Raw genomic sequence first — 507349 nt, 5'->3', positions numbered from 1 at the left:
TCATGGGAAAGCATAGGCAGTCCAACCTGCTTAAAATATCCACAGGCTTTTTTGGTCCAACAGGAGAACATGGTCTAGAGTCAAGTGCCCTCCAATGAGGTATCTGAGTTGTGTACATAACAATGTCTGGACCCTCTGAATCTTTAGGATGGAGTCTGTTGATCTTTAGGGATGGCTGACACTTTCTGGAAGCCTAGAGGCTCTGGGTTCAAGTAATTGTATAGGTGACACTTGGGATCTTTGAGACCCTTTCAAAGCACTGACACTGTTCTGAGTTAAGGCCGCAAGCCTAATGAAAAGAGTTTTTTGGTTACTCCCAAGATGTGAGGTGGCAAAGGATGGGACAGGCCCAGTTCTGTGACATTACCAGATCCCGGAGGACTTCCATGGTAGGCTTGAGGTCTCACAAGATTTGGCCTGTAATTTGGAGCCATGATAAGATCCATGTGCTCAGAGCCACTTCCTGAAAGTTGGTTTCCAGTAGTCCCTCACCCGCCATCTTGTTTGCTTGGTCAGGCTGTACTAATTGCCACTTTGAGACTGGGAAGGAATTTTTCACCATACCACCAGAGTGACCAGGGCTGGCTGGGGTTTTTTAACCTTTCTCACAATGAAACCTAGGGTTGTGTTTGGAGAAACCAGACCACTGGAATTCTCCTCCCAGAGGTCACAGTTTGGACCTATGTGAGAGTCATTTCACTGCCACAAACTTTGTCCAAAGCCCGACACTGATTTCAACTCCAGATCCCAAAATGTAACATAAGGAAGGAGCATCTTTGCAGGCAGGCTTGCAAACCTAGTGAGGAGGGCTTTAAACTAGGTTCATTGGGGGATGGTGACCAAAACCCTGAGGGGAGTGGGAAAGTCAGATACCGGGAAGAAATGCAGAGAGGAACGAGCAAGAAAGGAGGACCCCTGATTCGAATGGAAAAGATAGGGCAATCAGCTGGTTATCTGAGGTGTTTGTACACTAATGAGAGAAGCCTGGGCAACAAACAGGAAGAACAGGAGGCCATGGCCTAGTCCAAGAAATATAATTTAATTGGGATAACAGAGACTTAGTGGGATGACTTGCATGACTGGAGCACTGTCATGGAAGGGTATAGACTGTTCAGGAAGCACAGGCAGGGGAGAAAAGGAGGAGGAGTTGCACTATATGTAAGAGAGCACTATGATTGCTCAGAACTCCAGTATATAAAGGGAGAAAAACCTGTTGAGAGTCTGTGGGTTAAGTTTAGAGGTGCAAACAACAGCAGTGATGTTGTGGTTGGTGTCTACTACAGGCCACCGAATAAGTGGATGAGGTAGATGAGGCTTTCTTTGGACAACTGAGAGAAGCTTCCAGATTGCAGGCCCTGGTTCTCATGGGGGACTTTAATCACCCTGACATCTGTTGGGAGACCAATACGGCAGTACACAGGCAATCCAGGAAGTTTTTGGAGAATAACTTCTTGGTATAAGTGCTGAAGGATCTGACCAGGGACCGTGCGCAGCTTGACCTTCTGCTCACAAACAGGGAGAAACTAATAGGGGAAGTAGAGGTGGGTGACAACCTGGGAAGCAGTGACCATGAGATGGTAGATTTCAGGATCCTGACCAAAGGAAGAAAAGAGAGTAATAAAATACACACTTTGGCCTTCAGAAAAGCAGATTTTGACTCCCTCAGAGACCTGATGGGCAGAATCCCCTGGGATGCTAACATGAAGGGGAAAGGAGTCCAGGACAGCTGTCAGTATTTTAAAGAAGCCTTATTGAAGGCACAGAAAGAAATCATAGCAAGAGAGGCAAACATGGTAGGAGACCAGATGGGCTTACAGGGGAAATCCTTGGTGAACTTAAGCACAAAAAGGAAGCTTACAAAATGTGGAAACTTGGACAAATGACCAGGGAGGGGTATAAATGTATAGCTCGAGAATGCCAGGGGGTTATCAGGAAGGCGAAAGCACAGTTGGAATTGCGACTGGCAAAGGATGTGAAGGATAACAAGAAAGGTTTCTACAGGCATGTTAACAAGAAGAAGGTGATCAGAGAGTGTGTGGGGCCCCTATGGGATGAAGGAGGTAACCTAGTGACAGATGATGTGGGGAAAGCTGAAGTACTCAATGCTTTCTTTGTTCCTGTACTCACGGATAAGGTCAGCTCCCGGACTAATGCGCTAAGTGACGCAAGATGGGATGAAGATGGACAGCCTTTGGTGGGTAAAGAACAGGTTAGGAACTATTTAGAAAGGCTAAACGAACACAAATCCATGGGTCCGGACTTAATGCATCGAAGGGTACAGAGGGAGTTGGCAAATGTCATTAAGGAGCCTTTGGCCATTATCTTTGAAAAGTCGTGGAGATTGGGAGAGATCCTGGATGATTGGAAAAAGGCAAATATAGTGCCCATCTTCAAAAAAGGGAAGAAGGACGATCCAGGGAACTATAGGCCGGTCAGTCTTACCTCGGTTCCTGGAAATATCATGGAAGGGATCCTTAAGGAATCCATTTTGAGGCACTTGGAAGAGAGGAAATTGATCATGAGTAGTCAGCATGGATTCACAAAGGGTAAGTTGTACCTGACCAATCTGATTAGCTTCTATGAAGAGGTAACTGGCTCTGTGGACATGGGAAAGTCAGTGGATGTTATATACCTTGACTTTAGCAAGGCTTTTGATATGGTCTCCCACAATATTCTTGCCAGCAAGTTAAGGGAATGTGGATTGGATAAATGCACGGTAAGATGGATAGAAAGATGGCTAGAAGGCTGGGCCCAGCAGGTCGTGATCAACAGCTCGATGTCAGGATGGCGGTCGGTTTCTAGTGGAGTGCCCCAAGGTTCAGTTCTAGGACCGGTTTTGTTCAATATCCTTATTAATGACCTGGATGAGGGGATGGATTGCACCCTCAGCAAGTTTGCAGATGACACTAAGCTAGGGGGAGAGGTAGATATGCTTGAGGGCAGATATAGGGTCCAGAGTGACTTAGACAAATTGGAGGATTGGCCCACAAGAAATCTGATGAGGTTCAACAAGGATAAGTGCAGAGTCCTGCACTTGGGAAAGAGGAATCCCAAGCATTGTTACAGGCTGGGGACCAACCAGCTAAGTAGTAGTTCTGCAGAAAAGGACCTGGGGGTTACAGTGGATGAGAAGCTGGATAAGAGTCAACAGTGTGCCCTTGTAGCCAAGAAGGCTAATGGCATATTAGGTTGCATTAAGAGGAGCATTGCCAGCAGATCCAGAGATGTCATTATTCCCCTCTATTTGGCTCTGATGAGGCCACATCTGGAGTATTATGTCCAGTTCTGGGCCCCCCACTACAAAAAGGAAGTGGACGCATTGCAGAGGGTCCAGTGGAGGGCAACCAAAATGATTAGGGGGCTGGAGCATATGACTTATGAGGAGAGGCTGAGGGAGTTGGGTCTGTTTAGTCTGGAGAAGCGAAGAGTGAGGGGGGATTTGATAGCAGCCTTCAACTTTCTGATGGAAGGTTCCAAAGAGGCTAGAGAAAGGCTGTTCTCAGTGGTGACAGATGGCAGAACAAGGAGCAATGGTCTCAAGTTGTGGTGGGAAAGGTCCAGGTTGGATATTAGGAAAAACTCTTTCACTAGGAGGGTGGTGAAGCACTGGAATGGGTTACCTAGGGAAGTAGTGGAGTCTCCATCCCTAGAGGTGTTTAAGTCTCAGCTTGACAAAGCCCTGTCCAGGTTGATTTAATTGGGATTGGTCCTGCCTAGATCAGGGGGCTGGACTTGATGACCTTCTGAGATCTCTTCCAGCTCTATGGTTCTGTGATTCTATGATAATAGGCATCCTAAGCGCATCTCCTTACCAGATAGGGGTATCATGTCTAATCCCCTAAGGGCAAACTCAAACCTGAGGCTTGGGAACTACATCAGGAGACCACCCAACCAATGCACTTGATGGCATTGATGGCTGGGGATCGAGATCTTCTCTCACCTCAAGCCCCAGAAGGGAGAGGGATGCTAGTGGGTGAGTGAAGCTGCCCTGAGACTCTCCTAGCATCATAGTTGGGTTCCGTGCAGTGAGAGTCCCTAAGAACTGACAAAGGATGAAAGGATGAGGTGCAAGTGACCATGCTGAACTGTCCATCACTGAGAACCTTGGATATAATTTGACTAATTAAAGTGCAACCTTTACCAATTGTCATTGCCCTCTTCCACACAATGAGCACCCCAGATATGACCAGTGTCTCCTAGGGCCCCGGACTGGAGCAAGTCAGGGGCCCCAGTGCCAGAACTTTGGGTCTGTCCCACCCCTCCCACCTGTGACCCTGCCCCTATCCCACCCCTTCCATCTGCAACCCCGACCATGGCCCCACCCCATTCCACTCCTTCCCCAGCAGCCCTGCCCCTAGTTCACCCCTTTCAGCTCCCCCATTCCGCCTTCTGCTGAGGCACTGAGCCCCAAGAAGCTCTGTGCCCTCACTGTGGCCCTGGGGCCATAACAGGGATCGAGAGCTCCTCCAGTCCAGGGGCCTCGGCAGTGGGAGATTTTTCCAGGGGCTCCAAATCGGGTGGAGCCCCAGGTATGGACCTCATTGGCCCTTGTGCTAATCTGCCACTGCTGCATTGAGGTTTTTGTGAAAATCCACCTTTATTGCTGCAGTTCCACCATTGTAGAAAGAGTTGGGAATAAGTCCAAGCATTGGTGTCTTTACCACCATATTATATTAGGCGTACTCTCAGCAAGGTGAGATGGCAGCCCCAGTAAATAGGCTGTGCTAGTGTTGTACCCACCGGGAGCTACACACACACACACACATAAAAGGCTTAGAGAAGTAACAGAAAAATTAGAGAAGGGAGTGACTCTCAGACAAAGCAATAGCTATGAGATCTATTTCAGCTCCTTCTCACCTGACTGCAAATAAACCCTGACATGTGAGTTATTGCCCTTGTCATGTTTCTAGCTCCTCCTTGGAACATACAACCCTGTGGTATGAAATTGACTTAAAACTGCTCCTGACAAACATGCCCCTGCTCGCCTTGGGATTGATGCCATTTCCCATCCCTTACTGCCTGGTTGGGCGCACACCTTCATTCCTGAATCCCCCAGTGATTGTTGGTGCCTCTGAGAAAGCCGGGGGGCTGAGCCAGCATTCCTCTTATACTGCCTAATAGGGGTTGTTGGCTACTTTTCTTCCTGAGACATGCAGCAACACCATATGGGGCTGTTCTCATTGATGCCAGCAGAGATAAGAGGCTTTATGTGGTTTAGGAGAGGAGAGAAGAAAATTCAACAGGCCCCTAGACAGGCTGGCAGCTTGGAGCAATCAAAATGAGATCTAGTTTTCTAGGTAGCTAAGAAAAGGGATCTATTTCAGCCAGCTTCAAACCCCTATATTAAAGGGCTCAGCTAAGGGTATGTCTGCACTACAGCTTAAGTTGGCATAACTTATATCACTCAGATCAGGACTACACTAAAGACGAAGGTCGAATCAAGATCTGCAACTCCAGCTACGTTAATTATTTAGCTGGAGTCGATGTACCTTGTTTTCAGTTTCCCTGCCATCCCTACATCAGGAGGCTGATGGGAGCAAAAATCCCATAGTTTCCTTTACTCCTCGCAGGAGTAGGAGTATCTGCCACTGATAGGGGCACCCATAGAGTTTGATTTAGTGGGTCTTTACTAGACCCACTAAATCAAACTCTGGAAGATCGACTGTGGAGCTTCGATCTTCCCTCGAATGGAGACATGGTCTCAGGGAGGTAAATGAACCATTCACTGGGTCCCATAAGTGATACCAAATAAGTGATCTTGTGGACAGCACTATATCGGCGGAAGCACTCCTAGGCTGTGTCTAGACTGGCCAGTTTTTCTGGGAAATCAGCCACTTTTCTGGAAAAACTTGCCAGCTGTCTACACTGGCCGCTTGAATTTCCGCAAAAGCACTGACTTCCTACTGTAAGAAATCAGTGCTTTTTGCGGAAATACTATGCTGCTCCCATTCAGGCAAAAGTCCCTTTTGTGCAAAACTTTTGCACAAAAGAGCCAGTGTAGACAGCTGAGATTTGTTTTCCGCAATAGAGCCCCAATTGCAAAAAAGTGCTTTTGCAGAAGAGCGTCCGTGCCAATCTAGACGTTCTGTTCCGAAAATGCTTTTAACGGAAAACTTTTCCGTTAAAAGCATTTCCGAAAAATCATGCCAGTCTAGACGTAGCCCTAGGATATGTCTAGGGTACATGGCTCTGTCGCCAGAGCCATGTAGATTAGTTTACTAGACATACCCAAATTAAGTGGCAATTTAAATAATCGCTGCTTCATTTAAATTAAAATGGCTGCCGCGCTGTGCCGATCGGTTTGGCGGCACAACACTGTAGTCTGGACGCTCCGCGGTCGACATCAAAGGCATTTGTCAACCTCACAGGTATGCCTCGTGGTATGAGGTTTACCGGGGAGGTCGACAAATGCCTTTGTTGTCGACTGTGGAGCGTTCAGACTATAGCACTGTGCCGTCAAACAGCTGATCGGCACAGTGCGGCAGCCATTTTAATTTAAATGAAGTGGCGATTATTTAAATCGCTGTTTCATTTGGGTATGTCTAGTAAACTAATCTACATGGCTCTGTCGCCAGAGATCCAGTGATCGTCTTTCAGTGGTTTGATTATGCTGATGTGAGAGTGCTCTTGTGTTAGCATAGAGCATCTTCGCTATAGGCACTGCAGCTGTGCAGATAAGCCTTTAGTGTGAGGGAAAGACACTGAAATAAAAGACCTGTTGCTGTGAGTCTGCTATATGACTATCCCAGACAGAAATGACAGGTCCTGGTTCCTAGTTAAAGTTACAATTAATCCTGATTTTAGGATTCTTCAGAAACAGTGGGTTGTGCCCACAAAAGCTCATGATACCATCTACATATTTTGTTAGTCTCTAAGGTGCTGCAGGACTATTCATTGTTTTTTAAGTTTTTCCAGTTACAGACTAACTCGGCTACTCCTCTGATGGTATTGTTTGAACATTCCTGAACTACTAGAGTTCATGTACTATTCACCATTGCCTCTTGTGAGCTGGGCAGGGGCTTGAGTGGGATTCCCCTCCCCAAGTCCTAAACAGCTGACAGCAAGGGAGTGAGGCATGTGTACAAGGAAGCAGCTGGAGCCCTTTCCCCATGATAATTCTGAACTGGCTATGGGCTCTTTGGAGGGAGGTGAAGGCTGGTGGTGAGTTCATGTTTACATGGAATAAGAAACAAGATGAATGTCTGGTCTGGCAGCACCTGGAAGACAGCAGGAACACTCATGCCAGTCACGAAGGAAGTGGCTTACAAAAACCCAACCTGTCCCATCCGACATGTGTATTTTGGCTCTGAGCTCTTGGCTTGCCGTCAGACAGAAGAGAGAAAAGGACCCTTCCCCCACTCATTGCTTTTCCTACCTCCTCCACCTCTTTCCCCTCACAAACACAGGCTGTTTTGGTACACAGCAAGGCCAATCTTCCCAGCCCACCTTAGTGACTACATTTTATGTTGTTGGTTAGTTTCCTTTAACCACTGTGTCCCTCCCCCTCTCCCTCTGACACCTCCCTCTTCACACACCACTCTTTTCTCTGCCAGACGTGGGTTAGATTGAGTGGATACTTGATGGAGCACTTTTCTGGAGCCCTCATCCATTACTGCAGATTGAACATTTCATTTGACAAAGCTGACATATTTTAGCGTAACCAAACTGAAGTCAAGGCAACTACTCTGATTTATGCTAACTGAGGATCTAGCCTCATATTTCTAGCCCTTTCAGCTTTGGAGAAACCCTTCTGAATCTGTTGTGATGTAGCCATGTCTGCAAACCACCTGACACAATAGCTCTATGAGCAGTCTAAGTCCCTTGGATATTGACCATGAGCCCTAACGATGACCATTGATTTGTCAATAAGTTTCACCACTGATCATTTTTGCAAAATCATCTAATTTAGGATTGCTGCCTGAGTTTGAGCAAAGTACCAATACAGTTGCCCATTAATCTTACCTTTCCCTCTCCCTTTTCCGAACCCGCTCAAACTGTCCTGAAGAAAATAAAGTGGTCAGATAAAGGCCCCTTCGCCCACAACAGAAGTGGATTAAAGGTTAAATGTGTTCTAGATTGATCAACAATGCTAGATTCAAACAACATGCTCTGAACAGTAGGTAGCAAAACAAAATTCACAAGCAGGGAAGAGGGATCACCACAGAAAAATAGTTTGCAGGTGGCAACTGCCTAGTTTGAGCATGGAGAAGCACCATGACACTACACTATCAAGGCTGCATCTAGATTGGCAAGTTTTTCTGCAAAAGCAGCCACTTTTGCGGAAAAACTTGCCAGCTGTCTACAGTGGCCGCTTTGAATTTGCACAAGAACACTGACGATCTAACGTAAGATTGTCAGTGTTCTTCTGCAAATACAATAACTCTCTCGTTCGGGAAAAAGCCCTCTTGCGCAAATTCTTTTGAGCAAGAGGGCCAGTGTAGACAACTGAGAACCGTTTTGCGCAAAAAAGCCCCGATGGCGAAAATGGTGATCGGGGCTTTCTTGCGCAAAACCGCATCTAGATTGGCACGGACGCTTTTCCGCAAGAAGTGCTTTTGCGCAAAAGCGTCCACGCCAATCTAGACACTCTTTTCCACAAATGCTTTTAACGGAAAAACTTATCTGTTAAAAGCATTTGCAGAAAATCATGCCAGTCTAGACGTAGCCTCGACAGTGTAGACATGGAAGGCACTGGATGGCAGGTAGAGAATCAGGTGGGGCACAGGTATGTGTTCACTCGCTTAAGCAGTGCCTCGCCCTCTACACAACTATTTATACCTGTGCTGGGGGGAGGGCAGTAGTGTACATACTTGATACCCATCTGTATGTGTAGACATAGCCACAGATATCCTTTTTCCACTGCAAGGAAAGACTCCAGCAGCAGAGGAAGGTTCTGGTGGGTGAGGCAATGTGGAAAGACTCTGACAGCACCTTTTCCCACTGTCTCTTCTCTGCCAGAGCCTTGCCCTGCTGCATGTAGCTGCACACCATGTGTGGACCCAGCCTGCTTTTCACTGGGAGATACAGCTGCATGGATGCTACATGCTGCCACAACAAGTATATGCAAGTCTTAGTGTGTGAGTCCTGAATGTCAGTCATCAATCCACTGCTGTTCCTCCCATGCTGGTTTACTGGGAAGAGTTTCCAGATCATGTCACCCCCTTGTTTTCTGCCCACTTTGTTAAAAAAAAAATTCTTCCTCTCTCTTAATCTGCTGTGGTTTCCTCTTCCATCCCACCCTCCCTTGGTTCCCTTTCACTCTGTGTTACCCTTGTTTTCAGTAGTGCCAACTCGCACAATTTCCTCACGAGAAACATGATGCTGGCGCCTGCTGAAGCCAGTCTCACAATGCTGTGGGGAGCTTCAGCTAGCATGTAATCTCTACGCCCAGCCTTGAGTCTTCATGCCTCTGGGGAAAGATTCAGCCAAGCAGGGCTGCAGGCTGCAGCAAAAGCAGGCGGAGAATTGAAATAGAGGCTTGGGGTGGGTAAGACAGTACTGGAGTGGGGGATGGGCTCGTGTGAACAGGGATGGGCACAGAATTAATTCATTGGAATTTGAGGTTTGTAGGACAGCTGAAAACTCTGTGCTACCAGGCAGCCAGCAACAGCTTCATTAGTGGGGATCAGAATCATCTTCTTTACATCTGGGAGAATTGGCAGCAGCGTAACTGCCCCTCCCCGCCCCCGCTGCCGCAAATACATTTAAAAATCAAAAGGCAGCCTAAAAACATAACCTAATCGGGGGGGAGGTTAATGATTTGTGGGTCAATTCCATGATTTTGAGAGAGTGTCTGATTTGTGATGGGCGAGGGGGGGATTGACAATGCTGGGGTTTCTCTTCTTACCTCCTCTCCTTACCCCTTTGCTGCATCAGAGCCCTGGCTTCCACCTTGTGTTGATAATCAAGCTCCCTGGGAGCTTTTTAGGGAGTGGGAGTGGGTATTTATCATGAAATAAAGCCCTTCCCCCACACTCTCCAAAGCATAACATAAACGGTCTGGAACTTGTTTTCCAGATGCAGGCAAATTTTATAGACAGATTTAATTTATTAAACAAAAATAAACTGGAGTCTGAGTCAACTAGAAATAGAATGAGCCACTTCAGGGTTTGGATTTTGGATATCCTGATTTGTGATGCAGGACTGGATTAAGGCCAAATGAAGTTAAACACCCACTCATATATTTCCAGGCAAGAGTTACAAAATAGGGGGGGGGGGGGCAGCAGTGCAAAGGTCTTAAAACAGCTGGTTCATTTGTTCCCTTGTTGTTTTTTATTTTCCCCTTCAAAGTTTACCTCAGTTTACCTTCTGGGTAAAGGATTCTAATGAGGAGTAGTGGGGGTGCTGAATAGGACCACAGTAGCTATGGCAATAGACCATCCAGACATCATGTGCAATTGCACACCCTGGATAGATCCAACCTCTGTAACAGCCCCAGCTGTTCTGTCTAGTCTTGTGTTTTGTGCTTCAGTTTCCCCATCTTCTGAATGAGAATAACGTTCTGCAACAAAGGTGTGCCGGCACTTAGTCAATGACTCTTAAGTGCTAAATAGTATTATTATTATTTATTATGAAAAAAGTAGTCAAGCCTCTAGGTTTTTATGCTTCCCAAGGCTCACAGGACAAGGCCCAATGAGCTACTTAAATATCAGAGCCACATGTCAGTAGATTTTTGAAGATTCCATTTAAATCTATTTCTATTCCTGTTCTTTGTTTGGCCCATGTCCTCTCTGCAACATTCCTTCTTTATCCTGCCTTCCTCCATTCCCTACCACAGTTGAATGAACATAGCCAGCTCTTTCAAGGGTTTTCTTTTTCTTTTTTTCAGTCCTATTTCCATTGCCCTCCTCTCAGCTCTTTCCCTATCCTTTCTGAAATGTGATCCCCAGAACTAAACTCAATCCTGCAGAACCAAGCAGTGTGTCACAGTTACCTCATTTGTTTTGTAGATGTTACATAAAGTCATAGAATTGTAGACGTGTAGGAGTAGAAGGGGCCTCAATAGGTCATCTAGTCCAGACTCCTGCACTCCAGGCAGGACTAAATAAGAATGAGACCATCCCTCGCAGAAGTTTGTCTAAACTGCTCTTAAAAGTCTCCAGTGATGGAAATTCTACAACTTCCCTAGGCAATTTGTTCCAGTGTTTAATCACCCTAACAGGAAGTTTTTCCTAATGTCCAACCTAAACCTCATTTGCTGCAGTTTAAGGCCATTGCTTTTTATCCTATCATCAGAGGTTAAGGAAAATAACTTTTCACCCTCCCCCTAGTAACAACCTTTTGTGTATTAAAAACTGTTATGTCCCTGCTCAGCCTTCTCATCTCAAGATCAGTTTTTCTGAATCTCACAGATTGTTGCTCCCTATGCATGAGGCTGGCAGCTCACAACCCCTATATAATAAACTCACAACTCCCAGTTTGAGAAGACCATATCTAGCTATATTTTCCTGGTTTGTTTATGAAAAAGTCATGTGAGGCAGTCTCAAAAGCCTTACTGAAGTCAAGATATGCCACATCTACCACTTGCCCCCATTAATAAGGCTTATCACCCTGTCAAAAAATATTAAGTCGGTTTAATATGATTTGTTCTTGGCAAATCCATACTGACTGTTACTTCACCTTATCATCTTCTAAGTGTTTGCAAATTGATTGCTTGATTATTTGCTCCATTATATATCTGGGTACTGAAGGTAAGATAACTGATCTGTAATTCCTTGCATTATCCTTATTCCCCTTTTTATAGATTGGCACTGTATTTGCCCTTTTCCTAGCTTCTAGAATCTATCTCTTGTCCGTGAGCTTTCAAAGAGAATCGCTAATGACTCAGATATCTCCTCAGTCAGCTCCTTGAGTATTCTAGAATTATTTCATTTGGCCCTGCCAATCTGAAAACATCTAGATTGTCTAAATAAGTTTTAATTTGTTCTTTGTCTATTTTAATCTCAAATCCTGCCTCATTTTCACTGGTGTTCACTGTGTCAGACATCTGATTGCTACTACCTTTTTCATAAAAATAGAACCAAAAAAGTCTTTTAGTGTTTCTGCCATTTCTACTTTTTCTGCCATTGTCTCTTCCTCCTCAATGAGTAATTGGCCTCCCTGTCCTTGAGCTTCCTTTTGCTTCTAATGTGTTTGTAGAATGTTTCCTTATTGCCCTTTTTGTTTCTAGCTAGTTTAATTTCATTTTGTAAATTGACCTTTCTAATTTTGTCCCTAATTTGACCTAATTACCACTTTTTGTAGGATTTTTTGTTTGGTTGGTTTTTGTTTCACATCATAGAAAATCTCTTGGTAAAGGCAGGGTAGTCTCTCACCATACTTCCTTTTCTCCTATGCAGTGGGGTAGTTTTCTCTTGTACCCTTAATAATGTCTATATGAAAAACTGTCAACTCTCTCAAACTGTTTTTCCTCTAAGTCAAACATGTTTCTTATAGAATCTTGCCTATCAATTTCAGGAATTTTCTAAAGTCTGCCTTCTTGAAATCTATTATCTCTATTCTGCTGTTTTCCCTCCGACCACTCCTTAAAATGATGAACTCAGCCATTTCATAACTTTCACTCTAGCTGCCTTCCACTTTCAAATTCTCAACCAGTTCTTCCTTATTTGTCAAAATCAAATCTAGAACAGCCTTTCCCCAGTTGCTTTCTCCACCTTTTGAAATTGCATTGTTGATTCAATTGGGTAGGGCCAGTTTTTTTATTCTGCGGGCATCCCTGACAAGGTTAATCTAAGGGAATCCAGACACAGCCAACTGCTTACAGGGATATTTGTGTTCTTGCATTGCACTCTTGTATCACTGGTCACTGGTCACTGTATGACCAAGCTGCACCATCACATTGTGGGTAACTCAGCTAGAACATGTTAGTTCAATACTACCATACCACAAGTCTGGAAATGAATCTGAGACTCCAACTGTGATAGTACCAAGGCTTATAGTTGATTGGATGCACCTGTGAAAAAAGACTTGTCACATGCATGTCAAAAAAGTTGTGACCCTGTCCTATTAAATTAGGGTATGTCTACACTACAGCACTAATTCGAACTAACTTAATTCAAATTAGTTAATTCGAACTAAGCTAATTCGAACTAGTGCATCTAGACCTAAAAACTAGTTCGAATTAGCATTTTGCTAATTCGAATTAGCATGTCCACATTGAGTGGACCCTGAACTGAGGTTAAGGCTGGCCGGAAGCAGTGCCGGCAGGGCATCAGATTAGGACTTAGAGCGTGGAGCTGCTGCCTCAGGCTAGCCGAGGGCTGTGCTTAAAGGGACCCGACCCCCACCCTGGACAGACAGTTGTCAGGGGTTTTCCGCTTGCAAAGCAGTCCTGGCTTTGAGTGCCCTGAGTGCCCACACTTGGCACATCACAGCACTCGGCCATCAGACCGGCTGCACTTGCCGCAGGCTGCCATCTGGAGGGGGTCAATCGGGGGGCTGCAGGAGAGTTTCCACCCCGAGGAGCCCGCAGAGCCACCCCAGTCCTCTTCATCAGGGGCTCATACCCCATTCCTCCCTCACATCCTTCCACTTACCCCTCCCTAGACCCCCTTCCTGATGTACAAAATAAAGGACACGTGTGGTCAAAAATACAAACTCTCTTTATTGAACAAAACTCGGGGAGACTGGGAAAAGGAGGTGGGAGAGGGGAAGAGAGAGGGTGGGAGAGGGGAGGGCAACTAAAATGATCAGGGGTTTGGAACAGGTCCCATATGAAGAGAGGCTAAAGAGACTGGGACTTTTCAGCTTAGAAAAGAGGAGACTGAGGGGGGATATGATAGAGGTCTATAAAAGCATGAGTGGTGTGGAGAGGGTGCATAAAGAAAAGTTCTTCATTAGTTCCCATAATAGAAGGACTAGAGGACACCAAGGCTACGTCTACACTGGCCCCTTTTCCGGAAGGGGCATGTAAATTTCATGAGTCGTCGTAGGGAAATCCGCGGGGGATTTAAATATCCCCCGCGGCATTTAAATAAAAATGTCCGCCGCTTTTTTCCGGCTTTTAAAAAAGCCGGAAAAGAGCGTCTACACTGGCCCCGATCCTCCGGAAAAAGCACCCTTTTCCGGAGGCTCTTATTCCTACCCAGCCTTTCAAAGTAGGAATAAGAGCCTCCGGAAAAGGGTGCTTTTTCCGGAGGATCGGGGCCAGTGTAGACGCTCTTTTCCGGCTTTTTTAAAAGCCGGAAAAAAGCGGCGGACATTTTTATTTAAATGCCGCGGGGGATATTTAAATCCCCCGCGGATTTCCCTACGACGACTCATGAAATTTACATGCCCCTTCCGGAAAAGGGGCCAGTGTAGACGTAGCCCAAATGAAATGAATGGGTAGCAGGCTTCAAACTAATAACAGAAAGTTGTTCTTCACAAAACAAATAGTCAACCTGTGGAACTCCTTGCTGCAGGAGGCTGTGAGGGCTAGAACTATAACAGAGTTTAAAGAGAAGTTAGATAAAGTCATGGAGGTTGGGTCCATGGAATGGTATTAGCCAGGGGGTAGAAATGGCGTCCCTGGCCTCTGTTTGTGGAAGGCTGGAGATGGATGGCATGAGAAAAATGGCTTGATCATTGTTTCAGTCCATCCCCTCCAGGGTCCCTAGTGTTGGCCACTGTCGGCAGACAGGCTACTGGGCTACATGGACCTTTGGTCTGACCCAGTACGGCCATTCTAAGCTCAGGTCTCAGGGTCGGGGGTCTCACTGGACCACCCTGATTTTCATGCAAACCTGCTCCTGGATGGCCAGGCTGGTAGCTATCCTGCCTTAGATGGCCACTTTCCTGTGCCTAGTGCGGACGTCATGGATGAGGTCCACGATCTCCGCACTAGAACAGGTGGGCGCCCGCATCTTGCGGACCCGGGCAGGCTCCTGGGAGCCGCCAGCCTGGTCCCGGGAAGAGGCGGAGGGCTGGGTGTCAGCGGGTAGCTGGTTCGTGCCGTGCCAGGTGCAGGGTCTGCTGGCTGGGTGCTGGCAGGCTTGCACCTGGCACGGGCACCGTAGCCAGACCGTGCCCCTTTAAGGGCTCCGGGGCCGGGAGGGGGGCAGACGAGTTTCCCTGGTGGTGCCCAGAGTGGCCACCAGGGAAAGCTGGAGAGGGCTAGCCTCCCACTAGTTCGAATTAAGGGGCTACACAGCCCTTAATTCGAACTGCTTAATTCGAACTAGGCATTAGTCCTCATAGAATGAGGTTTACCTAGTTCGAATTAAGCGCTCTGCTAGTTTGAATTAAGTTCGAACTAGCGGTTTGTATGTGTAGCGCCTATCAAAGTTAATTCGAACTAACATCTGTTAATTCGAATTAACTTTGTAGTGTAGACATATCCATAGTGTCTGTTATTGGCCTAAAACTTTAAACTTAAAACTTAGGTGCATCCAGCTACATTGCTCAGTATTGAAAAATTCACATCCAGGAGACATGTAATTAAGCCAACGTAAGGCTCAGTATAAATACTACTAGGTCGAGGGAAGAATTCTTCTGTCAGTCTAGCGACTGCCTCTTAAAAGAATGGGTTTAGTTCAGTGAGGGAAGAAACCCCTGCTGTGGCTGTAACAGAGTGCTACAGCTGTGCCACTGTAATGCTTGTAGTCAATACAACTCTGACAGGCCTGGCGACAAGGGGAGGGGCAAAGGAGGCAGTTGTCCTGGGGCCCAGTGATTCAAAGGAGACCAGGGCTCCTGGCCACCACTGCTGCTACTGTGACAGGGGTGGTGACCAGAGCCCCGGGCCCTTTAAATCAATGCTGGAGCGCAGTGCTACACACTCTGTGCAACTCTGCAGGCAGGGGGGAAGGAGCATACTGGGCTGCCACTCTCCACACTTTCCTCAGGGGCCACGCAGGCTGTCGGCCATGGGCGACTGGTGAAGCCCCAGCTGAGGAAGGTAACTGAAGTCCCGTCCCTACTACCCAAAGCCACAACCCTTCCCTGAGACCATGCCCCTTCACAGCCATTCCCACCAGCCCCAGCCAAATCCCACCCACCCCCTGCTGAGGGCTGGGACTGCTGCGAAGCATGGATCCAACCTTCCCCAAACACCAAGGGAGCAAGGCTGCCAAGTGGCCAGCCCCTCCCAGTCAGATGGGCAGTGTAGGCAATTTTGGGAAGGCAATGCCTTCCCTTGCCGACATTACCAGCCGCCCATGCTGTCAGCTCCCCTGAGGGTGGACATACATTTTGTGTATTTATCAAACATTCAGTGTTCCCCAAATCCTTCTTTGCTGAACTGCTTCCTCGACAAAGGCTTTACTGTACAGTATCCAGCCATGGCTGATTTATGCATTCCTTTGACTTTTTTGTAGATTTTATCTCCTAACTTGCAATCAAAATATTTTCGCAACTGCCAAAATCTTTGATGAGAGAAGGATTGAGTAATTGCCACAAGGCAGGTGGGAAATCCAAGCTTCCCAGAAAATCTAGAGTTAGTAACTGAGAAACCCTAAATGGTAAAATCATGTGATGGAGGCATAAGCTTCCCTCCAGGAATCAAAAGAACAAAATTGTTACTTGTGAAGGAATGTGCTACGGCAAGAAAAGCAGGCAAGTTCAGTTCATCTCTCCAGCCAACTGCTAGCCACTTTCACCAGCTGCCCAACAGCTACCTTCTCTTGCCACCTTCCTCTCGGCTGTGACCTCTATAGATCAGTCTCTTCTTGATTTGTAGCTCTCAGGAGGCTGGACAGAAACACTGCCTCCCCTTTCCCCACCCCACCCCACCTCACCTCACCTCACTCCACTTCACTACAGGTGATTTCAGCTCTCAGCCCTGGTCTACACCAGGGAGTTATTCTGAAATAACAAGCAGAGCATCTACACTGGGGGGCTGTGTCTACACTGGCATCCCTTCCGGAAAAGGGATGCTAATGTAGCACGTTGGAATAGGCAAATCCGCGGGGGATTTAAATATCCCCCGCGGCATTTGCATTAACATGGCTGCCGCTTTTTTCCGGCTTGGGGATAAGCCGGAGAAAAGCACCAGTCTAGACGTGATTCTCCGGAAAATAAACCCTTTTCCGGAGGATCTTTTATTCCTACTTGAAAGTAGGTCACAAAGTTATTGTATAGGGGTTATGGTATTGTTACCCTTACTTCTACACAGCTGCTGACAGCAGCACTGCAGAAGTAAGGATGGCATGTTATGGTATTGCCACCCTTAATTCTGAACTGCCTCAGGCAAAGCTTGTCTCTTAATTAGCAGCCACCACTCTCTGGCCACCCAGTGCTGAAAGCAACAGTACAGAAGTCAGGTTGACATGGATATGGTAGTACCACCCTTACTTCTGCGCTGTTGTAGGCAGAGTGCTGCCTTCAGAGCTGGGCACGCAGCCAACATGACAACCACCGCGCTCCAGTTGCCCAGCTCTGAAGGCAGTGAGGAAGTAAGGGTGACAATACTGTGACCCTCCTAAAATAACCCTGTGAGGGTATGTCTACACTACAGTGCTAATTCAAACTAACTTAGTTCGAATTAGTTAATTCGAACTAAGCTAATTCGAACTAACGGATCCAGACTAAAAAACTAGTTTGAATTAACATTTTGCTAATTCGAACTAGCATGTCCACATTAAGTGGACCCTGAACCGGGGTTAAGGATGGCCAGAAGCAGTGCCGGCAAGGCATCAGATGAGGACTTAGAGCGTGGAGCTGCTGCCTCAGGCTAGCCGAGGGCTGTGCTTAAAGGGACCCGACCCCCACCCTGGACAGACAGTTCTCAGGGGTGCCCCGCTTCCAAAGCAGTCCTGGCTTGGAGTGCCCTGAGTGCCCACCCTGGGCACATCACAGCACTTGGCCATCAGACCGGCTGCACTTGCCGCAGGCTGCCATCTGAGGAGAGGGGGAAACTGGGGGGCTGCAGGAGAGTTTCCACCCCCAGAAGCCCGCAGAGCCAGCCCAGTCCTCCTCATCTGGGGGCTCGTACCCCATTCCTCCCTCAAATCCTTCCACTTACCCTTCCCTAGCCCCCCTTCCTGATGTACAAAATAAAGAAAACGTGTGGTCAAAAATAGAATCTCTCTTTATTGAACAAAACTCGGGGAGACTGGGAAAAGGAGGTGGGAGAGGGGAAGAGAGAGGGTGGGAGAGGGGAGGGCAACTAAAATGATCAGAGGTTTGGAAGAGGTCCCAAATGAAGGGAGGCTAAAGAGACTGGGACTTTTCAGCTTAGAAAAGAGGAGACTAAGGGGGGATAGGATAGAGGTCTATAAAAGCATGAGTGGAGTGGAGAGGGTGCATACAGAAAAGTTCTTCATTAGTTCCCATAATAGAAGGACTAGAGGACACCAAAGGAAAGGAATGGGTAGCAGGCTTCAAACTAGTAACAGAAAGTTGTTCTTCACAAAGCAAAGAGTCAACCTGTGGAACTCCTTGCTGCAGGAGGCTGTGAAGGCTACAACTAGAACAGAGTTTAAAGAGAAGTGAGATAAAGTGATGGAAGTTGGGTCCATGGAGTGGTATTAGCCAGGGGGTAGGAGTGGTGTCCCTGCCTAAAGTTTGTGAAAGGCTGGAGAGGGATGGCACGAGACAAATGGCTTGGTCGCTGTCTTCGGTCCATCCCCTCCAGGGTCCCTAGGGTTGGCCGCTGTCGGCAGACAGGCTACTGGGCTAGATGGACCTTTGGTCTGACCCAGTACAGCCATTGTAAGCTCAGGGCTCAGGGTCGGGGGTCTCAGTGAGCCACCTTGATTTTCATGCACACCTGCTCCTGGGTGGCCAGGCTGGCAGCTCTCCTGCCCTAGATGGCCGCTTTCCTGTGCCTAATGCAGAGGTCGTGGACGAGGTCCACGATGTCTGCACTAGACCAGGCGGGTGACCGCCTCTTACGGTCCCGGGCAAGCTCCCGGGAGCCGCCAGCCTGGTCCCGGGAAGAGGGGGAGGGCTGGGGGGCATCGGGTGGCTGGCTCGAGCCATGCCAGGTGCAGGGTCTGCTAGCTGGGTGCTGGCAGGCTTGCACCTGGCACAGGCATCGTAGCCAGCCCATGCACCTTTAAGGTGTCCAGGGCCGGGAGGGGGGCATACGAGTTTCCCTGGTGTTGGCCAGAGTGGCCACCAGGGAAAGCTGGGGAGGGCTAGCCTCCCACTAGTTCGAATTAAGGGGCTACACACTCCTTAATTCGAACTAGTAAGTTCGAACTAGGCTTAGTCCTCGTGGAATGAGGTTTACCTAGTTCGAACTAAGCGCTCCACTAGTTTGAATTAAATTTGAACTAGCGGAGCGCTAGTGTAGCGCCTATCAAAGTTAATTAGAACTAACGTCCGTTAGTTCGAATTAACTTTGTAGTGTAGACATACCCTGAGCCCTTTGCAAATCACCTTTGGATCAAGACCCCCAATTTGAGAAACACTGGTCTCCCCTGTGAAATCTCCACAGTATAGGGTAAAAGCGCACAAAAAACCAGATTTCACAGAAGGACACCATATTTCACAGTCTTGTGATACATTTTGTATGGCTGTGAATTTGGTAGGATCCTCTCTATGAGTTTACACAATCAGGGTATGTCTACACTACCCTCCTAGTTCGAACTAGGAGGGTAATGTATGCATACCGCACTTGCTAATGAAGCCCGGGATTTGAATTTCCCGGGCTTCATTAGCATAAGCGGGGAGCCGCCATTTTTAAATCCCCGCTGCTTCGAACCCCGTGTAGTGCGGCTACACGGGGCTCGAACTAGGTAGTTCGGACTAGGGTGCCTATTCCGAACTACCGGTACTCCTCGTTTCACGAGGAGTAACGGTAGTTCGGAATAGGACCCTAGTCCGAACTACCTAGTTCGAGCCCCGTGTAGCCGCGCTACACGGGGTTCGAAGCAGCGGGGATTTAAAAATGGCGGCTCCCCGCTTATGCTAATGAAGCCCGGGAAATTCAAATCCCGGGCTTCATTAGCAAGTGCGGTATGCATACATTACCCCGCTAGTTCGAACTAGCAGGGTAGTGTAGACATACCCTCACAGTGGCTAGATGCCTTGGGCTTATACTTCAAACTTATATCTCAGAGGCTTTGGGGCAAAAGCACTGAAGACAGACCCCTTTATACAGCAGCACTACCACCACGAAAGGTCCATTGTCCAGCGTCTGTTGCGGGCAGCAGACTGTGGCTTTCTGTATTGTCACAGTATTGAACTATGGCAAGGTGGGGGGGAAATGGGAAGCGATCTTGCCTGCTTTGTGGTTCAAGGATTTGTAGGTTTACATTCAGCCTTCCGGAAGACACAGAAGTAATTAAACTCACCAGTGTACATAACAAGGATCTTTAAAAAATTGTCCCTATAATTAGCTGTGTACACTTATGGGACAGTCACTGGGGAGGTTTCTGCTGCTCAGGAACATGTTTGCATAAACATAGCTCCATCTCCCTTCCTGTTTTCTTTTTCTCCAGCCAATGTGGCTGACAAGTACTCACATTACATTGGGAAAGGCACAGCAGTGCAGCCACTCTCCCCACTAAAAACAGTGCTCTAGCCTCCTCTGCAGTGTTCTTGCTGGACCAGTTCCCTGCTTATTATTATTATTTATGCAGTACCACAGGACTGCGTGACATTTATAGCATATGCCTGGACAAAGCCCTGACATGTAGAGTTCACAGTCTAAAGTCCTGAGCTTGCTATGGGATCTGCCCTGCCGTGAGCCCTTACATAGAGCAGAACCTTGCTCACATGTGGAGCCCAAATGAAGTAAATGAGTCCACACACATGGGACAACCTGCAGAATCAGAGTCTGGATTGTTAGATAGCACATGATTAAAATATCTCAGCGTGTGAATAGAGGTACAGTGGATCTCACTCTGCTGGCTGTGAGCTACTCTGCCTTTCCTTGCACCACAGCTTTTGCAGTGTTCTTAGGAGATGCTGGCTTCTGGCTGTGAGCTTGGGAACTGTGTTTGTCCCCACCCCTGCCCCTAAGGAGAACAATCCATGCTTTCTACTCCAGTTCTTCCTCTGGGCCAATCTCTGAGGAGGGTCTGTGGTTTCTCAGCTCTACAGTACTTAGGCACTTCTCTTCAAAGCCACGTCCCTTCGTGAGAAATAATGTAGTGACTGTTTGAGGGGAGCAGGAGCATTTCAGGCCAAGAAATCTGAGCCAAGTGCTAGGCAAACTTGCCACATAGATGTGAAGGAGCAAAGCAGTGAAAAGGATCAGAGAAATGTAGGGCTAGAGTGGACCTCAAGAGGTCATGAAGTCTAGCACCAGGGACCAAGTAAACCTATACCTGAGGGGCGTTTATCCCACCTGTTCTTAAAAAACTTCAAGTGATAGTGATTCCACAACCTCCCTTGGAAGCCTGTTCCAGAGCTTAACTCCCCTTGTAGTCAGAAACTTTTCCTAATATCTATCCTAAATCAACCTTGTTGCAGACTAAATCCCTTACTTATTGACCTACTTTCAGGCTATGTCTACACTATGGGGTTTTTCTGGGATACTGGAGGAATTCAGAAAAAACTCCGCTGCGTCCAGGAAACACATCTGCTCTTCTGACATTTTTTGCAGAAGAGTAGACGCACTCCTTCAGAAGCCCTGTAAACTTTGTTTCATGAGGAAGAAGGGCTCTTCCAAAAGAGGAGGTTTTGCCAAAATTTGGCCCAGTGTAGATGGGCCAAATTCCAGAAAAGCCTCTTCCAAAAAGAGAAATCGGAAAAAGGTGTAGTGTAAACATAGCCTCAGTGGCCAAAGAGAAGAATCTACTAAACCTCCTCTCTGTACTAGCTCTTAACAGATTTAAAGGCTGTTATCAGTGCACTGCTCAGACTTCTTTTTTCAAGACTAAAGATGCTCATTTTTAAAAAATCTGACTGTATAGGCCCCATATTTCACCTGCAGCATCCCCTCCTATTTAATCTTTGGACTCAGCACTTACAAACATAAGGTCGGCCATGCCTGGTCAGACCAATGTGTTGGGGAAGGGGCGCTATTGATCTTGAATTCGCCACTTTGACTTTTCTGAGGCCGCTGTCACCTGATCTTAATCTGCTCAGAAACAGAGGGCATATAAGAACCATTCAACTGTCCCCCAACGCTCTTCTGCCATTCTGAGGCACTGAAGTGGCAGATCTGTTGTGACCCTTTCCTACCATCAGGAGACCAGAAATCTCTAGCCAGAGATTATGCTTGATATGGACCCTCAATGGTGGAGCAACCCAGATACCCACACATAGCAATAGCTCAGGATAATAGCATAAGGGCTGAAGTAACTTGATTCTTCAAAGCAGACTGGCACTCACCCATAATTTACCTCACTCAACCACAGGGCAGCCGACAGCCCTGACAGGCTCCTGGGCGGGGAATGGGCAGCTCTGTGCTCCCAGAAGAGGCAGGACCATGGCTGGAAGGGATGGAGCCAAGGCAGCCAGACCTCAGCACCACCCGGAGTGTGCCACACCATCCTCTCCCAGCCCTTCCCCAGAGTGTGCCACGCAGTGCTCTAAGGACAATTTAAAGTAGTGGCAGTGACCGGGTACCCCATGCCCTTTAGAATCACTGATCCACAGGCAGCTGCCCCAGTGGCCTACACACACGCACACACACACACACATTCTGTCAATGGGCCTGCTTAACCACATTCTTCACTCATGACACTGAGTCAAGAAGAGAAGATCTAAAGAAAGAAGATCATCCTCTGCTTACCTGAGCATCCATCTGAAGGTCTAGATCTGTGTCCAGTTATCCTGAGTTCCTTCCCACTGTCTCCCATTCCTGTGCGGCCTCCTGCTCTGTCTACTGTAACCAAGAGCATGGTAGAGTGATTCCTTTTCTATTGTGTTCTGTCCTGATGTTATTTGTATTTGAGATTCTAACTTCCATGCCATTGTCTTTGTGATGACAGCCAGATCTTCTTGTTATTTGTCGGGTTGAAGGGGCCCATTAGTTGGTTGGTATTACTTTGTATAAAGCTATTCACTGACCCCAATCATCTGGTTGTGTTCTTTGTACTTAACTAAATAACTGGTGATGTGGAACTTGAGCTTGGGACCTTCTGATTCAAATGCTGTAGCTTACAAATGGATTAAATTAAATCCTGGCTCAACAAATGGTCCATCTAGCACAATGTCCTTTCCTTACACAGAGGCTACTCTGTGTGCCACACACTGTTTTGCATATATCTGTAGTCTTAAAGGCCAGATTATCTAATCTAACCCTCCCTTGCATATAAAAGGCCTACTGCAGCAGTGCATTATGGGCCAAAGAATACTCCAGAAAGGCATCTATTGTCTTCACTAAAGACACCGAGATGGCAAAAGCACCACTTCCCTTTGTAGTTAGGAGGAAATTTACTCAAGGGGAAGGGAATTGACCCTCAAAGCCACACTTCAGAGTCTGAATCATAACACACATGCACACCAGTACTATGCTAAGGTTGTAGATGTAACCTTAATTCTGATGCTTTCTAGTGTTTAAAGGCCTGGGCTATATATTATAAAACTATTTTGGGTAGGGATGCATTGATGCATTTCTTTCTTTATTTCTACCTAATAGCTGTCCCAGTCCCATTTCTAGCATGTGCCGTTATAGCTTCATAAAAGTGCCTTACACCAGTAAATCTTATTCCCTTTGTTATGCTGGTATAAATCACCTTCACACTGCTATGACTGTGTCTATAGGAGGGAGGTTGAGGGCTTTTTGTTTGTTTGTTTCTATTGTTTTTTGTTTTCTTCTCAGATGGTAGCCAGATCAGTGAGGGTTTTTTGTTTGGTTGTGGGTTTTTTTCCCCCTTTTTGCTTCTCACTTGGGGGCCAAGCCAGTGAGGCTTGTTTGTTTGTTTGTTTGTTTGTTTGTTTGTTTGTTTGTTGGAATTTTTGCTTCCCCACTCAGGACCAGATCAGTGAGGAGTTTTTTCTTTTGTTTCTCACTTTAGTGTGGTCTCCAGCTGATTTTTTGTGTGGCCCACAACTGAAAAAAGTTCCCCACCTTTGATTGAAGAAATAGATTACATACACCACAGCTAATAGCTCTGGAATTTCACATCTGATGTCCTTCAGATCTTGTGAGTGAATACCATCTGGTCTGGATGACTTGTTATTGTTTAATGTATCAGTTTGTTCCAAAACCACCTCTACTGACAACTCATTCTTCTCAGTCCTGACTGGAGGTGGGCAGGAAATGATTTTCCATCCTGTGGAAATATTTGGGATATCAAAACAATTTTCTGTCCCAAATTAGGACAAAGTTTTAGAATGGCTCAGGTCAATTTTGATCCTTTAGTGTATTTATTTATTCTACAGTAATTAGCTTAAATTTCACAAACAAAAGTTATGTAAAGCCAGAAAAACATGTTTTCATTTAAAATTATCAAAACAAAATATTTTTGCAAATTTTGAAACTTTTCTTCCAACATTTTTTCAAATAAAAATAAATGACTTACAGCAGACCCATGTCCAGATAAAGTTTTAGGTTTTGACGATTCAGCATTTTCCTGGGATTAAAATGTTTCACTCTGAAACGTCCAACTAGTTGTATACCTGAACCACAGCAATTCTCACTATTCCATTCCTCAGAAACCCACCACCCAGCAGCCCATATTTCCATTGCAGGCTTTGATTCCCACACTGTTCTGCCTGTGTCCTCTAAGCCAAATTAACACTTCTGATTTTCCAGGTCTGCACTTCTTGACAGCTGTGCCAACATACATCAATTCCACCCCATCAGTACCCAGTGCAATTCCAGCCCTAAACCTTTACCTACAAACTCTCAGTCTGACAGTAGAGAAATACAGTAAAAGCTGTATTATCTACCAGCCAGGAAACTCCATAGACTGGCATGTCTGATGTTGACCTTCATAGAGACTTCACTTTATAGTCCAGTTGGCAGGGGGCCAGAATGCTCCCTACTTGGGTCAGTGGGGCTCTCTGGAAGTGGTAACCAGTGTTCCCTCTAAGCTGCATGGCAGCACAGCTTCACAGGTGATTATTCAGCCCCATCCAGTTAGTCAGCTCCATGCAGAGAGCCCACAGCTTAGAGGAAATACTGGTGGTGACATGTCTATGCTGCTCCTAGGCAGAAAAACAGCCATGGAGGCTCCATGCACTGCCCCTGCCCTGCCCTGCCCTGCTTGCTGGCTCTACAGCTCCCATTGTCCAGGAACCACAGCCAATTAGTTGTGAGGGCGGTGCCTGTGGGCATGAGGGCCTAGGAGTCATAGGGTCCTGGCAGCTGCTTTCTGAGAACCATGGTAAATATTATCAGGACTTTGCACCCCACCTCCCTACCCCAGCCTGGAGTCTCTTTCCACACCCAAACTAGGGATGTTAGTGAGTAGTCAACTATCTGATAAGCAAATCAGATAGTCAAGTAGCCACTCAACTAGTCACTACCCGCCACTTGCTTCTTCTATCAGTGGGGAAACGGTGCGAGCAGGGACTGCTTCAGCTGGGTCCCCTGGAGACAGGGGCTGCTTCCCAGCAGTGTCCTCTATACCTTTCCCCCACCCCCCACTGGGCAGCACACTGTAGACAGTGCTGGAGAGAACCAGCTTTTAAAGGGCTGCTGGACTCAGCGCGAGCCAGGACAAAGCAGTCCCAGTCACGCTCATCACTGCACCTCTGCCTTTTAAACCTAGTAAGAGCCTAGCAGCTCTTACTACATTTAAAATGCAGAGCAGCAGCGCAAGTGGCTCTAGAACTAGCTCCTGGAGCTACCTCCACTGCAGCTCCGCACAGCAGCGCTTATCGACTACTCGTATAGTCGATACAAATTTTATCAACTATACGATTAGCCAGATCATCACATTTTAACATCCTTACCACAGAGCCCATGCCCCCATCCCAGAACCCATACCTCTTCCCACACTCTATCCCCCTGCCTCAGCCTGGAGCCCCCTCGCACACTCCAAACTCTTAGTTAACCAGAATATTTGACTAATCAGCACCCTCCTTTCTCCTAACATAACAGATAACATGCCAGATAACAAAGCTTTTTCAGTATCTAAGTCAAAGGTAGGGCACTCTGAATATAGGTTGAGTAACATGATTTACTTAGTGATCTGACTAGTTAGATACAGCAAGGTTGTTTAAATCCAGATCAAAGAGAAAGCTGAACCTTTTTTAAAAAGAGATATTTAGGTTTATTACTTAAATTAAGATAAATAAACACACAAATTTGGGGAATTCAATTTCTGCTTTATTTAGTAAAACATAATATTGTAGGTCATGCAGCCTCAGGCAACAAATCAGCTCCGAGACCCAGAGAGAAATATAAGCAGTGCTTTTTTTGTGATGGTACTGTCCGGTACGCAGTACAAGCACCTCCAGACGCAGTACCGGTACCTCCAGTCAGAGCTCAACAACTTTTCCCCTGGAGTACCGGCACCTTTTTTTTTTTTTTTTTTTTACAAAAAAAAGCACTGGATATAAGGGAATCTCAACGGGGTACCAATTAAGGGGGCTGAGACAGAGTCATCAGGGAAACAGACATGCCCATCTCTGCATAAACTGCAAAGCATGTTTTTGACACTGCAGTTTCATCATATTGCCCCTTGTGCTACCTATGGCAACTGACAGTGGGAGCCCAGAAGGACCAATGCAGTACAGTGCCATGGCTCCTGGAGCATTACGATGAGAGGGGGCTGACCTGGCAAGTGAGAAGTAGACAGAGATACCTAAAAAGGAGAAAGAGCAACTATGTAAATGGAATGGAGAAAGGTTGATCATGGTTGACTTGGCCTCATATTCTCATTGTCCCAGGGCCTCCAGAGATGTTGGGACACAGTGAATGCTTCTTACACTGAGTGCAGGGGCACTGAGCACAGTTTTCCACGGTGTTCTATCAGGTGACTCAGAGGGGAGTCAGAGCTCCGTCTTCTCCTCTGGGCTGGGATCTTCTTTCTAAAATACAGGAGGGGCAAGAAAGCTGGGTTGATACCATCATGGTTTTCATCAAAGAGATAAAGAGTGCATCTGCACAGCCAGGCTTAATTCAAAATAAGCTACGCAAATTGAGTTATGTCAATTGTGTAGTTTATTTGTAAATAGCTTATTTCAAAATTGGAGGCATCTACTGTACACAGCACTTATTTTGAAATAGAGCATTCTTCCTCCAACTTCCCTTACCCCTTGTACAATGAGGGTTACAGGAGTCGGAGGAAGAAGTCCTCCAGCTTGACAGTATTTCGACATTATTTCAAAATAACTGCCTGCTGTGTAGATGCGGACTAAGTTATTTCAAAATAATGTTGCTGTGTAGATGTACCCAAAGGGAGAACAATATTTAAATTCTTGCTTCAGCAGCCTGTGTTGCCTAATTATCCCCATCCCATTTTAGTAGCCCACAGTTACTTTCAGGGGGCATCACATGCCATAGGCTCTGTGGCTCTTAGTGCAGCAAGTTAAGCCATCATAAAAGCAATAGATGCTTTAGACTGAATGAAAATGAAGGTTAATCCCCTCCCTTCACAGCAGGGTGGTGATCCAGCTCAGGCAGATTTGACCCAATTTTGAATACTTTTATCTGAAAGGTTTTTGGTGAATTTCCAATCTAAAACCACCCTCTGTCTCCTGGGCCCCCATAAAGCTATATTCAGGGCCCAAACACATTCACTTCTGCTACTGATCCCTGCATCTTGATGCAGCCCTTACTCTCCATCTCACCAAGGACTGCTCTCAGGAAGGGAAATGGCTTCCTTAAATGAGACTAGTCCTGAAGTCATGGAGGGAACATGACACCTTCTTGCTCTTGGGCTATAAGGTAAAAGTTGGGGAAGACAGGGGCTCTCCAAACCCAGTCTGCTGTACAATTCCTGAGACCTGATGCCCAAGAGTGATGGAAGAAATGACAGAGGCGAGAAAGTTTCAGAGAACTCAGACTGTCCTGCTCAGAAACATGTGAGCAGTAATGCTCTCCCACATACAGGCAGTCCCCAGGTTACATGGATCTGACTTACATCGGATCCCTACTTACAAACGGGGTGAGGCAACCCCGCACTAGCTGCTTCCCCCCAGCAGACCAGGGAGACGCGAAGCTATCGCCCCTCCCCAGCAGACCAGGGAGACGCGGAGCGGCTTTTCTCAGCAGACACCTCAGCTTGAGAATAAAGGACTGAGGGAAGAGAGGTGTGGGAGAATAAAACTGAGCTCTGGAGAAATGTTTGGCTAGAGTTTCCCCTACAATATGTACCAGTTCCGACTTACATACAAATTCAACTTAAGAACAAACCTACAGTCCCTATCTTGTACGTAACCCGGGGATTGCCTGTACTAGCCACTCACCATTTGCTTTCGCTCTAAGAAGCCATTGCAGAAGTCCCGTACATGCTCCACTGAGACCTCATCCAGGGGCAGCACATCCTGCTTCTCATCTGGGGTATGGAATATAGCCAGAGCTGGCAGCTGGGACTTCTTCAGGTTGAAGAACGACATCACACGTCCATTGCCCTTCACATTGCTGTCCACCAGGATAAAAAGAATCTGCATCGGAGAGAAAGCAAACTAGAGATCCTGAAGGAGAATGGACACACATGCTCACACAAATGGTACGTCTACACTTGCCCCCTAGTTTGGACTAGGAAGGCAAATGAAGCATACCGAAATTGCTAATGAAGCGCGGGATTTAAATACTCCTCGTGCAATGAGGAGTAAGAGTTAATTCGAGGGAAGGGTTTTGGATCAGACTACTGCGTCTACACGCGGCGAGTTAATTTGGGCTACCGGCATTTTAAAATGGCGCTGGCCGCGAATATGCTAATCAAGCGCAGGATATTTAAATCCCGTGCTTCATTAGAAACTTCGGTATGCTTCATTTGCCTCCCTAGTCTGAACTAGGGGGCAAGTGTAGACATACCCAGAGATACTACTGTAATGAACTGTCCGTAGATGCTAGATCTCTATAGCCACACTCCTGCTTTTCGAGGGTTGAGAGTGCTACTGGAATCCTGCTGGCCTCTCAAAGGCTGTCAGCCTGGCAGAGAATGCAGTTGCCACAGAAACAACAACCATCTTGCCTCTTTATCCAGCCCTGCATGGAGAACAGCACTACAATGTCCAGCCAAACCTGGAGCAGCGTACAGTCTATTCTTTATACCAGATTTATGGAACAGTTGGAGACCACGTTTATTATACATGTAATAAATAGAGCCCTGTAGGTTTGCGGAGAGCCACTTTATATCCACAGGTATCTGCATCTTTGGAGGTGGATGTGGATATCCACTGCCCATTTTTGTGGATTCAGATACAAATGTAGTATCTAAAACCCTGCACATTTGCAGATGTCTGTTTTATATCCATGGGTATCTGCAACCAGGGACGTGCATGTGAATATCCGCAAATCATTTTTGCAGATGCAGATACAAATTTTGTATTTGTGCAGAGCCCTTGTAATAAATCCCCCTTATCCTTGGTGGTTTCATGTTTGCTTTCTATAGACATTTGAGCATTCAAGCTGGACTACTCCTGAAAAGAGCATTTTTTGCTCAAATTGTCACTCAAAAACTAATTCCTAATTGTGGGCCAAACCCTCAGCTAGTGTAAATTAACAAGCTCCATTGAAGTCAATACCAGTCTATATCAGCTATATAGTCAATCATAAACTAAAAATTAATGCTGTGCTGGTTAGTTATAGTATATAACTCATGTATTGTTATGCTTCCATTCCCTGAAGACCTCTCAACCATCAAACCTGCTTATGTATGGCAGAAGTTATCACTATGTACACAAATGGCCAAAATATGTAATGGCTATGTTTTCTTCAGTGCTGCAGCATAACTGACACATTGTAATTATTATTATTTATTATGATCATAAAATGTATTTCTAAGATTGTTTTCTCGCTCTGTGAATCAAAAGAAGCTGTTTTGCAATCGCGTGCAGTGTGTTTCCACACACTTATGCAATAACTACAGACATATGTGCTCAAATGATACCAATTTATATTGCACACAAAGAATATGTCTTTTACACTTAACTCCTTACATCTCTATCTCTGTGGAATGACAATGCTGAGTTCTCATTAATGTAACCATACTGGAACCCCTTTCAAAAGCAGCATTTGAATGGAGGAAGCAAAGTAAAATGACAAATTGTTTAAAATGAGGCAGTCTGTTAGATTCACATAGCTTCTTCAGCAGTTCCCTCCAGTATTCTGTCACACAGTAATGTGGTCTGCTTACTGGCCCAGTGAAGTTGTCAATAACCTCAAACTCATATGTTGTTAAATTATCCAATAATTCATCACAGTTCTTTTCAGAAATTACAGAAAGCCAGGCATCAAGCCAAACCTGTTACTATGGCCTCTGACAGATCCAGTGTGAGGCTAGCTCTGAAAATGTCCTTGCATTTTTCAACAAGTGATCCTCGGGGGAAAAATTCTTCAGCATTTTCACAAGGCATCCGTTTAAAAGATCACTCTGTGTCCATAAAAATCTATCTTGGTAGAAGTCCCTAAAAGTTATCTTCACTCTTGTTCAAGTGCTTCTTCAAGACATCCAACTTTGATATTGCTGCTGGGAAAATGAGTTGTTAGAATCATCTAAAACTGAAAGACCATTCTCCTATTAAGCGTTGTGCTGTCAAGTAGCAGCATGCTTCAGTTTTCAAGCATGCTGTTGAACCTCTGGCTATCTTTATGCAGTGTCTCCAGATGAGCTGGATATCTATATTTTGAAGTCTGGTATTAAATGCAGAAGTGCATCAATTACATAGCTGAGGAAGATGGAGATTATTGGTGTATGATACTTCAAGGGTAGACATCTACTCTGCTTTTGCTGGTCTTTGTTCCAAAGAAAGAAAATAGCAAAAGAGGGCAGTCCTTTTCTTCAGTGTTTGACTGAATTTCAGCTACCTGATGGGAACATATTTTATGATTCTGAGGCTATGTCTACACTGCAGAGCTTTTCTGGGATACCAGAGGTATCTCAGAAAAGCTCTGCCGTGTCCAAGAAATGTGTCCGCTTTTTCAGAACAAGTATCAGAGAGGTAGCCATTTTAGTTTGAAACTGCATAAATAATGTGAAGTCCTGTGGCACCTTATAAACGAAGGATATGTCTACACTACAAAGTTAATTCGAACTAACAAACATTAGTTCGAACTAACTTTGATAGGCGCTACACTAGCGCTCCGCTAGTTCGAACTTAATTCGAACTAGCGGAGCGCTTAGTTCGAACTAGGTAAACCTCATTCCACGAGGACTAAGCCTAGTTCGAACTTACTAGTTCGAATTAAGGGCTGTGTATCCCCTTAATTCAAACTAGTGGGAGGCTAGCCCCCCCCAGCTTTCCCTGGTGGCCACTCTGGCCAACACCAGGGAAACTCGTATGCCCCCCTCCCGGACCCCTTAAAGGGGCACAGGCTAGCTACGGTGCCCGTGCCAGGTGCAAGCCTGCCAGCACCCAGCCAGCAGACCCTGCAATTGGCACGGCTCGAGCCAGCCACCTGATGCCCCCCAGCCCTCCCCCTCTTCCTGGGACCAGGCTGGCGGCTCCCAGAAGCTTGCCCAAGACCGCAAGAGGCGGGCACCCGCCTGGTCTAGTGCAGACATTGTGGACCTCGTCCATGACTTCCGCACTAGGCACAGGAAAGCGGCCATCTAGGGCAGGAGAGCTGCCAGCCTGGCCAGCCAGGAGCAGGTTTGCATGAAAATCAAGGTAGTCCACTGAGATCCCCGACCCTGACCCCTGAGCTTAGAATGGCTGTACTGGGTCAGACCAAAGGTCCATGTAGCCCAGTAGCCTGTCTGCCGACAGCAGCCAACCCTAGGGACCCTGGAGGGGATGGACCAAAGACAGCAACCAAGCCATTTTCTCGTGCCATCCCTCTCCAGCCTTCCACAAACTTCGGGCAGGGACACCACTCCTACCCCCTGGCTAATACCACTCCATGGACCCAACCTCCATGAATTGATCTCACTTCTCTTTAAACTCTGTTCTAGTTCCAGCCTTCACAGCCTCCTGCAGCAAGGAGTTCCACAGGTTGACTATTTGCTTTGTGAAGAACAACTTTCTGTTATTAGTTTGAAGCCTGCTACCCATTCCTTTCCTTTGGTGTCCTCTAGTCCTTCTATTATGGGAACTATTGAAGAACTTTTCTGTATGCACCCTCTCCACCCCACTCGTGCTTTTATAGACCTCTATCATATCCCCCCTCAGTCTCCTCTTTTCTAATCTGAAAAGTCCCAGTCTCTTTAGCCTCTCTTCATATGGGACCTGTTCCAAACCCCTCATCATTGTAGTTGCCCTCCCCTCTCCCACCCTCTCTCTTCCCCTCTTCCACCTCCTTTTCCCAGTCTCCCCAAGTTTTGTTCAATAAAGAGAGATTCTATTTTTGAACACAATTGTCCTTTATTTTGTACATCAGGAAGGGGGGCTAGGGAGGGGTAAGTGGAAGGAGGTGAGGGAGGAATGGGGTACGAGCCCCCGATGGGGAGGACTGTGGGCTTCTGGGTGTGGAAGCTCTCCTGCAGCCCCCCAATTGCCCCCTCTCTCCAGATGGCAGCCTGCGGCAAGTGCAGCCGGGCTGATGGCCGAGTGGTGTGATGTGCCCAGTGTGGGTACTCCGGGCACTCCAAGCCAGGACTGGTTTTCAAGTGGGGCACCCCGGAGAACTGTCTGTCCGGGGTGGGGGTCGGGACCCCTTAAGCACAGCCCTCGGCTAGCCTGAGACAGCATCTCCACGCTCTAAGTCCTCCTCTGATGCCCTGCCGGCACTGCTTCCAGCCATCCTTAAGCCCTGTTCAGGGTCCACTTAATGTGGACATGCTAGTTCGAATTAGCAAAACGCTAATTCGAACTAGTTTTTAGTTCTAGACGCGTTAGTTCGAATTAGCTTAGTTCGAATTAACTAATTCGAATTAAGTTAGTTCGAATTAGCGCTGGAGTGTAGGCATACCCATACAGTGTAGCCTGCCTCGGAAACAAAGTACATTGGAGCCTTTGTTGTCATCCAAGAAATTGCACAAGGTTAACCAGCAAGATCTCTTGCCCCAGGTCCATATTCTGATCCATGCACATGCCAGAAGGAATGTTATGACAACAGCTATGCCGTCATTTTTGCACCATACTCCAAGCTTCTCCCCTGAAGTGAGGTTATCCTTTCTTGCTCCCTATCATCTTCTTGAGAACATCTGCATCCAACTAATATTTCTTTATGAATTTCACAAGTGGTTCTCCAGCTGTAAATGGCACATTGTATTCACCTCCCATAGATACAAAACCATTCTCCTCCAAGACACCTGAAAAATCTGGCACTATATGGTGTTTTGGCAGTGCTTCTCCAAACTGACATAGGGTTGACATGTAGTGGCAATAGTAAAATCACTGTTGAAGCTCATATAGTGGATATGTTTTGATCCTCATCTGCTCTCTGTCACCACTCAGACGTGCTTTTCAAAATTTGTGGATAAGTAACACACCTCCTCTCTTTTCTCTGTGACTTACCACTGATTGAACATCTGATTTCCTCTTCCAGCACTTTACAATCTTCAGATTCCACTCTAAAACTATATATATATATATATGTACCGTAACAATAACCTGGCAGCTACGTCGTATCAGCTGAAAGCAATTCAAGATGCTGCCTCAGAATGTCTCCATTGGGCTTGGGGTACTTCAGGCCCTCTCTACTGGAGGATCCCAGCCAATCACTAAATGGGTCCCCAGCTGAAGCCTGAATTTCCTCTGAATTGAACAAGAAAGGTCCTTGCATTGGAGATGATACATGCTAGCAGTGATGGATGAGTGGCTTCTTTTCTTCCAGTCAGCGGTGTCCTCTTCATCCTCTGATAGGTCCAGTCAGCACCGGGGTCGTCTTCTCCTCCTTCTCCAGTCAGTCTGGTTAGTAGCAGGGTCTTCTTCCTAGACTGTCTGGGCATCAGCAACGGAATGCAGCCTCTTGTTTCTTCCTTACCTGGTGGGTTCAGTCGGCAGCAGTGGATTATTACAGTTTGAGATTCACTGATTTAAAGTCACCTGAATTCTTTGCTCATTTTCATTTTCTGCCATTTTTTGTTCCACCCCATATGTCTGGAGCAGCTTCCCAGCTGACATAGCCAAAGCTTCTGCACTCCTGAAGCTTTCAGATAGAACAGCCAGTCATGCTCTACTTAAACTTGGTTTGGTCTGTGTTCTGCTGAGGTTTATTTTGTTTCTCTGGTTGTTTTTTCCTTTGTTCCATCTCCTGCCTTAGGGACCTGTTGTGAGTTCAGACACTCCTCCAAGCCACAGTTCCTTCCCTACTCCCTGCTTGCTACTCAGGGCTTGTCATTTACTGCTGGCCTGTAGCAATAGTAAATCACTTACACACACCCTCTTCACCCATGCTGACTCAGCTTCTCTGGCCAGCTGGTCAGAGGCGGAACCAAAGCTCTGCTCATGCTTCTTTCAACCCACCACTCTCTGTTAATCCACTCTGGGAAGAAAGTAGGCAGGCAAGATGCCCTGTTTACTCCTTTATGTCAGACCCCAAGCCCAGGTAGCCCAGTAGGGATGCAATCAATGGTTTTTGCTCCTTCCTAGTCCTTCCTTTGTGGGGGCATGTTGGCCAGGTCACCATCTAGCTCTTTGCCATGAAGCCCTAGTGTACAACTCTGGCACTGCATACATAAAATAAAATCATAACAACAATAAATAATAGGTCAGATCCTGAAATCTTCCCTTTGTTTTCACTCAGGCAAATGCTCATTGACTCTGATGGGAGTCCTGCCTAATGAGGCTACTAAAAACTGAGTGAGGACATCAGGACTTGGCTCTCTAAACTCTCTGGATCTCAGGACAACATTTGGAAAAATGCCTTGTGAATTCACTTTCCAAGTCAGACTTCACATTAGCTTGGAGCTGGGCATGTCACATGAATAGAAAACTGGCTGCAGGGCCCTACTCAAGGCTAATGATGGTAAACAGCAGTGCTGAAATAGAAGAGATGTCTAAGGGTTTGTTCCAGGGATCGGTGTTATGGCTATGCCATTCGGAGCTGCATATGAAGAAACATCATATAATTGAGGAAAGAGGTAACAGCTCTCTCCTGGTGGCTGTGCTCTTGGTAGCCCCAATTCTTTTCAGCTTTCAGACCCTCCCACAGAAAACCCTTCCAAAGGGTTTCAGCTCAACCTCTTCCTCAGTGTTGGTTTCTTCCCCCAACTTGTCTGCCATGCCCAAGACTCCCTACTGCTGTCAGGTCTGCCTCCTAACCAGTTCCATATCATGCACTCCTATCCAGCCCAACTGCAGGCTAAGAACCAACCTCAGGAAGGTAGGTTGTTTGGGGAGTGCTTTTCTGCCACCAGGAGGGTAGCTGGCCATGGGGAGAGAGGAGAAATCTGTCTATGGCATCCTCCACCATGAGAAATCTGTTCAGCGCTCTCAGGGGATCCACCTGCAAATCCCTTCAAATAGCAAATTCACAGGTCTTTATTACCTGGCAACAGGCAAGAGTGATATGAGCTGAAAAAACAATGTGGCATAACTGCTATTTGGCCATTTTGACAAGACTTTTCAGCAACCAAAAGCTGCATACCCAGAGCTCACTTGTTACTCCACTGGAATGTGGCCATTGCTGGGATGAAAGGCAGCAGCTGTTTTTCATTCCCACAACAAAACATGCCAGCAAGAGGCGCATAATATGCAGCTGGAACCACAGGGCAGATGTTAGAGAGGCAAGGTGTATTGGGCACCTTCCCTAGAAGATCATGGACTGGAGAAGGGTGAGCAGATCGGTTCCCTTTCTCTTGGACTGTCACCTACTGCCACTTGCTTCTTCCACTACTTCTCTTCTCCGCTCACCTGGCCTCATTCCACTCTGGGCATCTGTGATGGGGCGGTCCAGCCCCGCACTGGCCAAGGGGGGAGCCAGCTGGCCTGCTGGGCTGTGCTGGTCCCGCCCCTGCAGCAGCGCTGGGCATGCTCCAACTGCAGGCCAGGTATAAAGGCCAGGGAAACAGCTCAGTTAGGGCTGGCCTCCGGGGAGGGAGGAGCTCCTGCCCAGCCTTCAGAGCCACAGCTGGACCTGCCGCCGGAGCAAGAGCTGCCGGGACTGCCACCATTGCCGCTACCATTCCTGGGCCAAGCACGACTGCAACACCAACCCTGGGGGGCAGCCCGCCCTGCTGTGGTGGACAACCCCGTCGCTGCTGCCCCAGATGCTGGACCTGCCACCAGCCCAGCGTCTACAGGTGGGGTCTCCATCGACCACGGGGCTGGGGTAGGAAGCAACCTAGGGCAAGGGGCAGGAAACACCCTGGTGGGCTTGGTGTGTTTTGGGGTGAACTCCCTGCTGAGACAGTGGTGGGAACCACCCACCACTAATAGGGCCCTGGGTTGGGGTCCAGTGGAGAAGGAGGGCCTGGATCCCCCTACCCCATCCACCCAGAGCATGGACTAGGCACCAGGGCCTGCTTTGACCTTGGACTAGGCCTCCGGGCCTGGAAGTGTACGGTCCAACCCCAGGGCCGAGCAGTACGGGGTGGGGGCACCCTGCGACAGCATCACTGTTCCCTGTAACCTGGGCACTTGTGCAGCTGCTCAGGAGTAATTCAAATGCCACTTAGTTGATTGGTAGGGTACCCACAGCTAGGTGTTTTGTTTGTCTGGGTGCACATAAATTATTTCACACATGGATTGAAAAATCTGCACATGGAGGGGAAGGTTAGAGGGAACATTGCTGGACACATAGGGTGACTTCTTCCTGGGGAAAGTCACTGTTCTTCCCTCTTAAATAATCCTCTTTGGTGGCCTTGCCTCTCCTCCTTTGGAACTCACCTGTCCTCGGAAGAGTTCCGCTGCTTCCCGGTATCTGTGCATTCGCTCTGTATGCTCCTGGGAGCTCTTGTCGGTGAAGAGGAGGAGGTGAATCTGGACCGGACTGCTGAACAGACCTATTGCAGTCTGACAAAGAGAAATGTGCCACCAGCAGGCACAGAGACACCACGATTAGGAATAGTAAATTGCTGCATGATTGGAGTCCCAAATCTCAACGGCGCAGCTGAACTCGCTCTACAAATCACAGCCCTGCCAGGTTCTCAGTTCAAAGTCAAAGGCTGGAGGAGCTGAAGTTTGGTCCCTGGAGGCTCCCAAAGTCATAGCTTGGGGGATCCCCAAGCCAGGGATCTGGGGACCCTGGGGCTGAGGCTTGTGGGAAAGAGGAGATGTTCAGGGAGAGGGCAGAGAGACAGTCTGGGGACAGCAAGCTGAAGTCCAGAGGGGCAAGATCAGGAATTGGAAAGCCAGCCCAATAGGCTAGCTCTTGGGGTGCCCAAGTAACTGGGATCATAGGGAAGTAGGGGTTGCAAGGGACTGAAGTCTGGAAGGCCTGGGAGTCAGGGACTTGGGGAGTTCATGGAGTTAACCAGGAAGGCTTCTCTGGTACTTGTTTCCTTGTTTTAAAATTAGCTTTCAGTGTTGGGGATATGCCCTAAAATAGAAACTCTCTTGGCTCACCACTGTGTGAGCAGGACAGCTGAGAGTGCAGAGAGTTAATTCTCTATCCGCAGTTCTTCAGGAAGAAATGGTTTGAACACCCTCCCCCCAAAGGAAGGGAGCAAGTAGGCAGCACACACTGGGCCACTGTGAAGACACCCTGGGTTGGCACTGCCAATAGTATTTTTGCACAGTCTCCAGTTTGTGGGCAAATTGTCATCTGACTTTTCCTCCCATCCATTTCCTGAAGTGCCATAGCCGCTCCCTCAAACCAAACAGAAGTTTGGCGAGCCTGTCTCTGACCTGCAGCCTCCCCATGTGCCACTCCAGACCACAGAGGCAGCCTGTGTAAATGCTCTGCCAGTACTTCTGTGAAGAGGAGGAAAGAGTGAGCTAATTAATACGGAGAGGGTCAGGGAGTGCATTCCTGTTACACCTGGGAGCACCAGGTCTCAGGTAGTGTGGGAGGGCCTACATACCAGGAGCTTCGCCTTCTTAGCCTAATTTCCAGTGGTCTTTTGTCCACCCCATAACACCTGTGCATGATGCGGCCTGGAGGGTGCGAAAAGTGAAGGCTGAAATGGTGGGGGCTGCAGGTCAAGAGTGAGAGGTTTTGGAAGTCCCTGAGGGAAGAGACAGGACTGGAAAAGCAGGAGGTGATGTGGCAGTGAAGAGGGCAGGTGTCTGCTGACATTATGAGGGCCCAAAGAATGGAAGGTAGGCAATTCTGCAGGGCTCGCTTTGATCCAGGTGGCCTCATATTATTTGGGCCTAGAATATACTTAAAATAAATTAGTTTTCTGATATATTTGAGAGCCTAGAATAAATAGTTAACTACAAGAAGGCAGAGCTGGGTGAGTCCCAGGACTGGGCTGGCAGAAGGCCCACCAGGGCACAAATATGATGCACCACTGAGCTGTGCCGTGGCCTAAGGAAGGAAACATGGGCACTCCAAGTCAGATTTGAGATGGATGGGCTAAGTAGTTTGAGGGGTGGGAGGCAGGAAGAAGGGCGAGGGATTGAATCAAAGGAATAATGCTGCAGGTCCAGACTGAAGTACATCTGCCGAGCTGTAAGACGGAGGGCAGGACTCAAATAATACATAATTAGCCAGTAGAACTCACTGCCACAGGATACCTTTGAAGCCAGTAGCTTAGGACATTTATATGGAAAATGAGAACATCCACAGCTAAGTTAGATTGTATGTGGACATTTGATAAGGGATAGAATCATGTGTCAGAGCTTAAGCCATCTACTAATTGATCAGAGATAGGAAAAAAATTCCCAGTGGAAAATCATCTACCAGGTTTCTTGAGCCGTCTCTGAAGCAGCTGCTATTGTCCACTTTCGGTGATAATATAGTGGTGAAGGGGGACTACAGGTCTGATTCAGTATGGTGATCCCTTTGCTCCAATGACCAGAGGGGGTCATTGCCTGTCAGGAATGAGAGGTAATGGTAGAACTGTGCACATGGCTCCTTGCTGCACTGTACTCTGCCCGACAACAGTTAGGGTACGTCTACACTAGTCCGAACTAGGGATGCAGTGTAGACGTACCCTTACTGACCCTATCATCCTCCAAAGTCTGAATAACTGAAAAACCAGCAAACCAGACAAAGCATAAGGGAAGGCTAGGTAGGGCCGGGGGTATTATGAGATTTCCTAGTTACCACAGGGTTGTACTCTGTCACCAGTCGCAGCTCATTGATCTTAATGAAACGGCTCATCTTGGTAACATCGATTTCTTTGCCATCAGTGATTTCCAGATCTTGACGTTTGTTATCCACCTACAGTGATGCAAAGAAGCCAAAAATCACGGCTGTTTTCCATTCAGTACCCCTTCCCTGCCCATGGGCAGGCACACACAAATACTCCAGTGTACCTAGACACTTGCGGATGCCTTCACACACACAACTTTCACCACTTGAAACTCTCTTTGGAATCATGGGCCTACCAATCTGCCTTTGTGCTGCTCTTACCATCTTGCTCTTTCTCCCAGTCTTTTGCTCAAGCTCCCCAGAACAGGACAAAGTCATGGAACAGTAGGAAACACTAAGGTGCCTGACAACCCTGTTTTGTCAACTCATACTCCACCGGAGCCAGGGGGATTAGCTAACAATCTCTCTGGAGGTTCTGGGGAGACATTAAATAAATCCAACTCCCTTCATTGCTTTCAACTTCTCCTTTAAAAAAGATCATCTGCTTAATTCATTATTACTAAAAGTAATAAACACAGGCACAGGCCTGTGTGCATTTCCTGGAAACATTGTGCAAACAGGAAATCTCTCCAATAAAGAGAGGAATTTTTCCAATACAGCTGAGAGAAAATCAGACCTTGCAAAGACCGTTTATAGCAAGGGAACAATCCCTCCCCTCCCTATTTCCCTCCCTTTCATCACTATCTGGAAGCGGTTTTATTGAGAGTTTCTTTAGCTGTCTTCCCAGCAAACAGGGAGAAAAGGAAAACATCAAACCACTGACCCCCAAAGTATAACAGCTACACGTGCATTTACATTCCAGATTAAATCAATAAATTGGACTGTGGAGCGATTGAATAGTAGAGTATAGCTGATTCCTTTGGAATTTAATTGCTTTTTCCAAACATGCTATGCTAGGCTCATGCAACTGGTATCCACATCCATGTCTCATATTTTATTAAAGATGTCGGCTCACCTCACCCTTTTAATGCGTATGTTAGCTTTTCGGTGTGCAGGCATGTAACCCTTTTTTCCATGCCCTGGTCACTGTCACTGTGTCTTTGGGTATGTCTGATTCTACATCGCTTTTAGTGACAAGGCCTGTCGCTAAATGTCAGCATGTGAGAACAATGTTTGTTGGCACTTTTGTCAAGAAAATACTTCCACTCTCACCAGGGGGGTTCACTTTGCTCACAGGAGAGTACTCCTGCAGGCAAAGCAGCGTTCACACTTTCACTTGACATGTCAAAACTTTGTCCTTTATGAGGATAGGCTTTTTTAAGCCCCCGTGAATGACAAACGTTTTGTTGATCAAGTGCAAGTGGAGACATAGCCTATGACCCAGTGTGTTGCTATGCTCCCGTAAGCTCCTGAAATCAAAGGGCATGATACTTCTTTCTATTACACCAATGTAAATCAAGGATAAGGGCACTGAAGTCAGTGGAGTCTCATTAGTGCAATGCAAATAAAATGCAAACAGACCCTTGGGGCTAATCCAAAGTCTATCAAAGCGAAGGCAAAGGCTCCCATTTACTTCAGAGAGTTTTGGGTTGCAACCTATTGATTCTCATTTTTGAGCAATCATATTCAGATATACTCTTGGATTATGCAAAGGCTGCATCGCTACAAAAAAAGTCTGTATTTAATGGTTTATCTCAGACCCAAATGGCTCTGTCACGCCCCGCCTACATAAGATATAATTACCTCAATTAATTATGTCCTTTTTCCATTGAGCAAGCCAGGCCCTCAGCTGGCACCGATCAACATAGCTCTATTGGCTTCAACAGAGCAACACCAATTTATACCAGCTGAGGCGCTGGCCCAGGAGTATAGTCACTGTGGTTTAAGTTTTGTACCCTTTATGGTGTTTCCGTGCTATGAAAAATAAAGGAACATTGTTTTATGGTCTTTGATTAATGACTGTCTTTTTGGATTGTCTGCCTGTCTTTCCAGCCCTCAGATGAATATTTTATTCCAAGTTACTGTTCCAGTTGCTTTTAAAAAAATCAGATTCCACTCCTACACACTTATTCTGAAAAAAAAATCTAATTAATTTAAGCTTATTTTTGTGAGGAGAAATCTTACAAGCAAATTGCTGGTCAAAATTAATTCTGGTTTGAGTGTTCAATCTGCTTTTTTTCTTCATTAAATTATGTTTCACTTGCAAAAGTGGAAGAAGCATGAATTGGGAAGATTTTATTTAATGTGAATTGTTTCAAATGTCATGCAATTTCCTCTATCAAACAGCTTCCCATCTTAATTATCCTTGATTTCCCCACTCATTGCTAAAACAAAAGAACTTTAAATGTCATTGGAAGAAAATGATTATGAGTATCAACCCATAGTAGAGATAAGTGTTATTTCAATTTGTAGCACTTGCTGACAGTAAATCCAGTGTAAACAGATCTTGCATGATACTAACTCATTCTCTTTTGCACAGAAGGGAGAGAGATCTAGCTACATTGTATGACTAGAGTATTAATAAAGCACCTGAACTAAGCTCAGGATATGATTAAAGCAGGCAGAGAACACAAAGGGGACTTTACGGCATCTTTGCACCTCTTTAATTCTGAGGCCAGCAGGGGACTGGAATAGTCCCTGGGGCATCTCTAATTTTATATGCTGAAAAACCTGTCTATGGGCTATTATGGCAGCCCAGAATCGCCAGAGCAAACTGTGCTCTGACCCACTCTCCTGCCTGATCCAAATATACTTTGCTCTTCCCCCAGCCACTTGGCTGTCTTGTGCCTACATCAAGGACTTCAAGGGCATGAGGGAAACTCCCACATGCCATGGGTATACCTGAATAAGAAAAACTGCCCACTGTTGTAGGCCCCTGTATACCTGCAGAGCGGATGTACATGGACATCAGGGAACCCTGCAATCAATGCCTTTCTAACGATGCCTCAGATCAGGACATGCTTTACCAGAGAGCCTCAGGGCACTAAACAACGTGTACACAATAACATTGTCTGTCTTAGATATTTATCGGGCACCAAGACAACATCTAGACTCAACACCAATAAACATGTACATTCAAAACACTGTACAAACAATTCCCAATGTATCAAGCCTCCCTGCCCTTGTGTACGCCAACCTTTTCTCATTTTTCCACCACCATGAACACCAGGTGAGCTCCTCCAGTGATAGAAACAGTGGGAGCTCTAGGGAACAGAAGTCACCTGTGGCTGACACTGTTGCACTGTTACTTCCATGGCTTCTTCTACACTTGTTCTGGCCAGGGCAGACAATACAATAGTAAAAATGCCGGTGCCTTATTTTACTGGATCTTCTGCCATTGAAGGAACTGCACTGGGATTAGTAATGGTGGGAAATGGGCAAGTGTAGACACAGTCCCTTGCCCCTAGCTAGATAACTCTTATCTGCATTTTATAGATAGGGAAACAGCAGCACAGAGAGACATGTGATTTGCCCAATACCACACAGTGAAGGAGCTGTGAATCAAACCCAAATTCCTGGATGTGTCTACAAACTGTTCCTGAATGAAAGTGTCTCAACACTAGTCAATCAGCTTTGAAGATTTTTCCACAGGGTTTTAGTTCACCCCTTGAACAGTTACAGGATCCTACACAAAATGCAGAAATGAATGGGAGCCTCAGTCCCTCTCCTTCTCCATGGTAGCAGAAACTGTTGTCTATACCACCCTGAATTTGTTCTCTGATACCCAGGCAGGGATGAAAGGGGGACAATTTGGGATCTCACCACTGCAAAACTACTATCAGTGCCCTGAACAATACGGGCAGAAGCATGAGGCAGACGTACCAGGCGAAAGATGGAGATGGTATTGCTTGTGATGTTATAATGAGACAGCACCTCGGGGTTGGTGCTGAGTCCAAACTGCACCTCCTGGATATTTTCTGCCACAACGTGGAAGTTTGAAACTTCTGGTCTCTCTAATTCCTGAAGGAGTGGAAGAAACAGTTGAAAAGAAGAAGGAAGACAGACATGGAGGGAAGGAGAGATGGACAAGAAGAGAGAGAAAGGGCATGATAAAACAAGAGAGAAGGAGAGAATACATAAGAGGGAGTCGAAAGGGAAGGAGGAGACGTAAAGAAAGAGAAAATAATATTAGAAGCAGCTTAAGTTACTCACCCAGGGACTTCTCCCTCTTGACATTGGCCAGATAGCTGCTTTGGCAGCAGCTGAGATTTGGAGGGGCTAACAGTGACATCTGGTGGCCGTTTAGCCTAGAACTGGTGCAAGCACTTTGCCATTCAAACCTCCAAGGCAAGGGAGGCTTCATTTCTATGCACTGCTCGAGCCTCCCCACCACAGCATATGTTCCCCATGCACCTCCCCACACCCCACTCACATCTTGCACAGTTATTTCAGTCTGGGTGCATGTCACTGTGGGGAGGGAGAAAGCTGGGGGTTAAGAAGTGACTGAGTGTCAGGGAGAGGGAATTGGGGAGGAGCCAGGGAAGCTGTGCTGAATACCAGGTACAGTACAGGAAAAATGAGCTGTGGGGTTCTGGGAGACTGTTGGGCATCAGAGAAGGAACTGAAGGATGGAGGGCTTGAAAGTGTGTATCTGAATCTACAACCTGACTGCGGAATGGGCACTGGGAGAAAGTTGAGGGGCTGGCTCCTTTAGCACCATCCATTTCCTCCTCCATAGTAATGAGTGCCGTCACTCTCCTTCATTTATTCTCTGTTCCCCCATATACACCATTCATTGTACAGCAGTGTGAGTGTGGGTGTATGAGTGTAAAAACAGGTTCTGCAATCTAATCCCCTTTGCTCCATACTCTTCCTCTCCATCAGTTTCTTCGGGTAGGTCTACACTAGCTCGGTAGGTAGGCAAATGAGGGCAACCGAAGTTGCAAATGAAGCCCGGGATTTAAATATCTCAGGCTTCATTTGCATCTTCCCGGGCGCCGCCATTTTTAAATCCCCCTTAGTCCAAACTCCGTGCAATATTTGGTGTTTTTCCTCAAAACCCCCAGTGCCTGCAGTCCTGTAATCATGTGAGATCTCAGCTCCCTTTAAAAAAATATGTCTAGTTCTCATGGTTGCAGAGAACAACTTGAAATGTGAACCCTAAAAGCTCAAAGACTATAGGGTGGATAAAAAGAACTTGAATGTACTTTTAACCCTGTGATTTTTAAGATGATCTCATGATTTTTTGAGGCTTGTCTATGATTTTTGAATTTTTGGGGATGGCAGCACTTAATATCTTTATGTTTCCCCCTAACAGGAATATTTCATACACTTCCACTAAATAGTATCCAATAAGTGTGGGTTAACTACTCTGAAGATGCCTGGAAATAGGCAACTTTAGAGGCATTTTGGATTCTTCTTTTCTTCTTTTCATAGCTGAGCATGAGGGATAGTCTGTCTAGCTATTTCCATTCCAATCCTCTTCCATTCTTCTCTCACTGTTATAGAATCATATTTATATGTAAGGCTGGAAAGGGCTTCGAGAAATCAGCAAGTCCAGCCCCTTTCATTGTGGCAGGACCAAGTAAATCTAGACCAGAGTTTCCCAAATGGTGTTCTGCGGAACCCCTGGGTTCTGTGAAGTGAAAATAGGGGTCAGAGAAAAAATTCCATTACAGCCTGAATTATTGTAATGGAATGGAATTTTCATTCATTTATGAATTTTATTGAAAACAATTTTCATTTGTGTTTGCCACGGTAAGTGTCCCTGGGTAATCCCAGCTTATCCAGAGAATGGGGACGATGATGTCACTACTCAGCGCTGCGCGCACAGTCAGTCAGAGGTTCCGCGCAGTCATTCAGGGGTTCCGCAAAATTCTTTCTAGTTCAAAAGGGTTCCGTGGCCAAATAAAACTGGGAAACACTGATCTAGACCATCTCTTACAGGTGTTTGTCCAGCCTGTTTTAAATACTCCAGTGATGAGGACTCTATGACCTTCCTTGGAAGCCTATTCTAGCACTTAACTATACTTACAGGTAAAAATGTTTCCTAATATCTAACCTAAGCCTTCCCTGCTGCAGATTAAGTCTGTTACTTCATCTCCTACCAACCATGGGCATGGAGAACAATAAACCAGCATCCTCTTTATACCAGCTCTTAACATATCAGAGGACTTTTATCAGGTCACCTCTGTCTTTCTCTCTCAAAACTAAACATGCACAGTTTTTTTTCAACCTTTCCTCACAGGTCAGATTTTCTAAACCTTTTTTTTTGGGGGGGGGGGGTGCTCTCCTTTGGGCTCTTTCCAATTTTTTCACATGCTTCTTAATTGTGGTGCCCAGAATTGGACACAGCATTCCCACTGGAGCTTTACCAGTGCCAAGTAGAACAGGACAATTACATCCTGTGCTTTACCTGCACAGCTCCTGTTAATTCACTCCCGATTACATTAGCCTTTTTGGCAGCCGCATCACACTGTCAACTCATATTCCCTAGCCCCCAGCTCCTTCTCAGCAGTACCACTACCAACACAGTTATTCCCCATTTTGTAGTTGGCAGGATCAGACCCTAGTCCAAAGAACTTGATTTTTCCTTCTTAACTGAAGTACTTTGCTCTTATCTTTATTGGATTTCATCAGTACAGTAAGGGTCCTGCAGATTTTAATCCCCCTGCCTTCCATTATGTAGTGGTCCCTTCTTAAATTCTATGACATATGATTCCCTCCATTCTTCCCTCTTTGCCACCTCAGTATTTCCCACCTTCCATTTCCTGCTCCTATAAGCTCCCCCCACTCTGCCCCCCTCGCCCCCCCATTAACCCATTGCCACTATGGAGTTCATAGGATGTTTACTCCTTCTTTCTGATCACTCTGCTTCTTTGTTATATGCCTGTCCCTTCTGCCCAGGTCTGTCTTTTCTATTTGAGTTGGAACTGGCTTTACTCTGTGTTTGTATAGCACCCTGCACAACAGGGCCCTAGTCCCAGGGGAATGCAAGCAATCAATAGTAACATAACCAGGGAGCTGAGAGATTATCTGAACAGACCTGGAAGAATCCAATGACGGCCACCTCAGCAGCACTGATGAAAGCTGATGTGGCTGCAGTATCTTTCAAAAGCACAGGTTTCTTTGCGCCTCCAGTGACTTCTGGAGAGAGCATGAGGAGGAAATGTCAGAATCTTATCAGGCATGGAGAGCAGCTCAGTGCTACCCCCATTCCCCTCCACCCCTACCACACACACGCACCCCACCTTCCTTCCTCTGTGCATGACAGATCTCTTGCCCTCTGAGTGCAGTGCCTCCTCCATGCATTCAGACTGACAGACCTCTTTGAGGGGACTCACAGCTCACACCCCTTCATCCACTGTGCATGCTGACCCCAGTGGCTCTTTTACCCTCAAAGAGCCTTCGATTTCTCTCACATGCCCCATTTGTCCACTGGCCTGACCACAGGGTTACTTTCTTACCAGGAGGCGTGGGGGTCTCCTCAGCACATCCTGAAGGGCAGTCCCAAATGAGGAGGGGAAAAAAGACACACCACAAGGCAGAGGTGTCCATTACCCTGATGTTTCTTCTCCTTACCGTGGACTCTGTTTTGGACTCTGCCTGGAAAGGTGACACGTCAGTGGTTTCTTGGTCAGGCGTGGCTCTCCCAACAGGGTGGGAAACTGAGCACCTGGCACTGGTGAAACCTTCAACTTTGGAAATAAAAGTCTGGCAGAAAGACAGGGTCCAGGTGCCTCTCTGCTCTGCACAGGCCATGGGGCTAATACAGAACAATTTGTCTCCAACACCTCTGCACTGAGAGATCACTTGGAGAGAGCAAGAGTGACCCCTGCTTCTCCTGGGGAGACATCCCCATGCTTCATGCTCTGGAAAGGCACAGGCTGGCGAGGGTACCCCATGCTGGCCCTAGGGAGCAGCCCCAGTCACCCCTTTCTTCTCAGCTCTGGGCACTCCTCCCCAGTTTTTTTCATCCCATCCTATATGAGACTGCCCCCTTCTCTGTGCACTAAGTACCCCCTGCAGGATGGCCAGTCAATCTGACCCCAGCATGACTCCTGGGGCAGCTGGCCCCTGTTATGGAAAATGAGGAGCAGATGCCTATAAATGCCAGGAAGGCCACATTAAAATTAAGTAGACACATAACATAGGAACACACGACTGTTAGAGTGGATCAGACCAGTGGGCAGGGCCGGATTAAGGCATGGGCTAGCCGGGCAGTTGCCTGGGGCATCAACCTATGGGGAGCGCCTGATGGCAGCTGTAAGGGGCGCACAGCGCACCTTACAGCTGCCATCAGGCGCCATGCGCCCGGCTCCCGGATCACGGGCTGCAGCAGCTCCCAGCGGCCACCCGGGGCAGGGGCCGCGTTAACCCCCACAGCGCCAGCCAGCAGCGCCCTTCCCCCCACGGCTGTGGGGCCCTGCACGGCCAGGCTCAGTCCGCCCTGGGTGGCCCCAGGCTGCACACCAGCGGCGGTAGCTGAGCTGGGCCGAGCAGGGCACGTGCGTCCTGCTGCCGCCTCCAGCTCCGTGTGCCCTCCCCCACACACCGGCGCGGGGGCAGGGCCGCGCATGCACCCTCCCCCAACCCAGGGCACAATTAACCTGTCTGCCCTGGGTGCCGGAATGGCTCGGTCCGGCCCTGCCAGTGGGCCACCTGCTCTGGTATCTTCTCTAATCGTGGCCCATACAAGAGGCTTTGAAGGAAGCTAAATTAGGGATCTATGAAATAGTTTTCCCACAGGAAAACTTCACCTTAAACGCCATCAGGGCTAGGCTGGTTTACATACTGAAGCATGAGGGTTATATCCCTTATGAGACACTCGGGATTTTTTCAGACCTTTCTCTATCCCTGAGTGCTATTTAGCCACACAATATTACAATGCTCGGCATGTGTGAAAGGCAGAGTGAGTGGACGAGCCCCACAAAAGAATGAGAGCCTCACTCAGCAGTGAAGACAGAAACTGACTTTATTCTTGGGACAGTGGTGGCTTACAAGTCACGGTGGCTAATTGAGTCTCCCTTATTGGTTTTGCCTTTAGAGGCAGGCTACATGATTTGGGCACCAGACCAGGATAAGAGGACCATAATGGGATCAGCCATTTAGCATGAGCACATGGCAGAAATAACTGTGGAGGATCATTCTGGAGAGAGGGGGAATTTGCCCTGCCATAAAAGATGTAAAGCTGGCAAGATGATTGTGTTCTCTCAAAAAGGCACTTCATAGATCTGATTTGGAGTACAAGAGGAACAAGCAGATAGAGGGATTCATCCCAATTTAACCCATGTCACAACAACTCTGGGTGTGTTATTTTCAGTGTAGCAGTAGGGAAACACAGAGGCTGTCCATGGGTCTGTACAAAGACCTGCTTTTAACAGAATCTCCTGTGGCAGGAACAAGGCTTAAGAGGGTTCTGGAACTCCCTTAGTGGCAGCAGAGGGCAGCAGGATGCGTGGGTCCTGGGTGTGGCACTCCTGGTGACTAGTGTGGACAGAGTGAGCTCATTCTGTCCAGTCCTTCTTAATGGACAGATTCCACTCCCAGGTGAGATGGTCGTGCTTGTCGTCATCAGTGAAGAAGGACTTGTTGTGATAGGTGCCCCGAGCCAGCATGCCTTTGGGTGCTTCCTCAATAGGCGTCAGGAATTCGTACTCCTCTGGCCGCGGCCCATAGCTGCCCACCATGAACGTCGCTTTATCCACTAGGAGGAAACAACCCACCAGGGAAGAGCCCATCAGGAGGGAGGCAAACAAGAAGAGGAAAAACTGGGTGCATGAATTCAGATCACACGGGAACTGAGGCAGGCTGTTGGGGAGAGGGCAGAGGCAGGGAGCAGACACAGTGCGAGATTTGATGCAAAGGTCTATATATAGAATCTATGTGTGGAATGAGTCTCTCCCATGGGACAGCCTGCATACGAAAGGAAGAAAACTCTGTATAGGGTTGGTTGCTCTGTGGGGTAGCACAGAATAGGCTGTTTCTGCTGGTGTCTGTAGAAAGCTCTATGCAGAATGGGGAATTCTGAGGGGGGACAGGCTCTGCATATAATGGAAACCTGTGTGATGAGCGATAGCACATAACTGTGTCTGTGGAAGGCACGGTGTAGAATGAGAGCCTTTGAACGGGGCTTTTTGAGCTGGGGGGAGCTCTGTCTGGGACAGAAGAATCTCTGTGTAAGGCTGGGAGTGCACATGGGGGGTGGTGTGTTTGGGGGAGGTTTGTCTTACTCACCCTTCACCCCTGTCCGGTAGGTGTGCTGCACATATTTCAATCCAGACACAATGTCGCGATTTACCTGCAAGGGGGAGGGTCAGAGATGAGCCTAATGAGGAGGGTCTCAGTGCAATCTCTGCTGCTCTCCTCTCCTCAGCCACACAGCTCCTACATGCCACTCCTCGGTGCTGGACAAGGCAGAGCAGGCCTCAGGGCCCAAAGTGGAGCAGACATTGCTGAGGGGAGCCCTGGCATTTCTCAGCAACAGGCCACGAGTTTTCACACAGTCTGGATACTTCTGTTTAGCATTGGAGCTCCACCACTCCTTGCCCAGGCCTCCTGGCTGTGTCTAGACTGACAAGTTTTTCCGCAAAATCATCTGCTTTTGCGGAAAAACTTGCCAGCTGTCTACACTGGCCGCTTGAATTTCTGCAAAAACACTGATGATCTCATGTAAGATTGTCAGTGTTCTTGCGGAAATACTGTGCTGCTCCCATTCAGGCAAAAGCCCTCTTGCGTTAATCATTTGCACAATAGGGCCAGTGTAGACAGCACAGTACTGTTTTGTGCAAAAAAGCCCCGATGGCTAAAATGGCGATCTGGGCTTTTTTGCGCAAAAGCGCATCTAGATCGGCACGGACGCTTTTCCGCAAAAAGTGCTTTTGCAGAAAAGCATCCATGCCAATCTAGATGCTCTTTTCTGAAAATGCTTTTAACGGAAAAGTTTTCCGTTAAAAGCATTTCCAGAAAATCATGCCAGTGTAGACGTAGCCCCTGTGTGGCGTGGTGGAGCGGGTTAACAAGTCTCTCAGGCGCATGAAGCACCACATGGGGGCACCCTCCCCATGGGCTGAGGACTGAGGGAGAGTGAGGCAAGCAGCAGGATGTGCTACTCTCCTGCCCTCTCCTTATGCAGCCCAGGTGAAAGTGACCTGGACACAGGGAGTCCTGACATTGTGCCTCACACACCCCCTCACAGCCACCTAGCGGGGAGCAGAGAAGCGGCATTAGGGGAGAGTGAGCTGGGAGAGGAAGGGGGCCCAGAGTTAGAGGTGCAGTGGAGCAGAGTTAGGGGCAAAGTAGCACAGTGCAGGGGTTGGGGAGTCCCTGGGGACCAGGAGCAACGGGGATGCCACATCTATGGAGGCCAGGGGTGCCAAAATACAAGCTCTCGTGGCACCATTTTCCTTCTGGCCAGCCCTGCTCAGGAGGCATGGCAGAGGGGACTGAGGGGAAGGCTGAGTGGAGGAGAAGCACAAGGGTCACAGGTGAGCATTCCCACATTAAATCCAGAGACAGCTGATTGGAGGCACGCGTTCTGTGCAGAGCGGGGAAGAAAGCCTAGGGCAAGGCTACAGCTCACTCCATCATCTCCAGAGCTACGGGGGACTGTGGTCACTGAAGGGGTGGCAAGCTCATTCCCAGGATATGGAAGGAAATGGTTTAAACTAGTTAGCTGGTGAGCATAGACATGGCCCCAAATAATCTCAATATTGCCAAGGAGAGTCACAGCTTGGCTGCATCCTCTGTTTCTCCCAGTCTGGACATACTGCCTCACTGAAGCACTGCTAAATCTGAAAGCAACACAGAGTGCTCTTTCACAGCTCAGAGTTCAGTTTGCTGACCCTGGGAACCAAGGAGAGATTTAAGATAACTAGTCTGGCCATAGACCTTTCCTATCAGCAAGGGTGGGATTGAAGGAAACATTCCTTAGCATAAGGATGCAACTCTGGGGATAGATACCAGTATCTCTAGGCCTGTTTGTAGCAGAAGTGCATGAAAATGGTGGAAAATGTGTCTACATTAATATTTTCACTCCTTCAGTTCTGGTGATTGAACATGCCCCAGATTTTGCTTTTTCTGAAAAATGTACCTATTTTTTAAACAAAAACTATTCCAGTTGCCATGCCATGACCATGCCCGCTTTGCATGCCAGCTTGCTCTTTGAAGTGTTGTGTAGTTTTGTCCTTTGCTGCAAATATTTCACCCACATCTAGGTATTTGTAAAGCTCAGCAATGCTCAGCAGGTCAGCTTTACAGGGCTTCATAGAAAGCTGTTTTTTCCAGCTTTGACTTGTGTGAATTCAAATTTTGCTTTGAGAGCAAAACTTGGTCACAGCGAGTGAGTTTCACATAATTTCATGTACAAGCCATTTCCAAGAATGAATTTTCATTGGTTTTCATGCAACCTCCAATTCACCATCTGCTTCCTCAAGTTCACGCAGCGGGCTTAGACATGTTAGCAAACCTTTCAGTGCACTGGGTCCAAGGTGGTTGGTAACCACAACCAAAACCAGTTACGTTTTTGTGAAAGACTGTGATGACTGACTCATGGCTAGAGCCAGCAACCAGAGGGCAAGTTACTCACTTTGAAATGGATCTTGACTCTGTATTCAACACCTTCCTTTAATACAAAGTTTTCTTTCTTCAGTGCTGCAACATCCCCTGCATATAGAGATTCACACAGTTAGTCCTGCCACAAAGAGAAGAAACCAGACTCTCATCCAGGAAATGGATATGCCCTTCCATCATCTTTTTTGATAGGGTACCTGTGAAATGCACATACATGTGTGTATATGAAAGTTTCTTTATGAATGTGCATGTATACAGGTATATGCATGTTTGTGTATATATATATACACACAGATATATGCATGCATGCACATACATGCTCATCTGCATACACAAAACATGCACATGCTTGTATGTGTTCATAGGCATTCACAAAAGGCATGTACGTGTGTGTGCAGATGCACGTGTGTGTGTGTACATGTGTTTTGCCCTCATGTTACTCCAATGAATCAGGTGCTTAGCATGATCCCCTATGCACCACATGTTACCTGTTTCACTTGTGCAGAGCAGTAGTTCTAGAGAGATAGGACATGTCTCAACTGGAAACTCAGCCGAGCTGCTCAGTGTGTGGCTTTGCAATGTTGTGCGTGTGCTGGGGATTTCAGTTGAACAGGAAGTATCAATGCCTTGCCAGTCCTGACTTCCTCTCTCTGATAAGAAGTCCATATAAGGCGAAGCATGACTCTCTCACCATGTCCCCTGAAGTTGGAACTGCAAAGTGGCTTGATTCTGCCATTTCAAAATGGCCTCTTATTTTAACATGTACCCATGTCTTGTGTTGTTAAGAGCTAGCTGGATAGAAACCAGAGCAAGAGCCTTTCTCTTTGTTCAGGGAACTCTAAGGCCTATAATTCTTAAGAGATTTCCAAGCTCTTCTGGAGAGGAGTTGAAGAATGAGACCACAGTTATATGCCTTTATTGGGTCTTACTTTCTTTTTGCTAGAATTGTACTTCAAATAAAAAACTAGGCCCAAGATCTCCATAGGGGATATTCCCTAGGACAGTGGTTCTCAATCTTTCCAGACTACTGTACCCCTTTCAGGAGTCTGATTTGTCTTGCAAATATCACCTCATTTAAAAACTACTTGCTTACAAAACCAGACATAAAAATACAAAAATGTTGCAGCTACACAGTCATGGAAAAGTTGCTGACTTTCTCATTTTTACCCTATTATTATAAAATAAAGGTATTGGAATACAAATACTGTACTTATACTTCAGTGCGGCACTTGAGTCTAGTTTTAACTTGTAAGCCCTGTCTACAGCCCAAGCCCCACCACTCAGGGCTGAAGCATGTAACTTAGTTTCAAGAAATCCCTTGTGGTGTGGGGCCTCAGGCAATTGCTCTGCTTACTCTTAACTTGCAAACCTGCTAAACTCATTCTATGACCCTCCTGGGAGTTACAAGCCCCAGATTGAGAAACACTGATCTAAGTGAGTTAAGTTCTCTCTTGAAAATCTCTGTATGCCCTGCAGAGTACACATCCCCCAGTTGAGAGCAATTGCCCTAGGGTTTACATCACCTTCCTCAGCATCAACTTCAAATAGGAACTAAGGCTCTGAAATTATTCTGAGGCTGGACATCTCATCATTCCCACATGTGACAAAGAAAGGAGTCTTTACCTACCAATAAGGTCCATGGTGATTGGTCCTGGAGCAGTGTCACATACCAGGGTAAGCCGTGTGACTACCACATTGGGAGCTGTTGGGTCTGTAACATTGGAAAGAGGAGTCCGGTTGGTTTGCAAAATCAAAATGTGGGAGAGGGAGAGGACTTAAGGAGTCCAGGATGACTTCTTCACCTCCCTGTTTAAAGACTGCTCTCTAATCATACAAGGAATATTAACTGGGTCCTCTTAGGAAGATAGAACCATGTACCTCACCCAGGCTATGTCTACATTATGGGGCTTTATTGGGGAAAGGTATGCAAATTGCGCTCTGCAATTTGCATACCTTTTTCTGATAGTTTTTTCAGAAGAGGCTTTTCTGAAATTTTGCCCATCTACACTAGGCCAAATTTTGGGAAAAAACCCTCTTAAGGAAGAGCACTTCTGCCTCGTGGGAGGAGGAAGACAAGGCTTCCAAAAGAGCATGTCTTCTCTTCCAAAAAAAAAAAAGGCACAGAAGAGTAGATGCGTTCCCTGGATGCAGAGGAGTTTTTTCCAGGATACCAGAGGAATTCCGAAAACCCCCATAGTCTAGACATAGCCCCAATGAGAACCAGTCCATAAGCCACATCCAGTAATCTCATAGGTCTTTTCCTAGAAGAGACCCTGAGGAACATACTTTCCACCACATGATGCTGCCCTTGCAAGAACTAAACCAGGTATAGCTGCCAACTTGGGTCCTTTCAAGCAAAGTTCCCCCTTGGACACATACCTGAGACCACGGATCTCTCTCTCAGTAGGAACTCTCCCAAGCACTTACTCATACCTTCACATGCCTTGGCCCCATCCCAAATATCCCCATCCATAGACCTGACACTGTAGACCCTATCTCCATTTGAGCCCACTCACCCCAATATATCTGTTAGCTTGTTCCCATAACTCAGCAACAGAAATGCATATACTTACTAGTCCCTCCCCATTGGGGACAGCCTCAGTCCTTCCCCACAATGCATGCCACTAAAGGGTCCTCCCTCTACCAGGACTGGACACACATTGTCCTGTCTCAGTGAGCCTCGCCTATCAGAGAGCCACACCATACCTGTCACCACAGGCCCATCCCCCAGCAGGGATTTCTTGTACTTAGCGAGGCTTTCATCATCCTTGTCCAGCTCCTGCAGCTCCTGAAGGGATTTCTGGGGTGGGGGCTTGTAGTTGAGTTTGCCATCCAGGTCCTCCTCCTCTTCCTCCACATGCAGCTCTGGGGTTTTCTCAGTCATGGTCTCCTGGCCTACAGAGGGCAGGGCAGCCAGTCAATGGCAGGACAGAGGAGGTGAGTACCGGTGGGAGCATACTTATTCTCTGGTGAAAGCAACTCAGTCACCAGGGCTGTCTCTCAGGCACCTGGCACCACAGGTGCTGGAACTAGGGTGCTGTTGCACTTTCAGGCTTTCATCACATACAGGGTTTACAGTTTGATTCAATGGCTCTCAGCACCTGCACAAATTGTTCCAGCACCGCTGCTTTGCAGCAGCATTAAATTCAATGTCATAACCTAATGTCACAGCAAAATGCTCAGAAATCTGTGGCTTGAGTGTTGAATTAGTCTGTAGGTGTAGTTTATTTATTTTGAGTGATCCTGTGGCACCTGAGAGACTAACTACAATATATAGAATCATGAGCTTTCAAGGGCAAAAGCCACTTCTTCAGATGAATAGGTTTTACTCACAAAAAACTAGACAGTGCGTGGTCCTGCCATGAGGACAGGGGACTGGGCTCAATGACCTTTCGAGGTCCCTTCCAGTTCTAGGATTCTAGGATAACTCATGATTCTATATATTTTGGTTAGTTTCTAAGGTGCCACCGGACCACTTGTAATTAAGGTTACAGACTAACATGGCTGCCCCACTTAAGATTCTTTATTTTGATACAAATATGCTTCCCTCCTTTTCCCTCTTTCTTATTTTCCCTCCCACCTTTACCGCATCTTTTTTAAGTGCCTCCAGGAGACAAACAAATTAGACTGAAACAATGACATTTTGTACCTAGTCATCATGCATGGCCTTGCCCAGCCCTACAATAACGAGCCATTGCAAGTAGCCCCAGCACTCATCCATGATTACACATTAAAAGCCACTGTCACATATAGAAACATGGAGGCAAATAAAGGTAATTAAGGAGAAAGTTTAACTTTCCTGATGGGTTATAAATAACACTTAGAAATGCAGAATTTTAAAAGTAGAGAAAATACCTGATAATGATTCTTAACTGAACTGGTTAAATAAACTCTCTTTGCTCAAGAAAACGAATCCTACTAAATCCAGATGTACATGCCCCAAACTTTCTCTGCTGTACACCCTTGAAAATAGCTCGCTTTTTGCAATGACCAGGTCCACTTCCTGTGCAGGAAGGAAATATGTGGCCTGTTCCTATGACAACACTTGCCCCAGCTGCACATTTATCTGTGCAGTGGCATTTCAGCAGTAAAACATCTCTTCAAGGAGAGAGGAAGTGAGAACTGAAGACAATGAACAGTTGTCTCAGCACTGGCTTTGACAGGAGCTGTTCACTGAAATTCCTTTTCCATAAGGACAATGGTTGGTTCTTTCCCCATGGAATGCTGGGATTGACCTGGACTTTGACAGCCATTTCTGCAGTTGGTATAAATCAGTGCAGCTGCACTAAAGCCATCAGTTTGAGGAATGAACCTGTTCTAGTGCTGCACAGAAAGAAGTAAAGGGAGGGAGGATGAGTGGATGGTTGAAAAATGACTATCTGAGAGAACAAGGTAGAGCAAGGGATGAATGGATGGAATAAGGAAATAAAGGTTGAACAGGTGAGTAGATAGCAATGTAAGTTCTGCCTTAATTAATCAGAAGACAGGACTATCTAGTCTGGTGTGTGGTAGTGGCCAATTCTGATGCTTCGAAGCAAAGTTAAAAAAAAACAGACACTATGTCATAGCCAGTGGTGGATACTACACATGGACCAAATCATTCTTTGCTGTGTTTGTCTGATTTGTCCTAAACATAATGGTCATTCATGTTAGCGATTGACCATTCATTATTGTGTCATGGGACAGCATGAAAGGGGGAATGACACACTTCCATTTTACCCTTAATTATTTTAAATTTCTCTATGAATTCTCCTCTAAGACTTCTCCTTGCTACACAGGCAACCCTAACATTTGCCCACTCACCCAATGGATGTTGATGATGATAATAATGTACTTTACTTGCTCATCAAATCAAATTAAATTAAATTAAATTAAAATTGAATCTCCTGGGATGAGATTGGGAATAGGCTGAGTAACAACTCAGCTTGGAAGCTTCAGTCCTGACAAGCAGGATGGACCATGCTGGCAGATGCCTTTGGAACTGTTAAAGTGATAGAGATTTAACTAAAGACCAAGGAACAGACTGATTTGGTCATGCCTTCGTATGGATAATACATATTCTATGAGTCAGCATTACAGTTAATCCTTTGAGTGAGTCTGCAGCTATCGGAGACAGCCTTACCAATGAGGAGAGGATCAAATTTTCCTATTGGTGACTTCACTGTAGCTGAGCTGATTTCCACCAAATAAAAAAGTGGTACTGGGAGCCTGCACTCCATGAGGAAAGAGGAAACCCCAGCCTGTCCCTAAACCTCCCAGAGATCTTAGCAAGACATTAGGCAAGCTGGAAAGGCAGACTACCCAATTATCTGAATAAGCAGGATAGGATACCATCCTAGCTCATTTGTATGCCCACATCACTGCTCTCTACTAGATGGAGTAGGTCAGACCCACACATGAGTTTTCCCTCTAGAGTTCAGAGTCCCAGTTGTGCTCTCTGCAAAACTCCCATTAACTTCTGTGAGAACAGGATTGGCCTTCTGTGCACGTGGGTGAGATCACTCACTACTGCCACCTACAAAATGGAACACATCAAAACTTCTCCTAGACACGGCATTGTCCTCCATCTTGTTTGTTAGTGCACACCGGTATGGTGGTACCTCACTGGCCCATCAGGAAGGGCAATGTCCCTGGGACTCTTCAGATAGACTGTATATACACTGAATGGCCACTTTGGCAATAAAAAAAAAAACACCAGAAGAAACCCTTAAAACACTTGTGGAAAGAAATTAAAAATGTTTCCTGTCACTACCACTTTCTCTTGCTTCACCCACTCCTGCAGATTCTTTGCTCCTCCCACCTTCTGTGCTCCTGCCCTGTCCCTTGATATCTCCTCCTCTTCATGTTCTAGATTTCAAATTGTGTCGATGAGGCCTAAGGCCTCATCTCTGGCCCTAGTGGAGAAACAGTGGGCCAGATTCAGGGAGCTCCTGCCAGAAAGGGACAGCCTCAAAAAGCAAAGAGCAAAAGCACCCTAAGCATTGGCATCAGCCAGCCACCCGGAGCCACTTTGGCAGAGTCCAAAGGCTGAAGGGGTAGGATGTTGATATTTCAGAAGTGCTCACTGTAGTTCAGAGGGAGCCATGCTGACAAGAGGCAGCAAGCAAAGAAAGACCTTATTGACACTCCCTTTGCTGTGTAGGGTGTCTGCCCTGGACATAAATATGGGGCATTGGCTGCAGACCAGCCATTTTACCAGTGCTTCTTAAGAGTATTGAACTCATGTATAATGTAACCATGAAACAGGGCTTATCTACCTGAGAATGAGGATTTGGCAGAGAGAATGCAATGGAATTTTCCACGATGAAAGGTAAACTACTACTTCTGTCAGCCCTGTCCTCCAGGGATGAAAGACAAAATACCCCATTGCCTGAGCAGGCCTCTTTGGAAAACAAAGCATAGCAAAGCATAATTTAACATGAGAGCCTGGGCAGGAAACAACTTGCATCACCCTCCCTATGATCCTTCACAAGCATACCCCAGCTTCACTGACAATGCAGTACAAGGCTGAGCTGTCACTGCACAGCCGTCTCCTCTTTCGCCGCATTGCTGTCTGACTTCCTTTTCTGGTGCAGCCATGGCCATGCTTTGCATATCAGACCCTTTCCTATTGTAAAGCTGTGCAGAGCCTTGCTCCCTCTGCCCGAAAAGGAACAGACTCAAGCTGTGATAGCACAGTGGGAAGGCTCTTTTCCATATCCCCCTCCCCCAAGTTATCTGAATTTCTACTTACTGGCTGGCGTCTGCGTCTAGGGTTCCTCTCTGCTCTCTGCGCTGAGTTTTGAGCTTTGGCAGTTAGAGCAGGAAGGAAGTTGGAAAAAAAATAATAAAAAACCCCCACACACTTGAAGAGGAAGCCCTGAGCTAGCTGCACAGTCATTGCTTGTGCTGCAGTGCTCACTTTATCTGGATCCTCCTACATCTTGATACACTGGGTCTGAGCAGCATCCTTTCCCACTAACAGCCTGTGTGTGTGCATGTGCAATTCCTGTGTGTGCCTGTATGTGTGTGGCTTTGGCTGTTTTGTATATCACTGTGTATTGTACCTCTTTATTTGTGGGTATAGCAATGTATTTTTGCATGTATTTCTGTTGATGTGTGCATGCATGTACTGTAGTCCTGGTTCTTCTCTCAAATTAGTTTTCCACTGGTGTAGTTCCATTTATTTTTAAAAGTTTATTCCTAGAGGAGGGGCTGATATATGGGTGTGTGCCTTACAGAAGCACTCCATATTCTCCAAATGTAAAGATGTGTTTAGTTTTCCACTTAAAGCACCGTGTGAATTCTTAAATTAAGTCCTATAATTGACAGGTAACTGCTTTTGCTATTAAATATACTCTGGATTCTGTAATTTTACTTCAACTCATCTGATGAATTGGGTTTTACTCATGAAAGCTCGTGATAGAGTATATTTGTTAGTCTCCAAGGCATAACAGGACTGCTTTTTCTTTTTAAAGTTACAGACTGAGGGTATGTCTACACTACCCCGCTAGTTCGAATTAGCGGGGGTAATGTAGTCATCCGCAGTTGCAAATGGAACGAGGTGTACAGCTAGTTCGGATTAGAAGCCTAATCCGAACTAGCTAGTCCGTGCCGCGTGTAGTCGCGCGGCATGGGGTCCGACCTAGCCGGCATTTAAAAATGGCGCCAGCAGGCTTCATGCAAATGAAGCCCGGGAAATTCAAATCCTGGGCTTCATTTGCAACTGCGGATGACTACATTACCCCTGCTAGTTCGAACTAGCGGGGTAGTGTAGACATACCCTAACACAGCTACCCTCTGAGACTTTAAATTAAGCATGGTAATTGGCAGGAATCATGGGACAACTTCAAGAAGGAGAAACTTTGATTTTTCTAGGTACTTTTCACACTCTTTTGAGCCTGCTTTTCAGACATGTAGAAGATTTTAAATAATTTCCTCTTTGACATATCAATAAAGAATCTGTCTTTCTCTTCCAACAAAGAACCTCCTCATGAAGTGCACATCTAATGGCTCACAATCATAGTCAGAGGTCAAATTTTCATCTGACCTCATCCTTTTCCCAGATACAAACACATTAAAACCCCTCCTGCTGTGTTTACAGGCACACACTTAGACTGTTCAAGAACCTGTGAGGGAGGGGTGGATGCGTGGGCACAGCTAGGTAGATTCCATAGTCCATGCAGCTGAGATTAGAGTTATTGTTTCTATGTGAGTGTAACTATAAAGAACTGGATGTGTGCCCTGGGGCTGATTTTGTGTGTTGGAATGGAAAAGGCTGTTTGTTGTGGAACTACAATCTGAGGGCCAAATTCTAGTTATACTGGTGCAAATCTAGAGTAAATTCACTGATTTAAATAGATTTACTCCAGATTGACATGGGAACAGCAGAACAGAATTTGGACCTGTGAGTGAGCAGTTTCAAAGGCATGTGAAACTGTTGTGAAAGCAAATGTCACAATTGCAGAGTTCCTTGATTTTTAATGATTTTGTGTATAGAAGATGTACCTTAGCAATTTTAAGTTAATTGAATTTTGTTGATGCTCTTTTTTGGGAGGGGAGGAAATATACACATCTGTTTGTGATGCAAGTTTGTGAATTTAAGTGTATCAGTGAGCAGATATCAAGATGTATGTATGAGTGTATATAGATATAGGAATGTGCACATGCAGCTGTGTGTTGTTATAGGTATGTGTTTATGATGTACATTTAACAGTGTGTGTGCAAGAATGTGTGTATGTAAAAAGCCGATCATACTCTCCTGAGTACACAATTCATCATATTGAGAGAGACTAACAGTTGAAGATTGACTAGCCCTCTTTGAAGAAAGAGATTTCTGTGACTATAATAGCAGATATAGGACTGTGTGATGGTTAGATCTCCCAGTGACAACTAGACTATTTCTCCTACTGAAACCAGAAAGGCCAATCTCTTATCAATACATTTCATTATTTTTAAGTGAGAATCCAGATGGTGTGATGGTTAATATTCAGGGTTTGTCTCTGGAGTTCTTAATTTTCTGAGTCAGCTGATTCACTTCTAATCAACAGGCAATTGACAACATATTGTAAGTAACTACATTCTGCTGTCCTGAGTTTATTTGGATATAATTTGCTCTTCATTTTGTGTCTGAAATTTTGCATAATGTTGCTATATGCCTTTTAATGCCTTCCTTATGTTCCACCCCACAGGTAGGTTCATTTCAGAAAGGGATGAAGTGATCTTTATATTCTGTCAGGTGTAAGTAGTGAACCCCAGAAGTAGTTAATACTGCAAGTCGATGTCTGTCATAACCTTTTATTTTCACATGCTCTCAAGTTTTCAAACTATTCATCACTGAGGCTGAAGTTTTCCATTTATGGGCTCTGACACAAGGGGATTGAAGTTAGAGCAGAGATTCCAGCATTTTTGAATGATGAAACAATATAACGCCAATGTGCCCACGAAAGCTCATGATACCGTCTACATGTTTTGTTAGTCTTTAAAGTGCTACCAAACTATTTGCTGTTTTTTAATTTCAGTGAGATCACCCTCTGCAATGTGGTAGGGGGGGGAGGACTCATTGTCCCCTCTCCCCAGGGTTACAGGTCCTCATAGTACATTATTGTAATTTGAAAATGCAATGTCATCATAAATGGGCATCATTCAAAGGCCCTTTCTCCCTCAAACACACTTCATTATGAGGTCACAGAGAAATTACTGGACCTATGATGAACTCGACTTGGTGTTTAACATGGATGCAGAAGAATAAATTAAAAATATTATCAGAAAGAAAAGCTTCCATAGGATTGCATTTGTTCAATACAAAATCATTAACTCCATGAGTATCTCCAGAGTCACAATGAAGAAGCTACTTTTTTGTACTCACATGAAGAATGAGTTAAATGCATACCTTGCCAGGAAAAAACTCCAGCGTGTGTAGTACTGCATGTTGTTACATGGCATAATCAAGCTGCTGCCTCACACTGTTCAGTGGAGTTTCTTTATAGTCCCTATTGGGAGGCTGACACTAATATTTTCTTCCATGCCATCAATCCCAAAGACAGAGATGCTATTCAACTTTAGATATTTGCACAAGACACAGATCTTCTAGCACTCTCTGTGATATGCTACCCAAAAATTGAGCAAGTTTCTGGTTTTGTGCATCCTGCTGTGCAACAGAATTGAATTATATCTGTCAGAGATGTGTTCTCATCACTCAAGCCACTAGAAGACACCATACTGCAAGATTTCCATGCCGTTTCTGAATGTAACACTACTGGAAGGCTGGCTAGAAACATCAAATTATCTTACTGAAGGCATTAAATTCAGCCGCCAGACTGGTGCTCAGAACAGCTGGAGAAATTAATATGCGAAGTTTAGTATTTGAAGACCAACACTGCGACACTCACAGAGCTCCATTGGTGGAAGTTTTCCAAGAAGCAAACAGAAAAATTGCCACTGACAAGAGATGCATTTACCTCTGCTATCAGGAAGACAAATTATCAGGTAATAATTATCAGGGCCCAGAATGATTAAGTGCATTCAAAATGACTCTCCCCTATCAGGAACAAATGAGTCTTGGAGAATGAACTAATCACACCAGTTGTGTTTGGAATACTAAGCCCTCTGTACTGAATCCTTCATCTAATCAAATGGTCATGTGCAAAGAAGCCAAGATGCTCATTATCCTGCAAATGTTTGGCCAGCAACCTGCACACCCGGCGACATGCGAAGGCAGAACAGATGAGAATTAGCGTGACAATGCATCTATCAGTGGTGCCCTAGACAGAGACAACCCAGCTAATGACTTTGATCAGTGAATGTTTTAAGTCTTATATGTCAAGACTAACTCCTCTAGGATTCCCAAAGATCAATGTCTTTTTTATGTAAGCAATGCATCCCGGTGTTAAAGTGTAATTATCACAACATTGACATTTAAACATTTTCTCTGATGTATATGTACAGAATTGTTCTAGGCTTTTCATGTTCAGTACCACTGAGTTTGTGGGCGAAAGAGCTTTCAAATGATACCCAACTTGATCCATTTCCAATGACATTATATTATCAAAATTTCCACCAACAGGGGGCACTGGAGTTGGGCATCAGGGATAGTGAATGCCTCCTGTGATACTACAAAGGGTGACACCACTGACAGGATGATTCTGTAGATTTTTATGAATCAGGTGACACTTCCCTCCCCTTTTCATCACTGACTTGCTCACACCATGGAAGTGTTCTCTATTGGGCTTCCAGGCTAAGGTAGGAAGCCTCCCCACTAAATACAGAAATCCCCCTGTCCCAGGAAAAAATATATAGTATCACTTGGACTGTGTTTCTCTGGTAAGCTACTGGCCTACCTCTGTGGGATTGACGAGAGAATTTGACCAAGCAAGTGAAATTATATAAATGCATATATGCTATACAAGTCAAGTCCCCAGCCCGCCTGAGGAATTGTTACTGTTCCTCATAGGAACTTACAAACATGTTTCCCTGTTGTTACACTACTTCATTCACTATTTTATGTGGCAAGTGAGAGTGACAGAGAGATGAATCCCTTGCTGTAAGTGCAGATGTACACAATGTGAGGGCCTGTGTATAAGAATGGGTGTTTGTTAATATGTCTGAACACTGCATGTGGTAGGCTGAAGGTCACAGAGCATGTGTTTAGCAAAGATGGGAGGGGACACACATGGAATGGTCCAGACGCACAGCACACGGCAGAGGACTTCATGGGTTTCCTGACCCATATTACTGTAGGTTTCCAATGGCGATAGGTTCCTGAAATTCATAGGGGGATGAGACTGCAGGTGTTTTCCGTATTGGGTGGCACGGGGGTCCAACAGTGTCAGGTGGGAACCGGAGCCCAGAGGAACGTGACTGTGTGCTCCATCACTCCTTCATGTTCTCAGGTATTTCAAGGAGAGATTTGCTTGAGTGAGGCATGGGGAGAAGATTGTAGACTTAAAGCCTGATTAAGCAGCTTTTAGGCCAGCTAACGCGGCGCTAATCCCATAACTCTCGTCCCTAGCTCAGAGGTGAGGAAGGAAGACATAGGGACCCTAGGCATGTGCTGGGGAGGGAGGGCAGGTGAAATGAGAGGGTGGCTCAACCAGGGGGAAGATTAAAGTGTGGGTAGGAGCAGCTAGGAGAAAGGGAAAAATAGGGACCTGGCAGCATTCCCTGTAAGCTAAACGTTTGGACTGCCGTCCAGGAGAAAACCATGTGCCACCCAGTTGATTGGCAGAGCACCCACAGTGCCTGCAGCCCACAGCATGTGTTTCTACAGGTGGTGCCCATCTGCATATACCTTAGTGTACATAACAAAATGTATTCCGCACATGGATGGAAAACATTAGAGGGAACAGTGAACCTGAGTGGAGACACTGAGAAAAGGCAGAGTGGAGTGAGCAGGAGAGAAGAACACTGCTGTCTGGTAAGGGAAAGTGGGGCCAAAGACTACAGGTATATCTACACTACCAAAAAAAATAGTGTGTTCTTAACACAGGTTAGCTAACTCAAGTTCAAATGGCAGCCAAGACACAGAAGCTCAACTTTTAGTGCAAGTTAACAGTTGAAGCTTAAGCCTATAAGGCAGTGGTTTTCAAAGTGGGCCACAGGCCCGCCCAAGTAAGCCACTGACAGGCCCGTGCCACTTTGTACCTAAAGTGTCCATAGCCATGCAGCCTTGCAGCTCCCCTTGGCTGCATTTAGCCATTTCCAACCAAGGGGAGCTGCAGGATGGTTTAGCTTCACTTTGACTTGACTTTTTGAGGAGTGCCTTCCAGCCCAGCATTTCTATGCCCTTGGACACGGGCGGGCAAATTCCAGCCCATGGGCCGAATCTGGTTTGCAGGGTTAGGCCCTGGTGGGCTCCCACCTGCAGGTTTACCTGCACCTTAACGGGTATCGGAGGATCCCAGCTCTGGTTGGCAATGCGAGTGGTGAGAAGTGTTTCCCACCACTCGCACTGGCCGTAAACAGCAATTCACAGCCAACCAGAGCTATGATCCTCTGATACCTGTGGAGACAATGGTAAATGTAGCAGTGGCAGCCTGCCAGGAACCAACCCTGCTACCATTTTTTTTATTGCCAACCCCTGCTATATGAAGTAAGTGAGATAAGAATCAGGGTGTATGGACTTTTATTATTTATGAAGCTCATTTTTGGCTTAAGTGAGATTTAGAAGGAGGGAGAGTCTTGTGAAAAGGGCAGTGGCAAGTTGGTTTAACTAACAAATATCGTGCATGTTTTATATCAGCTGTTTTAGATCCTCAGCTGGTATGAATTAGTGAGTATAGCTCCATCGATTCCAGTGGAACCATCAATCTAGGATCCAGCAAGACAAACCCATCCATGGACTGCTGTGTTTCTTCTATTATTCAAGCTTGCCAAATTAGTTGTTATGTCTGGTAAAGTAATCATTGCCATAGTTATCATAGGGTTTGAGATCTTGCAGGAAGGGGTTCCAAAAGATTTCTTACACTGGAAGTGGGGAAAAATCTGCCCTACAGCATTCAGAATGGTGGTTCTCCCTTCCTGGGTCAGAGATAGGACTACTTGTTAATGTTTGACCCCAACTTCTGGCCCTGTGTCATGTGGGAGCTGTGTTATACCACAGCTGAAAAAAAGCATGAAACTCATTTCCATTGTGTTAGTCAATCACAAGAGGGATGGGAGCCAGAGCAGGCGGGTTGGCCATAGCCATGGATGAAAAGAGGGAACTGATTGGATATACTTGACTCTTGGTCTAGCCATCACACCCAGCAAATTCCATCATCTAGCAGGGCTGCACCTTAAAATTACAACTGAGGCACTCCTGCATGTCTATTAGTGCCATGCTAAGGGAATGTCTAAATGCACACATGCACATGCAAGAGTGCGCGCATGTGCGTGCGCATGCATACACACAAAGTAAAGTCCAGCACCTTCAGAAGGAAAGAGAAGCGAGAGGGCAGGGGTGACAACAGATGGCATGGGAGATGTTGAGAAAGGATAGGCAACAGTGGGAAAGAGTGAAAAAAAGAGAGACCAGAGGAGAACATTAATGGAGCTAGTGAAGTGTTTTCAGTCAAAATGTCCTTTTCATTGGGAAATGGCTTTTTAAACAAAATGGAAATCTTCATTTAAAAATGTCAATTTTTGTCATACATTTTAAGGTTTTTCTTTCAGGGAAAAGAAATTGGTTTGTTTTAACCTGCAGAAGTGGGGATTTAGGTTGCTGTAAGCCTACATAATTTAGCTTTTCTTTTAAGACAAAAGCCTGAAAAATTCCACAAAATTTTTAAAAGTTTCATTTACATTTTTCACAAAGGGAAAACAAAACAATTATTTCCCCGAACATTCTCAATATAAGAGAGGTGGACAAGGGGAGAAAACAGACTTCTGAGCCAGCTGGAGGCAGAGTGAGAATTGGGAATGGACCAGGAGAGGTGAGAGGAGAGTCCAGTGCAAATACAGTGCAGCTGCTTATATCCCCCAAGTCTGCTCCAGCCTGCAGGAAGCTGCTGAGCACGTATAACCTCAAAGCACTTGTGTGCAGGAACCAGTCCCCACAGGAAGGAGGAGATACCAATCCAAATATTCAAAATCATTAGTTCAACCTCAAAAAATCATGAGAATTTTTGGAAAATGTATTCCCCCTTTTTTCCCCTTTTGTCTTGCAGAGACTTTAGGTTACACCTTGGTCACATTTCCAAGCTTTTCTGCACAAGGGACTTATTGACTTTTTTTTAAAAAGAAAGTGGAGATGCTCACATAAGGTGAGACACCCACAATGAAACACCCACAGCTTCCCCATGCCTCTGACACAGGTTCGCAGGGCTCAGGCTAAGGGATGATTTAATTGCAGTGTAAACATCATGGCTTGGGCTACTGCCTGAGGTCTGGGACCCTCCCAACTTGCAGGGTCTTAGAGCCCGGCCTACAACCTCACCCTGGACATTTAACCTGCAATTAAGCAGCTTCTTAGCCTGAGCCCCTCACACCCAAGTCATCTGTTGTAGGCTTTTTAATTGCAATGCAGATATGGCCCATAATGGCTGACCTGCTAGATGTGACATCACGGCACAAAGGAGCAAACTCCTTTGAGAATCTGGGCTTAGTTATGCTGAGACCTGTGAGACTTGCTTGAGTGGATATGCCTCTGGCATTGCATTCAGAACATGGAGAGGGGTGGCTCAGTCCAGCACCACAGTTCCTTCTTTATACAGGACATAATGCAGTATGACTGAGCACTGCAGTTGTATGTGAGGTGGTCTCGGGCCTCAGACAAGTGGGTAGTTGCTAAGGACGCCACACTGATTAGGGCACTGACATAGAACTGCACTATTATGGTAATGCATCCATAATCCAGTCTTGAACTGTCCTTCTGCACTAGGAGTTTCTGCTCACTGGTGCTATCCTCTCAGAGGGGTCCCTGTTCTTGCTCAGTCATGCTTCAGCCGGCTTCTGGAGTCCCAGATGTGCCCCAGAATCCTTTCTATCAATAGGTTTATATACCAGATCCTTAGCTGGTGTAAATTAGCATCATCCCACTGAAGTCAATTGAGTTACATCAGCGGAAGATCTGGCCTTCTTCAAAATCATTCTCCAACTCACTGCTTCTGTCTAGATCTAGGTCACTGCTCTTCTCCTGGCTCAATAAAAGACATCACAAATAGAAAACAAAGGTCTTTTCAAGAAAGTGCATTATAATCAGTGGAATTAGGTCAGAGATCGATTTGGATCAACGTATGATCTGCTTCCCTTGTAAAATGTCCTCACAAAAAGTTGTGTTCTCCTTGTCTTGTCTCTCACACACTTGCCTGCCTCTTCTGTCACTCCATTCATCCACAGGCCTAACCTCTCTACTCCAATACAGGCACACCCAGAAGATCTAGCTGGTACCTTAGCCCACGGGCTGTACTAGTGACAGTTGGCTATTCAGCTACTTTGCACCAGCTACTAGATTGTTGGAGATGAGGGGAGTCCTTTTCCCCACATCCCTCCTAAACTCTGAAAACTAACTTGGGCCTTCCCTTAGGAGCATGTCATGCTTAGGACATTTCTTTAAACCTTTCCCTAGCCTAGATGCACCCTCAGTAACATCAGGATCAGAGGACTTGAGACATGGTTGCCCTCCTCCAAGGACAAATGCCTCGTGATTGGTGCCCTGAGTCTGTGATGTCACCTTTGGGCATACTATTTCTGGAGAATTAGTTGCGTCTTTGAGAGATTTTTCTAGTCAGGCAGGAGGAAGGTAATTTAATGATTTCCAAGAGGAGCGCTCAGCACTGTAAGTATTCCCTACAACCTCTGTGAGGTATCCCAGACTGATGGGTGGCGGGAGAGAGTAGGAAGAAATAGATAAACTGAACCCTGAGAAAAGCCCAGTGAAACCCTAGGGTAATTATTTGGAGTTCTGTGTCTGGAAAATCCAAACAGCCTCAGTGGTTGCAGCTAACAAGACAGATTTTAATGTTTTGCTCGGTCTCTTACCTTTGTGTTGAAATCCATTTACTGAAGTAAATGGATATTTTGTATGAATAGCCAGCCCACCTTTCAGAGGGGAGTTAGGCGGGAAGCAGCTCCTTCCTTAATGGTTTTGCTGGTGGCTGTTTGGTTTGGACTATTGCTTGGCTGTTGTGGCATTTGTCTGAGTCTTTGTATGGCTGGTAGTAGCAGGGCACTGTGGTAAAGATGTTACTGGTGTTGAGGACTCAGCTGCAGTTTACAAGATGTTGTTGAAACCTCAGGGGGTATTGGAAGGGTTCTTCCATGAGGAGGCTCACATTGCTAGATACCCCCTTCACCACACTGATAATAAACCTTTTCTCTCTGTAACAGTCTGTCTTCCAAGCTCATCATTTTGTCATAGCAGAATGGGATTTCCTAGGATTCCCATTGACAAGGGGGTGGCAAAATTTTAGTTCTACTTCGAATGAGCTTAAAGGCTGCCTCTCTTTTTAAGTGTGTCCTTCTTTGTTTCTGTTTGGTGTTGAAACCGTTGCTAGAGAAAAGAGCCTGAGAGCTCAGAGCAATAGGATACAAGCATCAGCAGCGGCCGAAGCTGGAAATATTAATTACATCCCCAGTTCAAACAGCTGACAGAGGAGTTGTGGCACTTCTCTCCATTCAGCTGCAGTCGTGTCTGAGATGGGATACAAAGTTCTCTAGCGAGAGCACTGCTACAAGGAAATCACTGCAGCACACCTGGGGCCTATATCTGAGATATTGAGGACATCACCACATGGAATAAAATAGTGAGAGCAGTTATACCTAGAAATGTGTATTTCCAGAGCATGGCTGCAGGAAGATCACAACCCACCTGAGCCTGTCTTAGATTTTTGGGCCCACACTGATGACCCCAGTAGTGCATGTCTGACCTTCCCAGGGCACAGTGGGACGATCACAGCAAACGTGGAGTGTGTGTCTGATATCTGCAAGACATGGATCCAAGGAATGTGACAGTCCACATGGAGTCTGTTTGACGCGGCTGCAAAGATGATCATGTCAGATGTCATTTCACCTGACAAGGAAATTTTCCATAGAGGATCAGAGATTAAAGCTGTGAAGAGGGTGGATTAAAGAGTAGCTATTTGTCACTAGTGCTCAAGCCTTCTTAAGTGCATTGGAAGCACAGGATAGTGGGAAGGGGATTAACCTGGAAGCCAACCTGGAGGTGGATGTCATTTGCTAGCATTGGGATAAGAACATCACTGTGTACAGATTGTATTAGGTAAAATTAGTGCTCAGACACAAGCAAGGCCTTTACACTAATGAATTAAATCCTGGGCCAAGTAAAGGTCCTGTCAGAGCCAATTAGATAACCTTGTGCAACAGAGAACAGAGGATGTGAAGGGGCATCCAGTTGTCCAGCAGCTTTCATTGGGAAAGGACAGGAATCTGCAGCTTCTGGCTCCACTGGTTCTCTCACTCTGGGACTATCTTTCACTGTCTGTCAGTGACATTAGTGGCAGGGGAGCAAACCCTCTGGATCATATTAAGAGGTAAGGTGCCAGAGAACTTGAAGAGGTGCCATAGAAAAAGATCAAATTAACTGAAGTAGGAGTTTGTCAGGTACCTAAGTACTGGGATGACTGGTTCCATCTAAGTACCTAGATAAATGGATACACAAGGCTGCAAAAAAACAAGCAGAAGGCTGTGTTGTGTGTCTCTCTGGTCCTGCATGGTTGAGGAGGAACTGATCACAGAGGCACAAGAATTGGTGCAAGAGGAACTGATCAGAGACAGGAGAACTGATGCAACTCTTGTGTAGATGAGAACTGGTCTCCACTCCAAAAAACAAAGACATCTTTGCTTTCGTGTGGAGGGAAATTGGCCTGTTGGCATAATAGCAGCATGGTGATTTTGTGTTGTCTGGTTCCTAGCTTGAGATGAAGGAAGAATGAACTCTCCCCAGCACTGACGCTACTGCCCACCCAAAAGCTCTATGCTCTTTTCCAAGGTGCTATCAGGCTGTGGAGATGAATAGTGAGAACAGAAGTAATGAAGGTGCTGAGGGGGAAAGAGAATTGTTATTCCTTAACCCAATTGAATCCCATTTCTCTCCTCCTCTCTTACATTAGCGAGAAATAGGATGTACTATGGTTTGGTCTGGAGCTTTCTCCTACCATATACCAGGCAGAAGTGGCTGAAATCTCATTTAGGTATGGCTTGAGGAAAGGCTCTGAATCCCATAGACAGAGTCCTCCTATTAGCTGCTTCTCCTCCATAGTAAACCTTGGGGCCAAGGAGGCTTTGAAGGACAGGAAGCAGCTGCCTCCCAAATGTGTTATGACCTGGATAGAGTGTTGTGGCAGTGCTAGCCTGGTGTCTGCTAAAACAAGGAACGATGGCACTGACAGATGATGGCCCAGCTGTCTCCCTTGTTTCTTGATGTCAGTATCCGAGGTTAAAAATCTCAGTCGGCCGTTTTTACCATCAAGTGACATTTCATTTGCTCATGGGTGGCCAGGACAGGAGGCAGCCAGCACAGTATCTGAGTCTGTCATGGTAGATCAAAGCTGGTTAGAGATGTTCTTTGGGTTTTATTTGCACCTTTACATTGCCCTGCCTTTCTAGTGTTCCAGGAGGGAGTCACATCACTGTAACTGTACCCAATTGATTTTTATGGCTTTTGAGAATAGTGCACAATGCAAACCATGCAAACCAGAATACTTAATTTTAATGCTAAAAGTTCTACATTTCTTAGAGCAAAGTGACAGAGTTTAATTTTTTGTTAATTCTTTAACTAATACGTCATCAAGAAGGAAAGATGATCTTGTAGCTAAGAAAACTCCCTGCTCATCTAAATTAACTTAATTCCATTTACGTCAGCAGATAATTTTGCCCTAAACTGGGATTCAAGAGATCTAGGTATAATTCTTGGCTCAGATACAGATTTACTCTGCGACCTTGGACAAATCACTTAATCTCTGTTTTAGCTTCTCTTCAGTAAAATGTATTGTTACCCCCACTCTACAGGTTGTTGTGAGAATAAATCCATACATTCCTCGGAGATGCTCAGATACTATGTTGACAGGAATCATATAGGTAACAAGACAGATACATAACTAGATTTACTATGACTGTGTTTGTGATCAAACTGAGTGTTTAGCAGGTGTGCCTTGGGAGATTATGGATATACTGCAGGCAAGAGGTCTAGTGTAAATACACTTCAAACTGTTTCTGGCCATAACTACAAACTCTGCTGTCTGTTGTTTCACTTAGAATGACTTTAACCCTACAATCTCTAGTGTACTGAGCTTCTCCTATAGAACACCTTTATTACAAAGCATGTGGTATAGCCACATACATGCACATGTAAAATGGAATTGCTAGGAATAAATTCTCTGCTCCTCAGGCTTTCCCCCCGACCTTTCTAGATTTTGTTTAAAGGAAAGAATTATGGCAACTACAGGCACTGATGGGGCCCAAAGAGCTCTCTCATTCCCTAATTGTCAATGATCTAAAAATAGTTTCAGCTCTTTGGTGGCTTTTATAGGTTGGTGATTAGAAAGATCTCATCTCTGCTGTCTGTAACATCACAGAGGGGGAGGGGAGGGAATGGGGGATTATACAAGAATTACTGTGGTGACATAAAGGGATTTGACATCAGTACTAAGACATGAAGCTAATCCCAGCACTTGTTAGCATGAATGTTGAATAAATGAACCAACAGAAATGCTTTAGGAGAGGAGATTCATAATGCAGTGCAGATAAGGGAAGCATTTGATTTCATGAAAGGTGCATACAGGTGTGGAGTGGAGGTGAGGGTAAAATGAATAAATGACGTTTCCTCACTTCTGCTTTGGAAAATATGGAATGTATTATACGATTGTTTACCCACTCCTTTTTTAACTACTGTACCACTAAGTGCTCTTGAATAGGGTGCACTAAGCTACATCAGAGTTGATGAAGGGACAGATGATCCCATGGGACACAGGTGTCAGGGATCCATGTGTTGCAAGGTTTAGAATAGGGGTGGGCAATAATTTTTGATGGGGGCCCACTCCAAGATTTTGGAAAGTGGTCAAGGGCCACACTTGCCTGTGGAGGAGATGCAGGGTCTAGGATGGAGGTTGGCTGCAGAAGAGCACATGGAGTAAGGGACTAGGGTGCAGGAGATGGTGTGATGTCTGAGAGGGAGTCTGGGTGAAGAAGGGGGTTGTGACCAGTGCTCCCTCTAATCTGCATGGCAGCACAGCTTCACAGGTGATTAATCAGCTCCGCCCAATCGGAGGCTCAGGGCTCTATGTACTGTGCTGACTGACTGGGCAGCGCTGATTAATCACCTGTGAAGCTGTGCTCCTGCACAGTTTAGAGCATGGGGTTCACAAATTGGGGGGCATGAAGAAATTCCAGGGGGGGCGTGAGGCAATCCAGCCTCTCCTTCCCCCTCCATCAAGTTTTGTTGCCCTGTTCAGTTTCCTTTTTTTTGCTCAACAAGTTTTGCTACTATTTGGGGGCGGGGCATGAGGGTTTTTCAAAACTCAAAAAGGGAGGCATGATGCCAAAACATTTGGTAATCACTGGCTTAGAGAGAACACTGGTTGTGACTTGGGGCAGGGGATAGGGGTGTAGGATCGTGGAGGGAGTAGGGGTGCAAGAGAGGATTCTGGCCTGGGAGTGGGGTTCTAGGAGGAGGTACAAAAGGAATTCCTGGAGGGAATTTTGACCTGGGAGAAGAAAAGGGGATGCAGAGGGTTTGGGTGGTGATCTGGGGCAGGGGAATGGGGTGTAGAGTCTTGGAGGGGGTATGAGTGCAGGAGAGGATTCTGGCCTGGGGGAGGAGTAAAGGAGAGGGTTCAGGATCTGGGAGGGAGCTGTGACCTGGGTCGGGGGTGCAAAGGGTTTGGTTGGTGTCCTGGGGCAGGGAGTTGGGGTGCAGGAGGAACAGGGGTGCCAGAGGCAGGCTCTGAGTGGGAGGTGCTTACCTAAGTGTCTCCTGGTCAGCAGCCCTGCAGGACCCCAAGGCAGGCTACAGCCACAGATGCTTGAAACTGCAGGCTGTTCCCTCCTCTTGGCTCCAGGAGGAGGAAGAGGCTTGTGCTGACCCCATCTCCCAGGCCAATCTCTCAGCTCCTATTGGCTGGCTGTTTCCAGCCAATAGGAGCTGAGGATTGGGCTGGGGGTGAGGAGATCACACAAAGCCTCCCCTTTCCTGCAGAGCAGAGAGTCACGGGGACTGAGCTTTAAACTGCGGCTGCTGTGTGTCTGAAGGACACTGTATTTTGCCCAACTTTAGAACCACAAAACTCGCAGCTAACAATGCAGCAGCTCTACCACTTGAGATAAACTCTCTTTTATGTCCTCTACATGCTAGCAACAGAATTTACATCCTTTTCAGGCTTCCATCCATTAGGGGGGTGACAATGCCCACATGGTTTCTTGGTCACTTTTACAATCTGCTGAGCAGATGTACAGATTTGATGGTGCCCATTTATATTGAGAACCACCTAGTGTTAGTTAGTTAGCTTTGTTCCCAGATTTCCCTTTTTTTACAGTATGGAATTGTGACCTGATCCATATGCAGCAATGGAGTATGCAAAGCCATTGCCCATGACACTTACAATCATCAAAATTGGAGATGGACAATGGCTATTGGGTCAGCTCACCCACTCATGCTCTCCCATATCTTAATTAACGAAGGATTGTTTTCTAAAATATATTCTCCACTGCTTTGCCTTGGTCCCATTTAAAACCTCTTGGGAAAATCTATTTCCCTAGGAGGCTAATATTCCATATTGCCAAAATATTCTGTAATGTTTATAAATATTTTCTTAGAGTGATGTGACACTCAATAGGTATATACTAAATCTGTAATAAAAAATATAGGCTTTACCAGACTAGGACAAATCAGTTATCTAGCTCCATTGGAACTAGACCTTCTGCTTCACTAGAACTGATTATTGGGCCATCTGGTCTAGCAACATTGACCAATAATACATGCTTCAGAAGCAGGTGTGACTATCTTTTTGCAGGTCACAATGCAATATCCTACTAAGGTAGATAAATGCCTGCTTGCCCCCCAGCTGGTGTCCCCATAGCTTAGAACTTGCCATTTTTATCCTAGCAAGTGTGACTGCAGATGTAATTCTGTTTCTTATTCTGTATATAAGAACATATGAATATCCATACTGGGTTAGAGCAACAGTCCATGTAGCCCAGTATACTGTCTTCCAACAATGGCCAATGTCAGGTGCTGTCAGAGGCAATGAACAGAAGAGGTAATCATTGAGTGATCCCTCCCCTGACGCCCATTCTCAGCTTCTAGTAGAGATACCATCCCTGCCCATCCTGTCTGTTTAATCCCCTTCTATAGGCTCTGGTCAAAGGTATAGGTTTTTTCTCCCTCCTTTGGCTGATGCTATCTAGAAGTCATAAATTCAGCATGTTCCTTCCATTTCATTATCTGCATTTGTCTTACAGATAGGAAGATTTGAAAGAGGAGTACCTCGTGCGTACAGCAACCCGAGAATGAGCGACACCAACACTCTCAACACCACAGAAACAGCAACTGGTCCCACCACACCACGCAAGGGACCTCCCAAGTTCAAGCAAAGGCAGACAAGACAGTTCAAAAGCAAGCCCCCAAAGAAAGGAGTAAAAGGGTAAGAGCGCGAATGAGAGCTCCATGAAGTGGTACATGTATAAAGTGTGGCGGTGAGGTGATGTGATATACCTTCTCACATCTGGGATCTTTCAGATGATCTTTGCGTAAATAGAACTTCAGAAGGCAGGATACATTCCCATAAGGAAGATATCACGACACATCCCCCCCATGAGTCCCACAAGAGAGTTGCACCAACATCTCCATGGAGCCCATTAGGCCAAACCAGAAAAAAATGAGTATTATACGCTTGTGTCACTCCAGGGTTGGCTTGGAGTCTCCAGGAATTAAAGATTAATCTTCAATTAAAAATTGTCATGTGATGGAAGCTCCAGGAGTCCGTCCAACCTACTCCCCGTGGCAATGAGAAATTCCTTGTTAGCTCTTTCCCTCCTCTGCTGTTGACCTTATGTACTATGTCCCTGTAATACAGGCAGTCCCCGGGTTACGTACAAGATAGGGACTGTAGGTTTGTTCTTAAGTTGAATCTGTATGTAAGTCGGAACTGGCGTCCAGATTCAGACACTGCTGAAACTGACCGCCAGTTCTGACTTACATACAGAATCAACTTAAGAACCCCAGGCGTCCCCAAGTCAGCTGCTGCTGAAACTGATCAGCAGCTGATTCCAGGAAGCCCGGGGCAGAGCAACTCTGCCTGGGGCTTCCTGTAGTCAGCGCTGGTCAGTTTCAGCAGAAGCTGACTTGGGGACGCCTGGGGCAGAGCAGCTGGGGTGCTGCTGGGTTGCTCCAGTAGCGCCGCTCCTGGGTGCTACTGGACCAACCTAGCAGCACCCCATCTGCTCTGCCCCAGGCATCCTGATTCAGCCGCTGCTGAAACTGACCAGCAGCGGCTGAATCAGGACCTGGGGCAGAGCAGCTGGGGTGCTGCCGGGTTGGTCCAGTAGTGCCCAGAGCGGGCGCTGCAGGACCAATCGGCAGCACCCCAGCTGCTCTGCCCCAGAGTCCAAAACAAAAGTCTGGTCTGCTGGGGGGGGGGGGGAGCACACTAGCTGCGCCCCCCCCCCTCCCCAGCAGACCAGGGACACGGGGAGCAGAGCCTCTGAGGCTTTGCTCTGGCAAAGCCTCAGAGGAAGGGACCCCGCCGCGGCTGCGGCTTCAGTCCGGGAGCCTGTGGTCTGCTGGGGACCGTCCCCAGCAGACCACAGGCACCCAGATTGAAGCGGCAGCAGCGGCGGTTCCCCGCGCCTCTGAGGCTTTGCTCTGGCAAAGCCTCAGAGGCGCGGGAACCTGCCCGGTGCCCCTGGTCTGCTGGAGACGGTCTCCAGCAGACCAGGGGCACCGGAGCAGCTTACGAACGGGGCTTTCTCGCCCCGACTTCCGGGGCGAGAAAGCCCCGTTCGTAAGTGCGGATCCGACATAAGTCGGATCCGCGTAAGTCGGGGACTGCCTGTATAGCAAAATCCTCATTGAGCTATTCCCTTTTGTCAAGTGCTGACCCAATCTCCCTTCCGTTGGGAAAGACCCTGTGTGAAGTGATCCTTCTCTTTTGGTTCTGTTCCAATCTCACCTCTCCTCTGTTGTCCTTTCTCACAGGTTTGGAGATGACATTCCAGGAATGGAAGGACTTGGAACAGGTAAGTCATATGTAATACTGTTCTTGTATTTCTGTTACAAATGCATAGAATCATAGAATTAGGAGGGACAGTAAGGGTGTGTCTACACTGCACCGTTATTTCGAGATAACTAGCGTTATTTTGAAATAACAATGTGAGCGCTACACAGCCATTCCATTATTTTGAAATAATGTCAAAATAATGGATGGCTTATTCCAAAATCTATAAACCTCATTCTACAGGGAATAACGGCTATTCCAAAATGCCTATTTCGAAATAAGGCATGTGTATATGCTCTACTGCTGCTATTTCAAAATAGCCCCTCACCAGGGCCATTTCGAACTGATTTTGAGGCTTCCCTGTAGTGTAGCTGTGCTATTTTGAAATAAGCTATTTCAGAGTATTTCTTCCAGAATAGCTTATTTCAAAATAAGTATGCAGTGTAGACATACCACAAAAGTCATTTAGTCTAACCCCCTGACAAGATGCAAGATTTGTTGTGTCTAAACCATCCAAGACAGCAGAAAAATCAACCTTCATGCTTCAAGGCTTAAGATGATTGCCTGCTATGGTCAGGTATAAGTTTCTTTTTGCCCCCTCCATAATGTAGCACTGCACAAGTGGCAAAGGTACCTTGTGGGTGTTCTGGCCTCCCTTCCTTGCAATCTTCTATCAGCTGTGGAATTAGGCAAATACTATGATAAAAGGCTATTCATGTCTGTTTGAATTTGTAAAGGGATTCACTTGGGTCTGACAGGGCTCACTTGTGCTTGATTTCTGCAACTATTCTAGCAAATGACTTCATCATCAGGAAGGATCACAGAAACAGTCACTTTAACACCAAGAACACAGGAAAAAACACAGAAAGTTAATTTCAAATTGCTAATTGTTAGCACGTTCACCAGAATCCTCGTTCCAAGAGTTACACATATCCAACCAGTGACCAGAAATGCACCAAATGATCTCTGTCCAAAAGAGCTCAGATTTTAAAAATAAGATACACCTCAATAATCTACACAACAAGAACTGTGTGCCAGGATAACAAAAGTATTCAAGAAAATCACAATCTGGCTATAAAAACAAGTTAATGGGAAGGCAAAAATAATCAAACATTTTTAAATGAGCATAGCTCTAGTTATCAGGTGCTGGAGATGAGATACAAAACTACATGGACTATATGATGCAGCAAAAGGTGAGATGTCACATGAGAACCATTGATCTAGTTCAGTGTAGCAAGGTGCATGAGTTTGCCAACTCTTACACTGACAGGGTGAGAAAATACTGTCCTTCACTTCTCTGTCTAATCTTTTAATAGAGGCCCATTTTCCTTTCCTTTTCACCTAACAGTATTTCTTTAATCAATCAGCCTGCCCATTCCTAAAGAAGATTCAATGGGGCATACTGAACTTGTACAGCACTTATCCAGTTTCTCTTTCTCTCTCTTGCAGATATCACAGTGATCTGTCCATGGGAGGCTTTCAGCCATCTGGAACTGCATGAGCTGGCACAGTTTGGCATCATCTAAGTCACCAGCCTCAGTCCTGGCATCCCTGATATCGTCCAAGGTTCCAGAATGGTCTTCTTCACCATTGACACTTATTTTTGGTCCTTCCATCCAGCTGCTGACATTCTGTTGACCATGTACCAGGTGGCTTCATGAGATTCACCTAGTTCAAAGCAATTCCTTCTCAGATGAACTTGGCAAGAAGCTGTCAGGGACCCTGAATATTCACCTTGCCTCATCTGATGAAACTAATAGAAATGTTTAAACATCTCTGTAAAATGTCCCATATTCTCCCTGGAGTATTCATGTGTGTGAAATCTCACCTATATCTTTTAATGCCTGGGTGATGTATGTATGATTTTTCACCCTCTACCTCCCACTTCCAGTTACCTGAGACATAGTCTGTATGTGCCTATTTGAAGTCTTATCCTGTATTTCTGCCCTCAACCCTATGACATTAACTCTGGATTAAATTCATCCCCCACTCTCAGAACATTTTCCTGCCTTGGCTTTCCATCTATATATGAAGTCCAACAGGTGTGGATAATATTCCCATGATATCTGAGCCACTAGTCAATTGCTCTGTGCATATTCATAGGAAAAAGTGTCCTGAGAAGCTTCAGGGGGTAGCTGAGTTAGTCTGTACAGGATAAACTTAAAAAACAACAAATAGTCTGGCAGCACTTTATAGACTAACAAAACATGTAGATGGTATTATGAGCTTTCGTGCATGAAAACTCATGATACCATCTACATGTTTTGTTAGTCTATAAAGTGCTGCCAGACTATTTGTTGTTTTTTAAGTGGCCTGAGAGTCACCTATACAGCCACCATGCCACCGTTCATTAGGAAGGTTATCCTGGAGTCTCATATGAGCTCGAATCTGTCACTAAAATTCACCCTCATAGACCAGAAGGGTTTGGGAATACTATGTGTTCCCTGTATTATCCACTGGTCAGTGGAGCAGTCATTAGATTTCTGTTGCTCCAATAAAGACAGGTGACAGTCTGAATGTGCAATATCACTAGCTAAACCTATCACAGCCCTTACTCCCCTCTGCTTTCCTGAGGGGCTGCCATGCTAATCAAATGACTCTCAGGGTGAGATAAACTTTCATGGTCTACATCTAGAAATCCCTTCCTAGCCCTGCCACCATATGAGCATGAGGAATTGCTTGTCTATGTCAGTGAAGAAAACAGGGAAGCATCGCCATTGTCACCTAGCAGTGACACACAGCACATTAAGGGGATGTTTACAGGACAACGTAGGCCTGTGCTTGAGCCTGGGCTCAAGCCTAACCACCACTTGTGTCTACACTGCTATTACACTAACTCAGGGTATGTCTACACTACCCCGCTAGTTCGAACTAGCGGGGTAATGTAGGCATACCGCACTTGCAAATGAAGCCCGGGATTTGAATTTCCCGGGCTTCATTTGCATAAGCGGGGAGCCGCCATTTTTAAAACCCCGCTGGTTCGAACCCCGTGCAGCGCGGCTACACGGGGCACGAACTAGATAGTTCGAACTAGGCTTCCTAGTTCGAACTACCGTTACTCCTCGTGAAATGAGGAGTAACGGTAGTTCGAACTAGGAAGCCTAGTTCGAACTATCTAGTTCATGCCCTGTGTAGCCGCGCGGCACAGGGTTCGAACCAGCGGGGTTTTAAAAATGGCGGCTCCCCGCTTATGCAAATGAAGCCCGGGAAATTCAAATCCCGGGCTTCATTTGCAAGTGCGGTATGCCTACATTACCCTCCTAGTTCGAACTAGGAGGGTAGTGTAGACATACCCCCAGGGATCAACCCCATGATTCCAGGACCCTGCAGGGCTGGAGGGGTTCTGCTCAAATTAAGAGGAGACCCAAGGTGCCAGTCCTTCGGTTTGCAATGTAGAGACAGCTTCACTTGACTCAGTTCCTGGGAATCAGCTGGAAGTATCCCACAATTCCATGGGGCAACTTTCTTAGTCTTCTCCATACCAACAACCTACTGCCGATTCTAGCGAAAATGGCAAGTGGCCAGTGTCAGGTCAATGTTAATCCTTCCCTTTCTGTTTACTGATCTACAAGTCCACTGCCCTGGGTGTGCAATGGAGAGCTTGGTGATCAGCCTTTTGCAAAGTGACTGGCTTCCTGGTGACATGCAGGACACACAGTAAAGTTTTCCCACCATGCACCATGGTCCTGGGGCTTCAGCAGCTGCCTTTGGGGAAGGGGCATTCCCAGGGATACTGCAATATGCTTACTAAGACTTGGGACAGCACAAGTATGGACACCAGAGCCCTAGGTTCAAGCACGAATGAACTGTAGGTCAGGACCCCAAAGTGGGTCACAACCCTGTTTTAATGGGAGTCATCAGGGCTGGCTTTAGATTTGTTGGGACTCAGGGCCAAAGCCAATGCCTGAGCCCCCACCACTGAGGAGTTGAAGCCCCAGGGCTTCCGCCTTGGGTGATGAGGCTCAGACTACAGGCCTCCACCTGGGCTGAAGCTCTTGGGATTTGGCGGTGCTTAGGAAGGCTTAAGCATTGGTCCCCCCTCCTAGGGTAGGATGACCAGATGTTCTGCTTTTATAGAGACAGTCCTGATATTTGGGGCTTTTTCTTATATAGGTGTTCATCTGCCACCCTCATCCCAATTGATCACACTTGCTGTCTAGTCAACTTATCCCAGGGTCAAGTAGTAATTTTTGTTGTCAGAAAGGAGTCATGGTGCAATGAAGTTTGATAACTTCCGGTGTAGATGCTCAAGTTCAGGGTTTCCTAGCACAGGCAGCTGACTCAAGTCCCACAAATACTGGGCTAACATCGAGGGTAGACACATCCGAAAGTACTGACTCTGTACCGGCCAGCTTTAAATGGGTCCTTCTAACTCAATGTTGGTTTAGCACAAGTTGGAGTCCTATCTACCTCCTTCTTCCTTGTATTTAGCATACAGTAGCTCTCCCATAGGCACTGACTTCAAGTGATTTTTATTATCAGATACTCATAAAAGATGGGGTCAGTCTTCTAATCATGGTGAGATTCACAGGTTTTTCTATGCTGAAATTTACCTTTCCCTGGTTTACACTGTGTGTCAAATCAATGATTTATATGTCTCCATTTTTACTTTGAAATGTTTAGAAAAAGTGTAAGCCAAAATTTTAATATCACCCTTCACAAAGCCCTGTTACAAATATGTAGCTGCATCATGGTCTCTCTCCAGCTATTCCGATTTAAGGATCTTTAATCTAAACACCCACAATACTCACCACTTTAAGATAAAGGGATATTAGCAGTTGGTAGTACTCCTTTTATTTTCTATAGGCCAGTCACTAGTAGTAGTACACAAACAGGGAATACTATAGAGCAATGTAATCATGACAAGTACAAGTTATGTGGCACCTGGCAAACTACACCATTGGACTACTTGTTAGGCAGATACTTTCTATAACCTTTTTTTTTCTATGCACTGTTGTTCCTCATTTCTTGCACCTTTTTTTCTTTTCACAGCTCTTCCTCTTTCTTGACATCTTCTCTGTATAGGTGAGATTTTTATTTAGCTTTTAAATATGAGTGACTTACGCCATTTATCTTGAGTCTTATGTAATAGCCTTTGAAGGTTTTTTTTTTAAATTAAATAAGGATATCTGTTTTCTTGTGCTTCCTTTCACCTTAAATTGCTCTATTTACATGACCCTTATCTCTCCTTCTCACATTCTGTCTCTATTTATTTGGGAAAAGGCCTATTGGTTCCAGTTTCTGGATCACACAAAGAAGTGTGATCATTGCCTCTCTTGCCAGTATACTTAATTAGGAATATATCAAGAGCATTAGAATAGCCCTTGAAGCTGCCATTTTCATCCCATGTTGAGACATAAACCTGTGGCATTGGTACCATTCTCTGCCAGCAAATACTGGAACATTCACACATTTCCCTCTTTCTAAAGGAGTCCAGAGATTGGGACATTCTAGTGAACATCAGAGTTCTTCCTTTGAACACTCTGTTGGTGCATTCCCTACTACCACAAGAGTACTGAAAAATTTCCCCTTCAAAGGAGTTTAAAATCAGTTCATTCCCTGCCAGCTCTCATCTTTGATTGAAAACCTGTTTTGCAAGAGTTTGGAGGCACTTGCTTTTGATCTTAGGTTTTGGGTGATTCTTTTAAGAGGACAGTCGCTCCCTTTCATTTTAAGGAGTTTTAATGTTTATGAAAGGAATTTTAAAATAAGCTCTCTTTTGGTCTTTGACAGAAAGAGAAAAAGAGAGCCCCTACAATGTTAATTGTCAGGAGCAGTGAGAGTTGGCAATGTTGCAAGGAAAAAAGTGTATTTAAAAGCACTATGAAACACTGCAGCATGTACACACGGTGACAGGTTATTCTGTGTTCTTTTACTATTAAAAATAAAAATAAAGAAACAAATATTTTAAAAATCCTGAAGAGAGAGTCTGAAATTACTTTGTGTCTATAGTTAAATGTATTGTTTCATTTTAAGCTTTTTATACTATTTCAAGCTTTTTATACTATTTCTTTCACCTCTGGTCAGATCGAACTGGGAAAGAAGGAGCCTTTTAGAACTACTTCATTGCCTCCCTTGGAAGAAGGCTATTTGTTTTCTGAGCCATTGTTGTCATGTGGCCAATAGGTAAAGCCCTAAAAATCTGAGGATATCCACTTTATATCCGTGAATGCAGATGCAGATATTCACAGCTCATTTTTGCATATATAGATGTGGAAATAAATGTTGTATCTAAAACCCTACAAATCTGCAGATATCCACTTTATGTTATAGACGGCCATAACTGCAGATGTGGATGCAGATACAAACTTTGTATCTGCGCAGAGCTCTACCAATAAGTGACAGAATTCAAATATGACATCATTTGAGAAGCAAATCTACATTCTCCCCTGTTTGTGCTGCTACCAGGGAGATAGTGGTTAGTCATTGACTTCTGCGACAAGCTACTGTCAGTGAAAGGGAAAACTGGCAGGGGTGGAATTTAACCTACATTTTCTGGAATGTAATAGTTTGCGTTTTTTGAAATTTGTGGGACAGGTCTCCAGGTGGAGTAGTTCCATGGATACAGCCTTGAAGCTGTTCACAAACTCTGTTTCCCAATTCACTAACCCCAAATATATTTCAATAGCCCTTTTCCTTCTAAATTCAAGAACTCTGAAAGCCCAGATCTAAGCAATTCCACTATAACAAGTGAGTGTATGAACAACCTAGTGCATATTTAGTCACCCAGCAATGTGGATAGGCCATCTCTCATGCTTGACCCTACAATAATCAGCTTGTGGGGAAGAACATTTGAATAAATAAGCAGAGTTCAGTATTACCAGACCAACTATTCTAAATCATGAGCCAGACCCTCCCCCCAAAAATCACAAAGTTTGCTTAAAAATTAATTTAAAAAACCAATAAATGTTGGATTCTTTTCTTTCTGGTTTGTGCACCTGTAGGGTGCCTTTGCTACATACTTTACACTTTTTTGCCCCAGCCACGAGGGTTGGAAAGTTATCCACACGCATAATTAAATGAAACTGAAATTCTCTAGTAAGCACATGACTCCTGCAGCTTCAAGAAAAATCAGCAAAGGTCACAAAAATTGGCAACACTGATATTTTTCAGACTTTTAATAGTTTAAGCAACAGTAAAAAAAAGGTTTTGAAAATATGAAATATAGTGCCCTCTTTCTGAAGACTGCCTCCTTTCCCAGCTTTGCACCTGCAACTAGGTTCCTGATACACTGATCAGTCACCATCCTCTCAGAACATACTCTCCTCTCCCCACAGTGTCCCTGCTCTAAGCAATAATTGAAAGCTTTCCTCTTAATGGATCTGAGCACACAGATGATGTTATTATTGCCATCCAAGTCCACGCTTCCCCTGCTAAAGGTAAATGAGGTATTTGGTTCTTTGTGTAGGTTAAGGGATACGGCCTATAGCGAATCCCACACAAGCCAGACCAAATCAATAAAGTTGTATCTCACAACAATTTTTCTCAAGAGCAAAGGTTTGTTCACAGGAAATAATTAGAATATGGAAACTGAAGCAAGAAGATTTAGTGACACATCTTAAACACCACTCCCTTGATTAAAAAAACCCGACTGCAAAGCTGTATTAGTAGTAGTAGTAGTAGTAGTAGTAGTAGTAGTAGTATTATATGAAGGTAGCAGATGTGCTGTAGTGGGGCCGGATGGTGCCAGGACAGCATAACAGCACTTCTGCTCAAAGGAGGGTGCCATTTTGTTCTCAAAATGGTGTCCATTGCACAGCGTGATCTCTCATTCACTGCATGTGTGAGGCCATACCACTGGGAGGACATTCTATGATATCCAAACAAAGCGGTGTCTTCCATGCAGCTGAATGGATGTCTCCATCACAAAGAATAAAACAGCATCCTCTGGGACAGCATGAGCTTGCACCCCAAGTAGTGGGCACAGTATTTATACTATAAATAGCAGGACTTCACCACTGAGTAGCAGCCAGAGGCCCCAACTGAGATGGGCATCTATTGAATTGCTAGGTGCAATTCTGAGCAAGAGGAGGAGATTTTCAATGGACATTCACTATCCTCGTTTACTTTGAACCACTGTTTTTCCCTCCAGTATTTTTCTCGCTGCTCCTTTCTCCTCCACATTCCTGAGGCTGTTGGAGGTGGAGTGGGTGCACATTAAGCTTATCATCCCTCAGAAGACAGCAATCACTGTCAGATGGGAGGAGCAGGTGGAAAAGGCCTTCACTCTCCCGTGGTGCCCAGAGTGCTTTGTTAGGATGGTGGAGAGGATATACACACAAGAGATGCAAATCAGGATGCAGGAGCTCGCCCAAGTCATCCCACTCTGAGGGCAAGAATCAGGACATTATTCAGGAAAGCGTCACCACAAGTCAGCTCCAAGAGCAGCTGGGTGTCACAGTAAAAATGGTGAATGACAATGGTGCCGCAGAAAGGCAACCAGGACATTGGGAGAGCGTGTAACAAGGATCTTGTGAAGCCACCTTTCCATGAGCTGGCTATGAAGGCAATGCACACTGCTCTGCTTGTGATGACTGTGTTGAGTGGGGCCTGGCATAGTGCCCCATAGCAGTCATATACTATGCTACAGCAGCAAGAGCTCAGTGCATGCCATGGTGATAAAAAATAATCTGCACAGTGCAGCCACTGAAGGAGACTTTTCTCCAACAAGAGGTTTACCAGCAGCTTGGGATGGTGAGATGAAGGCAGAACATCTGTCTGAGAAGGAAAGGTGGATGAACAAATAGCACATGGGGTGTGCAGGTGATGGTCCAGCCAGATCATCATCATTCTGGTCATGTTCCCCAAAGAGTGACAACCAGGAAGACAACTAGGAATATTCCAAACAGTAAAATCTGCAGCTCACAAAGGCCAGAAAAGCCCAATAAGTAGAACTCTGGAAACTAAACTCAGGTCTCTTTCTGCAAAGCATTGAAAACCGCAAAGGATCAAGCTGGAAATCCCCATGTGTGTTAATACAAGATCAAACACATGCAGTTATGACAAGCATTCATATAACACTGTTATCTATTGCGTGCCAGAGAGATGTTTAATGGCTTACAGAGAGCCAACAGACACAGGGTCTCTATAGCTGCTTTGCAGACCTCCTGCAATAAGACACTACAAATATTATTCAAAAATTGATTCAAATTGATTTGATAGTCTCATTGGCTGATGGTCTGTAAATGAAGGAGAATGAATAAAATCAAGGTATCAGGATAGGACAAGGTGTCTAGTGGGGTCCCCCCAAGAATCAGTGTCAGGTCAGGGCTTATTTAACAAGTATCACTGCAGGATCAGTGTCCCAGTTGTGCTAAGCACGGTGTCAAGGTAAACAGCAGTGGCCCGACTTTCAGAAGTGCCTATCATCCAGCAACTCCCATTTTTCTCATTGGGAGCTGTTGAGTTAGGAACACTTATACAAAACAAGTCATTTGTTAATTAAATTTGTGGATGATACTAAGCTAGGAAGTTTTGTGAAAGCCACTGAAAACAGAGATGTAACACCCACGGGTCTGGAGATGTCAGATAAGGGACAGGATATACATAGATATTCAGCATGGAACAAATGCAAGCCGAAACATCTGAAGGTCTCTCTCTCTCTCTCTCTCTCTCTCTCTCTCTCTCTCTCTCTCTCTCTCAATGTAATCGTTCTTACGTAAAGCTTGTTTTTGAAGAAATTTGATAGGAACTGGTCCCAGGAGAGTCCCTGGGATGAGAAGGTGCAGGACATTAGCTATGAGATTGCAATGAAATATGGGAACAAAAAAATCCAATGTGATTTTGGGCTGCATATATAGAGGCATTAGTCACCACACAGAATCCTAATACAATATGGCTATGTCTAGACTGCAAGCCTCTTTCGAAAGAGAGCGTCTAGACTGCACGTTGAACTTTCGAAAAAGCGGCTTGCTTTTTCGAAAGAAAGCATCCAGTGAGTCTGGATGCTCTCTTTCGAAGAAGCCCTATTTACATTGAAGAACGCCTTCTTTCGAAAGAGGAACTTTCAAAAGAAGGCGTTCTTCCTCGTGAAATGAGGTTTACCACCATCGAAAGAAAAGCCGCGTTCTTTCGATTTAATTTCGAAAGAACGCGGCTTGAGTCTGGACACAGGGGAAGTTTTTTCGGAAAAAGGCTACTTTTCCCGAAAAAACCCCTGAGTCTGGACACAGCCTATGAGGAGACTAAAAGGAGCCTAACTCTGTTCTTTCCACCTCAAGAAATCTGCACTCATGGGAAAGCATGAATGGAAGAACATGTTACAGAATATAATGAATAACACTAGGAAGCTATGGTATTGAAGTGGTCTGTGGTATTTGAGACACTATTTCAGGAGGCAGGTGTGGGGTGAAGAGAGACTAGCATCAGGGTTCTTGTTTGGTGAGGAGGGGCATACTGGTTGGGGTTTTTTTTTCTATTGTGGTTGGTTATTTTTTGATTCGAGGTTAGGAGCAGCTCCTGGCTCGATTTTTGTATTTTTAACTTTTGGCAAAGGTAACAAGGGCTTTGGATAGATGCCTTTAATATTAGAAGAATAAACAAGATAAAGAAAAAGAAGCTATTTGTATCTGTGCTGTGTGAGGGCTCTAAACAAGCCCATTAATGAGATTTCACTAGCCTAAATAGGACCAAAATATACCCTGTGTGTCACCTTGTTGTTTGTTTATAATAGTTGAGATCTCAGAGTCAATACATTAAGAGAGTTAATGTTATAATGTAGGGTACGTCTAGACTACAGGCTTCTGTCGACAGAAGTTTTGTTGACAGATACTGTCGACAAAACTTCTGTCGACAAAGAGCATCTAGACTACATTGAGTTCTGTCGACAAAGCAAGCTGCTTTGTCGACATGGTAGTGTAGACGCAAAGGACAGTTTACATTCAATAACACCTTCTGTCGACAGAAACTCTGTCGACAGAAGGCGTTATGCCTCGTAAAATGAGGTTTACCAGCGTTGACAAAAGTGCTGAGTTCTGTCGACGTTATGTCGACAGAACTCAGCGGTAGTGTAGACGCAGGTATAGTTTTGTCGACAAAAGTCCACTTTTGTCGACAAAACTCTGTAGTCTAGACACACCCGTAGTCTCCAAAGGTCCCCTCCAGTTCAGGCTCCAGCAAGGGAAAGTAACATTTGAAGTCTGAACAGCATAAACAAATAGGGCCTTATACAAATTATGCCATTGGAGTAGGCCTTCATGGAGATAAGACACAGGACCATAGAAGAGGATGCCTTCAGGTTTTGAAAACTGTGATTTTGACCTTTTGTTGTCCATGAAGCTGCCTTCTGACTATACCTAATTGCACCTCTCTCAGGCTAGGTCTACACTACAGAGTTTTTGCACAAATACAAGTGTTTTTGCACAAAAACTCACAGAGCATCCACACCTCAAGTGCATTTTTGCACAAGTAAATTGACAGAACAGAGGGGTTTTCCCAGTGTAAGTATTCCTCCTTCTATGAGGAATAATTCCTTTTAACGCAAGAGTTCTTGTGGAAAAAGGTGTATGTGGATGGGCAACAGGGGTTTTTTGTGCAAAAACAGGAAAGAGGAAAAAGCACAGATGCCCTGGTGGCCATTCTGTGGCTAGCTATCAGCACTTTCTTTCAAGAGAGTGTCCATGCAGTGTGGATGGGCTCTTGTGCAAGAAGTTTTTGTGGAAGATCTCTTCTGCAAAAAGCTCCTTGTGTAAGAAGCCTGTAGTGTAGACATAGCCTCAGAAATAAGAGCCACTGTTTCCTCAGAAGGTCTATAGAGAAGTTTACCAAAATTCCAAGAGAATTAGTGGAAAGATGTGTCTGTAAACCAAAACTGAAAGGGAAACTTCACAGAAAGACAAACTCCTAAACTCTGCTTAAATTCACTTATGTGAAGGGAAAATGTAAAACTTGAAGATGACAAACCTGCCTGATGCTTGTTAAACTTTGTCAAGGTTCTGAGTATGTCTTACTGTTTTGTATTAAGGATGAATGCTCCTCTTGATGGCTGTGTTTCTGATCTTTCAGTCACCATAGTTTCATAGAGATGGCTTAATATGCCACCCTTACGTTCTTCTGTTGCATATGTAATGTCATTCTAGCCCAGTGTTTATCCATCTCTTCCTAACTCTTTTTAAATGTCCCACCCAGCTGGACTTATGTTATGTGAGGGTAGTTTACAGACCATTCACTTACTTACTGGCCTTTAACTAACTCAGGGGCTATATCATCCTCTCCGTTTTTGCAACATGGTGAATGAAAACTGTAGAAAATCTTACATTTTACTAATACTGTGTGAGAAAAGGGAGTTAATTAACATGACACATTTCTCTTTATCTCTCTGGGTATGTCTACACTACAATGTTAGTTCGAACTAATGGATGTTAGTTCGAACTAACATTCATAGCCGCTACACTAGCGCTCCGCTAGTTCGAATTTGAATCGAACTAGCGGAGCGCTTAGTTCGAACTAGGAAAACCTCATTTTACGAGGATTAAGCCTAGTTCGAACTAGCTAGCTCGAATTAAGGGGTGTGTAGCCCCTTAATTCGAACTAGTGGGAGGCTAGCCCTCCCCAGGTTTCCCTGGTGGCCACTCTGGCCAACACCAGGGAAACTCTATGCCCCCCTCCCGGCCCCGGACCGCTTAAAGGGGCACGGGCTGGCTACGGTGCCCGTGCCAGGTGCAAGCCTGCCAGCACCCAGCCAGCAGACCCTGCACCTGGCACGGACCAGAGCCACCCACCCGATGTCCCCCAGCCCACCCCCTCTTCCCGGGACCAGGCTGGCGGCTCCCGGGAGCTTGCCCTGGACCGCAAGAGGCGGGCATCTTCCTGGGCTAGTGCGGACATCGTGGACCTCGTCCACGATCTCCGCACTAGGCACAGGAAAGTGGCCGTCTAGGGCAGGAGAGCTGCCAGCCTGGCCACCCAGGAGCAGATGTGCATGAAAATCAAGGGGGTCCACTGAGACCCCCGACCCTGAGCCCTGAGCTTACAATGGCCATCCTGGGTCAGACCAAAGGTCCCTCTAGCCCAGTAGCCTGTCTGCCGACAGCGGCCAACCCTAAGGACCCTGGAGGGGATGGACCGAAGACAGTGACCAAGCCATTTGTCTCATGCCATCCCTCTCCAGCCTTCCACAAACTTTGGGCAGGGACACCACTCCTACCCCCTGGCTAAGACTACTCCATGGACCCAACCTCCATGACTTGATCTCGCTTCCCTTTAAACTCTGTTCTAGTTCTAGCCTTCACAGCTTCCTGCAGCAAGGAGTTCCACAGGTTAACTCTTTGCTTTGTCAAGAACAACTTTCTCTTACTAGTTTGAAGCCTGCTACCCATTCCTTTCCTTTGGTGTCCTCTAGTCCTTCTTTATGGGAACTCATGAAGAACTTTTCTGAATGCACCCTCTCCACCCAACCCCTGCTTTTAGAGACCTCTATCCTGTCCCCGCTCCATCTCCTCTTTTCTAAGCTGAACAGTCCCAGTCTCTGTAGCCTCTCTTCATCTGGGACCTGTTCCCAACCCCTGATCATGTTAGTTGCCCTCCCCTCTACCAGCCTTTCTCTTCCCCTCTCCCACCTCCTTTTCCCAGTCTCCCCCAGTTTTGTTCAATAAAGACAGAGTCAGTGTTGGAAGAAACGTTATCTTTATTTTGTACATCAATAAGAAGGGGGGCTAGGGAAGGGTAAGTGGAAGGAGGTGAGGGAGGAATGGGGTACGAGCCCCCGATGGGGAGGACTGGGCTGGCTCTGCGGGCTTCTGGGGGTGGAAGCTCTCCTGCAGCCCCCCGATTGCCCCCTCTCCCCAGATGGCAGCCTGCGGCAAGTGCAGCCGGGTTGATGGCCGAGTGCTGTGATGTGCCCAGTGTGGGCACTCCGGGCAATCCAAGCCAGGACTGCTTTGCAAGCGGGGCACCCCTGAGAACTGTCTGTCCGGGATGGGGGTCAGGTCCCTTTAAGCGCAGCCCTCGGCTAGCCTGAGACAGCAGCTCCACGCTCTAAGTCCTCCTCTGATGCCCTGCCGGCACTGCTTCTGGCCATCCTTAAGCCCGGTTCAGGGTCCACTTAATGTGGACTTGCTAGTTTGAATTAGCAAAACGCTAATTCGAACTAGGTTTTAGTTCTAGATTAGTTCGCGTTAGTTCGAATTAACTTAGTTCGAATTAACTAATTCGAACTAAGTTAGTTCGAATTAGCGCTGTAGTGTAGACGTACCCTCTCTCTTCATTTTACCAAAGCCACTATGAATTTTGGTTTCCATGGGTTCAAGTTAGATGTTATGTGCTGATCAGATCCTTCAACCTCATTCCCTCTCTGCAAACCCATTATGATTTCCCTATGGAAACGTCCTCATCTGCATTATCCACGTTTCACTCTCAATGCTGTAGGCAGGGCCCATAGAACTGTGGTTCCTGGTGCAGGACAAGGATTTTGAATATTGAATGATATAGTCATGCCCTGTGACCATTCTTGGAGGAAGAAACATTTTCTCAAGGTATTCTGTATAGAGAGAGTTTTGGTCTTTTAACTGTTAGTTCTAACAAGGATTATTTAATTATAATTTCCTTCCACCTTCTCCAGGACACTTTTCAATTTTCCTTGTCAGCCCCCAACCACAGGGAGCATGTCTTCGAGTCAGCCTGTCTTCTGTAGCCTGTGCTTTGGGGGCGCATTTGCAGAGCTCAGGGACTCTTATGGACTCATTAGGGGGCATTTGTCTGAAAGAAGTAAAGTCATGAGGGGGGCCCTTATTCCCCAAGAGTGTACTCTATGCAATCATTTATCAAACATGTGCCTAAAATCACTCCTGTACAGAATGAAACATTAGGGAAAACAATGGCACCAACAACGGTGAGGGGACAAAGTCTGTTGTGTCCTCCCATCACTACATAGACCTTGTTCTAGTCTCCACTCATGTACCCTTTCCCTCCCATCCCACATGGACCCAGGTGTCCCTCAGCCCGGGAATTTCCACTCTCTCTTAGCCACATAAGCCATTTGCTGGTACTGCTGCAACTCAAATTTTCAGAAGATTCCCCTGATCCCAGGCATACAGGAACAAACTTCCTGTGTGCCAGGTCGCAGCACCAATGGAATAGGTAGAAGGCCCCACTTAGAAGGTCCCCAACTTTGGATGGTTGGGCAAGAAAGGGGGGAGGGGAGGAACAAGATAGGAGGGATGGCAGGCAAGCCAGGGCAGAAGCTCTGGGGCAGAAAAGGGCAAGCCCCAACTCTGCTCCCTGGCTGGCTCACCAGGCACAGCAGGGTAAGCCCCCATGCTCTGATCCCGCTCCCCAACTGGAGCATTGGGTGGGTTCATGGGGCTGGGCCTGGATGCAAAGTGAGTGGTCCATAGCCCACTCAGGCCCAACCACGACCATGCCTCTGTGCAACATGGTTTTGACCTCATTGCCTCTCCATCTGAAAGAGAACAAATGTCAGTAGCATTGTGACCACACAGCTAGAGCAACCCTTTGGATTGCTCCAGCAGAAACTGTATTAATTTGTTATGGAAATGGGACCTCTGATGGCAAGTGGTCAGGACATACTGCCCAGCTCCATGACCTATGGAACTTTGAGCAAGTGCAAAAATCAAGAGGGAGAGGGGCATATTCACCTTCCCTCCAGTCCTCTTAATTGGTGCTACGGGAACAAAGGTTTTATTTCTTTAAAAGAATGCACTAAAGGCAAAGCAATTTGGATAATAGAAGTAGCCCTCACTGTTCACTAAAACAGTCTTGAAGGTGTTTATGGGATGGCCAGCAATATCCATTCAGGAGTATGTGTGAGAGGGAAGGTGGAGAAACACCTATTTCTTGTGAAATTTCATATGCTGGACCTGTTTGGCTAATCATAGGCACTTCTTGAACTGAGTGGGGATTAAAAAAAAAAAAAAAGACTGCCTGAGATCTGGGAAAGGAATTTTGCCTAATACTGATGTCAATAGTAAAGGATGGCTGAACTGACAGACCGTGTTCCAAAAGATTTGCTGCTTAGATGTCAAGATGTTTGTGCAGGCAGCTGAGAAAAAGCCATTAGAGCCCCTGTTTACATACACATCCACACACAAAATTAGACAGAGGGAGACAGAGAGACTATAGTTTGTTCTGAAATTAGCTTTTCAACCCTGTCTGTATTACAGCTGTGACTGAGGTTCCAATGGCTATAACCAGGCTCAAGCCTTGGACTGCTTGTCCAGGGTTCCTTGCATGAAGGCAAGGTTTAGGCCTCCGTATCACCATAACATTTGACACCCCCCTGCTCCTCCCTCCCCCCGACTTGATTATAGATATTGCAGTGAATTTGTAAAAATAAGTTAATCCCAGAAATCAGTTCACACCAATACTATCATCATGGCAATGACAGGGATATCCATTGATAAAAGCAGTTGGATACTGAGTATGCAAGCAAAGCTTGTGGAAATGCATCTCATTTCAACAAGAGTCACAGCAGCCATTGGTCAAATAGACACAATTATTATTTGTATTTCAGCAGCACTCAAAGGCACTAATCAGGGATCAAAGCCCCATTGTACTAGGCACTGTACAGACACTGAACAGAAAGATAGCCTCTGACCCAATTAATTTATAATCCAAATGGTAATGGAATCAGCCAGAGCCGTACAAAACGGTAACAGTTTACAAAGTTTTTCCTTCCATTTCAAATTGTACTGGTCCACTCCACATCTCATTCCTCTCTGAGTTTTGTGCTGGAACAATTCCAAACTTATGACTTTGGAAAGAAACCTTAAAACACCCCGGGTCATCTCAAAACTGGAACAATGCTTATGGACCTTTTGACAAACCCAAGCCAAGCTTACAGTATTAAAAAACAATTTCCCCTTTGTGTTGTTGCAAGTTATTGCTAAAATGTCACACAGCTGTATCCAAGACTTAAAAACAGGAGGCAGCAGAAAAGAAAGCAGCCAAGAATAAAGAAAATTCCTTGAGGTGCTGAGGGAGATTTTTTTTACATAAGTCAAAGAGTTAGTGGGAAAATATGAACAAAGTACATTCCCATCCCACTAATGATGATATTTATAGAATTCTTTATCCCACAGTAAATATGGGAAGGGGTTTATACAATCATCAAAAGAATGAATGTAATGATAATAGAGATCTTTAAACATTCACTTATTTTGTTACAGGGCTATAGAAATGATATTGGGTATTTTTAGATACCGATCTCCATACAGTCTGAGAATTTCATTATTAAGCTCTTAAAATAAAATTGAAAAAAAGTCTCACTATATTCTTGATCCAAAGATAAAATCCAAAAAATGATTTGTTTTCCTTTTGACTGTACCTTTCAAACAAAGATCAAGAGACTAATTAAAATTGCAAGAAGGACAAAAAATATATAAAAACAAAATTAATAGTGGTTGTTCACGGTATGAATCTTAATAGACTAGCTGAGGAAAGCAAAGTGGCTAAAAAGATCAGGAGTGGAAAACAAAGAAAAATAACTAGATTTAAACAAATGCGTATGACCGAGAACTTCATGAATACTGTAAAGATCCAAAATGATCTGCTGAACTCTTTCAGTGAGATGGTTTTAGTAGCATTTAGGAAAATTATTGATTTTAAGGGCAAGGTAACAAATTAATGAAAAATAATTAGCTAGAATATAAATGCTCAAACAGTTAATTAGTAGGTTAAGTGAAATAATGTACATTTGAAAGGTTTGGGGAAAAAGAAGTTGTATATTTTGGTATCTGTTTTATATTATATATAAATTAAGTCACATGGGACAAAAAAAATATTGGGAGATGAGCATAGGGCATAATGGCTAGACAGTTGTCTTCATTTTGCTGTTTTATCTCCTAGAGCAGGAGTTCCCAACCTTTTTCAGTCCCCATACCTCCTTGGCTTTTAGCAATCCTTCCTGTACCCCCTATTCAATATGAAAGGAAATAAATTCTAGACTCTAGAATCCACAACTTTTTTCACTAACACTACTACTTTTGAAATATTTCAATTAGGATAATCTAGTTATTTACCAAATATTCCCCATACCCCCTTGACAAGCTTCTCGTACCCCCTGGGGGTACGTGTACCGCAGGTTGGGAACCCTGTCCTAGAGATACCTGATTATCCTTAAATCTTTAGTGGGAGGTAGTAGTAAAGAGATGTAAGAGATGTAAGTTAATTTGAGGCATACTGAAATGTCCGTTTAATTTAAGTCCAAATCCTGAGAACATTTGCATTCATGCTTAGCTTTACTACTGTCAGTAGTTTTGTTGAAATCTTTGGGAAAGTTAACCATGTGCTAAAGTTAGCCATGTGCTCTACTGAACCATTGCACATATGTACTTGCCACAATGGAATGACCCAAGCAGTGGGAAATTTCCACTGCCCCCTAGGTCATACAAAGACCATCCCTCCAAGACACCACTTTATATACAGGTACAAACAAATCACACCTCACTTCTGACGTTTCAGGTTGCCACCCTCTGACGTTATCAGGTTACCACCCTCTGACGCTACTTAGTGTGTCGACAAAACTATACCTGCATCTACACTACCGCTGTGTTCCGTCGACGGTAAGTCGACAGCGATTGTCAAGTATGGGTTCTCTTGGCCAGGCCTCGCGCGTATAGCCAAGATCTACCTCAGCAATCTCACCACGTCACATGGATAGCAACAAGGCTTATCTACCAATAAAATGGAGCTTGTCAGAGTCCAGCACTCAACACCATATATGGGCCTCACACCACACCCAGACCATACCCAGACCACTCCCATGCCACTCCCAGAGCACAAACAACACCAAATATGGTAATAGGCAAGAACATAAAAACCTCTTTGCCCTTAGCTCAGAGAGGACTCCAGGATATTGGAAGACAGAACCTGAGTCTGGCTTAGGACTGATCACCCAAAGGCCGCCTCCCACCCACCGAATCTAAAAAGTCTAAAAAGGGGTGTACGAATCTTGAGCGTGCTCCGTTTCCTTGTGTGTTTTTGTGTTGTTGTTGCTGAGTTTGTAAGTATTTAATTTACCTCCACTGTTGTTAAGTTGTTTAAAAGAGACAGGTTAGAAAAAATATTGCTCTGTGGTAACTTTTACCCTTGCTATTGTCAGTGTTAAAGAAACAGGGTTTTTTTTAAGTTTGTATATATTTGACTTAGCTGCAACTTAGGTAGGGTTTAAAAGTTGTTGTATGGTAAATATTAGGTAGTTGTTCATTATATTAGGTAAATGTTAGGTAAATATTAGGAAGTTGTTCAGCTTAATAAATCACTCCTTCTTTAGCAAAATTTGTTGTCTTGCCATCATTCTGCATTTTCACTGGGTATTTGGCCTAAAGCCTCTGGGACTCATGCCATTTTATCGAACCAAGCACCAACATGGCATCATGAATAGGATGTGGCGAGTGTCCCTGGGCAAGCAGGCCCCCGAGTGAAAATCCAGAAGATGTGGTTTGCCATTTAACATATCATAAATTGGAAAGTAATGAAAATAACAATCCCTCGATGATCTTTAATATAAAAGTAGGAAATGGGCAAGCCTCTAAAACATGGGCAGCCCCTCTAACAATGCCATCTTTGAGGTGTTTGCTACAGACACACCATTCTATCATGTTTTATCCAGAGGATGAAACTAAAAGCCCCACCTGTGTAACAACAGGATCAAAAGGAGACGAAACAGACCCGGCGAAACTTTTGACTGCTGCGGAAAAAATCTTGAAGAAATCCGGTGGCCACATGTCAGCCACCCTCCCAACTACCCCCGTTACCCGCGGTAGTCCAGGACACACCCTCTTAACAGAATTAGTCCAAAGATTAGAAGAAACTCAAGAACAAAGGAAATTACAGCCTGATAAATTTAAACCCGAAAGAGTAGCAGAAGTTTTGTGGATCATGTTTAAAAAGACCCTCCGGAAATTAGATTCAAGCCACGCGTGCTTAAGTTTTGCTGCGTGCAGCGCTCTGCAGAGGGCCGAGGCTAACAATCCCAGCCCAGATGTAGATGTGACTCTAGAAAAAGAAACTGAACCTCCAGAAAAGGAAGCTGAGCCCCCCCCTTACCCATGGGAAGCTCTTGAAAAATTAAAAGCACCAAGCGCCCCACCCTCAGTGAAAGAACCCGAGGTGGAGGCACTCCCAGTAGCCGTCACAAAAACGACTTATGACGCAGCGACCGGACTTACTAACCAGGTCACGGTCCTACGCACCCGGTCTAAGACCGAATTAAAAGCCCTTTTAGACAAGACGCAGCGTAATACAGGAGAGCCTTCGGTGGTGTGGTTGGGACGTGTAGCCTTAAATAACGGGTCAGAGTTAGTAGATAAAGAAGAAGCACAACACCTAGTGAGAGCCCTGAGTTGGAGTAAAGGAGCAGGCAGTAACTCACTAGTAGCAGGCAATGCGGTATACCCATTGACGGTCCCCGGACTAGTGAGTTTGGTGTTAGGCGGATCACTTCAGTCCATGGCCGCCCCGCAAGGGACCATTATCACCAGGAAAGATTTAATGTATACCTGTGCCAGCTTTAGTATTATGCTTTGGGATGCTCGAGTCATCCCATTAGGACTCACACCTGCACAACAAGCACTACCAAATCCCTTTAGGTTTCTCACAGACCCCAGCCAAATCCCTCTGTTAGGACAGGCCATCCAGGCAGCAGTGGATGGAATGACAAAAAGGGACCCTGGAATTTTGATGTGGCTTCGTACGGTAGAAGGTTATAACCTCCCTCACATATATCAAGTGGCAAGTCAAATAGAAATGCCTGGACCCCAAAAAAGGAAAGCATTTCCAGATGACACAAAACCAAAAAATCAACCACCCATGCGATCCAAATATGAAAGAGCACTGTTTGGCTTTCTATTGGGCCAAGGACTCACAAAAGAAAAGGTTAGAACCATGTCTAAAGAAGAACAAGAAAACATAGCAGTAACACTGGGTTGGAAAACCTGGGCCCCCAGTGATCGCCTTCTAAAAAACGAGTAGAGGCCGAATGTCATCCGGCCAACCAACAATAGAGGACAGGCGCCCATATGTATGTTTAAATATAGTAGGATCACCCCAACCAAAAAGATTTTTAATAGATACAGGTGCCCAGGTCACCATTATTCACCCCTCACTTCCCCATGAGAAAACAAATAAAAAACTTTAGGTTCAGGGCCTACATCATGCCCAACAATTAGAAGTGGTCATTGTAAAAGTACGCAGGGCTGGCAAGGAGCATAAGATCAAGGCACTTTTGGGAAACAAAAACTTATTGGGCATTGACGAAATTAGAAAACTGAGGCTAAAACAGCAGCTAGTAGAAAGTCTCCCAGTAACCGTTACTGTTCCCGTACACGAACCAAAATTAAAAGCCCGTACTAATTGGCCATTTAAACCTATACCCACCTCAGAAGAGGGAACGAAATGTATAACCAACCTTATAGCTCAATTGTTAGACGAAAAGAAAATAGTATGTGCTGGCCCTGGACCATTTTTATCTCCCGGATGGGGAATAAAGAAACCAAAATCCTCCCCTGTTAAACCAGAATATCGCTTGGTTAACGATTATAGGCAAGCCAATGAACATGTAGAAAAAATCCCTTTTACCGCCCCACTTAGCTTGCCCGAGATTGAAAACTGTCTATAAGACAAGCGTCTTTGTTGGGGCACAACTTTAGACTTAAAGGATATGTTCTATCAGGTGCCAATGCGAGATACTGAAGGCATCCTTAATTTCTCATTTAATGGCCAAATATATTGATGGTGTGTGTGCCCACAAGGCTATTGTAACTCGCCAAGTGTTAGTACTGCCGCTTTAACGACTACCCTGAGCCAAGTTATAGTTCCAACTACTTGTAGACTTCTGTCTTATGTAGATGATATTTGTGTAATAGGAAGTAACCGAGAAGATGTAGCTCAAGTTACACAGCAAGTAGTGAAAGCTTTAAGGGATGATCAGTGGAAAATTAACGAAAAGAAAAGCCAACTGGTCCCAAGTACTACCTTTTCCTTTTTGGGCCTAAAAATAACCCCCAACCAGGCCATCATTGAAAGCCCAGACATCTCAGATCTTGAGAAATGGGTCGCAAAAACAGCAACCTTAAAAAAGGAAGTCCAAAGCATTTTAGGGATTTGAAACTATCAGCGACGATTGTTTCCTCCAGAGGCTGCACACATTTTAGCTGTAATTCAAAAAACCATAAGGGGGAAACGAACAACAGTAAGCTGGGGGAACCTGCAGCATACAGTGTTAAAACAGTTAATAGTTTACATTAAAACCCCCCCGGCCACTGTCCCGTTTTAATCCAACTTTAGATGTTAAGGTAAAACTTAATTGGTCCCCCACATACCTCACAATGGAAGTCCTTCAGGATGACCAATTAGTACACCAAGCCTTAAAATCACTTAAGGGACCTGAAAAGAATTATGGACTATATAGCACCCTATTATTAGCATTACAGTTTGCTGCAATATGGGGGAAAAATCATTGTGGAATCTTAGAAGCCCCACGAGTGGACAGTCTTAAGTGGCTTACCACAACACCCCCTCCATGTTTTAACGGAACGCAGTCCATGTGGGAAAAACTCCTTATTACAGCCACCACCGTATGGTTCCAGTGGGATAAAAAAACATTACCAGCACCTGAACACACTTATCAAAAGAGGCCTAAATTCATAGAATCAAAATTAGAATCCTGGATTTTTACAGATGGCAGTACCAAATTGGGCCACAAGGCAGGCTACTATTGTACAAAATGTGAACAGTTAGCAATAATAAACCTGCCCCCTGATACTGGAGTCCAAAAAGCCGAAGCCATCGCAGCCAGTGAAGGCATCTTACAGGTAGTCACCAGTCATCCTAAAGGCGTAACACCCATTTTGGGAACTGACTCCATGTATAATGTTAAAATCTTAACAGGGACTGGAACGCCTTCAAAACACCCCGAAATTTGGGAACCCACCATAGCTAAGGCAGCCGCGCATATGAAAACATGGTTCGTTACCCATTGTCCATCCCACAAACCCGATACTCATTGGGCACACACGTGGCTAGATCAATGCCTCCAAAGTGAAAACCCCGAAACATGGGAAGCACCCACACCAATAAAATCAGCACAAGTAGATGAGAATATAATACAGTTAGTGACTAGCCCAGCAGTCCCAGCAAATACATCAGCTTTAGCTCAATGGCTACATGCTGAATGGGGACATTGGGGTCCACAAACCAATTATAATGAGTGTAAGCATTATGCCCTAAGTAAAAAGCCCGAGATTTCTCAAAAAACATGGCAACAAGTAAGTCACGACTGTTTACGTTGTCATCAATATAAAGCCGTGAACCGAGCTACACATAATGCAGAGACCTTTCAGGCAGAATACTTTAAACCAGGTCTGACATGGCAGGTTGATCTCCTCGGTCCCCTCCCGGGGGCAAAACAATACCCCAAAGCACTTGTAGTGGTCGATCTTGGTACACGACAGTTGTGGTGCCTACCTATGAGGCGAACCGATGCCTCTGCAGTTGGGTTAGCAATTATTAAATGTATAAGCCATTGGGGAATTCCACACGAAATCCAAACCGATGGAGGCCCACCATTTAATGCAAAGCAGCTAGAACAACTATTTGCAAAATTCAACATCTGTCACCATATTCACTTAAAATACCACCCTGAAAGTAACGGAGTCGTAGAAAGAAAAATTGGTACTTTAAAACAAGGACTCCGATTAGCCAATACAAATCCAGACTTTAAAGGATGGCATCAAGTCCTAGATGAGGTTGTGTTGTGTATTAACCGATCTTTTTCCAGATGGCCTGATATCCAAACGGCCACACCACCTCAGTGGACTCCAAAATACCACCCGAGTGACAAGGTGTGGGTCACGGAGCCCAACGCCAGTGGTACAAAAGACCCCATATCTACTGTCATCAAGCAGGTTGGCCAGTACCCCAACACCTATTGGGTCCAAAACCAAAACAATGGAAATCTAGTTTTAGTTCATCATAACTGGTTAAGTGAACGATCCTAACAGCGACAAAGTCGCATACGTTTTATTTTTCAGGATAACTCATCAACCATCGAGGAATGGATGAAGGTGTACGCAGTCCAAGGAAACGTAACAGACTGTTTAATTTGTTCCCTTCCAGTTCGCCATGCTGGTGAACTCCCATTTTTTGTTACACCCATTTATCTTAATTTTTTAAGCTCATATCCGAATTTGTATGCAAATATGACCCTATTTTCTTTTCCCACTCGAGCAGCCACCCTAAGTTCTCTTTTGTTAACATTACCCTATACCACTAATCTACCACATGCTCAGTTTTGCGTAGATTTGTCAGGGGTACCCCGCGATGTACAGCAAAATGCAAGGTTCCAAATTGGTCCACCTATCGATGTCAGTTTTCAGCACAATTGTGCCTTTTATATGAATATTTCAGGCATTTTTAACTCAACCAATCACAATGTCACTAAGGATAGCACAAATAATGTCTTTGGCTGGAATCTAACTAGCTTTTTGTATTATGATGAGGACCGGGAAATTGATTTAGATGTTACTCCTACCCCTGTCCTCTATCCTCTTTTGTTTATAAATCGAAACTTTCTGTGCCAGGTAGAAACCAATCGCCATAAAAATGGTACCCTACGTATAACCCCCTTTTACTCGCTGCATGGAACTAACATAGCCCTCGTAGATGCCAACGAAGGATCTGATCCCTGGTGCGGTGACTATCCTTACCTCCAGTTGTTATATCCGGGACACTTTTGGCTATGCGGGAATCGAGCCCACTCTCGACTACCCACCAACGCAAAAGGACGTTGTACTTTTGGTTATATAACCATCCAAGCAGGAGGCATTTATGTACAAGGCTCTACTCAACCTCGGTTTGTTGGTCACGATAAGCGCGACGTGAATTCGTTTTGGTCCCCGATAAAAACTTGGTTTGGAAAACTGACAATGGCGACCTTCACCTTTAATCCCATTGATAATCTCTTACTGCATGAACGTTTGGAACTGCAATCCCAGGCCATTGAGCGCCTTGGAAATCAAACAAATAGAGGACTTAAGTTGTTATCAGACAAGGTTGAAGAAATGCGTATATATGTTATGCAAAATAGATTAGCTCTTGATTATCTGTTAGCTAAAGAAAATGGATTTTGTAAATGGTTAGATGAATTACAGTATGGGTCGATGTTCACAGATAAATGCTGTATGGAAATTAAGTCGATAAAGCAAAATGTGAGTGATGTAATCGAAAATATTGAGGAAATTGTGACGGATGTTCAAGAATCACGCACCTTTTTCGGGTTGGGACAGCTAGCCTCTTGGCTTGGTCTTGGAAAGTATAAAGAGATATTTGTGTCCTTCCTCTTCAGCCTAGTTGTAGGTTTGGTTTTGTTGTGCATTTCATGTATGGTGATAAAAGCGTGTATTAACAAAATCATACAACACGCCATGATTGTAGACAGCTCCAAACCATTGCTATCGACAACCGGTGATGATGATGAAGAAGATGAATGTGGTGTCTAGGCTGCTCGGCCATGGCCACGGGGGCATGTCAAGTATGGGTTCTCTTGGCCAGGCCTCGCGCGTATTGCCGAAATCTACCTCAGCAATCTCACCACGTCACATGGATAGCAACAAAGCTTATCTACCAATAAAATGGAGCTTGTCAGAGTCCAGCACTCAACACCATATATGGACCTCACACCACACCCAGACCACTCCCATGCCACTCCCAGAGCACAAACAACACCAAATATGGTAATAGGCAAGGACATAAAAACCTCTTTGCCCTTAGCTCAGAGAGGACTCCCGGATATTGGAAGACAGAACCTGAGTCTGGCTTAGGACTGATCACCCAAAGGCCGCCTCCCACACACCGAATCTAAAAAGTCTAAAAAGGGGTGTACGAATCTCGAGCGTGCTCCGTTTCCTTGTGTGTTTTTGTGTTGTTGTTGCTGAGTTTGTAAGTATTTAATTTACCCCCACTGTTGTTAAATTGTTTAAAAGAGACAGGTTAGAAAAATATTGCTCTGTGGTAACTTTTACCCTTGCTATTGTCAGTGTTAAAGAAACAGGTTTTTTTAAAGTTTGCATATATTTGACTTAGCTGTAACTTAGGTAGGGTTTAAAAGTTGTTGTATGGTAAATATTAGGTAGTTGTTCATTATATTAGGTAAATGTTAGGTAAATATTAGGAAGTTGTTCAGCTTAATAAATCACTCCTTCTTTAGCAAAATTTGTTGTCTTGCCATCATTCTGCATTTTCACTGGGTATTTGGCCTAAAGCCTCTGGGACTCCTGCCATTTTATTGAACCAAGCACCAACAGCGGTAAACCTCGTTTTACGAGGAATAACTCCTTTGTCAACAGAGTTCTGTCAACAAAAGGTAAGTGTGGAAGCGGGGAAGAATTTATGTCAACAATAAAGGCTTCCAGGAAGAAGCCCTGGTGGACTCTCCTGCCACAGCTTTCAACTCTATTGTTCCTGCCTGTAGCCATCTTTAAAAGGCACAGGGACCCAGGATTAGCATTCTGGCAGCAAGCCATCTCCAGCCAGGACCCTGACTGCACAGCTCTTCCTGGTAGGGGCACTCAGCGCCATGTTCCAGGGACAAGCCCCCCAAGACTCTCTGGCCCTTCTCGGGACACATCCCCACAGGAAACCGGGGCACCAAATGCCGGGCACCCTTCTGGTCTGGGCTCGAGATAAAAGCCCTCTTGGAGCTCTGGTCCGGGGAGGAGGCTCTTCAGGCCGCACAGTCCACACGGAGGAACTCTGACATCTACGCCAGAACACACACAGAGCAGGGCAGGCAGGAGCAAAGTGGATGGTGCAGTGCTGTGACATGTCATGCTGATCACAGCCTGGGGGGGGCACACACATGGCTGACCTCAGGGAGGGCCGTTCTACCCCTGCGCCCGCATGGCTGAGAGGCACCACCTGCTCCTGCAGTCAGTGATGCTAGGTGCAGGCATGGGTTGGGGATGTTGGGAATGCCACACAGCTTCAGGTCTCTCAGCAACCTGCGGGAACCTCAACTGTGGCCTGAGACTTGTCTGTGCTGCTTGGCCATGGGGTGTGTGTGAGGGGGGGCAGGATAGTGGCCTGCACATCTTCTGGGCTCCAGGAAGGCCGTGGCTGCTGGCCAGGCCACACCATGCCTTACTGAGATGCACATGAGCATTCTCTGACCCTAGGACAGGCACTGCCTGCTGAGAAGAAGGAGGGCATGCCCTCTCAGGGAAAGCGTGGGCATGCATGACTGACGACTTTTCCCTCTTGTCCTCCACAGCTGGACCAGCTGACCAGGAGGGGAGCGCCACACCTGCCCCACCACCCAGACGGCTGCAGGGAACCCGTCAGCACTGGCGCATGTATTTTGACCTCGTGCGTCAGCACATCTTGGTCCTACAAGGGATGCAGGATGTAATGAACCAGAGAATGGAGGCAGAGGCAGAGTGGCGCAGGTGCTTGCTGGACGAGTTTGTCCAGCAGCGCACTGAGATTTGCACTGCTATCCGGGAGGCCATGGCCTTCCCCGGTCCTGTGCCTGGTCCTGCTCCTCCTGCTCAGCCTGCCCCCCCCAACCCCTACCATCCCAAACCCAGGTACAGCCCCACTTCCTGCCCAGTCCCCTACTGTCCCAGCCCACATGAGCGGCAGTCTGCAAGAAGGCCTCCGGAGCCAAAGTGCCAGGGGCTCTTCATCAAGGCAGCACCCTCAGCCTTGAGCCTCCCTCCCCGCTTCCAGGTTGACATTCCCCCTTCCCACCTGTGACAGTCACTGAGGGAAACACTTGACTTTGTTTACAAACACTTTATTCTTCTGAATAAAAGAGTATTTTATTTTTTTCAAAAAACAAACAGTGAAATAAACTGTAAACATTTTTTCACCAACACCTGTCTCTGTTGTCAGTGTGTGATGAATGTGTACAATGTGTGAATGTGGGGCCGGGAAGGGTTCTGGGGAGGAATCCACAATTGGAAGGCCCTAGGGAAAATCATTGGGCTCCTTGGGAGAATTGCTCCCTCAGGGCTTCTCGAATGCGCAGTCCTAGCTGGTGGGCTTGCTGGATGGCAGCTGTCAGGGGCTGCTGAAAGTGCCTCCCCTTCACATCAGCCCGTGTCCCCCACTCAGGGAGGAAGGCCTCCTTTTTCCTCTCCACTAGGTTGTGTAGCACACAGCATTCAGCAACCAAATCGGGGAGGTTGTGTTCCCCTATGTCCAGCCAAAGGCACACTCCACCTGGAAGCGAGCCCGATTCAGGCAGGAGTTAAAGAGTTCCCTGCTCCCATCCAGGTGTCCCGTGAATGGCTTCATGAGCCAAGGCATATGGGGGTACGCCATGTCGGCCACGATGCACGTAGGCATCTGCACATCCCCAACTGCATAGTTCCTCTCTGGAAATAATGCCCCAGCCTGCAGCCTGCAGTACAGGTAGGAGTTCCAGAATATGCGGGCATCGTGTGCCTAGCCTGACCACCTGACACAAATGTCTGTGAATTGTCCCTGGTGGTCGACCAGGTCCTGCAGCACTATTGAAAAGTAGCTCTTTCTATTAATATACTGGGCTGCTCGATGAGGTGGTGCGCAGACCAGGATATGAATCCCGTCGAGTGCTCCACTGCAGTTTGGAAAACCCAGCCCCGCAAATCCGGCCAAGATGGTATCCAGGTCTCTGAGGAGGACAGTCCTGTGAAGCAGCTCTGAGTTGATGGCCATCACCACCTGCAGAAAGGGACAAATACAAACACGCATAACAGGACATTAGAGGAGTTGCGTGAGCTGATGAGAGTGCTCCCCCACCCCTCCCCTCCCAGACCCCAAGAACCCCCCCTCCGGTAACCCCCCCATACTATCCACACCACCGCAGGATGAGGCCAGGCAGGCTTCTACCACTCCCACCCTATCCCCCATTCTCTGTGCCCGGTCCTTATCCGCCCACCACAAACCCCATGGACTGTCCCCCAAGAGTGACTTACCTCCATCAAGACGGCCCTGACAGTAGACCTCCCCACTCCAAACTGATGTCCCACAGAGCAGTAGCTGTCGGGGGTGGCCAGCTTCCACAGAGCAATAGCGATGTGTTTCTTCAGGGGGATGGCAGGCTGCAAGTGGGTGTCCTGGTGTTGCAGGGCGGGGGCGAGCCAAGCACAGAGCTCCTGCAAGGTGGACTTCCGCATCCGGAAGTTTCGGAGCCACTGGTCATCATCCCACTGCTGCATAACAAGCTGGTCCTACTAGTCAGAACTGGTGTTCAGCCTCCAAACTCGCCTCTCCAGGAATAAGTTCAGGGACAAGGGCAGTAGGGCTGCAGCCTGAGTGAGGGGCTCAGAGCTGGACTCTGAATCCTGCTCTGCCACAAACGTAGTGATGCTTTCATGCAGATGCAGCAGAACATCCAGCATCACAGTGTGGGGCCATCACCTGCCCAGGGGCAGCTCAGGCTCCATGGCCAAAAACACAGTGCAAAGCACAAAACCAAACCTGAAAATAAACTGCTGTGGTGTCCGAGGAAGCAGGGCAACCAGAGCAAAAACTGCAGCAGCTTTGCTTTCCTTCTAGGAGGTAGGCAAGCCAGAAGCAGGAGCAGAGCAATGGCTGTCCAGGAGTATCCCTTTAAGCACGTGTCTCTGCAAAGAGCATGCAGCAGCGCCTGGAATTTAAGGCTGCCCCTGTGACCTCTCAGAAGCACTTCCAGGTGCCTTCTTCTGTCAACAAAGCATCCGACAGTCTGGACGCTCTTTTTTGACAAAGCAGATCGCTTTTTCGATCTGTATTATGCTGTCTAGACGCTCTTTTTTGACAGAGGCTTTGTCGACAGTATCTGTCGACAAAGCCTGTCGAAAAAAGCCTGTAGTCTAGACGTACCCCTAGATACCACCCATCACCCTGTAACTCGTGGTTTGATTAGATCATCTCTATCCATCATGCTGTCATTTTAGACCCTTTCCTGAACCTGGGTCTGTATCTGTGCGGAGTGGGTACCAAGGTCTTTTTTAATGAGCTGATGGTACCATGTGATTTCAACTCATGACCAGTATCAATTATTGTTCTGCGTCTGGGCCTATTACCAATTAGTGTTTTTCACTCTCAGCCCTATTCATGCCAAGTACTGTGAGCTGGGGCCTGCCTCTTGTGCAGAGCTTAGCTTTGCTTTATGTTAGCCATGTTTTGTCCATTGTTAGCTAGGCCTCAGACCAGGCCTGTGCTGCATGGTCTTATGTTTTAGGTCTTCATCTTACTACACATATGAAAAATGAAAATGGGCTATATAAGCCATTTCCAGACTAAGGGTCATGACTACTACTGAGTCATAGAGTGTCAGGCACTAGGTCTCATTGCTGCAGGGTGATCAGTGGGGATGCTAAGGCAGCTTCCTGCCCATCCAGATACCACAGACTATGTTGTGCCCTGAAGCAGCCAGCAGCAGGCCCGGCTCCTGCAGAAGGGGGGAAGAGTACATATGGCTCTGAGTCCTGTCCCTGCCCTGAGCACTAGCTCCGCACTCCCATTGGCTGGTACCTGCTGCTGCCTGCTTCTGGGGTACAGCATGAACTGTGGTGGCAGGAGAGGCAGGAAGCCTGCTTTAGCACCCCCATTGCACCACTGACCAGGAGCCTCTCGAGGTAAGCCCCTCCTACCCCAGCCCTGATCCCCCCCCCCCACACACACACCTCAAAGCTCTCATCCTCAGCCCCATACCAGAGCCTTACACTTCAGTCAAATTATGCTGCATCACAGGCATCAACTATTGTCTTCAACTGGGTCACAAGAAAAAAAGTTTGAAAACCACTGGTCTATATGAAGGGAGCAAGAGTGGAACTAGTGTATTATGAGCCCCATTCAGCAAAATATTTAACCATGAGGGTAGATCCTACTGAATGGAAGTACTTAATGCTTTGCTGAGGCCTGCATTAGCACCAAACATCCTTGTTGGCTTTACAGAGGTTTAAGATAAAAAAGGCATTCTGTAAGTTGTATGAGCATGATATGAAATCACCCAATAAAATGTTGCTGTTATTCCCCAGAGGGCTAACACTTAAAGCTATGAAGCAGCAATATTCTACCTTCTTGCAGTCTACAACTTGTCTTCAGTACAAAGTAAATTCCAGTTCTAATTCATATTGCCCCTTACTTTAGTTTCATCCACTCACACAAAAAGGCTTATTATGAGTTCAAAGGCATCTTTACCCCTAGCTAGCTGGCCCAAACAGTCAAAAGCCCAAAGGTAGCTACTACTCACATTTTTAATGACCTTTCTTTTAGCATGCATGCAGGCTAGTGCTACTCAAGTAGCACCATTACTCTAATATCTTCCCATAGTTCCTCCCATGTGCCCAGAAAGAACAGATAAGTTCTCTCAGGAAAAATTTAGAGAGCAGCTCAACTTACAACAGTGCTAAGAACCTTGGCATGAACCCCAGAAGTCCTAGAATAACAAAGTGAGCCCAGTGCCAGCATGGAGGCAGCCAGCAATTTAAGTGTGGCATTCTCACGCAAGAAACATCAGGAAGAGCAACTCAAGTGTAATTAACTGAATTAATTACAGTTAATTAATTTATAGACAGACTGAACACTGCATGCTTTCCCCATGCTCTCCTATATTATTTAACTGAACCCTATCGGACTGCATGGGTTAATGAAAAGCTGAAGACTGAGTCATTATTCTACATTCCTTATCAATTACCACCCCCATGTGGCCATGATGTTTCAAAACTTACAACTGCAAATGCTATTTTTAAAGAAGTTACTCTTTATGTCCTGTTCATTATTTAGTCTCTTTCCCCCCTGGTGTGAGTTGTATTTGTGACATGGTCAGTGAATTATGTCTCCTTTATGAAGAAAAGAAACAACCATAGCACCCTCTGAGATAGTTATACCAGGCTAGAAATATTAACAGAAGAGAAAATATATTGGACACATTTTTCTCAAAGTGTATACAAGAGTCTTAAATAAAGTAACATAATATTCACAATTCTTTACTCATGTGGCAGTGACAAATATAGGTGCTGAAGAGAAAGACCTAAAAGCTAGTGCTTCAACCAGCCCTCTTGTTACTTTTAATCTACTGCAGAAGGCCTAACCAGACAGAGATGTAGCTGATTACTAGTCCAAATTACAAACACAGGAAGGCTAAGAAAGTCTGATAAAGTAAGATCTCATTTCTTCTTTCCTTTCTGGAGATGAGATTACAAACCCAAGATTCAGGATAAAGCAAGGGTACTGGGTGTGCAGTAGTAGCATCCCTACATATGAAGTGATTACCATCATATACATAATCATCTCAACTGAGGGAGTGGGTTTTGCCCATGAAAGCTCATCATATTATATATATAATTTTGTTAGTCTCTAAAGGCATGTCTACACAACAGGCCTAAAGTTGAAATAAGCTGAGCAACCTGAGCTATGTCAATTGCATAGCTTAACTGAAATATCTTATTTTGGCTTTTGGCACTGTCTACATAGCAGGAAGTCTGAGTTAGAGCACTCTTCCTCCAACTTCCCTTACTCCTCATAAAAGGAGGGTTACAGGAGTCAGAGTAAGAAGTCCTCCAGCTCAACATTATTGTGAAAAAACTGCTTGTAGTGTACACACGGACTACATTATTTTGCAATAACATCAGTTATTCCAAAATAACACTGCTGTGCAGATAATACTCTAAGGTGCCACATAGGACTACTTGTCATACTATATACATCAGGGGTGGCCAACCTGTTACAGATGAAGCCAAAATAGTGGTGGATACAGCGCAATGAGCCGAGGGGGGGAAAAAAAAGGCGGCTATTTTGAAGTCTGCACAGAACACCGCAACTCCGGCTTTGTCTCTTTCAGACAGAAACACGCTGCCCCTTTCAGAGCTGCGAGTGCAGGCGCAGGAGCTGCAATTTTTCCTTTGAAGAGCCGCATGCGGCTAGACCACTTCTGCCATACATGGTTTACAGTTCAATGACTATCAGCACACCCACTATAAAAGTTGTTCAGGGGTGGAGACACCTGTATGTATTGATAGGTTAAAACACTGTACATAAACTACAGTGGGTGCTTATAAGCAAGAAAGCCTCAGTGTTGTGGGGCTGCAGAAGAGAGAGAGGTGCGCTTAGGGTTGCCAGATGGTTTCAGCAAAAGTACCGGACACATTTGACATTACATCACAATCTACATTTCATCTGATTTAGAAAATTCCGGACATTTATATTTTCTCAATTTGTTTCCCAAACAGAAAGCTTAAATACTGGACTGTCCAGTTCAAAACCGGACACCTGGCAACAATAGGCGTGCGCATGGGGTGTGCTGGGTGTGCCCAGGCACACCCTAATGTCTCGGGCTGGCTAGCCCGAGCCATTTTTGTGCCCTGGGCCCTACCCGGCCCAGCAGCACTACGCGGCCCAGCAGCATGGCGCGGCGCCCCTGAGGCAACCTGGGAACATCCTGCCCAGCATGGCAGCACGGTGTGGTGCCCTTGAGGCACCTGGAAGCGCCCCCGCCCAGCACGGCAGTACGGCACAGCACCCCTGAGGCGCCTGGGAGCGCCCCTGCCTAGCCTGGCAGTACAGCACGGTGCCCCTGAGGCACCCGAGAGAGCCCCCGCCCAGCACAGCAGTACGGCACGGCACCCTTGAGGTGCCCAGGAGTGCCCCCGCCCGGCCTGGCCCGGTAGCACAGTGCGGTGCCCTTGAGGCACCTGGGAGCACCCCCACCCAGCCTGGCAGTATGGCGTGGTGCCCCTGAGGCACCCCAGGCTAGGGCCCGACCGGTCTGCAGCTTGGGCTGGCTCTGACTCCAGCCCCGCAAATAGGAAGGCAGAAGCCGAAGGTAAGGTAACGGAGGAGATGGGAGGGGAAGGGAAAAATAAGAGGAAGGGGTGGGAGAGGAAGGGGCTTGTGCTGAGGGGAGGGAGTAGGTCAGGAGAAGAAAGGGGAAGGCACCAAGGGTCAGGGTAGAGGAGAGACAAATGCCAGGGGGCCAAGTGGAGACAATGAGGTAAAGGGCAGGAGGGGAGGTGTCAGTGGGAGGGGGGACAGGGTGATGCTGGGAGAGGAGAGGCTAAGGGCATGGGGGCTAGAAGGGGAAGGGAGAGGTGCTGAGAGAAGGCTTGAAAGAAGGGATGGGCATGAGGAAGGCAGGGATGGAGCAAGGCATGTGTGAGGGCACAGGCATTAGGGGAATGGGGGCAGAGGGTGGTGAGGGGGTGGGCACCAGGGAAAAAGGGGGCAGGGATAGTGAGGGAAGGGGGAAGCACCAGGAGGATTCAGGGCTAAGGGAAGGTGCAGGTGCCAGGGGATTCTGGGGGTGAAGCAGAAGGGCAGACACCTGCAGGGGAGGGACCAGCACCAGAGGAGAGAGGCAGGGCAGGTGTGTAGAGGGAGGTGTTAGGAGAGGGAATGAGGGGGGTATCTCACATGATCAGAGTGGGGCTACTGGAAGAGTAGGCACAGGGGGCAGAGAAGGGCTGATGAAGGGGGCAGGTCTCAGGAGGGCTGAGGGCAGTGAGAAAGGCAGGAGTCAGGACAGCAGAGGCGCGTGAGCGGTTGGGGGGCAGCAGGCACCAGGGGAGCTGATGGAGCAAGCGGAGGAGACATGGCAGCAGAGGGAAAAAGTAGAGGTTTATGAGATATTTATTAACAACTTGGGTGCCACAGTGGCACATGCAAACAAGCCACATGAACTCAGTACTGGTGCACAACACACAATTCATTCTGCTCATGGGAGGAAACTCTGAGAGAACACTCCCCCCAGCCTCTCTGCCCCCGAGTTAATGTCACACACATTGGGTTAATGCAACTGCAGGATAGTTGCATGAGGGGGGCTTGGTGAGGGCCAAATTAATCCCTGTTGGTAGGAGGATGGTGGGAAAAGTCCTTAGAGGAGGGTCACATGACACCTTTTACTTCTGGTTATGTGCCCATCTTGCCCCCAGAGTGTTACCTCCAGAGGTGTGGCCAATGGGGGTCAGGGGCATGGTTAACAGGGTTTAGGTGGTGTGGCTAATGGGGGTCAAAGTACATTTAAAAAAAATTCTTTGGGTGCACACCCTAATGAAATGTGCTGCGCACGCCTATGCTGGCAACCCTAGGTGTGCTATGCTACCTAGTCCCAACTCATAAGCTCGACTGGGAGTTGTCTGTATCTGTATGAAAGTAAAAGCTATAAAAAGGTCAGGCAGTCTGGTGTTGGCGGAAATACTATAATGACTGGTAGAGCAGTGAAGGGAGATACAGAAAACTCTGCAGACCTGAGAGTCCATTATTGTAGAGAAACAGTTCCTGCTTACTTTGTAGGCAGAGCAACAATAGTGCCTGCAAGAATGTATAAGAGAGCAAGCCCAGCTCCTGCAAAGTTTGGGGAAGCTTGCAGTGAGAGGCAAAAAACCAGAGTCCTCTTCTAGCCTTCTCTCAGTGCTTAATTTGTGCCAGGGCTGATCCCCTAGTATCTCTGGGCTTGCTGTGTCTGTTATGAATATAAAAAAAAATTGCTTGAGTAGTAACACCTCTTTCAAAACGAATTAATCACTGCCTTATGTGTCTCGCCTTCTCTTTACCCCTTCCTAAATTCCCTGCCTTTCTGTTCAGTTTCCCCATTAATGGGCTATTTGGCTTATAAAGGCTGACAATCAGGTACAATTCTGTCCATTTAGGCCAGTGGTTCCTAAACTTTTCAGCATCACGCCCCCTTTTTGATTGTTGAGAAACCCTCACGCCCCGCCCCCTCCTCCCCCCATAGCAGCAAAATTTGTTGAGCAAAAAAATGGAACTGACCGGGGCCGAAAAACAAAAATAGCAGCGAAACTTAGGGCGGGAGATTGACGGGGGAGGAGGGGCTGGATCGCCTTGTGCCCCCCCTGGAATTTCTTCATGCCCCCCAGTTTGGGAACCCATGATTTAGGCCTTCACTTGGAGAAGCTAGTTACTACTAATGAGCAGACTGCTAGCTCTCAGTGCACTCACTGTTTTTAAACTAATAGTTTCAAATATTTCAAGAATACATACAAATTCTAGAGATCATAGGATTAAACAGTAACATTAGGTATATACTCTGAAATCCATAGTTAATTTAGTCTTAGCATACAGTCTGATGTTTCCTAATCCAAAGCAGAAAGAACATGTAAAACTGGTGAATAACAGTGGCCAAAACATTTTTTTCCAAGCAAGAAAACAACTTACCATGTAACATCTCACAAAAACTCCACCGGTAGGGCCAGTGTAAGTCAGTGGTTAGGACACTGAATGGATTCTATCTGCAGCTCTGCTATTGTGTGACTGTAGGAAAGACACTTCACCTCTGCATTTCTCCTCCCATATGTTGCCTGGAATTAGCTTTCCAAACCAGCATTTTTCTCAGGTTAAGTGTTTGTACAGCACTCATTAGAGTGGGGTCCTGATCTTGATAATGGCTTCTAAGTACTATAGTAATACAAATAATTAATATTAATAACCATAAAAGCAGCTGTTCCCAACCAGGGTTATAGAGGCCCTGGGTTATGTAGAAGTCTCCCAGGGAGTGCATTAGTTCATCTAGATATTTGCCTCGGTTTACAATTGGCCAGGGGCATGTGTATGGATTTAAATGTGACTGCTTTTGGAGAGGCACTTTAAACATTACCACCTTCCAATCTGCTGCCTCCCCAGGCTCCTCTCAACACTCCCAGTGGGCTCTACTGCCTCCTTCAGCCAGCTTTATCCCAAGTTCCACTCTATACACCCTCAGGCAAGCTCCAAGCACTTATTGGAGGCTGCTGGACCAGTGTGAGATGGGAATCAGCTGGCTTCCTGCTCTCTGGCAGAGCTGTGCTGATAGATGAGCTTCCCTATTCTGGGCACCATTCAGCGGGGCTCAGCAGGAGTGCTTGTTGCAGTGCCTTTCCCAGGCATGTCCCTGCATATGAGCTCAGCCATAGTCCCACCCTGGCTAAAAGGGGAAGGAAGGGCTCAAGGCAGGGAATGCCAGAGTGGGGAACCAGGGCAGAAGCTGGGTGTGGTAACAGAGGTGTTTATAGGGGGCATGTTCTTTTGCCCCCCCTTGCACACATTCCTACAACAGGCTACATAAAAAGTACTTCTAAAGTCAGTACAAATTAACATTTCATACAATTACAAGTTCATTCTACTCTATACTATACACTGAAATGTAAGTACAATATTTATATTCCAATATATTTATTTTATAATTTTATTATCAAATTAGAAAATGAGCAATTTTTCAGTAATAATGTGGCTATGACACTTTTGTATTTTTATGTCTTATTTTGTACGCCAATAATTTTAAGTGAGGTGAAACTTAGGGGTACACAAGACAAATCAAACTCCTGAAAAGGGTACAGTAGTCTGGAAAAGCAGAGAGCCACTTCATAGAGTTTATGGTTATTTTTTAATCTTTTGCTCCAGGGTTAGTTGCTAGTACATATATTGGAAACAACTCAATATTAAGAGCTAAATTCTTATAACGTGCTTTTCTTTAGCTGCTCTCAAAGCACTGTATATAGGACAGTAGGTATCATTATCCCAGTGTTATAGATAGGGAAGTTGAGGCACAGAGAGGGCTATGACTTAGCCAGTGTTTCACAGCAGACGAGGGATAAAAGGCAGGCCTCCTGAACCTTGGTTCAGGATACTTTGCATTGGACCACATAGCTGCTAGCCTGAGCCCTCACTTGCATTTGGGACATGACAAGTGATTTTCTTGAGTGGAGCAGCTGTTCCATATCTGCAGTCACATCTCAGGAGCAGACTTCCTATAGAGAAATAGAAACATTCCCTTCTACAGATGACACTAGAGGGTGTCATATAACTATGGGACATGATTTACAGAAGGGAGAGAAAGAGAGACACTGTGAGGTTCCTGGTTTCATCTCCAGCAGAAAACACTGTAAGGCTAGCATAGTCAATCACCAAACTTATTACTGTCCATTATATATATAGGTAGAGGCCCAGTGTTCCTCCCTGTGAAGCAAACACCAAAGTGCTCATCAATTTTTGGAGAACATTTCAGTCTATTTTCATTACAGCAAACAGTTTTTCAACAGTTAGACCAGCTACTACCATATTTTTCCAAGCCTTTACTGCCAGAGACAAGTTCAGATATAACTAGTGCTCACTATTGAAGCCAATTTCTCTGAATAAGGGTCTGCTGAGCGGGGTCAGCTTGCTGTGCCCCCTCCCAAATGAGAGAGCCCCCAAACCAAGTGACTTTGTGACCTTCTGCATGTGGTGGCAACACTAGTGTTATGACCAAATCACAACAATTAGGCTATGTCTAGACTATGGAGTTTTATTGGAAAAAGGTACACAAATTGCGGAGCACAATTTGCGTACCTTTTTCCAGGAGTTTTGTTGTAAGAGGCTTTTCCAAAATTTGGCCCGTCTACACTGGGCCAAATTTCAGAAAAACCTCCTCTTTTGGAAGATCCCAGGGTATGTCTACACTGCCACCCTAGTTCGAACTAGGGTGGCTAATGTAGGCATTTGAACTTGCAAAGGAAGCCCGGGATTTAAATATCTCGGGCTTTATTTGCATATTCCCGGGCACTGACATTTTTAAATGCCCCGTAGTTCGAACTCCTTGTCCGCGGCTACACGCGGCATGGACCAGGTAGTTCGAATTAAAGCTCCTAATTCGAACTACCATTAAACCTCCTTGCAGGAGGAATCATTTGCAAGTTCGAATGCCTACATTAGCCACCCTAGTTCAAACTAGGGTGGCAGTGTAGACATACCCCTAGAAATAGGATCCAATAAAATGAGGAAGACAGGACTTCCAAAAGAGCACGTCTGCTCTTCCACAAAAAATATTGGAAGAGCAGACGCATTCCCTGGACACAGCAGAGTTTTTTCGGGATACTGGAGGTATCCTGGAAAAACTCCATAGTCTAGACATAGCCCTAGAGTGGGGAGCTGGTGTCAGCCCAGCAGCTGTAGCTCAGCACAGGGTGACCTGTGGTTGGTTTTTTTTAATTCCTCTCTGACCCTCTGTCTGCATCCTTGTGGGTGTTATATTTTTGGAAGAGCAGAGTGCCTCAGTTTCAGATTTTGTCCCAGGCCTTCAAAATCCTTTAGGTGGCCCTACTGGGAGTTACTGTTCAGAAGAAAGAGACTGCTTAACCCATTAAGCCCCCTTTAGCATTAGCTAGTCCTTGGCAAGTCCTTTGGGTAAGGTTCTGTATTTAACCTTTTCCAGGAAGTGTCATAGCAGTAACTCATAAAAACCATTTCATTACAACTTATGCCATTACAGTAATTTGCTGTGTCCAGTCTAAATTTTCTTTTATTCTGTATACCTCTGCAGACATACCACTGACCTCACTAGTCACTGAAGAGACTATGAATGAGTATTTTTGATCCCTGAGTGCCACTATTGCTGTTCTTTGTATGCAATTTGATCTGACATTAGGCAAGTACAGAAAAATCATAAACTACAAATTTCTGTTCTTATGGTGCATCCTTTGTAGGGCCTCCTCTTCTAAATCCTTTGTCCTAAGAAAGGAAGAGATCTGACATATTATCTGTGTCTAAATTACCATGTATCTCCACTCACCAAGTCAAGTTATATGACACTTTGCTGGTACAATGACTCAGCCATGAGAAATAGGATCCTTTGGAAGTCACAAAATAAGTATATTTAAAAGGAATGTAAACTTCCCCTCCGTGATAATTTACATGGCAAGTGTTGTGTTAGACAATTGCTACAGAATAAAAATTAATATCCAGTGCAAACCACACACAGCATCTTTCTGTCTCTCTATAACTTCATCTCTTAGGCTGTTCCATTTCATTAACTTGAAACAATTATTGCTGCATGATATTGCGTCATTTTTCCTGCACTTCTATGTACTTTTCCTAGGGGGGGAGGAGCGAGGTCTCGGTGGACTTCTTCCACTCTTAGTTTATTTGTTTATCTCATTCTTACACCTTCTTTGCTATGATTCTTGACAGTTGCCTGCAATAGCAGACTGCGGATCTCTTTCATGATGTTGCCTTCTTGTTTGCAAGGCAAGAAAACCCACAGAATTCATTATTTATCAAGGTCTCGAAAGTTTACAAAGCACACAGCATAAAAGGAAGGCTACTGTTTTAAGAACATGATTTCTCAGTCTTCCACATACTCAATTTCATACTTCTGTTCTCTAGTCCCTAATTATTAATTCTTCAATAACATCAACATTTCAATGTCATTGTTTAAAAAAACCTCAAGTTTAAGGGAATACTCCAGAGGGAAATCTGCATGTAAGGTAAGTTACTTTTAACCCACTTTAACTGCATGCAAAGCTAAAAAGTGGTGGTGGTGGTGGAGGTGGTGGTTAATTAAGATTTATTTGCATGATTTAGGGGCCAGCATTACTTGATTGTATTTACTTTGAGAGCAATATGTGTTACTCCTTTTATTATACTGTGAACATGAGCTCTTGTGAAGTGTTGGATTTAAAGCCCTTGGAAACTGCTGTCTTTCATATACAACACAGAAGCAGCATAAATAACACTGAAACAAATAAAGTGGTGGACCGCAATTTTGTTGTGGAAACTGCAACTTTCCATTCTCTCTGCAACTTTTTTGCAACATCTCTTGTTTCAATTTGGCCCAGACACCTCCGTCATGTATAGGGGCAGATAGGCCAACTCTGAGTGAGTGACATTCTAGCTTGGCGCTTGTGGGAGAGGCAGACAAGGAGAATGGGACCAGGAACATGTGCAGGTTGAAGAATGGCTCCCTGAAGGACTTGCCATTAGTAATGGAAGCTAAGGGGAAAGGTGGCCCAGACTAGGGCCTCTCAAGTCTGAGCCACCCTGCCACTCACACACAGCCCATCTTAGCAAAACTCTACCTCTGGCTTGGTGGTAGGCCCTCTGGCTACCCAAGAGTAAAATGAGCAGAGATAGTCCCCAGAGCCCAGCAGCAAATGGGGAAGGGAGTCAGAGAGGCCCACCATGGTGTTGTAGGTCAGGGCTACTCAACATGCAGCCCGCAGCCTGTTTGTTTGCGGCCCACCATGCAGTTTGGGTTTACATGGATCTCAACATGCAGCCTGTGGATAGGATCCAAAATAAAAAAGTAGTCACTATAATGGTCTTCTGTTGATGTGCATTTAAGTAGTTAAATTCCTGGACTGTCGTTGCTCATTAAAAGTGCTGTCATATGGATGAAATCTGGTAAAATATTACATTTTATTAATATCAGCAGAACTGATTTAAATGGGGCCTGCGTGTTGCGTAGTCTTGAGTTAATCTTTGTATTCATGCCTGTCAGTGTGGAAGAAGCTATTTACATATATTTTCATATAAATTTGCATATATATGCAACCACACCTAAGTTGCAGCCCTTGGCATGTGCCATATCAGTGTGGCCCCTGGGGCTTCCAAAGTTGAGTAGCCCTGCTGTAGGCAGTCTGACACTACATCCAGCATGCCAACCCCACCACTGGGCAGCAGTGGTAAGTTTGTCCTTTATTGGTTTGACCAACCCACTTCTTTGGATGACCAGAGTGTGAAGTAGTGGGCTGTGCCCACCCACAAAAGCTCATGATATCATCTACATCTTTTGTTAGTCTTTAAAGTGCTACCAGACTATTTGTTGTTTTTTAAGTTTATCCTGTAAAGACTAACTCGGCTACCTCTTGAGGCTTTTTAACTCACAGACTGTACAGAGTCTACCAGAACATTTCATAAGGTCCACTGCTTACTTCAACACAATATGCTAACAGACAACTCATTGGATTTTTGGTTGTCATGTTTACATCTTTTTAGTTCTTTCAACTGCGTGAACAGCCAATACTGTACATAGAAACAAGCTATCTACATAGGAAACAAAATGTAAATCAATACAGGTGATTTTATATCTTATGAAAATATGCAGATTCTGTTTGGCCCATGCAAGATTGAGGTTAGGTTTATGTAACCCTACTGTGTGCGTAATAAGGTTGGGCATCACTGAGCTTGGTAAGGTTTGTCCCATCTGGGACTGAGACAAAATTGGATGTGGTTTTGTCTGTTATGTTGGGGGGACGGAGTGACAGTCTGAAGAGTCTGTTGATCCACCAGCTTGAGCCCTGTGTGCTGGAATACATCAATAGATGCGGAGCAATATCCTCTTGAAAACTGCATCCCCCATGTGGCAGGACATCACATACATCAGGCAGGCAAAGTCATGTCAACCAAAGGTAGGAATGTAAAATCCCATGTAATTAGTTAGCCAGTTAAATGTGAAGTTTAGCCCTCTCACCCCCCTCTGGCTGGACTAGAACAGGCCACCACCATAAGCAGGGTTTCTACCAGCCTGGAGCAGCCTCTGCCACCCGCTTACCCCGGCCCATGGTGGACAGAGGCTGCTCTGGACACCCGGAACAGCCTCTGTCTGCAATGTACAGAACCCACTGTGAACAGGGACTGATACAGATGCCTTGAATAGGCCGCCTGCGGTGGACCCAACAGGGCTGGAACAGCCCCTTGCCCATAGCGGGCTGTTCAAAATCCCTAACGGAGGTTGGACCCACACCATTCTCGGCAGTATCAGGACATCCACCCCAGCTTTGTATCAGTATCCCCACTTCACAGATTAGAAACCTGAGGCTCAGGCAGGCCAAGGGACTTTTTCAGTTACTTGGCAAGCCAGAAGCAAAACCAGAAATAGAGCCCAAGTCTTCTCAATCCCTGTCCAGTGCTCTAGCCATTAGGTAATGCTACAATGCTACTTCCTGCACTGCCTCATCTATATGATCTCAAGTCCTCCTGACCCTACAACTCAAGCTCTGGAGAAAGAAAGAGGAAGTCTCAACAAGCTGATTGTCCAAATGGAAACCCCTAGTGGAAAGAACGTGGTTGATTTTTCTTGGGTTCTATTTCAGTGCCAGTTTTTTCCAAATGCTCAGTAACCCACTTGGAGCCACGTGAAAATGCTGACCAAGGGCGATGAGCCCCCCCGAGGCTATGTCTGCCTGGCCCTGTCGTTTTGCAGTAGACGCGCTGTTTGCAACTCCGCTTTTCCCCGCGGGCGCTGCCGTGCAGCCTGCAGGGATCTCTCAGCATTGCAGGCAGAGCGGCAGCACGCTGGAGCGCTGGCCCGGGTTCCTGAGACGCGGGGGCGGGGATTCTGCGGAAGAGGGCGGGGCCAGGCGTCCTACAGAACGGGAACTCTTCACCCCGCCCACCCGAAAGGTGGACTCTTGCCGCGAGCCTTCGCCGGCGGGGGCGGGGCCGGCGGAGAACGGGCAAAATTCTCGCGAGACTTGCGGGGAACGCGGTAGCCGGGGCAACGGGGCGGGTTCGTGGTTGGGCCTCGGGCGCGCCCAGAGGGGGCGGGGCCCAGGTAGGGCAAGGGCAGTTAGGCGCGTCTGGGATCTGTATTAGCATAGAGGGGGCGGGGCAAGTGAGAGGGAGGGAGACGTGCGTCAGAGAGGATGAGGGATGGTGTGGCGGGGTAGGGGTGTAGGACAGGGTGGGGGTGGGGGCAGAGGCAGGGGTAGGGGTGTAGGGCAGGGTGGGGGCAGAGGCAGGGGTAGGGGTGTAGGGCAGGGTGGGGCAGAGGCAGGGGTAGGGGTGTAGGGCAGGGGCAGGGTGTAGGTGTGGCAGGGGTGTATGGGGGACTTGACTGGGTAAATTGGGGGTGGTATAGAATGGGGTGGGACCTGGACAGGAAGAGGTGGGAATGGGATTTTCAGGAGAAAGGCCCCAGTCCCTGAGAGGGGGTCAGACTTGTCACATGGGACAAGCCAGCCAGCATGTGCCCAGCTGCTGAAGAAAGCCTGTGCCAGGGGCATCTGAGGTGGAAAGACTCAGAGGCACACATTAAGCCTGTTCTCCATGAATGCCGTCCTCCCTGTTAACTTGCTGAGTTTTGTAGGGAGAGTCTGAAATGCACTCACCCTAGATGCCCCTGGTATCACTGGGGAATCAACTATTAATTTGTTGTGCCTAATTTATTATTTCACTTTGAAAAGTTGAAACTTTTAGCAAAAAGGAAAAAAATCTTATCAAATGTAAACCATAAGCTGCTTTACAGCAGACATATTGCTCCAGGGCCTTCTCTTCTGCTGGTAGCTTTGCCAAACAGCAACCAAGTAAAATAGGGGGGAAAAAAAGCCCTTCAGTTTCATACTGCAACAGTGAAAATAACAAGAATTAAGCCAGTTTAAATCTACTGCTGCTTTACAAAATCTGATTTTTTTTCCACAAAGAAAGAGAATCAAACTAAACCGAGGCCTTGATTCAGAGCAACAACCAAGCTGAGTTCTGTACAGTGGGGAGGCAAAAATGGCTCTGTGTCACCAGTTTCTGGAAGCAATCAGGGACTGCTTGAATTCCTCCAGAAAGTCAGAGCAGCCTAGGTCTACTTTGTTGCAGTACTCCCCATTAGGCCAGTAGAATAGTTAGGACACAGTATACTCTGGCATATCTCCCTTTTATAACCATACACTTTCTTTTCCTTTATCAAGGGGTCTGTGAGTTAAAGGCCATAGAGAATACTCTGGTATGGAAATCTGTTGATGCCTATATTCCAGTTTCATCCTCTATTTTTATGTCCCTTGCTATCACACAGATGTTGTACTGGTATTTGTAACATTGGGAAATTTTTAGAGAAAAGGCTAATGTAAACACCATTACAAAGATCTTCCAGGAGGTATAGTTATCTGTTCTTTTCCAAAGGATTTCCTTTTATGGCTCTCTAGTATTTGTTTTAATCTTTCTTTGCTTGCACCTAGTGATAGCATTTTTACCATCTCTCTTGGTGGCATAATGCCTAATTGCTTGTCAGTATAAAGAAATATTTTCATAGAAGGTAAAGATTTAAGGAAGAATCCCATCCTTGCTTCCCTTTTCTTTGTGTAGAAATCAATTGTAGAAAGAGCAGTGTAAAATAGTCATTTTTAAATTGTAACATATTTCACAGAGCAATTTAATGTGCACAGTTCTGAAGATTATGTCAGAAGATTCAGACAAGGATAAGCAGCTGATAAATCGCATAATAAGTGAGGAATACAATTCGGTATGTCTCTCTTTGGCCTCCATCTTTTTGTATGTATCTGTTTATTTATTTATAATGTACCCATCAATATAATAATATTATTTGCTTTCAGTACAAACTTTATGACATCTGTTTCTAGGTCCCCATTTTTAAGAAAGCCCTATGATCGTGAAACCTAGCCACTTTGTTAAAAAAAAGAGTTAAACATCATTTCAAGTACTACATCTTCCTCTGAGTTTTCCTGTCAACTTGTGTGGGTTTATGACCACATTTCCCATTTTTTAAATATTTTTCTTTCTGCTATTCTGTTAAAAACAGCATTCTGTGTATACTCATTTTCACTATCAAATGCACAAATTTAAAATATAGTTCCCAATGCTACAGCAAATTTTATGCAGGGATTGAGGTATGCACAAGGGTCTGATTGATTTCTGAACTCTGTTCCAATACAGCATTCTTTTGTATTACTTCCATATTGCAAAAATGAAATGATGTCATGGCTAATCAATAATGCCAAGAGATGTATGTGATCATGCTAGTGGTGTTTGCTTCCTCTTCATCTCTGAGGGTGTCTACACAGCAGTGTTATTTCGGAATAACTGACTGGCAAGACAACACCATGTAACTAGCCAGCTTTCCACAGTTATCAATGAGTGCCTTGTGGAACTAAATTGCCAGATACATAGATGAACATAAATTGTTAGGAAAAGGTCAATATGTTTTTTGTAAAGGAAAATCATGCCTCACCAGTCCACTAAAATTCTTTGAGGAAGTCAAAAAATGTATGAGCAAGGGGGATCCAGTGGATATAGTATACTTTGATTTCCAGAAAGCCTTTGACAAGGTCCCTCACCAAAGGCTCTTAAGCAAAGTAAGCTGTCATGGTAACTGGTTAAAAGATAGGAAGCAAAGAGTAGTAATAAATGATGGCTGTGTCTACAGAAAAGGGATGCAAATTAGACACATCGCAATTGCAAATGAAGCGGGGATTTAAAATAAAATAAAGCCTTTTCCGAAAGATCCCTTATTCCTAGACTGGCACTTTTTTCTGGCAAAGCCCCGAGCCGGAAAAAAGCGGCAGCCATGTTTATGCAAATGAAGCGGGGGGATTTAAATCCCCGCTTCATTTGAAATTGCGATGTGTCTAATTTGCATCCCTTTTACGGAAAAGGGATGCAGTCTAGACACAGCCAATCAGTTTTCAGAATAGAAAGAGGTGAATAATGGTATTTCCAGAGGTCTATGTTGGGATCAGTCTTATTCAACATATTCATACATGATCTGGAAAAGGGGCTGAACAGTGAGGAGGCAAAATTTGCAGATAATATAAAACTACTCAAAATAGTTAAGTCCCAAGTAGATTGTAAAGAGTTACAAAAGGATGTCACAAAATTGGGTGACTGGGCAACCAAATGGCAGGTGAAATTCAGTGTTGATAAATGCAAAGTACTGTAATGCACATTGGAAAACATAATCCCAACTATACGTATAAAATGATGGGATCTAAATTAGCCCTTACAATTTAAAAAAAAGATATCTTGGAATCAATGTGCAGTACCTGACATAAAAACAAACAATGTTGGGAATCATTAAGAAAAGGATAGATAATAAGACAGAAAATATCAAATTGCCTCTATATAAATCCAGGCCTTGGAGAAGGGATGGAATGGGGATGGGGCAGGAAGAGGCAGGGTGGGACATGGCCTGGAGCTGAGCCTGGAGTTGTCCTGAGCCTCACACTCCCCAGGGGATATGATAGAGATCTGTAAAATCATGACTGTTATGAAGAAAATAAATAAAGAAGTGTTATTTACTCCTCATAACATAAGAACTAAATGTCACCAAATGAGATGAATAAGCAGAAGGTTTAAAAGAACCAAAAGGATGTATTTTTTTAGCCAGAATGAAAGTGAGCCACTGCAGCATACTTGGTAAGAACTGACTGCCACACTGGTCCACACACAGTGAACTTTTTGCTCCCCCTTGCCGTTGGTGGCACTGCCCCTGCTGGTAGGGTCTGGCACCCCAGGATAAAAAAGGGGCAGTGAAGTTAAAGTACTACCTTGGCAGAGTTTCTAGACCCTACAGCAGGACTATTAACAGAATTGGAGCAAAAGAGACTGTTGCTCTGAGGCTCGGTGATTTAAAAGGACACAGGGTTCCTGGCTGCTGCAACCCCAGAGCTCCTGGTTGCTGGCCATGAAGAACTGCATAGGAGGAGTCTGCCCCCAGTCTGACACCTTCCTCCTGAGACTCCACCTCTTCTGGGGGCCAGAGCCACACATACCCCATCCATGAAGGATGCTGGGCCCTATGTAGGGTGCACCAGTAAGTCCAAGCATCTATTTTCATCTCTGCACAATGCACAGTAAACCTGTGAAACGCCTTGTCAGAGGATGTTGTGAAGGCCAAGACTATACCAGGGTTCAAAAAAGAACTAGATAAGCACAGAGGATAGGTCTATCAATGGCTATTAGCCAGGATGGGCAGGGATGATGTCCTTAGCCTCTGTTTGCCAGAAGCTGGGAATGGGTGATGGAATAGATCACTTGATAATTCCCTGTTCTGTTCATTCTCTCTGGGACATCTGGGATTGGTCGCTATTGGAAGGCAAGATCCTGGGCAAAATGGACCTATGTTCTGAACCAGTATGGCCATTCTTATGCTTGGCTTTCTTGCTCTGCCTTTGAGTCTTGGGGTATGTCTAGACTACAGGTTTGGGTTTTTTTAAAGTGCTCTTTTTTCAAAAAAAACTTCCCCTTCATCTAGACTGCTGCCACGTTCTTTCAAAATTAAATCGAAAGAACGCGGCAGTTTTTTCGACCGTGGTAAACCTCATTTTATGAGGAAGAATGCCTTTTTTTGAAAGTGATCTTTTGAAAAAAGGCGTTATTGAATGCAAACAGGGCTTTTTTGAAAGAGAGTATCCAGACAGCCTGGGTGCTCTCTTTCGAAAAAGCGGTTTGGTTTTTTGAAAGTACTGGTTGTAGTCTAGGCACTCCTTTTTCAAAATAGGCTTTTTTGAAGGTATCTTTCGAAAAAGCCTCTTTCAAAAGAGGCTTGCATCCTAGATGTAGCCTCAGTTTCTTGTCTGCATTCTGACTTCTTTTTTTCACCAGAGTCACATAAATGCAATAGCTACTGGAATCCTCTGCCCATATGGTGCTGGTTTCTCTGTAAACTCCATTTTGCCTTGTTTTCGCTGAGGTCCCTTATCTGTCCCATACAGATATCTTAAATGAAAGGCATATTCACACTTATTTATTTCAGTGAGGTTTTAACTCAGCCCATAACAATATTTAACTTAGCTCATAACAATATTTAAAATAAATAAATCAGAGGTTTTTGCTGCATTTGTGAAACATTTTGGGAGTTAGAAATGTTCCATCGTATTTCAGAAAGGAAGATGAGGTTTTAATGAATGTGATATTAATAGGAGGGTTGTCATTCACTGTTTCCTGTAAGCAGTGTGCTCGTGTGGCCACTCAGCGGTGATTTCAGTGATGCTCAGCTGATTTGCAGAATAAGCCCAGCTAAGTTTGTGTTTCTCCTAATGGTGCACATTCACAAATGCCTAAGTGAATATAACAAAATTTATTCTGCATATGGATGTAAAATATTAGAGGGAACACTGGCCATTCCAGCAGCCCAAAAGACTAAGTAATGTATTAAGTGAAAATGTACAGGACAGGAAACAGCAGCATATACTCCTTCATATTTCAGGAAGGCGGATTTTGATAAGCTCAGAGAGCTGATAGGTAAGGTCCCATGGGAATCAAGCCTGAGGGGAAAAACAACTGAGAAGAGTTGGCAGTTTTTCAAGGGACATTGTTAAGGGCCCAAAAGCAAGCTATTCCACTGTGTCAGAAAGATAGAAAATAGGGCAAAAGACTGCCTTGGCTTAACCACAAGATCTTGCATGATCTAAAAATAAAAAAGGAGTCATATAAAAAATGGAAAGTAGGACAAATTACAAAGGATTAATATAGGCAAACAACACAGGAATGCAGAAGCAAGATAAGAAAGGCAAAGGCACAAAATGAGCTCAAACTAGCTACGGGAATAAAGGGAAACAAGAAGACTTTTTATAAATACATTAGAAGCAAGAGGAAGGCCAAGGACGGGGTAGGCCCACTGGTCAGTGAGGAGGGAGAAACGGTAACAGGAAACTTGGAAAAGGCAGAGATGCTTAACGACTTCTTTAAGTCCAGAGAAGAGCAACAAGAATGATTAAATGTCTAGAGAACATGACCTATGAAGGAAGGCTAAAAGAATTGGGTTTGTTTAGTTTAGAAAAGAGAAGATTGAGGGGGGACATGATAGCCGTTTTCAGGTATCTAAAAGGGTGTCATAAGGAGGAGGGAGAAAACTTGTTCATCTTGGCCTCTGAGGATAGAACGAGAAGCAATGGGCTTAAACTGCAGCAAGGGAGATTTAGGTTGGACATTAGGAAAAAGTTCCTAACTGTCAGGGTAGTCAAACACTGGAATAAATTGCCCAGGGAGGTTGTGGAATCCCCATCTCTGGAGATATTTAAGAATAGGTTAGATAACTGTCTATCAGGGATGGTCTAGACAGTATTTGGTCCTGCCATGAGGGCAGGGGACTGGACTCGATGACCTCTCGAGGTCCCTTCCCATCCTAGTATTCTATGATATTGTCTTGCCAGCGTGTTCCAACCTTGACCTAGCAAAATCATCTTTAAGGTTGTGACAATAATTTGCTTTTCCTGGCTCTTTAAAGCATTGGCCTCTCTACCGAAATTTGCAACAAAGTGCCAAGCATAGAATTGGGAATTTTTGTGATATAGACACTTGTCCAACTTGTTTTGCATAGACCTCTAAATAGCCACTAATAACACCTTTCAGTTACTTCTTCTGTAACTAACTTCAGATTGGCCAACATACAGAGAAGACTAAATATCTCTTTACTGGTCCTCTGAGCCTTTTAGTCTCCCATAGTTTATCTAGCCAGTTAGGCTACGTCTACATTGGCCCCTTTTCCGGAAGGGGCATGCTAATTTTTCAGATCGTAATAGGGAAATCCGCGGGGGATTTAAATATCCCCCGCGGCATTTAAATAAAAATGTCCGCCGCTTTTTTCCGGCTTTTAGAAAAGCCGGAAAAGAGAGTCTACACTGGCCCCGATCCGGCCCGATCCTCCGGAAAAAAGCCCTTTTCCGGAGGATCTCTTATTCCTACTTCAAACTACTTTGAAGTAGGAATAAGAGATCCTCCGGAAAAGGGCTTTTTTCCGGAGGATCGGGCCGGATCGGGGCCAGTGTAGACTCTCTTTTCCGGCTTTTCTAAAAGCCGGAAAAAAGCGGCGGACATTTTTATTTAAATGCCGCGGGGGATATTTAAATCCCCCGCGGATTTCCCTATTACGATCTGAAAAATTAGCATGCCCCTTCCGGAAAAGGGGCAAATGTAGACGAGCCCTTAGAGATGGCATCTGCTCTGTTCAAATCTCCTACAAAATATTTCAGTCATACTAATTTGTCAAGATAATTGGCCAAATGGAAACAAATCAGTTATACAGAGAAATAGTCAGTCCTTCATGTTTACAATATTTATTGAAACTCATTCCATTAGTGACATGCCCTCTTCTCCCTACCATTATTATGATATGGTGTCATCTTAATAATAATGAACAAGTGAATAACCTCACTGTTGAAAAACATTTATCCTTCTAGAACAGTGGTCCCCAGCGCGGTGCCTGCCGGGGGATTTCTGTGCGCCCACTGAAGCATCTGGGCTGGCCCCGCCCCCGGTGCGCGGCACATGCATGGTGCTGGCTCCAGGTGCGGGACGCATGGGCGGCCCCTCCCCTGGGCGCACGGCACATGCGCAGGGCTGGCCCGGGGCGCGTGGGCGGCCCCAGCCCCAGGGCACATGTGCGGTGCCGGCCTGGGGCGCGTGGCTCGTGGGCGGCCCCGGGCGCGCGGCCCATGCGCGGTGCCGACCCCGGGCGCATGGCTTGTGGGTGGCCCCACCCCCGGGTGCGCGGCACATGCGTGGCCCCACCCCCGGGTGCGCGGCGCATGCGTGGCCCCGCCCCCGTGTGCCCGGCACGGGAGTGGCTCTGCCCCCGGGCACCCGGCAGCCACGCAACTTTGGGGACCACTGTTCTAGAATGTTTACCAGAACAAATGCTTGTTGCTGCTTCTTTTTGGTTCAATAGAAACAAGAAGAGCTATCCTGTTGTCTTATTTTTAGGATGAAGATCCCTTTAACCCATTTGTGGCAGAAGATCTTGAGCAGTGTGCATTTTTCACAGGTTAGAACCTTTCCATTTATTCCTGTACACTTTCATTGCAAGGTCACAAGGGAGGATGAGAAGGGATGTTAGTGCTGATATGAATGAAAGGAGAGCCAATTGCTATATGAGCAAAAGCTTCATACGCTTTCTCACACAGTGAGGAAGGTAGCTCTGTGGTTCTCAACTGGTGGTTTATGGTAACTTTTTCAGTGGTCCACAGGAATATTGTCCAAAGTCACACGGTGTGAGCAGGCACCGCTGTTAGGCTGTTTTATGCCATGTTCACAAGCACACGGCACGTCATTCATAGGGTCACCTATGACACAACCACGTTGTGTTGCCAGTAACTTCTGTCTGAGGCTCTGAGCGTCAGTGTAGCTGCCGCCATCATGCTGAGTGGTTGCTGTATCGTTTGTCCTGTGCTACGTGTGCTGTTTTACAGGTGAGGTGTAGTTTGTTTATAATGGCATCGACAGGAAAAAAGTATTTGGAGGACTAAATCAAATTCAGCTTCACTTGTCAAGAAAAAGAAGGCATGGATTTGCCACAGTGTTATTTGTTTCAAAGTCTTGGGGAATGACTCAGTGAAGCCGGCTAAGCTGAAACTCCATCTTGAAAAGTATCATCCCAACTTGTTGCAAAAGAATGAAGATTATTTTGACTGCCTCAGCTCAACAAGTGCATTCTACAATAAGACAAGCAATGCAGTGCGTGCTTCCTACATTGTTGCATACAAAGTTGCACAGGCCAAGAAGCCTCATACCATTGTAGAGCAACTTGTGCTCCCCTGTGCAAAAGAGATGGTGTGGCTTGTTCTTGGCAAGGAAGCAGCAAGGAAGCTGAATGATGTATCTGTCTCTAACAATACAGTATTGAGACGGATAAATGAGATATCACAGAACATCAGTGAACAAGTTGTGGATGAAATAAAGAAGTCTCCATTGTTTGCCATACAATTGGATGAATCGACCGACGTCGCATTATGCTCTCAGCTATTGGTGTTCGCATGGTACATGGTTGAGGGAGACTTCAAAGATGAGTTTCTTTTTTGTAATACTCTTGAAACAACTGCAAAGGCTCAGGATGTGATGGAAATTGTTAACAATTTCTTTGAAGGACATGGTCTGGATTGTGTAAATCTTGTGGGTGTCACCACTGATGGTGCACCTGCCATGCTGGGCTCAAGATCGGGCTTCGAAACGCTGGTGAAACAGCACTCTTCAATGATAACTGGAATTAATTGCTTCATTCATAGGGAAGCTTTGATGTAAAAAACATTTCCTGAGCAACTGAACGCCGTTTTCAAAGGGTTGGTAAAAGTGGTGAATCACATCAAATCATCGGCTCCGAACACCAGGCTGTTCAAAAGATTTTGCCTGGACATGGGTTCTGACTTTGATGTGTTGCTGTTCTGCACTTCTGTACGGTGGTTGTCAGCAGGGAATGTACTCAACAGAGTTTTTCAATTGAGAGAGGAGTTGGATTTATTTCTCCAAGCTCAAGGGAAAGAGGAATTCCGAAATGTGCTGATGCAGTCAGATTTAGAATTTGCGTATCTTGTCGATATTTTTGGAATCTTGAACAAACTGAATCTTCAGCTGCAAGGGAAAGATGCAAATCTGTTCTCTCACCAAAGTATCATCAAGGCTTTTCTTGACAAATTGGAACTTTGGATCGTAAGAATCGAAGGCAATAATTTGGTTCAATTTCCATATGTGAATGCCGTGCTTGGGGAAAAGGAAGCCATTCAGATGCAAATTCTCGATCATTTACGGAAGCTACAAGACGAATTCCAACAATACTTTCTGGAGGTAGACAGGACAAAGGATGGCTTATCTTTCATTGGGAATCCATTTACAACAGATGTTAATAGTGTTCCAGAGGAATTCTTGGATCTGAAAAATGATTTTGTGGCTCAAGATGTGTACCAGTAGTCTACCATAGAGAAATTTTGGGCCAGCATGACTGGGAGTTACCCAAATCTGTCTGCATACGCAGTCAGATTTCTTTTGCCATTTGCATCAACTTATATGTGTGAGACTGGATTTTCGTGTTTGTTGCACGTTCAGTCCAAACAGAGGAATCGGCTTGAAGTGGAAAGCAATATTCGTTGTGCATTATCAAGTACACCCAAACATTGAAAAGTTTGTCAGTCAGAAGAGAATCCAAAAGTCTGTTAGTAAGAAATACATTTCAAACCAAAATGTTGGTTGCTCTTTTTTATCATGTCTCAAAAAGGAGGTGGTCCATGAAAATGTTTTGATTGGCTTGGTGGTCCATGGACTGAAACAAGTTGAGAACCACTGGTTTAGCTAATGCACCTCAGTCATAATTTGCTGAATTCCTTTGATCAGAAACTACGGATCTTGTCAAATTATGTGCTGGCTTCAAGATGTGAACATTTAGCCACTGTGAATGAAAATGAGCCAGCTAAACTAAGTTTTTTCCACATGCTCTAGACATAATCTAGATTTGAACACAGGTCGCCAGAGATTAACAATTAAGGCATTGCTCCAGTGTCTGTTTGTTGTGCTAAGAAAAAGCAGATCTGGAGAAAGTAGTCATCAAGGACAAATTGAACACTTTGAATAGGTAAAATTCCCTTTTTATGAGAGAGGGACCCATGAGCCCAGGCCCCAACTCACCCTTGACCACAGATGCTACTACAAATTCTTGGAAAAGTTCTTGCCAAACTGCCATTTCTCTTTATAAAGAGGGCCCAGAAATTGAAGGGATGAAGGAGGCAGCATGAGGGCATGGTGGCTTTGTTTTCTGTGTCTGGGGCTTTCTGGAGGTGCTCCCACCTCTGCTCCAGCTAGGTGTGAGAACTTCACTCATTGGTTTTTTCCTGGGTCCTAGACCTGGACCTGGGTGAGTGAGAATAGCTAGAACTCCTCACCTCTCCTCCCCCCACACACACTTTCCCACGCACCCTTCAGCTCCCCATTTCTTAGTATCTTCAACTGCCATCTCCTCATACTACCTCCTTCACCTCTTCTGGGCCCACTCTGTAAGGAGAGATGGCATCTTAGCAAGGACATATATGTGCCTTGCAGCAATATGAAGGTGAGGAATCCTGTACAGAGATGCATGCTTCTCAGAAAATTACCTCTGTTACTTGGCGGGTAACCTTAACCTGGGCTCCCTTCCTTAGAAGAATTCTGACTGTGCCCCTGTTTCCTCTTCATTCAACAAACTAAGATTTGATTCAGTTTACATGAAACAAATCCTTTCTAGGTCTACTAAAAGCTGCTAATTCGTATCTACAAAGACTCAAATGAAATGTCTTGGCTTGAAATAATTTATGCTGTTTATTACTTATAGCAGAGTGCTTCATGTATATTGTGACATATGATCCTTTGTACATTTAGCTCAGTTTTTTAATTCGGTGATTTATAGCTTGCATCCTTGATTTTTTTTTCAGTGAGATAACAGTAATTTCATGAAACCATTCTGGGGTACTGGTATCTATTGGTTTCAGACAAAATGGCTTTGCATGCTATCACTCAAAAGAACAGAAGAGACAAGTGTATTTTTTTTCATTTCCCCATAGATTCTATTTGTGATCAGCTTTTCCCACAGACAAAACAGATTGTCTTGGCATATAACTCTGGGAGATGGGTCCCCCGGCTCCGCGAGCCTCGCAGTCTTTATGGTATATCCCCTGCAGGTCACCTGTGCTTAACACGTTGGCCACATCAATGTGAGGTCATCAGGGACAGAATTGAGCACATAGGTAAGTCCTAAATATTGATAATTAATAATATTAATGTTTAACTCTTATAAAATGCTTTTTTTCATAATTTTTACAAATGAATCTTTATCAAAGCTATTGGGATACTATTAAAAACTTTCTTTGCCAGTCCCTGTGCTTTACTGATAAAATTTACTGTGATTTGGGAACAATCAGTGAAGATCAGGTGCTTTTCTGAGATGAAATCTCTATGGAATTCTTTAAGGGTCTGAGGAAAGAGTCAACATAACCAGATAATCCTGCTGTAAGTGTGCCAGTGCCTGAGATGATGGGATATCCAGAATTTCCAAGTTTGGGAATCTTGAGTAGCAGATAGAAAACTCCTGATTGGGTATTTTGGGGTGTAAGGGCTTGTATAGATTTGGTCCCAAATTGTAGCAGGGAGTTTCATGAGCAGATGGTGTTGTTTCTTTTGGTATTCTTTAGTGAGATCAGAGGAAAGACGCCTGTAGGCCTCGCTCCTAAAATACTTTTCCTGCAGAGCTGCAGTGAAGGTACATCCTGGGACTTGGTGCAAGCTGGGACTGAGCCAGGCTGCTGGCCAGCCCCCTAAAAAAGTTATTGGCAGAGGGAGGAGGGGGATGCATATAACCAGTAGCATTTACTGATTAGCATCCGCTTATCGGTTAATCGTTTAATTGGCTATACTATTACATCCCTAGTTCTCACTTGACCCCAAGCTGCTGCAGACACAGAGGGATGGGATAGTCCACTCCCCCTGGGGCAGCCTGCATACTGAACACCTCGCTCCCACCCCAGAACAATGATTCAAACGAAGCATGTTCATTTTCATTTTATTTTCCAAAAACTAATTGAGTTAAGGAGCTGATCAACACGGTATGTATATCATAAAGAAAGAATAAAAGGTGCAAGGCCACTTTTTTCCCTCTCACAGATCACTTTTTAAGGCATGCTAGTAAGGCAGTGTGCCAAAGGTGACACTGTAAATAGGGATTTCCAGTGTCTGTGTAATGCCTCTCACTATACCTATATTAATATGTTAAAAATAAACCTTCTTCATCATGATAATAATATAGCACCATGCCACACAAGTAGAGATGAGGTCATAACATCTTTCAACCTGGTTTTCATTTGACAAGATCAGATTAATGATGATGGCATTCGGCCGTGAGTCACAGGATAGATCTCTGTACTTTTTATTCCCTGCAACCAGTACTGATTAATAATAGCCTGAATTAGAGTGCATTTTAATTTCAGTTACACCATTGTAAATCAAGAGTAATTCCCCTAAAGTCAATTAGGAATGTAAAATCCTGTTTAATTGGACGACTGGTTAAATATATTTTTTAACCGGTTAACCAATTAAAGGGGAATGAGCGTGAGGGGCTGGAACCACCACCCTCTCTCCTCCTCACACTGCCATAGGCCAGGGGCTGCTACAGCCCAGTCATAGCAGCCCCTGCCTGTGGGGCACCTGGGCCTGTCACAGACAGGGGCTCCACTGGAGCAGACCCTGTCCATGGTGGGTTCCTCGAAGGGCTGGAGCAGCCGGTTAACCTTAACTGGTAAGCCTCACCCTTAATGGGTGAGGCTTACCAATTAATTGGTTAAATCTTTATATCCCTAAAGTCAATAGATTTATAAGGATGAGGAAAATCAGGCCCAAAAAGTTATTTTGCAAGCAGTAGTTTCAATTTATTGTAATTCAGCTGCAGCAAAGAGTTTGTTTAGTGCATCTGAGTCACAGTTGTGCATACTGATGGGAAGAATGGTTGATTATACTCAAAAGGCATTTGAAAATAATATCTATATTGATTTTCACATGAAGAGCTTCTCTTTTAATAGTCATTCAGTATACCCTCTGCTTGTTCTCTCTCGCCTTCATATCCTACCAACCACCTTTTTAATGTACATTACCTGCAGAGAAGGAAAAGGAATTAAATCTAAATCACATTCTTTTTGGAAATTTTTAAAGGGACTGGATCACTCAGAAGATTATTGGTAATATTGGGAATAATGTAGACTTTCACTTCTTGATTACTGGTTAAAGGTGAACTTTTCAGCAAAACATGATTAATGGCCTTTATTGTTTTTGTAATGCTAGTTTACATGCCTTTATTTGTCTTCTCCATAGCAAATAATTTCCTGCTCCCCCTTTCTTGCTATAGCCCCGTATTTGAAATATTAGGAAAATCTGATCATCAGTTTTCTTTGTTTTCCAGAAAAAGCCTGGGCAAAATTTGGAGTCTGTGAATAGTCTGCCACGTGAAGCAGCAAATTGATATAGTCTGTAAACATTAGGAGGGAAAATGTAATGACACTGTAAAATCAGCAGTTCTCAGCCATCCCTTAGGGGAAAGAAAAATATGCAGCTCATATTACAGATATGTAAAATCCCATATAACTCCTGTTTTTGACTTTGTCCTTGACAGAAGAAAATGTGAGAACCTAATATTTAAAATATATAAATACTCTAGCCATTTGCGTATATATAAGCCTCTAGCTATTGCCTTACAAGCTGATTTATGGGCTGAGAACTCTAGTCATGTAATAAGCAAAGAGTGTCAACAACAGTGACATGTATCAATTGGTAAACTTCTGTTTACTAGCATTACCAGGAGTAGTATATGATTATAGAAAAGATTTATCCGAGAATAGCACCCTCTCCAATGTTTGTTTTTTATTTTAAATTGTGAATGAGAATTGTTCCTATGTACTTAAAATACGGTCTAAATTATTGCCATTTAATTTAATCAATTGACTGCCCTGTTCTTTTGTCATAATGTAGGATAAAAAGGAAGGACAGTTACACTTTCAATGTGTCTTTCCTAATTTGAATACAGGCAGTCCCCGAGTTACGCGGATCCGACTTATGTCAGATCCACAGTTACGAACGGGGTTTGCTGCCCGTCTCCCTGGTCTGCTGGAGACCAGGAGACCAGGGAGACGGGTAGCAAAGCCTCTGAGGACGCCGGCAGCGGGACAGCCGCGGCGCGTCTGGGCTGTCCGCTGCCCGCGTGCTCCGTGGCTTTGCTCCACGTCTCCCCAGACCAGGGAGCCGGGGAGCAAAGCCGGGGAGCACGCAGGCAGCGGACAGCCCGGGCGCACCGGGGCTGTCCCGCTGCCGGCGTCCTCAGAGGCTTTGCTCCCCGTCTCCCTGGTCTGCTGGTCTCCAGCAGACCAGGGAGACGGGGAGCAAAGACGGGGAGCACGCGGGCAGCGGACAGCCCAGACGCGCCGCAGCTGTCCCGCTGCCAGCGTGTTCTGCGGCTTTGTTCCCCGTCTCCCTGGTCTGCTGGTCTCCAGCAGACCAGGGAGACGCGGAGCAAAGCCGCGGAGGACCCGGGCAGCGGGACCGCGGTGCGTCTCCCTGGTCTCCCTGGTCTGTTGGTCTGCTGGTCAGTTTCAGCAGCGGCTGAATCCGGACGCCTGGGGCAGAGCAGTTGGGGTGCTGGTGGATTGGTTCAGTAGCGCCGAGGAGCGGCGCTACTGGAGCAACCCAGCAGCACCCCAGCTGCTCTGCCCCAGGCGTCCCCAAGTCAGCCGCTGCTGAAACTGACCAGCGCTGACTACAGGAAGCCCGAGGCAGAGTTGCTCTGCCCCGAGCTTCCTGGAATCAGCCGCTGATCAGTTTCAGCAGTGGCTGACTTGGGGACGCCTGGGGTTCTTAAGTTGAATCTGTATGTAAGTCAGAACTGGCGTCCAGATTCAGCCTGTTGAAACTGATCAGAGGCTGATTCCAGGAAGCCCGGGGCAGAGCAACTCTGCCTCGGGCTTCCTGTAGTCAGCCGCTGGTCAGTTTCAGCAGCGGCTGAATCTGGACGCCAGTTCCGACTTACATACAGATTCAACTTAAGAACTAACCTACAGTCCCTATCTTGTATGTAACCCGGGGACTGCCTGTACTCCAGTAAAGTCTTGCTGACTTTTTCTTTACAAGTTAAATAATCCTAGCAAATGGTCATCATGTAAATATTTCTCCATACTTCTAATAAGTTGTATGTTTCTCTGGGATAAATTGAATTTCCATTTCTCTTTCTGCAGTACTCCGGTCCTTTGAGTTACAATAGTCACTTTCCTGTTGGTTTTGGTCAGACAGCAATTATGGCCAGTAGAGCTCCCACACTTACGTTTCTTACTCCTTGTCATGACCATGAGGGTTAGCTAGAATCCTGGGGACTAAGATGTTAACTATGTCCCTTACCTAACCAGGTAGCCAGCAGCCAATATAAATGCAGGTAGGATTTTCAAACCGGGACAAAGGAATTTTGGGGTTTTCCCTTCTTTGTCTCTGGGCAGTTTTCTCTCCAGCTACTGAGGGGGACAGACATCATGTCTGTCTCCAAGAAAAGACTCTTCACTATCTGTACGTGGGGTAAAGTTTAGATAAATCCATTCGGTTTTATTGTTTTATGGTTTGGGAGTGGGAATCTGATGTCTGTGCGTATAAAAATGGGTTTTTCTCTCTTTTGTAACTAAGTTTTGGCCCATGGTGAAATTCCCCGTGAGTTTATTAATTGGTGACTTTTCCATTTAGTCACTATGCTTATAAAAGAAGCACTGTGGTGATAATAAAAGTTCTCTCTCTCTTCTTTTTTTTTTAATTAACCTGGTATTAGTTAATTTTTGTGTCCTGGTTTTTACTTTAGGGCTGAGATTTCGCAAGTGATCTCTTCCCTGGTTTCTAATTATTACTTCGGTGGTGGTGGTGGATTTTTATCCCAAAATCTAGGTTTTAAAGATTTTGGGGGTAAGTTTTATACCAAAGCCTGGAAATATAAGGTTTTGGAGTACTTTTGCGGGACCCCACTTATGCATTTATTGTGCGAGAGTGGGGAAAAAGCCTTGACACTCCTCTTTCCCTGTCCACTCATCTTTAAAAAAAATAACTCACTGTGACACAGATGCCATTTGTGGTTTGTTCTTTGCATCAGCATCTTTTGTCAAACATGACATAAGCTATACCTAACATACTCTTGTCAGAATCTAAAAGGGTCATAGAATCCTAGGGCTGGAAGAGACCTCAGGAAGACATTGAGTCCAGCCCCCTGCCCAAAGCAGGACCAACCCCAACTAAATCATCCCAGCCAGGGCTTTGTCAAGACGAGACTTAAAAACCTCTAGGGATGGAGATTGCACCACCTCCCTAGGTAACCCCTTCCAGTACTACACCATCCTCCTAGTGAAATGGTTTTTCCTAATATCCAACCTAGACCTCCCCCACTGTAACCACTGCTCCTTGTTCTGCCATCTGTCACTACTGAGAACAGACTCTCTCCACCCTTTTTGGAACCTCCATTTAGGAAGTTGAAGGCTGCTATCAAATCCCCCCTCACTCTTCTCTTCTGCCAACTAAGTACGCTCAGATCCCTCAGCCTCTTCTTGTAGGTTATGTGCTCCAGCTCCAGCCCCTTAATCATATTGGTTGCCCTCCGCTGGACCTGCTCCAATGCATCCACATCCTTTCTGTAGTGAGGAGCCCAGAATTGGATGCAATACTCCAGATGTGGCCTCACCAGTGCCAAATAAAGGGGAATAATAACTTCTCTAGATCTGCTGGCAATGCTTCTCCTCAGGGGCGGCCCGTGGCTATAGGCAGACTTGGCCACTGCCTAGGGCGTCGCCGCCCAGGGCACCCAATGATGATGTCATGGGGTGCCAGGGGTGCCCGCTGATGACGTCAGTCCATTGACGGCCCTGCAGGCGGGGGCGCTGATCGCGCGTTCCGCCTGGGGTGCCAGCTGCCGCAGCCAGCCTCAGGCCACTCCTGCTCCTCCTAATGCACCCTAATATGCCATTAGCCTTCTTGGCTACAAGGGCACACTGTTGACTCATATCCAGCTTCTCATCCACTGTAATCCCCAGGTCCTTTTCTGATGAATTGCTACTTAGCCATTCAGTCCCCAGCCTGTAGCAATGCTTGGAATTCTTCCGTCCCAAGTGCAGGACTCTGTACTTGTCCTTGTTGAACTTCGTCAGATTTCTTTTGGCCCAATCCTCCAATTTGTCTAGGTCACTCTGAACGCTATTCCTGCCCTCCAACATATCTACGTCTCCCCCTAGGTTAGTGTCATCAGCAAACTTGCTGAAGGTGCAATCCATCCCCTCATCCAGATCATTAATAAAGATGTTGAACAAAACCGGCCCTTGAACCTATCCTTGGGGCACATCTTGAAACTGACCATCAGCCAGACATTGAGCTGTTGATTACTACCCATTGAGCCCGACAATCTATCCACCTTACAGTCCATTTATACAATCCATATTTCCTTAACTTGCTGGCAAGAATATCAAAAGCTTTGCTAAAGTCAAGGTATATCACATCCACTGATTTCTCCATATCCACACACCTACTTACCTCATCATAGAAGCTAATCAGGTTGATTAGGCAAGACTTGCCCTTGGTGAATCCATGTTGACTATTCTGATCACTTTCCCCTCTTCCAAGTGCTTCAAAATGGATTCCTTGGTTTTTCAGGGGACTGAGGTAAGGCTGACCGGTCTGTAGTTCTGTGGGTTGTCCTTCTTCCTTTTTTAAAGATGGGCTCTATATTTGCCTTTTTCCAGTCATCTGGGACCTCTCCCAATCTCCATGAGTTTTCAAAGATAATGGCCAAAGGCTCTGCATTGACAGCTGCCAACTCCCTCAGTACTCTCGGATGTATTAAATCTGGACCCATGGATTTGTGTGTGTCTAGCTTTTCTAAATAGTTCTTAACACGTTCTTTCTCCACTGAGGGCTGCCCACCTCCTTCCCATACTGCATTGCCTAGTGTGGTAGTCTGGGAGCTGACGTTGTTTGTGAAGACAGAGGTAAAAAAAAGCATTGAGTACTTCAGCTTTTCCCACATCATCTATCACTAAGTTACTTCTCTCATCCAGTATGGGTCCCACACCCTCTCTGATCACCCTCTTATTGCTAACATGCCTGTAGAAATCTTGCTTGTTATCCTTCATATCCCTTGCTAGCTGCAATACCAGTTGTGCTTTCGCCTTCCTGATTACTCCCCTGCATTCTTGAGCAATATATTTATACTCCTCTCTAGTCATCTGTCCAAGTTTCCACTTCTTGTAAAGTCTCATTGGAAAACAAATAACTCATTCATCATTCATATTTTTGTGACGTATTTACAAGGTATTTAAAAAGAGTTATGAATATGTGCTAGAATTATGTTCTTAAAATTAGGTTGACAAGCAGTGCATAATCACAATCTGCCTTGGGCAAATGAATACGTATGAGCTGATGATTTGGGAGAAATTTGGAACTGGGAGTGTATTGCTATCACTCTGTAAGTAGTAATCAAGGCTGGTGAAGACAAACTGTTGCTTTGTAGGCCAGCTACTGAGGTCAGAGTGCTGAACCAGAGCTGCCCAGCCCACAGACACTTATGATACTGCATGCTTATCTGCTGGCTATTGGTGTCTGGGGTCTCAGTTGCAACAGCAGAGCATTTAACGCATCTCTAGTTCCAGTTAGGAAGTTACACAACCTTTTACTGATCTAAATTCCCCCAAAACATGACATCCACTAAGGTGATGTTGGTAAAGGCATATTATCCAGGTAAAGAATGAGCTGATAAACCAATATTCCCTCTACTTTTTTCCATCCATGTGCAGAATAAATTGTGTTATGTGTGCTGAAGAATGTGCACCTCCAGTAGCAACTAAGGATGTGAAGGTTTAACCAGTTAACCAGTGGGGCTGGAACAGTTCCCCACTTGCCCTGAGCAGGGGGCTGCTCCAGTTTCATGAGGGATCCACCATGGACACAGGCTGCTCCAGTGCAGCCCCACCCTATGATGTGGCTACTCCAGCATCCCAGCCAATGCAGCCCCTGCCTACAGCAGGGGAAGGGGCATTCCAGCTCCACTTGTCCCACCTTTATTTGGTTAACTTGTTAAATAATATGTTTAACCAATTAGCCAGATAAACGGGATTTTACATCCCTAGTAGAAACACATGCTACCATCTGTGGGCTGCTGTGAGCATGCCGTTAATCAGCTGGGTGACACCTGAATCTTTGCTGGGTGGCCACCCAAGCACTTAACTTACAGGGAACACTAGTGTAAACCTACAAACTCAGATCTTCCAAAAGGCCTGATTCACTTCTTCCTACTACAAACAATTTTGAAGTTGCTACCAGACAAGCAGGAGAAGATTCAAAAAACAGTTTTCAGAGCCTTCATTAGTTATGGACACCCCCTGTCATGGGCAGTTGGTGAAGGGAGGGCTGGTGAAGGCAAACCTCCAACCCCACCTCCAGCCCTGCCCCTTCTGCTGAGGCTTTGCTCTTCCTTGCCCTTCACGGGGAGGCAGGATAGTGCGCCGCACACACACCTTCCCAACCACACGCACTCGCCCCAGCCTCTCCAGCCCTGGAGTACTGGGGGAGGGAGAAGGGCACACGTCATGGCCCCAGCCTTCCCAGCTCCAGAGCTTTGTGGGAGGGAGGAGAGTGTTCTTCATGACCCACCTTCTCCAGCCCCGGAGCACCAAAGGACAAAGGAGGTCGCACCGCAGAGCCCCAGCCCCAGAGCATGGGGAGGGCGGGCGCTGGAGGCAGCAACACTCCACCCACAGAACTCCTAAAGCAGGCGTTCTGGAATAGAGTGTGGGCAGACCATACCTGGCAGTTTGGAAAGGCAAAGCCTTCTCCCGCTTAGGCTACCAGACGCCCATGCCCTCTGTAATCTGTAGCGCATTCTTTCTCTTCTTTTTCAGACTGGATCCCCCGTAAGCCTGAGCCACTGTACCAACCAACAGGTCTGGAGCTTGAGCCACTGTACCAAGACTCCAGAGAGGGCACAGTGGTTTATTTAGCAGATGAAGGTGGGAGCACATTATGAAATGTTATTACAAAGTGCATATAATTTTGGCACACACTTTCATTGACTAGGTTTCTTTTATTTTTTTATGGGCCTGATTCATAGCCAGTTGAAGTCAATAGGAGTCTCTCCCATGATTTTCATGAGTTTTGCATAAGCTCCTGTTTCTGAATATACAGAAATAAATTAGAGCTCTGTCTTCTCCATAGGCTCTGCTTATGTTAAGAGGGATGCAATTTAGTCACAGAGGTCAGGGAATGCACGGATTCTGTGACTGTAATGGACAGGAGGCATGCTCACCACCACAGGTGACAAAGGAGTTAAACTCAGGTAGCCAGAAGAACCAATGGGCATTTGGTGCTGATATTTGCCTACTTTTTTTGGCTATGTCTAAACTGCACCCCTCTGTCGGCAGAGGGATGTAAATGAAGCACTTTGAAAGTGCAGATGAAGCAGGGATTTAAAAATCTCACGCTTCATTTGCATAATCACATCATGGCGCTCTCTCGAACAAGCGCCAGTTCGAAACTGAAACCACAGTTTAGATGCTTTTTTTTTTATACTACTGGTCACCTTTTCAACAGGATTTTTCAAAAAGGTGCCCCATTGTCGAAAAAAAACCGCGTCTAAACTGTGGTTTCAGTTTCAAAATGGCACTTGTTAGAAACAGCGCCATGACGTGATTATGCAAATGAAGCATGGGATATTTAAATCCCTGCTTCATTTGCCCTTTCAAAGTGCTTCATTTACATCCCTCTGCCAACAAAGGGGTGTAGTTTAGATGTAGCCTTTGTGTGGGAGAGTTAAACCAGGAGTTGAGAGAGACAGAATGATTTACATCCAGGTAGGACTATCATGCCTCAAAGGAATTTGGAGCATGGAAGTGGACTGAACCAAGAAAAGATTTGGGAGTAAGTAAAGGGAAAGAGAGAATCTAGTTGCAATCAGGGTATTTTCTTTATTTTGTGGTTTGGTTTGAACTGTTCTAAGTGAATCTATGCCTTCCCTCCCTATTTACCACCTAAGCATTGCTCCCAGAGATTTTCTCTGTGTTTTTAATTTGTTTTTCTTAGTTTCTCTGTAGCATCTAGTAACCAAGTATTCTTTATCAAGTTTATCTTTTGTTTTGTAATAAAAATCACTTTTTTTAAGGTGATGATTTGATTCTTATGTCCTGGAAGATATAGGAGGTCTGTCTATGTGTGTCTGCATGCCTCAGACTGAGAGGTCAGCTACAAGAGGCTACGTCTAGACTGCATCCCTCTGTCGACAGAGGGATGTAAATCAAACATTAGAAATTGCTAATAAAGCAGAGATTTAAATATCTCGTGCTTCATTAGTATAAACATGGCTGCCACTTTTTTCTAAACGGAGCTTTTTTGAAAAAAAAAAAACCAAAATAGGGCAGTCTAGACACAGATCTGTCTAAAATAAACCCTTTTTCAACAGATCCTGTAAACCTCAATTTTTGAGGAATACAGGATCTGTCCAAAAAGGGTTTATTTTCAACAGATACGCGTCTAGTCTGCCGGGTTGTTAGTTTTTTTTCGAAAAAGCTCCGTTTCGTAAAAAAGCAGTGGCCATGTTTATGCTAATGAAGTGTGGGATATTTAAATCCCTGCTTCATTAGCAATTTCGATGTGCCTAATCTACATCTCTCTGTCGACAGAGAGGTGTAGTCTAAACACACTCAGAAACTGCAGCTTGTTTTTCTCTTTTTTTTTTCAAGCTCTTTTAGGGAAAAAGAACTTGGGATACCCCTGGGTGTGGGTTCAAGTGTTCACCCCCGGTTTTAGGGATAAAATCACTTGAGGGTGGCAGCAAGCCCACAAAATCTATGTATTGTGATTCTGGGGGAAGTTTTTGTAACCAGTATCTGTAAGGGCAAGGTATATTTTAAAGTCTTTGAGAACCCAGCCTTCTGCACTCGGAATGCCAGAGTAGGGTCAGCCTTGACAGTGACTTTACTAGACTTGCATGACTTTGGATTCTGGTGTCAGCAGTGAAGGGCTTTGCCATGATTTTAGCTAGAGCTGAGGCTATGCACCGCCCTCAGAGCTGCAGAAAGATCCATGACTGTTCTCTTCCAACCTGTGGCTTAATTCGGGGCTGTGTATCCCTTTATCCCCCTTACACCTTTGGCTGAAGCTGGAGTTGTGTGCCTACTTTTGTCTTCTGTTACCTCCTGTGACTTTGGCTGGGGCCAGAGTCACTGCTGTGTTTTCATAATATTTGAGCAAAAAGAGTGTGAAAGTTCGACATTTATTTTCTTCTACAATTGCAAGGATAAAACTGGAGATACGTGTTGGCAGGAGACTTTCGGTATCTTGTTTGCAACTTATGACTTTATACTATGATGGCCTTGTCAACTCGCTTAAGTTAAATGGAGTGATTACTTAACTATAGATAGCTAATTGCTGCTGACTGTGGTAGTTTAGATTCATTTTGGGGTTTTCTGTTTTCTGACTCTCTTCTCAGCCACAATAGTATTAGGGATAGAAATGTAGCCGTGTTAGTCTGGGGTAGTTGAAGCAAAATGCAGGACAATGTAGCACTTTAAAGACTAACAAGATGGCTTATTAGATGATGAGCTTTCGTGGGCCAGACCCACTTCCTCAGATCAAATAGTGGAAGAAAGTAGTCACAACCATATATACCAAAGGATACAATTAAAAAAAATGAACAAATATGAAAAGGACAAATCACATTGCAGAACAGAAGGGGGATGCGGGGGGGTGGGAAGGGGGAGGAAGGAAGGTAAGTGTCTGTGAATTGCTGATATTAAAGGTAGGGAGAGTGGGATGTTTGTGAGTTAATGGTATTACAGGTGATAATTGGGGAAACTGTCTTGGTAATGGGTGAGAAAGTTCAAAGACTTGTTAAGTCCTTGTTGGCAAGTGTCGAATTTTAACATGAATGACAGTTCAGAGGATTCCCTTTCAAGTGCAGATGTAAAAGGTCTTTGTAGCAGAATGCAGGTGGCTAAGTCATTTAGAGAGTGTCCTTTCTGCTTAAAGTGGCAAGAAACTGTTTTCTCTTTGTGATCTTGTCTGATATCTGTTTTGTGGGCATTAATCCTTTGGCGAAGTGTCTGAGATGTTTGTCCAATGTACATAGCAGACGGACACTTTCGGCACATGATAGCGTAGATTATATTTCTGGATGCGCAGGAATATGTGTTCTTGATCTTATAACTCACTTGGTTAGGTCCAATAATGGTATCAGCAGAATGAATATGTGGACAAAGCTGGCAACGGGGTTTGTTGCAAGGGAAGGTACCAGGGTTGGTATTAGTGTGGTATGTCCTGTGGTGGTTTGTAAGAATCATCTTGAGGTTAGGTGGTTGTCTATAGGAGACTATGGGTCTGTCTCCCAGAGCCTCTTTGAGTATGGTATCCTGTTCCAATATAGGCTGTAGTTTATTGATAATGTGTTGGACAGGTTTAAGTTGGGGGTTGTAGGTGATGACAAGTGGTGTTCTATTGTTGGTTTTCTTGGATCTGTCTTGAAGTAGATGGTTTCTAGGTATTCGTCTGGCTCTTTCAATTTGCTTTTTTGTTTCTCTGGGTGGGTAGTTGAGATTTATAAATGCTTGGTAGAGATCCTGAAGCTTCTGGTCTCTGTCAGTGGGGTTAGAGCAGATGCGGTTGTATCGAAGGGCTTGGCTATAGACGATGGATCGTGTGGTGTGTTCTGGATGGGAGCTGGATGCATGTAGGTAACTGTATGAGTCGGTGGGTTTTCTGTAGAGAGTGGTGTCTAATTTTCCATTGTTGATTTGTACGGTGGTGTCCAGGAAGTGGATCTCTCGTGTAGAATGGTCCAGGCTGAGGTTGATGGTGGGGTGTAGGTTGTTGAAATCTCTGTGGAATATCTCCAGTGTTTCTTGGCCATGTGTCCAGATCATAGTATTAGGGGAACTCTGATGCTGAAAGTACCTGAAACCAGGATCTCAACCAATTATAATCTTTTACCTTTGAATTTTTTATTGTCACATACAAACATGTTACAAAGAGTGTTATTGGTCCTGGGAATTAAGATCTTAAAAACCCATGGCACTTTTCACGAGATATGGGATTTTAACCCCGCTGTCCTGGCCAGATACCCCTTGGATAATTACATTCTGCTTAACTAAAATTCCACATACAGTTTGGAAATTGCATTTATTATTTCCCACCCCACTGACCTAATGTTCTATATGCTATTCAATGTTTTCTGCTTTTTGGTCTGGTCAGAGTTGTGAATGAAGTGATATTGTTTATATATTTTGTATATCAGTACGTGTCTGCAGTGTGGTTTGGGTTGACAGACCATATTTAAATATAAGGCCTTTTCATGATTAATGGATTTTGGTGCATAGCTTTCAATAATAATAAAAGAAGGAGGTAGATGGAATAAAACTTTTAGTGTGTGTAGTGCTTTCCATCAAGGGAAATCAAGCTTGTCATTTGTAAACAGTATACAGGCAGTCCCCGGGTTACGTACAAGATAGGGACTGTAGGTTTGTTCTTAAGTTGAATTTGTATGTAAGTCGGAACTGGTACATATTATAGGGGAAACTCTAGCCAAACATTTCTCCAGAGCTCAGTTTTATTCTCCCACACCTCACTTCCTTCAGTCCTTTACTCTCAAGCTGAGGTGTCTGCTGAGAAAAGCCGCTCTGCGTCTCTCTGGTCTGCTGTGAGGGGTGAGGGGGGCGCTAGCTTCGCGTCTCCATGGTCTGCTGGGGGGAAGCAGCTAGTGCGGGGTTGCCTCACTCCGTTTGTAAGTAGGGATCCGATGTAAGTCGGATCCATGTAACCCGGGGACTGCCTGTACAGTGCTTTATACTGTTTAGCAGGGGTGGGCAACCTCTTTTGGGTCAGAGTCCACTGACCCACAGAAAAATCAGTTGGGAGCCGAACAGAAGTGAGATTTTGTGTGCTCTAGCCCCACAGTATAATGGCAGGGGGAGACCCTGAGCTTTGGGGGACTGGATCCAGGCAAGCCAAGGACTGCATCCAACCCCCAGAACTGAGGGTCCCCCTTCTTCCTCCGCTGTATAGGAATCATTTAATTTGGGCTCCAGTTCAGAGCACTTCAGCATGTGTTATCCATAAAGGTCAATGGCCATTAAGCACATGTTTAAGAACTTTGTTGAATCAGGATTTTAGGACTGAAATATACCCAGCCACCTCTTGGCTGGATATGGTAACTATTATTTTGCCACAAACAGTGCACAATAGGTTTTAGGAGGATAACCAAAGAATAAGTAGTGAGATGAGTTAATGCAGGGTGTTAAAATAGTATAGCATAGATCCTAACTTAATAGAGAAGTTGTCTCATAGACATCATCCCTTATAGCATAGGCCATCTCCTTTCTAGTTCATGATTGTATAACATCCCTTTGTCAACTACAGCAATTGCATACATACTGAATAATATCAGAAAAAATGTTTTTTTTTAAATATGATTTAGCAGCTGCAATAAAGGAAGCAAATAAAAACTATGTGAACAGTAAATTCTCCCATGGGTCCCTACAGTTCAGGAACTGGTGGGTTAATGTTTTAAGCTTGTCATTTGTAAACAAGATAAATTTAATGCAGAGACTATTTATAAATAAAAAGGAGATTTACAATAACAGCTACAAATACTAGCTATATAAGTTTTCAAAGCATAACAGTCATTTATCTCTTGAGCAGATTGAAAATCATTGGGAAGAAATAGAAGTGTCTAAAACATTGCACAACTCCTTTGAAAATTTCCCTTAGATATGCCCTGAAAATCAGATTTGTAGTTCCTGTAAAAGGTTTAGGCATTGCTGAAACTTACTCACAATTGAGTAATATGTATGTTCTGCTCCTTTCACTGCAGGTAACAAGGAACCCTGTTTTGTGTATTCTCGAGTAGGGGGTAGCTATCCCTCTAAGCAGATCATCCCTCAAGAGTGGGGCAACACTTTAATCTTTGAAGCACGTTTTGAGAGTGGGAATCTGCAAAAGGTGGTCAAAGTGTAGGTTTATAATCTTTTCTTCTTTGATGAGGTAGCATAGACACCAGTTTCAGTTAAATACACCTTTGTAAGGATCTTGGGTGGTACTGGGGCCTACATCCATAGTTACACTAATAGAATAAGCCCTTAGAATATTTTCATGTGGACTTCAAATGGAACAATCTCATAACCATTCCATGGCATTAAATATTCTCTACGTGTGAAATTCACTTCTGTACAAAGGGCAAGGACTGTGTACCACTAGTGTCATGATGAAGCCTCAAAATGGTGATATATGCCCTCTGCACAACTAATTTCACCCTACATGCACAAAGTCACATGCATACCCTCACTTTTTTTTAAGAGTTGACAATGTTTTATTTAGTTTAGTGCAAGAAAATTCACTAGATTTTTTTTTTTAAATGAGCCTTGATTCTGTCACACATTTTAATTATTTTAAATAAGCACTAAAAGAATGTGGTGGCTATATTATGGAAGCTTTCCATCCTGTCCCTAGGAGCAACCTATACTTTGATTGTTTATGTGAAAGTGGAAATCACCTCCAACTTGCATGTAGGTTATTATACAGTACTTTATCATGATGTTGAAGGAATTCCTTCCCCATCTATAGTCACCAACATGATATGAATCTCTAATACTTTTCTGTGGTAACCAGTGCTAAAAACGCTTGTCTTCTTTCTAAACACCAGTAGTGAATTCGAGTACCAGCTGACTCTGCGCACTGATCTCTACACAAATAGACATACCCAATGGTACTACTTTCAAGTAACCAACACTCAAGCAGGAATGCCTTATCGTTTCACCATTGTCAATTTTACCAAGCCCACCAGCCTCTACAACAATGGTATGCGTCCACTCTTGTACTCAGAAGTGGATGCAAAGTTCCATCGAGTTGGCTGGCAAAGGACAGGAGATGAAATCAAGTATTACAAAAACAACCTTGGCCAAGATGGACATCAGTATTTTTCACTCACTTGGACATTCCAGTTTCCATATGATCAAGACACCTGCTACTTTGCCCATTGCTATCCTTATACCTATTCCAACCTTCAGGAGTACCTGGCAGCCATCTCTAGAGATCCAGTAAGGTCAAAGTTTTGCAAGATCCGCATCCTGTGCCATTCCCTAGCAAGAAACATAGTGTATGTTTTAACCATCACTAGTCCCTCTGAAAGTGGCAAGGAGACAAAGCGTAAGGCAGCTGTGATTTTGACTGCGAGGGTACACCCAGGAGAAACAAACAGCTCATGGATAATGAAGGGCTTTCTGGATTACATTCTGGGCAACACACGTGATGCTCGGTTGCTTCGGGACACTTTTGTCTTCAAAGTAGTACCAATGTTGAACCCAGATGGTGTGATCGTGGGAAATTATCGCTGCTCCTTAGCAGGTCAGGACTTAAATCGTAATTACACATCAGACCTGAAGGAATCTTTTCCTTCTGTTTGGTACACTCGGAACATGATCAGAAGGTAACATCATCTCTCCTATTCTTTAACAAAAATCCTTTCTATTCTTAGTGTCTGTTATTTAGTATACAGGCAGTCCCCAACTTACACGGATCCGACTTATGTCGGATCCGCAGTTACAAATGGGGCTGCCCCAGAGTACACGGACTGCAGGACCTCGCGGTCAGGCCGCCCATGTACTCTGGGGCTTTCTCTGCGTCTCCCTGGTCTGCAGACCAGGAAGACACAGAGCAAAGCTGCGGGGGGGCTCGGGCAGCGAGGCAGCCCAGGCGCGCCTGGACTGCTCCGCTGCCGGCTTCCCCGCGGCTTTGCAAAGCTGCGGGGGGGGCTCGGGCAGCGAGGCAGCCCAGACGCTCCTGGACTGCTCCGCTGCCGGCTTCCCCGAGGCTTTGCAAAGCCGCGGGGGAAGCCGGCAGCGGGATAGCCCAGATGCCCCGCGGCTGTCCCGCTGCCGGCGTCCTCAGAGGCTTTGCTCCCCGTCTCCCTGGTCTGCTGGTCTCCAGCAGACCAGGGAGACTGGGAGCAAAGCCGCGGAGGACCCAGGCGGCGGGACCGCGGTGCGTCTCGGTCCGCCGCCTGTGTCTTCCTGGTCTGCTGGGGTGGGGGGGGGGGCGCAGCTAGTAGGCCCCCCCCCCCCAGCAGATTAGGCTTTTCTCCGGACGCCTGTGGCAGAGCAGCTGGGGTGCTGCCGGTTGGTCCTGCAGCGCCGCTCTGGGCGCTACTGGTCCAACCCAGCAGCACCCCAGCTGCTCTGGTCCTGATTCAGCTGCTGCTGGTCAGTTTCAGCAGCGGCTGAATCAGGACGCCTGGGGCAGAGCAGATGGGGTGCTGCTGGGTTGGTCCAGTAGTGCCGAGGAGCGGCGCTACTGGAGCAACCCAGTAGCACCCCAGCTGCTCTGCCCCAGGTGTCCTGCTTTAGCCGCTGCTTAAACTGACCAGCGCTAACTACAGGAAGCCCGAGGCAGAGTTGCTCTGCCCCGGCCTTCCTGGAATCAGCTGCTGATCAGTTTCAGCAGCAGCTGACTTGGGGACACTTGGGGTTCTTAAGTTGATTCTGTATGTAAGTCAGAACTGGCGGTCAGTTTCAGCAGCGGCTGAATCTGGATGCCAGTTCCGACTTACATACAGATTCAACTTAAGAACAAACCTACAGTCCCTATCTTGTACGTAACCCGGGGACTGCCTGTAATCACTGTTTGCAGTATATTGGCCTCATATGTATTTTATCTAATCTCATATTTATTCCATTTGGTTTGTATTATTTGTTTAAATTCTAAGAGGCTTGAGTTTTCATTGCAGTTTACAGTGCTTTTCTTGTGTTGTATGGCACCCTGTAAAATAGCTTTAATACCGGAAATAGAAAAGATAGCTTGGACAGCAAAGGACAGAACAGAAGGGGATTTTTGTCATAGTCCTTCTTCTCACTGCCCACTATCAAGATTTACAACTTAAGTTCCCAATTCTGCTCCCACTGTAATCAGTGGCAAAATGTCTGCCAACTACATTGGTGCAGGACAAAGCCATAAAGTAGGCCAAGTCCAGAGTGAATCCCAACCTTGTATTTGACCACTAGTTCTGTCACTTTAATTTATATTAGGGATGTGAACAGATAACTGGCTATCTGGTAAGCATCACCTGCGATACTTACCAGGTACCAGTTAACAGGTATGCAGGCCTGACGGCTGCTCCAGCCCCACATGGGGGTCAGCAGCAGCAGCCCCTGCGTGGCCAGAAGGGGGGTCAGCTGGGCAGCAGCAACCCCCATGCAGCTAGGGGTGCAGTGGTAATCCCCACTGGAACCCTGGCTTAATCAGTTAACTTATTAAACCTAGTGTTTAACCAGTTAACTAACTGGGATTTTACCTCCCTACTGTATATTTATATGTAAATGTGTTTAATTTATAATGCTTTACTTCCTTATGCAGTACATGTAATTTCATACTCAGAGTCGCCATTCAGATTTGGCTTATGTAACTGGGTTCTTCTAAAGGCTTTAGCTTTGAAAGGACTCTATCAGTGCTGGTAAAGCTAACGTTTAACATACATTGTCATTTACAGTATGTTTTGATTTTCCAGTACACGTTTGCTGAGAAGCACTTTCCCTTTATGCCTCTCCATTCTTTAAGCAAGAATCCTTCTGTCTAACGTCAGTCTAACCTTTCCACTAGGAAAATATTCAAAGATGTTCAAACAGTGATTCTTTTACTTTTCATTTCCTTTTTGGCCTGTCTACTGACCCTTTCAAGAGTTTTTGTTGACTCTGGGAAAGAACTTTGAAGCCTGCTGGAGAATAAAATAGACTGTTCTCCCATGGGAGATAACTTGTATAGATTTGAGAGAGGAAAGATGTTTTAATGATGATGCAGGCTAGTCTTTTGCAAAGTTTTCTTAACAGAAAAACCCTCTCTTTACCCTGCATCCCAGTTTTCCAATTTAAAGGAAACTGGTATAGACAATATAAAAATAAATGTAATTAGAAAAATGTGCTGAAATTCCCCATTATCCAGACTCACATTTAGCACATTATCAACTAAAAAGGCTATTCTTTCTTTTTTCCCCCTTTCCTTCTTGATCCATCATGAATTGTTAACTACCACACAGAATAATGATCCAGCATGAAGGATTCTGATTGAATCACATTTCCCCCATGAAATCCTGTTGGAACTGGCTTTTTGGAAATGTGCTAAATCCCAGGGGTTTTTTTCAAACTCATTCAGTTTTGCAAAAAAATTAAAAATATTATAGATAAAATACAGCATATTCCACAACTTGCAATATAGCAAAAAATGGTACTTGAAATTGATAGCTCTTTCTCCATTGAGGGCAAAAGAAGTATCTGCTGCATAGTACTGTGCTTTATATTTGTGGTTTGTTATACGTCCCAAGATTGTGACACAAGAAGGAACATAAAAGTAGCATTTTGGTGCAATGTCTTATAGTTCTACAAAATGTAATATCCTAAAGTGGCTGAAGATCATTCCTAGACCTGAGGATTGATTGGACTTCAGGGGAAATTGGCAAAGTGAATATATTTGTGGAGATAAATATGGAAATGGAAGGGAAAACCCAGGTAATAATAGTTGAAGAAGGGAAGATCAAGGACAGGAGATCCAAAAAGGAATTCAGTTCAGTTATACACATTTTTTTAAAAAGTGACTCCAGCTTTTTTCATTTATGAAGAATGATTGACTCATTATAACTGTTTTGATAAAATGGATGCACAGTTCTGATGCATAGCCTTGGATCTTGTTACTAAGCCATGGCACACTCTTTTGGTTTGATCCTGCAAGGTGCTGAGCTATTCGCATTGATTTAGCAAAGCATGCAGGTGCATCTTAATTTTAAGCACAAGTCATCCTGTTGAAATCAGTGGGATTACTCATATTCTTAAATATTTAAACACATGCTTAACTTTATTCCTATGAAGATAGCTGCAACCCAGCAGCCTTAATTGATGCAAAAAAAAAAAGCATTTATAGTAAAATAGAGTTTTTTCTCTTATCACAGAGTGATGGAGGAACGTGACATTCTCCTGTATTGTGATCTTCATGGTCATAGCGGAAAAGAGAATGTCTTCATGTATGGCTGTGATAATGGGGAGCAAGCAGAGGTGCCATGCTTGCGCCATCGTATCTTTCCTCTCATGATGAGCAAGAACTGCCCAAATAAAGTAAGCAAGTCACTAACATGAAATTGTCCTTTAGTATGCCAAATGAAATTTGTGTCAGCCAGTGAGATTTGCTAAAATGTCAGTCATTTGGAAACAAGCTTATTTATAAATATGTTAGGTATCACATGATTGTGCTTTTATTGTTAAAAAATACTTCTGATTGTCTAAAACACACAACAGATCCATTCTCGAAGCCAATCAAATTAAATACAGGTAATAATATAACACACAAACTCTCATCCTACCATTTTTATTATTATAGCATTTGAATTTAATTCTGTTGTCTTCAGAAACCAGTGATGAGGTGATCCAGAGTTCTATGTGGTATATCCATGACAGAAGAGTTATTCATACTTTCACTAAACATGCATATTCCAACACTTTAGTATTAAAAACAGAAATGGATGGCTTGGGGGTTGGCCCAGAAGCCTGATGCTAGTTCACCAATTGAAAAAGGCTCCTTTGGGACTGTATTAAATGAGGTTACGAGTGTAATGATAACAAGTCCTTGTTAAAATAAAACAAACTTCTGCAATTAACGGGACTTTCATTCCACACACTGCTCTGTTGTGTCAAAATGTTGAAAGATTATTACATACCAAGTATGGCACAATACCTATGCTCTACACAGGGTGAAAGAAGAATGTAGTTAACCTTTAACTATTTTCCTAAATGGGAAGTTTGAAAGTTTTACACACCAGTGACGTTACGATGAAATTGTATTGTCTTCATCACTAACCTAGGGGATAGATGTTCCTTACAAGACAGGGAGCTGACTCTACATCTTTCTTTTAAGTTTTCATTCCCAGACTGCAATTTCAAAGTACAAAAAAGCAAAGAAGGGACAGGTCGCGTAGTGATGTGGAAGATGGGCATCCGCAACAGCTATACTTTGGAAGCTACTTTTTGTGGATCTAAATTAGGTAAGGCCTTTTTACTCTGGGGAGATTGTAGGATGTCAAACAAAATCTGGTTTTGAGTGTTTGTTTTTACAGATGCAATAGGGATCTGTGATGATTTTAGCTACTATGCTCAAAGAATCCTGTGTTACAGAGATAAACAACAAATTGAGTGAAGTGGGGGTGAGCATTTTTAACACAAAGTATGCGTAAGTTAACTTTTAGGCCATACTTATTACTGATGTACTGGAAACTAATACATGATAAATTAGTGGGCCTGCCTACCAAATTAAATCGAATTGATAGAAATAGATATACCAGAAACAATTGTACAAATGAGAGTAGATATTGCTTATTGATGGTACATGGTGAAAGGTGAAGAAAAATGTCATTAGACCCAAGCTAGTTTTGTTCACTTCAGAATAATGTCATATAAAACTCCATTCCTCCAAAACACCCAGACCAGGGACACTGTCTACACTGGCAACACATGGATTTAGAATTTTCTGTTGTTGATGCTCCATCAGTCGCAAAAATAGAGAATCTTTAATGTGGACAAGTCTGAAACATTTTTACCTGTCTGAAGAAGAACTTCCATCAGTGTTGCACCAGTGGAGAAGCACAGGTCCAGTTTTTCTTACTGTAGAAAACGCCATAGTGGCTACAAAGAAGGAGGGTGTTTGCTTTCCCATAGAAAGGAGGCAAGGAGTCCTGTGGCACCTTAGGGTACGTCTACACTACAGCGCTAATTTGAACTAATTTAGTTCAAATTAGTTAATTCGAACTAAGCTAATTCGAACTAACGCGTCTAGAACTAAAAACTAGTTCGAATTAGCGTTTTGCTAATTCGAACTAGCATGTCCACATTAAGTAGACCCTGAACCGGGCTTAAGGATGGCCGGAAGCAGTGCCGGCAGGGCATCAGAGGAGGACTTAGAGCGTGGAGCTGCTGTCTCAGGCTAGCCGAGGGCTGCGCTTAAAGGGTCCCGACCCCCATCCCGGACAGACAGTTCTCAGGGGTGCCCCGTTTGCAAAGCAGTCCTGGCTTGGAGTGCCCGGAATACCCACACTGGGCACATCACACCACTCGGCCATCAGCCTGGCTGTACTTGCCGCAGGCTGCCATCTGGGGAAAGGGGGCAATTGGGGGGCTGCAGGAGAGCTTCCACACCCAGAAGCCCGCAGAGCCAGCCCAGTCCTCCCCATCAGGGGATCATGCCCCATTCCTCCCTCACCTCCTTCCACTTACCCTTCCCTAGCCCCTTTTCTTGATATACAAAATAAAGGACAATTGTGTTCAAAAATGGAATCTGTCTTTATTGAACAAAACTGGGGGAGACTGGGAAAAGGAGGTGGGAGAGGGGAAAAGAGAGGGTGGGACAGGGGAGGGCAACTACAATGATCAGGGGTTGGGAACAGGTCCCATATGAAGAGAGGCTAAAGAAACTGGGACTTTTCAGCTTAGAAAAGAGGAGACGGAGGGGGGACAGGATAGAGGTCTCTAAAAGCAGGAGTTGGGTGGAGAGGGTGCATCCAGAAAAGTTCTTCATTAGTTCCCATAAAGAAGGACTAGAGGACACCAAAGGAAAGGAATAGGTAGCAGGCTTCAAACTAGTCACAGAAAGTTGTTCTTCACAAAGCAAAGAGTCAACCTGTGGAACTCCTTGCTGCAGGAGGCTGTGAAGGCTACAACTAGAACAGAGATTAAAGGGACGTGAGATCAAGTCATGGAGGTTGGGTCCATGGAGTGCTATTAGCCAGGGGGTAGGAGTGGTGTCCCTGCCCAACGTTTGTGGAAGGCTGGAGAGGGATGGCATGAGACAAATGGCTTGGTCACTGTCTTCGGTCCATCCCCCCCAGGGTCCCTAGGGTTGGCCGCTGTCGGCAGACAGGCTACTGGGCTAGATGGACCTTTGGTCTGACCCAGTATGGCCATTGTAAGCTCAGGGCTCAGGGTCGGGGGTCTCAGTGGACCCCCTTGATTTTCATGCACACCTGCTCCTGGGTGGCCAGGCTGGCAGCTCTCCTGCCCTAGCTGGCCACTTTCCTGTGCCTAGTGCGGAGATCGTGGACAAGGTCCACAATGTCCGCACTAGCCCAGGCGGGTGCCCACCTCTTGCGGTCCCGGGCAAGCTGGCGGATCCTGGGAGCCGCCAGCCTGGTCCCGGGAAGAGGGGGAGGGCTGGTGGGCATCGGGTGGGTGGCTCGAGCCGTGCCAGGTGCAGGGTCTGCTGGCTGGGTGCTGGCAGGCTTGCACCTGGCACAGGCACCGTAGCCAGCCCGTGCCCCTTTAAGGGGGCCGGGGCCGGGAGGGGGGCAGACGAGTTTCCCTGGTGTTGGCCAGAGTGGCCACCACGGAAAGCTGGGGAGGGCTAGCCTCCCACTAGTTCGAATTAAGGGTCTACACAGCCCTTAATTCAAACTAGTAAGTTCGAACTAGGCTTAATCCTCGTGGAATGAGGATTACCTAGTTCGAACTAAGCGCTCCGTTAGTTCGAATTAAGTTCGAACTAACGGAGCGCTAGTGTAGCGCCTATGAAAGTTAGTTCGAACTAACGTCCGTTAGTTCGAACTAACTTTGTAGTGTAGACATACCCTTATAGACTAACTGCAGTGTAGGAGCATAAGCTTTCGTGGGCAAAGACCCACTTCATCAGATGCATGTCACGAAATGGGTCTTTGCCCACGAAAGCTTATGCTCCTACACTGTAGTTAGTCTATAAGGTGCCACAGGACTCCTTGCCACTTTTGCAGATTCAGACTAACACGGCTACCCCTCTGATAAAAAGGAGGAAATCCCACACAGACCAAGTTAGGGTGCTAACTAGACACATAGTTTTGCCAAGTCCAGAATGTCAGAGCTTTGATATAGAAATTATTCACTGACTATTATCCCAACACTTTAGTCTGTCTGACTAGGTTTTTGTGCATTTGTAGAATGAGTAAGTGTATTCAGTTTAATTTGTAGTTGCATGATTTTTCTTTCTGTTTTCTGTTTTTTGTGCTAAATAAATTGTCCGGGTATGTCTACACTACCCCCCTAGTTCGAACTAGGGGGGTAATGTATGCATACCGAACTTGCTAATGAAGCCCGGGATTTGAATTTCCCGGGCTTCATTAGCATAAAGCCGGCGCTGTCATTTTTAAAAGCTGGCTAGTGCGAACCCCGTGCCGCGCGGCTACACGCGGCACGGGGTTCGCACTAGCCGGCTTTTAAAAATGGCGGCGCCGGCTTTATGCTAATGAAGCCCGGGAAATTCAAATCCCGGGCTTCATTAGCAAGTTCGGTATGCATACATTACCCCCCTAGTTCGAACTAGGGGGGTAGTGTAGACATACCCTCCTTTATTTAAGATCATTTGTTTTTATTGACTGTCAGTGTGGAAAATTACTGTGAGTCACTCCTGAAAGGAAGAAAGGAAGCTCTGACCTCTAAGAAGCACTAACTTTCTTATTTGATCAAAGGCATGAGAATCAACTGATGCATTCCAAGAGGTTTTGTTCATACTCTAGCTTCAGTCAGATTGGAGCACAAGAAAAATAAGAAAATGTCATAATCATATCATTTGAACTATTATATTGAGATTGTAGAATACTGTTCCAAGATGCCTTGGATAACCAAAGCCTTCAGCAATCACTTTATGTAGGATGACTTTCTGGGAGCTATATTATAAAATTGTGTGGCAGCAACTAGAAATTAGATTTTTCCAGGTTTGAACTAAAGAAATTTGAATTTCCTTTCAACCACCATGCTGAAAATATCACTGCAAGGGGTGAGCAGGACAGTTAGGTTTTCATTTGTGAGTATCCCTGTTGATGTTTCAGGGAATAGACGGGGCACTCACTTCAACACAGAAGACCTAGAGTCAATAGGATACCATTTCTGTGATGCCCTCTTGGATTACTGTGATCCAGACAAAAGTAAGGTAAGGAAAGCCCTTCTTAGAACTCTTGAAATAAAAATATTTCTGTGATTGAAATGTAGTCCTCTTTAAAGGTAATACAGTGAAAAATTGGTTAGCTAGCACTCTGTTAACCAGAAAACTTTGTTAATCAGCATTGCCCTCAGCCATAATATTGTCGTGTCTTCAGGCGCGTGCACCTGATTCCTGCCTCTCCAGCCAGCTATTATGGGCTTCTGACAGTTGGCAGTGATGGCTTATGTCACCAGCAGGTGCCTCCTTTTCCTGCATCAAGCTATCGGGAACTGATTATGCTGGTAGGGGACAGTAAGCTTTATTGTCTGTCATATTCAGTTAACCAGCAACCTTCATTCCATGAGTGCCAAAACAAAACTTTCACTGTAATAACATACACTATATTGGTTTTGATAAATGACTTTTAATAAGGCAGTGGACTTCATTATTAACTAAGTGTATGATCTTCCCTAGTATTATCTGTGTCTGAAAGAATTAGAGGAAATGGTGAAACAGCAAGCTAAGACAAACTCAGAGAATCTTAATTATGACTCAGATGCTTCTGTCACAGGTGCCATGTTAGACAAAGAGTCCAGGTAAATCAAATTATTAAACTATTGAGATTTATCTTATCTCATTATACACTTTGGTAAAGAGAACTGCAATAGGTATTATAATAGTGTGTGTATATAATAATTAGAAATGAAAAGTCTGTCTGGTTTGTGCAAGAACTCCTAAATGATAAGAACTAGTGCCACCAAATTTGGTAAGACGCTTCCTCTTACCCTAACTTAAAGCAAGGTCAGGGTTTGGTTGTGCTAGGAACACAGCAAGGAGGACCATAGATGATTCTGGCCCACAGAGTCCAGGTATAGGGATGATGGGCTGTGAGTCAGGAGTGTAGCTGGTGGTGTCAGCAACTCATCTGGGAGCCCTGTCGGAGGAGGTGGGGGGGTGCTGCAGTGAAGAGATCTTGCCCCAGCAGCTAGGCAGTATCAGGAGGCTGGCAGCAGCCGTGCAACTCCAATCCAGGCAGCAGCAAGAGAGCTCTGGCTGTGGCCGCACAGCTCTGACCCCAGCTACACAGTTCCGGCCCTGTTGTGGTGAGGCAGCGTGCTTCTCCTCTGACTTATCCACCCCTACATGTCAATGGAGAATTAAGTCTCCAAGGCCTAATCAGCCTTTGACCTCACTGCTGAAACTGACAAGTTTTCAAGTGATTAATGAAATCAGTTCGTAGATCTCCAAACTCATTTTGCAAGGAGTAATCTTTTATAACTTTTTCAAAATCTTGATGCTTCTAATTAATACAGGAAATTAAATATCTCTTAGCCCTTTGAGTACATTATTTTCAAAATGCCTATTCAAAATACTGTTTCCATTATGAATTACTAAGATGCAGTTGCCCCAAAGCTAAAGTCTTCACTTCTCTTGGGGTATGTCTACACTACCCCGCTAGTTCGAACTAGCGGGGGTAATGTAGTCATCCGCAGTTGCAAATGAAGCCCGGGATTTGAATTTCCCGAGCTTCATTTGCATGAAGCCGGCCGGCGCTATTTTTTAAATGCCGGCTAGTTTGAACCCCGTGCCGCGTGGCTACACGCGGCACGGAGTAGCAAGTTCGGATTAGGCTTCTCGCCTAGCTGTACTTCTCGCTTCCTAATCCGAACTAGCTACTCCATGCCGCGTGTAGCCGTGCGTCACGGGGTTCGAACTAGCCGGCATTTAAAAATGGCGCCGGCCAGCTTCATGCAAATGAAACCCGGGAAATTCAAATCCCGGGCTTCATTTGCAACTGAGGATGACTACATTACCCCCGCTAGTTCGAACTAGCGGGGTAGTGTAGACATACCCTTGGTGAATAATAAGCAAATGAAGAGATGAAGTTTTGTTTTTAATACAAACAGTATTAATGACTGCAATACAGTGCAGCTTGTGAGAGAACTAATAAAAAGAAAATAAGATGAAATGTTATTAGATGAAAAGACATAAAATAGAGTGAAAATGCAACATAAAATTATAGTATAGCTTGTCAGTAATAGGAAATGTCATCTGCACACATCAGATTGTACTGAAGAACCAAGGTTCTTTAGAAACCCCATAACTTTCATGATCAAGGTCCCTGCTGTTACATTGCTTAACTTCAAACCTTGCAGCCAATACACTGGAATTATGTTCTTTAGATGAGGGAAGTGTGAAAACCAGAATCTATACAGCATTTCCAGTTGGGCTACTGTGTGTAGGAGGGTGCAGGGCACAGCAATGGCTTCTTACATGGAACAACTCAAAAATATATTTCCAGTCCAAAAATTAGGAAATAAACCAGAACAATGTTCAATTTTTTCACAGTACGCAAGCTTCTGACAGCTCAGACTCCAATGATACAGCTACACACTGCCTAAAACCAGATACTCAGGTACAATATAAACTTCTCTCAGATGCTTTAAACTCTTTATTGAGTGTAGCAAAAGAAATTGTTCCACTGAAAGAACAAGTTTTATGTGCTTAAGCTAAACAGGAGGTGAATGCGTATCATATAATGCTAGTTAATCAAGTATGCCTTTGGAATCACTTCCCTATTAGTGGGTGGAGTACAGTAAATGGACTGTGTTGGTCTACCACGTTTCTGAGCTGTACTGTATTTCCATGAGCAGAACAGATCTGTAATACAGAACAGTAAACAAAATTGAGGTCTTCTCATAATCTTTTGCAACTGCTTTGAGCGGGGGGCTGGACTCGATGACCTCCTAAGGTCTCTTCCAGCCCTATGATTCTATGTTTCTAAATGCGTCATAATCTTCTGTACTAAGTTCTTCAGAGTTTAGTTTTCATTTCGAAAGAAAAACAATTTCTGGCTCTTCTGATTACAAAGAAATATTTTTACTGTTTAAAAGAATAAGCAGGTCTAGGATTATAGTGTGCATAACTGGAATGCATCAGATTCAGCTTTTTATTACAGAAAGTAGATAAAGTGACTAGAGGAGAGGCAATTCTAGGTTTGACTCAGACAAACATGGAAGAATTGGTTGAGAAGTTGACGGTGGTAGCAGCTTAGATGAAAGTGATCATCAAAAGAGCTCTTGAATCTAAGAAATGGTAGGAAGGAAGACAGCAGAATAAATACAGTGGACTTCAAGAAGGCAGATGCTAGCAAACCCAGAATTATTAATTAAGATCCTGTGGGAAGCAAGGCAAAGGGAAAAGAGAGTTCAGGAGAATTGGCAATTTTTGGAGAGATGTTATTAAAGACACAAAAGTAAACTATCCCAAAGCGCAAGAAAGATAGGAAGTATAGTGAGTGACCATTCTGACGTAAACAGGAGATCTTTAATGATTTGAAACTCAAAAAAAGAGTCATACAAAAGTGAAAACTAAGTCAAAATATAAAGGATAACTATAAAAATAATACAAACACGTAGAGACAAAATTAAATGGTCAAGGAAAAATGTTTAAACTAGCTAGGGACATAAAGGACAATAAGAAAACTTTTTACAAATATATGAGAAGCAAAAGGAAACATGAGGACAGGGTAGACTTATTACTGAGTTTGGAGGGAAAGACAAAAAAAATGCAGCAATGGCTGAAGTGTTAAATGTCTTTTTGTGTCACTTTTTTAAACAAAAGTTAGCAGTGATTGGACAACTATCAGTGTAAATGGGATAGGATCTGAGACTAAAATGGGAAAAGAACAAGGTAAAAATTATTTGTACAGGTTAGATGTCTTCAAGTCAGCAGGGTCTCATCAGATACATCGTAGAATACTTAAGGAATTGGCTGAAGAGATTTTTGAGCCATTAGCTATTATCTGTGAGAACCTGTGGAGGATGGGAGATCCCAAAAGTCTTGAAAAGGGCAAATACAATACTCATGAAAAGGAGAATAAGGACAACCCAAGGATTTATAGATCAGACAACTTAACTTTGGTACCCAGAAAGATAATGGTGCAAATAATCAAACAATCGATACAATTTTAGAAAGAAAAGAAAGTGAAAAATAGCAGTCAAATGGATTTGGCAAGAACAAATCATGTCAAACCAGCCCAGGATCCTTTTTTGACAGTGTAACAAGCTTTGTGGGTGGGGAGAAACTGTGGATGTGATATAGCTCAAATTTTAGTAAGCATTTGAAAGTTTAGTTTTAGTTAGTTAATTAGCTAGTTGGAAGTATAGTCAGTAACAAAGCCTTTCCCTGGCACCAGGAGGTGCCTCAGTCCTCGTGGTTCTTGAACCATGGGTGTCATGCCATAAACCCATGCCAATTAATGACCACACACCAGCTGTCTGAAGTGTCTAGGGTAGGCCCACATGCAGGAGTATTGTAGGGTCTGCAGAGGCTTCAAACCCAGAACAAAAAAGTACAGAGACATAGACATGAGTTCCTCCTCATACAGGCAGTGTTCTGTCCCCCTTCAGAGCCAAGTAATGAGACTTGGCACTGAGCACTTTGACTTTTGTGAGAAGCGCCATTCCATCTGTCTAGTAATGAATAATTACTCTGCACCTATGACCCGGGGTTCCCAACACTGACATGCATCCCTGCTGCCAACAAAGTCTACTACAGCATGGGATCCTAAGCACCACTCTCCATTTCCACAGCTGAGAAAGAATCAGAGAAAGATTGACCAGGAGTGTTCTCCAAACCCAAGGTCTATGGGCCATAGAGACGCCAATAGAATGCAACCCATGCCAGGCCACTCAGAGATTCCAGCAGGGCTTGTGGTACTGTTGATTCCAGCCCAGGGAAGAGCACTGTTGATACGGAAACATTGGGCTCTCCCAGGATTCGACAGCCCTGATACTATCATCTTCACTAGAGAGCAATGGAGTTGTGTCCCTCTTGGTGCTGCCATCCCCAGCCATTGGGAATTGAGAACAGTAGCACTGGAAAGGAAGACCACTGCGACACTGAGGCAGGTGCCATCAAAGGGCAAGCCAGACTTATTGGCATAGCACCACTCTTCTCTCTCCCAGCACCATGCTTTGACATCAGTCAATGTCATTCCACCATGGTTGCAGAGAAGTGGCTCCTCGGACTCCAGTCCCAAAGAGGAGTTCTCCACCTCAAGCGGGAGCAGACACAGCTCTGGTTGGCAATACCCTACAGCTGACATGACCCAGGGTAGGCTGTCAACAGCCTGGCCACCAGTACAATGGCAAATGCCACTACAGTGTAACTAGAGCTATAGTGCCTTCCCATAACTATTATAGGATGCACCTCAGGAGGGCAGCCCAAACGTGGCTATTCAGGTGGAGGAGATCTCTGAATTCTTTCATGCCCTACTGGATATTTTAGCAGCCTCAGGGTCATTGCAGGTAGCCCTGCTATTGAATGATACCATCCTGGAGTCTTTAAAAGCTCTATGACAGACTCCTGCATGAGAAGTACTTTATATCTCTTAGAAGGCATGAATTTTTGTATACCTGTCTCCCACTGGGCTCGCTGGTTATTTCAGCAACAAATGAAAGAAGAGACAGAAGTCAACAGGGGTTGGCACCTCAGGATGAAGATGCCAAAAACCTCAATCTTTTTGGCAAAAAGGTCACTCAATAGGCAGCTTTCAGCTTAGGATCGCTAAACATCAGTTGTTCCTGGGCTGGTATGATTTCAACTCTGGAGGGCAATAGTGATATTCAGGACGCTTTGGCCAGTGAAGTTCAGGGATAAGTTCTCAGTCCTACTCGAGGAGGAGAAATCAGTGGCTAATGCATAGCTCCGGGCAGATTCTGCAGCTTGTTCCATGGTTTCAGCTGTGATCATGAGGTTAAGCTCATGGCTTCAGTCTTTGGGGTGGCCCTGTAAAGTTCAGCAGATGAACCTGGATCTTCCATTCAAAGGCAAATCGTTCTTCTTGGAGCAGAAAGAGTCGAAGCTGCATAGCTTAAAAGACTGTGAGGCCACCCTTACTTCCCTGGAGCTGCATATACAATACACTGTCAGGAAGCATTACACACCCCCAGGCCCAATAAATGATCTGCTTCTAACTGCCACAAGGGAGACAGGAGTACAGCAGGAGAATGAACAGAGACTATAAAAGGAAGCCTATATCCCAAACTTCATCTGCCCTAGTGCCTGCTTCCACAAGAGACTCTCAGTGATCTTCAAACAGTATGTTCTGTGTACCGTAAGTTACACCACTAATGCATAAAGAACAAATAGTCTAGTAGCACCTTAAAGACTAACAAACATGTAGATGATATCATGAGCATCTTCTTGGATACCTGGGGGTGCTCCACAGTGGGTGTTGGTGCGTTCCAGCGTCCCCAGGGATACTCATCTTAAAGAACATCAGTTACAAGAAGGTGAGTAATCTCCTCTTTCTTGGGCACAACCCATTTCTTCAGATGACCACTAATGCTGTGTAATTACCATGATTATTTTCTCTCTCATTTTATTAGATTTATTTCTTATCAGAGATTGATCCACCATTTCTCTTATATGGGAATTTATTTGCCATTTCTTCCATGTGTCTCCTGCAGGCCTCCTCAAAGAATTGCCTTCTAACCTCAGTCCAAGAATTATCCATTTATGTATTATAAATCCAGATGTCCAAATATTTAGGACAAACATTTCCAGTTCTGAAGAATTAATATTTACCTGCTAAAACCAGCTGAATAAAAATTTAAAACAGATTCTAGACTTACTAGCAAATACTTTTTATTCATACAAGAATAAAGTGGATTTTTTTTTCTGACATTGTCAAACTCTGCATTCACTCTACCCCACCTCCAACCATCAGGTACATTGTGTATGTGTATCCTAAAGAGTGACACAAGACTAGTAACTGTGGGAAGTAGTAGCCCCCAAGTAGCGTAAGAAATCTTCCTCAAAACCTAAGGTTTTCACTTGATTTACCAAAAACCACTCCTACCTTCCTCCAGCCAGCTGGAACATGCTTACTTAGAGGGGTGGGAGGTGCGTTCGCACCCTTTGTAACCCCCAACCTCCATGTACGGGCCTCTTGAATAACTCTGATTTCAGATAAAAGGGAATTTGCAGTGAAAATAATAGATGTTAGGGGACATGACTCTATTTTTTTCTGGACCCCAGTTACCCAACATGGTAGAACTTCATAGAAATGTAAGGTGTGACTGTTTCTCATCCATATAAATTCTGATTTGTTCACTAGGTAAAATCCAAGAAGAAGTGCATGAAAACAAAGAAAGAGAGGAATTCCTTTCTAGAAACACTGGGAAAGAACCATAGAAAACATACACAAGAGCAAGTGGTAGGACATGAATATTTCAGGAGTTATATATGTGTTAGTGAATTATAGTAGCATTTGTCCATCAGGACTAGGATGATCACTAGAGCTTTACTATTTTGCATTAATAACTTAATTGTGAATGATTGCACTTTACATATTAGTCAGTAAGCATCAAACAGTAAAAAAGTAAGGACATTGCAATACATATTCTGCAAGAAACAGAGTATTTTCTGTGAAAGACTAAAGTCATTGAGTATTCAGGATGCTCAGCTTTTCACAAAATCAGCCTTCTGTTTGGTCAATTTCAGTTCTAATTAGGGATGTTAATAATTATGTATTTGTGTAAATGTGTAACCACTGAAATTTACACGCCATTTACATGAAGGAGGGCAGGCAGGAGTACCCGCAAGCACTAGCTCCTACCTCCCCCCGCTCCCCTCCCCCCACCTCTGATAGAGAGGCAGTGGCACAGGGGGCAGGTAGCTCTATGGGAGCTGCTATGCATGGGACCTAGCTTGAAAGCCAGCTTTCTGCCTGTACTGGCTCCCACCTGTCCCTCTACCTCTCAGTGCTGCAGATGGCTCCATGGGAGCCGGCAAGCCAGAAGAGCCAGATTAAAAGCCGGCTTCCTGTGTATACCGGCTTCTGCCTGACCCCTCCTCCCCCCCGCATTCCCCACACTGCTGCCTCTGATAGAGAGGCAGTAGTGTGGAGCAAGGGGAGGAGAAGGCAGTTCTGTAAGCTCCCAGCTCCCCTCCCTCCCTTGCTACCTCTGATATAGATGCAGCAGGGGCAGGGTGCATGTAACTGTTAGGATTAACAGCCTGGGTTTATTGGTTAATCATGTAAACGATTACACAGAACCATCTTTAGTTTTAACTGCTTACAACCTCACCTCACATTCTGCTAACACATATTTTGTAGTATATATTGATAAAAAATACAATCCTATTCTATTCATGTGAAATTTCACTGTGTTTTTTGCTATTAAATCTTTGCTGAGATGGGGAAAGAAATTAAAATTGTGTTGTGCACATTGTAGATTGTGTAGGATATCATTTCTACCATATGAATAATAGCACGAAGAAATAGTAAACTGTTATGTAAACTATTACTTGGGGAAGATTAATAACTTTTACCAAATCGGTTTGAAAGCATAGTAAATTACCATTTCTGAGGGAAAATATAGCATAATTTGAGTAATTATGCAATATGTTATGCAATGTTCTTCTTCCTCTGAGGATCTGGGTTCTAAAGTTGCTAATTTAAGTGAAGAGATCAGTGATTTTTATCAATATCTGCTCTTGTAGCCTTGAAGAAATGGCAACAGAATTTTATATAATTTATTAAAGCTGTCTGAAGAGAGTTAGGATTTGAATTGCGTGCAATATCCTGAGTCACAATTTAAGTACATTGTCCAGCCCCCCTCCCCTTGGGGAAAGCTTGCATGCAGCCCTCACCCACATTTTGCCTGACCCAGTCTAGAATACTAAAATAGCTCACAAATTTAAAATAAAATATAGTAATAAGTTAACAGTTTTCTATGTGCCTTTGGAGGATGTATGTATACTATGGTGCTGAGCACATTATTGATAGTTCAGATCAGAAATCCCCAATTTATGGAGCATGCTCCATTAGAAGGGCTTGAAAGAACATCAAGAGGACTGAGGCCTGGGTCACCCCCTACGGGGGGGGGGGGGGGGGAGGAAAGAAGCACTACCCAGGTGTAATAATTTTCTTTATGTGTATGTGTAAAGATGGTTATTTATTGTTTTCCATTTAGAAAAAAAACAAAACTTCAGAAGAGAATTTTCACAGCATCCCTAGGAACAGAGGAAATGGAAGAAAAAATGTGAGGGCTTTTCAGTACTCTAAACCAGTGTTTCTCAACCAATGGTATGAGTACCCTTCGGAATACTTGAGAGAAGTCTGGGGGGTACATCAACACAGCTGAAATTTGGAGAAAACTGAATTTGTGTTTTAAGTTTTACAGCGCTTTATTATTTTTTTACTTTTTACACCCAAAAATTTCATCACCCACCCAGCTACAATTAAGTTGTTTAAACAAATGTGTTGCAATGGTAGGAAAAAATTGTGTTCCTGAAAACTGTAGGTACTGGGACTACACAGTTAAATAAATAAATAAATAAATAAATATTTTAAAGGGGGACTTTACAAAGAAAGGTTGAGAAAGACAGCTCTAAACTATGGAGGTACCTTCTTTCAGTTTAGGAAGTTGTTCTTTATCTAACCAGAGAATAATATATGGGCAACTTAATTCAGAAGCAGTGAATTTGGACACATTATCGTGATAAAGTAATAATAATTAATCTAAAAAAGATCACTTCTCTTTATTGTTAAATGTGTTTATCTTAGGGCACAGGTTTCCAGCAAAAGGAAGGTATCAGTATCCAGTCTGGGATAGGATGTGAATGACTAGTCGACTATCCGATAAGCAAATGCTTATTGGATAGTGGACATGCCAGTCGACTAGTCGCTAGTTCCCCTTAAAGCCCATAATAATTTTATCATTTTATGGTATAAGTGGCATAGAATTGGACTTCTGGCATATCAATTACAATACCATTACAGTACTAAATGCCCTGATAGCTCTCATCACCGTATTGTTTTGACAGGTGCCCCACCTCTAGCCTCACCACCTCCCATGGCCCGCCCCATGAGCCCTGCCTCTCAGCCCTCCTCTCCCGTGGCCTCTCCCATGACCCAACTAACCCCCTGCCCCTAGCCCTGCCCCAGCCCTCTCCCCAACCTGCACATGACATCCAAGATGACATCCAAGATGGCATTCCAACCAGTGGCAAGAGGGGCATGCTAGCAAGAACATAGACTTTAAAGTCAGAAGGGACCACCATGATCATCTAATCTGACCCCTAATCTAATCTAATCAATGCAGGCCACAGAATCTCACTCACCCACTCCCAGAATAATCCTCTCACCTATATCTCAGATATTGAAGTCCTCAAACGATGGTTTAAAGACCCCAAGATACAGAGAATCCTCCAGCAAGTGATCCGTGCCCCATGCTACAGAGGAAGGCGAAAAACCTCCAGGGCCTCTGCCAATGTGCCCTGGAGGAAAATTCCTTCGTGACCCCAAATATGGCGATCAGCTGAACCCTGAGCATGTAGGCAAGACTCACCAGCTAGACACCCAAGAAAAAGTTCTCGATAGTAACTCCTATCATCCCACCATTGGCCTATTTATCACTGATAGTGAAAGGTCAATTAGTTGCCAAGATCATGTTATCCCATCAAACCATCCCCTTCATAAACCCATCTAACTTAATCTTGAAGCCAGATAGGTATTTTGCCTCCACTACTTCCCTTGGAAGGCTGTTCCAGAACTTCACTCCTCTAATGGTTAGAAACCTTTGTCTAATTTTGAGTCTAAACTTCCTGGTAGCTAGTTTATATCCATTTGTTCTTGTGTCCACATTGATATTGAACTTAAATAATTCTTTTCCCTCCCTGGTATTTATCCCTCTAATATATTTAAAGAGAGCAATCATGTCTCCCCTCAGCCTTCTTTTGGTTAAGGTAAACAAGCCAAGCTCCTTGAGTCTCCTTTCATAAGACAGGTTTTCCATTCCTCAGATCATCCTAGTGGCCCTTCTTTGTACCTGTTCCAGTTTGAATTCATCCTTCTTAAACATGGGAGACCAGAACTGCACACAGTATTCCAAATGAGGTGTCACCAATGCCTTGTATAACGGCACTAACACCTCCTTATCTCTACTGGAAATACCTCGCCTAATGCATCTCAAGACCGTATTAGCGTTTTTCACAGCCATGTCACATTGGCGGTTCATAGTCATCCTGTGATCAACCAGGACTCCTAGGTTCTTCTCCTTTACCATCACTTCCAACTGATGTGTCGCCAGCTTATAACTAAAATTCTTGTTATTAATCCCTAAATGCATAATCTTACACTTCTCACTGTTAAATTTCATCCTATTGATATTACTCCAATTTACAAGATCATCCAGATCTTCCTGTATGCTATCCCAATCCTTTACTGAATTGGCAATACCTCCCAACTTTGTGTTATCCGCAAACTTTATTAGCACACTCCCACTTTTGGTGCCGAGGTCAGTAATAAAAAGATTAAATAAGATTGGTCCCAAAACTGATCCCTGAGGAACCTCCCTCCAATCTGACAGTTCACCTTTCAGTATGACCTGCTGTAGTCTCCCCTTTAACCAGTTGCATATCCACCTCTCAATTTTCATATTGATCTCCATCTTTTCCAATTTAACCAATAATTCCCCATGTGGTACTGTATCAAATGCCTTACTGAAATCAAGGTAGATTAGATCTACTGCATTTCCTTTATGTAAAAAATCTGTTACTTTCTCAAAGAAGGAGATCAGGTTGGTATGGCACAATCTACCTTTTCTAAAACCATGTTGTAATTTGTCAATGTCCCTAACTACTTTCTCCTTCAAAAATTTTTCAAAGACCTTGCATACTACAGATGTCAAACTAACAGGCCTGTAATTACTCGGGTCACTTTTTTTCCCTTTCTTAAAAATAGGAACTATATTAGCAATTCTCCAGTCAAATGGTACAACCCCTGAGTTTAGAGATTCATTAAAAATGTTTGCTAATGGACTTTCAATTTCATGTGCCAGTTCCTTTAATATTCTTGGATGAAGATTATCTGGGCCCCCCGATTTACTCCCATTAAGTTTGGCTTTTACCTTGGATATGGTAATATCTACCTCCATATCCTTATTCCCATTTGTTTTGTTGCCATTATCCCTAAGCTTTTCATTAGCCTCATTAAAGACTGAAGCAAAGTATTTGTTTAGATATTGGGCCATGCCTAGATTATCCTTAACCTCCACTCCATCCTCAGTGATTAGCGGTCCCACTTCTTCATTTTTTGTTTTTTTCCTATTTATATGGCTATAAAACCTTTTACTATTGGTTTTAATTCCCTTTGTAAGGTCCAATTCTACATGCCTTTTAGCCTTTCTCACTTTGTCCCTACATGCTATAGCCTCAATAAGGTAGCTTTCTTTGCTGGTCCCTCCCATCTTTCACTCCTTATATGCTTTCTGCTTTTTCTTAATCACCTCATCCCATGGCCCGCCCGATGGGCCCCGCCCCTCAGCCCTGCCTTTCCTATGGCCCCTCTCATGGCCTGCCCCTCAGCCCTCCCCTCCTATTTCCCCTCCCATGGCCCAACTAACCTCCTCCCCCCAACCTGCACATGGCATCCAAAATGGCATCCAACTGGTGGCAAGAGGGGGCGCACTAGCAAGCATACAAAGACGAAACATCTGACAGTGCAACTGGCTCAGGCAGCAATGTTGATTACAACACAGACAAAGAGTTGAGTGAGGTAAAACGATAACATTTTTTGTGGTGGTAAATGATTTCAACAAAAAATGAAAAAATTCTGTGTCGTAACCAACATTGCCACCAGAGTCAGTTGTGATGTCCGTGACCTGTTATTAAGCACAAGGTTTAACTCCAGTCTTCTATACACATATTTAATTTCTTTCAAATAAATAAAGTTGCTTTTACCTCCTGTTGTTCTTCTGCCTCTGCAACGGGCGCCAGTATACTATGCCCCAGCATTGTGCCCCGCTCAGCCTTGGTGTGGTTATTTGCCCCTCACCCTCCACCAGCTGATTTTCCTTATCACTCGCATTGGCCTGCATCCCAGGGGTCATGTCCTCGTATACATTCTCTTCTTCTTCTTCTTTCTCGGGACCCGCAGCCTCATAAGCGTTCTCTTATTCTACCTCAATTACTTGTAAAAACATAATATCTGTATAATACGCGTGCAATTTTCCACATTTTGCTATAAAATAATACAATCCGCCTTACCGCCATCTTCAGTTCTTCACCCGCCATAGGTGACGTCGGGTTTTTCTGCCCGCTGCTCTTCTTCTCTTTCAGGGGCAGCAGTGCTCCCCACTTTTTCAGTTCTGTCTCTCTAGCATACAATTTATGTCTTGAATAATGGATACGAGACAGCGGGATGACCCTCAGAATGCCGCAGCAGTGTTCAGTTTCCTTGGTGTCTGTACAGGTCTTGAGGCCAGCCATAGAGCTGTATTGCCCAACCTTAAAACCACCCATTGCGAAAAATCAAGCTTTTATACATGAGGACAAACGACCATTGGGTAGCTTTTTTCAAATAAGTCTGTTTCTGAAACAGAAAATTCCGCTCTGTGTCTAATTGGTCCCCACTGGGGTTTGCCCCACTAAATTCTGTTGGTCCTGTCTAAACGGTATAGCTGAAAATCTATTGGATGAGTGTAAAGGGAGGACCGGTTCCCAGGGCTCTCCGCCTCGCCTCCTGTCATTTCTGCTTCCGGCCACTGCTGGGGAAGGATGTTTTGCTCTTTGTGTGCTTGCTAGCATGACCCCTCTTGCCACCGGTTGGATGCCATCTTGGACACCATGTGCAGGTTGGCGGGAGGGCTAGGGGCAGGGCTGGGAGAAGGAAGTTAGTTGGGCCATGGAAAGGGCCATGGAAGGGGCTGTGGGAGGGGTGGGGCCCATGGGGAGGTGCCGTGGGCAGGGCCACAGGAGGAGTGGGATTAGGGGCGATGCACCTTTCAAAACAATATGGTGATGAGAGCTATTGAGGCATTTACTACTCACTACTGAATGATCATAAAATAAACCTTATGTGTAGTCAGTAAATTGAAATTTACAATAATCCTGGTCTTTTAACTACACTACTCACTAATAGAAAAGAAACAATATTCTACTCATGGCTGGAGCAGGCAAACATATCACAATCAGACACAGTTGGTAGCAGGCAGTCCAAAAATGTGACCTAACTTTTGTCACCATAAGTTGTTTCATAACCCAAATGCTGTTGGGCAGAAACAGAGTCAAGTTTAAAAGGGATCCATGTACTCAGGACTTTGTTGTAAATGCAGTGACCTCAGGAGAGGTAGGTATTACTATTATTTATTTATGTCATAAGTAGAAGTGTATAACTGATTATTCTCTTTCAACTTATTCTACCTTGCAAGTCCCATGTGTAAAATTATACCTGTATATGACTGCTTGCAGGACTGGACCATTAGATTGGAAGCCGTAAGGTTTCAGGGGAAGTATTGTGTCTTTCTTTAGGAGTCGTGGGGGAGCAGCAGCTAGTATACTTTAGGCTCTTTCGGAATACAGAAAATAGTAATTAATAATGCACTGTATATCTAAAATTTAATACTCTTTTGGTATTGATCAACTGTTATCTCAGGCTTCTCATTTCTAACCATATTGCAGCTTCCATCCTGCCTGTTGATATAAAGGGTGCCTGATGTATCTTCCTGGTTTTTTCCCAGATACATCTTACTCAGAAAGTAAAACTGATGTAGCTACACAGTGAGTGCAGGAAACATGGGAATGAAGTTCTAAAGCAAGAAAGAGAGTCTTGGGTCTCTTGTTACTAGAATAAGGCATAGGCAACAAAATCAGAGTGCTCTCAATGTCTGCCATTTTATTTACACTGCTCTGTTGGTGATCAGTGGGGTTCTGTGCCAACACAAGGGATCATCAGCATAGAATCTCTTACAAGTTCAGGACCTAAGTCTGATATTGAAGTTCAATATGGTATCTCATATGTATGTTTTCTCCCATCCCACTTTAACTTCCTTTTGATACTCTTATGGAGCACACCTCCCCATTCTAGCCCCTTAATTGGGGTCAGATTATCACAAAAATTAAGTATGTATCTTTATTTCCTAGGAGCCAAACTGTTATGAAAATGTGACTCTTATTGTGGGTCTTGGTTGCTGAAAATCTGGCCCTGCAGACAAGATTTTTTTTAAAAAAAATCTTTAAATCGGCCTCTTAAATCTGTGTGTAAATATCTAAATAAAGTGGCCATTTTTTCAAGTGTGCTGAGTGCCAACAGCTTCCATACAGGTCAATAGGAAATTGAATATTCAGCATTTTAAAACTCAGGCCATTTTATTTAGATGCCTAACTCTATGTTCCTAATTTAAAAAAAATCTCATCCCATCTGTGTTCAGAATTGGTTTAGCAAAACCATGTTTAGATTCTGTTTAGAAACTGTTTTCAAACATAATGCTTTTTCTAGTGCAGGTGAATAAAAGCCTGCTTGCCATTTTCCCTTTGTTGGGTCCCATTTATATATAAAAATTGTAAAAGATGATTGGAACTATTTAATATCTTTAGTCTACAGAAATGGTAACAATGGTAACATGAAATAGGTTATTGGTTTTCTTGTTTGTGGTGCTGATGGCATCTTTCTGTCATATGATTCATACATTTCTCTTTTCAAAGGATTCAGTCTGTTTCCCCATTAGTTCCAGAAGCAATGATGTCACCAAAGTCCAGGTACTTGTATTTGAACAGAAAGAATTTTGTTCTCTAGGACAGTGGCTGCCCCAGCTGCACCAGACAATCATGGTAACAGAGATTGTATAAAGTATTTGTAAATTTCAGTGTACTGGGGAGCCAAAATAATGTTACAAGTCTTGACAACCCAGCTTGAAGAGACTAGTAGGAAAGATTCTGGTTGACATAGCAGACAGAACTCTTCAGGCAGACTGCTAAATCCTGAGGAATCTAGGAAGTAAAAAAAAAAGAAAAGAAAAAGCAAATCTCACTGCCACTCAGGCCAATATCTACAGGAAGCCTTGTCAGGGTCCCACAGATGGCCCAGGAACACTAAATATTGTATTTTAAAAGTACTGTGAAATATTGCCTGCTTTAGTAAGCACTGCCACTTGTCAAATACTATACTAGTTGTACAAATGAAGTGATGTGCACAAAGAGACAGATTCTCCACTAGCATAAACCAGCGTAACTCCATTGACTTCAATGAAGCAATGGCATTTTACACCAGCTGAGTGTTTGGCTCAAAATCCATTTAAAAGATGCTGGACTGGAATAGTGAGTTTCATCATAAAGATTCTTATAGTCGTGCCTCTCACTGTTGCGCAGTGCTAGAGATATAATTGGACAGAACATAAATAAAATATGTCTCTACTGCCATCGATTAATTTATTTTGTTAGTTCACGGACCTGGTAAAGAGACCCAATCATATTTGTATCTCATGTATTAGCTTTGCTGCCAAAAATTAAGAAACATACAACTGAATTTCTTTGCAAATAAAATTTATATTCCATGAGTCTTCCTACCTGATTTTTTTCTCAGTTTCTATCAGCCCCAAATTAAGAATTCCAGGAGCAAGTTTTATCATGTAACCCAGTGTTTTTAACCAGTCTGCATGTCCCCCATACCTACATCCTGCTCGTTCTCCTGGTCTGTCAATTCCATCCATCCCAACAGCAGCTAACCAGCCAGTTCAGCTTTCTTGAAATCTTTCACCTGTGACCAAATACTCCTCCCCCATTTGAACAAATCACCCAACTCCTACTCATGTTTTCACTCTCTTAAGGAAATCATTTAACCAAATTTGCACTCCTTTGAGAGACCAGCAGCAAAATTTCTTTTTCTGTCTCTCTCATGGTTTCATTTAAAGAAGACTAAAAATGCATGTCTCTATCCTCTCTTACAGACTAGCAGCATGGCAACATTACATAAAATACTTAAGGAAATTGACCCCATGATGAAAGGTAAGTCTCATTTTGGAGGAAGAGCAGAGGAATATGAAGATCCTATAATCCAAATATTGTCTCTTAGCACTGTTGAATGATGGGATTTGTAGGACACAGCATTAGACTGCTGCTTCATTGATTAACAATTGTGCAGAAAGACATGACACCCCCCAACTAGCTTCTCACAGAGTCAGGAATCTACAAGTTAGACTATAAGGAAAGTAAAAATACAATTCAGAGTATGAGCCTTCCTTGCTCCCATCTCACTCTGCTCTTAATTTTTGTTTGTACTTGGACATTAGTTATTTATGCTGTTGATAATTAATTATTCCAGAAAGATTCTCCACAGACACAAAATCAGTATTTTTACCTTTACAAAATGTTATAAAATTTCCCTTGCAAAATGTTGCAAAGCCCAAAATATATCTTTGCCCAGCTCTGCCCTTTGGCCTATTTCTGACATGGCTAAGCCACCATGGTGAAATGCTATGCAGATGGAAAGCCTGAAGCTTGTTTTTCTTTAACTGCGGTCTTTATAATATTTTCCAGAAGCTGTGCCAGCTATGCAAGCAAATTATACAGAACAGTATCTCAGTTCTTACTTTCCCGAGCAGGGATCAGGTGAGTAATTGTAACAATGGACATATGTGTATCTGTATTGTTAAGTACAGATATGTGATTGCATATTTTTTCCACCTATAGTTATAGTGAGGATACTGAAAGTTGCCCTTCTGACCTGAACAGCCTCAGTGGGGAGCCTCAGGCTCCCAGCCCCCACGGGCACTGGGAGACACCTGCAATGTCAGGCAGCAGGGACACCTAGCAGTCCCCAGCTGCTCTAGGCAGCTCCTCATCTCTGCAGCTGCCCCCTTGCTCCTCAAGTCCCCATTTTGTCAGGGATAATTTTAGTGAAAGTCAGGGACAGGTCAAGGCTTCCGTGAATGTTTCTGTTTGCCCGTGACCTGTCCATGATTTTTACTAAAAATATCCCTGGCAAAATCTTAGCCTTACTCATGGAGATAAATTTTAGATGGTAGTTTTCCTTTTTTATATGTAAAAATCTTGTATGGTGTGAAGACTTATCGTTTTTTAAAAAAAACATGATATAATTCTGAGGGATAATATTGATGTTGTTTTGTAACAATTTGTTTGAATAGTGATTTTATGCTTTTCATTCATGCTGCTTAAAAACAGGTCTCAGAATCTCTGTTTTTCCTGATATCAATTCAGAGCTGCTATACCTTCTGTTAACATGGGAGCTATCTACTTTTGGTGACTTTTCTCTTGTAGAACTTAATAGGAACAAATATATTTGAAAATATTAGATAAATCATTTTACTTTTCCTTACATTTTATCTCCCTCTCCTTCTTTGGGTTAGGGAATCAAAGATAACAGTTAAGACTTTCAAAAATTCCATACAAAGTTTTGTTGCTGGTTTCCAATTTGCCCATTTTTTAATTAAACAACAATGGAACAGTTTTTATTGTTGAAATATTTTGTATTTCAATAGTAAAGAAACCCACCTATTTATTTAAAGTAAAAGTAGCTTCAGAGAGGTTTATGTGTATGTATAATATCTCTATATAGACATAGATAAATTTCACACCTACACACATACAGCGTCAATACATATATCAGATCAGCTATTTTGGAAGGACAGATTTTAAAAAATCGGACCTTTTATTTTTTCCCCTCAGCCTCTAATTGTGGGACCAAATAATTCCAGGTATAATTTACTTCAGTGGGACTGTTCATGTGTTTGAAGTTAGGCACACGCTTAAATGCTTTTCTTCTTCAAGATCTTTCTGCAGAAGAAGAGTTTAACAAGGAACTTGAATATTCCAGGCCTGTATGCAGGAATTTCTGTGGGGAAGCGTTGCTTTTTTTATAAATGTGGACCACATTTTTTTTAAATATAAAGGCATTCAAAATAGACATGCAATGAATTCCATACAAAGGTTAATGAAAAATTTGAGCGGGGAAAAATCAGAGAGTGTGTGGGGGGGGGGAAATGTTCTAAATTCTTTGCTCTTTCCCACCCACGTCCAGGATTTTTAACAGGAGATTGAAGATTGATTTACAAATATCTCTTTCCACCCTGCACTAAAAAGTCCTCATTAATATAGCACTAAGACGTACTGTATATGGGTATGTCTACACTACCCTCCTAATTCGAACTAGGAAGGTAATGTAGGCATACCGCACTTGCAAATGAAGCCCGGGATTTGAATTTCCCGGGCTTCATTTGCATAAGCCGGGCGCCGCCATTTTTAAATCCCGGCTAGTTTGAACCTCGTGCCGCACGGCTACACGCGGCACGGAGTAGCTAGTTCGGATTAGGCTTCCTAATCCGAACTAGCTGTACTCATTCCACGAGGAGTACAGCCAGTTCGGATTAGAAGCCTAATCCGAACTAGCTACTCCATGCCGCGTGTAGCCGCGCGGCACGGGGTTCAAACTAGCCGGGATTTTAAAATGGCGGCGCCCGGTTTATGCAAATGAAGCCCGGGAAATTCAAATCCCGGGCTTCATTTGCAAGTGCGGTATGCCTACATTACACCGCTAGTTCGAACTAGCGGGGTAGTGTAGACATACTCTATGGCAGTGGTCCCCAACCTTTTCAGGTTGTCGGGCGCCAGGGGGCGTGGCCGTTCGCCCGCCGGGCACCAGGGGGCGGGGACACTTGCCCGCCCGGGGGCAGCCCCTCCCAGCCGCATGCCCGGGGGCTGGGGGGCAGGGCCCCCCCCCATAGCCACGCGCCCGGGGCCGGCGCTCCCCCCGTAAGCGCCGCGCGCCCGGGGGCGGGGCCAAGGCCGGGGCCGGCGCAGGGGCCAGGGCACGCACGGCGCCACCTGGGGCAGGGCGAAGGCCAGCGCCGGAGCCGGGTAGGGCACGCGCAGTGCCCCCGGGGGTGGGGCCGGGGCCAAGGCATGTACGGCGCCCCCGGGGGCGGGGCCAAGGCCGGCGCCAGGGCACGCACGGTGCCCCCGGGGGCGGGGCCAAGGCCGGCGCCGGAGCCGGCAAGGGCACGCGCAGTGCCCCCGGGGGCGGAGCAAAGGCCGGCGCCGGGGCCAGGGCACGCGTGGCGCACCCGGGTTGGGGACCACGGCTACGCGGGCGCATGTAAAGAGCCCGGCGGGCGCCATGGTGCCCACGGGCACCAGGTTGGGGACCACGGCTCTATGGGATTTCTCTCCTTAGCACAAATGGTCAGATCATGGCCAGAATATTACATAATGGGACTGTAGAACTGGAATGCCTAACATTTCAGAGAGATCTAAAATATCACAACACAATCCACTGCCATATGAACCATGCACTAAAAAAACAGACTAAACTAACCAACTAAAACAACCCCTGCAGATAACTGATATTAGGTTATCAGTGAATGTGAAAGTTAAAATCCACATTAAGGTTGAATGTTGCTGCTCTGCTGTTGAACAAAAAATTTCCAAACAACAGATATCCAAAGTAGAGGGATTATGGGACAGCTCTTGGACAATGGGACAAAACCCTCCACAAGCTTAAACCTAAAAGGAGCCAGTTCTGGGGCACCTAGTCTCCACCCCTGGAGAGAAGGAGACACACAGCTAGGCCACTCAGCCTGCACACCCCACACATGAAATGGGCAGAGCAGCTCCAACCCCATCCCTGGAGAAGGCAGGAGTAACTGCAGCATGAGAAAGCAGGGTGTTCCTATCCACATCCAGGACTGGGGGTTGCACATGGGGAAGGCAGGGATGTCTCACATCTCCACAGGGGGCCTCTGTCAGCAGCCAGGACCCCCTGGCGGTCTCTCCATGGCTCCCCTGGCAGCAGTTGGGTATGTTCTGCCCTGGCCGCACCACTGCTCTGTACCAGGGGAGAGGAGGTGGAGTAATCCCTTGGTTGCACGGGTGGAGCCGTGGCAGCTAGTGCTCCACTGGACAAACAAGGCACTGCAAGCTGTCCTCCTGCTCACTCCTCCCCCCTCGCTGAGATGGGCAAAGGGAGGAAGGCGTCCAAGAACCTGTCACCCCCAAAAGTCCACAGGAGAGACCAGGACAGGAAACATGGGGGTGGGGGGGTGATCTCACCCTTCACATCCCCCTTCCTCCCTCGCCTCACATATGGGCCTGCATTCATTAGTGCAATAAGATTTCTGAGATTTGGCCTGCAGCCTTTAGAGGAATTATGCACTTTCTCTTTCACATTCCTTAGACGTTGTATCCCAAATTAAAAAATAAACAACTTTATGGAAAAATGTAGATTATATTCTGCCAGGGTTTCCTGGAAATGGCACTAGTTAAAGGAAAGAATATAATGCTGCATGACTAAATGCATTTATCTTTGACCTTGATTGTTGTTTTCTTAGACTTCGACTGGACCAATGTGTCCCAACCTCTAAAACATTTCATATCCCAGAGACTTTTTCTCCCTCCTGCCATCCTCAAACAAATGTGCTATGTAGGTGCAACAGCAGAGAATGGGACAATCACAGGGTGTCAGCTTCCCAAGGTGGTGAATAGACCGAAAGTGAAAGAAAAAAAGGTTCAGCGAACAGGTGAGGAGTAGTAGAAACTAGGAGGTAAATCAAAAGGTAAAACATATCTAGAAAATTGAATGCCGTGTTAACATTAGAGCTCATCAGGCATCTGAGAATTCCCAGAGTAAGACTGTGGGACTTTGGTGGTTTATGTGCTCTCTGTGTACATAGTCTTTAAGGGTATGTCTACACTAGCCACCCTAGTTCGAACTAGGGTGGCTAATGTAGTCATTCGAACTTGCAAATGAAGCCCGGGATTAAAATATCCTGGGCTTTATTTGCATGTTCCCGGGCACCGCCATTTTTAAATGCCCGGTAGTTTGAACTCCGTGCCCACGGCTACACACATCATGGGCTAGGCAGTTCGAATTAAAGCTCCTAATTCGAACTACCATTACTCCTCATTCCAGTTATAGACTAATACAGCTACCCCTCTGAAACTGCCTAAAATTAAGTTACTAAATCAGTACTTAAGCACCTAAATAAATGGCTTGATTTTCTGAGGTCCTCATCACCCACAACTCACAATGACTTAAATTAGTCACCAAAAATGAGAGTAAACTGGTTAAGACAAAAATCAGGCTATTGTACTATGTGATTAACTATTTCCTCTAAATCTGACATGCACATTCATTACAGAATGTTTTCTTTCCCCATTTTTACAGTAAAGCTGCCTATTACAGCCTCCGTCAAGCAGGTGGGAAAGTGCTTCAGGTAAGACAACATTATATTTGACTTCCAGAATTTCTCCTGGAGGATCTGACTTTCTGTTTTTCTGTCATTTTGTCTTGCCATTGTAGATCCCAGGTCTGCAATTTGCTTAACTTTAAACATGTGATTTGCCCCACTGAAGTCAGTGGAACTACTCACATGCTTACAGGTAAGACATAGATACCTGCACTTCCAGGTTTCGGTTGTCTTGACAGTGAATTCTAACGGCTATATTTTCTTATGGATGTGCAGGACTTTTATACCAGTAACACTGATGCTCAGTGTGTTAATATGTACATAAATACCTACACATTGATATGCTGTTAGATCCCTTTGCTTGTTCATTATGCACTGTTCCTGGGTTGACAGTGCCTGGAGGTGGTTATTCAAAAGCAGAATCAGTACTATTATAGCTAGTCAAATTGTAGGATGTAAATAAATACCGCGTTTTAAAAAAAAATATTTTATGCTCAAGTTGGCTTGCATGAGTGGCTAATGATAGGGTTGTTGTCTGATTCTTTCAGTGTGCAGCAGAGAAAAAACCTTCACAAGAGCCATACCACAACATGAGAACTCTTGGCTTATATATTACTATTAATATTGTTGTAACACCCAGGAACACCAGTCATGGACTGGAATCCCGGTGTGCTAGGCACTATACAAAGACAGAACCAAAAGCTGGTCCCTGCCCTAAAAAACTTATGAAATAAGGATTACTTTTTTTTTGTTTTAACATTCAGAGTTAATGTAAAACCCACCTCTTCATTCAAGCTTTCCCACAGTAGGACCTTCTTTCTCATACTTTTGTATTAAAAAAAAAAAGAACGCAGGCCTATCTTTTGGTGGCAGGAAGGGAAAAAATGTCATTGTTCTTGTTTTTTATTCTTGTCATACTCTGCTGACTCTCCAATTCTACTGGGATGGGCACTGATATAAGATCCTGGATGGATGGTGGTACAGTGGCCAAATGTCATTGTCATCAGAATGCATCAATGATCGAGCCTCCATAATTTGTTTCATACTGCTGAAATATGTGGGGAAATGCCTTAGTTTAATTTAACATGAATGTAACAGCAGGAGATCCACCACCTATAACCGTGTCCTTTTCTGTGCAGTTATCTTTTATATATGTCTATATATTGTTGTGAATTCATCTGGAAATAAATTACTGGTGTGAACCCCATTTCTTTCAGCTCTGAGAGACTGACTCAGGGTGAAGAAGATAATATTCTTGAAAAGAACTGTTTGCCCCTGGGGTTAGGAGGAAGAATGTCTCAAGCTACAACCCTACCTAAAAGAGCAAATCTCTCTTCACCGTTCTTCAAGGTGACATCCAGAAGTGTAGAGAAGCACCAAGGTACAAGTGTCACCAGCTGCACAGAAAAGATAGTTTCCTATATGAAAGGTTTTTTATATTTTTTAATTAGAGTGTTTTAAGTGCCAAAAGAGAACAGGATTTGCTTTTGTTTTGTGCATTCCCTAGTCCAGATATCTAAAAACAATGAGATAGAAGATGGAAGTGAAGTTATTATGCTGAAAAATGCAGCAGCCCTTAGGTTTTCAGCAATAGCTTACATGCCACAGAGGATATCAGAACTGATTTCATTGAGTACATCAATGAGGGCACAGGAGATGAATCTGTGTCTTTTCTACTGGACGTTATCTTCTGCCTTAATACTCGGCAGAGATGGGTATTAAGAACCTCTATATAATGTATCCAAATGATGACAAATCTAACATGTCATTATTCCCATCCTGTTACTGGTGGCAAATAGTCCATTCACCATTTCATAGTCTGACATGCCATAAAGAGATGTCTGACATGGCTGTTTGTTCATTGTCAAGAAAATCTTTTAATAAGAGTCAACAAAATAGCCTAGTACTTAAAATAGGTGAAAAAAATTCAATCCCCCCCAACCACTGATTCATGCACTATAGTATAGTCAGGTTGCACCTCGCTGGTTCAGCTCCTTCTGGACCCGAGTGGTCCCGAACAAGGGAATTTGCTAGGCCAGGAGCAGTCAGGCATCTGGGCTCTCCCAAGGTTCCCCCTGGCTGCTACTCCCAGAGAACCCAGAGGCCTGACCTTCTCTGGCCTCCCTGCCTGGCTCTGCTGCCCCCAGCCTGTTCGCAGGGGTGTGCTCCCCGGCGCCGCGAAGGGTGGCAGCTACTCCCAGGATTCTCCGCCCCTGTCCCCGCATTGGGCAGCAGCTGCTCTCAGGGCTCCCTGCTCCCACTTCCTGGCTCTGCATGGGGTGGTATTTGCTCCACGGTTCCCCACCTCTAGCTGCTCCCAGGGCTCCCTGACCCCAGTCTCTTGGAGAGCAACCTCTCTTGGGGCTCCCTGCCTCCATCCCCTATGAGATGGCAGTCTCTCCCAGGATTCTTCTACCTTTAGGTCACTGGCCCTGCAGGGTGCTGCTGACAAAACTGGCTCCGCTCCCAGCTGCTCTCAACCTCTGAGACCCAGGCTCTCTCGTCTAGTAACATCTGTGGTCCTACCAGACCACAGATGTTGCCAGACCAGAGAGTCATGGACGAGAGAGGTTCAACCTGTAATAGGCTCTAAAGCAAGGCTACTCAACTGTAGAACCCCAGGGGTCACAATGATACTCACAATACATGCCAAGGGCCACAATTTAAGTGTGGTTGCATGTACATGCAAATATAAGTGCAAATATATGCAAATAGCTTCTTTCACATTGACAGGCATGAATACAAAGATTAAGGCAAGACTACGCAACACGCAGGCCCCATTTAAGTCAGTTCTGCTTATATTAATAAAATGCAATATTTACCCAATTTCCACCCATATGACAGCACTTTTAATGAGTAATGACAGTCGAAGAATTTAACTACTAAAATGCATATGAACAGAAGTGTATTATATTGACTTGCCATTGTGGAGCGTCTTCCCAGTGGAGGCCATATTCAAAGGATCCCACCTGTGGGCCACATATTGAGCCCCATGTAAACCCAAACCGGACCATGGGCCGCAAACAAATGTGCCGCAGGCCGCATGTGGCCCACGGGCCGCATGTTGAGTAGCCCTGCTGTAAAGCATGCTGTAGATCACTTTGCAAACTGAACATACCCACTGCTACTAGACTTTGAATTTCTTTTAAGTTTACTTTAACTACCAGAGTAGGTTTCCATTTCATTGAAATCACGTATCATCTTAGCTAATAAAGAATTCCCACATGGCTGATGTGGTATAACTTTTTTTTCCTTTTTGGCTCAGATCTGGATCACAATACAAAGAGCAGTGCAAGCGGGGAAGAAGGAAAAGTGAAGGACAGGCCACCACTGAAAAGTCAAAGGTCCTGCCGAAACAGGGCAACAAACCAAGAAGTGAATGTTAGGATGATCAAGCCCTGCCAGCCTCAGGAATCATTGCCACTTTCTTTCCCTATAGTGCCTGGTGCAAAGGGCAGGCAATCCAATGAAAAGTGTCATGAGGGTGAATCACAGCCAAAATCCTTTGGCCAGCACCGGTAGGTATTGAACTTGCCTCTCCAGCCAGTAGTACACTGAATGTCCATTATGGCATGAACAATGAGGGTGTCAGCACTAATAGAAGCAAAAGTTCTTGCTTCATTTCTAAGCTAACTGAGCAACTGAAATTTGGGGGGTCTCACTGCAATCAGCTTACTTCTGAATCTCTCCTGAGTAGACATTTGTATTTGTGCTCTATCAACACTTGTCAGGGATGGTCTAGATGGTGCTTGGTCCTGCCATGAGTGCAGGGGATTGGACTTGATGACCTCTTGAAGTTCCTTCCTGTTCTATGATTGTATATGCTTTTTTTTTTTTAACTTTGGCCCAGTGGGAAATGAGCTAAGAACATAGCCCTTATTTTTGTTTAACATCTCAAGATGATCTTGACTCTTGTCCCAGATATATACACTGAGCCACTCAACCTCTCTTTTGGAAGTGACATGTATATCTCTTGATTAGTAATGGGTAAACTGAAAGGTTGTAAGCCATGTAGAGCTAATTATTATCACCTGTCATCCAGGAGAATCCCAAAGCACTTTATAATCATACAAAAGTATACAACCCAGCATTGAGCAGTTTGACTGAATGTGCCCAGCACTGGATTTAGCCAATAGTAAAATAAATCTTCTTTGGTTGTGTTTCTATACTGCTAGAAAGATTTATTAATATATAGAATTTGTAAAATACCTAAAATGATAGATTGATTAGCTAGATGGAATTAGAGAACCTATCCATTAGATCAGGGGTCTCAAACTCACGGCCTATGGGTCATCTACGGTCAGAGCATTTTCACAATCTGTCCCAGTGGCCTGAGAGTAGCTGTCTCCCAAGCCATGAGTTTGAGACCCCTGAACTAAATGGTATTTTATAGACACATCTATAATACAAGTTAAATAAAATGGACTGAAATACATGTAAGGCACCAATTGACATGTTTTGTTTTCCTGTACAGAGCAGACCTGCCAGCATGTTCAAATATGAAAGGGAATGTACCCAGGCCCAGAGTATCAAGCACAATGATTTTACTTCCTCAACATAACAATAGAGAAACATTCCATCAAGCATCTTTGCTGCGTGCCATGAAGAAGACATCCCCAAAAGGCTTATTGTACAATACTGAGACCAAGGCTTTGGCTAAGAGAAAAACTTCTGGGTCACAGACTCTGTGTACAAAACCTTGCAATCACAACTGGGTGAATTTCCTGTCAGGTCTAGAAATTGATGCAAATGTTGTGAAAAACGGTACCTTACAAGCTAAAATATGCAGCCAACCAGGGTCCATTCAGACAGGACACCAGCACTGGGAAATGAGTGGCTTCACATCAAATACCCTGAGGGATTAAGATTCCAGTCCTGGAGAAAACCTTTGGAAGAGGTGCTCTGAAAATGCAGCAGAAGTATATGGAGTACAAGAAAGTTTAGCCTCACACTGTCCTGAAAGACAGATTCTAGATTTCTGGGACCTGTGAGTGACAGCTAAAGGAGGTGCTGATTTGTTTCTTTTTTAATGTTTTCATTTTTTAATTGTCAGCAAATTTCAGACAAAAAAAGCCAGTTGAATTATCTGAATTCTTCAGAATTAAAGTGATATCTGAACAGAATGGAAAACTAAAGAGGAAGGATTTGTCTTACTCAATTCAGACCTTCCCAGACACTTTAAAAAACAATGCTGATGAAGTCCCAAGGGAATCCCAATCAGTTCTGTACTGAAGGTTGTTAGTCAAAGAGGTATTTTAGGGAAATATAGGATATACACTACAGATCAGGGAGTGGCTATGATGGAGAGTCCTGTGAGGAATTAGAGGGGGATATCGTTCCACTAGGGGGCAAAAGAAAAAATGTAGAAGTTTATTCTAAAATTAAAAAGCTAAAAGTAAGTCAAATGACTTTAAAAAAAATCACATCTTGCTATGGTTCTGGATCCTAGGTGGGACTAGTATTGCTGTCTTTGTGGATGTCCATCTAATTCGCTTTACTTATGCCAACTGAATATTTGTTCCTTCCCCAAAATGATCTGGGATTAATCCCCAGGACACTAGCTCAGGGTCCGAGAATCTCAGGAGATTTGGCTAAATAGTGAGAAGTGCAGAGATGCTTTTTTCAATACTCAATACCTGTCTCCCCCTCATGTTACCCCAGAAACTCTCTGTGCTCTTAGGGTTTGTTTTGACTAGAATAAAGGTGTGTTGTTCAAATGTGTGCCCCTGTGAAGAGCTCAGCGTGTGATACAATGAAGTGATATTTGTTTCTAGTATTATTCCTTGAATGGACATGCAGTGTTCCCCACAAAATAGAAATTATTAGACAGTCTTATTAGTCTGAACAGGAAGTTTACTGGGAACTCCAGGACTAGATTTCCATATCATTCCTAATTGTTTCAGCTGATGATAGGCACCTTAGATAACCATCAAGTAGAAGGACAGATCTGAGCTGTGACCAAAGTGGCTCGGGATAGCTCCAGAGCAGATTGCAAAGGTGCCGTTTGCACTCTCCTGATCATTGAGCAGCTCAACACCAGGCCAGTGCATCCCATGCAGACTAGATCAGCTTACTTTAATCTGCACTAACTCCAGAGCCTATTCTAGCAGCTGGTGCTCTGAGGCAGGGGGCAACTACCACCTGTGCAGCAGCCAAACACTATCACAAAAGATTCCTGTCTGCAAAGGGAACCTTCAAACAGCCAAGGAAAATTCCCACACAGCTGACTAAGCTGGTTTGAGGGCAGTTTTTCAGGAAGGTTCAGTGGGAGCACAGAAAGTTTGTGATAAATCCTAGAAATGTGTATCGACTGCCATTGTGAAAAATATCCACACTTGCATGACATGTCGGTCAAGGACTGCAAATAGGGAGGGCAGAGGGGGCAATTGCCTCAGGGCCTGGGGCTCCTAGCTGCTGCTACTGTGGCTGTGGCAGTGGCAGTGTCCGGAGCCCAGGCCCTTTCAATCGCTGCTGGAGCTGCGCGGCACGCTCTGCACAGCTCTAAAGGCTTGAGCAGGGGAACCAGCATGGTAGACTCCAGGTTGCACTTGAGGGGCAAGCTGCTCCCAGCCCTGCCCTTTTCGGGAGCTCAGGGCCCCATCATCACCTTGCCCAGGGGTCTGGCGTGGTCATTCTTTGCCCTGTGGTGTTTTAAAAGCCACAGTAACAAGCAGCATTTAAAGTATATTGAGCTGACTCCGTCCCCTTGTGTACTTTCTCTTATTACTACTTAAATCCTACTGCTTCGACTTAATAAAACCATTTTTATTTTCTATCAAACCCAGTGTAAGCGACTGTTACCTGGGGGGGGGGGGGGCAACCAGTGTGCACATTCCTCCTTTCATTGCTTAAAGGGGGCTTATCTAATTCTTTGAGGTTTGATCCCATCTGAGAGTGCTCTCTCAGGAGGCTAGGCCCTAAACTGCACTCTCCTTGGACCTGAAATGGTTCAGTGTCTGTACTGCTTCTCAGTGGAGGCAGGGATTTCAGCTGGGGGCCTTGGCTGGGGGAGACCAGCAGAGCTGGCCCAGCAAGACCGGGCGCTGAGGAGCCCCAGAGAGCAGGAAGGTGAGTGGCAATGGCCGGGTCAGCACCCCGGGAGGCACCCCTGGGAGGTCATCTGTGACTGCACCCTGTCACATAGTCGACTAGTCAATTAACCACATTTTAACATCCTTAGTTCCTGGTGGAGGCCATGTGCAAAGGATCGCACCCAGGGTCCGCATGTTGAGCCCCACATAAACTGAAACCACACCATGGGGCACAAACAAATGGGCCACGTGTTGAGTAGCCCTGTACTAAATACACAATGCTGTGCTTATAAAACCTGATCACACAGGTGGACTCTTCTGAGTTTTGGTGCTTTGTGTCACCACCTTGCAGAGGTTTTTTAACAGCTCTGTTCTTGGGCTGTCTTGAGGGGTGGGGAAGGTAGTTCTTTCAGGTCTTTCCTTATTTTTTCCTTTCTTTTTCCTCCTCCTCTGGTTTCCTTCTAGGACCACAGTTTATATAGGGAAACTTGAGTCCTGCTTAACTATATTTTAACCAATCATTTTACTAATATTTCAAGTAATTATTTGACCAATCCTAACATACTGTGAAATAATTCTTTACACAATCATACCCCACTTTAGTTTATTTAAATCTTGTAAAATTAATTATGCACCAAACAGAAACAAAGAACCAGACAGAACCCATAGAGATAAACAATATAGATTTCACACCCACAATTGTTGAGACATACAGAATGCCATTGAAGTTTTTCTTTAAATATCTTAAAATATTCCTTGCATATCTGGTGAGGGTGGGTGCTATTGGGGGAGCCTTCTTAACAGCCTGATATTGCATTGGTTTGATATAATTTAGAAAGAATGTGAGGATGTGACTTCCTGCTTCTTGGCTTATGGCTGCTGCTCTCCTATGGCTGCAAAAAAAGGCCTCAGAACCTAGAAGGCAAGGTGTCTGGGGACTTCTGCCTCCTGTGATAGAAACAGAAGCCATCCTCCTTAGAATACAAATAATGAACCAAAGCAGGCAGTAAAAGCTACATCCAACAAAAAAATAAGAAAAATGTAATATTTGTAAGTCACCTCCTCTGCTGATCCCATTTGGTTTCTGTGGCTTTTACTGAGCCAAGACCTGCTTTGCTGATGCACCTCAAACCTTACTGCACTGACCAAAAGGGATGTGAATTTGGTAGGGCCCTAAACATTTCCTCCACACAGCACTATAAAAGTTGCCTTCCTAGCAACATAGCTTATACATAGAATTTTTCTGAGAGGTAGTTGGCAGATAGCCATTGGACACAGCCCCTTAAAGCCCTAGAACTTCATAGATAAAAGCTGTGTTTGGAGTGAAGAGCAGTGGCCTCTCATATCCACTATAGCATCAGAAGCTATACTGAAAAATGGGATCTGAAGTGCAGGAGGAAAAGGCAGCTCAATGTGAGTCAGAAAACAGGAATTAGGCCAGGATCTATACTGGAAAAGCTGATATAGTATAGCTATATGTTCAAACCCTCCTACTGTGAACACAGCTTCTACCCGCAAAAAAGTGGTTTCACTTGTATAGCTTGTATCTGTTCTTCAAGCAAAATAAGGTTCCTCAGCAAAAGCACTTGTAGGCCAGCATAGCTATCTAAACTGCAAGTATAGAAAAGTTGCAAAGGAATCACACCCATAGCTGACAACGCTACTGGCAAAAGTTTATAGCAAAGCCTCACTTCAGTAACGCTCTCCCTGCCCCTTTTTAGAAGCAACTGAAGAAATAAATGCAAATCTGTCTCAGAACTCCAGCTATGTGCCAAATTTGTCATGCTAACCAGTGAAACAACAGGGTGCGGAAACAATCATTTTTTGGCCATTCATGTGACCTAGGATCATGATTGTGTGGTGGGAAGTCCCAGTCAAAATGAAAGTGAAATCTGCTGAGTGACTAGCAAAATATAACCAAGGGACAAAGAGCAGCAGCAGAAGTAAATAACTTTAGAAGGGAGAGCACGGGCACAAGATTTTTCCCGTAACATTATCCTAGAGCTTCTTACTTAAATCAAAAAGACAGGTCTCTTTCCCCCACCCCTTTTCTCCTTCAGTGCATCAGCTGAAGGAGACTTCCAGTGCTGACTCTCCTTGGTGTTTTGAGTTCCGCACACAGCACCATGGTGCTCCTCACGTAAGTACCCTGCTGGTGGGCTACGGGCAATGATGTTTTTTTCTGTGAGATTATACTGTGCATGCAAGCCTGGGGAGTCAAATTCCCTCCTGAGTCTCTTAAAGGGACAGTCAACTAAAAATCTCATTTCTGTCTTAATAGTTTATCTATTGCTGTAATACAAAGTACACCTTAGATCAGTCTAATAGAAAGAGATCCAGGAGAACTGTATTTTTTTCAGTTTGGTGACTTTGTGTGTTTGAGAGCACTGTGGCTATAGTTAGTTTCAGCATAGTTTCCCCTGTTGTTTACTCTGTGAATTTGGCAGTGTTCTCTGTCGCTAGCTTTCATTATTGTTTGCATAGGATTTTAACACAGCAAGGTTGGGGGGAGGAGAGAGAGAAAAAAGCAAACATTTTAAATGAGAAAAAATGTGACCGAAAAGAATTACTGAAATAGACAATTGGGCACAAGAGTAGGTGAAATCTGAAACAGTTTTCCACTCTATTTACTTGAGGGGGTCAGTTGAATTGATTGAAAAAATAAAAATCAGGTTATGTGTGTTTCTGTATTCTATCTACCTGACTTCTGTGTTTGCACACAGTCAGATGTGCCAGGCACTGTTTACATCTCCTGGCCTGATTTTTCTCTTGAGCAACACCAGTGATTTTAGTGGAGTAATATAACCTTAAAAAGACAGAGTAACTGCAAGCAGAATCAGCTCTCATTTTTTAGTTTTCATGTTACAGCTGATCATTAAGATCCAGATCCACAAAGAAGGTTGATTCTGAGGTTTGAGCATCTAAGTCCTACTGTTGGCTTCACTGTGACACAGAAAACCCCACTCAATCCTTTATGCTTCTAATCTCACACCACATCTATAATTTCAGAGTGATAGTTCTCTCACCTTTATGGTTCTGCTTCTGAACTCAAGAGCTGCTTGCTGCCTCTCTGAATGCTGGGCCTAGGTTCAGAACTTCCCTTATTGCCAGAACGGGAGAAAGGCTTTCAACAGGGGATCTCCCACTGTGGAGAAGTCATTGTGCTGGAGCCAGAGAGAGACTGACTCTAGTCCAGCGCTTCAAGAGCCCACCCCAGAGGCAAGGGACCCCAGCTCCAATAATGTATTCATTATTTCTCCACAATGAAGCAGCTTCCACAGGAGAGTTTGATGGAGCCCCGACTCCATTGTTCTGTGTTTACAGCCCTCTTCTAAGAGCTGGGGATCAAATCCTTTTTGGCTGTTGACAGAGGAGGGAATTGACCCTGGGATTTCTGCCTCCTAAGCAATTCATTTGGCTGTTTTGCATGGACCTATTGGAGTCTGGGAAGTGGGCTTGCTGCAAGTAGTGGCTTAGGGTGTCCAGGCAGCAGGTTCTTGGCCATGGGTGGCTGGCAGCATTAGGCCTGGATTTAGATGCCTGTCTCAGAGAGCGGGGTTCTTAGCACACCCTTCTCATTAACATCTCACATTGGTGAGCTTTGGTGGCTCCCTCTTTAGCACATTGCCTTTTTGGGGGGCTAATGTTAGGGCACCCATCTCTCCCCATTCAGTGCATCAGGAGCTGAGGCCCCAATTCAGGCTTTATGGGTTGCAGTATTGTTCCTGAGATTTTCTAGGCAGGTAAAAGTTAGGGGCTGTGACATTCAGTGTTACAATGCTTGAGTCCTACCCTTGGATTTAAAGGCTGAGGTTTTCTCCTCTGGTAAAAATGGAACCTCTTTTAATTACCAAGCCGATGAATCAATTTATATGAAATTAGCTCGTAGTATGTGGAGTTACGCTGCATCATGTTCTGGAAAATCTTGTGTGATAGCAAAAGAAGTGGAGAAACTAGATTCTGCCTTGTTGTGAAAGGAGAGGCTGATACAGTTTGACATCAATGGGTTTGGGATCTGGCCCTGTGTGATTGCTATTCCCAATGAAATCAATGGGACAATGTGTGTGAGAAGGAAATACTCACCTCAGCCCCTTTATTTTTATGGTTAGCATTCAGAGACCATGCAGCTGCTGATGCGCAGATCATAGGTAGCTCCCTTCCAGCTGCAGACAAAATCTTCCCCAGATTATATGTGGGATCTCCCTAGGGCATCAGAGATGGAACTGAGCCAGAAAGAACTCAGCTTGTGTTTCAGATCCCAGGATGAGTTCACAGATCTGGCAGCAAGAAAAGAGCAGCTTTCTACTTGTAAACGGTGCACATTTCATTTGAAAATCATTAAGGAGGAAAATCAGATTGCATAATTACAGAGCCCCAAAATGGCCATATGAGAGAGAACTGCACTTTAATGGGATGCTACTATCTAAGTCTAGCTGGAGTACTGATAAAGAGCTTCTAAATCTCAGCTAAGTACTGTAGAAAAATTCTCATCTCCAGTTACAAATTCCCAAGTATCAGCAGTTGACCTTAACACCTATCCATTCCCTTTCCCTGCAGCCATTAAGTATATGACATTTATTTAAACCCACATTCTTATATGACTGCATACCAGTGCACCCATTGTTACAGATTATCTTCACACTGAAGAAGACACACCTATGCAAGCAGTAAACATACTAGTTGTATTCTAGGTCAGTGGTTCTCAACTAAGGGTACAGGTATCCCTAGGGGTAGGCAGAGGGATACATCGGGGGTACATCTTCCAGGGGGAACATCAACACAACTAGGTATGTGCCTAGTTTTACTTGCCAAAGCTATATAAGAAGCACTAGCAACGTCAGTACAAGCTAAAATTTCCTACTAGCCACAATTACTTGTTTATACTGCTTTATGTACTAATCACTGAAACGTACATGCAATATTTATATTCCAATTGAGTTACTTTATAATTATGTGGTAAACCTGAGAAAGTAACCAATTTGTCAGTAATAGTGTGGCTGTGGCAAGTTTGTATTTTTATTTCCCATTTGGTAAGCAAGTAGTTTTTAAGGGAGGTAAAACTGGAGGGTATGCAAGACAAATCTGACTCCTGAAAGGGTTACCTTAGTCTGGAGAGGCTGGGAGACATGGCTCTAGTTATGTGGCCCCCATACAGATTTGTAATTTGAGGATGGGGTTGTAACAAAAGTTATCACCAGTTAGTCCAGGATTCACATCTGTTTGGACCCAAAATGGTTTGGAAAAGTCTAGCAGGGATCAGTAGGTAGGAAATAACACGACAGCTGCCCAGAATGGAATAGGGCCAGGGCCAAAGAGGAAAACAGATGTCAAGGGGTCAAGTTTGAACTCCTGAATGTTTTCAATTTCAAATGGTGGGGGAGGGGACAGTTGTTCTAGTTCATATCTTCCAGAATGACCTGTGCAATATAGAAGCATTTTAGGGTGTGCTCTAGAGATGTTCAAGACAGTGGCAATTACTCTGGAATGCCAAAGGAAACCGGAAACCTTTCCCCTTCCTTCTCCCCCTCTGCTTGTTTGTTTTCATTGTACTTGAGTTCCTCAGAGTACTTATTTTGGGTCAGATGACTTAGTCATTCTGCTATTTCTGCCAAGTCCTGAAGCGGAGAGCAGGCCTTCCCTCTGGGACTGGCAGGGCTGCTGTTCCTAATGGCCTGGATCTTCTTCAGGTTTTTCCCCTCTCATATTTTTACCTTTTCTCTGATGTCTCTTCTGCTCTGATTTTTGTTTCGCCTTCCCCTGTTCCTTTGGTTACCCACCCTCTCTCTGGCTGTCCTTGTCTAAGCCAGAACCAGTGCATAGTTTCAGGTGGGAAAGGGCTGGGCAACCAGTCTTGTTTTTAAGAGCTGCCTGATTTCCTCAGATCCTACTCTCTGAAGTGGGACACCCTCCATGCAAACCAGAGGAATGAAGGAACAAGCAGGTGCAGTAGAAAACAACAAGACCACCAGGCTCTCCCCATACTGGTGCAAGCAGCAGGGCTGTGGCCTTGGTGATATGTAGGAATGGTCTTTTACCAGGGACAGAGTCTTTTGACGAATTACCACATGGGATCAGGAGAGGAAGAGCTCATCCCTGATAACCGGTCCCAGCAGCAACCCCCTAAAACAGCTGCCAGTGCCATGTACTGACTTAGGTCACTGAAGTGTCTTTGTTGATGTGTCTGTTCCTTTTAAATATCTACTGCCTGCAGGGACAGGCAGCCATTTGGAGAGGCGGAGTCATGACAGACTGTGGGAATGGGTGGACGGGTGGGGACATGCTCACATGCAAACCCAGTTCCTTCCTGTGTTTGTTTTTCCCCTGGACAAAAGCCTAAATGCCTTTGGCTTGGAAGAACATGTGCACTCTTGGCATGAGAAAGAGAGGTGTCAGTCATAGGCAGGTTTAAATCCCAGTGGGGTCATCTCAGCCTTTTCTCTTCCCAGGAGAGGTACTTTGGGGAGATTTCTGTGCTGCTCGGACTCACTTTGGTTCACCTTTGCTGTCACAATGGGACGTCAAAGCAGTTGTAAGGCTCACCCCCCAGAATGCCCCTGTTCAGGCACTGGGCTGGCTGTACACATACCAGTCCATGGGCAGCTGGAGATGGAAATGGTGACTTCACCTAGCCTATGCCTATGCCCAGAGCTGGGCCCTGTGTCAGCACCAATGGGGCTGAATCAGGGCCACTGAATGCCATGGAATTTAGGGGCTGGAGTGCCTCTGTGCTGTGGCATAGCAAAGACCCCGTGGGCTCCGCGTGGCAGGATAGGGCTTTACCCCACTGCCTTGGCCTTCTCTCCATAGTACTGGAGTGCAGGGTGCTGGCTGATGCCCCACCAGCTGCATTTCAGTGCTGCTACCAGAAGGGACTAGCGTGGATTAATGTGGGTCCAGTCTGGGCCAGGGCAGGGCTTTGGGCCATCACATCATGGGTGGGGCCTGGTGGAATCCCAGTCTTATTTTGTGTTCATTTTGACCGTTAACAGCGATTTTTACTTTTAATTTTTTTCTATTTTAATTGATTTTTATTTTTACACTTGTTGGAAACTGGGGAGTGGGGTCCCGGCTGGGGCTAGGCCAGCCCTGACAGCAGGATTCCAGGGGGCTCCTTTGGTGGGGCACAAGGCGCAGGGCAGGCTGTAGGGCGGGGACGAGCTAGTGTGGTCTCCTACTCATTCCCAGAACACCACAATGTTTGCTCCTGCTGGGAAAACTGTGGCCTGGCCCCTGCAGGGTATGTGAGGCACACTGGGGATGGGGGCGCATCTGCCCCCGACAAAAGCAGGTGTGGGTTTATCTCCTTACAGGAGGCGGGGGCGGGGAGGACATTAGCAAAGCATATGTGTCCAGTTTAAAACCAGAGGAATGGCCTGCCTATGACAAGCCTCCAACCCCTGGAGGCCATCCTGCTGCGGAGCAGTGTCAGCTTGGGGAGAGCTCCTGGCTGGCATGCCAGGAACCAAGGCAGCGACAGCAGAGCTGTAGAGGGCTCTCTGAATGGCCCCCAGGCCAGGGACACCACAGCCCTGCTGGGGTCCTGGCAGGGCTGAGCTGAGCCAGACAAGTCTCCAGCCACAAAAAAAGGTCACCCCACTCCTGATTGGCTCTGTCCTGGGCATGGGTTGTTCAGCACAGAGGTGGCCTCCCCCCAACGCCAGGGGGCTTGTCCTCCTTCTTGCAGTCCTGGCCAAGAGCTGGTGCCACTGGATTACTGCAGGCACAAGGGGGGGGGGAAAGGGGCCGAGCACCTCCCAGCTGATACCAATTTCTGGACTTTGCTTTCAGTGTACCAGGTGAAATCAATGTTACTATCATCTAGCCTTTTAGTCACAGCCAAGCCTAAGTATTATTTCATAGCTAAACACACACCCTCTTCTGGTCCCATGCTGGCCCTCCCCAGGGCACTAGCCCTGTGCTCTTCCCAGGCCCCACCCCACGACCAGGCCCAGCACCCTGAGTCAGCCAACTAGTTTGGGGTTTTATTTGTTGCTGTGACATCCTCCCCCTGGTCTCATCCCCCTTCGGATGGGGCAGGCTGCCACCAGAAACCAGGCTCTTTTGAGGAAGGCAGGGCATCTCGGGTGGAAATCAATGGGGATTATTCATCTTGTCACTTCTGTACCTGCCCTGTAGTTCTCCCCATGGCTCCAGCTCTGCCATTAAGCCACCTCTGAGCTGTCTGTGTGGTTGTGTTTCTTACAGTGCACTGGACCTCGCTGGCAAGCGCAGGAGCACATTCAGACCTCGCCAGGCCATCACCAAGAAAAACCTTCGGAAGTTGAAGTGAGGTATTGATGGTGAGGGGTGATGCTGGGCTTGTGGGGGTGGGAGACACCCTACGTGGTAAGGGCCAAGCCTTTGTCAAACCACAGGAAGAATCCTGTTAGTTAGCACAGAGACTGGCTCGCTGCCAGGGAGTCACGGGTTCAGATCCCTGTCCGGGGCTCTTGGCACAGAGGCTGGAAGCACTGAAGTTTCCAGGACCCCCCTGTGCTGCTGCACGCCCAGGGCCCTGAGTACAGCACAGGGGTCCGACCCACAGAGCATGGTGTGAGCTTGTGGCTTAGCAGCTTTACCTATATCCGCTCCCCACTCAATGCTGCCTGGCACGTGGCGTGGGTTGCACAGTGGCGACAGCCAGTGGGGTGAGGTTGGCGGGATCCAAATACAGTTCAGTGGAGTCCTTGGCAGAACCGTGGTAACGCCGAAGCAAACGCCTGGGGGGGCTGTTAAATGGAGTGGAAGGGAAGGCTGCCCCACCACTGGGAATACAGGACACACACGGGACTAGGCTTGAGGCAGCCAGTTCCCTCTCTGAAGTGTTCAAAGCCAAGCCTGCGTGGGCGGCCCTCTCTCACTCTCTGACGCTGCTTGATGTCTATATTCAGACCCAACCAGCAAATCACTCTTGAGCATCTGAGGCAGCTGTTTTTGCTGATCCCATTCCCTGTGCAGTCCTGCTGGGACTCTCCTTTTACCTCTGATTTTGTTTTTTAGCCTAACCCGCAAGCCCTAGAATCAGGTGAAAAGAAGCCAAGGAGCAGAGAGAGAAGTGGCCAGGCAAGGCTGCCAAGAAGTCAGGCTGAACTGAGAGAGAACGAGGAAATCACCACTGGAGGTCTGTTCCCACAGCAACTGTCTCCTGGGGGGCTAGGGCTAGATTGTTTGGGTCCCTCCATTGGGATTTACAAGAGGGACTTAAATAGCTAATTGCCACTTTGGGTGCCTACTCCAACAATAGAAATCCCGCTCATTGTGTTTGTTTTCCCATGATTCATGCTTCTTTTCACCAGGACCAAAAGCGAAAATGCTTTCCCAGGAAGGTTCTAATCTAGGCATTTCCAATAAATGACATCAAGGTTCTTACCCTATCAAACTTGGCAACTGGGCCCTAACACCTGACTCACAATCCAGCCGAGAAAAAATTTTCTGGAAGGTCCAGTGTTTTCTGTAAGCTGTGCCCTTGTGCAATACTCAGGAGAGAGTCCAGTGCTGCCCAGCTGATTAGCGCAGTGCCCATAGCTAGTTTTTTTGTAGTTCTATTGGTGGTGCACATTCACACATGCCTTGGTGCACATAAAAATGTATTCTGCATATGGGTGGGAAAATTCCACACATGGATGGAAAAGATGAGAGGGAACACTGGGAAGGTCCCACCCTGAGGAGCCCACTTGTGTACATTACTGCTCAAAAAATGACAGATCTTTACACCGAAGCTAGACACATGGATGGGCAAGTGAGGGTGGAACTGGCAGCAAACATCTTGGCAATGCTCATCCCTTTCTTCTCTCCCAAACAGTGCACAGCACCACTTGGCTTCCATGTTACTTCAGTTAGGCTATGTCTAGACTGCCCCCTCTTGCTCAAGAGAATAAGCAAATGAGGCAAAACAGTGAATATCACTGCACCTCATTTGCATACTTAATGAGCAAGGGGCTTTTGCCCAAAAAGGAGCCATCTACACGACTCCTTTTTGCACAAAAGCCCCTTGCACAAAATGGCGGCTCATTAAGTATGCAAATATTCACCACTTTGCCTCATTTGCATAGTCTCCTGCGCAAGAGGGAGCAGTCTAAACAACTTTAGGCTGCGTCTAGACTGGCAAGTTTTTCCGCAAAAGCAGTTGCTTTTGCACAAAAACTTGCCAGCTGTCCACACTGGCCGCTTGATTTTGCGCAAAAGCACTGACGTTCTACTGTCCAAAATCAGTGCTTCTTGCGCAAATGCTTTGATGTTCCCGTTTGGGCAAAAGCCCTTTTCCAGAAATGTTTTTGCGCAAGAGGGCCAGTGTAGACAGCTAAAAACTGTTTTGCGCAAAAAAGCCCCGATGGCAAAAATGTTGATCGGGGCTTTCTTGCGCAAAACCGCATCTAGATTGGCACGGATGCTTTTCTGCAAAAAGTGCTTTTGCAGAAAAGCATCCGTGCCGATCTAGACGCTCTTTTCCGCAAATGCTTTTAACGGAAAAACTTTTCCGTTAAAAGCATTTGCGGAAAATCATGCCAGTCTAGACGTAGCCTTAGTGTTTGTTTTCAGATTAAAGCCAGAATAATGTGTCATGGTCATAAGTACCACCCTGTATCAGCTGAAGCATGTAGGTGTGTTTGCCCAGTGAGGCACTTTCACGTTCCCTCTTGGTGAAATTGATTACCTGGCTGCTAAGGCATGAGCTAAGCAGTTATAGACAGGCCATGTTCTTCCTTCTGTGCTCTGCCCCTTCCTTTGCCTGAGTGTCCCACATGCAAAAAGGCAGAACTTGGCCCATTTGCCTTTACTTATCTTGGCAGTGGCTGGAGGAAGCTTGTTCATTATCCCGAGAGCTTCTCTGCTAATGGTAGGTGGTTCTGCTAATTCCCTATGGTCTCCCCTCCCCCCAAATACTGAAGGGGAAGATGAGACACAATTAAATGGGTGTCAGGTTCTAGTGTGGCCTCTCCTCCCTGCCCCATAAGGTCCCATATCACTGCCTCTCAGTTCTTTGCACTGGGAAAACTGCAAACTCCCTAAAGAAGCTGAACTGTGCTGTCTCCTCATTACCACCTGCCTTTGTCCCTAGAATGCCAGCCCCCGCAGGGCTAGACAGACAAGTGCCAGGGTCCTCACTTCACAGATCTGTGTGTCTGCCCCTCCTGCTACAGCCCTGTTTGGCCACCAGTGAGCATTGCCCAGCCAGCAGAGCTATGGGAGGGAGCCAGAGCCGCTGATCCCTCTCATGCTTGGTCAACCAAACTCCAGCTGCAGAGTTGTCACTCCTGGCACTGACATGAGAGGAAGGCAGAGCACAGGTGCCATGCGCGGGGATGGCTGGTAGAATGACCATCTCCTGGCATGTCAGTGGCACAAAGTGGTTGTGGGATTGCTGAGGAACCAAAACCCCTCAAGGGCATTTCTAGTCACATTTCAAACCAGAGCCCCACTTCACAGGCAGCTGCAATGCTAACCTTTGTCCCTGCCCAGTGCTGGGGTCAGGAAACCTTGTTTGCTTCTAGTTTAATGTTTAAATGGTCCCCTTGTTAATTTACAGAATTTGTTCATTTCTTTCCTGGCTCATTCCCAGAGGAAGCAAAGTCCCCATTTTCCACATGTAGGAAACTAACAGTGCATGTATCAGCCCCTCATGTGGGCAGGCAGCAGCTCTTTGAACCTGGGCCCTTCAGCCCCATGCTACAGACCTTACCAACAGGAGCAATGGTATGGTAAGATTGCCTGCAATGGCAGGTGGGCCACTGGCAACAATCCCCAAATGGGACACTCGCTGGGCATGGCCCTGAATCACTACAGACTTCTTTACTGGGTGTCAGTCTGGCAGGTCTTGCCACTGCTCACAGTCTAACTGGTCGCCAGATTTGAGGTCGCAAAGGAATTGCCCCCTGGGTTAAGTTCCTAGTGACTCTGGGGAGATTTCGGGCACTGGTCACTTGCAGGTTCAAACTAGTGTAAATGGTGGATGCTCTGTAACTTGGTCTTTAAACCATGATTTGAGGACTACAGTAACTCAGATGGAGGTTGGGGTCTATAACAGGACAGGGTGGGTGAGATTCTGCAATGTGCAGGTCAGACAAGCTGATCGCGATGGTCCTTACTGGCCTTGAGCTCTATGAGCAATAGTAACCTGTTATCCTCTAGTGGACCAGCCATGAGAAGGGGCTGCACCACTCCTGCTGTGCGGGTGTTACCTGGGCCTGGGGGAAAGCAGCGGGATCACTGGTGTGAACATTGAAACTGAGGGCTCTTCCCATTCATATCTTACAGCAGGTCTCGCCAAGGAGGGCGCTACCGTGGGCTTGAGGAGCTACTATGGAAACGAGAATGAGAACTAGGGCAGGCCTGCTGTCCTGGAGTATCCTCTTCCTGGCTGCAGGGTCCATTGTCTTGATGCTGTATGCCCTGATGTGGGAAGCAGGGAACATTATCAACCTTCCCAAAAAAATAATCGGCTTCTACAACTTCTGCCTGTGGAACCAGACAGCTGGAGAGCTCCAGTGCCTGCAATTCAAGGACCTGAAGGAGCTGGGGATTGGCCAGGTTGAGCTAGTGCTGGCAAGGCTCTGTGTATACATGGCCCAGGTCCTCTGTCTCTTCTCCCCCTTTTTTACCCTCCAGACCCAATGTGCCAACAAGAGAGAGAGGGAGGCGTGGGAGGTGACCCTTGTGGTGCTAGGCCTCTCGGCTACATTTCTGGCGGGCGGCCTCAGCTTGTTTCTGTTGCAGACCTGGAGTTGGATCCAACTCTCTGAACTCAGTGGGGGTTTCATGGCTCTTGCAGGGGCTCAGGCCCTGCAGGTGCTCCAGTTTTTTGCTGCTGCTGCATGCCTCCAGTGGCTCCAGGGGGATCCTGCAAAGGACAGCCCATCCCCTGAGAAGCAGCTCCCACCCTTGAAGGTCTGAAGGCAGAGAAGGAGGGAGACACAGCGCTAGCTTGTGGCACTGAAATTCAGTGCCGTGTAGGATCTTACCAATCCAGTTGTTTTAATCATCTGATAGCCTATATAGCCTGCTCTTGTGTATTGATCTCCGGCTAGTCACTGCAAGAAAGATGGGCTGTCATGGTACAGGAAAGGCAAGCTGCAGAGGGTTCTAAGGCCTGGCTAACAGATGTAAGGCAAATCAGGATTAGCTACTAGAGCCAACCCAGCAGAGAAGGGTGACTGCATCTTTGTGGGGGTGCTGGCACATCTGAGCTGAGGTCCATGTTCAAAGCTAACAATTTGGGCATGAGCAGCTCAACTACAGTATCAGTGCCTGGCACAAAGGAATACCAGGAAAGATTCCCAGATCTTTTCTAGCTCTACTAGGCAATTTCAGCTGCTGTGTGCATAATCTGTCCCGTTGTAAAGGAAGTGTTACTAGGTTTGAACTCAAAGAAGAGGCCAAACTATGATGGTTGGAACCCTTTCCCAGCCCAGAAGTGTGCATTCAAGCTTGTCTGCAAAATATTTCAAATGAGCCTAAAATTAGAAGTATTTAACATGGCAGAAAATGCAATTCAAAAGGTTTGGAACCAGGTGCTGAGCCTTCCCCATTGTGCGTATTTAGTCTCTGCAAGTGTGGAATGGCAGTGTCACCACCCTATTGTTCCTGGCTAAAGAGATGCTGGTGACAAAGTTGTCCCCGGGAGAGAAACCATCAATTGGCCTCTCCCCACTACGTGGTAGGCTCAGGACAGGGACTGAGCAGGGCAGAGCTGGAGCACAGAGGTGGAACGTTGGAGGACAACATGCTTGGCTGCTGCCATACTGACTAATGTGTGTGACTCAAAGCATCGTGTATACACACTACTGCAATAATCTTTATACACAATGTGCCTCATGAGCGATCATTTGAAAATGAGTAACTCACTGCCATTCCTGCCCAGCGGAGGCACACAGTGAGTAGTCAGAGTTGTGGGCAGATGCAGAAATTATAACTAAAGTGCATTTAAACCAGGCACAGCATGGGGAGCTAGTGACCCCATCTGCCCTAAACAATGGAACCTGTTTGTTTCTCTGGCCCGCCTGCTATCATGCAAGGCCCATTGCCATATCAGGTAAATAAAGCCATCATGCCAACAAGCAGGGGAGGAGACAGCATAGGTGGAGACGGAGCACATGGATGCTTGGTTAAGAGACATAATTTAATAACCTTTTGAAGTTTACATAACTGATAAAAGGTGCCTCACTGGCTGGCCTGCAGATCAAGGGTTACAAAGCAACTCCTTTGCCTCCTTCCCCCCTCCCTCCTGTGTGCCCTGCCCAGGGAGCTCAGTCCCCAATCTCGCTGCAGAGACTGACAATCAGGAGACCTCTTGGCACCATCGGGTTGGGGCATGGGGAGGAGAGGACAGGTGGCCCACAAGGAACGGGTGGGGAGCCTTAGGGTGGGTGAGAGGCTGTTCCCCCAGATTCAGACATCCTGAGCAAGGCTCTATTTGAACCAGACACAGGCTATTCAGCAGGGGCAGGGTGAGCTCCTCTCAGACTTTCTCTCAGGCCCTGCCCACACCTCTGCTCTGGGCTCACTTTGAATTGGGAGGGCGTTTGGGGCACCTGGACAGCCCCCATGGCTGTATTCTCACCCCCTGGAGCCAGCGCCTGGGTCTGCCCCGCACCCTGCCCACCACCACAGTTCCCTTTGCCATTATTTTTGCACTGGTTTAAAAATCCATAAGACTTCAGCTAAAAAAGATCTCCCTGACGTATTTCAAAGCATCATCCTCTTCGTCCTCCGTGTCCGTCCTGCTAGCACAGCCCAAATCGTCTGGCTGAGCATCAGGTCGGGGGGCGCTGGCCCCGCTGTTGCTTGCTGGGCTCTTCTGAGGCTCGGTTGGCATTTGCTGGCCTTCCTGCTTCCCTTCGGTTTCCGATGGAACACTCCCCTCGGTTTCCTTGTATTTACGATTCTGGCACAGAAACAAACCAGACGTGTCCAGAAAGCGTTTTGTCCCAAGCAAGAGGGAGAAACACCCGTCCCCCCTGGCACCAGGCTCCAATCTGTTTAAATGCAATGGGAGGCTTAACAGCATCTGTATCCCACCCCGCTTCACAGCACACACATGCTGGCTTAGGCCAGGCAGGGAAGACCCCCGCTCTTTGCCACTGAAGCTGCAGGGGAGTTCTGGACAGTCACCTCCACTACAGTTTGGGGAGAGTACTACAGTTAACATCTGTGCACCTTCAAAGAGCATCACAGGATCATTAATGCTCATGGGGAAGGGGAGACTAAAGGGTGCCCCAAAAGTGAACGGGGGAGCTTTAACAGTTAGGAACAACTAAGGACCTCAGTCCTGCCATCAGAGCTGGATGGACCCATGTGAAGTTCCACCAAGGGCTGGCGGTGTCTCCGAGCTCCCACAGGGCTGGGAAGGAAAGCCCACTGCTTTACCCTCCACACCCACATGTGCACCCACCCTCCCCAGCACAAGAAGCAGGACTGACTGGCTGGAGACTCCCTCAGCCCCAGCAAGGGTCACTGTGATGCAGATGTGGGAAGAGTCAAACATGCTTAGGGGGGCAAGGAGCATAACTGTATTCCAGACAAAAACTTCTCCCCTCTAAATAAATAATTGCTGGGAATCGTGTTACTAAACCCTGTTAACCACGTGTCCTCTTTCTGCACCACCTTCCTGATGGTCAGAAGGGCTTGTGTGTGTGAAAACTTCTCTCCGTGCATTTATTCATGGGCATTCCTCCTCACCACAATCTGCACCTCTCAAATGGTAACCTTCCCAATGCCCTGGCAAAGCTGAGCTGCAGCAGTCTCCGCACTTACTGAGGGGTAAACAAGCAATGTGAGTGGTCATGCAGGAGGTGCGAGACAGAGCATGAAACAGCATGCAGACTTCCCAAGTCTGTGCTTCAACCAAGTCACCCATTCCCTCCTCCTGCCTGACCCACTTGCTGTTGTGGTTTCCACAAGGCTTCTGGGGGACATGTTATAATGTTACACGTGCTGGACCCTGGCATCACTGAAATGGAGGCAGCTGGCTACAAAGGAGAATGCTTCTATTTAGCCTCCCTGCAATGGAATGTCCCCAAGGGAAGTGGTGGAAGCCAGACATTTTAGACTAGACTGGGAAAAAAGCATCAGGACAGGGACATGTTAGGAACCTGCTACATTGGCAGGAAGATGGACCAGCAGGCCTGGGTGCTCACCTCAGCCAGGATGCTCAGGGCCACATCCACCAGCTCCGCTTCATTCATACAATAGACAGTCACAGTCCTGGACAGGCCAAGAGATTAGAAGAGAAAATAAAATCAGGAATTAGCTGGGGAACACTGTCACAGGCAGAAATGAGAATGCTTCCCCCCACAGACACACAATCAGCAGAGGAATGTATTCATGGGAGAATACTGCATCACGGCGCAATGCAGAACTTGTGCGGAAATTAATGGGTTTTGTGCAGAATTTCCTTCCTTCCCTTCTACACTGAAATGGGCTGCATATCTGATGGCCACAACCAGCACTGAAGAGGGCAGAGCCTAGCTTGTAAATAAAAGACATTACAGAGGGGGGGGGGTTCCTGCAGCTGTAGTTCCCAGCATGTCCTGAAGGAAGGAGGCAGCATGCAGAAAATGTCATACAAGCCCAGAACCCAGAAAGAGGCTGTTTCTTTGGGTGCTTAGGCATTGTGGGGAAGGGGATGTGTGTGTCCGGGCTGGGTGGTACTCACAGCTGGGCTCTGGGGGAGTGACTATGGGCTCTGGGGAGAGAAGGCAGAGAGTCAGAAACTGGGTTGTTGTAGGGGGTTCCTTAACTCCTTACTCCTGGAGGAATTTGTGTGTATCTTTAATGATATAGACATGGGTATTGTGAAATAAATTACCAAAATAATTGAAACTGGCATGCTTGTGTAGTGCTAGTTTAACAAATAAAAATACAGACTATTGTAGAACTTTAAAAGATTGTGTGCAGAATTTTTAATGTGTTAAATTCCCCCAAGAGCAGGGCATGCTTTTGTTTCTGGAAAGTCCCTGTTTTTCAATAACAGGAAGTCAGAAGCTGGAGTCTGACTGTCTTCCCACACCACTATTACTTTCGTGGAAGTCAGATGATTTGGGCGGAGTTATGTACATCAGCTTAGAGCAGAAATCAGAACCTTTTTGGAACATTCCTGTGTATTTCCATAAGCATCGCAGTCCCTTACGATACAAAGTACAACAGTTAGCCCTATCGCCTTTTTAAGGGATCTCAAAGCATTGCACAGGCTGGGGGACCACAGCTCAGGGACAAATGCAGCAGAAGGGATCAAGCACAAGAGGGAGCATAGGGAGGGAAGTGAAGAATAGCATAGCTCTGAGAGAGAGTAAATACCCAAGGGATTTGACCACGATGAGCACATTAAGCTCTAAACAAACAGCTCTGTGTTTTCCTTCTCTCCTGAGCAAGCAGCTCCACCAGCATAGCACTCTCTGCAGCTCTGACCCAGGGAAGAACACCCTGGCTGAGCCTCCAACCCCACTTTCAGGTGATACTCTTGCTTCTCCTTGGGGGTTTCCTAGCCAAGTATTGACCAGACCCCACAGTGCTTTGCACACAGAAGCCAATGCGATTGCAGCCCCAGCTAGCCCGGTTGCACAATGTGCTTACCTTGCCATGGCTGTCTTCTTCGCTCTCTTGGGTCTTACTGCTGACACAGTCTCTCTTGGCTCCATGTCCCTCGCTACCATCCATGGCGGAAGGACCCTCTTTTTTGCTTTGCACACGGTGGTTTCCATCACTTTGCATTTAAAAAAGGAACTGGCACACAGTCAAGGCTCAGCCGTTTATACGGTTCAGAATTCACCACTGTGCATGACTGTCTGGTGCTGTCCTATGCATCCCCCTTCCCAAAAAGAAGCTTTCATTAATCCACAGCTAATGCATCAGGGGATGTGCTACAAATCCCCATTAACATCTTAAAGGAACACTGCCAAAAATCTTACTATATGTTTTAGAAATGTGTGTCTGTCTGTCCACAAGTCCGTTTGTTCAAGAACTGCTCCAAAGCGGTAAATGCTAGGATCACCACATTTAGTATGCAGCTTCCCCTTATCATAACTTAAACCTTAAAGCCAGCTTTGGGTTTGGTTGGGCCGGGATAATGAGATATGCCTGGAATCTGATTGTTTTTCATAAAACAGAAAGGGAAGGGTCTGGCAGGAGGGAGTTATACTATAGAACAGTGTTTCCCAGTTTTAGCCACAGAACCCTTTAAAAAGAAAATGCTGGGGGAAACTGGTCGACCCTCCCCTCCCCCCCAAAAAAATGGAAAAACAAAAAACCCTTGAAAATGGGTTACACCGGGCCCCTAAGACCTGCTCGGGGGGTGGGAGGGATTGATCGAGTTCTTGCGGAACCCTTACTTTCACTTTGCGGAACCCTGGGGTTCTGCAGAGCACTATTTGGGAAACACTGCTATAGAATGACCACAGGGGGACAAGCAAGGGGCCAGAGATGAGGACTTGGGCAGCTATAACCCCAGTAAGGGGCAGGGGTGGAGAAATGTAAAGCTATCTACTATACATTTCAGACAGTTTGAGTGTCTCTTCCTGTATCTTTCTGTCCCCTAGCTGGGGACATTCACCCTTCACCCAGCATTGGCTGCTGCAGTAGCCATGGACAGGCACTTCTCACCTGGCCCCACCAGAGCAGGAACTGGCTCCTGCTCCCTGCTCCTGATTTCTGTCTTGTCGCTGGTTCTGTAAGCAGGCCCAGGATTCCTTGTTCTATGGTCATGGGGCCTGGAAATGCGGGACAGAAGAGCAGTGGGCTCTGAGGCTATGTCTACACTTGTGGCTTCTTGCGCAAGTATGGCAGCTCTTGCGCAAGAATCCGCAGAGCGTCCACACGGCCCGCCCGCTCTTGCGCAAGGAAATTTACAGTACGGCGTGGTAAGAGGGGGCTTCTTGTGCAAGAGCTACACTTTTAACAAGTTTAAGCCCTCTTGCGCAAGAGGGCAGTGTGGACGCTCGGCCAGGGTTTCTTGTGCAAGAAAGCCCTATGGCTAAAATGGCCATCAGAGCTTTCTTGCACAAGAGAGCGTCCACACTGCCATGGATGCTCTTGCACAAAAGCACAGCTGGCACATGGCAGTGTGGATGTTTTCTTGAGCAAGAAGCCGCTAGTGTAGACATAGCCTGAGAGTTTCCTTCCACCTTCTCAGACCCTTATTGTGCTGCTACTGCCTCAGCAGTGGGGTGCTACCGCTTAGTCCCCCGTGATCACTTCACACCCCCAGCAGCCGCGGTAGGGAAAGGAGCATAAAACGCTGGAATCTGGGTAAACAGCTTTGTTCCAAGTGGGCCAGGGAGCCTGGCACCAACCCCCACTGGTTTGTGCCCGGCTCTCACGGAGACCTGCCGGCAGAGCTATTGAGCATGCTCAGTGCCCCATAATTCTTCCTAAATTACACAATCTCATAGGTGGCACCTTTCCACATGACGCCGGGCCAGACGGGCGGTGGCGGCCTGTCCAGAGCGCGACCAGGACTAAGCGCTGCCAGCATCGAGCCGCGCGCGGAAATGTGTCTGCAGAAAACACGCAGCATCGGAGAGAGACGGGGGAGCTGGCAAAGCTGCAACACCACAACGGCTGCCCCGTCCGACCCCCGGCCCTGGGAGATCAATTGCTGCCTGGCGGCTCAGCCCGTCACCGCCCACGACGTCCTGCCTCCTCCCGCCTGCTTATCCCCAGGAAGCGCCCTAGGCCAGCGGCTGGGCGTGGGGGCGCCCCCGGCTCTCCTGTTCTCCGCAGCGAGGCTGCTTGTGCAGCTGCCCAGCCGCGCGGGGAGCGATCCCGGCCTGGCCCGCTCCCCAGGGGAGGCAGCTGGAAAGAGAAAGCGCCCGAGGCCGGGGGCAATGGCAGCGGCCCCGCCCCAGCGCGCTGCACGGGAAAGCCAGGGGGCCCCGGCTCGCCTTCCGCACACCCTGCCCCGGGGCTGCTCCCTAGGCCCGGGAGACACGAACCCATGCGGGTGGCGCTCATGGAGGCAACTCCCAAAACTGATACTTCGAAGGAACAAGGTGACGTTTCTGGCCCTACCTCCCCCCTTTCAGCCAGGAAACTGCAGGGTTTGCGCCCTCCTGCTCTGGGAAATGGTGCTCGCTTCTGCTCCCGGGTTTCTCGGAAATCACCATAGGCGGGCACTTGTTTGCTAGTTGGGACTCCCTCTGCCGGCAGAAGGCCCAGCAGCAGCGGCAACAGTGAGTCATTTAGGAGCCGCTCGTAAGTGCTTTAAACTCGTGACTCTAGGATGGGGATTTGATGCCAGAAAGACCTTTCCTCGTCCCTGGAGTCAAGCGGTTTTGAAAGGTCCCACTGTAGCCGTGGATTGCATAGCAGGGCTCACATAACCTCTTAATATTCATGCTCACTCTCCTAAGAAAAAATGGATGCTTTCTGATTTCCACCCCATACATTTCATAGTATGTTCTTGCTGTCACATAAAAATGTCTTGTGGACATTTTAATTTGGGTGAAATATTTGTGTTACAGATAAAAAGGAACTTTGCTTTTCCTCAGGGGTTAGAGAAATTTGAAAAGACCAGTGCTCTTTTTTGCTTCATTTTGAGCAATTTAACAAATAATTGACTTTTCCTTCCTCCCTTACCCCCATCTTGCCTGAGCTTTTTTCTCACTGCCCTTTTAAGGGAACACATTGATCAGAGGTCAGACTGAGACTAACACAGGGACTTTGAATCTTTGTTCTGGTTCAGTGATCTTCCCACAGCTGCACTGGATAAGTGGATTTTCTGCAACATTTCACTTCTGCACTATTTCTCCCTCCCTCCCCCCCCTCCCCCCAAACTTCCAGAGGCTGGGGTGAAGTACATTCTCTGGTCTGGAGATCTGCAAGACTAGATAAGGGAAACTGTTCCCTCTCATCTTTTCCATCCATGTGGAGATAGATTGTATGTGCATTTAGGACTGTGTATGTGCACTGCACACAGAAACACAAACCTACCTGTGGGTGCTCTGCTAATCAGCTGGACAGTAATCCCTCCTGAACTTCCAAAGGTCATTCTGACATCAAAGCCACACCCAGAAAATGTACCCTATCCCTGAGATAAAGGCTGCTCCGGCCAGGCAGGCAGCCTGGCTCTTAGTACACTTAAACTGCAGAGCTGCAAGTGGGGGTAGGTCCCAGACACAGCGCAAGCTGGGACTGGCCTGGGCTGCCTTTCCTAATCAACTAATTAAGTAGTTGATAAAAATTCTATCAACTTCTCAATTAGCCAGTTAACTGCATCTTATCATCCCTAATGCAAGCCTGGGTTTCCTTTTAGAAGATATGCTTTAGTTTCAACCACACATGACTGACCTAAATGCAGGAATCACTGGTTTATTGAATAGCCCATTATGTAGAAAAGGAACCAGACTGATCATGATTTTCCCTTCTGGATTTAAAAAAAAAAAAAAAAAAGAGAGAGAGATGAATCTACTACACCAATAAGTACACAAGTCAAATGCAATGGAACAGTTTCTTTTAAGAAAAAAAATTACATATAGAATACTATGAGTTGCACGCAGGCATTTTCAGTTGGAGCCATTGTGATAAAATGCAATTCAGCATTCAGCTTCTATTTGCATGTAACCTCCCCCTACCACTTAGAGACATGTGGTGCTTGAGGCTCCACAGCTGCCAAAACAGGTAATCTTAGAGTGTTGGTTCTTCAGTGTTGCCACTGTTCCCTGTAACTAAACAGGCTCCTAAACTGCAGCACTTTGCTGTGTGTAAAAAAGGTTTGGTCCTGAAGATAAAAGCTAAAATGAGGGAAGAGTGATTGTAATTTGCCTTCTTCTCTTCCATGTACTTTGTTCTTTTATGGTTAACACTGATTTCATAACACATCTGGCTCTTTCCTATCAGTGCTGCTCAGTTTAAGATTTCTGAGCAAGTAAGGTTGTTAGTTTAATCTTCCCATCCATTGAGGCAGTGAGGCAGGTTCCACAATCCATGGCTGTGCACCAGTCCACAGTGACCACTGGGGCTCTGTGTCCTCCCAGAGAGAGGCAGCTTTCCAGGATCTTCTCATTGCTGTTCAGCTGCAGCAGCGGTGGGGAAGACAGAACACAAGAACTTATTAAAAGCAGGTTTCTGCAGCAGAAGCAGCTTGTTCCAATGAGAATCTAAAGCCTGACATAAGCTCGGAACCCCAACAGGCATGTCGTTCAGTGGTGTGGGCTTTGGGCAGCCGCCAAATGGAGCCCCATGCAGATACAAAATTTGTATCTGCATCTCTACATCCATATTGGCAAAAATGAGCCACGGATATATCCACATCTGTGGATGCAGACACCCGCAGATATAGAACGGATATCTGCAGAGCTCTATAGATACGTAGAGCAGGGAAATGGTCATTTTTCTTCCTTATTTCACTTTAAACAGTAAAAGGAAATCCTTCTACATCCAGTAAACATGTGTACAGCAAAGAGGCAAAATTAGCAGTCAAAATGCAGTTTAGTCTGTGAGTTTGGCACTAAGATATTCTGAGCCTGTAGAAGTCTGTATCCCATCCAACACAGATCAGATTCTTCAAGAAAGGAAAACTATTTAAAATGGGGCTTTTGTAACCCAACAGCTCACCTGCGGTGTATCATTGCTGCTGCATATGCACCTGCAATGTCAGACTTATCAGTAAGCCCAGACTACACAGACAACCTGAACTAGAAGTTGGTGGTGGCCCTTATTAGCTCAAAGTACTAACAAATTCTTTCAGAAGGCTGGAATTTCAGCTCCTGGATAAGGAAGCTGGTTTGTTTCAGCCCAACCTCCCCCATGTCTCTCACACTTACCTTGTAGATGATGCCCCCAGTGGAGGAACAGGTCAGCATGTAGTTTCCCTCAGAGTCAAAAGCAAAAAGCCTTCCTCGCGGAAACTGGACTTGCTTATACCCGCTGTACCCCGAGAGCACGAAGGGGCCTGTGGCATCAGTGGGAAGGGCGTACTCAGACACTTTCGTGCCACTTTTGTGAATATTCCACTGAATAAACTAGGACAGCAAAAGAAGGGATAAAAGTCTCCAGTGAAAGAAATTCAGGCTATAGGTTATCTCAGAGCTAAGTACAGTTCAGAGAGTTTAAGACCAGAAGGAACCGTTATGATCTATTCTGATCTGCATGACACAGGACACAGAATCTGAGCCAGTCATCCCTGTATCGAGTCCCTCACTTTGGCTGAGCTGGAGCAGATCTTGTAAATGATACCCAAGTGATGAAGAGTCCGTTTCTCCCCACCCCAGAAAACTGTTCCAACAGGTAATGGCCATGACTGGACCCTGCCTGTCTCCTGGGGCTGTGCCGCCACAACAGGTGCACTCAGCATTACACAACAGAGGGAGCTGCTAGCAGGGTGCTCTCGGCTCTGGAACTTGCTCTCCCATCGCTCAGGCACCCCCCTAATGTGCTGACCCTCAGGGCGTGTTACAAGGCATAGTTTGGGCGGGGGAGTGCTGCTTCATGCAGGAGTTTGAGGCAGGGTCCATTTTCTCTTTGTTTTAGGTTAAACTGGCTATTACATGGTCCAGGCTACTGCTGGCCTCTTTGCTTATTGGTGGCTTTAAATAACTGGCATACTTAGTTCACGAGGGGCACCTTAGGCCTGGGCAGCCAATATCTTTAGTCTCATAGGGTACGTCTAGACTACATGGCTCTGTCGACGGAGCCATGTAGTCTAGATGTATCCATAAAGCCAAATACAGCAACTAAGTCACTTCCCAGCTTGGGGTCTCCCCTGGGTTAGCCTCCCCTGGGTTAGCCAGGCCATCACTGACCCAATCTCAATGAAAGGAATATTTGGGGAATAGGGGGAGAAGGCGGAAGCGCTCCTCACTGTGGAAGACATTGAGGTTTAGTGTGTGAAGATACCAGAACCAGACTAAGCTCCTCGGGACCAGGACTCTGTGATACCTTGTTACAGCCCTTGGCCCCTTCCATGTCTTCAACAAACTGGGATGAACAACTCTTCACCCACCCCTTCTCTCCAGCTGATCAGCTACTCCCTCCGCATCATGCCATTTATAACCCACCAGGAATTGCTCCCAGTGGGCATCAGAAGTAAGTGCGCCCCTTCCCCTCTCCCCGAACCTCCTTCTCCCTTGTGGACTGGCCTGCCTGCCAAGACAGGGAAAGGGCCCCGTGCACAATGGAAGAGCCCATCCACTCTTGCTGCGCAGGAAAGAACAGCGCTCCGTGCAAAGCCAACACAGCTGATGAGCAGGGAGAACAGTCTAGGCTCTGGCCACTGTCTTCCCACTGTGAGAATGCAGAACCTACCTTCCCATCTTCTCCTATGCTGTAAACTGTGTTTTCATCATAGCTGAATTCAACAGAGTAGACCTCCCCATCATGGGCCTTCCAGCTCAGAGCACACTCATGCTGCTGCATATCTGAGGGGAGAGCAATCACTGAACACACACAGGTGGGAATTGGAGAAGAGGCTCGTAAAATTGAAGACAGGGTGTCTCATGCCTTCCCTGTGCCCACCATGCAGCCTCCTAGTCTCCAGCCAGGCCAATTTTCCTTCCAGCCATTCTACCCCCAGGCTTCCACACATGGATTGTTCTCCTGCTATGCTCTGTCTCCAAACATACTTCCTCTGCCTTCACAGAGTCCATCCGTTGCTCAGAGCCCCACAAGATGAGGGAAGAGGCAGTCAATGGCAGCCCAATGGCTGCTCAAGGCAATCCCCTGTCCAGCAGTACAACATGCCAGGACAGCCTACCCACCAGTGTGTTATTTATGAAGCCAACGCTGCATTTTTCCTGGCAATCTTCTTATATGGGAAGACAGTTTCTAGCACAGAACATAGAGATCTTAAATGACTCCCCTTCAACTAGAACAAGGTCCTACCCTGGAGAACACTGTGGAGAGTGGAGGGGAAGTGGAACATGTAAAAAGCTAGAACTACCTCCTGTGGTGGGGGAGGCACAATAAGGAAAGCTGCAGAGAAGGCTACAACCTACCCCAACAGCCCACCTGGCTGTCTACACAAATGTATCACTAGATTAAAGACACTTGAGAGCATCAGATACAATTTTGCTTTCCTCTTTGAGTCCAGACTCATTAAGAGAGGGAAGCACATACGTCCTGCTTGTTTTAAACCTGCTACTTATTAATTTCATTTTGTGACCCCTGGTTCTTGTGCTATGGGAACAAGTAAATAACTTTTCCTTATTTACTTTCTCCACATCAGTCCTGATTTTATAGACCTCTATCTCCCCTGAGTCTCCTCTTTTCTAAACTGTAATAGAACTGGGACTTTTATCTCCCCTCATAGGGCAGCTGTTCCAAATCCCTAATCTTTTTTTTTTTTTTGCCCTTTTCTGAACTTTTCCCGCTGTCAAGATATAATAGAAGATCGTGTGTGCCAATGGCATGATGAAGAGCCACACTGAGCCAGAGAACAAGTGACCCATCAGAGATAGTAGAGAGCATTCAAAAGACTGGCACTTGCTCCTTTTAAACTGTCATTTTTGTTCTAGGATCCCCACTTCTGCTTAGAACAAGTGATGGCACTTCTCTCAGCATGCTAGTCTGCAGGCTTAGTTAGGCAAGTGCAAGTCCTATGCTTACACAGGAGAGAACTCTGAGCGGGGGGGAAGCGAGCTTCCATTTACAAGTACAGACCAAAGAGTTCAGACAGAGTGAGCAGCAAACAGCCAGCCGGAAGGGGAGAGAACAGCTCAGTTGGCCATATTCAACTTTGGCCCTGCTCCAGAGCCTGGGCTCACACCAGTGTTACCTTGGTGCTGTGTCTGGGGTAACTGCACTGCTGAAAGCGCCGCTCTCCAGATGGGCTATGCTGCGCTTTCGCCTGCTCTAAGGGGGGGCAGGAGGGAAAGGAGGATTCCACAGCATTTCAAGGAACAGCCAACTTCTCTCCACTAAATGCTGGTCATCGCACTGCCTTTGTGTCTCTCGTCATGCTGAGGAGCACTCTGGGAACTGTTCAGCTAGGAAAGGTGACACGGGAGCCAACGTGTCATCTGAGAACCGAAAGAATTCTTACCAAAGAGACGAATGATTCCATCTGCTGCTCCAGTGACTAACAGGTTGCCATTGTGGTTAAAGGCCGTGCAGTTTGTGGCAATGGGCTCTGGTTCAAGAGAAAACTGGAGCTAAAAGGTAAAGTCACCATTAGTGGATTTCACTCAGGGCACGTCCCTACAAACCTCTTCCATGGAGTAGGTACCCCCAAGGTCTCCAGTTTGTTCAGCCAGACTTCAGAGTGACCCCCCCATCTGGAATCCCACCCCCTCACTCTCACCCTACAGGTATTCCTGGGACCACCTCTGACTGCATCCTAGCACAACGGCTGCATTCATTAGGATGCTTTAGTTAACAGAGCCAACTGTCCAGCTTGGCTGATTCAGAGCTTTCTAGGTCAAGGCACCAATATCTGCCAGTTGCTAGCTGGGGAATCACCTCTGTCGGAGCATGGGCATAGCCTGCTCCAACTGGTCACAGGGACAGGACATCAGGGCCCATGAAACCCCTCTGAGTCGAAGCCTTCTAATTAGAAGCTAGGAAGCAGATAAGCCAGGAGAGCTATAATCCCTCTGGGAGGCTTCCCTTACCCAAATACATCGATAAAGGCACCCACATGCTACTGTGACAGGCACGCAGAAATAAAAGGAACACCACTTGGTACAGTGATCCCTTTGTGTCCAGTGTGACGACTGACCCAGCTGGCCAAGGCTGAGCATTCACAAGACTGGTTTGCTGAGCTCTCTCAGTCTCGATGCTAAGTGGAGAACATGAACCCTGAGCAGGTCCCTCACACCCTACCCACGGGCATAGTGATAGTGGAGCAACCCGCCACCGCTAAATATACCTCAGATTGGGACAACGGAGGCTGGAAAAAGCTACATTCAACCATGTAAGCCCACCCGAGGACTGGGGCGAGGAGAAAAACACTTCCCTGTTCCGAGTGAGCAGATTCAAGGAGTGAAGACATGAGACAATACCTGCTGCTTCATGGTTTTAGTGTCCCACAGAAGCAGCTTCCCTGGAACTTGGCTCACACCTCTGCCTCCAGTCTCAGGGGCTGCGAGGTCCAGCTGGCTGAGCAGGTTTGGCGCTGCAGCTGAGCAGACGAAGGAGGCACCACTTGGGCTGCATGCAAGGGATAGGATCCTGAAATATACAGCACCAGGAGTCAGCTTAGTCCCTCTGGGTAAGAAACCCGCAGAGGGAGACCAGAGTAGCCACCATTCCTAAGTTCTCCCCCTCACCCAGGTAAAAGTCGCTCCTGGAGAAGCCGCTCTGCAAGGCCTTCAGAGCAGCAGCAGCAGGGTTGGGGCCTGTGTCTCTCATGGCAATCTGACATGGCAGCCATACCATTCCCCCAAGCCAAGGCAATTCTTGCTGCTGGCAAAAGCAACCCATGCTGAGGGGGGTTGGTAAGGCTAACCAGCATGCACACACCTTCACACGCCTTCCGATTCTGCTCACCCACATTTCAGTGTGGGGCAGAACTCGATACTGTGCATGAAGACCGTGCATTAGAATGCTGTGCACTGGTCACAGCAGAATGGGGTGGCCCTCAGGGATCTGTGCTAGTTAAAGCCCAGAATGAGCTGCCTTATTGGGAGTAGAACAAAAGATGTCTGGATTACACTGACCACTGATGCTCTAGATTACAATAGGCATTCTTGCTCATCTGCTGCTAGATTAGACCACACACAGAATTGACTTGTCACTTCAATTCTGTGTCCATCTTCCCGACAAACATCTATGTGATGGCTCTGAGACAGGCCTGAGCAAAATATGGTTTGTGGGCTGCATCTGGCCCACAAAGCTACCGAATCCAGCCAGCGGAGAGCCCCAAGTAGGCTCTCCAGCTTGCCCCGCGCCCTATGCAGAAATGCGACTGCAGGGCTCTGTTTCTGTTTTAAAACTGGAGGGGAGGGGAGACGTTTTAGGAGCCACTCTGCCCCCAGCACATTCCCATTGGCCGGTATCTGACAGAAACCAGCCAATGGGAGCTGCTTGCTAGAATAACAGGCAGCTAAGAAGAATCACGCCCCCTCTCCTGGGCTCAGTTATTCACAAAGCACATAGCCAGGCAAGCAGGCAGGCAGGCAAACATTTTAAGCTCTGTAGGCAGGCAGGCTAGTTTGGCAGCTACTAAGTAAGTCCTGTGGCTGCAGCCTGCTTCTGGCACCCCAGCCCTTTTCTGCCCCAACTCTCTAAACTCCACCCCACTCAACATAACCAAACCCTCTGACCCCCTCTTACACCCATACCTCCTCCCAGATCTGGCACCCCAATCTCCTGCCCCAAATCACAATCCCCTCCTACCCCAGTTCACATCTCAAACCCCTGCACTCCAGTCCCCTGCCCTAGATCACTACCACCTGCTTTATCCCAACTCCCTCCCAGATTCCAGTCTCCCTTCTGCACCCCAGTCCCTTACCCTAAGCTCCCTTCTGCACCCAACCTCCATTCCAGACCCCGCACCTCCTCCATTACTAGCACACAAGAGTGCGGCCCTCAACCACTTTCCAGAAATCTTGGAGTGTCCCCCCTATCAAAAATTATTTCCCACCTCTGCTCTGAAACTTAATAAGCATCCTGAAAAAAAGACACTAGAGAATGAGAAGCAACTTGCTAGAAAAAAATAGCATGTAATAAATTAATCATCAGCATCAACCATTCCTGTTACACAGGGCAGTCGTTCACTCGGGACTGGACACTCCCTTCTGAAATCGGGGTTGGATAACAGAGTCATACGAATGCAGGAGAAACTATGAAAGCCCTTCTATTCTTCTATAGGCAGAGGAATGCATGAGCTTTTCACAGTTACCTGGGCATGTCTTCATCAATGTTAATTTCACAGAGATTCTTCTTGGCTTCGGTATCATAGAGACGAACTGTCCCAACCCCGCTGCCCAGCAATAGCTTGAAAGCAAGCAGAAGAGAAAGAAACAGAAGGTAAGGAACGGAGAATGAGTGCAGTAGCTCTGTCCCTGAATCACCACATCCCGTGGGAAGCATTCTTTTTAGAACACCCACATCTGACTACATATCAGTCCATCAGAAAGTATCCTATCCCCTTGCGAATGTTCCCAGGGGACTGGCTCTATTCCAAGGCAGTTTACTCTCAGAAAGCCCCTACAGGGTGGCATTTGTGGCCACTTGGAAACAGGACTAGGTCAGGATTCCGAAATGGAACAGGTCATCTTCCAGAAGCAGGACATACACTGCAAGGTGGGGTGTAGGGAAGATGACAAAATGGTATCAGATTAAGAGTAGAGATCTGGTGTTGGGCAAAAGCTGGCATGGAGACAAGCAGCATGAGTAGTCAAGCTTGCTGGATAAGAGCTAGGGAGATAAGGATACCTCTTTTTGTCCTGGGAAAGGAGATGTATCGGTTAAAATGGACCGAGTATATATACACATCAGCAGCATTAAAGGTTCTAGTAAGAAAATAGAACAATCATTTAGCTTTGGACTTTGTCTTTTCATACTGAATCCCACTGGATGCCAACTCATTGCTTAAATTAATTCTCGTAAGACCATAAGAACGGCCATACTGGGTCAGTCCAAAGGTCCACCTAGTCCAGTATCTCTCTCATCCTATTACCCAGCAGAATAAGGAGAACACTATTGCACAAGCCTGTGAAAAAGCTATTAGGCCTAGCCAATGGGGAAAGGGGATATCTGAATTAGCCAAAGCTATACAGCAATTCAGGAAACAGAAGCCAGCACCCAAACTTCCAGTCCTTTGGTCCCCCTACTGATGCAGGCAGTGCTGAACTTCTGCTCAGTTGCTCAGGATGTACACTCCCACTCTGCTCTCTGGCTCAGCTCTTAGAGGTTTCTCACCATCAGCCCCTAAATGGACAACTCCCTTCCACGGCCATAGATTTCAAGACCAGAAGGGATGTTTGTGATTTTCTCTTCTTACCTCCAGTATAACTCAGCCAGAGAACTGCCCCCAAGGCAATTCGTAGAGCAGAGCTTTCAGGAGAACATCCAATCTTGATTTAAAAGTTGCCAATGATGGAGACTCCACCATGGAAAATTGCTCCAATGGTTAGTTACTCTCATCATTAAAACTGTACACCATATTGCCAATCTGAATTTGTTTAGCTTCAGTTTCCAGCCATTGGATCATATTATACTTCCCACTGATAGATTGAAGAGCCTATTTTTAAATATTTTTCCCCTGACTAGAGTCCATAATTACAGTAGACTTCTGATAATCTGGCCTTTGGGACCTAGGTGGTGCCGGATTATCAGATATGCCAGAGCATCGGGAGGTACTCTGGCGGGGGGCTGTGATGGGTCTGCCGGGACCCGCACTGCATCCAGGAGGGTGGGCGTGGAACAGCACGGCGAGGGGCAAACCCTCCGCCGTTTTGCAGGAAGGCGGAGGAAGCCCCGCACCGCCACCGAGAGTTTCCGGGAGGGGAGCGGGCTCCCCACCCCGCAGACTGCAGTAGTTATCGCCGAGCAGAGGGGTGAGGGGCGGCGCTGCAGGACCAACCCGGCAGCACCCCAGCTGCTCTACTCCTCGCTTGTCCGCTGCTCATCAGTTTCAGCAGCAGCAGCGGACTTGGGGAAGTGTCTGAAACTGACAAGCAGCGGAAAAGCGGTGGAGCAGAGCAGCTGGGGTGCTGCCGGGTTGGTTCTGCAGTGCCACCCCTCACCCCCCTGCTCGGTGATAATTACTGCAATGTGGGGGGTGGGGAGCCCACTCCCCTCCCAGAAACTCTCAGCAGCGGTGCAGGGCTTCCCCCGCCTTCCTGCAAAATGGTGGAGGGTTTGCCCCTCGCCACGCCGTTCCCTGCCAGCAGCTCCAATTGTCCAGCTGGCCGGAGCACTTCCAGGTTCCAGTTGGTGCCGGACTATCGGGACTGCCGGACCATTGGATGCCGGACAGTTGGAGTTTTACTGTACCTACAAGTTACCCTTTAACCTTCTCTTTGTTAAGCTAAATAAGCTCAAATTGCACAATCACTTTCACAGCCTCTAATCATTCTTATGGCCCTTCTCTGAACCATCTCCAATTTATCAATAACCTTCTTGAATTGTCGGCATCAGAACTGGACACAGTATTCCAGCTGTGGTCACACCACTGCCACATACAGGGGTGACAATCTCTTCACTCCTACTTGAGATTCCCCTGTTTATGCATCCCAGGATCGCATTAGCCTTTTTGGTCACAGTGTCACACTAGGAACTCTCATTCAGTTGATTATTCCACAGCTCCCAAATCTTTTCCAGAGCCACTGCTCCCCAGCATAGAGTCACCAGTCCTATAAGCACGGTCTACATTCCCTGTTCCGACACATCTACATTGACATGTGACATTAGCTGGCTTTAATTTCAAATTCAGTTAGCACAGTGACCATATGATATATAGCAAAACCATGGGCAGGGATACGTACCCCCTATGTGTTAGGGATCAGTAGCAACTCAATAGTACACAAGTAAATATGCTACTCACCAGCCTGTCCCGTTTGGTTGCCCATTCTAAAGAAAGCAGCGGAGATTTGGAAATGGACGACGCTTTGGTCTGCATCATGGGATTAAAAGACCACACCTTGATGACCCCGTCTACGTCCAAGCTGGCCACCCTCCGCCCAGAGCAATCCACCCTATGCACAGAAGAAAACATCAACGAGCATTCTCCTTACGCTCACGGTTAGAAACGCCTCCCTCCAAACTCAGCTCAGCAGTCTTCCTTCGCTGGTGCAACATGCACCATTTTACTGCAGGTGCTCAGATGCTGGGATATCAGGCGCAGTACAAGGATCTGTACAGAGTTTGGCAGCATGATGCCCGTTTGTGATACTAGCCTGCTTTCCCATAGATTTAATTCTCCTGGGCATCACCGGTATCCCCCTTCCCCCCGTAGCAAAGGCACTGACACTTCACTAGTCACCATGGAATGCTACCTTTGGAGTAGCTTCTGCACCCCTCCCCAGGAGGAAATGACTCATCATATCTCCACCACACAAAAAGCGCCCCCCTACCTGCAGTGCATGATGGAGGAATGGTGCTCTCCATACTCCTCCTGGCTCAGGACAATGAACGGCTGCTCCTGTCCTCCAGCCTCGGTGCTGAATGCAGAAGTTTTGGTGAGGCTTTCTGACTGCTCAGTCTGCAGCTCGGGGGAAGGTTCTGCTTCCGTAGCACCCTTCTCCATCTTTTTCTCAACACTCTGGCCCTACAGAGAGGAAAGAAGCCTCAGAAGTACCACCAGGCAGCAGCATTAGGTTAAGTGACTCTCAGCCAACCTGACAAAGGAGAGACCCAAGGAGCTGCACGACGAGAGGCAGAGTGGCTAAAACCCTTTGGCAAGAACGAGGTGGCTCTTTTGGAGAGCACAACATTATCACAGTCACATGCACCCCTTTCCACGACTGCCCTGGGAAACGAGCCCGGCGCGCGTCAGGCAGCTGTTCTAAAAGGTGCTGGAGTCGTAGATTTAAACTGAGATTTTTTTCTAGCGAAAGCCTGTCAAAGTTGCAGATTAAGTGAAGTTTAAAATACCACTGCAGATATGTCCCCTCATGTTCCTCTTCGTGTCCAATTCTGTCCTGCTCCATGTTTATTAATTATCCAGATCACTGGTCTATTATTGTATGCAGGTTTGAATCAAGATTGCAGCCCCATTGTGGGAATGCATGAACACAATAGCAGCCTATACAGTAAACTGACAGACAGAGGGTAGGAGAAGGAGCATTACACCCATTTTACAGACAGGGAATGGCAGCATGGTGATTAACTGATCCACCTATATTCACACAGAAGGTCTGTGGCAGAGTCAGGAACTGAACAAAGGTATCATCCCACAAGGCCATCCTTCCTCTCATGACAAGAGCTTTAAGCACAAGAAATGGAAAGCAGCAGAGCTGGAGATACCTGGAGAGAGCACCGTGGCACTGCATTATCTGGAGAGGTCAAGAGATACAAAAGCAAGAGATACTATTGGCCTGCTTTGTGCAATGGGAGAGAATCAAATCCCATCTGCAGTCACAGGGTTGCAAAGAGCTTGTGAAACCGAAGTCTGAGAACTTTGCCTTACTCATATTTGTTGTTATCCTGGAAGGAAACACAGCTGAATGCCTGTGAAAAGGACGGCATCACCTTTTCTCTCTGCCCAGGCATATCCAGAACACGTTACACCTAAAGCAACAAGCTTCCCGAGAGCTAAACAAAGCCAGGGAAAATAGGAAGGCCAAAGAAAACTTGTTGAGAAGCCAGGGGAGGTCAGTTCTGCCAGCCTCACACTGGGGGCTGGATAATCTGGCCATGCCACTTCACACCCCAAAACGATGCCTGGGAGGACTGATAAGCACGGCTGTTCCTACCACATCTTTATAAGGGACCCTCAAGCCAGGGTCTCTGAGATAAACAAATACAAGAAGCAGCTGCTGTGATGAATGGGAGGGATATTACATCCCAGTCATTTAGCTAACTAAATTGCCTGTAAGGGTTAAAACCATAGACGGTGGGTTCTAGAAAGTCTCTGGGAATGCTAGGGAAGCAGGAGGTGTTGGCAGGAAGCCAGGAGAGCCACTGAAAACAGAGTGTAGGCAACCTGCCTACTCACTGCAAATCCACTCTTCTGGACAACTAACTCTTACATGTGAGGGCATCAAGCCTCTGCCTTTCTTCCCAGGAAAACCTGTCAAACTGTTCTCCATGGCCCAGGCTGTTACAGTGAAGAAAGAAATGGCACTTGAATCAGAGCTGTTGGCATCTCTGGGACAACACCACTTTTTAAAGATAGGGATTTTACTTCTGGCTGACAGCTCATACTAAGGTCTTGTCACTAGGTATCACTGTTGATAAAGTGAGATCAAAATGAAACATCATGTAGTTGTAGCTGAAGGGTTGAGGGCCACTGATGATGGCAGAGACAGAGGAAGGGGGAAGAGAGAAGTGACAGACTTCTAACTCCTGCTTAACACCCAGATCCCTCCTCGCTTCTGCAGAAATACTCTAAGAATGAGATTAGCACAATAACTGACCTTTCATACAATGATGGGGCATTAAAATATCAGGTTAGGGATTTTACAGAAACCTGTATCTGCCTTACGAAATTCTACTGCCCAGTGCAACTGAACAATTCCAAGACTATCTGTGATTCTTCCGAATACCTGGGAAGTTACTTTTGATAGAAGCTCCTTTCTTTCTTTCCCATGATCTTGCAGACGCCTCTGACGGTGCTGTACTAAGACAGGCTCATTTGCTGTCAGCCCAGTAAAGTGACTCTTTCCATCTTTGCAGCCTGTTGCTACCTCCTTTCCTTTGGTGCTCTGGAAGGAAATGAGAAAAAAATCCGTAAATCCTGAGTCCTGTTCATACCGGTGTCAAACCTTTGAACAAAGACCAAAATGGGAGGCAAAATCCCAGCCACACACAGAGCAATGCAGCTCTGGACTGACTGACTGCCATTCAGTCCCAGGATCCGGATGAGAACAAGATGGTAGTTCCAAGGAGGGCTTTTCTAGGTTCAAGGATAAGCCAAAATAGAGGAGGTGGCACAGGTTAACTCCCTGGCTGTTCAAGCACTGCCTTACAAAAAACCCACTGGGGAACTACCTGATGGTTTGATGGTTCCTTTTTCCCTAGCAGTATTCCGCCAGTCTGTGTTGGGGAGACTCCAGTTGTCATGGTTGGTCTAGAAGGACCCTTCTTACTCTGAGAGAGCAGAGAGGATAGGAAGCCCCCTCGAGACTGAAGAGAGTGTGTGGTGCTCCTCTGGCTGCGTGTCATATCACTGGTTTAAAAAATAAAAATAGTTACTTGGATGGGGTGAAACCAGTGCATCAAACTGGACAGAGATCGAATAACCAACACACATTGACTACACTGCTTCTAGTTTCCAAGACTGAGAGATCTGTTCCCAGGTGGCGGAAGCACCAGGCATTAATATTTGGTTTTTAAAAAACCTGCCATGGAAACATTCTCGACCCATGGGAGTTCATTCAGAGTTTTGCCAACAAACTAAAGCTGCAATTTAAAGACTCTGGGCCCATGTCAGGCTTCCATGGAAGCGGTCCTAGGGTGGGGGAAAACCTTTCAGAAGATTCCAATCAGGTAGTTAAGAGAGACTCTTGGAAATACTGAAGCTCAAGTTTTCAGAAGTGTCCACTAATCTTGGAAATCCAGACTTCATTAGCTCTGTCTGATGTTCAGTAGCTGTGAAATGTAGGCCTCAAATCGGGCACGGAAGGATAAGAGTTCAGGCCTAGTGTTCCAAAGGCCTCCACTCGCACACACCCTTGCCAGAGTCACAGCATTAAAAAGAGGAAGCCCACAATGCTGCTGCACCATTTACAAGTGTCTGACTTCAGAACCTTTGTAACCATAGCAGTGCTTCTAGTTAATCACACAACACTTCCATTCCGGCCATTCAACTCATTGAGCTTGCAGGCAGCAATTTCTGCATTTGGTCTCAACTCATAGTCTGTGTATTTGTTCTCAAGGAAAGACTGACCGTCATTTGAGCAGCGCAGTTAACAACGGCCACAGCTGCTGCCAGTTTTTCCCCATTTAGACACATAAAAGCAACACTGGGAAAATAGACATGCAACTGACGAAGTGGGTCTTTGCCCACGAAAGCTTATGCTCCTACACTTCAGTTAGTCTATAAGGTGCCACAGGACTCCTCACTGCTTTTGCAGATTCAGACTTTCCCCTTTGATACTGGGAAAATAGTGAAAATGTTTGCCCTTCTCTTTTCTTCAAATACAACTGAACTTTAAAACTTCCCATGTGGATCAGTACTCAATCCTCGGATAAAATTCTCTGGCCTGCATTTTGCAGGATGACAGACTATGTGATCGTAATGGTCTCCTATTGTGGTCTCAAAATCTATCAACTTGATAAGCTCCAAAAGGAAGATCTAAGCAGTTGAAAGCTCCTTTTCTGGACATGGACTCAAACCTATACAGGCTTTGTTTAGATCAATGCCAGCAGCATTAGAGATTTGCTCAACGCTGCAGTGCCTCAACTCAAATAAAGTTGTTAGGGAAAGTTCAAGTCCCAATAGTAGTAATAAATAGGTCGCCTGCCTAAATGCATGTTCCTATGACAATCTTTGTAAAATGCAAATCAAGTTTGAAGGCTCCACTTCACAAAAAATAAGAATTTAATTGAATACCCCTCAGTCCCACTAGACAATGTTTTGTCATCACTTGCATAGCCATCTTCTCCACTAGGTCTTACTGGTTTCAGATTGGGCAACAGGAACACATTTTAAAATGGGGTTTCTGGAGTCAGCTCATTAATCTGGTGGCTTTGAGTGCCACACAGCACCATGGAAGAGAGCCTTTTGCTCCTGTTAGCAAACACTGGGAGAACTGCAAGGCAGTGAAGTCACCCCCTTGCAACAGTGAAGTGTCTTAAGAACCGCCATACTGAATCACACTAAAAGGTCATCTAGCCCAGTATCCTGTCTTCCAACTGTGGCCAATGCCAGGTGCCCCAGAGGCAATTAACAGAACAGAGAATCATCAAGTGTTCCATCACTGGTTTCCCAGCCCCAGCTTCTGACAAACATATCTGCCCAACCTGGCTAATAACCATCAATGGACTTATCCTCAATGAATGTATCTGGCTTTTTTGAACTATGTTATAGTCTTGTCCTTCGTAACATCCTCTGGCAAGGAGTTCCACAGGTCAACTGTGTGTTGTGCAAAGAAATACTTCCTTTTCTTTGTTTTAAACCTGCTGCCTATTAATTTCATTGGGTGATCACTAGTTCTTGAGTTATGAGAAGGAGAAAATAATACACTTCTTACTCAACAGCAACCTGAGTCTCTCAGGAACAGCATTTTTAGGCAGGTGCCAAAGCTCTCCCCAGCTAATAAGATAGGTAGATGTGAGGCAGGAACTCTACCCCTTAGAGACTGCAGTCATGGTCCAACTAGGGATGTTACATTGAAATTAATAAGCTAATCGAATAGTCAATGCAATTTGCATCAACTATTCAATTAATCTATAAAGGAGCCTCGCCTTGGAGGTATAGCAACAGCAAAAGCAGAGGCAAAAGCAATACAGGGATCAATGGGCCAGTGAGGGACTGATTGAATCCCCCCACTGGCCCCTTGCTCCCCACCGCATTTCAAAGTACCAGCACCACATGGAGCCGGAGGCCAGCTGGGGACACCCCCGCTGACCCCAACTCAATGCAGTGTTGCCACTTTGAAACACCGAGTGGGGCTCCCCACGGCGTTTCAAAGCGGCAGCCGTGTGGAGCCGGAGTCAGCGGGGAATCTCCAGCTGACCCCGGCTCCATGCAGCGCTGCCGCTCTGAAGCCTCCCTTCCTATTCCTCCTTCCCCCCCCCCCATTTCTGCCTCTTTCTGATAGAGGCAACAAGGAGGGGGAAGTGACTAGTCGACTAGAGTATCGACTATCCGATAAGCTTTTGCTTATTGAATAGTCAATTACAGGCAGTCCCTGGGTTACGTACAAGATAGGGACTGTAGGTTTGTTCTTAAGTTGAATCTGTATGTAAGTCGGAACTGGCGTCCAGATTCAGCCGCTGCTGAAACTGATGGCCAGTTCCGACTTACATACAGAATCAACTTAAGAACCCCAAGCGTCCCCAAGTCAGCTGCTGCTGAAACTGATCAGCAGCTGATTCCAGGAAGCCCGGGGCAGAGCAACTCTGCCTCGGGCTTCCTGTAGTCAGCGCTGGTCAGTTTCAGCAGTGGCTAAATCAGGACGCCTGGGGCAGAGCAGCTGGGGTGCTGCTGGGTTGCTCCAGTAGCGCGGCTCCTCGGCGCTACTGGAGCAACCCAGCAGCACCCCATCTGCTCTGCCCCAGGCGTCCTGATTCAGCCGCTGCTGAAACTGACCAGCAGCGGCTGAATCAGGACGCCTGGGGCAGAGCAGCTGGGATGCTGCCGGGTTGATCCAGTAGCGCCCAGAGCGGCGCTGCGGGACCAACCGGCAGCGCCCCAGCTGCTCTGCCACAGGCGTCCGGAGAAAAGCCTAGTCTGCGGGGGGGGGGGGGGGGCGTACTAGCTGCGCCCCACCCCAGCAGACCAGGAAGACACTGGCAGCGGACCGAGACGCACCGCGGTCCCGCCGCCTGGGTCCTCCGCGGCTTTGCTCCCCGTCTCCCTGGTCTGCCAGAGACCAGCAGACCAGGGAGACGGGGAGCAAAGCCTCTGAGGACGCCAGCAGCGGGACAGCCGCGGGGCGTCTGGGCTGTCCCGCTGCCGGCTTCCCCCGAGGCTTTGCAAAGCCTCGGGAAAGCCGGCAGCGGAGCAGCCCAGGCGCGCCTGGGCTGCCTCGCTGCCCTAGCCCCCCCGTGGCTTTGCAAAGCCTCGGAGAAGCCGGCAGCGGAGCAGCCCAGGCACGCCTGGGCTGCCTCGCTGCCCGAGCCCCTCCGCGGCTTTGCTCCGCGGCTTCCTGGTCTGCAGACCAGGGAGACGCAGAGAAAGCCCCGGAGTACACGGGCGGCAGGACCGCGAGGTCCCGCAGTCCGTGTCCTCCGGGGCAGCCCCGTTCGTAACTGCGGATCCGACGTAAGTCGAGGACTGCCTGTAGTTGACTAGTCTTTCACATCCCTAGGTCCAACACAGCACAGTACCACTGATGTAAGATATGGTTTTGGACCACTACTATACAAGAGAGTCATTTTTATAATCTATGGACAGCATGGCTGCTCAAGTGGAAATGTCAAAGCTCTGACAGAGGATAATGAGCTCCCTCCAAAAGGGAAGAACAGCAGAAACAATCCATTGCGTCATACAATTCATTTCTGAGAGATGAAAACCAAACTACAAGGATTTCTATAAAAAAAAATCTCATCACTCCACACGGTAGGTGCTGAAAGGAGGGAAAGGGGCTCTCATCACAGCACCAAAGCACTAACAGAAGCTATCCTCTGCAGCTGTCTGACCCTACTGAGACACTCACAGCTCAGAGTCCCCCAGTCGGTCCATGTTGGCCACGTAAGCAGGCAATTTGTGGTGGACAACTGACTCTTCCTCCTCCTGCTGCTGCTGCTGCTGCTGCAGCTCCTCTTTCTTCATTCGGTAGGTCTCAGCTTGCAAGGCAAAAAGCTACAACAAGGGAACAGAGTGAGTTAGCTGAGGTTTCACTGGTTCCCCTCTGTGCCAATGTCACATGACATCAACACCACGCGCCACTTCTTAATCCAACAGCAACACCAGTAGGTTGTGGAAAAAAGAGTTGTTCTGACTGGCTCAATGTTGAATTATTCAGCGTGACAGGGAACAATCAGTGGTCTGTGCACATGAAATCACAGTCTGCTAAAACTCCTCACTCTTCTCCACAAGCAGTTGTTCTAGTGCCTTTTATCCCTCTGCGTGCACAAACTTAAAGCAGACTAGCTAGAGTGAAGCTGTACTTCAAGAGGTTTCTGGTTTTTCAGATAGAAGAGGGTCAGATAAAAATCATATTTAATTTCTCACCCATTAATAACATCCTAAGTGCCTGAAAATAAAGGGATTTTAGGAGTCAATTTTTCCTATCATGCTTTCTTATCAAGCACTTCACTCAGCATGGACAGTGAAAACAGTGACCCAGATTCACGGTAGATTTCAAAGAAAAGCTACCATTTATTCAGACCCTGCAAATCAATTCTTAAAAACATGATTTCACAACACATTTCATAGGTAACTGTCTCTTTCTTAATGTGAACTAATACCCCAAACCTGAAAGAAAAGGGTGAAAAACAGAATATGATTTTACCCGGTACAATTTGAAAGTTGACATTACTTCAAGCTGCAAACCCAATTAACGTGACAAAGATAAGACAGCTTAAGTTTGACTGAAAATAAAATCAAGATTGATATTTTTAAAAATTCATACTAATTGAAAAAGAACATCGTTATCACTCTCCACACATCCTCTTCATAGATTTCTAACAGCAAAGGTTTCCAGCTCTTGTACTGTACTTGCATTTGCCACTGTATATGGCAGATAATTTTTGACACTGCAGTTTAAGATGTTTGGCATCCTGAAAAATCTTAGGCAAACAAACACTGTACATCAGCTTTCAGAAAAAACAGGATAAGCATATCAGGAAGTGAAACATCTGATCATAAAGCTCTTGTGCAGCAGAGGGTAAAGTTGGAGCTTAAACTCCTATCTAGTGTTCCTTTAAAAAAAATTATTTACTACATTTGGGGAACCAGATTACACTAAAATCTTGTGACACAAGAAAGGTTCACTGGTTTAACTCAAGATGTGATTTTATATCAATTTTGTTACACTGGTGCAAAAAGCCATGTGGACTCTTATTTCAGTTTAAACTGGGCTTCTTTCAGTTTCACTTAAATAGGCTGCAAATAGGTTTCGGTTAATCCAAAAGAAGGCATTCTTAAACCAACATAACAGTATTTAGATAAGGGCTAGTAATGGATTAACAAAGCACAAAAAATATGTGCAACTTTCTCAGACAAAGCCAAAGTAAATTTTTTGAAAGAGAAAACATTGTCAACAAGAAGCAAAGTTAAACTGAAGTGATGATAAAACGGGAGCAACAAGAGTCCATTATCCCACCTCAAAATAATGCATTCACATATCTGATTTTGACATTTTATTAAATTCAACACACCCCACAGACCTTTTGACGCAAAATTTCATTTTCTTCCTGTATGACAGCACTCCTCTGACATTCGGCATCAAAGTTCAAGATTACTGGGACAGGTGAGGAAGGTTAAAGAGAAACCCAAGACAACAGTATTTGCACATCCTGTTTAGCCAAGCTATTTCCACATAAGTTAATGCATAGAACTCATGTGGCTTTTTTGCCTTTCAGGGCAAGTGGTAGACAGAGCAAATCAGTCTAGTCCTTGGAAGAAGCCATGGGTAGCTAGGAACATAGGTAAAGTCATGACTTGTTAGTGGGCTTGTGGCCTATTGAACTAAACCTACTTCATAGTTATCACTTTGGGGATCTACAAGTGTTTTAACAGACATTAAATTAATCCTCACAAACTCTATGCAAGGTAGAAGTATGATTCCTATTTTTAGGTGAGAAACAGAGACCCACAGAGGGTAAGTGACTTTCACTGGCTCAGACCAGTGTATGACAGCTAGAAACAGAAGCCAGCTCTCCCAACACTGGCACAAGGCAAATCTTGCCATCATCCTGTGAAGGTGGACTGGGAATTAGTAACTTGTGAACTGTATCTACCTTCTCCTCCCTGATGCTTAGCTTTTCTTGACAATATAGAGATGCCAGGCCAAGATCTATCCCAAAAGGCATTTCTAGCTGGGTTATGAGCAAAGAATTAATCTTTGTCCACCTACTCTTTTGTTCAGAGTCTTAATTCTATACCCATGGGCCCCAACATGTTATAAGAATTTCAGTGATCTCTTTCCAGACTCAGGCTGTCTCCTGGAACAATTTAAAGGTAGATATTTGCTTGGAATAGTCTTAAAATGATAGTCAAGAGTGGTTTCTAATTAAACTCCTCAGTCCTGCAGCCTGTTCTCTATCCCTCTACAGAAGTGTTATGAAAAAGACATACTGTTAATGTATAAACTGAAAGGTGACTTACAAGAACAAGTATTTAATATCTCAACTATCATTTTTTATTTCTGTGTTCAACTGCCCTCAGCCTGACCGTGACACAGTCTTCTTCACAAGGAAAAGGAGCAGATGAAATTTTCAAAGAAAACCAAAGTCACATGGGCACTGGGCTGCACCCTTTCCAGTGAGCCATCATGCGTCACCTTGCAGCAGCGTCAGGTGCCGGTGGTCCAGAAAGCAAGGAAAAGGGCTCAAGAACAAAACGTGCATATTACAGTAATTCTGGGGTCACTACACTCCAGATACTAAAACTGGACTCATCTCTGCCCTGACTCAGTTTGGCCCTGTAAGCATAACATCTTCTCATATAAAATCATTTTGGTTATTAAACAATCAATTATCTCACCGACATCCACTGATCACCAAAGATCCAGATTTATTATTGAGCCTCAAGTCTTAGCAACAGTCTTAAGGCAGCACTTAATCTTATTTGATACCATTAGATTCTTGGCAGTGTTGCTGCAGTAAGTAGAACATCACGTGTACCCATTTGAAGGGGTACATGAGACTTAGCTCTATAATGGCAAGTATTCTTTTGAAACAAAGGATATGCATGCACTGAAATAAGACGCTAAGAAAGTTGTGCAGAGACACGATGAACGTGTCTGCCCACTGTCGTGAGAAATACGTGGCAAAGGTGGGGTTTGAATCTGCGTTGGTGAGGAATGGCAGAACAAACCAATCCTTCCACTCCACTTGGTTCTGGAGTTCTGATGCTTGCTTGAGAAAGAACTCCTGAGCCTTGTCATTCCGGCCTGTCTGAAACATACAAAGCAAAGTGTGACCTGAGTTTTACCACTTTCTGTTACAAGAAATCCAAAATATAGTTACCCTGAGTTCAGAATAGAGAGCAAAACAATATACCCAACCCGCCCCATCAAACGGAGTAGCAGAAAAGTGACTTAACACAAATCAAAATGGAAACTGTCATACCTAAAGAATCCCAAATCCATTCACTAAAAAATGCAACATAATGCACTGAATCAAATGTCCTTTGCACAATCCCTAAGGCCTTTCCTACATGTGGCTGGGTTCACACCTGTTTAATTAAATTGCCAATGCAGCTTGTGTGTTTACACACGGTCTAATGCTTTCAGCTCTTGAGGCAAAGAAGAGCATGCCACAAGTTTCTCAGTACCTACAGCTAATGGACTGGAAAGTGACTCCCATTCAGGGCTCCTTCACCTATAGTGAAGGGTGGTGCTATAACATGTATCCAGAGCAAGAGGTTGGAATATGAGAGAAGAGGTCTTCCAAAGAGTTTGCTGATGGTTCTGACATTGCAGCCACCATCCATTTAGCATAATGACAAGGCTCCTCATGCTCAAGTGACAAAGTTCTTGGTGGTGTCGGGTGGAGTCACAGGGGAAGTGTGAAAAAAGCACCCAGATATTATACTGATGGGTGCCACAGAGATGCTTGCAATGAATAAAACCAACCCGTCTACATACTTACTGTCTCATTACTAACTCACTCAACCCCTCCACAATTAGAGCCAAAACACAAAGGCCTCTATGGGTGTGTCTACACAGCGAAGTTATTTTGGAATAACAGCCGTTATTCCAAAATAACGATACTAGAGTCTACACAGCAATTCCATTATTTAGAAATAATTTCGAAATAACAGATGGCTTATTCCGACTTCTGTAGACCTCATTCTACGAAGACTAACGCCTATTCCAAAATAGTTATTTCGGAACAGGGGCTGTATAGATGCTCCACTTCTGCTATTTTGAAATAGAATGACCCTGGTGAAGGGCTAAGTTATTCCTCCTGGGGCTCTAAATTGAGATAGCACATCTCCATTAGGGAAGCCTGCCTCAGCTTAATTTTGAGGCTTCCCTGCAGTGTACATGTGCTATTTCAAAATAAGCTATTTTGGAATAACTATTCCAGAATAGTTTATTCCGAAATAACTGGGCAGTGTAAATGTAGCCTAAATGATGAGGCCAACTATGGTAATTATCCCTTTTATTTGACATGAACACCACGTAAGCAGAGTTTTAAAAACAAACGGAATAATATGTACCTGAACAGTGTAGACGAGGTAGTAGCGGAACAAACTGGTTTTCAGCTTATTCACCGTAGGCCGATACACATCCTCCAAACGACTGAAAAGGCGCCGGTCAAGATAATTCCAGTAATCCCGAAGGGCAGGCAGATCATAACTCTGAATGAACTGCTGCAGCTGTTCCACTATTTTATCCACCTGATAAGGAAATGGGGAACCAAAAAAGTCCAGTTGTTAGTTTCGGTCACATGACAGTTTCACTTACACAAGAATATCCAGAGCTTGATGCTGGAGAGTTAACCACAAAAGTAAAGTTAGAATATTTTCCATATCTATTTAAGTCAGTAAATAAATAAATGGTTTAAATTCTATAGTAATATTTTCCAATCAAGAGAACCTTTCCATTGGCAGTCTCCCTTTTTTTTAAACTCTTCTTCAATCTAAGTTTGGGTCAAACTGACATTTTGTAAACACACGCTTTTCTAAAACCTATGGACCAGCAGAAATGTTCCTACTTTTTTAAAATGTAATTAATAATGTTTTTAAATAAAAATATTACCCTATAGTTTGAAACCCAAACTTGAAAATGAAACTAACTTTATTTAACCAAGATAAGAAAAATGGAAAAGGTTAGCAAAGAGCATCATATCAAGTACAGGCAGTCCCCGACTTACGCGGATCCGACTTATGTCGGATCCGCACTTACGAACGGAGCTTTCTCGCCCCGGAAGTCGGGGCGAGAAAGCCCCATTCGTAAGCTGCTCCGGTGCCCCTGGTCTGCTGGAGACTGTCTCCAGCAGACCAGGGGCACCGGGCGGGTTCCCGCGCTTCTGAGGCTTTGCCAGAGCAAAGCCTCAGAAGCGCGGGAACCGCTGCTGCTGCCCCTTGAGACCCGGTGCCTGTGGTCTGCTGGGGACGGTCCCCAGCAGACCACAGGCACCCGGACTGAAGCCGCAGCCGCGGGGGGGTCCCGCGCCTCTGAGGCTTTGCCAGAGCAAAGCCTCAGAGGCGCGGGGAACCGCCGCTGCTGCCGCTTTGACCCAGACTGGAGCGGTAGCAGCGGCGGTTCCCAGCACGGCTGCGGCTTCAGTCCGGGTGCCTGTGGTCTGCTGGGGGCCATCCCCAGCAGACCACAGGCACCCAGACTGAAGCCGCAGCCGTGGCGGGGTCCCTGCCTCTGAGGCTTTGCCAGAGCAAAGCCTCAGAGGCGCGGCACCCCGCTGCCGCTGCGGCTCTGCTCCCCGTGTCCCTGGTCTGCTGGGGGGGGGGGCGCAGCTAGTGTGCTCCCCCCCCCCCCCCCAGCAGACCAGGCTTTTGTTTTGGACTCTGGGGCAGAGCAGCTGGGGCGCTGCCGATTGGTCCTGCAGCGCCCGTGGGCACTACTGGACCAACCCGGCAGCACCCCAGCTGCTCTGCCCCAGGTCCTGATTCAGCCGCTGCTGGTCAGTTTCAGCAGCGGCTGAATCAGGACGTCTGGGGCAGAGCAGATGGGGTGCTGCTGGGTTGGTCCAGTAGCACCCCAGCTGCTCTGCCCCAGGCGTCCCCAAGTCAGCTTCTGCTGAAATTGACCAGCGCTGACTACAGGAAGCCCGAGGCAGAGTTGCTCTGCCCCGGCCTTCCTGGAATCAGCTGCTGATCAGTTTCAGCAGCAGCTGACTTGGGGACGCCTGGGGTTCTTAAGTTGATTCTGTATGTAAGTCAGAACTGGCGGTCAGTTTCAGCAGTGTCTGAATCTGGACGCCAGTTCCGACTTACATACAGATTCAACTTAAGAACAAACCTACAGTCCCTATCTTGTACGTAACCCGGGGACTGCCTGTAAGCCATATTATAACCTTCTTTCACTTTCAAATAATCTAACAGAGGTCTCCAAACTGTGGGGCACACAGCCTGAGGGCAGCCAGTAGGAATGTTCATGGGCTCACAGAAGGAGCACCACCCAGCCCCACTCTATCCCGTTTTGGGTCTTGATCATGGTTCAGCCTCCAGCTCCTGACCCTAGCTCTGCTCCTGGCCCCATTCTAGCTCCTGAACATGACTCCTGGGGAGAGGGAAGGAAGGGCATGGACAGATTCATCCTTTCTTGCCTGTAAGACAAACAGAAAACATTTGTGGACCACTAACTTAGCATATTAGCAACAGATGCACAGAAGCTTATTTGTTTACAGCGCAGGAGCCTTATGTTGACTGTCCCTTTTAAATCGTTTTTGACACTTGAATGGCATGGAACAATGATGTAGAAGCAGGATTTCAGTGTGCCAATTTCTGATGGCCAACATGAGACTCAGAAAAAAAAAAAAGAGATTCTATGCTGGTTACAAAAACAATAAATTGAAACTGCTTAAAATCTTGTTTACTTTTCACCATCAGATATTATCACTTTATTTTTTGCACCTTTTTTGCAAATCAGTGACTTTCTGGGCCTTATGCTTGGATTTCAGATATACTGCAGGAGGTTTTCATTTTATTCAATAAGATTATTATACATGGCTGTGCAGTTGGTGGCAGAGAAAGTTTGCCATCTATAAAATATCTAGATATAGGCTCCGAACAAGGTTACAGTATCATTTATTCCTTGGGCAAACAAAGATGCGCTCACTGGAATTCACAGAAAATGAATCCTGTGGATCATAGTGAGACTGAATCCAATATTTTGTTTTCAGAGATCATAAGTTCTGTATAATTCTATATAAGTATATATAGTGTCTATCTAATGCTTAAAGCTTCCAAATTGTTCATATAAAATAATCTGTTAAAAGCTCATGAACAAGAGTGGCTTAAGTCAAAGTTGTTGATTCCCCTCCAGATCTTTCTGCCCTTACATGATGAGGTTGCCTACAATAGGGACTGGACTCACTGATCCAGGAAGTCCATTCCAATGCTATATCCTTTGTCATATTAATACCATATTCAACTACAGCTCACTTTGAAGCTATGAGCTAGCTAGCAGTTAGTTCATAAACAGATGATAAAGTGACGGGTGGAAGGGGGGCATATATGTACTACCTGCATGCAAATTAAATTATGTAGATTACAAAGCATTTATTAGGAACTGCAGATTTTCTTTCAATTGCAATATAAGGATCATAATAACAACTGCATTTCTTATAGCTGCTTTCACAGAATATTGCATTCTGCATAGGGTTCATGCTCTGCAATACAGACAGACGTCCACAGCTTTCTAGGAAACTCTGCCCTATGTTCATGACAAATGGCAACGGCAATCCATAAATCTTACACCTCTAGTCTAGGTTACTGTAAATTATTGTGTCTCAGAATTAATGTGTCAATAATGAAGAAGCCACAGGAGGGACAAAATGTGGCTGCCCACCTCCTCAGCGAGACAGACAACCACTAGCTTGTAAGTTTCATCCTCTGATCCCACCTCTGGCTCCCAATTCACTCCTGTTGCCGTTCAAAGCCTTGGTCTTTAAAGCTCTGCAAAGGTCGGACCTCGGCACATAAACAACCTTATTTCCTCCACTGACCTGCTAACAGTTGCTCCTCTCTAGAACAAGAGAGTTTACACAACCCCAATTGACACACATGGTAGCTGGAGATAGCATTATCAGATGAGAGAAATAAGCTATGTAGGAATAAGCTTCCAGAGGAAGTAAGGCTAAACTAGAATCCAGCAACTTTCAGGGTACATTGCAATTGCAATACCCTCCTTTTTTAGGGGACTAGAGAGATGGTGTGGGTGATGTACTGTCTGTTACTGGACTAACATATATTGCTTTGTCCACACTTTCAGTGCTGTGTTGCCTCTGTAGTGCTTACAGAAGATGCCAATGGAAGTGCTTCTCCTATCAGCATATGACCTCCACCTCCCTAGAGTAGCTTGTTCACATAGTGCTGTCTACACCGGGATTAGTTTGGTATAATTATGCCACTGAGTGACACAGTTATACCAACATAAATTGGTAGTGAAGACCAAACCAAACAAAAGCTTTTGAGCTTACACAGAGCTCTTCTTCGCCTCTGGGAAACATACTCAGGCTATGTCTGCACTAGCAACCCTGGCAGCACCGCTGTACCAATGCAGCTGCACTCCTGTAAGGTCTCCCATGTAGCCAGTCTATGCCAATGGGAGAGAGCTCTCCCCACAACCTCCAACGAGTGGTGCTAGCTAAGTTGGCAGGAGAGCATCTCTGGCTGACACAGCACTGTCCACACCAGCACTTCTGTTAGTGTAACATGTCATTCAGGGGGTTGTTTTTATCACAACCCTGAGCAACATAAGTTACAGCAACAGAAGTGCTAGTGTACACATACTCAAGAGTGTCACTACTAAATGCATAGCTGGAACAGAATTTAGCATAAGTAATTAACACATATTAATTAACACCGTTAAAGGTGAAGTGGCCTGTTTTGGTCACCCCTCTTTAAGGAAACATTTCCACTACAATCAGCAACACAGTTACAGAAGTTACTCCTTAAACAGAGAGTCTCTCCTACCAAGGAGTAAAGAAAAGTAGAAGACTCCACTAAGTCCACTAGGGATCTCATTAGGCAGCTGTAGCATCTCAGGGAAGCACAAAGATACAGGAACAGATGCTGGAAACTCTAAACAGAGATAATGCCCTCCCAACACTAAAATCCCCAGGTACCTCAATCCCACAACAGCACCAAACAGTCAATAGCCTGGCCCGACTGTTACACAAGGAACTCAGCTGTGCCCATCCCCTCGTCCCTCACATGCCCGCACCCCACACCCATCTCATGTGCTCATTACAGAGCACAAATGACTAAGCCTACAACACTTATTTATTACAAAGCAACTAACCCCACACCAAACCCAGAGGGTCCAGCACAGAGTGTGTTGGGTGTCCCGCATTCAGGAGCTAGGGGCTCTCCCCCTGCCCCCCAGCACATTCCTCCCCCCACTCCATCCCACCCCACTCCCAGGTACCAACCCCTTTCCCGTCCCCCACTTCAGCCCCCGCCAGCAACCTCATTCCCTCCCTTCCAGCCCCCCACCAGCACCGCACCCCCAGGCACCGGCTTCAGCCTTCCCACCCCGGCCCGCCAGGCGGCCTCACCCGGAAGCCCTTCTCCCTGTCCGCCTTGATCTCCGCATCCAGCTGCTTCAAGGCGCCGGTGAAGCCGCGGAAGAGCAGATACTCCCGCACCAGCTCGTCCGTGCGCTCAGTCGCCGCCGCCATCGGCCCGCGCCCCGGCAGCCAGGCCCGGCGCCCAGGAGCCAGCCCCGCTGCAGCGAGCCGGCGGCCTCGGCCTACGCGGCCCCGCCCCCCCGAGAGTGGCCCCGCCCCCGCCCGCTGCGCCCCGCCCCCTAACTCACCCCTGGCTGCCTTCCCCCGCAGGGGGCGCGGGGCGGGACCGGGGAAGAGGCCGGTCCCCTGACCGCTGCCCTGCGCGGTTGATTCCTGCTGAAATCCGGCCCCGGACACAACCGCGCGCTACATCGGCCCTTGCTCTGCGCCCGTCTCGGCCCCACGGGACAGCGCCGCCGGGCCGAATTCACACGGTGCTCGGAGCCACTTCGCTGCCTCCAGCAGCGCGGCTCCTGCCTCGTTGACGATAGGAGGATGCCGCTCACTAAAGCGCACCCGCCCCGTGTTCATCGACTCCAGTATCCAAAGCGCAAAGCCAGGCGGGTGCGCTTAGAAACTCGGCACCTGCCGGGCCTTGCGGAACAGAGGATGCAAAATGACAGGAGCTGAGCGGCCTCCTTTTCCAAACTCCTCCCGGCCCTGTCACTAGCAGAGACTACAGCGCCCGGCGTGCCGTGCTCCCCATGGCTCACCGCGGGCCCCCACGCTGCATGCCGGGCTTTGCAGGGCTGTGTTCGCAGACCGCACTGTCTTAAAACACGCTACTCCCTGCTGCGCTCATTGCGAGTTCCGCACCCCGCTCCGGAGCCCAGCAAGATCGCAGTGCGACTGTCAGTGGGAGGGAGCCTGGGCTTCCCCTGGCATCGGCCACACACTTCGGCGGAACACCGGGTCCCTCAGAAAGAAGGGATAAGGCACCAGCCCTTTAATTCTTGGGATGCCCGTGAAAGGCAGAAGGGGGCTTTTGATACCGCACATAGGAGCACGTGGGTGTTCAATCTCCTCGCCCAGTTCACACTCGTACAGCCCTGAGTGCACAAGTGCAGCGATGCATGGAGGGAGGCGCCCCCAGCCCTACAGGGTCACCCCACCACTCCTCGCTGCCCTGCCCCCGCCCTGCACCTCTTCCTCCTACCACCACCCGGCCCTTTCCCGCGCTTTTGTTGCCTTCTCAGGCAGTGGCTACAGCGCCAACGTTCTCCCGCCCGTCCCCGGCGCTCTCCTATTGGCCTTTGGAGGCTCCCCCTGAGCTGTGATTGGCTCCCTGCCACGTGCGGCGATGTTGCTGGGCGGTGGCGGCAGCACACGCGAGCTGTTTTGGGGGAGCTGCGGCAGGGGCTGGGACGTGGGAACGGGCGGGCTAGAGCCAGTCGGGCCGGAGGGATGCTCCGCAGAGACGCCAGAGGCCTCCAGCCCCTCGAGGACTGTCTGTAATTGAAGAGAGCTGGATAGAAATGGGGAGCAGAGTTAACAGGGAAGGGGTAGAGCTCCCCAAAAGGGGGCAGCGCCTGTAGCAAGGGGGGCAGAGCTCAAAGGGAAGGGATCGAGCTCCTAGAAAGGGGAGCTACAGAAAAGGGGAACAGAGCTCATCCTGACGGGGTAGCGAGCCCCATAGGAAAGGACTGAGCCACGGGGAAAGGGGGGCAGGTTCATGGAAAGGACCAGAGCCACAGAAATGGGGGGAAAGCCAAAATCTATATACGCAGTGGGGCAGGACTCAGAAAGGAAGGGCAAAGGTCATAGAGGAGGGGAGCCAGGGCTCTGAAGGTGCAGAAGTTGCTGCTGATTCCTAACGGGTCTCTTAATCTGTGTTTATATGATTTTAAATAATATGAAAGTCAGACTTTAATGAATTCTTCTATGATTCTTTACAATGTCTCTTTCTGTAGTGATCTGAAGGACGTATTCAGGCTTTTAAAAGTGATAACTCTGTTTGATCTTTTTTTTTTTCTCGTTCCATTATAGAACTTCTGGGACCATTAATAATAATAAATAAATATTAATAATCTCTCTCATTTGAGCGATAATAACAAAATTGTCAGCAACATTCTAATTAGTATCTTCATCCAAACATTTCAGTGAAATGTGAGGGCAAGCCAGTTTCCCCTGAATCAATGGAAATTTTAAAATTACAATATACATAATTTGTTTTGCTAGTATTTTAAATTATTGTGAAAGATGGAAGGAGTTTTTTTAGGAACAGAACATGTAGGAATATGAAAATGTGATGCAGTTGATACTTGACAGTCTGCTCAGAAAGGATGCTATTTATACAGTCTGGCAGTATTTTGAGAGGGAAATCTTCCAATGACTTCCAATAGTATAGTAGCTTTGCATGTGTAAAGATTGTGGGATTGAGCCATATGAAATTACCTGCTTCATGCTTCTGGGGTATTTTCAGCAAGCTTTTTCAGACTTTTTCTGGAGATAGTGTTATGCCCTCAGTATGCTTATTTGAAGCAAAATACAGGACTATGTAGCACTTTAAAGACTAACAAGATGGTTTATTAGATGATGAGCTTTCGTGGGCCAGACCCACTTCCTCAGATCAAATAGTGGAAGAAAATAGTCACAACCATATATACCAAAGAATACAATTAAAAAAAATGAACACATATGAAAAGGACAAATCACATTTCAGAACAGGAGGGCGATGCGGGGGGGGGGGGGGGAAGGAAGGAAGGTAAGTGTCTGTGAATTACCTTAATTAATTAATTCACAGACACTTACCTTCCTTCCTCCCCCCCCTCCCCCCCCCCCCCCCCCGCATCGCCCTCCTGTTCTGAAATGTGATTTGTCCTTTTCATATGTGTTCATTTTTTTTTAATTGTATCCTTTGGTATATATGGTTGTGACTATTTTCTTCCACTATTTGATCTGAGGAAGTGGGTCTGGCCCACGAAAGCTCATCATCTAATAAACCATCTTGTTAGTCTTTAAAGTGCTACATAGTCCTGTATTTTGCTTCAGCTACACCAGACTAACATGGCTACATTTCTATTACTATGCTTATTTCTGTGTCTAAATCCTCGTGTAAAGGCCATCAATAATGTATGGAAAAGTAATTGTGAAGTTTTAATATTTATTACACGTTCAAATTTTATTTCTCTGGCATTTGCCATTATTGAGAAAGTCATACAGATTTTTACACCACAAATAGTAAATTGATACAGTAAATCATGGATACCGTTCTATAGTACAGTACAAAATCAATATATCTGATATTTATGCCATAGGGAAACCAACAATTACCTTAAAATATAATTTCCTAGGTGTCAGTACTATTTTGACCACCCTAATTCAATTTTAACTATACTATTTTACCAGCATCTGATCTGTTCCAACTCACAATGGGTGTTTTCCCAGTGTATTCAATGGCAGTTTGGGCCCTTAAAAAAGCAGGTAACACTATAAAAAAGTAATTTCTGTTTCTGTTAAATGTAATTTCTGTAAGTATTTTCCTTTTTTCTTCACTACTAGCATTTAACTGAAAAGGGAATTTAGGTGACTTTAGAAGGTCTGCTTCTATTGCTTATTCACCTATCCCCATCTAACATAATTTACTGTGAATTCCCACTTGGCTGAAAATGTCACAAAGAACAGTGCCATCTAGTGATTTCAGTGGGAATTTGGAGCACTCAGCACATTGATTAACTACATCATTGCAGGGCAAGAAATAACTGCCCCATCTGCTTTAATTTCGTGTGTTTCAAACTGCAGTGCACATCTAGCCCACCACTAATAGTAGATCAAGTTATAGTACATATTGTTAGTTTGCTTTCATAGGGAAAACAGAAAGTGATTTAATATTTCCTTCATAACCTGCTGGAAATGAGCTGGATTGTTCTGCTTCAACAGTTGTCTCAATTTTACTTGTTCATCTGCCCATCACGCATACTGTAGACTCACTCTATTTTGAAATGCTATTTATTTGTTTAGTAAAATGTAACCATTCCGTTGCAGCTTTTGATGGAGACATCTGGTGACTGTAGCAGCCCATGTGTCAGGGTAACTCCTGGGTTCCTTACACATCTGCAAGATTTGGAGCCCCAGGTGGCAAGAAGACGCTTATCTCAGGCACGACACCGGGCTACATTGGCAGGACTCTTCAACAACCTGCGGGAAACTGTTTATTCTCAGTCCAACAATTCAGCATCAAAGGTATGGAAGAAAAACTGTATTTGTTTTTGGGATATGTGTTTGCAAAGGCAAAGTGTACCTAACCAGATTCATAGTTCTGATCACAATATCTTTTGGAGTTCAAATATGTAATATGTAAGTAATGTAATTTTATCATGTGCAGCTTTCAATGAGTGTCTTTTATTTGCACAAATATTGCCACCAGAACAAGAAGGATTAAGTGCCTTACAGCCATGAGTTTATCATATGACTTTCCTCCAATTTGTAGATTTTGAGCTTCTACAAAATTGCAGAATTTTGGACACTTGTCAAGGAATGCCTTGTTTAAATTGCATCCTTGACATAAAGCTGTAAAATCAGAACTAGTGGGTTCTTCTAGGGTGGAAGTAATTCATTCAACCTCATGAGTTGACTTATAAAGAGGAGGGGAAGAAAACGGGGAAAGTAAGTAAAAATAAAAAAAAATCAAACAGTAACATTTCCTGAGTTTTAGAAAATGTGTAAGCAAAAGATACTATATAAAAAAGTGAAAAGGGCGCTAATTTGGTATTAAAGTGCTATCAAGGAGAAAGAGTGTTACCTTGGTCCAGAACCAGTAAAGGGTGTCAAGAGTCTTGGGTTCTGTACGTAACTCTGCCACTGATTCCCTCTGATAAATCATGTAGGTTATGTGTGCTTCAGTTTCCTTCTTTGCAAAATGGGGGTGGTAATGCATATCTCAGTGAGGTATGTCATTCCAGAGAGCTTTACAATTCTTAGATGGAAGGTGTGCTTAAGAGGTGAAAACATTGTCATTTAAGGATAGTGATAGAGATGTAGCCGTGTTAGTCTGGTGTAGCTGAAACAAAATACAGGACTATGTAGCACTTTAAAGACTAACAAGATCATCTAATAAACCATCTTGTTAGTCTTTAAAGTGCTACATAGTCCTGTATTTTGTTTCATTTAAGGATGTCATCTAATTGGATCCTTTAACTGTAAAATAGCATGAGGCAACAGCTCTGCTTGTTAAGTTCTAACAGAGACACAGCTCAAGCTAAAAATCATGGTGGTCTCAGAAGCCAAATCCCAAACATGACTGTGTTTTGTCGAACAAGACTTTAACTTTCATTTACTATTGCTTGGAATGAAGGACTTCTGACACCCTGTTAGAACTTTGGTGAGTCCCATTGAGTTTTCCCAGCTTTACACTGCTATCGTTGGAAGAATCACATCACAGCTATGATCCCTTTGCGTCAAGAAGAACTGGATTTCTTCAAAGGCCTGTGAACTGAGGAAGATCTTTCCTAATTTTTGTCAGTCAGTGATTGACGTATGCCCTGAAGTACTGAATGTACATCTTTTACAAAAAATATCTCTAAAGTAATTATGGATGTTCTCTTTAACAATATAAACATTTAAGTCTTTTGTGTAGCTTTAGTGTGTGTAGTCACAGGTGGACAAATTCTGCTCTCATTTATACTGGTCTAAGCCTGGACTAATTGCATTGGAAACAGTTAAGTTACTCCAGCTTTACATCAATATAACAGATCCAAATTTGGCTAACGAGGTTTTCTCCACAGTTCCCACTGGAAATGATCAGGAAAAAAATGCACCTACAGTCAGAAAATACCAAAAACAGAAAACATCTAATAAGAAGCCATATAGCTTTTAAAATAGTATCAATGGGTATGTCTACACTACCCCGCTAGTTCGAACTAGCGGGGGTAATGTAGTAATCCGCACTTGCAAATGAAGCCCGGGATTTGAATTTCCCGGGCTTCATTTGCATGAAGCCGGCCGGCGCCATTTTTAAATGCCGGCTAGTTCGGACCCCGTGCCGCGCGGCTACACGCGGCACGGACTAGCTAGTTCAGATTAGGAAGCCTAATCCGAACTAGCTAGTCCGTGCCGCGTGTAGCTGCGCGGCACGGGGTCCGAACTAGCCGGCATTTAAAAATGGCGCCGGCCGGCTTCATGCAAATGAAGCCCGCGAAATTCAAATCCCGGGCTTCATTTGCAAGTGCGGATGACTACATTACCCCCGCTAGTTCGAACTAGCGGGGTAGTGTAGACATACCCAATTATAGTGTATTGTTCATTATTAATTTAGTTATTAATAATAATAATACTAATAATATCACATAATTGTTGTACATGATATTTTATAGATTTGTGTCAAAGAGCAAACAATCCCAAAAGGAAGGAATTCCAAAAAGTAATTGCTGACTGTAGAGAATGATCAGAATAAACCCCAAATCTGTATGTGAATAGGTACAGCATGTAAATTAAAATATTCATTTGTATTTGCCCTGATCTCTGGTTTCTTCCCTTTTTTCACAGTCATCAGTGTAGTGGGCCTCTTAGAGGGACATGGAGATAGCTATTTAGCCAAAAGGAAACAATGTAAAAAACACTTCGGCCATGTTAAAATGTCAATCCCATCAGAACTAGGGTTGTAAACTACTAGTCGAGTCACTACTCAACTACTCACTCCCCTCCTTCCCCGCTGCCCCTGTATCAGAGGCAGGAAGGTGGGGGAGCAGGAGCCGGTACTGATGGGGAACCGTCTTAAATGCTGGTTCCTCCCAGCACCATCTCCGCTGGCAGGAGTAGGGGAGGCAGAGGCTCAGCAGGGGACCGGCACAAGCAGGGTTCCCTTTCGGCTCTGCCTTTTAAATGTAGTAAGAGGCAGGCTCCTACTACATTTAAACTACAGCGCTGCAGCGGGGGTAGCAAGTGTCACCACTTACTGACTAATCGAGTAGTTGATGGAAATTCCATGGACTACCGGATTAGCTAATTAAACACTACTTAACATTCCTAATCAGAACACAAGGGGATTGGTTCTGTTTTCTCTTTGTTTTTAGTGTCAGGTTTTGCGTAAGGCTAAAAATTATATCCAGGAGCTGGAGCAGACTTTGGGTACGTTGCTGAAGATGAAAGGTACTGTATGGAAATATATACCTGAAATCGTTTTCCTGGGCCTGCCTTTAATGTACTTGTTAAGTAGGGACAGCTAGCCAGGTGACTGAGCCATTATTCAAGGGAAGATGGTGCCTTTAGGCTAAGCAAGAGATAGCGTATATCACCCAGGAATAGCCCAAGGAAGCATTATGCTTCAAAGATACCCCTCTGAATCTCACCAGTTTCCTCCCTGCTTCCTCTTTGATCTGATGGGTTAGAGAGGACAGATTCAAACGTTGCTGGCCTACATCAGCAGCAAATTAAGGCTTTTCCTTCCTTTCCCTCCCATCCCACTCAATTTCTTGCTGGATCATCTGCACTGGTCAGTGTATTGAAGAGCTGTGCCCACTCCTCACCCACATTTTCAGGGACTAGTAGCAACATAGAGACCCTTCTTACTTCTGTGCACCTAAAATACAGGCAGTCCCTGAATTACGAACAGGTTACGTTCCGAACACCTGGTTTTAACTCGATTTGGTCGTAAGTCAGAAATGCCCTTAGACGCACTGCCCGCGCTGTTCGAAAAGCTTGATGTACATGATTCTCAACTCGAAAATATTATAATGGGGTTAATGGGAGGTTGGTCATAAGTACGGATGGTCATACGATGGTGTATTTGTAAGTCGGGGAGTGTCTGTATAGCTTATTAATGAAAGAGTCAAAGGGAGGTTCTTCCCTTATTTCCTCTGCATAGGTGCACAGTTCAACATACAACCTGGTCTTGAGCATACAACTTCTTGATTCACAAACATAGTTGAGCTCCAGGTTTGGACTGGAGGGCACTGAGAGAATTTAGTCTGGGGTAAAAGATAAGGCAAGAGGGGGACAGAAATCCCATTCAGAATTTTCTTACAAACCTGTAGGAAGTGAGAAATTTTAGCTAAGAAGTTACTTCGAAGGAAATGTATGAGACAGTGGTGGATTTATTTGGGTTTTTGTTCTGTTTTCTGTTGGATCCTGCATATGTATTTTTCCATTAGCCTACCCTAACACTTTAAAACAAATACATTCTTTTCTTCTGGATGAAGACAGTGTGATGTGACTCCCTTCAGTACCTGTCACATACCCTTTAATCAGCTGGAGCAGTTGCTATTGAGCAGTGGAGGTACTTCCTCTACTGGGGCAGAACATGCTGCTTCTGCAGTCTCCCCGTCCTATTTCCTTGCCTCTTCACCTGACTGAGGATCTGGGAATCAGAACTAAAAATAAAACACATTCACTGTTTTCAGTGGTAGAGATTTAAACTCCATGATGATGATTTAAAGCCAGTGAACATATTTTTAATGTGTTAAACGGTGTCAGAGAGACTCCCCAAAGCCTGAAATATCAAAACTTCAAAGAAAGAAAATAACTGCAGCATTTTGTATTGACTAGTAGTCATATGGACTTTGGTTCCCTAGCTGTTATTACGGAAAATCAAAGTTACCAGTTCACTGACCCAAGGCCAGCGTTTTGCAGATATCAGTGACTTTGTGTCCTGCACAACCAGTGCCCATAAACTGTTGATATAGTTGGTCATGTTATGGGATGGGAAGAATGTCTATTTTGTCTAATCAAAAACTCTACAAGTCAGTTGTCATCCTTACTCTGTTTGACTGGGACTGACGGTGGTAAATGGGATGCCAAATGCCCCAGTCTCTGATAGTTATCTTTCTGCTGACTACAGAGTCCTTCAATCTGGAGGATGGAAACCCATCCAGCTTGGAGGAAGTCAGGGAGGAATATGTCAAGATGTACTTCAGCGATCACAGGTAAGGACTCAGAGCAAGAAATTATAGTACTTTGCATTTGCATCTGAAGTGACAGTAGTAACTGGAGGTCCCATCAAGGCCTAATTATGCTAGGCACTGTCACCATACGTGTGTATGCATCCACTCCCCCAGCGAGACTGTCTTTCCATCAAAAACACTAGTCTAAATAGAATGGCATTTGTCTATCAAAATACTGCAAATATTACAGCACAGTGATTGTCTGTCCCTGTGAGGGAAGGAAATACACAGATTGAGATGAAGAAGTTTTACCTGGCACTTTCAGACTGAAAAAAATAATTGAAATAAAAAAATTAAACCCTTACATCTTCACTGAGGCACTTTCATTAGCCCCAGCAAAGCAAAACAAAAAACAACAACAACAAAAACACTTGTTCTAAAAGAATCGCTGGGCCTCCAGAATGGTCCTGGCAAGGACAGTTTTAACTTGGTTGGGAAGTCATGCGTTTGGCTTTGTTCCATGTTTTCCTGCCAGTACTGCATCCCCTTCAGATGCCTTGAATGAGAGTAGCTCCACAGTCTGGTATGTGATTCAAGAATTTGAAAAAAACTCAATGGAAGAGGATGGGAAGCCAAGACTTATCCAGTCCCCAGCCACTTCGTCTCCTGATCTGATGGAGTTTGAACGGTAGGAGTATTAAGTGTGTAGTATTGTCATAGTCTTCATGTGTGACAACCCATACAGTTGTTGCGTATCATGTAGCTTTCCTGGAGTCTGACTTTGGGTCCCTGGATGCCCAGACCAGCAGAGGCATCAATTTCAGCTCCCACTAGTGGGGGACTGAGTATCTTCCATGACTCTTCAGTAATTCCCTTATGCCTGGCTGTAACTGTGAGCCTGAATACTGGCCATAGGGCAGCTCTCTGCTTCACAGAACTTTGAAAATCTCTGAAGGTTCCCCATCCTCAGGAAAGAGATGTAATGTTCTTTCAGGTATGTCAGTGTGCTAGTGTGAAGCAGGAGGGTTAGGGTCTCTTCAAAGATGTTAACTTTACTTACGATCATTCTTATTATCCGTATAAGTGTCAGCTCCTCTTTGACTCTCTAGCCTTCTGCAATCCTTCCTGCTGTCATGATGTTTTGGGGTCTTTTTGTAAGATTTTCTATTGTTGCTGATAATCTATATGTTTGAGAGAGTCTGTCTATCTGTTCAAGATCTCCTCCTAAACCAGGGGTGTCCAAACTTTTTTCAAAGAGGGCCAGATTTGAAGAAGTGAACATGCGTGAGGGCCGTCCCCGCACTCTCAGCCCCAAGGCGGAGGGTCCGCGGGGTCGGAGGCGGGCGGAGAGCGCAGGGCACGCCGGCCTCACGGCGGTCTGGGGGCAGGGCGAACCCGCAGGGGAGCGGGGCTGCGGACGTGCCCTACAGGGCAGGCTCTAGGACCGCGGAGGCCATGGGCGGCGGCGGTGCGGCCGGAAGCGGCGCGCTGGGCGCGCAAGTTCAAAAGAGCGCCGGGGAGCCAGGAGAGGGGGAGGAAGAGGAGGCCGTATTAAACCGGAACACGGGCCGCAATTGGCCCGCGGGCCGGACTTTGGACATGCCTGTCCTAAATAGTCACCCTCCCCCAGTCTGTGACTACCCCAGCTTCAAGCCTCCCACCGCCTAGGTGCCCTTTAGCGAGGGTGAGAGGAGGCTGAAGCACCATTGCTAATTATTCTCTTCGACAGGGAGCGAGGGAATAGTGCAGTTTGCTGCACTCCTTGTTCTGGCTGAGATGCAGGAAGGATTTGATAGACAAAGTGCGCACTTTGCTCTCACTCCCTGACAGGTACAAGAAGGGGGAAAGCAAGCAGCCCTGGTACAGATTTTGGGTGGGGTGGTGGGATGGCTTTGCCTCCCCACGCCCTCCCCATTCACCTCCATACACACACACACACACACACACACACACACACACACACACACACACACACACACACACACACACACACACACACACACACACACACACACACACACACACACACACACACACACACACACACACACACACTCCCCTGCCCAGAGCCCCTCCTCATCTCCAAACCCTGACTTCTTCAGCCCCTGCACCCTGAGCCTACTGCCCTGACACCATGCTTAAGGACCTGAGCAACACTGGATAAATGTGCTAGTCTGTCTCTATATTTTAGAAAGGTCTGTGAGTCTGTTCAAGAGCTTCTCCAAAACAATAAGAGTTAGGACCACCAAATTTGACATGCAGTTTCCACTTATCGTACATTTAAATCAAAGTCTGGGTTTGACTGCGCCAGAAAAACGGGAAGTGCCAGGAATGAGACTGTTTTCTAGAACATGAAAAAGGAGGGGGCACAGAGAAGGAATGCAAAAGGGAGGGGCATAGAGAGGAGAGACGTGATACCTAGAATGGCCACTGGGGGCAGCGCGCCCACAGGCAAGGGCTATATGCAGAGTAACCACTGGGGGTAGCCTCATCAGCAAGAGAGATGGGCTTACCAGCTTGCCTGCCTTCAGACCAGGTACGTAGCCCCCCCACCCCCAACCTTGGCTGCAACTGGATGGGCCTGAGCCCCTTCTCAGCCCCCCCGTGCTCACTCTCGTGCCCCCCACATACCCAGCCCCCGCCCCAGTCCTTCCTCAATCTCCCTCCTTGAGTCCTGCACTCCCCATGTGCCCAACCTGCTGCCCTGCCCCCTCCCACATCCCCAAGGCCCTTCCCTGACTCCTGCACACACACACACACACACACCCTAAAGGAGCTGGATGGTGCAGGATAAGTCTTCTAGTAGTTTCCTAAAAATGGGAATGCAGTTGAGCCAGCAGGTGGCAGACTTTTGCCGCTTTCATTCTACAGGCTAAACCTCTCTACTCTGGCACTCTCTCTCGTCCGGCAACATCCGTGGTCTGGCATGATTTTAGTTAGCCAGATGGCCACATCCATGATAAGTGGCTAAGTTACTTTTGGTCCCATAAAGTTTGTTTACAGCCAACAGTCCTGGCTCTCAGTGTTCTGTGCTGCTATTTAGCTCTAATTTACCCTGAGGCTTTGTCTACACTGCCGGTTTTTGCTGGCAGAGAGTATGCAAATGTTGATTAGCATTTTGTCATGCTTCATTTGCACAAGGGGTTTTTGCTCAAAAACAAGCAGTGTGGATATTTCCTTTTTGCGCAAAAACCCCTTTTAGCGTAAGATCCATATTTCTTTCCAGATAGCCACGTTTGGACTTATTTTCACAGATATGGCAAAGGCCAGACCTTGCCAAATTTCACATCCCTGCTGCAAAGCACAGGGGCACTAGAGTTAAAAAGAAAAGAATTGCTAGCATTTTTTTAATATGGGCCAAACAGCATTGATCTTGGAAACAGATACATTGTTTTGGCTGAAATTTTCCAAAACAATTCAGCTTGGGGCACACACTCAGGATGAAAAATTTCAGTCCAAACTGTTAACGTTTTGCAAAGCAAGCAGCAACTGAATAAAGAGTCTTATACTAGTGAATGTTGGGCAGGCTTAATAACAAGTGGCACTTCCAGCGCCCCCTGTATTAACTATAGTCTTTGTGCAAGGTCCCACTGTGAGTCAGCAGTATTGGTCAAAGTAGAACCTATTCCCCAGTCGTTCCTGGTCTAACACGAGGCTACTCCGCCATGAGCTGTTTGTAAAAGTTGCCTCCCTTCCTCTTGTTACAGGTACCTGTATTTTTATAAACAGACCGTGGACCTGCTGGTTGAGAATGGAATTGTGTGCACTGAAGAGGTCACTCTGCCTGTGGTCTCCACAGCTGTTTCTCACCTGTGGCAGGATCTACCAGAGGAAAGGAGAGACAGCGTCTTGCAGTACTGCAGTCAGAGGCAAAATTTACTCCCTGATCCCAAGGCAGCCTGCCCTGAACCCGCTTGCACTGAAGGCAGCGTGAGGAACAGCAGAGCTAATAGTCAGGAAGCCAGTGGCTCATTGGTATCCACGCCAGAGGAGGTAGTGTAGTAAAATATAGTAAAAACTATGTGTGCTTCTTCCCCTTTCCATTACTTAAGCTTGAAACAGTACGTGTCATTTAGCCGATTGCGCATGTTTTAGAAGCTGTAGAGGAACTAGCTGTTTAGACCCATTTCTCAAGGACTGAAGTACACGTATTACTTGAGTTAGGGGAATTTGCTAATTGCTATTGCTTAAGTAAGCTATACTGGTGATTGTTACTGAATGGAATAGAGTTGAAATATGCTAACCAATAACGCGGCAACACGAAGCTAAGGTAACAAATCAAGACGTGCCAAGTTAGATAAGAAAGTTAAAGAAAGTATAAAAAAGGATGCTTAGCCAACGCCCAGGGTCAGCTTTGCTTTGAGCAATAGCTCCTTGGCTGACCATTGCTTGCAAACAATAAAATGGAGTTGGACCCAGCCTGAAAGTGTGACTCTCTTCTGTGGGCAAATTAGACTGGCCTCCAGGGGATGAACCTTGCAATTTATGCAACAGTAGGTGACAATTACTATTAGGTTCCTAGTTCAGAAATTCCAAACCTCAGAAAAGTTGCTAGCTACATTGAGTGTGCGGCTCTTAAAGGGGAGCACAATACTTTAATTAAACCTTTCCATAAGCAGCAAAAGTGAACATCATTAACAGCATGGCAGTACATTGAATTCTCTTTACTCCTTAGCAGATCCCTAACATTGCTCTCCTGTGGCTGCTAGTCTTTCCGTTTTGCTAAGACTAAGACGTAAGTGCACTGGACTTTCAATGGCAGCAGCACTGCTAATCTGCCATGAAGAGAGGAGTCTGTTTATAGGAAATGATGAAAGGGAGAGAGGTATCACAGTTCAGGGCAACTGCACCTGTATTCACCCTCTGTCATTTAACAAGAATGCACACTCATGGGCAGTGCATGAACCAACCATTGGGAGAGGCTAGTCCCCTGCTCCACTCCTCCTGCCTGAGGTCCCTCCCCTCTCTTACCAGAGCCCCAGGCTGCCCAAGCATCCCTAGCCCCAGAGTGCCTATTGAGTGGTGCAGCACTAGCACTGAAGCACCAGGCGTGCAGCACTGCCCCACCCCCCAACCCTAGAGTGCTAGGTGGTGTGGGCACAGGCCCCAGCAGCTCCAAGTCCCAGCATCAGGCCACCCTAGTTCCAGGCAGCAGGAAAAGCAGGAAGCCAGAGCAGATCTGGGGGTGGAGCCACACTGGGCTGTTTGGGGAGGCTTAGCCCTGGCCTGTGGCTTAATGGATAAGGCACCAGCCTCAGGATGGTGGGTTTGAGCCCCACCCACCCACGCACTGTAGCATCCCTGATCCTGAGCCACTTACCTCTCTTGGGTGGAGAGCCACATCTCTCTCCTCCTGGCTGGGGGTGTCCCATGCTGCACAGCTCCCTCCCTGCTCTGTGTTGTTCCCACAAAGCCAGACAAACCAAAACCAGGCCAGCATCAGGGCTCAGGTTTCTCTTCAGAGGCTGTAAACAGCGTAATGCCCCATTGCTACACGTTACCACATGCATCTTTTTCCCGCAAAAACATTGACTCTTAAGGGGAAAGAATTAAAGCAAAATTAATATGAAAACAGTAAACATTTCTATATGCATACTTCAAGCTTTTCTTGTCCTGTAGTGCCTCGGTAGGCCAAAGTCCTTCCAGCCTTCCCAGAAAGAACTGGGGACACACTTGGACCGAAAGTGCTGTGCATTTGCTGGATCGGAGTCAGTTTAAACTTGGCCTGTATATCCAAAAGTCCATTCTTTGGCTGCCTCTGGAGAATCCCCTTAGAACAAGTGTGGGGGGGAGGGTCTCTGAGTGGTGGTACTTCTCCAGAGGCCTGAGAGAATTTGCCTTACCACCCACACCATTCCTAGTTGGAAAGGCTATGGTCAACCACCCCCATAAAATTATATACAGTCCCTAGCCCACAAAGATACAAAAAATGAATCCCAAAGATCCTGCAGAAAATGTTCATGTCTTTCACAGGGGCATAAAGATAATTGTGACTTTCCCCGCACAAAGTCCTTTTTGGAATACATCTATGCTGAACCTTAAGAGCAGCTCCCAAATCTTCAGGTTTTTCATAGGCCAGCTTCCCCACTCCAGTAATAATCAATTGTGCATCTGAAACTGCTAGTTCAGCGCATGAGAGGTGGGGAGGGGGCTCAGCTGAGATGGGAAGTCAGTGACCATGTGATGGCTGGAATGCCTTTTAGAGAAAGTAAGCAGAAGGTAATTGATTCTAAACATTTGTTGAATTGCTGTTTGAGTGCTGAGCTGCTCACAAAAAGTTTAAGTAAATTTTAGTGGTGGTTTAGAAGTGTTTACCCTTAAAGCATAAGTGCATTACAGCAATAAATCCCGCATTTATTAGGAAGGTAGGCTATTCATGTGACTGGCCTATTTACAAAATTGTATTGAAGGGTTACATGTTCCAGGAGTAACAGTGAACATAGCAGGGTGGTTGAATGAACTAATGGGATTCAACAATGCAGTGTTGGAATGTGGAGCAATTCAGGCTTCACGGCAAGCTGGAGCACACAGTTAAATGAGATCGTGTGGGCATTGGCTGATACAACTGAGATCTTTGTCTGAACACATCAGTAACCGTTAGCAAAATAGACTGGGAAGTACTTGTATAATCCTTCCTTTTCACTGAGGCTATGTCTAGACTGCAGGCTTCTTTCGAAAGAGGCTCTTTCGAAAGCATCTTTCGAAAGAGCCTCTTTCGAAAGATTGCGTCTAGACTGCAGGCGGATCTTTCGAAAGAGCAATCCGCTTTTTCGAAAGAGAGCACCCAGCGAGTCTGGATGCTCTCTTTCGAGGAAGCCCTATTTACATTGAAGAACGCCTTCTTTCGAAAGAGGAACTTTCGAAAGAAGGCGTTCTTCCTCGTGAAATGAGGTTTACCACCATCGAAAGAAAAGCCGCGTTCTTTCGAAATAATTTCGAAAGAACGCGGCTTGAGTCTGGACGCAGGGGAAGTTTTTTCGGGAAAAGGCTGCTTTTCCCGAAAAAACCCCTGAGTCTGGACACAGCCTGAGGTATTTGGAAACCATTGGCCTAAATCCAGTTCCAGGAAACTTAACAGTCCAGATGGAACTGATGGCCACAATGTGTATCAATTAACACTAGAACTGGAAGGGACCTCGAGAGGTCATTTTGAGTCCAGTCCCCTGCCCTCATGGCAGGACCCTCTGTATGTAAATAAAAGTAATTTATTTCTACTTTTACAATATATTAATGGTCCAATGTAACACATAAGCACGTCTCTGTAAGGGGAAAAAGGACTTCCTAGATTATAAAGACTTAATCATTGAGAACTATTATAGACTCAGTAACAATGTTCAGTGGCTGACAGTTTTGAGTTCTAAAATATTTTCTTTGATAGATACTATTTGAAGATGCATTTGATGTTGCTGCTGGTTTCCTTGATGGAAATGAGACTCAACAAACAATGTCCAGTCCAAGGTAATTATAAACACACCCAGTCTGGTAGCCAGCATCCTCATCTTTTGATGTACGTTAATAAGGCAGCTTCCATATTTTTGTCCTCATCCCTTAAGCCTGTTGAACACACATATTTGCAGCAATTTGCTCATGATCATACCATTTGTTAAGGTGTAAGAATTGGTAAGCTTGCAATTAAAAGACATTTTACAATGGACTGGAAAGTACCCTCTCTGATAATTTCAACAATGTCCCATTAGTACCATAGTGATAGAAATGTAGCCGTGTTAGTCTGGTAGCTGAAACAAAAAACAGGACTATGTAACACTTTAAAGACTAACAAGATGGTTTAATAGGTGATGAGCTTTCGTGGGCCAGACCCACTTCCTCAGATCAAATAGTGGAAGAAAATTGTCACAACCATATATACCAAAGGATACAATTTAAAAAAATGAACACATACGAAAAGGACAAATCAAATTTCAGAACAGAAGGGGGATGGGGGGGAGGTAAATGTCTGTGAGCTAATGATATTAGAGGTGATAATTGGGGAAGCTATCTTTGTAATGGGTAAGATAATTAGCGTCTTTATTCAAACTTGAGTGTAAAGTGTCGAATTTAAGCATGAATGACAGTTCAGAGGATTCTCTTTCAAGTGAAGTCTTAAAAGGCCTTTGAAGCAGGATGCAGGTAATCAAGTCATTGAGACAACAAACGTCTCAGACACTTCGCCAAAGGATCAGTGCCCACAAAACAGATATCAGACAGGATCACAAAGAAAAAACAGTTTCTTGCCATTTCAACCAGAAAGGACATTGTCTCTATGTCTCAAGCATCCTGCTTCAAAGGCCTTTTAAGACTTCACTTGATCTGAGGAAGTGGGTCTAGCCCATGAAACCTATTAAACCATCTTGTTAGTCTTTACAGTGCTACATAGTCCTGTTTTTTGTTCCATTAGTACCAGACATAGAATGTTTTGGCTTTTCTTCATCAGCATTTGTAGTCTTCCTGGCTATAATAACATTGGATTCCTGTTGTTCCCCCTCACAAGGTTTAGAAAGATCAGGTGTTCTCTGGATAAGTTAGCTAATTTTGAACTGTGTTCTCTTTCAGTGGAACAAAAATAGTCTTCTAAGACATACTCTCCTTCACTCTTTTAATTATGTGGGTGACATAACAAATAGCTTACAGAGCAGAAATGTAGTTTCACCTAAATAGCAACATCAGAGACAGGAAAGGCCTATTACATCAAGTTTTTCCTGTGCAAGAGCTGTTTGTAGTCCATCAAGAGAGGACATGTCAGATACAAGAGTGGTCCCAGCCTTAATATTAGCCAGGAGCCCTAGCAAGGACTGTGCTTCTTAATAGGAAATACATGTGAGGACTCAGCTCTAAGTACTCTCCTTGCAGGTTGTATCTTGGGTGGGATTTTCTCTCCTTGCAAGTCAGTAAAGCAATTATCCAAGTTAGAAGGTCCTTTAACATGTGAGGCATGATTCTCATGAAAACTAAAATTGCATTTCACACTGCTTGAACAGTGTAAATGAGAATAAGTCCCTTTAGATTGTTAACCAAAACACACTCGGATATATAATACAATTGAATTAAGTATGTACCAGTTGAACAAGTAATTGATTTTTTAAAAATTAGGAGACGCATTTAGACACAATGAATTAGTGTCCCATCTACACATGTCGCCTAGCCTGCTCCTATATTAGGGCAATGGACTCTTTATTGCCAGACTATGTCTTCAAGCACCTCTGATCCAGAATAAAAAAGCTATGCTGTGTGCCTTTGCAGAGCTCTGTGGGAGCCCAGAAGAAGGTGAAGGCCTGGAAGCCAGGCCAAGACTGGCAGAACCTGTCAGGGAAGTTGCCTAACACTTGCCCACAGTGTGGCTGCTGATAGTTGATATTCTCGGTCAAGTTTTAGGACCATAGAAAGGTGTCTCATTCACTCAGAAACCTAATATAAGAAATAAAAGGGTTTATTTGGGCAAGGTAATGTTATAAAACATTCAGGCTGCCAGTTAAATAGAACAATCGCTTTGTATTATAATTGGCATATGTTTTTCTCCTGGAACACTATGATTACATCCACCACGCATCTCTTGAGTTTCTTTGCTTTGATCATTGTTTCTTGCATCACGTTTCCCTATTGGTATCATTTATTGTGTAAAGTCTCCCCACCCCCCATTGCTGAGTTATTTTATTCATCTTGAAAATAATGATTAAGGTTTGTAAATAAATCAAAAGGAGAAGAAGTGAGCAGGAGGAGATTCGGGACGGGAAATGTATTTTAACTTCTGTTTCCGTTTTTCAGCTCCGTGTTCACCGGCTGCATCTCAGAAAATGCAGAGGATAACCACCGGCTCTACTTGCAGATCACTGGTTTCCTAAAGGGCCTTTTCTTTGCTAACACACAGGTTCCCCAGGTAGGCCTTGCCAAAGTGCGTGTTATATGTGAGGCAGCATATTCCTCTGAATACCAGATTGGGATTTCCGTTTGATGTACCTTTGCTCATGTTTCCCAGGATCATCCAAACTGGAATCTTAGGCTTCATTATTTTTTTTAATTCCATCCATTCCAGAGATTAATGGACTCACCATTTAGCAGGCAAGGTTCAGTTGTTTTATTTTACATACTATAAAAGCCATGGGGGCCAAATTTAACTCTGGAAAACATCACTGTTATAATTGGAGCTGTCTAGCAGGTGGACAGAAAGTCATTCAGGTTGCAGGTTGTTTCTTCCCCCTCGCATTCCAGTAGTAGATAGAAAATTGGGTCAACCCCTGAGCTGTAGAACTTGCATGGGATGTGGAGGCCCAAGGAAATCCAAAGCTAATCCTGTTTGCTTGTGATCAACCTTAGCCGTGCCTCTCTGATAGTAGTTGCTGCAACTTCTGCTTCTTGCTTTCTGTCACTTGTTCATCCATGATATAAAAGATGAGGAAGGAGGGGACAGAAGAAATAGGTGCGACCAAAATAGGTATTTTCTTTGTTGCATGTAGCTTGTGGGAGGATAAAGAAGCACAGTATTTATGTCGTCTTGCATCAGGTGATCACACTGTGCTCTCCCTTGCTATTCCTCAACACAGTGCTATTAGAGCGTGAATGATTTTTGACACAATTCTGTCTCACTGCACCCAGACTGTGGAGGGTGGGAAGAGGTAGTAAAACATTTAGGTCATGAAGAACAAGCAAAATGAGAGAGGCAAAAAGTTTTGTGGCATCAGAGGATGCTATGGATTAACTTGCATGAGGTTGGCTGAAATTTCATAATCCAGCTGGCATACATCTCAAGATAATGCTGGGCAGTTTCATTCCTCAAGAATACCAGGTTGTCAGCTGGCAGATAATTAGAAGGGAAACCAAGGAGAAATCTCATAATAATGGATATAAACAGGCAAATTTCCCATGGTATCTGATTTAATGTAGATAATTGCGGCACCGAACCCCTAGGGAATAATTCTACATGGTAAAATACAACATGCAGGATTCTTGCTTTGAGAGCAGAGATGCAGGTTCACATCCCAGCAGACACAGACACTCTACCCTGTCCCAAGCATTTGTAGCTCCTGCAAACTCTCCCTTAGCTCAGGAAATTGGACAGTGCTGATGTCACAAAACACCCAGGACAGATGACTAGTGTCCTTAAGGCTCATGGCATACAACAAAGGCGTGGTGGCAGATATGACTGTAATCAGGAGGCACAACGTGTAGCTGTCCAAAAAATACAGCCTATGGTCGCCTTTCCATCTGACTGCGGGACAAGAACTGTACTGTTCAGCTGACTGGTTTTATTGCTGGCCAGTGTAAATGAATTAGTGCTGCTTCCACTCTTCTCTCAAGGGATATACAAATCAAATAATGTATGACTGTGACTATATACACACATCAAATGCAGCTGCTCTTGGCAAGTTTCTGGTCTGGTTCTCCGTCCTGCTCTGCAGTATTCCCTCTAAGCGGCAGCCAGTTCCACAGGCGATTAATCAGCCCCACCCAGTCAGTCAACGCCCTGCAGGGAGCCCTGAGCCTCTGGGTGGGGCTGATTAATCACCTGTGAAGCTGTGCTGCCACCCTATTTGGAGGGAACCCTGCTGCTATGGCACCTCACCTGAAAAAATGCTTGTGAGAGAAGCAGGCAGAAGAATGGAAAGACCTATGCACACAGTGCAGAAGGGGAGGCCTAAAATGGAGAATGGGAAGGTTTAGATTATGTGGGAGGACAATATTTCTAACAGGAAGATCAGTTATGCAATTACATAATTTCTCCAGGGGTGCTGGTTTGAGAGTTATAATCAGCAACCCTTATAAGAGTTGCTTAACTGCAGATAAGATAAAACATTATTTTAGATTTTCAAAACTGTGTTAATTGACAGACACCCAATGACTGACCTGCTTAGATACATTTGTAAATTCATTAGAATGCCATGTAAGTGCCTAAATATCTTTCAGCATTTATCCCTTAAGACAAGGGTTCTCAAACTTTGTGATACCACGACCCCCAGTAGGGTCGGGACCCACAGTTTGAGAAACGCGGCCATTAGAGCTTAAGTCACATTGAAAGTAAATGAGATGTAGGAACATAAATGTTTAAGTTACTTTGAAAAATAGGACTTGGGCTCCTAGATATCACTAAGTCAGCTTTAAAAATGTTTCCCCTCTCCCAACCCCCTCCCCTCCAGTCCACAGAATCTTGCACTGGTGTGGTAGGAGGAACTAGATCTTCTATGGCTATGTCTCCACCATAGTAAGAGCTGAAGCTCAAGCTGTACCTCCCATCTATCTGCACAGAAATGTGTCTGTTTCAGGCCAGCAAGCCCTCGGGATCCATGGCCTAAGATCTGTGAAGAGGGGTGGGCCCAAGACCTAGCCAGACTGCACCATTGTGTAGCATGGATGCAGTTAGGGCCCCAATCCGCCAAACTCACATCCTGGGAATCCGCCAATCCCATGTGCCTAGCCTTTCTATCCCAAGACTAGCCAGTCAACTCCCAGGGAATGGAAGCATTTCCCTGGTTCAGGGTCAGCTGCTCAGCATTTAATCCTTCCATTTTATTCTGATTACTGAAGTACAAAGAGAATGAACCATCTCCTGCATAACTTGTGGCCAGTGAACCAGAAGTACTTTGTCAAGTTGTAACACTCCCGCCCCCTTTCTTGGGGAGGGGGCCATTCTGCTACATTATCTCACGCTTTAATAGTCCTCCGGTACCCTGCCGGGGCGGAGGGGGACCCGGGCCTGCCCTCTCTCCAGGTCCCAGCCCAGGACCCTAAGGGAGTGCGTCTGAGACGCGCTGCCTGACCGGGGGGACTACGGCCGCAACTCACCGGTCCCTGGGGTTTCCGACCCCGTCCTGGGCTGCTTCCTCCGGCCCTTCAGGGTCCGTATGTCTCAGTCTGGTTCGGCAGGGTGGCCGGAGGGAGGGGGGACTCACCCACTCTGGCCGCGGGGGTTCTCGGTTGCCCGTCCTGGGTCTGCTGTCGGTCCGGTCACCTCGTCGCAGTTCCTGTCGGGTGCCTGTTGGTCGTCCCCCCGGAGCTTCCTCTCCCCCCCCTTTTGTGTCCTGCCCGCCCGGCTTTTAAACCTGGCGCCCTTGATCCGGGACGCCAGCGCATGCCCCCTGGGGGGGGGCTTCTGCGCCTGCGTCGGCAGCCGCTGCGGAGCAGGCGCGGCAGAGCCACCCAGGTGTCTCGGCGCCTGTCCCCCGCGGCGCCCTAGTGTCTCGGCACCTGTGCCCCGGGGCGCGGGGTTGGGGCTCGCTATCCCCGCCGCCCCGTCACACAAGTGCACTGCTATCTGGTCATAGGACCACAGTCAGCTTCTGGTAGCTTTGTGGTATGAGGCCAGCAGGATGTCCCTCCTCAATAAGAACACCAGAAATGATCGTATGTACCAAGAAATAAGCAGACAGTGTTGGGATTCAGTGGACTTCAGATGGAAGTGTGGGAAGTGGATCAAATGGCTGACGAGTGACTACCAGAAAGCCAGGGATCCCTGGGAACTCCCCATCATCCTGTCTCTTTAGCGAGGACTTTGACAGGGTACTTGATGGAAGCCTTGACCCCCACATCTCATGTAGCACTGGAGGGGACCAGCAAGTGTCAGATCAAGCTAGCAAAATTACTGGTGGTTGCACCAATCCCTGAGGAGGTTTTGCCTCCAGAGCAGACAGTGCATGTCCTGAGTCCATATTCAGAGAAGCTGTTTGATGACCCTCCCAGAGCAGCAGCAGCCTGCCGCAGAACTGGCAGAAGAGGCAGAATGTAGCCCCAGATCCTGGTAAGTGTTTGGCTGCATGTCTGTTGTTGCTAATATGCCATTAGGAGGGATTTCTGGTTTATAATTCAGTGCAATTTTTATTACAAGCTGTGGGCAACAGTTTCTGCCCACTAATGGTGGAATGCACCCCCACATCTAGGGTATGTCTACACTACCACCCTAGTTCGAACTAGGGTGGTAATGTAGGCAACCAGAGTTGCAAATGAAGCCCGGGATTTGACTTTCCCGGGCTTCATTTGCTTAAAGCCGGGCGCCGCCATTTTTAAATGTCTGCTAGTGCGGACCCGCGTTTCACGAGGAGTAACGGTAGTTCGGAATAGGAAGCTAGAAAGGCTTCCTATTCCGAACTACCTGTACTCCTTGTTCCACTAGGGTGGTAGTGTAGACATACCCCTTCAGCTTAACCCCCTCTCCCAGGCTACAGTGGCCTGCATTTTTTTAAATGTACATTACACCTTGCCATTGGGTGTGTGCTCTTTTCACTCTGTGACTGAGGTGTGGCCATGGAACTTTGGGGACCCAAAGCGTGACACCGAGAATGTTTTGGAGCTGAGTTTTACAGTGGGATTAATTGTGGCCTTGATACACGCCACAGGCACTTTTTCTGTGGATACTCTGAATCTTTTCAGAAGTACTGAGGTAAGTGCGCTGTGTGTGGTGGCTGATTTCAGGCCCTTCCACCTCTACCACCCAGCCGCTGTCTAGTAGGCGCCTGGGATTTCGAACAGTCACAAGTGGGAACAGAGGAAGCATTTCCATGAAGAGCTTACAGTGAACATCCTGGATGGGACCAGCAAGCAGCAGCGCTGCCAAAGGGGAAAGAATCCCCAGCAGATGGAAAGGCAGCAACAGATTGCAGAGCACAAGGAGAGGCTTGCAGCACAGTGCGTGGAGCAGGAACAGCGCTTGAGGGAGGAGGAGTGCAGCAGAAAGACCTATGTGAGAAGTTGCTTACACTAATGGCCACAAGACTTCAGGCTCCAGTCCTGCCCCACCCACACTGCGTCCTGAGTTCCCTCCCGGGTACCATGTCCTGCAGACCAGGAATGCATTGGATAATACCAGAGTTGGGTGGCCCATGAAGCCAGGACTGAATGCTAGTTGGGCAGGGCAGATGTACCTCCAGCAGTCTTCCACTTCCCTACAGTCCTCCAGCCCAGTGCGGTGGCACCAAGTGCAACTAAACAAGCTAGAAAGAGAAAGGAGAATGGGCAGCCAGAGACAAACAGGAGTAGGGGTTTTATTTCTTTGCACTTGTTTCATTTGTTTGCACTCTTTTCACTGTTCTGCAGTATTCAGTGTTTGTGTTATGCATTTTTTTTATCATCGGATTTGGTGTTGGGTTGTTACAGTGTTGTAATGGTAGCTGGCCTGCCTGACAATAGCTTGCTTTTTTTTTTTTTTAAATACTGCCGTTTTAACGAACACTTTTTATTTTATTTTAAGGTGTATTTTCATCACATCACATATTATGTATTTCAGAGAATAAAGACAAGACATGATATGGTACAACTGAGAAGTTGTGTTCAAACACAATTTCTCACTGCCTTTAGTCAGATCATAATAAAAATCCATAGTTCATGCCACACAAACTGCAGTCGCCTGTCCGCATTATATAAGCAGTTATCTCATCCACAAGTAACAATTCATGATAATCACCCATACGTCCATCCAGAGCATACAGCAACCATACTTTATTTATGGACAGATGGCAGTACAGAGACAGCAATTTGTACTATTCTCCCCTTTCCATTGGTCATGCAACCCCACCTTTAGCACTGGCTACTGCCCGAGCACCACTGCCTCACCATGGAGTCTGGACATACAGGCTCCAGAGGAATCCACAAACTGGGAAAAATGGACTTTTGGCTGCCTAAGGCGCCGGCAGGGAGCCGATCTGGAACACAGTTTCTGAGCAAACCTACCAGATAGGCGCCTCAGGCGAGTTCACAGAAAACAGGCAGGGGGAGCACATTGACCATCCTGATGGCAGGGTACTTAATCAGGCTCTGGGAGTCATCTCCGCCCTTTCCACACTCACACTACAGTGGATTTGAATGGGAATTGCCACCTTGCCTGGGATTGCCATAACCACTGCATTTAAACAAAGTGCAACAACTCCAGCAGAAAAGCTTGAGGGAGACCCTCCTCAGACTGTTCCATAGGCTAGCGGCCGATCCCTGTGCAAATCCCTTCTCCCCTCAGGCAGAGCTGGGGTGTGCAGTGGGGCTCTCCCACATCCCTGGTGAGAACCCTAGCCACTAAAAGCTGAAGTCTAGAAGGGAGCAGTTCCTCCTTCCACCCCACTGGGTCCTGCACTGAGGCTGTGTCTACACTGGCACATTCTTGCGCAAAAACATGCCACCTGTCTACACTGGCCGCGCATTCTTGCGCAAGTAAACTGACGTTGTACTGTAGAAAATCAGGGCTTCTTGTGCGAGAACTCTGATGCTCCCTCTCAGGAAGAAGCCCTCTTGTGCAAGAGCTCTTCCACAAGAGGCCAGTGTAGACAGGCAACATGAATTTATTGCACAAGAAGCCCCTATGGTTAAAATGGCCATCAGAGTTTTCTTGCACAAGAGAGCATCTACACTGGCATGGATGCTCTTGCACAAAAGCACATGCCAGTGTAGACGCTCTCTTGTGGAAGAGTTCTTGCACAAGAAGCTGCCAGTGTAGACGTAGCCTGAGTGTCTATCTTCCCCCAGTGTAGGGATCACTAGTAGAGCTCCATGGAGCCCAGACTTAGCATCTGTCTTTGAAAGAGGGCCAGGGCTTAGAACTGGTTGGTATCTCCCATTGGCTAGCTTAGGTAGCTTGCATGTTAGCTCTGTCAGTCTCATTCTTAGGTGCCTGTCTCTCCCCATTCAGTGTTTGAGCCTAGGCACCTAACAGGCATTTGCGGATCACAATGTTGTTCCAGTGATTGCGTAGGCATCTAAACACTAGGCAGGGAGACTGCAAGCGTCACAACACCTAAGTCCCTTTGTGAATCCTGCCCACAGTATCTTGTGGATGTACTCAGCCCCTTACAGATTAAGGATCTAAGAGGTGACCATACACCCATTGCACTCAGTGACAAATGTCTACATGACATCAGCTGGAACTGGACTAACTCACACTTTCACAGGGAGACTGTCTTAGTTCAGACAGCACACTGACTTCAGCTGACATGTCAATGGCTGCCTCAGAGGGAGGGAGTGTTCACTGTCCCTTTGCCGTGGTATGTAAGGACCAGATCACCAGGTTGCTAATAACCACAATCAGCTTCTGTCTCTCCTGTAACCTTGCTTATGTTTTCCAGGAAGAAGCTCTTCAGTTTGACTATGAGACTGTGATGCTGCGGTGCACGGAGACTTTTGATGATGAAGATTTGTAAATACAGGTGTCTCCTTTAACTAAAGCAATACAGAGCTCTGCTTAACATGCATGGCCCGTGACGAGATGCTGCCCCCGACTCAGTGAGCTGCTTCAGGGGACGGCTGGAGAATCTGTGTTGATGTGATTTGTTACTGGTTTACTGTATATTCCCTCATCAGTGTTTTTGTGCATCAGTTAAGTAATTTATATGTTAAAATGTTTTTAGGTTGCAGATATTTATAAAGTTTTAAAGAAAAGTGATTGTGTTTTGTAGCTGTTTTCATTTGATTGGTTTTGTTTAGGGTTTTGTTTTGTTTTTGTAAAGTGGGTTGTGCGTTTCGTCAGCAATAAGGTTTTTGTCAGAGCGCTCATTTTAACAAACAGGGAATCAACTCCAAAATCAAAAAAGTATTACATGTGTAGAAAAACAGTCATGTTGTGTACAAAAGGAGAGGATTAATTTGTACTGACCTATACTGTACATCAACTTGACCGCTAGTCATTGTCTCTCATATTCATTAATGTTTATGGCAAGAAGGGATTACTCCACTAGATAATCTTGATCTACTGTGTATCACAGACCATTAAATAGCACCCACTTACCCCTCTTATCACATTTGACTAAAGTATAATTTGTGTTTGGTTGCAAGGCATAAGTTCTAGAAATGCATGCAGTCTTAATATGACAACATCAAGCAATGGAGGAACCACTGGTTCCCATGGTAGTTTGTTCCACTGTTACTTACCCTCGCTTAAAAAAATTGTGCCTCATTTCTAACTTGAATTTTTCTGGCTTCAGCTTCCAGCCCTTAGTTTGAGTTATGTCTTTATAAGATTAAAGAACCATTTAGTACCTGGTACTTTCTTCCTTTGCTTATACTCTATAATCAAGTCATCTCTCAAGCTTCTTTAAAAAAAAAACATTGAGCTCTAAGTCTCTCAGAGTAAGGTATTTTCTCCAGCCCTTTTTTTCATTTTTGTGGCTATTTTCTGCACTCTCTGGCTACGTCTACGCTGCAGGCTTTCTGCGCAAGAACGTCCGTTCTTGTGCAAAAACTTGCAGAGCATCTACACTGCAAGCACGTTCTTGCGCAAGTAAATTTGCAGTACAGAGTCAGAAAACAGGGCTTCTTCCGGAAGAGTTATTCCTCTCCCCACATGGAATAAGCTCTCTTGCGCAAGAGCTCTTCCACAAGAAGGCAGAGTAGACAGGCAACATACATTTCTTGTGCAAGAAAGCCCAATGGCTAAAATGGCCATGAGAGCTTTTTTGCGCAAGAGAGCATCCACATGGCCTTGGACGCTCTTGCACAAAAGGCCATCTCCTGCGCAAAAGCACATGGCAGTGTGGACGCACTCTTGTGGAAGACCTTTTGCACAAGAACTCTTCCGCAAAACAGTTCTTGTGCAAGAAGCCTACAGTGTAGACGTAGCCTCTCATTTTTCAACCCCCTTTTTAAAATGTGAAAACATCTTTTTTTGGAGGGGCAGGGAATGAAGCAGTAAAAATCACTGTAACGAGTGACGATTGGGATAGTGAGCACACTCTGCCTTACAGATGAGCTAAAAACAAAACACAACAAAAGAGGATTGGCCAGATATGTTCAAAACATCTCCACTGCTCAGTGTATCATTGACAGCCTGTTACAGGAGGAGGAGGAGAAATAGGGAAGAAGTCATTCTCTTTTGCACTTGCAAAGAGTTATTCAGTCAGAGATCTCAAAGTGCTTTGTGCATATGTGAATTAATCACCATCCATTTCAAACGTAACCGAAGGCCCAGAACAGGTAGGTGACCTTGCACACAGTAAGTCTATGGCAGAATTGGATATAAAGCACTGTGCACAGCATTGCCCTCTCCTAAGCCCCTGCTCTAACCAAGTGATTATTAGTTCCCAAACTGCAGCCCTCAGTGAACACAAGGCATATCATAACATGGAGACACCCCCTCCCCTCCCCTTGGCTCCACATATATGTCTCTGTGCCCAGCCACACAACTTGGAGTGGCAGTGGGCCCTGCCCCTTTCTAGAGAAGTAGCAGCACAGGGCCCTTCTTCAAAAGGGACAGTAGCTGTGGTCCGCATCTTTCCTTGATGAGGCCGCAGTAGTAATATGGGGGTACCCCAATACCTTATTAACCAGAGTGCACAGCTGGAGGGAGGGGATGAGCCCGGCCCATTACACATATCTACCACACATCGTCCTGTTGGCAGGAGCACTCCAGAATAGTGGTGTGTTGGAGTTAACATCCTGTTAAGCTAAACTGGGCCAGTCACAGCTCTCAAGCAATTGCTTAAGGCTCTATACAAATTCAGGCAGCTGTCACATAGTTCACATATTTGTATTTTGCTTTGCCACCATGAAGGCTAAAAATTATTTTTTAAAAATACACAAGTTGATAAAGTTTACTCCTGGGGGAGGCTCTGTGTCACTGCAGAAGTGCAGAATTAATGTTCTTCGGGGATGTCCCTGCGGGTGCTCCACTATGGGTCGCTGGGCTTGCCCCGGCGCCGCAGACGGAAGCTTGTCATGAGCAGTGTTCTGCCGGACCACGCATGTGCTGCTGGCTTGCGGCTTTCGCACTCTTTTTTGTCTCGCGCAGTCCAGCCCCCTGCCAGTTCATCTTCACCGCCTCAGGCTGCAAACGCTTGGACCCACGCTCCTTACCTCACTCACGGAACAAGACTGCTTCTAGTTTCCCCTTGTACATAAAATCCCTTTTTCCTTCCCTTTCCCTTGTTTTTTCTCTTATTAAAAATTAAAAAAAAAAAAGAGAAGAAAGACAAAAAGAACTATCGGGAGTAAGAACAGAAACCACATACCACTCTTACCTCCTGCCTCTCAGCTGTTCTCCTGTCAACTCCATTGCATATAGTTGCATTCACCTTAAAAAAAAAAACTAAAAAAAGAGAAAAGGAACAAAGACAGCAGGACAGTCATTACCACCAGGCTATCAACATTGAACAAGTAGCTGTCTCTCTGCAATTTAAAAACAAAAAAAACAGGCTTCCGGCAAAATGTCAGCGACCAGTTTTAAAAAATGCGGCTCCTGCCAGGAGGCAATGCCAGCCTCCGACGGCCATTCAGAGTGCATCCATTGCCTGGGGGAGTCTCTCATCCCCCAGACGTGTCCTCATTGTTCAAGACTCACCTCCAAGGCCAGAAAAGATAGGGAGAGGCGCCTTTGCATGCTCCTCTTTGACACAGCCCTGCAACCACAGCAAGCTGACTCTAATCAGCAGCCACACAAACGCCGGTCTTCCTCCCCCACTACGGGACTTCAAAAGAAGGCGAGTCTGTCCCCAGCAAGATCCCTGCCAGCTGCCTTTAATGGCAGGGAGAACCAGGCAGACACACCTGGGACGTCTGGCAATGTAAAGCCACGTCCCCGTGCCTCAACGGCTTTGAAATCTAAGTGGGCACGGGAGGCTTCCCAAACGCCGGCTCCCCAGGCAGCACCAGCTCAGCCGCTTCTCTTTACTCCGGCGCAAAGCGCTGAGCTGGCTCCAAGAGCAGCCTCGGACCTGACCATCACGGCACCGGCCCTGGCACAGCCTCTGAGTCACCGCACAGTGCCGGACTACACGGCACCGACCCGTTCTGCTGCCGGCGTGGTACCGATTGCTCCTGCCCTTGTGCACCCGAAGCAGAGCAATCCAGTGGCTAGCGCTTCAGCGCATGCCACCACACAACCACCCCAGAGCCCTGCTGCTCTCCGATCTCCACACCGCAGCTGCTCTCGCTCCCGCTTCCTCTCCCAGACACCGTCCTCTCCTCTGCTGGCACTCCGATCTCCACGCCGGTCCTCTCACCAGTATGGGTCTCCTCATGCCTCTTCAAGACTGCCTTCCCCGTTTCTGGCTGCTGCATCTCCTCATCGCAGGCACCACTACAGGCAGCTCTCTGCCTCTCCTGCTTCCTCCAGGGCATCACACCTCCGCTCCTGTTCACCCTGCTCCCCGTACCACTATCGATATTGCAGCCACTCTAGCTTCCATGATGACTGTTCACCGCGACATGGCACATACCATCGCAACGACCACTACTCCCGACATTCTCGTAGCAGGTATTCATGCCGATCACGATCCGCCTTTGACTATGCTTCATGCAGGTGCTCTCCAACTCCGGCTCCCCTTACTCCTCCACACCATTCACCATCACCATCTCACCACCCATCAGAGCCGGAACATACTCCCTTCGTGCACCAAACTTTGGAGTCTTCCATCCCAGATTCATCCCCTCCAGATGAGGCAGTCACGCCCGGTGACAGCTCTCCACCAGATGACCTCCAAGAATTGTTTAAGCGAGTAGCTATCACACAAGAGATTCCACTGCAGGAACTCAAAGACAAGCAACACAAGCTTTTCAGGAATCTCCAACCGCAGCATAGGTCACGCCTGGCCATTCTTTTGGACGAAGGCATCCTGGAACTGGCTGACGAAGTGTGGCGTGCTCCAGCGTCAGCTCTCCCCACCAACAAAAGAGCCAACAAGAAATATTTCGTACCACCAAAGGGCATGGAATTCCTCTTTGCCTATCCACAGGCTAACTCCTTAGTAGTTGACTCAGCTTAACAGAGGTCTACAGCCCCCCACCTCAAACAACAGGGCTCCGATAGGAACGTAAAGAGACTTGACCTCCTGGGCAGGAAGGTATACATTTCAGCAACTCTACTCCTCAGAATTGCCAATTACTCGGCTTATCTCGCCAATCATACCTTTGATACGTTTTCACGCCTCACTCCCCTCATGGATCATCTCCCTGATTCAAAAAAATCGATCCTGAGATCAGTAATCCAAGAGGGCTACATATCAGCGAGAAAGTCCCTCCAAATAGCCATGGACGTCGCTGATACCACTGCTAGCTCTACTGCTACTACCATCGTTATGCACAGAGCTTCTTTCCTTCAAGTGGCAGGAGTTCCAAAGGAACTACAGGCCAAAGTCGAGGACTTACCCTTTGACAAGGGGAAGCTCTTTGTAGAGACCACAGACTCAATCTTACAGTCCTCTAAAGACTCCCAAACAACCTTACGAACTCTGGGGATGTATACACCCCCCTTTAAGGGACGCCGGTACTCACCATATCAGTGCAGATATGACTACTCCTACATCAGACATCAGTGGCAGCACCAGCAACAGAGGCCCTTTGACAACCAACGCTCTTGCCAGAGGCCCCTGCGACGCCGAAACCCAACTGGCAGAACGAACATGCCTCCCAACAACAAGCAACAGGTTTGATGCATTGGTCAAGGGCGAGCAGAGAGTCACAGAGAGCATCACGAATCGTACGATCCAGCTCTTTCACCACCGGCTGAGGCCCTTTCTACATCAATGGGCAAAAATCACCACGGACAGATGGGTCCTCGAGATTGTTCAGTCTGGCTACCCTATCCCTTTCATAGCCATCCCACCAACCACCCCTCCTACCCCATCCCTCTTCAGGGACCCCTCTCATGAGACCGTCCTCCGACTAGAGGTCGACCGCCTTCTCTCTCTGGGTGCCATAGAGCCAGTCCCAAAGAATTTCAGGAACAGGAGCTTTTACTCACATTATTTCCTCACCCAGAAAAGGTCCGGAGGTTGCCGCCCTATCCTAGACCTCCGCTGTTTGAACAAATATCTCAGGAAACAACGATTCAAAATGACGACTTTAGCTGCCATAATTCCTGCCTTAAATCCACAGGACTGGTTTGCCGCCCTCGACCTCCAGGACGCCTATTTCCACGTCCCTATCTATCCAGCTCACAGGAGGTTCTTGCGCTTTGTCGTGGCAAAGACCACTTTCAATACAAGGTCCTCCCCTTCGGGCTATCCTCAGCCCCCAAGGTGTTTTCAAAGGTTCTATCCGTGGTCACGGCCTTCCTCCGATGCCAAGGGGTACTCATCTTCCCTTACCTGGACGATTGCCTACTCAAGGGCCCTTCTGCACACGAGGTCTCCCACATGGTTCACCTCACAAGGCAAGTCTTTCAATCGCTTGGACTCCTCCTCAACGAGCAAAAGTCCGTTTTGCACCCCACTCAGGACATCGAGTTCATTGGAGCCCGCCTGGACTCACTTGCCGGCAGAGCATTCCTGCCCTTACAGAGGTTTCAAGCCATCCAAGACCTCATTTGCACCATCACTGGTCAGCCCTACCGTTCCACTCATCACATGCCTCAGACTCATGGGCCATATGGCCGCCACAACGTACGTGGTGAAATACGCCAGACTACATCTGCGTGCCCTTCACTACTGGCTGACTCTCGTATACCACCACACCAGATACGATCTCCACAGGCCGATAACACCGCCACTTGGCGTTCTCCAATCACTCCTATGGTGGACCAGTCACACAAACCTACTGTCAGATGTACCATTCCATCCGCAGGAGCCACTCCATCAAATCACAACAGATGCCTCCCTACTAGGCTGGGGGGCCCACATGGGCTCCCTCTCAGTCCAAGGCCAATGGTCCCCACAAGAAGCAAGGCTACACATAAACCTGTTAGAGCTACATGCCATTTTCAACGCATGCAAATCCTTCCTCATCTACATTCGGAACACCACGGTGAGGATACTTACGGACAACATCACAGCCATGTATTATGTAAATCGCCAGGGCGGCGCTCACTCCCGTTCCCTATGCACAGAAGCCATCTGCTTTTGGAACTGGTGCATTCGCCACGGGGTAACTCCTATGGCATCTTACTTACCTGGCACCACAAATGTGATGGCAGATTTCCTGAGCAGACATTTCCATGTGAAACACGAATGGGAAATGCATGACGGCGTTTTACGTGACATCTTCCAATGTTGGGGTACTCCCCGAGTGGACCTCCCGCCAATACAAAATGCCGCAAGTACTGCACCAGGGCAGGCCTGGGCCACGCATCCCTGGAAGACGCCTTCCTTATGACTTGGCGCGGACCCCTCCTTTATGCATTTCCCCCCATACCTCTGATTCCCAAAGTCCTTCAGAAGCTGAAGGCAGACAGGGCTACGCTAATCCTCATAGCCCTGGAGTGGCCTAGCCAGCACTGGTTTCCCTTCCTGCACCGTCTCTCTGCGCGGACACCGATACACCTTCCACATCTCCACAATCTCCTCACACAAGACCGAGGACGCCTGAAACACCCCCAGATACAAATGCTGAACCTAACAGCATGGTTCCTAACTGGCTGACTCCATTCGAATCTCTCTGCTCTGTTCCAGTCCAACACATCCTAGTACACAGTAGGCGACAAATCACAAGAAAAACTTACCTTCACAAGTGGCGCAGATACTTCTCCTGGTGTACCTTGAACCACCACGATCCGATACGTCCGTCGATTCCTTCCGTACTGGACTATGCACTGCATCTAAAGAACAAGGGTCTTGCGTTAGCCTCCATCATGGTGCACGTTGCAGCAATATCAGCATTCATATCACCGATAGATGGCGTTTCTATCTTCGCCCATCCTACTGCTAAAAGATTTCTCAAGGGCCTTCTCAACATGGCTTCACCGCACGACCCAGTTCCACCTGTGTGGAGCCTGGATGTAGTACACGACGCCCTAATGAGGCCGCCGTTTGAGCCTCTGGCAACTGTATCCTTACATTTCCTCACTCTGAAAACCATTTTCCTGCTCTCCATAACATCGGCACGCAGAGTTAGCGAGCTTTCCGCCATGATGGTCACACCACCATATACAGTTTTCCATAAGGATGGAGTAGTCTTGAGATTACATCCAAGATTCATACCCAAAATTGTCTCCCATTTCCATGTTAACAAACCAGTCATCCTGATAACCTTTTTCCTGAAGCCCCATGCCTCACCACGAGAAGTGGCCCTACACTCCTTGGACACCCGCAGGGCCTTAGCATTCTACATAGATCGCACTAAACCTTTCAGGCTTACGGACCACTTATTCATCTCCTTGGCACACAGGTCAAAGGGTCAACGCCTATCTTCCCAGAGGATTTCCAATCTCGTAACCTCATGCATAGTGCAATCGTATGCAACGAAAGACTTACTCCTTCCGTCCCAACCACGCGCTCACTCCACTAGAGCCATGGCCACATCTACAGCGTTTCATAGAGGGGTATCTCTCAAGGACCTCGGCAGAACGGCGACTTGGTCCTCACATGAGACCTTCGCCAAACACTATTCTATTTCTCTACTCACTCACTCAGATGGGGCAGTGGCAACTGCAGTACTCTCCACAGCAGATAAATAGGGACTCCTTGCCCTCCTTCCGTTTTGGCGACTACTGCTATGCAGTCACCCATAGTGGAGCACCCGAGAGGACATCCCCGAAGGAGAACGTGAAGTTACTCACCTCCGGTGCAGTAACTGTCGTTCTTCGAGGTGGTGTCCCCACGGATGCTCCACTACCCGCCCTCCTCCCCGTTTCGGAGTCCTCTCTCTCTCTGCTCTTGTCTCTTACAGACTCTGAGGCGGTCTCAAGGAACTGGCGGGGGGGCCGGACCCCACGAGACAGAAAAAAGCACGAAAGCCGCGAGCCCGCAGCACATGCGTGGTCCGGCCGAACACTGCTCATGACAAGCTTCTGTCTGCAGCGCCGGGGCAAGCCCAGTGACCCATAGTGGAGCATCCACGGGGACACCACCTCGAAGAACGACAGTTACTGCACCGGAGGTGAGTAACTTCGCTTTCTCCGCTGATTTCTCCTTTCTCTCTCCCTTCAGAATAATTGGTTCCGAGGGGGAGGGCAAGGGAAGCTGCACTTACACCTTTTGCCCACTAGGAGCTGTTGTAGTGCCAGAAGAGAGGACAGCTGGCTATGGGCCCAGTCATAGCAATGGAGGGAGCAGGGGCTGCCTTCTTCAGCAGTTTTGTGGCTCATAGCAGAGCCAAAACTGGGACTTAGGCAACTAAACCCCAACTTAAGCACCTCAACGCCTTTGCGAAGCCAGGCCATGATGCCTGTATGTGAATCCCGCACTAGCACTCAGACACGAAACACATGGCATGCGGCTGAATTCTAAGCAAAGCAGCACGAATGAGAACTGCTAGCGTTCTAGTAGCAAGTGGAGACGTTCTGTACCATTTATTTATTACAGAGCAGCTGGCATACATAGCACCACACACTGCTTCACAGGGACAGTACCCATTGTAACACAGGCCTATTGGTAAAGTTTAAACCAAGAATGGGCCTGGGGGAGAGTTGTCAACTTTGAGGAAGGAGACTGGAAACTATAATGGACCCCCAGAGAAAAAGGAAGTGAGTATTTTGTTTCTCCAACGGAATGATTAGCAACTGAGCACCAGTAGTGTGTGGTCTGTATCTAACAAGCAGGCGAGACGGTCCATATCACAGCGCCTACAGGTCAATTCACCACTGTAGCCCCGGGCCCTTTAAATCACCACCAGGCTGCCGTGGTGCAAGGGGCTGGAGCGTGTGCCATGTTCCTGGTAGCACTGAAGGCTACCTAGGGGCTGGTATAGTGCACAGCGGGCGGCACTGAGGGCCCACCCCATGGACCAGCGATCCTGCCCCTTCCAGGAGCACACAGCTGCTCCCCCACATATATACACCTTGCCCAGGGGCCCACGGAGGCTGTTGGCTCCCTTGATGAATAGTTAGGAAAACAAACACTCATATCTGCAGTCTCCAAAGATGACATGGAGCTTATAGAAGCAGTAAATCCTTACAGTACAGTCCTCATGTTTTGCTTCCTGTGTACAGTATTCCAGCAGCAGTGCCATATGTATAACCTCCCTACTTCCTCATGGAGCGTCCCTTGTTTATCTACCCAGTGACATTAGCCCTTTGGGCCACACAGTCTTACATTGGGAACTCATGTTCAGCTGATTCTTTTCCATGAACCCAAGGCTTTTCCAGAGTAACAGCTTCCCAGGATACAAGCCCCCATTTATGGCCTGCATTCCTCACTCCTAAACTAGCCCTGGGTCCCAGTTCTGCAAAGACTTATTCACTTGTTCAACTATATGCTCTTTGAGAAGTCCTAGCGTATATTGCAGTGGTTCTCAACCAGTGGTACGAGGACCCTTAGGGGAACTCGAGAGAAGTCCAGGTGGTACATCAACAAAACTGACATTTGTAGAAATCTGAATTTTTGGTTCACGTTTTACAGCGCTTTATTATTTTTGTACTTTTTACACCCAAAAATGTCATCACACACCCAGCTACGATTAAGTTGTTTAAACAAATTTGTTTCAATGGTAGCAAAAACTGTAGGTACTAGGCAGGTACATTTTTTTTTAAAGGGGGTACTTTAATAAAAAAAAGATTGAGAACCACTGTTATATTGGGACTACTCACAATGTTAGACACTTACGTGCATGTCTTTAGGATCAGGGACTTAGCTAGTCAGGGCCAGGTTTGCCTTCACTTTGCATTTTGTGTAGAGCTGAGTATATAACACTTAAATCTACCATATATTTGAAAGTGTTTGTTTGTGTGTCTGTCTGTTTGTTCATGAACTCCTTCTAAATGGTAATAGCTGGGACCACCAAATTCCTCTTATCATAATTTAAGCCAAGGGAAGGGTTTGGTTGTGCTAGGAAAATCGGATGTGCCTAGAATGGGATTGCTTCTCATAAAACCATGCAGAAAATAGACAGAACCACCAGGCCGGTGAAAGGGGCTGGCTAGGGGCATGCCCCACTGTCCAGGAGCCCTTTACGGAGGGTGGGGTGGTTAAAGTTCCTATCGCCTGCCCAGATTCCTAAGGGAATATTACTGGCTGTTCCCCCTTTGTCAGGGAGCCAAGGGGAAAAGTGCACAGTTTGCTGCATTCCTCACTCTGGCTGCTGAGCACCGGGGGCAGATGAACCTGGACCTCCCCCAGCCAAGGGACATGTACCCCTCCCCTGGCTGTGCTCATAGGAGCTGCAGCAGCCATGGAGAGGTACTTTTCACCTGGCTCCACACTCTCCATTGAGAGACCTTTGATAGTCCTCTCTCCTGGGCCAGCTTGCAACTGAATACCTCATCCCCAGCCCCGCCCAGAGCAATGATTCAACTGAAGCATGTACATTTTCATTTTATTTTCCAGAAAACAAAATGTAATTGTGTTAAGCACCCAAGTAACACCAGGTAAATCTCTAGTAATGAATAATGACGATATGTATGTGATCCATACCACGGGGCTATGTCTACACTGCAGGCTTCTTGCGCAAGAACGGCCATTCTTGCGCAAAAACTTGCAGCGTGTCTACACTGCATGCACGTTCTTGCGCAAGTAAATTTACAGTAAGACATTGGAACAGAGGGCTTCTTGCACAAGAGTTATTCCTCTCCCCACAAGGAATAAGCCCTCTTGCGCAAGAAGGCAGTGTGGGTGGGCAACACAGGTTTATTGCGCAAGAGAGCGTCCATGCTGCCATGGATGCTCTTGCGCAAAAGCACATGGCAGTGCTCTTGCACAAGAATTTTTGCACAAGAACTCTTGCGCAAAACAGTTCTTGCACAAGAAGCCTGCCTTGTAGATGTAGCCTGGGATTTTCATCAGAACGTGTTCAGAAATCTTTCCCATTCACAGTTTGATCTTTGTATGCTGCTATTAGGCCCTTAATTTATTCTTGTCTCTTTTGTCGGCCCACTCTTTTGGATCACCAATTCCAGTACCTCCATAAATTCCCCTAAGTCTTGAGAGTACAAGCACATGTTTAAGTCTTTGCAGGATGGGGGGAGGCAAGATTGGACTCCTAAAAGCACCAACATTTCTCCTCTAAGCAGACCCAAGAGGCAGCTTAAATAATCTGGGTTGCAAAACAAAACCCCTTGTGAGCAGGTAACAAACACTGCCTGAGCAGTGATGGGTGATTTTTTGTTTGTTTATTTTTGTTTTTGCAGATAGCTTTCAAATGTACAACGTAACATACCAGGTGATTCTGTCTCATTGTGTTACCAATGAAATATGAGAGCATCATTGCTTACTGGCAGGCTGTTGTTTATGTACAATGTTGGTTTGAATAGCTATTCTTAATCTCTTGAATTGTGTCATGGAAGTACAGCAGCAGCTGAGTATGCATATTATGGTAAATAATACCTAAAAGCCCCAACTGAGCTGCATTCTGCTAGGCAAGCGTGTGCGTGCACACGCTCACACACACGTTCACACACACACACACACGATCTCACGGTCTGAAAGGGCACACGTGGTGGTGTGCCCCTGGGGAGGATGAGGAACAGAAGCATTGAGAAATTATGGCTCAGATTTTTAAAGGTATTTAGAAATTGCTCCCATCATTTCTGCAGTGTAAACTGAATAATTAAAATTGACCTAGCTCTGTTGTTTGGGGTGTGGAAACGCACACATACTCCCTGGTGATGCTGCTAGGGAGACAGAACAGTTCTTTTGTTGAACTAGTTGTCTTTTGGAAGGTTGGAAAACCCCTTCTGTCACTGCAGGAAGTGTCTACACAATAGCATTATAGAAGCACAACCGCAGCTGCTATAATATAGACACGTGCACAGGCTCCTGAGAGCCTCTGTCACTTTTGAAAGTGAGACATAGGCAGGTCCGCTGACAAGGGAGGCAAAAGAGGGAGTTGCATTGGGGCTCTGGCTGCTGCTGCCACTGCTGCAGCTGTGAGGGCTGAGGGTTAGAGAAGTGGGTCACAGCCCAGTCTGGGTGGTACTGAGGGCTCACTGCTCCCAGCCCCACCCCTTTTACCTGAGGCTCCACCCCTTCTAGGGGCACAGCGCTGGGCCTCCCACACCCTGCCCCGCTGGACAGAGTCTGTGTACACTGCAATCAGATGTGTGACTGCAGCACAGACAGATGTACTCCAGCTAATTTTGATCTAGCTAGTGTCAACAAAAATAGGAAGCCAGATCACCATGGGGCAGTTCAAAACTTCCCTTGTGACCTAAGTGGCTGGTCCATGCTGTCGTGGCTTCACTGCTATTGTTACTGGCACTAGCTAGATTCATTGCCATTCAGAGTGGCAAGTCATAGTCATTCATAGTTCAGTCCATCACTGGAGCGTGGAAAGAGTAAGAATGGTTCTATCTTGGGAGTTGGGGCATGCACCTGGGAGATGGAGACCCACATTAAAGTCCCAGCTCCAATGATAGGCCCGTGGCTAGAGCCAGCTCCTACAGTACAGGAGACCTTTGTTCAAATTCTACTGCCACCCTCAGGCAAAGGAGAGGAATTGAACTTGAGTCTCCCACAAGCCAAGTGAGGAGTCTCACCACAGGGTTAAAGCTTATAGGGGAGCTGGCGGTAGAACTGGGGTGAGCAAACTTTTGGCCTGAGGACCACATCTGAGTAGTCAAATTGCATGGCAGGCCATAAACACTCATTAGCCTGACCTCTCCCCAGTAGCAGATTAGGCACTGAGCCAAACGAGCACGCCCGGGGTCCCAGCCAATTGGGCCTGTCAATTGGGGAGCCTCAGAAAAAAGGGGCATCCTCGCACCGTCATCTGCCGGGTGTTCCAGACAGGGAAGAGAAGAGAGGCAAACAGAGGGAGTTTCCTTGGGAACCATCCAAGAAGGGCTACAGTGAGTGCTGTATTAGGGGGGCTGTGTTGTGAGCTGGTAGGGTGAATATCCGAGTATCTGTCTGCTGTGACTGTTAGTTTGACTGGAGTTAGTTGCAGGAACAGAGAGAGAGAGAGAGAGAGAACATCTATGTGTGTGTTTGAAAAGTGTGAATTGGAAGAGCTTTGTTCCAGCTGGCCCTTCCGTAGTTGACAGGAGAGAGGGCTTTGAGTTGGGCCAACTGCTTTGAGCAAGCAGCCATATAAAAAAGTAACCAGTTGCTAACTGAGTGAGCAGCAAATGGAGAACAGGCAAACAGAGGGCATCTGCCTGGGGAAGTTCCCACAAAGTTTTTGTGCCTCTCAGGATTCTGTGAGCAGGAAATATAACACCTAAAGAGGCTTCTAGCAGGAAGTCAGTGTGGATAGGGAGCTGTTGTGACCTGCATGGGCTGTGCCTTGTTTGGTTGTGTATACACTACAACGAAAAGTCAGAAAAAGATAGCAAAGCACAATTTGTGTATCTTTTTCCGCTTTTCTTCCGAAAGAGGCTTTTCTGACAATTGGCCCATCTACGTGAGGCCAAATGTTGCAAAAAAAACCTCTTTCAGAACATCCCTTCTTTCTTGTAAAACGATATTTACAGGGATGCCAAAAAACCACATCTGCTTTTCCAAAAATTTTTTGGAAAAGCAAACGTGTTCCTTGCACACAGCAGAACTTTTCCAATACAGGCAGTCCCCGAGTTATGCGGATCCGGCTTATGTTACTTATGCAGTTACTTATGTCGGATCCGCAGTTACGAACAGGCCGTTCCTCTCCCTGGTCTCCAGCAGACCAGGGAGAGGAAGCAAAGCGGCGGAACACGTGGGCAGCGGACAGGGCTGTCCGCTGCCCACGCGCTCCGAGGCGTGGCTCTGCTTTGCTCTGCTTTCCTCCCCCCCCCGTCCCCCTGGTCTGCAGACCAGGGGGACGCGGGGGGGGGGGCAAAGCAGAGCCAAGCCGCGGAGCGCCTGGCCAGCTGACAGCCCAGACCGGCGGGGGGGGGGGCAAAGCAGAGCCAAGCCGCGGAGCGCGCTGCCAGCTGACAGCCCAGACCGGCGGGGGGGGGGGGCAAAGCAGAGCCAAGCCGCGGAGCGCCCGGCCAGCTGACAGCCCAGACGCGTCTGGGCTGTCAGCTGATCGCGCGCTCCGCGGCTTGGCTCTGCTTGGCTCTGCTTTGCCTCCCCCCCCCCGTCCCCCTGGTCTGCAGACCAGGGGGACGGGGGGGGGGCAAAGCAGAGCCAAGCAGAGCCAAGCCGCGGAGCGCGCGATCAGCTGACAGCCCAGACGCGTCTGGGCTGTCAGCTGGCCGGGCGCTCCGCGGCTTGGCTCTGCTTTGCCCCCCCCCCCCCCCGTCCCCCTGGTCTGCAGACCAGGGGGACGGGGGGGGGGCAAAGCAGAGCCAAGCAGAGCCAAGCCGCGGCGCGCGCGGTCAGCTGACAGCCCAGACGCGTCTGGGCTGTCAGCTGGCAGCGCGCGCCGCGGCTTGGCTCTGCTTTGCCCCCCCCTCCTCCTGGTCTGCAGACCAGGGGGACGGGGGGGGGCAAAGCTGCGGAGCAGGTTTATTGTCGAGCAGGTTTATTGTCAAATGCGAAGCTCTACCAGTTGGTAACAGAGATCAGTACAATGTTACACCACTGGGCACTATGGCCCGCGTTGACAAGGTACCAACACCGGGCAGGCCTATTGCCATATATCAGATATGAACAGCAGTTAGTCAAAGTTAAGCTACTGTGCATTCTGTAAGTTTAGGCAATGTCACCTGCCGTTCAGGCACCTAGTGCGCCCCCCTCCCCAAGGTTGGCCGGAGAGCACCTTTTGTGGTGTCCTTTTATAGACAGATACAAACAACTTACATCATTTCTTTACGTACCAGGTTACCACCCTCTGTTGCCTAGTTACCACCCCTCACCTTACGGAAGGGGGGGGGACTTACTTATTATCCTTCATGCTGTCAATTCCGACCTGGTCCTGAACCTAGGTCAGTATGTGCATTCGTGTTTAGGGAGTTTTTGTACCAGGACATTCCTTAAGATATTCCGTCACTCCCTTTTGGCTTACAGTCTGTTCTCTGTGCCTCCCTGTGTCCTAACTTACACAATTACACAGTTATGAGTATCTGAGTTACTGAACCAAAGTCTTGCTCACTAGATTGCAGGCCCGTTGCTGTTTTCATGTTACAGGCCTTAGGCCTGCTGACTCCATGTTACTGACCCTCAACTTACTACACTCCTCTATGATTTTATGAGCAGGGTAAGTCCCCAACTACACATCTGATGAAAAGATCCGACAGGTCAGCTGTGGCTGACAGGCCGTAGTTTGCCCAGCCCTGAAGTAGGACCTCCACAGGCCATTTTATGACTCTTTTGCTTTTGTAAAAATGCCTAAAAGTCAAAATGAAAGGTTTCATTTTAGTATCATCCAAACGGTCCACTTATCCACTTGACTTCTCAGTTCACCCCCAAAATTTTGAAAACTGTCTGTTTTGGTTCAACCAAAACAATTCTCTCCTTCTGCCCCAATTTTTTCAAAACTGCTCAAAAATTGAAATGTCTTTTCTTTGGCCAGATCAATTCCAAGGCCAACTTCCTCTGAGCAGTGATTCAGAACGTTTCTGATACCAGAGACCAACCTGCTACCTTCCTAAACTGTGTCAGGGAGATGTCAAGACCTGTGCTGGTTCACAGACTGTTGTTGGCAAACACTGTTCTAAATCACACACACACAAACATACATAAGTGGAGCAAACTGCTTTTTGCTGTTCCTCTCTCCCTTCTTTCATTTCATACAGGAATGTTCTTTCCCATTTCCTTTCTTCTCTTGTTTCTTCCCCATACACAGATACAGCACAGAACAGAGCTCTCCTTCTCCAGGGAGCCCAAGTTAACACCTGACAATCCTGGTTAGGACCCTGGTTAGTATATGCCCTTTTCATGTTGCTCCCAGTAATCTTAACGGTGGTAGAATAGCTGTCATGGGAGAGAGAAAACTGCCATGCATATGCTATTCAGACTCTGATCAAAGCTGTCATGGCTCACAGCGAGAAGGGAAGGAAAACAAAAAACAAAAAGACTTCATAAGTGCTTATGGCTCCTGGCCAGGCTGTCCCTCAATCAGTTTGTTGTTGCTTCATCTGGATAAATGGAGGCAGATGAGGTTAAAAAAAATATATAATGGAGATTGCCTATCTCCTAGGGACCTTGAAAGGTCAGCCTTCTCAGCAGGATGAAGTACCATCCCTGATGAATTTTTGCCCCAAATCCCTAAATGGCCTCCACAAGGATTGAACTCACAACCCTGGGTTTATCAGGCTAATGCTCAAACCACTGAGCTATCCCTCCCCCCTAAAGTGACTTGCTCAAGGTCACACAAGGAGTCAGTGGCAGAGCTAGGAAAAGCACTCCTCTATCAGGATGTCTGTAAACATGGTTTTTATGGTATGTGCTTTGCAAATGAGAGTCCATCTCCTAACCATGGACTTACATCCTTGTATCAATGTCTATCTCAGGTTCTCTTTCTGAATTTATTTGGAAACTGTTTTCCTGTTTGAGGTTCTTTGGTTCTTCCTTTCTCTTGGTCCCAGAAAGCCTTTGGGGGCAAGTTGGAAGATATTGAGCCCAAGAGAAAGTGCAGAATTTGGTGCCTATCCCAAATGGAAGATTGTAGACTTCCAAAACACGTGCCTCATCACACTCCTCCTGGCTGGTCTCTTTCCATGCTAAGAGTCCTCGCTCTTCTTGGCTTCCTACCAAAGGAAATGAGAGGAAAGTTACTGAGGAACCATTAACCCTGACGTAAGCAAACATACAGTGCAGTTACCTAATGACACACAGTTCTGGTACCATACTACTCCCAGAATAGTCTCTTAGTGCCACAAGATAGATACACTTCTGTAGCATTCAAAGCACTCAGCAAACATCAATGAACACGATTAGAAGATACTTTTCTTCCTGATATAACAGCATTGTAAGCAGGGTTCTCCAGTGATTACCATGTGGAGCTATCACACTCCATGGATGTTGACTATAGTTAAAATGATTCTTTTTAAAACTAGCTCGAGTGCACATTTGCTCCCGTCCATCCCAGTTCCTCCCTTTAGCTTGCTCAGAACAGAAGCCTTTCTGCTATCTGTAGACACTTGACTACAGCCTACCTTTCCAGAGCTTTGCCAGGGCTTTGTGTACAGTAAGTATGTTCCTAATATCTCCCACTATTCCCGATGTAAACCCCTAGTAGGTGTATGTTACAGGTTCCCCCTCTGCATCAGTGCACAGAGACAAGGAGTTGCTATGGCCTCCTGGCTGTAGAAGCTTAACTCAGCTCATGCTGTAGCAGCTCATGCTTTTAACTCTGTAGTTCTCAAGTGCATGAAGCAAGATGGCAGCCATGATCACACCACCCAAGCTCAATCTCCATGGGAGTGCACACGACATTCCAGGGGCCTGTTGGCACTTTGGCCACCTCTAAATAGTTTTAGAGGACACGGCACTTAAATGCCAGTGGCAATTGGGGCCCTGTCTCTGCTAGCTCTCTCTTATCACCCCCATTGCTCCAACCAGCAGAGTTTACTGGTCAGGAGCTCTGGTTGGAGATTTTAGGGAGTAGAGGACTAAACCGTTACAGCTGACCATACCTGGAATCGTGTTATCAAGGACAAATGCCAGGAATCCACCCACAAACATGCCGGTAGTGAGGAGCACTCGGATCACTTGGTCTAGCTGGAGAATTCCTAAAAGAAAAACAAAGCCTCTGACAGTGACCCAAAGACACATTTGACCAAAAACAGAGCCAATGACTATGGGCCACAAGTGACACGATTGCCAAGGAGACACATGCAGCTCAACAACAGAAATTGCTGCACTTCGTCTTCCAAACCAGGGCATGAGATTTTTCTATTTTACCATTGAAAACAGCTTCATCTGGCAGACTTCCATTTCATACTTGGGAGGATGATTGCAATAAATGAGGATATTCATGTTTACCTGTTTCTAGCACTTGAGAATTTTTGGTTACCCAGCTGGGAATTGCCAGACCCGCATATATAGAAAATCCAAAGATAAACAGGTTTCTTGAGGAGTTCATGTCCACATACTATACAGAGAGATTACACATGTTAATACATACCGCTCAAAACAATGAAAAGCTATAAACTGCCTGGTCCTGCTGGTGAATTCTTGTACCCACTCACACATATGCAGTGACAGTTTCTAGAGGCAAAATTTCATAAGCTTTTGCAGAAACAGCTGTTTAAAGTAGAATTGAAACTAACAACTATGTGCAGAAATACACTGGTACAGGAAACCCTCACCATTCGTGATGGATGCTTTCCTGGCACCTCTGCAAATGGCAAAATTTGCAAATACTGGAAGCTGTGATTTCTGGTCCCCACAATAAGCTCCCCACAGTTCCCAAACTCACTGCTGGGGCTGAGAGCCATGGGGAATGTACCATGGGGGCCAGGAGCTGTGGTGAGTTCCCCATGGCTCCCGGTCTCCACAACCCTCTCCAGGCTGGGACAGGAGACTTCCATGAATATGCAGAACCACAAACAGAAATTCCATAAATCACAAGGATCTCCTGTATACAGAGCCACATTATCAGCTGGCATTCCTTCGTACAGAATCAGAAAGCCAGAAGGGACCTTGGAAAGTCATCAAGTGCAGCCCCCTGTGCTAAGGCAGGACCATGTAAACCTAGAAGATCTCTGACAGGCATTTGTACAACATCTTAAAAACCTTCAGTGATGGTATTCTCTACAATCCATTGGTAACCTATTCCAGTCCTTAACTAACTAGAGTTAGAAAGTTTTTCCTAACACATAACCTGAATGTCTCTTGCAGCAGATTAAGTCCATTACTTCTCCTTCCTTCAGTGGACATGGAGAACAGTTCATAACTATTCTCTTTATAATGACCCTTAATTTATTTGAAGACTGTTATCAGGGCCCCTCAATCTTTCTTCCGCAAAACTAAAGATGTTCACGGTTTTTGTGGGGGGAGGAGTTTGGGGGGGGGGAGGAGTTTAGCCCTTCTTAATAAGTAAAGTTTTAAAAATCTTTTAGCATTTTTGGTGCTCTCCTCTAGACTCTCTCCAGTTGGTCTACATCTTTCCTAAAGTGTGGCACTCAGAACTGGATGCAGTGCTCCAACTAAGATCTTGCCTGTGCTGAATAGGGCAGCACAGTTATCTCCCAAGTCTTACTGCTGTGCAGACTATTAGACCTTTTACCAACTACATCTCATTGTTGACTCATAGGATAGTTGTAATATATTGTGATCCCCGATTGTTCTCAGCAGGACCAACACCTACCCAGTTAGTCTTCATTTGGTAGCTGTCCATTTCATTTCTCTTTCCTACGAGAAGTACTTTGCATTTGCCTTTATTTAATTTCACCTTGTTGATTTCAGACCAATTCTCCAATTTGTCTAGGCTGTTTTGAATTCTAATCCTGTCCACCAAAGAGCTTGCCACCCCATTGTCACCTGCAAGTTTTATAAGCACAATCACCATGCCATTATCCAAGTCATTCATGAAAGCACTAACTAATATCGGACACAGGTCTGACCCTTGTGGGACTCCACTGGATACATCCTCCCAATTCAACCATTGATAGCTATTGTTTAAGTATGGTCTTTCAATTGGTGGTGCACCCACTTTATACTAGTTTCATCCATAGTGTATTTCCCTAGTTTGTTTATGAGGAAGTCATGTGGGACTGTACCAAAAGCCTTGCTAACATCAGAATATACAGTTCAAGTGGAATTTATGGAGCTACCCTGAAAATAAATACTTCATGACAGGTACAGTCTGGGCTTCCACCTGCACCAATGTGCATCAAATCAGCCAGTCAGGAAAGACTGTCTCGGGTGACAGTAGGGATCACCAGGTAATGTGACCAACCCATTGTAACTCTGATGTCATTGACCTACTAGCAATGCTGCAATCCCACGAGAAGTTAACCAGTAGAGATGTTAAAACAGTTAACTGTTTTAACTCAGGACCTGCCACCCAGTCCCAGTAAAGCTGTGCGGTCCCATCACCTGGCCTGCCGGCCCCTCCATGACCAGAGCTGTTCTGGCCTGGCGCAACTAGCTGCCGCTGGAATTCACTGGCAATGCTAGTTATCCGATAAGTTGTACTGGTAACCCGGGGACTCAGTTTCTGGTGATCCCACTGCAACTGAGCCTGTCTGGTCCATTCACTGGCCTCGGAGGAAATTGCCAACATGACTGCTACTTAGTGTGAATTACGGTGGTGGAGGATTTGGTCTAGTAAATTAAATCCTTATATCTAAGGAGCCCATTACCTGCAAATTGGAAACCCCTACAGCAGTGATGATTCCAAACATCACAAGGAGCAATCCTCCAATCAGGGGTGTGGGTATGCTGGCGAACACAGCACCGATCTTCCCAAACATGCCTATTACAAGCAACACGCAGCCACCAGCAACGATCACTGTTCGACTCCCTACCTGTGTCAAAAGGGACAGGACAAGATCACTGTACAGAGTACGCAGAATTGGAGGATGGAAGGCTGTAAATATTGCAAGGTCTGGTGGTATCCAGATTTACTAGATTGTTCCATACCATGTTAAATTCTAGACTCAGACCAAGCAGCTTGAGAGCTCTTTACTGACATAACCTCACGGGGACTGGTTGATGAATAACCAACTGTATAATCAACACCTCACCTGGTTGAAGACAATTGTAGATTTATCTTATTGCATGAAATCCTTTCCTCTGGAAATACCTTACCATTGTCAGCCAATTTATCATGTAATATTAATGAACCATTACTGTGCACAAAATGTGTATTAATTAGCTACAGTATTAATTACTTCTGCTAAGGGCTTTGCTATGACACCATTCTAAAAACTCCTGAAGACAGCTGGAAATTATGAGTGACTGTTTATTTGATTATTCTGAGTTTAGTGTCACACAAACTCAGAGCATTGCTTAAGACTTCCTTCCAAACTCGGTGGCCAACTCTCCTCACATTGAAGTTGATGACCAAGTTTGCACTGATTTCCAGACTAGGATCAAGCCTTTTCACAGTCATGTTTGGAAGCTGGAGAGACTCTGTTTCGATCTATCTCTTTCAATGACAGATGGAGCATTTGTTAAAAAATAACTGGCTAGGCACTTTAGTTTGCCTTTACACATCATAACTCAGGTATATGAAGTGAAGCAGCAAGATTTCTCTTACTTTTCACAGGATCAAACAAGGGAACTTTTTTAGTCAGGCAATGCACTAAACACAAGGATCAAGCATAAGAACTTCTCCTTTCACACAAATCTTGCAAAGTATCCAAATAAAAAAGAAACAAACTGCGGAACAAGCTTTTAAGTTGTTCAGGAGAAGTTAACAGCGATGTAAATTAAGGGGGAAAGACAACCAAAACACTTGTTTTGGACCTTCAATTAAAAGCAGTATGTTCCTGCATGGGAAAATGCAGTATATTGCTGCATGTTAAAGAACCCCACTAAGGGATGCAATGTTCATGTTTTAGGAAGATGAATTGTATAATTCTTGTTGACATTTTAAAATTAAATTAATTATTTTAATTCTCCCTTGGTAATATGTGAAACATTTCATCTTTCAGACAAGGGGTTTTGTTTCAGCAAAACCAATTTCATAAGCTATTACTGTTTCTTTTTAAACATCTCTTGGCTTGTGAGATATTAGTGAATCAGCTCTGAGGAGGCAGTGGCACTGTGTTCCAAAATAAAGCAATCCATATGTGTCTGTTAGTTTTTACATCTGCTTTTTCTGTCCCCTGGGTGTAAGGTCTCAGTGTTCTTTCCATTTAACAAATCTGTCTTAGTAAAGACCAAAATAATTATTTATACTAGATTTAACACTGATAGACCATCCATGCCTACCTGTGTATTACCGATTACAACTTAACAGGAGGCATTACAACTGTAATCATGATAATCCATCTACATACGGGTATCCAAGAAATGTCAGGCTAGCGAGCCCCAGCTTATTCACTTTCTATTGATAAGAACCCAAGGGTAGATGCTAAATGTATTTGTCTGTGTTTACCTAGGTCTGTAGCCTTAAGATCAAAGATGTTCAATACTGCAGGAAACTAATACAGGTTGAAACTCTCTAGTGTGGAACTCTCTCAGCTACATCCATGGTCCAGCATCCTCGGGACCCCATGGATGCTCCAAGGGAAAAATTGTGGCAGTAGGCCAATGAATGTTGCTGGACCAGAGAGCCCTGGTGGGAGCTACATCTCTCAGCTACATCCCTGGTCCAGCTGAGAGCCTGGCAAGCAGAGGTGCTGGCATCCAGAAGTGGAGGCAAGTCACTGGCTGAGAGTCTGGTGGCTGGGAGGGGATCCCAGAGGCACAGGGACTGGACACTATGCAGGAATGGAGCCCAGAAGCCAACAACAGAAAGACCTTCATTGACCTCCACTGGTCTGGGAAACTCTGTGTAAGTTTGAAATCTTGTCTCACACCAGCAGTTGATCCAATAAAAGATATTACCTCACCCACCTTGGCATTCTACAACAGTGGTCGCCAACCTTTTTACACCCAAGATCACTTTTTAAATGACAGAACAAGCCAAGATCTACCGCCCCGCCCCTTCCTCGAAGCCCCGCCCTCTCTATTCTCCTCCTCTCCATCACTTGCTATCCCCAGTCCTTATACTGCTGCTTTTTTCCCAATTCTTCTGTAGGAAGAAGTTTTTCCAACACTTGGCCTGTCTAGACTGGACCAAATGTCAGAAAAACCCCTTGTTTTGGAAGCCCCCTTATTCCTCGTGGAAAGAGGACTATAGGGGTGACCAAAAGATCATGTTTGCTCTTCCACTAAAAGAAGTGGAAGAACAAACGCAACCCTGGATGCAAAAGAGTTTTTCTGGCATATCTCTGGAATCCTGAAAAACTCCTGCAGTCTAGCCATACCCTTGCTGCGGAGACAGGATGTGTAGGCTCTGGGGTGGGAATGAGGGAGTTGGGTGTGGGAAGGCGTGAGAGGTGCAAGCTCTGGGAGGAAATCTGGATGCAGGAGGAGGTGGATAAGGGAACACTGGCTCGGGGAGGGGGCTCCAGGCTGGGCAGTGTTGGGGTTAGATGTAGGGTTAGGGTACTAAGCAAGCCACAGACTTCTGGATGTGAGGGTTCAGGAATTTGGGTGGGGGTATGTGAGGGGCTCAGGGCAGGGGGTTCCACTGTATGATAGGCTCAAATGCAGGATCTGGGGGAAAGGGGAGTACAGGAGTGTTATGATGCTGTGGCCAGATGGGGGCTTGGCCCCAATTGGAGGTTTGTTGACCAGGCTTCATTTTTAAATAAAATACTATTTTAATCACAAAAAGTTTCTGCATTGTCTTTACTTCTGAGAAGGGCAGGGAACCTGTTTTGAGTCATGGGTCACTGACCCACAGAAAAGTCAGTTGGGGGAAGGGTGCTAGTGGGTGCTTCGGCAGGGGACAGGGTCCCAGTGGGGACAGAGTTCTGCAGCTGGCTACAGGGGAGAGGGAACAGGGTGCCAGGAGGGCAGAGGATAGGGTGCCAGTGGGGACAGGTTTCTGAGGCTGGGGAGTGGGGAGAGGGAACAGGGGGCCAGTGGGGGCAGGGAGTCCCCTACACCCGCCTCCTCCCAGGATTCTCCCCCCTCCCTGAGGGAAGCTGGCACGTGCCTCCTCCGGGGCCGACCCCCCCCCCCACCTCCCGCGGCACAGCCAAACCCCCAAGCGCGCCTGCCCCAGGGCCAAACCCCCCTCCCGCAATGCAGCCAAACCGCCGCGTGCACCTGCCCCAGAGCCAAACCCCAGGGCTGACCCCCACTCCCGCAACGCAGGGAAACCCCTGCTCTCGACTCACCCCTCCTGTGGCACAGGGAAGCCGCCGAGCTCCTCCTCCAGGGCTGATGCCCCCTACCACAGCGCGCCTGGCATGCCACAGAGCTGTGGGAGGGGAGCAGCTAGTGCACTTTCAGAACCCCCAGAAGTGTCGCGAAGATGCAGGCAGGACTTCCGTCCACCCCGCGGGAAGCCAGCACTGCGCTGGGGGTAGGTAGTGGGGCTTCTCAGAGTTGGGGGGAAAATGGGGGGTGGGGGAGCCTGAACACCTCGCGATTGACTGGTCGAGGCCTCGCGATCGACTGGTCGATCGCAATCGACCGGTTGGTGACCACGGCTCTACAAGAATTGCAATATAATAATTCAGAAAATAGTTTAACTGTATAATGATTAAAACTATTAAAATTGCTTAACCTTATGGCTTGACTTTTGTAGTTACCAAAAAGTGTGCCACTTTAGTATCCCTGCCATTGCTTAGTTCCAAGTATCATAAAACATGAGCAGTTTTTAAAGACTATATATTTCTTTTTTTCATTTTTTCTCAATATTTTGTGGAAGTTGGCTCTCAGGGAAGGTCCCAGAGTGAAGGGCTCTCTTTATCTCCAGAAGAGCTGCAGAGCAAATAATCACCATGAATGTGTCTCACGTGCCACCCTAACAACATGCCTTCCCCACACTGGAGCAACCCCTCCCCATAGAAATGGAATGACAGTTCAGGTCACATGGCCCATTTGATCCTGGGTCTCCCTACGAGCCAACTAGAAACCAATGTGGTAATTTTTTTTGTGATGAGGACACGTACTTTTGAGGTGGACTGTGATCACTTCATAGACCCAGCAATATGACATATGGTAAGAGTGTGTAATCTATCTATATATTTTAGAAATGTGCATCTGTCTGTTTGTCTGTGAGTCCATTTGTTCAAGAATTCCTCCTAAATGATAAGACATTTTGTTATACAGCTTCCTCTTAGCCTAACTTAAAGCACGGTCAGGGTTTGGTTGTACTAGGAAAATGGAAAGTCCCTGGAATGGGACTATTTTCCATAATATGGAAAGGGAGAGGCTGCTTGGAGGAGTGTAATATGCAGAGACACCACTGGGGGGCAGTGTATGCAGGGGAGAGCTATACTTCAAAGTGACCACTTGGGGGCAGCTGCACGACCAAGAGAATGAGCAGCTGGGGCTGAGGTTCACTATCTTGCCTGCCACCAGACCAGGTAAGTAGCCCCCTGCCCTACCCCCCAGCTCCCCCCAACGCTTGGACGCAGTGCTAGGCGGGGAGGGAGAAAGCCCTGCTGGATGGGTAGGGGAAAGACCCTGCTGAACGAGGGGGAGGGGGGAAATGCCCCAAGGCCCTGCCCTGACTCCCGCACCCCCTACATCGCCAGCCCCATGCCCTGAAGGACCTGGGCAATGTCGGGTAAGTCTTCTAGTATATTTATAAAAACCCCACGGCTGCGTCTAGACTGGCATGATTTTCCGGAAATGCTTTTAACGGAAAAGTTTTCCGTTAAAAACATTTTCGGAACAGAGCGTCTAGATTGACACGGACGCTTTTCCGCAAAAGCACTTTTTGTGGAAAAGCGTCCGTGGCCAATCTAGACGCGTTTTTCCGCAAAAAAGCCCCGATCGCCATTTTCACGATCGGGGCTTTTTTGCAGAAAACAAATCTGAGCTGTCTACACTGGCCCTTTTGCGCAAAAGGGATTTTTGCTTGAACGGGAGCAGAATAGTATTTCCGCAAGAAGCACTGATTTCTTACAGTAGGAAGTCAGTGCTTTTGCGGAAATTCAAGCGGCCAGTGTAGACAGCTAGCAAGTTTTTCTGGAAAAGCAGCTGATTTTCCGGAAAAACTGGCCAGTCTAGACACAGCTCACAAGTATAGCCAGTCTTTAAAAACTATTGCTCTTTTCCATAGTGGGCAGGGACCTAGCTCAGTAATCCATTGCTGTGGGCTGGTGGCAGTGCAGTAAACCTTACCCGGGTGATTCCCAGTGCTCCAACATTCTCGCTGTAAGAGGTAGTGCCATTCCCTGTTCCCCATGCCCCAGCCAGAAGGCAGCCAATTCCCTCAACTCCAATTCCACGGTTGATAGCATGCTTTGGCGGGGGCGGGGCACCAGACAATCGGGCACAGGCAAAGTAATCGCCTACTGACTCCACCATGGAGGAAATCACTCCAGCTATGATGCCAAATACCCCGGCCAAGCTGATTGTCGGAATTCCCCATTGGCCTGCAAATTAAAAACAAGAGTCAGATCATTGGGGCTAGTTTTGCTGTAAAATCCATTTAAGTAAATCACTAGTGACTTTTCTAAGCATTGGCCCGTGCTTGAAGGGCAGCCCCACCTGAACTTTACCATTTGGGTCCCTCAGTATCTTCTCATTTTCCACTACCATTTTAGACCCATAAAAGCAAAAATCCTACACACAAAACCACAATGGGAGTATGAACAGTAAATAATTTTCAAAACATTCCTACAACTATACCTGGATATGGGAACCGGAACCAAGGTGCTTGGGACAAAACATCACCTTTGATGTCCGTCCGAGCTGGATAGCCATAAACTGCGGGGTCCGAAGGAAAGGCACTGGTAACAGTGAGTACAAAGCATATCAGCCAAGTAATGGCAAGGCCGAGAAGAACCTAGACAGTCACATAAAATGAATTCTGATTAATGCCCATCCTCAGTTCCATTATGGAAGTATGCTGCCTTCTGCAGTACAAACAAACAAAGCCCTCATTGCATTCTGAAAGTGCATTCTCTTTTTTTGTGCCTCCATTTGCTTGTGCATTCAATAAAATGGAGACATACTGTCTGCTTTAGAAGCTTTCCTGAAGCAGTGGCTCATAATCTTTGCAGCCTACTGTACCCCTTTCAGGAATCTGATTTGTATTTTTTTGGCTTCATATTTCACTGCACTTAAAAACTACTTGCTTACAGAATCAGACCTAAAAATATAAAAGCATCACAGCACACTATTACTGTCACATTGCCTACTTTTTATCAGAAAATTATACAATAAATCAACTGGAATACAAACATTGCACTTACATTTCAGTTTATAGTATATAGAGCCGTATAAATAAGGCATTGTATGAAATTTTAGTTTGCATTGAGTTAGCTAGTGCTTTTTATGTAGCCTGTTGTAAAACTAGGCAAATATCTAGATGAGATGATGCCCTCCCTAGAAGACCTTCCCATGCCACAAGGGGTACGTATACCTCTGGTTGAGAACAACTTCACCAGATAACCTGATTTTCCATGTTATCCAGAAAGTTTTGTTGGAAGCAGCTGTGAATACTGACAAGCAATTAATAGCCCTACTTACCATCATCACTTTGGAATAGAGTCCAGACTCTTTAGCTACACTGCAGTGCATTACGGCATTACTCAGTGGTGGTAAGAACATCAGTATTGTGAGCTCAGTCATGGCAATGACCTGCTGCTATTGTTGTAGGAAGAAATAGACGTGCCTTTGGTTTGTAGTACATACTGCCAGGTTCAGTTACTGGAAAGGGCCAGTGTCCTAAGTGGGGTGACCAGATGTCCTGAATCAAGCAGTAGGAAGAACTTATTTTCACTATGCATGGTTGCAAAGTTGGCCTTTTCTGTGTATACTTAAATAGCCAGGATAAAACCACTTGTGTTTTGGGGGATTTCTTCCACAATAATGAGTTTCTGACAGACTAAACTGAATGCAAAACATAGTAGGAACCAAACTGTGAAGCTCTTACTCTCAGGCTGTGTCCAGACTCAGGGTTTTTTTCGAAAAAAGTAGCCTTTTTTCGAAAAAACTTCACCTGCGTCTAGACTGCAGCCGCGTTCTTTCGAAATTAAATCGAAAGAATGCGGCTTTTCTTTCGACGGTGGTAAACCTAATTCCACAAGGAAGAACGCCTTCTTTCGAAAGTGCTCTTTCGAAAGAAGGCGTTCTTGAAAGCAAACAGGCTTTTTAGAAAGAGAGCATCCAGACTCACTAGGTGCTTTCTTTCGAAAAAGCGGCTTGCTTTTTTGAAATTCCGCGTGCAGTCTAGACGCTCTCTTTCGAAAGAGGTTCTTTCGAAAGTATCTTTCGAAAGAGCCTCTTTCGAAAGAGGCTTGCAGTCTAGACATAGCCTCAGTGGGGAACATCTCACTGACTCCAGTGGAAATGAATGGAGGTAGGATTATTTGAGTGTGTATATGTAACCCACACACCTAGGGCGTGTCTAGACTACATGGCTCCATCAACGGAGCCATGTAAACTAGTTTACCCGACATAGTCAATGAAGCGGGGATTTAAATAATCCCTGCTTCATTAAAATAAAAATGGCCACCGCACTGTGCTGACAATCAGCTGATCCGGCACAGCATGGCAGTCTAGACATGGATTGGTCAACAGGGGAACCCTTTGTCGACCACTCCCTTATGCCTCGTGAAACAAGGTTTACAGGAGTGGTCGACAAAGGCATCCCTTGTCGACCAATCCGCGTCTAGACTGGAGCCATGTATAGGCAGTCCCCGGGTTACGTACAAGATAGGGACTGTAGGTTTGTTCTTAAGTTGAATCTGTATGTAAGTCGGAACTGGCGTCCAGATTCAGACACTGCTGAACCTGACCGCCAGTTCTGACTTACATACAGAATCAACTTAAGAACCCCAGGCGTCCCCAAGTCAGCTGCTGCTGAAACTGATCAGCAGCTGATTCCAGGAAGCCCGGGGCAGAGCAACTCTGCCTGGGGCTTCCTGTAGTCAGCGCTGGTCAGTTTCAGCAGAAGCTGACTTGGGGACGCCTGGGGCAGAGCAGCTGGGGTGCTACTGGACCAACCCAGCAGCACCCCATCTGCTCTGCCCCAGACGTCCTGATTCAGCCGCTGCTGAAACTGACCAGCAGCGGCTGAATCAGGACCTGGGGCAGAGCAGCTGGGGTGCTGCCGGGTTGGTCCAGTAGTGCCCACGGGCGCTGCAGGACCAATCGGCAGCGCCCCAGCTGCTCTGCCCCAGAGTCCAAAACAAAAGCCTGGTCTGCTGGGGCGGGGGGAGCACACTAGCTGCGCCCCCTCCCCCCAGCAGACCCGGGTCACGGGGAGCAGAGCCGCAGCGGCAGCGGGGTGCCGCGCCTCTGAGGCTTTGCTCTGGCAAAGCCTCTGAGGCGCGGGACCCCCCGCGGCTGCGGCTTCAGTCAGGGTGCCTGTGGTCTGCTGGGGACCGTCCCCAGCAGACCACAGGCACCGGGACCCAAGCGGCAGCAGCGGGCGGGTTCCTGCGCTTCTGAGGCTTTGCCAGAGCAAAGCCTCAGAAGCGCGGGAACCCCCGCTGCTGCCGCATGAGACCCGGTGCCTGTGGTCTGCTGGGGACGGTCCCCAGCAGACCACAGGCACCCGGACTGAAGCCGCAGCCGCGGGGGGATCCCGCGCCTCTGAGGCTTTGCCAGAGCAAAGCCTCAGAGGCGCGGGGAACCGCCGCTGCTGCCGCTTTGACTGAAGCGGCAGCAGCGGCGGTTCCCCGCACCTCTGAGGCTTTGCTCTGGCAAAGCCTCTGAGGCGCGGGACCCCCCGCGGCTGCGGCTTCAGTCCGGGTGCCTGTGGTCTGCTGGGGACCGTCCCCAGCAGACCACAGGCACCGGGTCTCATGCGGCAGCAGCGGGGGTTCCCGCGCTTCTGAGGCTTTGCTCTGGCAAAGCCTCAGAAGCGCAGGAACCCGCCCGCTGCTGCCGCTTGGGTCCCGGTGCCTGTGGTCTGCTGGGGACGGTCCCCAGCAGACCACAGGCACCGGCACCCAAGTGGCAGCAGCAGCGGTTCCCGCGCTTCCGAGGCTTTGCTCTGGCAAAGCCTCAGAAGCGCGGGAACCGGCCCGGTGCCCCTGGTCTGCTGGAGACGGTCTCCAGCAGACCAGGGGCACCGGAGCAGCTTACGAACGGGGCTTTCTCGCCCCGACTTCCGGGGCGAGAAAGCTCCGTTCGTAAGTGCGGATCCGACGTAAGTCGGATCCGCGTAAGTCGGGGACTGCCTGTAGTCTAGACACACCCCTAGTGTGGTTATTGAGCAATGCAAGTGGTACCTAGACCACAGTAACAGTTAAGATCAAGAGACCTGTACAGCATGGCCTGGGCACCAACTGGCTTTTAGCTCAGAGGGTACAGGCTCCTATACTCTGCTTCAGAGGTCCCAGATTCAAATCTGCCCAATGATGGTTACATAAACAGAACAGCTGCATCTAGAGTGGCATGATTTTGTGCAAATACTTTTAACGGAAAAGTTTTTCCGTTAAAAGTATTTGTGCAAGAGAGCGTCTATACTGGCATGTGCCTTTGCACAAAAGATTTGCTTCTGCGCAAAAGCATCCGTGCCAGTGTAGACGCTCTCTTGCGCAAGAAAGCTCCGATGGCCATTTTAGCCATCAGGCTTTCTTGCGCAACAAATTAACGCTGCTGTCTACACTGGCCCTCTTGCGCAAGAATTCTTGCGCGAGAGGGCTTATCCCTGAGTGGGAGCATCAGAATATTTGCGCAAGAACCACTGATTTTGTACATTACAAAGTCAGTGTTCTTGCGCAAATACTCGCGGCCAGTGTAGACAGGCAGCAAGATTTTGCACAAAAGCAACTGCTTTTGCGCAAAATCATGCCAGTCTAGATGCAGCCAACATGACTAAGTCTAGTTCTAGTAAAAGTAGACATGTGGTCACCTAAGGCGGGGGGGGGGGGGGGTTAACTCACTGGAAAGATCTGGAAGAGGTACACCTTAGAGAAATGGCACTTCCTGGATCCTTGGTAAGATGGAAGTGGCACAGGTACATTTTTCAGGTACTGAGAGAACAGAACTATGAAGAAAATGGCCCTGGAATGAGACAAAAAAGAAAGAAACTGGGCAAAAGAACAACTGCCTTGTTAGCTTTATCACATTTGGAGGACCCGACTGTCAGAAATTCTGAACATCTTCAGCCCCATCTGATTTCAAAGCACTTCCGACAATAAGACCCGAAGTGTATGTCTTCCCTGGAGCTGGAAAGAGTAAATCCCAGTTCAAGGAGACACAGAACCAACTGAGCTAGTGCACTAAAAATGAACGTGTAGCGCTACAGTGGTGTGAGTAGTGGGAGGGGCTAGCTGTCTGAATACATGCGTAGGGTCTAAGACAGAATTGTATGGGAGGTGGCCGGCCTCTCCCACTACCGTAACCCTGGCTACACTTCTTTTTTTGGCATGTGTAGGGCACCTTGAGACGTAATTTGCACCTTCCAGGCCTAGTGTAGATATACTACTAGTGTCATGGAATACCTGTTACTACCAAAATTGAGGTTAAAACAAGCCTCCCATTATAGTTTAAATATAGTTTTGTTGAGGGATTTTTAAATTAGATTTTTTTTTGCCTCAAAACCCAGCCAAACTAGTCATCCTTATCTCTCTCAGGGTACGTCTACACTACAGCGCTAGTTCGAACTAACTTAGTTCGAATTAGTTAATTCGAACTAAGCTAGTTCGAACTAACGCATCTAGAACTAAAAACTAGTTCGAACTAGCGTTTTGCTAGTTCGAACTAGTAAGTCCACATTGAGTGGACTCTGAACAGGGCTTAAGGATGGCTGGAAGCAGTGCCGGCAGGGCATAAAAGGAGGACTTAGAGCATGGAGATACTGTCTCAGGCTAGCCGAGGGCTGCGCTTAAAGGGTCCCGACCCCCACCCCGGACACACAGTTCTAAGGGGTGCCCCGCTTGCAAAGAAGTTCTGGCTTGGAGTGCCCTGAGTGCCCACACTGGGCACATCACACCACTCGGCCATCAGCCCGGCTGCACTTGCCGCAGGCTGCCATCTGGGGAGAGGGAGTAATTGGGGGGCTGCAGGAGAGCTTCCACCCCCAGAAGCCCGCAGAGCCAGCCCAGTCCTCCCCATCGGGGGCTCGTACCCCATTCCTCCCTCACCTCCTTCCACTTGCCCTTCCCTAGCCCCCCTTCTTCTTGATGTACAAAATAAAGATAACGTTTCTTCCAACATTGACTCTGTCTTTATTGAAAAAAACTGGGGGAGACTGGGAAAAGGAGGTGGGAGAGGGGAAGAGAAAGGCTGGGAGAGGGGAGGGCAACTAACATGATCAGGGGTTGGGAACAGGTCCCAGATGAAGAGAGGCTACAGAGACTGGGACTGTTCAGCTTAGAAAAGAGGAGACGGAGGGGGGACAGGATAGAAGTCTGTAAAAGCAGGGGTTGGGTGGAGAGGGTGCATTCAGAAAAGTTCTTCCTGAGATCCCATAAAGAAGGACTAGAGGACACCAAAGGAAAGGAATGGGTAGCAGGCTTGAAACTAGTAAGAGAAAGTTGTTCTTGACAAAGCAAATAGTTAACCTGTGGAACTCCTTGCTGCAGGAGGCTGTGAAGGCTACAACTAGAACAGAGATTAAAGGGACGTGAGATCAAGTCATGGAGGTTGGGTCCATGGAGTCCTATTAGCCAGAGGGTAGGAGTGGTGTCCCTGCCCAAAGTTTGTGGAAGGCTGGAGAGGGATGGCACGAGACAAATGGCTTGGTCATTGTCTTCGGTCCATCCCCTCCAGGGTCCCTAGGGTTGGCCGCTGTGGGCAGACAGGCTACTGGGCTAGATGGACCTTTGGTCTGACCCAGGACGGCCATTGTAAGCTCAGGGCTCAGTGTCGGGGGTCTCAGTGGACCCCCTTGATTTTCATGCACACCTGGTCCTGGGTGGCCAGGCTGGCAGCTCTCCTGCCCTAGACGGCCACTTTCCTGTGCCTAGTGCGGAGATCGTGGACAAGGTCCACGATGTCCGCACTAGCCCAGGAAGGTGCCCGCCTTTTGCGGTCCAGGGCAAGCTCCCGGGAGCCGCCAGCCTGGTCCCGGCAAGAGGGGGTGGGCTGGGGGGCATCGGGTGGGTGGCTCTGTGCCGTGCCAGGTGCAGGGTCTGCTAGCTGGGTGCTGGCAGGCTTGCACCTGGCACGGGCACCGTAGCCAGCCCGTGCCCCTTTAAGGGGTCCGGGGCCGGGAGGGGGGCATAGAGTTTCCCTGGTGTTGGCCAGAGTGGCCACCAGGGAAACCTGGGGAGGGCTAGCCTCCCACTAGTTCGAACTAAAGGGCTACACAGCCCTTAGTTCGAACTAGCTAGTTCGAACTAGGCGTTAGTCCTCGTAAAATGAGGTTTACCTAGTTCGAACTAAGCGCTCCGCTAGTTCGATTCAAATTCGAACTAGCGGAGCGCTAGTGTAGCGCATAGGAAAGTTAGTTCGAACTAACGTCCGTTAGTTCGAACTAACTTTCTAGTGTAGACATACCCTCAGAGAGAGAGAGAGAGAGAGAGAGAAAATGCATTTGATTTTTGAAATGCCACATCAATAATAAAAAAATTGCCATTTTTGTGTGATATCTTCAATGTACGCATCCTCTAACAGGCTCACAATATAGCGCACACACACAGACAAACTACATGGAAAGAGCATTATTAAGGTTGTAACATCAAACAGTCAGAAGTCAGGAAATGCTAAAATTAAGGTTACTTTAACTCAGCTCCCTTGTTCATATACATTATGAGAGTCTCTAATTATATGATCCTTGTGCATGTGTTGAAATACCAAAGATACTTAGCACAATAGCTTTTAACTTCAAAAAACAGGAGCTACACAAAAATGAGGAAGCTATTTAAAAAGAACTTGGAAAGAGCAGTCATGAATGAAATGGCTGCAAGCTGCATGAAAACTAATTAAACCCACTGTAATAGAGACTCATGCTAAATCAAATAAAAAATTAGTAAGAGCACTATGAAGTGCCATGTCTAAACAGAGTAAAAAAGGCATTTAAAGATTAAAAGACATTATTTAGAATGGGAAGTGAAATCCTAGTGAGGAAAACAGAAAGGTGCAAAAACTGTGGCGAGTCTAATAAAAAGTATAATGAGGCAAAAAAATAAGTTGAAGAGCAACTAGCAAAAGACAAAAACTAACAACAAAAACTTTTAAGTACATTAGAAGCAGGAAGCCTGCCAAATAATCAATGGGGTTACTGGACAATAGAGTTGTTAAATGAGCATGCAAACAAAACAAAACTGTTGTAAAGAAGCTATATGAATTCTTTGCATCAGTCTTCATTGCAGAGGATGTGAAGAAAAGTCTCATCCTTAAGCCATTCCTTTTAGGTGACAAATCTGAGGACCTGTCTCAGACTGAGGTGTCAAAATAGGAGGTTTTAGACTAAAATTGATAAATGAAATAGCAATAAGTCACCAGGACTGGATTACATTCATCCAAAAGTTCTGATGGAACTCAAATACAGAACTCCTAGCTGTGGTGTGTAAATACATTGTTTAAATCAGTCACTGTAACTGGAGGGTAGCCAAGGACATGCTGATTTAAAAAAAAATAGAGTTCCAGAGGCAGCCCTGGCAATTATAGCCTGGTAAGTAACTTCCGTACTAGGCAAACTAGTTGAAACTATAGTAAAGAACAGAATTATCAGACACATGGATGAACATAATTTGTTGGGGAAGTCTCAGCACAATCTTTGTAAAGGGAAATCATGCCTCATTAGTCTACTAGAATTCTGTGAAGGTGTCAATAAGTATGTGTGTGGATAATGGTGATCCCATGGAAACAGTGTACTTGAACTTTTCAGAAAATGACAAGTTCCCAAACCAAAGGGGCAAAAGCAAAGTAGGAAATCATGGGATAAGAAGGAAGATCCTTTTTTGATCAGTAACTAGTTAAAAACAGGAAACAAAGGGTAGGAATAAATGGTTAGTTTTCACAGTGGGGAAAGGTAAATTGTGGGGTCCTCCAGGGTTCTGTATAGAACCAGTATTGTTTCACATATTCATAAATGATCTGGAAAAGGTAGTCAACAGGGAGGTTGCAGATTATTAAAAACTGCAGAATCAAGTTCGCAGATGATTCAAAACTGCTCAAGATAGTTAAGTTCAAAGCTGAGTACAAAGAGTTACAAAGGGATTTCAGAAAATTGGGTGACTGGGTTACAAATTGGCAGATGAAATTCAATATTAAATGCAAAGAAATGCACACTGGAAAGCACAACGCTTAATGTACATCAGCAGCCAAAAAAGTTAACAGAGTGTTAGGAAACATTAGGAAAGGGTTAGATAATAAGACCAAACATATCATAATGCTACTGTATTATATATATACTCACTTATATATATTATATTCGAATTGGAAAAAGGAGAGAGAAGGGCAATAGGAATGGTGAGTAACAGCTTTTATATAAGGCAAGATTAGAAAGGCAGAAGCTTCTCATCCTAAAAAAGAGAGAACTAAAGGGGGGAACGTGGTAGAGATCTATTAAAATTATGAATGGTCTTAAGAAAGTGAATATGGAAGTGTTATTTATTCCTTCATATAACACAAAAACCATGGTTCAACTTTTGAAATTAATCATCAGAAGGAAGTACGAGTTGAACCTCTCTAGTCTGGCACCATCCTTGGTCTGGCAAGATTTTAGTTAGCCAGATGTCCACTTATCATGGGTGTGGCCAAGTTTTTCGTGGTCCCACAAAGTGGCTACGTCTAGACTGGCATGATTTTCCGGAAAAGGGACTTTTGCCCGAACGGAAGCAGAATAGTATTTCCGCAAAAAGCACTGATTTCTTACAGTAGGAAGTCAGTGCTTTTGCGGAAATTCAAGCGGCCAGTGTAGACAGCTGGCAAGTTTTTCCAGAAAAGCAGCTGATTTTCCGGAAAACTGGCCAGTCTAGACACAGCCAGTATGTTTACAGCCGCCAGTCCTGGCTCTCAGTGTTCTGGGCTGTTATTTAGCTCTAATTTACCCCTGAATGTCTTCTCAGAGCCCAGTGAGCAGTGAAAGTGTTGGTAATGCTGCTAGACAATATTGATCTCCCGTGGTTTGTCAAATTCTCTGCTTCAGCACCGTTCAGGATTAGAGAGGTTCAACTTGTAGTTCACACAACGCGGTCAGACTGTGGAACTCGTTGCCAGGGATGTTGTGAAGGCCAAAAGTACAGCTGGGTTAAAAAAAGAATTAGATAAGTTCCTGGAGGACAGGTCCAACCATGGCTATTAGCTAAGATGGATGCAACCTCAATGTCTGCTCTCATTAAACCTCTGACTAACAAAAGCTGGGAGTGGATGTAGGCTCACTCTATAATTGCCCTGTTCTGTTCATTCCCTCTGAAGCCTCTGACACCAGTAACTGTGGTAAGACAATATATTGGGCTAGATGGACCATTGATCTAACTTGGTATGCATGCTCTTATGATCATATAATATTTTTCCCCACATGACCTTGCCTCATTCATTGTATAGGATGAAGTTCATTTAACCAGCAGCTCTTCAATTTTTTGCCATCTTCTCATTGGTCAAAAGTGTAACTCTAGTCTTTCTTTTCTGAACGTTATTCAAGCCCGAATGCAGAAAGACATTTCCGTGGTGCTCATCGCTATAATACCTAAGTGTTTCACAGATACAAATGGGTTTATTTTCACCACACTCCAGGTGGGATGAAGAATTGTTATCCCCATTGAATGGCCAGAGAAATAAGGCCCAGAGAGATCAAATTAAAAAAAAATTACTAAGTCTGGGCTCCCAATTTGAGATACCTTGGATCTGATTTTTCAAAGCATTTGGCATTCTATAGCACAGCAGCCAGAGACTTCAGTTGGGGTGGGATTTGTGTTACCATTTGGGTCTTGTGCAACACACAGAACCCTGTCCGCACTGAACTAACAGGGCATTTAGAATCCAGAGGTCATTTTCCCCACCAACTTGTAATACTTGATCTAAGTTACGAGATTTTGAGTATTTATCCCATTAATCTGCCCAGGGCCAAAGTTGCGATGGTAAAGTGTTACTTACATGGCTGATATGCCCCAGTGTGAGCCAGCCTCATCTCCTGCAGAGTTGAAGAGAGGAAGTGCAACCAAGGTTATGGTGGGAGCAATAGTCAAAGGACCGATGAATCGCATCATAAGTCCAATCAGGCCAGAGAATCCAACAAAGATTTGGAAACAAGAAGCAACCATGATGGCTCCCTGCAGCTGACAAATAGAGGGAAAGAGAGCAGAGACTTAAAGGGTTTCATTCTGAATCAGTCCGTTTTAATTGGATGGGATCAAAAACACTTTACAGGCCTGATTCAACTCCCACTGAAGTCAGGGGGAGTCTTCCCATTGATTTCAATGTGAGGTGGCTTCAGCTTTATATGATGGCAATGCTCCCACAGGAATGAAGGCCCATTAACTTGCCACCCTGGCTTACCTCCGATGATTCATCATCACCCACAACCATGGGCTCAACGCCCGTTGCTGTCCAATGCCTCCCTCACTATTTCATTCCGTCTTTCCCTGTCCAAAGTGTGGAGTGGCTTCGTTTTTGTAGACTAGTTCCGCACCAATCTACTATATCATCTACCCATTCTCTGGGGGGTCTGCCTCTCCTATTTGGACCATCCATTGTGCCAAATACCAGGGTCTTAACTTTTCGCTCATCATTAATTCTGCAGATATGCCTGAATAGCTGTAACTTCCATTGTATAACCTTCTGCAGTAGGTTCTCTTTTGGCTGTATCTTCCTATATAATTCCTCGTTGGTTACCTTCTATGTCCCTAATTGCCAGCTGCCCAAGGAGACCTGGACTGTGAGAAGACCAAGAGCTCTAAACATAATCAAGTCAACCTGGCATCACCCCATCCTTTATTAAAGACTTTGAGTACAGATTAGTGTTCTTTAAAAAAAGGGAAATAAGTGAGATTACACAGAAAGCATAATTCAGTTCTAGGCTGTATAGTCTTTTCTATGCTGAAGAACCCCTTTTACGGAGGGATGGTGTGCAACAAAGCCACATCAGGGGAGGAGCACAGCTATCTTGGAACTCCACTGGGGGGAGGTCCCAAGCATTGATGGCTCTGGGATGGTCACCTGTTACCACAGAAAGAGTTGTGACATGGAATATGTTTTCCCAGGAAATAAAATACTATTACGGCATTTCCTCAGCCTTCAGGATACATTTATGGACAAAGTCTATAAACCATGGAAGTCTGCAGCATTGCACATTAGAATGAAGCCTCATACTTGCCAGAAAACAGAGCTCTCTCCTCGTTCCTGATGTTCCCTCTCTAATGTGTCACGGCCAATGCGTATAACACTCCTCATGTGTTTATAGCTACTCTTCTAGCAGGAGCTCACCAGATTTACCTCTCGTATCCTTGACTGCCAGACCTCAATGAACTCCGGAGAAGTGGCATTCACCTGACTGGCATTCTGTGTCCACGCAGGGCATTTCCAGTTAGGGAGGGAGAGCATGGCAAGGGAAGGAGTCAAGAATGCAAAAGTCCCTCCTTGGAGAATGGGCAACCTGGAAACAAGCCAGAGAGTAGAATGTTAAGTTAGTTGAACTCTGGGAGTCCCCCACTCCCAGCCCCATGTCAGGATAGGGCAGGAGGAAGATTGTGGTTAGTAGTATTGACATTCTGCAGTGAGCTACACAAAGGCTATTTCAGAGCAATTGACTCGGGTGAACAGAGTGGATCAGTAGCACCTCAGCATGTAGAGTGTCAGTGGAAACCTGGAGGCCTCAGCAGAGACATAACAACAAAAAAGTGTCTTTAAGCCACACAGTTATACTAACATTTCATTTCAAAAGAGGGATTTGGGATTTCTCATGTTTGCCTCTAGTAAGTTCCTTTTCCACACACTGATGATTCTGTGAACCCAGGCACCAACAATACCCAAGAGCAGGTATGTATTTTGACACCATTGTAGTGCCCCACTCATTGGGAAATGCTACTTCTGCATTCAAACTTGGAGTCCCTCATCCCTATTTGTGGCAGTGAGGTAAAACAGTCATCTTAAAGCATGTGTCTTTTGGGTCAGGGCTTTGTGCTACAAGATTGTAAAAGAACAAGAGAAGAAGGAAGAAACCAATGCAAAGGAAGAGTAAAAGTCAGAAGTTTGTGGCTAAGTCTATGTCTACACTACAAGGTTTTTGCGCAAAACCAGCCATTTTTGCACAAAAAACAGTGGAGCGTCCACACCTCAAGCACATTTTTGCACACACAAAAAATACAGTAAATCGACAGGACAGAGAGCTTTTGCTGGTAGAGTTATTCCCCACAAGGAATAACTCCTTTTTGGGCTACAGCTCTTGCACAAAAAGGCATGTGTAGATGCTCCACAGGGGTTTCTTGCGCAAGAAGAGCCTATCCGAAAAAGCACGGGTGCTCTGATGGCCGTGCAGTGTGGACGCTCTCTTGCACAAAAGCACATCGCTTTTGCGATGCACTTTTGAGGTCTGAACGCGTTTTTGCACAAGAAGATTTTGCGGAAGATCTCTTCTGCGAAAAGCTTCTTGCGCAAAAACCCTGCCGTGTAGACAAAGCCTAAGTGAGAGAGAGGGAACAGCAAAAGAGAGGGGAAAGAGACAAAGTCAGAAAATTAAATAAGAGGCCCGATTCTCCCCAAACATGGTAGAAGTAACTCACAGTGAAGCAGTGATAAACCCAAGGGGGTAGGCTAAAGCTTCCTGGTTAAAATTCTGCCACCAAACTGAAGGAATGCTGGGACAATTGCCCCAATGGAGTCATCCCCTCTGAACGGTGTTCGCCACATCTTCAAAGTGTAGACTTCCCCAAGTCCACAATTCTTTGAAAAGGTTTCCAGTGTTGCAACTTCCACCATTGTATTGCAATTCTTGTAATAGCTAGGTTTGTTCTTAAAAGCCCCCTCTCTCGGATCAAAAGACTGCCTGAAATACAGCTTTCATTAAGTTTCTGACCCTCCGAGTTGCAGAGAAGATCATGGAAATGTGCAGCAAGTGAACCATAAAGGCTCTGAAAGCCAGAGGGTAAGTAAATGAACCTTAATTTCGTACTTTTATTAAAAAAAAAACCTTATGATTTTGGCAGGACTGACATGATTGTTGAGTGTGTGGAGCTGGCAATATTGGGTTTCCTAGTGGAAGATACCACTGCTTCACCCAAGAACTCACTACAAAGTCTTCACTGCCACCTAGCATCTAATTAATTCTTCAGCCCTGCAAATCTTCTTCTCTGTAACTCCCATACTACTGTCCCTTTAAGGTTCTCATGTGGCCCCCACTACTGTATTCATCTTCACAACACCCCCACGAGGTAGGGAAGTGCTATCGTTGCAAGGGGAACGGAGACACAGAAAAAAACAAACAGGTCATCTTGGATCTCGGAGTCCTAGACTGGAAACTGGACCATTCTCCTTCTCTGTATATGTCTGGACCACAAAGCTTATCAGTAGCTAGAAGTGGAACAGTATTGTGGTATTTGCATATGATCACACAAAAGTCAATGGAAATTATTTGTACCCTGAAGCGGGAGGGGAAGACCCTTTGGCAACTGGCTCTAGTTAATTTCAGTAGAAATCATGTGTCATTCCTCTAGTCTTCTTTGAAAATCTCAGCCTCTATGAGGGATGTTATAAGCATACCAATAGCCCAGAAATCGTTTTGAGATTAAACATGCTATATAAATATATAGAACTGCCTCCTTCTCATATAAATTATGTATTTCTGCCTCTGTGGTTACTTGCACACCGTGCAATTAGGTTTATTGAGGGTTTTTTTTCCAAACATCGCTAGCAGAAAATCACCAGCTGGCTTTTGTTTAAAGTAAGCCATCCAAGCAGTCATTTATTGTTACCGTACTGAATTGATTTCAGACCTCAGAGGGTTTTCCAGGGAGTGGTTTGGTATTTGTTTAAAGAAGGCCCAATGACAGCTCTGTGGAATAAATACTAGATTTGTTGCTCCTTGGTGTGGGTGATTGCATGGTATTAAAGCTATTTTCATAGCTAGCCCTAGTTTAAGAGGGCTGAGAACAAACTACTGCTGAGGCTATACATGATAATTCACTGAGTTCTTGCCATGTCGCTTGCAAGACAATTGTCTGAAGTTTACAGAGAAGAATTGTTACAACTTGTTTTTCATTAATTATAGAGCATCCAAGCTAGGCTAGATATAACAGGGATAGGCAGGGTCTCTGCCTTTGATCTTGTCTCTTCCATGAGTAATTTTATATATCTTGTACAAAGGTGACAGATCATTTATTTGTGAGCAAACTCCAATTTTGCTAGTTGGAAGAGAGCTAACAGCAGTGGATCCAGCTGGGAAACTGAAGGGGAAGGATGAGTGTTTTCTCTACAGCCTCCTTAGCCCATCCATTCAACCTGATCTCATGGAAACCCATCTGAGGAATTATTGGAGAAGAATAGGACTGGGAATCCTGTGGTACTATGAACCTCCTAAGATCAAAGCCTGACACCTTTGATGAGACCATGTGTTTCTTCATTGTCAGGCTTCTGGAAGGGTCAAGGTGTGGGTATATTGATTTGGTATGTTCTTTACATGCAGAGAACAAATGAAGGCTGAGCTGTGGGCCTCCCTGTGGAGTCTGGGTGATTGTCCTGGTAAATCCACATCTCCCCACAAGTTACAGTCCATCAAAGACCTGAAAGTGCACACCATGCTCTCCGCAAGCACCCACGCCACAAGAAGGGAAGCACCCTTTCCAGCTCCTGCAAGGCCCTTTCGTTTTCTTCCTGACTGTTCCTTGGTCTGTCCCACAGTTCATCCTTTGAACCTGGGCTGAAGCCATTGCTACAGGGCACTGGTTCTCAACACAGGGGCTGCTTGTGGCGCAGTCAGTGCACAGCTGAGGCTTATGAGGCATCTTGAGGGCCATACAGGCAGTGCCTGTATTTATGTGGGCCATATAACACAGAGAGCTGCGTATGCAGCCCACAATGGTTATCAGGTTGAGAATCACTTCTATAGGGTCTCTGCCATCTCAGGCGCCACACGGCCTTCTGTGTCCCACGCAGCCCCTGCCAGCAAGGATGACTGGCATCCCCGACTCTGCACCCTCCCTGTCAGGCTGTCTAAAAACTTTTGAGCACCACCACCACCACCAGATCGGAGCCACTAACACTCCACCAGCTAACTTCTGGGTAAATGAATGGCAACATCTCCAGGGAAGAGGGTTGCCCCACACAGGTGATTCTACCACCTTTATATCCAGGAGGGATAATAATAACCCACCTGCCTCCGTGAGTAACCAGAACCCACTGAACAGTCTCCAGCAGGATCGGTTCCCGGACACTCGCTAACAGAGGGGCTGTTTTTGCAGACAGCCACTACTAGCCAGGTATCTCCAGCTAGTCTGGTACCCTATCTCTGACAAGGACCAGTGCTTGATATGTCTGATGAAGCAGCAGAAAACTCTGTAGTAGGCAGTAATGGAAGAACCAGCTCACCCACAAGGCATGTTGTCTTCCAAACCTGTGCCTTGTTGTGATCACTATATGCCCTAAAGCACAAGGGATTATACCACAGCTAAATACATTTTTTCTCAGGCTTTGTCTACACTTAAAAGTTCAAAGCACAGCTGCAGCAGCTCGAGCCAGAAAGTTACAGGGCTGTAAAAGTGGCAGTGTAGACTTAGCCACACTCATGTGAACTCTGGGTGATTTTCTCTTCCCCTTAAAAGCCACACAAAAAATATAATAGAGATTGCCTACCTCTTAGAACTGGAAGGGACCTTGAAAGGTTATTGAGTCCCAGTCCCCTGCCTTCACAGCAGGATTAAGCACCATCCCTGATGAATTTTTGCCCCAAATGGCCTCCACAAGGATTGAACTCACAATCCTGGGTTTAGCAGGCCCATACTCAAACCACTGAGCTGTCCCTCCCCCCTTTTCTATGACAACATTTTCTGATGGGGATGGGGACCTGTGGCTGATCTCCGACTCCTTCCTGGCAAAAGAAGAGCCACAGCTAAGGAGCACTGAGCTCTCATTCTCCCCTCTCCTATCAGCTCCTGATATCTTTGCCCTTCAGCTGCACCGGCAGCCACTACAACAATGCTGGGAGCACATCAAAACTTCCACCAAAGTGTTTATCTTTCAGATTAAACAAACTAGGAAGTGGCCACTTGGTACATGAAGACCGATTAACAGATTTCTCTTGGAATCAAAAGGGCCTTTGTGCTGTTGAAAAGCAGCTAAACAAATCTGCTTAAGTAGATCAGGGAGCCTTGCCTGAAACTGAACAAAGGGGATCTCTGTGCCTCTTGGAGTTTCACTTTGATGCTTCAATGCTTTTCAGAATATGATCTGAAGAAGTGGGTCTGCCCCATGACAGTTCATCATCTAATAAACCATCTTGTTAGTCTTTAAAGTGCTACATGACTGCTTTTTTTTTTATGCTACAGTGTAAGACAAACATTGTCATTTCCTGATACCTGGTGTTTTCCCATACTCCCCTGTGAGACGGGGTGATGCACTGTCCCTGTCTTCTTATGCCCCAGAAACTGCTCAGACTCACTGCCCTTCAAGGTTCAGTGTGCCTCTACCCTTTGCCACCGACACACAAAACCCTCTCATCCGAGTTTAGTGGCACTTTTGGCCCGGGCTAACCACCCTTTCTGTGGCTATCGGCTAAAATACAAACAAGGTTTTCAGCTGGGTGAGTTGCCTGCCCATTTTGCAGTGAGGATGCAGGCTAAATTACCCAACTGCAGCTAATCTTTCAGCTCCTTCCCACAATTCTCCAGAATCTCCATGTTTGCCCAACACCACAGACAAGTTCTGCCACAATTCACTGGGAACTCCCATAGGATTTGGGTGCCTACCTCCTGTTGAGAATGTGGGTCACTGTAACTTGGATTTAGATTTATGGTGTGGCTGCGCAGACCCAAACGAGGCTCAGATTTGGGTGCTAGTCACTTGAGATAACCCCGCAGTGAAAACATACCTAAGGCTGCACTAACCCTTTCCTTTGGTGAAACTCCTGCTGCTCCTCAAAGTTCCTCTGAAGGGATATTTTCCAAGCTGTGACACTGAAGTAGTCACACAAGTGGTGGCCATTAACCAGCCCATTGACCGTGTCTACCCTAGGAAAATTTACTGCTAACAATGAGTGCTGCTAACCCAGCACTGAAAATAGATGGGATAACACAGCACCCAGCGCCATTTTAGCAACTAGTTGGGGCAAGTCTTCTTGAGGCAATGTTGACAATGGTTTTATCTTGTCTACACCAGCACCTAAATGTGTGCAGCAATGTCAATTGCTGATAAGCCAGACAGAAGGACAGTTCCTCAGCTGGTGGAAACTGGTGCACTTCCTAGTCAGTGAAACTACACTGACTTATGTCAGTTTACAGTTTGGCCCACAACGGTAATTTGAGTGAAAATTCTCCCCCTCCCACTTCTTCAGGCCTCATTCATCCCCTTGGCCAGCTGCTGTAATTGTGGCATGATTTCCATCCTCCCCTTCCAACCTGCCCAGCATTAGCTTAAGAGGAAGCTGTCGGGGCTTTTAGATGGAGCAAGACGCTTGGATTTGGCAAAGGGCATATCATACCATCCCTCTGCTCTACTCCACTGCCCCTGGTCTTCTGACAAAGCTTTTTGCAGGTGTATCACATAATCACAGGCAGTTCTTTTTTTTTTCTTTCTTTCCTGGGTGCATAGAATGTTTTTCTCTTAATGATTTAATCCTAGAGCTGCTCCTGAATGAAAGTAAATATTCCCAGGTATCATTCCACAACTCAGAGCAGAAAGCATAGTAGCAGGGTTTATCTTTCCACCTGCCACTCGAGACACCATTTTATGAATTGTTGCCCCTTTGGTCTGTGGCAAAAGTATGTCCTTACAGTTCTACATGCTCAGGAAGGCACCCTAAAAGCCATGACTAGCAAATCACTCTTGTTCATTAATATACGTCACAATTAACTAACTGCAACTAGGGGCGGCCCTAGACTAGCTGCCAGCAACTGGCACCCTAGGTGAACCATGCAATCGGCACCCCCACCTCCAAACCCCTCAATGATATTGTGCCACCATTTGGCGCCCCATTTAACTTGGCGCCCGAGACGACCGCCTAGTTCACCTATATGGACGGGCCACCCCTGACTGCAACTGCCCTCTTGTAATTACAGTCTCCACGTCACTTTTACCGCTTTTGGATAGGTTATATTGCAAGCATTTTGCCTACCTGACTCCAAAAAAGACTTGAAGGAGTGTACAAATTCCCGAGACAAAGAAGATGGTGCTGATCAGGTGACCCTGGGTCAGGGGGTCGTGCTGCAGGCAAAGCTCTTTGGAGAGGATCAGAGGGATGGCTACAAGCCCGCCCAGAGCTGTGAGGTAGTGCTAAGAACCACAGAGAAAAGAGAGGTGTGAAAAAGGGCTCAGTACCTGGCCTGTCCAGTATAACAATTCTACCATTGTGGGTCCGTGAAAAGCCATTTGTAGCTCAGGGCCAAAATGATGCTAATAACACTAACCCGTAACAATCTTAATTTTCTCTTACAAGTTTTATTTTCTGGTGTGCATTGTTCTCACGGGCCTGTCAGAGCTTTAACAACCTGTCCCAACCTTACTTATTTTGTACACCATACCACCACTTGGCATTCTGTAGAAACAACAGTACCTACTTCCCAAGGGGCTGTCCAATGGGAACTAGCACATTTCCAGGGTTGGGAGAAAGTTATTTGGGGGGCTCTCTACAGGAAAGGAGGACAGGTTACTGGAGGGAAGTACCAGGTTGGGTTTATGTCAAATTTACTTTTCAAGACACTCCACATCGCTCTAAGGAACCCTCAATCTTCCCAACTTACAATATCCCTAAGGACATTTCTCATGCTTCCTTATGCCAGAAATCCATATTGGGGAAATCAGCAAAATGGGTGCAAAACATCTATCAAATTAGAATGATCCGCTCATTCCCCCTGGTTTTATACTCTGCATAAGTATAAATAGCTACATAAGATGCAAAGAATAATCAGGGACCTGTTTTTAAATAAACCCAGCATACAGATGTGTGTAAGATCTTCAATCAGTCATCAACACTAAACAAATCTTTAGAATCCTATTTTCTTTTCACTATTAATTCTGATTGTGCAGTTCACCCAGGTTGGACAAAAAAAATAGACTAGTGAACATAGCTTTTGTTCCTTGTCAACATCACTGTCTGCTTCCTATGCACTAGAATGGTGCTGCAACGTTTGGGATGCTAACACTTCAGGAAATGTTTACATTCTCCCAAACTAACTGTTGCTTTCATTAGAATCTTTTTAATTTTAAAAAAATGGAAATATTTCCAGTGATCCTTGGTCCCATACAACCTTGTTTTTATAGAGCCCTAAGTCTGAGTATAAACTAAACTGATAAGATCACATTGAGAAATTAACAAACTACAAACTATCTATCAGCGGCCAAAGTCATCACTACTTTAGCTTAATCATTGGTAAGCATATTACCATGTAGATACTGTACTCTAGTAGCTTGCACTGTGTCAACCACATTAGGTTTATTTTTCTCACACAGTCATATAAACTGATGGGCTGTACAGTCTCTTTTCCATGCTATTTCTGCTTTGCTTTTATTGACGTGTAGTCAGAGAGACCCTGGAACCTTGAGATATTTTCCATCACTCTGTAACACAGGTGTTATTCAATGGGCTGTCTATTACTATTTGTACATAGAGCATGAACTCACTGCAACTGGGACTATGTCTGCCAGGCCCACCAACAGCAATTCTGGGCCCCAGGGCAGAACAGGCAGTGGGCCCCCATGCACGTACAAGTTGCACTCATGCAGATGCAGCCCGCCTGACAACTGGGTAGGGCTGGCTCTGGGTGGGAGTTTGGGTGCAGGGTGTGGGCTCAGGGGTGGGGCAGAAGGCTCGAGTGCAGGAGAGGTTGAGGGGAGCAGAGCTCACCTTGAGCGGCTCTTGAAAACAAGCAGCACACCCTTCTGGCAGCAGCTCCTGTATGTGGAAGTCAGGGGGTTTCCGTGCACTGCTGTCCACAGACTCCACTCCTGCAGCTCTCATTGGTCACAGTTCCTGACCAATGGGAGCTGTGGAATTGGTGCTCTGGGTGGGGGCAGTGCACGAGACAGCCCGCATGGGCAGCCACTTCTGTGAGTGGTGTGGATGGTGGATAGGAAGCCTGCCTTAGCCCTAGTACACTGTAGGTGGCAGCCAGGGTCCCCCCAGGGCCTTGTAAATCATCTAGACCTCTGGACAATTGCCCCTTTTACTCCCCTCTGTCGGTGGGTCTGGTGTCTGCCTTAACAGGGATGAATTGACCTCACCAACAGCCAATCAGAAGATTTCAGGCATGGCCATTAAACATGAGCTATTGCCCAATTCACATTTCATTTCTTAAGTGGGGCTATGAACATCCGAATGAACCTCCACCCATTCGCTTCCACCATGGTCTTGCTAGTCTCACCTGAATCCCTAGCAGGATGCAGAGGTACCATGGTGGAATGTCAGTGACTGAGTACACCAGTGTGCTGTAGCTCTTGCCCTGGTCTTTCTTCTTCTCTTCTGGGCCCTTAGCATCGAGTTCAGACAAGGCTCTGTATGGGTCTCCATCTTCAACCTGTAGGGACCAGGACAGAACATTCCTCAAGCAGAGCCTCATTCAGAGAGGTTCATCACCTGCAACTCTCATTGACTTCAGTGGGATCTGTGCACATCTCTCAGGTTCTTGTCAATGTGTAGGAAGGAGAGTAATTTAATTCACACTAACTCGACAGGGCTGGTGGGGGTGGTGGAGAAGAGGTGCATTTAAAAACAATGTGAAAACCGTGAGTGTGTGTGTGTGAGAGAAAGAGAGAGGATCCAATGAAACCTTCCTCATTTTGGGAGATGCAGTCCTCTGAGTTACCCCCCTTTTCTTCTTTTTGTCCTTCCCCTTCTTCCCAGGCTGCACTATGTGCTTTTACCCTACACTGTGCAGATTTTCATCAGGGAGAGCAGCATTTCTCAAACTGGGGGGTCTTGAGGGCTTACAAGGTTATTTAAGGGCAGGTCATGGTATTGCCACCCTTACTTCTGTGCTGCCCACAGAGCTGGGTGGCCAGAGAGACACGCTGTTGGCTGGGCACCCAGTTCTGAAGGCAGCAATCCACCAGCAGCAATGCAGAAATAAGGGTGGCAATACCATGCCATGCCACCCTTACTTCTGCACTGCTGCCTTCAAACTGGGTGGTTGGAGAACAACAGCTACTGACTGAGGGCCCTGCTCTGCAGGAAGCAGTGCAGAGGAAAGGGCAGCAATGCCATACTACGCCATTCTTACCTCTTTGTTGCTGCTGCTAGAGACATTTTCTTCACAGCTGGGCTCCCAGCCAGCAGCTGCTGCTCTCCAGCTGCCCCGCTCTGAAGGCAGCACCACTTCTAGCAGCAGCGCAGAAGTATGGGTATCAGTACTGCAAGCCCTCTTCCAATAACCTTGCAACCCACCCATAACTCCTTTTTGGGTCAAGACCCTAGTTACAACATCATGAGATTTCAGATTTAAATAGCTGAAATCATGAAATTTTACAAATTTTTAAATCCTATGACTGTGAAATGGGACCAAAATGGACCATGAATTTGGTAGAGCCCTAGTCATAGCAAAGTAACTAGTACAGTGCATGTATCATTGCAATACTAGCCTCTATCCTGGGAGTTCCAACTGTCAGGTCGACCCCTGCGATTGCCTGGTTCTCAGCATACACTCTGAGCCACCATCATTATTCTGAACACAAATCTTCTTGATAGAATAAAAACAGAACTGCTTGAAACAGAAAGAACTCAGATGATCCGAGTAAGGGAGGAATCAAACTTTAGGAAAGTTAAAAGCTTAAATTGAGCTGGGGCTGGGAGCATTTTAATAATGAAAATAACCCTTTGCATTTCTACAGCACCTTCCACATGAGGATTTCAAAGCACCTTATGTAAGAGGGAGCAAAGTTTTCTTTTCCCTATTTAACAGATGGGGAAACTGAGACTATGTCTAGAATGCAGAGTTTTTCCAGGATACCAGGTATCTCGGAAAAACTCTGCCACGTCCAGGGAATGCATCCACTTTTTCAGAACAGTTTCTGAAAAAGTGGGAACGTTCTTTCGGCATCCCTATATTCCTCGTTTTATGAAGAATAAGGGATCTTCTGAAAGAGGAGGTTTTTCCCACATTTGGCCCTGTGTAGATGGGCCAAATGTTGGAAAAGCCTCTTCTGAAAAAGGTACTCAAATTGCATATCTTTTTCCAAAAAAAAAATCCCCTGCTGTGTAGACATAGCCTGAGGCACAGAGCAGTAACTGAGCTGCCCATGGTTTAACACTGTTCAGCTCGGTTGAGCAAACCAATCCTCCTCCCGAGGATCTCAAAGTGCCTGCCTGGGAGGGGGTGAAGTTTTATTTTTCCTACTTAACAGATGGAGAAACTGAGGCACAGAGCAGTAACTGAGTTGCCCATGGTTGAACAAACCAATCTGTGGCAGAGCAGAGCACAGACTAATTCTCAGTCCTCCCACAGGGTCTGAGCAACTCTTCTTGATTGTAATGAAAGTTACTTGTATCCTGAAGGAAAGAACAAAACTCCCCATCTCCTTAGTCCCATCTGCCCAGTCCTGTGCTTTATCCACAAGACCATCGTTCCCCTATCCTTCCTTCTGTGGATTTCCAGCACAGTTACACACTTGCTAGGACCACCACATATAATTTGCTCGTGAATTTGCTACTGTACTGGAAATCCACAGGGCACTGTCTTAGTTCACCTCAAATTCTCTCTATTGACTTCTCCACGAAATTACCCTTCTTAAAATAGACTCATTTAAAAAATAAAGAAAAAACAAATCCTTTGACATTTTTCATTTTCCCTGCCCTTGTCATCCCATAAAGCCCCCAACCCAGGGACACAGCAACAAGCGGCAGGTTTAATCCCTTCCAAAACAGCTAAGTAAACTATAGTAAAATCAGGGTCAGTTCAGCTCCTCTCCTCTTTTCTCTCTTATTTATAGAATACAAGAAAGGGACTCAGGAGACGCAAAACAGCCTGCAAAGTGCTGTTGTACAAGAAGTAGGATTTACTGCAGAAGACACCTGGTCATGTCAGCCTCATCTTTACAAAGTACTCTGGAAAGACCCTTCACTCTGCCTCTTTTTCGCTTCCCTCTTCCTTTCATTCACTCTTTCAAACAAACCCCTTCTCTCTGATGCTGCTGCAGCTTCTCTTTCCCCTTTCCTCTCTTGTTTCTCTTAGCTTTCCTGCTCAGAACTCATATAAATTGTACAGCAGTGCAAGTAACTTAAAATTTCTTACGGGTACTGTCCTATTGCAACCCAGGTCCCTGCCACCTCTTTCAATAGCTCCCTGCTGGCTTTTGCTTCTGCTCAGCCAGCTCTTACCGGAGCTGTGTACCAGAGAGCACCCACTTACTTTCACCTCTGATGCAAGCTATACTTTTCTTAAAACAATAAACTCACCATGAAACTGGGGTTCTCCAGCCCATTGACCCCTTTGACTGCTGAGTGTGTCATTGCTTCCAAGTTTCTTCAGTGTCTCACTTTAAAAGGAAAGAATAGAGGAAGGGAATCTTCGAAAATCTCTTCATGCTCCAATAAATAAAATCCCAAACAAACAACCATTCAGTAGCAGAGGAAACTGAATTCTAGGAGCTCAGACTCAGTCCCAACTATTCATATAAGACATACAGTAATTTTCTTTTACTTGCCCTGTATAAATCATTAATTTTCTTTTATTTGCCCTGTATAAATCATTCACTATCTCCTGTTGATTAGAAATTAAGTGCTTGGCCCATGCGGAGAGACTACTCTTCCCTGAACATATTGCATCAGTAAATGATGACAGAAAATTGTTCCTTGTTAGGTAAAGGATCAGAGTCAGGCAAAACATTTCCTTGTTGGCACAATTGTTAATTCATCTTAGATTTGCATCTTCTCCCGTGGTTGGGTAATCTAAAAAAGCTTTTATTGCTTTTTAATAAATATAGTTTGCAACCGGCTTCTCTTATTCTGCACGATGAACAAGGTGGAACGCATTATTGTATTTTTCAGCTCAGCAACAGCTCAGTCATGCTGTATGTGAGTCTTCTTGCAACATGAAGAGAATGTAGAACATAGCTCTACCGAATCTGAGACCACAACCAAAACCTGAGACATCAGAGGAAGATGAAAAAAACTCATAATGCCCTTGATCAATAGTGTATCTTTTTACATGGATGTGGACGCCTGACCACTGACATAGTGGATGCCTTGAAGGATGAGATTTTTTATCTTCTTCTTTATAAGTGAAGCTGATACATATGTTTGTTCATAAATTCTCTCAGCCCCTTAGGAAGCCAGTGAGTTAAATACAGATTTTTAAAGGCTGTAACTACATAGATTGACTGTCCTCTGTAAGAAGCAGAACTCCACCTAAATATACTGATCACTGGTTTGGAATGTCTCTTTGCTTTTATATTATGAAATTGTGTTTAAAAATGAGGTTTTATCTGACGTTGACTCTAAACCCTTCATAATCATACATTTTCAATCATGTCTCCTCTAACTTGTTTCCTACCTAGGTTAAATAATCCTAGAGCAACATTTTCAACGTTAGCCATTGATTTTGGGTGCCCACCTGAGACACCTTTGGTCTGAATTCCAAAGCTGCTGAGTAACCACACTCTCTACTGACTTCAGACAGAGCTCTGGCTTCTCAGAACCTTTGAAAACCCCGGCCTCTGCACCTTGAGGCACCTGACCTCAGGGGACACTTGTGAAAGGGTCGGTTTTCGTCTTTTCACTCTTATCAAACAAGACTCTCCTCATACCTCTAACCATATGTGCTGCCATTTTCTAAAACTTTTCAGTTTGCAGTTAGAGCATCTATCGTCTGAGACCACCAAAACTGGACCTGACACCCCAGGTCAGCTCCATTTCCTTGTGCACCAAGTCCAAGATCCTGAGAGGTGCCACCATCATTCAAATCCCTCAAAAACACATCCTCTGTGAAGCCAAGCAATGCTAAGCCATCCTAAGAGAGGAGTACACATATGGAGGTGTGGGGGCGGGGAGGCCATGGAAATGACACTGGTTTTGAGAATGGATCATCTCCTATCTATCCAGTGCTCTGAAATATGTTGCCTACTTCTTTTTTCATGCAACATCAGGCACAATAATAGTGCTTAATAAAATAATACCCGTGAGGTTGTATCATTGGTAAGTTATGAGACTCTGATTCATATTTTCCTTTTCTAAAATGCATTCACCCCTCCCTATGTGCTCTTTCATATGTTCTCACGCCCTCAGAAGGTGCCCTCATTATTCTTCTGTGTTGACTCCCTAATATTAATCTCTTTCCATTCAAAGAAGCAACCCTTTGCTGTGATTCAATGTTTCTTACCTCTCTGTATTTTTTTCAGTCCAACACAAGACTTTACTCCTCCAGCAAGTATTGAGTCTCCTTAACATTATTATGAGAAGGCCCTTGTCAAAAATCTTTGGTCTTCTTGGCATCACTCCAGCAGACAGTTGGCTATCTGAACTGAAGAAATCAAAGTCTTGTCACAATAACTTCTCCAACTGACATTTGAACTCTGATCTGCCAAAGTTCTTTTTTAATCCCTTTGCTAATATAACCTTGCTAATATTTTCTTTGATAATAGAACAACACTTAACTCTCCATATACGATTATTACGCAAATTACAGGAACGGGAGCGGGAGAAGACATTTTTAAACTTTTACCATTAGTTACAATTTCAGTCAGAGCAGATTTAAAATGGAGCTGTTCCTGATCACTCCTCCTCATTAAAGACCCCAAATGATATCCTGGTCAAATTGCACCCCGGATAATTCCATATTGTTGAAGTAAATGTCCCCCACAATTCAGAATGGATACAGCAGTTGTCTTCACTGCATGCTCCAAAACGGTTCTGAGCACGCTTCCGTGTTGTGTAGGAGCCAAGACAGAAAAGACTTTGCCACCATGTCCTTCAGCGGAGAGTGAGGAATGTGTAAACTTTGTTATGCACTTTGGAGTGAAAGTGAAGTTATCAATACAGACATTTATGGTTCTCTAAGGGCACACTGGCAAGGCACAAATCCACGACGTATTTAAAGAAACGAGTCCTCACACAACATTTGAGATGAACAGAAATATATTCATAATGGTTCCAATTCAATTAAACCAGTTCAAAAACTGTACACGTAAACCTCACACCTCATCATGGGAAACCAAGCAACACAAGAGTATTGTGCTGATCCCGTGGAACCAAGTGACTGACTATAAACTGACAGTAAAGTCAACTGAGTTAGTATCGGGAACAACTGGGGTTTTTTTAAGTGATACATTCACAAAAATATAGCAGATGTGACAGCAGAGGCTGGTGCTCCTTATGAGATACATGCTCCCCAGTTGTGAAAAAAAATGAATTATAGGGCAGTCAGAGATGAGAAATAAAAGTAATCTGACTTGGAAGTAGAGCTAGTTGGAAAATATGCAACAAAAAATAGGAATAGTTTCATGGAAAATGTTCCCTTAGCTAAGCAATAGACCTGAGTAAATAATTCACAACAAAAAAGTGCCCAAAAATGTAGCCCTGTTTTTTTTACTTACAGAACTTCTGCAATCCGAATTCACCCAGACATACTTCGAGTTAGTACATAATTTATTATTTTATTTATTTTTAAACTATTGCTTGTTCAGAAGTATTTCCAAACAAAGAGGCATTGATCACTTGTGATTTGTCAGTAAACCACATGCTATGTACCTTGACCGGATAAGCACGCACACATTTGCAGTGTGCATAGTTTGTCATGGATATTTTAATTTTTATTTCTGAAAACGTCCATTTGTGAAGCTTTGAAAATAGCTCTCAGTAAACAGAATTGTCACAGAAAGCAAACATGACAAGGAAGGGGCCTGGCCAAAGCAAATCCAGTTAAATGGTCAAGATTCAGAACCTTTGTAATGTTTGACCATTATTACCAATTTTAAAACCACAATGCTGTAGTAAGAGACAGTTCCTCTCCGAAGAGATTTACATAAAAAACACACATGTTCAGATGGGGGACTGAGGGAACAAAGGTGTCTTGGCCAAAAATATGAGGCATAGCAGGGAATCAAACCCAGCCCTCCTTTGGCCCAATCTAGAACTTTCCTCACAAGGGCAACTAGCATGACACCCATTACATGAAATACACAACATCTTCCGCCCTATTAATTTTTCATGTAGGCAACTGCCATAGTTGACATTGCGAGATTGCATGGACTCAAAGAGGAGGTTCACATAACTGGCTAGGTCCAGATGCAACTCAGTGGGCACTGTGCAGGCAGCCTGAGCACAAGCCTATAATTAACCTCACTCTTGATCAGCGGTCAGGGCCAGCCTGAGGTACGTGCAGTTGGTTCCCCGCCCATGGCTCTGCGCTTTATTATTTGCCCCACCAGGCTCTATTCTCAGGTACTGGAGATTTAGACAATTAATTTTATTACATACTAAAATAATAATGATTAAAAGTTCAAATTATATTATATTAAATTATGTAAAAAATACCTATGTACATACATTTGTTTTGCAGAAGTAAAATGTTCCTTATGACATATACAAATGAGGACGAAACAAGTACGTCCATTTTAAACCAAGTGCCATAATGAAGTCCGTAATGCACGCGCTGCAGTGTAAACTATAGAGATATGAGCATGCATCATATGCAGCGGGCTAATAGCCATTTTGACAATTTTGAGTGTGTTAATATCATTAATGTGGTGGAATGAGGTTTTAAAGTTTTATAACGAATCTGTGTTTTGGTTGGGTTTTTTTGCACCACCCAGTGTGTGTGTGTGTGTGTATGTGTATATTTTTATATACCCACACACAAAATTTGGTAGAAGGTAGTCATTGGGTACACAGTTGCGTAGTTTCCTGTTCCCTGAGTGAGCAGGGCAGGCCTGCTGTAGAGCAATTAAGTCAGGCAGGCACCTGAATCCAATTAAGAGTAGCCTGAAGCAAGTGAGAGAGATAGGCTAATCATACACCTGCAGCCCATTAAGGACCAGCAGCAGCTGGTTTAAAAGGCTTCCCTTCAGAAAAGGTGGGGGGAAGCTAAGGGCTGGGAGTGAAGAAGTGCACTGTGGAGAAGCAGGAAGGACTTACTGCTGTACCAGGAATTAGGAGAAGAGATGGAGAAATAGCTCAGGGAAAAGTTGAAGCTCTGGTGGTGGAAGATTTACTATCTGCTGCTACTGATTAGGGTTCCTGGGCTGAAACCCAGAGCAGAGGGTGGGCTGGGGTTCCTCCCAACCATCCCTGCACTGCTATGGAAACCATTCCAGAAGGTGGAATTTCTGCTGCATATATTTGAATTGGGCCCAGCAAGTAATCATGCTGGCCCTGGTTCCAGACCACAAATCTTCTATTGTATTTCCTCCTTCCAGAGTTTCAGGATCACCTCTTCACCATCCCAGAACAGGGATGTCCCCCACTTGTGTGCACACATCTGTCAGTGTACCTCCAGCCTCCTTTGCACCACCACCACCACCAGCTAGTCTGATCATCAGTATCTCACACATTGTTGCTACGGATGTTGCTCTGGATCTTCTCATCCAGTGCTTAGCATCTCACCTCATCTGCTGCTCCTCATTCTCCCATGCCTGTTCTTTAAGTCTCCTCTCTGGGCCTCTCTCCTGTCCATTCCCAGGCCTGTTTCAAGTCATGGTTTCCAGAGCATTAAAATTCAAACGCAGGTGGCTGGCGGACAGCAAAGAACTGGGTGGCTTTTTATCCTTATTAATGATGTTTACATACCTGAACACCTCAGTCACTCCTCCTTTTGAAGTTCTTGTTTTTGTGGTGTGGGAGAGAGGTGTTTGATTCCCTTCAACATTGTGCTTTTTGGTACCATAAGAACTGTTTTGCACTGGCACACAAGAACAAATTATAGTTTCTCAAGCCTAGTAACTCTATGTCAAAAACTGATGTGGGAATGGGTGATGTTGGGCATTAAAGCTTTTATCAGATTAAAGAGGCCTCTGATTTGTTGTATGTGGGATGGGCAGATGGAGATAACTCTCTGGTTACCCCATCTGTCTCAAAAAGGAAGCAGGTTGCCCTACTTTCCCAGAAAAGGTATGACTTTGTCCGTCAAGTGTAAACTGCATTTTTGGCTGCAGGAGGAAATTTCAGCTACTAGAGAGGGGGAGCAACATCTATGAGAGAGCATGACCTGGAGGAACATTAGTGTGGGGTGTTAAACAGACATTAGGCTCATGAGAGGAGCAGTAACTGCAGTCTCACCACAGGCTCCAAACTGGATTGCTTACTGTGGAGCAGAGACTGTTGATCGTGTATTTGGAAGACCATGGTGGAGCATTTCTAAGGAGGGGCCATTTGAGAAAGGGCTACAGGCAGTGCCAAATACCCAGGGCTGGATTAAGGGGGGGGCTAGCCGGGCAGCTGCCCGGGGCATCAACCTATGGGGGGTGCCTGATGGCAGTTGTAAGGGGCGCTGTGCAGCTGGCTGCGCGGCGCTCCTTAGAGCTGCCATCAGGCACCTCGTACCCGCTTGCAGCTGTAAGGTGTGCAGCGCACCGGGGGCAGGGCCACGCATGCGCCGTGTGCCTGGGGGCGGAGCCGCACATGAGTCGCGCACCCGCTGCCTGGGGCACAGGAATGGCTCGAGCCGGCCCTGCAAATACACTCACCTGAATCTGAGGAAAAATGAAGAATCTCCCCCAGAGGGGATCCACCCTCTGTTCTCATACACATTCTGAATGCTGGGACTGGAGTATCAATCTCCCCCACCTTAAGCTCATGCAATACTTCCTGCCTCAACCTTATGCTCCAGGTGACTCTTCCCATCCCCACTTTTGCATCATTAGCATGATCTCGCCGGTGCGTTACTCCACTCAACAGCTGCTTCGAAAATGAAAGTGCGCGCCGGGATGCATTAGTTCGAACCAAGGGGTTTGGTTCGAACTAATGCATCCCGGTGTGCACTTTCACTTTTGAAACAGCTGTTCGGCAGAGTAATGCGCCGGCAAGATCATGCTAATGAAGTGCAGGATATTTAAATCCCCGCTTCATTAGCAATTTCAGTCATCTACATTTGCATCCCTAGTTCGAACTAGAGAGCAAGTGTAGACGTACCCTTAGAGACTAACCAAAAAATATACAGATAGTATCATGAGCTTTCATGGGCGCAATCTACTTCTTCAGATGAACTTTTTTCAACCCAGCAGCTCACCATCTCTACTATGAAACTGACCCAAGAACTTTATTCATATCTGTATGTATAGTGATCTTTTATCCACAATACTCTCTCTTCTTTTTTAATACATTTTATTTGGGTAAGGTCCAAAATATTCATTGACCTGCTGGGTAATGTGTCCAAACACTTGGGATTGGTAGAACTTTATAGGCGTTGAACAAGATTTTCAGTATTCCTGATTATAATGGACTGGCTGGCTGGGAGCCCAAGGCTGAGTTGCTATAGGGAGTTGTGTTTTGGTTTTTGGGTAACAGGTAAGGTATTGTAGAAGCTATTTTGTTGCTGGCTTGGTGAATCTAATTATTAGAATAACTACCACAATTTTGCTCCATTGGTTGCAGTTTGTGCTCACTGAGCAGTCTCCACATGCCACTCCTTCCTTACAGCAAACAAAAGTCACATCACCCTTTACCTTGTACCTACTGGTTCTATCAAAATATCTCTTTCCATCCTGGCCTTATCTTTACGAAGAGCCACTATGTCCTTGTATCATCTTCAAGGAATGTTATCAAAGTACTACCTATCTGGAATGTGGTTATGTGAAGTCCTGTGTCACGCACTTCTTAGGAGTTGTTTTCTTTCCATTTCTGTGAACTTTCAAGTAAGGCATGTTTTGTAACAGATCTTGACTTTTGTTAACTTTGCTTTGTATCAGCAGGGCCTGATTTTAGTTCAGGCCTTAGACCTTACACCAGGCCTCATGTCACAGGTGCTCTCTTTCCATTACAAGACTCAGAGGGGTAGTTGTATTGTTAGTCTGAATCTGCAAAAGCAATGGGGAGTCCTATGGCACCTTTGGGTGTGTCTATGCCACAGTGTTATTTTGGAATAACAGACATTATTCCGAAATAACAGTGTGCATCTACAGAGCAAGTCATTATTTCAAAATAATGTCAAGCTGGAGGAATTCTTACTCCAACTCCTGTAACCCTCATTTCATGAGGAGTAAGGGAAGTTGGAGGAAGCGTGTTCTTCCTTTGACTTCCTGTTGTGTAGTCAGCGCCAAAAGCCGAATTAAATTATTTCCACTTCAGCTACTCAATTGACGTAGCTGAAGTTGCATACTTTAATATTGTGGAAATGTGCCCTTTAAGACTAACAGATTAATTAGGGCATAAGATTTCATGGGTAAAACCCACTTCATCAGATGAATTGGAGTGGAAATTAGAGGCAGGGATACAGTGCTTTTTGTAAGTAAAAAGGTGCTGGTACTCCAGGGCAAAGTTGTTGAGCAATATATATATATATATATATATATATATATATATATATATATATATATATATATATATATGGAAACTTGTTAAGCAAAAAAAAAAAGCCATGTGCTGGGGGATGAAATGCAGTCACGGCCCCTTTAAGAGCCAAAACGCCACGCTGGGAGCCAGGGGGGAAAATAAGCTGCACGTCCCGAGGAGGCTTCCATCAGGAGCCGAGCCACCCCAGGAAAACAGGTGCCAGTATGCACAGGGGAAATGCCATTCCTTTTCTATGTGCTGGGAAAATAGGTGACGGTACGCCGTTCCAGGCCGTACCATCACAAAAAAAGCACTGCAGGGATATACGTATGTACAAATATATCAAAAGAAGGAAATGTAGGATCAATGTTAATGAGGCCAATTCAGTCAGGGTTTATATGGATCACTCCCAGCAGCTGATGGGGAAGTGTGAGCACCAAGAGAGGGAAAATTGCCTTTGTAGTGAGATGTGCCTAGAGCAGTTATCTCACTACAAAGGCAATTTTCCTTCTCTTGGTATTCACCAACCTTGGCCTCAAGCTCATCTCATCTGAAGAACTGGGTTTTGCCCACGAAAGCTCATGATACTATCCATATATTTTTGTTAGTCTCTAAGGGTATGTCTACACTACCACCCTAGTTCAAACTAGGGTGGTAATGTAGGCAACCGGAGTTGCAAATGAAGCCCAGGATTTGAATTTCCCGAGCTTCATTTGCATCTTGCCGGGCGCCGCCATTTTTAAGTGTCCGCTAGTGCGGACTCCGTGCTGCGCGGCTACACACAGCACGGACTAGGTAGTTCAGAGTAGGCTTCCTATTCCGAACTACCATTACTCCTCGTGAAACGGAGTAACGGTAGTTTCACGAGGAGTAACGGTAGTTCGGAATAGGAAGCCTAGTCCGAACTACCTAGTCCGTGCCGCGTGTAGCCGCGCAGCACGGAGTCCGCACTAGCGGACATTTAAAAATGGCAACACCCGGCAAGATGCAAATGAAGCCCAGGAAATTCAAATCCCGGGCTTCATTTGCAACTCCGGTTGCCTACATTACCACCCTAGTTCGAACTAGGGTGGTAGTGTAGACATACCCTAAGGTGCCACGGGATTTGCTTTCTATTATGGTTACACAAGACCATTTGGTTTCTTTCTCAGAGCGAACATGATCATGACTAAAACCCTGCAGTTATGAAATGGGGGGTCAGAATGGTTGGTATCTGATTGCTGCTAAGCCAGCAGATCCTGTTCTCTATACAGACCCCTTTCTTTCTGCTTCTCCCAATGGGGGTGGGGGACCAGAAGCAAGGGTCTTTACCCACTCTCCACCCTGTTCTCCATTTGGACTGTGATTGGGTCCTCTTTGTTGGGATACTCCACTCCCACCTTTTACACAGCGCTGTGCCTGGCTGTTAGTATTGGGTCAGGAGACAGCAGCTGGAAGTGGGAGGAGGTCCAGCTTTAAAGTACTGCATTGCACCATATTAAATCTGGGATTTATAAATGAACCCTTTTTCTCTCTTGGGCCCAGAAATAGCTTGTAAGGACTTCAATGAAAGAAAAATCCATGTCATTCTCTAATCGGCATTTTGAACACAAGGTCAATAGGGCTCATTGTGTCTACAGGCTTTAGATGGGTTGACTCACTCTTGGCACATGTGATAAGGCTTATCCCTGCCTGTGCAATGCAGGGCAGATTTGTGACGTGCTTGCTGATCCCGCTACTTAGTGTCAGAAGAGCTCAAATGGGGGAGAGAAGAGACCTTTGAATTGCAGCCAACTTGTGCCAACTGAGGAGCTAGCCTTAATCCTTCCCACGGAGCCACCCGTTCATGCCGGATAATCAGTAACAGGGGGCTGAGTGTTCCCTTGGACTATTCTGACTGGATTGGGTGAGGTGAAGTGACTCATGGAAATCAGGGATTGGTAGCACTAGCTACTACAGAGAAGAGCACAAGTGTGGGGTGAACAAAAGTTTCCCCAGGCTGCCACACCTTCCTGCAGCTCTTCCTCTTCTGCCTTGCTGTCATTCCTGAGCAGAGCTCACCAGGCATGTGGAACTGTGGCATGCATCTGTGATGTGGAGTAGGGACAACAGATGGAGATGCTTCCCAGACTCATTCTCAGGTGTGACCTGGGGCCACCTGAACTCAGATCTCCAGATGGGTGAAAGGCCAGCAAGCTGAACTTTAGGTCATTACTACTGACATTGGAGTCATGCCCAGCAGCCTCAGTCAGGCTCCATAGTAGGAAACAGTGAGCCCACATATGACCACTAGGGAGCATATAGTGAGAGACAACAGGCAAATTGCCTACAGTAGGAGCATATAATGAGAGACAACAGGCAGAGAAAAACAGTGGGACCATGGGAAGGAGACGAAGACAAAGTAACAGTGAAACGGTCCTAGCTGGTGGAGCAAGCAGCAGTCGCTCCATGCCTGCTGTCCAGCCACATGTCGAGTTGCAGGCTTGGAATGAAGCAAAGTCCCAGGTGGAGTGGAAGAGTATCACACCATGCAGGGGTTGCACGTGCACCTGGCAAGTGTACACACTGAAGGCATGAGCCAGAAGCTGTATTTTTACAATGTCCAGCATCATGGATCATCATCGTGGGCCCTACATTAACTCTGATGATTACTAAGCCTTCACAGTAATGTCCATGCTGCTCCAGGCACTTTCCAGCCATAGAGAGAGAGAGTCCTTCTGTGAGCCACTCAGGCTGTGTCTACACTGGGCCACTTATTCCGGAAAATCAACCGCTTTTCTGGAATAAGTTGCGAGCTGTCTACACTGGCCCTTGAATTTCCGGAAAAGCAACGATGCTCTACTGTACAAAATCAGCTGTTATCCCGGAAAAAATATTCTGCTCCCGCTCGAGCATAAGTCCTTATTCCGGAACACTTTTCCGGAAAAGGGCCAGTGTAGACAGCCCAGTAGTCTTTTCCGGAAAAAAGCCCCGATCGCGAAAATGACGCTCGGGGCTCTTTTCCGGAAAAGCGCGTCTACATTGGCCATGGACGCTTTTCCGGAAAAAGGGCTTTTCCGGAAAAGCAGCCTGCCAATGTAGACGCTCCTTTTCCGGAAATACTTATAACGAAAACTATTCTGTTTTAAGCATTTCCGGAAATTCATGCCAGTGTAGACACAGCCTCACAGTCTATGGACCGGCACAGAAAGGAGAGGAGAGGAAAATAGAAACAAAGCTTTTCTATACAGATGATCAAGATTTGTTGCAGGCACAAGAAGTGTGTTTTCAAGGGGTGCTAAAAATTAATGGTCAGAGTCAGGGGGTCCTGCATGTGAGCTCAGGGGGTTGGACAGAAAGGGGCATAAAGGGGCTGGAGCTACTGACAAGTGGGCAAAGGCAGGTGATATGCGGGCAGAGCCAAGAGGACAAGGGACAATGGGGAGACTAGCAAGCAATAATAAGTAAAGAAGGGCAGACTTATGCAGCACCATTATAGCATTGTGTAGAATGTAACTACTGCTATACTTAAAATGGAGGAAGTAAGCATACATGGTGGACGCAGGGGGCCCAACAGTCTTGCCAGCCCCTGAGCAAGGTGGCGGGGGGTTGCTCCCTACTCCCAGAAGGAGTGGGGCCTCAGACAGATGGGACGGGGCCTCAGACAGAAGGGCCTCCCATCACCAGTTCTTTAGCACTACCCAAAGGGACTCTGGCAGCGATTTAAAGTGCTGCCCTTTTGAACTCTTCAGGCCTGGTGAAGTTGTCCTCTTTGCCCCCATCGGTGGGCCTGGGCAGACATATATAAAGGAGTGAGGGTATGTCTACACTACAGCGCTAATTCGAACTAACTTAGTTCGAATTAGTTAATTCGAACTAAGCTCATTCGAACTAGCGCATCTAGAACTAAAAACTAGTTCGAATTAGCATTTTGCTAATTCGAACTAGCGCGTCCACACTGATTGGACGCAGGGGCACATTTAAGGGCAGCTGAAATCGGTTCCGGCAGGGCATCAGGTCAGTAGTTGCTTTGTGTGGCTGCTGTCTGAGGCTATCTGAGGCTCGTGCTTAAAGGGACCCCCCTGGACAGCTGGTTCTCAGTTTTTCCACTTGCTTGCCTACCTCGCCGAGGGACAGCAAAGCGTTTTTCTCTGCACCCGTCTGTGTCGGTGCTTCCCTTCAGGGACGCCGCCGTAGGTGGCAACATGGAGCCAGAGCTCGCCCTGCTCTTTCTGGTGCAGTTTATGGACTTGCTGCTATAAGCCTGCCAGCAATGGCTGTTGGCTGCCTGGTTCCACCTGGTGCACGTCAGCCCCCTGCCTCTCCGCCTGGCCACCCTGGGGGCCATGGAGCAGCTGCGGTGGTGCCCGGGCGCCGGCGTGCCCCGCCGCATCTGGCGTCTGGACACCAGCAGCGACTGGTGGGACCGCATCGTCCTGGAGCGCTGGGGAGACCAACAGTGGACCCAGAACTTCAGGATGAAGAGGGACACCTTTCTGGAGCTCTACAAGTGGCTCGCCCCTGCTCTGCGCAGAAGGGACACTCGCATGAGGCCCGCCATCCCCCTTCAGAAGCGTGTGGCCATCGCCCTCTGGAAGCTCTCCACGCCGGACAGCTACCGATCCGTCGGGAACCAGTTCGGTGTGGGGAGATCCACCGTCGGAGCGGTGTTCATGCAGGTACGGCACTCGCCGGCCACTGGGCCGGGGGCGAGGGGGGCTGCAAAGAGGGGATGGGCTGCCCCAGGGAAAACAGGGGGTCGGGGGGGGAGGAGGCAAAAGTGCCCCGCACCGGAGGGGCCGGTCTCTCTCGGCCGTACTACACGCCGCCCGGGGGGGTTGCTCCCGGGAGTGGGGCGCGGGGCACTGCCAGGGCACGAGCACTCCCAGCCACCCGGGCGCCCCACTGATTTGCGCTTTGCTGTGTCTCTCCGCAGGTGGTCAAGGCCATCAACTGGGTGCTGCTCCGCAGGGTGGTCCGCCTCGCCGACCCAGACGCCATCATCCGGGGGTTCGGCGCCCTCAGCTTCCCCAACTGCGGGGGGGCCATCGACGGGACGCACATCCCCATCCATGCCCCGGAACACCAGGCCTGCCAGTACGTGAACCGCAAGAGGTACTTCTCCGTCCTCCTGCAGGCCGTGTGTGACCACTGGGGACAGTTCATGGACATTAATGTGGGCTGGTCTGGCAAGGCACACAACGCCAGGGTGTACCGGAACTCCTCCGTGTGCCAGAGGCTGCACGCCGGGACCTTCTTTCCCGACCGCCACATCAGGGTTGGGGACGTGGACATGCCAGTCTGCCTGGTGGGGGATGCGGCCTACCCCCTACAGCCCTGGCTCATGAAGCCCTACAAGGGGCACCTCAACCCCTCCCGCCAGGCCTTCAAGGCGAGGCTGACCAGGGCCCGCATCATCATTGAGGGGGCCTTCGGGCGACTGAAAGCCCGATTTAGGTGCCTCCTCACCCGCCTCGACCTCGCCGAGCACAACATCCCTCCCGTGGTGGCAGCATGTTCTGTGCTGCACAATTTGTGCAAGAGGAAGGGGGAGGCTTTCCTCCCAGCCTGGATGGCTGGGGCAGACGGCATGGCTGGCCAGTATGCTCAACCCCGCACTGCTGCCATCCGGGAAGCCCAGCGGGGGGCCGTCCGGATCCGGGAAGCCCTGCGGGAGAGCTTCCAGGTGGAGGAGGAGGACTGAACTCTCCCTGCATGCCCCACTGGGGCCTTCTTCCACCCTCCCCCCCTTCCCCTTTCCCCTCCCTAACCTCCCTTCCTAATGTCAAATAAAGACACCTGTTTTGGCAAAAAAAACCTCTCTTTATTTTACATAACTGGGGTGGGGGAGGGAGGAGTGAGGGTGGGAAAGGGAAGGAGGAAACCTGGGAGGAGGGAGCTGGAAGGGGGTGGAAGGGGAGGAAGGGAAGGGAAAGCTCAGGCTTGGGGGTCCGGCTGGCTCTCCCGTCTCGCAACACTGCGGGTGCGGGGACCTCGGGGGGAAGCAGGTGTGGAGGGTGGGGCAGGAGGGACGGGGGGTGTGGAGGAAGTGGGAGAGGGAGCAGGGGCAGCAGAGGGAGCAGAGGGAGCAGGGGTGGAAGGAGGGGTGAGAGCTGCAGCAGCCGCAGGAGCCGGAGCAGGAGGAGGCAGGAACCTGTCCACCAGGGTCTGGAGGTGGCCTCTGAGGCCACGGCCCTGCTCCTCCAGTGCATCCACACTCTGCTGGCGCAGCTGAAGGTCCTCCCAGACCCAGTGCTCCTGGTTGCGGAGCAGCTGCTCCATGAACCGGAGGTGCCGCCGCTGGTAGTCCGCCTGGTTTCTGGCACGCCGGCTGGCCTGGGCGCGGGTGGCTGTTGCAGGCGGGGTGGTGCGCCCTGCAGTCCCAGGTGCTGTGGCTGTGGTGAAACAAGAGCAGCGGTCAGTTCTCCCTGGGGACAAGGTGAGTGAAACCCAGCCCCCCTCTGCAAGGCCAAGGCCCCTGCATGACACCCAGCTGCTGCTCCATGGTGGGCAAGGCCCAGGCGCACGGTCCCTGGGCTCCCTCTCCCCCCCACTCCCCCGTACATATAAGGGGAGCACGATGGTACTCACAGGTGGAGGCCTCCCCGGCCTCGGACGACACAGAAGATGTTGTCTGTGGGGTTCCTCGGGGGTCCTGGGTCCTGGGCAGGCTCCTGGCAGGCTCCTGGCTCACGGCATCCTCCAGCTCCTCCTCCTCGGTGTCCAGGACCGGTCCCTCTGCCCCGGGGTCGATGACCACCCGGGGGCATGGACGGCGTGAGCCCCCAGGATGCAGTCCAGGGACTGAAAGTGGGGGCAGGCCTCCGGGTCGGACCCTGGCAGGCAGGCCCAGGAGTAGGACTGCCACAGGTCCTTTATTTTGCAGCGGACCTGCTCCCGGGTCCACTGGTGGCCTCTGGCGGCCAGGCTGTCAGCCATGCGGCCGTAGACAGCCGCGTTCCTGTGTCTAGTGCGGAGATCATGGACATTGGAGGCTTCCCCCCAAACCTCGATGAGGTCCACGATCTCCGCACTAGACCAAGCGGGCGCCCGCCTCTTGCAGACCCGGGCAGGCTCCTGGGAGCCGCCAGGCTCGTCCCGGGAAGAGGGGGAGGGCTGGGTGGCATCGGGTGGCTGGCTCATCTTGTGGCAGGTGCAGGGTCTGCTGGCTGGGTGCTGGCAGCCTTGCAGCTGGCACAAACTGTGTAGGCAGCCCGTGGCCCTTTAAGGGCTCCAGGGCCGGGAGGGGGGCATACGAGTTTCCCTGGTGTTGGCCAGAGTGGCCACCAGGGAAAGCTGGGGAGGGCGAGCCTCCCACTAGTTTGAATTAAGTGCCTACACAGCCCTTAATTCGAACTAGGCAGTCCTCGTACAATGAGGTTTACCTAGTTCGAATTAACTTTGTAGTATAGACACCCTGAGAGAAAAGAGCTCTCAAGCTAATCCCAGGACTGAAATGGAATCACAGCATGGCCTCGGGCAAGTCCTTAATCTCTGGGCCATCATTTCCACATCAGCAAAATGGAAATGGCATCAACCCTCTTCACTGAGGAGCTGTGAGGCTTAGCTTGTGAAGTGCTCTGAGGACAGAAATGCTAAGTTTTACCTGCATGCTAGAATCATAGCCACATAGGCCTGGAAGGTGCCTCTAGAGGTCTCCTAGTCCAGTCTCCTGCACTCATGGCAGGACCAAACCCCATCTCTAGACCAGGGGTCTCCAACCTTTTTAAACACAAGATCAGGTTTTCAATTTAAGTGCAATGTAAGATCTACCTCAAACCCAAATACTCTTGCCCCGTTTCCTTCCTACCCCTTCTCTGAGGCCTCACCCTGCTCATTCCATCCCCCTTCCTCTCCAAACCTCTTTCATTTTCACCAGGCTGGGTAGGGGGTTGGCGTGCAGGCTCTGGTCTTGAGCCAAGGGGTTTGGAGTGTGGGAGGGGCTCCGAGCTTAGCCCAGGGTGGGAGATTGGGGTCCAGGAGTAGTTTCAGGGTACAAGCTCTGGGCAGGAGTTTGGGCAGGAGGATTCACACCTGGTGCAGGAGGGGGTTCAGGGCTGGGACAAGGGTTCGGGAAGCAGGCTCTGACTGGGCACCGTTTAACTGAAACGGCTTCCAGGTGGTGTAGCAGTGGGGTTAAGACAGGCTTACTGCTGTCCTGGCCCTGCACCACTCCTCAAAGCAGCTGGCATGTACAGCAATGGCTCCATGGCGCCATGTGCTGCCCCTCACTGAGGCACTGAGCCTACAGCTTCTACTGGCCACAGTTCCTCATTATTGATCAATGGGAGCTGCACAAGTGGTGTCTACAGACAAGGACGGTATGTGGCGACCCCCTGCTCTGCCTTTCTTTCCACGAGGAGTAACGGTAGTTCGGAATAGGAAGCCTAATCCGAACTACCTAGTTCGTTCCGCGTGTAGCCGCGGGCACGGAGTCCGCACTAGCGGACATTTAAAAATGGCGGCGCCCGGCAATATGCAAATGAAGCCCGGGAAATTCAAATCCCAGGCTTCATTTGCAACTCCGGTTGCCTACATTAACCACCCTAGTTCGAACTAGGGTGGTAGTGTAGACATACCCATATAGATTTAAACTGCACAGGGTTAAATTACTGATGGAGCATAGGAAATGGGTACTATTTTTGTGCACCCATTATAGATTTATGTTTTACTGAAAAGAGATTTACTTCTCTTGAGGAAGGTTTTTGTGTTAAAACCCAGTTTTCAAGAAATCCGTACTTTAATAAATATGTTACGGCAAAATATATTGCAACATTACACAGCTCGGTACAGTGTTATTAAAAGTGAGTCAGTGCCATCTGGACAGATAATGTATCTCCATTATCTTGCACAGATTCAGATTCGGACTGAACTTTTGTTATCGTTGGATCTCTAATCCCAGAGTGATTTCAGTGGGTATCCTTTGGACTCTCACTTCCGTCAAAGGAAGGACGGAGATGTTTCAAAAGCCATCAGGTTTCAGAAAAAAATGGGCCAGTGCCTCCAATATCAAGACTCTCTGTCTATGCTCTGCATCTGAAGCAGGGCTGATGACTATACAATTCAAGGTAGTTGCAAACTGTTAGCCATCCAATCTTTCTCTTAAATTGGTAGCTAAAAAATTTATTTTCAGTCTTTTAGAGCACTTTTAGAAAGATTGTCTTTTAAAAAAAATAATTTTTATATTTTCCATGTGAGAGAGGCCCCAAAACCCGCAATGTCCACAGCTCACATTTATGACGGTGTCATCCACACGTCATCACAAAACAGTAAATGCACAAGCAGGAAATGCAACTGAGGGCATTTTGCTTTTCACAATGTCTGAGAAAAGGAAAAGTGATGTAGAGAGTGGAACATCAACCAAGCAGCCCAGGAAAGCCAAATTTACTTTGGAAATTAAACATGACATTTTGAAGCTTCACGAATTGGGCATGAAAGCGTGCGAACTAAGTAATACATTTAAGCTGTCTCATTCAACTGTGAGTACAATTTTAAAGGACAAGGCTAAATATCTAAAAGAAGTGAAGAGTGCAAGGTCAATGCAAACAGCACTGATTAGAAAACATGATGGGCTCATTCCCGAGATGGAAAAACTTTTAATTCTGTGGATAACTGATCAGATTCAGCGCCTCCATATGCATCTCAATCAAGCAACAATTTCGGCTAAGGCTAAAAGTCTCTTTGAGGTGCTTAAGAATAAGCATGTTGAAACGTCCAAGGACGATTCTTTCAATGCAAGCAAGGGTTGGTTTGACCACTTTAGGAACAGAGCTGGTTGGCATAACATTTGAGTCCAGGGAGAAGCAGCCAGTGCAGACATGAAAGCAGCGAAGGATTTTCCACAGAAGTTAGCCAATATCATTGAAGAGGAAGGCTATTATTCTCGACAGGCGTTCAACGTCAATGAAACCGGACTTTATTGGAAGAAAATGCCATTGAGGACTTACATCGCAAAGGAAAAAAAGTCAACGCCCAGATTCAAAGCAGCTAAAGATCGACTGACTTTGTATTGGGGGCTAATGCTGCATGGGACTGCAAATTGAAACCGATGCTTGTCTACTGTGCTGAGACCCAAGGGCTCTTAAGGGTTTAGTGAAGGGAACCTCTCCAGTCATTTGGAAGTCAAACTCCAAAGCTTGGGTGACTGCATCTCTTTTTGAAGATTGGTTCAACTACAATTTTGTTCTTTAGGTCCAAAAATATGGTGCTGAAAATGCTTCCATTTAAAGCATTGCTCATTTTGGACAATGCTCTAGGCCATCCTAGAATTCGTCAACATGCGAATCCAAACATCAAGATTGTTTTCTTGCCCCCTAACACAACTGGATTGCTTCAACCAATGGACAAGGGGGTCATCAGTTCATTCAAGGCTTATTAAGTCATCAGTTCATTCAAGGCGGTTTTCAAATATCTAAAAAGGTGTCACAAGGAGGAAGGAGAAAATTTGTTCCTCTTGGTTTCTGAGGACAGGACAAGGAGTAATGGGCTTAAAGTGCAGCAGGGGAGGTTTAGATTGGACATTAGGAAAAAATTCCTAACTGTCAGGGTGGTCAAATATTGGAATAAATTGCCAAGGGAGGTGGTGGAATCTCCCTCTCTGGAGATATTTAAGAACAGGTTAGATAGACATCTGTCAGGGATGGTGTAGACGGAGCGTGGTCCTGCCTAGAGGGCGGGGGGCTGGACTCGATGACCTCTTGAGGTCCCTTCCAGTCCTATTATTCTATGATTCTATGATTATTTTGGAGGGACTTTCAAGAGGCTGGTAGAAACTGTTGACAAAGAAGGTGGACCAACAATCAAAGAATTCTGGAAGTCTTTCAATGTTTTGGACACTGTGAAAATCATTAAAGAAGCCTGGAATGCAGTCACTGAATCCATCCTCAGGGGAGTTTGGAAGAAACTCTGCCCTGAATTTGTTCAGGATTTTGAGGACTTTCAAGATCCTTTAGCAGAAGTCACTGGAACTGTGGTCGAGATGGCAAATCGCCTAGATCTTGAAGTCTCTCCTGAAGACACGACTGAGTTGTTGGATTCTCATGCTCAGGAGCTCACCAATGAAGATCTTTTGGAAATCGAAGAACAAAGGGTTCTTGAAGAAGAGGTTACCGTCGAGACACCCCCTCCCCTGGCCATTCAAAGGCCTTGAGTCAGCACTGAAAATTTTCAAGACAGATGATCCTAATTTCAAACGCAGTTTGAAGGTCATTTCAACAATTAAGAATGCCTACTCTTGCTACAGGGAGATTCTCTATGAAAAGAAGAAGGCGTCTTCAGTACAAACCTCATTGGATTCCTATTTTAAGAAGCCTCAGGCAATCCAGTCCACTGAAAAAAAAAACCCAGAAACTAACTTTGTCAACCAAGCTCCCCCAATCTAACCCTCCTCCTCTTGCAAGAAGATGAGATTGTGACGATTCAGATGACCCAGATGCCGTCTCAGTCCCCTCCCCTTCTGCTTTTCTCCAATAACCATCTGCCTTCCCAAGTTAAGAAGATGAAGATATTTTCTGTGCTTTATTTTCATATTGAATGTTTGTTTTAAATTAATACATGTTTGTAAAAGCATATATTATTGTTTTATTTACTTTTCCTCCACTTCCATAGTCAATTCTGGCACTTTTAGGGCATGACATGGGGTTCCGGGAACAGAACCCCCATTTTTATCATTGCACCTATGGGAAAAAAGGGTTTGACTTACAATGGTTCTCCAGGAACGGTTCTTAGGTTGTAAGTGCGGGGGTCGCCTGTAGTGGTACTGATCTGTATTTACAACAGAATTCATCAGAGCATGTTGCTACAAAGTAATCATACGCAAAGGGGATCAAATCCTTCCCTCTTCCCCTCACTCTCCTGACATTCCAGGCATCTTCCAGGACCACAGCAGTACCCAAGGCACTCCATCTCGCAGACAGCAGACACGGTGATTGCCACACAAACACACAGCTGCCAGAGCCTTTTTGGTGTACTTCCCTGTTCCCAACCCATTAAAGATCCTTCCCCTGCATGAATGAATGAAGTGTACCTCAGTATTATATCGGAATGTTTGCATGGGTGTGGCATTAAATGTACTTACGGGAAACTCATTTTATCTTGATCATTCATCAACACACGGTAGGTGGCTGTTAACAAAAGCAGTAGGAGCCTGAGAACTGTTCTGGTTAGGCACACACAGCTTTTCTATTATATCTTTTTTGAGACAGAGTGTTCAGAATTGCACACAGTCTTCAAGGTGTGGGTGAACCATGGATTTATATAGTGGCATTTTGATATTTGCACTCTTATTCTCTATGCCTTTCCTAATGGTTCCTAACATTGTCGGCTTTTTTGACAAGTGCTACATATTGAGCAAATGTTTTCAGAGAACTATCCACTGTGACTCCAAGGTCTCATTCTTAAGTGGTAATAGCTAATTTAGACCCTATCGTTTTTTATGTATTACCTGGGATTATGTTTTCCAATGCACATTATGTACATTTATCAACACTGAATTTTATCTACAATATTGCTGCCCAGTCACCCAGTTTTCTGAGATCCCTTTGTAACGCTTTGGAGACAGCTTTGGACTTAACTATCCTGAGTAATTTTGTACCATCTGCAAATCTTGTCACTTCAATGTTTACCCCTTTCCCCAGTTTGTTTATGAAATGGTGGTAACGCTCTGACCGTGCCCCGTGGGTCCCACGCTTCTGGTTGATAGTATTTGCCTCAGAGGCTCACTATGACCCTCCACACAGCCTCTTTCTCTTTACTAGAGGCAGTGGGCACAGCCTACTGAGCCATACTCATCACAGGCTAATTCATAGTTTGGGGTAAAAATCCCTTCATAGTCCTGGTCTTCCCTCTCGGGGGGAGACTCTGTAGTGGTATGTGGAGAGCTGGAGGAGGACTCATGCCCACCCATTACTCTGGGTTCTAGCCCAGGGACCTGAGGTAGCAGCAACTGCCAGGGGGGTTTCCCCTAACCCCAATATTGCAACCTTCTCCCTGGGCCACATCGCCAAATGCTTCCCTGGTACCTTCTCCCAGGTACCTGAGTGCATCTTTCCAGCTTCAGCACAAATACTCTTTCCTTTTTGAAGTTATCAGCTCTCCAGTACTGCACTTTCCTCCTCCCAGTCCATCACTCTTCTCCTTCCCCCTCCCCCCTTACCTGGAGGGAAACCTTTTAAAGTAGCCCCACAGGCCTTAATTGGCTTCAGGTTCCTGATTAGGAGCTTCAGGAAAGCTCTTAACCAGCCTGAGATGCCTTCCTGCCTTAATTTCATGGCAGCAGTCTCTGGCGGTTTATTCAGGAAAGAGAAAACTATTTACCCAGATCCCTGCATACCTGCCCTCTATAAGGGTATGTCTACACTACAGCACTAATTCAAACTAACTTAGTTCGAATTAGTTAATTCAAACTAAGCTAATTCGAACTAATGGATCCAGACTAAAAAACTAGTTTGAATTAGCGTTTTGCTAATTCAAACTAGCATGTCCACATTAAGTGGACCCTGAACCGGGGTTAAGGCTGGCCGGAAGCAGTGCCGGCAGGGCATCAGAGGAGGACTTAGAGCGTGGAGCTGATGCCTCAGGCTAGCCGAGGGCTGTGCTTAAAGGGACTCAACCCCCACCCCGGACAGACAGTTCTCAGGGGTGCCCCGCTTGCAAAGCAGTCCTGGCTTGGAGTGCCCTGAGTGCCCACACTGGGCGCAGCACAGCACTCGGCCATCAGACCGGCTGCACTTGCCGCAGGCTGCCATCTGGGGAGAGGGGCTAATTGGGGGGCTGCAGGAGAGCTTCCACCCCCAGATGCCCGCAGAGCCAGCCCAGTCCTCCCCATCGGGGGCTCGTACCCCATTCCTCCCTCACCTCCTTCCACTTACCCTTCCCTAGCCCACCTTCCTGATGTACAAAATAAAGAAAACATGTGGTCAAAAATAGAATCTCTCTTTATTGAACAAAACTCGGGGAGACTGGGAAAAGGAGGTGGGAGAGGGGAAGAGAGAGGGTGGGAGAGGGGAGGGCAACTAAAATGATCAGAGGTTTGGAACAGGTCCCATATTAAGAGAGGCTAAAGAGACTGGGACTTTTCAGTTTAGAAAAGAGGAGACTGAGGGGGGATAGGATAGAGGTCTATAAAAGCATGAGTGGGGTGGAGAGGGTGCATCAAGAAAAGTTCTTCATTAGTTCCCATAATAGAAGCACTAGAGGACACCAAAGGAAAGGAATGGGTAGCAGGCTTCAAACTAGTAACAGAAAGTTGTTCTTCACAAAGCAAATAGTCAACCTGTGGAACTCCTTGCTGCAGGAGGCTGTGAAGGCTAGAACTAGAACAGAGTTTAAAGAGAAGTGAGATAAAGTCATGGAGGTTGGGTCCATGGAGTGGTATTAGCCAGGGGGTAGGAGTGGTGTCCCTGCCCGAAGTTTGTGGAAGGCTGGAGAGGGATGGCACGAGACAAATGGCTTGGTCACTGTCTTTGGTCCATCCCCTCCAGGGTCCCTAGGCTTGGCCGCTGTTGGCAGACAGGCTATTGGGCTAGATGGACCTTTGGTCTGACCCAGTACGGCCATTGTAAGCTCAGGGCTCAGGGTCGGGGGTCTCAGTGGACCACCTTGATTTTCATGCACACCTGCTCCTGGGTGGCCAGGCTGGCAGCTCTCCTGCCTTAGACGGCCACTTTGCTGTGCCTAGTGTAGAGGTCGTGGACGAGGTCCATGATGTCTGCACTAGACCAGGCGGGTGCCCGCCTCTTGCGGTCCCAGGCAAGCTCCCGGGAGCCACCAGCCTGGTCTCAGGAAGAGGGGGAGGGCTGGGGGGCATCGGGTGGCTGGCTCGAGCCGTGCCAGGTGCAGGGTCTGCTAGCTGGGTGCTGGCAGGCTTGCACCTGGCACGGGCACCGTAGCCAGCCCGTGCCCCTTTAAGGGCTCCGGGGCTGGGAGGGGGGCAGAAGAGTTTCCCTGGTGGTGCCCAGAGTGGCCACCAGGGAAAGCTGGGGAGGGCTAGCCTCCCACTAGTTCGAATTAAGTGGCTACAGAGCCCTTAATTCGAACTAGCTAATTCGAACTAGGCTTAGTCCTTGTAGAATGAGGTTTACCTAGTTCAAACTAAGCGCTCCGCTAGTTCGAATTAAGTAAACATCTGTTAGTTCGAATTAACTTTGTAGTGTAGACATACCCTTAGAGTGCAGCAGCCAGCTGGTCTGGGTTTGTGACAATATGTTGAAAAGCACTGGAGACAGAAGCACAGAACCTACAGGGCACCACTGTTTATCTCCCTCCATTCTGAAAACTGGCCATTCATTCCTACTCTTTGTTTCTTGTCTTTTTTTACAGTTACTGCTCCATGAGAGGACCTGTTCTCTTCTCCCAGGACTGCCAGTTTTGCTTTAAAGCCTTTAATGAGGGACCTTTCAAAGACTTTCTGAAAGTGCAAGTACACTGGATCATGCTTCCCTTCAAAGAGTTCAAACAGATTGGTGAGGTTCATTTATGTGGCTGATCATTCAGTCTTTTACTATATCTTCAACCAATTTGCCTACTACTGAAGTTAGGCTTACTGGCCTGTAATTGGTGACACATTACTTAGCCCCCAGTTATCGGATATAGAAGCTGATTTAAGCAATAAGTTACAAAGCCCAGACCTGAAAATCATATTTGAGTTCTTTCAGAACTCTTTGGTGAATCCCATCAGGTGACTTAGTGCTGGTTTAATTTATCAGTTTGTTCCCACACATCCTCTGCACCAATTCAAAGAAGCAATTACATTGCTTTGCAATGGCCTTGCATTCCTTAAGAGTGCTGATAGCACCACAATCACCCAGTGGCTCTTACCCTTATGATAGTGATAGTGACAGATAGCTGCATGGAAGATAGCTTAGCTATTGTGTGTTACATTTCCAGTTCCGTACTTCAGGCAAGATCCAAATGATGTCAATGGAGCTTTGACAGTTTTACGCCACTACAGAGCTATCCAAAGTTCTGTTAATCATGGCAGCTTAGAATTTTGTAATGATCTATTTTTTTCATAGTTGATTTATAGCGTTCCTATCAACAGAAAGTTGCATCATTACTAGGAGCTATTACTTCTGTTGCAGTAATACATAAGGAAGTCAATTAGGGCCCCACTGTACTAGACACTATATGAACAAATAACACAAAGGTAGCTCCTGCCCCAGAGACCTCACAATCCCTGTTACGAGCTGGGTGAAATCTTGTTATGGGTAGTTGAAATCCCATTGATCTTAGCAAATGTGAACTCAGCCTGCAATTAACATAACTGTAAACATAAGCTCCACTTGAGACAGAAGATGCCTGTCAACCTGCTAAGGAATTTTTGCAGAGTATTGCTTTGGGTAGGCACAGGAAGCGAGATCATACAGAAATAAATTAGAACAGAGTGGAGAGACAGCCAAAGGATCATGGGATTGACCCTGCAAAAAGTCTGGCTTGAAACTCAGGCTGAAAAGTTGGAGCTAAGTGCTGAGAGCAAAAGAAGCTGTTTTGAGTCCTTTTGTATTCAGTGACACAAAACTTTGTCTATCTTCTCACTATATATTTTAGAAATGTACATCTAGCTGTCTGTGTGTCTAGTTGTTCAAGAACTCTCCTAAACAGTAAGAGCTAGGACCACCAAATTTGGCATGCAGCTTCCTTTTATCATAACTTAAAAGCAAGGTCAGGGTTTGGCTATGCCAAGACAAAGGGATGTGCCTGGCATTCTATTGTTTCTCATACGTGGAAAGGAATGGTCTAGTAGGAGGAACAGTTATACTGTAGAATAACCTTGGGAGGGCAGCAAGGGGCCAGAGATGGGGCCAGAGACTGCTATAACCCCAGCAAGGGGGTAGGGATGGAGAAAGGGACAGATATATATTATGTATTTCAGAGAGTTTATCTGTTTGTGTGTCTGTTTGTCAGTGTGTCTGTCTGTTCCCCAGCCAGAGGATATGCACCCCTCCCCAGGCCATGGACAGGTGCTTCTCATCTGCTCCAAACTGCTACAATGAGAGAGGGCTGAGATTGGCTTCTCTCCCCGAGGCAGCCTAAATACTGAACCCGTCATCCCAGCCCCACCCCAGAACAATGGTTTAAATACAAATACACACATTTATATTTATATACAAATGCAAGAAGTATGGGGAATAAGCAGGAAGAACTTGAAGTGCTAATAAATGAACACAACTATGACATTGCTGGTATCACAGAGACATGGTGGGATAATACACATGATTGGAATATTGGTATAGATGGGTACAGCTTGCTCAGGAAGAACAGGCAGGGAAAAAAGGGAGGAGGTGTTGCCTTTTATATTAAAAATGTATACACTTGGACTGAGGTGGAGATGGACGTAGAAGACAGACCTCTTGAGAGTCTCTGGTTTAGGTTAAAAGGGATAGAAAACAAGGGTGATGTCATGCTAGGGGTCTACTACAGACAACGTACCCAGGCAGAAGGGGTAGATGAGGCTTTTTTTAAACAACTAACAAAATCATCCAAAGCTCAGGATTTGGTGGTGATGGGGGATTTCAACTATCCAGATATATGTTGGGAAACTAACACTGCAGGGCACAAATTATCCAACAAGCTATTGGACTGCATTGGAGATAATTTTTTATTTCAAAAGGTTGAGAAAGCTACTAGGGGAGGAGCTGTTCTTGATCTTAATAGAGAGGAACTGGTTGAAAATTTGAAAGTGGAAGGCAGCTTAGATGAAAGTGATCAAGAAATCATAGAGTTCATGATTCTAAGGAATGGTAGAAGGGAGAACAGCAAAATAGAGACAATGGATTTCAGGAAGACAGATTTTAGTAAATCTGGAGAGCTGGAAAGTAAGGTCCCATGGGAAGCAAGACAAAGAGGAAAAACAACTGAAAAGAATTGGCAGTTGGATATTATAAAGGTCCCAAAAGCAAACTATTCCACTGCATAGGAAAGATAGAAAGCATGGCAGAAGAACACTTTGGATCAACCAGGATATCTTATATGATCTAAAAATCAAAAGGGAGTCGTATAAAGTGGAAAGAAGTTACTCATCTTGTGCAGTAACGATGGTTCTTCAAGATGCGTGTACTGTGGGTGCGCCACTATTGGTGTCGGGGTTGTCCCAGCGCCGCAGATTGGAGATCTTTTCCAGCCGTAGTCCGTTGGACCGCGCATGCACGAAGTGCAGCTCGTGGCTTTTCGCGCCGTTTGAGTGCACACAATCCAGCCCCCGCCAGTTCCTCCTGCATCTTGATCTGAAAGACATAAAATAGAGAAAACTCCGAAGAGGGGAGGAGGGTGGGTCGTGGAGCACCCATGGGACACGCATCTCGAAGAACCATCATTACTGCACAAGGTGAGTAACTTCTTCTTCAAGCAGTGTCCCGTGGGTGCTCTATTATTGGTGAATGTACAGCAGTAGCTCACAAATGGAGGAGGGTTTGGAGCTAATGTGCCATAACCGTGGATAACACCGCTGACACCACCGCTGAATCTGGTATTAGGAGATTAGGGATGGCGTAATGTGTAGCGAAGGTAAAGTTCAAAGACCATGTGGCGGCCCTACAAATATCTCTTAATGGGACTCCCTTGAGGAAAGCACTGAATGTTGCAACAGCCCGAGTCAAGTGGGCTCTCAATGCCGACGGTAGTGGTTTGTTTCGCAGGTTATAGCAACTCCTTATACATTGCACAATAATGGAGGAGATGCGTTGTGCGGATAATAGACTGCCCTTAGAACATTCCTCTATTGATACTAGTAGTGAGTCCGCCTTTTGGAAAGGTCTAGTTCTTTCGATATAAAAGGCCAGCGCTCATCTCATGTCCAAAGTGTGTAGGCGCGCATGTTCGGGCAAAGGGTGAGGCTTGGGGTAGAAGATAGGCAAGACTATAGGCTCATTGATGTGAAAACGGGAGTTCACCTTGGGAAGAAAACGTGGTTGCGGTCTCAATATCACCCCTTGGTGGGTGAATATCATATAGGGAGGTGAGGCTGATAGAGCAGCTAGCTCGCCAACTCTCTTCGTGGAGGTAATCGCCAGCAAGAAAACGACCTTCATGGATAGGTTATGAAGGTTGCATGTTGCTAAGGGTTCGAAAGGCTTACCCATCAAATCATTGAGGACCATTTCAAGATCCCAAGGGTCCACAGGTTGAGTATGGTGTGGATACAAGTTGGTCATTCCTTTCAAGAATGTTTTCATTAGTGGATGGGAGAATATCGAGTATCCCTCAACAGGTTGGTGAAAGGCAGTTATTGCAGCGATATGTTCTTTAATGGAGGTGCAGGCAATTCCGGAGGCGCTGGAATATTTGAGATGCACCAGGTAGTCTAGGATGCTCTGTATGGGTGCAGAAATCAGATCCAGACCCATTTGGAAGCACCAGGATGAGAAGCAAGACCACTTTGAAAGTTAAGTAGTTCGCGTGGATGATTTTCTACTGTTTAGCAATATGTGTTTGATGGATTGTGAGCATGCTATTTCTGACTGCTGGAACCAACTAGGTACCAAGCTGTCAGGGCAAGATGACTAATTTGTGGATGAAGCAGGGAGCGGTGATTCTGCGAAAGCAGATCGTGTCGTATCGGTAAAGGATATGGAGGACATATCGACATAGGATGGAGGTAAGGATACCATGTTTGCTGTGGCCAAGAAGGGGCTATTAGGATCACTGTGGCTCCATCCCAAATAATTTCTCCATGACCCTGGATATTAGAGGTGGGGGGGGGGGGAACGTGTATAATAGGTGACGACTCCAGTTGTAGAGGAAAGCATTCCCTTTCAAATCTCATCCAATTCCCGCTCTCGAGCAATATTGAGGACACTTCGCATTGCGGTGAGTAACAAATACTGACAGAAATCCCCAGCGGTGAAATATTGCAGAAAGCACATTGGGATTTGCAGAAAGCACGTTGAGAGAAAAATGTCTGCTCAGGGCATCGGCTGTGATGTTGTGCTGGTCCGGGAGATATTCTGCGATTAGAAAAACATTGTGATGGTTGTACCATCTCTGCGCACAAGGAATGGGATCTGGCTCCACCCTGTTTGTTTATATAATAAACGGTCATCATATTGTCCATGAGGATTCGTGTGATTTGTCCTCGAATAATGGGAAGGAAATGTTGGCAGGCATTGTACACTGCCCTGAGTTCCAGGAAGTTGATGTGCCTCAATGATTCGTTGGGAGTCCATAGGCCTTGTACTTGCTCGTGCCCAAGGTGAGCGCCCCATCTGATGAGTGACGCATCGGTTGAAAGCTGTACTGATGGCTGTGGGCGATGAAAAGGTATGCCCGACATTAGATTGTCCGGAACGGTCCACCAAGCTAGTGACGCTTTGACGTGGGTGGGAATTGTTACTGCCGTGTGTACGTCGCGGATGTTTGAGGGGCATACCGTTGCCATCCAGTGTTGAAGGGAGGGAAAACGTAACCTTGCGTATTTGATGATGTACGTCATGGAAGCCATATGTCCCATAAGTTGTAGACACCGTAGTAAGGGAACCATTGGGCTGATTAGCAAAATCTGAATCAAATCCTGTATCGTCTGGAACCTTGCTGTCATCAAAAAAGCTCACTCGCGTGTAGAGTTGAGATGAGCTCCGATGAATTGTATTGATTGGTGCGGTTCCAAGGACGACTTGGGGATATTGAGAATAAGACCCAGCGCTTCGAAGACTATGCGTGTGGTGTCTGTGGCGTGGTGTGCTTCCTCCAATGATTGAGCTTTGATTAGGCAGTCGTCGAGGTACGGAAAAATCATTTCGTGCAGACGATGAAGATAGGCAGTCACTACGGCAAGGGTATTGGAGAAAACCCGTGGAGCCGACGAGAGACCGAACGGCAGGACCTTGTACTGGAAATGGTCTGCGCTGATTTGAAAGCATAAGAATCTCCTGTGTGTCGGATGAATAGCAATGTGAAAATATGCGTCCTGGAGATCAAGGGATGTGAACCAGTCCCCATTATAAAGTGCTGGGATGATTGTAGCCAGGGTAACCATTCGAAATCGTTGTTTTCGAAGGTAACAATTGAGAGCGCAGAGATCCAATATTGGTCTCCATCCCCCTGATTTATTTTCCGTTATGAAATACCGGGAATAAAACCCACTGTTCCTGAATTCATTCAGTACAGGTTCTATCGCCCTGATGGTGAGTAGATGAGTAACCTCTTGCCTGAACAAGGACTCGTGAGATGAGTCCCTGAAAAGGGACAGGGCAGAGGGAGAGGAAGGAGGCAACAATGTGAAAGGAATGGTATAACCGAGCTGAATTGTTTGAAGGACCCATTTGTCATTGGTGATGTAGGCCCATCGATGGAGATATGGTCTCAAGCAATGGTGGAAGATTGCCTTTGTAGCACTCAGACTGGTAATAGTGGGAATGGTTCTCAGTCCCTCGACGGGAGTGTCAAACCTGCTGTCTATTACCCTATTGGGTAGACGCTTTAGGTGGAGGGCGCCTTCGTTTTTGGCGTTGTCTACCCCTTTGTTGCTCGTGTGGCCTGTATGGAGGAGGCTGCCGAAGAAGGGGTCTTTGCCTTTGATAAGGATTGTATCATTTGCGGTGGTACAGTGGTATGTACATGCCCAACGTTTTTAAAGTAGTCCTAGAATCTTCTCCCAAGTGGAGGAGTTGATCCGTCTTATTGGAAAAAAAGATTCTGCCTGTTGAACGGTAGATCCTCGACTTTTGACAAAAGATCCTTCGGGGCAGACGACTGTTACAGCCAGGATGCCCTGTGCATCACTACCGATGTTGCTGTCGTGCGCGCTGCAGTGTCAGCCATATCCAGAGCAATATGTAAAGCCGTTCTGGAAATTGTGTATCCTTCCTGTATTACTGCCTTTAAGATGTCCTGTTTGGTGTCTGGTAGGTGTTCAAGTAGTGGCACTAATTTGGCATAATTGTCAAAATTGTGATTCGCCGACAGTGCTGAACAGTTGATCATGCGAAGAGTAAGTGTTGCCAAGGAATATATTTTGCGGCCAAATGAGTCAAGGTGCTTATGTTGGGGCATCTTCGCTTTTTGTTGTACAGCATCCACAACCAATGAATTGGGCTGTGGGTGAGTAAAAAGAAACTCCATCCCTTTGGCGAGAACGAAGTACTTTTTAACTGCCTTTTTATTTGTGGGTGGGGCAGAAGCGGGCAGCTGCCAAATATCATCAGCTATCTCCAGAATACCTTCATCCAATGGCAGGGAGATTTTGGCCTGGTGAGACTGCTTGATGTTACGGAGAAGGTGGTGGTGTTTTTGCTGAACATCCCCCACCTGCATCTTTTGGCTCTCTGCCACTCTTTTAAAAAGCTCCTGAAATTGATGGAGATTGTCCGAGGGTGAAGTGTCCCCTTGAAAAACTGTGTCGTCTGGGGACGAGAAGGATTGGTCCGTAGGCGACCTATCGGGTTCAGGCTCTCGAGTGGAAAGAGATTGCTGTATAACCTGGGTGTGCGATGGAGACCCTGAGGGAGTTGGTGGTCTTGAAGATAGGGAAGGGTTAGGGTATTCCCTCATGATAGAGGAGTGGGAGCGTGTATGAGGCGACCGGCAATGTTGTGATGGTGACCTCTGGTGGTGGTATGGTGATGAAGAATGTCGGTATCGTCTGTAATAATCAGTGTGGGTTGAGAGCGTGGGTGATCTGGGAGACAGTGACCTTTCTCTATAGTAGGTGGTATAGCTGGATGACCGGTGATCATGACGGTAGTGAAGTCTTGGTTGTGGAGAAGTATGGCGGTTACTCGAGTATCTGGAGTATGCTGGAGATGGTGATCGTAGCTCAGGCGAGAATTCTGGGCTTGGTGATAGTGATGGCAGTTTCCTGGTCTTATGTTGAGTAGGTAATGCCAACAGCTGCTCTGGTGGAGAGGAAGTTGGAGTGGAGAGTGCTGTATGGGGAAAGAGCTGCACTGGCACTGAGGAGGTCGGTGCCGCGGTGTCCTCTGGTCCCGAGGGGCGTGCCGAAGGGACGACTATTACTGGGGAACGTCTCGGTGCCAGCGTGCATTTAAAGGGAGAGGATCGTCTCAAAGGCAAGGGATGCCTCGGTGCCGGAGAGCATGTTGATGATGAGGAGTGCCTGTGTGTTGGCAATCGGCCTGATGCAGAAGGGCGACTCGGTGCTGGTGAGCTCCTCGACGGGGAGAAGCGTCTCGGTGCCGGTGAATGCCTCGCCAGTGATTGATGCCTCAGTGCCGAGGAATACGAAGGAAGCAAAAGACTCCTTGGTGTGGACGACAGACTCGGCACCGGGAAGGTTTTGGGAGACGAAGGGTGCTCAGACATCTCAGAGTGCTTCTGCGCCGGTGATCTTGGTGCCGGTTGTCTCGGTGCCGGCGATCGTTGAGACTCCAGAGAGTGTCTTAAAAGCGAGGGATGCCTCGGTGCCGCACGTGCTTGGGTTGGAGAGCGACTCTGAGCTGGCGATCATGCTCGTGCCAGCACAGCTGTGAACTGTGCTGAGGAGCGACTCGGTGCCGGGGCCCGTGCCAGGGAATGAGTCGGTGCCGGGGAGCATCTAGCACCGGGAGAGGGTCTCGGGGCCACGGAAGTCCCTGGGAGTGGTTTGAAGACCGAGGGAACGGCTGAGGCTGTCAAGCCGGATATAGAGGGGCTTGGAGCTGACTTACTCCGGCTGATCTTTGGTTCTCCAGCGCCCCGTGTGGCAGGTGCCCCTGAGGTCCCTGGCTTATTCCCAACGCTCACCTGTGAAGGTAGAAGGGATCATGATGGAGACAGTTTCCTCTTCACTTTCTTGGGTTGTTCTGCATGCCCCTTAGGTTGTTGAGTTTGGGGCTGCAGGGCTTTGTCAAATAGCAAGATTTTCAAACGCATGTCCGTATCCTTTCTTGCTCTAGCTGTGAGCTTTGAGCAATGGGAACATTTTGAAGGTATGTGGCCTTCCCCTAGACACCTAATACACAGGGAATGGCCACTGGAGGCAGGCATTGCCTCGCGGCATTCACCGCATTTCTTAAAACCAGACATTGAAACTATTTACAGTAACTATAGAAGGAAAAATGGTTTTGTGGGGTTTTTTTTAAACGACTGGAACTAAATTGGTTAGGAACAGTAACTATAACTATACTATAACTATATACAACTAAATGTAAACTATCTCTCTCTTTCTGACAGGAGTTAAGGAGAGAGCGTTGAGTCTGTCCACGGCCGAGGACGGTCAGGAAGAACTGGCAAGGGCCGGATCGCGTGCACTCAAACGGCGTGAAAAGCCACGAGCCACACTTCGCGCATGCTCAGTCCAGCGAACTACGGCTGGAAAAGATCTCCGATCTGCGGTGCTGGGACCAGCCCGACACCAGTAGTGGAGCACCCACGGGACATTGCTCGAAGGAGAACTAGGTCAAATTACGAAGGAAGAATATAAGCAAACAATACAGGTATGCAGGGGCAAGATTAGAAAGGTGAAGGCACAAAACAAGCTAAATCTAGCTAGAGACATAAAGGGAAACAAGAAGACATTCTATAAATATATTAAATGCAAAAGGAAGACTAAGGGCAGGGTAGGCCCATTGCTCAGTCAAGAGGGAGAAACAATAACAGGAAATTTGGAAATGGCAGAGGTGCTTAATGACTTCTTTGTTTTGTTCTTCAAGTTTGATGATGAAGGGATGCCTAACATAGTGAATGCTAGTGGAAATGGGGTGGGTTTAGAAGTTAAAATAAAAAAACCACGTTAAAAATTACCAAGAAAAAAGTTAAATGTCTTCAAGTCATCAGGGCCTGATGAAATGCATCATAGAATACTAAAGGAGATGATAAAGGAGGTATCCGAACCTTTAGCTATCATCTTTGAAAAATCATGAAAGTTGGGAGAGATTCCAGAAGACGAAAAGGGCAAATAGAGGTCCCACCTATAAAAAGGGAAATGAGAACAACACAGAAAACTACAGACCAGTCAGTTTAACTTCAGAGCCAGGGAAGATAATGGAACAAGCAATTAAGGAATTCATCTGCAAACATTTGGAAGATAATAAAGTGATAGGTAACAGCCAGCATGGATTTGTAAAGAACAAATCATGTCAACCCAATCTGATAGCTTTCTTTGATAGGACATCAAGCCTTGTGGTTAAGGGAGAAGCGGTGGACGTGATATACCTTGATTTTAGTAAGGCATTTGACACGGTCTTGCATGACCTTCTTATCAATAAACTAGAGAAATACAACTTAGATGGGGCTTGTCATAATGAGGAGTGCTGACCAGCACCTGGTGAGTAAGGGGTTAACTCATGTACCTAGCCAAGGTGTCGGGCAGTCAGCCATTAACAATGCAGGTAGGAATTTCAAACTGGAAAAGGGGGTTTTCTCTCTCTCTTTGTTTGAGATCAGATCAGTTTCTCTCAGATATTGAGGGAGATGGGAGATGCTTCCCTCTCCAAGAATGGACTTCTTAAAATGTGTAAGTAGGAAAAAGTTTAGATAGTTCATCAGGATTTATTGGTTTCCTTGTTTGAGGGGGTTGGAAATTGTTTTTCTTGTCTTTTGTAACTAAGCCTTTAGCCCAGTGGCTTTTCCTGAGTATCTGTATCAAATGGTGGCTCTTTCCATCTAGCCAATTTACTATGCTTGCAACTGTAGTTTTGTTTTGATAATAAAAGATTGTTCCTTTTTTCTAACTAACAGGTAGTGGTTGATTCTTGTGTCCTGGAAGGTCTGTCTGGCTGCGTCTAGACTGGCATGATTTTCCGCAAATGCTTTTAACGGAAAACTTTTCCGTTAAAAGCATTTGCAGAAAAGAGCGTCTAGATTGGCACAGATGCTTTTGCGCAAAAAATGCTTTTGCGCAAAAACATCCATGGCCAATATAGACGTGATTTTGCACAAGAAAACCCCGATAGCCATTTTTGCCATCGGGGCTTTTTTGCGCAAAACAGTTCTTACCTGTCTACACTGGCCCTCTTGCGCAAAAGCATTTGTGCAAGAAGGCTTTTTCCCGAGTGGGAAAGTCAGCGCAAGAACACTGACAATCATACATTAGATCGTCAGTATTCTTGCACAAATTCAAGCGGCCAGTGTAGACAGCTGGCAAGTTTTTGCGCAAAAGCGGGTCAGGTACCAGAGATTGAGGGGTCAGGAACCAGAGACTGCTTCTTGTTTTTCTCTTCTTTTTCAAGCTCTTTTGGGGAAAAAGAGCTTGGGATACCCCTGGGGTTGGTTTCAAGAGTCCACCCCTGTTGGTTTTATTTTGGGGTTCAAAGCACTTGATGATGGCAGCGGGTCCCTCAAAATCTGGGTATTAGGATTTTGTGGGGAGAAGTTTTTGTACCAGAGCCTGTAGAGGCAAGGTTTTGGAGTGCTCTTGCAGGCCCCCAACATCTGCATTCATTGTGCCAGAGTGGGGAACAGCCTTGACAGGGCTACTATAAGGTGGGTGCATAACTGGCTGGATAACGGTTCACAATCATGCTGGAAGGGGTTCCACCAGGGGCTGTTTTGGGACCAACTCTGTTCAATATCTTCATCAACAATGTAGATGATGGCATAGAGAATACAATTATTAAATTTGCAGATGATACCAAGCTAGAGGGGTTGCAAGTGTTTTGGAGGACAAGGGTCATAATTCAAAATGATCTGGACAAACTGAAGAAATGGTCTGAGGTAAATAGGATGAAGTTTAATAAGGACAAATGCAAAGTTCTCCGTTTAGAAAGGAACAATCCATTTCATTCATATAGAATGGGAAGCAATTGTCTAGGAAGGAGTACGGCTGAAAGGGATTTAGAGGTCACAGCGGACCATAGGTTAAACATGAGTCAACAGTGTGACACTGTTGCAAAAAAAGCAAACATGATACTGGGATGTATTAACAGGAGTGTTATGAACAAGACACAAGAAGTCATTCTTTCATTCTATTATGTGCTGATTGGGTCTCAATTGGAGTGAAACGAGGCTTACAGGATCTGCCGACAAAGGGTTCTAGGGTCGGCAGATCCCCATCTAGACTGCTGTGCTGTGCTGACAAACAGCTGATTGGCACAGTGCGGCGGCCATTTTGATTGAAATTAAGCGGCGATTATTTAAATCGCCGCTTCATTTCCCTTTTTCGAGTAAACTAATCAACATGGCTTCGTCAGCGGAGCCATGTAGTTTAGACGTACTCTTACTGTGCTTGCAACAGTAGTTTTGTTCTGATCATAAAAGTGTTTTACTTTTTGTTTTGATTAACCAGTATTGGTTGATTGTTGTGACCTTCAGCCTACGTGCCTAAATTACCCAGGAGGAGCAGAGCCCCATTGTTCTCTGCAGATTCCCTCTGTTTTCCCAGCTCCAAGTAAAGCGGAGGTTGGGGCAGAGGGGAGAGCTTGACCTTAGGGAAGGGATTCCCACGTGATCTCATCCCTAGAAAAAGGTTTATATTGTATATTTTTTAACTCACTTGGGTGGTGGCAGTGACAGATCATCTTCCTTTTGGGTCTCCGGGTAACTAAGACCGGACAAGTTTGTCTCTGGGGAGTTAGAGACAGGTTCTTACAGAGTTTATTCTGCTAGCCAGTCCCCATATCTACTCTCGAAGTGCCAGGTTGGGGTACTGAGCTGTGACAAACCCCCACTCTCCTCAGGACAGACTCAGCAGTGAGGCTGCACACAGCCCTGGCACAGCTCAAGGGCTAGATCTGTACCTGAAACACCTTGTAGCCCTGCCCCTCCATGCCTGGTGCACTAAGATAGAAAGTGTGAGGGCATCTCCAGCCCTGCCCCCTTATCCAGATATGAGGCAAGCAGGCTCAGACTAGCAGGATCCAAGTACAGAGGGGCTTAGGGTAGGGGGGAGCTAGCTGTGGGGTGAGAGGTTCTATCTGGGCAATCTGAGTGCAGAGATCTTGGAGAGGATTCCAGATGCCGGGGTGGGGAAGGAGAGGGAGATCTGGATGCATTGGAGCTTGTTGGGGGACTGGCATTCTACAGAGTGGCCCAGGTCAAGGTGATTTATGTTTACCAGAAGGGGTCAGAGTATGGAAGCAAGGGGCTCAGTCAAGGAGTCCAGGTGTGGGGGGCTCCCAACACATGGGGGGGTAGACAGGGGAGCAGCTCCCCATATAGTTGCTAAGGTGTGAGGGTGGCAGGAAATTGGGGCGGAAAGTCTGCCAAAGAAGATTTCTGGCGGTGGGTCTGACACACCACTAGCCAATGTTCCCTCTAATTTTTTCCACCCATGTGCAGAATAAATGTATGTGCACCAAGGCATTTGTGGATGTGCACTACCAGTAGAAAGACATGCTACTCGCTGTAGGTGCTCTGCTAATCAGCTGGGAAGCTTCTGAATCTCTCCTGGACAGTTGCCCAAGAACATAGCTTACAGGGAACACTGATCCTATCTACTCCTTGCAGGGGAAGAAGTCCTGTCTTCTCCTGAGCCCAGCCCATCCAGGACTGGCAGCTGAGCCCAGCACAGTGTATGAGCCACATGCCGGAACCTTCCCATCCCCACTCATCTGTCTAACACATTGATTCACCTCTCCATTGGCTGCTCCCAGCGCACAAAACAATGCGCCTGCCTGCTGAGTAGGGGCACAGGACCGCCCTTGCAGCTTCCCTTTGCTTCCTCCTCAAATTCATTTTTCTGCAGGGAAGCAAAGAAACTTACAGGGAAAATGAATTCTGTACCCACACAATGGTGCAGAATTCCCCAGGAATAAATAAAAGGTGTTACTGTCTCTCTAATAACAATAAGTGGTCCTGTGGCACTTTAGAGACTAACCAAAATATGTAGTGTCATGAGAGTTCATGAGTAAAACCCACTTCATCAGATGATGAGCTGGAATGGAAATAACAGAACCAAGATATTTATAACAGGAGGGGGGGGAGTACTTATCAATTGTAGGACTGTTGCTAATGAGGTTAATTAAATGGGCTGGAAGTGCCCCATTTTTAGCTTTTGATGTAAAAAATGCAGTTGTTAGAGGCAGGGGAGACTGGCTTTATAATGTGACATCCAGTTAATGACTTTGTTCAAGCCCAGGGAAACAGTGTCAGTTTTGTAGATGAATACCAAATGTTCACTCTCGCTCTGTAACTGGCTGGTGAAATTCCTGTAGAAGAATGGCTACTTTAAAATCCATGATTGCGTGCCCAGGCATGTTAAAATATTTCCCTACAGGTTTATATGTGTTACCAATTCTGATGTCTGATTTGTGTCCATTTATCCTTTGTCATAGAGACAGTCTAGACTGGCTAATATACATGGCAGAGGAGCATTGCTGGCACATATCACATTAGAAGATGTGCAATTGTATGAGCCCCTGATGTTATGGCTTATGTTCTTAGGTTCTGTGATGGTGTTGCTTATATAGACATGTGGAGGGAGTTGGCAATGGGGTTTGTTGCAGGGATAGGTTCCTGGGTGAGTTTCTCTCTAATATTCACCGAAATCTTGATGATCTCCAATCTAGTCTATACTATTTATAAAGCATTCAACAGCTGCTAGACTGATTTATAAAAGATGGGGGATGGGAAGGGAGGGGAAGACCTGAGGAGAAAAAGGAAATACACTATGTGAGTCCCCTGTTGGTGATGTTAAATGAAGTATCATTATAAAAACCCCTTGTGATTCAGAGACAGTGCACCCAGCTTTACTGAATTTACAGACAATTAACCCCAAGCTTCAGTGGACAGGGAGGAAAGGGACTTAGGAAAGGAGTCACGGGGGGAAAGGACACCAGGGTACTCCATTCAGTGCACAGGATCAGAACAATTTGATGCAGATTTTTGGAGTGGTTTTTTTTTTCACTTCAGTTCACAGCAGGATGGAGAACCTAAGGCCTGGATGCGCCCCCAGCTTGCCTGGATCCATCCCCCAAGGCTCAGGGCTACCCCCCAGCATTGGGGGAACTCCAGCTTCCCTGCTGCCCCACCGCAGGGCTCTAGCACACACAATTTTCTAGGCTGAGCCCCTCAGGCTCTGGTGTGCAAGGGGAATGTGGGGAGTGTCTTTCTCCTCAGTTGGGGACCTGAGGGCCATGTCAGTGGGGGAGGGAGGTTGTTTTTGCTTCTTACTTGTATGCAGCCCCCAACTGATTTTTCTGTGGGTCAGTGGCCCCCGACCCAAAAAGGGCTCCTCACCCCTGGTTCATGGCCACTGATTTCGGCAGGCCATGGCACGGTGCTGCTAGAAGAGCCAGCAAGGTCACAAGGACTAAATGGGAAGAGCCAGTCATTACAAGAAAAGGCTGGAAATTACACTTCCAACCACTTCTTACTTTTCTCACTGTTCACACAGCTGCTGATTGGCCTGCAGTGGAGACACTGAAGTGGGAAGGGGGAGGCAAAAACCCTGGCTGTTTGGAAGTCTGGTGGAGCAAAGGGCTGCTGGGGAGGAAAGAAATGGACGCATAGCATGATGACTGTGCAGCATTCCCAGTTGTTAGCAAGGAGGGAAGAGGGGCTCAGCACAAGGCTGGTGGCAGAGTAAGTGAGGCAGAGACAATCCTCTGGAGAACAAGCCCCCGCTCGCTCCTGGAGGGAGGCTTAACAAAGTCTTAAGAACCCAGCTGATTCCTCATGAGCCTGCCCTGGAGCGAAGGAAAGACCAGACACAGGCAGTTGGGGTTCTGGGCCGTGTCCAGGATAGTGCCCAGGATGTTGTGTTTCCTGGCAGCATGAAGGGGGACAGGGCTGGGAAATGCCTAGCTCTGTGCATGCTGGCATGGAACTGCCTCCCCTTCGCCTGGAGCGATGCCGTTAATTCTGTGGCCGCCTTCGCTGGAGCTGCAAGCATGGGGAAGGGCTTCCAACGAGACTTTGCCAATAGGACCGACATCCATAGCAACCTGTCAGGTACGGTAGCAAGCCAGCGCCCTGCGGCAGGACAAATGTTGGCAACATGGTGAAGGGATGGTGGGTGAGGGTCTCCTATGCCCCATCGCTGGTTTGCACGAGGGGTTGGTAGGAAAGTGCAGAATATTAGCGCTGTCCTGCACAAGTGCTGGTAGACCTGGTATCGATAAGCGGAGAGTCACTCTGCTTGTACATGCATGTTTATTGCTTAGAGTCATAGCCGCCAACACCACAGCAACGGCCCCGCAGTGTGAGAGCTTTGTAACTGTACAGGTAAAATCTTCAAGGGAGGTGAAAGCTCTGAACCTTTTATTTATAGGGGAGATTCCCCTGTGCCGTCCTCACTTCCCCCTCCACCCTATGCAGACCATGTCCTTAGTCACAGAGGTCTGAATGGCGTATCCTGTAGGGTTTGTTAACTGGGCTACAAGCATCCAGTCACACACGAGCACCAGAAGGTGCTCTGAACTTAAAGGGGAGGTGCATGCTCTCTCCCCAGTGCTCCCAGCCTCTGTCACACTGATAGACTCATCTATTCTTGTCCTACACTTAACCTTTGTTATCAAGGGCTGAAGCTGGACAGTTTTCCCTGTAGGCTGTGTGTTTGGACACCCCCACAGGAGAGATTCACTTGCCTCCCAGTGGATTAGGAGAGCACCCGCAACTGGCAGCATGTGTTGCTGTTGATGCACATTCACACATGCTTTGGTGCACATAACAAAATTTATTCTGCACATGGATGAAAATAATTAGAAGGAACATTGACAGACGCTATGAAAATGAAGTCATGTGTAAAGGGGAACAAGACAAAGACAATTAAGACTGAGCTGCAAAAAATGGAACACAGATTTTTCTTATCCTTCCCCCACTGCCATACCTTAAATGGGTCAATTTGTCCAGGTGCATTCTGATATGGACTTTAATTACATGACCATAAACTCTGCCCCCCTGCCGCATCCTAGATCCTGGTCTCACAAAGAGGCTGAACTCCGGATGCACAAGCATTCTGGGCAGGAATGTTCAGAGCCGCAGCCCGTAAGCTCCCAGAGGCCCTGGGCTCAGAAGGCTGGTACCTTTGAAGTATATCATCCATGGGAGGGGATGCAGACACTTTGCATGCCAGCAAAGGAATGCTGAGCCTCGGGAATAAAGTGTTCAATGCCAGCCCACGTGCAGGAGAATGTCTGCTGGTCTCAGACCCCTCCACCCCGGTGTTGTGCTCCTGCCTTACGCCTACCCTCTTTTTACTGCTATTATCGCTCCCCATCCAGCTTCTGGAAACCCACCGCCCTGCCAGATCACCGCTATCTTCAGTGGCTCCTGCCCCTCCCCCTTGTTCCTGCTTTGTCTCCCCCTCCCTCACTCCTTGCTCCTGTATTCCAGTGTTTCTCAACCTTTTTTTTTATAAAGTACCCCTTTTTCAAAAAAAAATTATAAGTACCCCCAGTACCTATAGTTTTCAGACACACACACATTTTTTCTACCATTGCAACACGTTTGTGTAAATAACTTAATCGTAGCCGGGTAGGCGATTACATTTTTGGGTGTAAAAAGTACAAAAATAATAAAGTGCTCTAAAACCTTAAACACAAATTCAGTTTTTTCCAAATTTCAGTTGTGTTGATGTACTCCCCAGACTTCTCTCAAGTACCCCTAAGGGTACTCGTACCACTGGTAGAGAAACATTGCTGTACAGTAATTCCTCATTTAACACTATAGATGCATTTCTGAAAATGTTCGTGCTAAGCGAAAACATGTTATGCGGGGTCAATTTTCCCATTAAAAATAATGGAAAAGGTGGGGGTTGTGTTTCAGGTGGTGGTGGCAAAATCAATTTTTTGTTGGTGCTGGGTCATCAACATCAACATTAGATATCTAGCAATGCAAGTCACTGCGGTTTGTCAAAATGCAAAGATAAACATGTGAGTGAGTGGAGAAGCGCTGTGACCACGTGTTTTCATCTACTCATGTGTATTACCACTGTTTTCACCAACTTATACTGCCGCATGAAGCAGTCTGCCTCTTGCTTATTTTTATGTTATTTTGGGGACAGTTGTGTTATTCAAAAAACGTTCCCTAAAAAAAAATCGTGCTATTGCAAAAACATGTTAAGCGGGTATGTGTTAAACGAATAATTACTGTATTCCATTCAGGTTGCTTCCTTCTTTGCCTCCTTCATAATGCCTGGTCACCAGCAGGGGAAGCACATCACAGTTCCCCCACCCCTGCACTCAGTCCCTGGGCCCAGGGCCACAGTCGTGTTGCCAGGTGTCCGGTTTTCTACCAGACAGTCCAGTTTTTGGGCCCTCTGCCCGGTAAAAAAATCCAGAAAATACCAGACATGTGCAATGTCCAGTATTTCCTGGTTTTCCAGCTGGGCGCCGGACGGAAGTCTGGCGGGGGCGGGGAGAGTGACTGGGACGCGGGGCGCAATTGGCACTGGGAACCCTGGTTGCGTGTGAGGAGGAGGAGGGGCAGCCCAGTCCATGCGTCTGCGTGCTGGTCAAGCGCGTGGTGGAGCCTCAGCCAGACCAACTCGCGTGGAACGGGAGCACCCTGAGATCTGCACAGCCCGGGTCAGTCCTGCTCCCTGCCGGCTGATTTGCTCCCCTGCCCCCTCCTAGCCATCCGGGTGGTTGATTCTCCCCAACTTCTCCTCCCGGTCTTCCCTGGCCAGTCCCTCCCTGCCGCCAGCTCTGCCTCCGGCTAGTTGGTTCCTGCTCCGGATCCTCCCCGGCTGGCTCCGCTGCACCCCCCTCCAGCCCTGCTTCTGGCAGCCAGTTCTCCCCTCCTCCTCCTCCTGAGCTCCCCCAGCCAGCTCCACCCCCACTGGCTGCTCCCCCCCAATATCCTGCAGCCAGCCCCATTCCGCCTGATCCCCCCTCCACCAACCAGCCCTGCTTTCCGTTGCCTCCCCCACATCCCCCGGCCAGCCTCATTGCCCCCCCCCCCGTTAGCTCTGTTTCCTGCCCCCCCTCCTGGCCAGCCCCGTTGCCCCCCCCTTCCTGGCCAGCACCGCTCCCCTCCTGGCCGGTCCCTCTCCCCCATCCCCCCATGAAGCGTGTCCGGTATTTTTTTTATGACTACCTGGTAACCCTACCCTGGTAAGCAGCCACCAGCAGCTTTTGCAATAAAACCCTGCTTGGCCAGCCCCTATGTCCCTGGGGTAAAGCATGCTCCTTGATCAGCGGACATGGTGTCTATGCAGTCCCAGCTGCACATGGCCGCTGTGAGGGGCTGGTGCATATCGACTGCATCTTCACAGAGATCACTTGTCACATTTTAAACAGACCTCTGCTGAGCATGGGCAGATTTTTCTTGGGTGGCTTATAAACATACATAGCCACATGGGTGACTCAGGGGGAGGGACACAAAGGGGGCATCAGCCCCACCTCCATTTGACTCCTCCCCACACCACCCTAAGCCCCGGACTCACACATTTTCCCCATCCCGTTCTATATTCCCAGGGGCGGGGGGGGGTCCTGTCCTGCTGCACTGGACCAGGTGATATCTCCTGTCCCAGGCAGTGTTGCAGAGGCTGCCTGAGAAAGTGCAGCAGCCATGCAGCTTGGCTGGAAGAGCCCTTTGCCCCTGCCCCCACCACAGAATTGGGAGGGGGGGCATATGACCCTTCTTCCACCCTTGCCCCTCCCCACGCATTGCCCTGTTTAGCCAAATGTTCACAGGAACACCAAACGCTGTATTTGACAGCAGGCGGATCCCTGCCCAATGCCCTGTTCCAAACCTGGAGCATCTCAACTAAATGGTTTTAATATTTTTTTTAATAGGGGTAAAACAAATCTGATTTCAGGAAACAGCTGAAGTGATGTAGCTGAAACTTCCCCCTCCTTTGTCCCGCCAAAGCATCAGCCTCTTGCAGATACTTCAGGGGAGGAGGGGGAGAGGGAGTGGGAATTTCAGCCCAAACCATTTAGTTTTTCAAAAGCTTTTATGAACAGCTAAAAGTGTGGTGGTATAATGGAATGTGGGAGGCTACCTGAACTACGGGCAGCAGCAGTAATACGCAGGCAAACCCACACGCATGAAATTCAGATCTCCGTGACTTGGCCTTAAGTACTGTGGCCCTGATTCAAATATCAGGGAAGCCAATGCTTAGCTACTTTCCTCCATCAAGGGCACTATTGCTTCAGGCCAGCTGGTGAAACGACTTCACTGGAAGCAGCACATGGAGCAACTGAGTTGGGAAGAGACTCACTGAATCCATTTTATTGATTCTTTTAAACTCATGTGACTCCAGTGGCTAATTACCATATTGATGAAAGGGAGTTAAAGAGCCATCTCTTTCATTAAAGTTGGAGGGCTCATAATATACATTCCTGAAGCCCCCAATCAGGATCCTCCAGTGAAACACTAATTCTGTTGATTTCTAGGATAAAAACAGGAAAAAAAAGGGGGCGGCGTTTCAGGCCTTTTTAAAAAAATATATCAGAAATAAACTAAAACTTTTTTAAAAAAATGTTGGCAGGTCCCCTTTGACTGTTTCCCCTTCAGTCTAAATGCTTTATGTATTTTTCATGTAAAGCAAACTTCCTTCCTTGGCTCTCCTGCCACATTTTGCCCTCTAAGCATAATGAGAAGCCCTTTCTATTTGGAGTTCTGCTCAAAGTGGTCAGCCCTAAGTTCAGGGGGTGGGGCCAGCTAGAGGTTCAGTGATGACACACTGGTTTTCCCAGAGAAAGTCATTAAAACTGGCTGGCTTCCTTGAGACACTCATCAGAGGGGATAGCCAGAAGCTGGGAAAAGATTGATTAGGACCAACTCAGTTAGTCCAAGCCCAGGCATTTCTTGATTGATCTATGCCTCGTGTCAAGCAGCCTGCTGAAAACACATTGATGACAATTTTGACAGGCAGCTGCAGTTGGATGGGTGGAAACTGCTTGTGCACAATTATCAGCATCGATTTGCTTTTTCTCTCTCCAAGTTCAGTGCCTGGCGCTCCTCCCTCCACCTTACGGTTCCTATTACATTGAGAAGGGCACCGGCATCTCTCTGGGCTCAGTCATTGTGTACTGGTGCAGAGAGGGGTATCAACTGGTGGGCAGCGGGAAGCTGGCCTGCCTCCTCCAAGACAGCATCTCCTACTGGAGTCACCCCGCACCTCACTGCGAAGGTAAGGCGAGGCCAGGTGAATCAGTGGCATTACTTCAGCTGGCACGGACTTAACAGCTTCATGGGGTAGCCGAGTTAGTCTGTACAGAAAAAACAACAAATGGTCTGGTAGCACTGAAGAAGTGGGCTGTGCCCAGAAAAGCTCATGATACCATCTACATGTTTTGTTAGTCAATAAAGTGCTACCAGACCATTTGTTGTTATTGACTTAACTGATTGTTAACACTATAACAACTCCTCAAGCCTTAGGCAATCTCAGTCCACTTCCCCATGGACAGGTCACTCCGGCCCTCAACTCACTAGTGGGAGGCTGTAATGGCTACTCCTTGGATAGGTTAGTAGGAATTTCAATAAAAAACAAGCCCAGGGAATTTGAACGGTCTCATCCCTCTCAGAGGTGGGCCCTCTGATATTGGGGAAAGACATGAAAATGACACCAGACTACCCCGTCCCTGCCCCCCCGTCCCTCCCCACCTATGCCAGTTTGGTGGCGAGAGCAAGAGGACTTTACATTGCAAGATTAGCAATTGGCCCCACCCCCAAAGTGCTACATTTGTTGAAAGAAAAAAAATGGGGGGGGGGGAGGGACTCTTAAACACTTCAGGCTCCAGAATACTCAGAACTAAGCACCAACAAGGCTGTGAAAATTATAGCCTTACTCGGTGATTAGGCAGGATGTGGACAAAGGCAACATGTCATGAATCCAACACTATTCCCTTTCTGCCACCAGAGCTGTGTCTACACTGCACCCCTTTTCTGGAAAAGGGATGCAGATTAGACACTTCGGAATTGCAAATCCGCGGGGGATTTAAATATCCCCCGTGGCATTTGCATTTATATGGCTGCCGCTTTTTTCCGGCTCGGGGTTTTTGCCGGAGAAAAGCGCCAGTGTAGACGCGATTTTCCGGAAAATAAGCCCTTTTCCGGAGGATCCCTTATTCCTACTTGAAAGTAGGAATAAGGGATCCTCCGGAAAAGGGCTTATTTTCCGGAAAATTGCGTCTAGACTGGCGCTTTTCTCCGGCAAAAACCCCGAGCCGGAAAAAAGCGGCAGCCATGTAAATGCAAATGCCACGGGGGATATTTAAATCCCCCACGGATTTGCAATTCCGAAGTGTCTAATCTGCATCCCTTTTCCGGAAAAGGGGTGTAGTGTAGACACAGCCCAGGAGTTTATCTTGTCTGTTGAGATGGTGAACTCTTTGGGGCCGGGCCTGTCTCTCTCTCACTGTACATCCAGGCCCCAATACACATGTGCTCCTGTAACTCAGATAAGAAATGGCAGCTAGCTGGAGGCACAAATGGCCAGATGTATGAAGTGGTGGGGAGAAGTGCAGCTGCAGGACTGACTGGGTAGAAAGAGTCAATGTATTGCTAACGGGGTAGTTTCATCTCAGGAATGTAGAGCTGTGTCTGCTTCCAGGTGCTCATGTGGATGGGCCAGTGCAGAGGCGCAGCTGCTGGGGACTCAAGTCCCTGCCCCCCCATTACAGCCACCATTCTTCCAAGTCTGACACTTTGGTGGAGTTGTTTGCCTGGACAGTAATCCCAGAGGAGGAAGGAAGTGATAGGAACGCAGATGCCAGTCAAACTCATTTCACAGAAGTGTGGCTCAGCCAAATCTCACAGAGGGCCCAGAAAAGCTGCAAGCTCTCACAGCAGGCAGAGAGCTGCAGCAGTAAAGAAGTGGTGTGATAAAGCAGCAGGCGGCTGGGGGAAGATTGCAATGGGGGAGGTTTGAAGAAGCAGCCTTCCCTCTGGCTGGGATTGTGGTTCAGTGACCTCACTGGGTTGCCACAACTGGAAACCCAACCCATGGAAGGGTAGCAGGAGAGAAAGGGTTGCTACCCCACATGCTAGAGCCGGACGGCAGTGGTGTGAGGCCTTGGAGATCAGGCCCTGGAGAGAATGGATAGTTTCAGACCCTGGAATGAGAGCTAGTGCCAACCTGACAGCCACTCCCTACAAAGTGCTCTGAGCAGTGGGCTAATTCCCAGCAATTATCCTCAATCTGTCAGAACTAATGTGGCCAGCCCCGAACTCCTTACAGGCATGGTTCATGTTTCTCTCTCCAGCCATCCCAAAGCCCCTTGACCAAGGCTTCCGGGTAGCCGTCATAGCTTCGCTCATCAGCGGTGTGATCATTTTGAGCATGTCTATCTCCTTCGCTGCATGCTGCCTGCGTGACCGGCTGCTGAGAAACCGTGCACGGCTGGAGCGCAGGGAGGAGTAAGTACCTCTGGATTTCAGATAGGATCCAGTCACCTATCATCTTGCCACCATTGCTCATTCTTAATGCACAAAGGCTGATAAGGTGTGATTGGGAGCAGTGAGGCAGGTAGGTTTTTGAATGAAAAAAAATGTAGGAGTCTTGGTGGATAGTAGACTGAACGTGAGCCCCTACTGTGATGCTGAGGCAAAAAGCGCTAATGGGATCCTGGGATGAATAAATAGGAGAATCCTGAGCAGGAATAAAGAGGCTATTTTGGCATGAGTACAACCCTGCTACAATAGCATGTCCAGTTTGGTGCCTATAATTCTAGAAGGATGTTGATACATTGGAGAGGGTACAGAGAAGAGCCACAATTATTAAAGGGTTAAAAACCATGCTTTATAGTCATTGAATTCCTTGAGTCTATTCAGCTTAACAAAGAGAGGGGTCGGGGTGATTTGATTACAGTCTATAAATAGCCACATGGGGAATAAATATTTAATAATTGGATTTTCCATCTAGCAGCGGAAGCTACAACACCGTCCCTTAGCTGAAAGCTGAAAAAGAGATAAAATCAGTCTAAAAATAAGGTGTCAATGTTTAACAGACAATGTAACTCTGGGACAATTTACCGATAGCCCTGGGGATACAGAGGACTTCCAGGGGGCACATCATCTTATGTACGTGTTTGTCTAGTTTTCCAACAGATTACATGAAAAGCTCTTGCAAAGTCAGTACAAACTAAAATTTCATACAGACGACTTGTTTGTACTAGGGATGTAAAATCCCATTTAAAATGTTAACCAGTTAAACTACATTTAACCAGGTAACTGGCCCATCGCGTCACACCACAGGCAGAGGGTCAGCCACTAATACTCACTGAAGTGGTGGGAAGCAGAGCTCCCCGGCCCCAATCGACAGCCTTCAGCCCTGAATCATTCAGGGGAGGGGAGCAGGTTGGGGCTGGAACATTCTGCTTCCCACTATCATGAAGCTGAGCAACCCAGCTGGGAGATGGTAGTGGAGCAAAGCAGGCTGCTGGGTTGCTCCATTGTCACTGTACTTCTGGCAGTTTCTGATGCTGCAGTCAGTGTAGGGAGTCCAAGCCCTGCTGCCACCCCATGCCAGGCCCTCAGGAGAGGGCGGTTGGGCACGAGATGAAAGGGAAGTGAGAAGGGGTGGATTACGAGCATGGTGGGGTTGGGATCTGGATGTTGCCCTGAATTCCATGCCTGGACATGGTTTAGTTCTGGTGGTGGGTGGTCTGGGGGTGGGGGTGAGCTTTAGATGCAGAAGCTGAAGTTCTGTAAGGTTTGGCGAGGGACGACTGGGGGTTCTGGATGTACCAGGTAAGGCTTGGCAGGAGTGTCTGGGTCTTGACAGTCCAGCTGCACAGAGAGGATGGGGAGAAGTTTTCCATACAATGACCTCTCCACCCAAAACTGAGGAGCAAATAGAGGAGGAAACAGGGGAGGATGCTGAACTTCACACAGCTGAGGGAGATTGCTGGGGCTGACAGCCTCAGCCACACATTGCAGGGGAAAAGGAAGTCCTGTCCCCTCCTCCCTACAATGCATAAGGGACGAGCAGCTGATTCTGACTCAGGGTAGGAGTCACGGTGATTCATCTCTCTGCCAGTTGCTCTGGGTGCTTTAAATAACGCGTCCACACTGTTGGGAAATGGTATATAAATGCTCTTGCAGCTCCCCTATCAGTCATTTTCCTGCAGGGAAGCAAAGAAACCTACATGGGACATGAATTCTGTACACATGCATTGACACAAAATTCCCTGAAGTATTTTCCATATTTGTGGAAGTCTCTACTAAATACTGGACTGCTTTGCTGCTTCCAAATGAGTAATCCAGTATTTCAAGCTCATGCACTTCTCTACAGCAGAGAAACATGCCCCAGGACCACTGGGCTGTAGGCAGCTAATCCAGTTGTGCCACTTGGTGAGAAAGCTGAACTGCTCTTAACTGAGGCAAGATGATTATAGGTTTGCAGGTTCCCTCCTGACACACTTCCGTCTGGTCTATATTGCAAAATTAGATCAACTTAGCAACTCCACTCAGATGTGAATACTTTAGCACTCAGAGCATCCAAGTTAGGGCCACCTAACGCCCAATTTAGATATGTCAGCAGCAAAATCCATCAACTGGTAGATTAGCTACATTGATAGAGAAGCCCCTTCCAATGAGATAGGAATACGCTCCACTGCACAGGAGTAGCTGAAGCTGTAATTTTGTAGCACTTGCCATGTAGATGTGGCCTCCAAAAGCTTTCCTTTAGATTGCCAGTTTTATTCTTAAATTTAAATCTCTCCAATAGCAGCAAATCTGAAGGTTCTCAAAAGAGAAGTGTTCATTAAATTGTGGTTTCATTGCTAGGAAACATCTTGGTAAGCATTAGCTCATCAGTGGTGGCTTGGATAATCCTTGGCCCCTCTTTGCTTTTTTCTTACAGCACAAACTCTGGTTTACTGTATGTGCTGCAGAAGTACTGGGTCAACTAGGTGGAAAACAACTCCACACCAAGCTTGTTCCTGAGCCAATTGAAAAGCTAGTAATGCCACCTGCTGGACAAAGAGCTCCACTACTTTGAAATTCACAGATGCTACAATAGTTCCATATGCTCCAGGGCCGCTTGTGCAGAGAGTTTGTGTTTTCCACTGAAACAGTGTGGGAGTTCTAGGTCTGTGTCATGCAGTTCTACCAAACGATTTGCAGGAACTGCTTTGGCTAAGCATGAAAAAAGGGCATTCAGTGTATTATAATAAAACTTAAACCCATTTTTCAAACAAGTCATGCTGGAGAAGTTCCTCTACAGCTGTATTGCTATTAAGAGTGCTAGAACTTTAACAAAGGACTCTTGCAAGCATATCAGTTTTAGCCCAAGCTAAAGCCAATGCCACAGATGTAGAGCTGCACAGGGAGGGGAGCTACGGTATTGAAGGAATCTATTTGTTGTGCCACTTAATGTTCTCTCATAACCAAGGAAGGAGGTAACAGCACAAGGATGCTGAACATACTGAATGCAATTGCTGGAAATGTTTAAATTTTCTGTGTTAGACTGAGTTCAGGGAACAGAGCACACTGCTCAACTTCTACAGGCACACGCGACGTTCGGGGTGAAGGGAAGCAAAATATCCTTCTCCAGATTACTGTAATGCGATGTACTGTATTCCAAACAGTTGCTCTTCCAAAATGGTTATGAACCCCAGCAATCAGTCACTCCTGGGAAAGCCAGGAAAAGGGTGATGCAAAAACTGGGAAGTCACTACATGCTCCATTACAGCATGATGGCTGGATTTTAACAAGAGACTTCCCCGAACTCACCTGGCAGACCTCAAAAGCTAAACAGAATTAGAATAAGATGATGGCGTGGGCTAGGATGGGTGTTGGTGATTCAGCAGATGACACTCTTCTCAGGCTGCAAGTCAGGACTGCACTAGTGTCCTCTACAGGGGGCTGGCCATGTTGTGCGCATGTCCGATGATCGATTGCCCAAGAAGATGCTCTATGATGAATTACAACACGGCAAGCGATATCTTGGAGGTCAAAAGAAGAGATTCAAAGACACTCTTAAAGCCTCCCTTAAGAACTGTAACATAGATCTCGGAAATTGGGAGAGTATTGCTGATGATCGTTCCGCCTGGTGCAGATGAATACATGATGGTGCAATAGCCCACGAACAAAAGACACTGCGTTATGCTGCAGAGAAACGTCTTCTTCGCAAGTCCAGGGCTGGTATCTTCTCTTCCTCCGGTCGGCAGTCCGATCTTTCATGTCCCCACTGTAACCGTCAATTTCGGGCTCAGATTGGACTAATCAGCCATCTCCAAACCCACCCCCAACTAAACTGATGACACTAGGTGGTCCTCATTGACCTCGATGAACGAACAGCAGTGCCCTCTACAAGGTCATGGACACCATGCTCCTGGAAGTGCTCTTCCAAGGGGGATGCAACACTGAGTTCTTGAGCGCTTGTCGTCATTAATCATGTGGCAAAGCAGGTGATTAGATATATTCATTGGTCCTCAAATTCCAGGCTGTGTAATCACATTTTTCTGACATACGTTCCCATTGCAGTTTGTTAGATACCATATTTAACTCTTCTCTCTCTAAAATTGGGATGTGTGTTTCTAGAGCACAACAGCTGTTTAACAGCAAAGTGGAAGGCGTGTAGAGAGTCTAAAATTCCTTTCAGGAAGGCAGGGAAAGCCAGAGGTTCGCTACATGATTTGCCTCAGATTGAGAAAGAAAAAGTGAAGCAGCCATGTCTGAAAAATAGTCCAAAGCAGGTGAAAGCACAAACTTAGTCCACCTATGCAAAGGGCTAATTACAAGATTGGGGATGAGGGCCAATGAGTGTTGAGACTGAGGGTGAAGGTAGGCTGTATGCCACTAGAGTAAAAACTGAAAAAATGTTTCATGGCCTTTACATTTAACTTGTGTTTTAAAATCACACAAATTACAGTTAGCTACTCAAACTACTATGAAGCACAACATCTACATTCTTCTTGGTTTCTTGTCATTTTGCACTACTCTTTGGTGTCTTCTTGGAGTTTCATTATTTCCAGTCCTTCATGATATGCTCATGATTAGGTAGAAGGTGACTTCAGAACACAGATCTCTATTCAATGAGGAAAAAGAATGTTCTACTGTAGCTGTTGTGACTTTCATCACAAGGAAACATAGCACAAAGATTGGGTCGAATCTCTAGGGATTAAAAAGTTGAACAAATGAAGATTTTACTTCATCACATGACATTCCAAGTTCTGTTCAAAATTCGCTATTCTGTCTTGATCACATAGCAGCCCCTTTGCTGGTAGCGTCTTTGCTTCTTCGAGTACGCTTTCAATGGATCGCTCTGATCGATCCAAGTATAGCTTCTACTGCTGGACACAGATCTCCTAGTGTTGTAGCAGAAGCCTGGGTGACATTGTTTAATGAGCCAGGTGGTTTCAACAGTAGCTCCACAAGAGAGAATGGCAATAGTCCTCTCTGATCTTAGTGACAAAAAGTAGTCCACCAGTCTCCCTACTTAGATACTTTCCAAAGCCAGTAATTACAACCAAGAATTGCTCATGAGAAAGCCAGCAGGTTTTCCCATGTCGAACTAATTTGAACTTCAGTCCCAATGTACCTTCTATTTATTTCCAAGATGTTCAGTTCTTTTGGATTCTTGCTGGAATACAAGGCTCTCTCTACACTGGTGGCTTCTTGCGCAAGAACATCTTGCAAGGGTTCTTGTGAAAGTAGTCTTGCGTGAGAAAACATCCACACTGCCATTTGTCAGCTGTGCTTTTGTGCAAGAGCACCCCTGGCAGTGTGGACGCTCTCTTGCACAAGAAAGCTCTGATGGCCATTTTAGCCATAGGGCTTTCTTGCGCAAAAAATCCCTGCCGAGCATCCACAGTGCCTTCTTGCGCAAGAGCTCCTGCGCAAGAAGGCTTACACCTGATTAAAAAAAGAGCGTAGCGCTTGCGCTAGAAGCCATGTCTTACCACGCCGTACTGTAAATTTCCTTGCGCAAGAGCGGGAGGGCTGTGAAGGCTCTGCAGATTCTTGTGCAAGAGCGGCTGTACTTGTGCAAGAAGCTGAGAGTGTAGACATAGCCCATGAGTATAACAAAACCATTACCTTTATGACTTTTGGTTGTCTTGTGAAGATGCTGCAGCCAATACTAGCTAGCACTAGCTGAAGTAGATGGCCTCTGCAGAGATTAGGGTTACGCTTTTCATTGAGCAAAGCTTGTTCTCCACTATGTCATCCCGAGAAGTTTGTGACTATCAAATGCATCTTCTATAACCTGAACAACTAGAATGCATCTACTGGCTTGCCACACACATCAAGATAATCTACACCATGACTTAATACTTGATGTCTATTTGCATTGGCATATTCATCAGCTATGTATGCACCTTTTTTGAATATGGTGAGAGAGTTCTTCACTTTTTCAACTGCTTAGTCTTTCACTGTTGTCCTGCATGCTTCTAGAGAGAATCAGCTGAGTTTTTAGAAAAACAGCAGGCATTTGCCAGACTTGTTCAGAACCAGTGTTCAGTTTCAGGATTAACAGTCACAATGCATTTAACATTAGCCTCCAGTTTGTAGTGTGTGGTCTCCCCTGCTTAAATAGAAAGTATGATGTAACAGCTACATTGCTTCACAAACTGAATTGTGTCTCCAGCATTCTTAAAAGCCTCATTGAGTTGTTCTAAATTCAGCTTTGACAATGACTGGCTTATAAAGCTTTCCGCTTGTTGATGCAGTCCAGAGGCATGGTGTTTTGCAGCCTTTTCAGATAGGCTGTCAGTACTGTCTTGAATGATGAGCCTGGCAAATCAAGCTCCTCCACTTTTTCTATATAAATCCATGATATGCCCACATCTTGCACCCCATCTCAAAAAAAAATACATTGAAGTTGGAAAAGGTACAGCAAAGGGCAACAAAAATGATTAGGGGTATGGAACAGATTTCATATGAGGCAGGATTAAAAAGAATTGGGCTTTTCAGCTCAGGAAAGAGAAGACTAAGAGGGGCTACGACAAAATCTTGACTGTTGTGGAGGAAATAAATAGGGAAGTGTTATTTACTCTTCACTTAACACAAAAACTAAGCATCACCCAATGAAATTCAGAGGCATTAAGTTTAATACAAAAGGAAGTACTTGTTCACACAATGCACAGTCACTTGTGGAACTTTTTGCCAGGGGTGTTTAGGTCAAAATTAGAACAGAGCAATATTCCCCATACGCTGTGCACTTGTGCAGTTACTGAGGAAAGATTCGGATGCCACCCATCCAATTAGAAGAGCTCCCACAGCGCTCTGCTGGTGCATATTCATACATGCCTCTGCACAAAATTTTATTGCACAAATAGATGAAAAAAGGTTGCACACGGATAGAAAAGATTAGAGCAGTGTTTCTTAAACTTTAAGACCGAGGAACACCAAATAATTATATATTTAATGGGGAACACCGAAGACTTTTTTGTTGAGCAAAAAAAGGGGGGGAGGCCGGGTAAAAGGTCACCTCCCCCTTTAAGCGTGGCCATTTTTAACTCTGTTCTCCCAGCACACCTCCAACTGCCTCGTGGCACACCGGTGTGCCGCAGAACACAGTTTAAGAAACACTGGATTAGAGGGAACATTGGAACTCAAAAAAGGGCTCAAAAAAGAACTAGATATGTTCTTGGAGTTTATGTTCATCAATGGCTATTAGCCAGGATAGTTAGGTCTGGGAGTCCCTAGCCTCCAATCTCCAGAAGATGGGAATAGACAACAGGGGATGGATCACTAAATGATTCCTTGTTTATTCTTTCTGAAGCACCTGGAATAGCCACTGTTGGAAGACCAGATACTGGGGTAGATGGATCATTGGCCTGACCCAGTATGACCATTCTTACATTAAAAATTATAACAAACACTTAGTAGAAAAATTCCCCAAGATAATGACTTCTCAAGATAGCAATGAAGTGAGAACGAACGTTCTTGTTAAATAGTGCATTTTAAAAATCTTGGCCTCCTAGGAAACATTATATACATTTCCCACTCACAATCTAGCACTCCGGAGCAAAGTCAGTAAAACATGGTCCAACAAACAAATGCTCTGGCGCTGTTGTTTGTCATGCCACCATTCACTCCACTGCTCCATCCCTAATGGCTCTGCACCATCGCCTTCTGCTACACCCTGCCACTGTGAGCTCTGAGTTAGTCTCTGAAGGTTCTCAGTGATTTCAGGCTGGGGTGTGGCTTACACAGGTGCACTCTCTCATAGCAGATCTAAGCACGTGGACCCAATTATCAGCAATTTGTAAGTCAATCCCAGCCAAAACTGATCATTTGGGCAGCACAACTTTGTCTGCTGCAGGGCCATTCCTAGAAGGGCACAGGGCCTAAGGCAAATCCCCCTGCCCCTGCACTGCCCCCTTATCCCATCCCCCCAGCAATGTGAGCCAGGGATTACTAGGGCGGCCTGGCACGGGGCAGCAGCAAGTCACCCCCCACCCTTGCACTCATGATGGCAGGAAGCAAAGCACCTGCCAAGTTGCTCCAGTTCCCATCACCGTGGGACATATGGCTCTGGTCTGCTGGATACCTAAGCAGAGTAGATGTGCTCCTGTTAATACACTTTGGTCCTGAAGCATTTCCACCCACCACCTGCTCATCACTAGCTGTCGGGGGGGAGGGGAGAGGAGGGGAGGGGGAACTCATTCAGACCCTGCTTACAAATCATTTGAAATTATTAGGTTGGCCAAGATAGCTGAAAAGGGCACCAACATTGTCATAAATAACAGCTGTATGAGGAAGCAAGTCTTTGTTTATACTTCTTAAACCCATTATGCTCTCTCGGGTACCAAGTATTTTCTCATATATTGCATATGCTTTTAGAGTATTAATGTTTCAATTTCAACTTCATTTTCCAACCAATGACTAAACTGGCAGCACTGCATGTAACTGGGGCTAGAAGGGTGTGTGGGAAATTCAGGAGGAGGGAGGGTGTAGGGAATTCCCTACTTCATCAAGCCAAAGCGACCAGTCCACACAGAGGGCACTGCTGCTCATAGCAAGGAGTTTTCATTCTATACAGCTGAGAATGTCATATGTATCCAGCAGGCCTCCTAGGTCATCTGGGACCAGACACCATATGTATACCCAATATCTGGCAGATTCTCTTTGATCAACTTTGTTCCATTCACACAACAGAAAACCCTAGGTGTCCTGGAAGAGCTGGAGTCTTCCCCTTTGTGTCTCAAATCCTTGCACTTATTGACTAGTGAAGAACAGCCAGAAGTAACTAGAACCCTTTTGAATAGGTCAGCTCCTTGTTCCAAGAAACACCGAACAAGGATAAACTGAACTGGCAACAGGAAATACATATTTACATCATGCCTAGTTAAACTTGCGGAACTCACTGCTACAAGAAAGCATTATGGACAAGTGCTTCGTACGATAGAGCAATAGACATAAATGTGCACTATGGGAACATCTACCGTTACATTAGAGAGGATATTTTTAAAGAGGTCTAAAGATCTCATGTTCAAGCTTCAAGCCACCCACTGAGTGATGGGGGTTAGGACACTTTTCCTTGGAGGCAGCTTATTCCATAATTGTGAATGGGATTATTTTTAACCCTCCTTTGAAGCATCTGTTACTGGTCACTATCGGAGATGGGACATTGCACTAAGTAGCACAGTCTAATGTAGTTTAAGAGTTAAACAGAATAAATTTGAGTTGAAATATCTAGTTAATGACCTGTATATAAATATAAAGCCTTGGGAAACAACAGGGGGGAGCACAGCAAGAGTTAACCCATTCACATCTTGCCCTCTCTCACGTTGCAGTGAAAGTCTGAGTAAGTAGGGCTCAATGCCACACACAGACTCCTGCATGTGCAGACTGCCTGGACGAAGGGAGAGTAACTGAAGTCAGCCCCCTTCCCCAGTCACCTTATGCACTGTCTATGCAGCATTTGTATCTCAGGCCATTGCTCCCTGGCATGGTAAAAGGTAGACCTGGTTAATAGTTTTCAAATGAAATTGGGAATTTTTGTTGAGAAATGTTCTATCAAAACCACCATCATTCTCCGTAAATAATCAACTTTGCCAATGTGTTAGTCTGCAAAATGTCTCAGGTGTAGCAAAGAACATAAGAATGGCCATACTGAGTCAGACAAATGGTCCATCTAGCCCAGTATCCTGTCTGCTGATAGTGGCCAATACCAGATGCCCTAGAGAGAGGGAACACAACAGGTAATTCTCATGTGATCCCTCCCGTCACTCATTTCCAGACAAACAGTGGCTAGGGACACCATTCCTACCCATCCTGGCTAATAGCCATTGATGGACCTAACCTCCAATTTATCTAGCTCTTTTTTGAACCCTTTTAAAGTCCTAGCCTTTACCACATCCTCTGGTAAGGAGTTCCAGAGGTTGACTGTGCGCCGAGTGAAGAAAAACTTCCTTTTATTTGTTTTAAACCTACTGCCTATTAAGTCAGCCTGTCTTCTCTTTGAGACACATTTTTCTGCATTCTGATGAAGTGGCTCTGAAAAATACAACTAACTGAGACTGCAACTTATTCTTCAAACCAGCACCCCTGAAAAATCTTTATGCCTTTGATTCTCACCAAAACGTGAGCCCAATGCAACTTTTCTGCTGCACATCTAATTGTTTCTCACTTCACTTTCCAGGCAACAGCTCAGCAGGACGGGCTGGGGGGGAAGGCAAGCCGATACCCCAAACAAGGAAATGGAGAAGCAACAAGGAGCTTTGGGGAAACTGAAGCACCACTGCAGGCTTGATTACCGCATCTCCACCCTCCGTAGTTCTGTGTACCCTGGGGCGCTGGCAGGGTGCAGTAACCAGGGGTTCCAAAGGTACTGCTGTTGCCATTACAATAGAGACTGCTCACCCACAGAGGTTACATCCAACAATGTTCGTAGGAAGAGCCCCCAAGTCACAGACTGGCTTCTTCACTGGGGGAAGTATTAATTGCAGATCCCTTCCCCTTCTTTGTACACAAGGCATCGAAGGCTTTTATTCCACATCATGGACAGAACATAATATTGAGCTCTCTCCCTCCCCACCCCTGCACAAACACTGCCCTGTCCGAGCAGATTGGGGGATGAGAATTGCTATGATGTTGTAATGCTAAACTGCAGCTGTCCCAGTGCTGGGTTCTGCTAAAGCATCACAATTCTGATTTGTAGCAACCCTTCCTGCAAGACTGGGTCTCTCCCATTTAGGAATTTACTCATTTGTCCTGATTTATCAGCTGCGATTGGTTTGCAAAATAACTAGAACCCTACTAAGGATTAATTCAGAACTCCATTTTCCTTTTGTCCTCCCTGAGCATTGGAAGGCAGATTTGCAGTAGGGAAGAGTTTACCAACTTCCTTATTTCATGCCTGGTCAGCAATGCAGCACATTAAATGCAGTATTGCCTGCTGCCTTTTGGAAGGTTGCACCACGCTGCCATAAGCATAGAAATGCTAGCTGCCTACTGTCCTGGTGTATTTCTAATAGAATGGAGCCCAATGGGTTGGGTTGAAACAAAGGGAGACGTGTCCTATTATGAGACTGATTTGTTCTCACTTTTGCCTTTAACAGGAGTCTGGAGAATTCACACCAGCCAACCATGCCAAATTTGTGCTCTGAAATCCATGTCTTCCCAAAAGTGGTTCTGCGACCAGGTATAACATCATCTGCCTCTTCCATGTACATTCATTTGCCCCAGAAGCCAAGCGATATCTCCCTGGCTATCACGCCTTGTCGTGCCAGCTCCCCCAGAGACATACCCACAGCCTACTATAGACGATACGAAGACCATAAGCCAGTATTGATAGAGACCAGCTTGCAGTTTTAAGCCATTACCCAATTCCTTGGAAGTTTGCCGAGCTCAGCCAGGAAAGTCATACGAGCGAATCCCTAGGACTGGATTTTCAAGTGGTCTATTGCAAGCAGGAGGAAAAGGCTGACATTTCCTGTTGAAAGGATATTGAAACCCACTCCTGATTTCTTCTGCACCCAGGCTCTTTACATGCTTGTTTAAATGCAGGCTCGTGTGTGATACATGGACCTTGATTGTTTTCGTGAGGAAGTGTGCAAGGGGAAGTCTCAGCAGCTCCAGATTACAAGACAGCCTGAGCACATGTAGGCATTTCATTTCACACCATTCTGACCAGCTACTCTGTGGGTAAGTTTAAGTCTAAGAGAAGTTAAGATGCCCATCTGTAACAGTACACTGGGCTACGAGCCACCTTGTAACCTCTCTGCCTCCACCCCTGCCATCCTCAGCAAGGAGACTTGCTTGTACTCAATTGAGTGTCAGTTCCTGTGACACCACAAGCCTGTTAGCTACCCACATTCTCTTCTGTGCGATGGCAGCCCTTGCTGTGCCTTGCAGGGTCACAATAAACATACCCCAGGCAGTTGAGCCCCCTGACACATTAACTCTGTAGCTGAACACTCACAAATATCAGCACTGCTGTCCTCAAGGAAACAGGGCACATCCCAGCTTGTATAATTCAACTCAAAAGGATCAGGTCCTTGGATAATACTACAGCACTGAGATGTGTTTATTGTGAAAAACAATTGTATTAACAGGGTTCTGGCTTCAAGAGAATAATGAGGATAATGAGAATAAAAGGGTTACACAGAAAAACAAACAATTTCTAGTGGCTAATCCTAACAGGCTTGCCTCTGACTAAAGTTTCTCACTGCAAATGTCCTTGGCAGAATTTCAGCCAAGCTTGGTTTAGATCCATTTTCATTAAATTAATTGCACTGCCTGATTACTTCCTAGGTGCAGGATAGAAGGGTGTCCTCATTTTGCCAAAGTTCACAGTCTGTTCTCAGAGACAGTAACCTCCTGCCCATCATTTATTTTCCTGAAGACTGCTTCTTCCCCATGGACTGCACATACCTGTACCAGGGCTTTTGTTATGCTGCTTCACAAAGCCAATCAAGAAATAGTTCTGGAAGAAAATGTGTGTCAACTCACTTGATACAGACTTTAGGACCATATTTTCAGCGTACATCTATAACTCCTTCCTAGTATCTGTAGATACATTTCATTATATTCATGACCATTGGTATCCTGCTGTCATGACATTCTCTGGTGAAACAGAATGCACATATTGGGACCAGGATATTCTTGCAACCCCCTGGCCAGTTGGCACTGAGGGATTGCTGGGTTGCATCAACAATTGCCAACAAAAAGTGTCTAGAGAGGAATACTTTTGGAGCTGGGAGAAGTAACTAGAAACACCCAAATTCTAGTTTAGGCATGTAGTTTGTGACTAAAGGAAACTAAAAGGGGTTTTCATTTTAATATTTTTCTTTATATCTTATCACTTCTGCACAGAGAATCTCAAGGGCAAACGTCATATAGCAACAAATGCAAAAGGAAAAATGGGTTGTGTCCTGTTTGGTTTTTCATGAAGGGATCGTAAAAGATTAATTCATTCCCCCAATATTTTTCTTTGTAGACTAGAAAAATCCCACCACATCTAGTCCACCAGACACAATGAGGACAAGCAACATTAACATTTTGATTAAAGAAACCTTTGTTAGTCATTGAAGTTACCCCAATGTTGTAAACAGGCCAGCTAAAGATCCCTTCCTCTCTCACTAGCTCAGATTTTCTGATGGTAGAGTCATAATCTCATTTCTTCAATTAAAGTGAGAGCTAACAATATATTTCTTTGGGCATGTAAGAGCTTCTCCAGTAAAGCCAAACAGACTAGATCTGTTGTAGCTACTATTTCTCAGTTTAAAATATGCAGAGGTAAAAAGAAAAGCAAGCTGAGGAATGCCCACCTTCCAAGTCCCCCTCACACTGAAAAAGGAGCAGAAAAAGGGCTGAAACTCAATTTTAAAAATAATCCTTTGCAGGTCCCCATTTTGTTAAAAAAGTTTAGACACTAATGAGATTGTGTCCACAGCTGTGCTGTAGGAGAAATTATAAGTCATCCTTCTGAAAGCATTACTGTTTGCTGGGGAAACGACTAGACAAGCTGAACCGGCTACATGCTGCTCTCAACACAGAACTCACTTCACCCCTCAGCCCCTGAGAAACAATCACTGGAACTGCTTGTATCCTCAGTAGCATTGGCCATTCACTACACAAGAATCCCACTCAGAGGCATTCTGCTGACGAGTAGCATGCCTGAAGTGTGTGAAACTGTTCCATTCTTGGCAGAAGACGGCAGAATTTTATACTCTCAGTTGCCAGTATTTAAATGATTCCTGGAAGGTGTAAATCTAGTGAGAGCCAAAGGCATTTTGAGCCAAAGGCATGAAGGATGTTGGTACATGGTGCCTAGATCCCACAGAGATGAGGTTAAGTAAAAGCATAATTGAAACAGATTTGATGGGAATCAACTGGTTCTGCCGTGAAAACTACACTATTAAATTCCTCTGTTACTTAGGTGGAAATTTAAGCCAGACAAAAAATACAAAAGGAGGGAGGAACTCAGCCATAAAAAGATAACATTTTGTGTGTAGGTCCTTTTGGAGGTCAAAGCTAAAAATTGCAACATTTCCCCACCAGTTCTAATGAGAATACCTTCCACCCCCCATACACAATTGGGTTTTTCAAGTCAAGAGAGTATTTAGGCTGTGCTTTGAACTGGAGACACTGCTAGCCTGGAAGAGCTGGTCAGATCCTAAGTGAAGTTCAAGATCAAGGTTTGGTTTTACTTAAAATTGAGACAAGTAGAAAAAAATCACAAACGAGTGTGTGTGGGGTAGGAGGGGGGAGAAGAAGAGATGTCAGTTCAGAAGCTTCCAAACAAACACTGGCATTTCCCAAACAAAATGTTGACATTCTGAAATGAATATATGCATTTTAAGCATATTTTCTTTTCAAGCTACCTTTTCAAAACAAAATTTTATTTTCTTGATAGAAAATAGAAGAATTTCATTGGAATTGAGATTTTTCCCTTCGGGAGTCTGATTTTGGTGAAGCCACATTGACAAAAAAAGACTTGTCCAGATTTTTTTGACCAACTCTAGTTCTAAGAGCAGTGTAACTCAGTGAAGGGGAGCAAGTCTAAACTACCATGAGTCCTAGCATATGGACCACAAAACCTGTAGAGAAGAAAAACACCTGCTTCAAGTAAAAGGAGACAAGTATAAGATTGTTTTGCCACTTGGGGGTTATTTGCTTTAAAAAGAGGAATGGAGGATGACATATTGGAATGCAGGAATTGCAGATTAATCCTTAAACTATAAAATAAGCTGCACTTCAGCCAGCAAACCCTCCACCGCCATCTACGCATGAAGTGGAGTTAAAAACTGATTTGGTTTAAGTTGTATAATTTACAATTTTCCACCTGCCTGTGATTTCTTCCAGCAATGTTTTGGGCCTAGTTTATACCGCCTTGCAAATGACAGCCCAGTGTGAGACAACATCATTTACATAATGGAGACTTCAAAACAATGACATTTCTAACTGCTGTGAAATTTCGATGCGCTCACCTTCAGTAATTTTTTTTTGTTCTTTGGCAAATGCTTTATGAAGAGGAGTCACTCAGCACCCTGGAGAGAGACATTTCCCTAACAATGATTTAAGAGGATACAATTTTTAAAAATGCATCACAATTGAAAAATAGCTAAAGAACTGTGGCAATTTCATCTTCTCTGTACCTTTAGCTTGCTCTAAGGCAATGTCTACACTGCAGGCTTCTTGCACAAAAACTTCCGGAGTGTCTACACTGCACGTGTGCTCTTGCACAAGTAAATTTACAGTAAGGCGTTGGAACAGAGGGCTTCTTGAGCAAGAGTTATCCCTCTCCGCTCTTGCACAAGAAGGCAGTGTGGACGGGCAACAGGAGTTTCTTGTGCAAGAAACCCCTATTGCCAGGGCTCGCCGAACCGCGGCAAGCCCCGCTTGCCAGCCACGCTGTCCGGCGATCTGCACATGCGTAGATTATTCTGCACATGCGCAGATCGCCCGAACCCAGCTCCTCTGGGTTACAATCTACTCGCCATGGGCAAGTAGATTGTATTATTTATCAAGCTCTCCCTATCGCTAAAACGGCCATCAGAGGTTTCTTATACAAGAGAGCATCCACACTGCCATGGATGCTCTTGCGCAAAAGCACATGGCAGTGTGGACGTGCTCGTGCACAAGGCTTTTTGTGCAAGAACTCTTGGGCAAAACAGTTCTTGCGCAAGAAGCCTGCAGTATGGACGTAGCCTAACGTTATCGACCAGATGTTGCTATTTTTTGGGACAAGGAAGAACCTGTGTTGGATTTCTTTTCTCACTCCTCATCTGGACTCTTCTGAGCACACTCCCACGAGTCACATTAGGAGAAGAGGCAGTAGTTTACTCAAGCTCCTCCCTGACTCCCCGGGTAGATAGTTATGGACTAGAAAATTAGCAACCAAAAGTTAGCAAGTTGACAATTATTAGGCTTCAGTTAACAGAATGAAACTACATAGAGCTAGTATCTGGCTGCAGTGAAAGGAAGGCAGCAACTTAACAGCTTCTGCATTCAGGTAGTTTTCTTCACAGGGGGACAGAACTTTAGTTTTCTGAAAGGAAAATTTAAAAATTCTACAGAAATGGATGGGCCAGAAGAAGAGTGCCAGTAAAGCAAATTGCCATCATTTGATCTCAGTTCCCTTTCTGCCACTGAACAGCTGTCATTTCAACCATCTTCTACTTTACATGCACACCACCAACCCACACTTCCTTGGGAGCTTCCACTCCCACCTCACAAACTTACCATCAGAGTTCTGGCTTCCTCTCTCCCTTCCTATAAAAGCCACTTTAATGACTTTGGCTTGCTCTGCTAGAGTGGGACACTAGGGTTTCAAGCAACCCAATCTGTGTCCTTGTCTATCCCACTGAGATGTACACTGAAGCAGGCGGGGGGGGGGGGGGGGGGGGGTGGAAGAAATAGGGAAGCTGAAAAATCTCCTGCCATAAAGGTGGTTTTGTGACCAGTACAGACCACGCAAAGGAGATAAGTGTAGTTTCTCCCTGTTAGATTTCTGTCTCCAGGTAGTAAGCATGACCTTTAATATTGACAGATTCCTAAAACCTGGAACCTGGAGTCAGTGGCTTCATTTTCACATGCACTGAGCATCCAACAGCTCCCACTGAGGTCACCAGGAGCTGCAGTAGCCAGCATCTTTGAAGCAGTAAGGCCCCTTAGCTGCCCAAATACAAAGTTAAGAGTCTAATTGTAAGCTCCTAGCTTTGAAAGTCTCAGCTTCCTATGCTAAGTTAGAAAAAAAATCAAAGTAATTGTTTTGACCCCAAGTCATGATGCTTGATTAAAAGCAGTTCTATTCTCCTTCAATGCCTTTGGACCATTTGTTGGTATTTGCCACGAGAAATCAGTCTTCTGTGTTTGTCTAATTGAACAGCAGCAGTCAGGATAACAGTGCCACTGCTGCAGGGGGAGGGGAGATCCAGTGGTTTCAAGAGCTAGAAGGTTGGGATTCATCCTGATATCCCTATGGGAACCTGAAATAGAAGTGATTTGACACCTGTGAACCTTTCTAGGGACATCTTAAATTTCACAGTTATGGCTGTAAGTGGAAAGTGAGGAGATAATCTCTAAGTCACACCAGGGCCTTACAAATACTGTCTTGGAACTGACAGGGACTTGCCAGATTTCTCTCAAGGCTGGAGGGGGAGGGGGGGAAAAAAAACAGAAGTGTGGGTTTCCCAGGACTCCGTGGCAATGAACAATTAATCTGAGACAGAGCATCTCAACATTAACAGATTGCTTGTAAGGACATGCAGCGCCACATCTTTCCTCTCCCACAACACAGTGGTTTAGGCTCCTGTCTAGAACAGATGCCATTCTACATAGCTTTCCTCCATAGTGACAGCTGCTCCTCATTCAAGAAGCTTTCAACTCAAGAAACCCAAATAAGCCATTTGTATTTGGTCTGAGACTGCACCAGCAGCACCTTCTCATGCAACACTCAACCAAGTGAGCAATTGTGGAAGCAACTTTTATTGGATGAATTCCTTTAAGGGGGAGCTCAATCAATGCTTTTTCGTTTCTGGAAAACATCTTGCTCTGTCCCCTTGTTAGGATAAAGATCTTATCTATTCTCAAGCCATGACTCTGTGGAGTCTTACTCCATTAAGTAGCTGCTGTTTTGCTGTGTAAAGCAAATGGTGGTGTACGGTAGGGTTGAAATGAAGGAAGGAAATAGGGCACATGAAAGCAAAGCACTGACCCTGCCAGGCCTCTTCAGCAAACCCCAAGATATGGTTCACAAGCACTGCACTGAGGCAGCTGTGATACTGTCTGCACACCAATACTGTTTGTATGGTCAGGGAGGCAGAATTGAAAGGCTTCCCATATTTCTCCTTAGCACCATATCTTGTATCTGGAGCCCTTGTTTAAACAGACAGGTCCAAATTCAAGGAGACCTACCAGTGTGTAGGATGCCAAGTCACTGTTCTCAGCCAGCAGGGGAGGGATTTCTAAGCTTAGGTATTAATGACCACAGAGGAGTTAGGGAGCAGTTGCATCCACCAAGTCTTGCACACTTAGTTCTAAATACCCCACAAAGTGGCCAGGCTGGTGAAATGCTGGAATATTAAAAGTAACCAAACAGCCTAGCAACATGCAAGTAACAAAAAACCCTACATGTGTCACAATCACATTCCATATGTGGAAACAACAAATGGTCTGGGAGCACTTTATAGACTAACAAAACATGTAGATGATATGAGCTTTCGTGGGCACAGCCCACTTCTTCAGATGACTGGAGAAAGCTCACATGCCCACAAAAGTTCATGATACCATCTACATGTTTTGTTATTCTATAAAGTGCTACCAGACCATTTGTTGTTTAAGTTTATCCTGTACAGACCAACTTGGCTATCCCCTGAAGCATATGCAGAAAATAATTCAAATAGAGTATGAATGGCAAGCAGGGCTCAGTGAAAGTTTATTTGAAAGCACTAAGTTCGCTAACACCCCCTCTATGCTGACCTTCAATAGCTCGCATTATTCCAGTACTCCTGCCTGCCCCATTCCACCATTCTGCCAACCCATCTAATTTCTGAACTATTGCAACCCACTATTCCAGTTCTCGGTCTCTACACAGCAGAGTACCAATCATGCTGCACTGCGTGGTACTCTCATTCAGTGCATCCATGCACACTATAGACTAGGATACGCCTAAGATGCAAGTCAACTGGCACTTGATTAGCATGTGGAAACCCTCCTGTCCTAAGGTAAGTACAACTCCTCCAGTCATGCATCTTTTATACACACTTTCAAATCCACTTGTCAGGTTAAAAAAAAAATCTGTAATCTGCCCCTTTGAGAAAAGTAACAGCTGGCATGACCATGTGGGGTAAACATGGTGAAGCCAAAGAAAGCTCATTGAGAACATGGTCAATTTTTACAGCTTTATCGTGTTATTTTTAAAAGCCCCAAGCTCCTGGAATCATTTGATTACATGAGAACTCAGCTTTCCTGGATTCCCCCCTGCCATTACAGTATTTCTAAATCTGACAGCTATGGAGAAAAACTTGAACACATGAACCCTCAGGGCTCAAATTAGAAGCCCTCCCACCCCCCCCAAAAGCTAGTTTTAGATCTCAATTTTAAGTCAGTCATGACAGCTGTCCCTTTCTCCAACCCTGCCTGCCCAATTAGGTTATAGCTGTCCCAGTTTCCATCTTTGCCCCTTGCTTCTCCCTTAGGTAATTCAACAGTATAATTCCCTTCTAACAAACCCCTCCCTTTCTATCTTGAGAAACAATCCAATTCCAGGCACATCCCATTATCCTGGCACAATGAAACCCTTATCTTGCTTTAAGTAATAAGAGGAAGCTGCAGGCCAAATTTAGTGGTCCTAGCTCTTATTAGGAGTTCTTGAATAGACTCATGGACAGTTATTTCTAAAATGTATATTAAGATTACCAACTCAACGGTCCATGAAAAAGGCTGTTAAATAGAAAAACTTACTGAACCTGTGTCACCCCAGCGATGGTGCTGACCCATGCTAGCAAAAGCCACTGCAGGTGTTTCAGTCCCTGTCCAAATCAATTTTGTGTAGAGACAGACCTTACTATAACTAATTTGTCTGCTGGTTAAGAATCATTAGGGTACCAGTAGGTCATGAACTTTTCCAGACTTGAGTACTAGAAAGGTCTGCAAACAGTATAAGAAGTTAGCCCCTGAGAACATTATAACAAACAGCAACAAAGCATGCACAGATGTAGATGTAGATATATGCCCAGAACAGACATGAAAATGTAACCTGATTTCAATAAAAAGGACTGGTACGGAGTTTGGTGCAAAAAACAAAGCTATATGGTAATCAGAGCCTCATGATAGCTTAAAAAACCTCTCATAGCTTTTCAGATGCAAGACACAGGCACAGCATAAACACCTTGGACTTATCTCCCAGTGAAGGAATCAAGATGAGAACTACACAGCATTAAGTCCATCTGATGTATTGTCAATTTGCAGCATCATCATGCTGTTAAAATTTGAGAAAGGTTACAAGTAAATACCATACACTGTCAACCTGGATGCAGCAGCATCTTTCCCAAGTTACACTTGGGAGTTTGCTTCTGGGAGCATGGAGGCAAAGCCCTAGGAAGAAAATGAAGCTATAATGGAATCTCTCTAGCTCAGCACACTGATCTGGCAACATTTGTTGTCAGGCATGATTTTAACTAGCCAGATGCCCACTTATGGATGTGGCCAAGTTTTCTGTGGTTCCATAAAGTTTGCTTACAACCACCAGTCCTGGCTCTGTGTTCTGTGCTGTTTTGCTATAATGTACCCCTAAATGTCTTCCAAAAACTCAGTAAGCAGTGGACATGTTAATATTGTCTAGCAGCATTACCAACTTCTCATGGTTCAGCAAATTCTGATTCAGCACCAGTCATGTCCCAAGGATGCCAGATGAGGGAGGTCCAACCTGTAGCGTGAAACCTCTGAATGATAAGTATGTCATATGGCTAGCACAAGCCATTGTGATATGAGTGAAAAACAAGACAGCTAGAGCCTACATAATGCTAAGCATGAGAATTTGATATGCAGGTTTTTGTTTTAAATGTTCTAAACTGACACTGAATCCAAATACACGGAATTGGTCCAGCTTCATGAATTGGTACATTAAATAGCAGCAACCAACTGCACTAACCTTTAAGAGGGTTATTTATAGGGATTTATGGTCCTTTAATAGAAGTATGCAAATTTTGCCAATATAGAGGCTCTTAGAACTACCACATTCCTCACCATGTCGTCTCAGTGGGGGGGATTAAAGCCAAGCTAGTTAGTTTTCTTCACTTACAATTCACATCCAGCATGCTTGTGAAGCAACTACTTATTACGGAATAGCAGGGGGCGCTCACATATTTCCATGTACAATACTAACTTAAGTTTCAGAGGGGTAGCCGTGTTAGTCTGAATCTGCAAAAGCGGTGAGGAGTCCTGTGGCACCTTATAGACTAACTGAAGTGTAGGAGCATAAGCTTTCGTGGGCAAAGACCCACTTCGTCAGATCTGACAAAGTGGGTCTTTGCCCACGAAAGCTTATGCTCCTACACTTCAGTTAGTCTATAAGGTGCCACAGGACTCCTCGCAACATTTAAGTTGTATTTTTGCATGAGCACATTGAAAAGCAGTCTGAGCACCCCAAGCACAAGACTTATTGTCAATGACTATCTAGAACCAGTCGCCACATTTCAAATGCTCCTAGGAAAAGCAGTCACTCTGAAACTGCCCTGAAGGGCAATGCAGCATGAGGAAAAGTAACTTTTTAAAAGTCCCCACCACTAGAAAGCTTGCCAAGTTTGCAACTAGCTTAAGGGGCTATTAGAACGAAAAGCTTCCTGCAGAAGACAAGAAGAGTTAGGGCGGTTACCCATCCCTCTGATTGAAAGCATCATTATCCCCTAAATTTTGATAGGATGGGGGGGGGGGGGCGCTGAGATATCATGACTGTCAAGGTTTGGCTCCCCAAGAGCCCACAACAGTGAGCCAGAGGCTGATGACCACAGCTCCAAGACTTGCTGCCACTCGCAGTAGAGAGGCACCCTTAAAGTTCTTTACATACATGAGACACACATGGGCACCTGAAGGGAGGATTGTTGAAACTTTAAACATAGGTATCCCTTCACCAAATCTTCACTAGGCATTGGTAGGTACAGGGATTGAAAAAGAATTTTAAGCAGTAACTAGAAGTCCCTGCTTCCCTCAATAGCTCAACTTTCAGTGTCATGATACTATTTCACGCTAGGGCAGACAAGACTTTAATTTCTCAAATAAAACAAAAAGTAGCGAATAATGCAAGAACCCAATACCTTCCTCTTTGCAAATCACCTCATAATATAAATATCTATACACTATCACAATCCCTTTGGTTTTCCATAGCCTTACACTTATGTGTTCGCAGCCCTGCACTCCAATACAAGAGGCTCAAAGTGTGTTTGGGTCTCCATGATACAATACTTTCATTGTAACAAGTAGTTTCAATTTAAGATGAATGGGAAGTTATTAGGGCAGATGGATTTTCTGTTACTCCATCACAAAACCTCGTGCAGAGTTAAAAACCAAGAAAAAGGAAAACGAAGTCATCATCAAGTTTTCTGTTTTATTTAAGATTTTAGTTTTAATTCTGAAGAAAGAGGTACATTTCCTTGTTTTTAGTTTTAGCGTCAGGTTATAACCATGTTTATCTGTTTCTTTTTCCTGTCTTTTCAATACTGCACAAACGTCCAGAAACTACAGGGTTAAGTAAAAGCTGCAGGCAGAGGAGGTCAAAGGTTGCACTCCTGATGGTGATCATGTGGCCCCAATGCAGTGCTATCCCAGAGTGCCCTAATCAGGTGAATTTTTAAAAAAGAAAGAGAGACTGACAGAGGAGACAGAAAGACTGAAGTAAATATCACTCGTGTTTCAGCTGCTTATATTGTTATATGCTAGGTATTAAATCTGTGAATACTTTTAAAACATTAAAGTTTACTTTAAATCTAAAGCCAAAATTTAAAAAAAATTCCCCTCTTTAAATCATTCTTTAGCAACATGCCAGTTACTTCTACAAGTTTTGTCCTTCGACACATTGCTCGTCAAATTTCTGACTGAAAGTACCACCTTCCAAAAAAATACATAGATATTTCCCTGTGTAGAGACACACTGAATGCAAAATAACTGAGGCCACTGTTTTCCTCCACATGTTCAGTAATTTTGTTTAAATTAAATAAAATTGTTTTCAGGTTTCTGCAATTGATTCTATATTTTTCCATAACATTTCTTCCCTACTGAAGATTGACTTTTTCCGCTAGGCAGAAATGCTCATCATGTGCAAAAGACATAAAACATTCTTTTTTTAAGCATTGAGATAGCACTTTGATTTCTCTCTCTCTTTTTTCTTACATGTTTAAGGAAATATTTTTCAACAGTGTATTTCAAACACTGGGACAGCAGAAACTTTACAACAAAAAAAATACAGTCATGACCCTGCGATCGCATTGCATTTGGGGGTGGAGGGGAAAATTTGATCAGGAACTAGATTCTTCAGAAAGAAAGATATGAGGAGGGAATGGTGGGTGGGTGTGAAGGGAGGCATGAGGGTGGGGCAACTCCTGCATTTCTAATGTTTTTTCCTCCTCCTCTCCTAATGACGATCCAGCGCTGAGCTCTGTAGTAGATCTGTGGGGGTTTTACTGGGGGGTCTGAAGGCTGTCTGAAAGCCAGGGGGAGGGGAATGGAAACTGGTGGGGTTTGAAGGAGAAGAGTAGGGGTTCCAACTGGCTCTGTGCAGAGGGATCTGTGTGCTGAAGGGATTACTGTGGTGGGTCTGTGATGGAGCTGCACTGGGGCCGTCCATCTCTGTGAGGGCTTGAAGAGATTTTAGCCAATGTGGTGGATTGTCGTCTTGAAGGGAGTCTAAACTGTTTCCTGTGGAGGCTGGGATCCCTGTGAAGAGAAAAAAGAAATGGGAGGAAAACTGGTGAGTAGTGACAGAAACATGTTCAGTTTAAAGGAGGTCAATTTAAATCTAACAGATGACAGTGGTGAGAAAACAATTAGTTTGTGCAGAAAACATGTTTACACAGTTTCTCACCCTTCCCACAAAGATGAACACTTAAATTGAAAAAGTAGAATTTCCCTCCTAGAAACACTTTGTCACCAAGTCCATACTCTTATATCAAGTATTTGCCAAGCCCCCGCAATCACAAGGTTCCTGTCCTTGTCCATTACCAACCCAAACCCAGTAATCCAGTTTTACCACACTACTTCATGCATTTCTTCCTGTTCTCCCTTCTTAAATCATGCTTTAGCCTCTAACGGATACACGCAACCAGACAGCCTTATAAAAAAGAGCTTTATAAACAAGTGGAGTACGTTCATTTTTAAATTAGAAAGTCCAGGCACTGAAGGCATTACAAGACAACCAGCAGTGCATATCCCAGATCTACCATCCAGCAGATAGGATGCCGAAACAAGCCTACAGTTATGCACTGAGCATCCTAAACACCTAAGATGATCCTGGGCATGCACTGGAAAGGGCTAAGTGAGGGTTTATTATACCATTTGTTCCACAAGGATTCCTGGCTCCTTGAGGTTTTGTGGATGGAAGCTGGAAGAGACCACCGCATACAGACTTTTTTCAGATGCCAATTAGTTTGCACCAAATACCCAGCTGATGGTTGTCAGTGGAGCGGAAGGAGTGAGAAATGGTTACCTGTGATGATTGCGGGGTCCATCCAGCTCCCAGGGCTGTCCCAATTCAGGCGGTCGTTGGTGGCAGTGTTGGACGTTGGTACACTGTGGTTGGCGTTGGAGGGGGAAGAAGGATTGGGCAGCCCACCAAAGTTGATGTTAATGTTCGGTAGAAGTGCCCTTAGCCCGTCCTGCCATTCCTTCATATTTAAACTCTCTACAGAACTGCTGTTGTCTGGGAGATTTACCAACAAAAAAAAATGAAAGATAAAAAAATAAAAAGCTGAAGTTAGAAACAGATGTCCTTCTTTGGTGGGAGAAAGGGATCTTCTTTCTCTACTAAGCATTTAATACAGTTTCCCTATCAAGAAACTGAGGTAGGGATTTTGTATGGACTATGAATTAATCAATATGAGGCTGGCATATTTTATTGTTTCACTTTTTTATTGTAATGGTGCAGAAGAAAGATTTAAACTCCTTCCCCACTCATGTCACCATTTATTTAATTTAGAGACCTGAATGGTCAAGGGCACAATGGCTCTCCCTTCATTACCAGTGGGAGAAGACCCACAAGATCTTTTATCAGAGGACCTGCACTGCACATCTAGTCTTCCCACTTCATCTGCTTTATCAACAGACAGCAAATGCTAAAGCCTGCCATTGAGTATGCCTTCCAGTATATTAAGTGAAGAAAGGCTAGGGCTCTGCCATTGAAGTCTAACATGATTAGTCACTTGGGAAGACCAAAGAAGGGGGTTGTTTGATTACAGCTCACTCATTTACTGCACTGCAGGTGCTATTCAAAAAGAAAAGGTAGCAATGTGTGCATTAAGTCAAAAAGAATGTATTTCTCTTTCAGCCTAAGAGCAAAAGAGAAAATTCCTAAAAGACCTTTCAGAATAATTCCCAGCATTGCAATCTGCTCCAGCTGAAACAAGACACCAAACAATGAATACTGAACTCCTTTGCCCTGATGGTTTCAGGGCATCCATTACCAAAGAAGGGCAATGGGATAACAGCTATTGCCACTAGAAGATTATTTTCTATTTAGGTGCTTACACTGTATTCATCGCTGCAGTACCCAAGCGCGTGCAGATTACATTTAATGATTTATGGAACACTACTACAAAAAGAGCAGGAGCTGATACCATGTCAAACAGAACACTCCTTGAGTTTATACAATGTTGCTTCTACTCTAGGCATACCAAAGCAGTTCACAAAGATTGATGGTACCATGATTGTGCTGGCAAATGCAAAAAGCCCTATTTAGTAATAATTTGTCAGCCAGGATCCCATTTCCTATTTGAGGGAATATTTGCCAGCACACTGTAATTACCTTATTCTTTTAAAATCACTGATGCCAACTTCTACTTTTACAGCAAGAGAGAGAAACAATAAAAGTCGGATGCCATATCTGAAGAGAGTCCTGACCCGGTAGCACTTGTAGGGCAATGCTGTTCCAACACCACTGGAGGAGCTAAGCCCTGGCAGGAAGTTTAAATCACAACCAACTGAACCATGTGGCATTTCATGTCCAATTCCTATCCAACAAGATGAAAAGGGAAAGGATGGGATATGCCCTCGCCTCTAACCAATCATTCTTCAGGAGCATTTGTAAGTCTGAATGCTTAGAGTGAAGAACAGATATCCCCAGAGAGTGCCTCTGCTTAAAGGGACCATTCAGGGTGAAAGTTGTCAGAGCAGACATACCGAACAACACCTCTCCCCTCCCCCCCCAGAGGCTCTCCTGAGAAGAAAACTTTGCATTTCCATATGGACAGAATTTTTGTTCAACACAGACAAGCGATTAAATCTCAAATCCTTCTTTGTGATCTTGAACTCATGTCAACACCACCAAGACCAGTTACCATTTTAATGCACTACACTCAGCCAATATGCTGCAATTCTAATGGCAGGGTATTCCTGATATTTCAGATGCCAAAAAAGAGATCCCTAGTATCCTAATCAACCGCTTTATTTGTATGGACATGCCATCCTATATGGCAGCAAGCAGAACCTAGAACATAAGAATGAAGACCTTTGTGCACAGTGAAGTCAGACTAGCTATCTAATGTAGAAAACTAGAAAGCAGACAAAGCCATCAAATTACTTCCAAGATGATTATACAATAACTAAAAGTTATCCACAGCAGTTGGAGGCTAGACACCATATCCCACAGTAAGTAATTTGCAGGATACAGAATTGTTTGCATCAACTGTAATGCTTGCAGTTATTCAATGTTATTTTTGCTCCTTGGCTGAGCCTAGGGAATTGCTCATCCTCCAGAAATTAGCAAACAAACATATGAAGAACAGAAGAAGCAAAACTAAACATCAAGTCTCAACTAGTGAGCAAAGACTAGAAACATAAGGGTCAACAAATCCAACAGCAGGAATAATTAATCCTGCCCACTTAACGCTATCAAACAATCTTACACCATGCTCAACTGTATATGGTAGGCAAGTGCCTAATCAGGCTCTGCACCATATGGTTGTATCAAAGTGATACGTTTTCATAGATTTGTTCTGCACTCAGTATGAAATAGTGGACCAATTTATAATTAAACTGATTCAATTTATACTTGCTCTAGTCCTGAGTGAATTCTGCAATTGTTGCATTTGGAGCCATAGTAAAATTGCAGAATTCCCCCAGGACTGTTCTCACTGACTTGCAATTTAGTCATTCCTCCTATTTTACGGTAATCTAATTTTGTGCTCTCAAAGTTGTTTATTCCCTGTAATTTCTTTGGAAGGTTGGGCATGTGTTTACAGATTCTTGTTCAGGTAACAGAGGAGAAACTAAATAGCTTCCCAAAAGTCTAGCTGAAGTGAAAGTTAAGTGAACTTGTAGCATGAAAGCAGGTTTGAAAAAAATCAGCTGTAACCCAAGTCACAAGTGTTCCCACTGGGTTTGTTCAAAGGACATTAAGGACTAGTCGCTTCCCACCCCCCATTCTCCTTGCTGCCTCTATCAGACTGAGGAAGCAGTGGGGATAGGGGAGAAGAAGGGAGTACTTCAAAGTGGCAACGCGGCACAGAGCTCAGGATCAGCTGTGCAGCACTGCCATTTTGAAACATCGCTGTGGTGTTTCAAAGCAGCAGTGCTGTATGGAGCCCGGGGTCAGCTGGGGACTCCCCAGCAGACCCCAGGCTCTGCACAGTATTTCAAAGTGCATGGAGCCGCAGATCAGCTGGGAAGTACCCAGCTGACCCTGGATTCCACAGAAATGCTGTGCAGAGCCTGGATCAGCTGGGAAGTTCCCTGCTGACTCTAAGCTCCATGTGGGCACTTCAGCTTTGAAATACACAAGAGCCCTTGCTGTGGACTCTGGTACATTTCAAAGCTGGCATGTCGCATGCAGCCCGGAGCCAGTAGGAAGTCCTACTGACTCCAGGCTCCACGCGGGCACTTCCACGACTACTTGACTAGTACAGGCAGTCCCCGGGTTACGTACAAGATAGGGACTGTAGGTTTGTTCTTAAGTAGAATCTGTATGTAAGTCGGAACTGGCGTCCAGATTCAGCCGCTGATCAGTTTCAACAGTGGCTGAATCTGGATGCCAGTTCTGACTTACATACAGATTCAACTTAAGAACCCCAGGCATCCCCAAGTCAGCTGCTGCTGAAACTGATCAGCGGCTGATTCCAGGAAGCCCGGGGCAGGGGCTTCCTGTAGTCAGCCACTGGTCATTTTCAGCAGCTGCTGACTTGGGGACACCTGGGGCAGAGCAGCTGGGGTGCTGCTGGGTTGGTCCAGTGGCGCCCAGAGCAGCGCTACGGGACCAACCGGCAGCGCCCCAGCTGCTGTACCACAGGAGTCTGGAGCAAAGCCGCAGAGCACGGGGGCAGCGGGACAGCCCAGACATGCCATGGCTATCCTGCTGCCCTCGGGCTCCGTGGCTTTGCTCTGCTTTGCTCCCCGTCCCCCTGGTCTGCAGACCAAGGGGACGGGGAGCAAAGTGGCGGAACACGCGGGAAGCGGGACAGCCCAGACGCACCGTGGCTATCCTGCTGCCCTCGGGCTCCGCGGCTTTATTCTGCTCTGCTCCCCGTCCCCCAGGTCTGCAGACCATGGGGGGGGGGGGGGGGAAAGCAGAGCGGAGCACGCGGCCAGCTGACAGCCCAGACGTGTCTGGGCTGTCAGCTGGCCGCGCGTTCCGCCGCTTTGCTTCCTCTCCCTGGTCTGCTGGAGACCAGGGAGAGGAAGTGCCCCGTTCGTAACTGCGGATCCGACATAAGTCGGATCCGCGTAACTCGGGGACTGCCTGTATATTAATATTTAACATCCCTAGTTTGTTCCCACAGCCCTCCTATAGAACACCATAAAAATCAAGTTTCTGGATTCAGCTCTCACTACAAGATTCCAATTCATTAACTCATAAATGATTGTGGGAGATTCTCAACGGCATTTACCACTACCTTCAAAGAGCCACAAGTTATAACAGCAGAAGTGGATGTAAGTAACTCAAAGTTACCACCACCTAATTGCATAAGACAGACAAGATACTCTCCAATGACTAATTAGGAGCCAAACACACTGCTTCCGCAACACCCGCCAACCTGAAATGTGCAGAAAGATTTTATGACCAGATACTGCTCATTCCCTACTTGACAACAATTAAGAGTTGCATTAAAATATATAAATTAGAGTAGAACAGTGACACTCAGGAAACACAGCATGTGTCAATGCAAAGAGGTCAATGTTCAGCAGTAGTGAAAAAAGTAAGCAAGGTATCAGGACTCCTAATGTCTGAAGAATGGGACAGAAAATACTAAAGATATTTTACTATACGCTACCTAATTAATGGCCTAGCTTGACACGAAATACTATATTTAGCTGTGGTCAACTTGCATCGCTTAAAAAAAAACTCACTGACAAACAGGAGTCCAGAGAGAGGACAAAAAACAATTTTAGTTAAGACTTCAATATAAAGAGATCAAAAAGGCTGAGGTTGTTTGGAAAGAACAGTATAAAGAAGGTAAATTGGGCACGCCTATTGATCCTTGGATAAAACACAAACAAAAGGGTACATTCAATTAAATTGAAAGGTAAGAAATTTAAAGCTGATGAAAAGTTTTTAAAAACTTCATGCAATTAATTTGAGGCAATGAGGTCCCACAAGGTATTGAGGTCAGGAGCTTAACATCTCAAAAAAAGACCCTTGCCCTCTATGTGGATACTGAGAAAATCCACTGTTACATTTCAGGCATCTTGGGATTGTTTGTTTTTTAAAGAATGACATTTTTATGCTTCAAGACGTAAGCCAACCGATGACAGTAAAGTTTATAAAGAGGGACCAGCTGGATTTCCCAGGCAACATGGTTTTCTGGGGCAGGAACAGAGGATACCCATAACACCACTGAGACAATTGGACAGGTCTGCTTAATTGATGAGCTGACTGAGCAATCTACATGCCTGCAAGAGGCTCCAGGTTTGGTTTGCTGGGACACACAATTAAGGGGGCAGGCTAACCATAAATGGCCTCTCACCACCTTCACCGACCAATGAAAAATGCGGTAGGGTTTGGAATACAGACTTTGTTAAAGTCTGATTTTAAGTGAGTGGGTTGAATACTAAGAGCATGATCTGAGCATTGAAACTGGGAGGGTAGATGACAGATAAGTCAACTCACTGCCTTCTCCAGTGCTACCAGGACAGATGGCCTTGAGAAATTATTCTGTTCAAGAATTAAAGTTGCAGCTGTTTTGTTAAATGTATGTGTTTTCTTCACTGGCCTTTGCAATTCACAAAGGTTAACGTACAATTTTCCAGTAGGGGTTTCTTGTACCTTTTTCTGAAGCCTTCTTTGTGTGGCTAAAATCATAATGGTTCAGACAACTGTTGTGTCAATTCCTCTGTTCTCCTGCAGTACAGGCAGTCCCCAAGTTACGCGGATCCGACTTATGTCGGATCCGCAGTTACGAACGGGGCCGTCTCCCTGGTCTCCAGCAGACCAGGGAGAGGAAGCAAAGCAGCTGTCCGCTGCCCGCGTGCTCTGCGGCTTTGCTTCCTCTCCCTGGTCTGCTGGAGACCAGGGAGACAGGGAGCAAAGCAGAGCAAAGCCGCGGAGCCCGCGGGCAGCAGGACAGCCACGGCGCGTCTGGGCTGTCCCGCTTCCCCCGTGCTCCGCGGCTTTGCTCCGGGCGCCTGTGGTACAGCAGCCGGGACGCTGCCGGTTGGTCCCGTAGCACCACTCTGGGCGCTACTGGACCAACCCAGCAGCACCCCAGCTGCTCTGCCCCAGGCGTCCTGATTCAGGCACTGCTGGTCAGTTTCAGCAGCAGCTGAATCAGGACGCCTGGGGAAGAGCAGCTGGGGTGCTGCTGGGTTGCTCCAGTAGCACCGAGGAGCGGCAGCACTACTGGACCAACCCAGCAGCACCCCAGCTGCTCTGCCCCAGGAGTCCCCAAGTCAGCCGCTGCTGAAACTGACCAGTGGCTGACTACAGGAAGCCCCTGCCCCAGGCTTCCTGGAATCAGCTGCTGATCAGTTTCAGCAGCAGCTGACTTGGGGATGCCTGGGGTTCTTAAGTTGAATTTGTATGTAAGTCAGAACTGGCGGTCAGTTTCAGCAGCGGCTGAATCTGGACGCCAGTTCCGACTTACATACAGATTCAACTTAAGAACAAACCTACAGTCCCTATCTTGTACGTAACCCGGGGACTGCATGTATTTCTACAGCACTGTATGAAATTTCAGCCCAAATGGTTAAAGTTCAAAGTTACAAGCAACTGAAAACAGTTGTGTATGGAATGCATGGGCAACCTTTGCTACAGTTGTCCTTACCCACACAGCTTAAATAAAGCTTCTGATGTGTTATTTAAGAACATTACTCCAGAAGCAGATTACTGTTGGTCCCAGAGCTACTACTATTTTCTTTGAGGTCCAAATTTTAATCCAAGTTGCATCAAAGCCACAGTAATATATAAAAAGAGGATAATGAAAAAAATAATGTAAACCCCAGATGAATCTGTGTCTTTCAAAGTTCCCTAATCACCTCTACCAAATTGGATAGGGGGAAAAAGGCAGAAAGTGGTATAATTCTGAATATTTAGGAGACTGGTTTCAGTTTATCACCATTACACTGGTAATAGGGAGACCAATACTAATCCTTCCTCATCCTCACAGCTTTTCCATAAAGATATACAAGGAGTGTGTATAGAACAGTGGGAACTCATGTGCCAAGTTTAAAGCCACCAATCACAATATTTCTGGGAAGGTTTTCTATTCTGACCTGAAGGTAACCTGAGAAACAGGTTGGACAGATCTTTGTTTTGTCTCTAGGACAATAGGTTAACTTGGTAGAGCTGCAATGAAAAAGCCAACGCCCATCTAAAAACAAAACAGGAGGCTCCGGGTAAAACCAAGCATTTCAGTCACAAAGGTCTATTGTTCCCTCAGTGTGTATTTCATAAACTATTAAGTTGTTGGTGGAATCTGGTGTCCCCACTGAGAGGTGATCAGAATCCACAATATGGCACTTCTGCTGAAAATGTTCAGTTTCCCGTGTGATACACAAACATGAAATTCAACAGCTGAAATTCAAAAGCTCAAAACCTTTACACATTAGCAACTGTCCTTCCTTATTGTGGATAAAAAGGGAGGTATAGTGATAGAAAAACACTTTCATCAAAACAAGTTCAACCAATTCCCTCACTGTTAATGGTCAAAGTGTATCACCATTTGATATCTGAGCATTAGTCTGTACAGAAAACAGTCTGAATTCCTAGTGGACAAGTTTCCATACTACAAAAAAATCATCCTGTCACAATGACACCTTGATGAGCAGTCTTACTGCAAATTCAAAAGCATTAGAATATACTTGTTTAAAAATTATCCCTCCAAATCAGGTGGGCAGCATATGCAGAATGCATGTCCTAGCTTAGATGAAGCCTTGATAATATACTGATAACCACAGTTTTATTAGAGTCCATGTATTTATGGGGAATGTGGAAACAGGCAGCACTCTGAAATTCAATTTTCATGACTTCCCCACTTGGCTTGTTTGACAGAGGTACAGTAGTTTGATAAAGGAGTGTTTTAATTGAGTTACCTCCAAACCTGGGACACTGGAGCAGTTTTGGTTGGAAATTTGAATGTCCATGCTTTTAATACGCACATCTTATCTATGTGTGGCCTCCCTTCTCTCTAATTTAGATGGTGGACAAGGTGCTCACTGGAAATTTTCCAAAATTAGACTAACCAAGTTATCCCCTGAATTTTATCAAGTAGATCTGACCAAATTTTTACAATGAAAACTAATATTCAGTTAGCCAGATTGCCAAGGTTTAGATCTGAATTAATACTATATTTTTTGCTATAAATAAGTCAGTCAAATTTAAGTTAGATAACGCAATACTGTAAAAAAAACTGGACTGGATGATATGCATTCAGCCACAAGACAGAATAATATACCCCACAAGACAATGCAGACTAACATGCATTCTGTTTTTGAAAATTTTTAGGTGATCAATAACCCAAGTTTCATTTTGCTCTTGCCTTTATTAAATATGACAAGCTGACATCCCATTAGACTCATCTATTTTAATTATACTTTCCTTAAAATTCTGATTTTTGAATAATCTTTGATTGATTATACAGAAGCAAATACGTTGTGTTATTTTACTAACTTTGTATAATTGACTGTTCTTGACTGATTTTTATAGAATCCTACATTGTCCCACATGAATTTAACCTTTCCCACTGAGGGAGTCTAGAACATTTATGGAAACAGCTTGTCTAATTTAGATCAAGTTTCCTATCCTACAAGGAAAAGTGCCTCCTGTGGATCATCTCTTACATTACAACATACTTCAATAATAGTTGTGTCATACAATGAAATACAATAAATTACTTTATGCCAAAATACTAAATGCAACCTAGTTTAATTAAAAAGAAAACATACCTTGTAGTTTTAGATAGATCACTATATAGCCAGGCCCTATCAGAAGGGGGCCAGGAGGGCCGTTTGGCCCAGGTCTCAGAAGAAAAAGGGAACTCAAATGTTGACTTTTTCACCCAGTCACTTCCATTTATTATACACCTTTCAGTTGTCAGACAACAAAAGCTATATATATATATATATATATATATATATATATATATATATATATATATATATATACACACACACACACACACACACACACATACACACACACATATACACACACACACACACACACACACACACACACACACACACACAAAGAATTTGTTTAAATCATTGTGGGTACTCGGATCATCACCAATTTTTCAGTCACATAAGAGTTCATCTGCATGACTAGAGACTGGCATAGTTTCTGTGATTAGTGATTTTATGTCAAAGTGTGGTTTATAGTCTTTGCATAGTTTAGAAGTTTTGAAAGTCGTAATTAATTCTGTTACTGTAAAGTGATTGTTTGGCCTGAGGGTGAGTTTAACTTTTAAATTAGACGTTAATCTCTGCATAAGAGATTTCTGTATTGCTGTTTTTTCTTGTGTCTTTATACAATAACCATATCAGGCTCAGCTGTAAGCTACCTCTTTGTCCAGTTTTAAATTAACTTGTAAAGGCTTTTTGTGATAAACTTAATTATAGTTGTTTAATAAACTGGATACTTATTGGCAATCACCCTGTGTTCATATTCATAGTAACTTTCCTGTTATTAAATTCCACTGATGCATGTTAGCAGACAATTCAAGAATTTATAATAAGGCTATAAGGGCCGTAGTATCACCCGCCCCCTAAACCATTGTTATATAATATTCATTGCAAATTATATACAATTAAAATTTTGTATAACCAATAGCCTTTAGAGGATTAATTTATTGTGTATTACTATGTTTTAAAAGAACCCTTTTATTAAAAAACAGATTTGGAAGTGGTGCAAGTGAGGGATGGCAAAAGCAACAGAGTGAAGCAGCAGTTAAGAATTTAAAGCCAACAACAGTGACAGTTCGAGTTCTGATTATGAAAACTTTGTGCACAGTGTAGCAGTGGCATCAGAACCTGATAGTGTTGCAGTGTGGATGTAGCCAGTCCGTTATTTCAGGATTGCTATTCCGACATCCCTGCAAACCTCATTCCTTAAGGAGTAAGGGATGTTTTGGAATAGTGGGTTATTTTGAAATTTGACACTGGGTAGCCAGCACCAAATTACAAAATAGTAGGGCCTCTAAACTCAAAGTGGCCCAGGAAAGCACTGACTAATATAATAAATATCCACCAAAATCTAGGATAGAGCAATGCTCAACTTGGTAAATATAAATGGAGATACCAAGAAATCATGCTTCTGTATAGCACAGAATGTCAGCACTTTGACCATCCTTTGTGCCAGCTGCTGTTATACTTTAATTGCAGAAGGGCCTATTTTGACAGACACAAAGCTGTCCAGCAGCAAAAACCCTACTTTAATGCAGGCACCTCACTTGTAAGCATTTAAAACACAACAATGATGCTTTAGTATCTGAAATTATGGAACAAACAGATGGAAATATGTTACCTGATAATCTGATTTTTGACAAGTCTCCTGATGCTTAGGACCAGTGTTTCTCAACCAGTGGTATGAGTACCCTTAGGGGTACTCTAGAGAAGTCGGGGGGGAGAGGGGGAAGTCAACATCTGAAATTTGGAGAAAACTGAATTTTTGTTTCAAGTTTTACAGTGTTATTATTTTTGTACTTTTTACAACCAAAGATTTCATCACCTGCCCGGCTACAATTAAGTTGTTTAAACAAATGTATTGCAATGCTAGGAAAAAACCCTGTGTCCCCGAAAACTGTAGGTACTGGGGGTACTTATTCTTTTGGTTTTTTAAAAAGGGATACTTTATAAAAAGGTTGAGAAGCACTGCTTTGGACCATCCAATTCTTGGCCTTCTGCTTTAATTTTTTATTACAAACAAACCTGCACTGTTTTGTGCTGATTGTTACATACATCCCCAAAGCTGGCACCCATGTTGTCAATGCAGCTGAAAGGGACATGTTTGAGATGTACAAACTTGGGAAAATATGGCCACAACTAACAGATGCTATTTCCTACAAGGCTAAGTTTGCATGGGAGATTAAACCCAACTAGAAAGCAAAGCTGCTACATATTATTTGTCCTGCTTATCTGACTAACGTTGTGCTGTCTGTACCTACTGGCTAGAGAAGAAATGAAAGACATTAAGTCTTGCATCATTGCATTCAGGGTCTTTTCAAGCTTCTTTAAGCAAACAAGCTGAAAGCTTTGTTTTACATGGTGCAGAACACTGTCTCAAACTGGTGGATGACTTTGTACTTCAGAACCAGTCACGTAAACATGTGGACCATGCTAATGCATCTCCTAGACCATGGGTTCCCAAACTGGGGAGCCTGAAGAAATTCCAGGGTGCGTGTGCGCGAGCGGCAACCCAGCCTCCCCGCTATCCCTCCCCTCCCCCCCTCAAGATTTGCTGCCCTGGTCAGTTCCTTTTTTCTCCCCTGCTCAACAAGTTTTGCTGGGGGGGAGGGTTTCAAAAAAATCAAGAAGGGGGCGTGATGCCGAAGAGTTTGGGAACTACTGTCCTAAACCTACATCACCCTTAGAATTGCTGTTTTAGAACCAAACTAACTAGACTAGCATATACAAAAATGACTGCCAGATTCTGAGCACCAAGGTAACTTGTTGAAAACCTGGACCACAGACACAGAAGATGCTGGTATTTTCTCTGACTATTGCCAGTATCTGCCAATACTGGTATTTAAAGGATCCTAACAACCAAAATCTCAGCTGACAAGTATAAAAGCTGCACAAGAAACATATGACAAGAAAACCCAGCTGTCTCTGGAAACCCTTCTGATTCCAAAACATGCTAAACTTCTGAACAAAAAAATCAGCAAGAAACAGGAGAGGACTGTGGCACAATCAGAACCCTGAAGTGTTTGGGGCCAAAGATTATTTTGGAATGTGATCCAGATATTGCACACTTTCCTCAATGTGAATTTTGCAGCAGATTAGGACTTATACCAGGGTATTTCAACCATTTAACACTAAAGATTAAATTTCAAATCTGAGGGAAATTTCAGCATGCCTAACCCTGACATCAAACTGGATGTGCTGGCATTTTGTATACTTGGGAAGACATACTTCCCAACTTCAGAAAAGTACCATGGCATGCTTTGAGTACATTTCCTGGATCTATTGTTGCAGAGTGCCTATTTTCAAAATTGGACTTGATATGATATTATGAGTTACACCTAACAGTAGGAGATAAAAGTGGCAGCTCCAGATTTCATTCTGCCACATGGATACAAAGTCAAAGGTCTCACAGGCTTGAACATTAGTTTGATTTCCTCTGCTTGCTTTAGTAGAGCAAATCATTGGCCCAAGAGTATCACGTACATTCAACACATTTGCATGAACAATGGCCACGTTTTCTAAAACTCACTCTTAATCCTACACTTTTATACTTGTACCTCAATAGATCTGAATTCATAAGATGTGGGACAAATCATACTTGCACGAGCCTTTCAAAAAGAGTAAAAATTAAGTTAATGGCTAGAGACAGACAGGAAGCTTAGCAAGCCAGTATTTTTCCCTTGTGGCTACCATGTTGTCCTTAAGAATTTAAACTTATTTTAAAAGTCTAATCAATAAAGTTGCAAAGATAACCTTCAAAATATGAACAAAATCTAAACAGATACAGTAATGTCTGCGTAAGTCTCTAGGCAGCCTGAAACAATGTCCTGAAAAAACAACGTACCTGATTATCTAAATGAAGTGTTACAATTTTAAAATTATAGTCAACATGATGTTACTATTTACCACAGTATGCATGAAAAGAGAAAGCCTGGGATGGCATCCAAATCCCACCAAGGGGGAGTGAAGCAAACATGAAAAAAATAAATGGTGGTACGTTCCAAAGCTCCACCTTTGCATTTTTGAGATGGTGGTACACTCCTTTTACTGTTTATTTTTTCCAGCCTGATTCTTGAAAGCTAAGCTGTAAAAGCCTGGGATGGCATCCAAGTCTCAGCAAAGGAGAGTGAAGCAGACTTGCATGATTCTATTTTTAAAAAAAAATCTACAATCCACCATGAAAGTTCTCACTTAGAGCCAAGCGGGTGAAGTCTGACTCAATACCATTACCTTTTTCCAGTTTGACTACTACTTGGACCTCAGGAAGTAAAACTTTACTAATCGAAAAATCCTAATGACCAGCACTCATAGCTAGGGCCCTGCCAAATTCACAACAGTGAAATCTGGTTTCTTCCCCATCCCCCCACATGAAATCCGGTATTTTTCATGTTTTTATCCTATGCCAGGTCAACCACCTTTCTGAAGTGGCATGCCAAGATTTAACCCTCCTGCCCTGGGCTGTGCCACTCCAGGGGAGGGGGGGGGAACTCTCTCCATCCTGCACCTTGTGGACCACCTGGGTCAGTGCAGACTCAGTTGCTAATGGAAACTTACTGTTAATTACATAATCACGCTCAAGACATTTTGCCAGTGCTGCAGCTGGGGAGAAGGTTTAATTTAAATCATTGAACAGATCAAGTGTTTTCTACACTTTGTTACTCTCTAACATGCTATAAGACTATTTATTATTCTTTAAGTTTTTCCCATTACAGACTAACACAGCTGCACCTCTAACTCTCTCATGTGCATTTATCAAACTTCATTTTAAATAAAGTAAAATATGTCCAACAAAAGGTTTCAATGTTTTCTTTCTTTATGGCAGGGGTTGGGAACCTTTCTTGAGTCGGGGTCACTGACCCACAAAAAAATCAGTTGGGGACCACAAGTAAAAAAACCTCTTCCAAACCCCCCCCCCCCCATCTGAGATGCCTCACTCTTCTGGTACTCCAGCCCCCATGGGGTGGGAGAAGGGGCAGGAAGACTGAGGTTCAGAGCTTCCCATAGGTCAGATGTGCTTTTCTGGGGTTCTAAAGTTAGTGGATTTTGTGGACTCCTTAGGTCTGGGGTGGGAACAAAAATGAGGGGTTCAATGTGCAAGACAGGGCTGCCAACAAGTGAGATAGGGATGCAGGATGGGGTGAGGATGGTAGGATCTGGAAGCAAGTTTGGCAGCCGGAGAGGGTGTGGGTATGAGAGGGAGTTCAGGGGCCAGGAGAGGATTGGAGGATTGGGCCACAAGAAATCTGATGAGGTTCAACAAGGACAAGTGTAGAGTCCTGCACTTGGGACGGAAGAATCCCAAGCATAGTTACAAGCTGGGGACCAACCGGTTAAGTAGTAGTTCTGCAGAAAAGGACCTGGGGGTTACAGTGGATGAGAAGCTGGATATGAGTCAACAGTGTGCCCTTGTAGCCAAGAAGGCTAATGGCATATTAGGTTGCATTAAAAGGAGCATTGCCAGCAGATCCAGAGATGTCATCATTCCCCTTTATTTGGCTTTGGTGAGGCCGCATCTGGAGTATTGTGTCCAGTTCTGGGCCCTCCACTACAGCCAGGATGTGGACGCATTGGAGAGGGTCCAGCGGAGGGCAACCAAAATGATAGGGGGCTGGAGCATATGACTTATGAGGAGAGGCTGAGGGAGTTGGGTCTGTTTAGTTTGCAGAAGCGAAGAGTGAGGGGGGGGGATTTGATAGCAGCCTTCAACTTCCTGAAGGGAGGTTCCAAAGAGGATGGAGAGAGGCTGTTCTCAGTGACAGATGGCAGAACAAGGAGCAATGGTCTCAAGCTGTGGTGCGAGAGGTCCAGGTTGAATAATAGGAAAAACTTTCACTAGGAGGGTGGTGAAGCACTGGAATGGGTTACCTAGGGAAGTAGTGGAGTCTCCATCCCTAGAGGTGTTTAAGTCTCGGCTTGACAAAGCCCTGGTCGGGTTGATTTAGTTGGAATTGGTCCTGCCTAGAGCAGGGGGCTGGACTTGATGACCTTCTGAGGTCTCTTCCAGCTCTATGATTCTATGAGTGAGAGAATGCAGCCAAATAGTTAACTGGGAAGGGAGGTGAAGTAAAATTGTATCCCCCTCCCCCGTGCTCCCCATAGCCTCATGATCCCCCCAGCCTGACCCCCTGCATCACCCCATGCCCCTCAGTGCAACCCATGTCCCTTCAGTGCAATCCCTGCGCCCTCCCATCCTGCCCCCACATACTCCTTCAACCCCTCATACCCCCACATGCCTGTCCCCCACTGCACTCACCAGAAGGACAGCAGTGCTGGGGTGGGGTGAGGTAGGGCCGGGGGGCAGAGTCTCTTCCTTGCCCAGTCCTTTACCTGGGCTGTGGCTCCAGGACTAGGGCAGACAGAGCCCAGGGATGACTCCACAACCCTGAACACAGCTCACAGAACTGCCCTGTGCCCCAGCCCTGCCCCCTGCCAAGCAGGAAGTCTGTAGTCAGGAGTGGGGGTTAACCCCTTAGCTCATGGGAGCTGCATGCCCCGACTGGGCAGGGGGAACCCCAGGGACATGCACATGTGCCTCTCCTGCTGCCTGTCCCAGGGGGAAGGCTGAGCTGGTACTACAGCGAGCAGCTGCATGGCTGAAGCTGGAGCCACAGCATGAGCGCCTTGCTGAGCGGGAAGGGAGGAGGCAGGGCAGGGCTGAGCTCCCACCCCACATGCCACAGGAAATCAGCTTGTGCGCCACTTGGCCAGGGTTGCCGACCCATCCTATACTATACAGTTTTCATGAGCACACCAGTGTTTCAAAAACTGAGTTGTGGGGAGGTCATGGTATTTCCTGCCTTACTTCTGTGCTTTCCTTAGAGCTGGGCAGCAGAATAGCAGCAACTACTGGCTGAGTGCCCAGCTCTGAAAGCAGCACCCCACCAGCAGCAATGAAAATATGTCATCCTCCTTACTTCGGTACTGCTACTGCTGGTGGTGCTGCTTTCAGAGCTGAGCTCCCAGCCAGCAGCCTCCACTCTCCAGCCACTGAACTCTGAAGGCAGTTTTCTGCCAGCAGCAGCATAGAAGTAAGGGTAGCAGTACCACACGCACTTCCTTTTTGGGTCAGGACCCTACAATTACATAGATTTAAATAGCTGAAATCACAACACTTAAAATTTTACAAATCCTATGACCATGAAATTAACCAAAATGAATTATGAATTTGGTAGGTCCCAACTCATAGCCAACGTGTCTAAGAAAAACAAAGAGTTAGTGTCATCTCAGTGATTTTCACTCTTTGCATACAGATGTATTGGCAAAAGTCAGGTGTTCAAATTTACCATTGGTACAGTTCCTGCTGTGATAGTAATAGCAGCAACTGAAGCGTGGTGAGGGCTCACGTCTTTACAACAGTGTATAATATAGCTACACCCCACACCATACACATTATATTGCAGTTCTGAGCGGAAAATAGGAGAAAAGAACACAGGAAATTGCCTCTGACTAAGTGACCCCAGGCTCCATGTGGCATTTCAAAGTAGAAGCGCCCTCATGGAGCCTGGGGTCAGTGGGGGACTGAGTCCCCCCCACTGACCCTGGGCTCCACGAGGGTGTTTCTGCTTTGAAATTCACAAGAGACCCCACTGGGGACTTTTGTACATTTTAAAGCTGATACCCATGTGCAACCCAGAGTCAGCTGGACTTCCTGCTGGCCCCAGGCTGCATGTGCTGTTCTGCATTCCTCCAGCGGGGGCTCTAGTACATTTCAAAGGAGGAATGTGGACGTGCCTATCAACTAGTCATGTAGCTGATGGAAATTCCATTGACTACTCAACTAATAAATGAACCACAATTTAACATCCTTATTCCAGACCCAGCACAAGCCGGAACTGAGCTGGGCTGCCTGCCCATCTGGCTCCCAATACACTTTAAAGGCAGAGCAGCAGCGAGGGTAGGTCCTGAACCTGGCATGAGCCAAGACTGAGCCAGGCTGTTGGCCACCTTGCTAAAAAATTAACTGGCAGGGGAAGTGGGGAAATCCATGTAGTCTATAGCATTAACCAATAAGCAAAAGCTTATAGGTTAATTGGTTAACTGACTATACTATTACGTCCTAGTCTGAACTAGCTCTCTGGGGTCCACAAGAGATGGATTGAGATGTGACAACAGAATTCAACTATATGTACAGACAATAGATTTCCAAAGAGGTCCACAAATTCAAAGATTGAGAACCACTGCTATGGACTAGTGCACTGATTTTTATACAGTGGGTTTTATTAGGAATAGTATCTTTCAAACAACTGTATCTAAAGACCTCAGGGTTAAATACCATTACAAAATTAACAAAGGGAATTTTAAAATGAGATTTTTTAAGAGGTAGAGAAACAATGAAACTGTTCCAGATTGGAGAAGCTGTGTAGAAAAATCTTGAACATACACATGACTTTCAACAGCTTTTTACTTCGTAAATGAGTAGAGGGAGCAGATGAAAAGCAGAGATACAAGGTTCAAGAGGCAGAATTAAAGATGTCTACCTTGCTTGTTTTTTAAAAAATGTCTGTCTGGTCCCTGAAATGAAGTACTTTGCATTTGTCCTATTTACCGCAAACTATTTCTCTGGTTTGTCTAATGATATATAGCGTCTAATCTATAAGTGTACATGGCTGAGGTAAGTAGCGAGTTGACAAGCAGTGTAAGAGAATGTAAGTGAAAGAGCTATGAACTAGCATTGATTCAATGGTGTTCATACAGCTAACACTATGGTTTAAGAAAAGGAAAGCCCAGAAAACTGGCTAAGAGGATTTACTTACTATTTACTATGTAATGTGCTGAACCAACAGTCCAGGACAGCAGCAACCTCTGTCCACAGGGGGTCCAAGTTCCCCGTGGACAGTGGTTGTGCAGGCATCCTGCCTACTTGCCCCTGCACTGCTACCTCTAGTACAAAGCATCAGCATGGGGGAGGGAGGTGACCCCACGAAGCCAGTGCTCATGGAAAGCCGACTTAAGCTGTGAGGCAGCAAGGGGAACATAGATGGCGCCATGAAACCAGCATGTGTGGAGAACCGGTTTTGGCCAATATGATTAGTACGTGTCATTGTGAGACAAAGGCTTACAAAAGGTGGGCAATAGCAAATTTTAGCGAGTTAGGAAAGTAGCAGAAAAAAATGGAATTGTTGATAATGGTAGAAGTGTTGCAAGAAATGCTGCTGAGACAAGACAAATGGTAAATAAGTGTGCCAAACAGATAGGAGTTTAAGGAAAACTATGTTAAAAGGGTGACAGAAGGTAAATAAAGCATCTGTGACAGTATTTAAAGTTAGGCCAGATACATTAAGAAAGGGGATAGAAATCCTTTGCCCATGGTCAAGAAAAAGGATGAAAAAGTGGAAATATTGAGGCATTAGAGTGAGGCATTAGAGAAGACTTCCAGAGCGGTCTGTGGGAGTGAGAAACTGCTAAGTCAAGTCATATGGGCATGCAGGGACATTGGATAATACTTCATACATAGTTTTTCCACCATCAATGCACTTTACAACACACTTAATACATCCCTGAAAGGTAGGCAAGTATCCCCATCCCTGAAAGGTAGGCAAGTGTCCCCAACTTACAGAAAAGAAACAGAATCCTCATGAAATTTGGCCAAGGCCACAGAGCATATCAGAAGCTCAAGAGTTCTGAGTCTCAAGATTCAGCTAAAACTATCAACCACACCTTACCCTGTATAGAATCTAGAAAGAATAAATCATGAGACACAAATGACTGGGCCAGAGAGGTAAAGACCAATGAGATAGAGGGATTACTAACTGAAAGGAAGGTTAAGGCTTGGGTTTGAAGGCATTAAGCCAAAGTTTGCAAAATTGCTCCCTTGATGTCAACGCATAAGAAAGACTCAGCATTGACTATAATTGATACACCACCCTCTATGGGAATTCAAGTAAGGAGGTTAGACAGAGGTCAAAGCAGTGATGTTAACAGCACACTCCCTGAAGTATGGTAGCAGGTACGAAGATTTGATATTCAGCAAAATGGATACCTGGCAAAGTATCAAATGTCATGACTCAAATGGTGAGAGAAGGCACCTTTTTAAATGTTATTCAGTACAAGAGAATAAGATAGGTGCAATTGTTTGCTTTGCCCCCTCTAAGTAATTCTGCTTTAGAGACCTAAAGCATAAAGGCAAGGATGACTTTTGTAAGTCATCTTGGTTTTTAAAATAGCAGTCAGTGTGTTTGGATGTAGAAACAGCAATGAAGATAGACCTGTGTGGTGCTTAACATTCTTAAAAACTTAAACCTGTTCAAGAAAGAATCCCCTGCCTCTTAGGAAAATAGAAGCCCGAGTTAACCATTTACAGAGTGCTCCCATCTACCAGGTTGTATGTATGTAAAAGATTTGCTATCAAGCTATGCAAGCTCAGATTCAACTGAAACAATCTCTCAATTACACCTATATTGAAGAAAAAGCCTGAGATGATTCTGGCCTGAGGCTCTGAAGGTGACTGATTATGATCAACACTCCGGAGACAAAGGCTCAAGAAAACACATACCCACACCCACACACACACACACACCCCCCCCCCACACACCCACCCCCCCCCCCCCCACCCCCCAAATCTAGAAGTTTAGCAAAACTGAAGTGATTTAACGGTCACAATGGTACTGAGACGAACAGGTACATCCATAAGTTTCCTGTATACATAATCATACTGTCATGCTATATATTAACAAAATTAAAATATGTACAGTAGAATACTCATCTTCCAAATGCTACCAACCCCAGAATAGAAATGTTAATAATCCTACCAAAGTGTGACCACAAAAACCCTTGCAATCAGAAGAAATATATAGAATAGTTAGTTTAGCTACGCTAAAAGTATGTATATTTATGTTTGAATCATTGTAAAGGGCCTGAGAGAAAAGGTAAAGTGGTGTTTTATGGTAGATTTGCGCCCTGTGAACATTCCAGTTACAGATTTCTGTGCATACCAAGGAAGATTATGGCGCTAGCTGCCTGGCAAAGTATCAAATGTTTGTAATTAAAAGTACAGTAGCCTTACAACTACCATGCATTTCCTTCATGAATCACATCAGTACAAGCATATGATCAACACATTTATTTTATCTTCTTAATATGGGTCCTATATACCATTATACCTGCCCTGAGTATCCCTTCATTTATATTAGTGGGCATCACAAACAGCAGTTTTGGAGAATGGCGGGGTGCCTGAGCACAAGCATGCCCCCCTCCCCCAGTGTTGGGGGGAGCCCTGAGCCTCAGGAACCAGATCCAGGCAAGCTTGGGGGCCACATCCAGCCCCCAGGCCTTAGGTTTCCCAACCCTGGATTAAAAGATTGCAAATTATAACAAGCAATTCTGTTCAGGACTAAATGGGAGGTAACATTTACATCATGTTCTAAAGTTAACACTGAAAAATAAAACTATAATGAATACCAGTGTAAAATGTTATTAATTTTAAGGTTTCCTCTCCCTTTAACCTTAATGGTTCCTTTTAAGGTTACAAACAGAACATTTGAATGAGCCACACTATGGCACCAAGAAATCTCTTTATGCAAAATTATAGCACTAACTTTTCAGAAAATTAATTGGCTAAACATCCACAACATTTTGTAGTAAAACTAGCGAATCATGGGACTGAAGAATCTAGCAAACTGTATGCTGATTTCAAGCAGAAGTTTGGGAGGCTCTTCTAATCAGGGTTGTTTAATATACAAATAAAAACCATTGAAAATGGAATGTTAGTGCAAGTGGAATGTTAACTGAATGATGCTTGGAAGGCTCATATCCTCCTTTTAAACACTAATCCAGGATTGTCTAAGTTTTACTCATCCCAAAAGCATTTTGGATCCCTGATCTATGAAAGCGTTCAGTCTACTAGTAGTCCTAGTGTAGACAAAATACCGGCAGTTTCTAATATTTTTAATCACGAATAAAAATCCTGGATAGTGCAGGAGCACCATATTGAGTACTACGTCTGATGACAGGTGAAAACTTCTCTAGCATGGTAACAGTTTCAATGTTACCTTTTTGCCAAACAAAAAAAACTCACCTTGGTATACTTCTCAGTTCACTATTTATGAACTGCTAAATAAACTTACACCACCATATCAGGCAGGGTACTGTTAGACGATTAGAGCCCGTTAGTGTAAACACAGCCTTAAAGATCTAGTCTACATAGTTTTTAGAATTGGTATAACTATCTGTTAGGGCTGCAATTTTATAGATAATAGTACAATCCCCTACTATTGATGCAAATATTGATATAATGGTGCCTTATATGGATCATTTATTTTTCCCCACATGGAATGTAACAAACAACACTAAGGGGTTGTACCATTTTAACTATCAGTAGCATGTCCATAGATAAGTTTAAAGAAGGGAAATTATCACATGATAATGTAAGAACCATTTTGTAGAAAGCTTATAGAAAGACCTATCTGATATGATCATTCTTCAAGTGAGTGGTGGGAAATAAGAGATATGTTCTAATAGGTCAACAAGCCATGGGAAAACCTAGGAAGTACAATGACACTTCCTTCTATCTTTCAAGAATTATTGTTTTATATTTCAGTAACTCAAGAGCCACCAGTCATTGACCAGGACAGCACTGTGAGGTACCATGCAAACAGAACAAATCCATACAATAAAAATCCATAATCAACAAAACCTCCTTGTACTTCAGTTAAATTTTGGATCAGCGAATAAAAGAATATCCATACAGGCAACAACCCCCTCTGAAGGAGTTTATCAACACCACTATGGATGTGGAGAGCTAACAGACTTGCCAGACTGAACAAGGCAACCAGCAATGCTCTCTTATCAAGAGTTCAAAGTTGGCATGAAGGACAAAGTTGCCAAGAGAGTAACAGATGTTTATTTTGTGTTTTCAGTACTTAGAAATATTTTTTGGAAAATGAATTTGTTCTATTATACACCAAGAGAAAACACTGGTGTTTTAACAATATTATTCTATTACAAACAGGCAGTGAAAAAAGCATAAGTGACAAGCTATATACGAGACATGGACTCAGATCCATGAAGCGCTTCCTGCAAAGTTATACCAAGAATATCCAAATTTTGTGCAGCACAAAAAGGGAAAACAGCACACCAAAAGGTAATTAAATGATGCCATTTTAAAACCAACCATATACACCCATATTGCCAGAATGAAGAACATTACTTATGCAACACCAATAACAACTCCCTCAGCCCTGCCACTAGCCCCTTGGAGGAGCAGCTGTTGCCACTGACCCAGGATAATATAGATCTGGTCACAGAGCCCGGAATAATTTTCAGTGTGAAAGTGCAAATAAATTTGATCTAATTTAGCGAAAATATCTATTTGTATTGTTAGGTTGTAAATGTAAACATCTTAATGAGGTAACAAAAAACTAGGGGCTTTGTTTACCTTTGGGGTTTTTTTATATCCATAGTTAAATCATTTAACTTAGGGAGCCAACTTCATTATAAGACTATCCAGGATAGTCCAGAACATTTGTTCCATGCTATAAATATGTGTTTTACTGTCAGGAAGCCTGGGCAAAAGCATGGGAAATTACTGGGCTCTAGTGAGGATTCATAGGACAAAGCAGAAGGAAAGAAGAAACTTCCAAAACTTCTCCACTTGAGCAGCAAAATATGTAGTAAAAAAAAAAAAACTTTCTACGTCACTTGTCTTTGGATTTTCCTAGATCAGTAGAACAACAGGATCTGGGTTTAGAAAGGATCACAAGGGTCATCAAGTATAATCTCTCTGCCAAGATGCAGGGTGTGTTATATCTAAATAAATCAAGACAGTTATCCAGCCTCCTTTTATAAGCCTCCAGCGAAGGAGCTTCCACAACCTCTCTAGACCATCTATTCCATTGTCCTAATGTTCCTCAGTGAGGAAATTGCAACTTATTTCTTCAAAATGCGTAAAGGAAATAATAATGGCGATGTCTCAAGGAACATTTTTCCTCAACCCACGACTACAAACAACATAAGAGTCTCTTCCTTAAAATTGTTGGTCATCTTGACTACATAGTTCCATAAGAATATTTTTTCCTGGAACTCCCGTTGAAGCCAAACTATAAAAGAAGGCATGAAGTACAAGATGAACTTCAAATCCCGGAAGAGAACTAGACTAGCGTTCTGCTTATTTCGCCTTTCATTTACAATGTTTGTTGCCATGTCCCACCAATAGAGTCATTGTCCAGTGCCGGCCTGTTTTTTCTTAGGACATCAAGGATTGCATGTAAAACATTACAACTATTTGGAGTACAGAAATCAATAGTGTGTTAAATATACAGTTTATTTGGGTTGCATATGGAAGGGAACAATCTAGCCAAGACAGCTGGCCAATAGATTTATTTGTTGTACTTGCAGAGAATATTTGCATTTTTTTTAAATTTGGGTTAGCGCTTGCATGGTGATACAGGCATCTTCTAGAATTCAAGGCCTACTCTTCCTTTTAAATTTTCATCGAAAGCCGGAGTCTGGCAAGACTGAAGAACTGAAATACCAATCTCTTTTGAAATAAATTGGGTACAAGATACTCCACCTTCCTTATAAAGCTCAATGTTACAAGGCTAAACCGCCAATTAAACCTTCTGAAAAAATGAAAGTGGATCCATTTAAAACAATGTTCTCCCAAAAGAATACCAGGATGACAATTATAGTAGCATTCTAGCACTGGTATCCAACTAGCCCCTCTTCCCACCTCTCTTCCCACCCTGGCTTAGAGAAGCTGAAGGCATGAAACTGGTGATAGGTTCATGGCTGCCTTGATTCACCTACCTGATATAGGGATCCCTCCCAGACCTGTGCTGTGTTGTGGAGGGAGAGTCAAGTCCAAGAAATTACTATTTGAGGTGGGATTTGCTGTGTGGTTCAAGTGCATGATGCTATTGCGAGGGAAGGCCATCCAGGGATAGCGAGCTGCTTGGCCCGGAAAACTGAAGGAGTTGTAAACTGCTCGGTGCTGTGGAAACTGCGGAAACCTCTGTGGCAAGACTGGAAAGGTGCTACTGAGAGAGTTGGCATTTGAGGGCGCAGCAGGATGCAGGAATCCAGACCCTGACCCTTTGGCGGTTGTAGTGTGCGGGGAAGGGTTCTGAAAAGATGTGGGCGAGAGGGAAGGCTGGTCTTGGACTGATAGTTCCTTCTCAATCAGGTCTGCTAAGGCTTTGCGAGTGATATCAAAAGGGTCAAACCCTAAATCATCCTCTTGCTGTTTGGAGGAGCCAAACCCAAATGCCGCTTGCCAGTCTGTAGAGGAGGATACTGGGATGGTTTCTGTAGAAGGGTAAGAGAGATAACATTTAACATTTGAACTGTTCTCACCTCCTTAGTCTCTCAAAAGAAAGTCTTATTGCTGCATAGTTTTCAGATCTGCTACTATTAAATGTCAACATCCAGACAAGACTGATTTCACTGTAGGATGCAGCACAAACAGGTCTAACATGCAATAAAGAAAGCCCTTACCAATTAAATATCAGTATAAACAAAACAGAAATATAGGATGACTAAGGTGCACAAAATATTGGGTTTATACTAGTTTGACTAATGCAAGACTCAGTGAAGGAGTGATAAAGAAAATAATCCCTTAAATAAGTGTTAAATTCAATATTCTACTTTAAATTCTAATGATGTATTTCATGGCTGCTATGTAACAATTTTGTAGGAGAAAAGGCTTGGCCTCTTGTATTTCTGAAAACAAGTACAGATATTTCCCAGGGTTGCTCAGAAGTTATTTTGTAGTGCATAAACAAAACCAAATTATGTAAATGAATAAAATATGCACTTTGATAGACTAAGGAAGTTGAAGAAAAATAGCTGTACTGTAAATTTTAATAAGTACTCGGAAGCACTGTTGTGGACACAAGTAACCAAAACCTTTTCCTTGCATTTTAATTTCCCTTTGTGTATACACGGTTCATCCTACTGTTTATGTAGGTTTTAAAAATACTAAGTTCATAGTCTCTGAACATCAGAAGTGGACAATCAGATTTTGGAGAAAAAGTACAGCAGACAACATGCTGGAGAGATTGAACCAACCAGTCCTCTTGTATAAGGCAATACCACAAATGAGAATTTGCATTGTCTTCTGTTGGGAGGGAGAAGCTGAATCAACTGCTTAGAGGACTACACATCACAGTGTGGTGAATAGAGAAATTATTCAAACTGTTCTGTGCATCATTTTCAAAAGACTAGAATCTCAACTTTCACTTCTGTCCGAGTATAAGAATTATGGAATAAAAAGACACTAGACATGAGGAAGGTAGATCTTCTACATTCCGGCTTTGTCTACACCATTTGTCAGTAAAACTTGTGTCATCGTCTCCCATCCCTGACTGACAAGTTTCACCAGCAAAAGTGCTGGTTTGTACAGGCCAACATAGCTAGTGCCATTCACTGAGGGCTGTTTAATTATGCCAGCAGTAGTTGCTTCCTTCCAGCAAAGAGCAGCTACACAGGAGACCTTACAGCAGCACAGCTATAGTGGTACAGCTGTGTCATATTAGGATCTGTGGTATAAACAACCTAAAACCTAAGTGGCAACACAATCCATAAAGCACCACTGACAGCAGAAGAAACTAGTCGTGTTACTGGGAATTCACCTTTCACTGTTGCTTATTCCTTACATGAAGTCTATCTCCAAGTCAAGAGGGACATAAGCATCAAAACATGCAATCTACCCAAAAATTTATTTGGTAATACACTGCCTGGTAAATGAAAGATACATCTATGACTCAGAAGTCTAAAATATTCTGTAGTTTCCTATTAAACATGTACATGCCATGAGCCACTAGACATTTGATACCACGACGGGGTATATTTAATTTCATTTGACATACATGATACAGCACAACATTCCTATGAATGGATATTCTAAAAAACCATCTCTGCAATGCCATTATCTTTCAGTGGCTGCAGTTGGTCCTAGTATCTTTGACTATACAATCACTCACTTTAGAAAGTGTCAATCGCTCGCCAAAAATAGAATCACAATACTAAAACTAGAAGGGACCTCGAGAGGTCATCAAGTCCAATCCTTTGCCCTCATGCAAGGACCAAGCACCATCTAGATCATCTCTAACAAATGTATATCTAGCCCGCTCTTAAATATCTCCACTAATGGAGATTCCACACCCTCCATAGAAATTTATTCCAGTGCTTAGCCACCCTGACAATTAACAAGTTTTTCCTAATATCCTACTTAAATCTCTATGGATGCAATTGAAGCCCAGACATACCAAGTTAGCTTGCATCAGCCAAAAACTGTCAAGCCCCTTCACTAAAGATTACAAACCCCTACATGCTGCATTTTCAGATAATATAAATATATACTTTGGTATATACTCATATTACTAAGGTCTACGTTTTGCTATTAAGCAAAAAAGTGAACATTCATTCCACATTAAGATCTGTATTAAACTGTGGTTTTAAACCTACATGAATGCTACTGCACTAGATGCTTTGATGATCTCAACAAGCAACTGGGATGTTGGGAAGACTGACTTCTGGGCAAGAATTACATAATCTTGACTCAAATGTAATTAAAATAACTGAGTAAAAAATAAAGTTCCATGGTCTGCAAATTCCACACTATTTTAGGCATAAACTACAACAGTAAGCAACTGACACCTTAACTAGGTCTTAATACCTGATGTGAAGAGGCTCTGTGGTTCTGGTGCCGTGGGCCAGTCATTGGAAGTCTGTGGAGAGCTGGGGAATGGGGGGAGCCCGCTTGGGATGGGGTTTGGATGTCGGAAGTTGTCCGAGAAGAGCGACTGTGACTCTGTTACTGCTCCTTCAAAAGGAGACCGTGCACTGTGATTGGATGAACTGATGGGTAGGACTGGATTGGGTTTTGATAAACCAGGTGGTGGTGAAGGTGTGTCACTGTTTGATATCTGCTGGCAGTAAAGAAAGAGAACAGAATAAATTAAGATATGTATTTTTAGACTTTAAACAAATGACTAGTAATAGAGAGCATTTTAAAACTCAGTTTAAAGACTACCAAAGTTCAGGTTAAATTAAGATTGACCTTTAAACTGTGTGCTTATAGGACTAAACAAAACCAGCCAAAAGCAGTCCTTTTTTGGAGTAACAGTTAAAAAATAGTTGACAGTTATCAAAAGAAACTAGATATTTTATAACACTTGTTTCTCAAAATGAAGGTTGCAGTTGCAGCTGAGCTTCAAACAAATACAATTGACATTTACATAATGTTGGCTTTCAGGCCATACCTGTTGTGAGCTGTCACCATTTCCTATACTGAGAGCATCTGAAGGTTTGTCGATCGGGCTAAAGAAGGGGGGGGGGGGGGAGGAAGAAGGAGGAAAAGAAAAAAATATCAAGTAAGATACATGCAACTATCAGAGTAACTGGAGTGAACATCACAAGTTAGTTTATTTTGTAGTACAAATGCCTAGAACAGAAGCTACCCAAAACTAATTTCAAAAGCTTATACAGGGAAGTCCACCTATTGTTTAAAGCAGGCCCAATGACAGGGAATATGTCTACACTACAGGGTTAAATTCGGCCACATCCAGAGAACACGTCTGCTCTACTGCTTTTTTTTTTGGCGGAAGAACAGATGCACTCTTTCGGAAGCCCGGTCTTCTTCCTCCCACAAGGAAGGGCTCTTCCAAAAGAGGCGGCTTCTCCAAAATTTGGCCCAGTGTAGATGGGCCAAATTTCGGAAAAGCACCTTCCAAAAAAAGTATCAGAAAACGGTAAGCAAATTGCAGAGCACAATTTGCATACCTTTTTCCGATAGATCCCTGTTTTGTAGACATAGCCTGGGTAAAAAAGAAGGGGGTAATTGCCCCCAGGGACCTGGAGATTCAGAACAACATGGGGCTCCAGCCGCCACCACTGCTGAAGGAGAAAGGGAGGCGCACAGTCTCGGTGGCGCTAAGAGCTGATTGGCCTCGGCCCTGCCCCCACCACAGATGCCCCAAGGCCTGCAATGGCTGTCAGCCCCCTGCTGAATCAAGGGCTTCATAAATCAGAAGTGTTCCAATTTTACCATTTACCAACTTTTAGTTTATGGCCATAGAGGTGTATTTCGTACACTCTATTCTGCTTGTGCATTGGTCTATTGAGTAGCCATAGGGAAAAAGTTTAAAGCATACAAGAACCCTGCCCACTAGGACACTTTAAAAATCCATCTGCAATCCCAAATTTGTTATACAACAAGTCTGCCTGCTCCTGTCAGTACAAAAGAATTTAGTATCATGGGTTTGCTACTGAGATGCACAAAGAACTTAGTGTTTACAAGAGGTATGTGAATGACTGCCTTAAAGGCTGATATCCTTCCTTTAGAGAGAAATAAACAAGATACTGGCAATTCAAGTGTCTGAGAATGACTTGTCACTGGTGTTTCTACTTTGACCCAGACAACTACTAAAGTGGAGAAGGAGTTCAGTCTCCAGACTCAGAAAATTTAAGAGGCAAAGTCTAAACACAGATGAGAAATGCAAAGAAAAAATGAAAAACAAAGATAGAAAAGGACAAAAATGCCACCGCAGAATCCTGATCACTAGAACCACACAAATCCTTTTAAAACATCATGGCAGCCATTTTAATTCTGAAAGGCATTTAGAAGCAGTCCATAAGTGCTCTGAATTCCATGCCAATAAGGCTTGTGGCCCTAATGCAAAAGTACCGTAAATTCAGCTTATTTACCCCAAGCACAGAAGAGGCCTATACAAACACGAATGTTTGCCTCTACAGAGATAACGAATATCAAAGTAATATGAAGAACTTTAGATTACATTTTTATTAGAAAGCCAGTTCAAAACAGATCAAATTATAAATATATTTGGTTCAAAAGTAATTATTAATGCTGAGTTATTTTATGTGAGTGCAGCCCTCTAGACCCTAGCCAGCTCTCAATGTCCTGTTACTGCAAAGTCTGTGTACCTATTATTGTACAAGGCCATTTGGCTAGGTAGAAATCTAAGTGATTAGAATTAATTTAAAATTTAATCAGAGAGCACAGGACTGGGGTAAAAGCAATTTCTGTACATAAACACATTGGTTAAATGTATCAGATTAGAATTGGGCCTCAAATACTTTAAATACTTTAGAAGGACAAAAATTACATAGGAACAGATGTATACATTATTCCAAGGCAGTCCACTTTATTTCTTGATCACGTAAGCAAAATCAAGTTCTGTACAAATAACTTTTCCTAGTTAGATTCAACAGATTTATGACAAGGGTTAATACACTTCTATAGCACAAAAATTCTGTGGCAAACTTTTCATAGCTTGTATACACACAGAGACATGCAGAGAATTCTTCCAAATTAACTGAAGGTGTGAATTTGAAGTGGTTTAGTTACATTGCATTAAACCCATGTGAACACCTTCATTCAGAATTAAAGTGGCCTTATTTCACTCTCAATTCAGTTGGAGGTGAATTAAACTAACCAAATTAAGGCCACTAAACATGAACATTATCCACACAGGGATTTAATGTGGTTTTAATGCAAATTTTACAGCTTTAGTAAATTCACATTAACATTCCTTCATGTCCTTGAGTAGGAAAGTATTCAGCACTTGGCAGAAAAAAAATGTTAGTGACACTTCAACCCTACAAAGACATTGACAATAATAGTATTGCTACATCCTGAAGGAAATATATGATCATCATTTATGACAATCTAATTGATGAGAAGCAAAACATCATACTTGAGAGCTATATAAAGGTTCTTGAAGTGCTGAACAGGTTTTACAAGCTATTGTTACAATCCATCAATAAAATGGATCCCTGTATTTTAAAAATTCCACTTATTTAGTGCATTCCATCTGGAAAAATCCCAGGACACTTTATAATATTCTTGCCCACCACTGAAATTCAGCCACAGCTGCACTGAAACTTAGCAATTGTTTAGCAGCACACAGCAATAAATGACTGGAAGTGAAGAATATCAGAGTTAAGTTAACCTGGAAGGGAAATTATAGAACCTCAGCTACCTAATTGGAATTTGCCTCTGACAGCTCTGTTAACACTCCTACCCTTGAGTGAAGTGCCATATGATTTCTGATCACAAGTGAGGATGACTCCTCTTAGATCTCAAAAGGTGTGACTTTCAATAGTGAAATTCCTTTTATCACCATGCTCAAGTGTGGTTCAATATTGACCCAAAAGCAAGAACAGCTGCTGAATCAGCACCATCACCACTGTGATATTCTATGTTTGTTTTTGTCTTCTCCCATCTAAGATTTGGATTGGCCCAACCCAGTTTAGCCCAAGAGATCTAGTGGAATCAGCCTGTGGTGAGATGATGGCAAGATGAAGCAAAATCTGCCAAACAATGTTTATGATGGAAGCGGATACCAACAGTACTATGAAGAAATTCAGAGATCCCATGTAACAGTATCTAGTGAAACCGTCAAACACATGGATTGAGAATCCTCAGTAAAGGAATTCAGCAAACTGATGCCCTACCATTCCTGCTCGTGTGCAAAAGTAGGAAACTTTGAATACTATGGCTAATTGCCTAGAACACATCAAGGTGAAGAGATAGAAGTGAATGTTCAACATTAACTTCTTGGCCATCATAAGCCAACTCTTTTTTAAAAAGAGTCAAATAAAAGCCTCCAAATGCACTAAAAATTATACCTTTCTTGAAGAACTTTTCAAGTTCTTCACAGATGTTGGGGACTTATCTTTGGTTAGGACATGCTTAGTGTAAGAAGCTAATGTAGCAGCTGCCCATAACCGTAGTGCTGCCAATGCATTTCAATCCTTACCTGCCCCATCACCTATTATCTTAGCTTTAGGATTTTCCCAAACTACCACACATGCAGTTATTTTTTTGTTTTTTGACATGGGTGTTGAGGCTAGGCTGAGCCCAAACTAATTTGTGACCTGATCAAGTTTTGAATCCAGCTCTCCAACCAGAGAAGCCGGAGAACCATCCCTCCACACCATTAAGTGAGAGAGAAAGCAAGCTAGCTAGAGTATAAAAGGCAGCACAATTACCCGAAATCTGAGTCTGGACCATCTGGAGTCATGTGTTCTGAGTCTGTGCCATTTTCTAATATAGGAGGCGTTTTCCTGTGTTCCATTGTTAAACCGTTGGCTGATTTACTTGAACTCTGTAATGATGGCCAGGCATCTTTGTTATTACTGTTGGGTCTGGAAAAAGGCAAGAGTAAAAAAAAGAGTTCAAGTTATGAAGAAAGTGTTTTAAAAATGTAAACACTAAGGAAATGAATCCTCATGCCAGACAGTCCATAGGAATGGAATCATCCGGACATATCTTTCAAACAGATTTTAATGCTGATGGGTAAAAAAAGGCTCCTCAAGAGAAAAAGATAGGAGGAAACAGAGTTCTGCCCACTGATTAGATAATTAGATTGCCTACAATGGAGTCCAAATTGTCCAACTGTAAAATATCCATTTAGCTTCAAGTACCAAAACCTGTGGGGGCTTGCTCTCAGTTAAAGCTTCTTCACTGTATCCCAGAAGTATTTAGTAGTTTTATAAACAGTGATCACCTTTTATTTTCTTGAATATCTTTCATATTCCTGAGGATTTTCCCCAGGCTGGCCTGAGAGAACTGCAACTGAATTTGGTTGGCTACTGGATAGTTCATAGCGCCATCACTAGACCATGAGGCCAACCACTCCAGCTTACTTTTAAACAGTCTGTCCTAGTTCAGTTTTTAAATCTAAAACTGTCAATTTCCTCTATAAAACAAAAGCAGAGTTCCCTCCATGGAACGTATCTGATCTGGAAGAATAGCTTTAGAAAAGGTAATCAAAGTGGAGGTTATTTACAGCTGTGAGAAATTACATCTTAAGACAACAATTCAGCCAGTTTCCATGTATCTATAACTATAAGTATATTTCTATGAGTATGTAATCAGCTAAAAACGCAAGACAAAAACCTATTAATGTCTAGTCCCCTTCATTTTCCCCAATGTTTCTTGAATATTCATTAAAAACAGCATCTCGTTTACGGTGATAGTGTACACAGTACAGACGATAAAAGTAACTGAATCTTCCTACATGTCTCCTTTCTCCTTGTAAGTATAACAGACTTATTGCTTGTCCAAGCATTCATTCCACATCTTCAAGTGTATTTAAACCAGTTCTTAATTGGGACCAGAAAGATTTATAGCTAAAAGAGTCATAGTATTTTTTCCCCACATTTCTATTCAGCCTCAATATTTCATCAGCCTGGCTTTCCCCTATGCTTCAGATATTTTAAGGTTTACTATTTTGTCTGTACCTTCTGTCCTTTGTGAATCAACTCCTACACATACCTAAGTTATACATAAATGAACAATTTGACCTAACTCATCTTAGATCTCTATACCTTTGAAAGAAACATTTGTTTATATTAAATCTTATGTCATGATTTTTTTCTCTTGCCCTTTGCACCATTCTATCCTGATAAGAGACTAATTTCCAGCTGAAAACTTCAAATTAAAATTCTAAACTAGATGCAATTTCAGACTGCAATGGCCATTTCCTGCTCCCTTCCCTCCCCGCTGCCCCTCTCTGCCCCGTCTAATGGGTTAACGGATCCTAAAGTATCCCAACCACAGACTTTTCCAAAGCAAAAAGGTTTTAAAATGCTTGTGAAAGCTAAAGGCTTCCTAAGAGCTTTTCTCTGGCAATAATCCCTCACCTCACGTGCTAGTGGCAAACATTTTTAGTGTTACGGAAAGCATTAATCATTCTGGCCCATTAAAAGCAAGTTTGAGGAAAGAGCCAGGAGAAAAAGAGGGCCAGAAATATTCAAAACAACCCACTGATACTAGCACTATTTAAGTGAATACAACTGTCATTCTTTCTACTGTATAACTATGGAATGCTGTGCCACTAGGTACCTTATGTACACACCCACACAGGCAGAAATCACAGCATGTGTCTTTTACACAAGTGAGGAAAAACATGTGAAAAGGGACTTTCACACTGGAACAAACTTGGAAAAAAGTTTTTGCCCAGTAATTCTATTTTCTCTATTATTACTGCAGGCTTATATTTGAACTATATTTTGTATACAGCTCAACTTCTGCTTGATCACTCTGTGAAATCCTAATACCGCACAGTCATGATAATAATCAGGAAATTGTTGATTCAGATGTAGAATCTAACAGAAGACAGTAGCATAAAGGAATCAGACAAGTGAGAAGCTGATTGTAAGTAGAAAGTTGTGAAGGGGTTAGCAATTTAAATATAAATATAATTAGTCTACAATTTAATTAGCTCAAACTAGATGTGCTCATGTCTGATTAACATCTGAATGGAGACTTCAACAGTGAGGAAGTCGGAAAGGACACTGGCAATTCAGACAATGCTATTCACCAGTCCACATCTGTACTGAAACTAGTTTCTGCATTGTGGTTATGCCGTTCAGATGAAATGCAAGTAAACTGAGCTCCAGTTTGTCAAGTCAAAGTACCTCATGGAATTTTTCACAAGTGCTAGGAAGTTAGTGCTGAGGACTGGCCAGATTCCAATGCTCATAAATGCTTTCCAATGACCTGAGTTCCTGCAGCAGTTTTAGATGGAGCAATTCTTCACTTCCTGTTCTATAACGTCTTGTGTTGCGATCCCACCAGGTTTGAAGTTAAACAGAATTGTATCAGGCCATAAACCATCAACACCTGAATACTGCAAAAGTTAGAGTTGGCTTAAAGTTAGTTACTGCAAAAGTTAGAGTTGCACATTTCCCTGCAAAGTGAGTACTGAACCAAAAGGCAAAAAGCATGACAAGAGGTGTCAGGGCTTCAGATGAAAAAACTGGAGATTCCAATTGCTTGCAATCTTTAAAGATTATGACACTTCCTGTAATAGTAGGGAAAGAATCCTCGTCTCCTAGTCAGAGGACAATTCTGGTAGATAGCCAGGGGAGTTGTAGTCTGTTTCCTTTTGATACAGGTTTTCTTCATTTTCTTTACATAAATTGTTGCAGTGTTGCTGCTAGAATTAGTTTCAGTAGTAGGAACAGGTTTCAGTAGTAGAATTAGTTTCAGTAGTCAACAGGCCCACAAAACTCTTACCCTGAATCAAAAGTGCTATACAAAATGTAAGGCACATTTTAAAAGTTTACCTCCAGTATGAAAGTCCCTTCTTGTATGGAAAATTAATAGCTTCTATTTGTTCATCTTAAATTTAAAATGTTTAGCATATGCACAGGCTAAATGTCTTAACTTTTGATTTCTCTGTATGGATGTAAACTGTTGGAAAGGAGAGCACAACTGAAACAAAATGCCTAGTAACAAGCAGTAAAGGGAAAACAGATGAAAAAAGACAGTTACATTTCAAATATTTAAATCAAAACTACCACGTAAGTCAGCTAGGATGTAGCAAAGAGCATATGCCCATTTCTCACGCAAAGATAAAAGCTAACAGTTAAACTGTTTCGCTTTAACTTCCCAGATTCTGGGGGCCTGAGTACACTTAAAACACAGCTGTAGCACAGCTGCACTACTTGAGCTGTGCTGCTAGAACACTTCAGTGAAGACACTATTTATGCTGACAGGAGGGGTTCTCACTTAAGCATAGGTTCTCCACCTCCCCAAGGGATAACTAGATCAACAGAAAAAAAATCTCTCCACCTACCACTGTCTACATCAGAAGCTAAATCTGTTTCATTGAGTAGCTCAGATAATGGATTTTTCACACCCCTGAAATACCTATTATACCAATCTAACATAGGACAGGCTTAATCTGTGTTCAAACATTAACAAGGAAGTACATTAATACTAAAAAAATTAAATATTCTACCAAAGCAAAAACTGCAAGTTGGCTATAATTACCAAGCATTTGCTGCGCAACAATATTCACTGAATTGCATTATTGTTCTTGCAAAAATTATGCAACTGTTAAACACCTTTCAGATATCTTCTTCAAAACAATGACAGCCTGGTTTGGAGTTAATGTGCATAAATCCACGTGGTACAAGAAGAGGAATCCTTTTATTAAAGATTCAGCACTATGCTGTTGCAACTAGAACAAAGTACCACATAAAGACCCACACATGTGAGCAAAAATTTGAGAACTTTCCACACTTTGCATCTTAAACAGCTTTAGGTGAGGTGGAAAAGGACAAGCCATTTTAAAAGAAAAGCCAAGTCAGCCAGTCTGCCATCAGTATTCACACATCATACCTCTGCAATGCTGTTACTTTGTTCTTGTTCTTGTCAACTGTACCCACGGACAGCTGAAGGAAGTTGGGGTTTAGTTTGTACAATTCCTGCAGTAACTTCTGTTCATATTCCTGGTGTTTACCAGCCTAGGGAAAGAGTTGAAATTTTCAATGCAAACCGAGTTGATGTTCATCGTTCCGTATCCCCAAATCTGAAAGATCTTGGTGTGCAAAGTGGTAACTATGAAGTTTCAGATCCCAATTTTGCAGTCAAAGGTTATTGCAAGGAATCTGAGACTCTCACTTACAGATGCACTCAACCAGCTGAATGTGCCAAACTGCTTGTTTTTTAAAAATATGAAATGCATTTTTTGGTACCTTTTAAACCAGAAAAAAAAATCAATTTTTCTGCAAGCTTCCCAGGACTTACTCTCCAGTTCAAACTGAAATGTTTGCTGTAGTACTGTCCAAATAGAGTAAATTTCCAAGAGAAGTGTGCATTCTACATTTTGCATCTCTCTAATGTATATTACACTGTCCAGAGGGGAGAGAGTCTCTTCATTACAACGGCAAAGAAAGTCTTTGAAAACAGTTCTGCATTTCAAGGGTTATTTCAAAAGCATCACATATCAACTGAGTAAGCAAAAGCACTTTGGTTAGTGTGACTAGAACCTGTTCAGTACAAAAGTGGATTTCTGTACAGCAAAGAACTGCAGGGAGACAGGCATGCTTCTTTCAGAAATGAAGGAGATTTCTATGCCTCAATGAGCCATACTGCACAGATTACTTTCGGGTGGGGAAAGGAATGAGATTCTTGTAATTCAAGGCTTTCCTTTTGGCATTCCTAGAACATGAGGATGTTTTACTTAAACTTCACTCACTCAAATGCAAAATAGTTATTTGAGAGAGAAGGCACTTAAGCAGGACAGCTGAAATAGGATTAGACTAAATATTAAAACATTTTTCCCGCTCTCTTCCAAGAACAAAAGCTGTCCAAATATGAAGGACTTTTTGGTATTAAAATAACTTGCATGTAATATTACATTGTATTTTAATATTTATAAAACAATTGTAAATTAAATCTAAAGTTGCAAAATGTTAGAACTTTCAGTGATCTGTGCCCAGTGTCCCTCAATGCTATGATAGGCACTTTAGAAAGGTGCAGTAAGACATCCCATAAAACTGGAACCATATCCCGACAGGTATCAAGTCTTTATTACACATTTATCACTGATTTTTGTAAATAGCATTATGAAATGCTGTCTAATAGCATGTCTACACAGTCCAGTAATGAGTACTATGGAGTGTGATTTCTAAATTACTCAAACATGTTGTGCACTAATTAGGTCCATGTAGACCCTGCTGGTGTGCCAAAAATGTTCCCCATAAACACTATTTGAACATAAAATAGTGTTTCAAACAGTACTATGCTGATGTGCACTAGGAAACTCAGCATGCACCAGCAGGTACAACATGTATCAATGTGCATAGCATCTGTGCATATTAGAAGTCACACCCCCATGGTGCACAATGCCATCTCATATACACTGCTCTCAGCCATACCCTCCAGGAATTTTTAAAAAGTGGTCAGATAAATACAATTCAACTATTCATGGCAGCGTCAAGTTAGTCCATAAATACTGTAACATAGTACAACTCAAAGAGTAATCTTTAGCCTTACAATTTTAAAGCAGGAGAAGTATTGTTTCTCATTTTAAACTGTTTCATACAAAACTAAAAAGTACTGGAGAAAAAGCAGTCCTTACTTTACTTACCTAAGGCTCACTCAAACAGTACTGATTATACATCCCACTCAGTAACAGAGGTAATCCAATCAGTCAGATTTTATACACCTCTTCAGTTGCACAAGAGGTTAGAGAAGTCTCCAAACCACACAAAATTAAAAACACTCAATTTATGACACATTCTGATCCATACTCAAAAGGCCATCTTTCAAAGCCCATTCCCTCAGCCATGCAAACCAAGATACTGGATTATGGGAGGAACAGAAACTTGAAAGGCTTCCTTCTAATCCCTGAACAAAAAATACTCCTCTGAGAAGCCCACAACAATCATGAACCTAACATGTGGTTAATGCATCTTAACCTACAGCTCTATTATGCGCTAAGTAGTTACCCTCTAACATCTTAATGCTCTTCCAAATTAAGACACATTTCATGAGATATATTTGAATATATTTCCTATTTATCTGTTTAATATTTCAAAAAACAAACTATACCACAATTGTCTTACAAACCTTTAACTTTCCAATACTTGAAGGACTGACTCCTTTCGAGCCTGTAAAAGGGTCACACTTATTGGAAAATTTAACTTACTTCCTACCACCACAGCTCACTTGGCTAAGTATCTTTTTGGGTAAAAAGATAGTTTTGCCATGAAAAAAATATTCAAAGGCTGGCTACACTACAATATAAAAAAAGACATAGAAAACAAAGGAAGAAAACAAACATTTATACTACAGTTTAGAGTTCTTTTCTTTGCATCTACCTGCATCTCCTCTTTTGTGAAACTGGCTGCTTCATCCCCCAGTTCATGTAGATACATACAGTCAGGTTTTGGACACTGCATGTTCTTTAGGAAATAACTGCAGTATTTTGTTGTACCTAAAGATGCCTGAAGGAGAAAGGGGGAAAAAAAAAAGAGGCTGAGTAGCTGAGCTAAGCACAGAAAGAAGCTACATAAGTACAAAAAGATTCCCTCTCAACTTAACAGAGGTCTCAGCAGACAATATTCCTTCATAAAAATTGGAGCTTGTCACAACAAGCTTTTGATAAAGTTTAAATAGTATCTCAGTATTAAGATTGATTCACATCCAGGGTCTGGATAATGAGAACGTGTTTCAAAATCAATCACATACCAAAATAAAAGCAAGCAAGACCAAACTGGGGTAGAGATTTATGTTCATACCTGTAACTTACTCGATGGTATTGTCTGAGTTAATCCCCTATTATTTTCTGGGGTTTCCTATGAAACTCTAGGCACAAGAGCTCAAACTCAGAACACTTGGACTCTTGACTAGCTTTGCTTGTTTATATAAATACCATATGAGATGTTTTTAATTGAGTAATATAGTAACATATGCAACAGATTTTTAGAATCTGCACTAGATGCTAATGTCCTGGCATGTGCAAATCACAGAATGCAAAACAATACTACCTTAAGTGTTCTGCCATCTACCACCACATTATTGACACACTGTATGGCTCTGAGAGCATCTTCTGATCTGATGTAGGTTACATATGCACTCGCACTTGGACCCTAGAGAAAGAATTCCACATTAAAAAAATAATCAGGATGAATTGAACAAAGTTAATTCTGTACTTTTAGTCTGAATTCAAGATTACCCATTTAATGAGGTTTAAAATTACATCAATTAAAAACCAAACAATTCATTTACTTGAAACGTAGTAAGTGTTAAGGCCTAGGAAAAAAAGCACAAAGGTTCTCAGAAGTTTAAGATGTTTAAGCTTATTAAAATATGGTTTATTAAAGTACTTGGTAGCTGAAAATGTAAGGGTTCCACACTTATTCCAGAGAACTTCTCTGAAGATTCTCCATCTCCCAATTTCGTCTCTTGCTTTCCTATCCTACCTCCTTAAATGACATGTTCCTGTGTGTGCAAAGTCATTTAAGGATAGCACTCTACGTACCTAGTTGCTGTAGTATTAGTTCTCCAATCCCCATCCCCATAAGGTGCCATGATAATTACTCTCCACTACATGAGGGAAAACAGGGCTTAGATTTTTCTTGAATTCACAACTCCTGTCAGGAACAATACTAACACAAAGTGACAGAAACCAAAGAGTCTCTACACCATGGCTTACCTGTGAGCCTGCATATGATGTACTGTTGTTGATTACAACTTTATGTATTTTACCAAACTTCCCAAAATATTCTGGCCGTTTCAAAACCTGCACGAAGAACGAGTAAGTTAACAGTAAGTTAACAGACAACAGCTACTAAAGATTTTAAAAAAAGACATGGGGAGGGAAGGGGGAGGTAACTACTGAAAATTTTAGTGGTTACACATTTATACATGCACAGGGTGGAGGGAGGGGTGCAGCTCCCCATGAGTCAGGGCTCACCGTGTAACCGTGCAGGTTAGCCAATGATCTCAGGCTCATCGTTAACCATTTAACCATGTACATTGTCACATCCATAACAGCTACCACAGAGAATTACCCCAAGTGTGCACACCACACAGTTATCTAAGAGCTACACCAGAACTTAACTGGAGCTCAAAAAAAAGATAGTTCATTGGTGATCAAGCTGATCTAGTATTTTACTTTGTTTTAAAGATACCCCAGAAATTACAAAACAAATAAGGAAATAGTCATGCGAGTCCTAATTTTAAAATGCAACTTAGGACACACTCATCTATGGAGATGCTGACCATTAATAAAATTGTGAAATTCCTTTTCAACTCCTCCATCAGCTATCCTGTGACATTTTGCACTGCCTGCAAGTTCTGCTACATCACTGTTCACACACTCTTCCAGATCATTTATGAAAATGGTAAACGGCATAGGTTCCAGTATAAGTGCTTGGGAGAACACACAATATACCTCTTTCCCACCCTTTGTTTCCTATCTTTAACCAGTTATTGAACCATGAAAGGATCTTCCCTCTTATCCTATGATGGCATACTTGCTGAAGATCCACTGGAGAGAGATCTCAAAGGGTTTTTGCAAGCCCAAGACCACTATATCCACTGATTCACCCTTGTATCCGTGCTTGCTGGCACCTTTCAAGACTTGTACCAGACGGATGCTTCATTCTGGTACACAAAATCCATGTTGCTTTTCTCCAACATACATTTATCTGATAATTCTGGTCTTTTAAAGTTTCAACTAGTTTGCCTGGTACTGAAAGAAGACCCAGAAGACTGGAAAAGGGCTAATGTAGTGCCCATCTTTAAAAGGGGAGAAGACTATGCCAGGGAACTATAGATCAGCCTGACCTCACTATCTGGGAAGCTACTCGAGTAATATATAAAAAAACATTGAGTTGCAAATACCTGTAAGATGAAGGGGTTACCACTAGCAGCTAGCATGGATTTGCTAAGAATAAGTCATGCCAAACCTACTTGATTTCTTTTTCTGACAAGGTAACTGGTTTGGTGGTTAGAGGGAATGTGGTGAGCATAATGCAAATACATTTTAGCAAGGCTTTCGACACAGTCCCATATAGCATCATCCTGTGTATGCTGGAAAAACGCAGTTTGGTAAAACTATTAAATGGATACAAAACTGGTTAAACAGCCACAAACAGAAAAACTACCAATGTAATAAAGGTCAGACTGAAAGGTGGCCTCAAGTGAGGTTCAAGCGACCGATTATCAAAAGGATGGAATGCAAACCATATGAGCAAAGAGTGAAGGAAATGGGTATTGTTACTCTGGAAAGGAGCGTAAATGGAACATGATCATGGTCCTCAAATACTTGAAAGGCTGCCATAAAAAAGATGAAGAGTTGTTTTGTTGCCACAGAGAGCAGGACAAGAGGCAAAGGGTGCAAACTACTTCATAGAAGACTTAGAACAATGGTCTCCAACCTTTTTACGCCCAAGATCACTTTTTAAATGTCAGAACAAGCCAAAACCTACCACCCCATCCTTCCCCCAAGACCACACCCCATTCTTGAAGCCCCGCTCTCTGCTCTCCTCCTCTCCATCACTTGCTATCCCGAGCCCTTATACACTCTTAGGGTACAGCTACACTGCCACTTTTTTCCAGTTCTTTTGTAGGAAGAGGTTTTTCCAACATTTGGCCTGTTTAGACTAGGCCAAATGTCAGAAAAATTTTGGAAACCCCCTTATTCCTCTGGGTTACTGGAAGAGCATTTTAGCGGAACAAATGCATCCCTGGACATGGAAGAGTTTTTCCGTGATACCTCTGGAATCTCGGAAAAACTCTTGTAGTCTAGCCGTACACTCACTGGGTTGAGACAGGATGTGTGGGCTCTGCAGTGGGAATGAGGGATTTGGGCACGGGAAAGGGTGAGAGGTGCAAGCTCTGGGAAGGAATTTGGATGCAGGAGGAGGTGGAGAAGGGGATGCTGGCTCTGGGAGAGGGCTCCAGGCTGGGGAGTGTTGGGGTGCTGAGCAAGCCACAGGCTTGTAGATATGAGGGTGCAGGAGTTTGGATTGGGGTATGTGAGAGGCTCAGGGCAGGAAGGTTGGGAGTAGGATGGGCTCAGGACACAGATCTGCAGTGTGGAAGGTGCACAAATGTTGTGACAGAAGACTGAAGATGTGGGGTTGCAGGAGTTTGGGGATGTGAAAGGCTCAGGACAGGGGGTTCCAGTGTATGATAGGCTCAGATTTGGGGTCGGGGGCAGTACAGGAGTATTATGATGCTGCAGCCAGATGGGAGCTTGGCCCGGCTTCATTTTTAATTGAAACATCAAACAAAAAGTTTCAGCAGTCTTTATTTATGAGAAGCGTGGGGAACCTGTTTTGAGTCAGGGGTCACTGACCCACAGAAAAGTCAGTTGGTGCCACACAAGTGAGATGCAAACACACACGCTCCTCCACATACCCCTTTCCCCCAAGCCTCACTAATGTGGCCCCAACTGTGCTGGTGGGAGCAGGTGACATGGTACTGGGGAAGGGTGGTGGTGGGTGCTGGGGCAGGGACAGAGTACCAGTGGAGGCAGAGGACAGGGTGCCAGTAAGTTCCTGCCCCCACTCTTCCCAGGACTCCTGCCCTGCCCCCACCCAGGAAGGAGGGAAGCCCCAGTGTACACCTCCTTCCCCCTCCCCCCGCATTCAGGAAGTCCCCGGCATGCCACAGACCTGGGTTGTGGTACTGCGCCAGCTGTTTGGGGAAAGAGTACACTTCCTGAAACCCCAGAAGTGGTGCTCAGCTACAGGATGACTTCCTTCCACCCCTCAGGAAGCCGGAGCTACCGCCATTGTCACTGGAGGTAGGTAGCAGGACTTCAAGGTGAGGGAAAATGGGGGGCCCCCCCGAAACAGTTCGTGATTGACTGGTTGAACCCTCCTGATTGACCAGTCGATTGTAATCGACGGGTTGGTGACCACAGACTTAGAACAACATCTCAAGAAAACCTTCCTTACTGTAAAAATAGTACAACAATGAACCAACTACCTATGGAAGTCGTAGAATCTCCTTCCCTGGAGGTTTTCAAAGAGGCTGAACCACTACCTATCTTGGATAGTTTGGACAACAAATCCTGCATCTCAAAGGGGGTTAGACTAGATGAACTTTAGTGTTTCCTCTACCCTCTATGGTTCTATGAAAGTAGGCTTCCCTGCCTGAAATTTTAGAAAACTGCTCCAGAGGGAATTCTTGCAAACTCCTTCCCCGCGCCCACCCCCCCAGCGATTCTTACAGCAGAATCAATGCATCAATGCTGCCCCACTCTTCATGGAAACACAACATAGGGAGTGCATGCCAGGGAGGTACACTTCTTGTATGCTGAAGAGCCCAGCTGTGTAGTGGTTAGTTACATGTACCATGATGGAGTTTCCAGAGAGAATCACGGTATCAATCCATTGGCCACTACTCTCACCCGGAAGTTCAGAGAGATGAAGCAGCAAGTTACATATCCAGTTTTGATGCTGGATATGCAACTATGGACTGGATCTCAGTCTCTGGAGAACAGCATGAGACGAGTGAAAGGGGGACCCAGCCCAAACTAGAGAGATACTACAGTGCACAGTCTAGTAGCTTGACTGCGTATTAGAAACAAGATTTGGGTAATTCATATCTGAGGGAATTCTCTCCCCTCGGACATTCGCCTGGCACCAACTGTGGCACTAAGCGCCAGGCTAAAGCAACCCTTTTTGCACACGCGTGAAAGAAAAATATTTTAAATAAAATAAATCTGTACTCAAAATGCATCTGTAGTTTCAGGCAGACAACTACATGTGTCTTTTTTGGAAGATTCTTTGGAACAATTAAGGTTATAAACTTAAAAAAATAACACAAAAATGTTACAGAAAGTGAGGGTACCCCTCACTAACCAGAAAGTTTTCTATCCATCTGTAATAAATAGAAGTCAACAGACTTGCAACTTAGGAAAATCAGTTCTTTTGTCTCCCACTTGACTTGGCTGCTTAGATTCTCCCTTTTTATGTTCTGGATTTTGCCCTCCCCCCTCTCAGATTAGGCTGCCATAAGAAACTGAATGGAGGGAACAGTGAGAAGTAATTCTGTAGTAGTTTTACCAATTTGACCAGTGGAAAAGTAGGGGGATTCCCCAAACCTATCACTTAACTATTTCAATATGAAGATATTAACTATCTGAACTTGCCTCCAGTTGCATATATTTAATTGTATACCATGTACAGCAGTCTGCTGGACCAAATGAGACTAAGAGGGGCACTGACACCACACTAAATGTAGGGGAAAGTCACTTGCAATCGGAAGTGGTGTTTTAGCTGTGGGTCTAGCACAGGTAAAGCTCATATTTCCAAAGCCTTAAACTCACAAGGATATCACTTCAAATGTGTTCTTAAATATTACTGTAACCAGAGTATCTAAAGCTGCAGGAAGATCTGGCACATGTGAACTGTTTACCTCTGGATCTGCTAGGCGCTGTGACAGCCCTACTACAAAGACAAGGTTCTTCTGTACAACCCGTACACTGGCCAGGTGTTTGCGATTCTCTGATATTTTCTGCTTCCTCTCATTTTGCTTCTGTTTCTTTTCATTTTTTATCCTTTGCAGCTCTTCCTGGGAGAGTGGTTTGTACACTGCTGGATCTTCTGGATATGGCTGAAAATAATAAAAAAAACACTACTAAATGCAACCTAGCTAAGGAAACTAAGTATTTCAGAACAATTAACCTCAGTGATTAAATATACAAGGAAATATAACGGATGTTAATGTTATGTAGTTTTCTAGCTGGCATCTCTGTGGAGACAGTGTACTCAGACCCTTAAAGAGAAATCTCACATTACTTTCATACAATCCCCCACTTGCACTTCTTAATATAATCCATGTCAGTTTTAGTAACTGTATGCTTAACCTGTTGGGAAACTACAAATACTAGCAACAAGATAGACAACCCTCCCAAGAAATTTCAATAAGGCAGCACAGTAAGTAAGGGAAAGGGCATGAGCCTATAATCACACATCAAATTTAATTGTGATATGAATGAAGAATGTTTTAAAAGCAGGTTGGTAACGGGACAAAATAATCCATTTGTTCATTGTCGTGAAAGCAAAATGTGTACCTCCGAGTTTTCAAGAGTCCTTTTAGCTCTCCAATCAGAGAATTTTGCTATTGTATGGCTCATTCTTTATCTTCTCTGGGTACAGAGGCAGGTTCCTATAATGACTGCACTGGATAACTTAATAGTATTGTTAAAATGTTTGCCTAGCAATTTCAGACTCAGTCTCCAGTGCACAAAAGACATGTTTACTTCAAGATAGCCATCTCATAGAAGACCAGCACTGTAGGTTTTACCTCAGTGAAGTTAGCTGAAGTAAACCCATGGGGGACGGGAAAGGGGGGGGGAGAAGGTTGAGGCTATTACACTTGTATCCTCCAGACCCTGATGGTCACCAAGGCACTCCTGCCCAATTCTCAGTCCTAAAAACAAAACTTTAGTTTTTTATATTATAATTCTTGTTTTCATAACGGTTCGAGGCATGCAGTAAGTTTACATAACACTATATATAAATAAAATGCACTTTTAAGACAAATATTTAAAACTGATGAGAATGATGCTATTTAAGAGACATTAAAGACATAATAGGTGCATGTATTACAAAATTTCCTCTACCGATGACAGTTTAAAACTTGAAAATTACATGGAAAACAAGGAATTCTCCCCCACGTTTTAACACCCAACCAGACTCAACTGGGTAGGTGCATTACAGAATTTAGCCTGACCCTGAAGCTTAAGATATTGCCCAGTGCTAGAGGCAGGATACCAAACGAATTGTCACACTACATTGTCCTGGACAAACAGCTAACTTGAACTACCTGAGCTGGTATGCAAAAAAATATGTATGCTGAAAGTACAGGGGATATATTTTCATTGCCATGCATGGGAATTTAAGTCGCAATACCCCATTAGTGTTGATCAAAAAGGTGTATTCAAGTCCATGCAGAGCAACACCATATTGACTTAATTACCCTTGAACTTTTTTTTTTAAATCAAGGAAACGTGGCTCAAATTCAAGATACTGTAGCACAACTGATGAACAAACCCCATGCAATATTCAATCCTTCATGCACATTCCACTTGAGTAACAGTCGGATGACAATCAATAAGACACTTCAGTAAGGTCAAGGAGTTAAGGCTTGGTCATAACGATGCTTACCATAAGTTATGTCTTCAATAGACACTGGTAAATCTTATTAGGAAAAAGCATTAAGTTTATATTGCATTTCACAGAGGCTGGTGCTTTGGGGAACAGAACTTTTTTTTAAAAAGAGTTCATTGTCTGATTATATGGAAATTATTAACGAAGAGAATAAAGAATATTATCTAAAAGTACGTAGCCTTTCTGAGAATGAACTTGGAGGAATGAATATTTGGCATACAAAGAGAAGGCTTTCAGTTATAGGGGTCAATGAGAATTGAGGGATGAGGCTAAGAATGGAAGGAGGCCAATTCAGAATGGAGACCCTGAATATTAAATCACCAAGCATCCCAGGGAACCCAGGAGAGAAAGTGGAACAAATTCTAGCAATACATACAAGAAGTCATAAGATGAGACCAACAGCTGAACTCATGTGTCATGAAAGGCTCTGTTCTCCACGGTGATCAAAGTGCTCAGCACCATGGGCTACCTCAAGCTGCATTTCAGGGGACTGAGTGCTATTATGGGGTCAGGAGCATGATTACAAATGGTGTGAGGGTTGGTTTGATACTTTGGATAAGCAGATGTAACTGCAGAACCAAGTAAGAAAGAGGAAGTTACTCACATCCTTACCGCACAATGTCCTTATGTTCTCTCCATTGTAGCATACCTGTGCCCCAGACCACATATTTTGGTAGCACTGTCTTGTCTTGTCAACCCACACATGCACTCTCCCCCTCCCTCAAGTTCTGCCTTGAGGCTAATTAGCACTGCAAGCATAAACCACTCAGTTGCCTCTCTACTACAGAGCACTTATTGAGAACTCCAAGTAGAGGAGAGGGTGGGTTGTAGGAGCACCCACAGGGGCACACATCTCGAAGAACCATCACCACGGCCCAACACGAGTAACTTCCTCTTCTGATAAATGTAACTCTGGATGCTCTACTGTAGGTGATTCTGGAGCATCATCTCCAGTAGGTGGTCAGACTTTGGAATCTAGTCTATCATGGATGTCAATACTGGGAGGTGAACACATCATAGGAAGCAGACAATCTTGCAGAATATTATGCAATCGCTATAATATGAGTAGATGCCTAAATTACTGCCTTGAAGATGTCTAGCATTGGAACATGTTTAATAAAAGCAATAGAGGTAGAAAACACTCTTGTGGAATGTGTATGGAGTCCAGGTGCAGAAAGAAAATTATGATCACGGTAACAGTAGTTAATACAGTTCAAGGCCCATTTGGGGAGAGGGTGCTGATATTGCTGCACCTTTGATCTTTTCACAATTGCAGAGGATCGCTTAGGAGATTTCTTAAAGGCTTTGACCTGCCCAAATAAAAAGACACAGCTCTTCTAACAAATATATGTAGTAGAACATCTCTCTTGTCATGGTAAGGCTTTGGGTAAAAGGTAGGAAATTGAATGTTTCATGTGAAAAGTCAAAAGGTGACTAATGAGGATGACCTTTGGGTGCAGCCTTGGAAAGTGATGGTCTTTAAAAGTTGTGAAGGAGTGTGCTCCCTTGAAGCTGCTATTTTCCCTATCCTTCACACAAAGGTGCAAGCTACTAGGAATGCTGTCTTCAACAGTAGATGTCTAAGAACAAGGGGCCATAGGTTGAAAGCGTGGCATAGTTAGGCTCTTTAAAACTAAACTGCAAGAGATTTAATGTTAAGATTGCATATGCTTTTGAGGAATCTGTTGGATAATTGAAAGCAGTATCTCTATCTGCTGGGAGAAAGCCATTATGGCAGCAAGATATACTTTGAGCTGAGAGATAGCCCTGCCCTCTGAGACTGAGTATGTAGGCTAGCACAACAGGGAGGAAGGAAGATACCAGGGGTAACTTGTTTGGAATTATACCAAATCTAGAATCTTTTTCCATTTTGCAGTAGCTGGTATTCTAGATAATACCACTTCTTGTACCTCCTTGGAGCAGCAGCTCTGTGTGTTGGAACCATGAAGGAGCTATGTCTTGAGTCAAAGGATCTGCAGGTTGGAAGTGGAAAGTTTGTCAGTTCTTGCGTTTTCTAAGAGAATCTGTAGAGTCTGCCACCTCTTGTGAGATCATGAAGGTGTGTACAAATCATCTGCCATAGATGGCGGAGGGGGCATCATTCCCTTGCCTCATGAGGAGATGGAGATACTGGTTGGCAGCCGTCGTCCCTCTAAGCTGCCCAGCAGCAGAGCCTCACAGATGATTAATCATCCACGCCCAGTCAGAGGCTCAGGGCTCCATGCACAGAGCTCACTGATTGGGCCAGGGCTAATTAATTAACTGTGAAGTTATGCCACCATGCAGCTTAGAGAGTTTACACTGCCAACCAGTGTGCCAGGGAATATAAAGCATGGCTGTTTAAACAGGTAACCAATAAGCATGAGCTCATCCATTACCTAAACAGTTACAGGCAGCTCCCAGTCCAGCTTCCAGGGACCAGGCTGCTACCCTGTACTGCCACTTCTGTACCAGGTACTGGTGAGGTCCAGCTACTAGCTAGGGATGTAAAAGAGTAGTCGAGTCAACTACTTCCATTCCCCACCCTCTCTTGCTGCCTCTCTATCAGAAGCCAGTCTCAGTCCCAGCTATCGCTGTGTCCAGGAGCTACCCCTGCTTCAGCTCTGCAGTTTAAATGTAGGAGGAGCTGGGCTGCTTGTGAACCTGGCTCTTACTACATTTAAACCGCAGAGCCACAGAGGGGGTAGCTCCTTCTAAAAGCCTTCCCTTACCAACTAATCATGTAGTTGATACAAATTTTATCAAATACAATATTACTCAATTACTCGCCTCTAACATCCTTACTCCTGGCGCAAACCAGTCCCCAGGGAGCCGACCCACATTGCTACCTCTATCAGAAGCAGCAGTGCGGAATGGGATCCAGTATACATGGGAAGCCAGCTTAAAAGTTGGCTCCAAGTGTGCACTGCCTCCAGGGAAGCTGACTGCCACCCTGTGGTGCAGGTGACATTTTTCAGTCGTTACATGATTAGCCAATTACCCCCATTAACATCCGTAGTGCAAACTCTTTTTGTTGGGCCTCAGGCTCCTCATGTTCTCTTGAGGTTTTGGATGCAGAGGTAGGAGACCATAATCTTATCAATGCTTGCTAGGAGACACCAAATATCTAAGTAGTATGATGCCTATAGGCAGCCCACATTCCCAGTAGGATGGTACCCATGAATGGTCACACCATGGAGGTTGACGTCTGAACTAATGGTATTACTAAGAAGTAGATGTACAGACTGACCATGGAGAGGGTAGTGACAGGCTATTATCCTAATCACTGAGTCCTCGCTGAATGTTGTTAAACAAGGAGACTAGAAGGAGATCATGGATGCCAGCGGTGATTCTGGGGATCAAGATTACTTAGTACTGTGAGCCTGGTATCAAGCAGTGGAGAAACTCTGGAAGGGTCTCAGCTACTATAAGATCACTGGGAAAATGAAACTCCTGTAACACCACTGTGACCAGCACCATCAGGAGTTGTCTGTGCTGACTCACCGATACTGAGAAAGTTGGCAGAGATCTTATATGAGATGATCAAGCCAACTAGAATTGTTTGGAAGTTGTTGGTACCAAGGATGTCCATTTCAGTGCTGCTTTAGCAGAAACAGTATCTCTGCTCATCCCTCACAGACAGTGCCACTGCTTAAGAGCCTGTGCCTTCAAGTTCTTAGGCAAGGTCTGCATCCAAGGATTCATGGATCTTCTGGGTACCACCGTGCTTTGGAGCCACTGGTGCTGGCTGACTGACCATGCCAAAGATCACTACGGATCCGTTTGAGTGCTTGTAGCCCTCTTTTTGAAATGTTTGCAAGAGGAGTCTGAAGACTTCCTTCTTGGCTCTCCCTCCTTAGAAGCAGAAGGCTCTTGGAAACAACCGTCACCACTGAGACTGATAATCAGGGTCAAACACTAGCTTAAGAGCATGTTCCATGAAGAAGAGTTTCAACTTTAACACATGTTTTTTTTCAGGATCTAGACTTTCTGCCAGAGAAAGACATTAAAGGCACACTTCTGTAGAATGTAAGCATCTCCTAGGCACCAGACGCAGCAGCAGTTTCATCTGTAACTTGTACTGCCTTGCTGCAGGAGAGAAATTGTTTCAACCCAGGGCAGCTAGGCATGATCCTGACCTAAGTTCACCGTAAGCAGTGCACCTGCTTGGCCGTGCAGCAGTTTTCTGAGTTCTGCTCAGAAATTCAAAGCTCCCATTCAGGCAGAGAGCTCGGCTGTCCAGCGGGGGCAGGAGCATCGTCTCATTAAGAAAGAAGCTAAACAGAGCTGCTACATGCTTGAAACTGAGCAGATCCCAGAGCAGGTAAAAAAGTAAGGAGTAAGTGGCTGGCAGGTTGGAGGAGGGGGGCAAAGGAGGAGGAGGAAGGAGGGATGGAGTAATTGGCTGAGGAGTCAAAGGGGAGTAGAGTTTGGACAGTCCCATCTGGGTGAGGAGAGAGGGACAAACTCAGCACTCAAGCTTCCCGGGTGGGTTGGGGAAAGAAGGGGTGGGTGGGGGCATCTGTGCAGTGAGGTGGAGGTAAGGGGCAGTTTGTTTTGGGGTGTCTGAACTCACTTGATGCAGTCCTATCTAGCTGGATTGTGGAAACAGGCTGCAAGGTATGCGTGTACTAGGACATTTGCATGATTACATTTCAAACAGTTTATATAGGTGTTAATGGCTTAAGAAAAAATATTTTAGCAGAAGTTTTTTTTGGAGTGTTGCAGAAATCAAACTGATCTTGTTTTTTAAAAAATCCTGTGTTATTAATACATACATGGTATATTGTATTGCATTAAGGCCAGATCTTTGCTATGTGGTAGAGTTCTTGCTCCTATGAGTCAGAAGTAGCAAGTACTAGGTGTGATGCTAGTTGTTTTGTAGGATGAAACCTTATTTGCAAGCTCTTTGAAACATGCATCTGTCTACAAACCCTGAAGCCATGTGTTAATTTGTTCTGGGGCTTCTACTCTGAGTTCTGTTAGTCTCTAAGGGACTGCAGGACCATTCGTTGTTTAAGTTTTCAGTTACAGACTAACTACTCCTCTGAGTTCTGTTTTTACAACACAGATACTAAACACTCCACAGAGAAACTGTATAAGCCTTAGCAAATGCCTTTTACTCTTTCCAGTGTCAGTAAATATTGTACAAGTCATGCTCTTCTTGCAAATACTATTTCTAGTTTATTCAGATTTGTTTAGCATCTTAAAGCTGAGCTATATGTGAATAATGTACATTTTGGTGTGTTTACTAGCTTGATTTAGAAAGGATGATACATGTATTCCAAGGGTCTTGTTAATTTTCTTTATTGATTTCATATTAAATGTTGTAAGCATTGCTCCTTGTTAACTATCCCTTGTATTAATATATTTTCTTCCACACATGAACTGTGTGTTATTCGTATTGCGGGTGCACATCCTCACACAACCACCTCAGTACTGGAGTTGCACATAAGAAATTTGAACCTGCCCAAGGATAGAAAATGTTAGAGCAAACACTGACCGACTGGAGGCAATTCCCAGACAGGTGATTAAAAAAGTTTAATAGTTAAAAAAAATCCCGGAAACCCTATAAAAATAAGAAAAATCTAATGGAAACACTAAAAGATAAGAAACGCATCTCAAATTCTGAAGTAGAGAAAGCAGGAGTGCTATTTTCTCTGTCTCATGCCATAGGTGGCCAAGAAGGAATTGGGGGTGGTTTTCCCTACACAGCCCTAGTTAGCCTCAAGGCAGAGTACAATGCAGGGAGAGTGCATTTGCAGGCAAATGACCACTGCTAACAAAATCTCCAACTAGAGGCATAGAGTGGAAGCACTAACTGAATACTTGCACCATTTTGGGAAGTTCCACATCACCTGCATGAGAGCTACATTTGCTGTAGGGGGAAAAAAAAGGGGGGGGGGGGAGGAGTTTGTACCAAGAAAGGTTTCTACTCAGGTTAGCCACCAGTCAGTTAGGCATCAGTGGGATGGTAAACCCTCGAATATAATAGAGATTAAGTATTTCAGGTGCATGCAATCAAACTAGCAAACACTTGCAAGATCACTGAGGATTTGAACAGCTGGGTTTCCTGAACAACTAGAGTTTCAGATTAACCCATGTGCACCTGATGAAGCCCAGGAACAAACAAAGAAGTCTACCATGCCATGACAAAAAATTTACAGGATTCTGGTGTATCATTCCTGGATATTTACTGAAGTGGGCAAAGGCAGGCAAAGGGCTCAGTACCAAAATTATTTGAAGACAACTTTTCAGGAATGGGCAGAGGAGCACTTTCTATTTTACAGATTCTCAACAATAGCATATCAACTGATTCAATTAAGCTGTCACATCCACATTTCACAAGCCCAGACAATGGTACAACTACAAAGTGAATGCAGAAAGGTGATCAAGTGTGCCTTTGAAAGGCTGAAAGCAAAGTCTATGTACCTGCTGGAATATAGTGAACAGTGTCATACCACCATCTCCTTTTATTCTGTCCAATATTGCGAAAGCAAAGGAGATGTTTGACAACGGACAGAAGGCAGCAAGAGTCTTGCAGCAAAGAATGAGTGGACAAAGGTGTGCCACCAAAAATGAAACTATTATGAACACTACTTGTAATAGGCATATGAACCAAATCAGAGATGCTTTGTGCTCATATTCTACCATTACAGGAATGCAAGAGGATAGATGCTCTTAATGCCTGAAGGCAGCATACTGAAATGTTAGCAGTTTTAACAGCACTGATTCTAGAGTTGCTAGTGGGTTTGATACCAGGAAGAAACTGGTTCTTAATAGGGATGTTAAAGTGTGTTTAATTATATAACCACTGAAAGTTTCAGCAGTTACATAGTTACACCGCTGTTGGCTTCCTGCACATATCAGCTCCTGCCTTCCCTCCGCATGCTGCTGCCTCTGATACAAAGGCAGCAGCACAGGGGGCTCCTCAGGAGTATGTACACATGGATAACCTTCACATTAACTAATAATTAATCATGTAAGCAGTTACTTTTGAACTAGGGATGTGAAAGTGTATTACTAGCATTTAGATGCTTTTGCACACAGGATATGGGTGTAGTAAAGCAGAGTTGTGTAAGGTAATTCAACTATGTCTGCTGAAATCTTAACTGAGAAATTATGCAAACCAATTTTACTGTAAAACATGGAAGCCACCTTCAAAAAAGAGCAGCTAACAAAACACCAAGCATGGGTGGCCGGTAACTTAGACAAGGGAAGGCACAACCTTCCCAAAACCGTCTACACACCCGATTGCCTAAGGTTTGGCAGCCAGAACACTGGGGAGGGAGAGGGACTGTGGCATGGCAGCCCAGCTCCCCAGCCACAGGGGAGTGTCTGGCTGGGACCACAGCACAGCAGCCCTGGCTCTCCACATAGCCAGGAAGGGAGTGAGCAGGGCTTGGCTCCAGGGGTTGAGCCTCAGACAGAGGAAGGGGAGGGGCTGGGGCTTGCCTTCCCCAGCTGAGCTTTCATCCAATAATCATGACAAGCCAGATTTTGTTTTAGGCTGAAATGTGGGCTAACTGTGCCAACTGCTGTTAGCCCTGCATGTACTCCACCAAAGTTCACAGGGGAACGGTCTTAGTCTCATTCCTTATCATGATGTGCATAGCTCCTCACACATTCTTTGTCCTCTTGCATAACTTTCTCTTGGCTTTTAAAGAGAAGTTGCATTTTCTTTCAAATTTAAAAAGATCCCTTTCCATATTTTTCTGAATGTTGAAAAACAGATCTAGTTTGTTTCTTGCCAAGGGATCTGTCAAGCACTCTGTTTCTTGTATTCCCAAATGCATGGTCACATTCCTGTCATGTACTGGATGTGCTAAATATTTTCCAGCTGTTGCCTCGTTGCAGAAGTGGTCTCTGAAATGAGAAATATGGAGTGAGGCTTATATTCATGAACCACTGCCTGCTGCCTCCCCCTGCCAGAGCCTTTTCCTTCAACAGAGAAAGGCTTTAGGAGAGGGATACTACACTGCTAAAAACAGCAGTACAGACAGGAAGGACATTGCTTGGACACAGACAGCCATACAAGACACATGCCCTTCTGGCACATTTCTTTCCTCTAAGCAATGGCTTACCAGCTACCCAGGTGTTTATACCCATGCTTGTGAAGTGTTTAGTAAAATGTACTGTACACCACATCATATAGTGCAATTAGTCGTATAATGGTCTCATGGCATGGCTCAGCTAGCAGGGTACTCCTGCCCTCTGAACAACTGATCCATGTCAGTGAATGTGGAAACAGTGATAGGTATGTGTGGAACTTACAAAACTACCAATATCAAGAGGATGAGAGAATTGGAGGGCTGATGCACCAGGGAATCCAGAAAAGGCAGGTGGTAACAAAGGACTTCTATCTTCACATGATGCTACATCTTCATCCTGTTTCACACCACTAAGAATGTTCAAGTGAACCCAGAAAACTGCTTCCAAAACCCCAATCATGCAAAAGCCTGGGTTAAAAAAACAAACACAAATACCTTGCGCAGATCTCGTCTCCAACGGTGTCATTTTCAAACCCACATGACCACTTTTGCTACAGCTGTTGTCTCTGGAGTTTTAGACAGATGTTAATGGGATCCTGGCAGAGCCCCTGGCATTCATGGGTTTGGTCCATGCCACTCCACTGGATTCACAGAGCACCATGGGAAGTGGTGTTTTCTTCTCTTCTCTCCAAGTTCCTGAACAGCCCAGGGTGGATGCCATGGTTCTGTCCAGAAGCATATTGTGTTCCAAAGACAGGAGAGTGCCAAGAACATTGTCTGGTTCATTGTAAGGGCAGGTTTTCCTCTTGCCCTGGAATTGCTGTTGGCATCCTCAACTTTATTAATGCTGCATCAGCAGTCCTATTTTCACCCAGCACTATTTTCCTGAGCAAGTTATATCCAGTTCAGCAAGGCATTCAGACCCCAGCCATGAGCCAAAGTGTTCCAAATTACAGCGGTCAGCTATAACAATCACCTTAATCCAGACATTCATGAGTGCCTGGAAGTCTGCTGAGGAATATCTGGCAGCTTCTACTGTGGCTTGAGACATGCTCCAAAGCCAGCTTGGAAGCACACAAGTAAATCACTGAAGAATGAATACCAACAAGTAGTGTGGTACAAGAACATCTCATGGGCATGAAGCAATATTTGTACATGCAAAAAGATTCCAGAAAGCTTGTCCTCAAGCCAGCAGAGTATAGTAGGTAAATCAGACAGGCTCTATAAGCAGTGACCAATACTGTGGGACTGTAGCAGAAGGAATAATCATATCATTGGCATTGTTATAACAGAATGTAATGTCCACAATGACAATGCACTGGTGAAGACAGTGACTGATGACACTGGTTAGTATTCCTCGTAGGAAGTCCAATCCAAACAGTGATAACTTCTGCGCACCACTGATAACACCCATATGTCGACGTGTGGGGCTTTTCAGGCTTGCAAAGAGTCCCAACAGTGGTCAGCATGCCAAATTTCTCTACTGTAGACAAGGCCCAAAGGAACAGAGTAAAGTGACAGAAAGTGTATATGGAAGAGTAAGGCAGCAAGTGCACAGATGCAGGTATAGCAGAATTACTTAGGGCCTAAAAAGGGAGCTAGAATTCATGCCATAAGAGACAAGATGCCAATGAAGGGAGTCAGTGAGAACAGGGACATGCTTAGAATAGAAAAAAAAGGAGGCTTCTGTAGCTGCGTTTAGAGGGAATAAGGTGAGAAGCAAGACGACCAGAGGGGAAGTTATAATAATTAAAGGAGACATTACTGAAGAGGTGAGATAGGTAATGAAGCAACAGAGTTTAGATGAGACTACATGAAGAGAAAAGTCAATGATTCTAAGGTTGTGACCAAGAGAGACTGGAAGGTCAGCAGATTTGAAGACCAGTTTTAAAGAGTTTAAGGGAGACTCAGACAACCAAAATATGTCAGGTAACTGGAGTTATGACTTGGTCCATTCTGTCCAGTCACAAGTAGGATACTCAAAATCCATCTGAGCATTTGGTGACAGAGGTACAAGCCCCATCGAGACTTCTCACCAAGAGCTAATGGCCTGTAAAAGTGGGTGTCAAAAATGCAAAGCTCTGGTTCAAGAGGTACAGCAAAAAGGGATGCTTTATGAATTCCCACACAGCTGTACCACCATATCCTCACTTGCAGCATATCCTGCTTTTTCAATCCTCACTATCCAGTGACACCACAGTGCATCACTATCCTGATTCCCAGATATTCTCTCAAGTTCTCCCTTAACTCTACCCATACATCTCAGTCCTGAACTGCTCCCTTCACTGCTATTCAGCTTCCCGATATATTCCACAGAGACTACTAGTTGAATAATGATTTTGATAGGTACAGATGGGATCCATACAATGAGATGCTCACACCAGATCTACGCTATCATTTGAAGCAACAGATCCACAGGGTTGTTGTTCCAGTCCTGCCCACCTCTCCACACCGGAAGCAGCCAAAATAGGCTGCCCAAGAGCTGGCTCAAGCACTCGGAGACAGGATAAGGGGTGCCCATAAGAGTACTAACCAATCAAGACCCTCATGACATATGCAAGCCACGCAGTTATTCCAGGATATTTACCTTTCTGCAAGCAGGACAAAGTCCATTCTCATCAGTGCGGATACGATGCCAACAGAAGCGGCAGATTTGGTAGCCACAGGTGCAAGGGAAGAAGTTGATGTCATCAATCTCCAGGGGCTCCATGCAAAGGGGGCATTCCACAGGATCTTCCTTCACATCAGGGCTGCGAGACATCTTCACGTGTTTGCAGAGCAGCAAAAAAGTTTATAATAACTTAAGGGAGCAGAAAGGTCTGCACTGAAAATTAAAAATGGAGCAACTTGAAGATCTGCAAGAAAGACAGACAAGTGTGTTACTAACTTAGTATTTACGCGTTTTTATTTTATTTATTTATTTGTAGGCACACAGAATAACACCAACACTCCGAAGAAAAGATTTAGATTTGAGTGTATCCTTTCAATTATCCATAGGCTCTCTTCTCTCTACCACCAGAGTTTTTCCCACATCTGTTCACTAAGTCAAATTTGGGCTGCTTTTACTTCGAGTCACAAGAACGGTCGAGAAAAATTCAGCTATTGGTGTTGCCCTACCTACCAAGAGCGCATTGCTCTGACTGTTGTGACCAAGTGCCCTTGCTGGACAAATCCTAGGTTTGAGATTTTGCAGATGAACACAAATACCTAAAAGCAATACATGGAGTATATGCAAAGCTTCCTGGATATATTTACGGACTGTGTGACGTCATCTACTGCAACAGAAGGAAGAATCCTGAACTCAGGATTTGGCAATGAAGTGAAAAAATGAACTTAAAGTACTTGAGATTTGGAATCATGTCTGGATCATTGGTTCAAATCCATTCAGTCAATAGGCTAAGAAACCTTTTATAAGCATAGAACTTTAACACAGCAGTGAAAGCTCTTTTCCTCAACTCCTGACCTGAAGCAACTTTATGAGAGGGGATTTCAATTTGTGTCTATTGCATTCTTGGGCACTGCCTAAAGTAGCAAAGGCTGCCCATCAACTGATCATCCCACTGTGAAGACACTAGCCTACTACTATTTTTCTAGTGGCATCACTGTGAATTTGGCACTCCTGAAAAGCTTCATTAACACTGGCAGGTTCTGTCAGCTTATCATTGCATTTGTTGGTAACAGCCAAGTTTTGAAAATACCTTCTACTGTAATATCCATTTGTAGTGCTCTACTTGTTCCAAAAGGATAGCTTTTAGAAAAGGTTTTCAACAACTGTTCTTTACTAAAATGTAAAGTTTGTAAAGCAACAGAAAAATCAATTCAGCTGCTTATGTGCACACAGAGAGGGCTGGAGTAAGTGTTTCTTGCTTTAAAAAAATCATTGTTTCAGTTCTGTGATTAGAAAAAAGTTACTTTTATATTTGAAACTTGGTAGGCAGACATTGAGAACATTGCCTGTGAGGATGGAGAGCAGTGCTCTGTAATCATGGGGCCCACTTCCACTTACATCTTAAATTCTTAAAGCTCATACTTTAGCCAACCACTGGCAAGGGCCAGGAAGATAATTTCCCAATGATTCTGAGAGGTTTTTCCCTCCTCCTGAACAAAGATGGACAGCCACAGCTAGAGACTGCAAACTGTTGGGGTGGGGCTCTACCCATTAACACCTCTCTATGTGAGCAAAAACCAACTAGCCAAGCACCTGATAATCAGGGTCCAATGATAATGGATTGTGGGTCATGAAATAATTTTCCCCCAGGTCAGATTAGCAGTGATGTTAGGGGATGGGGCAGAATTCACATTCCTCTATAGCTATGGTGTTCAACCAGTTCTGAAGCAGTTACCACTATGCTCTAGTGAACAAACCATACTCAACCAGCCAAATAGCCACATGTGGCAAGGGGCTAGCGTGTTGGCCACCACGGCCTTACTGCATCTGAGTACAGATCACATTTGTCTCCTTTAATCATTTCCCAGTCTTGGAAGAGGTTTTGAGCACCATCTAAGGTCACATCTCCACTTGCCATGATGGAGATTGATCTTCTGGCATTCGATTTAGTGGTCTAGTAAAGACCGGCTAAATCAAATGTTTAAGGTACCCTGGTCAGCTTGGATATTCCTTCTTGTCAGCTTCCCTTACTCCTTGTGACTGCAATGTTTGCTCCCATTGACCTCCATGATGAAGACGGTGCCGAGCTCAGCTTAAGGTGTGTGACTCCAGTTGCATCATTTTAAATAGTTGGAGCTGCATACCTTAAACCGATCTTCCAGGTCTAGTATAGACTTGGCCATAGAGAAGTACTGGTCCTCAAGTACATGAAGTCACATGCAGTTCTGGTTTAAAAAAGTGATACTGTATATTTAGATTACCACTATCTTTAGTGCTCACTTAGGCAAATGAGTCCCTCAGCATATTTTTTGCCAAGAAAACTCATAGTGTTGACATAGCCATAATGCTGAGGTTAAAAGCAGCAGACTTCTCAAGGGCAGTACCATTCTAGTTGGCATGCACCAGTAATGCTGAGGTTAAAAGCAGCAGACTTCTCAAGGGCAGTACCATTCTAGTTGGCATGCACCAGTAATGCTGAGGTTAAAAGCAGCAGACTTCTCAAGGGCAGTACCATTCTAGTTGGCATGCACCAGTAATATTTCCTGTGGTTCAGTCCCCCTATCCTATATACAGGCAGTCCCCGACTTACGCGGATCCAACTTATGTCGGATCCGCACTTACGAACGGGGCTCTCTCGCCCCGGAGCTCACAGGCAGCGGTCAGCCACCTCGACCTCCGGGGCGAGAAAAGCTGCTCCCGGTGCCCCTGGTCTGCTGGGGACCGTCTCCAGCAGACCAGGGGCACCGGGAGCAAAGCCGCAGCCCCGGCGGGTTTGCTCGCGGTGCCCCTGGTCTGCTGGAGACGGTTCCCAGCAGACCAGGGGAACTGCGAGCAAACCCGCAGCAGCGGCAGGTTCCCAGAGCAAAGCCTCAGAAGCGCGGGGACCCTGCCACAGCTGCGGGTTTGCTCCCGGTGCCCCTGGTCTGCTGGGAACCGTCTCCAGCAAACCAGGGGCACCGGGAGCAAAGCGGTCCAGCGCCAGAGCAAAGCCTCAGAGGCGAGGCACCCCCCCGCTGCCGCTTTGTTCCCTGTGTCCCTGGTCTGCTGGGGGGGGGGGGGTGTGCGCAGCTAGTGTGCCCCCCCCCAGCAGACCAGGCTTTTGTTGTGGATCCTGGGGCAGAGCAACTGGGGCGCTGCCGGTTGGTCCTGCAGCGCCGCTCTGGGCACTACTGGACCAACCCGGCAGCACCCCAGCTGCTCTGCCCCAGGCGTCCTGATTCAGCCGCTGCTGGTCAGTTTCAGCAGCAGCTGAATCAGGACTCCTGGGGCAGAGCATCTGGGGTGCTGCTGGGTTGGTCCAGTAGCGCCGAGGAGCGGTGCTACTGGAGCAACCCAGCAGCACCCCAGCTGCTCTGCCCCAGACGTCCCCAAGTCAGCCGTTGCTGAAACTGACCAGCGCTGACTACAGGAAGCCCGAGGCACAGTTGCTCTGCCCCAGGCTTCCTGGAATCAGCAGCTGATCAGTTTCAGCAGCAGCTGACTTGGGGTTCTTAAGTTGAATCTGTATGTAAGTCAGAACTGGCGGTCAGTTTCAGCAGCGGCTGAATCTGGACGCCAGTTCCGACTTACATACAGATTCAACTGAACAAACCTACAGTCCCTATCTTGTACATAACCCGGGGACTGCCTGTACATCCCTTTCCTTCCTACTTGAGTCCGTTGAAAGGCAAAAAACATAGGAATCAGAATTGTTACAACACAATTCTTTTATTAGTGGCACTATGACGACAGTACCCAGAGAACCTATCATATTCAGGGCTTTTCTGTAGTATGTTCTATACTGAACAATTTGAAAGACAGTACATGTCTTGGAATTTGCGCTTATTTATGTATCTGCCTTGTTTCTCTTGTTTAAAAAGGTACCTTAATACTTTGCTAGTTTTACTGAACAGATGCATGTAATATCAAGTTAATGCTTCCATTAAAACCTTACATTTTACATGTCCTAACACTGCATTTGCAAAAGTTAATACAGTTACTGCACTTATTTAAACTTATCAGTTTTGTCGGAAGTAGATTAACTTGAAGTGGTGCAATTAGTTTTTATCTAGGAAGTGCTGGGAGAATTAAATCAAATCTGAAGAAATGCTATAAGTCTAATCAAATCTAATGTCCAAAATAGTCAGCAAGCAAACAATTCATTCTGTTGAAAGGTCTACTTACTCCATTGCATATTCAGCAAATTTAAGGTTATTGAAAGATGTCTGTCAAGCAATGCCAATGTTAGTGAAAGTATTTTTTTTGAATTACAATTTTAAAAGAACGCCAAAATTTTTAATAATTCAGCTGTGACAAATGAAGTTGCTTTAACAGAGGGTCGAAATAGCAAGTACCGGTTCATGAAAAACTGATGACTTATTAGCCAGTGCCACTGAGACATGCAGACAGACTTTCTAGCAAAACTTCAAAGTGATTAACATTTATGAGCTGTTTAAGTTAACACCAAGAGTTCAGCAGCTGCTGGTAATAAAAACAGTAGATTGCTTCCTAATCTGCCTTAGGCCTGTTTTATATTCCAGCCAAGGGTAAAGAGCAGCTGTGGTTTTGAAACAAAGAGAAAAGCAGTATGTCCTGATGTATTAACACTCCTGGAATCATGATACACTTCAGTGGAATCTCTTTAAATTGCCTTTTCCAGAATAAAGAAACAGTGTGTCATTTCCACAGCTGAACAATGCTCATTTTCCACAATGGAATAGTAAATAGAAGGCAGAACAAAGCAGCATTAGTGAACTTTTCATACAGAAACACTAAAATAGGGATATTAAATCATCAATAAGACCATACTAGTTGATGGGCAATTCACAGTATTTGTATGACTGTTTCCATCTTGGTTTTCCTACTGTATCACATCCCATTTTAATATCTTATCTTGCATTTAATCAAAAGTATCGAGATTTCAAAGTCACATTCCAAAAGAAAGTAAATCAACTACAGGTTGAACCTCTGTTGTCTAGGACTTTCTGGGCCAGCACCATCCATGTCTTCTAGGACCACGGATGTTGCAGGACTAGAGACCCCCCCAGTGGCAGGGGTTGCTAGTGGCTCGGAGCGGAGCCTTTGGAGTCCATAGCCGGGGACCACCACAGCCTGTGAAGCCAAAAGCTCCAGCAAGGGCCACCACAGCTCATGGGGCCAAAAGAGTAGGGAGAAAATTCTTGGGGATTTCCCTGCATGGCTGAAAGGTTTTACCCTATTACAGATTTAGTTCAGGTACAGACCCTGCCACTCCTTTCCCCCTATTTCACTACTAATTAGTGGGACAGTGGAGGTGGTACAGCAGTGGTATGCTATCTTTCATATTTAAGGTTTTCAAGGGACGACCAATCTCACCACAACTCCTTGTTACTCAATCTAAAGGGCACAAGCAAGAGATAGGGTTTGGGATGGAAAAAAAACAAGCCTACATTTGCCAAAAGGGGACAGCACTCTTATTCTGCAGGTGAATGAGTGAAGTTCTTCTAAACATTTTCCTGCAGGAAAGGGGCTAAATCCCCAGACTACTTGGGACTTTTTTTGGCAGGGAGGGGGAGAGAAGAGATAGTGTGCTGGTCTTGCTGCTCCCACTCAAATCTTGGGAAGCAGAGTAACTGATAACTTATCCTCAGTTTCATTTTTGATGGAGTTTACACCACCATCTCTCAGAAGACCTCTGGCCACCAGTGATCTCTAAAATGAGGAAGTCTAGGTGAGTTTCCATTTTTGTTTCACTGAATGCTGTAACATACCAGAAAAGTGAAGTGGGTCAACAAAATTTTCTGCCTAATACTACAGCTACTGTCAGCACAGACTGAAGTGCCCATTTTACTGGAAATCCCCATTTTCACTCAATGGTAAGTTTCAATTATCTTTTAAAGCTTATGGACATAAATAAGCATTTATGTCTAAAAGGCAGCAGACTTGCTAACTCACTGAACTGGTAGGCAAGATCCCATGGGAAGCAAGTCTATAGGAAAAGACTAAGGAGAGTTGGTAGATTATTTCTTTACAGCAAACTATCCCAATGACCAGGAAAGAAAATGCAGAATCAGTCGTGACTCTGCATTTTAAATGTAGAAGTAAAAACTGGGCGGCTCCTACTACATTTAAAATGCAGAGCCGCAGCGGGGATAGCTCCTGGACCGGTGCGAGCTGGGACCGAGTGCTTTCCTTTATCAACTAATTGTGTAGTTGATAAAGGGGCCTTCAAACATCCAGTTTTATTTTCATTTGTTCTGTAGATAAGGCAAGGGGTTTATTTCCTACTTCCTTACTGCTGCCACTCTAGTTAAAGAGTAAATCATATTGGGTATGTCTACACTACAATGTTAGTTCGAACTAACGTCCGTTAGTTCGAACTAACATTCATAGCCGCTACACTAGCGCTCCGCTAGTTCGAATCTGAATCGAACTAGCAGAGCGCTTAGTTCGAACTAGATAAACCTCATTTTATGAGCATTAAGCCTAGTTCGAACTAGCTAGTTCGAATTAAGGGCTGTGTAGCCCCTTAATTCGAACTAGTGGGAGGCTAGCCCTCCCCAGCTTTCCCTGGTGGCCACTCTGGCCAACACCAGGGAAACTCTATGCCCCCCTCCCGGCCCCGGACCCCTTAAAGGGGCACGGGCTGGCTACGGTGCCCGTGCCAGGTGCAAGCCTGCCAGCACCCAGCAAGCAGACCCTGCACCTGGCACGGCACAGAGCCACCCACCCGATGTCCCCCAGCCCACCCCCCTCTTCCCAGGACCAGGCTGGCAGCTCCCGGGAGCTTGCCCTGGACCGCAAGAGGCGGGCACCTTCCTGGGCTAGTGCGGACATCGTGGACCTTGTCCACGATCTCCGCACTAGGCACAGGAAAGTGGCCATCTAGGGCAGGAGAGCTGCCAGCCTGGCCACCCAGGAGCAGGTGTGCATGAAAATCAAGGGGGTCCACTGAGACCCGAGCCCTGAGCTTACAATGGCCATCCTGGGTCAGACCAAAGGTCCATCTAGCCCAGTAGCTTGTCTGCCAACAGTGGCCAACCCTAGGGACCCTGGAGGGGATGGACCGAAGACAGTGACCAAGCCATTTGTCTCGTGCCATCCCTCTCCAGCCTTCCACAAACCTTGGGCAGGGACACCACTCCTACCCCCTGGCTAAGACTACTCCATGGACCCAACCTCCATGACTTGATCTCGCTTCCCTTTAAACTCTGTTCTAGTTGTAGCCTTCACAGCCTCCTGCAGCAAGGAGTTCTGCAGGTTAACTACTTGCTTTGTGAAGAACAACTTTCTCTTACTAGTTTGAAGCCTGCTATCCATTCCTTTCCTTTGGTGTCCTCTAGTCCTTCGTTATGGGAACTAATGAAGAACTTTTCTGAATGCACCCTCTCCACCCAACCCCTGCTTTTAGAGACCTCTATCCTGTCCCCCCCTCTGTCTCCTCTTTTCTAAGCTGAACAGTCCCAGTCTCTGTAGCCTCTCTTCATCTGGGACCTGTTCCCAACCCCTGATCATGTTAGTTGCCCTCCCCTCTCCCAGCCTCTCTCTTCCCCTCTCCCACCTCCTTTTCCCAGTCTCCCCCAGTTTTGTTCAATAAAGACAGAGTCAATGTTGGAAGAAACGTTATCTTTATTTTGTACATCAATAAGAAGGGGGGCTAGGGAAGGGTAAGTGGAAGGTGGTGAGGGAGGAATGGGGTACGAGCCCCCGATGGGGAGGACTGGGCTGGCTCTGCGGGCATCTGGGGGTGGAAGCTCTCCTGCAGCCCCCCGATTGCCCCCTCTCCCCAGATGGCAGCCTGCGGCAAGTGCAGCCGGGCTGATGGCCGAGTGGTGTGATGTGCCCAGTGTGGGTACTCCGGGCACTCCAAGCCAGGACTAGTTTTCAAGCGGGGCACCCCTGAGAACTGTCTGTCCGGGGTGGGGGTCGGGACCCTTTAAGCGCAGCCCTCGGCTAGCCTGAGACAGCATCTCCACGCTCTAAGTCCTCCTCTGATGCCCTGCCGGCACTGCTTCCGGCCAACCTTAAGCCCTGTTCAGAGTCCACTCAATGTGGACTGGCTAGTTCGAATTAGCAAAACGCTAATTCGAACTAGTTTTTAGTTCTAGACGCGTTAGTTCGAATTAGCTTAGTTCGAATTAACTAATTCGAACTAAGTTAGTTCGAACTAGCGCTGTAGTGTAGACATACCCATTGGTAGTTGAAAAGTCCATGCAATTCCTACCCTAAAGTTAGGCAATTTGCTTCTCCCTCAGTACTTGTTCTGGAAGAACCAATTGCTATATTGTGGTCTGCAGTAACAACTTGAACACAATACAACCACTGTGTGAGTGTCAGGAATTGAAGGGTGGACAGAATCGTTTAAGGATAACAATCAAGCAGGCATCTCAATATCCTCCAGTACCAGACAATACCCACTAGGAACATACACTGGCAAAAATTCAAGCCACAAACCAGTCAGCATAATGACCCCCAAAAGAGAGTTCTCTATATAAAGTTTGAGACTAAAGCCATTATACACAGCTAAATAGCACATACCATACATAACGCACATCCTTTGAAATCTGTTCGAGATTATGTATTCTACAGGAAATGATTCAGTGTGCCATAGACTTCCATTAATCTTTACAGGCTAGGAATAGAACCATCCGACCACTTGTCCACAAGCAGCCAAGATTTCAGGTCTTCTCAAACATGGAAACGTGCTTACCCCAGTATCCCAACTATTATTCTCTCAACTGAAGTGATACTATTTTGCAAGTGAAAAGCAATTTCACTGAATTCTGATTGATTTGAACTATACTACTAGTTTTTCATTTTTATTTGTGTTTGTGTTCAAATTAGTTGCTTTACATTTAGTTTCACCACCTTTTATTGGCAACTGAGCAGCATTTTCAATTTAATTGAAAGACAGAAATTTGGTTTATCTTTTAAGATTCAAGTTCAGAAATTCAGTATCTAAACATTATAATGTCCATCTGACTTGAAATCAAGATCTCATCATGCAACACTAGTTTACATCTTCACTAGAGCTGCCCGCTGTCAAGTGTTCACTAGGACAGTGCCACTAAGATGATTGTTGCCAGTCCCCTTTTCAAACCAGTAAATTCTGACAGGGTTGGACCATTGTACTTGGGCCACTCAAACTTATCTTTATGAAGCCCTAGCATATATTTTGCTACATGTGTGCATAGGTTCACCTGGATTGATTTTCCTATGAAAGATGCACATGCCACTACTTCTGGGAGCTGCTTGAAATGCCACTAGGAGCTTCCACCTCTAATCCACTCCCAGCCTCCCCCACCCCAACTCCTTGATCTCAGCCCAGAGCACTCTCCTTAACTTCAAATCCTTTATTCCTGTCTCCATCCCAGAACCCACATCCCAGCTGGTACACTCACCTCCTTTTGCATCCCAACACACTGCCTAAAGCTGAAGCCTCCTCCTGCACTTGGAACCCCTCATCTTCACCCCAGAGCTCATGCCCTCATCCCCTCCTGCATCCCAGCCCTTTCAGCCAGCCCAGTTGAAGTAAGCAAGTAAGTGAGGATGAGGAGAGCAAGTGAGCAGGGCAAAAAAAAATTTTTTTGGCATGGAAGTAGAAAGTTGGCAATTAATTTCCACCAAGAACAATTTATGCTGAAAAGCAGATGGGCATAGTGGTTAACAGCTTTTTAAAAAAATGCATGTGCAGTAATTTGAGAGTTGTAATATTGAATTCTAAAGACTGTCACTGACAGAGGGCACTCAACATCTATTTGAAGTAGTCCAACAGACTGTCAGATTCTGTTTTACCATAATGGACCAATACTTTAGTCATTAAGCTATGACTGCAACAATTTCCATGGAAATTGTGGCCTGGTGATTCTGCCATCCATATGTTCAAAACACATTTTTCTGTACCTTTGCCACTAAAGACTCAAAAAAACATACCTAATTCAAGGGTGCCATCTCTAATAGGGATTTATGGGCCAATATAGTCGGATTGCTTTTAGGGATGTGAAAGTAACAGGGTACATAGGGTTCATAGTTAACTGATGAGCCCAGGCTCATTGGTTAACATTCATGATTGCATACAGGTGCCTGGTACGCATGGAGAACCACTTTAAAAGCCAGCTCCCTGCATGCATTGGCTCCCAAGGAGCTGCCTGCCACCCTGTGCTGCTGCCTCTGGAGAATGAGGCAGGTGAGAGCTGGTTCACATGGGGAGCCAGCTCAAAAGCCAACTCCCTGTGCACACAGGCTCCTGTGAGTAACCAGTGAAATTTCAGTGGTTACATGGTTAATTACATGCATTTTAACATCCCTAATTGCTTTGGGTTCCAACCTTGCCCTTTTTTCATTTGTGCAAAGAGTAACAAGATCTCCTTGAAGAGGGGAAACAAACTTCACTCTTAACAGCATTAAGATTATGAAATAGTGTACATGCAAATTTGTTTGCCTTAAGGTCATCCCTGAGGCAGCATCAGTCCCTAAACTCAATTTCTACATATATCCACACACACATTTTAAAGGGCTGAAATTCAAGTAACTTTTTTGCTTTTACCACCATCAGTGTTCTGTCCAGACTAGCAATCAAATTTACATAGTAGATACCTACAATATAGTTTACCACTGTCTCAAATATATCAGCTTCAGAGGGGTAGTCACATTAGTCTGTAACAGGAAAAACGTAAACAAATAGTCTAGTAGCACCTTAAAGACTAACAAAACATGGAAATGGTATAATGAGCATCTACTTTTTTTTAAGTCTTTCAGGTGCTACTAAACTATTGAAGTTTTCAAATACATCAGTAAGCTAGACCAAATTACTTAAGGCCAGTTTTTAATTAGGTTCTTCTCCCTTAATTCTTGCAACCTCCTAATGTTAATCCACACAGTACCAACAGTGTCTCAGATTCCATTTACTGTATATTGTGGAAGTGCAAGTTCTCTTCCCACACAAACCTCATGTACAGTTACTCTTGATCACGTGCAGTCCAATTAGTGGGATCTTCTGCAAGCACAATAAAAAGGAGCTATATACATTTGATACACTTACCTCGGAGATTCTACATCTGCCTCCATCAAGTCTCACTTTGTGAATGGCAATATCATTTGATCAAAGATTAAGGTAATTTTTGATCTGTACCTTGTATTTCAAGATCTCTCAAATGGAAGTCAAGTTTAGTTACTAAAAGGCGTTAAGCAAAATGGAAAATATATAGCTCTCATGTTTCCTTTAGTGGAGCAATTAAACTATAGGAACTTGAATAGTCCTTTCACGTACACATAAGGAATCTGTACTAATATCTTACATGTAGCTATCATTAAGCAGCTGAAGACCTGAGACCACTACTAGTCTCACGTGCCAGGACTATGTCACTTTCTCCATACGCCCCCACTTGTCTGTATCCATCTTTCTTTTATTATATTTAGAGATACCAGGCTCTTTGGAGTATGGAATATTTTGTTCATTGTGCTAGGTGCTGTACAAACAAAAGCCCAAGTCCATGACTTGGACGCGTGTATAAAGCCCGTGGCAACGAGCCACTCAGCCAAGGTCAACAAATTCAGATTAGCCCATCTTGCACTAGTGCTCTAAAAATAGATGTGTAGGCAGCATTTTCCCGTTTTTAGCTCAAGCTCTGAAGCCCAATTCCCTCCCTAGGCTTCAGAGCTCAAGTTGCACCCTCAAAGTGCTATCAACAGACATTGTTACAGCACTAGCACAATCCCAACTCATGAACCTGGGCTAGGAGGCTCACTGCTACAGGCTATGCAGACACAACATACCTTTAGGCAAGGGTGGGCAATATTTTTTGATGGGGGGGCCACTCCAAGAATTTGTAAAGTGGCCATGATATTAATGGAGGAGGTGCGGGATCTGGGATAGAGGCTGGGTACAGACAGAGCGTGGGGTCTGGGAGGGAGTTTGGGTGAAGGAGGCAGTTGTAACCTGCAGCATTGGCCTAGGGTGCAGGAGATTGGGCTGTGACCTAGGGCAGGGAACCGTGGTACAGGAGGGGGTGCCAGGGACTGGGTGCAGGAGGGGGGCAGAGGGTTGGGGAAGGGAAAGTTTGTTGTGCCACAGGCAGGCTCTGGCCAACAGACATACCAGACAGCAGTTTCTCAGGCAGGCAAGCAAGGAGCCTACCCCACTCCTGCACAGGGTGCAGTCATGTGCTTTGTGAATAATTACAAGTGAATAACTGAGCCTGAAGAGGAGGGGGCATAGTGCTTCATGGCTGCTTGTTATTTAAACAGGTAGCTCCCATTGGCCAGTTTCTGGCCAGAAACCAGTCAATGGGATTGTGCTGAGGGCAGGAACAGCACTTGAGCCTTCCTCCCTTCCCTCCAGTACTCAGAATTTTTAAAGGGAAACCGCCCTGCAGCCACATTCCTGAGCAGCATGCAGGTGGGTTGAAACAAGTGGGGAACCTGCCTAGGGCTCTCCGCAGCATCCGTGGGCCAGGTCCAGTTTCTTGGTGGGATGGATCCTGCCCACGGGCCATATTTTGCCCAGGCCTGCTTTTAGGACTGCTGAAATAAATATAGGAGGGTTGCCTATATCAAACCTATTCATGCTTTATACAATCAATACAAAACATTTAATCTTTTGACATGAGGCTCAGAAACAGGTACCTTTCTGTAAATTCTGAAAAGAAAATTTTATATCTAAACTTGTCTTAATGTGGGTTTTACACATTTAACCCAGAGCCCTCAATATTCTTGGGTGATTCAGCTGTGTTAATATAAAAAACAAAAGTTGTGCTAGGGACAACATCCACTACACATCTTCTATAGAATTTATGTAGTATGCTAGTTGTCCTCCAACAAATGTCTTCCCCTGTGCTGGCACCATTTCACCACTCAATGACTGTTTTCCAGGTCATTTATAATTTATACTTGCCATAGACTTGAAGTGTAAAGTTAACATGATAGAGGTTAATAGACTGCTAGTCTTGTCACAGATTCGACTACGTAACAAAGCATGAATTTCACAACATTGTACCTAATAGAGCAGGGATGGGAAACCTCAGGACCAATGTGGCTCCTGGCTTGCCTGGTATGGCCCTTGACACTCCTGCCCCCCCCCCCCCCCCCGCCCCCCAGGCTGGAACACACAAAAATCTCCTAGCCTGGATTTTCTCTTCCCCTCCCCCCCCCCCCTCTGGTATGTGAGGGGAATGTGGGTAGTGTCTCTCCTCAGAGGCCACATCAGTGAGGGGAAAGTTTTTTGGGGGATTTTTGCTTTGCTTGCATGCAGCCCCTAACTGATTTTTCTGTAGGTCAGAAGCCCCTGACCCAAAAGAGGTTCCCCACCCCTGCAATAGAGCATCAATTTAACAAGTTAAGTTTTCAGGTACTCTATGAGCAATTCGGATACAGGCTAACTAAAATGATATAACATTTGAAATATTCATATAGGCTGTAACACATGGAAGCATATACTAGGGGTGTTAAAATGCATTTATTTTTGAAAATATGTAACCACTGAATTTTTCAGCAATTACAAGTTCACATGCCAAGGGGAAGATGGGAGCCTGTGCTCAGAAAGCCAACACACAAGTTCCTGCCTTCCACTCTTGCTGCTGCCTCTGCAGCGCAGGGGAGAGGCACAGACATGGGTTCCTGCACTCCCACCACAGCCCTCCCATCCGCAGCAGGTGGCTCTGGGAGATGGGGCTGGCCAAATCACCAGATCTGGCCTAAAAGTCCCCCTTAAGTGCAGCAGCAGCCGCCACTTTAAATGTGGTTGCTCTATTCTGGGAGCAAGAAGGGAGACTTTATGCTTTGTCCTGCCCCTCAGCAAAATCTCCCAGCTTCTACTGGCCAGTTTCCAACCAATAGCAGCTGAGATACTTTGCTGGCAAGAGGGGCAGCCAATGAAGCCTCCTCCCTCCCTCCCGTGCCCGGAGCAGTCATGTCGAGCAGCTTGCAACTGCAGCCTTCTGGTTCCTGAAAGGCTTCTGACTGGGAGCTGCCTAGGTAAGCGCCTTCCAGCTAGAGCTTGCCTCTGGCACTCCCACAACTACCTACCCCAGGCCATCACCCAAACCCTCTGCATCCCCTTCACACAGGTCACAACTAGGGATGTTAAGTACTAGTGAATTATCTGATAAACAGATGCTTATCAATCGCTTCATCCTCCCCTTGCAGACATAGGCCCTGTCTAGAGCCCCTTCCTCAGGTCAGAATCTTCTCCTGCACCCAAACCCTCTTCTGGACTTTGCACCCCAGTTGTCTGTCCCTGATCACAACCCCTCCTTCACCCAAACTCCCTCACACTCCACACCCCCTCATCTACCCAGTCTCCCTTCTACACCCAACCTCTGTCCCAGACCCCAAACCCCTTCAGTAGAAATGCAACCCTTTACCACTTGCCAAAATGTTGGAGTGGCCCCCATTAAAAATTATTGCCCACCCCTGCTCTCCAGACACACCAACCTTCCATCTTCCTTAGCTAGTAGAGTTAATTATCGATGGTGTGCAGAAAAGAACATTGGTTCTGTACAATGCTTTTTATCAAATTCCCTTCGCTAGGTGTTTAGTTAATATGAGGCAAGGAAGAGAAAACTATTGGCTACTTTGATTACTGCTTTGTGGATGGAGATCAAAATAAGGGAAATGGTATATGGTTTGCATATAAAACTTTTACGCTGCACACCTAAGCAAGGAACAGAAAAGTTTAGCAGTGACTAATTTTTAACAAAAGCTTCTGCTAAAATTATCGGTGAAATAGTTAATGCTGACATTTTAAATTAATGATAGAAATGTAGCTGTGTTAGTCTGGTGTAGCGACTATTTTCTTCCACTATTTGATCTGAGGAAGTGGGTCTGGCCCACGAAAGCTCATCATCTAATAAACCATCTTGTTAGTCTTTAAAGTGCTACATAGTCCTGTATTTTATTTTAAGTTAAGCTTCAGTTAATATCCTACTGAAATGAATAAAACCAACTGATACCTCCTATTATGACATCCTTTATATAGTGTGCTGTACCTAAATTCTTCATCTTTTTTTTTTAATCAAAATTCTACAGAGTTCATATGTATCATGGGGGCTTTTCAGAAGTTCAGTGCCCTAACAGTTACTGATAAATGGATCAGGGTCTTCACCTCTCAGAAGGTAACAGTCTTATCATCTACTTTAGACTTCCCAGAAATCTGGTATAGCTGAAGAGGTTCACACTCTGCTTGATTCATTCATTACCTTGGGAATGTACAGAATTTCTGTTAGAACTAATTATCTAATATCTGGATGCTAGATACTTAACTGAAGAATGACAATTCACAAATTCCTCACATTCCAAGTGAATCCCGGATACTATGGGTAACGACACTGAAAACTTAACTGCTCTACTGTCCTTGAAGATTCATAATAGCGAAGTAGGCAGCATGCTCTTGTTTTCAACCTTTGCCTAACTTTTTAATATCTACTTCTGTCACCCACCTCGTTACAGCAGATTTTTGTAGGTTTATAACAATTACATTTTAGGAATGTCATCCTGCCATAAAACACACGCACCTGCCCTCTGATGTATTTTGCTGATCCTGAGCTTAATAAATTAGCTGTTCTCTGTGGTTATTTGAACTATGTTAAGGGAACCTGCAAATATTTTAGGGAGAAAATTCACCAAATTCTATTAAAGGTAAACAGCTAGCTTAAAAGGATATTCAAACCAAACAACAAAAATTCTAGTTAATGCCATTCTCCATTCTTTCTACAGACAAATGGGTGTTTGATTAATTTTTTTCTTAAGTGTTTCTAAAACCAGGGCACAGACAAATACCAACTTGCACAACCAAATTTATTTCACACTTGTACAGTGCTCAGTTATTTTAAGAACACTCATAAGGGCAGTTTATCGCATCAAGAATGAATCTACAGATATTGAAAAATAATTTGCTCCCAATTTTCTAGTTCTGAATAGAGAAGGTTTACCTAATAAAGCATTTTTCACACTACAGGAAACAAAGGGAACCTATTTTAGTTTCAAACCTAAAATTGGCAACAGTTAGTCAATATAAGATGATATATTAAGTACAGATCATTGAACCCTCCAGTGTACTTACATTTGTCCAATCTGTTATTTGTTGATTTCCAGATACCAGGTTTTTTTATGGTCTGAATATTTTCCTCAAAAAAAATGCCAAAACTCAACTCAGTTTTTGCTCTGTCACCACACACAACGAAGTCAAAAATGGCTAAAGCAAGGGCTCTATCGTGTGGTCTGAACTCAGTCTATATGTCAGCAAGTTATGTAAGTGTCTTTAGGCACAGATAACATCTTTCACATACAAACTTCATAGTTCCAGCTCACTGAACTGTGTAGAACTTGTGAAAAGAATAAAAGCTAGTACAACAAATGTAGTGTCAGGCATGCATAAGAGACTGAAACAACTTCTTAAAGACTAGACAAAGAGACTATCTATTGTCCAATATCCCTGAAGATAACTTTGAGGAGTGCACTGAAGATGTAATCTGGGAAAATGGGTGGAAGCAAAAAGCAAAAGTTGCTTGCAGAAGATGGGAAACAGAGAAAAATCATTCTTAAACTAAGTAGTCTCCACTGCTGAAGCTGCACATTGAATAGCCCAAAGACACCAATAGTGATGAAAGAAATGTGTAAAAGGAAAAGATGAAGGGCAAAGGGTAAGAGACAATGGTTATGGTCCTAAAGGTGTCTTGCATTATTCTTCTCTATACTGGTTGAGTTGCGAATGCAAAGACGGTACCAATCTAGCCTTTATCTCTGTGTATAATTCTTTATCAAAAGTGACAACTGTGCCAAGCCATTCAGACCCCTCACTAAGCTAAAATCTCTCAAATTCCCAACAGTGGTTATGAAGCAGGGATAAACATTATACTGAAGATACCTTGTAAGCATTCTTAAGGTGCAGCATAGTTTAGTCAATCCAAGATGGCAATCCAAGGTGGCACAAGATTTTTTTTTCAATGCGAGTGACAGGAGGGATTCTCATTTATTATACATATATATCTTTACTTTTTTTGCAGTTCATTTCAAAGCCACCACAGATATTCTTAAATTCATTCATCACTGCAGAGATGATAGGGAAAAACTCCACAACAATTTATAGAAAAAAGTTACTCATAACAAAGTTTAGTGTCTAGGCATAACACCTGTGAGGATTACCTTTCAGACATTATCCTGCACAAGTCTTTCCTACCAGTATTACTAAAGTGACACACGTAAAGCAATGCATATTAAGTGAGGTGCATGCTGTTTGCACGCAGCATTGACTATAAGAGCAGTATGCTCCCTATTCATCTAACCAAAGTCCTGTTCTAGTTCAATTCGCACGACAGCATGAAAGTGCAGCTACCAATATTATCCATCTTGAGTGGCCTGCCTTCCTCTCAATGGACTGCAAGTGGCCCGTTCACTAGCGCAGGCTGCCCTTCACTGCTTTAATGGGATGTCCAAGTTGCATCACAAAGCATAATACATGCTAGGAACATGCATTGTTAGTTGGACTCCAAACATGAAGCAGTCATAAGAAGCTGCAAGTGCTGTGATCCCATTAAATATAAAAGATGTCGTCTTATACTGGTTTTAAGACCCTTTAATCCTAAGTGATTGATTTGTGAAGATGTTACATACTCTTAACCATTTTCTTGTCAATGCTGCATTCCTTCCTTATGTTGCTTGCATTCCAGTCACACTTTTCCAATGTTATCCCATAAATGCGTGGTTACTACTCCAAAACTGCCTTTTGTAAAAAACAGTCTAGAAAGTAGTTTACAGAAGAATTATTGCAAAGTTAATTCTAGAAAGGAATATGCCAATCTACTTGATTTTAAAAACAGCAAGTGCACCATGTTAATCAAAATAATTGAAATATTAGATATGCAAATAAGGCTAAATCAACTCAGCAGCTGCACTCAGAACAATAATCTATGCAAAATCATTGTTTTAGTGTTTAGAATTCCATTTCTCTTGGCATAAGGAAGCATATTAATAAGAATCAGGATGGGTTATAGGATCTAATATTTTCAGCATCTATTACATTCATGTTTCCCACACATAATGACTACACTGCAAAAAGTGTTACCTGTAATACCAGATTCCATTTCTCTATGAAAAAAGAGAGTGAACACGGTTTAATTCTCATCTAAACTTTAATACAAATGTCCATTTTCCAAAGTTAGTCTTGAAACTATAGCAGTGCCATTTGAAGTGTTGTATATAGAAGTGAAGAATAAACTAATAGGTCAAACTGGGGATGTTTAGGTATTGTGCAAATGAATAGCCATGTAACTGCATGAAATTTGAATAGTTGTGTAACAATTTAAGTCTGATGAGGTTACACGACTATTCAATAGTTGCCAGAGGCAGGGCCAGCAGCCAGTGCACTCCGGCCCCACTCCCACAGGGGGAGCCCATCATTCCAGGCAGATGGGAGCTGGTCCATGAGGAGAGCCAGTTTAAAAACCAGCTCCCCTCGGACTGGCTGCCTGCTAGGTCCCATGCAGGGAGCTCTGACCTCCCTCCCCCACCCCAGAGCTGCTGGCTGCTTTGTGGCAGCATCAGGGGGTGGGGCAGGTGGTACCATTATGATTGTGGTGGTACCATCTATGATTAAGCTGATGCTAGGGGGAACCAGCTTTTAAGCCGGCTCCCCCCAGCATCAGCTCCTGCCTGTAGGAGGTAGTGGGGAGGAGGGGAGGGGGCAGAGGTGGGTCCACAGGAGCGGATACATGCCAGAAGCAGGCTTGAAGGCCAGCTCCCCACATCCATCAGCTCCAGCCTGTCCCTCCCTCACCTCTGTGCTGCTGCCTCTCTATCAGAGACAGTAGCATTGGGGGCGGGAAGAGAGAGAATGGGAAAGGTAGATCCAGTACTCATAGGGAGCCTGCTTAAAGCCAGTTCCTCACAGCAGTAACTCCTGCTGGGGGGAGGGGAGAAAATGTGTGTAGTCAAAAGGATTAACCAATAAGGTTTAATCATTTACCTAACTATATGGTAACATCCCTAGGTCAAACACGTTCTCAGCTTTGTGTAGGATGCCGTGTGAATACAAACTACTGTAGTGACTACATAGTTAGGGTTTAGGGACCTCTCCTGCAAAATGTTGAACACTAACGGTTTACGTTGAAGGGACACCAGGAAGCCCTTCACATGTTCTAACATCAGAATAAAGCCTCTAGAGCTATGTCCTCTCAATGCTGCTTTATCTGACATTTAGTTCTGGGCTTTTTTTTTTTTATAAAGTCTGCCATTTCAAAAGCAAGCAAACTTGCTCTTCTGAATACTACATTTAACCAGCAGTGCCCTCCCTTCAGTTGGAAGTCTATTTTTTGTGAAACCAAGTACTTTTTTGGCTTGAGGACACAGGTTCATGGGACTTCACATGATCAAAGAGAGAAGGAGCCCTTAGACCAGCATTTCTTAAACTGTATTGTGTGGCACACCAGTGTGCCATGGAGAACAGAGTTCAAAATGGCCACCCTTAAAGAGGCAGGCGACTTTCTCAATAACTCCCCCCCCCTTTTTTTTTTGCTCAACAAAAAATCCTTGGTGTTGCTCACAAAAAAAGTTGTTTGGTGTTTCTTGGTCTTAAAATGTTTAAGAAACATGGCTTTAGACCTTATTAGTGGCACATCATTACCAAAACCCATTAACTCAGACAACTGGCATTAAATCAACTAGCTTTCCATTATAAATATTGCTCTTATGCCAGCATCCAAAAACTTCACTGAGTTTGTGATGGGAGAGTGTGGGGGTTTTTTTTGGGGGGGGGGGAGAGGAAGGGGTGTTTTTCTTTTGTTTTAGAGAGGTAAGTTTCAAGTAAGCAAGATGTCTTTGGGGGTGGGAGAAAGAAGAATTAGATCTACTATGATGTTTTGAATTCTAAAATTACTTATCTTGAATGTCATGTCAAAACAACTTGGTTTAGATACATAACCATAGTTCCCACTAAGGCATGCCATGCACAAACATTTCTTCTCCTGCCCACCTCCTTTGGAGAGCTGTGCGGCAGGCAGCTGCTCCAGCAAGTGGGGCCAACTGAAACAGAATGGTGAGGGATCCACTGGGGCAGGGGGCCGTGACCCGCCAGAGCCACATGGCAGGGAGGAAGCCTGCTCCAGTGGCTGGGACTGCCATGTGGCAGGGGGCTGAGACCTGCCAGCTGACCTGTTATGGCAACTGGGATTGGGAACAGGACCTGCCTGCCATATGGCCTGTGGGGGTCTGCTCTGGCAGCTGGGAATGGGACCTGCCGCATGGTGGGGAAGGTGGCGGTGTCTGCTCCAGAGACTAGGAACACTAGTCTAGACTAGGAACACTAGGAACTCCAGAGACTAGCATGTATTAAATAGAGTGGCACACATCCAAACCAGTGCACACAACATCAATATTGGTGCACAAGCCAAAAAACTCACTCTGCTCATGGTTGGAAAAAAAATCTTAGAGGGAACACTGTACATAACCATTACACTTCATTGCCTGAAGCAACTACTTTAGGATGGCTCACTAATTGAAATTATTCTCCAAGCATCTGAAGAGATCATCAAGTAGAGATTACATGGATGACTTCAGTTAGTCCTTAAGATAGAGTGTTCTTTTCACAAAATAAATGTTAACGCTGTTATTTCATTGAAAAGGCTACTTCAAAAGGATTTCTATTGCTAGGGCTGGTCTAATTTTCTAGGGCTGGAAGTCTGCCACTTATTTTTCTTAAAATTAAACAAATAATTTGTATTCCTCTCCCAGACATTAGTATTCCTATATTTTTCTTCGCAGCTAATATCTTTAACACCTTTCCAGGAGAGCTGGATTCCACTCTTCTCTACCTCTGCCATCCACACTTAAAACAATACTGAATGTTGCAACACATAAGCTGCATGGGCTACTGCAAGGACATTAGCAGAGGACAAATGTTATTTACAGTGACTTCCCATACCACAGAGTCAAGTTCAAGGTCTCTGTCCTTATCTTCAAAGTGGTCAGCAGTCTGTGAACCTCATCCTGGAGTTTGACAGAGTTGGTAATTACACTAAAGCACAACAAACTTTTTATCTCAAAAAGCTAACTCATCTGTGCAATAGAGATCTTCCTTGGGAGCCAGTGCCAGAGCATCAAGTGAACTCCTACAGGAATGAAGGACCATCTACACACTCCATCACTTATTATTCCACAGCATATAGCACATTGCCTCAATCATGTGTTCTACATGCACAGTTGCTTCTGGAGATTTTCAAAAAAGTCTACCAAAACACTACACTGCACACACAGCATTCCATGGGGAAAGAACAAGGGGAAAAACAAAATCTAGTAGATCAGGAGTTCTCAAACTTGTGATACCACGGCCCCCCCCAGTTGCTTACAACCCCCCCTCCATTGCTGCAACCTCACCCCTCAATTGCTTGCGACCCCCCCCGGGGGGGGTCAGGACCCACAGTTTGAGAAACACTGTAGTAGATGGTAGCCATGTCACTTAACGTATTACTGGAAGGCACTGAAACTACAATGATGAGTGTGGTATAAGAACCTACATAGAACACTCCAATGCATACAATGGAAAGAGTAAAGCAGCACGCTGTCAGTCCCCACACAAGACAGATGGGAAAGGCCACAGGAACTAGGAATGTAAAATCCTATTTAAAATGTTAACTGGTTAAACGGTATGTTTAACCCATGTGGCCTATCACACCCACCACACCACTGGCAGAAGGTTGCTATGGCCAGGCACTGGTTAACATAACACACTAAGGGTATTGCTCACTGGATAACCAGTTAACCGTTTACATCCCTAACAAGAACCAGAAAGCCTTCAAAGACACAGTCTGGGCAGTGGTAAAGAGAAGAACTCAAGACTGCTGAGGAAAGACTATAGAAGACCAACAGAAAGATATGATCTCTCCTTAAGAGAAATGTTATGCTGGAAGGAGAGCACTTGTAACTAACCCAACTCTTCCCCATTAGTTGCCCGGGTAGTATGTGTACTTAAGAAGGATTCTGTCCACGTGTTCCTCTTATTCAACCCAAGTGAAACTTTCAAGGCCAGGAAACAAGGCTCCATCTCTCCCTCTTCAGAATGTAAACTTTGTACATTCTGGCATTCACCCAAACCAGTGATCTGATGGAGATGTAATATCAGTATATGGAAAATTATTAAACTTGTTCATAATTGACTAAATTAAAATGTAACTACACGATAAACCTCTAAAATCCTGGACTCTCTGGTCCAGCAACAGACCACAGATATTGCTGGATCACAGAGCTCCAACTGGCCAGGTTCAGTGACTGGGCTGGCAGTGAGGCCAGCACCCAGGAGACAGCCCTGCCCAAGTGAGCAGAGCTGGGAGCAGCCCTGGTCAAGCCAATACAGTGGGGGAGTGCAAACCTGGCAGGGTCAGACACAGCAATGCGCAACACCCCCAGCGTGGTGGGAAAATTAGTCCCCAGATGGGAGTTCAGCCCCAGAAGAGCTGAGGGCAATGGGGTCAACAGCTGGGAGGGTACCTTAAACCTCCCCATGTCCGGCAAGCTCCAAGGTTCAGGACCACTCAGGTCACCAGGGTACCAAACCAGGAAGGGTCCTACCTGTACTTCTGTACAAGGGCCTTTGTTGTTTTGATGACTGTTCTACTCGGACATTCGTGGTCACTGCCATGCTACTGCCAGTGTATCAGCACTTCAAACTACTTCTAAGGTTTTTTACAATCTGTTTTTATTTAAGTTATTCTTATATAGACCATACAGAAAAAGGACTTCTATCTTCTATAGTATTAACCATATGCCAATCCACTTAATTCTTAATGCCCTAAGGAAATATTACCTAGCATGAAGGGCAAACAAGAAATGTAATCTCAACCAAAACAAAAACAAAAACAAAAAAAATCCATGCCACAGTGTGTGTCTAATACACATACCCTCTGCTCCAGCCTCAAAGTGCAGAAGCGATAGGCTGTTGAGTCAGGACTCAAACACCTCTGAGATTTGATCTATTTGCTAAGGGCAGACACATACCTGCAGTACCATGGACAGGGTATGGGAAAGAGGGTTAGCTTCCTACCACTTCTGTGCATTTAATTCTGAATCTTAGATGGTGCATTTCTCAAAGTTGCTGGCCAGACTGTTCTATAAAATGAAGTCTTCTAGTTAGATACAGCCATAGTAATGAAAGATTGTTCTATATCACAAGTGTTTTTCAGCCTTCGCTTAAAGAAGGCTCTCAGGAAGAAAAGGGTTCCCCTCCCTCCCCATTGCCGTTCTATAAGCAGATTCTTCTATGCTAAAGCTACCAATCCATTTCATACATGGTAGGACTAGACATTTTATATGCAGACCAGTCAATAGGCATCAGAACTTCCAAATGGCTACTGAACCAAGCAGATTCACACTCAAATTATGATCAGCTTGGGCCCATATCCTCAAACTATTCAGTCTGAGAATAGACTTACAGAACAATGCTTACTAATCTACTAGGCTACGTCTACACTGGCGGGTCCTTGCGTAAGAACTCTTGCGCCAGAACTCTTCCACATTGCCATGTGCTTTTGCGCAACAGCATCTATGGCAGTGTGGACACTCTTGCACAAGAAAGCTCTGATGGCCATTTTAGCCATACGGCTTTCTTCTGCAAGAAACCCCTGCCGCCCGTCCACACTGCCCTCTTGCGCAAGAGAGCTTGCGTTTGTTAGAAAAGAGCGTAGCTCTTGTGCAAGAAGCCCTCTCTTCCCGCTCTTTACTGGGAATCTTTTTGCACAAGAGTGGGCGGGTAGTGTGGACGCGTTGCAGAAGAACGGCCATTCTTGCACAGGAACCCGCCAGTATAGACATAGCCCTAGAGTTCTTTGAGGAAGGTCAAACAAACATGTGGACAAGGGAGATCCAGTGGATATAGTATACTTTATATACTTAGATTTCCAGAAAGCCTTTGACAAGGTCCCTAACCAAAAGCTCTTAAGTTACCGGAGATAAGAGGAAAGGTCATTTCATAGATTGATAACTGATTAAAATACAGAAAATGAAGGGTAGGAAGAAATGGTAAGTTTTCAGAATGGAGGGAAGGTAACTAGAGGGGTCCCCAAGGGTCTCTCCTGGGGCCAATCCTATTAAATGTATTTATAAATTATCTAGAGAAAAAGGTAAGTAGTGAGTGGCAAAATCTGCAGGTAACACTTCACTGCTCAAGATAATTAAGACCAAAGCAGACTGAAGAGCTTCAAAAACATCTCACCAAACTAAGCAATTGGGCAAAAAAAAAGAGCAAATTAAATTTAATGTTGATAAATGTAACAGTGCACATTGTAAAAAATAATCCCAACTATACATACAATATGATGGGGACTAATTTGGCTACAACTACTCAAGAGAGATCTTGGAGTCATTGTGGATGGTTCTCATACAATATATTGTATATTTATTCTTTTATGTAAAAGAATAAATGGACACAAATCAGACACTAGGAATGGCAATATACAAAAACCTGTAGGAGAACACTTCAATCTCGCTGGACACACGCAGATTTAAAGGTAGCCATCCTGCAGCAAAAAATCTTCAAGATCAACCAGACTTCAAAGAGAAACTGCTGAGCTATACTTCATCTGCTAATTTGACACCATCATTTTAGGATTAAACAAAGACTGTGAATGGCTAGCCAACTACAAAAGCAGCTTCACCTCTCGGTGTTCACACCTCCAGATCAGCTGCTAGAAGTGGGCCTCACCCTCCCTGGCAATTAACCTTGTTATCTCCAGCCTTATTCTGGCCTGCATAGTTATACCTGCCTCTGGAAATTTCCACTACATGCATCTGAGGAAGTGGGTCTTTGCCCATGAAAGCTTATGTAGACAACCACTTAACCTCAGGAAGATTCTTACCAACCACCACAGGACATACCACATTAATACCAACCGTGGAACTTTCCCTTGCAACAAACCCCATTGCCAACTTTGTCCACATATTTATTCTGGTGACACCATCACTGGACCTAACCATGTCAGTTATATGAGGAGGAACACATTCCTGTTCATTCAGAAATATAATTTGTGCCAACAGTGGCCTTCTGCTTTGTATATTGGACAGACTTCTCGGACACTTCAAAGAATTTATGCCCACAAATCAGACATCTTCACAAGGAAAACAGTTGCTTTTCATTTCAGCCTCCCTGGACATAGTCTTAACCTTGCTACAAGCATATTACTTCAAAGATACTTTAACATCAGATTACAGAGGGAAACTTCAGAACTTTTTCATCCTTAAATTTGACTCTTCATGAATGGGCCTTAAAGATGCTAATTACCTTAACCATTAAAAAGATAGCTTCCCACTTATCACCTCTGATTAGCCTTTCATTGACTCAAATAGCTATTCCCTCCCTTCCTCTCCCTCACTCCACCTTCTGTACTAAATCTGATTTGTCAGTTTAATAATGTGTTCACTTTTTTCGTTGCATTCCTTTGGCATATACTGTCATGCCCAGGGCTCGACAAATAATACAACCTACTTGCCTATGGCGAGTAGATTGTAACCCAGAAGAGCCGGGTTCGGGAGATCTGCGCATGCGAAGATCACCGGACAGCTCAGCTGGCGAGCCCTGGTCATGCCAATTCTCTTCCAGAATATGATCTGAGGAAGTGGGTCTGGCCCATGAAAGCTCATCACCTATTAAACCATCTTGTTAGTCTTTAAAGTGCTACATAGTTTTTCATTTTGTTTTACCAATACATCTGTTAGTCTATAAAGTGCCACAAGACTACTTGTCAAAAATGAGTAGGGGTCTGGAATAGGTTTCATATGAAGAGAGATTAAAAAGACTTGGACTCTTCAGCTTAGAAAAGAGGAGACCAAGGGGGGATACAATAGAGGTATATAAAATCATGACTGGTGTAGAAAAAGTGTATAAGGAAAAATTATTTGCTTCTTCCCATAAGAACTAGGGGTCACGAAATTAATAGTAGCACGTTTAAAAACAAACAAAAGGAAGTTTTTCTTCACTCAGTGCACAATTAACCTGTGCAACTCCTTGCCAGAGGATGTGGTGAGGACTAGGACATTAACAGGGTTCAAACGAGAGCAAGATAATTTCATGGAGGTTAAGGCCATCAATGGCTGTTAGCCAGAATGGGTAGGAATGGTGTCTCTAGCCTCTGTTTGTCTAGAAATGGATGACGGGAGAGGGATCATGTGATCATTACCTGCTGTGTTCACTCCCTTTGATATTGGCCACTCTAGGCAGACAGGATAATGGCCTAGATGGACCTTTGGTCTAACCCAGTATGGTTGTTCTTAAGTACCATCAGATTTTACCAGAACTACTGGTCTTTGCTCTGAGTAATTCCCTAGAGACAAAAAGGAGAAAAGCTTATAATGAAACTATATCCAGACTTTCAAAATGGCAGGGTAAAGGGATACAGGTTAGATGTGAAGACAGACATACAGTGAATTGGTTACAAGTAGGGATGTAAGTGACTAGTTCAGTAGCATATGCTTAGCAATTGAGTTACTACTCAACTAGTCACTTCCTCAACCCTGCTACTTCTATCAGAGACAGCAAGAGGAGGGAGCAGAAGCCGGTTCCCCCCAGCACCATCTTCCCGGAGAGGTACAGATGCCCGGTCCCTCATTGAACCAGAAATCAGCTGTCCCTGCACAAGCCCGGTCACAGACACTGCGCCTCTGCCTTTTAAACGTAGTAAGGGCCACCAGGCTCTTACATTTAAAAGGCAGAGCCACAGTGGTATTAGTTCCTAAGGCCAAGAGCTACAGTTCCCCTCCTTATCGACTACTCGATTAGCTTAAACAAAATTTAACATCACTAGTTAAAAAGGGCAAAATCTTAAAGTAGTGAGTCAATGTTGGAGGTAATTTTGTTTATTATAGTAAGGAATAGTTATTAGACCATGAGCGAGTCATTTTCAGCACAAAGAAGAATTAAGTGTGAAGTTTTCTGAGAGAAAACCTCTATGTAAAACTGAAAGTTTACTAATGATTAGGACACTAATTCCATGAACAAGTATTAACTTAATATTTAGAAGTGAAGTAAGAGGTCCGATTTAAACCTTAAGTTCAATTTAAATAAAATTGCATAAATAAAAATGTACTCTATACAACCTTCGTTACAATATTCAAGTCACATCATACCTCATCTGGTATTTTTTGGATTCAAGACTCAGTTTCAAGTGCAGATGTTTATATCCACATTATATCCTTAGCAAAAATTGGCAGCCTTTTTTGTAAGATGGACAGGCCGGGGGCAGGGGGTGGGGGGAGGAAAGGAGAGAATCTATACAGTACATTAGTAATTATACTATAATATTTCCAAGAGAAGTAAAAGTGTAAGGAATTTACAAAGTCTATGACCAGAGACAGAAATATAAAGTAGCCAGCCAGTCTTCTACTTGTGCAAAGTTCTACCATGGGGAATTTAGCTAATTATTCTTCATATGGACGGACTGTTGTGTTATTTGTATTACTCAAGCATTGCTACTGTGGCTGACTATGTAGTTTACAGGCTCCAAGAACAGCATCATGTAGTCCTAGACTAATTATAATGGCTGTTTTACGAGACTTCAAAGAGAGGTGAAGACTGGATGACAGAATCCTGAAAGTTATAACAAAAGACATAAGCTATATCTAGACAAGTCAAATTTTTTTTAAATAACTCGATACAAGAAAGGTGCATTTTAGTATGTTCTTGTTATTCGTCTTTTCACAAAGAGCAACATTTTAGGAAGCCTATTTTAAACTTGGATCAAGATTATAATTCCACTATATACAGCCAGTCCCCAAGTTACAAACAGGTCATGGACCAAACACTTGGCGTAAGTTGGACCCCATTGAGTTACATTGCGACTGCGCTGTTCGTAAGCGCAGGTCACGTTTGTAACTTGGGGACTGCCTTTACAACCGCTTAATGGGAGGTTTGGTCGTAAATGCAAACGGTCATAAATCGACCATTTGTAACTCGGGGACCGGCTGTATTCACATACTTAAGCATTTAATGATGGATCTTGCATTTAATGGTTATGAACCACTGTAGTAACAAACAGGTAAAATTTACAAGGATTGCAGGATGCTTTGGCACCTGTACACCCGAAGGAAACTCAAGCGTGATAGTCTTAAAAAAACATTCACTCAAAACTGTAGGACACAGAACAATGGGAATTACTGTAATCAAATGTCAGCCTCTGGTTCCACTAGTCCCAAAAATACAAATGTTACACCATACAAAACTCAGAAGTTGGGAGTAGAAATGTAGAAGTATAACAGTTTAAATCAGGGATGGGCAAAAGAGCTGCTGTGAGCCAGATCTGGCCCACCAGGTGATACAACCCATGGAAGCCCTGTCACTCCCCCACCCCCAGGCTAGTTAGGGCCTGGGGCAGAAGGTGGAGCGCACGAAGTCTCCTTCCACTGCCAGGGGCATGGACACCTAGCGGGAACACCCACCCCCAAACCAATCATGGTTTGTGGGGAAGCATCCTGTCCCTGTCCCTTCCAGAGCAGCCCAGGGCCATTTCAAAAGTTTCTGAAGTGGCCTCCCCGCAAAAAATTATTGCCCACCCCTGGTTTAAACAGTTAACTGATAAATACATGAGCTTATTGGATACTGTAATAGTTACAAGCAAGTTCCCGGTCCTGCTCCCAGGGAGCTGGCTGCCACACCATGCCGCTGACTCTGCAGTATAAAGCTTACATTACAATGCAGCCAGCTCTTTGTGAGTAGACACTAAGAAAGCACCAAAATATTTCTGCTGGTGCTAAATCAGAATAAGGCGAAGGCACCTCTGAAATAGAATACATAACAGAATTAGTTGTCTGAATGCACGTGCACCCTTTCTTTTCCCATACTCCGTTGCTTCTACAAACTGGTAATCTGACACTCCCCCGCCCCCCACTATAAACCTCAAACAATGGGATGATGCTGTCAAATGCTAATCAAATTTTCAGTGAAGTTATCTACCAACATTCTCCCAATCAAGACATTTTAAATGCAGTGGAAGCTGTATTAACTGATCACTCAAGAACAGATTAAAAAGGTAGGGCTTTTAATAAAGGACACTAAAAAAGAAAGCTGAAAGGAACCCCACAAAGCAAAATTGTACTTGATTCTGAAACTTGTTTGCAGATCACTTAATATACCAACATTTCGAATTAAAAAAATACACATGTGTCATGGAGGTTTTAATGTACAGATTTAATGCAACCAATCATCTGCCCATCTATTACCAATTAACTGCTATCTGGTGATTGAAAGTAAACACTGCATTAGAAGAAAAAAAAGCAGAAACCCCTACCAACACACTGCACGCAATGTGAACTTCACAGTGAAGTCAAAAGTAGTTGAGCTGTTTCATCCAAAAAGGTAATGCCATGTTTTGAATCAGTTCTAGTTTCTCTAATCACAGAAAGGTATCTTAAACTAGCATTGTACAGCGTTATCTTGGAATCTTTGGTGCTCAACTAGGACAGGTGGTCTGCATGAAGTTTCACTGCGCTATATATTTATATAAACAGTCATTCTAGAGGCTTCAGGTTATACTTCAGGTCTCAGGATGATAGCTATAATATAAATAGATAGAACAGGTCTGCCCTACAGCATAGCTGGATGGCTTCAAATCAGTTTTTAAATGGCAAATTTTAAAACTTGTCAGTAACCTTTGTTACAGTAATGAGCTATTCACAGTTCTAGTAGCAGTAAGCTACCTTTTTTTTTGCGCAAATGAAGACTTTTGAAGGTAATTGTAAATCCGGATTGCTTGAATTTCCCAAATTTTGTCTTAAAAGAATAAAGGTTTAACACATGTCACCAATGATGAAGCCACATACACAAAAAGTTTCAACTTAACAGATGACTACTGAAAAATTCTTTACTGCTGTTTTCAAGGACAAAAATAAGCTATCATTTGAAAACAAGTCGTCTCAGTTGTAAATGCCCTAATCCTTAGGTTTTATCAAAAGCTGAAAAGAAAGTTTTGTAAAAGGGTCAGGGTCCAAATTAAAGGAAGGACCTCAATAGAAGTTTTTACAAGATTGGTTGCTTTACAGAAAAGCACTTGCATTGATCCACAAAAGTCACTAGCAAAGCTGGATGGGTTTTATTAGGCTTATTTCTTGTTTTCACTAAGGTTTCTTTACACAATTCTGGCAGTATAAAATAGGGATGTGAAAGGTTAATCGGTAAGCATCACCCATTAAGGGTGATGCTTACCAGTTAAAGTTAACCAGCTCCCGACCCACCATAGACAAGGGGTTGCTCCAGCCCCATGGGGCCTGCCATGTATGTGGCTGATCCAGGCTTCCCCAGAGCATCCCCCTTAATGTTAAACTTAATGTTTAATCAGTTAACCATATAAATGGGAGTTTACAACCCTAGTAATAAAGAAGCCTTAATGCAAGTGAGATTCAGGCCCATAATATCAATACAACAGGAAACATTTAAACATGTCTCAACTACAAAGCAAGATGACTTAGAATTTTGACCTATTGTTTTCTTACTAGTTATGGGGCTACCAAAAGACTATGGTAATATGAATAGATGGTGAAAACTAAGGCCAGGTTGATACTACAGACTTATACTGGTAGAGCTTCTCCCACCAACATTATTACTGCCTCTTGTGGAGCTCTCCCATCAGCATAGTAGCACCAGACATTAAGACAACCCTTCAGTCTACATTTTATTTCAAGCACCACTGAAGAAGAAACAGGAGAAAAATAAGGGGAAAAGGAGGTTTCTACCTATTATTTTAAATCAATGGGTACTCAAATATATTATAATCATAATAAAGCTTCAGATCTTTTACTTTAGCCCTGCACATCAGTTCATCTCTTATTTGTTGCACTGAATAGAAAAAATCTTTAAGTACTCTTTACAGACATTTAGTTTCTACTGTTAAATTCCCTCTCCACCTCTTTTCCGAAGTTGTGGATCTAAATTATACTACAAACCAGAAAACTTAAGTGACAGCCACAATACACTTCCATTTTCTGCTCCAAGCATTCCCTTACACAAAACCCTCACTCACTTGCAACTTTCTAACGAAAGCCACGTAAGATACCTCTATTTTGACACTACCCTTCTGCATTCCAATCCTTAAATTCTGTAAAATGTATTTTAAATTAGAGCAGCTCTCCAAAGTCAAGAAGGTAAGCAATCAACTGTAGCATTACTAGGCCAGATTCTAATAACGGGAAAAAAAAAATCTCATCTTCATGGAAAGTACAATACAGGCAGTCCCCAGGTTACGTACAAGATAGGGACTGTAGGTTTGTTCTTAAGTTGAATTTGTATGTAAGTCGGAACTGGTACATATTGTAGGGGAAACTCTAGCCAAACATTTCTCCAGAGCTCAGTTTTATTCTCCCACACCTCACTTTTCTCAGCAGACACCTCAGCTTGAGAATAAAGGACTGAGGGAAGCCGCTCTGTGTCTCCCTGGTCTGCTGGGGGGAAGCAACTAGTGCGGGGTTGCCTCACCCCGTTTGTAAGTAGGGATCTGATACAAGTCGGATCCATGTAACCCGGGGACTACCTATAGTTTATACTTTCAGTAGCCTTGACCAATTATCTAACCTAAAATTAATACACACCGCTCAATCTATACTGACAATAGCAAAGTAACTTTTAAAATTACCTTAGTCAGAGATGCAAGTTGCCTTCAACTGATTCCCCACCTGGTGGATATTTTTTGCAGTCAGGTTTCCAATGCAACAGATAAGTGACCACCTTATCACTTTTATAGTATGCCAAGATGGGCTATTAATGATCAGTCTTCTCAGTGTCACTGTTTTACCCTACCAAAAGTTATATCTGCTTTCCTTGGATAGTTACTAGTTTAATGCAGACAAGTATACAGCATGACAAAATTGCTTAGGAGTATTCTTACATTGAGAAGTTAAATTGCCACTTATCACTCCCTCTAACCAACATTAGTCAACAAATTATATCTTGGGCTACAGAAGAGCTAACAAGATTATGGAGCTAATAAGATGGCCTGTAGCCTAATATCCTGAAGTGTGCAAAGCCAACAACTAGGAATAAAATGCTTTTTGGATGCTTATTAAAGTACTTACTTCCAATGCTGTCATGTCTGGGCAATGTTAGCTCTAAGGTTGCTTATTTTAAATCAGGGAAATAATTCACAATGGAAGTTTCTGGTTCCTTAGATAACTGTAGAAAATGTATGTATTACTTTGTTTCACTATCTTTCTGCCAAGTGGTTTATCCTGAAATGATGCAGTTTTAGTTACAGAAGTGCTTTTATTCAATCCACCATCCACCACCAACACTGTCCTTTCATTTCACCTGGAATAAGAATTCCCACAAGGGTGCCCCCAAATCTTGCACTCCCTCCAACACAGCAGAACCACACAAATCCTGACATGGCCCACCTCAGTACTGAGTAAGCAGAGGACCTGAACTCTGTTCCTAGCTCTAAGGATGCCAGATGCACCAGCTTGAACCAATCATTTACTTCTATGCTTCTGATTCCCCATTGGCCAGACAGGAATAATACTTACCTTCCCTTGTAAAGCACTTTGACATCTACAGACGAAAATATTTAAAAACACAGTATTCATCTGGGAATATCTGCATTAGGTTATAAACTGTGGTCAATAGATCAGAAGTAGTTCACAGAGAAGGGCAATACTATAGCTCTGAGTCTTCTTGCTGAGAGAAAAGGACAGAGTGCAGATGTACTGAAAATGAACAGCAGATATATTGAGACTGAACAGCAAAGAATATCATTAATTTTATCAAAAGAAACACTGCAAACTAAAAACTGCTAGAAATATGAATACTTAAAAAAATCACAAGAAAACAATTGCTTAAGTCATCAGAATGATATACAATTGCAACTAGGATGAAAGGTGGTCCATATAGTCTATTAAGATGTTGCTCAACCTTGTGAAAGAGTGGTCTTGCCATACGTTGAAAATGAACATAATTGCTTAGCAAGATATATTCAATAGATCTCTCACAGCTTACAAAATAGATTTAGTTGTAGAAGGCCCAGAATACAACTTCAAACTGTCTGCTTATAAAATGTATTTACACTATGTCATCCATCTGAAATAAACAACTTAAAAAAAACCCTAGAGCCCTAAGCCTCACAAGTATTTGTACAACATTTTCTGTAACCAAAATATAACTTAGCCACACATCACCTAAAAAACTTGTAATGAGAACTTTTTAAAGGAAAATATGCAAGATAGAATAAGAGTGCATTTTATCCGCAGCACCCCTTCCCATACAATAGCAACCCTCTCCTAAAATGAGCTTTCCTTGCCTGTCAGCCAAGTATGACTGCCAAATGTTTCTAAACCCACACATGTGTTAGTCTTGTTTAGGGAATAGTATCTATTACTGGGTCTTAAAACCCTTAAGGAATAATACGCTTCACTTTAGAAGTCAAACAGACTATGTGCTACTTCTCTTATTAATGACAGCACTGAGAAACTAGAAAGATGCTCAAGGTGCATATTTGGGATATTCATGGGCCACCTCAACTTCATCCAACCTCTCAGGTATACTGCTTGTTTGCACTTTTCTTCCTTTTTATAGGCTGTGTTTCTAGATAGAAAAGATGGAGTGGAAAACAGCGTGATTCTTCCATAGACTTGCCTTTGAGTATTACAGCCTATATTTTAGTCAATATCTGTGATTATGTTCACATCAGTGGTCAGATTTTGACATTACACTTAATCTAGACATTTTAAAACTTATAATGTAACAGTACCGTAAATAAGCACAGTAAGTATGCTATATGCCAACATAACCCTTATAATATTTTGTTAGAGGTTGGCCAACCTTTCAGGATTTGCACATCCAACTTTAAGAGTAACATATCCTACACAGTATTTGTTGCCCTCCTAATAAATTCACATTCTACATTGTCCCAAGCACATAGGCCAAACCCATATGAATTCTCTGAGCTGTAGCACTGAGTCTAGTAGGATGACTCTCCAGTGCACATCCTCTCTTTATTGTGCACATGAAAGCACCACCAGCTCACATTGAAACTGGCAGGCACAGCGTATGGCAATCAGGGAAACATGATGTGAGCCTATAGCTTTGTCATTTCCTTCTCCTAACCCACCCTTTGAAAAGGTTTCTGGGACTTGGTATGTTTTATAAGCCATGGAAAGTTAATACAGATTTGCTAGGAGACAAACCTGAGAAGATTAAATGAACTGTCCAAAATAATAGGATAAAAAGAGGCGGCTGCCATTTACCATCTGTCTCCCACAAAAGTGAGAATCAGAATAAATGGAGCCCAGTTTTGGGGAGGGGAAGGGAGAACAGAGGAAATTTCCACCGAGCCATCAGTGAATCCCACCGAAGTAGATAAGCCAAGCCACTGCGGCCTCCCCCAGAGACAGGAGAGGTGGGGTGGGGTGGGGTCAAACGCTCCCGGGCACAGACCCCCTCCTCTCCCACGTCCCACGCCGGCAGCCCCTCGGTGCCCAGCTCACACAGCGGGCTCTGCCTCCCGCCTCCTCTTCCTACTCCGCGAGGAGGCCGAGAAGAGGCGGCCCCTGGGCGAGCCGCGCTGCCGGCCCGACCCCCCTGTTACCCCCACCCCCCAGCCAGCGGGCCCCTGGGGGCCAAGCCCGGGGAGGGGGTGGGCTGAGGCCTGCGCCGTCCCAACGAAGCCTCCGCTCTCTCGTAGCCCGGCTCCCCCGGCCGCTGCCGCTCACTCACCCGCCTTCCTGCTCCCTCCCAGCCCGCGCTCTTTCCGGCTTCGCGGCGGGGGCGGCAGCGCTGGCGGGCGGGACCTGTGGCAGCGCCGGGCCTGGCGGGACGGGGCGGAGTGGCGCCGACAACGACCTTTATGGCAGAGACGAGCAATCTGCGGGCTCCGTGCGCTCCGCCGCCAGGCCGGCCACCATCTTACATTAGGGAGACTGCCCTGGACGCCGCCTCCAACGCGCGTGCGCACCAGCCGTCAGGGGGCGGGGGGAGACGTGCCGCCAAGGAGGCGGACGCCCGAGGCACGATGGGACTTGTAGTCTGGCTAGGCAGGACACGGGGCTGGAATGCGTGAACCTCACCCTGCCAGACTGGGGTTGCAGGGTTCTTCCGCTGGCTTCTGTCTGGGGTCTCGGCACCCCCCTTTCCCACCGTGACTCCTCTGCCCTGGATCGCCATGTGTTCACTGTGCCCTGACACCGCTTTCTGCTGCGCCCCCCATCACCGTGGCGTGCTACACTCATCCAGCCTTACCTGTCTCTTTAACCTGCTCCACCTGGTCTTCCCCATCTCCCTCCACCACTTGCCATGAGTTTTAACCTGTTCCACGTCTCAGCCTTGTCTTCTCCTCGTCTTCACCCTCCAGCCTGCCATATAGGCTTTAACCTCCTCCTTTCTCAGCCTCATGCCCGCTCCAACCTACGTTGCCCACCGTTTGCACTTTACACCTGAAAACTGGGCGACCCACTCACATTTATTTAGAAGGCAAAAGAGGAATATTTCTGTAAAGTCAGCTGTTATGCTGAGTTAGAATTTTGGCTTTTGTCTGACTTTGCTTTGTTTCCCCAGCTCAAAACAAGTTGGATCTTTAGTCCATGTAGTTAGATCTCTTTTAAAAATCACATTACCAGATATATTTCAAGGAATAGGATTTAGTTAAGGGAACCTGTTAAATTCTTACAGCAAATAGTTTTGGGCCTGAACCTGATCCCAATGATTTCAGTGGTTTTTATGGGCCTAATCTTCTTTCTGCTGATGTTAGTGGACAGTGTTTGCCATTGACTTAAATGGAAATACATTTCATAGCAACCATTACACATTTAACAGGTATGAGAGAAGAATCTCAGGTGTGTGAGATTATGTTCTGAGTGTTCTGCTACCTTATCAGGGATCACAAATATTTGCACTCTGATCTCCCACTGATAGACAGTCCTGCTGGTCAACCCTGTGATGGTGTATGCTAGGAATGCCTTGTAGTTGTAATCTTATTCTGGATAATGACTACACAAGCCATCTCCTAATGGCTTTATACTCGCTGCTCTGCCATATTTTACTCAGTGCCACAGGTCTCTCCATTTTTATGCCTTCAAATTGGCTGCTATAGTCCGCAGCTGCAGTGGGTCTCCTCCTCATCCACCCCACATTACCTCCCAAACTGGCTCCAAAGGTGTAGAGATTTTTTGGGAATAGAGACTAAGTAGCACTTCCTGATGAACAGGATACCATCTTTATGAGGACAACTTCCTCTGAATCTACACCATTTGATTTCCTCTTCCATCAGTTTTCCAGTTGTCATTCCCACTATCTTCACTGGTCCGCACCTCATGTCCTGGCTCTGGATTCTGCTACATTTCCTGCCACTGCCCTAGTGGCAGTTGTCATTCTGCTACCTTGCCTGACATACTGAGCATTCCTCCAAATTTCATACCCTATTTTTCTGAGCATTTATGTGAGCACAGACTTAATTGTCGTATGGTAACAATCATTTACATATGATTGCTCCTTTCTTGAGCAGTAGTATTTTCTTAGGGCCTTGTAAGTCAGTTTCTCATTTGGAATGGAAATCAGTGACATTGAATGGGTATTTTCTTGGTGTCATTTATTTAACTACAAAATGTGCTCAGGTCCTGTTTTCTTGAACAGGGGTAGTAATAAACTGCACACCACCCTTCATGCAGAAACCTTGCTGTAGGCAGAGGCAGCTGACTGTGCTTTTGTCTCTCTAGGGCCTCACATTAATCTCCCCCACTTTATAAACAATTTCCTCTTCTTGCTACTTTTGAATTTCATTTCCTGTTTGGCCTGACCATGAATGCCCAGGGTCACAAACGAACTCCCACGTAAAGCATACAGGGGATACTGGTTGCTGTGCGGGGAAAGAAAATTGGTGCAGGCAGAACTCCAAAGCAGCAGATGAAACCCTGATATCTATGCCAAAACTGCACAGGACATGGTGGGAAAAGGATATCTCAGAAACACCCAGCAGTGTCACATGAAAATAAAGCTCAGGTAAGCATACCAGAAAACAAAGGAGGCAAATGGCCAGTTTGGGTCAGAGCCTCAGACATGCAGCTTCTATCAGTAGCTGCATGAGATTCAGGGTAGGGGGTACCAACCAAACTCCCAAAACTGTCCATGGATACCTCCCAAGCAACTCTTCAGGCAACCTTTGGCAACTACGAGGAGGACATTGTAGATGAGGAAGAGGAGGAGGAGAATGCTCAGCAAGTGTGACCTTTTTCTACCTTTAGAACCAAGCCCCTCCCAGGATCTATTGTTGCTGGCCTCTGATGGTGGGGAGGGAACTTCTGGTGAGTTCATACCTGTAAACATGCTTCAGTGGTTAGATGTACTTGGGTTTAATTTTTCTTATCTGCCCTGAGCAACTGGGATATTGTGGCAGCCAGCCCACTTGCACAGCAGGAGTCCCCTGCAAGAGTTTGTTAATGTGCCTGGAGATTGTAGAGATGTTCAGGGAGGATTCTTGCTCAAAGTTCTCAATCTAGGTGCTCTTTAATCCTTCTCAGGAGATTTCTGGAGAGGGCTGCCTTATTCCATCCTCCACCGTAGGACACTTTATTATGCAAAGCCAGCAGTAAGTGATCTAGCACCATTGCAATCCAAAGCATAGCAGCATAAGGTCCACATTTCTGGCCACTCTGGCACAGCAGCCACTCCCTATCAGACTCTGTGATTCAGAGAAGACTGATATTGCACATGGTGACCTGGGTAAATGGGTGAAGTTCTTTATTTATAGCACTGAGGCAATCCACTTCTGTTTGCTCATTCTCAACAAATAATGATCCCAAGTTTCCTCCCTTGTTTGTGATGGGCTTAAAGGGATCATCTCATAGAACAGGCATACTGTGCAGGGATGGTGGACCACATGTTGATGATGAGCCCTACCCCCCCCCCCCCCCCAGGCATCTGCATTCGCCCCCTTCAGGTCAATGTGGCAAAGGAGAGCTGCAGTCTGCAAAAATGCTGTATGGGAGGGGGATATCTCGTAAACATGGCTTGCCCTTGGCAAATGCAAACATGAATAATGAGTGCTGTAGTCGGCAAAAACCCTTTCCCATGCTTTTAAAGTGAAAGAAAAAGAGCCTTCCTAACATGGGGTTTACCATGTCTGCCAGCAAATCCAGTTCTTACTTGTAGGCACGCCATTTGAAATGTAAAATTTTGCCTTGTACATAACACGTCTTTTGCATTATGCACTGCTTTATTCATTGTGAAAACGTTAAGCTTCTGGTTTTTACAATGTGTCTTCTCTCAAGTTTACCCTTGTTTCCACCATCTTCCCCTCTCCTTCTCCCCCCTCCCCCCCACCATGCAGCTGGAACCATCAGTCTGTTACCTGCCCTCACTCCTCCAGCAGTTAGGCTTTTGCAGATTAGATGGCAAAAACAAACAAACACAAAACCCACCACCATAAATGGGACAAAATGTTTAACAAGCTCATGCAATCCACTGGCACTGATAAGCTACAACTGAATGCATGGAGCTGAACACTGTTAGAGGTCAACCTCACCTGACAGGAGAGCATACAGGGAGCATGAGTTTAAGACACAGGATGAAATGTTGAGGTTCATGGAGGAGCAAACAGAGCTGATGAGGTGCCTGGTAGAGGTGCAGGAAAAGCATCTGGAGCACAGAGCCCCCTGCACCTGCTGATAAACCACCTGCCCTCTTTACCAAGTTCCATATCCTCTTCTCCCAGACACCCTAGAATGCATACGGTGTGGAAGAAAGACCTAGGAAGCTTTAACTTAACTCCCAGAGATGGCTCCTGGAGCAGAACCCTGTTGTTCTCATAGCTTTGATTGCTACAAAGGGTGATTGTAATAAATCTCATTTCCTTATGCTTCCCCACTCCATTATCAGACCCTAACTATACCCACAGTTCCTTTTCTATTCCGTTATGTCTGTTCCCTGTGTTTTTTTAAATAAAAATGTATTATTTCAGAACAGGGTATTCATTGTGCTAACTGCATGGGGAGGGGTTGATTTACAGGGCAGTATCTGTACAACAGAGGGCAGCTTGGTAACAAGCAACACACGTAACTGACACATCATTGTTTGTTCATTCATGACATTCGTTTTCAAAGCCTCTCCTGAAGTTTGAGTTGCTCCTTACTGTTGTCCAGGCTGCCTGTGTACAACGTCATGAGCCAAATTCAACATCTGCAATGGCAATTTCTGGTCTGGAAAAAAAGTTCAATTTTGCAGCTTTTTGGATAGACCAGAGCTCCTAGAGATGTGCATGTCATGCATCCTTCCCAATCATCCCATGTTGATGTCAGTGAAATGGCCCTTGTGATCCACCAGTGCCTGCCACACCATTGAGATGTACCCCTGTTGGCGTATGTGCTCTTTGGCAAGGTGGTCAGGTGCCAAGAAAGGGATATGCTTTCCAGCTTTCCACCACAATTAGGGAACCCCATCACAGCAAAGCCATCCACTATGTCCTGCATGTTCCCCAGGGTCACTATCCTTCCTAGCAGAAGGGTACTGATTGTCTTGGCTACTTGGATCACACCAGCCCTCACTTTAGGTTTACCCACTCTGAACTGGTTCACAACTGACTGATAGCAGTCTGGCATTGCAAGTTTCCACGAGGTTTTCACCACTTGCTTCTCAAGTGTCAGAGCAGGTGCCAAGAAAGGGATTTTGGTATTTTCCATGCTGCACTTTAGGGTGGGGGAAAGTAATTTGCAAAGTTTCGTGAAAGTAGTCTGATGCATGCAAATGTTTTGCAGCTTCTGGTCATTGTCCCATAGCTTCATAACAAAATTGTCCCACTAGTCTGTGCTTGTCTCCCAGGACCAGAATCTGCATTCCATTGTGTCAGCATGCCTGACTGCTGCCAACATGCCAATTGCTCCATTCAGTGAGTTCCTGCACATCTGCGTGTGTGGCCTCCTCACATTCTGTCTTGCGCCATCAGCTCCTGGCTAAGCTCTGGACAAATCACAGCATAATGTGTAAGTTGTTTACAGAGCTTGCCACAGCAGTTTGCAGCTGAGTGGGATCCATGTTTCCCTTGCTATGGCATCTGCATGGATAACCAAGGGGAAAAGCGTGCAAAAATTGTCTGCTATTGTTTTCAAGGGTGGAGACAAGTGCATCATGGGAAGCTCATGACATGTATCCAGAACCACTCATGACAGTGTTTTGTCCCATCAGGCATTGGGACCCTGACCCAGAATTCAAATGAGCATGATGGCTACCCACAGTGTATCACTGCTAGAGTCAATATTACTTGTAGTAGTGATGTACTGCATTCACCACATATACTTAGTGAGGAAATGAGTCTTTGCCTTTATAAAATCAGATGTTAATAGTCAACCTCAATAAATTCAACCTAACTTTTAGTGTAGACATACACTTAGTATATAAGAATGGCCATACTGGGTCAGATCAAGGGTTCCTTTTAGCCCAATACCCAGTAGACAATACCAGATGCTTCAAAGGGAATGAACAGAAAGAAGTAATTACCAAGTAATCATCCCCTGTTATCCAGGCCCAGTTTCTGGATACGTCCTCCAGAGATTTGTAGAATAGTTTTTTAGAATCCAGTAATATTTTGGACTTCGCAATATTTCCTGACAAGTAACACAGGTTGACTGGACATTATGTGAAGAAGTACTTCCTTTGTTTTAAACATGCTGCCTATTAATTTAATTGGGTGACCCTCTAGTTCTTGTATTATGTGAAGGAATAACTAATATTATCTTATTCACTGTCTCCACCTCGTGCATGATTTTATAGACTTCTATCATGTCCCCTCTTATTTGTCTTTTTTCTGAGCAGACCCATCCCAATTATTTTAATCTCTCCTCATATTGATGTGTTCCATATCCCTAATAATTTTTGTTGCTGTTTTCCTTAATACGTTTTCAAGTTCTAATTTTATATATATATATAATTTATTTAGATTTATACGGTGACATTATGATTTTTTTCCATATTATCTATTCCTTTCCTAATGGTTCCTAACATTCTATTAGCTTTATTGACTGCCACTGCACAATGGGCATATGCTTTCAGAGAACTGTCCACAATGACTCCAAGATCTCTTTCTTTTAAGTGATAACGATTAATTTAGATCTAGCCGTTTTGGATGCAGAGTTGGGATTATGTTTTCAAATGTGCATTACTTTGCATTTAGCAGTGTGAATTTTATCTGTTATTTTGTTGCAGTCACACAGTTCTGTGAGATCACTTTGTATCTTTTCAGTATCAGCTTTGGACTTAACTATCCTGAGTAATTTTGTATTATCTGGAAATCTTTGCCACCTAATAGTTCATATCTTTTCCTGGTAATTTATGAATATGTTGAACAATACAGGTTCTAATACAGATCTCACTACATACCCTTTTCCATTATGAAAACTGATATCCTTTTCTTCTTTTAACCAGTTGCAAATCTGTCAGAGGACCTTCCCTCTTATTCCCATTGCATTCTTTGCTTAAGAGCCTTTGATGTTGGAATTTGCTAGAAACTTTCTGAAAGTCCATGTATACTATATCAACTAGATCATCCTTGTTCATAGGCTTGTTGACCCCCTCAAAGAATTCTAATAGAATGGTAAGGCATGATTTCACTTCGCAAAAGCTGTAAAGACTCTTCTCCAACATATTGTGTTAATTCTGTTCTTCACTATAGGTTCAACCAGTACCTCAGTTCAGCTTACCAGTCTGTAATCACCTCTGGAACCTTTTTTAAAAAATTGATGTTATACCAGCTATTCTCTAGTCTGACAGGACCAATTATCTGGTATTGAGTCAGAGTTAAGCAATAGGTTACATACCAGAGTTAGTAGTTCTGCAATTTCAAATTTGAGTTCTGTCCAAGCTCTTGGGTGAATATCATTGGGTCTTGGTGATCTTGGTGTCCACAGGAAGCTGGGCTGGCACTAAGGGAGGGTGCACAGTGCAATGGAACCAACTTCCAGGGGACACTGAACTTGCAATAAGCTTTTTGTTGTGGGTTTCTTTTTGTGGCTGGACTGCTCTGGGGGTATTTTCTGCTCCAGATAGTAAAATGGCTGAGGCTGTTTCTGCCCCAAGAAGGCTGAATTACCTTGTAATTTACATGCCAAAACAGCACTGTCTTTCCCTCAGATCAGCACAAAATGCACTACAAGATAAATTGACTTTTAAACCCAAGGTTGCTGTGTCTACACTGGCACCCTTTTCCGTAAAAGGGATGCTAATGAGACACTTCGGAATTGCAAATGCCGCGGGGGATTTAAATATCCCCCGCGGCATTTGCATGAACATGGCTGCCGCTTTTTTCCGGCTCGGGGTTTTGCCGGAGAAAAGCGCCAGTCTAGACGGGATCTTGCGGAAAATAAGCCCTTTTCCAGAAGATCCCTTATTCCTACTTTCAACTTGAAAGGGATCTTCTGGAAAAGGGCTTATTTTCCGCAAGATCCCGTCTAGACTGGCGCTTTTCTCCGGCAAAACCCCGAGCCGGAAAAAAGCGGCAGCCATGTTCATGCAAATGCCGCGGGGGATATTTAAATCCCCCGCGGCATTTGCAATTCCGAAGTGTCTCATTAGCATCCCTTTTACGGAAAAGGGTGCCAGTGTAGACATAGCCAAGGGGTTTACAATGCTGAGGGGCTGATGAAAAATAGCCACAAATATCCTCTGTATGCCTAATCTGGGCAGTTTACCCCACAAAATATAAAAGTAGCTCAAAGTTTAGGGCACTGATCAAAATATAGAAAGAGAAAAAACAATAGAAGTAGCTGTTACAGTAAACATGCTTGCCATGCATTGTCTTTGATTTTTAACCTGTAAATGCTGAGGTCCACTAGGAGAGAAAGGGAGAATTGAACCACACAGGAAGAAGGTGAGAAGGGTGGAATATTTGGCCAAGAGCTATGAGATGCCATTTTGAGTATGCTGATGAATGGGGAGCCAAGCAGGTGACAAATGGCTCATAGCTCATATCCAGCCAAAATGGCAGCCCCCAGAACACAGCTGTTTAAATACCCTTATACAATTGTAAGACAGCACATAACACTACTAGTAGTTCTCTCTTTTACAGCATTTTCAGGTTGTGGAGGCCACTTGGATCTCTGGCTTAGCATATGGTGTGCTGAAGGGATATTGGCGGTCTGGAAGAATCTCCTTCTGGTTGAGATTCAAAGTCACATGGATGCCTCAAAGGCCCCCCTTCCTGTACTATCCAGAACCCTATGCCAGAATTCAGTAGTGGCCTCCGCTGCAAAAATCCAGTCCAGCTCATGCTAGTAGGGGGAGATAGTGGGAATATTACAGGAGGGCCTGTTCTTGTGCCTTGTATTCCTACAGTTCTGCTGGGAGCTCCTTTTGATGTGACAATAGTCCATGGCCCAGAAGTACCTTTGCTCTTCCAGCTGCTTGTAGATCTTGGTCTTCTGGTGACTACTGTTTGGGATGGACTTGGACAGGTTCCTCTCACCAAAGGGCAAGGAAGTCCATGACCTCCTGAGAGGTCCACTCAGGAACACAGGGCATGGTTGCAATAATAGGTATGTGATTCTGCATCAGAAAACAGTGCATCTGGCAGTGCACCAGCATTTAAATGGAGAGACTACCTCTGGTCAAGATGATCCTGGAGCATGTCTACACTAGGAAATTATTTCAAAATATAAGTTATTTCAAAATAATAACTCCCAAAATAATAACTCCCAAAATAACTATTTATAAAAAAGTGTGTCCACACTTCAGGGAAGCCTCAAAATTAGTCCAAGGCAGGCTTCCTTAATGTGGACGTGCTACCTCGACTTAGACCCACAGGAAGCACTGCGGGGGAGGTAATGACTTTGAATGACTCTGGAGAATAAGGGTATGGCTAGACTGTGGGGACGGGGATTCGGAATACCAGAGGTATCCCAAAAAAACTCTGCCATGTCCAGGGAATGCATTTGCTTTTCCGCTTTTTTTTGTGGAAGAGCAAACACGCTCTTTTGGAAGCCCCTGTATTCCTCGTTCCACGAGGAAGAAAGGAGCTTTCGAAAGAGGGTTTTTTTCCAAAATTTGGCTCAGTCTAGATGGGCCACATTTAGGAAAAGCCTCTTCCAACAAAAGTATCAGAAAAAGATCCTTGCAGTCTAGATGGACCCTAATTTTTAAATAGCAGGTGTGGAGCATCCACACTCCTGCTATTACAAAATAAGCATTATTCCTTGTAGAAAGCAGGAGTTATTATTTTGAAATAACCAGCCCATTATTTCAAAGTAATAACGGGTTTGGTAGTGTAGACGGCCTGCTTGTTATTTCGAAATAACTCCCTAACATAGACTAGGGGCTGGAGCAGCACAGTGCACACAACCCAGTCCAGTCCAGATAAGAAGCAATGCATTATTGGGAGAACTGCCAGAAGTGGAATTGTTAATCTAAAATGTGACAACTGTCAAATGCATAAACTTTATTCTAGAAAAATGGTATTTCACTTTCACAGTGGATTAATTAATGAGGAATAAGAAGACAGATAATAACCAGTATTTTGCTTGAATTGGTTTTTATGAAAAATCATCTTTTAAAAAAGATTTACAACATGCAAGTATTGTGTAGTATTTTATTAGTTAAGTTCATTATTATTATTGACAAAATTTATTTTTTCTCCACTGCCCCATGTTGGTATTCAACAGCATTTAGTACTTCCTTCATATTTCTAATGTAATAACTTGTATAAATGCTTCAGATGTAAGGGATATGGTGAGGCTAAGTTAAAAGTGCATGATTTGTGTAAATGAAATATTTTGTCCACTGTATTGATTCTATGGCCACTGTGGAAATAGAACTCTTTAGTGCAGGGCTACTCAACTTTGGAAGTTCTTGGAGCCACAGTGATACTCACAGCACATGCCGAGGGCCACAACTTAAGTGTGGTTGCATACAAATGCAAATATGTATACGAATATATGCAAATAGCTTATTTCACACTGACAGGCATGAATACAAAGGTTAAGGCAAGACTATACAACACACAGACCCCCATTTAAGTCAGTTCTGCTGATATTAAGAAAATGCAATATTTACCCAATTTCCACCCATATGACCGCACTTTTAATGAGCAATGGCAATCCAGGAATGTAACTACTAAACCAAATATCAACAGAAGACCATTATATTGACTACTTTTTTATTTTGGCTCCCACCTGCAGGCCACATGTTGAGCCCCGCATAAACCCAAACTGCACCATGGGCCGCAAACAAACAGGCCATGGGCCTCATGTGGCCTGCAGGTCATGTGGTGAGTAGCCCTGCTTTAGTTAAAGGAGAATTTCTATTAACTCTAAACATTAAGGTGTATGTCCTCCACATATAAAGGTCTGACAGTGCATTCTCTAGAGGGTAATGGTGCATGTATACACCAGCAAATACATCACACCACACAAGCTCCAGATATAATTTACACTTTTCCAGGTCTACTCTTCTCTTTGCCAGAGAAATGTTAGATAACACAACTGATTTATGCTTTATGTTTATGATTTATGATGTTTGACAGACAGCCTGACATTAGACAGACTGAATAGGTAAAACAGTAGATAAACAGAATATGAAGATGTTCCTTCAGAATTGGAAGGAACATATTACAATGAGGAAAGATTAGAAAAGCTAGAATAATAAGGTCAGTCTTGCATATAGACAGACCCTTAATCAAAACTCCATGGCATACAAATTTGGTTGCTGTACAAAAGAACCAGAGATTTATATTCTCATATAAACATTTCCTAGTTTTTTCTGCTTGTGTTTGACATGTTGACAGACTGAAGGTTATGCTATGTGCTGTTTTCTGGTCTGTTTTCTTGCTTGATTAAAATCCCTTGAGTGCCATTTGGCATTACAGGAGAAGATTGGCTGCTACTGAAGGTGTTGGCGGGGCATATTTACATAAAGGAACAGATGCCAATGTGGTACCACGATCACCAGGGATTTAAACATTTCTGTTTTAGGGGAGAGTTTTGAAAATGTTAAACAAGCAATATAATTGAATCTATTATGGGAAAGTCTTTAAAATATGTGCTGTGTTATGTGAAATATAATTTAGTGTGGCAGGATCAATTGTAAGTTTAAAATGTTGAATAGGTCTAATTAATATTACTCTAATTTGGATAAAAAGTTGACAAAACCCCTTAATTATTAGTGTTAACTAGCCAATTTTGAATTGTAACAATTTAGTCCACAAGAGGAGGCTGTGTTTTACTCAAGTTTGTAAGTTGGTTATGAAATGTTGGCGATTTTTATTTGTAAAATAAATACAGTTTGTATTTTGTATCAGTGTATATCTTACAGACCAAAATGAAATTATGTGTATAAACACATGTGAAGACTACAAACTGAGTTTTCTTTCCTAGGATTTACCTTGGGTTAATTACTGTGCTGTGAGAACACTTTTTTGATGGCGGGTGGAGGATGGCTAAAGACAACAATCCCTCATTGGCTTTCTTGGGCTTTGGTTTACTTTTCAAGACCTTTAATTTAATTGACTTAAAGTACTGTAGTAAAATATTTTCCTAAAAGATTTGCTCTAGGACTTATTTGGGAAGGGAAAGTTCTGTGACTTGTACTGTTTAGGAGATCAGACTACATAATCAGAATGGGGCCTTCTGGCCTTGGAATCTACGAAGAACAGCTGATACAATTTTGTTTCAGTTTCAGGTTTCCAGTTTGCCACTTGTTTTGATGTTCAGATACTATTGCATCAGGAGAAGCATAAAAACTTCTGCATGAACCTTTTATTTTCACAAAAGGTGGAATACCACCAGACGGGGTTCCTGGTGAGTCATATTATATAAATAGAAGCATTGCAGAGGTAAGGATGTCTCTGTTACACTATTGCACAGAGAAATAGATGGTTTAAAACAGATTTAGTATGCATTATATGATAATTGTTGATGTAACTTAACAGTCAATTTTTTTTAAAATCTGATTTTATTGAAATGTATTTCTGTAGGAAAATTCATCTTTTATACTGTATGTAGTTTGAGTAGGAACTTTCCATCTTAGCTGACTAAAGCACCAAGACAACATATAACTTACCCAAGCAGGGACATCTTAGGGTTCCTGAAGTTTGATTTTCCACTGATTACATTTGTGTCAACATTTATGATTTGGTTGCATTGTACATCCTGTTTTCAAAAGTTATATGTAACTCTACAAGGTGCGAAGTAACAACAAATCCAATGGCAAAACACTGAAGACACAAAATTGATCAAAACAAACTTTTGAAAACCAGGAAATGCAGAGTTAAGGTTGCCTATGCAAAATTCACTCTGCCCTCTTTCAGCAATGCCCCATTAGTGCACGTACCTTTACTCTGCCAACCCCACAGTTGCAGAAATGTACAAACTCTTCATCTTCTTTTACAGCCCAGTCACCTTCACTCACAGGCTTCTATCTAACACCATTAAAGGACAACAACAAAAAATAGTTCATGCTGTCATAACTGAAGTCAACTGCATGTCAATTTCCTCTCAGTAGTTCAGCAAGAGCCACATCCCTGGGGTTCTGTTCTGTTCTATTCTATTGCAATGCTTCAGGGCCCAGCAATTCAAATGGACTTGGGGCTCCTCCTGTGGTGGCAGAGCAGCAGCTGGAGCCCCAGGCCCTTGAAAAAAAATCACTGCCACAGCCCCACAGCCCCAAAATATTCTTGGCAGCATTGAAGGGCTGGCCAGGCCATCCCTTCCACCTAAGGCCTCACCACTTCTTGGAGTGTGGAGTCCTTCTCCTCCCCTATACCTGGCCCAGAGACCCAGCACTCCTGTCTCTTCCCCACGCACCCATCCCGATCTCCCGGCAGGGGTACCCACACTCAGGCTTCCAGCTCTTGCCTTATGGGTAGAAACATGAACCTCTTTCATTTCTGACCATGGCACTCTCAGACTGGATTGTTCCCAGTGTTTACTATGTCATTCCCAGCATAGAAAGGTTGCCCTGCTTACTTGCATTCCACAGACTGATAACAGTTATAAGTGTCACAGGTAAGTTTACTTTATTCTTATGGTTCAAAGTGTTGTAGAGAAAACATTAAAAAAAACTTATATGCATGCTAATAAACTTATCAAAGTTCATCCCAGTGTTCACATAGGCCCGCCCTGGCAAGTGCGGTCTTTAAATACCCCATCCTTGTAGGAGTTACAAGATCAGATCTTCTGCTTAAACAAGCACCCTCTTAACATGTTCAATTTTCTTTTCATAAGATTCGAGAGTCTTTGAACTGGAGTTTTCAGTCTCAGGGAGTCTCTTACCTTAGGATGTTGCTTCAAAAAGCTGACTTTGGAAGGGAAGAGTGTGTTCCCCTCAAGGCATATCCTAAGGAAATCCACTACACACATATTATTCCAAACAGTTCTTTGAACTCCCTGGTATCTTCCAGAGATTGCTAAAGAACTGCTAAACAGTCTCACAAAAATATATAAACATTTGCATTTGACATAACACATTATGAAATTCATTGTAACTCTAACTCAATAAGGTTTAATTTCATTCAGAAGTTTAACTACATAAGGTTGGTTCAAGATATTACAGGACACAATGGAAACTAGATCCAGTGAGAAAAGATATATACCAACATACAACACAAGTATGTAGGAGCAAAATTAGAAAGGCCAAGGCATTACTTAGGTGAGTAGACTTTAAGGGTATGTCTAGACTATATGCCTCTGCTGACAGAGGCATGTAAATTAGACATACCGACTTAGTCAATGAAGCAGGGATTTAAATATCCCCTGCTTCATTAGAATAAAAATGGCTACTGTGTTGTGCCGGCTCAGCTGTTTGTAGGCATAAACCAGCAGTCAAGACAGGGATCGGTCGACAAGGAAAGCCTTTGCCAACCGATCCTGTAAACCTTGTTGCACGAGGCATAAGGATCCAGGCTGGGGAGACTATACAATGAGAAAGGTTCCTGCTGGTGGACTCTCTCAGGAAGCACGTAGGAGAGCTACAGGGGGAGGTGGCTAGGCTGAGGAGCATTCCATGAGGAATTCCTGGAGCATATCCATGTGGAGACTGCTGAGGCTGAGGAAGCTGTCCCATTACAAAAAACTGCCAACACACCACTGGTGGAGGAGGAGATGTCTCTGACTCCGGGGGGACACTGGCAGCTGGTCACTTCTGGCAACAGGCAGTGCTCCACCCCTGCTCCCAATCCTTCCACCATAGTTCTGGAGAATCATTATGTTGTTCTGGATATGGGAGATAAGGAATCACCCCCTAGAGCAGAAGAGGAAAAACCTTACACCCCTAAGGCTGGGAGGTCTGCAGCCACCACTGCAAGGAAGACACATGGGATAGCGGTGGTTGGAGACTCTCTCCTGAGGGGGACGGAGGCACCCAGATGTCACCCTGACATGTCATCTTGGGAGGTAGCCATTCCGAACTATCTGTACTCCTCGTGGTTCGAACTATCTAGCCCGTGCCGCGTGTAGCCGCGCGGCACGGGGTTCGCACTAGCCGGCTTTTAAAAATGGCGGCGCCGGCTTTATGCTAATGAAGCCCGGGAAATTCAAATCCCGGGCTTCATTTGCAAGTTCGGTATGCATACATTACCCCGCTAGTTCGAACTAGCGGGGTAGTGTAGACATACCCAGGGTGGTTAAGCACTGGAATAAGTTGCTTAGGGAGGTTGTGGAATCTCCATCATTGGAAATTTTAAGAACAGGTTAGACAAACACCTTGTATTGGGGTTGAGACTCACCACCACGGTGCCTCCTGCTGATCACTCTTGGAAGTAGCTCAGCCCTCAGCAGGGCTCTCCCTTCTGACTGGCATCTCACCTGTCATCACTCTGTCTTTTCTCCACACCGATGACTCTGATCTCTTACCCCATCCAGGGCCATCAGCATTCTGTAGTCTCACACCTGCCACTGTGGCCAACTGCAGTCCCCAGTCTAGCTCCTCATCTCAGGGGCAAACCACAGTCTATAAAGGACACTCTACAATGTGGCTAGGTTCAGTGTAAGGGAAAAGGGGGGACCCAGATCCATCCACTATTCTGGACCCTGACTGAGGGACTCTCTGGCAGAAGCCTTGTTTTGCTCCTCCTCTGTCCACTCTTGTATCCTGTTGTCTAGGCCACTTTCCTAGTGACACTTGCACCTTCCTGGTCCTTGTATTAAGATTGATAGCCTGGGAAGGATTAGGCTGGAGCCTCTCTCCAGCTCCCCTTAGCCTTGCCTTGCCCTGGACTGGACTGGGAGCCACTACTTCAGCCTCAGGGGTGAGTCCCCAACTGCTCTCTGCTCTGCTAAGCAGCTCCTTATAAATAAGGCTGTTCCAGCAAGCCACCCTGTGACTGACTCCTTATAAGTCCTTCCCTGATCATCCAGGACTCTGCACAGGCTCTGTCAGGCCTGCTTTAATCCTTTCTGGCCAGAGTGGGGCAGCCATTCCCCACACACCTGTTAGGGAAAGTCTAGATCAGGGGTCCCAAATTTCCAGCCTCTGAGCCAACCCTGGCTGCAGTCCAGCCTGGGACTCCTGGTGGACCACGCAGCGACTGTCCGTTACTGACTCTCAAGCAGTCTTCCATCTAAAATTTTCCACTCATGAGCGGAGTGAGTTTTGTCTTGTGCACCAGTATTGAGTTCATGGGGCTTGTTTGGATGTGTGTCACTATGGCACCCAAGTTATTAATACATATCTTATAACTCCCTTTTCCCTCTGTCTCCCACTCTCCCCTCGCCTCAACTGCTCCCCTGGTGCCTGCTACTGCCCCCTAACCTTCACCCTCCTCTGCTGTCCTGGCTCCTGCCCTTCTCACTCCTCTCAGCCCTTTGGGGGCCTTCCTCCCACCCTCTTGATCTCTGCACCCACCCTTCTCTTCCCCCTGTGTCTATTCCTCCCCTATCCCACTCTGGTACTCGGTAGCTACCCTTCCCCATCCCCTCTCCTAACACCTCCCTCTACCCATCTGTCCTGCATCTCTCCTCTGGTGCCCATCCCTCCCCCCACATTTCTACCCTTTTGCTTCACCCACACAATACCCTGGCACCTGCACTTTCCCTTATCCCTGCACCTTCCTGGTGCCTCCCCTTCCCCTCACTGCCCCTGCCTTCTTGCCCTCTTTCTCCCTGGTGTCCAACCCCTTACCACCCTCTGCCTTAGATCTCCTCATGCCCGCTGTGCCCTCACACATGATTTGCTCCATCCCCTGCCATCCTTATGCCCACTCCTCCTTTCAGCTCCTCTTCTCATGGCACTCACTCCTCCCTCTCCTCTTCCTCCCTCTTGCCCCCAGTGTCTCTCCTCTCTCCTCTCCCAGCATCACCCTGTCCCCTCCCTTCTTGCACCCCACTGACACTTCCCTCCCCTCATGGTCTCCACTTGGAACACTTGCATTTGTCTATTCTCTACCGTGCCCCTTGGTGCCTTCCTCTTTCTTGTCCTGCCCTGCCGCCCCCCCCTGCCCACAGCACAAGCCCCTTCCTCTCCTCACCTGCCTTCCCCTTAGTTCTCCCCCTGCTCCTTCCCTCACTTTTTACTTTTGACATGGAAAGCAGTTTACAGAGACTGGAGATGAAGTGCTATTTTTAGCACCGTGGTCCTAGCTCCTGAAGCTCCCACAGCCCTGGCCCCAGCTGCTCCCAGGGTGGGACTGCATGCCTGGCTTGGAGTAGAGGCTGCCCATGGTGCTATTTTTAGTACTGCGGTCCTGGTCCCAGTGGGCATCCCCAGCTCCAGCTGGAGTAAAGCAGCAATTGCATGAGGCCCGTTCCATCAGGGGCAGCCTATCCGGGGCAGACTTACCTCATGCACCCTGGCTCCAGATGGAGCAAAAGGGCAACTGACTGTCACTGCCAGTCACCTTCCATTCCAGCAAGAAGGGGAGCAGGGAGTGCTGCTGCATGACTCTTTTTAGCGTGCAGCCATGCAGGTGTGCAGTTTAGAGGGAACACTGCTCCCAAGCCTCACTCCTTCCCACCATCACCCCACTGTCCCCCCCGGCACCCCATTCCCCAAGCACACAGCTGTAGGGATCATCCAGTGTGGGGCCAGTGCTGTGTGGTGGCAGCAGTCATGCCCTTTTTTACTTCCCACAACAACAGGAGTTTTGGGGGAAGTGTAATGAAGCAGAGCTTTTTTAATCCATTTTGAAGCACTTGGAAGAGGGGAAAGTGATCAAGTGATCAAGAATAGTCAATATGGATTCACCAAGGACAAGTCATGCCTGACCAACCTGGTGAGGTGGACATGGGGAAGTCTGTGGCTGTGATATACCTTCAGTTTAGCAAAGGTTTTGATACGGTCTCCTACAATATTCTTACCAGAAAGTTAAGGAAGTGTTGATTGGATAAATGGACTGTAAGGTGGATAGAAAGCTGGCTAGATTGTCCAGCTCAATGGATAGTGATCAAAGGCTCGATGTCTGGCTGATGGTTGGTTTCAAGTGGAGTGCCGGAAGGGTTGGTTCTAGGGCCGGTTTTGTTCAACATCTTCATTAATGACCCAGATAAGGGGATGGATGGCATCCTCAGCAAGTTTCTGGATGACACTAAGCTAGGGGGAAGAGGTAGATACATTGGAAGTTAGGGATAGGGTCCAAAGTGACCTAGACAAATTGGAGGATTGGGCCGAAAGAAATCTCATGAGGTTCAACAAGGACAAGTGCAGAGTCCTGCATTTGGAACGGAAGAATCCCAAGCATTGTTACAGGCTGGGGACCAAATGGCTCAGTAGCAGTTCAGCAGAAAAGGACCTGGTGATTGCAGTGGATGAGAAGCTGGATATGAGTCAACAGTGTGCCCTTGTAGCCAAGAAGGCTAATGGCATATTAGGTTGCATTAGGAGAAGCATTTCCAGCAGATCTAGAGAAGTTATTATTCCCCTTTATTTGGCACTGGTGAGGCCACATCTGGAATATTGTGTCCAGTTCTGGGTCCCCCACTATAGAAAGGATGTGGACGCATTGGAGAGGGTCCAGCTGAGGGCAACCAAAATGATTAAGGGGCTGGAGCACATGACCTATGAGGAGAGACTGAGGGATTTGGGCTTATTTAGTCTGCAGAAGAGAAAAGTGAGGGGGGATTTGATAGCAGCCTAGATCTAAGATGGATGTTAGGAAAAACTATTTCACTAGGAGGGTCGTGAAGCGCTGGAATATGTTGCCTAGTGAGGTGGTAAAATCTCCATCCTTATAAGTTTTTGAGTCCTGGCTTGACAAAGCCCTGGGTGGGATGATTTAGTTGGGATTGGTTCTGCTTTGGGCAGGGGGCTGGACTTGATGACCTCCTGAGGTCTCTTCCAGCCCTAGGATTCTATGATTCTATGGAGTAAGCGCGCCCACCCTATACACTCCATTTCCCTGTGGCTCCTGCCAACACGTGGAGTGCAGGGGTCATAACTTCTGCTGCTGCGTGGCACCAGGCCCTCCAGTGATCCCTAACATCATGTGCTCGGGAGACAACATCATGTGCTCGGGTGCCATGTGTGGGGAGAGAGAGAGCAGGACAATGACGGGAAGATACGGCGTTTGGGGGCCTGTAATGGACAGGCCTGCTGGGTATCATGGGCCTGACTGAGCAATTATTCCTGCTGGGGTTGGCTCACAGGCCAGGAATATGTGATCCCTGGTCTGGATGGCTCTTGGTCCTGCCATGAGTGCAGGAGACTGGATTTGATGACTTCTCAAGGTTCCTTCCAGTCCTGTGGTTCTAAGCTTGTCAGTCCTTGGTACAAACCACCTTCCTTCAGTTCCCCTGGATTGGGCAGTAGATAATGGGAATTATTTGAATACACACTAGGTTCAGTCAGCATGATGTATGTTCGGTGCACCTACACTAGTGGTGGAAGCAGTAGTTGGGCCTGCTTGGTAAAGGCTTTTTTGTTGTATGAGGCATATGGGTATGGATTACTTTGAGGTTTGTGAATAGAGCTGTGATTATGATGTGAGAAGGTCTATGTTTTACTCTCAAAAACATCCTGAGGCTAGGCTTTGTGAAGGAGGGATCAGAAGGGCTTCTAATTGGATCCAAGAGTCTGGGGAAAATCTGAGGATCTCACCCCCAGCACCTAAAGTGAACTGTTGGTCCTCCATATGGGGTTAAAGGCAAGGGAGTTTTAAGTGGGAGATTTTTACTAACTAAATTAAAACGTTAAGTGCTTTATCTTGATAGATTTTCTTTGCTATTATGTTTCCTAGTCCCACTGGGTGACAGAGATATTATTAATAGATTTGAGATTCAAAAGTAAGAATACCACCCCTATTAAAATCATAGGCCAGACCAACAGCTACTATTCAAATAAAATCACTAGCAGTGAGCCATGACTGTTTAGTGGGTGACAAATAATATAAGATGTAGCAGGCTAATGGCTGCAGTGTAGTGGCCTGGAGGTAAAGCTTAGTAAGGTATGATACACAGGAGCACAGATAAAAGCCTACATTTTATTTTCTGGCTAACCTGACATGCCTTAAGGATACTGTGACGGGGCGAACCAACCCCGTACTAGCCAAGGGGAGAGTAAACTGGCCTGCTGGGCTGAGAAGGCCCCTCCTGTGGCCTTGCTGGGCATGCTTCAGCTGTGAGCCTGGTATAAAGGCTAGGGAAACAGCTCTGTTGGTGCTGATCTCCGGAGGGGAAGGAGCTCCTGTTGGAGCACCAGAGCAGCCGCCGCCGCCGCCTGAGCCAGACCTGCACACCCAGCTGGCGCTGCAGCCACAGCCACCGCGCCTGCTTCTGCTACCCTGCAAGACACGGCCTGCAGCCGCATCAGCTGCTGCCGCCGCTACCCCAACCACCACTGCCCCAGCCACCGCACCGGATGCTGCTGCTGCGCCAGCCAACACCACTACCGCAGCAGGGTCTGCATGCACAGGTGGGGCCTATGCCAGCCTGAGGAGCGGGGTAGGAAGTAGCCCAAGGCAGGGAGCAGGAGGTAGCCCGGTGGGCTCGGTGCATTTCAGGGGGAACTCCCCACCAAGCCAGTAGTGGGAATCACCCACTACGGATAGGGCCCTGGGCTGGAGAGGGAGGGCTCTGGCCCCCCTAGGTCCTTTACTAGCTCCCAGACTATGAGTTGTGAAACTAGGCCTCTGGGTCTGGCCTTGAGATATTAGGCCTCCGGGCCTGATCCTGAGAGACTAGGCCACTGGGCCTGATGGGAAGAGATTCCCTTTGGGACTAGGCATCCTGCTACAGCTACAAAAAAGATGAGCACCTCTATCACATGATAGGTCAGTATCCATTACTTCTAGTGTCAACTGTTGCACGAGTTATCAGAACTGTATTCTTTAACATGATGTTTAGTGGGGAGAAAAGCTGAGCACTACCAATGGAAAAGATGAGTTAGTCTAGAGAAATGATTCCCCAACCCGTCTGTGGAGCTTTTTCAGTCTGTGTAGCACCAAAAAAAGAAAAAAAAAGTTAGCAAACAAAAACTGGGAAATTGGGTTTTTGGGATGACCCTGCTGTCATAAGGTTGCTCATGGGCAGAAACTCTGGAGAATTCCCAGACTAGAGATCAGAACATTGTAAACATAGAGTGCTGTAACCCCAAAAAAGGCACACACTGAAGTCTTTATTACAAAGAAGTTCAAACCCCCTCTTATAGCTTGGTCTCCCTCTCCACCCTCCGAGTGGCTGCGTGTTTTGAGTGGGCATAAAGCAACCTTCATGCCCAGTGTGTTACAGTGAATCAGTAACTCAAGATTCTCCCAGCTCTACTCCACCCTGACCTTTAAACTGCACACAGCCCTGTTGTACATTTAAATAATGCTAAAACTATGACAGGCAAAAAAGCTATGCAAAGATAGATGTAATAAACGAGATCACGTCACCTAGGGATGCAACAGAGTGATGTTCACTGAGTGCTTAGAAAAGTCACGTCAGGCAACTATTGATTGTGTTCTGTAAAGAGAACAAAGATTTACGATCATCATGTTTCCTGAAGCTCCAGCTATCACAGTATTAAAAGACAATAGGTGTGACGTCTGTGTGCAAACACAGTCCACAGTTAACGTGGGTCACTGTATAATGTGGGTTTTCTCGAGCTCTGAATTTTTATATACAATTTGTTTCTATTATGGACTCCAGTATAACATCCTAGGATAGCCTCCCAAGTAAGTTTAATGCTCCTTTATGCTTCCCCTAAGCTTCAATCTTTATATTTATTATTATTATTATTACTTTATTTTATTTATTATTAGGATTGCAGAAGAGCCTAACAACCCCAGTCAGTGACTGGCTCTCTGTTTTGCTTGTTACTGTACAGACATACATTTTTGTAAAAAAATTTATTTATTTTAATTGTGAAACAAAAATACAGAGGTAAATAACTTGCACCACCGATATGGTAACAAATAATGTACAGGACAGCTAACAATTGTAGCAATTACACAACTTACAACTTGACAAAAATCATGCAATGCAAAAAATCAGACAATTTTGCACAGAAAGAACATATTAGGATAGATGTAGTAATTTTTAAAAAATAATGAAAAAAGTTGCAAACAGTCAAAAGAAAGTAGGAGGAAGCTGGTAGAGGCGTGGCTAAGAAGAGAGTGAAAAAGCAGAGAGGTCAAGTGGAATGGCATTATTTGAGCCATTGCAGCATTCTTTATCCAAATGTATCAAGAAAGGGTCTACATTTCTTCAAAAGCATATAATGAATGAGCCATTCTTTCATTGTTTATTCAGGAATATTCATTTATCACAGAGAATTTAATCTTGCTTAATGGCTGGTGCTCATTTTATTTTAGTGTTCAATGTAGTCAATTGTTTTTCAGCCCCAGATTTTGAAGGCAGAGCCGCATATTTTGATCACCTAACGAGCATTGTTCAAAGGAGGTTTAGGAGTTACAAATGCCAAGCAGCTCAGAAACCTGCACTTTGGAAAAAATATTTTCTCCTGCCCCACTAATATGCAGTTGAACAACTGGGTGAGCATGAACCATAAACATCAACCTTCATCATCCAAGCACATCATGTAGTTTAGTGTTCTCAACATCTAAGATGTCATCTCACTAGAAAATATTGAGCCTGTGGTCTCAATAATAGCCCTATTGTCGCAGAGGTTGCTTCTCACTGTTTTTCCACACACAGACCATGCAACAAGGAAAGAGGGAACTGTAACAGGTACGTGTTTTTCAAGTCTATGCTTCATTAACTGGAATGTGCAGTATTGTTGTGGTCATGTTGCTAACTAGAGGCCAGACACTAGTCAGCTAATAGACTTGTCCAATCAGTGACTAGATTCAGTGCTTGTGTGTCCTTCAAATTATTGCTGCCAAAGCACAAAGACCTTTATGGTTGGTAGACAGCTCCAGTGAAACAAATATGGAGCTTCCCTCTGGCCAGACTAGTAGGCGCTAGGCATCTGAGCAGAAATCTGCTCCTTCCATTTACAGTATTCTACCCTTTTACGGCTTCTGCTGACTGTTCAAACAAAAAAATCTGTTTCAGATTTACTACTGGTATAGGAATGCATGCAGAACACCAAAGAAACTTGCACTTTACAAAATAATGCATGTTACAGCAATATAATTTGTGAAGTATTTAAATCATGGTTCTGCCCTAAAATATGGGGTTCACATGTATTGAGCCTCTCCTATTCCCATAGCAAGCGTGCTTAGTTTGCAAGTATTAAATTGACAGCTCTGCCAATTTAGCATGGGCTCTATCAAGATGATTTCCCCCCTTATCTCCTATTTCCAAAACCGTGTTAAAAACCCTCTAGTTCATCTTGTGACCACAGCTATGCTTTTATATCCCATTACGTTCTGATTATGCCTGGAGGGTATATCTACACTTCATTCCTCTCTCTCTTGAGAAGAATGCAAATGCAAGACACCTGAAATTGCAAATTAAGCGGGAATTTAAATATCCCACGCTTCATTTGCATAATTGCGTTATGGCGCTATTTCGAAATAGCACTATTTCGAGAGAAAAACAGGGTTATTTTCAGATAAAACCCTTCCCTCGAAATAACCCTTACTGCCATCAAGATTGTTCTGAATCTGTGGCCCGTCCTCTTCATTATTTACCGCTCTCCAACTTTTGGGGTCATCTGCACAATTATTTTATGTTTTCCAACGCATTGAAAAAACCTCAGTAAGGATATATTTAAATCCCTGCTTCATTTGCAATTTCAGGTGTCTGCATTTGCATTCTTCTTCTCGAGAGAGGAATGAAGTGTAGATATACCCTCAATAATTAATGTGAAATACCATTATTTCTTGAGGGATCACAAATCCATTTAACCAAATTCATAATCTGGAATCAGTTGAATTACACAAATGTAATCAAGGGCATAATTTAATCTGAAGAGTCTATATAACCAGTGCAAAATAATATGGAGGATAAAAAGAAGCCAGCTCACCTGACTAAACTTCGACTGAGTTTATGGGGCCGTCAGAAAAAAAAATCTATTGCCTTCAGCTTAGATATGGAAATTAGTAAACACAATGATTACCAATGAGGCAGCTTATGTGCTAACACCAAACATAACATCCAACGCCAGAAGGAACAACTGTGATAATTTAGTCTCCCTGTCCTGACACAGGCCAGAGAAGTTCACTAAAATAATTCCTATAGTATATCTTTTAGAAAAACAATACTATCTTATTTTGATTTAAAAATTGTCAGTGATGGTGAAACACTAACCCTTGGCAAATAGTTCCAATTGTTAATTACTCACTGTTAAAAAGGTACATCTTGTTTCCAGACTGAATATGTCTCGCTTCAACTTCCAGCCGCTGGGTTGTGTTTTACCTTTCTCTGCTATATTGAACAGCCCATTATTAAATATTTGTTTCCCATGCAGATATTTATCTACTGTGATAAAGTCACCCCTTAATTTTCTGTTAACTAGAGTTGGCTCCTTAGTCTATCACTATAAGGCATGCTTTCTAATCCTTTAATCATTCTCATGACTCTTCTCTGAACCTGTCCAATTTAATCAACATCCTTTCTGAATCGTTAACACTAGAACTAGATACAGTTTTCCAGTAGCAGTCACACCAGTGCCAAATACAGAAGCAGAACAACCTCTCTGCTTCTAGTTGAGATTCCTATTTATGCATCCCATATCACATTAGTTCTTTTGGATACTGCATCACATGGAGAGATCATGTTTAATTGCTTATTCACCACAACTCTCCAATCTTTTTCAGAGTCACTGCTTTCTAGGATAGTCCCCCATCTTGTAAGTATGGCCTTACATTATTTGTTCTTAGATGTGTACATTTACCCCAATAAAACACAATATTGTTTACTTATGCCCAGTTTACCAAGCCATCAAGATTGTTCTGAATCTGTGGCCTGTCCTCTTCATTATTTACCGCTCTCCAACTTTTGGGGTCATCTGTACAATTATTTTATGTTTTCCAAGGCATTGATAAAAATGTTAAATAGGGTAGAACCAAAACATGATCCTTGCAAACCTGCTCAATGAAAATCCCCCATTTACAGTTAGAAACAAATCAGTTGGTCAGTTTTAATTCATGTAATGTGTGCCATGCTAATTTTATACTGTTCTAGGTTTAATTAAAGTGTTGTGTAGTACAAAGTCAAACACCTTTCAGAAATCTAAGTATATTACATCAACCCCGTTACCTTTATCAGCCAAATCTGATAACTTTTATCAAAGATAGATTAAAAGTTAGTTTGCTAGGATATATTTTCTTAAACCCAGGTTGATCTGAATTAATGACATTGCCCTCCTTGGCTCTTTTATTTCTTAATTAATCAATACTCATATCAGCTATTCTGTTCTCTTGCTCAGGATGAATGTCAGGCTAGCAGGCCTATAATTACTAAGAGCATATCTAAATGATGCTAGGTATACATAATACCTACAGAAAAACAAGGAAATGGAAATGCAAGGATGAGCTCAGTTTAAGCTCTCTTCTTCAAAGATCCTGAATTATTCATAACGCCTGTAGAAGAAACCAATTAGCTAGCCATTTATAAAAGTTTCTAATCTCTGCTTCCTATTTTAGTTCCAAGAGGACTGTGGAATCATCTATTACAAGGATATTTGCAGTTTGACATTCTAAAAATTTTTACAGAGAATCTTTTCCTTCTACAACACTCAAACCAACTTTAGAGTGTATCTCAAATGGACCAGACAAAGTGGACGAGACAAAGGTGCTGCTTGCAATGTAACACTTTTTTCAAGTGTCTTCACCAGTTCCCATTTGTCAAGGGACCCATAGCCACACTGAGCTCCTGGGCAAGGGGTGTGTGTGTGGTGGGGGGGAAGGGTGGGGAACAGTTATACGGTCCCAGAAGGGGCAGAGACTTAGGTGGAAGGGGCAGGGGTGGGGTAGTCAGTCCTCAGCATCGCTCAGAGCATGCCATGCCAGACTTCCCACAGCCCTCAGCACCACTTGTAGTGCAGTGCACCCCCCATCCCTTAGAGGCACCTGGAGCATGCTGTGCGGCACTCCCGTGTCGATATAAAGGGCCCAGGGCTCTGGGCACTGTTTCTGCCATAGTAGTGGCAGTGGCTGGGAGCCTCAGGCCATTTGGAATTGCTGGGCCCTGGGGTAGTTGCCCTCTTTGCCTCCTGGTTGACACACCTGTCACTTACCTACACTTCCTCTCCTTATCCTGCTTCCCTTCACCCCTCTGCTACCTTATCATCTCCTCCTCTTGGTTGGTCTCATAATATCTTCTATGTTTCCCTTCCTACAAGGATAAGTCCCCCCTTTTTTTTTCTTGTGCCAAGATTCCCTGTCTTCCTTCTTCAGATCCACTTGAACCCCACTTTCCTCATTTAAGCTGTTTTCTGATGGGTCCATATGCCTATTTATATTTGTGAGAGACAAGGTTGATAAGGCAAAATCTTTTAGTGGACCTACTTCTGTTAGATTCTGTAAAGGTTTTTAATCTAAACAGAGCTCTTCTTCAGGTTTGAGGAAGGAAATAAAGAGTGTCTGAGTTAACTACAAGTTGGAACAGATTGTTAAGCATACCAGGTAACACACTGTAGGAGGCCACTGAGGATCAGATTGTTATGCAAAAGGAGTCTGAAATGAGCAATTAGAGAGCAGGCATTGGGGTGAGTTATTATTGTTGTAATGAGCCATAAAACCAATGCTCATGGTTTTGGGGCTTAGCAGAACTATGAATTTAAGTTCATAAGTTTATATTTTGAAGGTTTTGTGCATGTTTTCTTTGAAGCTGAGTATTGAAAGACCAGATATGGTCTATAACTTTATGAAAAGTAAACTACAAGTAGTCCAGTAGCACCTTAGACTAACAAATTAGATATAGATATAGAATCATGAACTCTTGTGGGCAAAACCCACTTTTTTCTCCATTCATCTGAAGAAGTGGCTTTTGCCCACAAAAGCTCATGTCTGCACACGAGTGTCCATACTACCAAGCCTATTATTTTGAAATAAAGGGCTTATTTTGAAAGAAAAACTCCTGCTTGTGAAGAGCAAAAGCTTATTTCAAAATAGTTATTTTGAGAATTGTTATTATTTCTAAATAACTCCCAAAGGTACACATAGCCTAAGGTGCTGCTGGACTACTTGTGATTTTCTTTTAAAGTTACAGATTAATATGGCTACCCCTCTGAGACTTTATGAAAAGTGTTCATGTTTAATGATATGTCATTTGTCTTTTATTCATTTTTTATGTGAGTTTATTTGAGAACATAGCGACTGTCCAGTTTTACCTACATAGTTGTTGGTGGGGCATTTGATACACTAGATGAGGTACAATGCGTGTTGCAGGACCCATGAATCTTGAAAGGTATGTTGTGGTGGGAATTGATTGTTTTAGCAGTGGAGATTTACCTGCATGTTTTATATCTGCTATTCTGACAGGCTCTGGTGCCTCTTTGAGTTGGTGTGTCCTGGTCTGTGGGGAGTTTGCTTCTGATGATGAGCTTGATGAGGCTGGATGGTGGTTGGAGGCCAGAAAAGGGAGTTTGGGAAAGATTTCTTTCAGGATGGGGTTCCTATCAAGTATGGATTATAATTGTTTGACAAGACCCCCTATATGGGTACCAGTGTGGGTCAACCAAGAACCAATCCTTGAGAGACCCTATTGAAAACATAGCTGCTTGATGAAAATTCCCCAGTTTGAGACCTAACAGTTAGCCAGGTTTTAGTCAATTAATTGTTTACCATGTTATTTACATTGTTCTAATTGTAGTCAAAGTGTTGTATGGTACAGACAGCTAAGTATATTTTGTCAACGCTATCACATCTATCAACCAAACTTGAAATCTTGTAAAAAAAAAAAAAACCAAGCTAGTTTGACAGGAACCATTTTCCAGAATCCTATGTTGATTTACATTAAGTACATTAATCTCCTTTAAGAATCAAGTCCCTTGCCAGACTGTCAAGTACTGGGACCTACTTAATAGGACCTTCTTCTGGCTGGGTCCAGGCTTGCTCCAGCTAAGTTCACTCCCCATGTGTGGAAATTCTGTCTGGAGCCCTTTCAGGCTGTTTCTAGACTATATCCCTCTTTCGACAGAGGGATGTAAATTTGACACTTTGAAATTGCAAATGAAGTAGGGATTTAAATATCCTGCACTTCATTTGCATAATCACATAACGGCGCTCTTTTGAACAAGCGTCATTTCAAAAGTAAAACTGCAGTCTAGCCACAGTTCTGTCAGAAACGACAGGCTTTTTTGAAAGATCCTATATTCCTCATTTTTTGACAGGAACCACAAAAAATGAGGAGTACAGGATCTTTCAAAAAAGCCTGCCGTTTTCGACAGAACCGTGGCTAGACTGTGATTTTACTTTCGAAATGGTGCTTGTTCGAAAGAGCGCCATTACGTGATTATGCAAATAAAGCGTGGGGTATTTAAATCCCCGCTTCATTTGCAATTTTGAAGTGTCTAATTTACATCCCTCTGTCAAAAGAGGGATGTAGTCTAGACACAGCCTCACAGAATCCAGGAAGGATAGTATCCAGCCAGACTAATTGCTGTGGATTTTATTTCCACTTTCTTAATAAAAACAGAACCAAAGCTTCACCACCTCTCCCCTCAGAGTCTGTACGGATTAAATCCTTTACCCTAATGCTGTCCCTCACTACAACCCAAAAGTTCCCAATTCTTACCTCCGAGCCTTTGTGATAACAGGGCTTTCTCCACTCTCCCTTCTATATATCTGTATCCTTTCTCTCCAAAGTTACTCCAGCCTCTGGTAGGTATTGCAATCCCTTCAATTTCCTTCTCTTCTTTTTATGAAGATCAGCCAAGTAAGTCTGGAAGTCTTTTCCCAGGTGCAGTGGGTGGGCTAATTAGCTAGCCAGCCATCTGCAGGCTTTTGACCTAGAGGAATGGCACCCCTTATGCCTTCATACAGATCCTCACTTATCTTGCCCAGGATCAATGTCAGGCTGATAGCCTATAATTACCTGATACTTTGATCTTCGGCTTCATTCTCCTTTTTCTCTGCTTTACCCACCTATTATCCCTTGCAACATGCTAAAATTGCAAATTCTTTGGGGGCACAGACTGTCTTTTTATTCACATACTAGCAAACTTACCCGGCATTGCTTGGGTTCTTCAGGGCAGGGTGCTGGTGGTATGGGGAGTGCAGGATTCAGGGCAGAGCCTTGGGGATGTGTATGGGAGTGCAGGCGGCTGGGGGCAAGGGTTGTGTGAGTGATGGTTCGGGGGCATGGAGGGGCTCAGGGTAGGGGGTCCCACCCAACATGGACTTTTTTCTTTCCCCACAGCCACTAAGGGTCTTTTTTTCTCCAGCCAGCCTCCCCTGGCCACCAGGGGTCTTTTCTCTCTGCCCAATATCCCTAGCTGCCAGGGGCCTTTTTTCTCTCCTTGCCCCCTCCCCTCCCCTGGCATTGCAGCCAGGGGTTAGGAAAGGAGCAAAAGGTTTGGGGGTAGAGGGACTACTTACTCAATGTGCTGACAGGCAAAATCCCGGAGCCCCAGTTCTGTTGACCACTCCCTTGCTGGTATAGCTGCCACCAGTGGACACTCTGCAGGATAGCTCTCCTCTGTACTCACTGCCCCACTGGCCACCCTCATATCACGTCCCATCGAACAGCAGCTCCTCCCTTTGCATGTTATGGAAAACAGTCCTTTTTCTGGGGCTTCCAGTTGTCTTGACCCAACCAACTCTCACCTTGCTTTATGGTAGGAGAGGAGCCAGAATATCCAATTAGGTGGCCCTAGCTCCTATCATTTAAGAGAAGATCCTGAACAAACAGACTCACAGACAGACAGACAGATGCACTCAAAATTATATATAAATATATAGATAGAGATGTACAGTACCGAGCAAAATGGATCCTCGAGGATCTAGGTACAACTACAATTCAAATTACTAATAGTAATATGGAACTCTATATTGCCATGTTTAGAGTAATTTTTATGGTAGAATTCCAGTTTTGGTACTAACAGGGAATGTTAACTATGTTTTCTTTCATCAGTTACCAGCTGGAAAATTGTCACAATCATCAGATTATTTCTGAAACCTGGGCCCACTTCTTCCAGCCTCAATCCCTTTAGAAGCTAAAATCAGAAGTTATTTCAGAAGGGGGAGCAAAACATATTCTTAACCCCATGCCAGGGAACAAAGATTGACAGATCCAATAGACCAAGCAGCAGGAATTATTTAACTAAAAGTCCATTCCCCACACAAATCATGATGAATCATCTGACCAATAATAATAATTTCATTTTACGACTCTAGTATAAATGATGAGCTGAGAGATCCAGTCCTCGTAGAAGAAAATATTATTGATATTATCAAGCAAATAAATTATTGTTTCAAAAATATGTGACTAGTATCATAATTGCTAATTGTTGCACGCATTGTAAGAGGGTCAATAGATGTCAGTGTTCACCCCCACACAGATTCTGAGGCATATATTCAAAAAATATTGAAATATTTCAACCCTTTTTCTGCATTGGAGCAGAAATAACTCATGTTCTTACTATAATTGAGACCAAGCTAGCAACAACCTAAAAGTATGGTTTTCCTGACTCAGGGGTTTTCAAACTCTAGGTGGCAAAGTAAGGGAAAGCTGCAAGGTGGCCGTGAAACACTGTTTACCTGTGCCTCCGCAGGTACTGGCGATTGCAGCTCCCATTGGCTGCTGATTACTGTTCCTGGCAAATGAGAGCTGTGGGAAGTGATGTGGACCGGGACACTGCTTCCTGCAGCTCCCATTGGCCAGGAATGGAGATACATGGCCAATGGGAGCTGCCATCTCCTATACCTGAGGCAGTACAGGAAAACAAAGCATCTCATGGACAGCTAGTGGCTTGCCCTTACAAGCTGCCACACAGAGTTTGAAACCCCCTGACTAACCTAGGTTCCATGGGAAGTAGCTAAGATGGGAAGCCAGACAGACAGAAGTTGTTTTTTAAAAACCTGTATAACTAAAGGTCTTGTCTATATTAGGGTTCAGAGGTGTGATTAGCACCTTCAAAAACTCTAGTCATGACACAGCAATTGCAGTTGCTAAAATGAAGACATTAAAATCGATACTCCTCTCAAAGTGATAGCACAGGTAATATTATCACTGCAAAAAGCTGTGTTTTTTTCATCTACACAATAAAAGTAGGTGGGCATAACTATGTTGGTCAAGGTATGAAAAATCCTTACCATCCCAGAGTCATAGTTAAGGTGAATTCCCTACGCAGAAAGTACTAGAACAATAGAAGAATTCTTCTGTCAACCTATCTACTGCCCTTTGGGGAGGTAGTTTACCTGCACCAATGGAAGGACCGCTCCTGTTGATAAGAGTAGTGTCTACACTAAAGTGCTACAGCAGCACAGCTGTAAGGCTATGTCTATACTGCAGGCATTTTGTGCAAGAACACCTGTTCTTGCACAAAAACTTGTGGAGCGTCTACACTGTATGCGCATTCTTGCGCAAGTAAATTTACAGTAAAGTGTTGGAAAAGAGGTCTTCTTGTGCAAGAGTTATTCTTCTCCCCATGAGGAAATATGCAAATGATGTTGCGACTTATGCTAATTAGTCCCTCATTAGCATATTTTCTGCAGCAAAAATGTGTTGTGTAGACATAGCCTTAGAGCAATGGTCTCCAACCTTTTTACACCCAAGATCACTTTTTAAATGACAGACCAAGCCAAGATCTACCACCCCGTCCTTCCTTGAAGCCCCGCACCTTCCTTGAAGCCCCGCACCTTCCTTGAAGCCCTGCCCTCTCTATTCTCCTCCTCTCCATCACTTGCTATCCCCAATCCTTATACTGCTGCTTTAAAAAAAAATTCTTCTGTAGGAAGAGGTTTTTCTAACATTTGGCCTGTGTAGACTGGACCAAATGTCAGAAAAAAAAACCTTCTTTTGGAAGCCACCTTATTCCTTGTGGAAAGAGGAATATAGGGGTGACCAAAAGAGCTTGTTTGCTCTTCCACTAAAAAAGCGGAAGAACAAACGCAACCCTGGATGCAGAAGAGTTTTTCTGGGATATCTCCGGAATCCTGAAAAACTCCTGCAGTCTAGCTGTGTTGAGACAGGATGTGTAGTCTCTGGGGTGGGAATGAGGGATTTGGGTGTGGGAAGGGGTGAGAGGTGCAAGCTCTGGGAGGAAATCTGGATGCAGGAGGAGCTGGAGAAGGGGACACTGGCTTGGGGAGGGGGCTCCAGGCTGGGCAATGTTGGGATATTAAGCAAGGGTATCATGGGGTATAACAGCTGGAGCTAGACGCAGCCTCCCTGGGCTGAGCGCAGGGCAGCCAGGCTGGAGGGAAGAGAAGTGGCTGCCTGGCCAGCTGACCAAGGCACTCAGCCAGGGTGCACCAAACTCCACGTGGGCAGGCGCAGAGGAGAAGCCGCCGATCAGCTGGAGCGCTGGGCAGCCTCTTTCAGCTGAAAGCCACAGTAAGCTGGCTGGGGTGTTTCAATCCTCCCGACCTCCCAGCTCCCACCATTCCTTGCAGCTACTCACCTGTGTTGTTGCTTGGTGAGTAGCTGCTCCTCAAATGAGGAAATCTAATGTAAATGTACTGTGCAGGCACGCAATTCAGAGAGGGCTCAAGAGCTACTCTTAGAGCCCCTGAGATCTACCGGTAGCTCGCGATCTACTGGTTGGTGACCACGGCCTTAGAGTAAAAATTAAAAGACATTTCAGCATTCTAGCAGACAAAGATGGCTTATAAAAGAGGTACTCCTTTATATGAGTACAGTACATTCTTTAAATAGAGAAATGTACTTGTGCATCCCAGCGTTGACTACTGATCAGAGTAGAAGAATTTCTAAGACCTGTCCCAGCCTAATTGTCCCTCTTGCACAAGAAGGCAGTGTGGACGGGCAACAGGGGTTTTTCACGCAAGAAACCCCTACGGCTAAAATGACCATCAGAGCTTTCTTACGCAAGAGAACATCCACATTGCCATGGATGCTCTTGCACAAAAGCACATGGCAGTGTGGATGCACTTTTGCGCAAGAACTCTTGCACAAAACAGTTCTTGTGCAAGAATCCTGCAGTGCAGACGTAGCCTAAATGTAGACAAACCCTAGTTCACGTAAAACCCTACTAGAGACAAGGCACTGTAGTCTTTACTTCATTATAACTCTATATGTCGAACTGATCTAGTTACACTGAGGTAAACACTACCTATGAGTTGCCTCTACTATGATTTTATATTGAGACAGCTTTTTTTCAATGAAGATATAGCTGCAGTCAGCTAACGTGGTTTCAGCTTTGTTAGCCTACATCAGGGGTGCCCAAACTTTTTTCAAAGAGGGCCAGATTTCATGAAGTGAACAAGCGTGAGGGCCGACCATTTTGCCTGACATTCTTTGAACCATTAAAATTAAATGCAAATTAACTATTTTATGCAAAGTTTATTGCAAACAGCATACTTTTCATTTCGTCACATGGATGACAAATCTAAACAGGTGTTAAATCACTCTGCCTTTCATATCTGAAGGCCAGATGAAAAAAAAATCCAGGAAGCTGAAATATGTCAGGAACATTGTAAAGTACATTACATATTATTGGTAATAAAGGTTGTCTGTCAACTTTTAAGTTCAAAAAATATGAACAGGAACATAACACCAAGTATACATGTTGTGTCCAAATATATTTATAACTGATTTAGACCAACTGACATTAACTGAGATTTTACAATGTATTCATCTCAATACATATGGATTCGTTGGGGGCCATAAAAGATAGATATTGCCAAATTACCTGTGGGGCCGTATTAAACCGGAACACGGGCCACAATTGGCCCGCGGGCCGGACTTTGGACATGCCTGGCCTACATCTTAGCAAATAGCAAGAGGGTTTTTCATGCAACTGAGCTAACCCAATTGAAAAATACACCCTATATTCTGGTCTAGACAGGGACACAGTCTTTACAATAGTAACCATTGCTCAGCAGTCCAGACCTACTGTGAAATGTTATACCAATTTATTACAGATGAGTAAACTGAGGCTTAATCTACACTTACAAGTTAAGTCTAAATAGCTACATCTGTTATGGGTCTGAAAAAACACACTTGTGTGTGCCAGAGCCATGCCTACCTAACCACCAGTGTACATGCAGAGATGGCAATGAGAGAATGCTTCTGTTAAAGTACAGGTGTTCATGGAGTGGCAGTTTAACAGAGACAGAAAAACACAATCTGCTGGTGTAGATTGCGTCTAAACCAGTGGTTCTTAACCTGCAGCTCCTGGTCACATGCGGTCAGATTAGCACATAGCTATGGCCAGCTGTGTGCTAAAAAACATCCAGATCCTAGCTACGTGGCCCTGTACATGGTGGGGTCTGGGTCCTGGCTGCCTGGCCAAGTGCCCAGGGCTTCATTGTTGGCCATGGTCTGTGGAGGGGTGTCTGGGTGGGGTTGTTGAGAATAGGAGTCTGTGAGGAGTTTTAGTGGGGAGTTCTGTGGCCCGTGTAACACATTGTGGGCTACATATGTAGCTCACAATGATAAATAGTTTGAGAACCACTGAGTTGTACAAAGAGGTTATGCTAGCTGGCCCCTGTAGTGGAGATACATTATAGAGACAGAATCAGTGTTAGGCTGGGACAGGTCTTAGAAATTCTTCTGCTCTGATCAGTAGTCAATGCTGGGAGGCACAAGTACATTTCTCTATTTAAAGAATGTACTGTACTCATATAAAGGAGTACCTCTTTTACAAGCCATCTTTGTCTGCTAGAATGCTGAAATGTCTTTTAATTTTTACTCTAAGGCTATGTCTACACTACACATTTTTGCTGCAGAAAATATGCTAATGAGGGACTAATTAGCATAAGTCGTAACATAATTTGCATATTTCCTGCTGTTTCTTTTTGCACAAGGGGTTTTGTGCAAAAAGAAGCAGTGTGGACTTTTTCTGTGTGTGCAAAACCCCCGTTTTGCTCAAGATCCTTATGCCTCTCCTCGGAGGCATAAGGATCTTGCGCAAAACTGGGTTTTTGCGGAAAACCAAAGTGGCTACACTGGTTCTTTTTGTGCAAAAACCCCTTGCGCAAAAAGAAACGGCAGAAAATATACTAATGAGATTGCGGCTTATGCTAATGAGTCCCTCATTAGCATATTTTTTGCCACAAAAATTCACAGTGTAGATGTAGCCATAATAAGTTATGCCTAGGGAAAAAATTATGGTAAACCGAAAAAGATACTAAAATATGCCCACTGCTATAAATATATGGTTTAGCTAGCAACTATGCATGTATATTACTGTTTTTTTTATTAGCATAGATAGCTCCTAGAAACATCACCTCCCCAAAGAACTAGCTATATTGATAGAAGCTGTGTCTCCATTGGGGATTTTGTTGGCAAAGCTTTGTCAGGGCATGTTTTTTTCACAACCTTAGCTAATGTAGGTATTTTGTTATATAACTTATAAGTGAAGCCTAAGTCACAGTCCACCTTTCTATGATTCTGCCTGGATAATGGGATCATACATTACAAGATAACAAAGTGAAAATAAGCCAAGGATCATGGTTTAAGGGCTTATTTACAGCAAAGGTTGTATTACTTTAGCTATATGGCTACGTCTACACTACATGCTTCTTGCGCAAGAAGTCTTTTGTGCAAGAGTTTTTGCACAAAAACTTCTTGCGTAAGAGCACGTCCACACCTCAAAGCAAATTTCAAAAGCGATGTGCTTTTGCACAAGAGAGCGTCCACACTGCATGGACGCTCTTGCGCAAGAAAGCTCTGATCGCCATTCATAGAATGGCCATCAAAGCACGTGTGCTTTTTCCCATCTGGAGCGTCTACACTTGCCTTCTTGTGTAATAGCTGTAGCGCTAAAAGCAGTTATGCCTCAGAAAAGGAGGTTTACCTACGGCAGAAAAAGCCCTCTGTTCTGCCGTTTAACTGCCTATTTAATTGTGAAGAGCTCATTTGAGGTTTGGATGCTCCTCAGGTTTTTGCGCAAAAACAGCTGTTTTTGTGCAAAAAACCTTGTAGTGTAGATGTAGCTTATCAGTATAGTTAAATAAGTACAACTTTCCTAGTGTAGACTGTGCCAGGATAGATGAAGTGGTACAATTTCCCTAATTTGAAGACTACAGAGATTATGCCAATATGCCTTATTTCCATACGTTAAAGGGAATAAGCTATACTGCTGTTAGGCATCACTGTACCAATTATATATTTAGCATGTGCATACTGGGCTACACATTAGTGTTGTCGGTGCCTACTGTGCTGGGATTCATTGAGCTGATGCTCCTGAAATTCAACTTGCTAGTTGCTTCATTAGTTTTCCTGACTACTGTAAGGTTCTGGCAGGTGTCGCAAGAAGAACACTTGAGTTGTACTGATATAACTATTTGGGGTAAAAATCACACCCACACACCAAGTTGAACTAGTATAGACAAGGCCAAACTATATGCTGTTCCCACTAGATTCATTCATCTAAAGAGCCCCTCTCGGACCCATTTTTCATTGCATCATGTTGTTGTTATCTAAGCTATTGACAGAGCAAGTTGTTGAATTATTTGGAAGTTTTAAATGGTAGATGTGTGGGAGTTACAGAGGATCTTCTCTTCCAATGGGATTTTTTAAAAATGCATACAATCTGGAAACATTTTAATGTCAAAAGAAACATGACAACCCTCCCTTCTGCCAAAATAAATCTTTCTCATTTTTGCTTTCTCCTTTATCTTTTTACTTTCAATGTCCACCCCTTCCCTCACACACTTTTTCCTACCTGAAATAAGACAGTTTGAATCTCCTGTCACTTCTGTCATTTCCTGACCTTTGAGTGGGCTAGATTCATAACTGACAAATGGCCAGGACCAGAATGAGAAAGAGTTTAGTGGTATAAAATGTCTTTCACTTAAATAAGCAAATTAGTTTCATGTGAGCAATAGCCAAAAGAAAATATATCCTTTTCTCAAATATCTACCCTTCAAACTCTGTGAGAAGAAATCTTTCTGGCAGGATGGGTTTTCTCTTTCTTTCTTCCTTTCTTTTCCTTTGTTTCCATCTCTCCCTTTTTTGGTTGTATTAATCTCCAATGTAATTCCCTTTCTTCTGGCTTTTGTCTTTTTTCCTCCTTTGTCTCTCATTAATTCATCCTTCCTCTCAAGTGTCTCTGCTTTCTCTGAATTGCCTTTTTTCTTTCCCCACCTATCCAATTGTTTTTGTCCGCTCTACTTCTTCAGTATTTGCTGTCTGTTCTATATGGATATAGTTTGAAGGACATGAT

General features: G+C 45.2%; 10 protein-coding genes across 40 annotated transcripts; 4 read left to right on the top strand and 6 right to left on the bottom strand.

Annotated features, from left to right (window-relative positions):
- Window positions 1–26538: 26538 nt before the first annotated feature.
- On the bottom strand, window positions 26539–47720 carry ERP27 (endoplasmic reticulum protein 27). The gene is made up of 7 exons (XM_006125920.3): window positions 46375–47720; window positions 45954–46054; window positions 42791–42928; window positions 38981–39097; window positions 36655–36780; window positions 28183–28380; window positions 26539–26802 (listed from the first exon to the last, which is right to left on the bottom strand). Exons 1-7 carry the CDS (start codon window positions 46667–46669, stop codon window positions 26764–26766), a joined length of 1014 nt encoding a protein of 337 aa, XP_006125982.3. The 5' UTR covers window positions 46670–47720; the 3' UTR covers window positions 26539–26763.
- Window positions 35948–78283, top strand: PDE6H (phosphodiesterase 6H). Of its 2 annotated transcripts, none has more exons than XM_075934541.1 (4): window positions 35948–36068; window positions 74351–74532; window positions 76086–76126; window positions 77554–78283. In XM_075934541.1, the coding sequence occupies exons 1-4, from the start codon at window positions 36036–36038 to the stop codon at window positions 77628–77630; spliced, it is 333 nt and encodes a 110-aa protein (XP_075790656.1). In that variant the 5' UTR covers window positions 35948–36035; the 3' UTR covers window positions 77631–78283. The 2 variants fall into 2 exon arrangements, with proteins under 2 accessions (XP_075790656.1, XP_075790664.1); XM_075934549.1 differs by lacking the exon at window positions 35948–36068 and adding an exon at window positions 69316–69426.
- ARHGDIB (Rho GDP dissociation inhibitor beta) lies at window positions 47865–58350 on the bottom strand. 2 transcript variants are annotated; one of them, XM_006125876.4, is made up of 6 exons: window positions 58212–58350; window positions 54185–54373; window positions 53106–53189; window positions 51495–51571; window positions 49145–49208; window positions 47865–48614 (listed from the first exon to the last, which is right to left on the bottom strand). In XM_006125876.4, the coding sequence occupies exons 2-6, from the start codon at window positions 54360–54362 to the stop codon at window positions 48415–48417; spliced, it is 603 nt and encodes a 200-aa protein (XP_006125938.1). In that variant the 5' UTR covers window positions 54363–54373; window positions 58212–58350; the 3' UTR covers window positions 47865–48414. The 2 variants fall into 2 exon arrangements, with proteins under 2 accessions (XP_006125938.1, XP_006125939.1); XM_006125877.4 differs by lacking the exon at window positions 58212–58350 and adding an exon at window positions 55334–55487.
- Window positions 78284–115883: 37600 nt separating the features above from the next.
- On the top strand, window positions 115884–184499 carry AGBL3 (AGBL carboxypeptidase 3). Of its 3 annotated transcripts, XM_075934333.1 has the most exons (23): window positions 119670–120640; window positions 120723–120799; window positions 120911–121006; window positions 127204–127264; window positions 130800–130982; window positions 139683–139790; window positions 145640–145778; window positions 146468–147250; window positions 150755–150917; window positions 151714–151840; window positions 155642–155742; window positions 156208–156329; window positions 158083–158149; window positions 162860–162958; window positions 164721–164789; window positions 171232–171285; window positions 172473–172530; window positions 173062–173133; window positions 176868–177056; window positions 177704–177752; window positions 178943–179106; window positions 180991–181243; window positions 182200–184499. In XM_075934333.1, the coding sequence occupies exons 3-23, from the start codon at window positions 120920–120922 to the stop codon at window positions 182588–182590; spliced, it is 3339 nt and encodes a 1112-aa protein (XP_075790448.1). In that variant the 5' UTR covers window positions 119670–120640; window positions 120723–120799; window positions 120911–120919; the 3' UTR covers window positions 182591–184499. The 3 variants fall into 3 exon arrangements, with proteins under 3 accessions (XP_006125981.4, XP_075790448.1, XP_075790455.1); XM_006125919.4 differs by lacking the exons at window positions 119670–120640; window positions 120723–120799 and adding an exon at window positions 115884–116261; XM_075934340.1 differs by lacking the exon at window positions 120723–120799.
- A 2142-nt stretch (window positions 184500–186641) lies between these two features.
- Window positions 186642–201637, top strand: TMEM140 (transmembrane protein 140). Of its 2 annotated transcripts, none has more exons than XM_025186053.2 (4): window positions 186642–186896; window positions 192962–193047; window positions 193757–193877; window positions 197015–201637. In XM_025186053.2, the coding sequence occupies exon 4, from the start codon at window positions 197057–197059 to the stop codon at window positions 197645–197647; it is 591 nt and encodes a 196-aa protein (XP_025041838.1). In that variant the 5' UTR covers window positions 186642–186896; window positions 192962–193047; window positions 193757–193877; window positions 197015–197056; the 3' UTR covers window positions 197648–201637. The 2 variants fall into 2 exon arrangements, with proteins under 2 accessions (XP_025041838.1, XP_006125935.1); XM_006125873.4 differs by having other exon boundaries at window positions 186643–186896; window positions 197012–201637.
- CYREN (cell cycle regulator of NHEJ) lies at window positions 198854–205469 on the bottom strand. The gene is made up of 5 exons (XM_006125871.4): window positions 204758–205469; window positions 203351–203457; window positions 202325–202454; window positions 200890–200956; window positions 198854–199637 (listed from the first exon to the last, which is right to left on the bottom strand). The coding sequence occupies exons 1-5, from the start codon at window positions 204925–204927 to the stop codon at window positions 199410–199412; spliced, it is 702 nt and encodes a 233-aa protein (XP_006125933.2). The 5' UTR covers window positions 204928–205469; the 3' UTR covers window positions 198854–199409.
- Window positions 205470–206181: 712 nt separating this feature from the next.
- WDR91 (WD repeat domain 91) lies at window positions 206182–233534 on the bottom strand. 2 transcript variants are annotated; one of them, XM_075934418.1, is made up of 15 exons: window positions 233315–233534; window positions 228291–228470; window positions 226813–227020; window positions 225290–225372; window positions 223615–223760; window positions 219281–219458; window positions 218836–218994; window positions 216703–216896; window positions 216174–216324; window positions 213525–213619; window positions 211684–211852; window positions 210726–210834; window positions 208991–209103; window positions 207511–207708; window positions 206182–206760 (listed from the first exon to the last, which is right to left on the bottom strand). In XM_075934418.1, exons 1-15 carry the CDS (start codon window positions 233435–233437, stop codon window positions 206596–206598), a joined length of 2271 nt encoding a protein of 756 aa, XP_075790533.1. In that variant the 5' UTR covers window positions 233438–233534; the 3' UTR covers window positions 206182–206595. The 2 variants fall into 2 exon arrangements, with proteins under 2 accessions (XP_075790533.1, XP_025041817.2); XM_025186032.2 differs by lacking the exons at window positions 226813–227020; window positions 228291–228470; window positions 233315–233534 and having other exon boundaries at window positions 225281–226652.
- A 1077-nt stretch (window positions 233535–234611) lies between these two features.
- Window positions 234612–259305, top strand: STRA8 (stimulated by retinoic acid 8). Of its 15 annotated transcripts, none has more exons than XM_025186039.2 (10): window positions 234655–234777; window positions 236675–236749; window positions 237311–237508; window positions 240337–240412; window positions 242100–242184; window positions 242678–242830; window positions 245850–246135; window positions 249521–249600; window positions 251902–252013; window positions 259170–259305. In XM_025186039.2, the coding sequence occupies exons 3-10, from the start codon at window positions 237317–237319 to the stop codon at window positions 259242–259244; spliced, it is 1059 nt and encodes a 352-aa protein (XP_025041824.1). In that variant the 5' UTR covers window positions 234655–234777; window positions 236675–236749; window positions 237311–237316; the 3' UTR covers window positions 259245–259305. The 15 variants fall into 15 exon arrangements, with proteins under 15 accessions (XP_075790536.1, XP_075790535.1, XP_014430461.1 ...); XM_025186035.2 differs by having other exon boundaries at window positions 234717–234773; XM_025186038.2 differs by lacking the exon at window positions 234655–234777 and adding an exon at window positions 234795–235114.
- Window positions 259306–260696: 1391 nt separating this feature from the next.
- Window positions 260697–309909, bottom strand: LOC102453261 (solute carrier family 23 member 1-like). 6 transcript variants are annotated; one of them, XM_075934412.1, is made up of 14 exons: window positions 309772–309909; window positions 306746–306898; window positions 304501–304658; window positions 297666–297834; window positions 296337–296518; window positions 290234–290354; window positions 286023–286179; window positions 285513–285766; window positions 280016–280180; window positions 277692–277800; window positions 277343–277438; window positions 276393–276454; window positions 266471–266566; window positions 260697–262123 (listed from the first exon to the last, which is right to left on the bottom strand). In XM_075934412.1, the coding sequence occupies exons 1-14, from the start codon at window positions 309823–309825 to the stop codon at window positions 262106–262108; spliced, it is 1794 nt and encodes a 597-aa protein (XP_075790527.1). In that variant the 5' UTR covers window positions 309826–309909; the 3' UTR covers window positions 260697–262105. The 6 variants fall into 6 exon arrangements, with proteins under 6 accessions (XP_075790527.1, XP_075790517.1, XP_075790522.1 ...); XM_075934402.1 differs by lacking the exon at window positions 260697–262123 and having other exon boundaries at window positions 266259–266566; XM_075934407.1 differs by lacking the exons at window positions 260697–262123; window positions 266471–266566; window positions 285513–285766 and adding an exon at window positions 279019–279191 and having other exon boundaries at window positions 274199–276454.
- Window positions 309910–311697: 1788 nt separating this feature from the next.
- Window positions 311698–470721, bottom strand: CNOT4 (CCR4-NOT transcription complex subunit 4). Of its 6 annotated transcripts, XM_075934354.1 has the most exons (13): window positions 470486–470721; window positions 435844–436111; window positions 423530–423727; window positions 418809–418895; window positions 418141–418242; window positions 417472–417597; window positions 414986–415110; window positions 410842–410997; window positions 407091–407148; window positions 406505–406754; window positions 403636–404133; window positions 380054–380266; window positions 377940–379284 (listed from the first exon to the last, which is right to left on the bottom strand). In XM_075934354.1, the coding sequence occupies exons 2-13, from the start codon at window positions 436015–436017 to the stop codon at window positions 378983–378985; spliced, it is 2289 nt and encodes a 762-aa protein (XP_075790469.1). In that variant the 5' UTR covers window positions 436018–436111; window positions 470486–470721; the 3' UTR covers window positions 377940–378982. The 6 variants fall into 6 exon arrangements, with proteins under 6 accessions (XP_075790494.1, XP_075790500.1, XP_075790469.1 ...); XM_075934379.1 differs by lacking the exons at window positions 377940–379284; window positions 380054–380266 and adding an exon at window positions 311698–311833; XM_075934385.1 differs by lacking the exons at window positions 377940–379284; window positions 380054–380266 and adding an exon at window positions 341370–341427.
- Window positions 470722–507349: the final 36628 nt, after the last annotated feature.

This window comes from Pelodiscus sinensis, chromosome 1, assembly GCF_049634645.1.
Source record: "Pelodiscus sinensis isolate JC-2024 chromosome 1, ASM4963464v1, whole genome shotgun sequence".
NCBI classification, from domain to species: Eukaryota; Metazoa; Chordata; order Testudines; family Trionychidae; genus Pelodiscus; species Pelodiscus sinensis.
The sequence above is the reverse complement of the archived record's forward strand: the minus strand, read 5'-3'. Positions and strand labels throughout refer to the sequence as shown.

Coding starts and splice junctions, on each gene's coding strand:
- PDE6H (XM_075934541.1), top strand. CDS start 36,036: ATGCTGGACCTGCCACCAGCCCAGCGTCTACAG. Junction 36,069..74,350: donor CACCAGCCCAGCGTCTACAG/GTGGGGTCTCCA, acceptor TTTGTCTTACAG/ATAGGAAGATTTGAAAGAGG. Junction 74,533..76,085: donor CCAAAGAAAGGAGTAAAAGG/GTAAGAGCGCGA, acceptor CCTTTCTCACAG/GTTTGGAGATGACATTCCAG.
- ERP27 (XM_006125920.3), bottom strand. CDS start 46,669: ATGGCCTGTGCAGAGCAGAGAGGCACCTGGACCCTGTCTTTCTGCCAG. Junction 42,929..45,953: donor CCGTCATTGGATTCTTCCAG/GTCTGTTCAGAT, acceptor CCACTCCTTCAG/GAATTAGAGAGACCAGAAGT. Junction 28,381..36,654: donor CGGAACTCTTCCGAGGACAG/GTGAGTTCCAAA, acceptor TCTCCGATGCAG/ATTCTTTTTATCCTGGTGGA.
- ARHGDIB (XM_006125876.4), bottom strand. CDS start 54,362: ATGACTGAGAAAACCCCAGAGCTGCATGTGGAGGAAGAGGAGGAGGAC. Junction 49,209..51,494: donor GAGTCAAGATCCATTTCAAA/GTGAGTAACTTG, acceptor TCCCCCTTGCAG/GTAAATCGCGACATTGTGTC. Junction 48,615..49,144: donor CTACCGGACAGGGGTGAAGG/GTGAGTAAGACA, acceptor GTTTCCTCCTAG/TGGATAAAGCGACGTTCATG.
- AGBL3 (XM_006125919.4), top strand. CDS start 116,199: ATGTCATTGTTTAAAAAAACCTCAAGTTTAAGGGAATACTCCAGAGGG. Junction 139,791..145,639: donor GGTTTATTTAGCAGATGAAG/GTGGGAGCACAT, acceptor CTTTCACTGCAG/GTAACAAGGAACCCTGTTTT. Junction 181,244..182,199: donor AAATCCTTTGGCCAGCACCG/GTAGGTATTGAA, acceptor TTTCCTGTACAG/AGCAGACCTGCCAGCATGTT.
- TMEM140 (XM_025186053.2), top strand. CDS start 197,057: ATGGAAACGAGAATGAGAACTAGGGCAGGCCTGCTGTCCTGGAGTATC.
- CYREN (XM_006125871.4), bottom strand. CDS start 204,927: ATGACTCACTGTTGCCGCTGCTGCTGGGCCTTCTGCCGGCAGAGGGAG. Junction 203,458..204,757: donor TCCTGGCTGAAAGGGGGGAG/GTAGGGCCAGAA, acceptor CCGCATTTCCAG/GCCCCATGACCATAGAACAA. Junction 200,957..202,324: donor AAGAAGACAGCCATGGCAAG/GTAAGCACATTG, acceptor TGGCCTGTCCAG/GACTGTGACTGTCTATTGTA.
- WDR91 (XM_075934418.1), bottom strand. CDS start 233,437: ATGGCGGCGGCGACTGAGCGCACGGACGAGCTGGTGCGGGAGTATCTG. Junction 228,471..233,314: donor ACAGGGAGAAGGGCTTCCGG/GTGAGGCCGCCT, acceptor TTTCCTTATCAG/GTGGATAAAATAGTGGAACA. Junction 216,325..216,702: donor TCCTCCATCATGCACTGCAG/GTAGGGGGGCGC, acceptor TTCTGTGCATAG/GGTGGATTGCTCTGGGCGGA.
- STRA8 (XM_075934420.1), top strand. CDS start 234,627: ATGTTGCTGGGCGGTGGCGGCAGCACACGCGAGCTGTTTTGGGGGAGC. Junction 242,831..245,849: donor GATCTGATGGAGTTTGAACG/GTAGGAGTATTA, acceptor CTCTTGTTACAG/GTACCTGTATTTTTATAAAC. Junction 246,136..249,520: donor TGGTATCCACGCCAGAGGAG/GTAGTGTAGTAA, acceptor TTTCTTTGATAG/ATACTATTTGAAGATGCATT.
- LOC102453261 (XM_075934395.1), bottom strand. CDS start 309,825: ATGACACACTCAGCAGTCAAAGGGGTCAATGGGCTGGAGAACCCCAGT. Junction 304,659..306,745: donor GCATCCTGCTAGGGATTCAG/GTGAGACTAGCA, acceptor TGTGGTTCTTAG/CACTACCTCACAGCTCTGGG. Junction 286,180..290,233: donor ACCTCTTCCAGATCTTTCCA/GTGAGTTAACCC, acceptor GTGACTGTCTAG/GTTCTTCTCGGCCTTGCCAT.
- CNOT4 (XM_075934354.1), bottom strand. CDS start 436,017: ATGTCTCGCAGCCCTGATGTGAAGGAAGATCCTGTGGAATGCCCCCTT. Junction 406,755..407,090: donor ATGGTGACAGCTCACAACAG/GTATGGCCTGAA, acceptor TACTGCCAGCAG/ATATCAAACAGTGACACACC. Junction 404,134..406,504: donor ACAGAGCCTCTTCACATCAG/GTATTAAGACCT, acceptor ACCCTTCTACAG/AAACCATCCCAGTATCCTCC.